Raw genomic sequence first — 426,995 nt, forward strand, 5'->3', positions numbered from 1 at the left:
TACAATCACGGAACTGAAAGACAAAGGGGGCGTGACTGTAGAGGAGGCAAAGTGGCTGCAAAATGAGGCTAGAGAAGCACCAGAGAGAGACAGGCAAGCACCAGAGAGAGAAAGGCAAGCCCCATTAAGAATTTGGTCTTTTTCCTAGAGCAATGGGAAGGCATTCAAAGGTTTATAGATGGGAAAGGTGTGTGTGGGACTTGATCATGTTTGCACTACAGGGTCACTGGCTGTTGTGTGTCTCCTGACTCCATGCATGTACTCACCATAGTCCACAATTTGACACCAAACGGTCACTCTCCTGTATTACTAAAGTGGTTTCATTTTTGCATCATTCCCACTTCTTTACTCCAAGCAACAGGAGGAAAAAAACAACAGCAAGAGGTCTACAAATCTGGGAAGGTATAAATAGGAGTTTTTGTATTTGTATAAATAAAAGCCTCTGAAGGAAACCATTAATTTCCTCTGTAGCTGCTTTGGAATGTTAGTGAGGGCATTTGGTGTGAACTGTTTGAAAATGCTTCTACATATTGTTCTGTGGGTGGAGATCAACAAGGTATGGAAATGAATCAGCAAGCAAGGCCTCTGATGGTGCTTCTGGTCCTGCAAAAATTGACTGGTTGCTGGGCTGCCTCAGCTTCCCACCGTGAGGGACAGGTACTGTTTCAGCTTGGTGGAGTGGCTTCTCTCCTCTTGCCAGTCAGCAACCCAGGGGCTTGGGAACATATGGTTGAGGCCTGTTTCAAAGAGATCAAAAATCAAAAATTTTAAAAACCTCTCAGATGTACAACTGTACTCCAAAAAGTTCGCACCTTTATAAAGGAATCTGCCCCTGAGAGTCTCAGGACTCAGCTTCCTCCTGAAGCTAGCCAACTCTGCTAGCACCTTCTTCACCACGTATGAACACAGTGTATGAACACGGTATCCGGCACAGTTTCACCTAGCTGGAGACCTAGGCTCTGAGTCCTAGCTTCCTAACCAGGCTGTGAGCGCTTTGAAGGAAGGGCTCACTCCATTTATATCTTCATATTCATTAAACACCTAGGTCAGTGGATTCATAGTCTGAGCTCAGAATATTCACTAATCCCGAGACTGTTGGCTTTCTGTGGTCATGGTTGCCATTGGGTGGGGCGTCCATGGACCCCAGGCTAAGCACTTTGCTTAGGCTAAGTTCCCAACAGTGCTGCTCAGCAGTGGACCTCTTTCTGATTCTCTCAAGCCTATACACTGAGGGGTTGTCCACACTGCCTCTGAGAGCAGTGGGCAGGCAAAGGAAGTGTGCTTTGTGAGGTCACCCGTGGGGACAGTGAGTGCAAGCAGCTGCAGTCCTCATGGGCCGCCAGCCTCCCGCTTCCTGCAGAGGCGCCCAGAGCTGGAGCTGGTCTGCGCATGCACTTGGAGGCACGGTATGAACAACCGCAGAAACGCCGGCCAACTACGCCAGTTCTCAGAGCCCAGCGTTCTCCTCTCTCCTCTTTCATTGGTTTCCCAGGAAAGCTGCTGAGGGCGGGAGCCCCAGATGCACAGGTTGGCTCATAAGCGGACTGCCTTTCACAGCCACCACTACCCACCCGGGGAGAGCACTGGATTGTGGCAAACGGGACCTCTTTGTGTGAGCAACCAAGGTGTGTTGGGTTTGGTGCTCCAAGGCAAACTTCTTTGCTCAATTGAAACAGCCCCTGGTCATCTCTGCTTCTCCATCTATAGCCACCCCGTGAGAATAAAAACTCCAGAGAGTCCTTTCTATTTACATTTAGGGAATTCTAAAAGAAATGTACAAGAAGCCAAAGGATTATCCGTGTTTGTCCTTAGAAAAAGAGATAACAATGAAATTTTTAAAACCCTAAAAGATTAATGAAATAAAACATTACAGATAGATACAGCAGTCAAATTCAAAGAAACAGAGAATAGTGGTTACCAGGGTCTGGGGGAGAGGGGAATGGAGAGCTATTGTTTAATGAATATGAACTTTGAGTTTGGGAAGATGAAAAATTTCTGAAGAGGGATAGTGGCGATGTTTGCACAGCAGTGTGAATGGACTTAATGTTGCTGAACTATACACTTAAAAACGGTTAAAATAGTAAATTGTATGTTGTGTATATTTTGCCATAATAAAAGTTTTTCAGAAACCATTATGAACAGAGCATTGTCTCAATGAGGAGACACTAAGCTTGTTGACTTTTATCTTGGGTGCTCTCTGTGTATGTGTATTTATATTAAAAGTAACCAGTTTGCTGAAAACACAAAACTCATTCCTGGCCAAAAGGCTCTTTTCCTGTGCATTTGTGCATTCTGAAGCTGTCTTCATAATGTGTTGGTCAGGAAGTGGGTGACTCATGGGGCCTTTATGATAGACCCTTGAGTCACACACACACACACACATACACACACACACACACGTGAGTCACCCCTACAGGCTTCTAGGACAGGCAGCGATTTAGATGCCAGAGTGATGTGCCTGGGGCATGGCGGGAGGCAGCCTGGGGCCCATTGCCAGGCACATTCCTGGGAGCCTCTCCCATGGTTTAGTAATAAATGGAAGCTGTGGCCACAGCTCCCAACTCCAGGCCCAGCAATAGCTGTTTCTCTGACTTTTAAAGACAACCCAAATGGTGGCAGGAGGGGAGAGCAGTTGGTATTGGAAACGCCCAGTGGCCCCTGGGCTGCTGTGAGTGGCACCTGTTTTGGCGATGTGAGTGGCGCTTGGTGTAGGCCTCTGAATCTGCCGGTGCGTGGTGGCAAGAGCAGGTCAATCACAGGGTGATCTTACATCTTCCCGGGGGTCATGAATCGGGTTGGGAGCCACTCAGTTATATAAACAAATGGAGGACTGATCTAGACCTTAGGAGACCTGGTTTAGACTTTGATCTGCCACTAGCTTGTTTTGTTACCATGGTAAATCACATAAACTCTCTGGCCTTGGGTTCCTTGTCTTTAAAGTGAGGGAGTTGGGCTAGATCAGGATTGGCTGGCACACAGCTCCTGTGCCACCCATCCCTCCAGTTCCTGAGGCAACAATGTTCACTGCCCTCTGAGCCCACATGGCAGCTCCTGGTCCTTAGATGGCTTTCTCTTTCTATTCTCAGTTAATTGGAGTTAGCATCTGAAATGACACCTATTTGCTATCCTGAAAGCTGATATGTTGGTTCTCAACTTTGCCTATAAATTAGAATCACTGAAGAGCTTTTAGCAAATACAGGTGTCTGAATCCTACCCCTATGGATTCTGATTTAATTATTCTGGGATGAGACCCAGGCATTGATAAATTTTAAAAGCTCTCTAGGGGATTCCAGTGTGTAGCCAGGAATGAGGGCCACTGGACGAGATGACCACTACAGGGGCCTAACAGTCAATCACTTTGTGATCAGCTGTTGGCATGAAGATGACAGGAATGATTGGGCTGGTTGAGCTGAGCTCTGCTGGCAAGAACATTAGGGGATCAGGAGACTTGGTTCTCATTTCTAGTTTGCATTCCTAATTTGCTTGTGATTTTGGGTGAGTTATTTATTCTTTTTAGCTTTAGTTCCCACATGTATAAACTGGGAGTAATAATCTCTTGAGCTTCCTACCTCACCATATTCTTAAGAGGAAGAAAGAAATGTTAATAGATGTATAAGAGAAAAGTGCTACAGAAAGTGCTACGTAAATTATTCCATTTTTATAACCCACATACCCCAAAATACACTTCTAAAATTTGAAATAAAAAATTTTGAATCCATCCCTTGTGGGGAATTATGAAGATTCGGTGAGGTGGCATATAGAACAGTCCCTAGCCTGGTAGGTGTGCAAGCAATGCTTGTTTGAATGAACATTTTGATGGAGGTTACTGAAACACCAAATCAGAGTTCTGTGTGCCTTCAAAGGAAGAGGAAGCTCATTTCTGTGGCTGTTTTGTTAGAACTGGTCCTTTATTTGAATTTTCTAAAGTAAAAATTATGCATGTAATGCCTGAAATATTCTCAGTATGAAATATTCCGGCTGGGCACAGTGGCTCATGCCTGTAGTCCCAGTACTTTGGGAGGCTGAGGCAGGCAGATCTCCTGAGCTCAGGAGTTCAAGACCAGCCTGGGCAACATGGCCAAACCCTGTTTCTACAAAAAATTAGCTGGGTGTGATGGTGCACACCTGTAGTCCCAGCTACTCAGGAGGCTGAGGTGGAAAGATTGCTTGAGCTGCCTGGGAGGTGGATATTGCAGTGAGCCACGATTGCACCGCTGTACTGCAGCCTGGGCAACAGAGTGAGACCCTGTCTCCAAAAAAAAAAAAAAAAAAACAAATGATAAATAAAAAGAGCAAAATTTGAAAGCCCTCTTAACCTCCTCCACCCCACCACTCCCCTCTCCAGAAGCAATCACTGATGGTGATTGAACTGTATCTGTTCAAGCTCTATATATTTACAATACACACACACCCCCATATTAAATTTTTTTTTAGAAATGGGGTCATATATGTTATTCTGCAATTTGCTTAACAATATGTTTTAGGGCTCTTTCCATGATCTCTGGCAAGTTACTTAACCCTTCACATGCCTTAATCTCCTCATCTGTAAATGGGGATAATAATATAAGATCATTATAAAGATTGTATTAGTTAATATTTGTAAAGTGCTTAAAATAGTGACTACCACTGTTCCATGGTTAAGCTCACAATAACTCTTATAGAAATTTTCTTCCCCTAAATAAATATCTATTAGATAACAATTTAAAAATAAAAATTTCTGTATTTTCATTTGTGCTGGACTTAGATCTGATTGCAAAAAATACCATCAAGTCGAAATTTGGTAAAGAGGTTGTTTTGAAAGTAGGTAGATAGGTTACTGACCTTTCATATTTCACATAATGAATGATGGACCCAAGAGCATCCTTAGAGACCTTCATTCAACTTCTGCAGCTCGGTTTCTTTGCTGGAAAGTGAGGTATGATATTATCCACTAGGCAAGAGGTGCCAGGGGGAACTGGACTCAAAGTGGTGACCAGCTCACGGTGGGCAGCTGATGACGCCACAGAGCATTGGCCTGCACGGCTGAGGAGCATTAGGTCGTGACCTTGTTTCCAACCTCTCTCCGGGTTTTCTGAGGGAAGGTACAAAAGAGGTGAAAGTGTTGGCATTTTGCCTCTAGGAAGAATTTTGATTAAGGATAAACATATTCCAAGATACTGTGAAGTTGAAGTCACATGAATGCTAAGTGATTTCTTGGCATCAGAAATCAATCTCTTTCATGTCAGTCCTAAAAAAATAAACACTTTTACCTTCTTTGGTACCAGGAATAGCCAGAGAGGCTTCAGCTATTACAGCAAAAGCTTTTAAAATAATTACTTCTAGAATACGATAATATTAATGATTAGCTTTGTGTGAAAATTGAAGAGATAAGTAGTTAAATACTAGGAATAATAAATCTTGGAAGTGTCATTGTGTAATAAGTTTGCCCTTTAAAAGTATCACTTTTCAATGATTTTGTTCATAGTGAATCGTTCAGAAAAAATTCTTCACTGAATCCTTTTTCTATGATTAAGGTGACTTCTTAAAGTGATCTTTGATTTTCGTACATTAGAGTCAGATTACTTCAAAACAAAAATTTTTTTAAAATGGTAATTGCACTCTCATTTACGTCAGTCCTAAAATAGTGCTTAAATAGTACCTTTCTATGTTCTGGCCACTGTGCATGCACAATCTTATTAACTCTGCAAATAGCCCTATGGAGTGAGTATCACTATCGCCACCCCATACTAGAGATGGAGAAACTGAGGCTTAAAGAGGTTAAGAAAGCCAGATCTGCCTATTTGGGAACAAAAATTTCTAACTGGTTGTTCCATAAGCCAGATAATTATGTCAATGAGATAAATTACTGCAAGGGTCTGGATTTGCCACACGTCAGATTAACCCCCTGAATCATCAGTTATGTATAGTAAAAAGTGTATGTGTGTAAAAAAGTGAAGGATAAATGGGGTGGGAGGAATGGAAATCTGGTAGACCTTATAAAATACAACTGTACTGCAAAAGCTGCTTCTCCAAGTGACTTGCTTTTCCCGGGGCACAGATTGGCTCAAAGAGGGTGGAGGCAGCTGGCAGCTTCTCTTGGCAGACCAACAGGGCTGGCTGTGGGGAGGCCCCTGGGAAGAGCAAATCCCTGTCTGCTGGGAATGTTGGTTTTGTAATTAAATTAAGGGTAAGGGAAACTATACTGAAAATTCTGCTTGGTGGCTCAGAATTTGAACTTCACTGCTTCTATTTGTTGTTGCTGTAGCTAGTATAATAAAAATTCAGAATTTTTCTTTTCTCTCTTTTTTTTTGAGACTGGAGTCTCGCTCTGTCGCCCAGGCTGGAGTGCAGTGGTGCGATCTTGGCTCACTGCAAGCTCTGCCTCCCGGGTTCACGCCCTTCTCCTGCCTCAGCCTCCCGAGTAGCAGGGACTACAGGCACCTGCCACCATGCCCGGCTAATTTCTTTTTGTATTTTTAGTGGAGATGGGGTTTCACCATGTCAGCCAGGATGGTCTTGATCTCCTGACCTTGTGATCCACCCGCCTCGGCCTCCCAAAGTGTCTTTTTTCTTTTTAAGGACAGTAATTAGGTAGAAATTCAAAAAAGTCCATATAAGCTGGGCACGGTGGCTTACACCTGTGGTCCCAGCACTTTGAGAGGCCAAGGCGGGTGGATCACTTGAGGTCAGGAGTTCGAGACCAGCCTGGCCAACATGGTGAAACCCTGTCACTACTAAAAATACAAAAACTAGCCGGGCGTGGTGGTATGCGCCTGCAATCCCAGCTACTCAGGAGGCTGAGGCAAGAGAATCACTTGAACCCAGGAGGTGGAGGTTGCAGTGAGCCGAGATCACGCCACTGCACTCCAGCCTGGGCAACAGAGCGAGACTCCATCTTAGAAAAACAAACAAACAAACAAACAAAAACTAAAGAAGTCTACATTTGCTTTAACTCTCTCCCCCACCTTCCACAATTATACACAAGAGTTAGCTGTAGACATGCTAAAACTTTACCCCTTCAGCATATATCTCCTAAAAGCAAGTCATTTTCCTGTCATCTCTTACAATATAACATTGATGATTGATAGAATGCCGTTATCCAATATATGGCACACATTGAAATTTCCCAGTTGTCCCAGTAATGTTTTTTATAGAATTTTAAAACAATTTCTGATCCAGGATCCAATCAAGGGTCATGCATTGCAGTTATTTTTAGGTCTCTTTAGCTTCCTTTAATCTGGAACATTTCTTGACATTTTTTTTCGTTCTTGATGTCACTGACGTTTTTGAAGTGTCCAAGTGAGTTGCTTTATAGCATGTCTCTCAATCTGGATTCAACAGACTGTTTTCTTTTTTTGAGACGGAGTCTCGCTCTGTCGCCCAGGCTGGAGTGCAGTGACGCAATCTCCACTCACTGCAAGCTCCACCCCCCTGGTTCACGCCATTCTCCTGCCTCAGCCTCCCGAGTAGCTGGGACTACAGGCGCCCACCACCATGCCTGGCTAATTTTTTTGTATTTTTAGTAGAGACGGGGTTTCACCGTGTTAGCCAGAATGGTCTCGATCTCCTGATCTCGTGATCTGCCCGCCTCGGCCTCCCAAAGTGCTGGGATTACAGGCGTGAGCCACCGCACCCAGCCTCAACAGACGGTTTTCTAATTTTAAATTCATGAGACTCAGTTGAGACAGTCAAGTGACCTAGCTGGCATTTTTTATATGTGTGTTATTTACATGCAAATATAAATGTAGAATGATACACTATAAAATTCATGTAAGTACATGATAAGAACATTTAAATGATTTTAAAAAGTACAAAGTAACAAGAGAAGTTCCTTTGTCAATGGTGACAACATTAACAGGTTTTTGTGTTCTATCCTGAAACACATTTATGTGTATACCAGCCATATCCCTCTCCATGTTTAACAAAAGGAGGTGGGCAATGAAAGGCTCAGACGCTGTGGTCCAGTAAGGGGCCATTCCCAGGGCGGAATGAACCTTGTAGTTTTTCCTGGCTTGATGAACATCGCATGTGACTGCTTTCCATCCCCGTTGTGAGAAGCCTTCGTGAGCTTGTATTGAGACAGCAACCTTTTGCTGACTAATATCAACCAAGGGCAGTATGCTTGATATTACCTAGTCAAATATAACCCTTATGGGGTTGATTGGAGAAAACTGGTGGTCAATTAACTCTGAGAAGCATTTAATGAAGCACAAGATTATAAGCTGAACTCAGGAATGGCAGCCTTTGCTAAAAGTAAGGGTTAGGATGGTTTCCTTTTTTTTTTTTTTTCCCCAAAAAAACCTCAGGCTCTCTTTAAAAATATGATAAAATTCATGACATAAAATTTACCATCAGAGACTAAAGTACATTCTCAATGGTGTGCAACCATCAGTGTGATCTAGTTCCAAAATATTTTCATCACCCCAAAAGGAAACCTTGTATCTGTTAGCAGTCACTCTGATTTCTCTCTCCCGTCAGTCCTTGTTAACCAGGAATCTGCTTCTATCTCTATGGATTTGCCAATTTGGCATTTCACAGAATCATACAATATGTGGCCTTCTGTGACTTGAAAACACATGATGTTTTCAAGCTTCATCTATGTTGTTGCATGCATCAGCACTTCATTCCTTTTCCTGGCTGAATAGTGTGGCTAAATGTGGCATGGATAACCACCTTGTAAAATCCATTCGTCAGTCGATGGCCTATTTCTAAATATTGCTGTAAACCTTGGATTGAAGGGAGCCTCCTGCATGGGAGTTTTAAAATCACAAAATCATGAACTGTCAACAGTCTCCTTAGGTCAGCAATTAAGTATGCCAAAAAATAAATTGTTTAAAAATCATCAGGTCCCTGCTACTAACAGCCGATAGTGCTCTGAAAGGTAAAAGGCAGAAGGACTTGTCCAGAATATAGAGGCTTTAGGATCTGTGACAATAGTGATCTGTCTTCTTACACCACTAACCTCCTCTGCAGCCCCTCTTGGGTGATAGGCCCTGAGACATCCAAGCTGCTGAAATAATCCCGAGTCTTGAGTCAGATGGAGCAGAATGGTCGCTCCTCACAGGGCAGCTTAGGGAAGGGGCAGCCACAGGCACCTCAGGTGATGCTGGTTCCCTCGTTACTGCAGATATGTGCTTCCCTTTTCTGTGTATCATTAGAAAAAAACCCAGAAAACATCCTCCTCTTTGAACAAAAGATTTAAGAATTTCTCTCATGAATAAGATATTGCTGGCTGCTTACTTCAACCTAGATCTTTACTGTGGTTGTGTGTGTCTAGAATCATCTAGACAGGGATTAGCAAGAAACTCTTTAAGAATTAATGTGCTGGCTAATGATGGAAAATCCCAGGATTTAAAAGGAGCAGGGGAAAAACCGCCTGACTTGCTTTCCAGACAGATGCAACATCTTCACCTTCCCTAAAATTAAAGTCTTGAGTCCCATCGTGGGGCAGGGAGTGAAGGAAGGCCAAGCCCTAAGAGCAGGAAGATATGTCAAATTGCTGAGACCTTGGTGGCCCTGAGCATTGTTTAAGAGAAGAAACCTGACAAAGAATAATCAATTGCCCCCTCTTCCTCCCCAGTTTGTCTCAGCTTTTCCATACTTAGCATTTTAAAGACTTGAACAAGAAAGGAGAGCCTGCAGGGAGCCGAAATCAGTGTAGCTGGCCTTTCATATCCTCGGGTTCTGCATCCCTGGATTCAACTAACCGAGGATTGAAAATATTCGAAAAAGAGAATTGTGTCTTTATTGAACATGTACAGACTTTTTTCCTTGTCATTATTTCCCAAACAATATACTACAACTATTTACAGAGCATTGACATTGTAATAGGTATTATAAGTAATCTAGAGATGATTTAAAGTATACAAGAGGATGTCTGTAGGTTATATGCAGATACTACACCATTTTATAGAGGGAACTTGAGCATCCTTGAATTTTGGTGTCTGAGGTTGCGGGTCCAGGAAACAAACAGACAGTGAGGGAGGACTGTCTAGGCAACAAGAAAAAGGGCATCCTGAAAGGGGGCCTAAGGCCTGCTTTCTGTACTTTTGATGGTGTAAATCTGATGCTCTGGAGAGATTGTTTTTTGTTTCCCCAGCCAACTGTGCCCTCCTCACCCATGTCCATTTCTCTCTCTTGTCATTTATCCACCCATTCTTTTCTTTTCAAGTCCTTCTCAAAATCCTGACAGTTACATCCCTCCTTGGCTAAGACATTCACTAGCAGGTGGGGCTTTCTTCCTTCTCCATGGACCACAGCTGCCCATGACCAATACATCAGGTTCTGTATCCGTTGTCTTTCCAAAGCCTCTAGATCAAGGCCAGCTAGCGCAGAAGGAGGAAAATACTTTCTGGTTACCTGTCTTTAGCTTTAAAGGTTCTGGAATATTAAAAACAATCAGCACAGGGTTTTCTACAGCATGTTTTTGAGACCCACTTGAGAATTTGGGTGGGGTTCAAAGAAACCAAATGTCTGGCCTATCCCAGGGGATATTAGTCACCCAAATGATGTTTCAGGATATAAAAACATATTAGACAAGTTCATACATGGGAGTAAGTGTCAGACTGGCCACTCCTTGTTGAAGCTTGAGGTTTTGAAATTCTGATCTACTTTCTCAAAGAGTTTGTTTGTTTGTTTTAAAACTAAAAAGGCCAATGGAGAATAATTCTGGGAACTTTTTGAACATAATTTTTTTACTAAGGTGTAATAACAATTGAGAAAAAGGGAAGGGGAGTGCAAGAAAGAGGTAGGCATGTCAAATATAGGTATAGACCCCAAACATCATCTCTGCATTAACTTGTGTACCATCTGCAGTTGGATGGCTGGGTTGGACTCTGGTCTTTGTATGTCAGGAGAGACTGAGAAAAATTTTAGAGAAAGACAAGCCTGGAGCCAAAGGGGCCATGGGGCTTTGGTATATACAAAAGGGGTTGCATTAGTATAATCTCAAGTTCTGGAAAGTTGGGCCTCTTCACAGAGTAAATTGCTGGACTTATTAAAGGCTATGAAGCAAATCAGTTACCCCAAAGGCCCTGGAAAAGTTGACAGGCTCTTAGTCACCAAATTCCGGAAGACTCAAGCAAGAAAGTCCTTGAGTCCTGATGGGACTAGATTCAGCCAATTAGAAAAAAAGTTTCTGTGTATAGAGACTGCCCAAATGTAAACAAAAAGATCCCAAATAATTGTGCAGGTTGGACAAGGAGACATTCTAAAAGAAAAAGTGGCTTTTATTTAAAAAAAAAAAAAAAAAAAAGAATAAAGCTTATATTCTTCCAAGTCAGCATTGAGAGATGATTCCAGCAGCTAATGTTCCCATTCCTCTGGAGTTGTACCATCCATTATGGAAGCCATTAGCCACATGTAGTTACTGAGCACTCCAAATTGATGTGCATTGCGAGTATAATATACACACTGGATTTCAAAGACTTACCATGAAAAAAAGAACGTAAAATGTCTCATCAATAATTTTTTCATGTGGATTTGTTAAAGTAACATTTTAGAAATATTGGGTTAAAACTATACTAAGATTAATTTCACCACTTAAGTTATTTTAACATGGCTACCAGAAAATGTAAAACTTACTTATGTGGCTTATGTTATATTTTATTGAACAGCATTGCTTTAGAGTCCTTAGTTAATAATCACTCATAGTCATGCTTAAGGGGAATGCTTCTCCTTTGTTAACGTCAACACAAGCATGTGTAGTATGGGCCTACAGCATGTCTAGAATGCCTGAAAGTTGATTTACTGAAGGTCAGGGTCATGCCACTAGGGCAGAAACACAGAGGGTCTTGTTGATGAAAGTGATGGATTTTAACCTTTCTGGAGCTGCTTTAATTATGACCCAGCTCCCCTCACTTGCAGGGTTCTAGTAATAGTAGGTATCTAATAGTAGCATTGGGTTCTATCATTTACAGCACCTAGAACAGAGTCCATAGTAGACACTTTATAAGCACTCGCTGTTATACTTTTCTCTGTAAAAATGAAACTCTATATAAATGGGTTCCCCTGACACTAATAGAATTCTCCATGAGTGTTTTTGCTCCAGTTTTTAAATGTAGGGAACAATGGCCCCTACTTTGCCTATCTATAAGCTGTCAGGGCCTGCTATGGACTGGGTCTGGTGCTTGAACCAATGCTGGAATGCAGATGCTCTTTCTAGGAAGTAAGGTTTGGACACAGTCTGTGGTTCCCTATGCCACTCGCTGGGTGGCTAGGATGGATCTTATTTCTGGGGCACCTACTTAAGCATTTGATGTAGTCTCCTTGTCTTACTTCCCTCATGTCCTCTCTGAGACCCTTGTCCTTTTTTGCTCTGGACATCTTGGGTCATGGTGTTCATCATGCTTTGGATCCCCCTTTAGCTGAAATGCCACCCCACCAATCACATGGCCCCTGCTCAATAAATGTGGCCACGTCCAATGGCAATTAATTTAAAATAATACAGAAATTTGGTTTTTAGCCAGCTATTAGCAACTAGGTACTGTGGATCTCAACCGTTCAGCTACTATTAAGATCATCCAGATCAGTGGCTCTGAATGAGAGAGAAACTTTGTAATGACCTGGGTGCATCTTCAAAGGACCCATTCTTAGAAAACCTGGGACCCATTCTTAGAAATCCTGATTTCATGGGTCTGGGATGCTACCTTGGGATCTGTACTTTTAAAAAGATCCCAAAGGCCGGGTGTGGTGCCTCATAGATATAATCCCAGCACTTTGGGAATCTAAAGTGGGAGGATTACTTGAGCCCAGGAGTTCAAGACTAGCCTGGGAAACATGAGGAAACCGTGTCTCTGCTAAAAATACAAAAAATTAGCTGGGTGTGGTATTGCATCCCTGTAGTCCCAGCTACTCGGGAGGCTGAGGTAGGAGGATCACTTGAGCCTGGGAAGCAAAGGTTGCAGTGAGCTGAGATAGCATCACTGCATACCAGCATGGGTGACAGATGTGACCATATCTCAACAACAACAACAACAACAACAAAAATCTCCCAATATGACTCAGGTGAATGCACTTGATTAAGAATTACAAGTGAGATAACAGTGGGAATACATATTTTCTATCATTTTGGGTGTTAAATAATTTTTGGTGTGAAGATTAGATGGCTAATATTTTAGTTCAAACTTTATAGCATAACCATTTGTAGATTTTATAAATTAGCATACTCCCTGGCACATAGCAAGCAATAACTTAAAGACTGCTGAATTGATGACTGTCTTAGTCCATTTGCACTGCTGCAACAAAATGCCTGAGACTGGGCAATTTATAAAGAACAGAAATTTATTTCTCACATTTCTGGAGACTGGGAAGTCCGAGATCAGAACAGCAATGAATCTGGTGTCTGGTGAGGATCTTCTTACTGAGTCCTCCCGTGGTAGAAGAGTGGAAGAGCAAAAAGTGGCCTAAGCTAGTTCCATTCAACCCTTTATAAGGCACTAATCCATTCATGAGCCCTCATTGAAGCGGCATCATTGTCTGGGGTAAATACCTGGGGTTCATCATCTCGTGCAGAGAAGGTTAACAACATGGACATACACACATGGAGTGAGTTAAAGAGTAGAAAGTTTAATAGGCAGAAGAAAGGAGAGAGGAGACTAGCTCTCTTTCTTGTGAGAGAGAGCCATCTGATAGGGAAACGTGGCAGACTGCAGCAGATACTATAGGCAAGGTTGAGATGCAGTGTCTGATTTACGTAGGGCCCACAGATTGGTTCAACCCGGTGTCACGTTTATTTATTTATTATTATTTTTTAAAATTATACTTGAAGTTCTAGGGTACATATGCACAATGTGCAGGTTTGTTACATAGGTATACATGTGCCATGTTGGTTTGCTGCATCCATCAACTCATCATTTACATTAGGTATTTCTCCTAATGCTCTCCCTCCCCCAACCCCCTACCCCCCAACAGGCCCTGGTGTGTGATGTTCCCCACCCTGTGTCCAAGTGTTCTCATTGTTCAATTCCCACTTATGAGTGAGAACATGTGGTGTTTGATTTTCTGTTCTTGTGTTAGTTTGCTGAGAATGATGGTTTCCAGCTTCGCCCATGTCCCTACAAAGGACATGAACTCATCCTTTTTTATGGCTGCATAGTATTCCATGGTGTATATGTGCCACATGTTCTTAATCCAGTCTATCATTGATGGACATTTGGGTTGGTTCCAAGTCTTTGCTATTGTGAATAGTGCCGCAGTAAACATATGTGTGCATGTGTCTTTAGAGTAGCATGATTTATAATCCTTTGGGTATATACCCAGTAATGGGATTGCTGGGTCAGATGGTATTTCTAGTTCTAGATCCTTGAGGAATTGCCACACTGTCTTCCACAATGGTTGAAATAATTTACACTCCTAACAGTGTAAAAGTGTTCCTATTTCTCCACATCCTCTCCAGCATCTGTTGTTTCCTGACTTTTTAATGATCGCCATTCTAACTGGTGTGAGATGGTATCTCATGGTGGTTCTGATTTGCATTTCTCTGATGACCAGTGATGATGGGCATTTTTTCATGTGTCTGTTGGCTGCATAAATGTCTTCTTTTGAGAAATGTCTGTTCATATCCTTTGCCCACTTTTTGATGGGGTTGTTTGTTTTTTTCTTGTAAATTTGTTTAACTTCTTTGTAGATTCTGGATATTAGCCCTTTGTCAGATGGGTAGATTGCAAAAATTTTCTCCCATTCTCTGGTTGCCTGTTCACTCTGATGCTAGTTTCTTTTGCTGTGCAGAAGCTCTTTAGTTTAATTAAATCCCATTTGTCAATTTTGGCTTTTGTTGCCGTTGCTTTTGGTGTTTTAGTCATGAAGCCTTTGCCCATGCTTATGTCCTGAATGGTATTGCCTAGGTTTTCTTCTAGGGTTTTTATGGTTTTAAGGCTAACATTTAAGTCTTTAATCCATCTTGGATTAATTTTTGTATAAGGTGTAAGGAAGGGATCCAGTTTCAGCTTTCTACATATGGCTAGCCAGTTTTCCTAGCACCATTTATTAAATAGAGAATCCTTTCCCATTGTTATTTTTGTCAGGTTTGTCAAAGATCAGATGGTTGTAGATGTGTGGTGTTACTTCTGAGGCCTCTGTTCTGTTCCATTGGTCTATATCTCTGTTTTGGTACCAGTACCATGCTGTTTTGGTTACTGTAGCCTTGTAGTATAGTTTGAAGTCAGGTAGCGTAATGCCTCCAGCTTTGTTCTTTTTGCTTAGGATTGTCTTGGCAATGCAGGCTCTTTTCTGGTTCCATATGAACTTTAAAGTAGTTTTTTCCAATTCTGTGAAGAAAGTCATTGGTAGCTTGATGGGGATGGCTACCATCAAGATGGGGATGAATCTATAAATTACCTTGGGGAAGTATGGCCATTTTCACAATATTGATTCTTCCTATCCATGAGCATGGAATGTTCTTCCATTTGTTTGTGTCCTCTTTTATTTCGTTGAGCAGTGGTTTGTAGTTCTCTTTGAAGAGGTCCTTCACATCCCTTGTAAGTTGCATTCCTAGGTATTTTATTCTCTTTGTAGCAATTGGAAATGGGAGTTCACTCATGATTTGGCTCTCTGTTTGTCTGTTCTTGGTGTATAGGAATGCTTGTGATTTTTGCACATTGATTTTGTATCCCGAGACTTTGCTGAAGTTGCTTATCAGCTTAAGGAGATGTTGGGCTGAGAGGATGGGGTTTTCTAAATATACAATCATGTCATCTGCAAAGAGGAACAATTTGGCCACCTCTTTTCCTAATCGAATACCCTTTATTTCTTTCTCTTGCCTGATTGCCCTGGCCAGAACTTCCAACACTATGTTGAATAGGAGTGGTGAGAGAGGGCATCCTTGTCTTGTGCCAGTTTTCAAAGGGAATGCTTCCAGTTTTTGCCCATTCAGTATGATATTGGCTGTGGGTTTATCATAAATAGCTCTTATTATTTTGAAATACGTTCCATCAATACCTAGTTTATTGAGAGTTTTTAGCATGAAGGGCTGTTGAATTTTGTCAAAGGCCTTTTCTGCATCTATTGAGATGATCATGTGTTTTTTGTCATTGGTTCTGTTTATGTGATGGATTATGTTTATTGATTTGTGTATATTGAACCAGCCTTGCATCCCAGGGATGAAGCCCACTTGATCATGGTGGATAAGCTTTTTGATGTGCTGCTGGATTCAGTTTGCCAGTATTTTATTGAGGATTTTTGCATCAATGTTCATCAGGGATATTGGTCTAAAATTCTCTTTTTTTGTTGTGTCTCTGCCAGGCTTTGGTATCAGGATGATGCTGGCCTCATAAAATGAGTTAGGGAGGATTCCCTCTTTTTCTGTTGATTGGAATAGTTTCAGAACGAATGGTACCAGCTCCTCTTTGTACCTCTGGTAGAATTTGGCTGTGAACCCATCTTGTCCTGGACTTTTTTTGGTTGGTAGGCTATTAATTATTGCCTCAATTTCAGAGCCTGTTATTGGTCTATTCAGAGATTCAACTTCTTCCTGGCTTAGTCTTGGGGGGGTGTATGTGTCCAGGCATTTATCCATTTCTTCTAGATGTTCTAGTTTATTTGCATGGAGGTGTTTATAGTATTCTCTGATAGTAGTTTGTATTTCTGTGGGATCGGTGGCGATATCCCCTTTATCATTTTTTATTGTGTCTATTTGATTCTTCTCTTTTTTCTCCTTTATTAGTCTTGCTAGTGGTCTATCAATTTTGTTGATCTTTTCAAAAAATCAGCTTCTGGATTCATTGATTTTTTGAAGGGTTTTTGTGTCTCTATCTCCTTCAGTTCTGCTCTGATCTTAGTTATTTCTTGCCTTCTGCTAGCTTTTGAATGTGTTTGCTCTGGCTTCTCTAGTTCTTTTAATTGAGATGTTAGGGTGTCAATTTTAGATCTTTCCTGCTTTCTCTTGTGGGCATTTAGTGCTACAAATTTCCTTCTACACACTGCTTTAAATGTGTCCCAGAGATTCTGGTATGTTGTGTCTTTGTTCTCATTGGTTTCAAAGAACATCTTTATTTCTGCCTTCATTTTGTTATGTACCCAGTAGTCATTCAGGAGCAGGTTGTTCGGTTTCCAGGTACTGTGTGGTTTTGAGTGAGTTTCTTAATCCTGAGTTCTAATTTGATTGCACTGTGGTCTGAGGGACAGTTTGTTGTGATTTCTGTTCTTTTACATTTGCTGAGGAGTGCTTTACTTCCAATTATGTGGTCAGTTTTAGAATAAGTGTGATGTGGTGCTGAGAAGAATGAATATTCTGTTGATTTGGGGTGGAGAGTTCTGTAGGTGTCTATTAGGTCTGCTTGGTGCAGAGCTGAGTTCAAGTCCTGGATATTCTTGTTAACCTTCTGTCTCATTGACCTAATATTAACAGTGGGGTGTTAAAGTCTCCCGTTATCATTGTGTAGGAGTCTAAGTCTCTTTTTGTAGGTCTCTAAGGACTTGCGTTATGAATCTAGGTGCTCCTGTATTGGGTGCATATATATTTAGGATAGTTAGCTCTTCTTGTTGAATTGATCCCTTTACCATTATGTAATGGCCTTTGTCTCTTTTGATCTTTGTTGGTTTAAAGTCTGTTTTATCAGAGACTAGGATTGCAACCCCTGCTCTTTTTTGCTTTCCATTTGTTTGATAGATCTTCCTCCATTCCTTTATTTTGAGCCTATGTGTATTTCTGCACATGAGATGGGTCTCCTGAGTATAGCACATTGATGGGTCTTGACTCTTTATCCAATTTGCCAGTCTGTGTCTTTTAATGGGGGCATTTAGCCCATTTACATTTAAGGTTAATATTGTTATGTTTGAATTTGATCCTGTCATTATGATGTTAGCTGGTTATTTTGCACATTAATTGATGCAGTTTCTTCATAGTATTGATGTTCTTTACCTTTTGGCATGTTTTTGCAGTGGCTGGTACTGGTTTTTGCCTTCCGTGTTTAGTGCTTCCTTCAGGAGCTCTTGTAAGGCAGGCCTGGTGGTGACAAAATCTCTCAGCATTTGCTTGTCTGTAAAGGATTTTATTTCTCCTTCACTTATGAAGCTTAGTTTGGCTGGATATGAAATTCTGGGTTGAAAATTCTTTCCTTTCAGAACGTTGAATATTGGCCCCACTCTCTTCTGGCTTGTGGGGTTTCTGCTGGGAGATCTGCTGTTAGTCTGATGGGCTTCCCTTTTTAGGCAACCTGACCTTTCTTTCTGGCTGCCCTTAACATTTTTTCCTTCATCTCAACTTTGGTCAATCTGACAATTATGTGTCTTGGAGTTGCTCTTCTTGAGGAGTGTCTTTGTGGTGTTCTCTGTATTACCTGGATTTGAATGTTGGCCTGCCTTGCTAGGTTGGGGAAGTTCTCCTGGATAATACCCTGAAGAGTGTTTTCCAACTTGGTTCCATTCTCCCCATCACTTTCAGGTACACCAATCAAATGTAGATTTGGTATTTTCACATAGTCCCATATTTCTTGGAGGCTTTGTTCATTTCTTTTTACTCTTTTTTTCTCTAGTCTTGTCCTCTGACTTTATTTCATTAATTTGATCTTCAATCACTGATATCCTTTCTTCCATTTGATCAAATCAGCTATTGAAGCTTGTGCATGTGTCACGAAGTTCTCGTGCCATAGTTTTCAGCTCCATCAGGTCATTTAAGGTCTTCTTTACACTGTTTATTCTAGTTAGCCATTCATCTAACCTTTTTTGAAGATTTTTAGCTTCCTTGTTATGGGTTAAAATATGCTCCTTTAGCTCGGAGAAGTTTGTTATTACCGACCTCTGAAGCCTATTTCTGTCAACTCGTCATTTTCTGTCCAGCTTTGTTCTGTTGCTGGCGAGGAGCTGCAATCCTTTGGAAGAGAAGAGGCGTTCTGGTTTTTATAATTTTCAGCTTTTCTGCTCTGGCTTCTCCCCATCTTTGTGATTTTATCTACCTTTGGTCTTTGATGATAGTGACCTACAGATGGGGTTTTGGTGTGGCTGTCCTTTTTGTTGGTGTTGATGCTGTTCCTTTCTGTTAGTTTTCCTTCTAACAGTCAGGACTCTCAGCTGCAGGTCTGTTGGAGTTTGCTGGAGGTCCACTCCAGACCCTGTTTGCCTGGGTATCACCAGTGGAGGCTGCAGAATTGCAAATATTGCAGATCAGCAAATATTGCAGAACAGCAAATATTGCTGCCTGATTCTTCCTCTGGAAGCTTCATCCCAGAGGGGCACCCACCTGTATTAGGTGTCTGTCGGCCCCTACTGGGAGGTGTCTCCCAGTTAGGCTACATGGGGGTCAGGGACCCACTTGAGGAGGCAGTCTATCCATTCTCAGAGCTCAAACACTTGTGCTGGGAGAACCACTGCTCTCTTCAGAGCTGTCAGACAGGGACGTTTAAGTCTGCAGAAGTTGTCTGCTGCCTTTTGTTCAGCTATGCCCTGCCCACAGAGGTGGAGTCTATAGAGGCTGTAGGCCTTGCTGAGCTGTGGCGGGCTCTGCCGAGTTTGAGCTTCCTGGCCACTTTGTTTACCTACTCAAGCCTCAGCAATGGTGGATGCCCCTCCCCCCACCAGGCTGCAGCCTCACAGGTTGATCTCAGAGTGTTACACTAGCAGTGAGCAAGGCTCCGTGGATGTGGGACTTGCCAAGCCAGGCACAGGAGAGAATCTCCTGGTCTGCCGGTTGCTAAGACCATGGGAAAAGCGCAGTATTTGTGGGAGTGTACCAATTTTCCAGGTCTAGTCTGTCACAGCTTCCCTTGACTAGGAAAGGGAAATCCCCCAACCCCTGTGCTTTCCGGGTGAGGTGACTCCCCACACTGCTTCTGCTTGCCCTCCGTGGGCTGCACCCACTGTCCAACCAGTCTCAGTGAGATGAACCAGTTACCTCAGTTGGAAATGCAGAAATCACTCATCTTCTGTGTTGATCATGCTGGGAGCTGCAGACCTGAGCTGTTCCTATTCAGCCATCTTGGAATGTTTATATATGGAGCAGAGAAGGCCGGTCATCCCCACCCTAATCTTATTATGCAAATGGGCTTTCCACTTGGCTGGTGCCACCTTGTCTGCTCCTTACTGTACATGTGGCTGGCAAAGAGAAGATAGAGCCACCATTTTGATCATGCCTAGTCCCAGATAGCATTTTTTTTCTATTGGCACAACCACGGGCATTCACTTGTGCAAGCTTCCAGTTTGCTTGTTTATGTCTACAGCTCAATTTTACAGGCTGCTCTTTGTTAGAAAAGAAAATGATTTGGGAGCACTTTTCATTAAAAGGAAAACCTTACTGAGGACTTCCTTACCCTCACTATCTGCCTAAATAATTTCTTTTTAACTCCTATATCATGATGACTTAATCACTTCCCAGAAGCCCTTCTCTTAACGCCACCAAATGGGGATTACATTTCCACCCAAGAATTTTGGGGCAGATTCAGACAATAGCAATAAATGTGAATATCAAATACATATTTGTAGAGAAAATATTTTTAAAATGTATTTTATAAAGTGTTTTTCAAGATACCTTTTTAAGATTTATTTTTAATTTTTATAGATTTAGTGAGTATAATGGCAGATTTCTTTTTTTTCTTTTTTTTTTTTTTTTCCCTGAGACAGAGTCTCACTCTGTTGCCCAGGTTGGAGTGCAGTGGCGCGATCTCGGCTCACTGCAACCTCCGCCTCCCGGGTTGCAGTGATTCTCCTGCCTCAGCCTCCAGAGTACCTGGGACTACAGGCGTATGCCACCATGCCCAGCAATTTTTGTATTTTTAGTAGAGACGGGGTTTCACCGTGTTAGCCAGGATGATCTCCTGACCTTGTAATCTGCCCGCCTTGGCCTCCAAAGTGCTGGGATTACAGTCGTGAGCCACCGCACCCAGCTAGATTTCTTACATGTGCAGATTTCTTACATTTCTCCTGCCCTCCTGCTTTTTGGAGTCTCCAGTGTCTATTATTCCACTCATGTGGAATAATAATACATGTGCAGGATGTGCGGGTTTGTTACATAGGTAAACGTGTGCCATGATGGTTTGTGCACCTATCAACCCATCACCTAGGTATTAAGCACCCTGCATGCATTAGCTATTTATCCTGATGCTCCCTTTCCCCCAACCCCTGATAGGCCCCAGTATGTGGTGTTTCCCTCCCTGTGTCCATATGTTCTCATTGTTTAGCTCTCACTTATAAGTGAGAATATGAGTATATACTACATTTTTAAAATTCGGTCCTCCATTGGTGGATACTTAGATTGATTCCATATCTTTACTATTGTGAATAGTGCTGTGATAAACATACAAGTGCAGAATCTTTTTGATATAATGATATTTCGCCCTTTGGGTATATACCCAGTATTGGGATTGCTGAATAGAATAGTGGTTCTATTTTTAGTTCTTTGAGAAGTCTCCGTACTGTTTTCATAAAGGTTGTACTAATTTACATTCCCACAAAGAGAGTAAAAGTTCCTATTTCTCTGCATCTTTACCAACATCTGTTGTTTTTTCAACTTCTTAATGATAGTCATTCTGACTGGTGTAATATGGTATCTTATTGTGGTTTTAATTTGCATTTCTCTCATGATTAGCGATGTTGAGCATTTCTTCATGTTTGTTGGCTGCTTATATGCCTTCTTTTGAAAAATGTTCATGTCCTCTGCCCACCTTTTAGTGGTGCTATTTGTTTTTTCTTGTTGAGTTCCTTGTAGATTCTGGATATTAGCCCTTTGTTGGATGCATAGTTTGCAAATATTTTTTCCCATTTTGTAGGTTCTCTGTTTATTCTGCTGATTGCTTCTTTTGCTGTGTGGAAGCTTTTTAATTTAATTAAGTCTCATTTGTCTATTTTTGTTTTTGTTGTGTTTGCTTTTGAGGACTTAGTCATAAATTCTTTGCCTAGAGCCAGTGTCCAGAAGAGTTTTTCCTAAGCTTTTGTCTGGGAATTTTAGTTTTGGGCCTTAAATTCTTCTTGAGTTAATTTTTGTCTGTGGTGAGAGGTATGGGTCCGGTTTCATTCTTCTGCATATGGCTATCCAGTCTTCCTAGCAACATCTATTGAACAGGGTGTCCTTTTTCCAGTGTATATTTTTGTTGACTTTGTCGAAGATCAGTTGGTTGTAGGTATGTGGCTTTATTTCTGGGTTCTCTGTTCTGTTCCATTGATCTATGTGTCTGTTCTTATACCAGTACCATGCTGTTTTGGTTACTATAACCTTGTAATATAATTTGAAATCAGGTACTTTGATGCCTCCAGCTTTACTCCTTTTTCTTAGGATTGCTTAGGAGCTATTTGAGTTCTTTTTTGTTTCCATATGAATATGAGGATTCCTTTTTCTTTCTTTTTTTTTTGAGACGGAGTCTCACTCTGTTGCCCAGGCTGGAGTGTAGTGGCGCAATCTCAGCTCACTGCAAGCTCAGCCTCCCGAGTTCATGCCATTCTCCTGCCTCAGCCTCCCGAGTAGCTGGGACTACAGGCGCCCACCACCACGCCCAGCTAATTCTTTTTGTATTTTTAGTAGAGACGGGGTTTCACCATGTTAGCCAGGATGGTCTCAATCTCCTGACCTCGTGATCTGCCCGTCTCAGCCTCCCAAAGTGCTGGGATTACAGGCGTGAGCCACCGCGCCCGGCTGAGGATTCTTTTTTCTAATTCTGTGAAAAATGATGTTGGTAATTTGTTAGGGATTGCAATGAATCTGTAGATTGCTTTGGACAGTATGGTCACTTTAACAATGATTTCAAGATATCTTTAGCTTTAAAAATGTATTAAGCATGATAACTATAGTTAATAATAATGAATTGTATTTTTCAAAATTGCTAAGACAGTAGATTTTAAATGTTCCCACCATAAAAAAATGCTAAGCAGATGAGGTGATGGAAATGCTAATTACTTTGATTTACTCATTCCATAATGTATACATATATCAAAACATTGCATTGTACCCCATGAATATATATATTATTTTTCAATTAAAAATAAAAATTTAAATATGTATTGAATGTTTCTATCAAATTTCATATGCCTTAAATAAAGGAGAACTGTGCCTCTGAAGAGTCTGGCAGGTGGCCCCTTGGAGGAGGCCAGCTTCAGAGCTGTCTCCTCAAAGAAGACGTGGATGGGGTAGTTCATCTGTTTTTGAACACAGAAAGGATACAGCTGTAGGAGGGGCCTTTATCAACAACCAGTCCCACTCTGCAGCAGTTAATTGCCACTTTCTGTCTAGAGAATGCAGCACAATAGACTGAGCCCATCTGCTGTTTGCATCCCCCATGCCACCCACATGGGCATTGTTTAAGGTGGTGGAGGTCTAACAGGAAAGACTGACAGCGAGTCTGCCAGTGGGAGACTGGTCCATGGGTCTCTGTTAGCCCCAGGAATGGTTTCCACAGGTCAGGCTGACCTTCTGTGGCTGCCCTGCAAAGGGCCACACCTGTGCCTGCAAATACAGCTGCTGGCGTCTTCACGTGGCTCAGCTCCCTGACCTGTAAACCTCTAACCGGAATGTTCTTTGGTGGTTAGGTCTGATGTTTCTGTTACAGGAAAAGGTTCCCGATCCAGACCCCAAGAGAGGGTTCTTGGATCTTGTGCAAGAGAGAATTCAGGGCGAGTCTGCAGTGCAAAGGGAAAGCAAGTTTATTAAGAAAGTAAAAGAATAAAAGAATGGCTATTCCATAGACATAGCAGCCTCGAGAGCTGCTGGTTGCCCATTTTTATGGTTATTTCTTGATGATATGCTACACAAGGGATGGATTATGCATGCCTCCCCTATTTAGACCATATAGGGCAACCTCCTGACGTTGCTATGGCATTTTTAAACTGTCATGGCGCTGGTGGGAGTGTAACAGTGAGGATGCCCAGAGGTCACTCTTGTCACTATTTTGGTTTTGGTGGGTTTTGGCCAGCTCCTTAACTGCAACCTGTTTTATCAGCAAGGTCTTCATGACCTGTATCTTGTGCTGACCTCCTATCTCATCCTGTGACTTAGAATGCCTTAACCACCTGGGAATGCAGCCCAGTAGGTGTCAGCCTCACTTTACCCAGCTCCTATTAAAGATGGAGTTCTGGTTCACATGCCTCTGACATTTCCACAGGCTGCTTTGTGTAGACTTTTAAAGAACAAACAACCCACAAACCTATCTAAAAACAGTTGAACTGATGCAAATTCTAAAAATGACTGAAAAATAAGCTTTATGGGGTAGGAGCCCTGTCCAAAGCAGTGCTTTCAGGGGCCATGTGGGAAATCCACACCCACGTAGTTAGCTAGTTGCATCTCTTTACCCACATTAGATGGCGATTTTAATTTGTTTTTAACTTAGCAAGAATTTGTTCAGTGATGTTTCACTTTCACCAGCCTCCGTGTCAGAGAAGGAAGACAGGTCACGTTCTCAAATTGTCCTTCCTTTTCACTCCTTCATAAAAATCCTGTTGTCCCCTTCCCTTTCTTCCTTGCTCAGCCATGTCCTTGCTCCCTCCCAAGCCTTCAGGAGTCTTTGTATCTGCAGAGAAATGGGAAGCTCAAATTAGTTAGGCAGGTCAAAAGAGGCAGAAAGAGGAACAGGGGTGGGCAGAGTTTCCACAAGTGGCTTTGCACGTCCCTGAGCTGCACCTTGCACCAGCAATCCCCTACCTATGCTTCACTGCCAATGACAGCGGGTCAGTGCAAAATAATCCAGGAACCACAGGCTGCCTGGGGGCTGCTGTTGCCTCTTGCTCAAATGAACATTATTCTCTGCTGGGAGCGGGGAGTCTACAAGCATGGATGAAAACATCATGTCTCGGATTCAGAATCTGAGAAGGAGCAAGAAAGGAAGTCATCACAGACACAGAAATATCGGAAACCTGAAAGAACTTATGTAGTGGACATTGGAGCATTCTTTCTTTTGGTACTGGCATTCCCAGTGTTAGAAGGGACAGTATTCAGCCAACACATATTTATCAGGTAGTAGCTATGTGTCAGGCTTCTGTGCTAGCTGCTGAGGTGCTGTGAGTGACAGTCCTGCTTTCACAGAGCTCATAGTTGAGGGCAGTAGTTTCCAAACATTAGTCATTTTACATCCCTATAGGAAAAACATTGAGCTGAACTACTCTGTTTTTTATTTATAAATTATGTAATATATTGCTATGTTATGCACATCAAGTAAAATGATTTGTGTACATTACAAAATGGACAGGCAAAATAAATTAATCCAGAGGAGTTACAAATGTGTATATCTATATAAGTTTCTAATATTTTCTTCTCACCTTCCAATGACTTATTTTGCACAAGTTCTGGGATGCAGGCACCCACTGTAGAGATGACAGATGGGATTAAGAGTGTGATCTAGTGTGAGATTTTCTGGGTTCTGATGTTGGCTCCAGCCCATACTTTTTGTGTGGCCTAGGATTTGTTTCTTAAGTGCTCGGTCTAAGTTTCTCCATGTGTAAAATAGGTTTTATAATAATACTTTCATTAGGGTTTTAGTGAAGATGGAATGAGGTGATCCATGTAAAGTGCTTAGAAGTCTTCCTGGCATTTGGAAAGAGTGCAATAAATGTTATTATTTTGATTATTACAGTCTCTTCAGAGAGAAAATCACTAACCAACTAAGTATTTAATTTCAACTGTGATGAGTACCAAGCAGGGCTAGTCTAGGATGCCAGGAGGGTGTATTGGGAAGACTTAACCTAGTCAATTTTGAGCTGTGTTTGGAGTTCAGGAGGGAGCCAGGGTTGGAGCAGGGGTAGAACATTCCCAGCTGAGAAACAGCACCTGTGAAGGCTGAGGCAGGAGAGAACTTAACTCCTTGGGGGAGAAGACGAGGGCCCAGTAAGAGGGGAAGAACACTAACAGATCCAATAGGAGAAGCAGGCTGGCTGGAGACCATGCAGGTCTTCATGGGCATTGTATCCATCAAGGATCTGTTACCAAAACCAAAACCCATTTGCAGTCGTTTCAGGAGAAAAAGGAGTTTATTAGAGGATATGAGGATACTTTCAAAATTTCTAGAGGGCCAGAAAGTCAGGCTTGTAGGCCAGCAGGTCAGAACAAGGCTCAAACCAACCACACCCTGGGAGTGAGTCAGAAAGGGTCTCTGCAGCTGCCTGCAAGTCTAGACCCCCTCAGCATAGCTCATGCCATTGTTGCCCCTAGGATCTGGACACACTGCTGCCACCCTTTCTAGCAAATGGATTCTGCACAGTTGGCTTGCTCATGGGCTCAATTCCAAATGAAGCTGTTTGTTAGACTATCTGATTGGCAGAGCCTGGGTCACATGGTGAGGTCTAGCTGCAAGGGAATCAGGGAAAGTCAGTTTTCTGGTTTCAGCTGTGGGGAGGTAAGAACCCCTAAGGTGGGAAAGTCCCCAAATATGGGAGTGATGTCAAGCATTTTGGGTTTAACTGCTTTCACATCATCACATGGTCTGCTGTGGTCAGGAAGGCTGGAGAGGGGCAGAGAGGGGCAATCATCTTTGTAGAAATAAAAAAGAATAAACAAGCCTCAAATAACCAAACCCCAAACCCAACCATTTGGGAAATTAAGAAATGCTACCTCCTGAAAACTTTGTCCATTTATTTGCAATAAGTCTAACAAACCCTCTCAAGAGGTGGTGCTCAAGGGAGCTGTGCAGTGGGTTTGGATGAATGTGCAACCAATGCTGAACAAACATCCCTATTAAAGGGCGTGTTGTTCCAGGTTACAGTTTCTCTCAAGCTAAGGGCAGATCCTTTCTCTCAAAGACACAAACTGGAAAGCCCTGACTTCAGGTGCCCAAATTAGGTTTGTGGGGTGGTGGGTCAAGGATTGGAAGGACCCAACAGGACAGAAGTATGAGATGGAAGCATTTTGGCATGTCCAGAGGGAGATGGGTTAAGGAAGCAAGATGAAGGTCGGGCAGAGAAGCTGCTTTCTTAAGAAAAAGCTGGCCGGGCACAGTGGCTCATGCCTGTAATCCCGGCACTTTGGGAGGCCGAGGTGGGCGGATCCCCTGAGGTCAAGAGTTTGAGACCAGCCTGACCAACATGGAGAAACATTGTCTCTACTAAAAATACAAAATTACTCGGGCGTGGTGGTGTATGCCTGTAATCGCAGCTACTTGGGAGGCTGAGGCAAGAGAATTGCTTGAACCTGGGAGGCGGAGGTTGCGGTGAGCTGAGATTGCGCCATTGCACTCCAGCCTGGGCAACAGGAGCAAAATTCTGTGTCAGGAAAAAAAAAAGAAAAAGAAAAAGCTGCATTTTTTCTTAAAGCAACTCCTAATGAGATCATGATTTTCACTGATACAAGAAGCTGGTTGAGTTGGCAGAGCATTTTTTTGTATTAACAGAAACAAATTACAGCTTAATTCAGATAATAAATAATGCACTTCTAAACACAAAGCAAAATGTATTAAACAAATGGCTGTGGAATAGAAGGTCAAAATGAAACTGTGGTAAGATGATTTCTATGCAGCTCAATATTTTCTGTTTATAGTCTGACTTGGAGCCAAAAATAGGATTCTCATTCAGTTGTATTATTAAAAATAAAATGATCTAGTAAGTTAAAAATGGAAGTCTGATGAATCCTCTAGTATTATGTATATAATATAGGCATGTCAAGAGAGAAAATCTTAACTAATTATTTTAACGATTTAATAAAAACCAGAATTTCTTAACTGATTATCTAGCAAGTTAAAAACATTGCACACCACTGAAATGTAACAAACTTTTTCTTATCTGCATACCTACACACGCACCACCTGACATCACTTGACTATGTTTTTGGTATCAGCATCCCTCTGAGACTTGCACTAATTTTATTTCAGTGCTTTTCTTCTACAATGGTGGTTCTTAAACTTTTGGGGAGCTCATAAATCCCTTTAGTATTTGACTGTCTCCCTTAAAAATTGCAGTCTCATCTTACTCCTGCAACAAATTTCAAACAGTTTCGTGGACCGCCAATTAAACTTCTGCCTTAAACCTCAGCTTTCTCTCCATAAATCATGGCAAAGGGAGACAGGGAGCTCAGGCTGGTGTCGGTGGTGATATCTGCAAGGATGGGAAGTCCCCACTGGGACTGCTTGTATGTAGTCCCCTGAAATACTGGATTCAGTGGTGCCAGCTTAATGGCCAGGAGAAGTTTTGTACCAGGAACTAACCGATTAGCGTTTTTTTTTTTTTTTTTTTTTGAAACAGGGTCTGGTTCTGTCACCCATGCTGGAGTACAGTGTACAATCTTGGCTCACTGCAGCTTTGGCCCCCTGGGCTCAAGTGATCCTCCCACCTCAGCCTCCCGACTAGCTGGGACTGCAGGCATGCGCCACCAAGCCCAGCTAATTTTTGCATTTTTTGCAGAGACAAGATTTGCCACATTGTCCCGGCTGGTCTCAAATGCCTAAGCTCAAGCGATCTACCCACCTTGGCCTCCCAAAGTGCTGGGATTATAGGCCTGAGCCACTGCACTGGCCTGATTAGTTTTTAATAACTATAGTGTGCTAGGTAGAATGGAGGTGGAAATGGCTACAGCACTGCTGCCTTCTGGTTGCCTGGGACCCTCTATGTCTGCCCCACCTCCATAACAAAACAGACCCTGCCAGCACCACTACAACGCCTGCCCCCCCAGGAATCCTGTGGTGTTAGTGCTTTTGAAATATACATTCTTGTTAAGTTCTTAATGATGAAGAATAGCTTCCTCATTGAGTTTCTACTTCTAAGTATACATATACATTTTGAGAGGAAGGAGCTTTTATGTTTTAACTCAAAGGGTGTCTAATGGCAAAGTCCTCTCTGATTGGTCTGGGCACGGGGGACAGCAATTGGGAGCAGAGTTTGGGGATGGGTCCTTTCTAAAATCCCTAAAACTCCTGAACAGAAGATAGTCATTTAATTGCAAAATTACACATAAGGATGAAAATGAAATACCTTTTTGGAGGATTAACAGGAAATATAAATTTCTGTAAGGAGGTAGTGGAAGTTCTTTTCCAAAGAGGTTGTGGTAAGGCTTCAAGGTTTCAGATAAAAAGTCTGGTTCTAATCCTTATTCTGCATTCTACTAATTCAGTGGAGATAGAGGAAACTTAGGGCTCCTCAAAAAGTTCAGGCCTCACTTTGTGGCTTTAAGTTTTGAATATTGCCAGTGTAGCCATGGCAGTAATTTTGGGAAAATTTCCAACTTCCTGAGCCCAGTTTCCTCATCTGTAAAATGACACACCTGCCTCCCAGTGTTGTTATGTGGAATTAAGGAAATAATACTTGCTATGTATTTAATCAGGTCTAAGGTTCTTATTTCCACCCATACATTAGAAAGGTCTCTGATATTGGGATGGCATCCAGGGGTCTAGACAACCCCAGTTTTATGGGGCCTGAACTTTATATTATTCAGGGACCTTTATAAAAAAGAGAAAATAATACGTGCAAAATTAGGTAAGAACATGAATATTTGTTTAAATGGGAAAATCACAACAAACCACAAATTTTAAAAAGGTGATATGAATAACAAACAACATAAAATACCATAAAAATACCATAATATTTGTAAAAATTAACTGCCTGGCCCACTTGTGTTATACTTCTTTGCCCTGCATTTTTGGAGGGGAGTGGGCTGTATGACAATGAATTCATTATGTCTGTTTTCTATAGAGAGAATAGACAGTTCAGTCTTCCTTCTCAATGGTTGATGAAAATTTATTTTTTACTATCAACAGTAAAATGTGTGTTTTCCAGCTTCACAACTGTTTTTGGTAATGTCATATAAATCTTAAGAGTTTTTTGGTCAAATTTGGGGAAAACCTCTATGAAGTTTCTTTCCTATATGAACTATGAGATTTGGGAAAATTTTCCACAGACCAACTTCTGGCTCACACACTTCACACCTTGTTTATTTTCTGCTGCCCAGGCCATATGCTGCTGGCGAGTGTGGTGGGATGTGTTTATATTGGATACAGCCTGGAGCCCTGCACCGGAGCATCTTACTGCCAGGAGAGCTAGTGTGGTGGAGGCGAGAAGCGGTGAAGCCATTTCTATCCCAGCATGCCCAGCAGTAAGTTAACTGCACAGACCACATACAAACGTCCCACTGAACCCAGACTAAATGTATCCCCAGCTCAACTTCCCCTTTAATAGGATCCCCAAGTTGCCCATAGCCACTCCAGTGCCACCCACATAAGGGGAAGTGTGACAGAGGGGAAGTCAGAGTGGAAAGAGACAGTGGTCTAACCGATTGCAGTTAAAATATCTTTTGCAAATTTTACAAAAATATATGGCCACATGAACACACTGCTGGCCCCTCTCCCAGAACATTGGAAGGGCCCATGCAAATGCAGGGCCCTGAGGCTGAAACTCTCTTAGCTTCCCAGTAAATACACCCTGGATGGCATCCTTCAATTAATCGGCAGTAGGTTTGCTTTCCTGCTGGGCATGTTACAGTTGGTGGCAACTTATATTTGGTATCATATATGTAAAGCACCCCATATGGTGCCTGGCACACACTGGAGGCTCACTAAGTGTTCCTTCCTCCCTTCCCTTGGTGAACAATCAGCAAACAGAGCTCCATCCCTGGCAGGGGACTATGTCCTTCAAGTGTGTTATTGAAGAATCAGCCTTGTAGAAGTTGATATTCCATTAGTTTGCCTATAAAATTTTTAAATGCAGTTTTTGAATTTATGGATCTTAGTTCAAGGTCAATAAAAAGTGATTGATGGGTAACCAGCGTGTGCCCAGGGACAGAAGATGTCCCCCTGTTGCTTTGTCAGTGGTCGATGATAATGTACTCATTTCCAGCCAACCACTAAAAAGGCAAACCCATCGCTAAGAAACAGAAGAAAAAAGAACAAAATGGACTACACTGTATTAAAGACACCTGAGTTCTGTAGAGGAGAGTTTTCCCAGAATCAGCCCAACACTGCCCTATCACCTACCTGAAGGGCATGTGCCAGACAGTCTGAGCTCATCAGATTCAGGACATGAGGAAAGTCGTCTTGGTTTTCCTTTCTACTCTCCCTTCTTCCCTTCACTCTTTCCTTTCCTCCTCTTGTCCACATTTTCTAGACTGCTTACTGTCAGTTTCTGAAACAAGAAAAAGATTCCACTTTTCATTGCTTGTTAATGCTAAATGACTCCCCATTCCCTCGAAGCTATTAATATGTATATAAAGAAGTAGGGCATGGAGTGCTGAAATGCAACTGTGTGTCACTTAATGATGTAGATATGTTCTGTGAAGTGCATTGTCAGGCGATTTCTTTGTGCAAACATCATAGAGTGTACTTGCATAGCTCTAGATGGTACTGCCTACTATACACCTGGGCTATGTGGTATAGCCTATTGCTCCTAGGCTATAAAACTGTACAGCATGTTACTGTACTGAATATACCATAGGCAGTTGTAACACGATGATCAGTATTTGTGTATCTAAACATAGAGAAGGTTATGGTGTAAAAGATAAAAAATGATATACTTGTAAGGACACTTACCATGAGTGGGGCTTACAGGACTGGAAGTTGCTCTGGGTGAGTCAGTGAGTAAGTGGTGAGTGATTGTGAGGGCCTGGGACATTACTGTACATTGCTGTAGACTTTATAAACACAGCACACTCAGGCTACACTAAATTCATTTTACTTTTTTTGAGACAGTCTCACTCTGTCATTCAGGCTGGAGTGCAGTGGCATGATCTTCGCTCACTGCAACCTCTGCCTCCTGGGTTCAAGTGATTCTCCTGCCTCAGCCTCCCCAGTAGCTGGGCTTACAGTTGCCCACCACCATGCCTGGCTAATTTTTGTATTTTTAGTAGAAATGAGCTTTCACCATGTTGGCCAGGCTGGTCTCAAACTCTTGACCTCAAGTGATCTGCCTGCCTTGGCCTCCCAAAGTGCTGGGATTAGAGGCGTGAGTCACTGTGCCTGGCTTAAATTTATTTTAAAACTCTTCTTTCTTCAATAATAAATTAACCTTAGCTTACTGTAACTTTTTCACTTTATTAGCTTTTTAATGTTTTAAACTTCTTTTGGAATAACACTTAGCTTTAAACACAAAGGCATTGTACAGCTATGCAAAAATATTTTCTTTATATCCTTATTCTATACATTTTTTTCATTAAATTTTATTATTATTATTTTTACTTTTAAACTTTTTTGTTAAAAACTAAGACAACTACACACACATTAGCCCAGGCTTAATCATCGGGGTCAGGATCATCAATATGTCATCAGGGGATAGGAATTTTTCAGCTCTATTCTAATCCTATGGCATCACCATCATACATGCAGTCTGTTGTTGCCTGATGTCACTGTGTGGCACATGACTGCAGGGGGTGTGGGAAGCCCATTTCTGAGTCAGTTAGAAGGCATATATATTTTCTTCCTTTGCCATCACTTTACGTTTGTAATTCTGAGGCTCTCTACGCGGTTCACTTGGGACTGTGTGTTAAGGCTGCTGTTAACTATAAAACAGGTTAAACTGTATTTCAGAGTAGGCATAATTAATGAGGGTGTTATTTCAGGAACAATGATAGGGATTGTGAATAGTCAAGATTCATTCTAGAATGAGCAAGAAATTTGCTGGAAAAAAGAGGTGTAATGAAAAAGGAAGCTTCTTTCTATTTCTGATGAGGAGCTTGGTATGTCTGTAATTTGATTTTGTAACAATTGTTTTCCCTGAAGTAATTTGGATGCATTAGTCTGATTATTATGATTTCCTGTTTAGAACCCAGATACCTTCTCAATATGTCCCCAATAGCGTATTTCTGGAAATGACTTCAACCAATTACATTAGCTCTCATTCCCTTGGTTTCTATGTGGTTCACCAGACAGGAATCAGGCTGCCTGAGTGTGCAATCCAGATAGCAAGAGGCAGTCGGTAGAGAGAGTTTGAAATTGCCCTGAGATACTGTGTGGTCTGCAGGCGGGTCCAGGTGAAGGAATGTGATGCAGCTGAGGCCTCGGGGGTGGGGCCGGGGGGCATATTTTTGATGTCTGAAATATCTTGACCAACTGGCCTTTCAGGGATAATTTTGATGACCATGTTTCATCTGGTGCTGAGTCTACTTCTGGTGCTTGACTCATGAAGGTATCAGTGATGACAAGGATAATGGAATTTATCTTCACACCTACTCCCCTTAAATGTAGTAGATGTAAGCACTGGGACAAATCTGAAAAGAGTCTTCAGCATCTCCTTAAGGTTACTACTATTATGGATAATAGTGCTGTATCATTTACAAAACCATAGCCATATTGTGCAGCAGGTATTATTATTCGTGTTTTACAGATGTATAAACTGAGGCACAGAGAGGTTCAGGGATATACTAATGTTGCCTACCGAGTGAGCAGTGGAGGTGGGATTTGACCCCAGTTGCCTGAATCCAAATCATCCTGTTCCCATCTTCTCCCCTAATGATGTCATGCCCCATGCTGCATCGGTGGAGGGGCTTTATGGGAGAGTGACAGGAGCCTTCAGCTCCTTCTGTGGTACCCCTTGCACTCTGTGAATCCACCAAGGGAGGAGAACACTCCAAGACTGCCCCAAAGGGGTATGTGCCCTCGCCTGCACAGATGCTGGCTGTCAGAGGACTGAGGAATTTCCCCAGGGGGAGATTTTCCCAACCACTACATTAACCTGTTCAAAGATCCTGTCCAGCTCTGCAAGATTAGCTGAGATCTGAGGCATTTAGCATGGAGAGAACACATTCTTCTAAAGAGTCATTTCAGCCATTCTACCTATGCATATCTGAGTTTAAAAAAGGAGAGAAAGAGGGCAAACCTACTTCAAAGTGGCCTATTTGGCAGTTGACCATTGGAAAGCTAATGATAATGACAAAAACTGAAAACAGGAGGCACTCTCTTATGGTGTCTTATCCTCTAGATATGCATAAGAAATGCAAAGGCACTGTGGAACTCGATGAAACACTCAGCCTGCAAGAGTGCAGTGGGGAACAAAATACTCAGAAAGTAGAGACTGTTTTATTTATGGGATGGGGTCTCACTTTGTTCCCCAGGCTGGAGTGCAGTGGTGCAATCATAGCTCACTGTAGCCTTGAACTCCTGGGCTCAAGTGATTCTCCTACACCAGCCTCCTGAGTAGTTAGGACTACAGTGCATGCCACCATGGCCACTAATTTTTTAATAAATATTTTGTAGAGACAGGGTCCTGCTCTATTGTCTAGACTGGCTTCAAACTCCTGGCCTCAAGCGATCCTCCTGCCTCAGCTTGGTTGCTGAGGCAACAGGGGCACGACACTGGTCTTGGCCAACATTTTAAACTTTATTTGGCAAAACCAATTCTTTTGCTACTTCCCTACTGCACTCAGGATGGGGACACAGGAGCTGGGAGAAATTTCACCAAGAAAGAAGTGGTTATGTACAGCACAGACAATAGGCTGGCAGGTTTCATTTCCCCCAGTCCTATAAAAGAAAGCATGTAACTTGAAACCAGTTTAATGAAGTAACTCCAGGATTCCAGTAGCTGGTTACTCTGGGCCAGAAAGCCTGGAACCACCAAGATTCCTAAGGATGTGGTGGACAGGGGCTGGGCACCCACGAGGCTGCAGCAGCTGTCAGCCATTATCCCTAAAATAATGCTCTTCCAGGCCTGGGAGCACAGAGGCCTTTGAGAAGGTCAGTGAGTGCGGCTGCCAGTCACAGCTTCAGTGGCTTTGCGCAGCTGGGCTCCACTCTGGAATCTGGAATCCTCAGTGCAAACTGTCAGGGCTACGTGTCTGTGCTGGGGCTGCTGAGAGGCAAAATGTGTCCTTTGGGATTTGAAATCTAGCAGTTTTGGATTAGGTGAGACTAAGAGTTCTCTGGATTTAGCTGAGTCCAAGGTGCTTATGTGTGGGCAAGAAGTTCTCCCTTCCAGTGAATGAAACCTGTGCAGTGCCCCTATCCTGCTCTTCCACAGGGGCACAAAAGGCTGCTGGCACAACATGCTGTTGGTGTGGGTGAGGTCGGGGAGTTTGGAGTCAGATCAGCCTGGTTTCAAATCCTGCTGTCCCTCCACTTCTGTGATCTCTGCAAATTACTTGTTTTGCACTATTGTTTCTTTCCTTCCTTCCTTTTGATCTCTGCAAATCACTTAACCTTTTTTTGAACTACTGTTTGGTTTAGTTTCCTTCCTTCCTTCCTTGCTCTCTCTCTCTCATTCTCTCGCTCTCGCTCTGTCTCTCTCTCTCTCGTCTCACTCTTCACCCAGGCTGGAGCGCAGTGGCATGATCTTGGTTCACTGCAACCTCCTCCTCCCAGGTTCAAGCGATTCTTATGCCTCAGCTGCCCCTCCAACACAACGGCTGGTTAATTTTTGTATTTCAGTAGAGACAGGGTTTGACCATGTTGGCCAGGCTGGTCTGGAAATCCCAACCTCAAGTGATCTGCCCGCCTTAGCCACCCAAAGTGCTGGAATTACAGGCGTGAGTGACCGCACCCGGCTGATCAGGTTTATATTCTGTAAATGGGATGCCTTCTAATTATTTCTTGTAAACTGTGGAATGACTGAACTGATCTTAACATTTCAGTTAACCAACGCAACAAGTAATGCAGCTGTGTGATTTTGAGACAAGTTACTTAGCCCCTCTGTGCCTCAGTTTCCTTATCTGTTCATAAAACAGACTAGAGATTATTTTCATTCCTAAATTTTGTGATGTTATAGGGCTGTGCCTGAGTGAAATTTCACAGAGGAAAGGATGTGCCTCTCAATGGCTGCCATAGCTCATATGGTGGCTTTTATGTTTGAAAAGAGACTTTCATTTTGGAAGGTGGGCATGGTGGTTGTGATGTCCTGCAGTTTGAAGGAACAAGGCTAACAATCAGAGGGCCTGGATTAGGTACTGGCTCCACTATTTAGTGGCCGGAAAACCTTACAGGCGGCATCATTCCCTGGAAATAAAGCTCCCCTGGATACTATCTGTTCTGTATGAGCATCTGTTCCTCTCCCATGAAATGGACATAACTGTCAGTACCTTATCTGTTGACTTCCCAAGGTGGAGTGAGAATCACATTAAATCATTTACTCAGTCAGCTTGCGCTATGCAGAAGATTTTTGGCATTTTGGTGGTATAAACCATAGGTGTGCATTTAGCCCAAAAGATTCTATGCTGTGATTCTAATGAACTCTCAAACTCTTTAGATCCCAATTTTACACTGGAGCAGTGACCGTGCTTCTTGGCTGATCTCTTGGCTCTCCCTCTCCTCCATGTCCTTCCTCTACCTTCTAAAGGACGAACTGTTCATGGCTTAATAGCAACCACAGTCCACAATTTATATTCCAGAACTTTTCTCGCTTGCTAAGAAATAACTTCCATTGTTTCTATAACAAGGGAAGTAAGCAAATGACTTGAGGGGCACAGAGGTGAGTTCTGAGTTAAGTATAGGCCTGCCAGGAGTTGGCTTTCCATGAGCAAAACCCAAATTTTCATTCAGATAGAGTATTAGCTCAGAAATCAGAACACCTACTGATCCTCAGTAGGCAACATGAATTAGGCATAAATAAATAAATAGGCTGATTTATTGTTCCTTGACAATGTGGTTTAATTTTTAAATCAAAAGGAAATAATGACTATTTCAAACTAAATGTATGGACTCTTCCTGTTTTTTCCCTCTGATATAAAATTCCATAGGTCTTACTCATTCTTTTTTTTTGTTTAATTTAGCATCCAACCTTTATTTTTATTTTTTTGCTTTAGAAACTTTTTTTTCATGTATACTTTAAGTTTTAGGGTTCATGTATACAGGTCTTACTCATTCTTGTTGGTGATCCAATTTGAAGTACCAACAGATTAAATGATTTTCCTAAACTGGTGAGTGTCTCTCACAAAATCCATCAGAGCTGGGGCCTGATCCCTGGGCTCTGTTCCTAATGACCATCCTACATGTCTCTATAAATAGACCATTATCAAATGGTTTTTACCGAGCTTGGATTGGATGACAATCAAGACTCTCAATTTTCCTTCCTTCCCTCTCATCTGATTTTAAATTATCTCTGACAGTCAGGATGTGATAAATCTACTGTGTTCAGAGTTTGGAGTTCTGAACACAATTTTCCAACATAAGGAAGGCTAGAAATACATATTTGAGACAAAACATGGAAATCCTACCAACTGCTGGTGAATTCCCTTTGAGTTTCTCTCTTCCCTTTCAGGAAATGTTCCTTGGGTCTCCTGTCCTTGTTAGCACCAGCTTCTCCGGTCTGGTTCCAAATCATCACCTTGGCAACATCACTTCCCACGGTCCACAAAGCCTTGGACAGCCAGTCTCTATTTTGCCTTTATTGCCTATATGTTGGCCAGTAGGGTAGAGAAGTCCATGACCTTGCTCATCCCAGCTTTGTTTTGTCCAAACTCTTTTGTGCAAAGAGGAAAACCAGGATTTTAAATCATGCACTGGGCTGTGCTGACACAGTGCCCAGCAAAATAAATCACAACCCCTTTATTTTAGAGCAGCTGGAAATGGACACTTTTAATGGACAGGGGAGTCTGGCCAAAACAGGACTGGGATGAGACAGGATCATCATTTTAGAATGCTGATTTTGCAGGGAGAATGTCACTTCTCTGTTTTTATACATCCTGAGTTTTCTACCCTTATAGGCAGCTGCTGAGCTGAAGGTGTTTCTGCAGCAAGCGTCCCACTCTCATCTGCATGCTGACTACACAGACTGAGCAAAGTCTGTATCTTTCCAATCTGTGTGCACACAGGCTAATTTGTCATTAGCTCTGCAAAAGTCATGAGAGGAGGTTTAATTTAATAAAATATAATCCCCAAACACAAGTTTATAACCAACACTTTCATGTGCATTGAGCAAGGCTTTTTCACTTAGTTGTAAAGGGGAAAAGAACTAACACTTACACTGAGGGCCCACTAAGTCTCACAGCATTGTGAGACAGGTACTATTTTGTCCCAACACCTAGCTCCTCTGGGCATTGTGCCAAATGGTGGTGGTGACGATGGGTGTTGATACTGGCAAGCAGCAGGAAAGGGGTTTCAGAGACTGCTTGCCACTGAGTCATCCTGGGAGTCATCTCTGGATAAATGGGTATGACCAACAGCACTGTGATGGTCAAGGGTACCAGCATGACACCTGTATAACTCCATCAAATTATGTTGGACTCAATTTTGTGCCTACCTTGAGGGATAATGTTGATTCACTCACTCATATCTTGCAGTTACACCATGATTTTTTTTTTTTTTTTTTTTTGAGACAGAGTCTTGCTCTGTTGCCAGGCTGGAGTGCAGCGGCGCGATCACGGCTCAGTGCAACCTCCACCTCCTGGGTTCAAGGGATTCCCCTGCTTCAGCCTCCCGAGTAGCTGGGACTACAGGCGCACGCCAACACGCCTGGCTAATTTTTTGTGTTTTAGTAGAGATGGGGTTTCACCATGTTGGCCAGGATGGTCTCAATCTCCTGACCTGGTGATCCGCCCACCTCGGCCTCCTAAAGTGCTGAGATTACAGGCATGAGCCACCACACCCGGCCAACACCATGATTTTTAAAATAAGACCAGGTTTCAATGTCTCTGATGGTATCAGATTCATCAAAGGGGCTTGGACACTTGAGTATGGATGCACCCATGAAACCTGACTGTCCATTTTGTCTGGCTGATAACAGCTTAGGGGTGGGAGAAAAAAATCATCCTCTGCAGAAAAGATCTACACCCAAGAGGCAGTAAGGTATAGCAGTTATAAGCACAGATTTGGGGTATAGAATTTGGATTCAGATTGAGATTTATCATCCAAATTCTCTTACTTATTTCATGTGTGACATTAGGTGAGTTATTTAACCTCTTGATGCCTCACTTTCTTCAGCTATGAAATGGAGATGATATATATAATGCTTATCTTCCATAGGAGTTACAAATATTAAATGAATTAATATATATAAAGCATTTAAAGCAGTGCCTGGGCAGCCAGCCTCTATTTTTCCTTTATTGGCTATATGTTAGCCAATAGGGTACAGAAGTCCATGACCCTACTCATTCCAGCTTTGTTTTGTCCAAACTCTTATGCAAAGAGGATAACCAGGAGTTTAAATTATGTGCTGGGTTGTGCTGGCATAGTACCCAGCAAAATAAATCACAACTCCTTTATTTTAGAGCAGCTGGAAATGGACACCTTTAATGGACTGGGGAGTCCATTTAGCAATGTCAATATGTATTTGCTATTATTGTTGTTGTGACACCGGTATCAGTTTACTGGGGCTCCCATAACAAAGTACCACAGACTAGGTGGCTTAAATAATATCAATTTGTTTTTGCACAGTTTTGAAGACCAGGCATCCAAGATCAACGTGTCAATAGGATTGGTTCCTTTAAAGGTCCACAAGAGAAGGATGTGTTCCAGGCCTTTCTCCTTGGCTTGAAGATGACCATCTTTCCCTGTCTTTTCATATCATCTTTCTTCTGCATGCCATCGGTGTCCAGATTTCCTCTTCTTATAAGGACACCAGTCATATTGGATTTGGGCTCACTCTTGAAGACCCTATCTTCAAAAAGGTCACATTTTGAGGTACTAAGATTTAAGACCCCAATGTATGAATCTTTGGGGGACATAATTCTGCCTGTAATAGTGCCTAAGCAAGGCTTTTGGTGAAACTCACTTTCAGAGTAAATTTTGTTCTTACAGTGTTGCCTGTTTTTTCCTTTTTTGAGTAATCATTGTAAATTTTCTGCCTTTCTCATATTATCTCCTACTTTTAAACTATTTAAAAAAATCTAAATAAGTATCTTGGTCAAAGTTCTATAGATGCTGAGCTGGGTGCGGTTTTGGCATCTGTAGTCCCAGTTACTTGGGAGGCTGAGGTGGGAGGATCTCTTGAGCCCAGGAGTCCAAGAACAGCCTGGGCAACATAGTGAGAGCTTATCTCTTAAAAAGAAAACAAACGTTCTATGGATGCTGAATAGAATGGATTCAATGGTATCTTCCCCAAAGGAAAAAATCCATGAAATGGATTTTTTTTTTTTTTTTTTACCATTCAAATGGTAACCTAATACCTAAATTTAGGAGCAGTGTCATTTTAATACATTTAAACTTTTTTTGTTGGATCCAGCTTTATTATGTTATTATTGATAACAACCATAAGTAATCACTTTTTCAATGGATTTCTTAACTAATTCAGTTAAAAAATGCTATGTCACTCCAGTCACTAAATGTTGGTGGCCTGCATGATTCATTACCTGTGTTTGTGAGCAGGGACTGGTCAGGTCTGGCGAGTACTAGGGGAATTCACCCGGGGTTTGACTGGTCCACAGATTAGCCACTCAGGCTGTGTGTGTTAGGTAAGAGTTTTTGAGTGGCAAATATCAGAAATCAACTCCAGTTAGCTTAAGCAGAAAAAGGACTATATTGGGAGGATACTGGGAAATCTCACTGAATCCCAGGAATCACTAAAGTCCCAGGCCCCCAGGAGGCTGAGGACCAGGGTAGGAGTTTTGGGCATTTATCGGGTCTCTTCGATTTGTCCCTCCAGCTCCACTCTCTTTCTTTCTCTCCTGCTCGGTGCTCCTATGGACTGTATTGATGGGCGTTATGAACTGTAGCAATAGGCTCCTATGCGCTTTGACTTCTGGTTGTGTTTGGGCAGTGATGTATTTTGTCAGGAGATCAGAGGAAGAAAGGGGAGTGAGGCCAACAGTTCATCTCCTACCTTGGCTCCTACCTTGGGTAATGCCTTGGGCTAGTCAAGTCCCTTGGCCAGTAGTCACAGGTTGTCTGCAGATGGCCTTCTGGGCATGACTTTCTCCTTCCAAGCTCTAGTAACCACTCCTGTGTTTTATCCCTTTGGCCCTAGATGTGGTAACAGCTCTGCTTTTCCCACCCCCAGGGTACTGTACTATCCCTTGCGGTTTCTCTACACCTTGACTAGTTCTATGCTGGGCTATGTTGGAGCTTGAAGCAAAAGGAAGTATCAGTGATATGGTTTGGATCAGTGTCCCCACCCAAATCTCATGTTCAATTGTAATCCCAAGTGTTGGAGGTGGGGCCTGGTGGGAGGTGATTTGGTCATGGGGGCGGAGTTCTCATGAATGGGTTAGCACCGTCCCCTCAGTGCCGTTCTCATGACAGTGAGTGGGTGAGTTATGAGATCTGGTTGTTTAAAAGTGTATGGCACCTCCCCTCTCTTTTCCTCTTGCTCTCGTCCTGTGAAGTGCGTCGCTCTCCCTTCACCTTCCGCCATGACTGAAAGTTCCCTGAGGCCTCCCCAGAGGTTGAACAGAGGCCAGCCTCATGCTTCCTGTACAGCCCACAGAACTGTGAGCCAATTAAACCTCTTTTCTTTATAAATTATCATCTCAAGTATTTCTTTATAGCAATGTGAGAATAGACAAGTACAATCAGTAATACTAATCCTTTGTTTAAAATGTTAATATTTTGTTCATCATAGATTTTTTTACAGTAATTTTGACTTTAAAAAATTATTACATTGAAATATTATTTATCTTGATGACTAAAATTTTTGGTGTCCCCTTAAAATTTTTTACCTTGAGGCAATTGCACACTCACTTTACTGTAGTCCCAGACTGGCACTGCACTTTTGTAAATCATCCCTTTATAAAACCCTCCTGTCCTGTGAGCTAGGATCACACCACTGCACTCCAGGCTTGGCAACAAAGCGAGACCTCATCTCTAAAAAAACTAAACAAAAACGCTCCTCTCTGAGCAAGCAATTTGTTTACTGATAGGACTCTGATAGATATAAATGTCTTCTCTCAAAAGCATAGATTGTAAATCATTGGCCCTTAGGCAATATTTTATCAAGAGACATAATTTATTTGGGCTATACAGTTTTGAAATTTAGTTGATCACTTTTAAAAGTCAGAGACCTTCATATAAAAATCTAGATTTCTGGTTTCTCTTGAAAAAAGAAAAAATCAGACAACATGGCAACACAGATTCCTTTCCTTCATGGCAACAATTGGCAGGAGCTGAGTAGCAGCTTCTTTGGCCTGAGCATGTCTCTCCAAATGGACATAGTCCCCATCACTCCCTATTACCTCCCCACAACACTGAGACTTACTGTTAGTCAACATTTTTTTTTTTTTAATCGCAGTGGTGCTGTTTTTTATTATTATTATTATTAGGCCTGGCCTGCTTGCCTAGCTGACTCCTATAGGCTGCTGAGTTTGAGACACTTGCTCTAGTTCTTTGCTGTTATTAAGACTCCACTCCCAACCTCTGCAACTTCCAGCTCAAGTTCTACCTTCCCAGGATGATGAATCAGATTGGCTCAACTTGAGGCAGATATCCATTTCAGCACCAAGCAACAAACCCAGGGGCCAGGATCTTGTGTGAGCACCTGCTAGGGGCCCACCCTTGATAGTGGAGAGTGGGGATTCCAGAAGAGAGGAACTGTATCTGTAGGACATAGGAGAGGGACCTACCACACTGCAGTGCTGGCTCTTGAACCAAAGTGTAAAAGTGTATTTAATCTTGAATTGTTCAGAGTAAATACAAGATAATGTCCCATTCAGCAGATTCTGCAGATTAAATGCTTCCAAGTGCAAAAATGGTAAAAATGAATGCAATTTAAAATGTATTCTTTCTGTAAGCAACATCTGTAAGAAGGGAGTAGGGATGTATTCACAAGCCACAGTCTGGTCCTCGAAAAGTCCATGTAAGACAGATCTATTTTGGTCTAGTTTGAGGCTGATGGTCTAATATGGCTCTTGCACATCTGCCATACCCAGGCTAAAGATGGTCAATGTGTGGACCCATGAATCTATCTCTTGCCTGGCTCATTGCGGACATTGCTAATATGCTGCAGAACTCCTTACTACTAAGCTTCAGGATCCTTCTCAACACAGTTTTCCAGGCCACCAGTACTGAGCAGGTGGCACATGAAATGAAACCCATTTGCCACCCCTGCCTGAGAGGCTTCTGGGGTGACTTATCATGGAGCTTCCTTGAGCTACTGGAGCCAGCATTTTATTGCATATGTGAAAATTGGGATGGAGACTGTTCTGCTGAGCAGATTAGAAGCAGCTCCCCCTCAAGTCCTCAAGATAACTACCCCACTGTGATCTTGTTACAAACCCAAGGAGCCTACTCTAAATCCTTTCCCCTGAGAGGCCTCAATCGGACACAGGATGACTTCTTGTTTAGTTCTAAGGCAGGGAATTGATCTCTTGGGCCAGAGTTGGGAAGGCATGCGAACAACCACAGGCCTCTGGAGTCAGATGGCCCCTAAGGGGACTTTTCAGAGGGTCCAGAAAGCAGTTATTCCTGAGTCCTGAGCAGGGGCCAGCCAAGGAAACACCATCGGCAAAGGCTGTTTTCTTCATTCCCAGTTCCCCAGGCCTCCATCCGTGGCAGCGCAGTGGCTGACTGACCTGGCAGGCTTCCAGACACCAATATTGCAAAACTGGTTATAAAGCCAAGCCTGATCTCTTTATGCCTTCCCTCCTCTCGACTCCCTGCTTCCTGATAGTTTAGTAAATAATCAAATTTAGATGGATTTTGTTTGAATGAGGAACCTCAGAATTAAACGTTTGCTCCCCCTTAGGGCTTTCATGTGGGAAGATGTCCTATTATTTAGGGGTCGCCTCTTGACTTCATCAATTCCCTCTCATGTCAGCTGCTCCATACCCTCTGCTTTGAGAAAGAGCCTGGAACAGACATGAGGAGACCTGAGCTGCCTCTACCAGGCTGGGTGCCCTGTGCAAGCCCCTGGCCTCTCCAGCACTCAGGCATCTCATCTTTAAAATGGAGGGGTGCAGATTGCTGGTGACTAAGTTCCCTTTCAGCTCTCAAAGTTATCATTCTAAGCTCTGACCCTCTCCATCACTTAAATGTAAGGATAAACAATACTGAGACTTCCTGTGTGCTTGGAAGGGCACTAGGAGTTTTACATACATTCTTTCACTTAGTTCTTGCAGAAAAAAAATGAACCAGTTACTTCACGTTATACCCATGTATCAGGTAGTATTCGGTACAGCTGCTTACACAGAATGCCCTGAACAATAGTGGCTTAGATAAGATAGAAGGGTTTTTTTTCTCCCCAACTGGAGGCTTTTTATTTAAAAAGAAAAAAAAAATAGAGTTTTTCTCCTATGTGAAAAACAAAACGTCTGGAGGTGGGCCCGGCCACTGTTGTTTCGGTGGCTCCACAGTGTCATCAAGACATCTACCTTTCTCCATCACCATTCTTGGCTTGTAACTTCAAGGTTACTTCTTGGTCCAAGATAGCAGCAGTAGCTGCAGTCATCATATCTCTGTTTCAGGTAGCAGAAAGCAGGAAGGGATGGTAAAAGGGCCATCTTCTTTTGCTTGTAGAAATCCCACTACTTCTGCTTACATTTCATTGGTCAGAACTCACATGTTACGTATTCATATCTAGCTGCAAAGAGAGGCTGGGAAATGCAGTCTTATTGTTTCCCAGTCACAATGTAACACAGGTAAATATTTGAGTTCTGTCATAAGACAAAAAATGAGAGTAGATATTAGAGTAGATACCACCAGTTTCTTCACATTACCTTTGACCAATGAGGAAGCAGGGTACACAGAGGTTAAAAAACTAGCCCTTTACTTTTATTTATTTTTTATTTCAACAGCTTTTGGGGAACAGGTGGTTTTGGGTAACATGGCTAAGTTCTTTAGTGGTGATTTCTGAGATTTTGGTGCACCCATCACCCAAGCAGTGTACACTGTACCCAATATGTAGTCTTTTATCACTCACTCCCCTCCCCCCACCCTCAGTCCCTGAAGTCCATTGTATCATTCTTTTGCCTTTGCATCCTCATAGCTTAGCTCCCACGTAGAAATGAGAACATATGATGTTTGGTTTTCCATTCCTCAGTTACTTCACTTAGAATAATGGTCTTCAGCTCCATCCAGGTTGCAGCAAATGCCATTATTTGGTTCTGTTTTATGGCTGAGTAGTATTCCATGGTGTATGTATACCACATTTTCTTTATCCACTCACTGACAACCAGCCTTTTAGAGATATGCTTGGTGGCTGAGGCAGGTGTGGCCCCGGGCAGCCTGCATCCAGAGCCTGTGCTCTTACATGTTGTGCCATTTGTCCTCCCTGGCGTTCCCTTGCTGCTGCTTTTCCCTTCTTATCAGAAGCTTCATGCAGTCTCCTTGGCTCTAAATTTAGTTCTCCCTCTCTATCAGGAAAGCCTTACTGAGGCTTCATGTTCAACCACCTCCAAAAGGCAGGAAAATTGGGCAGGACTACGAGCCCACAGTGTGACTGCCCTTCAGCCAGGGTCCTCCTGTCACCTGCGGAAGGTACAGTACACCTGTGGAGTCTCCTCTGGCCCCCAGGCTCAGTCCTCATTCCAGATATCCTCGGTCCCTCCCCAGTTCCTCATTCCTTAGTTCCCTCCATGATGTTCCCAGAAACTGCAGAGTGCTCTCAATTCTGGTCCTGGCCACATCCTGGAATAAATTGTTGCCTCTCTTCTTGAGGTGTTCTTATTTGAGAAGATGAAGGGATAATTTTTCTGACTAAAATTTTAGGTGGCAGGGTTTCCCCCGCTTTTTTTAAGTTGAGAATGCTTCTCAAATTAAGCCCTTAAAATTACATTACAAAGGACTCCTAGTCAGGTTGGTTTGTCATTAACGCTGCTGCCAGGAGCTGTCTCTTCCTATCCAGTGTGGTCTAAGAGCTAGACACGCAGAATGTGTTAGGGGACTGGCAGCATCTGCATTACCTGGGAGTTACTAGGAATGCAGGATCTCAGCACCCCACACCGGGCTCCCTCCCTCCCACCTCCTCCTGGACCTACTGAACCAGAATCTGCAGTTTAACAGGGTCCCCAGGTGATTTTTATATACATCACAGGCTTGCAAAATACCCAGAAAATCTAGGCGGTTGGATTTCTAGTGAGTCATTATGAACTAAAAAAATTCACCTAAGAGTATGCATATTAAATTCATTGTTTGTTTTAGAAGAAACTGAATTGAGAAAAAGAGAGCAAATAAATATTAGGTACTGAAATTTAAAAATTGCTGTTTATGGTACAGTCTTGGTCCTCATGATCTATCCAGTGTATTATGCAAATGTCAGCAGTTCATTGACTGATTGATATATTAGGATGCAGAACCAGAAGAGAGTAGATAGAAATTCTCATGCTTACATTTCACCTTAAGATTCCCTTGTAAAATTACCCAAATCAGTGCACTTAAGTCTCCAAATGGCTTTTGCAAACCAGATAAGCTTGGCATTTGGGGTTCACGTAATTGGCCAGTTTTGCTAGGAGACTGCCAAAAGCACCGTTGTCTAAACAACTATTTTAGTTTAAGGATACAATCTAGATTTAAAAGCCAACATGTGACTCACTTTAAGATTGTTAAAAGCTCAGAGGAGAGAGCTGTTGTACTCACGATCTTGTTATTTTTGTATCCTATCATGGATTTCAGACACCTGAAAGAACAACAGAGCTATTTATTTCTATGAGCCCAGGCTTAAATTGTGGAGAGCCTCAAATAATTTCGTTTGACACTTTAAAAATACTTCCCCTCCCCAGATCCTTCATGAACTGAGAGGCTCATACAGAGGTTTTATACTTAGGCAGGCAGCAGGATGTAGTGGTTAAAAGCATGGGCTGTAGAATCTGACCATCTGGGTTTAAACCCAACTTTTATCAACTCTGCAAGGTGGGGAAAATAACCTACCGTCTCTAGGGCTGTCGTGATAATTGAGTGAATAAAGATTCACCCAGGTGGTGGCTGCCCTGTCGTAAGCACTGTGTAAGCATTTGCTGTTGCTACATCTTCCTACAATACCTAAACGTCTGGCTCCCTCTTTTTATTTTGTACATGAGGACATGGAGAAGGAGAGGTTCAAGGTCTGTCTGCTGCCTGGCCTGGCGGGGATCCTTCCTTGCCAGCACCCCCTGTTCTCCCAGGGCAGCTCTGTGCTGAGTCAGCACCCACCCAGCAGCTGTGTGGGAATTCTTTCCCTCCCACTCCATTTCACACAAATGTCCTTGGGTCCCCAGGTAGGGCCAGTGACAAGAACAGAATCTGAGGTTGATTCAGGTCCCGTTTGAACATTGACATCCCTCCTCCCCCTCTGCTTACCTGGAGCTATTTTCACCTTTTCACCCTGGGTGGGTGGTGTATGGTCTGGGATGTTGCTGGAAACCCAGCTGGTCTGTGACGTCTGAGAGACAAGGACGGCTACCTCAGCTGTCATTAACAGCAGAACACTTCTAATTGACTACATTCAAAGCTACTCCTTCCCCAGGGTTTTGATAATTCCTCCCACCAATTATAGCACTTTACTCAGATTAACTAATTAATCCTCACCATATACCCCAGAGACAAAATTAAAGATAATTCTTTCATAACTGTAAAGCACATTTTATCTAAGGATTACTAACACTGATGCATTTGTCTCCCATGACAACATCACAAGTTTCAGAGATGACAAGGAAAATCTTCATTACCATTTCAAGAACTGGGAACAAAGAAAAATCCCGTTCCAGGACACAGAGGAGGAGATGCGGGTAGCTGAACAGAAACTTTTGAAGATTACCATGGGAATACACCTGTGAACTTCCAGGTGGGGCTATGTCCGCATCGGGTCAGTTTTCTTTATGTTGTTTACAATTTCCAGGGCTCATGTCCATGATAAGGAACAAGAGCTGGTTCACAGGCTACTGAAACATATGCTTGACTTCCTAAAGAACCTTCTGTTTTCTACTTGCCCACTCGTCTCCATCACGCTGTTGCCCTGTTGTCTCTATTTGCCAAAGTTCTGTTTGTGATCTAGATGAAATGAAGCTGATAGCCAAAAGCTACGGGAAGGAGAGAACCTGAAAAAGACATTATAAACTGAGAATCCTTAAAGAGGAGAGTGGGAGAGGCAGGGTGGAGAATGGGAGAGAGGAAGGGAAAGAAGTCAGTCTGTCAAAGTTCTGGAATCCTCATTTGGGGTAAACGAAGGGAAAAGAGGGGTCTGCACTCTGTGGCCCAATATTAGGTTTGCTATGATTTCTTTGTAATTCCCTTGGCAGCAGATTAATTTTACTTGACTTGGCAGCATAGGCAACTGCTACTGAGCTGCAGCCAAGGCTGGGAACTATATCATTGTGCATTATACCATGGGTGCTTCATAAAGGGGGATCTCAAAAACACTCAGGGAGGCACAAATGGTCATTTTGGATACACTTCTCTCATTTGGCCAAGCAGTTGCATTTGTTCTAAGATTATTAGTGCAAACAACATGGCTGGGTGCTGGTAGTGATTTGCTGGTTTCTCTTCATGGCTGACAGCTATGACTGGAGCTCAGCACCCTGGACCTTCAGGATCTGGTGCTGGTGAGTTTGCTGCAGCCGACAGGCAGCTTGACAGGAGCTTTCTCCAGGCCTCTTGGGAATAGGAGTGTTAGAAGGAAAAGCTCTTGATCAACTTCAAATTCAAGAAAGAGAAGTGAACAAATAAGTAAAAATAAACTTTACACTTTCTAGGGATTTAAAATGGGATCGTAGGTCCATGATCTCATTTGAGCCTCATCACAAGCAGATGAGGCTGCACAGTGAATGAACGCCGCTTATTTTGCCAGCCCAGTATCCCTTTCTTTTGGATACTGACTTTTCCCCCATTGTGTTCTGGTGGGGCTGCCAGTCACAGGACAGTCCCACCTCTCGGATCCCTTCCCTCCCTGACCCCCAAAGTTGGGCATATGGCTCCGGCTAGGCCACTGAATTCTTTTTGCTGGGGATTTGAATCTTAAGGAGAGATGCCCTGGGAGAGAAAGATGTTGAAGTTGTGTATAGAGAATGTTCAGCTCTTCCTTCCATTCTGTGAGTTATTTTAGTTTCCTTCCAGTAAAATTGCGTGAGTTCATGTGGGCTCCTGTCTACCAAAGAAACCCAAATTATAAACACCCCTTAGTTTCCAATTGCCAGGTGTTGAGCCCAGGTCCTCTTATCCCAAGTCAGTGACTCTTCATGATACTAGGTAAATGCAAAGTCACATGGGAAATTTAAGGAAGGAAAGAGAGAGAACTGAGAAGTTGAGCAATGCTAGCAGTGAAGCTTTTTTTTTTTTTTTTTTTTAAAGAAGCCAAGCAACTTTCCCAATGGCGTCATGTCAGGATTCATCCCTGGGAATGCAATTCATTTTTAATGGCAGTTGTGTGAGTTGGCATGTACCCAAGTTCGCCCACAGCTGACATGGTCAGGCCAAGCCTCTTTTTAGTTTTATTCTTGTTATGCTTTCGTAGGATGTGTGTTTGCTGGTAGGCTGATTCTTAAGTATATTTACCTACAAGTGTGTCTTTGTGTTTTCTCGACTCTGTTGATTTGGCAAACAATCAAAAGTAGCTGGTGCAGTTCAGATGGAGAGGGAGGGAGGTTGGTGGGTGTGGTTAGCAAAAATTTAGCAGCAGGTAAAATTTTGGCAGGCAGGAGAAATCTTTTCAGGTAGCATATATGCTAAAACATATGACTTTGCTTTTTACTGGTTCATATCAAATACAATTCCAGATTCTGTGCTTATGAATATACATGAATTCTATGTTAAAGGCACAAGGCTCTCTCTCCCTTTTGAGGCTGTTCTGGTACTTTCTGCAGTGGCATGAAATTAAGTGTGGAAGATCTCTTTTGTGAGAGGGTTCTCTTCTAGGTAAAACTAAGAGGTACCAAACTGCTGAACTATTAGCCTATTTAGATCATTTCCAGTCGAGGACTTACATCCTAAAGGAAGTCAGAGGTAATCTTAAGGCTTTTGGAGTTTCTCATACATGATGGTTGAATGATTGAGTGAATGAATAAATGGGATAAAGAGTGAGAGGAAGCCTAGAAGCCTAGAATGCTGGAACTAAAAGGGAACCTGGTGGTCACCCAATACAACCCTGCACTAGTTATTCATAGCTGCATAACAGGTCACTTCAAATTTCAGTAGCTCAAAACAGCAATAATCATTTACTATTTCTCTCATGGTTTCTCTGGGTCAGGAGTTCAGAGCAACTTGGCTGGATAGTCCTGTGTCGGGGACTCTTATATGCTTGCAGTCATATGTCAGCTGGGCTGTGGTCATCTGAAGGCTTGACTGGGGCTGGGAGCTCTGATTCCCAGGTGGTTCACTCATATAGCTGGCCAGTTGGCATGGGCTGTTGATGGGAAGTTTCAGCTCCTCTCCATGTGGGCCTCTTCATAGGGCCTCTTCATAGAGCTGCGAGTGTCCTTCAGTGTGGCAGACAGCTTTCCCTTGGGCAAGTGATGCAAGAGAACAAGCCAGAAGCTGCAATGTCTTTTATGACCCAGTGTTGGATGTCACATACCATCACTTAAGCAGCCTTCTATTGTTCAGGCAGCCCTGGTATGATGCGGGAGGGAACTACACAGGGTGAGAACACCAAGCCAGGATCACCAGGACTATCTTGGAGGCTGACTACCACAATCCCTTCTCTTTTTCTTCCAGTTTTATTGAGGTATAATTAACAAACAGAATTGTGTCTATTTAAGGTGTACAATGTGATGACTTGATAAGTGTATATATTTTGAAATGATTACTACAGTCAAGTTAGTTAGCACATCTATCATTCACATAGTTATTATTTTTGCGTGCGTGGTGAGAACATTTAAGAGCAACTCTCTTAGCAAATTTCAAGTATACAATACAATATTATTAATTATAGTCACAATGCTGTACATGAGATCCCCAGAACATATTCATCTTATAACTGATAGTTTGTACCTTTTGACCAACATGTCCCCATTCCCCCTACCTTCTATGAGTTCTCCATGAGTTTGACTCTTTTAGATTATAAATATAAATGAGATCATGCAATATTTGTCTTTCTCTGACTTATTTCACTTAGCATAATGCCTTCCATCTCATCCATGTTGTTACAAATGATAGGATTTCCTTCTTTTTTATGGCAGAATAATGTTTTCATGACATAAGTATATCATGGAACATAATATTTTAAGACAGATAAAAAGGATAAAGAGATAAAATAGATACATATATACTCACCACCCTGTTCAAGAAATAAAAGAGTATCAATTCTGTTGACCACCCCCCCCCCCCCCACTCCATATACCTGCCCTGATTGCATCTCCCTCTTTCTCCATCCCTTTATCCTTAGGAAACCATGTTCTGAATTTTGTGTTTAGGCTGCTATGCATTCTTTTATACTTCCACTACAAGTTTATGTATCTCTAAATATATGTGGTGTTGTTTGGCATATTTTGAAACTTTCTGTATGGCATCATCCTGTATGATTCTTTTGCAACCTACTGTTTTTATTCAGAACTATATCTGCGATATCCATCTATGCTAATCTATATAGCTCTAATGTATTTTTTATTTATATTTTTATGTTTCAAAGACAAGGTCTCACTCTGTAGCCCAGGCTGGAGTGCAGCAGTGCAATCATAGCTCACTGAAGCCTCAAACTCCTGAGCTCAAGCAATCCTCCTTCCTCAGCCTCCCAAGTAGCTGGGACTACAAGCTAATTCATTTATTTTAATGACTATACAAGTGGTCCCCAACTTACAGTGGTTTGACTTTGGATATTTTAATTCAGGATGGTATGAAGGCAAAATATACATTCATTATGCTCCTCGACTTACGATGAAGTTACATCTAGTCAAACCCATCACAAATTGAGAATATCGTAAGTTGAAAATGCACTCTTATATTTTCAACCCAGTAATGGGTTTATCAAGATGTAATCCCATCATAAGTTGAGAAGCATCTGCATAGTATTTCATTGTATGAACAAATAATTTGTTTATCCATTCTCCAGCTGATGGACATTCAGGTTGCATATAATTGTTGTTGCAATTACACACAATAATTACTATAAGTGTTCTTGTAAGCTCTCCTTGTACCCTGGTACAAGAGTTTTTCTAGGGTATAGGTCTAAATGTGGAATGGATGGATCATATGATATGCACAGCTTCAGTTTTACTCAGTCGTGTCAGTTTGTTTTCCAAAATGGTTGCACTCATTTATACAACTACCAGTAGTGATGGAATTCCATTGCTCTTGATTCTAGTAATGTTAAACTAAAAATTTCATGCAAAGCTGATGGATATGAAATGGTATCTATTTATGGTTTTAATTTGCTTTTCCCTATTAATGAGGCTCAGCATTTTTTTCCCTCACATTTGGCCATTTGGGTTTCTTCTTCTGAGCAATTTTTGTTTATATATTTTGCAAATTTTTCTATTACAAATTTTTTTCTTATTCTTTTGAAAGAATTATTCATAGATCCTGGATACTACTTTTTGTCAGTTATATATGTTACCAACATTTTTTCCTGTTTGATGCTTGTCCTTTTTACTTTTTTGTTGTCTTTGTTGAGTAGAATTTTAAAGTTAATGCAATTAAATATATCAGTCTTTTCCTTTAGGGGTTGCTTACTATGGCAGAGACTACTGGTGTCCAGTCAAATTCACCCCTTCTTTCTTTTATAGTAGAGTGAAGCGGACTGTGCCTGTGGAGTACGTCTGGAAGTAATGCGTGCAAAGTCTACCTCACTTGTATCAAAGGAAATCTGTTTCTAAATGTCCACTCTTTCTCCCTGAAGTGGCCTGAAATGGCAGCAACCAGAGAGCCTGGGAAACCTCACACTGAGGTGCTCAGAGCTGCCAGCCACCTGGATCTGCCACTACCTGCAACTGCTGGCCCGGAGGCCTTTGCTGAGCTGGGAGGGAGACGTGACTGCCTTTGTTTTTTCAGCTGATGAATTATGGGGTCTTTCAGTTATTGCAGCTTAGCCTACTGAGGTCACAAAGATATTTTCTGTTTTCTTCCAAGAATTTGAAGTTTTGCTTCTTACATTTGGGTCTTTAATCTGCCTGGAGTTGATTCTCATTATGGTCAAAAATTATACTTTTAAAAAATGGATTACCAACTGTTCCAGTACCCAATATTTTTCTTTTTTTCTCCCAGATGAATGAGGCCCAGAGAGGTTAAGACACTTTATCAAGATCACACAGCTGGTTAGTGAATTATAGTTTGTATGGAGAGCTGGCATTTATAATATTGTTCCCCAAAGCCTTACAAAGCAGGAATTATCATTAGTATTTGATTTTACATAGAAGAAAACCAGTGCCATACTGACAAGGTAAGCAAGTCATCTCCATGCCCTGGCTCCTCCTGTTGTGCCCTTTTATTGTGTGACCATGCCATGGAGAGATAATTAAACTTAATCAAATCTAGTAAGTATTTATTAAGCACCTCCCATATGCAAAGCTCTGTGATAAGTGCTGCAGGCACCCCAAGGTGAGTAAGGCACAGGGACACAGCCACTGATCCAGGGACTTTACAATCTGGTCAGAAGTAAGGCAGAGCCACTTAAGAGTTTGAGAGAGAAAAAGGAGCTGTGGGGTTTGGGATGTGTGTGTGAGGACACGTTCTGCTCAGGGGATGAGGAAAGGCCTTGTGATATTTGAGAGCCCATCAGGCAGTCTGGGGGAAGAGTTTCCTAGGGGCAAGGAACTGTTTGAACAAAAGCACACAGGCCGGGTTGGGCACAGTACTCCTGGCACTGTAATTACGCGTGTAATCCCAGTACTTTGGGAGGCCGAGGCGGGCGGATCACCTGCGGTCAGGAGTTCAAGATCAGCCTGGCCAACATGGTGAAACCCCGTCTCTACTAAAATACAAAAATTAGCTGGGTGTGGTGGCACCCGCCTGTAGTCCCAGCTACTTGGGAGGCTGAGGCAGGAGAATCACTTGAGCCCGGGAGGTGGAGGTTGCAGTGAACCAAGATCGCACCACTGCACTCCAGCCTGGGTGGCAAAACAAGACTCCATCTCAAAAAAAAGAAAAAAGAAAAAAAGAAAAGCACACAGGCTGGAAAGCCCAAGGCATGCTTAGGGTACAGGCAGGAGTTGAGTTTGATTGGAGCGAGGTTGGGTGAGGGGCTTGTGGGAGGTGAAGCTGGACTGGACCCAGTTGCATCTACCATCCAGCTGTTTCTATGAAAGAGCAGTAATGGCGACCAGGCATGTGGGCACCTCAGGTTACAGGGATTGCAGGTAAACAACTTGTGGGAGTCAGTAAAATCATTTTTGCTTTAATCACCTTTTAAAATGTTAGTACGAAGTCTATATCACTGTATTTGGGTAGGGTTTTTGAACTTTATAGAACCTTATATGAAAAGCAATTCAGGAAGTTGCAAAAGACATTATCATCTTAGGAGTCCTTTCCCAGAGCCACCGTCACCTCTTGTGGAGCTGGCATTATATGTGTCCATTCACAGACCTTTAGAGACATGGCTACATCTCAAGCTTAGCATCAGTTCCTTCTAGCAGAATTTCATAGCTCTCTGAATTTCTCCACCATCTTGTGCTTATAAACTTTATAACTTGACTGGTACTCTTCAGAAAAAACCTTATTCATTGTTAGGTCCCCAAAGACTGTGTCCCCTGCCAGGCATAGAGCAGGTGCTCACACACATTTGGGGAATGAGTAGCAGATGTTGGGAGGGACTAAGGAATGAATTCCTCAATGCTGCATGTGGCGACTGCTGTGGAGCAGCTGTGCACAGGACAGGCAAGACAGGATGCCCATGTGACTGCCCTCTGCTGACATGGCAGGAGGCCAGAAAGAATTCCTGAAACTCGTTTGTTTGTTTGTTTGTTTGTTTGTTTGTTTGAGATGGAGTCTCACTTTGTTGCCCAGGCTGGAGTGCAATAGTGTGATCTTGGCTCACTGTAACCTCTGCCTCATGGGTTCAAGCGATTCTCCTGCCTCAGCCTCCTGAATAACTGGGATTATAGGCGCTCACCACCATGCCCAGCTAATTTTTGTATTTTTAGTAGAGATGGGATTTCACCACGTTGGCCAGGCTGGTCTCGAACTCCTGACCTCAGGGGATTTGCCTGCCTTGGCCTCCCAAAGTGCTGGGATTACACGTGGAGCCACTGCGCCTGGCTGAGTTCCTGAAACTTGGCGTTAATTCAGATCCACACCCAGGTGCTGTCACAGAGACTTGGCCTATACAACATAGAGGTTTATTTCTCTTTCACGTTGAAGTCCAAGGCAGTCTGCGGCTTGGCTTGCTAGAGTTGTCAGAGACCTAGACTTCTTGTACTCTATGGTTCCACCATCCTGGGGGGTGTCGCCTTACCCACAAACTGCTCCATCACATCCACATTCTAGGCAAAAAGAAGGGGGAGAGGAGGAAGGGAAGGACATGATCCTTGTAGTAAGAGCACATCTTGGAGGTGCACATATCCCTTCTGCTCACACCCTGTTAGCCAGAACCTAGTTGTGTGGTTACGCCTCACTGCAAAGGAAGATGGGAGATGTGTAGTTTTGTTCTGGATGGCCAGTATCAAGTAAATGATCCAAGTTATGGATTATTCCACGGAAAGGGAGAATAGATATCCATGAACAACTTGCCATTCCCACCACAAGCTGATTTTATCTAATGTAGTTCAGATGCATGTACTCAAGTAGGCAGAGAGGCAGATAGTCTAGCCTGGTTGGATAGAAAGGATTTACTTGAACACATGTTTCAGTGTTGGCTAAAAGCCACAGCCTGCAATGCATCAAAAGTAGCATTGTCTTCAAATACAAAGATCAGTAACTGTTCTTATTAGTTTGGTTTGGTCATTATGAATCTTCCAGCACCTCCCAAGAGTAAAGGGAATGGTCAGTCGCATAGGCTGGTGCATCACGACCTTAAGAGCAACAGTGACGTGAAGGAGGAGAAATAGCATTTCAGAACTGTGTAAGTGTATCATTGGACATATTGCTTTTTAAGTGATTGGTCCTCTCGTGACATTTTCTACTTAAGGGGGCACGGCACAACCAGTATTGGTAGTTGTCCACCAACTCTGGTCTCCTCTTCCTCTCGGGTACATGACTAGCTACAATTCCACATGGTGGAATTTCATGCGGCCATTAAAATTTTACGCTGTTGAAGAAAATGTATTGAAGTAGGGAAATGCTCACAATATAACAATAAGTGGAACACAGCAGAATACTCAGGGGTCTGCAGGCCTTCCGTGATCTGAGTCTCCTCAGTCCCCAACTCTGACCCCATTTCCGACCACATTGCCCCTTATTCACTCCACTCCAGCCACCCTCGACTCCTGAATGTTTCTCCAACATGTCCAGTCTTTGCAGCCCTGGGACTTTGCTCTTGCTGGTCTCCTCTGTCTGAAACAGTGCCCTGAGATACTGCATGGCTGCTCCTTCACTTTCTTCAGTCTCTGTTTGCATCTCACTTTATCAGCAAGATGGTCCCTAACTAGTCCATATAAAGATAGTAATCTCGCCTCACCCGACCTGCTGTACCCCATGCTCCAGCCCTTTTACCCTGCCTTATTTTTCTCGATACTCTTTATCACTGCCTGGTATATGACATACACTCATGTTTATTCATTTATCCTCTATCTTCCCATGAGGATTGCAGCTCCCTGAGGACAGGAACTTTGTTCATTTTTGTATCTGTAACACATGGTAGGCCATCAATCAATATTGTGAGATAGATGGATAAGATATGTGACTATGATCAACAATAGTATAAGACTTTTGTACAAAAATCTCATTCAAACGAACGAGGAGGTGATATACCAAATGTTAACTGTGGTGGCTCTTGGATGGCTGGATTGTTGATGATTTTGATTTTTTCATTATACTTTTCTATAGTTTTGAAACTTTTATGGTAAATATGTTACAATGAGAGAGAAATCAATATGTTGTCATTATTTTAAAATTCCATTATTTACAACAATCACTAATACCTATGCTGGTCAAATGTTCAAAATTGTAGAACAATTTTTTTTTTTTTTAAGAGAGAGTCTTGCATTGTCACACAGGCTGGAGTACAGTGATGTGATCAGAGCTCACTGCAGCCTCACACTCCTGGGCTCAAGTGATCCTTCTGTCTCGGCCTCCTGAGTAGCTGGGACTATAGGTGTGCACCACTACATCCTGCTAATTTTTTATTTTTAATTTTTTACAGACAGGATCTCACTGTGTTGCCCAGGCTGGTCTTGAATGCCTGGCCTCAAGCAATCCTCCCAAAGTGCTGAGATTACAGGCGTGAGCCATCACACCCAGCTGCAATTCTATTTTTTTTTTAGAAGTTCTCACTTTTTCCATTTGACAAATCTGGTGACTCTTCCACAGAGCTACATTTTATCAGCTACTGCCTCCTGGTATTTCCTTCCTCTGCCTGTTCCACTTCAACAAGCACCTCGAGGCTGCGGAATTTCTTTCTGGGCTCTACATCATTTACAAAAGAGGCTTATTACTCTCTGCATCTAGTGTGTTTGGCCCAGTGCCAGAGAGATCTGCCAAGCCTTCCTCCTCTTCCTCCTCTTCCCCAGCCCAGCCTCTTCCTGGAGTTCCTTCCTGGGACCTGCAGTGCCAGGTGCTGGGGGAGATGAGGGAGTGGCCTTTCACGTCCCTCAGGCCTCCAAGGCAGAAGGTGAAGGTTACTTGCGGGGATTAGCTGAAAACAGAGGAGCCTGATTTGGGACAATGCATTAATTCCCTGAAGAGAGTTTATCACAGGAGCTACCTCCAAAAAGTCCCACCTGCATAGGGATCTGCAGCTAGCCCTGAGAGGAAAACATATCCCAGCAGCCATGCGAACTGAAAGAGTCTTTCCTTAAAAGGGAAGTGACTCTTGGCTCCAAACCTTAGGGCTCCCTTTATGGGTCCCCTCGCATTTCTTCCTAGTGTAGAATACCCAGCCACACAAGGTGAACGAAGGGTTATCATTCAGAACAGACACTATTGTTTCACTTGCCACAGCACCTCATTTATTTAAAAATAATGATCTAAATACAAAGAATAGCCATCCTCTTGAAAACCAGACACACATCCATAATGACCAGCGGGTGCACAGGCCTGGGCTTGAAGGAAGGAAATCATCAGAAACAACAGGATAATGCTCCTCCCTCAGGGCATGGGTAGTGGTGAGCATTTTCAAGGTGAGGTGGACGACATTCAATTATTATTTATAGACCCAGTGGGGAGGGCTTTGGGGCTGCTGGGAAGCCTGTGGCAGTCGGGGACAGCACCGGCTTTGTTTGAGCAAAGATACCTATGTCCTGGGTATTGGGATGGAGTACCCGCCCCAGGCCAGCAGCTCCAGTGCACGCCCAGGAGGAGGCTTCCTCTTGCTGGCCTCTTAAACATGGTTTGCAATAGCAATAGTTGTGCCTTCTTAGAATGTGCAGCAGTGTGCTTAGGAATCCTGGGTGTCTCTGAACCATAGCTGCCCAGAAAAGAACTTCAACATGCACCCTTTGTCCTAGGCCAATCTCTACTTCCATTTCAAAATCCACAGACCTCCGAATTGGGTCCCTCCTCTGCAGTCTGAACACAGTGGGTATGTCTTTATTTATCACCCTCCATATTGTATAAGAATGATTGGATCAGGTGTCTGTTTCCCTTACTAGAGAGCAGAGTCCTTAGAAGTAGGCACCTGATGTTAACTCATATTTGTAGATCCTGTGCCTGGCACACATAGGTGCTCAATTAATAGTTCATGAATCGATTTGTGGAGTCTGTCTTTCAAAAGCTCATTTTAAAACATTCCAAATGATGGTGATTCCTTAGAAAAGTTGCTTTCCTTTTTCTTTCCTTTTTTTTTTTGAGACAGAGTCTCACTCTGTCACCAGGCTGGAGTGCAGTGGTGTGATCTTGGCTCACTGCAAGCTCCACCTCCCAGGTTCACGCCGTTCTCCTGCCTCAGCCTCCCAAGTAGCTGGGACCACAGGCGCCCACCACGACGCCCAGCTAATTTTTTGTATTTTTAGCAGAGAGGGGGTTTCACCATGTTAGCCAGGATGGTCTCGATCTCCTGACCTCGTGATCCGCCTGCCTCAGCCTTCCAAAGTGCTGGGATTACAGGCGTGAGCCACTGGGTGCCTGGCCGTTTTCCTTTTTCTTTTGAGACAGGGTGTCACTCTGTTGCCTAAGCTGGAGTGCAGTGGTGCAGTCATAGTTCATGGCAGCCTCAACTTTACGGGCTCAAGTATCCTCCTACCATGCCTGGCTAATTTTTGTATTTTTTGTAGAGACAGGGTTTTGCCACGTTTCCCAGGCTGGTCTCAAACTCCTGAACTCAAGCGATCCACCTGCCTTGGCCTCCCAAAGTACTGGGATTATAGGCATGAGCCACTGCCTCCAGCCTGGAAAAGTGTTTTATTTAGGGCAACATTCATGGGGCTATTTCTCAGGAACCATATCTACTTCTGAGTCTTTAAATGCTGAAGAGGGAGAGGATCTCTAGGTCATCAGGACCTCAGATGGGGTTTGTTAGTACTGTTTGATACAATGATTATCACAATGGAAATTTCTTACGTCTTCAACACTTCACAATTTATTATTTATTTTTACTTATTTACTTGCTTATTTATTTTTGAGATAGAGTCTTGCTCTGTGGCCCAAGCTAGAGTGCAGTAGCCTGGTCCTGGCTCACTGCAGCCTTGAACTCCTGGGCTCAAACAGATCCTCCCACCTCAGCCTCCCAAGTATCTGAGGCTATAGGTACACACCACCATGCCCTGCTAATTTTAAATTTTTTTTTGTAGAAACAGGGTTTCTAAACATACAAAAATTAGCATGTTTCCCATGCTAATTTCAAACTCCTGGGCTCAAGTGATCTCCTGCTTTGGCCTCCCAAGTGCTGGGATTACAGGTATGAACCACCACGCCTGGCCTACTTGACAATTTCAAACCCTTTCAATTTTATTGTCACATATTATCATGTGTCATGTGTACTTCTTATCTGTATGTCTGGGGAGACATATTTTTAAATCTTATAAAAATCAGATGACCTTGGCAAAATGTGGTGGCTCACAATTTTGGGAGGCTGAAGCTTGAGCCCAGGAGTTCAAGACCAGTCTGGGCACCATAGGGAGAACTCATCTCTATTTAAAAAAAAGAAAAAGAAAAAGAAAAAGCTGGGTGTGGTGGTATGCTCCTATAGTCCCAGCTGCTCAGGCGGCTGAGGCGAGATGATAGATTGAGCCCAGGAGTTTGAGGCTGCAGTGAGCTATGATCGTGCCACTGTACTCTAGCCCGTGCGACAGAGTGAGACCCTGTCTCAAAAAGAAAAAAAAAAAATAGGCTTTGTGACTTGTCTGAAAGCCATATTTTTAGAATTAAGTATCATGTTGCATGTACTCGACACATTTATTGCATACCGACTATATGCTAGGCACTGTAGAAGGCACTGGAGATACAGAGATGGAAAATTATGATCCTTCTCATATTCAGTGCATCGATACAAAGTGATGAGGACTCTATTAAAGGTGTCATTAACAGCTCTGGGAGCAATAAGCAAGAGGGCTTGATAATGCCTGGAGAGATATGAGGGAGGTGTTAGACCAAGGTGATGGTAATGTGGATGAAGATGGGGATGGTGATGATCTCATCAGCAATATACAGTGCTTACCAAGTGCCAGGCACTGTTCTGGGTGTTTGCACATATTAACTCACTTGATCCTCACAACCACCCTATGAGATAGGGGCTCTTAATATTTCCATTTTACAGATGAGGAAAAATGAGGCAAGCAGAGAGTAGGTAAATTGCTCAAGATTGCACCAGCAAGTGGTAGACATTGTCTACTATTTCTTGAATTTCTGGAACTCAAGAGCAAAACAGCAATGATAATATTGGCAAAGAATGGGGTCATCTGCTGCTGCCAAAACCCACTTTCCCTGGTCCCCTTCCTGAGGTGCAGCCCATTTATTTCTTGAGCCAATCCTTGAGTTTGGCAGGACCCTTCCTGTACACACGGTGAACCTGGTTTGTGGCACTGGTCCCATGTATCCAAATGGTCCACCATGTATAGAGGGTCATGGTTAAGATCTGGGATTTCAAATCAGACAAACATGGGCTGGACTTCTGGTTCTGTCCATTCTCAGCTATATGATCTCTGAGCCTTAGCTTTACCATCTATAAAATAGAGATAACAGCCATGTCTGTGCCTCTATGGCCTTTCATGTCAGCAGCTTTTTGCCCACCCCACACCCCTCACACAAGACGAGGCCCCTGAACTAAACAGACACTGAAAGGAAGCCAACCTGGAGGCCTGTGGAGCTCCCTGGCATGATTGGAGCCATTGTTCTGTCGCTGGGGAGGGCCTTCTGGAAGAGAGGGCAGAGGGCTTCAGCACCTTCAGTAGACATCTGCCTCAGAGATTTCCTCTGCCTTGCTGTTTGGAGACATAAGCTTTTCCTTCAGAGGGTGAAGTAAGTGGAGTTGAAAGAAACTACTTCATGGAAACAACAGTTGTGACTGGCAGGAGGGCTGGCAAGAGGCCTGGAAGTAGGCTCAGCCCAGGGTTGTGTCCCTGGGGTGCACCTCAGAGAACTCGGGCCAACAGCATGCTCTCTGTTTATTCAGGGGTTTCCTCACTGAACCCTCTGAGGAAACAGCTTTGTAAGGAAAGGGAAAACATATGGGTGAGACAAGGTACTTGGTGGCCCAATGGAGCCCAAGTGGCTGCCTACAAATTGGCTCCTACCTTGATACCGAGGGGGACAGCATCCCTCCAGTTCCTGCCCTGCATGGGCTCAGGGCCAGTTGTATAGTGCCAGGCCCTTGTGAGTGGCTGGCCTATGGCCACTGCCTTCTGGGAGACCTGGTACCTTTAGGGAGGTCCATTTACTCTTCTAGGCCTTTCAGGCCCCTTCAGTCGTTTCTGAGAGGCATTAACTTGCCTGTTTGTAACAGAAATATCCATCTCTTCACTCACTTTGCCCCACCTCTTCTTCATCCTTGGTGGGAAGAGGTTTTAAAAGCATAAAAATATACCAAAATTATGCTGTGAAAGGTTATAATATGAGCAGGCGAGATGTTTGTTTTTCTAATGAGGGCTTTACTTGGAAAAAAGAATTGGCTGGGCATGGTGGCTTACACCTGTAATCCCAGCACTTTGGGAGGCCGAGGTGGGTGGATCGCCTGAGATCAGGAGTTCGAGACCAGCCTGGCCAATGTGGTAAAACCCCGTTTCTACTAAAAATACAAAAATTAGCCAGGCATGATGGAGAGTGCCTGTAATCTCAGCTCAGGAGGCTGAGGCAGGAGAACTGCTTGAACCCCAGAGGCAGAGATTGCAGTGAGCTGAGATCACGCCACTGCACTCCAGCTTGGGTGACAAGGCAAGACTTCGTCTCAAAAAAAAAAAAAGTTTTATGCCACTTTCCCAGAACAAAGGGCAGACTTCAGGGACCTCATGGCTGTGAGGTCTTCGTGATGCTGGTGATGAGGTAGGTAGGCATGAACAAGGCTGAGGGTCAAAGGAGGGAGGGAGACTAAGGAAGCAAGACTTGCTCATATTCAGAGTTTGACCCCATATGGACTGCAGTAAGTCCATCCTTACTGGAAGTCCATACTTATTGGAAATTATTTTACCATCCTCTGGGTACTCAGCTACCTGTGATCAGCTACAGGAAACATTGGATCCTTTCGGGAATTGGACTGTGGTGTCTAGGGGAGGATGGAACAGCACGGTCTCTCTTGATTCAACAGCCCTGGTGTCTCCCACATGCCAGCAGCATGCTTCATGCGAGAAGAGACCAAGGAGCTGAGTGCCTCACGCTCTTGCTGAGGAGACAGTGTCCACAGTAACAGTCACAGCAGCGATTGAAGGGCGATAGAAGTGAGAGCCTCCTGTGGGGGTGGTCAAGAGAGGCTTCATAGAGAGGCAGGTCTTCCCCTGGCCTCAAAGAATGGCAGGGCAGAAATGGAATGGGATGCAGTGCCCGGCCAGGGAGAGGATCTCCAGGGACACAGCTGCCTAGAGCTGGTTTTAAGTGTGGCTGTAGCAAGGTCTCTGAGGGAGAGCTTAACTCTGCCTTGAGATCCTTCTTTCACCATGGACTACTGGCCCTTAATCAATCAGTGCACACGACTGGACCCAGGACTCAAGGCTAAACTGAAGGGCCTGGGCCAGCCTGGGTTTTAGGGCCCAGGAGATTCTCTGGACTCTAGGCTTCTTGGCATCCTGTTATAGAAGCACCATTTATACATTTATATTGAAAAATAAGTGCAACGGAGGGAGATCTGATGCCCTCAACAAAGCTCAGAAAGACTTTTCTGGTTGAAGAAATAAGCATTGCACACACCACAAGTGCAAAGCCTTCTGCCCAGACCCTTTGCTGCAGAGCTGTGCTGAGCAGAGGGCAGGTGGTTGTGGTGCAGGCTGGGCTGCGATCGGCTGGGCTCAGCATGCAGCAGTGTTCCGAGAGTGTGGGTTCTGCTGGTGCCCAGATGGCTTCGGGGCGCCTGATAAACTTCTCCAGCTCTGATTTTCAGGTCTGCAACCCTCTTGCTGCCTCTTTCAAGGGCTTCCGCCAGAGGCGACATAACGTGGCCTGGACTGTTCTACTCTGGGCCTCACCTCCCACTCCACCTACCTTGTTTATCCGACCTTCTTCCCACGGGAACATTAAACCTCCCAGAAATATTAATATGTTTGATTTTTTTCTCCTTTGTAGCTATTTCAAAAATGTTCTCCTTTTTGTTTTCTACTTTAAGAATTTATAGGAAAGAAGGATCTTGGAATGGTTGGTGCAGATAATGAGAAAAGATTGGGAGCTTGTTACAATGTCATGAGATTGGGAGGAAGAAATACTTCTTTCCCTTTGTCATTACAGCCAGTGGAGAAACAGTTTACAGCCATTCTGAGAAATGTGAGCAATGTGGAGGGATTTAGGTAGCTCAGTAGCAGGGTGCATCCTATACATACCTTATAAGGTATACTGTAGAAATCTTCACCAGAAGATTTTATAAATAATCAGGAATATCATTTTGAAATGAGAGAAATGTGCCAGTAATGGATATAACACTATTTTAGCTAGGATTTGCTATGACGCCTACAGTGTACATGGCAAAGTTGGTGTCAGAACTGAGAATACTCTGGTCTATAGGATCCAAGGGGAAGAATCCAGAGAGGAAGGATTTTTCACCAGTTGAACAGTGGTCCTTGGGTCCAGTGCTTGATTCTGCTTTAATAAGACCATTATTGCCACGTTCTCCTACACTGTGGACTGTTTAGAATTTACAAAGTGTGCTTCTAATAACACATTTAATGTGTGCTCTGATAACACATTATTCCATTTCTAGGTTTCTTTTTGAGACCTGAGCATGTTTAACTCAATTTCTCTATGTAGGATCTGTGTTAAGGTCTTTGCATGTTTAGTAGAATTCTATTTCCAACTGGAAAAGTCTTTTTAGCAGAATCTTTTTTTTTTTTTTTTTTTTTTTTTTGAGACGGAGTCTTGCTCTGTTGCCCAGGCTGGAGTGCAGTGGCGCGATCTTGGCTCACTGCAATCTCCACCTCCCGGGTTCACACCATTCTCCTGCCTCAGCCTCCTGAGTAGGGGGGACTACAGGTACCCGCCACCAAGCCTGGCTAATGTTTTTGTGTTTTTAGTAGAGATGGGGTTTCACCGTGTTAGCCAGGATGGTCTCCATCTCCTGACCTCGTGATCTGCCCACCTCGACCTCCCAAAGTGCTGGGATTACAGGCTTGAGCCACCGCACCCGGCAGCAGAATCTTTTCTTTGGCTTCCTTTTATTTAAAAAAATCAAAATGAAGCCTTTTCAGTGCAAAATTTTCAGAAAAATAGCTCTCTTTTCCATTGCAACATTGTGCTGAGAACATGCATGTCTTGATTCTGCCTCTACTTTTCAACACATGGCAGCTACCTTAGTTCAGGTTCTTATCATCTCTTTCATTATTGTAATTACATGGCTACTTTTCTTACCTCCATTCTCATTCCCCTTCCTATCCATCAACCACACTACTGTTAAATTGAACTTTGAAAATACAGGTCTAAGAAAGTTGACGACACACAGCCAATGATGTGTAGAAGCAAGCAATCTCACAGATGTTGCGGGAATGAATTAGCACAGCCTCTTCGAAAGGCAATATAGTAATGTTTATCAAAGGTACAAGTATGGTCACCCTTTGACTCAAAGTTCCACTTCTAGGAAATTATTTTACAGATATTCTTGTACCTGAAAAGATGTATGTGTAAGGATGTTCATTACAGCATTGTTTATAATGACAAAATATTGGGAGCAAGGTAAAGGACCATTGGTAGGAGCTATCCAACTTGGGAGCTGGATAATGGAATTTGCAAAGGCCATCTACTGGTTGCTACCCTAGCATTCATTCCCTCATGCCCCTCCTAAGTGTTGATTGGTGTTGACCTCACTCTTATCTCCAGGGGTGGACACCAACTGGTGGAAGCCACTAACTCAATCCATCATATTTCCCTGGCCACAGTAACTGTTTCATATATAATGACATGTTGTCTAAGTAGAATGAATCAGAATGGATATGAGGCTTGAAATAGTTTTAGCCACATGGGTAAATCCTGGAGCTTCTGGGAGGCCTGAAGATGGAGATACTCATGGAAGCATAGCCTGCTGATGTCAAGCTGGGTGGCATGCTGACATCTGGTTGAATTCCCTTTTGGTTTTGGTTTTAACTGGTGAGAAGTGAGTTGTCTTTCACAATAAAGACCCTAGGTGCTAAAAAAAAAAAAAAAAAAAAAGCCAAGTGGCCGTGAAAGAAAATTAGGTGGATCTTCTTGTGTCCATGTGAATGATATCCATGCTACTTTATAAAATAAAGGTATTATACAATGAATATAGAATATATTCTCTTTTATATAAATAAAAAGCTGTGAAAATGGATGAGTGCCTATGTGTACACGTGCATGTGTGTGATGTATATAAATGGCTTCAGCTAGCCTATGTAGTACCTTTGTTTTCTGTTTTGTTTTTTTTTTTCTTTTCTTTTTTTGAGACAGAGTCTTGCTCACTCTGTCCCCCAGGCTGGAGTGTAGTGGTGCGATCTCGGCTAACTGCAACCTCCACCTCCCGGGTTCAAGCGATTCTCTTGTCTCAGCCTCCCAAGTACCTGGGACTATAGGTGCCCATCACCACACCCAGCTTATTTTTGTATTTTTAGTAGAGATGGGGTTTCACCATGTTGGCCAGGCTGGTCTTGAACTTCTGACCTCAGGTGATCTGTCTGCCTTGGCTTCCCAAAATGCTGGTATTACAGGCTTGAGCCACCGTGCCCAGCCACATGTAGTACCTTTGAACAAATTAGGAAAAATGTCCTCTCTGGTATATGCAGCACCATGCCAGTGGCAAGCAAGTGTGCAATGGATTTTAACCTCCTCTAGTCTCCTTGACTGGTGGCCTCATGCAGTATACAACCTGCACAATAGTATGCTGTGGTCATATGTGTATAAATATATATGCCTGCCTATGATGCTTCTGGTTGGATATACGTAAAACTAGAAAGAAAGATTGCTTCTAGGAAGGGATGACAGGGAGCTTGGTAGTAGGAGGTGGAAAGGAGGCTTCTCTCCATACCCCATTTGGAGAGTGTTTAATGTTGTTACTATGTTCACAAACTGCTTTTCAAAACTAGTTTATTTAAATAAACAAAAGGAAAGCAAATGAAAAATGACAGGTTTTTTTTGTTTTGTTTTGTTTTGTTTAAACCACAGGTTTGATCTCAGTTACTCCCTTACTTGAAGAAGGCTTCGATGATTCCTCATGGAGAAATCCCAGATACTTCTGCACATGATTCAAAGGTCCCTTACAACTGGCTTCAGCCTGCCTTCCAAGCCCTGTCTCTTGCCTCTCCCTTCCTTCACGCCGTGCTTCAGCGAGGTAGGAATGCTTGTGATTCACCTTCCAGGTCAAGATGATTGGCCCCTCTGCCTTCACATATGCTGTTCCCTCTGCTGTTCCCCATGCTGCCCCCAGGGAGCTGCCCATCACCCGCTGGGACTTTCCTGCCCTGGGTGCACCCACAGTGCTTTGTGCCTTTCTCTTTCTTGCCACTTGCCACATTTTACTGTAGTTATTTGTTTATAATTACAAATATAAACCTGCTACTCTAGGAGTAAGCTCTTTGAGGGACCTGTGTCTCCCTGGACCTACGACAGTCAGTGCTTGTGACACTATGGGAATAGGCGCCTCATAACTGTTCCATGAATGAATGGAGGTGGCTTCAGATTCCAGCTGTCTTTTTACTAAGCTGCTCTATCCCTTTCAGATTTCTTTTTTTTTTTTTACAGCTGCAAATTCTTATCTATTCTTTACCTCTCTGCCCAGTAGCAATTAACCAGGTTGTAGCAGATCTAGAGTTTCCAGCTCAGCCCGGATTGTGTTTCCTTGCTCTTAGCAGCTCAGGGGAATCTTTTTTCACTTCACGAAGGATGCATCTGAGATTCAGAGCAGGTTCAATGACCCTTTTATTAATTCTTTGTCTGCTCCGACATGCACAGTCTGTCATGAAGTATTCATCCAGTTCAGAAAATTGAAAAAGCCGGGGAGAAGAGAAAGAGAAGGGAATTTGTGAAAATAGAGTCAGTCACTTCAGCATCTATCCCACTCAGCAGTCTGCCCCCTTGGTGAGCCTCTTAACCTAGAGACTTGTTCATGAGCTATTCCCATGGAGCCGTCTTTCCCTTTAAATAATAATCAGGCCCAGTAGAAACCTGCGATGAGTACATGAAATCAGCGAGGCTGAGACTTTCCAGGAAACAGACTCAGGGAGGCAATGGCTCACTCATTCACACAGAGGCACTGACCAGGCTTGCCCAGGGAGGACCGAACCACCCAGGGGCTGACCGTGGCCGGGAGTATCCTAGGTGATCAGGAAGACCTGATGGTGGCTGACTGGCTGATGGATAAGGAAAATGATGAGCCACTAAACCCATTTCTGGAGCAAGGATTGGTAGAGGATGCTCGCTGTTGAGGTCTGGGGAAGATAAGGTGGCCAAGGAGTCAAACAGCAGGTTCAGGGCTACTACTAACCTATAGAGTGTCTTTGATTAAATCAGAAAAAAAGCAGCCCTCTGGGCTAAAAGGACCCCTAGAGCACAAGGCTTGCAAGTTGGAAGCACCTCTGTCCAAAGAAAGAAGGCTCATCACTCTGGGTAAACACAGCCCCATGTCGCCAGGCACCTAGATTCCGGCTCCCACTTGCCTTTTCAGTTGGTAGCCATTATATAGCACATCAACTGCACAACCATACCTGTGGCCTACAGGGTATCGTAGCTCTGGGGGCATTTAGAAAGGAAAGGTGAGAGAAAAGTGAACTGATTATGGGTAGCAGATTATAACTACCATTGTTTAGGGTTATTTTTAAACTGTGGAACTCCCTATTAGAATCACCTAAGATACTTGACAGGTAAGAACGCGTATTCCTGGGACTCACCTCAGACCAACTCGATCAGACTCTTTGAATGGTGAAGTCCAGCAATCTGGATTTTTAACCAGCCCCCTAGGTGCTTCTAGTGCCCACTAAAGCTTAAGAACTGCTGGTGTAGCAACTGTTCCATCAGAAGTCCTTGGGGCTGGGCATGGTGGCTCAGCCTGTAATCCCAGCACTTTGGGAGGCTGAGGCGGGCGGATCACCTGAGGTCAGGAGTTCAAGACCATCCTGGCCAACATGGTGAAACCCCGTCTCTACTAAAAATACAAAAATTTACCGGGCATGGTGGCGGGTGCCTGTAGTCTCAACTACTCAGGAGGCTGAGGCAGGAGAATCAAGGAGGTGGAGGTTGCAGTGAGCTGAGATCGCACCACCGCACTCCAGCCTGGGTGACACAGCAAGACTCCATCTAAAAAAAAAAAAGTCCTTGAGATCTGTCCATCTGGGAATCTAGAACTATCTGACTGGACCGAGAAAAAGCCATCCATCCATTCCCTGAGCTCTGCAGTGTCTGCTCCTCACATGTCCTTGAGGCATTTCCTGGAGGTTGCTTCTCTGGAGTTTGTGGCTGATGTAATTGTTTTTCCTGGCTCTACTGCTTTGCTATTTCTAAGAAACACCTTTAAAAGTAACAGCTTTTGGCCAGGCACGGTGGCTCACGCCTGTAATCCCAGCACTTTGGGAGGCCGAGGCGGGCAGATCACGAGGTCAAGAGATTGAGACCATCCTGGCCAACATGGTGAAACCCCGTCTCTACTAAAAATACAAAAATTAGCTGGGCATGCTGGTATGTGCTTACAATCCTAGCTACTCAGGAGGCTGAGGCAGGAGAATTGTTTGAACCTGGCAGGCAGAGGTTGCAGTGAGCCAACATCACGCCACTGCACTCCAGCCTGGATGACAGAGTGAGACTCTTGTCTCAAAAAAAAAAAAAAAAAAAAAAAGTAACACCTTTTAGGATAAAAACTCTAGGAATCTTGAAACAGAGAGTAGTACGACTCATAATTCCACACTCACCCTTCCTTCTTTGGCTCCTCTCCTGTCTACTGGTCCTATGATAGGGAATGTTTCAAGTTGATCCATTTCAAGGAAATTGCCTGGAGATGCTGCATTTTCATTTGGTTTCCAGCCTATATGAAGGTTAAGTTACATTTTGCTGAATTCCAAATGTCCAATTTGCTTTGCTGAACTGGTTATTTATGCCATTTTGAGTAATGCTTGAAATATGAATGTGGGGCCAGGCTTTCATGCCTATAATTCCAGCACTTTGGGAGGTTGAGGAGGGCAGAGCCCTTGAGCCCAGGAGTTAGAGATCAACCTGGGCAAAAAATGCCATCTCTACAAAAAATACAAAAATTAGCCACATATGGTGGTGCATGCCTGTAATCTCAGCTACTCGGGAGGCTGAGGCCAAGGATTGCTTGAGCCTGGGAGGTGGAGGTTGCATTGAGCTGAGATTGCACCATTGCACTCCAGCCTGGATGACAGAGCAAGACCCTGTTTCTAAAAAATAAAAAATATTAAAAAAAAAAGAAATATGAATGTATTCAGCCCATGCCCAGCCATCTTTCTTTTATTTAGAGAGTTTTGCTGGATTAGTGAAATTTTAGCTGAAACCATAGTGCTTACAGCTTATGTTGCAGACACCCACTGTTCTGGGCCACAGGTCAGTGCTTGTATACCTCCCTCCCTTGGGGGGATGAAGTCATTCAAAGATGCTGTTCACACTGTTGCTCTTGTGCCAAGCAAGGTACAAGATACACTAGTGTGAGAGGTTGAGCCCATGCCCTGACTTCAGGAAATTTCATCTCAGCCCTTGTTTTGCAATATGGTAGCCGCCAGCCACGTGTAACTATGGAGTACTTCGAATATGCTTAGTCCAAATGGAGATGTTCAGTAAGGGTAAAATACACACTGGATAATGAGGACCTAGTAGGGGGAAAAAGCATGTATAATATCTCATGAGCAATTGTTTTATATTACATGTTGAAATAATATTTTGGCTATACTAGATTAAATAAAATATATTATTAAAATTAATTTCAGGCCAGGTGCGGTGGCTCACACCTGTAATCCCAGCACTTTGGGAGGCCGAGGTAGGCAGATCACCTGAGGTTGGGAGTTCGAGAGCAGCCTGACCAACATGGAGAAACCCTGTCTCTACTAAAAATACAAAATTAGCCAGGTGTGGTGGCGCATGTCTGTAATCCCAGCTACTCGGGAGGCTGAGGCAGGGGAATCCCTTGAACCAGGCAGGTGGAGGTTGCAGTGAGCTGAGATCGCGCCATTGCATTCCAGCCTGGGCAACAAGAGCGAACTCCATCTCAAATAATAATAATAATAATAATTTCATCTGTTTTTTTCTTCTTTAATGAGATTACCAGAAAATTCAAAATTAATATGTGGCTGGCACTATATTACTATTAGACCATACTTGTCTAGAGGGTGAGAAAGATAAGTCCTTGATGGTCGTGAAGCAGTGTGATTACTGTTGGGACGGGGAAGGAGAGGGTGAGCTAGGAGCAGTTTGAAAGGGCCTTAACTGAGCTTTGGCAGCTAGGGAAAGGCTTCTGGGAGGAGATGATATCTACTTCAGATGATGAGTAGGAGTGAAGTGAAGAGTGAGATGGTGAGGAGTGTAGGAGGCAGTGGGTCGCAGTGTGTTTGGGGAGCTGTAAGCAGTTCAGCATGGCTGTAGTGGAGTGTGGGGCAAGTGGGGAGAAATAGGCTGGAGGGGCGGGAGGGGCCAGGCCATGCAGATGGGGGACTCTGTTTCTTTCTGCTGGGGCGAGCTATGACCTCCTTTTCCTGGAAATGGGATTGGAGTTGTTAGAGATGAATGGATATTTGGTTTCCTTTCCACCTGGCCTGGGCAACCGAGTTGGGGAAGAAATGCTCAGCAGTGCTGAGGGTGGGGAAAAGTGTTTAAATTTTTGCCCCTTTTTCCAAGGGTAGAACTGATGAGTTAGAGCAGTTCTTACCAATGAGATGAATTCTATCTTTATGAAAGTTGGAATCTTTGGAATATTCCAAATATATTAATATTTTGAATATATTAGGTTAAATAAGATATTAAAATTAATTTCAAATTCAAATTAATTTTAAATTAATTTGATTTCATTAAAATCTGGAATATCCAGATTTTAGCCTATTTTATTGACAGAGGAGGTGTGATTTGCAGTAACAATGCTCTTAAAAAGGATTACCATCATCATCATCACCATCATCATCTTCATCATCATCATCCTTTTGAAGCAAAAGAATCCAAAAGGAGTAACAGGGATGACATTTAAGGTTCAGAATTCTATAGGGATGGTACAGCCCGGGTCCTAAAGCAAGGATATTGTACTATTTTATCATCTTGTAGGGTGCAATGCATCCAGAAGATAAAGGCCAAAGATTATACATCAGAGAACCACCAGAATCTTTCTGTTCTTGCAGGGACCATCTTTACTCACATGGCTATAGTCATCGAAATTCCAACCGAGTAATAAACTAAATGCCTGGGTGTGGGATGTTCAGAAGTTTCACTTCTTTGTGTGGTTTGGCTTTGCTCTTAACACACAGGAAAATTGTTAGCATCTGAGAGTTCACTTGTCTGGAAATGGTTAGTTTTCACATTGCCTTCTTTGCCTTGGGGTTTCTCTGGGGGAAGGTGGGAGGGCAGATTTTGTCCAGAGCAGTTTCCCACAGATAAATGTTCTTTGGCCCTGGAAGGCTCACAGCTGCATTACTTCTACCTAAGAAGAGGAGATTCTCCAAGGAAGGGGAAGTTTTTAGATGATTGTTCATTTATTCTTCCCATTTATTGAGCACTTACTATGTGCCAGGGCCTATACTAGTCACTGAGAATAGACAGATGAGTTAAAGGGGAGCCCTTACTCCACTGAGCTAATAATCAGGTCAGAGAGACTAACATAGAATGAAATAAGTTGGCTATGGTGTGGTTCAATGTTTTAGGAAAGTTATGCACAGCAAGCTCTGCAAGCCCAAGGGAGGAAGACATTCAAATTCCATGTGGATGGGGGAGAAAGGGCAGGAGAGTCTTCACCTAGGAGGTAACATTTCAGCTGGGCCCTGAAATGTGAGCAGAAGAAGGTAGACACAGTGGGGAAGGCTACCCGAGGTGGTATGAAAGCACAGGGCTTGCTTGGGGAGTTGTGGGCCTGTGCATAAAGTGTTGAGGGATGAGACTGGACAGATAGGGGCTGGAAGAGCCGGGAAGAACCTGGAATGGCATCCCTATGGATGTGGGCTTCTTCCAGGAGACTTTTCAGTTGGCGGGTGACAAGATCCAGTCTGTTTTTGAAAGGACTCCAGCAGTGCTGAAGCCTAAATGGGAGGGGAAGGAATACTCAACAGTCTGGGGCCAGGTGAGCTGGAAAACCACACCTGTCTGCAATTCCTTCCTCCTCTCTGGAAAATGTCCAGCAAGTCCCTTGGACCACCAGGCAAAGGTGAGATTCTTAGAGTGGAATAACCTTCTAGCTCCTTAAACAGGTAGCCTATGGGGCACGTGTCATTGGGATTCACAGACAACTTACCCTTTGTCTGCTGATGACAGACTTTCCCTTTGTCCACACTCCAGGGTTAGAAAGAGCCTTAGTCACCAAGTTGGATGGTTCATTGCATCCCACCATCCAGCCCACTGGGGCCAAAGTTGCCTGGCCAGGGCTTGGAGAGCCTGGCCCTTTCCTGGTGCCTGTGTCTTTAGGGCTGGCTGGGAGGCTGGACTGTCTCCACTGATGTGATGCTGGCCTTTATAACAACTGCGAAGTGGCAGGAACCTTCGTGAAACGTGAAGTTTCCGTTGGCCGCCTGCCAGTGTTCCCACTGCACACTGACGCTCCACCCGAGGCAGGATGCCCTGCCCTGCGGAGTGGTTGGAAGTGATAAATACATTTGTTTTTGAATTAAAACCTTTCCTGGCATGGGGAGGAAATGCATCTGCAGCTGGCCTGGTCTCACTGCTCCCCAAGCCTCCCCAAGCAGGCTGCCATGCCAGCCTGCTCTCCGTGAGCCTGGCTTTTGCACTGGAGGCCTGGGTAATGATTACATTGGCTTACTGGAGCCCAATACTCCAAGGGCAGGGGCACTAGGATGAAAGGCCATCGAAACAGCTTATCAACATCAAAGCTACCCTAATCACACCACTCCAGTTATCAAAGCCCAGCCCAACCCTGCTCCTCATGTCCCTTATTATGGCAATATGATCTGTTTATTTCCACCCTGTGAGTGGCAGGAAGTCAGATGGTCCCCAGATACCCCTCAGGAGGCTGGACACTTACCCAGCTGGTGAAGCAACATTTATTTCACTCTTCATCTGCTTAGCAAAGTTGAGCAATTGGGTGCCTTTTTAAGAGGTTTCTGTGAACTCCAAACCCCAGATGCAGCCGTGATAGTAGGAGTGCCGATGGCAGGAGCAGGTGTGCCCAGGGAGATGGATGGGGTGGTTGAAACTAGGGCAGGCCTTCCCTGGCCGCTCCACAGGGCAACTGGCAGCCTGTATTGTGAGCACTGTTGTATGACACATCCATGGACAGGTGTTTGCTAAGCAACCTACATGTGCCAAGTACTATTGTCCATTTTGTGAGCGAGAAACTATAGTTTTAATTTAAGCTGCATTGTATGGTAATAATGAGGAAATTGTTTGGCTAGCCAATTCTGTTTGGTTGATACACACTGGCTAATTTCTGGGGAGACAGAAATTATGATATTAACAATCGTTTGCTCTTTATTGTCCCAGCCTGGTAAGATATGTTATCCTTCAATGAAAAACACAACCCAAAAGTTTACCCTTAGTTGTCTGTTTAGGTATCACTTAAAGAGGGCTGAGGGCCATGGATTTGCTGAATTAACAAACAGTATAATATTGCAGTTAAGATAGTTCAGTCTGGAGACACACCAACTGGGTTCAGATCCTCCCAAAGCTGTGTGACTTTGGGCAAGTCACTCCACTTTCTCGAAGCTCGGTTTCTGCATCTGTAAAAGGGAGATACGAATATGACCAACCTCATTAGGTCATTGTGAGAATTAAAAGAAAGCCCAAGAAAAGGTACTGAATGACTGTTCAGTAATATTGTTAAGTGCCTACTCTGTGCTAGGAGTGATAGAGGAGAATATAGTCCCTATCTGCAGGTGTTCCAAGTCTAGTGGGAAAAATAGATATTGACACAGGATGCTAAGCATGGAAATACAGGCATGTACAAAATCCCTTCCAACTTGAGTATCTAACTTCATGGAGAAATTGAGGAGGGATTTGCAGAGAAGGCAACCTTTAGCTAAACATTGAAGGGTGGTTAGGAGTTCACCAGATGCAAAAAGATCTGAAAGAAACTTCTGGACAGTGACAACAGCTTTTACAAAGGCAAAGATGCAGGAAAGAGCATGGCCCAATCTGGGAACTATAGGAACTGATAGAAGAGGAAAAATTTTTAAGGATAAAATTGTGATTTTCATAGAATTATAAATTGTGTATCAAATATTTTATTTAACTCAATTCATGAGAAAACAGTAAGATGTTAGAAATAGTTCAAAGAAAAATCCAAAGAACGCCCATATATAGGTGATCAGAAATGCTGAACAGAATTTAAAATAGATGCAAAAGTGGTCCATATCTACAGGGCAATAATTTACTGCATCTTCAGGGATGCATTTACACATTTAAGGCCAAAAATCATTTACATCACTTTCACTAATTTATAACTTCTAGTAATAAAATATAAAATAGCACAGAACAAGGGAAATTGAAGACAGCCTAGTAGGGAGCATTGGACCGGACACCCAGGAATCTTTTCAATTTCACACTTCAAAGTCTTCCATGATTTTTCCAGACAGAGTGGGTTCTTTTTATTGGAGAACCAGAGGGCAGGGTGGGGAGGGGATGAGAGGGAACTGAGGCCTGAACTCTGGGTGGGGACCAAATCACAAGGAGCCTCACTGGCCGTGCTGGGGAGTCTGAGTTTTATTCTGCAGCCCACAGTGTGAAGGTTGGATGCGGTGGTGCTGAGGCTGGAAGACTGGGCCCAGGGGAGAAGTGAGGAGGTCCTGAACCAAGGTGGCAAGAATAGAGATGGAGGCATGGGGTTGAACTGGGTATGAAGCAAAGGGGATGTCCAGGGTGTCTTAGGTTTCAGGAGGAGAGGTACATGACCAGGTCATTTGAGGGGGCTCTAAGGAAGAGCTTTTCTTTATGTGCACCCCAAGGGTGATGTTTTCTTGGGAGGCCTTCATTGCATTCATTGGATTCATTGGAAATTTGGGAGAAGGAATTTTCTTATAGGTAGCTTTCCTGGAAAAGAATGTACATCTTGATTTTCTCTCTTGGTTTATCTAAATACTCTGATTTCCAAAATATACCACTTTCTATCCCAAATCCATTTGGATCTCTTGATTCAAATAAAGAGATTGGAATGTTTTCTCTAATTGCCCCTGTAAATACACACACACACGCACGCAAGCACGCACGCATGCACGCACCCACCGTATCCATTCTCCTCCCTTCTCTGTGACTTCCCCACATGGTATCAGCTGGCTCCCTTGTCCTCTGTCCTGATTGGGTTTGGTGCCTGGAGAGTGGGATGAGAGAGAGGTTAGAGTTGTATTTATTTCGCCAGCCTCTGCCTGCTTTGGTATGGTGCTGGCACAGCTGTGGCGGTCTCTGACGACAGCTGTTGCTGGGCTTCAGGGCTCAAGTAGGCTCCACAACACCTTCTTTTCCATCTCCTCTCAGGCTTAGGGGTATGTTATGGGTGGAATTATGTCCCACCCAAATTCATATGTTGAAGTCCTAACCCCCAGTTCCTCAGAATGTGATCTTATATGGAAACAGGGTCGTTGAAGATGTAGTTAGTTAAGATGAGGTCATTCTGGGGCAGGGTGGGCCCCAGTCTTTCCTTATGAGAAATGTTATGTTCCTGGTCTTCATATGCTTATCTGAGTTGTTTTGTATTGGAATTGTTGTTTACGTAAACTTGGGAGTATTATTATAGAGAACAGTTTGCATTTTTTTAGCCCACAACTACTATAAATGGCAGCAGGCCAGAGCAAGAGATGGTAGTAGAAAACACACACACAACCCTACTGTTGCTTTCCAGGGTGGCGAAACTCTTGCACGTTAATGCCTACAGACTGGGTGACTTCCTGGGCAAGCTAGGCCCTCATACTTCCATCTCCATATTGGGACCACGTCTGTGTAGGGGCCTTCACCTGAAGCTCCAGGAAAAGCAATATTAGATCTAACTAGACACACTTGTCTGTCTCCAGCCTTAGCGTATTAGAAGGGCTTGTTGTATGCTGTGGAGTGTCGCATTCCAACGGCCACTGCAAGTTGAAAACACAAGTATCTCATTATCCCACAGCCCTTTTCTCTCTCCTTCACACTAGTGTCTGAACAAAGGTTAGACTGTATTCTTTGGCTGGGTTTCCAGATTTCTCCTCTGACCAGTAGAGAATGAAAAGATCTCTTCTTAGCTTAGTAGTCTCATTTATTTTCTCCACTCAGGAAAAGACACATCACCAGTTAATATCAGAGGTGATAAAGTGACACTTGGGCAAGGTCATACAAATGCCAGATGTCCACACTGTTAATTTTCTCAGAGCTGAAACGCCACCATCTGTTCTTTTAAATGTGTGTGGCACTTCGTATTTAAAAGCCTGTTCAACATATCTCATTCTAGAACTTTCTGTCTACAGAATGTTGTGCCAAACAGGTGGGTCTGTGGTGGTAGGAGAATCCTCACAGCAGTACAATACAGTACAATACAGCAGTACAATAAAGTTTACAATAGAAATTTCTTCCATATTGGGACTTAAGCCAGCTTTTCCAGTAGTTTTCAAAATAGTTCTAGTCATAAAAACTCTCTCACCTATCAGAGTAGCATTGATCCTGCCCCTGTTTACCAGGCAGCTTTTCCCTGGCCAAGGCATTCCCTGATATATTAATATAAATATAATAACCAGGCAAGTACTTTTTATTTTTACTTTTTATTTTTGGCAGATGATTCTGGCTTTCAATTTTGAAGAGTATAATAACACTCCATTTATTTATCTATATTTATTTTTGATAAATAATAAATATATATTTATTTTTGAGACAGGATCTCACTCTGTCATCCATACTGGAGTACAGTGGCACAGTCCTAGCTCAGTGCAATCTCAAAGCCCTGGGCTCAAGCAGTCTCAGCCTCCCAGAAACTGGGGCTCCAAGTATGTGTCACCATGTTCAGCTAATTTTTAAATTGTTTTTTGTAGAGATGGGGTTCTCACCACATTGCCCTGGCTGGTCTTGAATTCCTGGGCTCAAGTGACCCTCCTACCTCAGCCTCCCAAAATGCTGGGATTACAGGCATGTGCCACCATGCCTGACCACAAAACTCTTTTTTAGTGTGTGTGTGTGTGTGTATGTGTGTGTGTGTGACAAAGTCTTATTCTGTCACCCAGGCTGGAGTGCAGTGGTGCAATCATGGCTCACTGCAGCCTTGAACTCCTGGACTCAAGTGATGCTCTTGCCTCAGCCTCCTGAGTAGCTGGGACCACAGGCGCATGCCATCATGCCGGACTAATTTTTTAACTTTTTGTAGAGATGGAGTTTCACCATGTTGCCCAGGCTGGTCTTGAACTCCTGGCCTCAAGCAATCCTCCTGCCTCAGCCTCCCAAAGATCTAGGATAACTGGCATGACTCACTGCACCTGACGCTAAAATTCCTTTTAAAAGGCAGTGGTGCTATGTCCATTTGACATTTTGAAGATGGAATGACCAAAGTGTAGAAAACCCTGGTCTTTGAAAATGCAAGTGATTCTTCACTCAGCAAATAGATCCAATCCCTCACAAACAAAAATTTCAGTGCAATCCAAACACAAGTCAAATAGAAAAGTCAAAAGCATTCCCCTTTGCCCAGCCCTAACAGATCCCGTGTCCTGAGCACATGGCTCAGTTCTCATGGCTGTGGCTCAGCCACACCGACCAAACCCAGCACCGTTGGGGGTCCCTCCCCAGGCCCCATTTGCATGTCAGGGGAGAGACTGGCTTGTTCTGTGAAGACACTGTCTATTCAGGAGCTGAGGCTGTGCCCCTCTTCTGGTGGCTCCTGGATTTACCTTAGCCCAGTCTCGTGTGCGCCAGGGGTGGAGGCAGCAGCAGGCTGCACCAGGCTCTTGCACCTTCTTCACATATTTACACAGTGGACTCATTCCTTGTGGCTGCCATGACAAATCACTACAAACTTGGTGGCTTAAAAACAACTGATGTTTCTTCTGTCACAGTTCTGGAGTCCAGATGTCTGAAATCAAGGTATTGGCAGGGTTGGTTCCTTCTGGAGGCTCTGAGGGAGAAAGCACCCCAGGCCTCTCTCCCAGATTCTGGTGTTTGCTGTTACCCCTTGGCCTTCTTTGGCTTGTAGATGCATCACTCTGATCCCTGCTTCTGCCCTCACACAGCCTTCTCCTCCACATGTATCTACAAATTTCCCTCTTATAAGAATACCGGTCACTGGACTAGAACCCACGCTAATCCAGTGTGATCTCAAATTCACCTGATCACATGTGAAAGACCCCATTTCCAGACAAGGCATATTCACAGCTACCATGGGTTAGGCTGTCAACATAACTTGCAAGGGGGACACAGTTACACCCAGTACACACATCACAGCCTTTCTAGAGAGCCACAGCATTTTAGAATTGAAGAATAATTTCAAACGTGTCCAAGAGTCAAATCCTGCCTCCCCACCCTCCTGGGTTAGGTGCTGATTACATTCAATCTGTTTCCTTATCAGCAGGGTGTGGAGGACAGTAGTGCCTGCCCTGTGAGTTTATGTGAGGATTAGCTGGGGCAATACACATGAAACAGTGCCTGGCACAGAGCAAGCTGCAATGATGTTACATAATCTTCTAACAGCCTCCAGATATGTGCAGTTAGCCTCACAGAAACAAGTCGGTGCTCCATAGGATCCTTGACAAGAAAAAAATGACTTTCATGCTGTTCTGGAAAACAGAATTAAGCTTTTGGGATCAAGAATAAGTGCTAGTCGGGACCAGGCACGGTGGCTCATGCCTGTAATCCCAGCACTTTGGGAGGCTGAGGCAGGCGGATCATGAGGTCAGGAGATCAAGACCATCCTGGCTAACATGGTGAAACTCCGTCTCTACTAAAAATACAAGAAAAATTAGCTGGGTGTGGTGGCAGGCGCCTGTAGTCCCAGCTAGTACAAAAGAAGCTGCTGGCTGCCCAACCAGTTTGTACTTTCCTTGTTAACAGAACCCCTGAGTAGTCCAAGATGCCTTTGCTAGCAGGGCTGGCTAGTGACATCCAAGCAGTAGGGATGGGGGCTTCCAAGACCACTCTTTAAAGGAAGCCTATTCATCTGACAGGGCCGTTTTGCAACCAACCTACCACCACAATCCAGGGGTGTGTGTGTGTGTGTGTGTGTGTGTGTGTGTGTGTGTGTGTGTGTAAGCTTTCATCTAAACACAGGGCAGGTTGGTTAATCTTTGAAGTCCCAATTAGGAGCCTACCTTCCAGGGCATGGTGAGTACATTTGCAGAGCTCTGCTTGGAGTCCCCTCTCCAGACATGGCTGAAGACCACCACTTGAATCTTCACATGGTCTGTTAATTAGCATAAGAGATTTTCATGGACAAAATGTGGGTTGGCTACAGATATTGTAAAGGTAAAGGCACCTCTCCCCCTGCATTAATGTGGTGTTAGAATGAGATGGCCAGCTTAACCCACTTTGCAGTGGTGTTGTGGAAGGGGCCTTAGTTGTGTTCTGTGCCCCAACAGATAGCAGAGGATTCAGTCGCTAATGCCACTGGAATTTGAACTGACTCTGCTGCTGGAGCTTATACGTTTTTGTGCCTGCTTATTCATAAATGTTGGTATGTGTGGCAGAATTCTGAATGAAATCTGCCTTCATTTTCACACACCTCACAGTGAGGTCATTGGGGAGGGGAACTGTGGCTTTTATAGACCTCTAGCTATTGAAGATGGCCATTATCTGCCAAAAATGAACCTGACAGATGTGAATAGCCAAATTGACTTAGGTCAATTGTCAGCAGCCTGGCCGCCATGTTTGGATGGGCAACTGTCCCACAGTTGTGATTACTTAGAGCAGAAGGGGATATTGGTCTACGCAGTGGCAATGGGTTCCTTCTCCTGCCAGTTTGGAATTCAGGCTGAGAAATAGGAGTCTCAGGCGCTACTTACTGCTGAAGTGGAGGGAATGTAAGCCCACGAGTGATGAGGAGGACATGTGGATGGCCAGGGAAGAAAGATGGTCTGCCGAGAGAAAAAGAGGGAGTGCACATGCAGGCAGGGATAGAGACCACACGGCCCCACCAAGAGGGAGGGTGTGAGGGGCGGGAGTGAGGGTGCAGGGAGCTCCCATGGCTCCTACTGGCTTTCTGGTTCTAGGTTTTCAGCTCCTTGGGATCATCTGACTGGTCTTCCTGCCCTGAGGTTCCAGGATACACTCCTCTATCCTACAATAAATGACTCCCTGTTATTGATTAAGTCAGTTGTGCCCATCTGAACTCATTCAGGTGACCCTAATGAAGGCAGCACTAAGATCAGAGAGCAGAGGTCACTTGGGGCCAGTTTTGTCAGGTTTAAAGAAGTAAAGACTCTGAAGGTACACAACATAGTCAGTATCCAAGGTAGAAAACGTGTACACCTATGGCATGCTTCATGGGAGAATAAATTAGTGGAAATATGTTTACTAAAGAGAATAGTTTTGGTTATATATTATATTAGAGTACATAGTTAAATCATCTACTATGTAAGGTCCCAGCTTTCTTTTCTCTTGATGTAATTAGCTATTAGGTTTATGTTAAGCCTTATTGCTGTTTTGTTTTGTTTTTAAATCCATCAGCATTTAAGGAAAAGAAAAAGCTGGGCTATAATGGAGAGAACACGAAAGATTAGGCTGTGTTGAGAACACCAGATTCTTACTAAACATCTACTCTGGGCAGCCTGGTATAGTGGAAAGCACTAATTCTGAGCTGAGAGGCCCACGTCAAGTTTTGGTTTAGTCTCTTCCTCAGAGTTCTCAGGCAAATAATTTCATCTTGTTTGGGCTTTTCTAGATTGTCTGTAAAACAAAGGGGCTGGAGTAGATATACTTTAAGATCTCCTGTAGCTCCTAAGGGCTATGATGTAGGATGTGCTGGGCATTATGCTATATTCGGTGGCCAACAGAAAAATGGGGACAATCCCAGGCCCTCATGGAGGTCAATGTTCAGCAGGTAAAATATGCATACAACCTTATTTAGTTTACAAAGAGGCAAAACACTACAGGAAAACATTTAACTTCCTCCAATAATTGTTGACTTAAAATACAAACTTAAATACCTTTGAAATTGGATGCTGAGAGGTTGATCATCTAAGTAAAGAAAGATCATCTAAAATAAAGGTAAGGCAAGGGCCCACGAATACCTCCTCTTCACAGTTAGGGACCTTAGTTTTCCTTCTTTCTGTATTCCTAAAAATAAATAACCAGATAGAACTCTTTTACTTTCCCCCACCCCAAATCACCACATTTAACTTTTCAAATGGGAGAATCAGCCATTTAATGGAAAATCTGAATTTCGCATGGAGGATGAAACATAATAAAGGGAGAATTAAATCACAAGGCACTGAACACATATCCTCTGCCCCCTTAGAGAGACTAGGCCCCTTTTTTGTAGAATTCATTTGAAAAATGGGGTACTGTGTGCCTACCCCACTTGCTTATTATCATGAACATTATCTTTAACACAATAGGCAATTTAATTCTGTTAATGATAATTTAATAATTTACAAAAAAAAATTTAATGCACAGGAGCCCTCCTTTATCCCCAATTTTTACATGAAGAAATGAGGCCCAGGGAGGTGACTCAGTTAACCTAAGGCCACACATTTGGTGCCTGGCAGATCCAAGGTTAGAACCATCCACCTATATAAGCCCAGAAAATCCAGTGGACTCCATGGACTACAGGCAAGCAGATTTCTGCAGAGCACGTGTGAAATCTACATAGTGGGACAAAGCTTTTGATTAAACATGGCAGACCTAAGCTTCTGCCTTCCAAAACCCCAACTAAAAATTCTAGTAGAGGAATAAAAAGGTACTAGTGCACAAAACCAGATACCAACTAAGAATTCTAGTAGAGGAATAAAAAGGGTACCAGTGCACAAATCCAGATACCCTGGAAGAGGAGCTACACAGATTTTGAATTGGCTCCATGGTGTAGACAGATGGAAAGCAGGTGGAGGGGTGGTGATTGGTTTAGTCTTCAGAGGGCATTCCAAGGAGGAGTGTGCCATACCCACCCCTTTTCCTCCCAGCAGAACCTCAGAAAGGTTGAGGTTCTGGGGCACCAAGTGCTGCAGGAGGCAGGAAGGAGTTGGGCAACTGAATGCAGGGGGCTGCTTAGAAGTCTGGAATTAGATCCCTAAGTGTTCTCCCTGACTGGGCAACCACACAATTCCTCTGCCTCCCCTTCCTCTGCCACCTGCTTGCATAAGGCTGGAAGTTTTTCTCTAGAGATGTGGAACCAAAGAGGCTATGAACGTAGCCACATTAGCACAGAGGAGGGTAGGAGTGAGGTTTGGAGCTGGTACTGGGGGAAAGTGAAAGTCAGCACTGACAATGATTGAATGGAGATGATGACCCCAGCCAGCCCCTGCCTCTTTAGCAGCCAGGCAGGCATCCTCTCCAGCCAGAGAGCAGGGGTTGTGTCTGCCATGGGGGAACTGAGCTGCAGAGAGAAGACCGACCAAAGTCCATTTGGGGCCCTACTCTGAAAAGGCTGCCTCAGTGTTAGGTTTCTCTCAGTGAAATTCACCAGCTGACAAGCCTGCCCACGTGTCTCAAAGCAAACCCATGAATCAGAGTTTTGGATCTTCGTCTTCAATATGAATGCGACAGCCACCTGATTCTGGAGGAAAGACTTCAACATAAAAGAGATCAAAATCATTCAAATGGGAAAAAATACTTAGGAGGAACAAACAATGAAAGGGTACAGAATTAACCTTTATAAACGTACAAAAACTTCTTTGATATTGGTAGGGAGATAAGAGAGGGTGCTATACCTGTGAATCCAGAACAGGATGCTTTAATTCAGAAATCATCAAAGGACAAGAAAGAAAGGTCTTAAAAGCCCTAAAAAAAAAAAAAGAAAAGAAAACTCCCAGAAAAATGAACAAATGAACAAAAAACATGGACAACAGGGAAGAAATGATAAGAAAATGAAAGGATTGGTCCCGGAGGGCTAACATTCACCTAAGAGGAATTCCAGAAAGACAAAATAAAGAAAATGAAAGTGAAAGAATGGGCAAAGAAATATTACCAGAATATTTCCTGTGAATTTGAAAAGACCCACGCCAGCTTATACCACTTTGGAATTTCAGAAACCGTGAATGAAGAGAAGACCCTAAGCATTTCCCTAGAGGGATAAAACAAGTTCTGTTCAGAGGAACAGAAAGTAGAAGGGCACAGGATTTCTCAGTAGCAACCCTGCACACCAGAAGGCAAAGGAAGTAAAATTATAGTGCACTACTGTCCTCAGCATTGAGCAATTATCTAATAATGGAAACACAGAGGATAGATTTAACCAAAAATTATAATTTATCTATATCGACAGAATAGAGGGAGGCAAAATATGGAGGAAAGTGTAAGAAAAAGTCTCCTAGCCTAATGGGAAGCTTATTGATGTCCCTACTGGATAAATCAATAGCAGCACAAGCATTTTATTTAGAAATTTGAAGGAGAATATAAGAAACAGCTGAAAGGGGACAGGTCAGGGGAGGAAAGCAGGAGACTGGCTTTGTCTTGTCCATGATAAGACTTGGACTTTCTAAATCACTGCATGGACTACATGATAAGATCCCTGTAAGGACTCTGAAGAAAAGATTCCTTTTTTAAATTCCCTGATCTGATTGCTTCGACTTCTTGGAGGACGCAGACTGACCCTCGCTATCTTACAACCTCTTCATTAATAGGGGATCTGGGTTCCCCTCGCTTGGGGTTATAGGACTTGTCTCTTGGAACAATGAGAAAAATAAGACTCCAATGGGGCTTTATGCCTACGCTTACACAGGCAGATAAAATACATGAACTTTGTTCATTGTTCTCATGGGGATATTTACAGAGTTCTTTTCCCTCTTGCTGTTTATCTTTTGGCTGGGGTTCTAAGCGGAATGGACTCAGGTGGTGAGTAACGGCTGAATCTCATTGTTCCCCTCCCTTGGTGACACACCCTGAGCCTGTAACCCAGCAGCAGCTTTCGTGCCATGTCTACTGTCCAGTGGAGTAAAGCTAGTCTTGCCTTTGATGTCCTACTGGTTGTAAGGATTTTTTTTCTTTTTTTCTTTCTTTCTTTCTTTTTTTTTTTTTTTTTTTTTGAGACAGAGTCTCGCTCTGTTGCCCAGGCTGGAGTGCAGTGGTGCAATCTCGACTCACTGCAACCTCTGCCTCCTGGGTTCAAGCGATTCTCCTGCCTCAGCCTCCTGAGTAGCTGGGATTACAGGTACACGCCACCATGCCCAGCTAATTTTTGGATTTTTAGTAGAGATGGGGTTTTACCATGTTGGTCGGGCTGATCTCGAACTCCTGACCTCGTGATCCACCCACCTCTGCCTCCCAGAGTGCTGAGATTACAGGCGTGAGCTAGCGCACTCGGCTGATTTTTTTTGCTTGACGTTAACATGAACGTGGGTTTGTAAAAATCAATGCGGGACAAATATATTATGAAGAATGAAAGCTTAGGAGTTAAATGTAATGGAAATAAATCCTTGGAAAAGTTGGAGTGAATGAGTGGGGGAAGCTAGATTAGGCAATGAACTATTGTGGTTCTCTACTGCTGTTTTGTTTTGGTTTGTGTTTTGGATTCTAAGCTATGAGAATCTTCCAATTTAGATTTTAATAGACCTCTTAGAAGTGCTATAGCTCAAGGAAAAGAAGGAATTAAAATATATTCTGCCGATTCTATCTCTTTGGAGTTTGTGTTCTCAAACCTACAAGCAGTGTCTCCTTCCTGTAAATCAAAAATTCCTGCACTGCCTCATAAAAGGGTCATCTTCCTTGGACCTTTTATCTGGTGGGAGCTGTGTGCACCACTGAAGGGAGGAAAGGAGGATGCTGCCAACAGTGATCAGTGACCTTCGGGAGAAGCAGAGGCCAGGGACCTCCCAGCAAAGGAGTGGCCCTCTGCCAGGACACAGGGCTCCCTGCCTTCTGCCTCGGCTTCCTTCTCCTCCCCTTGGAGCTTCCTTTCTTTTCCCATTAGGGCTTGAAGTCCATTTTCACCTGATTAAGGGAAGGAGCCCTCACAGACTGCACCTCCCAGGAATGGCCTGGGCTCCACTCCATGAGCTCCCTCCCTCTCCCTCCTCTGCCACCTCCTCCTCCTCCTCCTGCTCTTCCTCCTGCTCTTCCTCCTGCTCCTCCTCCTCTTTTTCCTCCTCATTTTCTCTCTCTCTCTCCCCCTCCCTCCCCCTTCTCCTCCTCCCTCTCCCTCCTTTTTATAAGATCTAATAAATACATTTTTCAGTTAACTGCTGAATCCTTTAAGGAAAATAGATGTGTACCTCTATGGTTTTGTTGAGACTAGGGGAGATGGGGAATTTATATTTCCTCAACATGTTTTATTTACAATCCTCCTGGTGCTTGAGAAGAAAAACACATGAAGACTGCCCTTGGATAAGATCTGTGCTGAGTTTAATCAAGTGCACTCCAGTCTAGCTCAGCCTCAAACCAGAGTGTGTGGGAGCAGAACTTGCGGTGAAAGCCACGTTTGATTAAGAACACTCATTAACATTTGAAAAGCAAATCCGTGTCTCCACTGGGCTTCTACATGTCCGATTTCAAGAAGCTTATACAGGCCCTGACTTTCTCTTCCAGAAGACCCCTCTCATGACTGTTTCTGCATCTGCCAACAAAATTAATCGCCCTCATCTCTTGCACACTGACAGTCTAGAAGATTCTAGAAGATGCTGGGTTTTTTTGGTGTTTACCACAAACAAAAGGCCAATGCTTTCAGCAGCTGCCCAGCCAGAGGGGTTTCGGAGTAAATTTCAACAAATCCAACTTGAATTACCGGCCACCTTCTCTCTCTGGGGCTGCCCAATCTTCTTATCAGTAACCTCAGCTTCTGAGGCCAATTAGGGTATTTTACTTGTCAAAGTAAGTTTGCTTCCTTAAGAAAAAAGGAAAAACAATGCACCACTTTCTTACCTGATGGGAAAATAAATCTTCAGTTTGCAGTTCGGGGAAAATGGTATGGTATTTACATCTTGCAGAGTTTTATGTTGCATTTACAGTATTGCTTACAGAATGCAAAAATTTTCTTGTTTCTTACTTAATGCAAAGAAACCAAGGACAAGAGAAGTTCCATCCCATTCAGTTCATACAATAGTATTTCTTAAACATAACTGGCATCAGGATTACCTGGGATGCCCAGGCATCCTGATTCCATAGGACCCCATTTAGAGAAACACTGACCCTTATAAGTGTCACAAAATTGGAAACGGCCTTGAAGCTTCTGAGTCCCACCCTTCATTCTACAGAGGGAAGACTAGTCCAGAAACCTGAAGAGGTTCTCCCAGGCTTCTATATCCCACACAGCTCCTGCTGCTCACCAGAGGCAGAATCAGGCCCAGATTTTGGTCCTGGGCCCTCTAGGTGTCCTGCCCTGCCCAGCAGCCCTGGCTGTTCTGCAACCTCATTTATTTCCTGCTCTCTTCCTCTCACCCCTGCCCCGCAGTTGCTTCTTCCTCCCTGATCCCTGTTCTTAGTCTAACCAGAACCCTTAACTTGGGTCTTTCCTTTTCTCTGATCTCATCCTACTCCTGGCCCTGCCCATCTTACCATCCTTTCTTATGTTCTACAAAGTTGCATGGCATTGAAGTGATGAGAGCCCTCTTTCTTCTACCTGGTGAACTCCTACTCATTCTCAAAACTGAACTCAACTTTTATTTTCTTTACATTTTTTTGAGACACTGTCAAACTCAGTTAATGTGTCCCCTCTCCTAAAATTTTATATGAAAATGGTATTTATATAGACAGCACTGTATTTAATTAATTTTCATTTGGCTTCTAGTGGCTTCTCCACTAGAGCATGAGCTCTTTGAAGGCAGGCACCCTACCCTAATAGGTCACTCTATCATTGTATTCCTCCGTGACTAGCTATTCTGGTTAAGTATTGTTGTAGGGGGAAAAAAACCTCAAAATTTAGTGTCCTAAAACAAAAAATATCATTTAATTGGTACATGAATCTATAATGTGGGCAGGGCTCAGCAGGGATGGCTCATCTGTGCTCCATGCAGCATCAGCTGGGGCAGCTCCAATGGGGCTGAAAGCAGATACTGCTTTCAAAATGTCTTACCCACCTGGCTGGCAAGTTTTTGCAAATTGTCAGTTTCTCTCTGTATGGGTTTCTTCACAGGGCAGCTTGGGCTTCCTCATACGATGGTGTCTGGGTTCTAAAAGTAAGAATCCCTGGAGAAAAGGCCAAATGTCTCAAACCTTTGCAGCACCAGAAAGAGCAGTAGCTCCTGAGAGATTCTAGATTAGATTTCTTGAATTTTCTCTTTTAGATAGTTATCTATAGTTTTCTCAATTGTTTTGGATATATGAAAGTTTTCATACAATTGGGAAAGAAATGGATTCAGAGAATCCCAAGATACATTCCCTTCTTATTCTGAGACACCAGTGTGTAGGCCCTAGGGATGAAAGGAAGACTTACTTTTAACAGTATTCCCTTTTGTACACTTCAGGTTTAGCACCATGTACAAATCATATACAAGTATCTATTTTTTTAATTATACTTTAAGTTCTAGGGTACATGTGCACATCGTGCAGGTTTGTTACATATGTATACATGTGCCATGTTGGTGTGCTGCACCCGTTAACTTGTCATTTAGCATTAGATATATCTCCTAATGCTATCCCTCCCCCCTACCCCCACCCCACAACAGGCCCCGGTGTGCGATGTTCTCCTTCCTGTGTCCGTGTGTTCTCATTGTTCAGTTCCCACCTATGAGTGAGAACGTGGTGTTTGGTTTTTTGTCCTTGAGATAGTTTGCTGAGAATGATGGTTTCCAGCTTCATCCATGTCCCTACAAAGGACATGAACTGTGGCATAAGTATCTATTTTTTAAGTGTTTAAATTAGAAAATGAAATTTAAATAAAAATTGTAGATAATGGGCATGATGGCTGCAACTTTCAAATGATTCAGAAAGAATAGTAAATGTGTATGAAGATTATGTACCTATGTATACATATACACATACGCAGAGAAAGAGAACGAGGCTGGTTGCAGTGGCTCATGACTGTAATCCCAACACTTTGGAATGCAGAAGCAGGTGGATTGCTTGAGCTCAGGAGTTGGAGACCAGCCTGGACAACATGGTGAAATGCCACCTTTACAAAAAGTATAAAAAATTAGCCGAGTGTGGTGGCACATACCTGTAGTCCCAGCTACTCGGGGGGCTGAGGGCAGAAGGATCACTTGAGCCCAGGAGGTGAAGGCTGCATTGAGCCGAGACTTCACTACTGCACTCCAGCCTGGGTGACAAAGTGAGACCCTGTCTCAAAAAAAAGAAAAGAATAAGAAATGAGAAAGCAAGTGGGCAAAATGTTAACGGTAGGTGAATCTGGGGAAAGGGTGCACATGTGTACTTAGTGCTATTATTCTTTGTGCTTGCAAGTTTTCTGTAAGTTTGACATTTTCTAATAAAAAGTTTTCAAAAATCACGATAAAATGAAAGTGGGCCACAGCTGCTGGGCTACCAGCATAATGGCTTGTTTTTGGGAAGGAAGAGTGTTCTGAGCCATTCTCTTTGTTACTTGCTTGATACAAATTTAGGTTTTCATTCACAGACCCTTTTAAAATCATTTCCTGGAGCAAATTCTTTGATGAGTTTAACAATAACAGTAATTAGAGAGAAAATCATGGTTAATGCAATAATTATCTCAAAATTGGCAGCATCAAGTTTAGCAGGTGACATCATGAACAGTTCTATGAACTTTGAATGTGTTGAACTTTGTCTCCTTGGTTTTTAAATGGCAAATTCCTTAAGAGAGGAAAGGAAACTCACATTTGCTTAGCATTTCCTAAGACAGGCACTGTGCAAAGGGTTCTGAGTAGATTATCTCATTTATTGCTCTCAAAACCCCATCAGACAGATGTTACCATTCCCGGTTTTACAATTCAGGAAATGGAGACTCATGCAGTGGTTGTCTCAATGCTGATGCTCTTGGCTGCAAGTAAGAAACTTCCATTTGACTAACTCAAACAGCAAGGGTGTTCATTATCTCACATGACACAAGTCTGGGAGCAAGAAGAAAGGATTGAGTACATGCCAGGGATTCTGCTAGCCCCAGCAATATGAAGATGAGTAAGACCTAGCTCCTGCTCATGGGGAACTCACATAGGGATAGAAAGGTAGGCAGATCTACAGTCTGTGGATTTGTTCATAGTTCGCCATTAGCTGGTAGTCTATCTTTATTTTAATAGGCACATGTGATTCTTATTAAATGAACACATGGCTTACAGACAGCTATTAAATAAGTCATTGCTTTTTAAGAGAAATATTTATTTGTGCTTCAAACCAATGATGTATTTTTTCATCAAGATTAATAATATTTCTGTATATCTACATATGACTTTATTAGCTTGCATTTTGCATAATCTTACATCATCTTGCTTTTTTGGCCTTATTTGCAAATAGGGCAATTTTCTGGTCGTAAGAATCATGTTCGTGTTAGATCAAAAAAACAGTTTGAGTCATTTTAACACTTTTATTATGAAAAATATTTTTAAAATAAGTATTTCATCTATTTTATTGCAGATAATTCTTTCCTTTGCACAAAAACTGTTATTAGTCTCATGAAAAATAGATGTGTTTAGAACTAGCCCCATGATACATCACTGACATTCTTCAAAAGTTCACATCTGATATCCTGTTCAAATTCTTGATTTTTTTCCTCATAGTTTTCTACAAGCCTCTCTTTATTAGACTCCAGCTTTTGTTGTTTCCTACTTTTTCTTAAACTTGTGTTGTAGAAAGCACATTGGATTAGCAACCAGGAGACTTTAATACTAGTTTTAGTTTAATACAATTTGTTCTGCAGTTTGGCCTCAGCTTAATAAAACAAGACGTTTGACCTGGGTCAGAGATGAAAAAAAAATTTGTTTCCTCCCTGCAGCTCTAACTCTGATTGGTAGTAACTGCCTGAATGACTTGTTTGCATTTCCAGGATAAATCCTATTTGGTCATAATGCGTTGTCCTTCTTATATGTTATTGGATTCAATTTGCTAAAATTTTGTTCAGAATTCTTGAGTCTTATTTATGAAGAATATGGGTCTGTAGTTTTCTTGCAGTGTCTTTTTCTGGATTCTGTTATCGTACTAATTCTGGCCTCATGCAGTATTGGAAAGTATTCCTTTCTCTTTACTTTTCTGGGAGAGTTTGTGTAGAATTGGTATTGTTTTTTTCTTAAATGTTTGGTAAAATCCCCAAGTGAAGGAATTTGAGTCTGGAGCTTTCTTTGTGGGAAGATTTTAAACTACAAATTCAATTTATTTAACAGGGCTATTTAGGTTATCTGTTTCTTCTTGAGTAAGCTTTTTTAAGTGGGACTAGGGCAGTATTTGGTCTATGGTTAATGTCACCCAGTGCCAAGTGAAGGCCCTTTTGAGTAGTCTACCTGATACCCTGTGAGTTATGAGGTCTGGCTAGTGAGAACAGGCATTGTTCCCAGCCCTAGGTGAGCTCCCTGTACTCCTTATTCCTTAATTATTTCAGGTAATTCTTTCCTACTCTCAGGCAGTTTCTTCTCATGTATATTGAACAAATAGTGAACTGAATATTTAGGGGGGATCCTCTGCAGATTTCCAGAGTCCTCTCTGCAGCTCTCTCCTCTCTGGTATTCCACCCTGTGAGCTCTAGCTACCTCGGCCTCCCCAGTTTCCTCTACTCAGAGAGACAGCTGACTCCATCTGGGCTTCCCCTCCTTGCACTGTGGCCTGGAAACTCTCTCAATGCAGTAAGCTGGGAAAATCTTAGGGCTCACCTCATCTGTTATCCCATCTTTCAGGGATCACTGCCCTTCATTGCCTGATGTCCAATGTCTTGAGAACTATTGTTTCATATATTTTGTCTGATTTTTTCGTTGTTTGGAGTAGAAGAATAAGTTCAGTTTCTGATCCTCCATCTTGGTCTATAATGGACGTCTCCAGATTGGATAATTTTTACAAGTTCATTTAAAATTGTGATTCCAGACCTCCAAAATCACCTTCTTTGGGTGATTTTTAGATAGACTTTGGTTACTTAAATTCTGTTTTTAATTTTGTGTTTGACAGTTTCTTCATTCTAATATCTGCTGTCCTATAGATAGGTTTTGGCATTCTGCTTGCTTCAGAAAAATCCAAAGCACTTCCACCTGTCTCTGTGTGTCCCCTGGCATGGAGGAGGGCAGACATCCACCATGTTCCACAGGTGACCCTTCTGAGGCGAGAGGAGTATGTGATTTGTTCAAGGTAGAATATTTCAGTAGTAGCAGAATTCTAGAAATTGATTAAGGTACTTGACCCTTGGGTCAGAGAACTGAGCCGCCCTCTTTCTGCATAAAGTCACCTTTTGGGTACCCAGGACATTTTAATCTTGTTGGCATTCAGTCTGCAAATAAAGCTGACTCACAAGTAAATCCATTAAACACATTTTAAAAAGAATACTTGGAAGTTTCCTATCCTGCTGATGTCTAAAATTTCAAAATCAACTAGTCATTTATTTGGGTAAAGCAATCCTCTTCTAAGCATTTCTTCCATAATCCAGTTGCATCTCAGGGAAATAATATAAGTTAACATTCTATTTTAATTAACTACTTAGATTTTTTTTCTCCTACAATAACAGGAACAGGTGAAAACCCTCATGTCAGTAAGCAGGGTATAAAAGGTGGGGAAAAGTGTCCGGAGATGGCTTTACCTGTGAGTCAGCTTTATTTGCACACTGAATGCCAACAAGATTAAAATGTCCTGGGCACCCAAAAGATGATTTTTTGCAGAAAGAGAGTGGCTCAGCTCTCTGACCCAAGGAGTAAATCACCTTAATCAATTTCTAGAATTCTGTTGTTACTGAAATGTTCTACTTGCACAAATCACATACCTCTCTGGCCTCAAAAGGGTCATCTATGAATCAGGTGGATGTCTGCCATCCTCCATGCCAGAGGACACACAGAGACAGGTGGAAGTGCTTTGGATTCTTCAGAAGCAAGATGCAGACACAAAATATGTGTAGGATGCATTGTCAGCTTTTTGCTCATGATTGGAACAAGGCTGCAGACTTAATAATCAAGTTTCATCCCTCTGTCAATGGATGAAGAGTCATCTTGGGGACAAGAACAAGATCTCATTTAGTTATCTAGGTATTTTAGATGACACTTGGTTTTTTAAGGAAGGGATGATTTTTGCATTCCTGTGGACTTCTTTCTTAAAGCCAAGCTGAAATGAAGTCTCAGAATCCTCAAGTCATTTTGTTTTCTAAACAAGTAAAATGGAGGTCAATGGCTCCAGGGACCTTTGCCGCACAAAAAGAAACACCCGGCCAGGTGCAGGGGCTTACACCTATAATCCAAGCACTTTGGGAGGCCGAGGCAGGTGGATCGTCTGAGGCCAGGAGTTCGAGACCAGCTTGGCCAACATGGTGAAACCCTGTCTTTACTAAAAATACAAAAATTAGCTGGGTGTGGTGGCAGGTGCCTGTAATCCCAGCTACTCAGGAGGCTGAGGCAGGAGAATCGCTTGAACCTGGGTGGCGGAGGTTGCAATGAGCCGAGATGGTGCCATTCTACTCCAGCCTAGGCAACAAGAGTGAAACTCTGTCTTAAAAAATAAATAAATAAAAATAAAACAAATTTTAAAAAACACCCCATATTTGTGCTCCCAAAGTGGTCACTAAACTTTGAAATCCATCTCACAGGGTTTGGTGGGGTGGGAGTGGGGGGAACTAAAATTCCATATGGAAAGGAGGTGGAAGGTGGTCCATGAGTCTCTGGTTTTAGGTATCCTTCATGGGCAATTATCCTGTCTACTATTGGGGCTTGATGAGGTAAGGTGAAGTCAGGGCAGAAGAAATGGACCCCTGCCTCCAAGAAATAATCTTAGTCATTAAGTTAGCATTTTCACAATCTTTTACCTTTTTTTGACAGAGATCTAGAAGACAAGACCCAGAGGACACAGGGAGCACAATTATTCCATACTGTAAGGCATAATTGAGTCAGACTCACATTGATGTACATCACTTTCACTGGGGCACTTTTGTAAAACATCAGATTTCCAGCCACTACTCCAAGAGATTCTAATTCAGAAAGGCTGGGATAGGGCCCTCAGTCTTCATTTTTAACAAAGACCCAGTGTTTCTGATGTCTACCTCACTTTTAGAAAGATTGACATAGGTCTTTTAAGCTATAGTCAGTGACTCTACTGGATGGTCCAAGTGTTTCCTAGGAGAGAAGCTTTTCAGGAAATGGGAGAACTGTAATCATTGAGGCACAAAAGAATAACTGAGGCCGGGCACAGTGGCTCACACCTTTAATCCCAGCACTCTGGGAGGCCAAGGCAGGCAGATCAGGAATTCGAGACCAGCCTGGCCAACGTGGTGAAACCCTGTTTCTACTAAAAATACAAAAATTAGCCAGGCGTGATGGCTCATGCCTGTAATCCCAGCTACTCTAGAGGCTGAGGCATGAAAATCACTTGAACCCTGAAGGCAGAGGTTGCGTGAGCCGAGATCATGCCACTACACTCTAGCCTAGGCAACAGAGCGAGACTCTGTCTCAAAAAAATAATAATAAAATAAAAATAATAACTGAAAAGATCCACTGGCAGGCAAACATGGAAGGTGATTCTGTAAAGAGAAGAGGGTGCTGGGACTCTCTGACGACCACAGCTTCCTCTTCTCCTGTGGTCCCTTGTCCTCAAGACTCAGGCGTGGGCCACTCCAGGCTCTGGGTGACACAGACAATGTTAAGATGGTGCAGGTGTCACAGAGAATCAGAATACCCTCTGTCTTAGTAGGAGGACTTGGAACTTGATCCTGTTTATCCACCAAACAAAAACAAGACCTGTGACTGAAGTCACCAGCGGCCAAACTTGTACAGCTGTCCCACAAAGAGAGGTGGCAGCAAGGGCAGCCAGAAAGTCATGGGAGAGCCCTGCCTGTGGATAATGAGCCAGGGTGAGGTCTGAGCTTGGCAACCTTTCTGCTGGGCACTCGTGAAGCCTGTTGGCAAAACCTCGTGTGCTGGAGCTGGGAGCTGGGCCAGGCTGGCCTGTTCTATTAGATTGGGAGACAAAGAAAAATCTAGCCAAGGCTAGAAGGTCTTACTTTGGCCTAGGGTCATTTTTTGGCAACCACACTAGGCCTTGGTTTCATATGGACACGGAGGGAGCTGTATTAGAAGGGAGCTCCCTGAGGGTCCTCCATGCCTTCTTGTTCTGCGATTGAATGAAATAAACAGGACAAAGTCCTTGGTGAACTGGAAGCTGCTCCTTATGTGCATATTTTTGGGTCCCCAACGTGATCTCAGGGCACCTTGCTATTCAATAGGCATCATACACTTCTTTGGACATGTGTTGGGAGGCAATGAGGGCAACCCTCAGAACATGCAGTAGCGTGAGTGGTGCGGTGTGTGAGTCTATGTGTGTCTCTGAATGTGTGTGTGATTGTGTGTGTTTCTAACCTAGTTTTGCTCATGAGGAGCTGCCAACAGGAAGAAGGAAGGATTATTTTGCCACAAGGAGAGCTTGAGTTATACAAAGAAATCCCTTTTTAATGCAGTTGCTGGATTTTGTTTCCAGGAATACAGGGCCTTACCCAGGCTTTGTAGCTCCTGCTCTAGTTCCTGCCACCCCGACCCCTGCTCACACACTCTTGTCACCCAGACAATTTGCTCTTGTTCCCTCAACAATTTTATTCATATGGATCCTCAAACAGGTTCCTTTCTCATGGCTCTTCCATGAAAATCTCTGAACCACACTTGAGACCTTCATCGGCCAGGAAGCCACTCAGGGCCTCTCTGGCTTCTCTTGCAGGCTCTGTTTGTTTCCGCATCATCTGAGGTGCAATGGTAAACTCTTCCCAAAGCAGTCTTGCCTCTTCTAGTGACTATTTGCTCAGGCTGCCGTCTCTTTCGCTTGCTGCTATCAAGAAGGGACTTTAAAAATACTTTCTCCCGGGAAAGATGTGTCAGGCTGAGCCTGGCATCAGTGGAGTGGCTGTGGACATTCTGGGGAGATGAGGTAGAGTGAGGAAGGGGAGAGGCGATGCTACTCAGGCCTTGCAAGGACCAGAGAGCAGAGAGGAGCAGAGTCTGAGGCAGAACAAGGGTAATGGATGGGCTTTGCAGGTCTGGGCAAATCAGTTTAATGTTGCTGTGGGTTTGTACTATCATCAGAGGTGTTATGAACTCCAGCAATTTAAACATACTTGTTTTACGCTATCTTCCATAGCCAGAAATGGCTTATGGATTATTGACTGTTTTTGATTATCTACATCTGTTTTTATATGAACCGGGGCATGTTTATGCTCAGGTCCTCATCAAGACTATTTGGGACGTAACAGCAAATGTACCTGAGCCAGGGGAAGAAGAAAGGGGGAATGTCTCATAGGATACAAGGCTGTGTCACGATGGTAGGAATGTTGCTGAGGCCCCACAGGATTCCAGAACCAGAAAGGACAGAGCATCCGTGGGCAGGGCAGCCATCTTCTCAGTCTCTGTGGATAGGGACACATGGGGTCTGGTGACTCTGTCTCTTGTTCTATTTGTCCTCCTTTTTCTTCAGAGATATAGATGGCCTACATTGCCTGGGTTTACAGGTGCTCTGAATCACAATTCGATTCTCAGGAGACAGAATTTGGCTCAGCTTGGTTAGGTGTCCACTCCTGGTCCAACTATCTCTGGCAGAGCGGGGGATAGGTGATGATGTGTAGATATGGCCACTGGATGCCGTAGCTGTGGGAGGGGGTAGTTCTCAGAGAAAGCAGGTCACTGTGGGCTGGAGAGATATCCCAGATGTGTCTATTATAGCTGTTCAAAAATACGTGTAACCTCTGCGTGCCTTTTTCTTTCTCTCTTAATACCCACATTAATAATTTGTTCAGTTGGTTTCTCCTCCATGTTGAAAGTTCCTGGAGGCCAGGGATTTGGTCTGTCCAGTGCTAGAAGCCAGCAGGTTGACTTATACAATGTTCTGCATCTTATGTGAGTTTGCAATAGAGAATATAAGCAGGATATTTAACATCTTTTCAAACTTATGCTACACCAAGATTATACACATCTTGTTCTGTTCTAAAATTTAGAATCGGTAGAATTTTAAAAGACTTGTGATTCACACAAGGATGAGACTTGTTCCTAGTCCAAAATTACAATAATATTGTAAGAGGCTTTCTCTGATACTAACCTAGGGGAAAAGGGCAGCTGTTAGTAGTAAGAATGTTATGAGTTTCCCCATCTGGCGGCCAGGTTCAAGGACTTCACGTAACGACCTGTACCTGGAGAAATTAAGTAATGAAGAAACTAGGAGACATGCTTTTGCGGGAATTGTTGGCAGAGCTGAGACACAAATGAGATCCTCTGCTCAGATCTTGTGCTCTGGCCTCTGGTTGGCCCCTTGTGGGTATCAGTGCAGACAAGATTGTGTTGTGAGATGTTCCTCATAGACACAATGCCCTCATAGGCAAGAAAATCAACTTTGGGGCTGCTTGCTCTTGCAAACTGTGTGACCTTTCTAATACGATACAACCCCCAGGCAAAGAGAGTTCCATTTTAGAAAAGAGACCAAATTATCGCAGCAAGCAATATTATATCACTAAAGTTGACCAAAGTTATTTGACCTTAAATATTTGTTCCCTGTAACCACTTAAAGGAGCAAGATACTATAGAGGAATGAGTTAAGCTCCATATAGCTGAGAATACACTGATAAAGTTGTTGATGGCTTTTTTTTTTTTTTTTTTTGTCATTGGGTGGTTGTCTTGCAAAAGTTGTTGATGGCTATATATATATATTTTTTGTCATTGGGTGGTCATCTTGCAGGTTGCTTCTGTCAAAAACCTGTGTTAAATTCTAATATTTGAGTTGTAGGCTTGGCTTATTGACCCTGTTCAAGAGAATAAATGTATATCAGTTCCACAGAAGGCAAATTTAGATTCAGACAGCCTTAGGTCAGATCACAGCCCCTGAACATAACTGTATATAGCAAAAGGCTGATATCAAGCTCTGTGCTGATAAGGCAGGTATCTGTCTTGTCCCTAGCACTACTCCTGCATCTGGAACCCCTAGCACACTAACCCAAGGATATGCTGACATGTCTCACTCACTCCACTATCCAGCTCACCTAAGTGACCTCAGAGGTGTCTGCTGATCCTGGAGGTGAGTCGTCGTCCCTGTCCCCCGCCTGTCCTGGAGGCACGCTGGAAAGCCACAAATAGGCCTTCGTAGCAGCAAGAGGCAGCAGAATAGCACCACTCCAATGTTGTCATCACTCTTGGTGTCTCAAGCTCTTTCCATACTCGGCCCCTCTCTTCAGGTTTGGGTCCTTCAAGCTGATTCTCAAGTGTGTCCCCAGTGATAAGAGCCAGAGGTGCTGCTGTCTTCATTGCAGCAATTTTAAGGCAAGTCAAGAGTGATTCAGTTTCTTTCTGTTGATAGAAGGTTGTGAGGAAGATGGTGTGGCAGGCACTGTGAGGGGCTGACCTTGAGGGTATCTGGAGTAGGAATGTTGTATACAGCTTGTGTGCTCAGGAGCAGGCAAAGGGAAGATAAACAGAGATGAAGGTGTGGTTGGTCAGGGCACAGTGATCCTCCCTAACGACCTCCATCTCTTTAAACCCTATCATCAGCATCTTGAGGCAGGGAAGGGCTTGAAATGTCATATAGTCCAGTAACCTACCCGATACTGGTATGCTATCTATTCCATACCTGTGGTGGAATACTTCCAGGGGTGGGCAACTCAATAACTTCCATAGCAGTCTGTCTCTGGAGACGATAGCTAGAAAGTGCTACATGTCCAAAAGTAGGGGAATGGTTGAATGTGTAATGTCCATGTGGGATATTATGCAGCTGCTGAAAATAATATCTTCAAGGAATTTGAAAATGATATGTAAAGATACTATAAATGCTAAGTGAGAAAACAAGGAACTAAAACTATTTATAATACATAATTCCACATTTGTGAAAATTTGTGTATGGGTATATGTGCTTATAGAAACATATGTATATTTGCATTAGAAAGACTAAGCCAGGCTGGATGTGGTGGCTCATGCCTGTAATCCCAGCATTTTGGGAGGATGAGGCAGGAGGATCATTTGAGACCAGGAGTTGAAGACCAGCCTGGGCAAAAAAGCAAGACCCCACGTTTATAAAAAATTAAAAAATTGGCCGGGCATCATGGCACGTGGCATTGGGAGGCTGAGGTGGGAGGATCACTGGAGCCCAAGAGTCTGAGGCTGCAGTGACCTTTGGTCATGCCATTGCATTCCAGCCTGGGCAACACAGTGAGATCCTGTCTCAAAAAAAAAAAAAAAAAAAAAAAAAAAAAAAAAAAAAAAAAAAAAAGACTAAGCTAATCTGTGGGTTGAATCACAGGTAACTTTGTTGTGGTAGACACTGTTGGGGGCAACTGAAAAGCCATCTCCTTATCCTTGCTAGTCTTCTATTGTATAGGCTGGAAAAGCAGATAGTTTTTTTCTAGCCTCTTTTGCAGCTAGAATTGGCCATATAACCCAGTGTGGCCAATGAAATATACAAGGACATCTGAGAAATTCTTTTCTTTTCTTTTTTTCTTTTGAGACAGGATCCCATTGTTGCCCAGGCTGGAGTGCACTGGCCCAATCATAGCTTACTGCAACCTTGAAGTGTTGGACTCAAGTAATCCTTCCACCTTAGCCTCCCCGGTAGCTGGGACTGCAGGCGCTCACCACCACACTTGGTTAATTTTTGTATTGTGTGTAGAGACAAGTTTCTGCCATGTTGCCCAGGCTGGTCTTGAACTCCTGGGCTCAGGTGATCCACCCACCTTGGGCTCCCAAAGGGATAGGATTACAGGCGTGAGCCGCCGCTTTGCCTGGCCCAATTATTTTCTTTTCTGACAAAATGATAGCACCATTAACGAAAAGGTCCTCTTTGCTACCTTGGCTACCCTCTCACTGTCACCCTCCTCCCTCGCTTTGAGTGCAGACTTGTGCTGTGAGAACTTCAGCAGCCATCTTGTGACCATGAGGCCACAGACAGAAGGATGAGGCCAACACTGTGGATGGTGGAGAAGAAGGTTGGAGAGCCCTAACCACGGGTTACTTCTAGGCTTCTTTTTAAGTGGCAAAAATTTTTCTTTGGTTAAGTCATTATTAATCAGGTTTTCTGTTACTTATAGTTAAATCAATACTAATGGGCACATCGGGTTTCTTCATTATACATTACTCCAATTTCTCCCTGAAGTATCCACTCACTGTCCTGAGTTCACTCCTCAGAGCCAGACATGACAAGCCCAGTCTTTCTCCATGCAGGAGAATTGTAGATGTTTATAGAGAATTCTTGAGTCACTCTGAAGCTTATTGATATGGTCTGGATGTTTGTCCCCTCCAAATCTCATGTTGACATGTGATCCCGAATGTTGGAGGTCATGGTGGAGCCTGGTGGGAGGTATTTGCTTCATGGGGGCGGATCCCTCATGAACAGCTTGGTGGGCCCTCCCAGTGGTAATGCCTTCCCTTCATGTGAGATTTGATTGTTAAAAAGAGTCTGGGATTTCCTCCTCTGTCTTGCTTTCTCCTCACCATGTGACACACCCATTCCCTGTTTGCCTTTCACCATGATTGTAAGCTTCCTGAGGCCCTCACTCCAGAGGCAGATGCTGGTGCCATCCTTCTTGTACAGTCTGCAAAACTGCGAGCCAAAATAAATCTTCTTTCCTTATAAATTACCTGGTTTCAGGTATCCCTTTTTAGCAATCCAAAATGGACTAATACTCTTGTCTTCTCCAGCTAAACAGCACTATTCCTACATTATGCAGTCTGGGGTTCTGTGAATCACGCTAGCCGTTTATTCTCTGAATGCACTCTGGTTTGCATCCTTCTAACTGGACAGTAGGCAGACCTGAAGTTGATATTCCAGGGGTCTAACCAGGAAAAATGGAACTGATTACCTATTCCCTCCTTTGCATCTCATTTTTCTATCAGAACAGCTTCAAATTCAGCTTTTCAGGTGCCCTCATCTGAGTTAAACCCCTGACCCATTTTCATGTGTTTTGCATGGACAGTTTGTTTTATTTTGGTTTATTTATTTATTTTATCTCAAGTGCAGGACATTCCCTCATCCTTATTAAGTTTTCTCTTATTAAATTCAGGCTGGCATTCTAGCTTGTTGAGACTTTTGGGGATTGTAATTGGGTGTTTGCTGTTCCTTTCAGCTTCCTGTCCTCCACAAATCTGATAAGCATGCCTCCTCTGTCTTCATTTCAACTCCTTGATAACAAGTGCAACCCAGATGTCAGTTGACGTCACCCTGTCCTTTGAGATTTAAAATAAAATTAACTCGAGCCCCTGTCACACATCCTGTGGGAAGTCGGAGGCCTCCTCCCAAAGATCTTTGCAAAGCTTCAGGGCTTTCATGGTCACTTGTGGTTCCAAGGCCTCCTCCAGCTGGCCTTGGGCTCACACACACCCCACCTCTGGCTGCTCTCCTCTTCAGCCCATGCCAACCAGACTCTTTCCTTGATTTCTTTAAGGAAACTGCTCATATAAGACATGTGGGTGTGTGGTAGACTTCACTCAAGACGTGCAGATACAGGGTGCATTTGGAGTGAAGTCGTGGTTGCACAACATGTACTTACATTCAAGTTATTAGGTATCCTTTTTCTGTCCTGGAAAGCTCCTCAGTAATAACAGCACCAGGACCTTCTCCCTAGCTTCCTTTTTCCAGGTGCTCCTCAAAACTGCCCAGAAACCCAGATCCCAAGTTTTCCCATTAACAGCCCTTGCCCTGGTCAGGGTTTGGGGAGGAGAGCGGGCAATGGGAAACATAAGGGTAGACCCTGGGCAAATTTGTGAAGGAGTGTTTAAGATGCCCCCAGCCTTCCTTTTTAATTCAAAAGTAAATAGTAGATTGCATTTAACCCAACACAATCAAAATGTGAGAAAATAAATTCCTGTTGTTTAAGCCAGCCAATCAGTGGTATTTCATTATGGCAGTCCTAGTAAACTAATGTGACATGTGGTCAACATAAAAAATATATATATATGTTAAGGAGTATAATGGGTTGAAATGTGGTCCTTCAAAAGTTGTGTCCATGTCCTAACCCCTGGAACCAGTGAATGTGACCTTATTTGGAAGAAGGGTCTTTGCAGATGTAATTAAATTAAGGATCTCAAGGTGAGATCATCCTGGATTATCAGGGTGGGCCCTAAGTCCAATGACAAATGTCCCTATAAGAGAAGAGGAGGAAATACAGAGACAGAGAGGTAAAGGCCATATGCAGACAGAGGCAGAGATGGGAATTATGCAGACACAAGCCAGGGAATTCCTGGGGGCGTCCAAGAATTAGGAGGCTCTGTTAACATCTTGGTTTCAGACTTCTGGCCTCCAGAACTGGGAGAGAATAAGCTTTTATCATTTTAAATTACCGAATTTGTGGTTGTTGCAGCAGCCCTGGAAAACTAATATGAGGAGGGATTTTGTGTTCTTTGTTCATTCTTTGAAATGTGGTGCATATTTTTTATTTCTAGCACAGCTCAATTCAGAATAGCCACATTTCATGCCAGTTTATTTGGGAAGTGATCCCAGGCAGTTGGAGTGAGGGAAGGGATGGAGTCATAGGGCAGGAGGCCAAGATGCACGGTCAAGTCTGCGCCAGCACACCCACCCCTCCCTCAGGCAGCTCACTTTTATGTCCTTGTGCCCACAATGGCCAGCACCTTTCAGGTACAAGGGGGCTCCTGGGGCTGTCACTCAAGCTGGAGTTCCCTCCCAGGGCGGCAACCGTTTCATCCATGTGAAACTTAGAGCCACCTGTGCAGTCTCCCTCAGGGTGCTGGCTGGTGATCCGAGCTGAGCCCTGTGGCTGGGAGGCTGGGAAGTTTCCCAGCGATGTCCACATCCTGCCCTTCCCAAGATGGAGGATCCATGTCCACATTCCCACCATTCTTTCCCTCCTGCATTAGTTTTCTAGGGCTGCCGTGACAAAACGCCACAAACTGGGTGGCTTAAACAACAGAAGGTTTTTACCTCACAGTGCTGCAGGCTGGAGGGTGAAGATCAAGGTGCAGGAGCATTGGTTCCTCCCAAGGGCTGTGCAGGAAGGATCTGCTCCACACCTCTCTCCTTCTCCCAGGGCCTCTTCACATTGTCTTCCCTCTATGGGTGTTGATCTCCGTGTCCAAATTCTACCACCACTTTTTTTTTTTTTTTTTTTTTTTTTTGAGACAGAGTCTCACTCTGTTGCCCAGGCTGGAGTGCAGTGGTGCCATCTTGGCTCACTGCAACTTCTGCCTCCCGGGTTCAAGCGATTCTCCTGCCTCAGCCTCCCGAGTAGCTGGGACTACAGGCGCCCACCACCATGTGTGGCTAATTTTTTGTATTTTTATTAGAGATGGGGTTTCACTGTGTTAGCCAGGATGGCCTCGCCTCGGTCTCCCAACCTTGTGATCTGCCTGCCTCGGCCTCCCAAAGTGCTGGGATTATAGGTGTGAGCCACTGCGCCCGGCGTAAATTCCCCCTTTTTATAAGGGCACCAGTCATATTGGATTAGGGCTCACTTTAATGACCTTATTGTAATTTGATGACATCTGTAAAGACCCTGTCTCCAAATAAGATCACATTCTAGGTAGCAGGGGTTAGGGCTTCAATATGTCTTTTTGTGGGGAACACAAATTCAACCTATAATACCTCCTTCTGGTTTCACCTCCTTATCAGACCCGATGCCCCTGGGCTTTACCTGGAATCTATGGTCTATTTATTTCTCTAAATCTCTATATTTAGTTTCCTCTAAATCTCTATATTTAGTTTCCTCATGTGTAAAATAGGGGCCATCATATTTATTTTATAGTGTTGTAAGGGTTAAATGTGATAAAATATGAGGCCATGCTATACAATATGAGCTGGTGTTCTTGTTGCTTCCCACCACCACCCCTGCCCTTCATACACCCTGACTTAGAGGTGGGACAATGCTAGCTGGTTCCTGGAATCTGTCACCAGCAACGAAGTAGCCAAAACAGACAGTGTGACATAAATCTAAGATGAAATTGGATTTTTCTAAAGGGAATCCGCCAAGGAATAAAGTTAGACTACCCAATATGCAAAACTATAGAAACAGATGAGTGTGTAGGATCCCTATAATGATTTTAACATAGGAAGAATGAGTGCAGATAGGCTTGGCTGGCATGTGGCTATAAAGTGCCCGGGGTTAGCCCATTCCCCTTGCTTCCATTTTGCCTGCCTCACTTCCCTAATCCCCTAGTGTGGGGTCATTGGCTGGTGCTCATGGCCAAGCTCAGTTCTCCAAATCCTGTGGCCTCATGCATAACCCATCACCAAAGGGACTCAGCTTAGCATGGGTGCCCCAGCTCGCACTGTTCCCACATCCTCCCAGGGACTGGGCCAGCCCCTCAGAAGCTTCATGGTTCAACTCAAGGGATTTCAACAGTGCCTGCTCTGTTATGCATCCACCTAGGATCTTTTCTTGAGTGGAAGGAGGAAGTAAAATCTTTTTTTTTTTTTTTTTTTTTTGAGACAGAGTCTCGCCCTGTCACCAGGCTGGAGTGCAATGGCGTGATCTCGGCTCACTGCAGCCTCTGCCTCCTGGGTTCAAGCGATTCTCCTGCCTCAGCCTCCCAAGTAGCTGGGATTATAGGCATGTGCCACCACACCTGGCTAATTTTGTATTTTTAGTAGAGACATTGTTTCCTTCATGTTGGTCAGGCTGGTCTCGAACTCCCAACCTCAGGTGATCTACCTGCCTCAGCCTCCCAAAGTGCTGGGATTACAGGCATGAGCCACCATGCCCGGTCAATTAAGTCTCTATTTTAATCTTGTGTAACTGGGCCCATTCTCCCACCCTCACTAGCAATATGAAAGATTGGAGAGGAGAGGGGAGCACCTGATAAGGCCTTGTATGAGGAGGTGTCTCTGAAAGCCTTGGGTTGCTTTGCTGTCTTCCCTGAGCTGGGGTAGAGTAGAAAGAATTAGATGATGGGGGAATTTACTGCAGTATAAAAGCATAAACCTTTGGCCAACATGAAGATTTTCTTAATCTGATTAGGTGCCTGGCATTCAGAATCATTTAATGTCTATTGTACAAAATGAATAAAAATGTGCTGAACTTCAGCTGCTTAATAGAACAAATAAAATTATAATTTACTAGGCTAATACATCACAAGGAATGGGGCTGTTTCTCTTTGGGCAATCTAGAGACCTGTGATTCAGAGTTCTGAGTTGAAAGACTGATTTGAACACTGAAGAATCCATAACAACAGATAACAAACAGGTCAAAATCCGGCAAAGGGTGTGCTCACCCTTTCCCAAATTCCTCCTCTGTTCTGGTATTTACCATATCTGGAACCACGTCAGAACCCTAGTTCTGATGATGTTTTTATAGGATTGACTGGAATGGCAATTACCCTAGAATATTTAACTTTTATTATCCCAGCAATTCCATCTAGAATATATAAAAAGGCAGGAGAAACTGCACTCAACTCCACCTTCCCATTGCTAATTTCCTTCCTTTCTAGTCAGTTAATAGGTCTCAAGAGGCTGTGTTAAGACAGTATGTTCAGAAGCTTTCCATTTTTTAAATTCTGTTTGAACATTTTCTACCCAATCTATAATATCACTTCTCCAACAGAAAAGCAACAATTATAACATGGCTATGGCTTTTCTTTGAAAAGGAAAAAGCATGGGGTGGGAGCAAGGGTGGGGCAGAGAGGGGCACGTGGGCTTGAAACTAAGTGAAGACATGTGTGGCCAATATGGATTCACAGAGAGGCAGCCGGGAATATGCTAATATCCCATCTCTCCTGTTCAGTGCCATCTAGCTCCTAGCGATGGGGAAGAGGCAGTAATGCCTGTCATTAATCTGCTGAAAACTACACCTCAAAGATCATCTTGAACTTGATGTTGATTGAGAATTGATATTAATTTTCCCAACTTATCTTTTGGAGAAGGAACGTGGACAAATGAACCTGAGGCTATCTTTTTTTTTTTTTGAGACAGAGTCTTGCTCTGTCACCCAGGCTGGAGTGCAGTGGCATGATCTCTGCTCACTGCCACCGCCACCTCCCAGGTTCAAGCAATTCTCCTGCCTCAGCCTCCTGAGTAGCTGGGACTACAGGCGCCCACCACCATGCCCGGCTAATTTTTGTATTTTTAGTAGAGACAGGGTATCACAATGTTGGCCAGGCTGGTCTCGAACTCCTGACCTCAGGTGATCCACCCGCCTCAGCCTCCCAAGGTGCTGGGATTACAGGCCTGAGCCACTGCACCCAGCTGAACCCAAGGATATCAATGGGTTTGAGCTATGGGCACCTGATTCCTGAGCACTGCACAAAGACACTGTCACAAAGACACTTAGGCAAAGACAGGTACTACTTCAATACTATGGATTTCACAACCATGGACAGCCACAGAAACCTGTTGTTTGAATGTTCATTAACTAAATACGTGTTAAGAATCCCCTAGCTGGTCAAACCTATTTGGCCTTTTTCTGCCTTCTTTGGTAAATTCAATATCCAAGGACATTTTCTACCACTCTCCCCCTTGTGTGCTCCAGCTGTAGTAGCATCCTTGCTGTTTCTTGAACACAACTAGGGTGGCTCCCACCCAGGGCTTCTATACTTGACAGTCCATCTATCCAGAAGCTCTCTCTCAGATAGCAATATATGGTTCCATCACCTCCTTAGGTCTTTGTTCAAATGTTATCATCACTGAGAGTTCCATCCTTCCCCAATTCTCTGACACCTCCATTCAGTCTGCTTGATCTTTCACTTATGTATTTATCATCTCTCTCTTTCTCCCCTAAAACGTGAGCTTCCTGAGGAGTCTTGGTTTTTCACTGCTGTATCCATCCTCATCCTAGATTGGTGCCAGGCTTAGGGTAGGCACTAAGTAAGTATTTATGCAATGACTAGATAAATGAGTGAACGTCCTCCTGAAGCCACTTTCCTTGTGAGGAATCACATATCTGCATATCATCTATACATTTTGAGGAAGTTAGCATCTAGGGCAACCATGTCCAACCCTTTGAAGGCAAGGATTTTTTGCTTATCTCTGTGGAGGAAATCACGAAAATTATGCACAGAGTCTTGCTCTGTCACCCAGGCTGGAGTGCAGTGGCACAATCTCAGCTCACTGCAACCTCTGCCTCTGGGGTTCAAGCAATTCTCCTGTTTCAGCCTCCCAAGTACTGGGACTGTAGGCACACGCCACCATGCCCAGCTAATTTTTGTATTTTTAATGGAGATGGGGTTTCACCATGTTGGCCAGACTGGTCTAAAACTCCTGAACTCAGGTAATCTGCCCACCTTGGCCTCCCAAAGTGCTGGGATTACAGGTGTGAGCTACCACATCCAGCCAATTATTTTATTTATGTATGTATTTATTTATTTATTTATGCATATCAGCTATCGTTAGTGTTAGCGTATTTTATGTGTGGCCCAAGACAATTCTTCTGCTTCCAATGTGGTCCAGGAAAGCCAAAATGTTGGATACCCATGATCTAGGTCCTGTAAGATGCTTTTGTTATTTTCATAACTACCGCAAGCAACGCTTTTTTAAACACATATTTATTTCCAGGTGAAAGTAATAGAAAATAGGAAATTCATTTGATCAGTTAGCAAACTTTCATTGAATATTCACTCACTCTACAATAGATCCTATGGTAGGTCTAGGGATTCAAAAATTAATTAGGACATAATTGTTGATTTCAAGGAATTTCTGGCGAGGCATGGTGGCTCATGCCTGTAATCCCAGCACTTTGGGAGACTGAGTCAGGAGGATTGTCTGAGCTCAGGAGTTTGAGACCAGCATGGGCAACATAGCAAGACCTCATCTCTACTAAAATAAAAATAAAAAAATAGCTGGGTGTGGTGGCACATGCCTGTAGTCACAGCTACTTGGGAGGCTGAAGTGGGAGGATCACTTGAGCAGGGGAAGTTGATGATGCAGTGAGCCCTGATTGTGCCACTGCACTTCAGCCTGGGCGACAGCAAGACCCTATCTCAAAAACAAACAAGCATACAAAAAAAAAAAAAAAAACCAACAAGCAAAAAACTTCTACTAGGAAAAGAAAAACAAACCAAAGAAAGAACAAATAATATGTGCTATAGTGGAAACCATGTTACATTCCTCAGGGTAAAAGGCTAAGCAGCTTTAACAAACAGACCCAACAATTCTGTGGCTTAAAGAAACAATGAATTCATTTATCTTGCCTAACAGTGAGGGTGGGTAGGCAGGATGCTGTGCGTACACAGTCATTGAGGAATCCATATTGCTCCCCTTCCACCCAAAGACTTTGTCCTTCTCTGCATGACTGAGGTAGATTAGATTATTGCTCAAAAATAGTTATTTCCTCCCCTAAACCTCTATAAAAGATGTTTTGTGCTCCTTCTCTTGAATTTGGCCTCCACCATGTGACTTGCTTTGGCCAAGGCAAGGTTGGGAGCAAGTGTGGCTCAAGCAGAATTTTGACATGTGCTTGCACAGCTAGGCTCACCCTCTGCCATCCCTGCCATCACAGTAAGAAGTTCCCCTAGGTAGCTGCTGCCCCTTCAGCTTGGGTCTCAAAATGAACACTTGTGGAACAGATCAGAACTCAACCCCAGCAAGAGTCAGGCCCTGCCAGACCCATAGCTTGAAGCAAAGCCACTTAGCCAACTCTCCAAGAGAAGAAATGATTCTTGTTTTAATCCTGGGTTTTAGGGGTGGCTTGTTACCTAGTGCTAGCTCACTGATGCAATGGTGAGCACTGGGTTTCATAATACATCCATGTTCCAGCTCACAGGAAGGGGACAGAGAGCAGAAAAGCAATGCAGTGAGGTGGGAGTGGCGCAAATCACATCTGCTCAGGTTCCCCACACGGTCACACAGAGCTGCAAGCTGAGAGTGGGGGTGGTGTGGGAAAGTCAGTCTGTGGTAGGGTGGCCATGTATTTAGCTACCTCTCCATTGTTATGGAAGACAGGGAGAATGGATTATTTATTTATTTATTTATTTATTTATTTATTTATTTTCTGAGACAGAGTCTTGCTCTGTTGCCAGGCTGGAGTGTAGTAGTGTGATCTCGGCTCACTGCAACCTCCATGTCCCGGGTTCAAGCAATTCTCCTGCCTCAGCCTCCCGAGTAGCTGGGACTACAGTTGCCCGCCACCACACCCTGCTAATTTTTGTATTTTTAGTAGAGATGGTGTTTCACCATGTTGGCCAGGATGGTCTCGATCTCTTGACCTCATGATCCACTTGCCTCGGCCTCCCAAAGTGCTGGGATTACAGGCGTGAGCCACGGCGCCCGGCCAGGGAGAATGGATTTTAGGGGCTAGCTAGCAGTACGTGCTACATGCAAACAATGACCGAAATGGAGAGGTGAAAGGGACCATCAGAAGACATTTCCCAGAAAAACAAAATACTTTGGTTGAGGCCTGGGGGTGTGGAAAAGGCAGGGAGAAGCATTCCAGGCAGAAGAAGCAGTGCACACAAATGGGAAAACTATACGGGAAACTATGGCTTGATGAGGGGCGGTAAAGAGATTGATGTGATTGGAGTGGCATCGATGGTGCTGGAAGGAGAGCCGGTGTAAGCAGAGGCCTAGCATGATTAAGACATTTGGGCAGCTGAGAGGGCACATAGTTTGTTTTACTTGACTTTCTATCCTGATAGATCTTTATGATCTTTACATGGTCACAGAAAAAAATAGAACTGAGGCATAAGTTTTATAATGTGCCAGAGCTGGTTGTGTGCACCTTCTCTGTTCTATCTGACTTGTTTTCTCCTAGGAAATGGGAGGTGGGCATGTGCTTCCACCTGGGTGCCCCCATGTCTTTGACATGGTCCTCACTCCTGCAGCTTCAGGAACCACAATGCACCTTTTCCAGCTTTCTGCATTGCCAATTCAAACTTCCACCTTCCTTTCTCCAAATACTGTCTGGGAAGCACATAACATTTTTCTCCCCATTTCTCTATCTCCTAACTTCCATGCAGAAACTAAACGAAGTCAGAAGATTACCCTAGACCAAGAAATGGAGATTATAATTTTCAACACCTTAATTGTTGAACTGTAGAAATGCTATAACGCAGCCTGCTATGTGGGGTTCATTATGTGGAATCGTGTCCTGGACAGGTGGATGGATGAACTCTCTAGTCCATTATTAGATATTAGCCCTGTCTCTCGATAAGTTCATTATGTTGTGCCTTGTCTGTTTTGGACTCTGTTTCTGCTTGCTTCCTTTCTCAGTCTTGGCTAACAGAAGCTGGAGCTCACATTTTATGTGGCTTCCTGGTCTTTATTCAAGAGCTCTCCACAGGGCAGGGCTTTATAGAGATATGAAATTTATGTGGTGTCAGCAGAACCCAGTCCCAGATGTCCCAATGCTGGAAGACTTCTATCAGGCAGGTGCTGCGACACGTCTGCTTCACTTAGGGCCTGATAAATTGCAGATGTCCTAACATTTGCAACCATCAGCATGAAGTCCAGATACTAGCACTCAGGATTCCTAAACTCATCTTCTCAACACTTATAAAACTGCCCAATCTTCAGTATGCTAAGCCAGTGACATTAAGCAAATGGGGAAAATAAAAGCTCCTTTTAAGCACATTATTTTCTACAAGAAAGCTATTTTCCATGTGAATTTTTGGAAAAGTTCCCCCTGACATAATGTGCCTGCAGCTATGCCAGGAAGAGGGAGTCGAGAAGCAGCCCTGCTGTCGGTGCCTTCTATAAGCGTTTTGGAAGAAACTCCTGGAATCTGGCTTTCAGATAACACAATGGGTTGGCTTCTTCTGATGATTCTTGGCGGCACCCGAGGAAGCAGAAGAAAGTGGGTTGCTTCTTGGGGGCTGATGGTGCAGCAGTGGGAACTCTAGTCCTTCCGGTCCTGGAGGTGTCCTAAGGGTCACCCGACAAATCCCTCTGCATAAGGAGGGAGGCAGCCCAAGGTGATTCCTCACCCCTCACTGGTCACTCTGTGGCCCCTGAGAGCTGATTGGACTAGGAGAAGACCTGACAAAAGGGCCGCTGATCTATTGGCTGGCCCGTCAACAGAGTTCACCCGATGGGGATAAGGATAGAAACCACCTGGACCAATCAAAGCCCTTTCTCTCAGGATTTGACTGTAGTAAAGCATCCCGTAAAGCAAACAAACCTGAAGAAAAGTAGAGACAGAGTGAGTGACTGTATCTCACACTGCTGGAGTCCTGGAGTAGGAACCCATGAACTCCCATCACTGAGCTGACAGAGAAATAACCCGGGGGCCAGAGCTGCATAACATTCTAGTCCAGGGCTGTAGCCAGAAAACAGGAAGGACGGCAAAAGCTCCTACAGCACTTGCTGTGTGCCAGGCACCGTTCTGAGCACTTTACCAATGTGATCTCATTTAATCCTCACAATAATTCTGTGAGGTAGGTGCTTTTTATCATTCTGTCTTTACGAGGAGGAAATTCCAAAGAAACTACCTATAGGCATGCCTCGTTTTACTACCTTCTGCTTTATTGTGCTTCACAGATGCTGTGTTTTTTGCAAATGGACGGTTTGGGCAACTCTTTGTGGAGCAAGTCTATCGGTGCCATTTTCCCAACAACATGGGTTCACTTCATGTCTCTGAGTCACATTTTGGTAATTTTCTCAATATTTTGAACTTTTCATTATTATTATATCTATTATGGTGATCTGTGATCATGTCTTTGATGTTACTATGGTAATCGTTTGGGGGTGCCAAGACCTGTGACCATGTAAAATGGCAAACTTAATTGATGAATGTTGTATGTGTTTTCTGACTCCTCCATAAATAGGCTGTCCCCCCACCCCCACCCCCCCCCCCACCATATCTGTTCCTCTCCTCAGGCCTCCCTATTCCCTAATTAGCAGTTAGGCTAATTAATAATCCTACAATGGCCTCTGAGTATTTGAGTGAAAAGAAGAGTCACATATCTCTCATTTTAAATCAAAAGCTAGAAATGATTACGCTTAGTGAGGAAGACATGTCAAAAGCTGAGAAGGCTAAAAGTTAGGCCTCTCACACTAAACAGTTAGCCAAGTTGTGAATGCAAAGGAAAAATTCTTGAGGGAAATTAAAAGGGCTACTTAAGCAAACAAACAAATGATAAGAAAGTGAAACAGGCTTATTCTGATATGGAGAAAGTTTTTGTGGTCTGGATAGAAGATCAAACCAGCCATAACATTCCCTTAAGCCGAAGCCTAATAATCCAGTGCAAGGCCCTAACTCTCTTCAATTCTTTGAAAGCTAAGTGAAGTGAGGAAGCTACAGAAGAAAAGTTAGAAGGTAGCAAAGGTTGATTGACGAGGTTTAAGGAAAGAAGCCATTTCCATAACATAATAGTGCAAAGTGAAGCAGCAAGTGCTGATGTAGAAGCTGCAGCAAGTGATCCAGAAGATCTAGCTAAGATGAAGGTGGCTACACTAAACAATAGACTTTCAATGGCAAAAACTGCAATTACTTTTGTACCAGTCTAATAGAAGAAATTGCCTTTCACTGGAAGAAGATGCCATCTAGGACTTTCATAGCCAAAGAGAAGTCAATGCCTGGTTTCAAAGCTTCAAAAGACAGGCTGACTGTATAGCTAGGAGTTAATGCATCTGGGTACTTTAAGTTGAAGCCAATGCTCATTACCATTCTGAAAATTTTTGAGCCCTTAAGAATTATGCTAAAACTCCTCTGCCTGCGCTTTATAAATGGAACAACAAAGCCTGATGACAGCACATCTGTTTAAAGCATGGTTAGCTGAATATTTTAAGCCCACTGTTGAGATCTACTGCTCAGAAAGAAAGATTCCTTTCAAAATATTACTGCTCACTGACACTTTACCTAGTCACCCAAGAGCTTAATGGATATGTACAAGGAGATTAATGTTGTTCTAATGCCTGCTAACACAACATCCATTCCATGGACCATGGATCAAGGAGTTAATTTGACTTATTACTCAAGAAATACATTTTGTAAGGCTATAGCTGTCATAGACATTTCTCTGATATATCTGGGCAAAGTAAATTAAAAACATTCTGGAGAGGATTTACAGTTCTAGATGCAATTAAGAACATTCATGATGCATGGAAAGTCAAAATATCAGCATTAATAGGAGTTTGGAAGAAGTTGATTCCAACCCTGATAGATGGCTGAGGGGGGTTCAAGACTTCAGTGGAGAAAATAACTACAGATGTGGTAGAAATAGCAAGAGAATTTGAATTAGAAAGGGACCCTGAAGATGTGATGAAATCGCTGCAATCTCATGATAAAACTTTAACAAATGAAGAGTTGTTTCTTATGGATGAACAAAGAAAGTTGGTTTCTTGATATATAATCTATTCCTGGTGAAAATGCTGTGAATGCATTGTCGAGATGACAACAAAGGATTTAGAATATTACATAAACTTAGTTAATAAAATAGCTCCAGGGTTTGACAGAATTGATTCCAATTTTCAAAGAAATTCTACTATGGGCAAAATGCTATCAAACACCATTGCATGCTACAGATAAATCTTTCATGGAAGGAAGAGTCAGTCAATGTGGCAAACTTCATTGTTATCTGATTTTAAGAAATTGCCACATCCACCCCAATTTTCAGCAACCACCACTCTGATCAGTCAGCAGCCATCAACATTGAGGTAAGACCCTCCACCAGCAAAAACATTATGATTCACTGAAGGCTCAGATGATTGTTAGCACTTCTTAGCAATAAAGTATTTTAAATTAAAATGTGTACATTTTTTAGACAAAATGCTATTGCATACTTACTAGACTAGAGTATAACGTAAACAACTTTTTTTTGAGACAGGGTCTCGTTCTCTCACTCAGGCTGGAGTGTGGTGGCGTGATCTTGGTTCACTGCAACCTCTGCTTCCTGGGCTCATGCGATTCTCCTGCCTCAGCCTCCTGAGTAGTTACAACTACAGGTACGTGCCACCAGGCCTGGCTAATTTTTGTATTGTTTTTGTAGAGGCAGGGTTTTGCCATATTGCCCAGGCTGGTCTTGGACTCCTGGGCTCAACCAATCTGACTTACTTTTGTAAAATGCAATAAAATTAATGACCTGGGAAAATAAAATAGGTAAAACAGGTATATAAAGTACATTCCCAATTTTTAAATTATTAGATTCCATAAACATAAAATTACTTATTTGTTATATGTGTGAATTTGTTATATATGTATAATGTTACCAAGGTTTCTAAACTGCCACTTTCTATACTTATCTTGCAGTAGACTGGTAACAAATATGTAAACACTTGACAGATTTTTCTTGCCTGCTGCACAGAAAAGCCAATTCACTGAGACAGAAGTATTGCAGTAAAGAAAGAATGTAATAAATTCAAAGCTAGCCAACTGGAAAGTTGGGAGCTTATTACTCAATCAGCCTCCCTGAGAACTCAGAGGCTAGGATTTTTATGAATAGTTTGGTAGACAGAGGGCTGGGGAATGGGTTCTGCTGACTGATTGGGGATGAAATTATGAGTGTGGAAAATGGTCCTTGTATGCTGAATTAGCTTCTGGGTGGGAGCCACAGGACCATGGGAAAAATTTAGTTATCAGTCTCAGGTCCAGGTAAAGTCAGTCAGTCACAAAAAAGCAAAAGCCTGAAAAACATCTCAAAAGACCAATCTTAGGTTCTACAATAGTGATGTTATCTATAGAGGCAATGGGGGAAGTCACAAATCTTGTGAATTCTGGCCACGTGACTCCTGAGCAGTAAGGGATTATAGAAAAGCAAGCTGGGAAACAATGGTTGGTTATTGTTTAACTATGCCTATATTTTAGCAGAATTCAGGCATCTCTCATTAGCCTAATCTTGTGGCCTTTCATTACTCCTACAAAGGTGGTTTCAGTCCCTAAACAAGGAGGAAGTCAGTTTTAGGGAGGGACTATTATCATCCTTTCTTCAAAGTTAAACTATAAACTAAATTCTTCCCATGGCTAGCTTAGCCTATGCCCAGGAATGAACAAGGAGAGCCAGCCTTTGAGGCTAGCAGCAAGATTGAGTCAGCTATGCTGGATTTCTCTCACTGTCATAATCATTGCAAAGGTGGCTTCAAATAGATTTCAAAGACACTTTGGGTAGTATTGTGCTAGATAATATCAACCCTTTCTTTCAGTGTCAGTTAAGATATCACTTCCTCCCAGAAGTCTTCCTGACCACCCTTCCCCACCCCACATCTGAACTAGGTGGTCTCATAGAATCTTGTGTGTCCCCCTATCAGAACACGAATCAAGCTGTGTTTGAAATGGGTCTGCCTTGCTGATTTGGGGGTGCTGCCATTGCCTCTAAGTGTGTCAACCTTTTGCAAACATTCAGGGCTCCAAAGTCAGTAGTCATCACAATCCCTTCTGTAAGCCAGTTGGCCAAAGGAGGTAAGTCTGTGTATGTGAAGGAAGAAATGCTGTTTGTCATTAAATTTAAGATGTCTTAATACAAAAATTAGCTGGGCATGGTGGTGGATGCCTGTAATCCCAGCTACTCAGGAGGCTGAGGCAGGAAAATCACTTGGACCCAGGAAGTGAAGGTTGCAGTGAGCCAAGACTGCACCATTGCACTCCAGCCTGGGCAACAAGAACGAAACTCAGTCTCAAAAAAAAAAAAAAACCCCAAAAAACCAAAAAAATCCCCCATGAATTGTAAAGTGCATCCCTAGTTCAGTAATGTGAAAATAACAATTTTAAGACATGGGGCTTGGTGTGGTGGTTCAAGCCTATAATCTGAGCACTTCGGGAGGCCAAGGTGGGAGGATCCTTTGAGCCCAGGAGTTTGAGACCAGCCTGCGCAACATAGGGAGATCCTGCCTCTACAAAAAAATAATGAAAATAGCAACCAAACATAGTGATGTGAACCTATGGTCTCAACTACTTGGGAGGCTCAGTTGGGAGGATCACTTGAGCCTGGGAGTTCGAGGCTGCAGTGATTGTGCCACTGCACTCCAACCTGGGTGACAGAGTATTCCAGAGACGGTACAGTATGTGTGTCTTTGAATTGATAACATGTGGGTGTTAAAATCTCAATCATCTGTCTTTTGAGTAAAGTCTCAATTGTCTGTCGAAAGAAGATTTTGTAGAAAAGGATAAAACATAAAGTAAAGTATATTTACATTTACGATTATAAATACCTCTGCCAAAAGAGGGTATTTGTGGCTTCTTGTAATCCTTTGCAGATATTGTCACTAATCTCTCCTTCATTCCTCCAAATTATGCATGTACTTGGTATTCTTATTTTCTCATCCCCATCTTATCCCTCAAGTAAGTAAAGCCCTGGATACCTGAGTTAGTTATCCAAGACTTTGCAGTGAGTGAGTCAGAGAGGAATGGAATTTCTGTTCTCCTTACCCCCAGGTAGCATTGCCTAGAGCCATGCTGGGAAGATCACTCTGTAAGACAAACCAGGAAACCTAATTAACAGGACAGGTCTGGTCCTGACTGTACATCATTTTCATCTTCATATGGATGACTGATGAGGGGTGGCTATGACAGAGCTATCTGTATTGTCTGATCTGGGAAACTGTTTCTTTGAAAAGCTCATAAATTGACCTATTAAGACTATTATCTGTGTTCCAGAACTAAATAAAAGCCACAGCTGGAGACTCCAGTAATATGTAAACATGAATCTATATAAATTTGAATGTAAAATTGCCCAGAAATTTCTTGATGGACAAATTTTTATGTATGTTTTGCTTATCTATAACTGATCTCATAGCTTCCCTTGCTTACTGGGTATCATTATATAACAATTAGTGTGTTTATATGTGTTGAAGTATCTGCTAACTAGAATGATTTGGGATTTATCCAACTTGATCCAAAAACAAATTTGGCCAGAGCTTTGATAATCCCTGCCTTCTAGGGATATCAATATATAAATAGTTCATATTAATATTTAGGAAGACAACAGACAAATGGCTGTTAAGAATGCCAAGACTTCCAGATAGACTAGTGATGCCAGAAATAACGAGTGGAATCTCAGGAGTGCAGAACATTTAGAAAATTATAGGTCTAGAAGATGTGTTATTTTCCTGATAGTAGAAAAACATGTTGCCATAGAAACAATATTAAAGTGACCATTAGAGTCCCGAGCCTTCCCACAAACGCTTGTGTAGCCTACATTGAAGCTACCCTCTTATCCTGATAGTCGTAACCTGATTTCTGGCTGCTAGGACTCAGGGACTGGGAGGAGGAAGAAGGAGAAAGAAGGCATTTGCCTTGCACCTTCTTTTCTTCATGTCTTTTTCTTCCTGGACCCCCCTCCAGGCAGCAGTGCTCACAAGCTGCTTTATCTAGACCCTACCCAGGCTTGCTCCTTTTCCCCAAGGCCCCCAAGCATCTCAGTGACTTCCCTCCTTTTTGCCCAAATGAAACTCTTATTCCCTCTTGGCAACGGAAAGCAATCAGATTTAATTGATTGGCACCAATTTGTGTTTAACTGATTATTCCCTATATTCATCTATTCTCTAGGTCTGAATTTTAAAAAATATTTTCCAAACTTTGTCCAATGGGTGGACTATAGGCAGGGAAAGAGTAGTGAAAAATATTTAGTGTGTGTAGAAGGAGGATGATATTTAAACACATACTCATAAATACAACAAAGTATATGAGTTATGTTTTTCAGATGTCAAGCAACAGAAACAAATGCTAATTCAGATATAAAAGGCATGAACTTGATGGCTGTGGGGTAACTCACAGAATCAAAAGGAAAGTTGAACAATTAGACTTAGGACAGACGGGAATCGTGAAGTTTGAGTGGAAGAGGAAGATGTGTTCTAAGCAGAACTGATGAGTGATATCTTACCAAATCAACTCCAACAGTCATTTTATCACTTGGCTAAACATTCAGATACCTGAATAGTCTCGCTTGGGTCAGAGACCTTCTCCTTAGCTGGGACTGGGCAAGGCACCTTGATTGATGGTCCCAACCAAGGGGAGAAGGTGGTTCACTAGGGTAAAACTAGGGTTCCATTCCTAGAAGAGTGGATAGACACTGGTTGGATGGCTCACTCTCTGCTAAGTGCTGTAGGTGCCAATCTCCTTGACCAGCTGTGCCTGGGATGGTGTCCGTGAGTTCAATCTCCTACTCTCTACTTTTCACAGCTTCTACCCTTTTAGAACCCACAGCTGATCCAAATCAGTTCATACAACAGCTCTTACAAAACAGCAACACCGATAAAGTGCCTGGTTAGCTCGTCCTGCCCCCAGTCCCCACTGTACAGGTCCCTGGAAAGTCTGACTGCTTTGTGGGAGCTAAGGGCAATGGACTGGGTTGGTATCCAGGTTGCACTTTTTATTTTGGTCCTCTGGGCAGTGTTCCAGTTAAAATGAGAAAAACAGGATTAATTCTAGTGACGTTTCATCCCCTCGTAGAAGTATGGAGTCCTTCCTTTGTGACTACCATGGATCTGGCCTCTTAGAATGTGGAAAAGCCCTTGCTTTGCCCAAGGTAGCCTTTCTGGCAGGTGGATCTCAGAATTACTGTATTAAACAAAGTCTAATTAATGACCAACGGAAGGAACAGTGACACAGATTAATATTTAACCTGTTGGAAAGAGTAACTGTGTGTTTGGGGTTTAGTAACAGATCTGCAGCACAGGTTGACTCAGTCTCTGCCTCATCAGCACTCCTTAGGTCACTCTGTTCCCTAGACCACAGTCTTTCCTTGACTTCATTCCCCACCCCTATTCCTCTATGAGGAACTCAGGAGGAAACATGGAAGCCAGGCCTCAAACTGAGACTCACTAGCCAAAGGCAGAGCTGAGTTTAAGTTTAATATTTACTCAGCCAGGAAATACTCTAATTAAGCCTTGCTCTTTAAATCTTAAAGCTCCACCCTGGAAGGACAGAAATGAGCTCTCCCAAAGGGTTTCATCCTGGGGATGAGGAATCCTTTTTCCCCTACATCCAAATATTTCTGAGGTGGGGTTAGGCAGGTCTTCTTTCCAAGTTCAAAAGGCATAACTAAGATTGTGGGTTGAATTTCCGTGGGATACCCAGATGACTTCCAGAATAAGAGCTGGCTGTGTAGATTGCTAATTCCAGACAGCCAGAAAGGATTCACTGAATATCTGGAGCAAAAGGAGATTTTCAATGCAGGGAGGGAGTTAGTATAAATATAAGAGCCGAAGTCAGATGTCCTGGGTCGAATCCTGGTCCCACCACTGTTTTCTGTGTGACCTTTGAGTGTGACTCATATCTCTAAGCCTTAGTTTCCTCATGGGGAAATTGCAGTAACAGTATCTACCTCATTGGATTCTGGAGAGAATTAAACAAAATAGTCCATGTAAAGTGCTTAGTACATAATAAGTGCTTAAAGAATATCTGCTATAAGTTATTTGACCATTCAAAAAAAATGACTTGTGCCTAAAATGTACCAAATAATGTGTAAGATAATGGTACATATAAAGATATAATGGTATGTATAAAACTCCTTTTTTCTGAAGAAGCTCACAGTTTAGTGGGGAAGCTAACATAGAAGTTATTCTTCTATGTTGTAATAATTGTGACAATAAAGGTATATAAAAGTACTATTAACGTGCTTATTAAAGGAGAGGGAGTTCCTTCTAGGAAGAATTTCAGGAAGGCTTCATGGTGACATTTAAGCTGTGTCTTTAAGAAAGTTTTAGAATTTTTCATGCCCAGAAAAGAGGATCAACTATTCCAGAAAGGAGGAACATCCTAAGCGGAAGCACAGCAATGAGAAAAATCTCAGTGTGTTTGGGAAGCAACAAAAAATTTGGCTGGAGTACCAGGGTGCAAGGTGGGTTTGGTAGGCAGTGGGGTTGGAAAGTCAAGGTTAAGGATGTCATGGGCCATGTTAAGATGTTTAGACTTTATTTTGCATGATCAGTGTTCCATTAAGGAAGATAATTTTACCGTGGCCGTTATGGGAGTATTTACATCATGGGTATTGGCAAGCACTACAAATCTGGTCTTTTTATTCCACAGAGTTGGTTGTTAAACATTTACCAGCATACCACTGCATGTGCACACATGCGTGTAAATGTGCACGGACACACAGACGTACACACACACACACACACACACACACACTGCCCCAGGATAGATTTCTTCAATTTTTTAAAATACAGGTGGTGTCACCTTTACCGTATGTCTCAGCACAACATATCAAGGAAAACGCTGTCATGCATTGAAATATTGTAGTATGTGCATCATTCACAATTAGAGTTTCTCACCAAGATATTTATCTGTCTCCCTTTTGCAGTAAGTAATGACATTACTAGACATACAGTACTTACATTTCTCCCCAATCTCCCTTTAAGGAATTCCTTATTGTGAGGGTCCTCACCCAAATAAGAAACCTGTACCTACTTTCTTAGGTGTAGTATTTTTTCCCTATTTTAAGACCACAGTTAAGAGCACTTCCGGCACAGAACCAGAAGTCTTGCCAATTTCCCAAGTCCTTGAAAGAGTAATCACTCAGTAGCCAAGGATAAATTTACATTGGATGACTCTTTTGGCCTTTCTCACTAACAGAAATATATTTATTAATTCAGTGGCGTCACTGTAATATTATTTCCTTGCTTAGTACAATTAAGCCAAGTGTAAGCTTAAAATAGAATGAAATATTGAATACATACTGTTTTAAGGCTGATGTAATATCTTTCTTTTTGCAAGCTCTGATTGAACATGCATGTCTAACAGACCAGCCATACGGTGTTGGTGGGGGTGGGGGCAGCCAATGCTTTAGACTTTTAATCTACTTAATGGGAGAAAGGTTAGACATAATTAAATATCTTTAAGCTTGAATCTTTCAGTGCAATAAGTAAATGAATTAAATCTATCCAGGGGATAAAATAGAAGCATTTGTCAAGGTAGCAATTTGGAAAGCGTAAGTCTCCTTCTAGTCAAACTTAAAATGTCTTGGCATCTTGGCCAAATGCCTGAAAGATATGTATCAGCCTTAGCATATTCTTAATAATAGCACTCATACAAAGAGAGGATGAAAAGATGAATTCCCTCTTCTTTGAGCCCCAGGATTTTCCTTTTTATTTTTTTGGTCTCCATATTATCCTATGAACTTGCTGGAAGAATGTTGGAGGTCCCAAAAGCAGCCACACCTTGAGTGGCAAAGGTGAGGCATTCAAACTCGGGCACCCTGAAGAATTTTCTACACCTGATAGATAGCTAAAATGCAGTATGGAGGACAGGCAAACATTACTTTGAGATGACTATATTTTCCTATAAGAAGAAAGTGCTTGGTTCCTGAAATGATTAGGTTTCCACTTGGGCAGTAGAGCAGAATTCCAGGAAGGTGCTCGCAAGCATGACATCCTGCTGCCTCAGATACTATCTAGAGCCACTGTCCCGAGATCCTGGTTCCAGCTCAATGTAGAATTCTCAGTGTTGGTGGAAGCTGACATCAGTCACTCCTCTCTGCTACTTTGCCTGAGAAGACTGTGGTCCAAACAGCTGCCTTTGCTAATGTAGCCTTGCATCCTGGCCCTACACTGTTCTGCCCTGCCTGTTGACTAGGAAATAATGCATCTACTTGCTAGCCAATAAAACAAACTAGGTACACAGGATTCCTTGCGGATAATTCCCTAAGATAGTACTATGTCTGCAGAGAGATCTGCACTGCTATGAGCAGTGATCAGAAGGCTAGAGGAAGGGAGGGAGTGATAGGGAAGAAGAGAGGGGGCTCAGTAACCAGGGCCCCACATAAAGACAAATCACATGGTTTCATGTGAAAGTAGCAAGAATTTCCATTAGCTGCTCTGATGCCTTGCCTCTAATATCCCAGAGGTCCCCTCTAACCTAAAATTTTAATCTTGGCCATTTCTTTGCTTCTCAGAATTAGGAAATGGAGGACAGATGGTGACCAAGAGATCTTTCCCCACCTCCACTGCTTGCTCAAGCTCTTGGTCTCTCTCTCCTTCTCTCCCTCTCCCACACATGTACAAATGCACATACACATGACAGACCTACACTTGTGTGTGTGTGTGTGTGTGTATATATATATATACACACACACACACACACATATATATATATTTTTAGACTAAGTCTCGCTCTGTTGCCTAGGCTGGAGTGCAGTGGCGTGATCTTGGCTCACCACAACCTCTGCCTCCTGGGTTCAAGTGATTCTCCTGCCTCAGTCTCCTGAGTAGCTGGGACTACAGGCATGTACCACCATGCCCAACTAATTTTTGTATTTTTAGTAGAGATGGGGTTTCACTATGTTGGCCAGGCTGGTCTCAAACTCCTGACCTCATGATCTGCCTACCTCGTCCTCCCAAAGTGCTGGGATTACAGGCATGAGCCACCGCTCCCAGCTTGTGTATATATTTGTATAAGTCCTGATATTAGAGTTTGTTTCTGATTATGTTTTGCATTTTAACAGATATTTTTCTGGATCTCTGCTTTAAGAACACTGTATTGTCCTTTCTAATGATGACCTATGTCTGCGATCTTTCATCTCCATGTTTATTTTGAGGCACTGTTTCTTGATGCTAAGTTTTTAACATTTTACATTTTCAATTCTATCAGTGTGCTCTACATACATAACAGAGCTTGTTTGGGCCAAATACCCATAAAGAGAGTGTTTGCTTAACAATACAGTAGATTCTGTGTTTCCCTATTGACTCACCTCAAGCCCTGGTGAATGGAATATCTTGGCCTCACGAGCTACCTGGTAACCATCAAAATCACCTTATTTGACTGGGGGTATGAGGAGTGGGGGAAGAAGAATATGGTATGTAAGCTGTGATGACCAAGCCAAGGCCTTCCCTGGGCTCAAACTATGTAAGAGACAATTGTCCCAGAAGAAATGCAAGGGTATGCATTTACCATGAGGTCCAGAGGATGGAGAGGCAAGTTCCTGAGTGATGCAGGGGAGGGGCAGACAGAACTGCAGTTTGAAGGTGGTTACCCAACACCAGGGGTCTCCAGGTGGTTCCCCAGGTGGAAGCCAAAGGATGGCTGTTCCTTTCATCAGCTGGGGAGCCGAATGGCACTACTTTCTGCCCATTCCTGGATCAAGCGCTCCCTATGGCCAGTCCCCATGATGGCATTGTCTTTGAATCCCTGGACATCCTATTTCTGGAATGTCTGCCCAGTTTCCTATGGCCTTGAGCATTTTCTTCCCTGTGTTGTAGAAAGGTAACTCAACCCAGTCATCTATTGTACTTTTCCAGCATTGTCTGTGAAGTAACAGAGATGAAACTAAGAAATGTGTGTGGCTGACATGGTGCCAGAGGGTCTCCACAGCCATGCATGCCTTTGTCCAGACTAGTGGACATTGCTAGGCCTGAGATACTCGTGAAGGTCCTTGTATTAGTCCATTCTTACGCTGCTGTAAGGACATAACCTGAGACTGGGTAATTTATAAAGGAAAGAGTTTTAATTGACTCGAAGTTCCACACAGCTGGGGAGGCCTCAGGAAACTTACAATCATGGTTGAAGAGGAAGCAAACATGTCCTTCTTCACAAGGCGGCGGGAGAGAGAAGAATGTGAGCCAAGTGAGGGGGGAAGCCCCTTATAAAACCGTCAGACCGGCCAGGCACGGTGGCTCATGCCTGTAATCCCAGCACTTTGGGAGGCCAAGGCGGGTGGATCACGAGGTCAGATCGAGACAACCCTGGCTAACACAGTGAAACCCCATCTCTACTAAAAAAAATACAGAAAATTAGCTGAGCGTGGTGGCGGGTGCTTGTATTCCCAGCTACTTGGGAGGCTGAGGCAGGAGAATGGCATGAATGCAGGAGGCGGAGCTTGCAGTGAGCCGAGATCATGCCACTGCACTCCAGCCTGGGCGACAGAGTGAGACTCCGTCTCAAAAAATAAATAAATAAAACCATCAGATCTCGTGAGAACTTACTCATTATCATGAGAATAGCATGGGGGAAACTGTCACCATGATTCAATTACCTCCCACCAGGTCCCTCCCACCACATGTGGGGATTATGGGAACTATAAGATGAGATTTAAATGGGGACACAGCCAAACCATGTCAGTCCTCATGGATGGGATCCCCAAGAAACAAGCCAGGGATCTGAGCTGCTGAGAATTCAGACACAGGGATGAGCCACCTCATCCTTGTTTTAACAAACCCTGAGTTTGTTAAAAGCCTATGAGAAGCTGCTCATTTCCAACTGCAACTTTCACATATCCACTCATCCTTAAAAAAAGAGTAGATGAAACTCAAACTCAAAGAGCTGGGCTCTTTCATGCCAAAAGTTCCCCAAACCTGTGAAACCTTTCCATGCAGCTTTCTCCACTGGCAGGACTTTGCACTTGGAGGTGATGACCCTGAGCTTGCATCATTTGCGATTTCTATTTAAAGGCAAACCCCAGACAGAGACATATTTGCCATAAATTGTTACAGCAACGTGACATATGACTTTTCTGCCACTAAGGTCACACTGCCATCGGCCTCTCACTTCCTCCTCAATTGCTTGTTCATTCCACAAGGTTTCCTCAATTTCAGCAATTCTTGTGGTGCAGATCTGCCTGCCCAGCCATTTATCACCAGTAATAACAAGGAGAGTTGTGATCTTTTACATCTCTACACAATGATCTGAGTCTTGGAAGGCTTCCCAAACCCCCTTGCCCCTCTGCCTGGCCAGGCAGGGCCTCTGTTCCTTTCTTAGTGTGACATATCAGCAGTTTAGATGCAGGGCTCTCCCGCTGGGTAGGAGCTTGTAGGTCACAGCGACATCCAACAGATTCATTAACATAGCAATCGCAGGAGAGAAAAGAAGCCCAGGCGATTCTGGTGAATGCTGAGCCTTGTTCTAAATTCTCATATAGAATCTCCATAGAACCAGGAAGGAGGGAGAGATCTGAGGCTCTGTTTTGCAAAAGAATTTCGGAGAGCCACCAGCTTGGAAATGAAGCTTATCAGGATGGAAAGAAAGCCACGCATTGCAAAGCCCTCCTGCAAACAAGCTCAGCTCTGGGGAGAAGGATATTAACTAAAATAACAGCACGTGGTAGTCAACAAGTTCCCTAGCTGTGCCTTCACTGAAGCAGGTGAAAGTATTTTAAAATGTTGAATGAAGTGGGGGGAGGGGAACCCAGATAAAGCCAAGAATTCCTTTACTCTCTGCCAGTGGTTCTGTGAATTATTCCGTTGGAATACTGTGCCTTCTCTCCAGCCCTGTGTTTCAGAATCAGGGGACCTTCCTGCAACCTACGGACATTTCCATAGGTTTTGATGAACCTACCCTGGTGTCAGGGGTGGGAAGAAGGATGTGTTAATCAAAAACAAACTGAAAAAATGCATCTTTGGAGGAAGCAGGTCTGTGTGCCTTCATCCATCTGCATCTTGCCTGTGAGTGGCCTTCTAGACAGGCACCCATAGCTGGCTGACACAGTGGCCTATGAGTGTTTGCCTGTCAGGGATAACTCTGGGGTAGTCCACAGCCAACAGAAAGCCTCCACACTTAAGGAAGGTCTGAGCAGTGGGCCATCTTGAACTCATAACCACATTTAGGGAACAAAAGCTATGCATAGAGATTTAAGGAATTAAAAACTCAGAAAAAAAGAACAACAATGGGATTGAAATGAGAGGGGACTGCTTTTTGCTACTGTCAAAGGCATGTGAACCAGAGCAGCTCCATCTTGAATAGGAGCTGGGCAAAATGAGGCTGAGACCTACTGGGCTGAATTCCCAGACAGTTAAGACATTCTAAGTCACAGGATAAGACAGGAGGCAGCACAAGATACAGGTCATAAAGACCTTGCTGATAAAACAGGTTGCAGTAAAGAAGCCGGCTAAAACCCACCAAAACCAAGATGGCCACGAGAGTGACTTCTGGTGGTCCTCACTGCTACACTCCCACCATCACCATGACAGTTTACAAATGCTATGGCAACATCAAGAGGTTACCCTATATGGCCTAAAAAGGGGAGGCATGAATAATCCACCCCTTGTTTAGCATACCATCAAGAAATAGCCATAAAAATAGGCGGCCTGGAGCGGTGGCTCACACCTATAATCGCAGCAGTTTGGGAGGTCGAGAAGGGGGCGTTGATCATGAGGTCAACAGATCGAGACAATCCTGGCCAACATGGTGAAACCCCATCTCTACTAAAAATACAAAAATTAGCCAGGTGTGGTGGCAGGTGCCTGTAGTCCCAGCTACTGGGGAGGCTGAGGCAGGAGAATCGCTTGAACCCAGGAGGCGGAGGTTGCAGTGAGCTGAGATTGCACCACTGCACTCCAGCCTGGGCGACAGAGTGAGACTCCGTCTCAAAACAAAACAAAACAAAACAAAAATAGGCAACCAGGCTCACGCCTGTAATTCCAGCACTTTGGGAAGCCAAAGCGGGTGGATTGCCTGAGATCAGTAGTTCAAGACCAACCTGACTAACATGGTGAAACCCCATCTGTACCAAGAATACAAAAATTAGCCAGGCATGGTGGGACACACCTGTAGTCCCAGCTACTGGGGAGGCTGAGGCAGGAGAATCGCTTCAACCTGGGAGGTGGAGGTTACAGTGAGCCGAGATGGCACCACTGCACTCAGCCTGCACAACAGAGCGAGACTCCGTCTCGAAAAAAAGAAAAAAACAGGCAACCAGCAGCCCTTGGGGCTGCTCTGTCTGTGGAGTAGTCATTCTTTTATTTCTTTACTTTCTTAATAAACTTGCTTTCACTTTACAGACTCACCCTGAATTCTTTCTTGCATGAGATCCAAGAACGCTCTCTTGGAGTTGGGATCAGGACCCCTTTCCTGTAACACTACAACTACTTTTTTGGCCACAAATTCCAGAAAACGTATATAACTGTTCTTTGGGTTTTTTTTTTTAAACTTTTATTTTAGGTTCAACGGTACATGTGCAGGTTTGTCATATAGGTAAATTCATGTCATAGGAGTTTGTTGTACAGATCATTTTGTCACCCAGATACTAAGCCTAGTACTTAATAGTTATTTTTCTGATCTCTCCCTTTTCCCACCCTCTACCTTCTAGTAGGCCCCAGTGTGTATTGTTCCCCTCTATGTGTCCATGTGTTCTCATCATGTAGCTCCCACTTATAAGTGAGGACATGTGGTATTTGGTTTTCTGTTCCTGCGTTAGTTTGCTAAGGATGATGGCCTCCAGCTCCATCCATGTCCCTGCAAAGGACATGATCTCGTTCTTTTTTATGGCTACACAGTATTCCATGGCATATATGTACTATATTTTCTTTATCCAGTCTACCACTGACGGGCATTTAGGTTGATTCCATCTCTTTGCTATTGTGAATAGTGCCGCAATGAACATACATGTGCATGTGTCTTTATAATAGAACTTTGTATATTCCTTTGAGTATATACCCAGTAATGGCATTGGGCCAGCTACTTCCTACAAAAAGAGTGTACTTTACAAGTACAATATTTGGAACTTAAAGAAAAAAACTAACAAACCAATGACCTTTCCTTAGTTTGTGACTGCATATAATCAAATACGCAAGTAAGTTGCATTTTTGCTTTCGAAGTCATCCTATTTCTCCCACTTTACGGTTTCTTTTGGTGGTGAGTTATTGTAAGGAAACTTGAATGATAGATGTGACTTGCTCTGTACTGGCTTTCCTTCCTTAGTACCGCCTGCTTCTTTTGATCAAAGAGCAAACCAGGGAGGAGCAGAGGAAGAAGGAGCAAAGGAGGACCAAATAGCTGCCCCTGGTCCCTCCCTCGGAAGCCCCGCCTCACATTAGTCACATCACTTTACTCAGAAGGAAGAAGAGTTATCATTTGAGAAAATAAAAGAGCTTTTTTTTTTTGAGACGGAGTCTCGCTCTGTTGCCCAGGCTGGAGTGCAGTGGCGCAATCTCCGCTCACTGCAAGCTCGGCCTTCCGGGTTTACGCCATTCTACTGCCTCAGCCTCCCGAGTAGCTGGGACTACAGGCGCCTGCCACCTCGCCCGCCTAATTTTTTGTATTTTTAGTAGAGACCGGGTTTCACCATGTTCGCCAGGATGGTCTTGATCTCCTGACCTCGTGATCCGCCCGCCTCGGCCTCCCAAAGTACTGGGATTACAGGCGTGAGCCACCATGCCCGGCCATAAAAGAACTTTTATCTGAGGAATGTGAGTCCTTTTAAATTATCAGGTTCAGAAAGATGTTAAAATGAGACAGCAATTACGTTCCACTACCCACTCTAAGCTATGTATTTATCTCCTGAAACTGCTTATTATTGCCACAAGTAACTATAAATTCACCTAATAGTGCTACACCAGACACTAAACCCACACCCTGTAGCTTAACAATCTATAGCCAATCAGTAATCAATGTCACTTCTATAAACCGTGAGAATTCCTGACAACAGCTTTGTTATCAGCCCACTCCCAGTCCCCCCTTTTGCCTTTAAAAATCCACTTGTAATCGTGTGTATATTGAGGGCAATTGAATCTATGCTCCCAAGTTGCAACCCTTAAGTTTGGCTCAAATAAACTGCTTATATTAATTTTGCCTCAGCTCCTTCCCTTTAGGTCGACATGTTTGTTAGTGGCTGAGAGTCGCTGTCTGCTCATGCTATTGATTTAGGTCCCTCTCGTGTCACAGCAAAGGGGGGAGTCGTGGGAGTGGGAAATCGGGGGCTGAGCAGGATGATTTGGTGTTTGAAAATGAACAAATTGGGCTTTCTCTTGGAAGCACAGCAAGAATGGTACACACACAAGAATGGTACACAAGAATGGTACAGAGGGGTTGGGGAAGGGGAAGGCTCAGGGTCTGCAGCTGCTGAGGGCACAGGCATTCTTGCCACTGGGCCTCCCAAAGGGCCACCAAGCAGGGCTATTGTGTTGTACAACTCCAGGGGCCCCGTTCACCCTGGGGACTGTCCCGCTGGCATACTAGGTCTGTGGGTTCCCATCTGGCAGCCTGAAGGGGGAGAGGTGACAAGGACAGTGAAAGCCCACAACCCCGCCCCCACCCCACCTGCCTCCCTAGCTGGCTTCGACTCAGTCATGCAGCTGGCTGAGTGGAAAGGGCGAAAGTCTCTGAAGGCCGAGATGTGCCCATGTGGGAGGGACCCTCTTCATGGCTTTGCTGCATATTAAACATCTGCCATGTTATTCTATTTCCTGAATAGTGGCCGATAACCAAAAGAAGGCTCGTGAATGACGTTTGGAACTTGGCCTTCAAAACTGTACTTCATGCTTTACACATTGCCCCCTAGACATTTCTTTTATACTCTTGGTGATTCTTCATTTGGGCCAAGTCCATTCGTGTGATGACTGAGTTTATAGTGCGGGCTCTGGGGTAAAAGGCTGGTTCATCACACTCTGAGGGCCTGGAGATTCTCTCAGGTTGCCTCGAGTAACAGTAGATGTTGTAAAAACAGACACGGCAGAAAATGGGGATCCCACAAGAGCCCAGGATGGAGGACACCAGCTACCCACAGAAGAGAGAGTAGAGTTCAGGAGTTGGAATGATCTAAGTCTTCTCCAGGGCTTACTTTGTTGCTCCCTCACAGTGAAAATTTTGTATCCCCACCATTATGGTGACTGAGCTCTTTTCGTCTTTTCTTGGCTTTTCCCAGCATCCGCCCAGTGCCTTGCATTGTGTTTCATCCCCTGTGCCTTTGCTCTATGTCGGCGTGTTCAGCTGGCCCTTCACTCAGGGAGAGCCATGGCTTCTGCTTACTCATGGCTTTGGTTCATCTGTAGACTCTCGCTGCTCACTGCCAATGAATCAGTGCTCTTATATGTTCAAACTCCACAATGACGGGCCTGGTTTAAACACCAACAATCTTCTGGATTTCATGCAAAGACACTCACCAGGGCTGGGCACAGTGGCTCATGCCTATAATCCCAGCACTTTGGGAGGCAGAGGTGGGCAGATCACAAGGTCAGGAGTTTGAGACCAGCCTGGCCAATATGTTGAAACCCCGTCTCTACTAAAAATACAAAAATTAGCCAGGCGTGGTGGCACATGCCTGTAATCCCAGCTACTAGGGAGGCTGAGGCAGGAGAATTGCTTGAACTTGGAAGGCGGAGGTTGTAGTGAGCCGAGATCACGCCACTGCACTCCAGCCTGGGTGACAGAGTGAGACTCCGTCTCAAAAAAAATTAAATAAAGACACTCACCAGTCTGTACATTGCCTTCCTAGACCTGTCCCTTAGCAGGGGGGTGGGGGGGTCTTTTCCCTAGAAGAAGAGTGTGGGCTTGCAGCACTTGATGGTTCCCTCCAGTATACAAAGAAAAGTGTGAAAAGGGAGAAAATGAAATTTTCTACTATTCCACAAAACCCTGGACGCACCCCTGATGCCGAGGCGTCTTGGAAGCCTGCTCTTACAAAGGCCCCTATTACTCATGTGGCATTTCTACCAACAGAAGATTCTGCAGGTTGTTGGCCTGAAAGCAACAGCCAGCCATTATCTGCCTGCCATTTTTTAAAAAAAAATAATAATAATAAAACCAAACCTTTGCTCAAGGCTGTGAATACTAAAATTTGCCAGAGAAAGTGGTGGGAGCTGCATTACTTAAATCTTTTCAAAATTGCCTGAATAAAGCACTTCACTCAGATACACAAAAAATAGACTGGCGCTGACCCTGCAGGGCATCCATAAGATGATCTCAGAGGGTTTTTTCCTGCATCTGATTTCTGTGAAGGAGAAAGGCTGGAGCTGAACCAACGAAACAAAGAAGTAAGTTCATACCCCCTCTCACCCCAAGCCCTTTAATCTCTAGTTGGCCTCCGATTCCAGATCGTTTCTACCAAAGAAGTTGTAAAAGCATCTACACATAATGTCATCCTAAAATATTGTAAGATCATCCTTTCAATTTTAAAGAGAGAACCATTTCAAATAGCCTTTCGTGCTTCCATTTCTTCTTCCATAATTACTACAAACGTTGTCATGAATGGACTCTGAATAACTCTCCCAATTCCCTCCGGTGCCTCAAAATGCCCTCCACCTCACAGCAGTCAGAGACTAAGATATTCCCTTGCACAGCTTTTACAGCATGTGTTATTAAGTAAGGGTTGTTTGCTCTTTGAGATCCAAATAATCACATGGCAGCTTCTCAACCAACAGCTAGAATCCCCAAAAGTAACAGCAGAAAGAAATGGGCATCTTTTGCAGGAGGTGTAGCTTTGCTTTCTTTTTTCTTCTTTCATTAATTCTTTCTTTAGAAAGCAGATAAGGAGGTATTATTTATTGAGAAGGAAGTGTGTGCATTAGCTACCATGGTAACTTATGTTACTATCAGCACTGTCCAGGCCAATTAAAGCCCTTTCATAATGTTCATTTTCTTTCTCTGGCCTGAGAAAGCCACTCAAGTCAGAGACAGATAAGTATCTTACAAGCACGAAGCATCAGGCTTCGTATGTCCCTCTGTTGACTTTCCTGGAAATCTTACTGTGCACAATGGAGTTGCATTTTCTTCCAAGTCTCTGGGAGGACCCTAGGCCCTGGACTGTGTCCAGCTCTAGCTCTAGGCAGGGAGAGATCTTCTTATGTAGGGTTCAGTCTTGCCACTATGCTCTTCTGCTGTTGCCTCCCAGTCGCTCTGCAGTTAGATTCTATGGATTTGTTCTTTCCCAGGGCTCTTTGTTTAGGCCCAGGAACCTGCTATTATAATCTCTTTGGTGCTAAAACTGCTTGTCTGCTGAGATCTATCCGTTTATCCATCTACCCTTCCATCTATCCCTTCATTCATCCATCCATCCATCCATTTATTACCTACTACATACCAGGTGTTGTATTTGGGTCAGAGATACTGAGATGGATCGGACATTGTTTCTGTCCTCAAGAAACTTACAGTTTAATAGGTGAGGCAGACAAAAAAGCTGGTGATTTTATATATGAGCATATAAAATTAACATCATATGAAAAGTTTACAGTAAAACATTTTATTTTCACTTCTATGGTGCATACCCCGGGTTCTTCTCCCAAGTAAACTTAAGAAATGAATTGACATTCTCCCAGGGTTATGTGTACATGCATATACCCAAGGTATCTGAGTTGGGGTGGACATACAGTAGATGTCTTCTGGACATGGGGACTCTAATTGAAGTGGTGAGGGTACAGAGTCACTCTAGCAGAGACATTTTGGAGCTATGTCCCAGTTTTGGTGCCCTAGCAAACATGCTTTCATTCTTTCCAACTCCCATTCGCTCACCTGTGGATTAACCCTCCTAGGTTACCAGGATATCCATGATGCCTACCAATCCCTAGTTACCTGCTCATCATGAGACTTACTCTTTTCTTAACCACGTCTTTGGAGATGATAGAAGGCACCCTAACATTTGCATTCCAGATTCTATGTATGTCACTTCCATTGCTTCTTCGGGAAGGTTTGACTCCATCCTTCACACTTTATCGACTATAATGGGTATTCATCATAATGTAAAATAATGGGCAGGAAGAAAGGCCACATTGGATTAAAAACATGGTTGTCCAACTTGGAGTAATGTAGCTGATGTGCCAGTGGCTTGCAGCCTGGATAAAATACACACTAATAGTGGATTTGTAGTGAATAAAAGTTTGCATATGTTCTTCTGGTATGCACTGGACAGCCACGCTTATTAATAGTTGGTGGATTTCTGATTACTCAGTGACCACGCCATACAAATTCAAAACTATATCAGCTAAAAGTGTTGATATAAATAAATACTTCAATATAAATAAGTACTTCATGGGACAGCTTTGAATAAAGCATGCCTGTATTTTATGTATTTTAATATAAGCAAGCATATATATTAGGCCTGGGATTTTAAAAGCATTTTCTCAGCCCCTTTAGCCTTTTCTTAAAGTTTCTCAGGGGTGACTTCCTTGGGTAAACAATGGGGCCAAGTAGGCAGGGCCTTGGTCACCCTCCTCCACTTTGTCAAAGCACCTGCTCTTTTGCATTGGGTTCTGAGTAAGATTTCTTTTGAAGAAAGTGCTCCATTAATAAGAAAAGTGGTTGAAACTCTATGAAGGTTTTATATTAAATGGTACTGTGGCGGTATGTCTATGGAGACCACGGGGATTCTGGGGGAGGGGTGCCTAATTTAGTCTTGGGGGTGTGGCATGGATTAGGAAAGGCTTTCCATAAAAAGTGATTCCTGGCTGGGCGCAGTGGCTCATACCTGTAATCCCAGCACTTTGGGAGGCCAAGGCAGGAGGATCACCTGAGGTCAGGAGTTCAAGACCAACCTGACCAACATGGAGAAACCCCGTCTCTGCTAAAAATACAAAATTAGCCAGGCGTGGTGGCACATGCCTGTAATTCCAGCTACTCGGGAGGCTGAGGCAGGAGAATTGCTTGAACTAGGGAGGCAGAGGTTGCAGTGAGCCGAGATCACGCCATTGCACTCCTGCCTGGGCAACAAGAGCGAGACTCCGTCTCAAAAAAAAAAAAGGTGATTCCTGAGTGTGTGTAGAACAATTGTGTACCTTTCAGGCAGAGGTAGCAGCATGTGGAAAGCCCCGGAAACAAGGCAAAGAAAATTTAGCTTATTCAGAAAAGTGGCAAGTGGTTCAATATGGCTGGCAGGTTTGGTTGAAGAGAAGCCTGAAGAAGCAAGCTGAGGTCAAGCCTACATTCCTGCCCACTCCACTCTGTCAGTTTCACATCCTTCAACCAATGCTCTGGATCTGGGTGGTGCCTCCCAAACTCTGAACTTCAAACCCAATGCGGGTATCACATGTTTCTCCCTGTCATTTCTGCACTGCTGAACTTTGACCCCAACCACATGACCTAGCCTAAAAGACTGGACATTGGATCCTGACAGCTCACCTGTCCATTTGCTTTCCAGCAGTCTGCATATACTCATCAACTTTCCAGACTCCTGAGCCCTAGCAAGCCTGAGGCCTGATTTGTCTAAACCAAGTGCTGAACTTCCACCAGAATTGAAAATGCCAGAAGTTTCCTCCCCTTGTGTGCCATTGAGCACCACGATGGCTGCCAGCAAGGGAACTTTGGATCTTTACAAAGAGCTCAGTTCAAAGTCTTTAGAAAGCTGTCCTTTCTGGTGGAGAAATCATAAGTCCTATACTGCTTATTATGGTCTCCAAATTGTTGATTGTGACAAAGCAAGTTTTGTGTACAGGAAACAACGGCTTCCCTTCTCCTTTGGAGGATCTAAAAAAAAATTGATCTTAGATAACAAGCCATAAATAATTACAGAAACACTCAGCCTTTACCTTTTTTCTTTTAATCTCATAATGGTACTTTAGTAATAACATCAACACTACTATTTCCCTTCAGTTTTCACAGTGAAATAAAATAGCAAGAAAATGTAAATATTATAAATACTTGGTCCTTAAGACTTTGTGAGAAGACATTGTTATTGATTCATTGCTGGCTCCTAATTTGCTAATTATGCATCACTGAATGCAAATTTTCCCCCCAAGCAGAGAAAAAGACCATTTTACAGGATGTCACAGGGAACAGAAATTTCCCAGGTATAGGAAGTCCTTGGGTTAAAACTGTGTTTTTCGACGTGAACTATAGATTCAATGTTTAGTTTTAAATATCTAAACTTTAAGTTATCTCAAGCCATAAAGAAGTTAAAAGCCAAGCCACTCTCTCTAAGCAGAGGCTGGACTTTCTAATCTGTTATTTTTTATGGGACAAAAGGAATGGCTATGCGGTATAAATGTTAAGCTGGCTTACCCTATGTAGCTTTTCTGTGGGAAGTTAGGAATAAGAATATGACCCAACAATGTGAGCAATAAATACTTGCCGTGTAGTTAGTGATATTAGACATCTACTGTTTGGAAATGATCTGGGAAAAAAAGGAGGAGTCACTTTACTGTGAAGAATAAGACTACCATTAACATGAGAAAGAATTTCCTAGATTTGAAGTGAAAAATGGTTGATTTAATATTTAACATTGGTGTTATATAGATTTTTAATTTTTTGTTTTTTTGTTTCTTGAGATGAAGTCTCACTCTGTAGCCCAGGCTAAAGTGCAGTGGCGTGATCTCAGCTCACCGCAACCTCTGCCTCCTGGGCACAAGCAATTCTCCTGCCTCAGCCTCCAGAGTAGCGGGGATTACAGGTGCACACCACTGCACTTGGCTAATTTTTTGTATATTTAGTAGAGACGAGGTTTCACCATGTTGGCCAGGTTGGTTGAACTCCCAACCTCAGGTAATCCGCCCACTTCGGCCTCCCAAAGTGCTAGAATTACAGGCGTGAGCACACTCGCCCGGCCTGATTTTTAATATTTTATAACCATGGCAATACATGATTATAACTTGGATATTATAATGCTGTATAATATGCTGTGACTAAGGAAGCTCATTTTATAAAAATTATCAAGGTGGAAGCTTCATTTAATGCTCTAAAACAGTTGTGTAATTGTCCCTTTTATTTAATTAAGCTTATTTGCCTCATAGTAGTAGATTTGATAGCATAAACACCATCTCTATGCCTCCCTATGATGCTTTTGTCATTCATTCATAACATCTGTTGAGCACCTACAAAGGACTAAGCCACTCTGTAAAGCAGGAGAAATCTATGATAAGTAGGCTGTTGGCTTTGCCCTCCAGAAGTAAAAGATAAGTGGAATGGAATGTTTGATGTGCTCTGACGTAAGTGTGAACAGGGTGCAGAGGAAAAACAAGGGGGTCGGGGGTTGGGTCTAGGTGGACAGGGGTCTGGTGTACAGTCCTGCAATGCAAGATTGACACATAAAAGATGAGGAGGTGTCATGAAGAAGGCCCTGCACTGGGAATCAGATGGCTTGAGTTTGGCTCCTTGTCCGGCTGCTTACTAGGTTTAGATTAGGACTCTGGGCAATTCACTTCAACTCCATGAGTTTTCTCAGCTATAAAATGGAAGTAATAATGGCTCCTTGGCCATCTCACAGAATGGCAGTTTTAAGGTTTAAATGAGCTGGTGCATATGAACATCTTTTTAAAAAGATTTAAAAAGCTAAGCTATGATATTTGGTAGGCTAGGTGTATTAAATGCTTTTTTGACTTACAATATTTTCACCTTACAATGAGTTTATCAGTTGAAAATGCATTTAATACACCTAACCTATTGCACATTATAGTTTAGGCTAGCCTACCTTAAACATGTTCAGGATACTTACATTAGCCTGTAATTGGGTGAAATCATCTAACACAAAGCCTATGTTAGAATAAAGTATTGAATTCCCATGTAATTTATTGAACACTGTATATTTTGTTGAAATTGCAATGGTTTTGCACCATCATAAAGTTGAAATATTATAAGTTAAGCCATTACAAGTCAGAGACCATCTATATATATACACGTGCGTACATATATATACATATGTTTACTATATAAGATACATATATATTTATATTGTGGGCACTGGCGTCCTGTCCCAAGCACTGTGGCTCCTTTAGGACTTCATAATGAGAGAGGAAGATGAAGAATTTCGAGGGGACTCAGGAGAGATGGATAAGGAAGTAAAAAAAGAATAAAATGAGAAACCGAAGACACCATGTACAATAAACACAGGAAGGGCTCCAGGTGTTTCCTATCTCTACTAAGAACCAAACAAGAAGAAATGGTTTTAAATCCCAGCACAAGAGATTTGGGTCAGGAATAAGGGTGTTTTTTTTTTTTCTCTAAAGAGCTGTTAAAACATTAAGATGGCCAGAAAAAAAAATGTTCTGGTTTTCCCCTCTGGGAGCCTTTAAAAATAGGGAGAATGGGCAAGGCGCAGTGGCACACACCTGTAATCCTAGCACTTTGGGAGGCCAAGGCAGGCAGATCACTTGAGGCCAGGAGTTCAAGACCAGACTGGACAACATGGCAAAACCCTGTCTCTACTAAAAATACAAAAATTAGCCGGGTGTGGTAGCGTGTGCCTGTAATCCCAGCTACTCAGGAGGCTGAGGCACAAGAATCACTTGAACCCCAGAGGTGGAGATTTCAGTGAGCCAAGATCACGCCACTGGGCAACAGAGCAAGACCCTGTCTGAAAAAAAAAAAAAATAGGAAGAATGGTGCTATCTTATGATGGGTCACTGTTCAGTGCCGAGTATATAAAACAGAGGTTAAGGACAAGAAATGCACAGAAAACACTTGGTACAACATTAAATCATTCCTTTGGGGGAGAACTGGAATCCTGAGAATCACATCAGGGCCCCACTCAGCCTTCTGGATGTGGTAGATGGGAAAGATACGCCTTCTCTTCTCTGGACCTCTGTTATTCTTTATTCCTTTGTATAATTTCAGATGTTTTATGTCATCTCTATACAGACTGAGGCCATGAAAGTCATTTGCTGTGGAATGAACTAAACATGCAACTGCTTTCTCTTAAGCACGTGAGCTGATTTCCATTCTTGGTGGGATTCTATTATTCCATCCCATTGCAATGTAGAGCACCGTACAGGCTTAGTGGACACTGGACTAACACAATCCTATATGTTACAGCCTTTACTTCCATGCAGTCTAGTTCAGGGATTACTGGTATGTGGCTGGCTAGAAACCAGGAACTTTGGGACCTAATGAAAATTATTAATTTGGCTGTTTTCTGGACTCTATAAAGTGAATAAAGTGAACTAGAATCTTCAAAGCAGCCAGGTAAAGATGTAGTCCAAAGAGAAGGCAAGGGATAGACTGCATAACCAGCTCAAACATACCTTAAAGACATCATTTGCCCTGTTGGAATTGTTCTGGAATATTTTAGAACTGACACCATGATTAAACCTGGCTTCCATTCCAACCACAGATGAGAGGCTACAAATGGGCAGAGGCCTACAATGGGTTTGCCTGTTGTCTCTAGTGCTGCCATTGCTCCTGCCTCTGCCCTTCTTTGGCTGTGAGAGAAAGAATTCAGGGCCAGAGGTTGCACCAATGGGTCCTCTCCTTTCCAGTTGTAATATTTGGTTCAGACTCATTCTTGAAATGGCAATGTTTGTCCTTAAACATATTTCCCATCTGATCACACCATAGCTTGGAGCATGGGATGCTTTTTTCCACCCTCCATGATCAGGGAGTCTGCCTCTGTGTTTGTGTAGCCAGCAGAGAAAATGGCAGAAGTAAGAGGAAGTTTCTGTTGTAACTGTCTATTTTTAGTGGCTCATAAACTTCTCAATATTCCTTGGCCTGAAGCTACACATGCTTGGTCTCAGCCCAAAGGGAAGTTATTTTGGAAAGTTTGAGCAAAATCCTCTCCATTGCTGTTTGGGCTGGGTAAAGGAGACAGAAATAAATGGACTTTTGGAAAAACAGGTCTGTGACTCTGGGGCTGGTGTGGAACTGGCTGCTGGAATCCTACCTGGTGCGCCCTCCCCCAGGCTCCCGTTAGAGGAGGGTGCTGACTGAGGTCCTTTAATCGGCCGTCCTTCTAGCCACAGGAAAATGGCATCACCACTGCTGCTGAGGCGAGTGCTGATAGCAGCATGGTCAACAGGCTACACTGTGGCATGAAAGGAGAATGAACTGGATCCAAACTCAGGAAACCTGTGGTCTACACAGACAACTGGCTCTTACTAGTTGTGTGGCCTCAGACAGATCTATTCCCTTTGTCTAGGTTCAGTTGCCTCCTCTATAAAATGAAGTGGTTAGGCAAGTTCTCCAGCAGACACGTTCTAAAGTTCTAATTCTGATATGGAACAAGAGGATAGGAGTAGATTTCATCTTGGGATGAAAATACCCAAATAATTGGGGGGATATTCTCTTCATTCTTTGGAGGCAATGCTGGTCAGAAGCCACTGAGACCAAAAGTCAGGCTTTTCCTGAAGCCCACATGAGGGAGAATTTAAAAATTGAGGCTCTGGGTCGGGGGATGGGGGAGGGATAGCTTTAGGAGATATAACTAATGCTAAATGACGAGTTAATGGGTGCAGCACACTAGCATGACACATGTATACATACGTAACTAACCTGCACATTGTGCACATGTACCCTAAAACTTAAAGTATAATAATAATAAAAAAAGAAAACAAAAATAAAAAAAATAAAAATTGAGGCTCTCTTGTACAAACGCATAGGATTTCTTGTTTGTGGAGGGTAGAGATGTGGGAGAGATCTAAACAAAGGTGGTGATTTATAGGCGGTAATTCTGTGTCATTTCCCAGAAGTAAAGCTATTTATCCATCAAAGCAGATGAAAATAAAGCTCAATTCTCCTTCTTCCAAAAATGCAAAACCATTTGTTTATTTATTCATCTATTTCTTCAAACAATAATTATTGAGTGCCCACTAATTTTCACCTTTTCTGTTTGAGTGGGAAAGCAGATGGACAGGGGAAGGGAAAGGTAAGGGAAAAAATGGGTTGACACAGATTATAGAGCTTGGGGCCTAGGGAGTACATTGTACTTGAAAATGGTATCCTCCAGGAAGGACCTAGAGCATCACTAAACTGAGTGGCCAGATGCCCAGATTATATATTTGTACTTCCCACGTGCTTCCAGGTTTCAGAGGCAAATCCCCCGACCCAGCTGACTAGCAAGATGCTGGGCAGGATGCCATCACACCTACATCAGCCTTGTCACTTCCTTGCTCTGTCATTCATTCCCAGGGGAAGCTCTGAGTTCCCACATGTCCTCGGCCAGGAAGGTAGGCGTGGACACATCTGTGTGTATCACAGAGCATGGCTGATAAGCACCAGCTGCTGGACCCTATTTGGCCCAGAGAACCACATCCTCTTCCCTATCAGCTACTGCAGCAAAACCACAGACCTCATCCAGAGCCAGCTTTTGAGAAAGAGAAGAAGGAATGGTGTGGGGAGCTTGACTGGGTTTCTTGCCAACCAGGCTAGAATGACCTGGTGTTGGTACTGCTGCTGTCAGAAGCTGTAGAGGAGTGGTGGCATCCTTCTTCTGAGGCTTTAGTATGAAACCAAGAGAAAGGAATACCTGTACCTTCATCAACCTGAGAAAGCGATACCAGAGCATTAGAGTGGTCCTTCTCAGGCCTTCATGTGCATACAAATCACCTAGGGATCTTGTTAGAAGGCAAATGCTCAACCAGCAGGTCTGTGATGGCACCTGGGAGTTTCCATTTTTTAACAAACTTCTAGGCAATGCCCAGAGAGTTGGTCCATAGACCACACTTTGACTAGCAAGGATCTATGATAGTCTCCCCAGCACCCCTCCCCAGGGGTAGGAACACAATCATGAATCAAGCTGGACCAATGAAAACCTCTCAACATGGGCCAAGGGGTGGGGACATGACCCCTGGAAGGGCAATCAGAGTTGTTTTTAGAGAAAAAAAAGGTGGAGGGGTGGGTAGGGGATGGTCAACACAGAACTGAGAAGCAAAGCTCTATCCTCTAGCTGCTAAAGGGTAAGCCAGAGCCACTACTAGTAATGATTCCCATCTCAAGGAGAGAAGATGCAACAGATATGCAAGAAAAGGGGAACAGAGGAACAGAGAGGATCTTGACTGGTTCAATGAATGTCCTGGTTCTAGTTGTCCCTAAGGACAGCTCCACATTCTTGTGGTTTTCCTCTGTGAGTTTGCAAATTGTCCTTTGTTGCTTAAACCAGTGGTTCTCAACCTGACTGCCATTAGGATCTGATGTCAGGGTCTCTCACCTGGGGAACTGGATTCAGTTGGTCTGGGTCTGGGATAGGACTTGGGCATAGGTAGGTTTTAAAGCTCCCCCGGTGATTTGAATGCACTGCTAAGATGGAGACCTGCTGAATTAAGCTCATTCAAGTTGGATATCCATCACAGCGACTGAGAGAGTCTAAAGTGGGTTCTCAGGAACCACTGATCTAGGAGAGCAGTCGGACTCAACAGGAAGGCTGGGACAGACTCCAAGAGCACAGCATCTACAGAGGGCCTGAAGAGAGGGAGGCTGTGGGCAATACTCCAGCTTTCAGTGACCTCTCTGCTCCCTAAACTCTGTGCTGAAAGATGCCCTCTCTGAATCATGTGTAGTGCTCAGTCTTATTTCGGTCTTTGTTTCCAAGGGGTTAGCTCTTGCTTCAGATCCTATGCTCCTTAAGGGCAGGGATGGTATTTGTTGCCTCTTTCCTTTCTTCTAAAGCACCAGCCTCTGTTCATTTACTGGCATTCTCACACAGGGGATAAATGGGCATCTGAGCATGTGCCATCATTGGCTGGCCTCAGCTTTCCAACCTGGCTTCCCAACTTCCTCCTTGATTGTGAAGAATCCTAAGGCTGCTGACTGTTTTCAGCATGGGTTTTGGAGGAGGGGAGCGGAGGCGGAGGTGAAGGCAGAGGTTCATCAAGTGCTTGTTCTATAGTTCAGACCCACATCTTAGTTCAGAGTGGATGGAACATGCCAGAAGTGGGAGATAAAGGGGTTTGTGAATTCCTTTGCCACTTAGGTTCAACAACTTGTTCTCTTGAAATAGAAATAGCTGCTAGCATTTTTTTAGTCCAAGTTCAGGCCCTTTTCTCAGAAATGCAGTTGCCTGTGGAAAACCGACACTCCCTAACGAGTCCTTAACAACTGTCAGCCCCAGAGCAATAGTAATGATTCTGCAGGCTTCTTGCTAAATTCCAGCGATGGTTTCTGCCAGGGCCTGGGAACAGATGTGCACTTGGAGCTCTTTGGGTGGTATCCTCTTCCCTTCCCTTGGGAGGACTTGCCCTGGGAGGCTTCCAGGCAGACCTTCCACAGCGGTGTGTGTGAGGAGTCCCAGGGAGTGGGTGTAGAGCTCTTGGGAGCCTCAGGGCAGTTCTCCCTGAAATCAAAGAATCTTAAACACAATAGGGTCCTGAGCTGACAGTTAAATAGACATGTGCTTTGCCAAGAAAACACACACACACACACACACACACCCCTGCACGCTCATTAACATGTAGAAAATCTTCCACAAATGTAAACACTGTCGTTCATTGCATGGATGAAGGCAACAACATACATAAGACAGCTTCCATCAAAGGTCCTCTAGGAGTCCAGAGCTTAGCTATGGTCTTCTAGACTATTATGCTACTACCTTGCTGTGTGATTTGGGATAGTTCAGTTAATTTGTCTGGGCCTCAGATTTCTCATGACTAGATATCTGTGGTCCATCCTAGCAACAACATTTTTACAATCTGGCAAATTATTCTTTAAGGTCAATAGTCTTCAAATAATAGATGTGGGAAACTAATTACAATTATTGGAATATTAGGGGACTATTTCCAAGTGACTTGATTCTGCATAGATGTCAATTCTTTTATTTTGTGGAGACTTGGCAGAAACAAAAGGCTAATTGGGAAGAAATTGTAGCCTCCTAGTTGTAGCCTTGGTGTATTAAATAGATCCCCTTTGGCTTAGTGAGATAGAGAATTCATTTTTTTCTAGTTCATTTGATAATTTTTGTTGTGCTTTGTTTCTCTCTCCCTCCTTCTTCCCCCAGGCTCAATGACAGCCAGAGGTGACCTGTCACAGCACACCTGGGAAGGACATGGGAATGGGGTGGGGGGAGTCCAGTCAAGTCAACAGCTGCTTACTGCACATGCTAAAAGGGCACTAGATAAATAGCAAGGGATACCTACCCAGAGAACTGCCCCTCCCAGGCCATTCTGGAGAACTTCCACCTCCCAGAGGTGGAATCCAGCCAGTACTTCCTAGCTGGCTCTGAAATCGGATGCATGGTTTTCAGTTCTCAGTAAGGGGAGTACATTTAATTTCATGTTCAGAGCCCGAGTTAATTTTTATTAGTATAATCAAATTATTGGTTAAGTAAATTTTCTTTCTTATAAGTAAAACTCCAAAGTCTTCTAAGATAACATGAAGTAATCCCATGATGCCCTAAATATGTAGAAGTAATAAAGCTTGTAGGTTCGTTTATCCATCCATAAGTATTTGTTAAATAATAAATGAATTAAAAATTAGTTCTTAATTAGCAGAATATATATATTTCCTGTAACTTTCTTTGAACTTCACCATTTAAAAAAAAAATACCTTTAAGTGAGAAAACATAAACCGGTGTTGTGTGTGGCACATAAATGTTAGCTATTTTAATTATTTTAGTGTAGATAATGAATGGAATGCTTCCCCATTCAATACAAATCTGAACCCATCCTTCTATAAGGAACCCACTCCCAAGATAACAGCTTTAACCCGTTCAAGAGGGAAGAGCCCTCATGACCTAATCACCTCTAAAAGGTCCCACCTCTGGGCTGGGCGCGATGGCTCACACCTGTAATCCCAAAACTTTAGGAGGCTGAGGCGGGCGGATCACAAGGTCGGGAGATTGAGACCATCCTGGCTAACATGGTGAAACCCCGTCTTTACTAAAAATACAAAAAATTAGCCAGGAGTGGTGGCAGGCGCCTGTAGTCCCAGCTACTCAGAAGGCTGAGGCAGGAGAATTGCTTGAACCTGGGAGGCAGAGGTTGCAGTGAGCCAAGATTGTGCCACTGCACTCCAGCCTGGGCGACAGAGTGAGACTCCGTTTCAAAAAAAAAAAAAAAAGGTCTCATCTCTGAATACTGTCACAATGGCAGCTAAATTTCAACAAGAGTGGGAGGAATCAAACCACACAGAAGGGGAAATAGGACAGGTGGTGTGCATTTCATTACTGGTGTCTTCAGAAGCCCTGAGGGTGTCTTCAGAAGCCCTGAGGGTATCTGGCTAATTCCATCAGGATTGAGAGGGTTTGATATTGTTTTTAAGAACCCTGATGAACAAGGTCTCTTTACAGGGCAGGCACTCCCCTCACCATTTACCCAACCCCTCTCCCTACCTCAACAGTGAGGACAGGGCTCCATCACCCACACTAGCTTTCCTCCTTTCCCCAAGCGGGTGGCTGTCCATCTGCAGGGATTAGGCAAACTTTCTGGCTTTACGTTATCCTGGTGTCCCCAAACATGGGCACGAGAGCCATGTCCATTTTAAGGATTGTTTTGGTGTTTATGAACAGGAAGGCAGGTGACGACCCTTATAAGGTGCATAGAGCCGGGTGATGTGGCTGGGGATCAGGGTCCAAATTAGGGTGAGGCAAGTGAGGACAAGGCATGCAATTGCAGGGCTGGATCTGATCATGTCTTTGTTTAACATTTTGATACTTTGTTCATGCTGGAATTTTGCATTAAAATATTCTCTTGCTTTCTGATGTTTTTGGTACCCCCTTATATTTTGATGAAGTCAACAGTGTTTCAATCACCAGCACTGTCAGATTAGATTTAGTTGTTGAATTGGTGTTTTTTTTTAATGGTTTCAGAGCAGATCAAGGCCTTGGTATTTGTATAATATGATGATGCATCATTACTTCTGAGTTGCCACAGATAAATTAACAGTGCCTGGCGCAGGTTAGGAACTCAACAAGTGTAGGTTTCCTTTCTTCCACTCTCAAGGGGAGAAACATCTCAAAGCTTGAGGGAATCTTCTCCAGCTCAATGAATATGTCCAGGTGAAATGTGATAGGTGAGTAGGTCTCTGTGGATCTATTCTCCACTGCAATGGAAGGATTGTTTTTACTTCTGATGTAAGAAAACTGTTTGCCTGCCTGTGGCCTCCTATAGCACTTCATCTCTCCTGGATTACCGCCCTTCCTCTGCTGGTGCATCTGCTCCAATGTCTGCCTCCCACAGGACTGTGAGTTCTCTATGCAGGGATGTTATCTTACCCTGTTTCTCCCTAGCAGTGCCCAGTCAAGACCTGCTCAATAAACGTTTATGAAGTGAAGGAATCAATTGGGTAGTGTTTCCGACATATGCAAAATGTTTTTGGGAGACACCTTATTATGGTGCTTTTTTGCTGGCCTAAACTTTTTGTACCAGTAATTCTTTAACAAATCAGAACCAAATGCATTCTGTGAATGCTATCTAGCTCTCTCTTCCTATATTTCCATTTATGAGTGTTCAATGTATGTAGGGTCTGGCCATTTAGGAAAGTCAGTTTTGGGCCAGACTGCCTGTCACTTGAAACCATTATTTTAGTGATTGAAAGTTTTCTTCAATTAATCAGGACCTTTTGGGTTTCAAGTGACAGAATCCAACTCAAATTAGCTTAAGTAAAAGTGGGAATTAGCTCAAATACCAGAAAAGTCCAGGATGGATAGCTGCTCCAGGAGTCGAAATGATGTAATCAAGCTTCACCTCCCACCACTGGTGAAGATGGTTTCAAGCATTCTGGGGCTCACATGCAACCTGCTTAGCAACTCCCACTGAGGAAGAGCTTCTTCACATTAAGTCCACCAAGAAAGTCCTGGGAGAGGACTAAATCATATGCTCACGTGTGAACCCATCACTGGAACTAGAGGTAATGGGCCACCTTGAACAGGCCCAAGTCCTATTCCCACACCTGTGGCAGAGGAGAGGTAAGGGTTAGCTCCAGCTGAACTGTAGGGCCTGAGCCCCTCAAGAGAAAGGGGGTCTCCCTTACAGAAGAATAGGGTGGGTTCTGGGCAGGCAGAAACTACAAATGCCTTACATTTCTTGTTTGTTTTTGGAGACAGGGTCTTGCTCTGTCGCCCAGGCTGGAGTGCAGCGGCGTGATCTCGGCTCACTGAAACCTCCGCCTCCTGGGTTCCAGTGATTCTTGTACCTCAGCTGGGACTACAGGCACATGCCACCATGCCTGCCTAATATTTTTTATGTTTGGTAGAGACAGGGTTTCACCATGTTAGCCAGGCTGGTCTCGAACTCCTGACCTCAAGTGATCCACCCGCCTCGGCCTCCCAAAGTACTGGGATTACAGGCATGAGCCACTGCGCCCAGCTGCCTCCTACTTTCTTACATCAGACATTGTATTTGTTACATTTGCTTATTTTCCATTTAATTTTCATTTTTGCATTTTGTCTTATTAATGTATGTTCACTTAAGCCACTAAGTAGATTTATAATTAGAGCAGTTTTATAGTTTGACCTTAATCTTTTTTTCTCTGGGGGAAATTTTTTCAGGCCTGTTCTTTTATGTTTCCCTCCGTATTGATCTGCTTTTCTTGATTTGCCAGTCTCTCCCTTTTCATCCTTGGCTCAGTGGTTGATCTTCATTATCCAGGGTGGATCCTGGGCTTCTGGTTATTAACAGCAGTATCACGTGTGTGCTGTGTGCATACAGGCATGCATGGGTGGATGCGTGTGTGTGTGTTGTTTTGAATCTTGACCATCTTCAAATGTCACTTCTAATGACTTGAGTGAGCTGCCTTGTTCCACAAGGCCTGCTTCTGAGAACCCCCAGGTGCATGTGGTCTGGGTGCTCACTGGTGGTGTTTAGGGAAGGAATGCTGATTCTCTGTTCTCACACCACCAAGCATTTGCATTTACTGTTATCTCTCTCTAAAATGCCCTTGCCTGGTCTATTTCTACTTGTCCTTCAAGTGGCTAATCAGGCCTCACTTCCTCCAGGAAGCTCCTGGGCCATCCAGTCTGGGCTGGGACAGGGTTTTTTCCTAATAAGACAGTGCAGCCATTTATAGAGTCAATTGTTTACTGCTGGAGTCATTTCCGATTGGTGAGTTGAAGATCTTGAGTATTACCTATGGTTAGAGCCCCTCCTCTGAGTTCCACTGCATCCCATATATATCCCTATTTGCTCATTATCATGCTGTTTGGCATGCACCTGTTTGTTTATCTTGCTCTCCTAGTAACAGGTGAGCCCCTTGAAAATAGGGACTTTATTCCTAGTATCAGAGCTTAATAAGCCTAGGATAAATGTTTGGGGAGTAACCCACCGCCTCCACTCAGAGCCTCTTACTCTGCTGCAGTCCCTGCTGTTCCCAGCACACATCCATTACTGCATCATTGCTATTTGTTTGTGTGTCTCATTTTCCCCATTGCATTGTAAAGTTCCTTGTGCTAACCAAGTGGTCTTTATTCATTTCTGTTATCTGGCCCATAGTACAATGCCTGGTGTATATAGAAGGTGCTAAATAAGTGTAGAAAAAATATTTTTAAACGTATGTCTCTTTAACTACTCAGAATGACAGATTATTATATACCTTTTTGTTTGTATCTTCTGGAGTGCTTGGCTTGTTTAATGTGACTTTTGTCAACACTTGGTTTAGATATTCCTTAAACGTCCTCGGGTACCAGACTGTTTAGTTGCACAACTAGACTTCTGTTACTCTTCATATTAGGAGGAGAATAAACTCAGAGACAATGAGCACAATCTGGGCATTTTGTCGGTCCCACAGTCCTATCATATCCTGGGATATGTCTTTATTAGGCACCTTGTGGAGAGTGCCCAAGCCTTTCAGTGAGCTGGGATTCTCAGACCTCAGACGGGTAATACAAGGGAATGGGGCTGGATTTGGGATCCATCAATGAGGGCAGTGGTAGGTCTGCATCAAGTCCACACTTGTAGGTGGAGAATCCAGAAGCGAGAAGAAGCCAGAGGGAGCCCTGAAAGAGGGTACTGGAAAGACTCCCAGAGACAATGGGATGCAGCAAGGGCCTTGTCACTGCACACTGACGATTGAGTCTATGGGTGGAGAGGGATTGTCTGGGGCCATGAGTGAGCTCTGAAGTAGACAGAAGGAAGCTGGCTCTTGGCTACATGCAGTGGCAAGCCAGGGGGCCACCACAGACACGCCATGTGTGTCAGAGGATATGGATGGAGTAGGCGGAATACCCAAGACAAATGTACCCTGAACTGGTCTCAGCCAGGCTGTCTTTGGGGCCCAGGGTGGAGGCCATGCATGTAGAGACAGGCTGCAAGATAGGGGTTGTTGCTCTTTTCTGTGTTCTGAGCAGCCTGGATTCTGACAACAGTGCTCCTCCTCATCCTAGAAGGAGGCAAAGCCAGCTCAAAGAAATCTGATGAATAATGTGTCAGCTGCCATTCAGATAAAAGAGCACAGACCAAGCCTGGCTATCCAGTCAGTAATTCACATTCACTGAGTGGCAGTGGGCCCACAACCTGTGCTGGACAAACTGAGGAAGATCGGGACAAAACGCTAGAGAAGAGAAAATGGGAAAGCTCACATCTACTTTTTTATAATTGCAAGTGAGTTTAGTAAGACTTCTGAGTATGGAGAAAACAGACTTGAACCACTTTCCTCTCGGAAGGAGACACTTTCTTTCCCAGCCAGTTTACGTCAGAGTAGAAGATGAGGCTTTGATAAAACAATGTCTTTATTTCCTATGTATATTTCTTTGTTCTGAAAAGAGCACTAATGTGTTTTCATGTTGGGTTCAAAGAAGAGATTGTCCTGGAAAAGTCACAGCTCCTTTGGAAGGGCAACCAGGATGTAAAATCATTTCTACTAAATCTTCACCCCGCCAAGCTGAGAATTGAATTTCCTGAACCAGAGTGAACTCTGTGGCTCAGGTGGTTTTTAATTAAAGCAATTTATATTCAAAGAATGTGCACACATGCAGGCTCACACAAAATCAATGAAGTCAAGAGGGGAAACAGAAAAAACTGTAATTGAGAAGCACTTATGTGGCAGGGCAAAAAAAATTTTTTTAATTTAATTTTTGTTTAAAATATGGGTATACATGGCCTACTATCAGCCAAAATTCAAAATGTATTGCCTGCTATTTACTATTTTCCCCCTTTCCAGCTCTACTGCTACAAAATAAGGCTAGGTTTCATCCTAGATTAGGCACTACTACTTATTTTTTCACATTTTAACAAGTATAGAGTTTGAATGTCTAGTAGAACACATGGAATAATTTGCTGCCACTTTCTTTCAAGCAACTCAATGGGAATGAGTTATTAATCAGTGTCCCCTGATGCAAGCTCCACCGTTTTGTCATTTTCATGAAGTTTGCTGGCATATAAATATAACCCCCACATTCTTTTATGAAATGCATAAATGCAATAAAATAGTTGCTTTGGTTCTTTTCTGGAGGCAGAAGGAGAAAAATGTCAAACTCTCATTGTTCAGTGTTTCTAACAGACCCCTTTTGTATAACCAGTATGACTTTCCAGCACAAAGTTCTGAACTGCAGATAATAGCTTAAAAGGCTATCTGAACCCATTCTGTTATGTAGATGAAAGAAAGCCTTTAAAATTAATCTATGGCATCTCTGAATAAAAAAGAAGGGCACTCATCCAACTCATTTCCTTGGGCCAAAACAGTGAGCAAGCAGACAAAAAATGCCAAGATTCTGCTGCTCAAAAGCCAGAGTCTGACACGGCGCAAGCACAGCAGATTAGCAACCAGATTCTTACTTCTGACCTGTCACTGTTTGGAAATATGCAACAGTGTGCTATTTTTCAGTGTTATCAGTAAACTAAGAGGCAATGTAAGGCATCTGACTAAATAAAGCATAGCATACTAATTAAGAACTGTTTTGTAACAAAATATTATTTTATGAGATATAAATATTTAATGGAGATAAAATAATCCTTATTTAAAAATTAGACCATCTGTTAGAAGACTGTCTAAGCCAGGGGAAGTAACTGAAAAACTATGTTTGTCAAATCGGGATGAACATACTCGGAAATATGCATGACACATCACACTGGAGTATCAATTTTATTAATAAAATAGTGTCTAAATTTATTTATATTACAACAAATATTATATTAAGGAATTCAATGCAAACATGACCAAAATGAGATATTTATTTATTATTTTTAAATTTTTTGATTCGGGGGTACATGTGCAGAATTGTTACATGGATATATTGTTGTGATGCTGACATTTGGGATACAGATGGTCCTGTCGCCCAGGTGGCAGGCGTAATACCCAATAGGTAGTTTTTCAGCCCATTCCCCATTCCCTCCCTGTCTCATCTAGTAGTCCCATGTCTACTGTTCCCATCTTTATGTCTATGTGTAGTCAGTGTTTAGCTCCCACTTGTAAGTGAGAATATATGGTATTTGATTTTCTGTTCTTGCATTAATTTGCTTAGGATAATGGCCTCCTGTCACATCCATGTTGCTGGAAAGGACATGATTTCACTTTTTTATGGCTGCATAGTATTCCATGGTGTCTATATACCACATTTTCTTTATCCGATCCAGCGCTGATGGGCACTTAGGTTGATTCCGTATCTTGGCTATTGTGAATAGCGCTGTGATGAAGATGCAAATGCACGTGTCTTTTTGATAGAATGGATTATTTTCCTCTGGTTATACCCAGTCATGGGATTGCTGGGTAGAATGGTAGTTCTGTTTTAAGTTCTTTGACAAACTCCCAAACTGCTTTCAACAGTGGATGAACTAGTTTGCATTCTCATCAACAGTGTGTAAGTGTTCCCTTTTCTCTGCAGCATCTGTTATTTTTTGACTTTTTAATACTTGCCATTCTGATGGTATCTCATGGTGGTTTCATTTGCACAAAATAAGAGATTTAAATATTTTTTGAGTTAATAGCATTACTTAAAATGGCATATGCCATTAATGGTATTCAGATGAAAAGGAATGGAAGCAATTATCAGACCTAATCAGAGGAATCAATTACAAAATAATTATGCAAATCAGTGCTGTTCCTGTATGCAAGCAATAAACAGAAATTATAATAAAAATATAGATTCCATTCACAATAAGACACACACACCATAAGATATAGATAGTGCTATGGTCTGAATGTTTGTCCCCCACAAACTCATATGTTGGAGCCTAATCCCCAGTGTGATAGTGTTAGAAAGTAGAACCATGTCTTTACAAAAATAATTTAAGAATTAGCTGTGCATGGTGGTATGTATGTGCCTGTCGTCCTAGGTACTTGGGAGGCTGAGGTGGAAGGATCTTCTGAGCCTGGGAGGTCAAGGCTGCAGCAAGCTGTGACCATATCACTGCACTCCAGCCAAGACAACAGAACGAGACTCTGTCTGAAAAAAAAAAAAAAGATATATTATTAATAAGTCAATCCCCCAAATTAAGCTCCAATTTCCAACACATTCCTAATAAAAAAAACCAATAGGATTTTGGAGAAAACCTGACAAAAATGTTCTAGTACCCTTCTGAAAAAAAATTCATGTAAGGGCGAGGTGCAGTGTTTCACGCCTGCAATCCCAGCACTTTGGGAGGCTGAGGTGGGCGGATCACTTGAGGTCAGGAGTTCAAGACCAGCCTGGCCAACATGGTGAAACCCAGTCTCTACTAAAAATACAAAAATTAGCTGGGTGTGGTGGCGTGCACATTTTAAAAGAACACTTTGAATCATATTAGGAAGATCTACTAGCTTTAAATCTCTGCTGGAAAGTTACTGACAAAATTCTTTTCTAATAGGTAACATTAGAATGAGATTTTCTCTTTAATAAGAGCACCAAGACCCAGCTAATGCCCTCATTCAGTATTTCTCAAATTTGGTTAGTTTATAGACAGCTTTTCATGGAAAAAATTATTAGCCCAAGTGATGACTCAAATTATTTTTTTAAGTAACATTACTTCATTACCATCAAACAAAACTAGTTATATACTTCTTAGGTTTTTGACCCTTAAGCAAATATAATGGTAAAATACACTTATCAATTAAATATCCATAATTGTAAAAATCCGTGAAATTCAAATGAGGAATATTTTTAAAATGTGATAAATGATATTTTATGGAAACCAAATTGCTGGTGTTGGATTGAATAGGAGGAAGATGTGTTTGGTTGTTTCATGCTTCACTAGCTGGTTGATGCTTTTGATCTGGAATATGATGAGCCATTATTTGAGGCTTAATTGTTCCTATCACTGTTATTTTTAGCTGTTATATTTGTTTTTATCCATTGATCGACTATATTGATTGTCCAATAAATTTAGTACATTGTCTTGTGTACGATGTTGTGTACAGTGTTGCATACGACATTGAAAGTTTAGCACCAGTTCTCTTGGAAACACAAACACAGATAATGAACTCAAGCCAGTATTTAGTTACAAGATGGTCAGCCTGATGGGCCAGAACACTCTGATATGACTTTTCTTAGATCATAATCCAAAGAAAAGCCCCGAATTTAAAAAATTATCTCAGAACCTGTGAATCTCAGTTTGAGAAAACATTACCCCAGCTTACTTCAAGTAGTAATTGATTTAAAAAAAATTCCAGGGTAACAGAAGAAATTGGGTAGTATTTTGTGATTATTATAAGTGAGACTTTGTGACATTGATCTATATTTTCAACACCCATCTTTGGCATGGACTGGCTGGTCCTCCTTTAGAGATGGGCACTGCTAAGCCTATTCTGCAGTTGAATAAATTGAGGCAGAAAACAGCACTCCAGGAGCATAGAGAAAGTTGTGGTGAAATTTAGGTTCGAGGTCAAAGTTGTGCCTAACTGAGAGGGAAAGTGAGGGGCAATGACAAAAATTGCTCAGCCTTGGCTTGCTCTGACACTAAGCTGTACCTTTTGTCTTCCTCTGGCTAACCAGGACAAGGCATCCCAGACCACAATGCAGGGAGCCTCATCAGGCACTCGTGCTAAACAGGCACTCCCTGTACCTGACCCCCTGTGTCCTATTCAGCTACAAGGGATGAAATGGAAACTAATCACTTTTCTGAGACCACGAGAACAAGCAGTCAGCTTGTAAGATGTTATCCCCTTCTAATTATAGGTCCACAAGCGGTGAATGCTTGCCATGGGAAGCTACTATTCTTTCCCAAATGCAGGTGTCCCTTCTTGAACAGCTGCCAGGAGCTCAGCAGCCTTGGAAGCCCTTCAGATAAATAGCACCTGAGGTTACATTGCCTCAGCTGTGGCATGTAGAGACACAACCCTCAGGTATCTGGGTGTGGACTTGCTTTAGTCATAGGGAGACTAGAGAGACTTGTCCTTCAAATCAGACCAACTTATAACCACCTCCCCAAACATCAGGGGAATAGCACCCTAGCCATAGTTACTATTGTAACCAAAGGAAATAACCAGAGCACCAGACTGTGCCAAGTAGATTCATTATGAGTGGTAAATAAGATAACATTTAGGATTAAATCAAACTTTCCTAGGCTTGAGACTTTTCTGCAACTCCACAGAATAGCACTGGAAAATAATTTGGTTTTATAGTTCTTATTAACTATGGTCAGGGCTGGAGTCCTGTTTTTAAATTACCAGATTTGACTTGTTTGCCTGTTTGAGGTAACCTGCCAAAAGTAGTCACAGAAAACCAGGTTGCTTTCATTCTGCACTTACTATTTTTGTTTTTAGGACCCCAAAAGTGAGCTTAATGCATTATTAATAGGAAGTTTGACTTATGATCTTTAATAAGGAGCTTTTAAACATTAGTCAAGGTTTGAAAGCCAAATACTTATAAACATGTTCCTACAGGCATAAAAGGGAGGATGTAAACCAAGCTGTTAACAATGATTATCTCAAGGGAGGGGCACTGGACAGGGTGGAAAATGTCACTTTCTGTTTTATACACTTCTATTGTCTAAGTTTCTTTGTTTAATACTGAGCATGTGACTCATACTTTAACTGTTTAAAAACAGTTTTTATTTAGAATAATTTCATTCACATATGAAAAATTAACCTGGATTCACACTGATGTCACAAGCAAGCATGATTCAAGGCGTATTAGAATAAGTTGATTTGATCTGATTGACTTTAGGAGGAACTTGTGGAAATAAACCAACGTAATTTAGGGTAGAGCCTCTTCCTACAGCAGGAGGGGTGATTTTTCTCAGTCTCTTCTCATCCAGACCTCTGGATTGAGAAATGGTGTGAAACCAGGCAGATTGCAAGCCCTTGTATGGAACCTTGGTGGCAGTGACTGGTGATGACTGTGCCCCATTAAGGCAGAGGATCCAGCCTCAGTGGAAGCCATGAAATTGCCTCAGCCTCTGCCAAGTGTTTGTTCTACAACTGCATGATTTGTATGCCACTGCAGAACCCTATGAATCCTAGTGTGTTGCGACGTTGAGAAGAAGAACATGCCACTCTCATTTTAATCTGGCTTTCTGGGGAAGGTACTTGCTAGGATTAGAGAGACTCACAAGCTGGGCCTGGCTCTGCCCCTTACCGTTTATGGGTCTCAGTTTCCTTAACTCTATACATAGGAGAAGACTGAATTTTACATGATCTCTAAGGTCTCTTTTGGCACAAAAATCCTTATGACCTCTGAAGTGGTTCCTAAACCAAGATTTTTGAGTAGTGAGTACTGTATAGTTCCTTTCTTGTCCTTATTGATTGATGGATTGAGACAGGGTCTTGCTCTGTCACCCAGACTGGAGTACAATGGGGTGATCATAGCTGACTGTAACCTTGAACTCCTGCGCTTAAGGGATCCTCCTGCCTCAGCCTCCTGAGTAGCTGGGACTACAGGTGCATGCCACTCTGCTCAGCTAATTTTTTTATTTTTTTAAATTTATTTTTGTGGTAGAGTCAGGGTCTCACTGAATTTCCAGGGCTGATCTCAAACTCCTGGTCTCAAGCAGTCCTCCTGCCTTAGACTCCCAAAGTACTGGGATTATAAGCATAAGCCACCATGCCCAACCTCGTTGTTTTTTAAAAAGCCCAACTTCAAGTAAACATAGCAACTCGGTCATAGACATATATGTAGTCATATAGGTCTATGTTGTATGTTATATGTGTATGACATGTCAGTCAAAGAAAAGTCAGCCCAACCTGCTTTATAAGGATGGGAGAGGGAGGACCAAGAGACATGGAGGGCTCAGGGTTTCTCATGAAACAAGTATGTATTTGGGATTAAGATCTTGTACTCCATGCTCCCACATGGAGACAAGTCTGCCTTCAAGTTTCTATTCATTAGCACAGCACCTTAGAAATAAGGGCCATGTCACCCATTTTCCTTTAAATTACTCCTAGCTCAGGGGCAGAGTTGGTAGAGGGTGGCACCCTCGGTGATGTTCTTCTGGCCAAGCCATTCCTGCTCTGACGCGGCCACTCTGGAACCAGCAGGTGGGTTCCTGAAGTAAGCTGATGACTCACTCGGTCTTGACCTGATTCCCTCAGGTATGGAATCTGTCCCAAGGAGGTCTTGTGGAGAGTGGGGAAGGGAAACTGCACATGAAGTGCCCAAACTCCTGGTCACTCTATATGTCAGGCTCAACTTGAGTCACTTTCAAGCATGGATGTGATTTGATGATGACCAGCCTGTTACATACTACATTGTACAAAATAAGAGAGGTCAGAGTGGCCTTCAGACATCATCGTGAAAGTGAACGCTAACTTGAACACCTCCTCTGACAGCCTTCCCTTCTTTGCTTTTTTCTTTCTCCTTGTTTTTTCTAATCTCCAGTTCTTCCTTCTTATCTGACTCATGACTTCCCATGGCACTCATGGATGGATGTTGTGTATTTTCCTATCTGCAGCTCAGATCCAAAAACAAAAAAACCCAACTGAGCCCTATCTGCCAACCATCCAAGACTTCCAGGTGTTTCTAAATTCTTTCCTGGATGTCTATCTCCAGGACTAAGAAGTTCTGGGTCTTCTTTTGCAGGCTGTCAACAGATTCCCCCTCATATTTGACAGAAAAGCTTTGAGCAAAGCTCAGTTTTACTTCTATGAATAAAAGAGATAATTGTGATCAGTGATTAAAACCATATATACATACACATGTATGTGTATGCACACACGTATGTGTGTGCACACATGTGTATACATACACATGCATACACCCCTACGTATGTGTATACATACACATGCATACACCTACGTATGTGTATACATACACATGCATACACACCTACGTATGTGTATACATACACATGCATACACACCTACGTATGTGTATACATACACATGCATACACACCTACGTATGTGTATACATACACATGCATACACACCTACGTATGTGTATACATACACATGCATACACACCTACGTATGTGTATACATACACATGCATACACACCTACGTATGTGTATACATACACATGTATACACACGTATATGTATACATATATGCAGACATATATGTGTATACATGTATGCAGACTATGTGTATACATGTATGCACACGTATATGTGTATACACATGTATGCACACGTATATGTGTACACACATGTATGCACACATATATGTGTGTACACATATATACACATACATATGTATATATGTGTACACATATACACACACATATGTATGTACACATACACACACGTATATATGTACACATACACACGTATATATGTACACACACACGTATATATGTACACACATACACACACACATGTATATATGTACACACATACACACACATGTATATACGTACACACATACACACATGTATATACGTACACACATACACACATGTATATACGTGCACACATACGCACACACATGTATATACGTACACACACATACGCACACACATGTATATACGTACACACATATACGCACACACATATGTATATATGTACACACATATGCACACACATATGTATATATGTACACACACACACATACATATGCGTGTGTGTACACACATTCACATACATATGCGTGTATGTGTGTACACACATATACGCACATACATATGCGTGTGTGTGTATACATATATATATATTTTTTGTTTTTTGTTTTTTGTTTTTTGAGAGAGAGAGGATCTTGCCCAAGCTGGAGTTTAATGGTGTGATCATGGGTCACTGCTGCCTCAACTTCCCAGGCTCAAGTGACCCCTCCCACCTCAGCCTCCTGAGTAGCTGGGGCTACAGGAGCATGCCACCACACCCAGTTTGTTTGTTTGTTTGTTTATTATTTATTTTGTAGAGACAGAGTCTTACTATGTTGTCCAGGCTGGTCTTGAACTCCTGAGCTCAGTGATCCTCCTGCCTTGACCTCCCAAAGTGCTGGGATTACCGATGTGAGATACCATGCCCAGCTTCTTCCATATTCTTTGTTTTTGTTTTTGTTTTTTTATAAAGAGACAGAGTCTTGCTCTGTTGCCCCGGCTGGAGTGCAGGGGCATAATCTTGGCTCACTGCAGCCTTGACCTTGCCAGCTCAAGCAATCCTTCCTCCCACCTCAGCCTCCCAAGTAGTTGGGACTACAGGGAAGTGCCACCATGCCCAGCTAATTTTTTTGTTGTTATGTTTTGTAGAGACAAGGTCTCACTGTGTTGCTCAGGCTGGTCTTGAACACCTTGGCTCAAGCAATCCTCACACCTCAGCCAATACTCTTAAAGATAAAAAAGAAATCACCATTAGCTTTCTTCTCTCTAGACCACATAGCACAAACTCCCTGTGGCTTTACTTATAAGTCATACCTTAATAATTTTGATTATTATTGGAACCCTTGTCAGAAGCCGTATGTCTTTTCTTAAAAGGATGACTAAGATGAGATGGTGTGCTATGTAAGATCTGATTTTAAAAGAGCAAAAACAAAACCCCTAGCTCTTTGAAAACCATGATTTATATAATGCATTCATTTTCATATAGGCCAACATTATATTGGTTTTTTAAAACAATGCTTCCACATAGGTAGATTATTCTTAATTTTAGGTCATTTTTCTTTTTCCACATTAATATTTCCTTAACTTATTTTTGGGTGGGAGGATTCTGCCCAAAAGTTAACCATTTTTATTCATCTACTTTTTGCATCAGGTTTTTCTCTTCACAAGGAACAAAGACCCTCTTGAGTTATCTAAGGCCGTGGGGCTTGTCGTAAGGGTCCTTGTGGACTACAATGGAACCAAGCACCACCAGAAATCTTGGCAGCTTGGCACAGGACCACTGTCTGGCCTCTCATGTTCATTCATGTGTGTCTCCTCCTGTTCCCCTATTCTCTTTCATTCTGCATTTCTATCTCATTCATCTCTCTAAAGTGACCACCTTGCTCTGCTCCCTCAAAGCTCCTGTTCTCTGTGGCCTTGGCTTGCACATGCACTTGGCCACAATGATCTCTCTTCTCCTTTCCCCACATCGTAATTTTCCAGCTTAAGTTCTGGTTGCCAACTGGGTCATTCTGTCTTCCACAGCAAATTCCCAAGAGTGAGGATTTGATAGGACCAGCTCATTTTTTTCATTCCAGCCTGTGGAGTGACTGAGGCTCAAGAGTGACCCAGCACCTTGTGTCAGGTGTTCACCTATGTCCCTCTTCATGCTGGGCATGTGAAATTGTCATTCAAAGAACATGCAGCTGGGAGCAACTGATCAGGCATTGTGATTGATAAATATCTGGTACATCTTAAGTGAACCGAATAGTTTTCATAGAACTATTCTCCCTACTTTCTGAGAGGGAATTTTCATTATCTCCCAGAATATTAACAATTCTACTAAATTTATTGTCATATAAAAATTGGGGGCATATATTCTAATGCTTTTTATCCACCTAATAAATACTGATATTAAATAAGATTGATTGTAAAAATGAACCCCATGGGAGTTTCTTCTGAATATCCCAGGTGGATACTGTGCCATTGAACACTACTACCTTTTGGGTTCAATCCATAAGCCAAAACTGTAACTCATACCAAAATAAAGTCAAAGAGTATACTTTTTCTTGATGGGTAACCTATAGAGTCCCAGGTTCTGGAAGCAGTTGGGAGTGGGGGTTGCTTGCACAGGCTCTGGAGCCAGCCTGCCTGGGATCAAGTCCTGGCTTCAACACTTCTGAGCTGTATGGTGTGGGGGGCTTTTGTGACCCCGCTGCTCTTCACTTTTCTTGTATATAGAATGGCACCGCTAAGAGTATTTGTGAGACAGGCTATTGTGAGGATTTAAAGAATTAATCAACCTAAGATGTTTTGAACAGTGTCTACTACAAGGTAACTACTCCACAGAATAGTTACATTGTCACAATTAATTCCATAACCTTTTGTTGAATACCAACTATATAGCTTAAGCTAGTTTCAGGCAGAGTTCTGTGAATTTTACAATCACAGTGGTCTTTTTATTAAGCCATTTTTAAAATTTTATTTTTTTAAATTGACAATAATTGTACATATAACACATGTTTCAATACATATAATGTATCATGGTATAGGGTAATTACCATATTCATCATGTCAGACATCACTTCTTTGCTTTGGGAACATTAATATCCTCTTTCTAGCTGTTTGAATCTATATGTTATTGATTGTAGACATCCTACACTGATATAGAACACCAGCATTTATTCCTCCTATCTAGCTGTAATTTTGTATCCTTTAAAAATCTCTCCCTATGGCTGCCTTCCCCCTACTTTTCCGAGCCTCTGTTCTGCTTTTTACTTCTATGAGATCAACTCTTTTTTAGCTTCCACATATGAGCGAGAACATGCGAAAATACAGATGGATTTCCTAGTCACTTTCTATCAGTCTATGTGGCCATAATTTTATTATAGAAAGAAATTAGACAAGTTGCTATGCCAAGCTCTTTACAGAATCACATTGGTAATTTTCTGTCATCTTCATATGTATTATTTCATGAATTTCCTATTATGAATATTTCCAACTGCCGGGATCAAATTGAGAACAACTGCTTGATTTTTACTGTCTTCCAGAATATTAGAGACTTAATTTAATTAATTCCAGTGAAAGTTTCCTTAAGTCAATATAAAATATTTTACAAAGATCATTCTGTGAATCTTACAGTGATGTTGTTCTTTGCATTTCCCCCACTGCATCACTTCTGGGTGTAGTGACTTGAAGCATAAATACATTGGTATGAGAGTCTATACTGAAATAGACACAGCAGGCCCTCTTGGATCCAAGTTCAATAAAAAATGAAGTGTGGCATTGCTAGTGATCATCCTGAACTAAGCTGCAAAAATTCTGCTCTAAGGTTTTGTCAAACTAAATAGACTTATATTACTAAGTATACATATCAGGTTCACTGCCTGTAAACAGGCAGCCTCTCATAACCTAGTGGTAAACATTTTGATTAGTGAGAAGTGTTTTCACATCTGCTTATTTGAAGCACAAGTGTTTTTCTCCTCCTCACAGAAAAATTAGGATAAGGCAAATATCATCAGCTCCATTCATTTCCACTTGCAGTTTCAGCTAGTATGTAAATACAAGGCTCGGAGGACCAGAAGATGTCTTAAATTAACACAGTATTATAACTGCATTGCCCAATGCTAGGGACTGATGGGAAATTGGCATTCCTAATAGAGCTGTGGTGAATATTCATTTTTCCATCTGGAAACTAAGTATGTGTGAATTTAGGAGATTAAAAACTGGTGTGACTTCAGCAGTATAACTATATAAACTTTATAGTCTTGAGAGTGAAATTCAAATCAAAAATGTGTTTCTGTAAAAGTATTGAATGAGAACTAGAACTGAAACTAATTAAGTCCTTTTGTCAGAAGTAACATAGGGCACAATTACATTTTAAAGAAAACACAGGTGGGGGATCCAAGACCATACTTTGATCACTATTTTAGAGACCATAGGAACTTGGAGAAGTTCTCTGCTCAATTCCTCCACAGGATTCCAATTTCAATAAGAGTTGCCAGGATCTCCTTAGAAATACAGAATATTGGAGAAATGGAAGGAAACAGTAACTGGAAGACAAACGTTATGCCATAAATAAAATCCTGTAGTCAGAGCCTGGAGTGAAAACCTTCTGGGGATCGACAGCTCATTCCTCTCTTAGAATTGCTCTTTAGAAATTAATGGGCTTGGCTTTGTATCTCCAACTGTTCTTCACAAATGAACCAAACTGGGAATCAGTTGGAGTCACTGAAGCTTAACACAACTCCAGCTATTGTTTACATGGCTCCCATGAAACCCCTGTGGCAAACTGATTAGATTTACAGTTCATTCGATAAGCCTGTCTGCTCATGGCACATAAGGCAGTGAACCTTTTCATAAAATGAAACTAGAGCCGGAGAGGGGGGAAAACAAAATCTTTAATGAAGAGGGAGGCTAAGAGACTTTGGTAGAAGATCTTTTAAGTTTGTAGAAAGCCTCCCTTGTATTGGAGTTCGTAGGCTCCACATTGAATTGACACTTTGGGACACTTTGCCCTCCTGCCTACCAGAAACTCTACAGTGCCGTTTTCAAATTCTTTGTGATCATAGGTATGTTTAACGCCAATAAGAACTAAGGATTGGAAAAGACTCTTTAAAATAAAGATGAAGTGGGCCAGGGAGCACCGTGTGGATCCATGGAAGCGATCACCAACCACACAATGTCAGACAGAGCTGCTTTTGTTTCTAGCTATCTCCCATCCCCACCCTAAACCAGAGGCTTGGGGGAAGTGTGTAAAACCTATCCCAGTGGCACATGCCTTGGACCTATTATTGAGTGGTTGGGAATTAGTCATGGAGCCATAAAGTCATCACCCCCAAAACTCTTTTTAGTCCCTTTTTAGCCACTATAACTGATCTCACTTCTCAAAAAGCATGACTCAATCACTTTGTAGACCCTGGCCTAGCACTGCAGACTTGCTCCCACTGTGACAATGGCAGAGGAAGTGGCCAGCCTCTGAATAGAAGCTGACATCCACCATCAGAAGAGTCCCTTGTGGGAATTTTACACCATCCATTGCTTCATCACAGACTGCCCTAAAACTTAGTGGCTTGAAGCAACAACCATTTTATAAATACCTCTTAATTCTGTGAGTCTGTGATTCAGGTAGGGCTTGGCTGGGTGGTTCTTCTGCTCCATTTAGTGTCAGCTGGGGATACTCGGTTATTCAGCTGGTGGGTAGGCAGGTTTGTAGATTCCAAGATAGCTTTACTTCCACAGTCTTGGCCTGGACAGCTAGAAGGATGGGCTCAGTTGGACCTCTCCCTTTCCATGTGGCCTCATATTCACTCCACCATGGAAGCTAGGCTTCTTACATAGTGGCTTAAGGTTCAAGAATGAGTTCCCAAGAGTCCTAGGAATAAGACATAAGATTTCTTATATTTCAGTCCTGAAATTCCCAGGTCATCATGTCTGCTAATTTCTATTGGTCAAGAAAGTCACTAAGGCCAGTTCAGATTCAAGGGAAAGGGAAGTAGACCCCACTTCTTAATGAGAGGAGTATCAAAAAAATCTGTAGCCATCTTGAATCTGCCTCAAACACTTTCTTTTGACCTTAGAAAAATAATTCAGTATTCTATATCAAGTCATTTTTCACATATCTTACCCAAAAATGGAAAAGAAAATAGAAAAAAATATTTTTTAGAAAAGAAACCCAAATTTAAAAAAAAAAAGGCATATTCCTTATTCAAAAGATGCCATATTCTCTGCCAGGCTTGGTTTCTCTTAGAACATAGGCTCTAAATTTGGTTTTGTCGGTGCTCTTCTCCCCACCAACATGGCTTTTACTTCTTTTTTTTTTTTTTTTTTTTTTTTTTTTTTTGAGACAGACTCTCACTCTGTCACCCAGGCTGGAGTGCAGTGGTGCGATCTCGGCTGACTGCAACTTCTACCTCCTGGGTTCAAGCAATTGTCATGCCTCAGCCTCCCAAGTAGCTGGGATTACAGGTGCCTACCACCACACCTGGCTAATTTTTTGTATTTTTAGTAGAGATGGGGTTTCACCATGTTGGCCAGGCTGGTCTCAAACTCCTGACCTCAAGTGATCCGCCCGCCTCGGCCTCCCAAAGTGCTGGGATTACAGATGTGAGCCACTGCGCCTGGCCCATGGCTTTTAATTCTATCATGAACTCAGTACTTAATAATATTCATTAACACTTGAGAGATCCATTAAATGGAATATATGACTGGGAGTAATAACCTAGCTTTCAAATGGATAACTCTTGGCTGGAAATTTTACTGTCAAGCTTGAATAAATCACAGAGAAAATTGATGTTTAGGTAAAACAACACAGCCCATAAGTATTAAATTCTGGGACTCACACATTGAATGCTTCTTCCCATTCCTTGCATCATGGTCTGCCATCTCATACTATAACCATACTCCTTCACATACCTCCGATGTCTCCAGAATTCTATGTACACTATAGTTGTGGCTTTGAAGGATACCATATCATCCTTGCAGGTGTGAACAGAGGTCATTTCCTTCAGTCTTTTCATTTTCATTGCAATGAAAAGGCACATTCGTAGTATTCTTCAAGCTCATAAACCTTAGCCATGTCTGCTATGATACTCAATGCATGCCTTCTCCCAAATATTTTCCTGAGAAGACCTTGCTGGCATTGAGCCTCTTACCATCTGGATATGTACAGTTGGAATAGGGAGAGGGCAGGGTGCAGAGACTGACCCAGTTATTTACCACTGGGTGGGTTGGGCAGTGGAGGGAGAAATGGTTAGAGGAGTCTATCATCTCAACCATTTCCTTTCTAGTTCATGTCACCATGTCTTTGTATGGTGACTAAAGGATGGGACACATTGAAGATGGTAGCTTTATGAGTATCTTGGCACAGTAGACCAAAGAGTGAAACAAATACATTTTCCAGTTTATGGAATCTACCCCTCCCAGAACCCTGCTGCTTTGTTCAAGGGGCTTCTCAATTTGCAGTCATCATGGCCCCCTTTCCAATCTACACTCCTCTCCCCATTTTCCCTCCAACTGCCCCAAAGTCCTGCTCTAGGAATTTCCATTCTAGATTATGCAGCTCATCTTAACTTTTTCCTCGATATCTTTGGATTGTAGACAGCATTATAGCACCAGAGACCTTGAGTCCAAAATGGTGCCTTGCTAATCAGCTGACTTGATGCAGTTTTTCATTTCCATGAGAATTACTCATCTGGGTAGACAGCATGTACCCTTTGGATAAAGTACACTGTTGGGTATGCTCCATTTTAAGAATGTAACACAAGGATGACACATTTTCTAAAAATAAAACAATAACAACAACAACAAAATCCTTTCAACTTCAAAGAAGCCTTTTGGCATAAAAATGATGATTGGTAAAAACCCTTTGGTGACATAGTGATTTTTTGGTAGCTTCTGTACTCTAGGGCCAGTGTTTGGCATCAGGGATAGAAAAATGACCAAGGCATGGTCGCTACTCCGAAGGAACTAAGGATTTAATAGTAGGCATCTATGTAGGCAAATAAATCACAGTGTCCCTCAATGTGAGATAAGAGAAAGGGATATGCAGACTGTTGACTAGGAAGGGAGAGCTGGGGCAGATGGAAAGAGTGTCTACTTAATGCCCATCTTCCTCTTTGAATTTATCGTAAGTGTAACCAAACCTAGATTCTGCTACTTGCTGCCCAAAAGCCAAAACTTGAGAGGCAAGAGTTGGTGGGAGGAAAAGCAGGTTTATTCAGAGATCCAGTAAACAAAGAAGATGGTGGACTAGCATTCTAAAGTACCATATTAAGTCAGTACAAATTTCAGGCTCTTTTTATGTTAAAGACAGAGGGAAGAAGAGAGGGTTGGGATCAAGAGGTGACCAACGACCGCAGACATCTGGACGCCAATGAGGGTCTGAGGAGGTTGGGAACAACTCTGTCCTTGGTCAGGTCACAACACTCCTATAAATCTTTAACAAAACATAGTTAATTGTTTACATACTTTCCCTTTAATCCCAGAGTTCGTTGCAAAAACTACATGACTGTTGTTTTTGCATATTTTCTCAGGGCTCCAAAATTATCCTAGCTTATGTGCAGGCTAAAGGCTCCTTAAATAAAAATGGAGTTTGCTATGTTAATTCTTTTGCTGTTTCACTGTTACATAAGTGGCTGATGGCTGGAGTATAATCTATAGCTATAAATCCTTTTGATTAACATTTGAAAAGGTTTCAACTTTGGAGTATATTTTCAAAATACACATAACTCTCAAATTATTTTCCCTGCATTTGAATTATTTTAGAAATACAGATGAGAACTGTTTATAAGCACTAAAGACATTGCTAGCTGACCGTAGTCAGCACATAAAGAAAGTCTCAGAAAAATAGATGTATTTTGGTTATTTACAGAGTATAAATTAGGAAATTCTAAAAGCCCTCCAAAATCAAAGAGGTGACTGTCTCCCATACTCTTACCTCCTTTTCAACCAATGTGGCATTTACCCAACTGTTTCTGTAACCAACAGCAACCAGGGGTGGGTTGGCTACTTGGGGAAAGTAAACTTCTGGGGCATTGGATTGGAGGCTCTATTTCCTAGTAGGGCCCAAGGCTGAAAAAATTCACTGTGGCTTATTGGATTAAGTGGGGGCACAAATCCCCCTAAGTAGCCTTTCTGTGCTTTGCATCCTTCTGTAAGCAGGATGAACAAGTAGCATGTGTTTATGCCTGAACATCCCAACCTAACTGACAACGTGTTACTGGTGTTTTTTTCCCCGCCAGAAAATACATTGGCTCAAGATCACACTTTACAAACTGCTACAGTTCCTTGTTTGGGAAGCAGGAGATTTGGTCTCCATGGAGAATTTCTCTGCCAAGGCTGAAGAAGGGTTCAATGGAGTGGTCTGGGTTATGAAATCAGAAGTCAGGAAATCCCAAATTTCAATTTGGTCAGAGAGACTGACATTCTTTTTAGGAAAAGTCCCTGCTTTAGTGTCTCCAGACATAAAATTAGGACACTGGCTTTTGCTTTATGGAGATGCACTGACTTTAGGGTTTGAAAAGATTTTTGAACATGAAATGTGATATAAGTATCTGTGAACCCATTTTTCTCATTTTTCACCAGGGAAAGTTCAGAAATATGTTGTATAATGCAGAAACGTTTGGCCCTTCACTTTTGGGCATGTGATCTGGGACAACAAAGCCATTGCAATAGGGACATTCTTGGCTATTAGGTGGTTCAGATTTCTACGTTTTTTTCCTCCTTTCTTTGTTATTTGTTCTATAGAGTAGTGTGTTCACAGGGCAGAATTTATTACATTGCTTCAAATGTTTCATTAATGTGCCATAAGAAGGGACCTGTTAAATATAGTGACTACTTTTCACCTTCCAATGACTTGCTTTCCAGATTCAAAAATGTTGAAGAAATTTTAAAGTTCAAGATTTGATTTCCCTATCAAGTGACATGTCCTCATAACTATCCTGTCAGCTTATTTTAAGTAGTATAAGCTGCTTTAATATTAGCAGCAAGATGTATTCAAGAAGATAAAGCTCCAAACAAAATAATGATAAGTTGGCTGTGATTTTGGATAATTCATAGTGCTAACTTTCTCCTTGGCTGAGCAGGTTGTGATAAGGATGTGTTCAGTAATGTCCCTGTGCTTTTGTCTCTTTATTCCCCCCAGACATCCTAGCTAGCTTGTCGTCTGAACTGTTTGTCTCTTCTGAAGTTCCAGCGGACACAGAGTTTGGGACCCACTGTTACTTCTCCAAATCCTGGCAAAAGACAGAAATGGTTCAGACCCAGAGTGAAGCACAAACTTGTTTCTATGCAGACCTTGGCACCAGGAAACTATCATATGACAGAGATTATAGATGGCTCTTTAACAACATGGGTTTGAACCGCAGGGGCCCACTTACACATGGATTTTTTCAAAAAAAAAAAAACCTCTCAGATTGAAAATACAATATTTGCGGGATGTGAACCCGGTGAATGTGGAGGACCGACTTTGTCTATATGCGGATTTTCAGGGCTGACTTCAGGATTTGAGTATGCATGGATTTTGGTTATGTGCAGGGGTCCTGGAACCAATCCCTTGGTATACCGAGGGACGACTATATTTGCCAAGCTATAACGATAAGGAATGGTTTATGCTATTTAAATGACGCAAATATGGGGCACAAGTGACCTCATTTGCATATTGCCTCTCCCTATGTTTAATCTCCATTATTTGAAGTCCTCTCTTGTTTTATTTTCTAGTATGCTTTCTTCACCTACATTTTCACAGCTACTATTTTATTTCAGCATGCATTTAATAGTAGACATTGTACTATATACCTCACTTATATAATCTCACTTAATCCTTAAAACAACCTGATGAGGTAAGAATTCTGGCTATTTTACAGATTAGAAAATTGAGTCCTAGGCCAGGGGAGGTGGCTCACGCCTGTAATCCCAGCACTGTGGGAGGCCAAGGCGGGCAGATCACGAGGTCGGGATTTCGAGACCAGCCGGCAAACATGGTGAAACCCCGTCTCTACTAAAAATACAAAAATTAGCTGGGCATGGTGGCACGTGCCTGTAATCCCAGCTGCTTAGGAGGCTGAGGCAGGAGAATCGCTTGAACCCGGGAGGCGGAGGTTGCAGTGAGCTGAGATTGCACCACTGCACTCCAGCCTGGGCGACAGAGGGAGACTCACTCTACAAAAAAAAAAAAAAAAAAAAAAATTGAGTCCTAAAGAAGTTGGGTAACTTGCTCCAGGCCCTCAGCCGGGAAGAAGGTGAGGCTAAGCTGCCTTCCATGAGTGTTTGCCTTAATCTCACCTGATACACTCCACAGATCACTGGCTTAAGTCCTAACTCAAAATCAGCCTTTTTTTTTTTTTCCACAGGAGATATTTTTATAGAAAGCAATGAATTTTTTTCTTTAAAGGACTTAATTTTAAAATGTCTACTCCATGTTTGGTCTTTCAAGAGTGCATTGCGTGTGGCATGAGATGTACATAGCTTCATGTTTGTTTCTAATGAAGGTGGGGATGGAAAACCAAATTTGTCAGGTGGGGATTTCACCCCAGTCTTATGACTCAGTTTTAGATTTAACTTGATTCATTTAAGGTTGGAGTTTATTTCTGGCTGGCAAAATATGGCTTCCTGGCTTAGAAAAATTCCCTCAAAACAAACTTGAAAAAAGTTTGCCCACCTAAAATGGCAACGTGAAACACTCTACATTTTAATGAGCTCATTGTAAGTGAATTAGCAACATTCAAATGCAGTTTACTTCAAAATAGAGCTAGGTGTTAAAATAAGGAACAGCTGGCAGTATGGAGTCTCCTGATCCCAAACAAAGGCAGGTTTGCCCCTATTAAATGGTCTGTGACTTAGAGCGAATAAAATGTCACTTTTTTTATTAAACACAAAAGCATTAAGTTTCAGTGTAGAAGAGAAAACTCTGAACACTAATATAAACAGACAAATAAAAAAACAGTATGGGAAAACTCTGTTTCTCTGGAACAAAAAATCTGCCATTGAATAGTAGAATCCCTAGTTAGAACAGTTTATTAAGTTTAGTTCACGAAACTATAAGTATATCGTGGTCAATGCATAGCTCATAAAAGCCGTATCTTGAAAGACTGTACACAGGTGGGAGCTCTGATTTTGATGCAACATTCTAAGTGCTTTAGATAACATCAACTCTACTAATCCTTAAGAAAAAGCAACTACTGAGGGGTAGATGACATGTCGTTATTTCCAGTTTACAGCTGGGAAAACTGAGACATGGAGAGATTAAATGGCCTTGTGGCTAGCGTGGAGCAGAGGCAGGATCCGAAATAAGGAACTTGGGTTCCAGAGACCATGTGCTACCCACTCTCATGGATGGCCTCACATTAAAGGGCTCCAGGAAATATGTAAAACTGTTGGGATAATGTAACCACAGAAAGAGAATAAAGAGATGTTTTCAATAACTAGTTTCTTGAGACGGAGTCTTGCTCTGTCGCCCAGGCTGGAGTGCAGTGGTGCAATCTCGGCTCAATGCAACCTCTGCCTCCCGGGTTCAAGCGATTCTCCTGCCTCAGCATGAGTAGCTGAAATTACGGCACCTCCACCACGCCCGGCTCATTTTTGTATTTTTAGTAGAGATGGGGTTTCGCCAAGTTGGCCAGGCTGGTCTCGAACTCCTGACTTCAGGTGATCTGCCTGCCTCAGCCTCCAGAAGTGCTGGGATTACAGGCATGAGCCACCACATCTGGCCTAATAACTAGTTTTTATGTTGCATGAAAAAAGCAAATATATTCTCTGCTGTTAGTGATGATGAAGTCAATATAACAGTGAACATGATAACAAAATGATTAAAGTAGGTCTCAGGGGGAATGGAAAATACATTAGGTATGACATGGATTCTTCAGACTTCTCCATAAATGACCAATATTCTAAAATTATTTTGAAAGCTCTTCTACAGAGGGTGGGATATAGTACAAATAAATAATTTTATTTTGAAAAGTATACTGGTAAAACATAAGAATTCAAAAGCTCTCACCTGAGCAAATGCCTCTATGCATAGCTTTCACTGCCTTTTAATTAAAAATGTTCAGTTTATAGAAGTTTCTTCTGTGATGTGTTATTTCGTTTTCTAATCGGCCCTTTTTTTTTCTTTTTTTAGACACGGTTCTGCCAGTTAACTGGATTTGTAGGGCCCTTCTTGCACTGTGCATGTCTTGTTTTCATAGGCATGTGTGCTAGCACACACACACACATGCCCCATGCCCTATATACTCAGCACACCTTTATCACCAAGCTATCTCTCTCCCTTTGGTTCCAGACAAGTATCTTCCTGTCCCAGATTTTGTTTTCCCCATTAAAACTGTGTACTCCCTCCCCAGGTCTTTAATTTTTAGGGCTCTGAATTCTTTTATTCCTTTGGCCCCAGAGATTGATGTGTCCTCAGTGGATCCAGAATGACCTCTAAACCTCCTTTTTGTAAGACACTTTTGTAAAACACCCAACTCTGTTTTACAATGGAAATAACAACTGAGTCACAAAACTTGATTCTTTTTTTTTTTTTTTTTTTTTTTTTTTGAGTCAGAGTCTTGCTCTGTCACCTAGTCTGGAGTGCAGTGGTGCAATCTTAGCTTACTGCAACCTCTGTCTCCCCATTTCAAGTGAGTCTTGAGCCTTGGCCTCCCGAGTAGCTGGGATTAGAGGTGCCCATCATTAGACCCAGCTAATTTTTGTATTTTTAGTAGAGACGGGGTGGCGGGGTTGGGTGGGGGGGAGGCTCACCATTTTGGCCAGGCTGGTCTCGAACCCCTGACCTCAGGTGATCCTCCCACCTCGCCTCCCAAAGTGCCAGGATTATAGGCGTGAGCCACTGTGCCTGGCCAAAACTTGATGGTTATAGTCAGAAGGAGCTGACAATCTTCAAATAAATTATGTCAAGAGTGAGGGTTTGACTCAACTTCAAGTATCTTTGGCATCTATGTTGAGAGTGAGAGTTTGACTCAACTTCAAGTAGGTAGGAGACAGGTGGCAGGTAGGAGCACTGAGCTAATAAGTTTTCCATTTGCGATGGGCACTTGACATATTCCAGAACAAGACTCCCAGCCTTGTTTTTCTTTATCTGAACCTCTTCCCACACAAGCATAATTTGCTTGAGTAGTGCTATACATGTAGTTGTGATATTTAAATTTAATATTATTTAGAATTTCAATTTGAGCACAATCTGTGTTTGGGATAAAGTAAATAACTCTGGCCATTCATACATCATCCACTAAACACATCTTGGGAAGACAGGAATGAATGGTCCACAGAATTACTCTTAGAAGCAAGGGGTGATATTCAGAATAGTTAACAGCTGGTATGACATGGGGATATCCAAGCAGAGGGAGCCCTTGCTGCACCAGGGCTTAAGGGCTTAAACTTTCATTTGCTAGGTTGTGAGGAAGTTGCTTAGTCCTAGGAAAATGGGCAGGGCAGGGATGGTTGCCCGTGAGGAACTAAGGGCAGCAGCTTTTATCAACCAATTCAGAATATTTCAGCAACCATTACAGCCAAATCACCAGCTCCTGGCTGAGTACACTCTGCAGTGAGGTTCATTATACTATGGCTATAATAGTCTGGACCCCATTTCTCTGGAATAGTACATATTTTACACGAAGGGAAAAGGCTAACTTGCAACTTATTTGCATGAAAAATCACGTTGCAAATACTTCTTAGTTTACTAGATTGTCTCCAATAGTTTCTCAACCTTATCAAGATATATTTGTTAAAACTGTGTGCTCTCCAAAATCATCTACTGAATTTAAACCACTGCACCCCACTTTGGACTATAACTGACTGGAGTTACTGATTGGAAAGGAAGTGGTACACACCCCCTAATATACTGACGGACTTACTCTGACAGCTGCTACCACCTGTGGGGACCCTTGATGATGTTCACGCAGCTTTTCTGAGTGGCACATGCTGTTCTCTTGAATACTCCTTGAGGTGAAGAAGAGGCCACCGCTACCCCTGTGCACACACAGCTCCTGCTCTTTCCTGGGGCTGCACCCTGCTTGTATTTCCAATGCAGGGATGTCAGATTCCAAAGAGGGCTCCCCAAGGCATTCCAGAAGGCTTCAGGCCAGCACGTCCCAACCTTTTCATGCCATGGGACCCCTTTGGCAGGCTGCTGAAAACCATGGGGTTCTTCTCAGAATAAGGGTTTTAAATACATAAAAGAAACCACAAGAGGTTACAAAAAAAGCCAATAATATTGAAATGTAGCTAACAAAATGTTTTTAAAAATTTGTGCTAGAGCAATATATATGCTTCATTATTGACATATAATAATCTGGCTGATTGTCTAATAACTACTGTTATTTGAGATACTTGCAACAACTGTGATGTGATGTAAAAACCTATGGTTTCTAGTGATTACTAAGTCATAAATACTTACCCTACTGCTGCTGTAGTTTGTTGTCTACGTTCATAATGGCAAAACGTGCTAAATGTCAGAGGTTGGTGAAAATTAAGATGTAAATTTTTTCTCATCCAAGTTCACAGTACTCTTGAATTAATTATCTCTCCTCGGGTTAAGAACCCCTGCAGGATAAGGTTGCCCCTAGGGCCAACACCTCACTGGAGCCCCGCCTCATGTCCTGGAGGCAGGAGCCTTCATGCCACCCACACAGAACTCGAAGCTGTCTCTTGGCCCAGCAGTTCTCCCCACAACTAGTTCTGAAAGTCCGGGGCTAGGAAAGAACGGCATCATCGCCTGAGCTCCTGGCGCCACTTTAAACAACCCATCCTTGACTTGCGTGACTTCTTCCACAAGCTCTCCTGGTCACCTGGGCAAAATCCTAGGTGATCTGGGGACAAGGCGGAGCTTCGGTTTTCTGATCTGCAAAAAGAAACACCTACCTCATAGGACTATTAGGATGAATTGAGGTAATGGCTGGGTTGTGTACATTATACAGCACTATCAAGGTGTGCGCTGTGATCATTTTTGAGGGTTAGGTCTTTGAGGACCCAGAACAGTCTACACAGCTGTAGTCCCCAAGTGTTGGGCACGCCTTAAGCGCTCCATAAACACCTGTAGAAATGAATGAATGACGTATGCATCTGCACGTGGGCCCACATCTGCAAGAACGGGCTGCTCAGGCAATGAGGCCCGGTGCATCACCTGCACTTTTCTTTATAACGGGTAGTAAAGACTCCCTCGCTCTGTGCTGCTCGGCAACCACAATTCTGTCCACAGAGGGCGGCGCAGTGGGGCTGCTTCGCCGCGAGCTCGCCTCCGGGGCTCTCACGTCGTGGCTTCCGGGCAGGTACCGGGCGGCTGGAGAAGCCAGAGCCGGCGGGTAAGGTGCGGGCGGTGCGCCGGGCCGCGGGCGCGCAAGGAGGGGCGAGAGGGTGGGGAGGGGCGGGGCCGGCGTCCTCGTCACTTGATAAAACGCCTGCGAGTCTCCAGAGAACAACGGGCTCATTCAGCGGTCGCGAGCTGCCCGCGAGGGGGAGCGGCCGGACGGAGAGCGCGACCCGTCCCGGGGGTGGGGCCGGGCGCAGCGGCGAGAGGAGGCGAAGGTGGCTGCGGTAGCAGCAGCGCGGCAGCCTCGGACCCAGCCCGGAACGCAGGGCGGCCGCTGCAGGTCCCCGCTCCCCTCCCCGTGCGTCCGCCCATGGCCGCCGCGGGGCAGCTGTGCTTGCTCTACCTGTCGGCGGGGCTCCTGTCCCGGCTCGGCGCAGCCTTCAACTTGGACACTCGGGAGGACAACGTGATCCGGAAATATGGAGACCCCGGGAGCCTCTTCGGCTTCTCGCTGGCCATGCACTGGCAACTGCAGCCCGAGGACAAGCGGCTGTGAGTTCCCGGACCCTTCCCACCCCCACCGGGGCGCCGGTCTGCGCGCGAGTTGAGGCGAGGGCGCGCCCTGTTCCCGCCGGCCCCGGGGAGTAGTTGGCCCGTGGGTCGCGCCCGGGCCGGCTGAGGCGCACCCAGCGCCCAGCGCGCTCGGCTCCCCGCCCTGACCCGCCCCGCGCGGCGCCTCCCTCCATTCAGCTCGGGAAGGAGGAGAACCCGAGGGCTAGGCTGGGCCCCGGGAGAGTTTACTTTTTTTTCTGTTTTAAACAAAGTGTTTTCCGCCGGTTCTTCCCTCCGGGCATGTTTGCTGGGACCCCGGCAGGTGGCACGCTTTGCTGAGCTTCACGTGTGTGTTTGGGGCTGGGGTGGCGTTCAGGGTCACCGCAGCGCTGCTGTGGGTTTGCAGGGAGCGTAGTTCCAGGATGGTCTAGGCCTTTCCCAAACTCACGGTGCACCCCGTCTCCCCCGCAGACTGGCGCGCCCCGCACAAGTTGGAAAGCCACTTTCCATGTGTCCTGCATGACTTTCCCAGCAAGGCGGGGGCTCTCCTTAGGAGATACTTTTACATGCCTTTGAAAAAAAAAAAAAAAAGATGGGGGTGGGGGCGGGAATTAACCAAACACCTGTTCGCTGGACTAGATCAGCTGAGAAAACAAGTCTGAGTGATGTGCCTAGCCCCCAAAGTACTCGGCCGCACCCGAGACCCGCTCGGCTCCTGCGTTGGGCGGGCACAGCCAAGGGGTTAAAGCAAAATGTCCGATCTGAGCCTGGACTTTCCAAACAAGGTTTGTAAGGGACAACCCCCCACCGTAGCGGTAAACCTCCCAGGAGAAAGAGGAGACCGGCACTACTGGCCTCTCCTTTTATTTCTTAAACAGTGTTTGGTTCCCACATGATCGGCTATTTAAGCCGGAGAGGGTATTTTGGCGCTTAGTCGCCTTAATCGCTGTGGGGTTGCATTCTTGATCTGTGCTACTGAAAAATAGGCTGTAGCAACAAAAGGTCGCCCCTCCCCACCCAGGCCTTGAGTTGAACTAAGGACCTTCCAGGACCGACAGACCGGAGAAAGCAAAGTGCAGCCACAGTGAAGAGATTTTGTGTTTAGGAGAGGCGAATGGGATTTTAGAACTGGAGGAAACCTCTTGATTTCAGCGGTTAACAACTTTGGAATTCGTGAATGTTGCAGCCCCTGAATTTTAGTCAGTTTTTTTTTTTTTTTTCTGATAACACCTGCTAGGTGAAGCACAGAAATTAGCTGGGGGTGGGGAGGCTCTAGGAGGGTGGTCTGAGGCTGTATGCCTGGCCAGCTGCTTATACTCTGCTTTCTCTCAGAAATAATTGTTGTTAAGCTGTAAATCTGAAATGAAAGGTTCCTGTTAACTCAGTTAATAGATGACGTTTATTGTCTCGGAATACTTGGTGTGTAGAATTTGAGCTTGTTAGTGCAGAAATGATTGTGGGCCAGCAGAGGGAATTCATTCTCCTGGGCATTCTTTCTCTGCACCAGAGCCCCACTGAAACAGGTGGCTTCCTTGAAATACTTGTTCAAGCAAAAAGTGTGAAGGGAAAGTACTGGGACAAGAAATATCCTGGCAGTGGAGATTTGCGAAAGGTGACTTTGCCAGGAATCTGTGTCGTGAAGGTTAGCAGCATGCTTGCTAAAACTTGTTACTGCTGCTGGGCTTCTCTGGTATTAGAGCTGAGGCAACTCCTCCCGAGGTAAGGATAAGCCTGCAGTGGGGTCTGATGCCTTCTAGAAAAGCTCTTCTTAGCAGCTGACAGAGGGGAGAGGCCCCGTATAAGGAGACTGTATGTTTCCTAGAGTCCAAAGGCAGTGACCACACTTTAAAGAGGCTGTGGTTTATGTCACGTGCTGCCCACCTCCATGCTTTTGTAAAGCTTTATTCCAGCTTCAGGAATAGCATTGGTCTTCCCAGGAGAACCAGCACACACACAGGCCATAGCACAGGTCAGTTGTCACCTTTGACAGTAAAGAATGTGGGTGTAAATGGCGGAGCCAGTAAGACAGAAAACTTCTGGACCAGCTTCCTAAACTCTATGGAAAAACTTGGTGGGGGTCTTTCAGGGACCTGGTGGGAGAGAGACCTAAGCTGAGATTCCTTCTCGGCCTTTTATTAGCAGCTGTTAATTTACTTTGAGCTTTAATTTCTTTATCTGTAAAATGGAGATATTACTGCTTACTGGGGTTATTATGAGGATTAAGAGATAATATGCAAAGTGCTTAATGCCTGCCTGGCATGGGTACTTGCTGACTAAATGGTAGCTGTTAATGATCATTTAAAAAGCAGTAATTGTGTACCTACTGTGTGTCAGGTACCTTACAAGGTGTCTTAAACATTCTGTGATTCTAAGATTGCCTGAGAGTAAAGCCAAAGGTTGTTGTTTTTGGGTAATGATATTTTAAACTCAGTCATATTTATGAAACCCATGTTCAAAGCAACTTAACTTTAATAGGTCTTAATTAGACTTATAACAAAAGTGAGTTTAATGAACAGGGGACTTTGAGGAAGGAGAAGTAAAATATCAGATGCATGGGATGGTCAGATAAATGCACGATCATAGAAGACCTATCATAAATTTTTGTAGTTTAAATTTTCTATAGTGCCTTTAACTATTCAGTCACATTTTAAACTCCAGTTATGACTTTGACAGAATAATATTGTGTCAGAGAGCCCCAAAACACGTCGGGTGTTCCTAAAGCTTTGGAGACTATAAAATTGAAGTAGATACCATAAACTTCATCCAGGTTTTCAGGCTGTATATTAAAGAAGTTTCAGACTCCAAAAGATTACTCAATGGTCAGCCACGTTGGTCCGCCGAGTGACTGAGGTCAGGGTCTGAGCACCTTGGACTCTTTAATTTCTCTTAGGTAGTTAAGATTGAGTCATTCCCAGAGGTGGAAGGTACATGATGATGACTGTGGGTATATCCAGCCTATGAATCATCACTCTTAGCTCTTCTGGGAAGAGATGGATCTATATATGATCACAGGGAAGAACCTAGAAGAAGCAGATCTATAAGAGATAGTCTCATGAAGTCATTTTGGATTTCTGCCAACCCTCATTTTCTTCTTTATGGGGTCTCTCTCTCTGACCACCGCTGTCTTCCAGAAATGCTCCAGGCCCGCGGTCTGTTCTGTTCTGACCCTTTCTAGGTTTGTTCTTGACTTTTCTCAGACTTGTCATGTTCCATCTCTTAAAATCATATTTTCTGAACTAGAGATCATCTAGTCCAACTGCCTCTCTTTACAGATGAAGAAACTGAAGCTGAAAGTTCAGCTTGAGCAGAATCTTAACAGAATGTGGATTTGAATCTCTGACCCATGCTCATGCCATTTTTAAATGGAAAAGCCAGAAATGTTCTTCAGACCTAGAGAAATCGGCAAGCGTCTGAATTTTGGAAGTGTAGTATATTGTGTTGATTTATCAAACTGCTTCCCATATGCATAGGTCAGGGCTATCTATTTAAATATTGGTGCCTGGACTCTTACTATTGACTCTATTCCAGCTGGCCTTGGAACCAGTTCTGGGTCCGTCCTTCTTTGCCTGCCTCCACCCCATTCCCTTCTGAAAAAGCCCAGTGAAGTGTGGCTATAGCTAGCCAAGAATCAGAGCTGTATTCAGGATGTGTACCTAAGCACTTGCTTCCTTGCATTTATTCACTCGGAGTGCCATGTGGCCCAGGGCCATCTTCCAGGGATTGCTGGGTCACCTTGAATGCTAAGAGCAGAGAAAAAGCCAAAACGGGCAGCGAGACTTACAGGAAGTCTTAGGACTCTGCAAGAAAGCAGAAATAGGCAAGTTTAATTTTAACACAGGCTGGTGTGAGACCAAGTAATGACAGGGTTGGGGGAAAAAAAGGGTCAAAGTATTTATATGGTATGAATAATTTGTTGGGGAAGTCAGGTTAAATGCTTATATAAAAGGATTCCTTTATTATAAAGAAGTGGTTATTCTGTGTTCTCAGTTATATAGACTCTCTTAGCATAACAATATATTGAGATTTAATTTAAGCTTTCATAACCAAATAGTACCAGAATTATGGCGCGTGGTTCCCTGAAGACCTCAGCTCAACATATTACTGTGGACAGTGAGGCCAGTGAATTATTTGGTATTTTCAAGAGGGACAGTGAGACAAAACAGAAAATACTGTTGTAAGCTTAGATGACAGGGTCAATTGTGCCTGAAACACTGATTTAGTGCTGGATCAGCCCATTTTAAGAATATAATCATAGCTTAAGAACCAGTTTAAAATTTCCCCATCCTACACTAAAGCAATGTCTTTAACTCCTTTGGATGTCTGTAGCACATTGTGTCTGACAATTCTGATGTTTTGTGCTTAACTGTGATCCACTATCTTTAGGACATGATCTAATCTCTCCCAACTGGATTGTAGGTTGTGTGAGGGCAGGGGTCTTACATTCATTTCTTTGCCTGCTAGCACCTAGCATATGCCTTGCAAATACAATAGAGTCTGATATTATACACTCAGTTTAACCTGTGACATCAACTCTTCCTGCTGAGGGTGGAGAGAGGGAGAAATCCCTTTCTTTAACCCTTTGCCCTTCCTTGCTCAGGCCTTGGTGTCTTCTGCCTCTGAGGAAACGGAAGCTGTAAGCTTAGCAAAGAAACGCACAAGAAGTTAATTCTTGGTTTTTGATTTTTCAAAGGCGGGGGGTTCCAGCTAAGGGATTTTCATGAGTGTTTGTAAATTTCACCTGGCTTTTGCCCTAAAGGCAGACTTTAGAACCTAACCCCAGAAATACAGGCTGACCTACACTGCAGTGGGTACTCGGGACTTGCTGAGGTGGTTGGTTGTTATGAGGCTGGATAGAGAAGGATGACTGTGGAACAGAGATCTTTCTGAAAGCAACTTGACAGGGGTGTGGGGGTCAAATGGAAGTGTGCAGTACATGTGTGAAGTCACTTGTGAATTGATAGCGGTAGGTTTATTTCTTCAAGGATAGAAAGGGAATCTTGGATATATTTAACTCTTTCAGTAGGATGGTGGGAAGTCTGCTTACCTGCTCCAGGGGTGAGCCTAGGAGCCATAGCATGGGATCTGGGGATCTATGTAGCACCCCCGCTGGCTCCTGGGAGGATGGTAAAGATTACGTACTGCAGCAGTGGGAAGTGGACGTAGTCTCAGCCCCCAGTGCCCATCTTCCCTTTCTGGGCTTGGGTACAACTCTGGAATCAAATAACTTTATATCTGGAAGGAAGCTTAGGGGTTCTGAAACCTGGCTGGTCTTCAGGGTAACTACTTGGGCAACCTTTTATAAAAGTGTGATTCTCAGCCCAGCCTAGATCTGTTACGTCAGTTTCCATAAGTGTGCTCCAAGAATCTGTTCTTAAAGTCTTCTTCGTTTGAGTCAGACTAGCTTTTCTCCTTTACACAGAAGGCAGAGTGTAATGTAGTGACTAAGAGCAGAGCCTAGAGCCAGGTAGGATCAAACCCTTTTCTGCCATTGACTAGCTATGATTTTGTGTGGGATTCCTAACCTTCCTAGGCCTTCCTACCTTCAGCTGTGAAGCTAGTATCCTCGCACATTAGAATAGTCCTGGTCCAGAGTGAGCATTTTGTGTTTGTTAAATGGATGAGGAAACCAAGGCTGTAAGAGGTGCAGTGGCGGCGGCATGTCTAGCAAACTTGGTCTTCAATCTGCATCTTCCCTGCTTCCCGGCCTGTGCTGTGTGTGTGCTTTCTCCTTTTAGGTTTGGTTTTCATCACGTTTAAAGGTTTGGTTTTCATCACATTCTCCCTTTCTTCCATTCCATTCTCCAGTTGAAAAGTGCATCTCAGAAGAGCCATGCCTTCTACTTAGCAGCCTTTCGTAGCTACTAAGCCATAGATAAATCCCAGTGAGGTCTCAGTGTTCAGAGATGAGTGGACAGATGGGTGCATAGACATGACGGGGCAGTGACTGCGAGCTGGATACCCATGGAGGGTGGGTGGTGCAGTTATAGGTTGGGCTTACTGCTAAGGAAACCACCTGTCTGGTTTCCAGGCCTTCTTAGACCTCTAGGACCTTGAAAGCACCCCCACACCTCCATCCCTGGGAGGCTGGATAACTTGCACAACACCCAGGGCAGGTTTGAAAACGATTTATTTTTCTTAGTTTCTTGCTTGGCACTAATGTTTGCTAGGAAGGAGCTTGTGGATTATTGATGATAAAACTGCCTAAGGTTGGAAAGTATGTGGGCAAATATGGAAGTAGTATTTCCTTCACAGGTTTGTTAAACTGGCATTTAGATTTGCAAACACTGATCTCTTGGAACTAAGTTAAAAGGCTAATTGTTAATTAGCCCTGAACTGGGGCAGGTAGATGGGCCGCTCACCAGTGCAGGTCCCTGTCAACTAATAACAGGGTTTGATAACCACCATCAAATCTGCTATCTGGCTTTTCTGCTTAGATAAACAAGGCAAGACGATCTCAAACCAGCGTACCAATTCCGAGGTTGGCATGTTTGTAGAAGACTGTTCGCAGGCTGCAGTGTGGCAGCAGACCCTCCCCAGTTCAGCCCCATGCCAGATTCCAACGTTGGATCCCACTATCGCTTCATCTCATCCTAAATTGGCAGAAAGACTGTTTAGAAAACTAAGTCTCTAAAATCAATTAAATGGTAAAGAAGACTGTTCTGAATTAGGGGGAATGGGAGGAAGTACCACTAAACCCAAGTTACAAAGGGCAAAAACTCATGACATGGAGCCGTGGGTATCTGCTTGCATGTTTATTTGCCAAGCGGCTAGTATATTTTGCATGTCATACAATCTGAAACTTACTTTTTTGAAAAGCCATTTCAGATATAGTATAAGAAAAGCCTTTGAGAGAAACATGCTTTCTAAGCCTGGGAGTATAGAAATAAAAATAAACTTTGCAATAATTTGAAAGGGGCACACTGGTTAGTTGAAGAGTAAGGAAGCACCCAGTAATGCCTGTTTACCCAAGAGCTCTGTTTGCTTTGCTCGGTGATATCAATGTCACTGTGGTTTCTTCATTTTGAAAAGGAAGTTCATTTGTACTGAGGTGGTTTTAAGTGTGTGTGTGTGTGTGTATGATGCAAATGATAATAAACATTTCAGACCCAGAGGGCAGAATGTCACTGAACCTAAGCCTTCCTGAGCCAAATAACTCCTTTGTCCTTGCAGAATCAGGAGCCCTTCTCTTCAGGATATGCTGCCATTATGATAAAGCATTGTGATGTAAAGTTAATGAGAGGATCCTTATCCAAGTGAATCACAGCCAAGGGGTGGAATGGTTGGCCTCTGGTAGGGATGCCCCATTCAGCAGCACTGAGAGTTTGGAGTTGTTCTGTTCTCCTTCCTTCTTGCTGAGGGTAGTAAGAAATCCTCCCTAGGCCCCATTCCCCTGATATATCTTGTGGGTGATGGCCTCTTACTGGCAGTGTGATTATGTATGTCCCTTTAGAACAAAGGTATCGAAACAATAAAAGTTGTGAAATGGAAATGTTTACAATTCTACAAGGCTCCAGAGAGATTAGAGATAGGTAGGAAAAAGGCCAAAGGTGCCGAGAACCTGTTGATTGGACCTAAGGAATCGAGCTTTGCCACGACACAAAACCCAAGAGTTTTGTTTCTTTTTTTTTTGTGTGTGTGTGTAGTGATGCGATTTCAGCTCACTGCAGCCTTGACCTCCTTGGGCTTAGGCAATCCTCCCACCTCTGCCTCCCGAATAGCTGGGGCTGCAAGTGTGCAGCACCACACCCAGCAATTTTTTTGTGTTTTTAATAGAGTCAGAATGTTACCATGTTGGCCAGGCTGGTATCGAACTCCTGGATTCAGGCAATCAGCCTGGCTTGGCCTCCCAAAGTGTTGGGATTACAAGCGTGAGCCACCATGCCCAGCCCCAAGAGTTTTCAAAAAAGGAAGAGTTCAAAGAGGCTCAGAAATGATCAAGTGGACATGCAGAGACATAATTTTAGGAAAGGGATATTATTAATATTTGCCAGTGAGTCCTCGTTACTGCTGGTGAGACTAGGCCCAGGTGCCGACTTAAGACGATACTTTGAAAAAGTTGAGAGGTGGCTTAAAAACCTGAGTGATGAATGAAGAAGACCTCCATGAATTTACAAGTGCAAAGAGAGATGGGTCTGGGCACTGCTGGGCCTTTTAGAGGCTCAAGGACAGTGGCCTTGGGGAAGGCTGAAGGAGACACCTATTGAATTAGATGGTGCCAAGGCTGAGGGAGGACTTTCAGGAATCCCAGACTAGAGAAGTGTTTTAATGCCAAGAACATGGGAAACCCGTTTCAGATACTTTATCAGATAAGCCAGCTTAGAAAGAAAAGCACCTTCTAAGGCTTGCCCTATATTTAGAAAGGGCTGCTACAGAGGTTAACTGAGAAGGGGTTGTAGGAATGTGGAGAGGCGTTGTGAGGATCCTCATTCAGGATGATCTGGGAGGTAAGCTCTGAGAGACAATGATACCTCTGCCCAAGCTTAGCAGCCATGCCAGAAGCCAGCTAAGAAAGTTTTTCAATATCATGGAATATGTAAGCTCTGTAAGCTCATTTATTTCTCTGTGTGTGTGTACATGTTTTAACCCAAAAGAAATAGGGATTTTTGTCTTTATTCGAACATGCAGGGAATGTGGTCTGGACCTGCCAGAGAAACCGTGGCCAGCTTTTTGGGGTTTTCCTATAGAAATTGTTCATTCAACAGATACTCACTGAGTATTTACTATGTATTTGGCACTGTTCTAGTGCTGGGGCTACAGCAGCAAACAAAATAGACAAAATCCCTGCCTATGTTCTGATCGGGGAGACAAACCATAAACAAAAAGGTGTATTATGTTAGATAGTAATAATTAATGCAGAAGTGTTAATGCAAGAGAGGGGAGAATGGTTGATGTGATCTGCAAAAATATAAAGTAGAGAGGGAACAGGGAGTGCAGATGGGGAGGGAAGTGGTCAGCAGTAGGGCTGCCTGGGAAGACTTTGCTGAGAAGGTGAAGCTGCATTCCTGGCAGAGAGAATGGCAAACACAAAGGCCCTGAGGCAGAAGCATGTTCAGGCAAAGCAATCAGTCTCCTTGGAGGCAGATTGTATAGGGCCTTATGGATCATCGAATGACTAGCTTTTACTCATGAATGAGATGGGGAGCATTGGAAGGTTCTGAGAAGAGTAGGACATGTCCTCACTTGGATTTTAAATGGATTTCTCTGGCCTGCCGCCTTGAGAGTAGACTGTATGAGGACAAAGATAGAAGTAATAATACTGACTAGGAGGCTCCTGTAATAAACAGAAAAGAGATGGTGATTTGGACCAATGTGGCAGCAATGAAGATAGTAAAAAGTGCTTGGATTCTGGATATGTCTTGAAAGTAGAGTCAACAGGATTTCCTGGGGACTAGGTATCAGTTGGGACAGACAGAGTAGAGAAGAATGTGTCCAAAGTTTTTGACCTGAGCAGCTGGAAGGATGGAGTTGTATTATGGTTTGGGGAGAGATGTGAGAGGAATAGATTTTGGGGGCAGGGCAGGAGTATGGTTTTAGATATGTCAGGTTTGGAGTGTCTAGACAGCCAAGTGAGTTATTTAGGCAGTTGAGTAAGCAGCTGAGTCAATTAAAAAAATTGAATTTAAAAGCCTGAAGTTCAGTTGGAAAGGTTTGATTGGTGATGCAAGTAGAGGAGCCTCTAGGTTGTGTTTAGAATGATGAACTGATGAGGGCACCAAGGACGGGGATGGAGGCCTGAGCCCTATGGTGTTCTTACACATGGAGGTTAGGGAGAGCCCTGGAGACTGACACCCATGGCAGGAGGAGAGGGAGGGAGTGTGTGGTCCTGGAAACCACATGATGGGGTTTCAAAGAGGAAGTGAAAGATCAGTTATATCAAATGACACTTACTGAGATTTGATCGCTAGATTGGCAATGTAGAAGCCACTGGCGGCCTTGTGAGAGCACTGATGGGGAGGAGTGGGAGCAATGCCTAATTGGAGTGGGTTTGTGAGGGAACAAGAGAGAAGGAATTGGAGACCATAGGAACTCTTGAGGGGTTTTTGCTGTAGAGGGGAGCAGAGCCATGGCAACAACTGTAAGGGGAAATAGTGGGTTTTTGTTTTGTTTTGTTTAAGATGGGAGAAGATTATAGTGAGCTGGTTTGATGAAGATGATTCAGTCAAAAAGGAAAAGTTAATGCAAGAGAGGGGAGAACTGTTGGTGTGACCTCACCAACTGAGTAGGTAAGAGGACGTACCGTGGGGGAGGTGGCCTGATGACTGGAGCAAGGGTAGCTCATCACAGTTATGAGGAAGAAAGGTCGGATGAGGGGCACAGATGCAGGTAGGTGGCTAATTATCCTGGTGGAAGGGCATGGGGTTTTTCCATTGCTTCTAATTTCTCAGTGAATAATAATAAGTCATTAGCCCTAAGTTACTCAGTAGTTGTGTAAAAGTTTGCCTCATTAGGAGTAAGAACTTCACTGAGGCAGATGGATGTGGATTTGAATCTCAGCTCCTTTACATTCTATTGATTTTGACGTTGGACAAATTACTTATCTTCATTGGTCAAATGGAGGTACTAATAGCACCTACCTCAGAGGGTTGTGAACATTAAAGGTGAGGATAAAGCACTTAGCAGAGTACCTGGCATATCCAATCAACATCAGCCTTTACTGTTATGGGTCCCTTAAAGTAAAATATGAACATAATTCCCTCACACTGGGGAGTTTTTGTAGCTCTCTTATCTTTTCAGTCTGGTGGACAGCAGAGGTTACCCTTTGGGGGCCAGGTCAAAGGTTAAGTTTCCCTATGGAAGACTACAACTGGAGGGCAGTCCACAGGCCGCCATGAAGTATACATTGTTTTGATGAAGACAGGAAGAGGAAATATGGGACTTGGAAGAAGGAAGAGAAGATGGCAACATGTCAAAACTGTTTGGCAATCTGCAGACCTTTGTGCTATATTTGAGCTACAGAGAACCACGACTTTTTATTTTGAGTTCTTACAAGACTCATTTTAGGTGTGGAGAGAGCTCTTCCCATGTGGGTCTGCAGCTCCAGAATTGGGGAGTGCCTTGGATGGCACAGTCCTGGTGTATCCTGCAGGCTGAGTGGACAGGAGGGCATTGACTGGGTGTGTGTGATACAGGGTGGAAGCCAGCTCCGAGAACATGGCAGGAGAGCCAAGGCTGTGCTTCCTGTTCCTGCTGGCCTGGTTGATTTGTCTTTGTAATCCTAGTCAATGCATCCAGCGTCTCAGTGCATATATTGAATCAAAAATGACGAATGGCCTTGTTGAATTGTCAGGAGTGTAGAAAATGAGGCTCAATCAGCACTTTGGGTTCTAAAATACTGTCCTTTTTCAATCTCTTCTTTCAAGATTATTGGTATAGACCTTGAGGGAAATCTGAGTTCAAAAGGAAATAGAATATCTTTGAATTTTGCAAAAGTGTGAGTCATCAGGACTTGAGCATACATTCCCCTGGTGTGCTGCAAATCAGATATGAAACATCTTCCTGAGGTGGCATGGTGGTGGCATAAAAGCTTCATTATAGTACGGAATGAAGTGTGTACTTATATAAAACACAAGTCTTCGAAGACATTGCAAGCTTTTGGTGGTTGCTTTGCACTGTGCCTCTGTACATGTTCACCTGCCTCTGTCATTCAGTGCTTTTGTGAAAATGGCTGGGAAGCATTGACCAGCTCAACCTTTTCTCTCTGGAAGGAAGACTGAGACCCAGAAAAGTCAAGTGACAGCTAGTCAGTGGTAATGTGGGCCCTGAAACCTAGCTGCCCAGTGCCCAGTCCACCTGATGCCATACACATCTTCCGTTTGGTGAAATAGCCCATTCTTGGAGTTAAACTTGTGCCACATAAATCTTGCCCTTAATAGAACAGTATCTTGGGTTTTTAAATGTCCCCTACATAGTGGGCTGGGAGAGATAGCAAATACAGCCACTGTCACCCCTTCCCCTGCTTACTAGGGCACTCCAAATGACCATAGCACATTTTTTCAGTGGAGTCTCAGAATTCTTCAGGTCAACATTGGTCAGCCTTCACTGTTGTGTGGGTGTTTGCAAATAAGACAGCACCTGTTTGCCCTCCTGGCCTTGCTAAATCCCGTGCATATGGAAGGCACCCTATAAATGTATGCCTGATGGATATGAGTCCTGTTGGTTTGTGAGCTTCTTAAGAACAAGGCTGACATCTTGTTCAGTTTTGGTTCAAATCTAATACATAGAAATGGATATTCAGTAGGTATTTGTTGAGCTCTTTGATTCCCCAAATACGTTAAAGGCTTTTAGAGAACAGGAACCAGGGTAACCATTTCTTTAGAATGATCTTTTACATGCTGGTACTTTGAAAAAAAATTGTGGTAAAATATACATAACATAAAATTTATTTTAACCATTTTAAAGTGTATGATTCAGTATTGTTAAGTATATTCACATCATTTCTTGCCCGGAAATGATGTTGTTTCATATTATGAGGCCATAAAGTATTGATAAGCTAAACAAACTTTAACTCAATATATGATTGTGCTGTATCATTTAGTACTATATTCTAATGTGTATTAGTGGCAATGAAATTTAAAGTTTAACATATTTATGGTACAAGTTGAAATTTAGTCTCATAGCTTATTATGTGTTTTTCCAATCTGGTTAAGGACTGCTATGAGTTGAATTCAGCAGTTGTATACCTGGCACCAACAGCCTTTGAGAAACCAAGTAATTTAAGTTTTTAATTGAGTAACAGAAAATTGCAACTGATAAAATGCCTGGCTATATTAGCTTATTTGTCATTTATATGTTGTTAGTACTCCTTAACTCTTGGTAGCTTTAAGATGAAACCAAGAGTGGTTTCAGTTGCATTCTGTGTTCTGATTGAAGCTGAGGCTTGATTTGTGGCTTGAAGTTTGAAAGGAAGTGCCTGTTTGTTCGGGGAACACCAATTGGACTAACAGCTGTCCTTTGTATTAAGGTCATCTTTAGCTTGTCTTGCAAATACTTTCCTTGTTCACTAATCCCTGCTCCCCACCCTGCTTCCTTTAGACCCATGTTAATCTATTACCTGGGAGCAGCTCTAGATTCTTGAGTTGGTAATGACTAATTTCTCCGTAGCTTTCATCCTGTTGAGTTTAATAGGCTCTCTTTTTTCTTACAGATGTTTTCATGATGAGATTTCTAATAAGCTATTTGGGAGCTATCAGAATAGAAACTAATAAATACTATCTATCTATTAGCTGTCAGAATAAAAGCTTACTGAGGGTCCTGAACTGTGAGGCCACTGAAGGCAGGGGTTTGGGTCTGATTTATCTGTGTTTGCCTAGAGCTTTAACAGAGCCTGACACTTGTAACTCTTAAAAATATGCTTTAAAATAAATCTAAACTCAGGCATGGTGGCTCATGCCAGTGATCCCAGCACTTTGGAAGGCTGAGGTGGGAGGAAGGCCTGAGCCTAGGAACTCAAGGTGAGAGTGAGCTATGATTGTGTCACTGCACTCCAGCCTGGGTAACAGAGTGGAGACTCTGTCTCTTAAAAAAAAAAAAAAAAAAAAAAAATCAAACCTCAGTGCATAAGACACAGGTGTTTTCATCTGTGAACGAGAGTAGACACATTCTAGTAATACCCAATGTTTTTGTGAATTTCTTTACAATTGAAACTATTTTCCACTTGTAGAAGTTGGGAAGGAACTTGGGGAATGGCCTGGAAAGGTAGACCACCACCCTCATTTCATAGAACAAGAAACGGAGACCTAGGATTTGTCATAGTCCTGCAGCCAGCTACAGACAGAGCTGTGCCTGCAATTCCCTTCTTGTCCTGAGTTGTTTGTGCTTCATTTCCCACTAGAACCCCATCCCGCCCTCACCCCTAAGCAGAGGTCCAGCTAGCTAATGTGTCTGTTTTTATAAAATGCCACCAGAAGCTTAAGTACGTCGGTTCGTGTCCCATCAAACTTGTCCAAATCTCTTTCTCATCATAGAGAGGTACCATCCTGAGTTGCTCAGATGATAAACATTTCTCCATTAGAAACTAGGCTCGGATTTGCCTGTGGCCACAAATCCAGAAGCAGCTGTGTGTTCCCCATGTTTGTCACCAACCCCTGCGTCATGTTTCTGAATAAGGAGTCCTGGTTACCGCCACACCCCTCATTCATTGCTTTAGATTAGATGAAAGGCGAGGTGCCTGACTCAGGCCACGACTCACTCTGCTTGGGTAAATCCAGCTCCTCCCGGTAGCAAGTGATTGCCCCAGGCAGGTTGAGGAGTGCCCACAGCATCCAGGACTAAAGCATTTGGACCCTGCAGCTATTTATAAACAGCACTTTACAGTGCTTTCGGTCTGAATATTGGGACTCCCCTGGAAAGGACAGATTCAGTCCTTTCTGAAAGGAGGATAGAGGAAGGGTGAGGAGTTCTTGTTGGATGTGTTTTCATAGCTGAAAGGTTCCCCTGAATGCTGTCAGTGCCATGGATGTTTATAGGGAAGGTTAGAGTTCCTGTCTCTGATGTCATTCATTTTATGCTGCAGCTCACTTGACTGTGGGACTCCCTAGGAAAGCTTGTCTACCTTTTCAGCTGTTGCACCTCTTTTCTTCCATGTAGTTTGCCCTCTGCCTTACATTCACTCTTCATTGTAATGCCCCAGTTGCCAGCACAGTGCCTGGCGCACAGTAGGTACGTGTTTGTGAGCTTGCTTTACTGATGTGTTGTCATGCCTCTGGAACGGGCTGTAAAAATCAATCTTTGACTCTTTGCCAGCAACTGCCTACATAAAGAGAGCATGTGTGAGCTTGTTTTATGCAATTATAAGGTTTGCTTCATGACTTGTGGGCGCTGATTTTTTTTTTTTAACCTCACTATCTCCATCATTTTCTCTGCAAGATTTTCAGTGACCCCCGTGTCCATGGACTGACCTCCATTTTTAAAATTTCATTTTTAATTTATTTTTGAATAGGTAGTACAGTCACATGGTACAAATATTAAAACTACGAAGATGGAATGAAAGTCAGCCTCCCACCCTTGATCTCTAGGCATCCTATTCTTCCTGGAGGCAACCATTGTTTTACCAGCTTACTGTGAATCTTTCAGAGCTACCTATACATTTACAAGCAAATATGTACATAGATTTTTTTACTCATTTGCCATGTAGATTCTTTTGCACCTTGCTCTTTTTCTCTTGGTATGTTTTAATGCCTGTTCAATCTTGTAAATAAAGAGCTTCGTTATTATTTTTAATCTCTGCATAACACTCAGTTTCGAGGATGAACTATGATTTATTTAACCAGTCTGGGTATTCAGATAATTTCTAATCCTTCGCTGTTAAAAGCAGTGCTGCAGTGAAGAACTTTATGCTTCCCTCATTTCACCTTAAATGGATTAATTTAAGGTGAATTAATTAATTCCTAGTGCAGAGTGGCCTGGCCGGCGTTGTTGTTTTAATGGTCATGGCTGATTCTGGAGGAGTGGCTGCCCTCATTCCTTTCTATCCTAACCATCTGATAGGACCACAGGCTACGCTATCAGTGGGTTTAGTAGAGTCTTTTCAGCAATAGAGTTGCCAGCCTTATGCCCAAGCTGTTGGATCCCTGAAGGCTTCAATGTTTGTGTCCTAGCTGTACTTTATGCTTGTTAAAATGTATGTGTTAAAATTAGAATGGCTTGTTGGAATGTGTAAGATTGCGTATAGTGTTTCATGTTTCATCACTGTGTTGAGTTTACAAAGTTACTTGATGTTATTTCTTTTTTCTTTTTTGAGGCAGGGTCTCACGCTTTCGCCCAGGCTGGAGTACGAGTGGTGCACTCACGGGTTACTGCAGCCTCAACCTCCTGGGCTCAGGTGATCCTCCCACCTCGGCCTCCCGAGTACCTGGGACTACTGGCATGCACTACCACGCCTGGCTAATCTTTGTATTTTTTGTAAATATGAGGTTTCACCATGTTGTTCAGGCTGGTCTCAAATTCCTGGGCTCAAGTGATCCTCCCACCTTGGCCCCCAAAGTTCTGGGGTTACGGGAGTGAGCCACCATGCCTGGCCCATCGTTTCATTTGATCCTTGCAACACCCTATGAGAACATTTAGATAGAACGATTTCACAGATAATCCATAGTGATACTCAGCTAACGGGTGGTACTGCCAGGACTTGAACCCACCATGCTTGTAACTTCCTTGATATTTCTAATTATGGTTTTGGTCTGCCAGTTTGTTATGGAGCAGAAAAGAAGATGTAAGCTTTCTGGAGGTAGTAGCTGCTACAGGCATACACTATATTATCTCAGCAATAGCAAGTCCAAGTAGGACTGATTCAGTATACACAAAGAAGTATTAGTTGCTAAAATATTGAAGTAACTTTCATTCTGGTTGGTACAGGTTGAGTATCCCAAATATGAACAACCAAAATCTGAAATGCTCCAAAGCTGGAAACTTTTTGAGTGTTTTTGAGTGCCTGCCAACATGACATGCAAGAGAAACATTCATTGGAGCATTTCGGATTTTGGATTTTTAGATTTGGGATGCTCAGTATTAATGCAAATATTCCAAAATCCCCGCCCCTGCCCCCCGCCAAAAAAAACCAAAAACCCAAAACACTTGTGGTCCCAAGCATTTCAGAAAAATGATACTCAACCTGTAAATAGCTTTGCCCCAAGCCCCCCTGAGTTTCTTTCTCTACTTCCCTGGCCAGTTTTCACATAGGAACCCCCCTAATCGCCACATATTTCCCCCCACAACCCAGCAATAAAGGGGAAATGCCCTCATAAGCGAGGAGCCCCTGGATTGTAGCTCCCGTGCTATGGCCACCATCTGTGCTCGCTAATTGGTTCCCAAGCCATACTGGTCCCTAAATATTCTTAAATCTCTAAGTGCAGGAATGGAGTATTAAACAATGTAAGCGTTTAGGCATATAACTTGATTTCTGTAGGTTTGGTTTTGTTTTGTTTTGTTTGACAGAGAGTCTTGCTGTCACCCAGGCTGGAGTGCAGTGGCGGGCTCTTGGCTTACTGCAACCTCTGCCTCTCAGGTTCAAGTGATTCTTCTGTCTCAGCCTCCCGAGTAGCTGGGACTACAGGCGCCCACCACCACGCCTGGCTAATTGTTTTGTATTTTAAGTAGAGACAGGGTTTTGCTATGTTGGCCAGGCTGGTTTGAACTTCTGACCTCAAGTGACTGCCCGCCTCAGCCTCCCAAACTGCTGAGATTACAGGCATGAGCCACTGTGCCCAGCTGGTATTTATACTTTGTAAATTGCCTTTGTTGTTCTTAGTATCCTATTTCTAAATCTGTTGTCTTTTTCTTTTCTTTTCTTTTCTTTTTTTAAATAAAAAAAAAAAAGGCCGGGCGCGGTGGCTCACGCCTGTAATCCCAGCACTTTGGGAGACCGAGGCGGGTGCATCACGAGGTCAGGAGATCGAGACCATCCTGGCTAACACGGTGAAACCCCGTCTCTACAAAAAATACAAAAAATTAGCCGGGCATGGTGGTGGGCGCCTGTAGTCCCAGCTACTTGGGAGGCTGAGGCAGGAGAATGGCCTGAACCCGGGAGGCGGAGCTTGCAGTGAGCTGAGATCGCGCCACTGCACTCCAGTCTGGGCGACAGAGTGAGACTCCGTCTTTTTTAAAAAAAAAGAAAAGAAAAAAGAAAAAAAAAAGCCTGAAAGACCTCTTTTGGTTTTGCTTTTTGCTTTGTCTTTGTCTTCCCGGCCTCTAAAAATCTGGGTAGCTGGTCTGAGGTGTTGGGACCCAGGACTTGCTCTCTTGTTGCTCCACCATTGGAGCCTCAACCTCAAATTCAAGGTGGTGGCACCTATGTTCCAGGCAGCTGAAGAAAGGAGCAAAGAACAGAGCCAAAGGCACATGCATGCTATCTTCTAAGGAAAATTATTGGAAGCAGCAGTGTGATGCTTTGTCACACGTCCTATTCAGCAGAACTGAGTTGTGTGGCACATCCGGCTAAAGAGGGAGGTTCAGTTGAGTAGTAGTTATTCAGGGTGGCCTTATGCCCAGCTAAAAAGTCTTTTACTATGGGAAAGAGGAGAACTGATGTTGGGTGACAGCCAGCACTCTCTGGCAGAGCTACTAAGCCTGTTGTTTCATTTATCTCATTTAGAAAATAAACTGTGACCATATTAATTTCCTTTTCAAAGCACTGAAAAATTTGTATTTCCTAAACTATTGGAGTAGTAAAATGGGTATGGTGACCCACCAGGTGTGAGCTCATTAAGTCTACCTTTTCTCTTCTTGTTTTTTATTTAAAATATTTTATTGAAAAATGATGGAATTTAAAGTTGCTTTTTCCTTTGCAGATGAACTATTCGATAACAGGTTTTAAGAAATGAATCTTATTTTTTGAGTTAACACTGATAATATTTATGCTTGGTACACTTGAAATAGAAAAACCTGCTTGGTCACAACATGCTAGAATTTAAAATTATTAAAAGTGATGAATTAATGATAAAACTTTATTCCCATAACAGAAATTTACTAAGCATCTACTATGTGCCAAGCACTGTGCAAAGGTCAGGGATGGAAATGGTGAGCTCACAATCCAGTGTGTACAGTTTCCTAGACTTGGTTTCTTGAAAGGAAAACTCACTAGAGATTGGACTCCAAATCACAAATGTCATTTGGCAACTGATAAGTCGGGTATCTGGTAATTCAGAAGCACAGGAAATGATTAAATGCCACATTTGACAAGATCTGGCAGCTGCCTTGTGAAACTGAAAGAACAGGATTGCTTGGAGACAATTATCAGAACTTGGACTTTCATTTTTCCTTGCTGCAGTAGACAGTGTTTTATTGTGGCTCTTTAAGAGATGTCTTAGTGGTATGAATTGCTTGGTCAGCTGAAAACTTTTCACCTAATTTAATTTTATTTTTAATTTTTTTGAGACAGAGTCTCACTCTGTTGCCCAGGCTGGAGTGCAGTGGTGCAATCTTGGCTTAGTGCAACCTCCACCACCCAGGTTCAAGCGATTCTTGTGCCTTGGCCTCTGAAGTAGCTGGGATTACAAGTGTGCACCACCGTGCCCGGCTAATTTTTGTATTTTTAGTAGAGATGGGGTTTCGCCATGTGGGCCAGGTTGATCTCAAACTCCTGACCTCAAGTGATCTCCCTGCCTGAGCCTCCCAAAGTGCTGGGATTATAGGTGTGAGGCACCACGCGTAGCCAAATTTTATTTTTATTTTTATTTATTTATTTTTTATTTTGTGAGATGGAGTCTCACTCTGTCGTCCAGACTGGAGTGCAGTGGTGTGATCTCCGCCTCCCAGGTTCAAGCTATTCTCATGCCTCAGCCTCCCAAGTAGCTGGGATTGCAGGCGTCCACCACTACGCCCAGCTAATTTTTGTATTTTTAGTAGAGACGAAGTTTTACCATGTTGACTAGGCTGGCCTCGAACTCCTGATCTCAAGTGATTCGCCCATCTCAGCCTACCAAAGTGCTACGATTACAGGTGTGAGTCACCACACCCAGCCCCAATTTTATTTTAAAATGAGCTAGTTATATATTTATTTCTGTACTTACAAATTTCTGTTGAAATGGAATTCTTGATCATTTTAAATGCAGGCCAGTTGCTTTTGTGATTTTTATGTTGTTGCTAATGTTATTCTTTTTTCCTTGAGGTTATTGAAATTCTTATGTTGGGAGATAAGAAGCAAGTGTTGGTGGACCAAGGTCACACCAAAAATAGATCCTGGGGATAGAACCAGAATTCCAGAATTCTTTTCCTGTCTCCTCCTCCATTTTCCTGATCTGACCACTCTTATTAGAATATTCCATTTAAATAGTTGAAATCGAGGGTTGTGATTTCACATTTTTTTCCCCCGGTACGTGGTAAAGACTTTGAGCTGAAGGAGTTGAAAGTTGTGGATGTTAAAAACACGTTCTGCTTTGGATGTTCCTTTATTGCATGAGCTCCCTTGCTCTTAATGAGACACACCCATAGTAAAGTGCACTGAGTCAGGTTAAGAACTAGAACCCTCAGGCGCAAATGTCACATGAGCATCATATTCACTAGAAAATGGGTTTAGTTCTAGCATGCTCTTTCAAGGAGGCAGGAAAGAAGGCATCTTGTGAAATTTTGGGAAGGCCAGGATAAAATTGCTGGTCTTGTGCTCCAGTTAAAGGTAACAGGTATTCTTTGCCTTTAATTTTGCCTTTAGCACAGATCTCAAAGTACTTAATAGACGTTAATTATAACTGACCATGATCTTGTAATAGATTTTTTTTTAATGAGTAAACTGGGGTGTAGTGATGTCATCAAATCAAGCAGAAAGGAGACTCTTGGAGTAGTGGTTTAGAGCAAGATCTGGGAGCCCGGGAGTGCTAGGCACAACTCCTGGTTTGTCACTTACCAGCTTTGTGACCTTGGACAAGTTACTTGTCTTCTCAATTTGTGTCCACATTTGTAAAATGGGTAATGGCAATAGTGTCTCTTATATTATTGTCTCTTATAGTGTCTCATATTATTAGGCAGAGTACCTAATATGAGAGCATAGGAGATGATAGCTGTTGGGGCATTATTAATAATAGCTTGTTTGCCTCCTTTGAAAGTAGGCTATGTTTGTGATTTCTTAGAAGGTTATTAGAAATCTAGTCTTTTGAATGTGGAGTTGTAGTTTATAGTCAAAAGAGAGCCTCAGCCTTTTAACCAACTTTCTGTGTAAACATGAAAATTCCGGGCTGGATTTGTTCCACTGTGAATTTTAGCTCACACTTGCCCAACTGGATTATCCAGTAAGTATAATTTAAAAATAGGGTTTGGTTTTTCTTCTTCAAACACCCTTAAGGTTACAAAAAAAAAGCAGGATCTGCTTCCTGCCCTCAAGGAGTTTATAGCCTAGTAAAGTGAAATTGGGAGAAGTACTTGCCCTTGGAGATGATGAAACTTGAGTTAGGGGTCTTGAAGGCAAAATCGTAGGTAAGGCCTGGAGCTGGAGCTTGGTAATTGACAGTGTTTATGGGGTTGGGGGCAAGGTGGCAGGAAAATGTGAGCAAAGGCGTCAAAGTCCTTGTGTGCCTGGGAAGTGAGAGGAGGAGGGGCAGCTCCTGGTGGATGGCCAGGGTGTGGCTAGATGGAGGAGGAGGGCTCCCAATTGTGGTGGAAAGAATGCTGCACAGTGGGAAGGGCACTGGGCTGGAAGCCCTACCCATGTCAGGGAATGTCTGAGCCTCAGATTTTTATTTTCTAGAATGAAGATACTTACCCCCCAATTGCTGAGATATTTGAATAAAAGTATATGTGAAGGATTTTGTAATTATAGAATTCCTACAAATGTGAGTAGTTCGTTTGCTACTTTTTTGGCGAAGAAAAATATTGGGATGCATGAATAATATCTACCTAAGGTTGTATTCATCCCATTTATTGCATGCCAAGGATATACCAGCTACTGCTCCAGATGTTGTATTCAGGGAACAGAAGAAGAGTCCCTGTGCCCATGGAGCTAACAGTATTCTAGGGGAGGAAAGATGGACAGCTGACTTTCACGATCTCAGGTACTGATGAAGATTGTGAAGATTATTACATCAGGTGAATGTAGGGGTGATTTAGAGAGAGCTGGTAGCTAGGCTGTTCAAGGAAGGGCCTCTGTGAGAAAGGGGATGGTTGGCTGGGTGTGGTGGTTCACGCCTATAATCCCAGCACTTTGGGAGGTTGGGAGTTTGAGACCAGCCTGACCAGCATGGAGAAACCCCGTCTCTACTAAAAATACAAAATTAGCCCGGCGTGGTGGCACATGCCTGTAATCCAGGCTACTTGGGAGGCTGAGGCGGGAGAATTGCTTGAACCCGGGAGGCAGAGGTTGCAGTGAGCCGAAATCATGCTACTGCACTCCAGCCTGGGCAATGAGAGTGAAACTTCCTCTCCAAAAAAAAAAAAAAAAAAAAGAGAAGGGGATGGTGGAGTTAGCCCTGAGGAATGTGAAGGATGCAACCAGCGAAGAAGATCTGAGTCAAGAGTGTTCGGAACCAAAGGAAGCGACTGCGGTTACTCTGAGATGGAAATGAGGCTGCTATGTTCAAAGGACAGAAACGGAGTCAGTGTGGCAGGAGTGCACACCTTAGAGGGTGCAGCTGGAGAGGCAGAGAAAGGGCCACTCACCATGGGTCTTGTAGAATGTGGCAGGAATTCAAATTTCATTCCATTGCCCGTCGGAACCCACTGGAGGGCTGTAAGCAGAGGAATGATGTGATATGACCTGAGATGTGTAAAGAACAGCAGTTGCAAAGAACAGATGTGGAGGATGGGCTGGGGTGGAACAAGAGTAGAAGCAAACCAGTTAGAATGATGCTATAGTTGTTCAGGTATGATGTGATGGTGACTCAGGCCTTTGTTTTAGGAGTTTGCAGGAGCTCAGAGCAGACAGTGAAAGTGGCCACCTTGAAGCAAAACACAAATGAAAGGGTTGATCACAAACTGGATTAAAGTTAGCAGTGAGAATACTGGAAAGGAACTACTGAGAAGTGGTCAGAGTAAAATGTGGAGGTAGAGCCTGTAGACTTTACTGACGCATTGGACGTGGGATATAAGGGCAAGTGAAGAATCAATGATGACTTCTAGGTTTCTGGCCTGAGCACCTGGGTAGATGGTGTACATTTAGTAAGATAGAGAAGGGGGCCGGGCATGGTGCCTCAAGCCTGTAATCCCAGCACTTTGGGAGGCTGAGACAAGTGGATCACTTGAAGCCAGGAGTTTGAGACCAGCCTGGCCAACATGGCAGAACCCCATCTCTACTAAATATATATATATTTTGTATGTGTGTGTATATATATATATAATATATATAATTTATTTATATAATATACAAATATATTTGTATATTTATATACAAATATATATATACAAATATATATTTATATAATATATAAATTATATACGTTTAAATAAATATATATTTATCTTGTATATATAAATATGTATATTTTGTGTGTGTGTATATATACACACACACAAAAATTAGCTGGACGTGGAGGCGCATTCCTGTAATTCCAGCTTCTTGGGAGGCTGAGGCATGAGAATCACTTCAACCTGGGAGGCAGAGGGTGCGGTAAGCCAAGATTGCACCACTGCACTCCAGCCTGGGTGACAGAGTGAGACTCTGTCTCAAAAGAAAAAAATTTTTAAATAAAAATAGGGAAGGAGGCCGGGCACAGTGGTGTAATCCCAGCACTTTGGGAGGCCAAGGCCGGTAGATCAGTTGAGGTCAGGAGTTCAAGACAAGACTGGCCAACATGGTGAAACCCTGTCTCTACTAAAAATACAAAAATTAGCCTGGTGTGGTGGTGGGCACCTGTAATCCCAGCTACTCGGGAGGCTGAGGCAGGAGAATCACTTGATCCCAGGAGGCAGAGGTTGTAGTGAGCCGAGATCGCACCACTGCACTTCAGCCTGGGCAACAGAGCGAGACTCTCTTAAAAAAAAAAGGGAATGCTTATGGCAAGCCTGGCTGGGGGAGAAGCTGAGTTCTATTTTGAATGTGTTAAATGTGAGATGTTAAGTGGAAATGTTTACTAGGCAGTTGAATATCTGAGTATGGAGTTAGGAGAGAGGCTGGGGCTGAAAAGAGGTGTTTTGAGAGTTATCAGTGAATGGATGGTGTTTCCAGCCACAGGATGAGAGCGCAGCTAGAGATGAGGAAAAGGTCTAAGAGCTGGTGGAAGAGAGGAGCAACCAGCAAACTCGAGGAGAAACTGGCAAATATCGACTGACTTGTACATCCATCTGCCTTGCTGTCCTTCCTCCCACTGTTTGGTCTAGTTCCCAACTGAATCGAATTAGAGGGCCAAAAGTGAACTGGATGTGGGAAGTCACAGAGACACTTAGATCTCTGCTCTTAAATCAGAGCAGTGAGCCCACAATTTAAATTTCTTGTTGGCCAGGTGTGGTGGCTCATGCCTGTAATCCCAGCACTTTGGGAGGCCAAGGCAGGAGAATTGCTTGAGCTCAGGAGTTTGAGACCAGCTGGGCAACATAGCAAAACTCCATCTCTACAAAAAATAGAAAAATTAGCCAGGTGTAGTGGCATGTGCCTGTAGTCCTAGCTACTAGGGAGGCTGAGGTGGGAAGATTGCTTGAGCCTGGGAGGTGGAGGTTGCAGTGGGCTGTGATCACATCACTGCACTCTAGCCTGGGCGACAGAACGAGACTGCCTAAAAAAAAAAAAAAATTTCTCGTTGGGGGCAAGATAGGAATGATCATAGTGGATAGTTTCTAACCTTGCAGAATATACGGGCAGTGGTACATTTTCAGTTAGGGGAAGAAAAAATTAGAAAGGGCTCTCTGCACGGTACCCTCCTAGTGTTACCATTTGAAGCTCCAGCAGTAAAGAGGAGCCCCTGGTGTTTATTCTCACTGCTAACATTAATCAAGTTGGTGATCGACCCTTATGTTTGTGTTTTGCCTGAAGGTGGCCACTTTCACTGTCTGCTGCGAGCTCCTGCAAACTCCTAATAATCCGCGGGACAGAGGGGAGTGGTGGTGTACTGTTCTAGTATCTACTTTTATGATTCAAAAATCTGTTCTTTTTGAAATCACATGGTACTTAAAGATATGTATATTATCTTCTCTATCGTCTTTTCCTCCCTTCATTTTTACTTTGGTAATTTTACCTATTAAGATTGTGAAGGAACTTGACATTTTAGGGATTTCTTGTAGATGTTGTAATGAAATATGGTTTTGGAATTTGATTTAGAAAGAGGTGGAATGTAGTCCGTTTTCTTTCTCTGGCTTCCCTCAACCTTCCAGTTCTTTACAGGTGGTTCATTGCTTTGATTACCAGAGGCCTTAAATGCAGGTTGCATAGTTGACCATGCGACCTGTGAGGCTCCCTTTGAACCTTTGTCTCTATTTCTGTAAAATTAGGAGCTCAAATGAGATCAAGGTGGGCTTCCTTGATTTCTTCCAGGGAACAGGGACTGGTGGGAGTCAGTGGCAGCAAGTCTTGTCTAAAGGTGTGAGCAGCAACAAAGCAACCCACGAGGCAGGAAAGGACTAGGCTTCATTAATGGAGGTGATGCTTGAGCTGAGATGTAGAGGGGATTGGGGGCTGGGCACGTGCTTTTTGGAGAATGGGCAGAATTTGCACAGTGTGGGAGTGCAAACAAAGAGCCTGGTGGACCAGCTCCAGGTGGTGACCCCATCAATAGGAATAGGGTGATTCTCCTGCATTTTCTCATCTGTAAGTAGCCATGTGGGGAATCCAAAAACCAGTTACCAACATTCAAAATTGCTAGTGCTGTTAGTTCTGCAAGTATAAAATTAGAAACAAAGTTCAAGCTTCATCTGCCAAGTTGAAGTTTCCTAAGCGTTCTCTCAAAACCCATACTAATGGACTCATTTTAGCGATTGTAACCTGGTAAGTTACAGATAAGGGCATTTGCATTAACTAGAGTTGCCTTTTGAAACTCCTCAGCCCTAGCTTTGGTTTCCCAAATGTGGTGTGGGTATTTGGAGCAAACTGCTGTAAGGCTAAGCTGTTAGTAAGCATTTGATTTTGAGAGCCCTCTTTCCTTTGCAGCTCTTATAAATGGATTACTCAGTAGGAATTGCTGGAAATTAGAATCACTGCCTCCTCTAATAAGTCTAGTTAAGGCAGGGAGGTGGGCCCCGTCACAGCATAGGGCAGAGCAGTCACTTAGCAAGGAGCTCAGGAAATGTTTGCTGAATGAAAGAGTGGAGGAGTGAAAGGTCGTGTTCTCAGCCTGGCAGCTGGCATTTCTGCATCACTTTTACTCAAAGATTTGCAGACAAAACTTTTTGTTTAAAACAATGCTATGTTAATTATAATCTAACTCTTACACAATTTTTTTTTTTTTTTTTAAATCACAGTACAGGGCTGGGCGCAGTGACTCATACCTGTAATCCCAGCACTTTGGAAGGCCGAGGCAGGAGGATCGCTTAAGCTCAGGAGTTCGAGACCAGCCTGAGCAACACTGTAGAACCCCATCTCTACTAAAAATACAAAATATTAGCCAGGTGTGGTGACACACGCCTGTAGTCCCAGCTGCTTGGGCTGAGGTGGGAGGATTGCTTGAGCCCAGGATGTGGTTGCAGTGAGCCATGATTACGCACTGCCCTCCAGCCTGGGCAACAGAGCAAAACCCTGTCTCAGAAAGAAAATCACAGTATACATGGAATACAAAGGTTTTTTGTGTTTGTTTTTAAGAACTAGAGCCTTCGAAGGAGCATGTGGCTTACTGGTATTGGGCTGAAGGATGATTGCATGGGGCCCATCTGGATAATCCAAGATACTTTCCTGGGCAGGGGCATTGACAGGGATATTCCCTACTTTCTTCCACCTTTAGAGGATTTACTTTAGAAATGGTTTAAGGTTTCTCAAAGTTTTAAGTCTGCTGTGTTGGAATTATTAATACTGGAGTTTGTCTTTTAATTGTGTAAATTACCTGGCTTGTTCATTACAAATAACCATTGAATGTCCTGTAAGTGCTAGGCACTGAGCTGGATGCTAGGTGATGCAGCAGTGATGAGGACAGGTGTGGCCCCTGCCCCCATGGAGCTGACCTTCTGGGGAGGGAGAAGGACAGTGAGCAAATGGTCTCACACACAGTCATATAATCACTAACTGTGGCCATTGCTCTGCAGGAAAGGCAAATGATAATTATAAGAGATGGGACCTGAACTAGCCTGGAAAGTGGGAAGGTTTTTTGTTTTTTTTTTTTTTTTTTTTTGAGATGGAGTCTCACTCTTGCCCAGGCTGGAGTGCAGTGGTGCCATCTCGGCTCACTGCAACCTCTGCCTCCTGAGTTCAAGTGAGTCTCCTGCCTCAGCCTCCTGAGTAGCTAGGACTACAGGTGCGTGCCACCGTGCCCACCTGATTTTTGTATTTTTAGTAGAGATGGGGTTTCACTATGTTGGCCAGGATGGTCTCGATCTCCTTACCTCGTGATCCACCTGCCTCGGGGAAGGTTTTTAAGCAGAGACATGAAGGGGGGTGAGTAGGAGGATGCCTGGAGGAGAGAAGAAACTGTGCAAAGGTCCTGAGCCAGGAGAGTGGTGGTGGTTGGAGGGGTGTGAAAGAAGCCCACTGCAGTTCAAAGAGTAGAGAGTGATGGAGAGGGTTAACCCAGAACGTGCCCTTTGGAAATACCTAACCTGAAATATTTTTACCTAAGCTATTGTTAGGATCTGAGTTCTTGGTGTCTGAGCACAACTGAATGTGAATAAGAGGCTGTTTGGATTTCCTGCTGTGGATGGCAGGATGCTATTCACAAAGAAGCCTATGTCCTGACCCTCCAGACCTGCTGCTACATTAGGTTAAATGGCAAAGGGGCATTAGGTTGCAGAAGGAATCAAGGTTGCTTATCAACTGATGTTAAAATCAGGGAAGTATCCTGGATTATCCAAATGGGCCCAGTGGTTCTTGTAATGTGGAAGAGGGAGACTTGAAGATGCTGGCCTGCTGGCTTTACAGATGAAAGAAGGAACCATGAGTCAGGGAAAGTTTTCCTGTTGGGCACTAGGCTTAGTACCTGAGTGACGAAATAATCTGTACAGCAAACCCCGGAGACACGAGTTTTGCTGCATAACAAACCTGCATGTGTACCCCCAAACCAAAAATAAAAGTTAAAAAAAAAGCTGGAAAGGGCAAGGAAACAGATCCTCCCCTAGAACCTTTAGGAAGGAATGCAGCCCAGTGAGACCTGGGTTGGCCTGTGGCCCTAAGGAACTGTGAGATAGTAAGATAAGATGAAGGCTATTATAATAACTGTGTTTTAAGCCACTAAGTTTGCGGCCATTTGTTAAAGCAGCAATAGAAAACATCCTGCCTACCCAACTCAACGTCTCATTGCATAGATGGGTGTTACCACCAAGTCACTTGGCAGTGACGACCTCTGGTGCGTGCTTTGCTGCTCACAGAGCAGTGGAGAGTGGCTCTTACTAATCACGCCTCCAGGTAAATATTGCTCAGTAAATACTTATTGAGGGCCTGCCACGTGCCAGACCTTGCTCTCAAAGCTTGGGATAACTCCTGGGTGAAAATGGTAAGATGTGTGCCCTCACCAAGTTTCATTCTAGATGCCTCTCAGCCCTGCCCCATGGAGAAGGGCCAGCAAGAGTGTGAATTTCACATCTAGACACCAACCCTGACTGCGGCTGCTGCTAAATAGTTGTGAACAGCAGTGACTTTTCCCTGAAAAAGAGGTCCCTTCCTTATCTTAACTACTTGTAGGAAAACATATATATACTGAAATAGTTTCCTTCCAGGTTATTCTGAAATGATTCTTTGGGACTGATAAAATGGGACAAACTGAATACAATAATAGTTGCTGAAGCATAGCTCATTACTGCTGGATAGAACTTGTTGTGAGTACAGATGTCTTTTTAGATCTCCAAATCAGTCACCAAAATAAGGAAAATAGTTTTTTTTATAACTTAAAGTACACACACACCAACATGCATATAGGCTAGAAAGCCTGATATGAGGTGTTAGTCTGGTAGATTGATTTCTTGTTTAAAGGGAGAAGTGTTTACAGAGGCAGAGGCACAGGGTTTGGATAAACGCACAAGCAAGCTTTAACGCTTCCTCTGCTTTTCTTCACCAGGTGGGGAAGGCAGGGAAGGGGGGGACCCTTAACTAAAGAGAGGAGAGTAAAGACTAAGCAGTTGAGGCAGGCCACCAGGTTTGCTGAGGGCAGCCAGGAAGTGGTAGAGGGTGTGGACATTCCCTGTTAATCACTGGCCCTTAGAGAGCAGGCACTTCCCCCTGCAGCCAGAGGAGAGACAGTACTTCTGTCAGTGGATACCTGGAGGGTCAAGCTGCGGGAAAGGAGAGGGACTCTTATAAGGCCAGTGAGCTTTGACCAGATGAGCTTACCCTCAGGTATCCTGATCATGTGGAGACTGGCCATATGGCTTCCCAGACCAAAATAACTCACCTGTGCCTGTGAAACCATACCAGGGCCAGATGCAGCCGCACTGTTGAGATTTGAAGCGTGGTGCTGTTGAATTCAAGCTGCTGCATCAGTCAGGTTTCTTTGCCAGCTTTCTATCCGAGCCTGGGGTGACCATATCATTCATCTTCCAAACTAGGACACGTTTAATGAAAGGGAGTGGAGTGAATGTTCAATTTTTAGACAACAGGTATGATCCAGGACTGTTCTGGGGAAACCGGGACATACGGCCAGCCTAGCTAAGGCTAGAAGTGTTAACCATTCCATTGGATGGTCTGATGACCCAAAATGGCTAAGTACAACATAGCCTGTGTGTGGAAGGGCCTCAGCACCCCCAGGAAGAGAGGGATTGTCCCAGGTGCCCTTGCTAGCATATGTCTGTGCCCATAGCATAGACAGCTCTCTGATGTAGGGGTCTAGAATAGGTGTTTTCTTTATAATCCAAATACAAAGCAGTATTTATTTTTACCCCAAAATTATTCTCCTTGTATTTGAATGTTACAAAATTGTTCTCTTATGAGAGCTGCCCTTTTGACTACTTTATTTTGGAATGACACAGTCATCTGTTCTAAACACCTTGGCTAATCTAAAAGGACCTCAATCCATTTTAGTTGTGGATGCTGATAGAGGTTAACTTTGGTTTTAAATAAAAATAAATAATTTAAAGAAGGAGGCAGGTCACTGTGGTGGCTCACACCTATAATCCTAACACTTTGGGAGGTTGAGGTGGGGAGATCACTTGAGGTCAGGAGTTCGAGACCAGCCTGGCCAACATGGTGAAACCCCATTTCTACTAAAAATACAAAAATTAGCCAGGCATGGCGGCGGGCACCTGTAGTCCGAGCTACTGAGGAGGCTGAAGCAGGAGAATCGATTGAACCTTGGGAGGTGGAGGTTGAAGTGAGCGGAGATCACAACACTGCACTTCAGCCTGGGTGACAGAGCGAGGTTCTGTCTCCAAAAAAAAAAAAAAAGAGGCAAAGAAATTTAGTTCACATTCAATACTCATTCCTCAGGATTTAGCATCGTAATTGCAAGTACTGGATGTTACAAACTTTAAAACATCCTGGAAATGTTCTAGAAAACTGGGTTAGGCATTGCTCTCTGATGAAGTAATATCAAAGAAACATACAGAGTTTGATTAAAATTGCTTGATGAAATACAAATAAAATTATTTTTAAAGGAATGTTTAGTATGTGTGACTTTAAATGTTTGTATAAATTTAAACGATCAAATGTCAGTTGACTTTCATCTGCATTCATAAAGCTTAAATATATATGTTAGCCAAAAAAAAGTTTGGAACGTTTTTCCCCGTTATATTCATTTATTTAGGCATACACAGTATGTGAGGAGTGGTAGTCAAGAGAGACATTGTGGTAACAGCTGGGGAAAGGCATCCCCCTTCAAACTGTGGGGGAAACTGGGCTGGGGTGAAAATCTGATGCAAGAAATGATCGTATTTTGACTTGTGGTTCCAGATGGCAAACTAGGTATATGGTTTTGCTTCCTGGCTCCTCAAGGCTCCCTAATAGTTTAGAGATTATGAAGAAGCAGAAAGCAGATGGGATCTGGGCTTATGAACTTAGCGGGGGAAGGAGCCAAGTCTAGAGTTCATCATGTGCCCCTCCCCGCCCCGCAACCAAGAGTGATCAGGTAAAGCAGGGACTAGGAGAGAGGAGTGGGTCTGGAAGTGAAGGACCACACGGGTCCACAGAGACCAGGTGATTCCATCGTTCCCTACCTCTGTCTGGAGTAGGGGCTGCTGGCACTAAACACCCTGGCTGTGGGGAAAATACCAAACCCCTAGTATTTTCTGGGGACAGGGAGATAGGGGAATGTTGACATGTACATGTTTTACAGAGCTTAAATTGATTATAATGCACAAAAATAAAGAATTCTTTTTTTTTTTTTTTGAGACCATCTTTCTCTGTCACTCAGGCTGGAGTGCAGTAGTACAATCTCGGCTCCTGAAACCTCCATCTCCGGGGTGCAGGCAATTCTTATGTCTCACCCTCCCAGATAGCTGGGATTACAGGCGTGAGCCACCACACCCGGCCAAGAATGAAGTCTTTATAGAAGTAGATTAGGCCAAGTCATGACACTAAAAATAAAAAAATCCCTAAAACTAGGGCTTCTAGTGTGAATGCTGGGACCCCAAGAATTAAGCTGTCCTCATTCTGGCACTTGAAGAGTGGTTTGCAGTCTGGTAACTAGCTGGCTACCCACTCAGCCTAAAGCGAATCCCTGGAGTCAGCAGCCCCACCCAGGACTGCCTTTCAGAATTCCTGCTCAGGGTGAGAGCGAGCCAGAAATGGACCTTTTTATACAACATCAGAACAAAAGAGAACAGGGATTATCAGGCATGTGATGAGAGCTAGCAGCATAAAAGGCAATGGCCGAAGTAAACCAACAGAAAAACTACAAGAAACAGATAATCCAGGAACACAGAGAACTGTAGGAAAACTAGGCAAAATGCTTAGAATTTTGGGAACATGTTAAACCCACAGAATAAGATTAGGATCTGTTATGTAAAAGGCACAGTCAGAACAAAGAGCTCTTGAAGACTGCAAATGTGACTACTGAAATTAAAAATGTCAGTATGAATACCAGAAAATACAGTTGAAAAATCTCAGAACCACAGAGAAGGAGGGAAAATGAGAGAAAGGGTAGATTAACCCAGGAGGTTCACCACCTGACTAGTTAACAGAGGTTTCAGAAAGAGGACAGAAAACATACACATGAAACAATCCACACACAATAAAAAGAGTTTCCGGGAAATTCATGTCCTAAGTCTGTGGAGTGAAAGAGGTCACACATAGGCTCACCATCATGCTGTTCAAAATGCCTTGGGTAAAGTAGAGAACGTGGTGGAGCACGGTGGTTCACGCACTTTGGGAGACTGAGGTAGCCGGGGCCTCGAGGTAGGCGGATCCCTTGAGGCCAGGAGTTCAAGACCAGCCTGGTCAACATGGCAAAACCCCATCTCTAATAAAAGTACAAAAAGTAGCCAGGCGTGATGGCACATGCCTGTAATCCCAGCTACTTGGGTGGCTGAGGCATGAGAAGCACTTGAACCCGGGAGGCGAAGGTTGCAGTAGGCGGAGATCATGCCACTGCACTCCAGCCTGGGCAACAGAGGGAGACTGTCTCAAAAAAAAAGTTACCCTTTTGAGAATCAGACTAACACCAGAATTTCCACTGGCAACACTGGATACTAGAATTAATTACAGCAGTGCCATCAAGGTTCTGAAGAAAATGTTTTTCAACCTGGAGTTCTACACCCAAACTATCAAGAGTGAGAGCAGCATAAAGACATTTTTGTATATGCAGAGTCACTCAGTTTACCTGTCATATGCTATTAGGACAGTGTTTAAGAAAGTAATTTAAACAAGGGGGAACATCAGATCCCAGATCAAATCCAGTTACCCCAGGATAGCCATGAAGGGCTGTTCCAGCATGATCCTGTGTAGCAGGCCCGGCCGAACATCAGGTCTACATTGCTGCAGAAAGGTCCAGGGACTCTGAGAAGGGAGTGTGATCCAAGATGAGATCCTGATTTAACGCGGGTATGGCTTGGGAGTTTAGAGAAGATTGAGGCTTGGATAAAGGTGAACAATAGAAGAAAAAAGAAAGGCAATGAGAAAAGCCAAGGAAAGCAAGAGTCATGGTCCAAATGTGAAGTACACAAAGCAATTGATAGAATGTAAGAATAGCAAGTCAGTTTGACCTTAATGCTAGGAACAGTTTCTTTTGAGGCCGAGGGCTTCTGATACTGCTCCCAGACAGAAAAAGGAAAATCAGAATACAGTTTGGTTCAGCACTGAATAATACTTATTTGGCTATGTAAAAGAATAGATGACTGAATTGTGGTTAAAAGGCAAAATGTAAGTGGTAATAGGTCCTGTAAGTGTAAAGGTGTAGCTGGTAGATAGCAAGACATGGAGAAACTAAGAGGAAAGTTTGGAAGGAAGAATCCAAGTGCTCATAGCTTTGTCTCACTAACTAGGGAATCAAGATTTCTGTCAAAAGTTGAAGGGGAAATAGAGGTTTAGATCTTTAAAACTCAGAGTAGCAAATAGAGGAACTAAATCTAGTTATTAAACATAGGATGGGAAGTGGCAAGCAGTTCGTTCTTTCCTTTTCATATTATGGGGCCAACAGTTATTGCCTAAAGCTGATAAATCAATACATATATAATAATCCAGAATTATGGAGAAGTAAATCCAGAATGAAAAGTAAGAGGTTTGTCCAGAGTGTGGGGCTTGGGATGAGTTTGGAATCTGTTGCTTTCTACCGTTAAGTCTTTTATTTTTTGATTTCCTATCATTTGTACTTATTACTTTAGCAAAAATTAAATCCTGAGTTTGAAAATGGGTTAAATGTAGAGGTGACACAATTGCCACAGTAATGCTACTTTCTAACTTTTTAGGTCTTAATTTGGACAAACTAAGAAGGCTGTGTTTTAAATTAAGCAATAATAGTGTTCTTGTTCTAATGGTGCAATATTTCATGTTTCCTCTGACCAGCTTGCATAGCTAGGGGCAGAATCTTTAATCCTTGAGGAAATGAATTATTGCCAAAGACAGTGAAGCAAAGCTGCCATTGTTCTTGGAGTTTTTAAAGTGTCCCAGTGTTTAGAACTTTTGATTTGAAGTATTTATGCAAAAGTATACCAGCTCTCTTTGGGGGAGAACTTGAATATATGAAATGGATGTGGCTTACTTGAAGAATTTTGAAATAACCTTGTGTTCATAGCATGATAGTGAGTCCTGAGTCTCTGTGCCCAGAGCTCTGATTAGACTCCAAAGACCTGAATTTATATCATATTCCCAGTTACTGTTATACTTATATCGTTAGATTTTTACATTCCATTTTAGTATCTCAGTGTTTATTTCTTATCGTTAAAGATGATATCGTGGTTTTGAGTTTTGCCTTTTAAGTGTGGGTTTCTGATATGCTGAAATCCCAAGGCAGTTTTTATTTCGGTGCAGCTTTAAAATTCAGTGGAGGTCATTGTCCACTGGCCGGTTTTGAAATGATCTTAGTTCACACCCAGATTCTTGCCCTTTGTTTAGTTTTTCTTGCCTTGACCGGATATGGGAATAGACCTCTCAGGCTCTGCTCTGTTAATTTCTATCACCTCCTTACAAAGGCCCTAACTCATATCCCTTGGTCCCTGTGGCTCTGAAGGTCGAGGTGTCACATAGCTCTTTCTTCCTTCAAACGTACTGGGATGGTCAGTAATGAGTGCTGCAGCTGCCCTGGTCCTAGGAGTTGCTGTGAGCATCCTGGTAGTGCCCAGAGAGTACCTGCTTTTCACACTGAACCATCTGGGTGGCCTGGGCCCAGTTTTTGGCGTTTAAGGGCCTTGGAGGGAAAGGGAAGAAAGCTGGAATTTGAGCATAAATTGGATTTTGTGTGGGCTGAGGGTCCTCCTAGGTGTAGACTGTCCCTCCTGGACCTGTACCCACTCTGCTAGCTCAGGAGCCAACCATGTCCTGAACAGCTAGACCAGCACCCAGACCCTAAATGACCTAGATTAGGAAGTAGATAGGTTGTTCTCTGCTGTCATTGTTTGGACACAGCTCTATTTACCTTATTTATTGTTCCTGCCAGGCACAGCCTCAGCTAATGGGCTGTGATCTCCTGCCTTTAAGGCTGGTTCCAGGCAGAATTAAGAGCCTTTGCTTGTTTCCCAAACCAGGGAGGGCAGCTTTACCTTGAGGATGAAGGCGCCTCCAGTTGCTGAATGTGGTTGGGGTTACTGTGTTCTCTCATCAAGGTGTAGCTTTACCTTACCTTTCGGTGATGGGTTCTGCCACCTTATCGCGGTGGGTCCCAGGAGACCGGGTGCAACTGGAGCAGGGGCGCCCTCTGCTGGTGGGTGTCAGCTCTTCCTCCCGCGGCTGCCCAGGGGATTTGCGAGGGGCGGTGGAACACCCCTGCTTCCTCCATCCCCTGTGGGACCACCTGAGGTGGAGGAAGGACAGTGCCAGGACCATGTGCAGGCTGAGCTCGCCCAGAGGCGGTGCAACAGCTAACGTTATTCTCTGTGGGTACATTTCTCTTGTTGTTTGCAGGTCTCTTTTCGAATCTGTTGTCCTTTTTCCCCAAACCAGCCTGCTGCCCCCATCCTGCCGTGTGGTCTGCTGTCATCTGCAGTAGCCGCCGCATGCAAGACACGAGGACCTCTTCTGCAAGAGCTTGGTGTGGGCATTTGTGAAATTTTGTCACCACACCCCCTGTAACCAGCCAACAAATTCGAGTTAAATGCCTATTCTTTGCCCCACACATATTAGTTACAGAGAGTGGAGAACAAGTGGCAGATAGAGGCTGAGGGAAGCCAACCCACTCTGAGGGACTGGGCATGTAAATGGGACAACCTCCACAGCACACCCAAAAGCAGCTGTACCCTGCAGGACACAGCAGGCTACAGAAGCCTGGGGCTCAGAGGGTCTCTGACCCTTTGTCCTTTAGCGCTGCTGACCAGGCTGCTGATCCTCGACCCCTTCTTGTCACCCATTGTGTCCCTCTTCTCCCTTTTCTCTGGCTCCTTCCCTTGCAGCCTTTGCATATGCTGTGTTCCTTACCTGGCCACCTCCAGTCCCGCTGTCATCTCTTAGTGACATCCTCCCTTCCTCTCCAGCAGGTGCTGGTGCCCACAGCACTCTGTTCCATCCTCTCATTGCCTCTAGCTCCCTGTGGTTTCATGACCTCATGACCTGTTCACGGATCAGGCTTCCCCAGGCCAGAGATTGAGGAGTGGGGGCAATTCCTGATTCATCCTAGGAGGCTCTTAATCAGCATTTGTTGAGTGAATAGGTGAACGAATGTGGGAATGGGATAAACAGGAAATAAGCCCTGTGCCTGCCTTAGGTAACTTAGTAGCCACCTTGGGTGTGGGTGAGAAGAGGAAGTGGTTAGGAAGACACACGGTTAAGACACTGGGACTCCTGTGCTGCTTTTTCTAGGCTTCTCTTTGCTGGTGGTTACCTTTACAGGAAATCTCTTACCCAGCCTTCACTCCACCCAACTGCAATAATGCTTTTCTTCCTTCCCCTCTACTTGGCTCTATTATCTTAACTTTATCAGCATACAGAACAGTTTTGGTTGTGATGTTTTATTTGTGTAAGTTTTGCCCTTTCAACTAGGTTGTAAACTTGAAATCCTGGGTTTTACTTCCTAAGCAGCTTTGTAAAGAAATGGAGACAACATTGCACCAAGATAATTTTTGTCATGGCCACCCACTAGCTGTGAGATCTTGGGGGATGAGTAATGAAGCTCCTCAAGGCCTCTGTTTCTTTATCTGTAAAACTGGAGGACTGGTCTCTCTCAGGGGCTTCCAGTGTGAAAGTCCTGGGGTTCTGGGCCTCTGATCCTGGCACCCCACTTATCCCTTCCAGCACCCACCACATGACTCCACCTCTGACATCTGCCAAGTACAGTAATTTAACACATTCACCTTATAGTCTAGGCCAGTTCACCTCCCAGGTACTTGTTTGTTGGCATTCCTGGGATCAGGGACATCACTGGAATAGGTGTGGAGCAGACCTGTGGGGACCCCTGTGGCCCTGGCCTTGCCTCTGTCCTCTGTCAAGAAGGTTCAGGCACCAAGGACACTGCTCCAGTTCCTAATTTAAGTCTGTGTGTCAGTTCTGTACCTTGGTGTGTGCTGTTTTGTTCCTTCAAATGTAGGGTGGGTTTGGAGGTGGGGGCTGACTGTGACTGTCCAGGGATCTGGGAGGTAGGACAGTGCTGGGGCTATGTGTTATCCATGAGCCACCCCTCCTTCTCTGTCTGGGCATCATCTGGCCCCCTTCCCTGCTTTCCAGGTACACTTGCCTCCCATGGCACCTGCTGCATGATATTGGTTAAAAAAAATATGTTGAATCCTTTATTGGAATGATTCCTTTATTGGGACCCAACAGGCATGAAGGTAATAGAGACTATTTGGTTTGTATTTTCATTTGTTTTGCTTTTGCTTCTGAGATTTGTGGGTTTCTTTACGGCCAGGAGTGGCTTGTTTTCTGTTGTAAGAGTTTGTTGTTTGTACAGGTTCGTGTTCCCAGTCCTTTTCCTCAGCTCCAGCCTTGTTTCCAAAACTCTCAGCTCTTGGTTTATCTCTGTCCAGTCAGGTGTGTGTTCTTTGTCTTTGTTTCTTGTCCTAGTTGTTCCATGAGTCAGCCAGGCCTCAAAGATTGTAAACCTGATGGTGAGTAAAGGTGTTAGCAAAAGAGACCTAGCAACAAGGTCGTTGGATCTCTAAAGAGCCTGTCCAGCTGTGAGACGGTGAAATTTTAAGGACTGTGGATTTAGACTGGGGGCCTCCTTATAGGAGATAAAAACACTCGGCTGTGGGGGAAGAAGGAATATTACAGTGCCTAGTACATAAGTGGAGCTACACCAGTTGTCCCTGAATCCTTTGTGGGAGACTGATAGGATGAGAGAGGACGAACTCTTGTAATGTGACAAAAGTGCAAGGAAGTAAGAACTGACTTGGAAGAACAAACATCAACTTGTACACCTCAAATATATCTGCCTTTTATTTGTCCATTCTACCCTAATAAAACTGGAGGGGAAAAAAAAAAAAAGAATTGGAAAGAGGCCAAGGCTGCAAATGAATAATTCAGTCGAGTTGTATCTTACTTACCGTTAGGTTCTCCCAATTAGTATATAAACTGAAAATCTAAGATATAGTCAGAATTACCCTTGAAAACTACCTCAGGAAGGCACAGTGTTAGAAACTGACATATTATTGCTTATTACATTTAGTGTGGCCATTTTTTCCTTCCATTGTCACAAGTATTTGGTTTCTTCTCTTGAGTTTCATATGATATCCCTGGCATCATAGGGGCTTAGAGGTTGTATTCTATGAAGAGGGTGTCTTTTAAACACCAGATCGTACCCAGCAAGAAATGCTGACGCTATGAGAGACAGGCCTATTTTCCTCGTTTTGGTATCCCCTCTTTGGCTTCCCCTGTTTAGTTGTGTTTGTGCGTTTTGCATGAACCAGCCATAGGACTCTACATTTGTTCTCACTCACTGCCTAAGCTGTTGAAGAATTAGTGGACTCCTAGACAAAGAATAATCGCACTATCTCCTAGTTCTGACTGATTTAACTGTTAAACGTATATTAAATTCAAATCTCCAAATTGCCTCTGTTTCATCAACAGGTTGCTCGTGGGGGCCCCGCGGGCAGAAGCACTTCCACTGCAGAGAGCCAACAGAACGGGAGGGCTGTACAGCTGCGACATCACCGCCCGGGGGCCATGCACGCGGATCGAATTTGATAACGATGGTGCGTTCCTTTCCCTCACTCAGCGTTCACTCCGGCAGCTTGCCTGTACTGTTTCCATGAGGGAGGAGAGTGGGGACAAACATTTATTCTTGTAGAGAGGACCTCTTTTAATTGCATCAGACTTGACTGTTTTTTATTTGCCCTGAAAATATTTACTTACTTTACTTCTGAATCATACTGGGATGCCGCGTGTTTTGCTGCTCCTCCTAACCATGGTTTCTAAACCGATATGGTGTAGGGATGTTGCCACCTAGTGATGTGTTGAGGTTCTGCAGGAGGTTGTGGAAAAACTGATTTCATAGCAATGAAGAGAATGAATGAGCGTATCTTGTATTCATCAGCCAAAAGTTCTCACATGCTGTTAAAATATTTGGGAGAAAGACAGTTTTAAATATCAGACCCCTTTGGAATGAGAGCTGGCTAACAGAGATAAAGTTTTCCCTCCTGTCTCAGATAGAGACTTGTTTTGTTAAGGGCCCTGGATAGGTAGAAGATACCATGAGGTAGGCATGTTGACATCCAGTGTACCTGGCTTCTTGCAGGTTGAGCAGAGCAATTAGTGTACTGAGAAGCTCTAGCCAAACCTCGTTTGATATGTTCGGTCTAAGTAGATTTGCAGATTCGTGTCTATGTTCTTCTCTTGCTTCTTCATCTTTTAGAAATAACATTTGTTGGCCAGGCGGCGGTGGCTCACACCTGTAATCCTAGCATTTTGGGAGGCCGAGTTGGGTGGATCATTTGAGGTCAGGAGTTCAAGACCAGCCTGGCCAACATGGTGAAACCCCATCTCTACTAAAAATACAAAAATTAGCCGGGTGTGGTGGTGTACGCAGGTGGTCCTAGCTACTTAGGAGGCTGAGGCGTGAGAATTGTTTGAACCTGGGAGGCAGAGGCTGCAGTGAGCCAAAATCATGCCACTACACTCCAGCCTGGGTGACAGAGCAAGATACCATCTAAAGAAAAGAAATAACATGTGTTCTTTTATTAGAAACTAATATGTGTTAATTTTAAGAAGCTGGTAAAATACACAGACCTATGAAGAATAAAAAAACCCACTGGCAATCTCAGTATCTAGACTTATTTTTTAACATTTTGGCATTTTTCCTTCTGTCTAAAGTTGTTTAGTTTCATGTTTTTGTAATGATTCAAGATTAAAACTTGTGTCTGTATTGCTACTTATGGAGGAGTGCAAAATTTGGATATAGGTCACACAGTGGGTTTAAATTGATACTGAAATGAGCACCTGGTGGTGTTTGTGGTCCCCGTCTCTCTGACTAACAGTAACTCTCCTGTTTGGCATTGATACATTGTCAGCTACAAGATCCTAAATTAAATCTGAGTCTTTTTCTCCCATCTCCAGTAAAGAAAAGAACATTTAATGCTGTTAAATAAAAAAACTGGGGAGTATATAGAGAAGTACCCATTTTTTTTTGTTAGTTTGGATGGTAGCTGCAGTTTGGAATACTAGATTTTACATTGTTGCCTTAAGAGATGTATTTTGGAGGGCTCCCTTAGTCTTACAGTTTCACTTACCTTGTGCATTCAGGACCCTGGGTATCAAGAGAGGGCAAAGGGCATTGTTGGACAAAATAGGCAACTATATAGAGCTAAGTACTTTATGTTTCAAATTTTTGAAAGATTCCAAAAACCACATCTCTGTTTCCTTGAGATGACAAGTAATTTTTCTGGATTGAGTAACTGAATTTATTGAGTAGCTAGACTCAGAGTCAAGGCCATTTGGAAACAGTTGCTTGTATTTTTGTTCAGTGATGGTTTCTAGCATGTGCAGTCACTTGGAAGGCTAACTGTGCTCCTTTCTACAGCTGACCCCACGTCAGAAAGCAAGGAAGATCAGTGGATGGGGGTCACCGTCCAGAGCCAAGGTCCAGGGGGCAAGGTCGTGGTAAGTATAGAGACACATGTTCATCCTATACTGTTGGACTGCTGGTTATGTGCCAGCACCAGGCTTACAGCAGGGGACAGCAGGGAGCATACATTCTAGCGAACTTACTGCTTTAAAGCAGGAATGGATGTCAAAAAGAAATCAGACTGGGCGTGGTGGCTTATGCCTGTAATCTCAACACTTTGTGAGGCCAAGGCGGGCGGATCACCTGAGGTCAGGGGTTTGAGACCAGCCTGACCAATATGATGAAACCCCATCTCTACTAAAAATACAAAAATTAGCTGGGCATAGTGGCATGCGCCTGTAATCCCAGCTACTTGGGAGACTGAGACAGGAGAATCGCTTGAACCTGGGAGGTGGAGGTTGCAAGAGCAAAACTCCATCTCAAAAAAAAAAAAAAAAAAAAAAGAAGAAGTAATCAAAGCCTTATTTCTCCTGTGATTCCTGATATACTTAGAAGCAATCACACAACCTACTTTTCTTTAGAACTTTCAGATTTAAATAACTTATTAAAGAACCTTTACTAAATATTCCTAAAACTCTAGATGGTATTCAAAACAAAACTAGACATCATTTCTGTCCTTGGAATTTTATAGCTTTATAGATAAGTTAGTAAAAATATGGGCATGGTCTTAGAAAGTAATAACCAGGTAGTTTTAACCTCTTGTTATTTACTCTGAGTTTTTTCAAATAGAAGGGATAGCAAAGAAAAGAGGGTTTGTTAGGTGGATTGGGCTAGATGGTCATGGCAAGGCCTTCCTGGTTGGAATATGATCTTTTTGTCTCCTTCAAAATCTGGTTGCTGTAACGAAATTTATACAGAATTTTGAGAAAAAAAATTTAGTGAACATTGAGTTTTGATATTTAAGGAATGACATTTATGGAAAATTGATTTGATATTATATTTTTAGGCTGTGTTTACATGGAGGGTAGCCATTCATACCCTGTAGAAATTATAGAGATTATTTCCATCTCTTCTGGCCTTGTAATTCTCTCTGCCTTTTAAAAGTAGGCATATTTTGGGAAATAATCTCAGAGCTCAGGGTGTAAGTTAGGACTGATTACAAGGAAATAGTGTGGGGAAAAGGAAATGTCTTTGTTTTAGCTGTGTTTGTTTGATCCCTATGAAAACAGGTCCATGATTTCTCTCCTCTAGAACATAATTACCCACTTTCACACTGATGTTCTGAAGGTTTATACAGCCACTAAAAGCCAATTTGAATTAAGAAAATGAAATAAGGTGTTTCTCTTTGTTTATGTGACAGGTAAATTTACAAATAAATTGCCTATGGATACAGATTGTCATTCAATTTTGGATTGGAGGATTATTCTGAGTGAGAATAAGGCACATTCTAGTTTCTATATGTCTTCATAATGGTCTCCTTAGTGCCACTTTGGGGAATATTTGCTGGTCTGGGATCCAGTCCCAAGATGAGGACATGCTTAATCATCCTCTTTAGAATTAACCTCTGTATTGACCATTTTATTCATATGTAATTTTTTAAAAACAAGGTTTATAGACAAGAATGGGCTACTTTCTTCCATCTGCTTGCAGACATGTGCTCACCGATATGAAAAAAGGCAGCATGTTAATACGAAGCAGGAATCCCGAGACATCTTTGGGCGGTGTTATGTCCTGAGTCAGAATCTCAGGATTGAAGACGATATGGATGGGGGAGATTGGAGCTTTTGTGATGGGCGATTGAGAGGCCATGAGAAATTTGGCTCTTGCCAGCAAGGTGTAGCAGCTACTTTTACTAAAGACTTTCATTACATTGTATTTGGAGCCCCGGGTACTTATAACTGGAAAGGTATGACCTTTGTATTTATAGAAATAGAGATTAGTCTCCCTAATTTCTGTAATATGATTTAGTACCATGATTTAGTACATTTTGAGCTAAAATGTGTTAGAAGACATTCGTATATTATAAAAGTTGGGTAGGATATTAAAAATCTCTAAATGATATGATTTTTAAAAGCTAATAATAGTGGAATGTATGTTTTAGTGTTGACATTCTTTTCCCCTCTACCAGTACTTTAATTCATTCAGGTAGTTAACTTTTTTTTAGTAGGAATATAATAATTAACATTAGTATTTTTGCTGTTTTAGATTTGTGTGGCTCATGAAGCTGGAAGTGTTAATTTTAAGTTAGTGATCTGAAAACTTAGGAGGATTAAATAATGGTATATACAAATAACAGTGTATTAACATGGACATTAATAACAGAGTATTAATATGGACATTTCTCTCTGTATATGTTATTTTCAAAGGCCATGCTTTGCTAATAATTCAGTAGAGTTAGAAGGGCAGATTACAGACGAATTGGGGAATTTTGAGGTATAATTTCAGATATGTGAGGAAAAGTCGTTTGATTATTGTGATGTGAGTAAATGGAGATGTAGAGAGGTAAAGAGGAAAATGGCCCACATTTTTTGACTGTGTATGTATAGAAAATGCTATATCATAAAAGACAACCTAACTCTCATCCATGATGAAGAGAACTGCATCTGATTTGGAAATAAGCCATTTTTGAGAAATTTATTAATATAAGTCACATAACACTTTCACTCATCAGGGAAAACTTAGGAAAATGGTCCCTTTTCCATTCAACAATTTGTTTTAATTCTGGTTCTAAATGACTCTTGAACACCTTTCTCTGTGTGCCATCTTCAAGGGTAATTTCCCTTTGCCCCCACCTCCACCCCAACAGAATCTTCATGTACAGTATTTCCCAGGTTATTTTGACCTAACTGAAATAACATGTTGAATTTAGTTTTATTTTAGCATGAATAAATGCTATATATAGTAAAACAAAACAAAAATATCCACCAATTATGTATATTTTAATTCATGGAAAATATGGTTTACCTGCTTTATAAACCCTGACCTAAAATGTCGCCATTTAAAGCCATATAGTGATTTGGGCTTACTATACGAAATCTTATGTTTCAAATTACTAATTGTAAGAATTTTTAAAAGATGAAATCTTGGTTAAAGTGATCTAAAGAAAAGACCAATATGTCTCACTTTTACACTGCAAAAAAAAGACAAATTGAGGCAGGATTACAGAGAATGTAAAATTTATATATCAAGTTCATGTCATTTAAAAATTGGTTCTCTGTAGATTTTGTTAACTAAGCAAACCTTCCATTTTTCATCTAGTTTCATGGCATTATAAAGATAGTTCATGAAAATGCATGGGACATTTTTTAATGACTCAAACAAATTTCTTTCCCATAAAAATTTACACAAATGTATTTTACAACCATAAAAGTCATCTCTGTCCTTCCTTTTTTTCCTCCAAATTTTTTTTCCTATAACTAGTGATAGCATGGGGGATGTTTATTAGGAAACATTTATTTTCTTTTGTTTCATCTTCATTTTTTTGTTGTTTTTACCATTTCATTCCTTTAGGGATTGTTCGTGTAGAGCAAAAGAATAACACTTTTTTTGACATGAACATCTTTGAAGATGGGCCTTATGAAGTTGGTGGAGAGACTGAGCATGATGAAAGTCTCGTTCCTGTTCCTGCTAACAGTTACTTAGGTAGGAGCAGGCACAGATGGCTGCCTTTGCCCACCTTCTCAGATACCTTGTGTGAAACTCCCTCGCAGGGCCTATGGCCCCTGGACTTCTAGGCTGAGAAGAGGCCAGGTGGGGCCGGGCCACTTTTGCTGGAATTTGATAAGCTTGGTGATCTAGAGGCGTTAACCCGACTGATGCCTGGGATCCTTTCCTTCTGACTGGGGCTCCCTCAAAGGGGGAAGAAACCTATTATCACCTAAAATCATCCGTCCTCCCTCCTGCTCAGAAGTCTGTCTCTTGAGCTAATGGCGGCCTCCGTAACCTGAAACAGGCTGCTCATGCAGCCATGAAAACATGCATGGGTGTTCACAGTAAGCTGAGATCTTTGTTCAGTGCCTCCTTCCAGAGATACTCTTAAGAACTGCATTTAATAAAGTTACTCTTAAGTGGCAAGTCAAGACCTCCAGGGCCTCCCTCTGTGATTGTGGTTCTCCAAGGATTAGCCCTGCTTCTGGATTGGGACCCCATGTCACAGGGCCCCACAGATGGATAAAAGCTTCCCAGCGGAGGTTGAGCAGGACTGCTAAAATGGCTTTCAGGACACCCAGACTGTGTCTAAGGGCCAATTCTTAACTCCTAAGGCTTGTTTGCATGACTAATGGGTGTCCTAAGTTATTCATGTACATTATGGTAATTACACAAAGGCTTTTAAAAGCTTTAATTCTTGGTATGAGTTGACATAAAGAATAATTACTGTGCATTTCTTGGAAAAAATGTAAAAAAAAAAGTCTAAACCCAAATAGTAACCTGTTTTAAAAAAAAAAAAAAAGTGAAGAGCAGTACCCAGATGTTAGGATATTACTGGAAGAATGGAAAGTAAAAAACGAAAAAACAGGTATAGATACATGAATAATTTCAAGCAATGTGCTAGTAAACACGCACTAATAAGTTGTTCAGGCCGGGCCTGGTGGCTCACGCCTGTAATCCCAACACTTTGGGAGGCTGAGGCAGGCGGATTACTTGAGGCCAGTTCAAGACCAGCCTGGCCAATGCAGCAAAACCCCTTCTCTACTAAAAATACAAAAATATTAGCCAGGCGTGGTGGTACACATCTGTAGTCCCAGCTACTCAGGAGCCTGAGGTAGGAGAATCACTTGAGCCTGGGAGGTTGAGGTTGCAGTAAGCTGTGATTGTAGCACTGCCCTCCAGTCTGGGCAACAGAGCAGGACCCTACCTCAGAATGTTTTATTTAGGGATTACTTATGATTAAAATACTTGATTGTAATTGCACTGGCCAAGAAACCAATACTTCGGTCTTTAAGATGGATGGCTGTGGATTTTATAAATTTACTTGCTGTCAGAACATTTGAAAATATGAAGCATTTTTTCTCAAACACATTTGCCACTTTTAGAATGGATTTCCTCAAAAGTGAATGCCTGAGAAAGAAATCAAATTCATATTGTTACATTCGGTTTGTCTGTGCTGTGTGGAATCTGTCACTTCAAAAGATCAGAGGGTTTGGGGGAACAAAACGATCTGCTTGAGGTTTTGGAAGCTGGCAATGAGAGCAGCTTGCCGGATGCAGTGGTGGCCTCCTCATCCAGCGAGAACAGCAGTGGCTGTCCTGCCTCTTACCAAGCATAATTACTTTTTCTTCAATGTCTTCTGTCCCGTGCATGCGTACAGGCCTGCTGTTTTTGACCAGCGTTTCATATACAGATCCTGATCAGTTTGTTTATAAAACACGGCCTCCCCGGGAGCAGCCTGACACATTCCCTGATGTGATGATGAATAGCTACCTAGGTTTGTGACCTCTGTGACGACAAATAAATTGTCTTGGTTGTGGTCATTAAATTTTTTTTTTTTGATCCATACAGAGCATAAATCTTTTTATGCCCTATTTTGTTTCCATTGAAGCATACACAAAAAGCATGCCATGGTTGGGGCTCTGTGGCCAGATGGTTGTAAGAGCTGGACTCCATATTGCCCTCTAATCTGGTGGCTCATGTTTTTCAATTCACTTCACAATTTGAGAACTGCAACGGTAGTGGTGAAGCTTTTCATAAGTAAAACCCAATAAAGGGGGTGAGCTTATATTATTCTGCATCTGCCTCACCTTTCTATAGAAACATTTACTTAATTTGAATGGTTTTGATATGGGCACTTCTATTTGCTTTTCACCAGATCTGTTATTTGTAATCTGACATCCTACCTGATGCTTTATAATGGGGGTGTCCTAATGTTTTCTGCCCTCTGAACAAGTATATAACTGATACCAATGACAACTTCCTCACCTCTGTTGTTTATACTAGGTTCTCAAATACCATGTATCATCAGTCATTGTTTTGTCTGCATGTTTGTGTCTGAGAACTAAGTTGGTCCAAAACAATGAAATGCTATCTATGGTGTATTAATGATGTTAGCATTTGTTTTTGTCTGATTACCAAAGAGTTGATGCCTCTTACCAAGCTTAATTACTTTTTCTTCAATTTTATTTTATTCCTGTAAAAATACTGGTCATTAAATTATAGCAGAACCCTGTAACATGCACTCAATTATGCTTCCAGTCAGGTTATATATTCTCTGTGTATATGATGTAACATAACCAAATTATTCCTGGACAATTCAGTATCTAGCTCGATCTCCTTTTACCATAGTTCCAATATTAAAATAGGGTGCAAATTGATTCTTAAGATGTATGAATACTTCAAAATTCAAGTTATACATAGGTGCTTTTAGTTAAAAGTCTTAATATCCATAGAAAGCAGTAAATTAGCTAGGACTTTGTCCTTGTGTCAAATCTGAACTCTGTCACTCATATCACGACTGTGATAGCTGGTGGGAGGATCAAGAGGAGAGAGGGATGGGAAGCCAGAGGAAGAGGTAATGATGGAGTTACCAATGTCATAAGCGTAAAATATATGGATTGATGTGAGGGGCTCTATATATTTTGTTTTTCTAGGTTTTTCTTTGGACTCAGGGAAAGGTATTGTTTCTAAAGATGAGATCACTTTTGTATCTGGTGCTCCCAGAGCCAATCACAGTGGAGCCGTGGTTTTGCTAAAGAGAGACATGAAGTCTGCACATCTCCTCCCTGAGCACATATTTGATGGAGAAGGTCTGGCCTCTTCATTTGGCTATGATGTGGCGGTGGTGGACCTCAACAAGGATGGGTGAGAAAGCCTCAGGTTATATTATGCTGCAAATCATTTCTGCTTTGACTAGCTTCTATACGACTGGAGAAGAGCCGTCCTTTCAGGTTCATTGATGTAAAGAACATTTTTATTGCCGCATTTTTACCAGCCTATCTTTATCATTTCTATGATGGCAGCAGACAGACATTCATATCCCTCCCCAGGGTATAGGATTATATTTTTGATTTTCAGTTTTTACTTATATGTTGGGATCATGAGTCTATGAGAATTAAAATTTGAAAAAAATTAACTCAGAAAACACTTGCATGATTCTGTTCTGTGGTTTCATATGGGGCTGATGGAGCATCAGCTCCCGTTGAAAATAGGGATTGGTGATAAAGTAAAAAACAGATATGTGGCTGTTGGTGCCAGTTGGGTGAGGGGTTAGAACAGTGAGGTCTTAATGGGAGTCGTGCTGTACTATGGTTCTAACTCGAGAAATTGGCTTTGAGTTCTTACCCTTAGTATTTTTCTTGGGGCATTTATTATAGGCTACCTTGGTTTTTTAAAAATGTTATAATTGAGTCATAAATTCTGGAGTTGAGGGCCTTTCTTTTATATGTCTTTGTATCCTTAGTACCTAGACTGGTGTTGCTGGTATGTTAGCTGTTGGTTCACGGCTCTTTCCCCTCATTATGTTTTTAGGTGGCAAGATATAGTTATTGGAGCCCCACAGTATTTTGATAGAGATGGAGAAGTTGGAGGTGCAGTGTATGTCTACATGAACCAGCAAGGCAGATGGAATAATGTGAAGCCAATTCGTCTTAATGGAACCAAAGATTCTATGTTTGGCATTGCAGTAAAAAATATTGGAGATATTAATCAAGATGGCTACCCAGGTAGATAATAGATTATGAAATGGCTATGATTTATAGATTATTTGATTGTTTAAATAATAGCGCTGCTGGGCACAGTGGCTCACGCCTGTAATCCCAGCACTTTGGGAGGCTGAGGTGGGCGGATCACCTGAGGTCGGGAGTTCGAGACCAGCCTGACCAACATGGAGAAACTAAAAATACAAATTAACTGGGTGTGGTGGCACATGCCTGTATTACCAGCTACTCCCAGCTTTGGGAAGCTGAGGCAGTTTGCTTGAACCCGGGAGGCAGTGGTTGCGGTGAGCCGAGATTGCGCCATTGCACTCCAGCCTGGGCAACAGGAGCGAAACTCCATCTCAAAAAAAACAAAAAAAACCCCAAAAAAGCCAAACAAATAAATAATAGTGCTTGTGTCATCTTACTTTAAAACATTTTACTGGAGTGTTTCTAAAGCGTTTGTTAAAATGTTAAAATGTGATGTTGTCAACAGATATTGCAGTTGGAGCTCCGTATGATGACTTGGGAAAGGTTTTTATCTATCATGGATCTGCAAATGGAATAAATACCAAACCAACACAGGTAATCAAATAACCGGGATTTCTACAGCTAGAGTCTCAACTTTTTGCCCTATAATAAAATATTTAGGTTTAAGTGACTTTTCACACAAATCTTATTTTATTTACAAGTCCACAATAGTATAGATTTTTAAAAAATGTATTACTAGAAGATACCTTCAAAATAAATATATAAATGTAATGACTTAAATGTAATCAATTTAATCAATGAATAAATGTAATCAAGGTAATCCAAAGCAAAAGAATGTTATTCTACCCTGACGGCATTAAGAGAGGAAATGCGATATATTCTCTTTAGTAGCATACTAAATAGAGATGAAATTGGTCAAACAAAATAAATGACTGTAACTACATGGAGAATGTAGACACCAAAAATTAAAAATGTCTTTTGAGAAAAATAGGACTTGTAGGGAAGGTAGGGAGATTTGGTTTGAAATGGCCTGATTGACTTAATACATTAAACAAGCTCATCAGAAATGGGCTCTTTTCTGCTTTGAGATGCTATGTAAATCGGATGACTTTTATGAAATGAAATGTATGAAGTGTTAGATCATATAGAAATTTATGACTTGTATGTAATATAATTTACTTATAAGTGAACTCTCAAATTTCAGTTCAAAAGAAACTTGTGTGTCTTTTTCAAAGCATTGTTAAGAAGCTCATGTTGATAACCTAATGTCCATTCGGATGCCCTGTGTATTTCAGGTTCTCAAGGGTATATCACCTTATTTTGGATATTCAATTGCTGGAAACATGGACCTTGATCGAAATTCCTACCCTGATGTTGCTGTTGGTTCCCTCTCAGATTCAGTAACTATTTTCAGGTCTGTTATCTATGATTTTAGTGTTAAGCATGTTCTATAATCAGGTTATACTAAAATGTTGACCTTTCGGACTGAAATTTGTCATACCTATACTTCAAAGGTTTATATGAATTGTGAAGCTATTTCTTTTTCTTTTGAAGGTAGTAAACAATGTAATAAAAACCTATTTTCTAAAATCTTTTAAAGTATCTGAGGAAAACATAGATCCAAGTTAGAATTTTTACTTCATATATTTTTAAAACCTTAATTTTGATGATGAAAAAACAAAACACATATAAAATGTGACAGTACAAAGAACATACAGAAGGAAACCCCCTATAATTCACCATGCATTATTAAACTCCAAGATCTTGATTTCTATTCTTTTATTTTCTGTGATTGGACCATGTATATTTAACAAAATTAAGACCATAATTTTGCATAATTTTGTAACCTGCTTTTGTCTCTTTAGGATACATAGTAGACTTTTCCTATGTCACTGAGTACTTTTCCAAAATGAAGTTAACAACTGTCTGTGAGGCATCTTCTGACAGGTTCAGAGCTTATTTAACCAACTGCCGGGCTCTCACTGGATGGTTACGTTGCTTCACAATTTTTTTTTTTGCCCCCATGATATAAAAAGCTGTGGAAAACATTCTTACTTTTGTTTATATCCTTGATTATTTCCTTATTATAAATTCCTGGATGTGAAATTGATATATGTGCTTCAAGACTTTTGATTTGGTTTCGCCAAGATGACCTCCCGAAATGGTGCGACATTTCCCATCCATGGTGTTTGAGTCTCCCTTTAACCAGCGCTTTCATCACTGCTTGAAATCACCATTAAAAATTGGAGGGTTTTTTTGGTTTGTTTTTTAATTTTCAAAAAGTAGCAGATTTATTTTTTTAAAAGTTAATAATATAGAATTATAGAAAATCCAGTACATTATTCCCATCTTCCACAAAACTTGTGTGCATTTCTCTACTTTTAGGGTATCATCAAAAGGCTACACTGTAACTTCTGCTGTCTAATCTGGTTTTTATTTAATCTTGGGCTATCTCTCCTTGTCAGTAGAATAGATGACCTAACTTTAGTCAGTTAAATATTTGCCCCTGTCTATGTGTAATTGATATTTTAATAGCCTTACTTTCCTGTCCTCATAAGTAGGTTGACTGTCAACCCTGTACACTTGTTCCCTCTTTACTTACAGATAGTATGAAAGTAAAATTCAACAACCCTTTGATAAGAAGAGGAGTAACTTCCCCTTATTTTACAAATGAGGAAACTGAGGCCCAGGACTTGGCTTGAGCTTTTAAGGCTGGAGCCTGAGAGACAGAATGTAGCACCTAAATCTTCCTGACTTGAATCCTGTGCATTTTTTCTACTAAATTGTACTAGCACTTCAGGGTAGTTAGTAAATAAACACCAATTTTAAACATGAGGCAGCCAAACTAATAAGACTTATTTTCTACGTTAAAAGACATAGTTTTCATAATTCATGTATATTTTGCCCTCAAAATTGTGTGTTGTATGTTTAAGAAACAAATTAAAATATGTTCTAGGCAGAAATGTCTGTTAAAATTCTACAGTATATAAAATACTATATCTGTGGCAACTGTGCCTTTTAAATATGCTCTCAAAACTTAAGAATGTATCTAGTTAGTATCTTAGAACCTAGCAGCTGTCTAAATGTAAAATAAAAATAGAATGGTAAATAATAAAGGAAAATAGAAAAACAGGGAATGTGGGCAGTATTTGACCCTTTATTGGACCCTACCTTCACCACGAATGGACTTGTGCTCTCTAGCCTACCAACAGATTGATTCCAGAAGTTTGAGCTAGCTGTTTGGGATTTGGAATGCATTTTCTTATAGAAACACTGTTCTCCAGAATGGCTGGGTTTACCACAGGCCCATCAGAGTCAGCCTAACTGAATCCACGTGGTAATGAAACCCCAGGCCCCATTCTGAGTTCTGGTGGGGAGCAATGGAGGTGGGCCTCCTCACCCACTCATACCCCTCAACCCACCGCATACCTGCATTTCTTGTGCCTGTGGCAGCAGTCAGGCCACAGACCCGTGGAGACCCCTGTGGCTGCTGGGAGCAGGGCAGCCAAAACATACGAAAAGATGTTTTCAGATGGTGAACCAGAGTAGGGCGTGGAATTGGATTCCAGCTTCTCAGTGTTTGCGGGGTTGCAGTAGGCAGCGCAGAGGTGGGAAGAAGTTTAAAAGTTAAATTTTTGCTTGCAGAGATATCGTGGGGGTAGAAAAGTTGTCAATCCTGGCAATAGGAAGGCAAAGACTGAAGGTTGTGGGTGGGAGACTCCGAGGGAGGCTGAAGAGAAGGGCAAGTGTTTGTACAATGGAGACTCCCAAGTTCAGGATTGCCTGTATTAATTCACATACTGTAGACACGCTGATCATGAGCATCTCAGGTATTAGGTGTTTGTTGGTGTAATTCTTCCAGAGGGTATGTTGGCAAGACTACTCGTAATTAAAAATGCACATATTCTTTGACTCCAAAATTCTGCTGCTGGGAATTTATCCCACAGATAAACTCAAGTGTGTGCATAGATGATGATTGTGAAAGCAGAAAGCTCAACAATGTGAATGCCTACCGATTAGGTACTGGTTAAATAAAGGATGTTACATTGATACAGTGTAACGCCATCAGGTGTGAAAAACAGTGAACTAGATCTATGTGTATATACAGGACAAGACCTCTGAAATGAATGAGAAAAAGCCACATACAGAACAATGGCAATTAAGTTCCCATTTAGTTGAAATTATACATATATTTTAATATTTAATTTTAGATAATTTTAACCGACGTGTCTGGAAGAACATACAAGGCTACTTGGGTGTTCGGGTGGGAATGGAGACAAAATATTTACTTTAAAACTCTGAAACCCCTACATGTTGCACATGTACTCATAAGTGTGTACGTTTTTAAACAAATATTGTATAATGAGGCTCTGCATTGTATACATTTATATCTGTTAACAGTTATTTTCTTCAGCAATGGGGGAAAACGTCACGTGTATTTTTTTTCCTGTGTTTTTAAGCTGTGCTGGGCAGCTAAGGATGCTATCTAGTATGTGAATTAGTCTCACATTCAAGGTAACAGGAGGCTGAGCTTGTTTTTCGCTCCTTTTGTCTTCAGATCCCGGCCTGTGATTAATATTCAGAAAACCATCACAGTAACTCCTAACAGAATTGACCTCCGCCAGAAAACAGCGTGTGGGGCGCCTAGTGGGATATGGTGAGCGTCCCTCTGTCTTGGTGGGATCCCCCTCAGTTTCCCACCTCCACTTCATGATGACTCTATTGTCCTGAGGAGCCACAGGGAAGATGACAGGAGTGCTGGGCAAAGGGAAGAGGGTCTGTCAAGTGTTTTTATAACATGTTGATCATCAATGGGCATTGGGGGGATTGGAGAGCTAGGGAACATGTTGGGTTTTTTCCACTGCAATAATGGATCTTTTAAGAAATATGTGTTTGATTTTATTCAGCCTCCAGGTTAAATCCTGTTTTGAATATACTGCTAACCCCGCTGGTTATAATCCTTCAATATGTAAGTACCTAGTACCTTTAAAATATGTCTACTTTCTGTCTGCCAGGTTGAAAGTTCTGCATAAATCACAGAAAAATAAAACTGCAGTGGCCAACATGGGTCTGTCAATTCTGGTGTAAAGAATTAAGTGTATGTTTTGTTTCCCTTTTAATCAGGAGGGCACAACACCGTGAGGGAGGAAAAAAACTCCACTTGGTCGCCATTTGAGTTTTCCAGAGCAGATGGTTTAGGACAGAATGGCTTGGAAAAGTACTTATTTGCTACCACAACCATTTCCTCCATTTCTGTCTTTGAAAAGCAGTGTGGAAAATTGATTTTGTGGTTGTGAGGTGGTGGGTGGTGGCTGGTGGTTGTGAGGTGGTGGGTGGTGGCTGGTGGTTGTGAGGTGGTGGGTGGTGGCTGGTGGTTGTGAGGTGGTGGGTGGTGACTGGTGGTTGTGAAAGGGCAACGGCAGGAGCCAGAGCACAGCACAGAGTCGCTGCCAGGCTGCCTTCTCTTCCCCATGCCCCCTCCCTCCCGGAACACCTGCCCTGTGTTCCCAAGAGCAGGCCCCTAGGGAATTTGCAGGCCGGCCCTGAGAGGTCAGAGACCTGGTCTCTGCTCCTGGTTTCAGCTTTGATACTGACTGACCCACAGGGCAAGTCCCTTAACATTTGAGTTTGTTTTCCTATCCGTTCAGAACAATGCCTAGTAGTCATTAGTGCATACAGTTGTGCTGGAGATCAACTGAGAAGACATGAAAAGCAGTTTGTCATTTATTAGATACTGTTCTGCTTCCTTTTTTTGTAATTCAAAATAAGATTTTTTAAAATTAATTTTTGTGGATACATAGTAGGTGTATATATTTATGGGGCAACACAGGATTTTTGACAAGAATTTTGATACCGTTAATGATACTCTTAACAATAGTGGCCGTAGTAAGCTCTCCTCTGGTGTGTTTTAATAGCAGCCACACTTCTTCAGCTGTGAGTCACCTGACCCCTGGCTCCAGAATCAAGGCCAGGGGCATAGGAATTCCAAGAAAATCTTTTCTGCAAAGAGGAAGTGAAAAGAATGAGGAAATTCTCAACCCGGGTCCGGCCATGGTCCTGGCAGTTTGGGATTCTAGTGTACTGTATCTGCCACCAAGGGACACTTTGTGAAGAACAAGGTCATTCTGTCCTTTCATATGGTTGTCAGCCTTTACGATACTATGAGGTAATGAGTCCTCTGAAGTGTTCTCCCTGTTATCTAAAGTAATAGTTTTCTTTATTTAAAAAGATGTCCCTTATAATATTCCAGAATGTAACCTAATTCAAATAACCTAAAGTTGTTGCTTGAAACAGGAAAAAATAGCCACATAAGGACTAGGGTTTGCAATGGTGAATCCTCTCACACGTCACGGCTCTGTTCTTAGCTGTACTCTAATTCTTCTTTAACTTGATATGAAGTTTTATATAACACTAATGAATGTATCCACTAAGACAACAGAATGAAGATACTGACCTGTGATAAAGTTCAGTGAATTATGAAAAGGGACAGTTTAAATAAATGTACTGTCTTTAATTTCTTTTAAGTCCCCCTTCACCTGATTCTCAGTGTCATAAGCTCAGTTAGCCTTCATCTTTCCAGATTTCCAGCTGTCTGCAGGTGGTTTCTCCATCTCCCCTTCTGTGGGGTCGTCTCCTGCTGTGTGGTCTCTCCATGGGACCTGCAGACCTTGCACGAAGCATTCTTAGAGTGGATGGATTATGACTTCGTGCACAGGGGGAGCTGTGGCCTTTCGCTTTGCTTTTTGATGCAGCCGGCATTTTGTCGAGTGTAGAAAGCAATTCTTTGTGTGGCTTTTAATGACAAGAAAATGTATACTGTGACTCTTCAGGATCTATCATCCTTTCAGTATCATTTGTGTTATTTTTACCCAAATGCCATACCTTACACTAGCCCACTTGGATAATGGGCCCTTTGCCAGTGTTTGGAATGAATTAGAGACACAAGGAGAAAACAGTGATTCTTTGACTAGGCAGCCAGAGAAAAAGGGGAAACATTTTTATTCTGTTCTGATGGCCATTTTTTCAAACCACTCTCAGTTTGACTATAGATGTGAAATATCATCAGAGCACTCCTTGACTTCCCCCAAATTAATCACCTATATAAAATACAGACTTTCTCCTAGCTGTAGCACAGCATTTGATGCCATGTGTATTACTTTTATGTTATGTAGCTACTCCATTAACCAAGTGTTTATGGATGGCCTTTTATGGGTGGAACTTTCCTTTGAAGACACTCAAAGAACATTTGCTTTCATTGCTTTTACTTCCACAGTAAATTCTAAATGAACTAAGACAGAACTTCTACAAAGCTACATAAGTTAATACATCTAAAATCTTCTCCCAGTAGCCAAGAATGTGAGCTTATTGTTTGACTGGGCTATTTTAGCTCAGCAGTCCTCAGATGTGGTGTTCCATACATATAGATATCTATAATTGAGCCGTAATGAGTGTTCTACTTGGCTTGCCCCTCAAGCAGTTAGCAAAGGTGGCCTGCAAAGATTTTAAGATGATGTGGACTGTCTGGAGGGTTAGGGAAGGTTAGAGTGAATTTGGCAGATAAACGGTTTTCCTGCACCCACACCTCCCATACTTTTGCTGTGAGGGGCACGCAGCGTGTGAGCCTTTATCTGGTTCATTGTGAAGCTAGCAGGTCACTTATAAATGGATGATGTCAAGGCTGCAGAGGGCTAAGATGGGGGAGCATTCCATTTGGCAGCTGTGACATTTAAGAATTCTCCAGATGGACACAAAAATTACTATTGAAACTGTCAGTGTTTCTAAATTTTGGTCTGAATAGCTCACATTCAGCATAAGAATGTCACATTGTGTGTGTGTGCGCGTGTGTGTGCAAGTGGGGAACCAGTTACTGCCACTTCTGTTCATCTGTTCTATAAATCATATGTCTATCAGGTGTTGTGCTAGTTGCTGGGGACTGTGGTGGGGAATAAGACTGATGTGATTCTTGTCCTCGGCTTTGCCCCACTATGGGAGACAATCAGGAAATCACAGCGTAGTGGGCCTAAATGTAGAGACTGGAGAGATGGAATACTCTAGGATCACGAGGAGAGGCCAGGACAGGCTTCCTGGAGGAGGTGAGGTCCAAGCTGAAATCTGAAGGGGAAGGGAGGGCTTAGCCAAGCAGGCCAACACTGCTGGGAGGTGGAAGGGAAAGACAGCTGGCTGAGGGAAGGAGTGACTCCTGCGGTGGTTAGGAGGCAAGTGAGACCTGGGCATCTAAGACCCTGTAGAAAGCAATCGCCTTTTGCGTTTGTGATAGAGACTTAGAAGCTGGTGCTGCCTCTGTCCCTCTCAGTATGACCCCAAGCCTCCCCAGAAAAGGTCTCTTCCAACTCTAAAGTGAATATTAGAATGTGAGTTATTCATTTTCTGTGTTTTCTGTAGCAGATTTTTGTCCTGGAGGTTGCCTTCTCCAGCCCTCTGCACACTTTGGTTTGCTTTCCCTTTTGATGGTTAGTGACTGCTTAATGAATGTAAGTAATTTAAGTATTGGCCCATGAAAAACAAACTTAGCAGCCACATCTAATGAACCAACAAAGAATGCTTTCTGAAGTCAAAAAATGAGATTCTGATCATCCACATCCTAGCTTCCCTCCAGGTTCCATTAGTGTAGGTTATCAAGAACAGGCTGTGCCTTCTAGCCCAGTGCAAGGTAGGCAGTTTGGTTGTGGGAGCTATATTATGCTGACCGACAGGCCCTCCATCCACTCAAAAATATATAATTTACCTTGTAATTCTTTTTTATCTTTATTATTTTTTTTTTTTTTTGAGAAAGTTTTGCTCTTGTTGCCCAGGCTGGAGTGCAATGGCATGAATTCGGCTCATTTTAACCTCTGCCTCCTGGGTTCAAGTGATTCTCCTGCCTCAGCCTCCCGAGTAGCTGGGATTACAGGCATGCACCACCAAGCCCAGCTAATTTTTGTATTTTTAGTAGAAACAGGATTTCACCATGTTGGTCAGGCTGGTCTCAAACTCCTGATTTCGGGTGATCCACCCACCTTGGCCTCCCAGAGTGCTGGGATGACAGGCAGAATTCACTGTGCCCGGCCTCTTTTTTATTTGTTAAGGTAAAGGTCTCATCCTACTGTCGAAAGACTTCTCCATCTCTAAAATATATTATTCCTCTGTTTAGACAACTATCCTTTATCAGTGCTTCTTAAAACTTTAATATGTATAAGAATCATCTGGTGATGCTCTTATTAATAAAGCAGATTCTGCTTCCGTAGGTGTGACTGGGCCTGAGGTTCTGCATCCTCACAGGCCCTCAGGAGATGCTGCTGTTCTAGAGACCTTTCCCAGATAGCAAAGGCACGAGGCCACTTGAATAAGCATTGACTGGTTTAAAGGGAGAAAATCAGTTTAGGTGCTCAGGGGGGAGTGTTGGGTTCCTCCGCTTATCGTTAGTATTCTGTGGGTTCATGAACTTCAGCCAGAAACTGATTCTTAATAACTGCTGCTGCTGAAAGGTTTTAACTTATTCTTGAGCTCCCCCAGGTGGCACAATGAAAATTTAACTTTGAAACATTGTTAACAGCAAAAGGAAGGAAAAGACAGCTTGATTTGAACCATCACAATTGTGCAAATGCATATTACCAAGAAATATGAAGAGAAACAATGGCAATGTTTTCTACAAGGAATTAAAATCTTAAAAGGAGTTCAACATGCTTGTGGCTGGATTGTGCATGAATGCACTTACGTTAATATGATTTTAATTTTATCTAGCAATTGTGGGCACACTTGAAGCTGAAAAAGAAAGAAGAAAATCTGGGCTATCCTCAAGAGTTCAGTTTCGAAACCAAGGTTCTGAGCCCAAATATACTCAAGAACTAACTCTGAAGAGGCAGAAACAGAAAGTGTGCATGGAGGAAACCCTGTGGCTACAGGTGAGGGCTGCACATGGTCACATCTGTTTTATGAAGAGGACAGAAAAAGGTTATATGGTGATGTACAGATTTCTGAAATTTATTCCAGCAACCTCTTAATCAATACAAAATCATTGTTTTGGAATTCCCCAATAGCATGTATACCCTACTTAACTCTGACTGCATGCTTTTCATGCAGGATAATATCAGAGATAAACTGCGTCCCATTCCCATAACTGCTTCAGTGGAGATCCAAGAGCCAAGCTCTCGTAGGCGAGTGAATTCACTTCCAGAAGTTCTTCCAATTCTTAATTCAGATGAACCCAAGACAGCTCACATTGATGTAAGTCTCTCTGACTTTCATTTTGCCAAAGTTTTTTGCCATTTATGATGCTAAATCAAATGTCTTTGAAGGGAATAGAACTAGTGATTTGCTTTAAAGGCCATTCTTTTATGTTAATATGTTTTTAATGTATGCAAAGTTAGAGAAGACTTGTTTCCCAAATTAGCAATAAACATAAAAACATGAAATACAATTTGGGGCCAGAGCATATTTTCCTTCTTCATTTTTGGCCATTATAACTTATCAAGACTATAAATGGTAGAGCTTATATTCTAACACTGTTTCTCTTTTAGCTGTACATAGAGAGAAAAATACATTGTGTTTTATTTACCATTGAGAATACTGAAATGTAGAAAGCAGTATGTTGCTAGTCAGAACATTAAAATCAAGGAATATCAAAATTCAGCAAAGCAAAAAAGTATTATTAGCATACAGTAGTCATTTAGTGCCTAATATAGCCTAAGTCATCTTTGGAAGAAAAATGTGTATTAGATGGCCTGCGGGATACCTCATATGAGGTGGGGTCTGTTTGCTAGGGGTTTAGGATGGTTAAGGTGCAAGGTTAGCCCGGGCAGCTATGACAGCTTGATTTGGCATTATGTTCTTGCTTTCAAAATCTAATTGATGATGAACGGGTGTGGTGGCTCATGCCTGTAATCCTAGAACTTTGGGAGGCCGAGGCGGGCAGGTCACTTGAGGTTAGGAGTTTGAGACCAGCCTGGCCAACATGGTGAAACCCCATCTCTAGTGAAAATACAAAAGTTAGCGGGTATGATGGAGCATGCCTGTAATCACAGCTACTCAGGAGGCTGAGGCAGGAGAATCACTTACACCCGGGAGGTGGAGGTTGCAGTGAGCCGAGATGGCACCACTGCACTCCAGCCTGGGCAAAAAGAGTGAGACTCTATCTCCAAAAAAAAAAAAAAAATCTAATTGATGATGAGTGTCTGTCCACTATGGGGCTGCTGGTACTGGTGCCTTACTGAGGCAGCTTTGCAGAAGTGAGTCCTCACTGGCCGGGCGCAGTGGCTCACGCCTGTAATCCCAGCACTTTGGGAGGCCGAGGCGGGCGGATCACGAGGTCAGGAGATCGAGACCATCCTGGCTAACACGGTGAAACCCCGTCTCTACTAAAAATACAAAAAATTAGCCGGGCGTGGTAGTGGGCGCCTGTAGTCCCAGCTACTCGGGAGGCTGAGGCAGGAGAATGGCGTGAACCCGGGAGGTGGAGCTTGCAGTGAGCCGAGATCGCGCCACTGCACTCCAGCCTGGGCGACAAAGCAAGACTCCATCTCAAAAACAAAACAAAAAAAAAAAAAAAAAAAAAAAAGTGAGTCCTCACTGTCTCAGGAGCTGATGCTTACATCTGCATATTGTCAATCATTTTTGTCACCAAATATAGTTCCTTATATTTCTGTATACTTTTATGTACTTTTGTTATTATCATGTTAATATTACTTGTGTACATTCCCAGCTCCATAGCTAGAGATGATTTTCTATTTATCGGTGTGATTATCAAGAACCCATTAGCATGGTGCTAGTATGCTGTTTGCTTACCTGACCTTAAGCTCTCTGTTTCGTCATCTCTACAATGGGGATCATAATAATAGTATCTTTTTAGAGGCCTGTTGTGAGGATTAAATGAGTTAAGATATGTAAATCGAGTATTATAATCGTTGGCATCATCATTATTATTGATACTTCTTATAGTAGCCCTATAAAGTTAGAATGGTGGTATCTCCACGTTACCTATGATGAAACTTGGACTCTGAAAGGTTAAGTGACTTGCTAGCTAAGTAAGGGGTAGAGCTGGGTTTCAAACCCAAATCTGTGTGGCTGCTGGGTCACACTCTTCTATACCACACTGCCTCCATGCCCTGGTCAAAGTGTTCTTCAAACACAATTTTACTGAAGGACAGAATGGAAATTTGATGTGTGGCAAAGTATATTTAAAGCTTGAATTCTGCATTGGTAATTGTCACACAGGGAAATGAACTGTGTGGAATAGCCAGTCACCTACATCGATGCCTTCCTGAGTCCTGAATGGTGTAAATTGACAATAGTTTTCGTTTTCCTACAGGTTCACTTCTTAAAAGAGGGATGTGGAGATGACAATGTATGTAACAGCAACCTTAAACTAGAATATAAATTTTGCACCCGAGAAGGAAATCAAGACAAATTTTCTTATTTACCAATGTAAGAATCGTTGTGTAGCACTAGCAAAAAATGATTCTGGCTTCATGGTGGCTTTGTGTTGAGAAAGTTTACTGGAAACGTATTGAGGACTTTGCCTTTTTGTTCCTGTTTTCTTATTTTTAATAGTCAAAAAGGTGTACCAGAACTAGTTCTAAAAGATCAGAAGGATATTGCTTTAGAAATAACAGTGACAAACAGCCCTTCCAACCCAAGGAATCCCACAAAAGATGGCGATGACGCCCATGAGGCTAAACTGATTGCAACGTTTCCAGACACTTTAACATATTCTGCATATAGAGAACTGAGGGCTTTCCCTGTAAGTATTGTTAGAGACCAGCTGAGAGGGGAAAAAAATCAACACTGTGTGGCAAATGAGTGGATTGTGACCTAGCGCGTGCTTCTTTTACAGGAGAAACAGTTGAGTTGTGTTGCCAACCAGAATGGCTCGCAAGCTGACTGTGAGCTCGGAAATCCTTTTAAAAGAAATTCAAATGTAGGTGATGCCTTCATATACTGTATTTTACTGTTTTAAATACCACTGCAGTGTTTGTATGCATGGCCTGTGTTAACAGCTATTTATGTTTTTTTAGGTCACTTTTTATTTGGTTTTAAGTACAACTGAAGTCACCTTTGACACCCCAGATCTGGATATTAATCTGAAGTTAGAAACGTAAGAGTTACATCAACCTCTCCATTCAGAATTATTTCATGAAAATATGGGCAGTCAATGAATTGGCCCTGATCTACCTCATAAAAGAAGTCTAATTGTAGTGAGAAAACTGACTGGTAAAATACAACCCTATTGTTTCCTTTTCATTTTCAGAACAAGCAATCAAGATAATTTGGCTCCAATTACAGCTAAAGCAAAAGTGGTTATTGAACTGCTTTTATCGGTCTCGGGGTAAGTGTTTGTGTTTAGCATAACAAATCAATGTTTGAAAGAACCATTTACAATCCTCATTAAAACTGGTGTTTTTTAATTTGACAGAGTTGCTAAACCTTCCCAGGTGTATTTTGGAGGTACAGTTGTTGGCGAGCAAGCTATGAAATCTGAAGATGAAGTGGGAAGTTTAATAGAGTATGAATTCAGGGTAAGTTGGAGCAGTTGGTCTTTTCATTATACCAAAACCTGACATATACTAGGTATGGTCTTGAGTATGTCATTTTAATAAAGCAGCAATATTAATAAGCATTATAAGTAAATCATGAGTTAAAAATTAGTTTGCCAGCTTTTAAAGAACATACTGGCTTATAGTAAAAATTTTATCCTCCAGGATGGAGAACAATTGTCACTGTTCAGAATCCAGTTCAGTTTAGAATGCGTTATGATTTATTCCTTCCTCCTTTATAAGGTCATCTTTCTTACTGCTTGTGGTTGAAAGAATATTAATGTATGCCTACCTTTCACAAGCCCAGTTTTTGTGGTGAATGTAGATTTGGTATATGCCTGTAGGAAAGGCAGTGATTGGCTCTGAACCATTTCAAAGTAGGCAATCACAGTGACTCTCTGTCCTGTTGAATAAACATAAACATAGGGTACGGAGTCTGTTCGTAACTCACACATGGGTTTAGGTCTGTGTGGCTAAAATCACATTCCTGAAGGCATAGTGACCACTGTGGTGAAAGCCTCAAATGGCAAGCATGGGCCCACCTGACTCCGGCAGAATGAAGAGGCTGAATTCTCCTCTGTGTGTCTCTTAGCATTATAGACACAGCTGGGGCAGGTGGTGGTGGTGGTGATGATCTCTATGCAGGTGCAGCTGGAAAAGAAGTCTTTGGGTTCTGGAACAGTCTCGACACCAAGAGGGCTCTTACCTCCTGTGTTTGGCTTCTGCCGCAGGACGTCACTCTGTTCCCAGCTTGGACTCTCAGATTCATGGCTGTCCTAATAATGGTTTTGCAGAATCTCCTCTGGGACAGAGGCAGCTTCATTTTTGCAGTGGATGGGGTTTTCCAGAAGCAGGTTGTTGGTACACTTCCTTGGCCCAGGCCTTGTCATTGGCCAAGCAGGGTGGTTACAGGGCAGTTCACAAATTCACACATGATTTTCCCTGGGCATATGTTGAGAACATGGTATATCTACACTGCTGATTCTGTTGCATACAGCAGTTGTTCCTAGAACGAGTTAGCTATCAGTTGTCCTTTGACCTTTTTGTTTTTATTTACAAAAATCTTTAGGCACAAGTCTTTATTTTGAATGCCCTATCTATAGTCCATTTTTGGAGCCTGTGCTTTTATTATAGGATTACATTAGATATTTTAGCTTCCTTCTCTTGGTAATAGGAGCTGCTACTTAAATTTACATTGAGAAGATTAGACTGAGATAATATGTATTATTTTCTAACAGGTGATAAACTTAGGTAAACCTCTTACAAACCTCGGCACAGCAACCTTGAACATTCAGTGGCCAAAAGAAATTAGCAATGGGAAATGGTTGCTTTATTTGGTGAAAGTAGAATCCAAAGGATTGGAAAAGGTAACTTGTGAGCCACAAAAGGAGATAAACTCCCTGAACCTAACGGTATGTTGGTAGATTTATCTAATGTCTCCATAAATGCAAATTAGAGAAACTAACTTGTGAGGGGAAAATCATTACTGTTCTTAGGAAACTGGCATATTCTGGCAGGTTGACTTTCTCTTTGGTTGTCACAATTTCTCTTTTCTAGTTGAGTAACTGAGGGAGGCTGAGGCATTTTTGCTGGTTAATGACCATTATAGTACATAAGGCAGAGTCATTCAGTGCTTGCTGAGGCAAATGGTATTTTCTGATGTTTCATCATGACCCAGTATGCTACATAATAAGGAGAACTGGGGGATGCTCCTGGGGTAATAGTAGCTGCTATTATCCAGGGACCAGCCAGTGTTCACAGTGTTCACTCCAAGTAGAACCAAACTCATTGGAAAAGATAATGGCATCTTAGCAAGTAACCTTGAAAGCTTTTTATGCTTATTTTTAAAATAGTAATTATTTATTGTGTACTCATTGTGTCTCAGGAACTATGCTAAGCATTTTGTTTTCATTTTCTCATTTCATTCTCTGGATGGTCCTATGAGGGAGTTTCATTATCCTCACCATTTCACAGATGAGGACATTAAGATTCAGAGAGCAAGTAACTCTCTCAGTCACTCAGGTGTTAAGAGACAGATTCCACATACAAGCCCTGCTCTGCCTGATGTCAAAGCCTGTACTGTTAACCCCTCTCTCTATACTGCTCCATGCTTAGATAACTGGCCTATCATTTGTGTTCCAGTTTGATGAAGGTTTGCATGTTTATTTCTTTTATTTTAAATTCTAAGGTGACTGGGTATGATCAGTGATCAGAGTTGGTGGCTTATAGCATGATCTTCTACTCATCAATGTTAAAAATCAAGATAATCGGTTATTACTAATCTTTGCTATAAGGAAAATGCAATTTTAAAAGTTCTTGTATGGCTTAGTTTTCATTGCTCTGCTCTGAATGAGCTATATAATGGGTCTTTTTGCTTCTTTCTCTGTTCTTCGGTGTCACTTATTCCTTCAAGATGTGCTGACTACCATGTTTTAGGAACAAAGCTGGAGGCTAGGGATACAGGAATAAGATTTGATCTCTGATCTCAGTATGCCCACAGTTTGGTGGGGATACAGAGGAACAAAGAAAGCATATTTCTCTTTCTCTGAGTTTTAAGGTCAGAGTGGGAATGAATTACTTAGTCCTATGAGTAAATCAATAAACTTGAATTTAGAGTGATAATACTTGCTGGTTTTATACTTACTTCTGTGCCTTTGGCAGGAGAGAGGCAAATATTGTTGATAATGTGAATCTGGCACTGTTTGGGAGGATATGCTCAAGAGGCTTGTATGGTAGTGACAAAGAATTACATAAATTGGAACTATTTTGGATATAATTTTTTTCAGGAGTCTCACAACTCAAGAAAGAAACGGGAAATTACTGAAAAACAGATAGATGATAACAGAAAATTTTCTTTATTTGCTGAAAGAAAATACCAGACTCTTGTAAGTATTTTTCAAGAGCTGTGAATATTTGAGAGGATGAGGGGAAGGATTTCTTCAGAACAATGTCTTTTGATGACCATTCTTTTTCTCTCTAGAACTGTAGCGTGAACGTGAACTGTGTGAACATCAGATGCCCGCTGCGAGGGCTGGACAGCAAGGCGTCTCTTATTTTGCGCTCGAGGTTATGGAACAGCACATTTCTAGAGGTATGACCTTGGCTTGAGGCTGTCCCATGGAAGTAATTTGCCTTTGCCTAGGACACTTTTCACTTCCCTAATGCATTCACTGTCTCCAAACAGGAGTATTCCAAACTGAACTACTTGGACATTCTCATGCGAGCCTTCATTGATGTGACTGCTGCTGCCGAAAATATCAGGCTGCCAAATGCAGGCACTCAGGTGAGAGGTTCCCCAGCTTCATTCAGGTTCAGAACATGTCTCTTTTCCCTGTACCCCACACTCATGTCCTGAAGTCATGTGCTTTGGTGCTCATTTCCCTCATAGCCCCGTTACGGAGAAAACTGTCTTAAGGTACTGGCACTGCAAGCTGTATTTTAATAGAGTCATTGAAAAAAAGAAGTAAATCTAGGGTCATCCAGTTCAGCAGTGCCCATGGTGGGTTTGAGAACTACTGGCTCAATTCAGAGAATGGGTGCACCTCACAGCCCTCTAGAAACCTGTGTCTTCTACCATCTCTAATGCTGCAGCCATTGGTGTAATGCCCCAGTGATGGCCCATCCCTTGGCCAGCTGTAATTATTAAAAAAGATCTCTTCATAGCTGACTCCTGAACTGAACCTTGTAAGTCCCTGGTTATGCCCCCCAAACAAGTCTAAAATAAGTTCTCTCTCTTGGCCATGTAGCAGCCTCTCAAATAATTGAAGGAAATGGTCATGCCTCCTTGGATGTTTCTTATTCTTCTCAGAGCTTATGCACCCAGCTCTTGAGTTATGCGTCACATTGGGCACAGCTGAACTGGCTCCTGGCCCCTCCCTTCCTGGGCAATTTGATTCCCACATGGACAGAGCAGCTGAGGTGGGGTCTGCTTGGTCCCACTTACCCTGGGGCCTTTACCTCTCAGCATCTCGGCACCACACTTCTGTCAGACCTGCCTAAAATTTGCTTTTTCAAACCATTGCTGAGCAGCATGTTTGAATTTCTAGCAGCTGCTATTTTTGTGTTAGTGTTCTACCGAAACTTCCAGTGTTTTCATCAGAATTTGTTGTCAAGCTGTGTTTCCAGTATCCTGTCCTTGAGCTATTTGTAAAAATCTAAATGTATGCCTTTAAGTGTATCCTTACATTTTATGTGATTTGCTTTGGGTCCATTTTTTCAGTTTGCAAAGTAATTTTGAATCTTGCTTCATCATTTGCTTTCTCAACTTTCTATCCCTGAAAGTTTTAAAAACTGAGAAGCATGTTCTCTATGTCTTCATCCAGGTAATGACAAATATGTTGAATAGGACTAGGTGTAGAACCTTGTAGTGAACCAATAGTGAGGGGTTCCCTGTGGGAGTCTAGAACCCACAGGGACTTGTATAAAGATCTTGAGGCAGAATGACTGCATGTCATGGTGGGAATAATGAATGGGAATGTTTTGCAAAAGAGACTGGAGAAAGAAATACTGCGAATTACTGTTCTTAGTTAATCTGCCAGTCTACTTATGGAAATGTTCTGGCTTCAGTCGTTTAGCTAGCTGAAAATTCAGGGAGCCTCCCTAATCATTCTGTTTTCTGAAATATAGCAGTCCTTACGATTTATTATCCAAGCAAGAATACATTTTTGTTTTTATGTAGTTTTTTGAGATGGAGTCTTGCTCTGTTACCCAGGCTGGAGTGCAGTGGCGCAAACACAGCTCACTGCAGCCTTGAATGCCTGGGCTCAAGCAATCCTCCTGTCTCACCTCCTGAGTAGCTGGGACCACAGGCATGCCACCACACCCAGCTAATTTTTCAGTTTTTTTGTATAGCCAGAGTCTCACCATGTTGCCCAGGCTGGTCTTTAACTCCTGGACTCAAGCAATCCGCCTGCCTCAGCCTCCCAAAATGCTGGGATTATAGGTGTGAGCCACTGCACCCAGCCCCAGGATACATTTGCCTGAGACAAATGCTGTACTGGGCAAGCTGCTGCGATAAGTGGTATCAACCAGCACTGTCCCGGTCTCTCCAGGACATATCAACAGGCATCATAAGGGACTTCAAATAAACCACACCTTCCCTAAGGATCCTTTCTCTGCATCTATAAAGGCAGCAGGTATAGCTTTCTATAACTGTAAATCAGCAACTCTGAAAATCACTGAGATTTCAGAGCTAGACAGAGAACACTTTAGAGGGAAGGGACTAACATTAATGAAGCCTTAAAAAAATGTCTACTGCTTACTAGATACTTTATATTCTATCATTTAAACTTCAGAAGAACGCCAAGGGTAAACATTGTACTCATTTTACAAACAAGGAAGCAGACTCAGAGAGGGGATATAATTTGAGACCCTTGATTGAAACCTGTAATTGTCTGACTTCAGGGCTTTTGTTCTTTGACTCTGTGACACTTGGTCCCCTTAAAGTCCCCAAATCTCAAATTTAGATAAGAAAACTGAATCCAAGGAAAGGTATCTCCCCCTCAGGGTCACCCGACCAGCAAGTAGAGCTGAGACCAGACCTTGGGTCTGATGTCTCCTCTTCAAGTGCTGTCTTCTTCTGGAAGATGATGGAACTCTGGGGGCCCTGGTGTCCAGTCTAATGACTGGGTCACAAATGAAAGTGAGGTTCTCTTGGGCATTTTATGTTCTTAGAGCTTGGAGAACTCATGCCTCCCAATGGGAATTGATGTCTTCACAAATTGGTAGATTCGTGAATGGGTTACTGGTCTCATATCTAGAACCCATGTCTTTTGAAAATTGAGACATTTTCTTAACCTCTAGTCTTCTGACACCTTTTCTGTTTTCTGTGATTTCTGAAATACAATAGCTCAGATGTCATATCTGCACATTTCTTGAGTAGTTTAAGCTGTAGTTTTTCTGGGCTTGAAGATCTAAGCTTAATTTGGCTTAAAAAAGCAAAAAAACTTTTTTGTTTCTTTATAACCCAACCAATTTCAAGAGTTTTGTGTTCATCTTTTAATAAAACACAGTTAAACTTTGGGAGGCCAAGGCAGGCGGATTGCTTGAGCCCAGGAGTTAGAGACCAGCCTGGGTAACATAGCAAAACCCCATCTCTACAAAAAAATTAAAAATTAGCCAGGTAGGGTGGCACATGCCTGTATTCCCAGCTACTTGGGAGGCTGAGCTGAGAGGATCACCTCAGCTCAGGAAGTCGAGGCTGCAGTGAGCCAAGATTGTGCCACTACACTCCAGCCAGGACAACAGAGGGAGACCCTGTCTCAAAACAAACAATAAAAAACACTTCTAAATTAGGACACTATTATAATGAAGTCAGGGAGAGCAGAAGTCACATAATTGAGCCAGGTAAGCCATGCTATATTTTAGCATCAGTTAAATTAAATCCATCTTGTTAATAAACACCTATGAAAGACACATGTATGCCTTCCCTGTGCTAAATGTTAGAGATGCAAAGTTGGGTAAGATACAGTGTCAACTGTTAAGAATGTCATGCTGTAGGAGACAGAACCAGGAAAACACTGTCAAATTAGCCAGGGAAATTGAGGGGGATTGTTTATTGGTTGTGTTTATATTGTCCCCATTTATCCCTAAGGAAGCAAGTAGAGAGTATCCCAGCTTCCTGGCTGTCAAAATTTTTTTTTAAATGACCAAAAAAATGCATAATTCTTCAGGGGAATAAGATTTTCCCTTTTGGCTCTAAATTCAGAGAACAACTTAAAATTCAGAGAACAACTTAAGATACGGATCCTTTTATAAGATGGCCTGTTATATGATAAACACCAAGAGTGGATGATGTCCTTAATAGATAATTTTGTAAAAGATATGAAAATCCCTTCATTCGGTGACTTCCTGTACCGAATGAAGTTCAGTGAGAACAGTGCGTGGTACATTACAGGGTAATTTAGAGAAGGTATTTTGGCAGTTGACAAGCTAATGTAGTCTCAGCACTGCTCACTGGTAATCGAATTTAATGCATCAACAGAGCTTATATCCCCTTCCCCTTATGGGCACATGGTGGATGAGTTTCACAGGTGTGCGTCATCCCCATGGAAATAACTACACTGTAATGAAACCAAAGGTAAGAAATTATTTTTGGAGTTGTAAAGCTCTACAGTAGTTTCTACTCACCTGTTCATCAGTAACAGTTGGTGTGACAAGACAGAACAAGGCTTGGAGCTCTGGGAATCACAGCCCACCCTTTGTCTTCCATCTTTGGTCACCTGGCTCTATGGCCAGCTTCCCCTTGTTCTCAATCCCAGCTGGAGAATGACTGTCATACCAGAAACAAAAACAAAAAAACAAAAACACCTTCAGTTGACAGTTTAAGCAAACAACCAATAAGATCTTCCCGACTGGCCTCTCACCCTCCAGAACCACACAGCACATCTGCCCTTTAAATGTGTAGCCAACCCAGTCCCTGACTTTGGTCCTCAGTCTTTGATGCCCAGTGAGTTAACAATATGTGGAAGTTCTGGTTTGAATGGTGCCAGGCCTCGGGCTTAGAGCTTCAGCTGGATTCCCATCCACCCTGCCACTCCAGGCTGCAAAATCAAAAATTACTTTGCTCAATTGTTAACAATATTGGATCCCAACCATTTATGGGGGTGGCTTTCCCCTACTGTCAGCTGTTTTAAAGACACTTGTGCACAGTGTCATTATAATAAAGCTGATTCTCCTTGCCGAAGACCAGTTTCCACTCTCCACTTCCAGATTTACTGGAACTTTTTCTTACAAATGAGCATGGCCCTTCCACATGACCACCTTGCCCTAAGGATACACTGTATACCTTCCTTGTGTTAGATAATAGGGCAACAAAGTTAAACAAGATACAGTTTAGGCTAATTGAAATCATCTATTTGGTTTGTTTCATTGTAGTCAGCTTACCAACCACGTAACTATTCTATTGCTTCACTGGTCTGTCCCTGTTTCTTCTTCCCTTCTTTGTAGATGTCCCTGTGCTGAACGCAGTAATCTCTTCCCTGTCAGGGGAGGGAAGGAGAGGGGAAGTGAGCCACGAGGCCACCTTGGGGCTCAGAGCTTGTAGAAAACCTCATTTAGAGCATAACAGGAAACATGGTGGCTGATAAAGGTGTTTTAAGCCTGCCTGTTACCATCAGTATAATTGGCTAAATCTCAAGATGTGATTGCTGTCTATTGAATGTTTAAAGAAAAGCAGTTTTACTGCTTTTAAGTATTTTTTGTAAGTCAGGTGAGGTTGAGAAACTGTTTCCTAGAAGTGGAAAGGGAAGTACTTTGATGAGAGATTTTTTTAAAGAAAAACACCACCGCATAGAAGTATTGAAGCACAGTGTAGACATAGCAGCATCCAGGGTTCAATATGGACATAGAATATTTGACTGAAAAGACTTCTCAGAAGTTAAATGCTCCCCCTGAGTTTTGTTTCCCTTTACTTTACATTCTCTTAATTCAGAAATATCAGAAACTTCAAACCAGTGGATCTCTAATCAGTGTCGTTTACAAAATCATGTTCACAATAATCACCAGGTCTTTAGCATGCTTTGAAAAATAGTTCCTGGTATCACAAAAGCTCATTTGCATTCTAAACCCATGTAACTGAGTTGTTGGAATTGCCAGAAGCAGCTTTTTAGGTTTCTGAGTAAACACCATTTCTATTTAATTGATATTTGCAAACTATCCTATGTTTAGAGTTTAAGCTTCTCAGCAGCAGGAGCAACTTAAGCGCTAAGCTGCCTCTGAGTGGGTCCAGGGTCTAGTTTGTTCATATACCTTTTTGTAGAAGATGGCACCAAGCCATTTCAGGAAATGTTATTGTTTATGAGGGTCTTTAGTGTGATATCCTAAGAAAAAGGTAAAATGGTGTCCATCAGTCATGCAGCCCTATCCCTACTTTTGTATTTCACAACATCTTTCAAGTCTGAATGAGGAATGTTGGCTACTTTTGCCTAAACTGGCCCTTTTCTTTCCATTGCTGAAAATTAATTAAAAGAAAGTATAGGCCAGGTGAGGTGGCTCATACTTATGATCCCCACACTTTGGGAGGTCAAAGCAGGAGGATCACCTGAAGCCAGCACTTTGTGAACAACATAGACCCTGTCTCAACAAAAAAATTTTTTAAAAAATTAGCTGTGGGTGGTGGCATGCGCCTGTAGTCCCAGCTACTTGGGAGGCAGCTGAGGTGGGAGGATCACTTGAGCCTGGGAGGTTGAGGCTGCAGTGACCCATGGTCACACCACTTGCACTCCAACCTGGGCAACAGAGTGAGACCCTGTCTCCAAAAAAAAAAAAAAAAAAAAAAGTATGATTGTTCTCAAAAAGATAACCAGGTTAGACAGATAGAACAGACTGGCTGTTAGATCTATTTAACTGGGTATCTTTTTGAGAGCAATTTGTTTAGATACACAGACTGGCTGTGTATTGATAATTGCTGGAACAGGATGATGAATACAGAAGGGTTCATTATACAGTTTACTTGTGTTGATAACAAATTTTTTTTAAGATAAATTAACAAAGAAGTAACCACTTTGTCAGAATACAACCCAGCATTTTCAAGATTCTGGGGAAAGATCTTCAAGGAATGTCTCTTGAAGCAATATTCTGTTAAGAGAAAGGATCTTGCATCAGAAAGTCATCTCATCCATTCACAGGCTGCATTGTCCAAAATATATTCAAAAGCAGAATTAGAACCATAAACTCCTGGTGTGAACTCTTGCCGCCGTATGTAGTAATGCTGCTTTCTTTTCTGCCTTGTAGGTTCGAGTGACTGTGTTTCCCTCAAAGACTGTAGCTCAGTATTCGGGAGTACCTTGGTGGATCATCCTAGTGGCTATTCTCGCTGGGATCTTGATGCTTGCTTTATTAGTGTTTATACTATGGAAGGTAAGTCATATCTGGCATTTGAATTTCATAACAAACTTTATTTCATGTTTTAAAAAATGGGAATCAGCACTGATGGTACGTTTTCTTTTTCATTGCTTCCTTTTTTCTAACATTATGAAACTCTTTTGACATAGCAAATTTGAGGAAAATTTTACCATGAACACCTGTATATTTACCGAATATTTTGTATTTAAAGTATATTATTTGTACACAATAAGTTTCTTCATTTGTGTCTCACACATAATTTAGCATGTTTAGCAAATAACAAATTTAGATTTTATTACTTTAGCATTTTCTTCACCTAAGATTGAAGTCTGGATCTAAGCCAAATTGTTAGGGTGTAGTAATACTCTGAATGTGTATCCCTGCTAATTTCAGTTTCTGTGAAGAATGTTCATAGCAGCCATTGGTGTTGGTTATGCCTACAGCTAGATTCGGAATAGCAGAGTATGACATGAATGAATAACTCTATCTCAAGGGGGTCACTATAGCGTGTATCAAACATAAGGAAGGTCTAGGTTCAATATGATGTTCCTCATTAGAATTTGGCCCTTTGACTGTAAATAAAATGTAATATCTTCCCCTGATTCTACCAGTGAAGAGTCTACATTATGAAAAACTGCGTATGAGATGGATACAAACTCTTATTGCCCAAAGATTACAACCTAAAAATTTTAGATTATTCCCAGTGAGTGATAGAGGCTTACAGTCCCTTATCTGCCATTCTGAAAAGCTCTGAAACCTTGAAGTATATAATGACTTATTTGGCAATAAAACCTGACGTGATGTGAAGAGAGGCTACTTCGAAGTCTTTATCCTTTATGATTAATTTCACTGCAGAAATACTAACATTTTGATTATAGTAGCATTAGGTATGCAGTGCATTACTCATTTTAAAGGACAAAAATTTTGGATTCTCAAACATGTCCGGTCTGGAGGGTTCTGTATGAACCATCAACCCCCTAGGATCAGACTATCCTTTTCTTTTCATTGGATCCAAAAATATAATACATAAGGGTTCAAGATAGTCTTACTTGCAAATATTGAGCATCTGTTTTTGCTTTATTTTTTTTGACTGACTTTTGCCAATTTGAGATAATTTTCTGATGTCTTCTAGACATGGGATTGAAGCTCATGACAAAACTCCTCCTGGTATGGAGTTTTAGCCAGTTTTACCTCTAATGTTTACCTCGGGCAGTAGGTTCCTCTGGCAAACATAGCCAGTCAATATAAAACATTTTTTCAAGGAGATGCCTTGAAGAAAAAAAAAATTTTTTTTGAGACTGGGTCTCTTGCTCTGTCACCCAGGCTGGATTGCAGTGGTGTGATCATGGCTCACTGCAGCCTTGACCTCCTGGGCTCAAGCAATCCTCCCACCTTGGCCTCCTGAGTAGCTGGGACTACGTGCCACCACATCTAGCTAGTTTTTAAATTTTTTTTCATAAAGATGAGGCCTTGCTGTGTTGCCCAGGCTGGTCTTCAACTCCTGGGCTCAAGCAATCCTCCTGCCTTGGCCTTCCAAATTGCTGTAATTACAGATGTGAGCCATTGCACCTGGCCTTGAAAATTATTTTGATATCAAAAACTAAAGTTGGGGTTTGATATTTGAGGATGATGTTGTGTTTTCTGGAAGAGGTCATAAGGATGGTCTTTTTCAGAGCATTGGCAGCCTTTAATGAGGGTGAGACAGCAGTGGATTTAAAGTTAGAAACCTAAGCTGTATATAATCTTGGTCAAATCATTCTATCTCCCTGGGGCCTCTGTTTGCCTCGTCTGTTAAATAAGTTGATTGGATTATTAGATGATTTCATTATTTTGGGAGTTTTTAATTTTGTTTTTGTTTTTTGAAGCTCTGAAGTGTCCAGGCTGTCAAGGGGACTCTAAAATACAACTTATATAACCCCACATGAGAAGCATTTTTATTACTTTATACTTTTATTCAACTGAATTATTTAATATGTTAAAGTCATAGGATTTTAGGGTCAGAACTACAGTTCAATGGCCCTTAAATTGGATTTTGTATATCCATGTAGAGGGCAAAGCTAAACTAGGCAGGATGAAGATCCCTACTTCAACCACAGTAGTTCAGATTGTATCCATTTTAAATATCAGGATTCTGTACAGGATTTTGTTTGCAGGTGAAAAAAAAAAAAGTCCCTTGGGCTGGTCTAAATCACCTTCATTTTGCTAACAAAGATGCTCATGACCAGGGATATTAAGAATGTTGCTGGCCGGGCGTGGTGTCTCACGCCTGTAATCCCAGCACTTTGGGAGGCTGGTGGATTACAGCACTTTGTGGCGGGTGGATCACGACGTCAGGAGATGGAGAGCATCCTGGCTAACATGGTGAAACCCCGCATCTACTAAATATACAAAAAATTAGCTGGGCATGGTGGCGGGCACCTGTAGTCCCAGCTACTAGGGAGGCTGAGGCAGGAGAATGGTGTGAACCCGGGAGGTGGAGCTTGCAGTGAGCCAAGATCGTGCCACTGCACTCCAGCCTGGGCAACAGAGTGAGACTCCGTCTCAAAAAAAAGAATGAATGTTGCCAGGTTGGAGGCAGGACCAGGCCTCTTGGTTCCTGGTTTATTCTTCTTCCCACCCTATTTACTAGCACATATTATTGAAAGCTGCCCAACAAAACTCTATACTGATGGAAATGTTCTGGAGCTGCAGCATCCAGTATGGTAGCCATTAGTCATGTGTGGCTGTTAGGCACGTGGAATGTGTTTGGTTCACTTGAGGCATAGAGTTTTAAATGTAATTTAAATTAATTTCAATCTGAATAGCCTCACGGAGCCAGCAGCTCCCATATATTGTACAAAGTGAATCTAGGCTTTTACCTTCATGAGTTGCTGGACTAGGAATCAGAGTTTTTCAGGAGATTTTATTTGACCAGGTTAAATTTTATAAAAGACAGTTCCATGGCCTTATGAACTAGATAAAAGTAAATAGGAAAAGTTCTCTATCACTGAACGAAGGAAATTATAGTAGAAAGTGGAATTATACTTTTATACTCATTTAGTGTGACCTAACCTGAGGAGCATTGGGTCCCTACCATTTAAGGGTTTTATGGTGCTCAGAGTTTGGGAAAATGACAGCAATCATTCTTTCATGATGGTGTATTCGAATTTGTATTGTGATTCACCCCACAGATCCAAAGGCCTCAAGTAAATGGCATTTGTTCCATAAAATTTACTGTAAAAGGCAGAAAAATACCCATAGTATATCTATATTTTATTTGGATTTGTGCTTTTATTTAGAGAATTTATTTTCTAACCTTTGTCTCAATAAACTGCCGAAGTCAATCTTTTGCCCCTTTTGGAGTTCATATTCTCCTGCAGGAAGAAACTACCCAAAGCTACAATCAGCAATGTATATACGTTTTCCCTATTAGAATGATTTTTGTCCACAAGATTTCTGTTACAAAGAGAAAAATCAATGAGCTGACTAGTGTCATCCATATAAATATTTGACCAGAGATGTATGGTGAAGGGTGTATTGAACATGACAACAAAACAATGCAGTGGCTGTTCACTGTTGGTTGACTGAAAGTGGTCTGTTTGTAAACAAGCCACTAGTAGAAAGCAGATTAAAATTTGAGATGTTCTGTTGTTTGGCTCTTATACACAAAACTGTAAAATTGACTAAATACCTTGCTTCCTTGTAGTGTGGTTTCTTCAAGAGAAATAAGAAAGATCATTATGATGCCACATATCACAAGGCTGAGATCCATGCTCAGCCATCTGATAAAGAGAGGCTTACTTCTGATGCATAGTATTGATCTACTTCTGTAATTGGTAATTGATCAATGTTTTTTAATTGCTAGCTGTGGGACCCGCTATGGTTGTGGTGGCTAACTTTAAGAACAACAGCTTGCTATGTGTGTCCCATTAACAGATGTTTCCAAATGTCCACACTGGCTTGCCTTGCTTGGATTTGTTTTATTTTATTTCACTTGAAAGCTCAGTTTTTGTTTTTTTTAATGCACAGTCTTTCGTTGCAGGTGTGTTATTTTATGTTCTTGTTAAATATCTACCACAGCAATGCAGAAAATTTGCAATATTTGTACACACAAAAAGAGACTTTTAGCCCTCCATAGTAGCACAGTTTGCAATGTGTTATTAATTCGGTATGTAGCATTCCACTAGGGAATTCAAAGATGCATAAGAAATCATTCTAGATTTCTTGTCCATTTTGGAATTTTCCACAGATAGAAGCTGTGTCGACCGCCTAATTAACCTGTTGCATGTTGGAAATGTTGTGTTTCTCTTGGTGAGGCTTCCTCACTGTCATCTTTTTGTTCTCTTTGCTATAAAGTGAGGGGGAAGGCTTGGAATGCTTTTTACTGTTGCTCAGGAATCGTTTTATGCTAGCTAAGCATGCAACTTCCATTTCCTGCATATCTCCTACAGGTCAAAGACCATTACAACAAACTGATTATCAGCATGATGGGCTCTTATGGTCAACTTCAGAAGATGATCCCTTACCAAAGTTACCTTCCATCTACAAAATTCTAGTACAAAAAATACCCTGAACAGTTTTTATTGCAATATGTTGTGATGGAGTTTGACCATATTTCATGTATCCAGAGATTTTATCCAACCTTGGATCTCAGTTGATTTTAAATTCAAGTTTCTCTTACTTGGAAATACATGGAAATAGGAATTGCTAGTGATCCCTTTCACCATTTATGTGGGCATGAGAGGACAGAATTACTCCTGTAATCCTTTCCATGGCACTATCACAGTGAATCACAACATTGCCATTCAGCTTTACATATTACCCTTAATTTCCCTCTTTGTTTAAATGGGGTAGACAGCAGTCATATTTTGTAATAGATAGGTACTTTGGCTTTTTTTTCTTTTTTTTGCACAGAATAATAAATGAATCCATGTAGAAATGACCTGGAACAAAACATCTTGGTCCATTTTGCCTATTGATTTAGTGATAACTATGCATATAATTTTATCTTGCTCCATGGCATTTTTATAACATAACATCATTCAACATAAATGTCATGTTACTATTGACGTCACACAATAAACACATTAACCGTTCTATTAATATCCTCATTCTTCTAAACTGCATTTTAAAGTTGAAAACACCTTTTTTAAAAAAAAGTAAATATATTTCATTTAAAAATTTAATCTCAATTCAAATTTTTTCAGATATATTCTCAGTAAAAATATACTTTGGATCAGATTGACTATTTAAATGAATTTTTTATATATATATAAACACACACACGCATTAACAGTTTAAAGGTAAATGTATTTTTGCAAAAGAAGAGAAATTAGGGAGTGCTCTGAAATTCAGTGTAGTGATACACTTCTCAAGTCCTATGCAGCACATGATTTTTATTGCAGGAAACAGTTACTATGTGATTTATTAATGAAATAGCTTAATTAGAAGCACAATAGCAAATCCAGGCAACATAAATGACCTCCTGGCTAATGAGAGAAGTGATATGTGTACTAGAGCCTCAGAGGAGAGAAAAAGATTATAAAGTTGACCTGTTGGAACACTGGCATATTCAAATAGTAATTTGTAAAATACTTGTGACATGATTTGCATTTTATTAGTGGGAAAGGGGCATGAAATAATCTTTGGTTTATGCCTTTTAAAAATTATTCTTAATCTAATCTGATAATCAGATATTTTACATATAATATTGTGATTATTTTTAAATATGGAAGCACTGTTTTCATAAACTCTTAAATTGTTAGTAAAGAGGTAGCCTACATTTGTTATAACATTTGTTATAAAATGTAAAGAGAAGATGAAAATGGACTTTTCTTCCAGTTTTACAGCTGTTCTCTTCCGTTGATCCCCACTGGCTCTTCTTTCATTTCAACCTCTTGGTTCTTTCTTAAAAGAAAACCATGTCTTTTTCCCCTTAGTCCGGAGGTAGACATAGCTGAACAGAAAGCTTAGACATTCCCATTTAGTGTACTTGCTTCTTTGTGAGATTAATTTGTTTCTCTTTCTCTTTCCCTCTTCTCTAGTGTGGATTCTTTAAACGCTCTAGGTACGATGACAGTGTTCCCCGATACCATGCTGTAAGGATCCGGAAAGAAGAGCGAGAGATCAAAGATGAAAAGTATATTGATAACCTTGAAAAAAAACAGTGGATCACAAAGTGGAACGAAAATGAAAGCTACTCATAGGGGGGCGCCTAAAAAAAAAAAAGCTTCACAGTACCCAAACTGCTTTTTCCAACTCAGAAATTCAATTTGGATTTAAAAGCCTGCTCAATCCCTGAGGACTGATTTCAGAGTGACTACACACAGTACGAACCTACAGTTTTAACTGTGGATATTGTTACGTAGCCTAAGGCTCCTGTTTTGCACAGCCAAATTTAAAACTGTTGGAATGGATTTTTCTTTAACTGCCTTAATTTAACTTTCTGGGTTGCCTTTGTTTTTGGCGTGGCTGACTTACATCATGTGTTGGGGAAGGGCCTGCCCAGTTGCACTCAGGTGACATCCTCCAGATAGTGTAGCTGAGGAGGCACCTACACTCACCTGCACTAACAGAGTGGCCGTCCTAACTTCGGGCCTGCTGCGCAGACATCCATCACGTTAGCTGTCCCACATCACAAGACTATGCCATTGGGGTAGTTGTGTTTCAACGGAAAGTGCTGTCTTAAACTAAATGTGCAATAGAAGGTGATGTTGCCATCCTACCGTCTTTTCCTGTTACTTAGCTGTGTGAATACCTGCTCACGTCAAATGCATACAAGTTTCATTCTCCCTTTCACTAAAACACACAGGTGCAACAGACTTGAATGCTAGTTTTACTTATTTGTATATGGTATTTATTTTTTCTTTTCTTTACAAACCATTTTGTTATTGACTAACAGGCCAAAGAGTCTCCGGTTTACCCTTCAGGTTGGTTTAATCAATCAGAATTAGAGCATGGGAGGTCATCACTTTGACCTAAATTATTTACTGCAAAAAGAAAATCTTTATAAATGTACCAGAGAGAGTTGTTTTAATAAATTATCTATAAATTATAACCTCTCCTTCACGACAGCCTCCACCCCACAACCCAAAAGGTTTAAGAAATAGAATTATAACTAACTGTAAAGATGTTTAATTATTTCAGGCATTGGATATTTTTTAGTTTAGAAGCCTGCGTAATGTTTCTGGATTTCATACTGTAACATTCAGGAATTCTTGGAGAAAATGGGTTTATTCACTGAACTCTAGTGCGGTTTACTCACTGCTGCAAATACTGTATATTCAGGACTTGAAAGAAATGGGGAATGCCTATGGTGGATCCAAACTGATCCAGTAGACTACTGAATCTGCTACCAAAACAGTTAATCAGTGAGTCGATGTTCTATTTTTGTTTTGTTTCCTCCCCTATCTGTATTCCCAAAAATTACTTTGGGGCTAATTTAACAAGAACTTTAAATTGTGTTTTAATTGTAAAAATGGCAGGGGGTGGAATTATTACTCTATACATTCAACAGAGACTGAATAGATATGAAAGCTGATTTTTTTTAATTAGCATGCTTCACAATGTTAAGTTATATGGGGAGCAACAGCAAACAGGTGCTAATTTGTTTTGGGTATAGTATAAGCAGTGTCTGTTTTGAAAAACTAGAACATGGTTTGTAGTGCCACTGTTGTTTTGGGGGGGCTTTTTTCTTTTCAGAAATCTTAAACCTTAAGATACTAAGGACGTTGTTTTGGTTGTACTTTACTTTGGAATTCTTATTCACAAAATATATTTTGTTTACAAAAATTTCTGTAAAACAGGTTATAACAGTGTTTAAAGTCTCAGTTTCTTGCTTGGGGAACTTGTGTCCCTAATGTGTTTAGATTGCTAAGGAGCTGATACTTTGACAGTGTTTTTAGACCTGTGTTACTAAAAAAAAGATGAATGTCCTGAAAAGGGTGGTTCAACAAAGAAACAAAGATGTTATGGTGTTTAGATTTATGGTTGTTAAAAATGTCATCTCAAGTCAAGTCACTGGTCTGTTTGCATTTGATACATTTTTGTACTAACTAGCATTGTAAAATTATTTCATGATTAGAAATTACCTGTGGATATTTGTATAAAAGTGTGAAATAAATTTTTTATAAAAGTGTTCATTGTTTCGTAACACAGCATTGTATATGTGAAGCAAACTCTCTAAAATTATAAATGACAACCTGAATTATCTATTTCATCAAACCAAAGTTCAGTGTTTTTATTTTTGGTGTCTCATGTAATCTCAGATCAGCCAAAGATATTAGTGCCAAAGCAATGGGATTCAGGGTTTTTTCTGTTTTCGCTCTATGTAGGTGATCCTCAAGTCTTTCATTTTCCTTCTTTATGATTAAAAGAAACCTACAGGTATTTAACAAACAACCTACAAATTGGGAGTTATCTTTGGATTGAATCTTCCTGTTCACTGCCTGTCCTTGTAAGGATAGGGAATTGCTTAGCAATGATAACCTGGCATTAAAAAAAATTCTGATGGCTAAGCTGCTTCCTTCTTAGAATATGTTTTGGATGTGGGAGCAGGCTAGCTGTGACGTGTGTGGCAGAATCAACTAGTCAGAAAATATTTTCTTCAGCAAAAGATTTTAGATTTGAGTTTTATGAAACTTCTCTAGCTGGATTATCACAACCTAATACAAGAAAATAAAACATTATATATATATATATATATATATATATAAAATGCCTAGACAATGTAGTGTGCCCTGGCCTGAATAAATGTCTAATATATTAGGTAATAGCTCTCCACTATACTTGGCATTACATAAAATCTTGGCCTTCTTGGTTCTTTGAAGATCAAACAGGTGTTACCGCCCAAAGAAATATGTGATTGATTGGCACTTAATGATTTGGGCCAGTGGCTGTGAACCTTTTTAGCCTCAGTTCACATATCAGATATACCCAGATTAAATCACTACAATAATATGTAATCATCATAACCTCATAGAGCCTATCAGTAGCTGTGGTTTGACTAGGGCTATGGCATAAATAACACAGACTGTAAGTCATGGCCCATCCAGTCATAGTGCCTGTGATTCCAACACTTCCCCTCCCTCTCAAAAATTACAGGAACGTCTTACACAATTACAGCGATTGTGGAATTATTACAGGGTTATCCTTGGATATATTTGGATTCACAGAGGAATCACTGCAAACATTGATACTTCATTATTGGTTGTAAATTAGTTGCTGCAAATTCAGTGTGTCGTGCATAGTCATGGTTTACGCTTTTCCCTTGTGGCTAATATTCTAGCATGTGGTGTTGATATAGGTGGGGAATGCTTTAAAGATTGTCCAGACTGCCAGCCATGGTGGCTCATGCCTGTAATCCCAGCACTCTGGGAGGCTGAGGATCCTTGAGACCACAAGTTGAGATCAGCTTGGGCAACATGGCAAGACCCAGTCTCTACAAAAAATTTAAAAATTAGCCAGGTGTGGTGGTGTGCACCTGTAGTCCTTGCTACTCGGGGGGCTGTGGTGGGAAGATTGCTTGAGCCTAGGAGTTTGAGGCTGCAGTGAGCTATGATCATGCCACTGCACTCTGGCCTGGGCAACAGAGTGAGATCCTGTCTCAAAAATTGTCCAAATCAGGGAAGGAAGGATAAGATCAAGCCTTCTACTCTAAATGAAAACATCTTAATGAGAAACTGGTCTCCAGTACACTATCCCACAAAAGGACAATGTGGGAAGACAAGCCGGGATTGAGAGACTTTTGTTTTCAAGGAGGGAAAGAGACGCTGTCAGTGGTTGGGTTCCACATAAGTACATCCACAGGGCTGAGAAAACAGAAATGTGGAAGAGTTGTCTGATCAATTTGGGAAGCATAAAGTAAGTGATTAAAGGCAGTTCCTTAAGACCAAAGGACAGGGTCCAACGACTTGCAATGAGGAAAAGGCGAGGGTCAAAGAGGTGAAGAAAATGAACTTCAGAATGATTTCAAGAGTGGCTATTGCATGCTAGTGGGCATCTGTTCTTCCCGTAGTTTCTGATTACGGTTAATAGCAAGTTCTTTTTCTCTCCTGTACCTTAAACAGGTTTTGCCAGCTCCAAAAGGCATCTCATCCAGCTGTTGGAAGGTGGGAGAGCTGTACACTAGGAGCTGAGACCAGGTCTGTGGAGGTGCTACCAACAGACCTCATCTAGGAGGAAAATCATGAGGGGATTCATAGCCAAATCCTCTTGACTCAGGGTAAACGAACTGTAAAACACAAACCAGAGGAAGGAAACTGGTGTGGCCCAGTGCAAGGGTGGACCAGGCACCACAAAGGGCAAAACTAACCAGGTAATGGTTGATGATTACACCAGAGTTGAGGGAGTCAAGTGGTCAAGTGCAATTTTTGTAGCAGTCAGCAAAGCATAAGTGCCTCAATCTTCTCTTGCCCTAGAGGCATCTCTCAGTTATGCTGCCTGTGCTGGGGTCATGGAAACAGTTCCCTGCTAGGAGAGGTCAGATAAATTTCTTACTCTTCAGCCTTCTAAAATGTGCCAAAAATCTCAAGAAATTACAGGGTCAGAATGTGCTACCGTTGTTATTTCAAAGCCTAGCAATTTAAGTTTTCAGTTCACCAACAATCAGTAAGTGGATTTAAGTGAGTGTTCTGTTAAGATCCTGTCATTGTGAGAGGGATGTGATTTAATAATTATTTTCCAGTTGGAAGTAAACAGATGTTTAGGGATGTTAAATTAGGCTCCGGGGATATACGTAAGACACTGGCTCTGACCTTTTATAGGAAGCTTATCTGAAACTACAGATGGTATTGACAAGCATAAGTGAATTCACTTTTTATAGGTAGCAGAATTTAAAACCCTAAGATAATCAATGATTGACACATAAATTCAATACCTGGCCAAGCGTGGAGGCTCACGCCTGTAATCCCAGGACTTTGGGAGGCCGAGGCAGGCAGATCACATAAGGTCAGGAGTTCGAGACTAGCCTGACTGACATGGTGAAACCCCGTTTCTACTAAATACAAAAAATGAGCCAGGTGTGGTGGTGGCACATGGCTATAATCCCAGCTACTTGGGACGCTGAGGCAGGAGAATCGCTTGAACTGGGAGGCAGAGGTTGCAGTGAGCCAAGACTGCGCCACTGCAGTCCAGCCTGGGCAACAAAAGCAAAACTCTGTCTCAAAAAAAAAAAAATAGTCAATACCTGAACCTTTGTGGGCAGAACTTGCCCCCAGAACAACCCCATTCCCAGAAAATTTAGAGTCATTCTTAAGCAGGTCTACATATTTAAATCACCAAAGAAATATATTTATTAAAATCCTGATGGCTGGACAATCTGCCACACTGACTACATGAGAATCTGAGTGAGACCCAGGAATTAGCGCTGCTTAAAGCTCCCCAGCTGACTTGTAAAGTGCAGCCAGGATTGAGAACTGCTTTAGAGATTATTGGATGTTGTGAATATTTATCAAAATAATATGCTCACTGTGTGGAATGCCTCGTTCCTGTTTGTGGTACTTCCACTGCACCAGTAACAGGAGCTGAGAAGCTAGAGGTGCATTTGCTATAGGCAGGGAGGCAGCTGAGCAGTGCATAAGGGCATGTCTCTGGAGCCACGCTGCAGGTGTGAATTAGCTTCTCCTCTTAGAACATAACCTTGGGTGAGTTATGGATATCTCTGTGCCCAGTCTCTTGGCCTGTAAAATAAGACTGGTTATAGTGCTCGCTCAGAGGTTTTTTTTTTTTTTTTTTTTGAGACGGAGTCTGGCTCCATCGAGACGGAGTTTTACTTTTGCTGCCCAGGCTGGAGTGCAATGGCACGATCTTGGCTCAGTGCAACCTCTGCCTTCTGGGTTCAAGTGATTCTCCTGTATCAGCCTCCCAAGCAGCTGGGATTATAGGCGCCCGCCACCATGCGTGGCTAATTTTTTGTATTTTTAGTAGAGATGGGGTTTCGCCATGTTGGCCAGGCTGGTGTTGAATTCCTGACCTCAGATGATCCACCCCTGCTTCGGCATCCCAAAGTGCTGGGATTACAGGTGTGAGCCACTGCACCCAGCCCAGAGGTTCTTGTAAAGAGAAAATTGGACCATCTGGAAGTGCTTACTAGTTACTTTTATACTTACCCTTGTTTATTATCTAGAACCATAAAATGTTAAAAGGGGAAGGAAGCATGGAAATCTAGTTCTACTTCCTCGTTTCACAGATGGGGAGACACGGTTTATTTTTATTGTCACGGGAACCTTTTGTCTCCTCATTCTTCAGTGTCCACCAACTTAAGTCTTACTAGTGGGTGTTATAACTACAAAAAAAATTACGATGAACCTCTTAAAGTCCTTATTAACACAGATCATTCTGAACAACAAGAGTGACCTTATTTCTATGTTAAATTCTGTCTCAACCCTTAATACAGTGACCATAATGCAGTCTTCGGTTGGGGTCAGAAAGATGACATGTTAAGATAATCAACAAAGCATCTTGAAATCGCTAGGTATTGAATCTTTGTGTTTTTCTCCCCCCTGACATGGAAGAGTGTGAAAAGAGCAGATTCTCTTTTTGAACCTTTTCTCAGAGTTCTTTACACACCATCGATTTCTTTGGTTTCCTTTAGTGGGAAGGCAAGCCGCAGTTTTGCTGCTTATTACCTTTACTGCTGTGCAGAAGAGGAAATGCTCACAGAGCTCATCTTGCACCTGAGTTACACCATGTGTGTTAGAACGGAGTTTGTCACTGGAAGAACAAATTTGAAAACTCCTGCCTCCCACATGTCACAATAATGCATGGACTGAAAGACTATGTAAAGGCAAAAAACATACATATACATGCATTCTTCCATAGGAAGACTGGGGGACTGCCTGATGCCAAGGTGTCCTCAAATTGCTGATGGAACTGAAGTTCTGGGGTTCTTACCTGAGGAAGCCACTGGTGGTCAGGAAATCTCAATTAGAGAAGTTAAGAGCAGTCTTTCTCAAAATTTAACATGCCTAAGACTCACCTGAGGATCTTGTTGATTCAGGTTCTGATTTAAACAGTCTAGGAAACAGCCTGAGAGTCTACATTTCTAACAAGCTCCAGGTGCTGCAATACTACTGATCTATGGATTACTCTTTGGGTGTCAAGGGTCTCTAGAGCCAGTCTTTATTCAAGTCCCTATTGTGTCACTTTTTACTGTATGACCTGGGCAAGTTTAAATGCCTGATGCCTTAATTCCTTCACCTGTAAAATGGTACAAGGTATAATGGTATAAGGAATAAGATTATAACCTAGGCTTACACTGTCTTATGTCTTTCTACACAACTTCCAAACCCCTAACATCCTCAAATGTGTGGATAAGGACCGACTGGGGTGCAGTTAAGTCTGTTTATCTAAATATATAGCTTTCACCGTCTTGACAGGATAGCTGACATTTGTTGTAGGCTACTCTTACAGGCCATTTATTTGGTTGGGTTTTACAGGCCATGCTTTTAAGATTCCTGCCCCGTGAGAAGGAAAATCCCATGACAGTGAATAGCATTACAACGGAATGGGAAACAATGTGCCAGTTCTAGTAGCTGACCCACAGAAGCAGTGACATGTTGATCTGGTTATAAAGACTTATCTAAATCAGTAACGAAACAAACACATTGAACAGGTTCAGGCTGACTTAAAGAGAAACTTTTGCAATTTGACATTTCCTTTCTCAAGCAGCAATTCAGTGTTTCTTTGCCTGTGCCTACCACGAACAACCCAAGTACTCATGCCAGAAAACACACACACATAAATTAATAAAACTCCTAAGCCACTGTGATACATATCTGTGGACTGGTTGCTCTATTCCATACTTTTTCTAGTTGGAAGGGCTGAGGTGCTAAAAATACCTTCCCAGACTCCCTTGTAGCTAGGGTTGTACATATGAACTTTTTATTTTTATTTATTTATTTAGAGACAGGGTCCCACTCCATAGCCCAGGCTGGAGTGTAGTGGTGCAATCTTGGCTCACTGCAACCTCCACCTCCTGAGTTCAAGTGATTCTCTCACCTCAGCCTCCCAAGTAGCAAGTAGCTGCAATTACAGGCACCCACCACCATGCACAGCTACCTTTATATTTTTAGTAGAGATGGGGGTTTCAGCATGTTGGCCAAACTGGTCTCAAACTCCTGACCTCAAGTGATCTGCCTGCCTCAGCCTCCCAAAGTGCTGGGATTACAAGAGTGAGCCACCGTACACGGCTGAAATAAATTTAATTCTACGACTTGCATACCTGTTCACTTGAGATCTGAAAGATGGACTCATGGTGGCTGTTTCTCCTAGCAAGCATGGCACAGAGCCCCAGGATTCAATGTTGAGTGTCTTCCAGCTTTCTAAGCCATTATCAGAGAAGGATTGTGACCTCTTGATTCCATTTTCTTGACCTTCGATTGCAACTTCAAGTATTTGCCTTCAACCCTATTTTGAAAAATAAAAATGAAATCCTAAGCCCCCCAACCAAATAAATGGACCCCCTCTTTGCCACAGGGACCCCAGAGTAATTTTGAAAACCTGAGTTTAAGGGATGCTGCATCTCCCTTTTGGGGTTTTGACACAACAATTGACCAGCATTTCTTCCTAATAAGAGACCACTGACCACAGAGTGGCTCTGGCTAGTGTACATGTGACTCATGAAGGGGCATGAAGCCCCATTGCATATGTGCACATTTCTCCTTTTGTAAATATTCATGATTCCTATTGCTGGCCACTCTGTTCAGCATAGACTCCTGTTCCCTTTGCCCCTCCCTCAAAGTATCTGTTTCTAGCTCCTGGCCAGAGGCTATCCTTCCCAGTGTCAGAATGGTCACCCTGCCAGCTGCAAACTTTTATGAAAAATAAATCTCTCCTTTCCAAATTTATAAGTTTTGTAACCAACCAATGGGTTCTCCTTGCCTACTGCCCAGATAGAGCCAATTTATCAAGACAGGGGATTGCAATAGAGAAAGAGTTTAATGCATGCCTCTGGGGATTCAGTCAGGATGGTGGGGAAAATTATAAGATGCAAACCTTCTTGGAAGGCCTGGGGGAGATGCATAAGCTCCAGTAATAAACTTGGCTGAAGGCAGCCTTGTCCCCTTAGTTATGTAAATTAAAGTAGAAACAAAGGAATGTGCGGAGTTTATCTAACTAGCTTGTTTACCCATGTGGTCCTAAGACTAACCTTTGATTTACTGTGGGTGCTTAACTGATTTCTACTCAGGAGGTCCACAATGTCAACTACCCTCTAGTGGTGTTTACTCACGACCTTTGTCAATTAACCTTTACTGAATAAATGCAAGTCTCACTGACTGATCAAGGCCGCAGTCGCAACTGTTTACAGCACTCTGCTTGTAGTCTGTAAGCAGCCTGGACGCTCAGCTGGACTGGCAAAGCAGTGTATCTGTGTGTCAGTGTACTTTATTCATCCGTTGTTGGGTCAGGGTCTGTGGGACAGACTCCGCAGCTGGTGCCCTGTGTGGGGATCGCTGTGAAGGGAGCGCGACGGACCCCCAGAAATGAAGGTGGAGAGGACTGGCGGTCAAGTCAGTAAAACAGTGAGTCATTGGTGCCTGCTTGGGATTACCAAGTTTGGGGGGGTGGGGGATTGTTCAGGCTGAGATTTCATCATGGGACAACAGTTATCAGTTCAACAAAGACAGTATATAAAAGTGTTGAAACAGTTACTTAAGGCTAGGGGAGCATCAGTTTTGCAGGCTCAATTAAGAGACCCAATGCAAACTGTTGTCTCACTTAATCCATGGTTCCCAGAATAAGGACCGCTAGATGTAGAGGTCTGGGAACAAGTGGGGAGAAATATTAAACAACGTTATGCACAAGGGCAATGTGTCCCAGTAACAGCTTTTAATGCTATGGGCTTTAATTAGAGCAGCCCTAGTTCTGTTATACACAGAAGAGCCTAAAAAGGGGAAGGAGGAGGAACCGTCACCTATCTTATCGCCTCCTCTTCCCTCAGCCCTGATATTACCGGGCCAAAATAACAAAGAGGAAACAGAGGTTGTGCCTGAGCCACCTCCTCCAATAGATAAGAAAAAACAAAACAAAACAAGAGATACACTACAGCTATGAAACCCTGTCTTAAGCAGGCAGCATTAAAAGGGGAGCTCTTAGCCTGCCCAATAATGCAAAATCAGCAAGGCAATCAGGTACCTAAAGAGTTGTTAAAAAAAGCATTAGAGGCCAAAGCCAGGCGGCCAAGCGAGCAGTAAGCAGGAGAGACTTGGCAGAGAGGAAGTTCGGGAAACCAAAGCCAGCAAGTGCTCCCGGGAACTCTGTCCACACGGGGGCAGCGGCAACAAACAGCCAGGCCCAGTGCTCGGAAGTTAGCCTGTTAGAGAGAGGCAGGAGGCGCATGTGGGAAAGTCGGCCCAGTGGGCAACAGCCACTGGGCAGCGGGGGTAGGAAGTGGCACAGGTGAAAAGCGGCACAGAAAAAAGCAGCGCTTTTGCAAGCGCAACGCAGCTGCCACCCCAGGACCAGTCTGCTTAGCTCTCCAGCTCTGCAGGTGGCCCACGGCAAAATTTCATGTGCTCCTTGTAGACAAGAGACATCCCAAATTATAATTCTATGCTAAGATTTAAGTAAAATTTAATAATTTGAAAAACCTCTTTCTGATAATGGGCACTGTTATCTCTCTCTTACCCCTAACTCTCTCCAAATCCAATTTAAGTAAAACTGTAACCTCTAAAGGGAGAGAAATTACAAACAGCCCATGAGTTAGTTAAGGAGCAGTTAAAGCAAACTTTACTCCCCAGTAGAAAACAAAAACAAAACAAAAACAGAAACAAAAAAACTTCCTGATTACAAGGTTATTCATTTTATGGATAATATTCTACTAACAGCCCTTGGAGTTCGCCCATTTTTGACATTCCGAAAAAGTCTGGGAAATGAAGACTTTTGCATGACTTAACATGCTATTAATGCTACTTTACAGCCTATGGGACCCCTTTAACAGGGCCACTCCTCCCCCGTGGTGATTCCTCAAGATTGGCCTATAATCATTATTGACTTAAAAGTTTTTTATACAATTCCTCTAGCAGAACAGGACAGAGAAAAATTTGCGCTTACAATACCAACTATCAATAATGAAAAGCCAGCTTGTTGATTTCATTGGAAAGTGCTTCCTCAAGGAATGCTAAACAGTCCTACCATGTGTTGGTATCATGAAAATCAAGTTTTGGTCCCTAGTACAAAAGAATTTCCTGATTGCAAGATTATTCATTTTATGGATGATATTCTACTAGCAGCCCCAACGGAGCCAATACTTTTAAATTTATATTCTTCTGTCGTAAAGAATACAGAGCTAAGAGGTCTAATGATTGCACGTAAGAAAGTACAAATGTCCTCTCCTTGGAAATATCTTGGGTACATACTAACTTCCTGGTCAGCAAGATCTCAAAAGGTTAAATTAAATACTAGCAACGTATACACACCTTAAATGATTATCAGAAATTGGGCGATATTACCTAGCTCCACCCCACTTTGAGGATGCCTACTGATAAACTACAAAATCTGTTTTCTATCTTAAAGGGTAATCCAGCCCTGGATTCTCCCAGATATTTAACCCCTGAAGGAAAAAGGGAAACTGAGGAAATAGAGCATGCCATCTCTCAGAGGCAGCTAGATCGCATAGATCCATGGTATTCAATTCAGTTGTTTATTTTTCCCACCAAACACCCCCCTACAGGGTTAATAGGACAGATGACCCCAGGGCTACGCTTCCTAGAATGGGTTTTTTGCTCACATACTAGGACTAAAACACTATCTCCGTATATTCAGTTAATTACTAAAGTCATCTATTCAGGCTGCAAAAGATGCAATCAGTTGCTAGGTTATGACCCTGATGTCATCAGGATTCCTTTAAGCAAAAAGCAATGCGAATCAGTATTGCTCTTATCGATAGATCTGCAAATAGTTTTCTCTGATTATAAAGGACAAATAGAGCACATGCTTCCTGCTGATAAACTCCTTAATTTCTTACCTCATACGCAGGTAATCTTACCTACAAAAATAGTTCACTCCCCCAGACCTAATGCTTTAACACTGTTTACTGATAGGTCTGGTAAACATGGAAAAGCGGCAGTCTGGTGGAGACTACACAATTCAATCACTTGATCTGGATTTACTAGCAATCAGAGAGCTGCAATTGGGGCTCTGATACTGGCCTTGGAAACTTTTTCCACTCAGCCCACAAATATTGTAAGTGACTTGGCTTACTCAGTATATTTGCTACAAAATCTTGAAACAGCTTTAATTAAGTCCACTCTGGAGCCAGCCTTGTGTGCTTTTTTTCTCCAACTTCAGCAATTGCTAGATCAACATACACAACCTATTTTTATTACACACATTCGAGCCCACAGCTCTCTGCCTGACTCATTGGCTTATGGCAATGAACAAGCAGATCTTCAGGTTATGACATCACTGCTGGACCAAGCCACCCAATTGCATCAATTTTTCCACCAAAATTAGGGAAACTTATCTAAACAATTTCAACATATACAAAGGCTGGCTAAACAAATTATCCTACAATGCCCAGACTGCCAGCTCACAGGCACATCCCCTCCTTCCACAGGTATTAACCCTAGAGGACTAGAACCTAATCAGTTATGGCAAACAGATGTTACACACATCCCTGAATTTGGAAAACTGAGATATGTATGTGTATCCATTGATACCAACACCCATTTAATTAGTGCACATGCCCTTCTGGGAGAGTCTACTCGATATGTCATTAAACATCGTCTTTTAACTTTTGCATTTATGGGATGACCCACAAAAATTAAAATGGATAATGGTCCCGCTTATACCAGCTCACAATTTCAACAATTTTGTCACAATGTGGAATATCCAACATTCCACAGGGATCCCATATGACCCCCAAGGACAAGCAATAGAACGTGCCCACTCTTAAAAAATACGCTCAAAAAAAACAGGAAAGGAGTATGGGTAAAAGACCCTGCAACACTATAGGCACAAGCCTTATTTACCCTTAATTTTTTAAATTTAGATGACAAATTTCAATCAGCTGTAGAAAAGCACTTTGCTAAAACCTCTCAAGGCATAAAACCTGCAGTTTGATGGAAAGATGTAAACAGTAATGTATGGTGTGGTCCAAATGAATTATTAACATGGGGAAGAGGGTATGCTTGTGTTCACACCCCCTCGGGTCCTCTTTGGATTCCAGCATGACGCATCAAACCATACCATGGGATGGCTAGGACCCAACCCGGTACCAGAAATGAAGGAGTTAACCCTACAAGACCCACAGACCCAGAAGATGCGGCTTCTGTGGATGACACAAGCCCCAGATGTTACCTGGGGGATGCTGAAGAAGACAACTCAGGAGGCTGAACAAATCCTGCTCCGGACACAGACAGCATTTACTCCAGATAATTTGTTTCTTGCTATGTTTTCTGTTGTACATTGCAACTCACGTAGGGTATTAATCCCTTTTATGCTCTCACTTTGTTCGCAACTGGTACCTGCTACACTCTTTTGGGCTCATTATCTTAGACCCACCTTTCTTTTGCCCAGTTACCTTGGCAGACACTCCCTTCCCAGCCTTTAATAATGTGACTGCTTGGCTAGGAGGGATAGATTTACCCCCAGTGGAGTCCCTCAATAATCACACACATTGGACTAAAGTGCCAAATAACACTACATAACACTCCACTATCCTCCCACTGTGTATAAGTTATAAAGGTTCTAACCCTTACTGTGTACCTGCCCAAAAACAAGTATGGCTACATCATGGCAAAGGAAATGCCTTAACATTCTTAGCTGCAGGTAGCCTCAAACCAGGCATTGCAATCAATGCTGCTTTCCCAAACATTCCTTCCTGTGCTAAAGAACAAAGCCAGAAAAGTAATGGATTCCACTTTAGCTGGGATGTCTGTCATGGGAAACAAGCCCATAGCCTCCAGTTAAGCAATTATAACATCTTAGACTGAAGTCCCCACGGCCGATTGCAGGGCAGCCTTACTAATGTCTTCGTCCATCACAGCATCAATCACAGTTTCATAGCCATGTCTTGTTCCCCTATATTTTGGGCCAATGCGGGGATAGGATATCCCAGACCCCAAGTAAAGTCCATGCCAACCCAAGGCACCTTATGGTGCCTGGGACATCTCAGCACCTCCCTTAACACCTAACATGGGACATATCATAATTCCCATTGCAACTATACTATAACCTTTATTCATAATCACACTGATCAGTGCCTGATTTGCACTACCCATCCATATATTTTCCTTATGGGAACTAACATTTCCATTATACCCCAAAACTCCATGTTTGTGACCCAGGTGCAGGGATAGGCTTGGTTTGCCTCATATATCACTCACCACAATATATCTAATTTAAAAATCACTAGTGTCATGTTATTAAGGAGACAATCTGAGACATTTCTACCAGTCAATTTGACAGGATTGGCAAGGTTCCTCTGCCCTTGCCACCTTAGAATGTGCTCTGTCCCAGGTCAGACAAAAGATTCACAGTTACACTTATGGCCTTTATAATCTCAGCCTAGTCATCCTGGCAACTGCTAGCATTGCTGTTGCATCTATTACTGAGTCAATATAAACAGCTAGCTTTGTAGATAATCTGGCCAAAATGTGTCTAATGATCTTCTCTTACAGCAACATATGGATCAAAAGATTCTTGCATGACTGTGAGCCCTTGAGGCTGCCTTAGAGTATGTGGGGGAGTGACAAGATGCACTGGCATTCCAAAAGCAATTAAACTGTGACTGGGGCATAAACATATCTGTGTCACTTCTCTACCTTGGAATCAATCAATACATAGTTGGGATGAGGTAAAACAACACCTCTGGGGAACCTTTCATGACAATTTAACAGCAGAAATAAAGCAACTTAAAACTAAAATTTTAGAATCCCTTCACACCATAGATCTACATACCCAACAAACACCCATATAGAAGAGTGTGCAAGATCATCTCTCCTGGTTAGAACCCCACTCCTGGGGGTCACTCTTTGACTGGGAAGAATGTTGCTAATTGTACTCATGATTGTATTATGCTATTTGCTAATTCTAGGATGCAAAGCCAGAATAAGAGCAATGACCGCCACACCTGACAAACCTGTTGCTGCATACATGTACACTCTCCAATCAAAAAGACCTGATGCAGAAAACAAAAAAAGAGGAGATGTGGGGGTTCAGTCAGGATGGTGGGGAAAATTATAAGACACAAACCTTCTTGGAAGGCCTGAGGGGTTTGCGTAAGCTCCAGTAATAAACTTGGCTGAAGGCAGCCTTGTCCCCTTAAATTAGAGTAGAAACAAAGCAATATGGAGAGTTTATATAACTAGCTTGTTTACTCATGTGGTCCTAAGACTAATCTTTGATTTACCCTGGGTGCTTAATTGCTTTCTACTCAGGAGGTCCACAATGTCAATTACCTTCTAGTGGTGTTTACTCACGACCTTTGTCAATTAATCTTTACTGAATAAATGCAAGTCTCTCTGACTGATAGAGGCCGCAGTCGCATCTGTTTACAGCACTCTGCTTGGAGTCTGTAAGTGGCCAGTATGCTCAGCTGGACTGGCAAAGCAGCATATCTGTGTGTCAGTGTACTTTATTAATCCGTTGGTGGATCAGTGTCTGAAGGACAGACCCCTGCACATGCCCTGTCAACTAAAGGGGAGATCAGAATCATTATTCAAATTAGTCTCTCCAAAAATTTGAAGACTTCTGGAGTTTTTAAAGGATAATTTGGTGGGAAGGGGATTAGAGAGTGGAGAGTGCTAATTGGTTGGGTCAGAGATGAAATCATAGTCGGTTGAAGCAGGTTCTTCTTGCTGTCTTCTGTTCCTGGATGGGATCACAGAACTGCTTGAACCAGATTACTGGTCTGCGTGACAACAGCTGGTGCACCAGAATGCGGGGTCTCAAAAATATCTCAAACACCAGTATTAGGTTTTACAACAGTGATGTTATCTCTAGGAGCAACTGGGGAAGTCGGGAATCTTATGGACTCTATGGACTGCGACCTCCAGGTTACATGTAGGTTCTAAGTTATACTGAGGGCTTAAGAAACACCCTGTGAGACGTGGGCCATGAAGGCTGCATCACTGTCACTCTAGATGAAAACCAGTGTTCCAAACCAAGGAATGATTTCTTTTATTAAGGCCTTAATGCTTCAGAAGCTCTTTTTGTCCAACAAAGAAAAGCCTCAACCCAAGGTATCCACAAACAAGAGTAGGTATTTCAAGTTACCTGCTATCCTTGACATCATAATAAAATCAATTTGCCAGTTCTCTGTTGTTCCTTCACCCCCAGTCTGAACTCCTGTGTTAAGTGGGGAGGGCTAGTTTTTGGGTTGTTCTGGGCACAGAAGAGACATTTTTCTATAACCTTCCGAATGGTCCTGTTTATATGTGAACCAGCAACATATTTTTGCATCCATTGGAGGGTGGCATCCCTACCACACTGGGTGGAGTCATGAATACATTCAACAATGTCATTCCTAAAATATGCCGGTGCCAGAATTGTTTCTCTCTCATCGTATATCCATCCATCATGAGTCCTCTGATCGGGGTCAAAACCCCAATTGAGTGCTCTTTTTAGGTACTCATCTGAGTATATGGGAGGCTCAGGGCCACAGTCTGTTTTAGGTAGCAAAGGTATCAATAGCATTTTGGGGACTTTATCCTTACTATTTTCTTCATGGCCTCATCTATGCAATATTGTTCTTTGCCACCAAACTATCTGTCTGCTGGTGCCCAAGGCAATGTATTATAGTTACTTCCTGTGGGCTAAAATGGCATTTAATAGGACTAGAGTTTCTCTAGCATGTTTTGTTTGTTTTTAATTATCAGAGGTTAGTAGTCCCATTTTCTTCCAGATGGCCCCATGAGCATGAAAAACAGAGAAAGCCTATCTAGAGTCTGTGTACATGGCCACTTGTGCTCTGTTACCTAGATGGAGGGTTCCAATGAGGGCTCTGAGCACCGTTTTCAGTGCTAATGTTCTGGAGGGCAATGCTCTGGCTTCTGTAGTCTGTCAGTGGGTTACCATCACACACCTGGCTTTCTATTGTCCCTGGCCCATAAAGCTGTTCCAGTCAGTGAACATCTCTAGGTCTGGGCTGTCTACAGTTATGTCTGTCAGGTCTGGCCAGCAGGAATGAACTAATTCAACTGTTTGTAGATAATTGTGTGCAAGTTCAGATGGCATTTGATGAAGGAGGGGGCAGGATTTAGAGTAGAGATGGCCTTCAGCATTACATTTGAGTTGTCTGAAAGGATGACCTGATACCTGCAGAGTCTCCCAGAGGTCAGCCAGTATCCTCCCTTCTGTTCCAGCAAGGGGAGCACACAGTGGGTTGGGTGCACTGTGGTTGGCTGGCCTGATGTAAACTTTTCTGCTTCCTGGAGAAGGTCACAAGTGGCAGCAACAGCCCAAATGCAAGGAGATCATCCTTTTGTAACAATGTCCAATTGCTTTGAGAAACAAGCAATGGGTCTTTTAATATTTCCTAGGTCCTGAGTTAACACTCCTAGGCTTATTCTTGTCTCTCAGGCACAAAGAGATCAAAGTGCTGGGGCAGTCAGCAGTTTTCCTTTGATATCAAGGAAGGTCCTCTATCAGTCTCCAGTCCATTCTAGGGGTTCATTATCTCCTCCCCACAAAGCAGTGTACAGAGGCTTGGCAATAAGTCCAAAATTGGAAATCCATATCCAGGAAAATTTGGCCATAACTAAGAAATCTCACAACTGTTGCCAGGTGGTTGGTCTGTCTGCCCTGGTGAAGGTGTCCTGCTGGTCAGGGACCAGGTTCTTCTGCCCTTGGGAGAGCTCGAACCCAAGATACTACTGCAGGCCGAGAAATCAGAGCCTTTTTCTTGGATACCTTGTACCCCAGTTCAGCCAGAAAACTTAGATTCAATATAGTGTTTTGGTCAGACAACTCCTGTGTGGTACTGGCAATTAAGATATCATCAGCATACTGCAATAGAGTCCCATTCTTTAATTGCAAGTCTGGGAGGTCTTTAGCAAGGATTTCCCCAAAGATGGAAGGGGAGTTTTTAAACCCCTGAGGAAGAACTGTCCAACAATACTTTTACTGCGCTTTAGTATCTAGGTCTTCCCATTTAAAAGCAAACAGTTCTTGTGACTCAGGGCTCAGGGGGATGTAAAATAAGGCATCTTTTAAATCTAAGACTGTGAACCAACTGAGTTCACCATTTGGGGATGTGAGTAAAGTATAGGGATTGGGGGGCACCGAGTAGATATCTTTTACCATTGATTGATAGCCCTCAAGTCCTGAACAAATCTATGTTTCTTAGTCCCAGGCTTCTGAACCAGCAGAATAGGCATGTTACATGAGGACTAGCAAGGCCTAATGAGTCCAAACTGAAGGAAAGCACACAGCAGAGGTTTGATGTCCCTTCTCGCTTGTTGGCCTAACAGGTATTGTTTCAAGCATGGCTACGTTGTTCTTACCTGTACCTTCACTTGTACTGGATGGCTGTTCTGGCCCTTCCTGGTCTCCTATCTGCCCATGCTTCCACAGCAACCTGCAGGGCATAGGCTTGTTCTGGAGGGTACTAAAATATTTACTCATACTGGGATGAAAGTAACTTTGGCATTTACGTTAGTTATGAGGTCATGTCACAGCAGAGGAACGGGGCATTCAGGCATATATAAGAAGCTGTGTTTCAGGTGGGTGGGCCCAGCTGATATTCTACGGGTTGAAGGATGGTCTCGTTAAGGTTTCTCCCAAGACCCTGGTCACTTTAACAGTTTCTGAACAGTTTAGACAGCCAGGTATTTATCACCAAGTAACTAGCCTCAGTGTCCACCAAAAAGTCCAAAAGTTGATTTCCCACTGTCATCATGACCTGGGACTCTATGTGGGAATATGGAGGGTGTTGCTTGGGTCAGGAGGAACCCCAGGGCCCCATCATTCCTGGTCCTTATCCTAGGTATCTTTAACCTCAGACCTCTTGGCTATTTCAGGCATCTGGTGAACAGAGAGTGGGTTTTCCTTAACGCTGTTCTTTTTACAATGTGGATAGTCTTTCCTCCAGCAGCCTATTAGCTTGCAATAAGTGCACTGCTTGGGACCTACAGTGGGGTGTCACCCTTTGTTGGTCTGGGGCTCAGTAGGGGTCCTACCTGGGATGGAGCATCTGAAGGAGATTCACGCTGTGGTCCTGGGGCCTCTCGAGTCAGAGCCACAGCCAGAAGGTTAGCCTGATGTTTCACCTTTCATTGTTCCTTTTAAAAAATTATCTGCACTGGCAAACGCTCTAAAGGCAATCTCCCCTATAGGAATCTGCTGAAGAGGGAATTGCCTTCCCTGAGCTAGAGGGGCACTCTGGCCGAATTTGGTTTCCTGTCAGAGGTGTGGGGGTAGACCATTCCTATTGCTCCTGGCTTCTATTCCTGCAAAGGTGGGGAGATCAGAGAAGATGGGGAGATCAGGGAAGATGGGGACCCCAGCTCAGGTGCTCATAGAGCAGCCCCAGCCACCATAGGTAGGAGGAGGAAATGAGGGCTCATTTAACCTAGCAATCAAAATGTCATCATCTTTTTCATGTGACTCAAAAAAACAGGCTTTTTTCTACTGCCAGTTAGTTGGGCCACGACCTTACACCTTTACTGCATTGGTTTATTTTGCCTAAGTGCCATGAAACACTGTACATAGGAGGTCCCATCCCATTTCTCTTTCCCTTTACAATACAAATCTAACTCCAAGATTCTGTGGTGACAAACAGAACCCTGACAAGGCCATCATGCATTCTTAATCCCACAGGAAACTATGGACAAGTTGTGTTACAGAGAAAACAAACTGCTTATGGGTCAGTGGGTAATATCCCCAAAATTTCCACTTCTCGAGGATACATGCCAATGGGCTCTCCACCAGTATAGCAGACATTTTGGTCCCCACACTTCTGTGTTTTTATCACAACTTTGTCTCCAATCTTCAAATAAGAGCCTCCAGTGGTTTGCAGGGACACCCCATCCATCAGATCAAGCCCAAAACAAGTTTTCCATTTTCTTGGCCTGACAGGAAGCCCAATATGCCGGAGGGTGAACTTGATGGCTTTCCCATGGGTCAAAGAAAACAGCACATTAAGAGCAGGTGCAGGCATACAAGACGGATAGAGGTATTTCCCTGTTGCAGGAAGTCTGGGACCCCAAATGGAGGGACTGGCTGAAGCCACGGCAGAAGAACATAAATTGTCAAGATTTCAAGGACATTTATTAGTTCCCCAAATTAATACTTTTATAATTTCTTACGCCTGTCTTTACTGCAATCTCTGAACATAAATTGTGAAGATTTCATGGACATTTATCACTTCCTCAATCAATACTCTTGTAATTTCCTATGCCTGTCTTTACTTTAATCTCTTAATCCCATCATTTTTGTAAGCTGAGGATGTATGTTGCCTCAGGACCCTGTGATGATTGCGTTATCTGTACAAATTGTTTGTAAAACATGTGTATTTGAACAATATGAAATCTGGGTACCCTGAAAAGGAACAGGATAACAGCGATTTTCAGGGAACAAGGGAGATAACCATAAGGTCTGACTGCCTGCGGGGCTGGGCAGAACAGAGTCATATTTTTCTTTTTACAGAAAGCAAATAGGAGAAATATCAGTGAATTCTTTTCCCAGCAAGGAATAACCCAGGGAAAGGACTGCATTCCCAGGGGAGGTCTACGGACTGCCACTCTGGGAGTGTCTGCCTTATGCAGTTGAAGACAAGGGATGAAATACGCCCTGGTCTCCCGCAGTGCCCTCAGGCTTGCTAGGATTAGGAAATTCCAGCCTGGTGAATTCTAGTCAGACAGGTTGTCAGCTCTCAAACCCTGTTTCCTGTTAAGATGTTTACCAATGACAATGCATGCCCAGTGGGACATGGAACCTTATCAGTAATTCTAATTTCACCCTGGCCTTGTGATCTTGCTCTGCCTCTCTGCCCTTATGATCTTTTATTGCCCTTAGAAGCATGTGATCTTTGTGACTTACTCCCTGCTCGTACCCCTCTCCCCTTTTGAAATTCCTAATAAAAACATGCTGGTTTTGCAGCTCACAGGGCATCACGGAACCTGCCAATATGTGATGTCACCCCCGGAGGCCTAGCTGTAAAATTTCTCTCTTTGTACTCTTTCTCTTTATTTCTCAGGCCAGCCGATACTTAGGGAAAACAGAAAGGACCTATGTTGAAATATTTGGGGCTGGTTCCCCCACTATAAAACAGCATATTAACAGCAGCTGCAGGCATACAAGAGGGATTGAGGTATTCCCCCAACTGCCACATAGCACCTTATAACCACCCTCCCAAAGTGGATTCTGGAACATGCGTTCCCACTCTTGATCTCACTATGGAAACCTCTTCACTGTCCAACAGTAGCCATAAGAGGGCGGGCGCAACCAAGGTGGGGGTCACAGTCAAAGCAAAGCAGCTACCACCTCACCACCCACACCTATCTACGGACAGGACAGGTTGAAAGAAACTCTCCAAAAATAAATTTTAGATTCCCAGAAAGGCAGAGAATACACACAGAACAGTACACAGACATTAGTTTCTTTGCCAGGGCCCAAATATTGACCTGGTAAGACTAAAATTTGACCCCATTGGCCCCTATCATCTTTGATCCACTCAAGATGGGGAGGGATGACCTCTGACCAAGAATTCAATTTGTTAGTATTACAAAGCCGGTCTGATTCCTAGGTAAGAAGGAGATTTAGGGAAAGCACTATATCATCTTTGTTTCAAAGCTAAACTATAAATTCCTCCTATAGTTATCTCAGCCTATGCCCAGGAATGAACAAGGGTGGCTTGGAGGTTAAAGGTAAAATGGAGTTGGTTATGTTAGATCCTTTTCACTCTCTTTTGCGTGTGTGTGTGTGTGTGTGTGTGTGTGTGTGTGTGTGTGTGTGTGTGTCCTCTAGCTACATAAATCCTAAACCTGGGTTTGTTTTCTTTTATACTTTTAAGTTCTAGGGTACATGTACAAAATGTGCAGATTTGTTACATATGTAGACATGCACCATGTTGGTGTGCTGCACCCATTAACTCGTCATTTACATTAGGTATATCTCCTAATGCTTTCCCTCCCCACTCCCCCCTCCTCACGACAGGCCCTGGTGTGTGATGTTCCCCTTCCTGTGTCCAAGTGTTCTCATTGTTCAATTCCCACCTATTAGTGAGAACATGTGGTCTTTGGTTTTTTGTCCTTGTGATAGTTTGCTGAGAATGATGGTTTCCAGCTTCATCCATGTCCCTACAAAGGACATGAACTCATCCTTTTTTATGGTCGCATAGTATTCCATGGTGTATATGTGCCACATTTTCTTAATCTAGTCTATCATTGATGGAAATTTGGGTTAGTTCCAAGTCTTTGCTATTGTGAATAGTGCCACAATAAACATACATGTGCCTGTGTCTTTATAGCAGCATGATTTATAATCCTTTGGGTATATGCCCAGTAACAGGATGGCTGGGTCAAATGGTATTTCTAGTTCTAGATCCTTGAGGAATCGCCACACTGTCTTCCACAATGGTTGAATTAGTTTCTAGTCCCACCAACAGTGTAAAACTGTTCTTATTTCTCCACATCCTCTCCAGCACCTGTTGTTTCCTGACTTTTTAATGATCGCCATTCTAACTGGTGTGAGATGGTATCTCACTGTGGTTTTGATTTGCATTTCTCTGATGGCCAGTGATGATGAGCATTTTTTCATGTGTCTTTAGGCTGCATAAATGTCTCCTTTTGAGAAGTGTCTTTTCACATCCTTTGCCCACTTTTTGATGGGGTTGTTTGTTTTCTTGTAAATTTGTTTGAGTTCTTTGTAGATTCTGGATATTAGCCCTTTGTCAGATGAGTAGATTGCAAAAATTTTCTCCCATTCTGTAGGTTGACTGTTCACTCTGATGGTAGTTTCTTTTGCTGTGCAGAAGCTCTTTAGTTTAATTAGATCCCATATGTCTATTTTAGCTTTTGTTGCCATTGCTTTTGGTGTTTTAGACATCAAGTCCTTCCCCATGCCTATGTCCTGAATGGTATTGTCTAGGTTTTCTTCTAGGGTTTTTTATGGTTTTAGATCTAACATTTAAGTCTTTAATCCATCTTGAATTAATTTTTGTATAAGGTGTAAGGAAGGGATCCAGTTTCAGCTTTCTACATATGGCTAGCCAGTTTTCCCAGCACCATTTATTAAATAGGGAATCCTTTCCCTATTCCTTGTTTTTGTCAGGTTTGTGAAAGATCAGATGGTTGTAGATGTGTGGTATTATTTCCGAGGGCTCTGTTCTGTTCCATTGGTCTATATCTCTGTTTTGGTACCAGTACCATGCTGTTTTGGTTACCATAGCCTTGTAGTATAGTTTGAAGTCAGGTAGCGTGATGCCTCCAGTTTTGTTCTTTTGGCTTAGGATTGTCTTGGCAATGCGGGCTCTTTTTTGGTTCCATATGAACTTTAAAGTAGTTTTTTCCAATTCTGTGAAGAAAGTCACTGGTAGCTTGATGGGGATGCCACTGAATCTATAAATTACCTTGGGCAGTATGGCCATTTTCACAATATTGATTCTTCCTATCCATGAGCATGGAATGTTCTTCCATTTCTTTGTGTCCACTTTTATTTCGTTGAGCAGTGGTTTGTAGTTCTCCTTGAAGGGGTCCTTCACATCCCTTGTAAGTTGGATTCCTAGTTATTTTATTCTCTCTGAAGCAATTGTGAATGGAAGTTCACTCCTGATTTGGCTGTTTGTCTGTTATTGGTGTGTAAGAATGCTTGTGATTTTTGCACATTGATTTTGTATCCTGAGACTTTGCTGAAGTTGTTTATCAGCTTAAGGTTATTTTGGGCTGAGATGATGGGGTTTTCTAAATGTACAATCATGTCATCTGCAAACAGGGACAACTTGACTTCCTCTTTTCCTAATTGAATACCCTTTATTTCTTTCTCCTGCCTGACTGCCCTGGCCAGAACTTCCAACACTATGTTGAATAGGAGTTGTGAGAGAGGGCATCCCTGTCTTGTGCCAGTTTTCAAAGGGAATGCTTCCAGTTTTTGCCCATTCAGTATGATATTGGCTGTGGGTTTGTCATAAATAGCTCTTAATATTTTGAAATATGTCCCATCAATACCTAGTTTATTGAGAGTTTTTAGCATGAAGGGCTGTTGAATTTTCTGAAAGGCCTTTTCTGCATCTATTGAGATGATCATGTGGTCTTTGTCTTTGGTTATGTTTATATGCTGGATTACGTTTATTGATTTGCGTATATTGAACCAGCCTTGCATCCCAGGGATGAAGCCCACTTGATCATGGTGGATAAGCTCTTTGATATGCTGCTGGATTCGGTTTGCCAGTATCTTATTGGGGATTTTTGCATCAATGTTCATCAGGGATATTGGTCTAAAATTCTTTTCTGTTGTGTCTCTGCCAGGTTTTGGTATCAGGATGATGCTGGCCTCATAAAATGAATCAGGGAGGATTCCCTCTTTTTCTATTGATTGGAATAGTTTCAGAAGGAATGGTACCAGCTCTTCCTCATACCACTGGTAGAATTCGGCTGTGAATCCATCTGGTCCTGGACTTTTTTTGGTTGGTAGGCTATTAATTATTGCCTCAATTTCAGAGCCTGTTATTGGTCTAGTCAGGGATTCAACTTCTTCCTGGTTTAGTCTTGGGAGGGTGTATGTGTCCAGGAATTTATCCATTTCTTCTAGATGTTCTAGTTTATTTGCATAGAGGTGTTTACAGTATTCTCTGATGGTAGTTTATATTTCTGTGGGATCGGTGGTGATATCCCCTTTATCATTTTTTATTGCGTCTATTTGATTCTTCTCTCTTTTCTTCTTTAATCGTCTTGCTAGAGGTCTATCAATTTTGTTGATCTTTTCAAAAAACCAGCCCCTGGATTTATTGATTTTTTGAAGCGTTTTTTGTGTCTCTATCTCCTTCAGTTCTACTCTGATCTTAGTTATTTCTTGCCTTCTTCTAGCTTTTGAATGTGTTTGCTCTTGCTTCTCTAGTTCTTTTGTGATGTTAGGGTGTCAATTTCATATCTTTACTCTCTTCTCTTGTGGGCATTTAGTGCTATAAATTTCCCTCTACACACTGCTTTAAATGTGTCCCAGAGATTGTGGTATGTCCCAGAGATTGTGGTATGTGTCTTTGTACTCACTGGTTTCAAAGAACATCTTTATTTCTGCCTCCATTTCGTTATGTACCCAGTAGTCATTCAGGAGCAGGTTGTTCAGTTTCCATGTAGTTGAGTGTAAACCTGGGTTTTCGAAGGATAAAAACCTCTGGGCAAGATGCAAGAGCAACGGTCACCCTGAGTTAGGCCTGCTGGACTTCTCTCAGCAATTCCTTCAGGGATCCCCTCCATATATGTAAATATACAACAAAGTAATGACAAAGAGAAGGCTTTCCAAACCACAATTCCAGACCAGATTTCAAACCAGAAGAGCATTTCTTTAAACATGTTCCTTATTCTTCATCCAGCTGGGGAGAGATTGCCACAAACTGAGACTCTTCTTACAATTCCAGGAAGAGCTGGCTAGTCCCTGTGATGGGGACACAGGTAAATCTAGAGAGGTCAGTAGATCAGGAGAACAAAGAAGGTTTTTGCAGCACCTGGAATACTCACCAAACCAGGTTATAAGATGTCTTTGAGGAACTATGTCTCCATTGCAATTAGATCCTTGCACTCTGGGTTGGCAGCAGCCTGCCAGCAGAGACAGCACCAGAGGCAGCCCTTAGTCCAAGAGAACTAAGCAGCCACTTGGATTGGCCTGTGGACCTGAAACTGGTGAGGGATTGCCAAACCATAAACAGATGTCCACAAGAACTATCCCAGACGATCCCCCAGATTTGTAACTGAACAGTGGATTCTCCTTGCCCACTGCCCACATAAAGACAATTTATCAAGACAAGGGAATCGAATAAGGAAAGAATTTAATGCACACAGAGCTGGCTAAAGGGGAGAATTGTTTTATTACTCAAATCAGTCTCCCCCAAAATTCACAGATGGAGTGTTTAAGGATAATTTGGTGGATAGGGAGTTAAGGAGTGGGAGGGCTGATTAGATGGGTTAGAGATAAAATCATAGGAGGTTCCAGGTGGGTTCTTGCCATCCTGTTCCTGGGTGGGATCATAGAACTGGTTGAACCAGATTACTGATCTTGTTGGTGCCAGCTGGTGCATCAGAATACAGGGTTTCAAAAATATCTTGAACACTTTTACAAACACTGATGTTATTTCTAGGAGCAACTGTGGAAGTCAGGAATCTTGTGGCCTCTAGCTACATAACTCCTAAACCTAACCTTGTGGCTAATTTGTTAGTCTTACAAAGATGGTCTGGTTCCCAGGCAAGAAGGAGATTTCTTTAGGGAAAGCTCTATTATCATCTTTGTTTCAGAGTTAAACTATAAACTAAATTCCTCCTGTAGTTATCTCAGCCTACGCCCAGGAATGAACAAGGGTGGCTTGGAGGTTAAAGGTAAAACGGAATTGGTTATGTTAGATCCCTTTCACTCTCATAATTTTTTTTTTTTTAATTTGAGACAGAGTCTTACTCTATCACCTAGGCTGGAATGCAGTGGTGTGATCTCAGCTCACTGCAACCTCCGTCTCCTGGGTTGAAGTGATTCTCCTGCCTCAGCATCCCAAGTAGCTGGGATTACAAGCATGCACCACCAAGCCTGGCTAATTTTTGTATTTTTTTAGAGATAAGGTTTCACAATGTTGAGAAGGCTGGTGCTGAACTCCTGACTTCAAGTGATCTGCCCACCTCAGCCTCCCAAAGTGCTGGGATAACAGGCGTGAGCCACCGCCCACTCTCATTTTTGCAAATGCAGTTTTAACTTAATCATTTTCAGTGGGCAATTTCCAGTGACTGCCTCAGAACTCCCTAGCTGGGTTATTATTTTAGAAATGATTCTTAGTGGTACAGCCTAGAGACCATTTTAGTCTATTTTGTTTACATTTAATCAATCTCCTTAATTAAATCTCTTCAAGCAATAATATCTACAGTGGTTTCTATTTTATGCATCAAACTCTGACCGATATGGCCATCCACCCAAAGAAAATGTTATAAGATCTGGGAAACTGAAAGAGAAAATATGTAGACAAAAGGTAATGTTGCCTTCTTCCAGCTAATTCTGAATTCAAAGTACTTTTACTGCTTTTAAGATCAACTTGATTATTCAAGATATGTCCAATAAGTTCATATCACAGTGAATTCTGTTTCTTCTTTCTTCTAAATCTCTAAGAAGGGTGAAAATACGCGTGTACATTACTTAACTAAAAAATAGTAAATGGGGTCAGGCCGAGTGGCTCACGCCTGTAATCCCAGCACATTGGGAGGCAGGCAGATCATGAGGTCAGGAGTTCAAGACCAGCCTGGCCAATATGGTAAAACCCCCTCTCTACTAAAAGTACAAAAATTAGCAGGGTGTGGTGGTGCATGCCTGTAGTCCCAGCTAGTCCGGATGCTGAGGCAGCAGAATCACTTGAACCTGGGAGACGGAGGTTGCAGTAAGCCAAGATCGCACCGCTGCACTCCAGCCTGGGCAACAGAGCAAGACTCCGTTTCAAAAAATAAATAAATAAATAAATAATAAAAGAGACAGGGTTCAGGACATACCACCTGAAAATATGACTGTAGGAGAATACAGCACTCTAAATTTACCTTGTTAGCATAAAGATTATTTTGAGCTGATTATTTTGCAAAACAGCAGAAACAAGGGAAGCTCTGAAAACAGAGATGTTACCCTTTTGTAAGAGAAATTATACATCTGTAAAGGAAATCACCATTTGTAAGGATGGCTTCCTCTCTGCATTCTAAAATCACTAGAAACTAATCAATGAAGAAGGCATTGGCATAAATCTACACAACAAACCTTGCTCTTGTTTAACAGGATTTTCCTGGCCATCACATCATAATTGAGTCTCCTCCACACCATTGATTTAATTCAGAAAACCATAGTATTTAAGCCTGAAGTGAAAGTCACCTCTTAGAGATTTACCCATTTCTCTGGATTATCTCCCATGTATATAGGAGATGTATGTGTTAATAAACTTCTGTGTGTTTTACTCTTGTTAATCTGTCTTTTGTTCCTGGAGTCTGGGAACTCCCATCAAAAGAAGCAATCAGGAAATGAGAGGAATAAAAGTAAAGTGTAAAGAATCATTATTCTTCAAGTTTTAAAGAATGTCACATTTCATGAATTGAATGTGTTTATTAAATCCCACCAACAAATTCCAGAAAAATTTAAAAATCTTCAGTTAGTAGAAATGTGTAAGTACAATAAAAGAAAGTATTTCCAGTGTGCAGAATATCAAAATTGGTGATGAATGGGTATGGTTTTTATTTGCCTAGCATCCTGTGATGCAGTGTGTGTGTGTGTGTGTTTGTGTGTGTGTGTGTGTGTGTGAGCTGCCTCTCTACTTATTCCCAGTTTCCAGGAGTGGAAACATGGTCCAACCCCAGCCAAACAGAGACTATCCTGGCGCTTTTCAAAACTGACTTGGAAAGAAGTGCTCACTACCAAGGTTTTGCTCAGCTAGGACTACTGAAGCCTGGTGCTACTCTGTCCATCCGTCATTATGAGGAAAGCAGACACCAAGGAAAGCAGAGCTGAAATAAGGAAAGGAAGCAAAGTGAGGGCAGTACACATTCTGGTGCTTTAGGTCCAACATAACTGAAGAATTTCCAGTGACACTGATAGCACACGAGTCAGATAAATGCCTAGGGAGATGGGGTGGGTTGTGCGGAAACCCCACCATCATGCCAAAGACAGTTTAAAGCCTGAAAGCCAAGCCACAAGTCAAACCCACAGACTGGATTGAGAACCTGTCTTCCCACTTGGTGCACTGGCCTCTGATCACCAACCTTCACCTATTTTACATATACCTACCCTTCCCCAATTGGTTTTTTACACAGCCATGCACACTTTTGAGTGATGCCTTTGTTTTGAACTTTTTGCATACTCACAAAACAATCAGCATGCACTCCCCTATTCTGAGCCCATAAAAGCCCCAGACTCAGCCACACTGGGAGAGAAACCACCCAATTAGGGGTGGGGTACCACCCCTGCATCCCCTCTGCACTGAGAGCCATTATGTTGCTCAGTACAATTCTTCTACACCCTCCTCACCCTTCAATTGTCAGAATATCCTCATTCTTCTTCAATGCAGAACAAGAACTCGGGTATAGCTCATACCACCAAATGCAGGTATGAGCTATAACACAGCCATATGTGTAAGTCAGGCGCAGACTGGGTGCGCTGAGGGGGCAGGTCACCTCCTGCAACAGGTAGTATGCCCAAACGAGGCCTGGGTGGGGGTGGGGGTCACCAACAGGAGGTCCCTGCTGGCAAAATGACTGAGAAAAATCCTGCACCATTTTCTGGGAGCTCATCCAGGATCATCAGAAGGGTGAGTAAATGTGGACCTATGATGCTTCACTTTTTCCCAAGGCTTCTCATCCTCAGACTTTCTTCTGAAGGCAGATGAAGCACCAATCCTCTGATTAGCCAATTAAGGGCAAATGATACAGCTACAGAGCAATGCTGGGGAGGAACCTGCCACACTCACCCCTGCTCTGTTGCACTCGGGTGTAGGGAATCCTGGCTTTGTTTCCCTTCACAAAGGTCTGGCCACCATTGGGGATCAGAATAAGGTCCTGGGGCAAATGAAGGCATCCAGCCAAGGGTACACCTTGATGTTGCCTGAAGTTCCCAGACCAGCTCCAGTTCCCAACCACCTGTTAGGGTGTCAACCAAGACTTGGCTGTGGCATTTCCCTTCTTTCTTTCATGGATTGTAATGGCTCCTATCTCTTCTTTTATAATATTAAGGGTGCTGTTGCAAACTACAGAGATATTACTGGGTAGGATGGGCACATGGCCCAGTCATAAAAATGTAATTCAGAACAATGTGGTTTCCATCTATTCTTGGAGGCAGTGAGGAGGCAGTGATTAAGAGTTTTTTTTCCCCATTGAAGGAACTCATTTGCATAAGAGCAAGAGGCTTTTTCCTCCAGGTGCCTACCCTTTCCTTGACTTAATCTGTTTTTTTTTTGTTTTGTTTCACCATGTCAGGAGTTAACACAGACCTGCAAATACAGAGAGCTTTCCTATGCGAGAGGTTTTTTTTTTTTTCTTTTGGGAGGCACCTTACTGGGCCACATCCCCAAATCTTGGGACTCCCTTTCTCTCCCTTGTTAGAGGAGGATGTGGTTCCACAGCTTCACCTTAGCAGTCTGCAGAGAAACAATGGCAGAGAAACAATGGAGGAATGGCCCAGGCTGCCACTGCCAGTCACTGACTGCAGTTTTGCAAGGCCCACATGGGAGTCAATTTAATGAGTCCATGCACCCTCCCAGGGCACTTTGTTGTCCCAAACTCAATTCCAACCTTCAGGTTGAAGCCCCAGAAAAGAAAACTAGGTCTTAGATCAGACAACAGCAGAAGTCTAGGGGCACAGCACAGGCAAGTACGACTAATTCCTGCCAATAAGGCACCTCCCCCCAGCTTCATGGAAGGAGGTTATGTGTGTATCCAAGGCATAAATGAGGTCTAGGGGACTCGAAGGTTACCAACAGCAAGAGGACAGGCCAGTGCAGATATTCCTACCCTCTAGGCTTCCCTGCTACATGGGTGAAGGCCATATTGGGACCCATGGACAGCACCTGTCAAGGTTGGTGAAACGTGGGGATACAAGGATGGAAGAAAAAAGGGGATGCATTTTTTTTCCTCTCCCGCATGTACCCTGGGTACTTGCTGGAAAGAGAAATTAAGGGATGCCTTTTTCCCCTCTTTCCAGATGGGTAAAAACCATTTTCAGTCTGTACTTCTCTCCAGTGCATCCTGAATCATTGGAACTCCTTTGAAAAAAAAAAAAAAGCCTTTTTTCTGTTTCCTTGTCTGTCCTCCCTTTGTGGATGGTTAATCGTGTCTCCATACCACAGGAACCTCCCATTCACATGTATCCCCAAACTGGGATAAGTATAATTTCCCGAAACCTTAAACTGTTTGGCCTAAAAATGAACCAGGAAGAAATTACAGCTCTAACCGAAAAATCTCTTGAGGAGGGACAACGTCTACAGTATGTAGATAACCTCTCTGTCTGCTTCCCCTTCACAGGACTCCAGATAGGACTCCATAGCTCAGGGGAAGGGAACTCAGAAATCTGACATGCCGGCAGAAGGGTAAAAGTTCTTACCAGTGACACTTCCAGCGTCCCTCTCTCTGTAAAAACAGGATGAATGAATGGTAAAAAAAAAAAAAAAAAGAAAAAGAAAAAGAAAAAAAAAATCAATGTTTATATAATCTGTAAAGATTTGATTAATGGAAAAAAAGATTTGTGAGGCTAGTCTTAACCTGTAGCTAATCTGGTATACATTGTGTCTTTCTGTATAGTTCTGTCATAAGGTGGAATACCTTAGAATAAAACCTGGGCTTAGGATCCCATAAGCCTGCTGTTCAAGCAGGCCAGAAAACTGGATAGTTACAAACTTTGCTACAGGTCTCAGAAGAAAAACAAAAACAAAAACAAAACAACACTGGATGAGGTCTCCATCTTGTTTTACATCCCTGGGAGCTTAACCTTGTAACCACATGGAAGTATTTTCTCTTGCTCTCTGCCATTTTACAATGGCATCCCAGGTTCAGTCCTGCCTTAGGGAATGAGTACTTTCTGGTTAATATCTATGTGACTTTTTTTTTTTTCTTTTTGGGACAGAATCTCACTCTGTCACCCAGGCTGGAGTGCAGTGGCATGATCTCGGCTCACTGCAAGCTCCGCCTCCCGGGTTCACGCCATTCTCCTGCCTCAGCCTCCCGAGTAGCTGGGACTACAGGAGTCCACCACCACGCTCGGCTTATTTTTTGTATTTTTAGTACAGATGGGGTTTCACTGTGTTATCCAGGATGGTCTCGATCTCCTCACCTTGTGATCCGCCCGCCTCAGCCTCCCAAAGTGCTAGGATTACAGGCGTGAGCCACCGCGCCTGGCCCTATCTGTGTAACTTTTACATTGACTTACTCTGTTCTCATCCATCCACAACTTCTAGCTTCCTTGTTTAAATCCTCCTTTCTGTGAGCCACATTTAGAGATTCTAGATTTTTAAACAACTGCTTAACATCTCTTTGAAAATAATTCATAATACTTGTGGTTAAGTCATAACCTTAGTTGAGGTTTGTTAGTTTCACCTGTGAGGTTGCTTTTGGTAAAGTTCAAAAGCCAGAAATATTGGCTGCTTGACCAACTCAAGTAATAAGGGATTTGAAAACATTTTTTAAAAGAGCACCATGGTTAAAAGTCAGCTTATATTAAAAGTGGAGAGGCTGGGTGTGGTGGCTCACGTCTGTAATCCTAGCACTTTGGGAGGCCGAGGCGGGTAGATTGCATGAGCTCAGGAGTTTAAGACCAGCCTGGCCAACATGTCAAAATCCTGTCTCTACTACAAACACAAAAAATTAGCTGGGCATGGTGGCATGCACCTGTAATGTCAGCTACTTGGGAGGCTGAGGCATGAGAATTATTTGAACCCAAGAGGTAGAAGTTGCAGTGAGCTGAGATTGTGCCACTGCACTCCAGCCTGAGCAACAGAGTGAGACTCTGTCTGAAACAAAAAAAAATTGGATATCCTAGCTATAGGTATATTTAAAACACCTTTATGTCTTTTTTTTCTCTTCTTGGATCTTGTTTGGTTGGAAAAAGGTTTTTGTCTTCTCAGTTGACTTAATTTTTTTTCACTCTTAATGCACACATGAGAAGCCTAAGATAATTTCTGATAGCCTGGGATTCCTTGGGAAAAACAGAGAAGGCACCACAGAACCCATTTTGGGAAAAATCTGTTTTCCTCAGGGAACTCTAACCAATAATTAAAGTCAGCTAGATCCCTCTCAAAATCTGTTTTTGTCTTCAAGCTGTACCTACTTATTAGGCCCTAGAAACGGCATGTTTTCCTACCTATTTTTTGAAGAGCTCCACCCCGGGTCCAGTAACCCAATTAGGAGATTGGCAAGTGAAAAATCTGTCAGGGCAGGTGGCTGACACCTGTAATCCTGGAACTTTCAGAGGCTGAGGTGGGTGGATCATCTGAGGCCGGGAGTCTGAGACCACCCTGGCCAACACAGTGAAACCCCATCTCTACTAAAAATAGAAAAATTAGCTAGACATGGTGGTGGGTGCCTGTAATCTCAGCTACTCAGAAGGCTGAGGCAGGAGAATCACTTGAACTCAGGAGGTGGAGTTTGCAGTGAGCTGAGATCACACCACTGCTCCCCAGCCTGAGCGACACAGCAAGACTGTGTCTCAAAAAAAAAAAAAAATCTTATAACTAGTGGATCTTCTTCTGTCTGTATAGTTATGCATGTGATATGTGTGTGATGTTTATATAAAAAAGAGCTCCAATTAATTGGATTAAGTAAAAATAAGCACTTAGATCAAATATTTTTAAAGAAAAAATAGAAGCTGTAATCCCTTTTAGTTCATGTGACTTTAATCTTTGAGAAATAAAAAAAGTCTTAAAGGTTATATGACAAACGTCTTCAAAATGTAAATATGTGGTCTAAATTATGCAGGTCAAATACTTGGATTACTAAATACTTTAAGGTCAAAAACTGCTTCTTTGGCTTTTGAAAGTTGTTAAGACTTGCCTGCTTTACAGTTTAAGGCCTGGGGACATATGGATTTAACCGTACCCCTAACTATGCTGGAAAGACACCTTACCTGTGCCTAGTACATAATTAAAATAACTAACCAGGTTTTACATTAACACTAAAAATATCTAAGAGTTACCATTATAACATGTAACGGAGGCTACCGAAAATAGATTTACATGGAAGGTGTGTGAGAAAAGTAAACTATGTTTTTAGTAAAAGATTATAAGAAGGCATGGGAATGTTAAATTTTTGCCTAGAGGGTTAAAGGATTGTTTTAAATTAAAGGTTTGAACAAGTTGTGGAAGGTCTGTAAAAATTAACTTTGTAAAAGAAATCTTGTGTGTAAATGTATTGACTAAATTCAAGAGTATTATTTGGTTTTTCCACAAATAGAACATGGGAATAAAAGGAAAACAAGGTTTTCTAAAGGCACTGATCTGCTCTTTAACAAAAATGTGTAAAGAGTTATAAAAGGCTTATAAGAGGATGGGCGCAGTGGCTCATGCCTGTAATCCCAGCACTTCGGGAGGCTGAGGTGGTCGGATCGCCCAACCCCACGTCAGGAGTTCGAGACCAGCCTGGCCAACACAGCGAAACCCCATCTCTACTAAAAATACAAAAATTAGCCAAGTATGGTGGTGGGTGCCTGTAATCCCAGCTACTCAAGAGGCTGAGGCAGAAGAACTGCTTGAACCAGGGAGGCGGAGGTTGTAGTGAGCTGAGATCGCGCCACCACACTCCAACCTGGGCAACAGATCGAAACTCTGTCTCAAAAAAAAAAAAAATGGTTTATAAGAATCTCACCTGACAGATGAACAGGTTAAGATTTGATAGAATTATCTATAAGGTTTTTTGTTGTTGTTGTTTTTGAGGCAGAGTCTCACTCTGTCACTACCCAGGCTGGAGTGCTGTGGTACAATCTCACTGCAACCTCCGCCTACTGGGTTCAAGCGATTCTCCTGTCTCAGATTCCCGAGTAGCTCGGATTACAGGTGGGTACCACCAGGCCCAGTTAATTTTTGCATTTTTAATAGAGACAAGGTCTGTCCATGTTGGCCAGGCTGTTCTCGAACTCCTGGTCTCAAATGATCCCCTGCCTTTGTCTCCCAAAGTGCTGAGATTACAGGTGTGAGGCACCACCCCCAGCCTATAAGGTTTCGTTTTTTAAAAATTAAGGCTGACATTAATAGTAGACTAATGTAAGGGTGGAATTTGGCTTTCTCTCTCTTGAACAAGATTTTCATGTAATATAATTAAAGGATAATGAAAGACTTTTGTTTGCCTTGCAAATAAGCTACTGAAAAAAAAGGAAGGGAGATACAAGAGACAGACTGTTTGGAAACCTAAGTCTTCCCTCTAAATGAGTAAAGGTTTTTGCTTTTTAAAAAAATTTTTGGGCTGACTCTCTTTTTGGACTCAGCCCGCCTGCACCCAGGTGATTAAAAAGCTTTATTGCTCACACAAAGCCTGTTTGGTGGTCTCTTCACATGGACGTGAGTGAAATTTGGTGCCATGACTCAGATCGGGGGACCTCCCTTGGGAGATCAATCCCCTGTCCTCCTGCTCTTTGTTCTGTGAGAAAGATCCACCTACGACCTCTGGTCCCCAGAACAACTAGCCCAAGGAACATTTCACCAATTTTAAATCCAGTAAGTGGCCTCTTTTTACTCTCTTCTACAACCTCTCTCACTATCCCTCAACCTCTTTCTCCTTTAAATCTTGGTGCCACACTTCAATCTCTCCCTTCTCTTAATTTCAGTTCCTTTCCTTTTCTGGTAGAGATGAAGGAGACACGTTTTATCCGTGGACCCAAAACTCCGGTGCCAGTCAAGGACTGGGGAAGACAGTCTTCCCTTGGTGTTTAATCACACGGGGATGCCTGCCTGATTATTCACCTAAGTTTCAGAGGTGTCTGACCATGCAGGGACGCCTGCCTTGGTCCGTTACCCTTAGCAGCAAGTACCGCTTTTCTGGGGGGCAAGAACCCCCCAACCCCTTCTCTCCATGTCTCTACCCCTTCTCCACTTTTCTGGTGGGCAAGAACCCCAACCCCTTCTCCTTCACCCTTAGCAGCAGGTACCACTTTTCTAGGGGGCAAGAACCCCTCAACCCCTTCTCCTTCACCCTTAGCGGCAAGTACTGCTTTTCTAGGGGGCAGGAACCCCCCGATCCCTTCTGTGTCTTTACCCCTTCTCTGCTTTTCTGGGGGTCAAGAACCCCCCACCCCTTCTCTCCGTGTCTCTACTCTCTCTTTTCTCTGGGCTTGCCTCCTTCACTATGGGCAAGCTTCCACCCTCCATTCCCCCTTCTTCTCCCTTAGCCTGTGTTCTTAAAAACCTAAAACCTCTTCAACAAACACCTGACCTAAAACCTAAATGCCTTATTTCCTTCTGCAATGCCCCTTGACCCAATACAACCTCAACAGTGGTTCCAAATAGTGAGAAAATAGCACTTTCAATTTTTCCATCCTATGAGATCTAAATAATTCTTGTCGTAAAATAGGCAAACGGTCTGAGGTGCCTGACGTCCAGGCATTCTTTTACACATCGGTCCCTCCCTAGTTTCTGTTCCCAATGCAACTTGTCCCAAATCTTCCTTCTTTCTCTCCCGCCTGTCCCCTTAGTCCCAACCCCAAGCATCGCTGAGTCTTTCTAATATTCCTTTTCTACAGACCCATCTGACCTCTCCCCTCCTCGCCAGGCTGAGCTAGGTCCCAATTCTTCCTCAGCCTCTGCTCCTCCACCCTATAATCCTTTTTATCACCTCCCCTCCTCACACCAGGTCCGGCTTACAGTTTCGTTCCGAGACTAGCCCTCCCCCACCTGCCCAGCAATTTCCTCTTAAAAAGGTGGCTGGAGCTAAAGACACAATCAAGGTTAATGCTCCTTTTTCTTTATCCCAAATCAGAGAGCGTTTAGGCTCTTTTTCAACAGATATAAAAACCCAGCCCAGTTCATGGCTCGTTTAGCAGCAACCCTGAGACGCTTTACAGCCCTAGACCCTAAAAGGTCAAAAGGCCGTCTTATTCTCAATATACATTTTATTATCCAATCTGCTCCCAACATTAAATAAAACTCCAAAAATTAAATTCCAGCCATCAAACCCCACAACAGGACTTAATTAACCTCGCCTTCAAGGTGTACAATAATAGAGTAGAGGCAGCCAAGTAGCAACATATTTCTGAGTTGCAATTCCTTGCCTCTACTGTGAGACAAACCCCAGCCACATCTCCAGCACACAAAAACTTCCAAATGCCTAAACCACAGTGGCCAGGCATTCCTTCAGGCCCGCCTCCCCCAGAAGCTTGCTAGAAGTGCCAGAAATCTGGCCACCAGGCCAAGGAATGCCCACAGCCCGGAATTCCTCCTAAGCTGCGTCCAATCTGTGCAGGACCCCACTGAAAATCGGACAGTTCAACTCACCTGGCAGCCACTCCCAGAGCCCCTGGCTCTCTGACTGACTCCTTCCCAGATCTTCTCGGCTTAGTGGCTGAAGACTGACACTGCCCGATCACCTCGGAAGCCCCCTAGACCATCACAGATGCCGAGCTTCAGGTAACTCTCAAGGTGAAAGGAGAAATTTGAACTAAGATGGAAAGGCTCATGGCAGGCCCTCAGAACCTAGATCAGGGATGGACCTTTTCTGCTGTCCAGAGTCTCCTGTTGTTGTTCTTCAGATCACCAGACTGGACCCTTTGGATACTAACAGCAGCTCAGCTTGGGCCCAGCACTATTCACAATGGCAAGGACTTGGAACCAACCCAAATGCCCATCAATTATAGACTAGGTAAAGAAAAGGTGGCACATATACATCATGGAATACTATGCAGCCATAATAAAGGATGAGTTCATGTCCTTTGCAGAGACATGGATGAAACTGGAAACCATCATTCTCAGCAAAGTAACACAAGAAGAGAAAACCAAACACCGCATGTTCTCACTCATAAGTGGGATTTGAACAATGAGAATACATGGACACAGGGAGGGGAACATCACACACTGAGGCCTGTTGAGGGGTAGAGGGCTTGGGGAGGGATAGCATTAGGAGAAATACCTAATGCAAATGACGAATTGATGGGTGCAGCAAACCAACATGGGACATGTACACGTATGTAACAAACCCGCATGTCGTGCATATGTACCCCAGAACTTAAAGTATAATAATAATAAAAAAAGAATGGATCGTATGATTAAAGAAATAAAGATATATAACATTAAAAAAATTTTGAGCCATCATTTTAGGTAAATAAATGATTTATGATAACCTGGAATTCTATTTCATAATATCAAGTGTTCTAAATCTTTAACATATTTGATAGGCTTCCCAAAATCAAACTTCAACTTCAAAATTCTCTTTCCTGACTCCCAACTTTTGGCTGCTACAGAGGGCCCCTGAAGCATCCAAAAGAGAAATAAACAGGATTATCTGACATGTTTAGTTACACAGCATTGTCAAAATAAAAATTATGTTTAACTTCTTCAGGTTATATTTTAGTATATCATATTAAAATATGTTCCAAAATTGTATTGGATTTCTAAAATTCTAATGTTTGAGTATATGCTACCAATCATAATTAGAGTTACTATGTTAAGTTATTGTAAACCACAATAATAACCAAATTTCTTTGTTAATCCTGTTTTTGACTGTAATTACCCTGGACATTTTGTTATTCAGAGACAACTGTTGTCTTGTTTTGATCCTTTTCAAAAGATGGTTTATAATCAGCTATAGGACTTTGACACGTGCTCTTAAATAAAGATTTCTGATAACTTAGGAGATTGTGACATTGGAATAGAGGAAAACAATACAGGATTCATGAAGAGCTGAATTGCAGAATAAGAGTTAACAAAATGGACTGAACTAATAGAAAACTGAAGTAATCCTTTTTAATTTTTTGCTTAAAATGTTGCTGAACCTTTTGTTTTTCAAAGCCAGGAAAACTTTTATTTTCAGCTATTTACAACTTTTAACAATTGAGTAAGGTATACTCCTGCAAACAAAATTTGAGCATATTTGTTTCTCTCTGCCTGGTTTCTCCAAAATTGGGAAGCTAGATGCAAATATTCTTAACTTATAGCAATATAATGTTCTGCATAAGCGCAATAAGAATCCATTTTCCTTTGCAACAAGATGCAATTGGAGAAACTGGTTCTTTTACCAAGGCTTTTACTAAAAGGGTGTGGTTCCCTCTAGGGAATCAAGCTTGACTTGCAGAGGCAATAAAACTTGCAAGTTTTCCCTTAGGAAAGCTTGCCTCATGCCTTGTCTACACAATCTCCGTACAGGTTTGGTGAGTTAGAAATGTCACTTTCTAACAGGGCTAGGAGCCCCAAGTCATCTTGGGCCCTCAAGAAGAGAGAAATGTACCCAATTCATAGGTATTTAAGAGTACAAACCTAAGGCTGGGCTGGGCTTTAAAAAGTCTCAACTGAGATTCCTTAGAGAACAGGGTTTCATCAGAGCCAATTTTTAAAAGCCTATGTGAAAATAATTATTCTTGCTGCACTTTATGCAAATAATCAGGCCAAGTATGAAACTAAACTCAGTTTTGCAAACAATTCAGTCCTATCATGATTTGTTTTAACAAAAATGAGGACTGTAGAGAGAGCAATTATGTTTCAAAACTTATCATACACTTGTCATTATATTCTGTCTCATTATTAGTAGTTTTTAAGTTTTTGTCTGCATTTTAGACTAACCCTGCTTATTCCTGTGAACTAACCAGTGATCTCTGGCTGCAGTTCAGAAGAGACAAAAGGGATGGGTAATGTAAAAATCTGAAACAATTTTTAAGTTCTGGGCAATCATTCTGCAAGTCCTGCCAGGTGACAGGAGTAAATAGGGTGTCTATAACCCAGCAGTTTCGTTTTTGGGAAAATAAGACCAAAGGAGCTAACCAAAGCTAAGCCCATGCACCCAAATCTTAGCAGGCATAACCATAGCCCCCAGTTATCTGGGCGTGTCAGCAGCCTCAGGATTTTGGAGCTGCCCTTATCCCCCCCTTTTGTTTTGTTTTGATACATGTCCTCTTTTTTTCTTTTTTTTTTTTTTCAAGATGGAGTCTTGCTTGCTCTGTCACCCAGGCTGGAGTGCGATGGCGCAATTTCATCTTACTGCAACCTCCGCCTCCTGGGTTCAAGAAATTCTCCTGCCTCAGCCTCCTAAGTAGCTGGGATTACAGGCACATGCCACCACACCCAGCTAATTTTTTGTATTTTTAGTAGAGATGGGGTTTCTTTTTTTGTTTGTTTTTGAGATGGAGTCTTGCTCTGTCGCCCAGGCTGGAGTGCAGTGGCGTGATTTCAGCTCACTGCAAGCTCTACCTCCCAGGTTCACACCATTCTCCTGCCTCAGCCTCCCGAGTAGCTGGGACTACAGGCACCCTCAACCACGCCTGGCTGATTTTTTGTATTTTTAGTAGAGACAGGGTTTCACCATATCAGCCAGGATGGTCTCGATCTCCTGACCTCGTGATCTGCCTGCCTCGGCCTCCCAAAGTGCTGGGATTACAGGCGTGAGCCACCGTGCCTGGCCAAGACGGGGTTTCACCATGTTGGCCAGGCTGGTCTCAAATGCCTGACCTTATGATCCGCCTGTCTTGGGCTCCCAAAGTGTTTGGATTACAGGCATGAGCCACTGTGCCTGGCCTGACATATGTCTTCTAATATGTCTCTTCTTGCCTTCAGGCTATCAAACTCCAAACTGTAATGCAACTGCAGCTTCGGACAATGGCTCCCTTTTACCGGGGACCCTTAAATAGGCCTCTGAGGGAGATCTGACTGCTGTCTTCCCAAAACAGCGGCCCCTGTCAGCAGGAAGCAGTTAAGTTCAGTCTTAATTTCTATTCTAATGGCAGTTAGATGTATCTCCTCAGAGAGGGGAATGGATAGCAGCAGGAGGCAGAAAAATGCCTAGGCAGACAGGGACAGGTACCTGGTGAAACCCCACCTCCAAGCCAAAGACAATTTAAAGCCTGAGAACCAAGTTACAAGTCAAATCCATGAACCAGATTAAGAACCTGTCTTCCAGTTTGGCATGCTTTCCTCTGATTTACCCCTACCCTTCACCTACTTTACAAACACCTACCCCTTCCCTAATGGGTTTTTTACAGTCATGCCCACCTTTGATTCATGCCTGTGTTTTAATCTTTTTTGCATATTCACAAACCAATCAGCACATACTCCCCTATTCTGAGCCCATAAAAGCCCTGGACTCAGCCACACGGGGAAAGAAACCGCCCAACTTCAAGTGGGGGACCACCCCCATGTCCTGCCTCTATTGAGAGCTCTTCTCTTGCTCAATACAATTCTTTTCCGCCCTCCTCACCCTTCAATTGTCAGAGTACACGCATTCTTCTTGGACACAGGACAAGAACTCAGGGACCACTGTATGTGGGTACGAGTTATAACACAGGAGGGCTGGGGCCCAGCCTGGGTGGGTGGAGGGGCAGGCCACCTCCTAGGGGCAGGTAGTGTGCCCCACCAAAGCCTGGGTGGGGGCATCACCAGCCAGAGGTCTCCAGCTGGCAAAGTGACTGAGAAAAATCCTGCATCAACATCAGACAAAATAGCCTCCAGTTATTTAAAGACGTTTGAACTGAGTTTTTTGTGCTTGAGTCTGAAAGAGGCCTGGCAAATACAAAGTAAAAATCTGTCAACACAAATGTCAGGCCTCTGAGCCCAAGCTAAGCCATCATATCCCCTGTGACCTGCAAGTACACATCCAGATGGCCGGTTCCTGCCTTAACTGATGACATTCCACCACAAAAGAAGTGAAAATGGCCTGTTCCTGCCTTAACTGATGACATTGTCTTGTGAAATTCCTTCTCCTGGCTCATCCTGGCTCAAAAGCTCCCCCAATGAGTACCCTGTGAACCCCACTCCTGCCAATCAGAGAACAACCCCCCTTTGACTATAATTTTACTTTACCTACCCAAATCTTATAAAATGGCCCCATCCTTATATCCCTTTGCTGACTCTCCTTTGGACTCAGCCCGCCTGCACCCAGGTGATTAAAAGCTTTATTGCTCACACAAAGCCTGTTTGGTGGTCTCTTCACACAGAGGTGAGTGAAAACCATTGCACCTCTGAAAGGATTAACAAAATAAAATAAGTATTTGGTTATTCTGCCCCTCCTTAGTTGGTTTACCCAATGAGCTTCTCCCTTGTAAACCAAAAATAAAATTCGGCTGGGGCGGTGGCTCAGGCCTGTAATCCCACCACTTTGGGAGGCAAGGTGGGCAAATCATTTGAGGTCAGTAGTTCAAGACCAGCCTGACCAACAGGGTGAAACCCCATCTCTACTAAAATTACAAAAATTAGCCAGGTGTGGTGGCACATACTTGTAATCACAGCTACTCGGGAGGCTGAGGTTGGAGAATCACTTCAACCCGAGAGGCGGAGGTTGCAGTGAGCTGAGATCATGCCACTACACTTCAGCCTGGGCAACAGAGTGAGACCCTGTCTCAAAAAATATATATATTCTAAACCCTCCAACCAACTGAATGGACCCCTCCTTTTGGCCAAGAGCATTCCAAAGTTAACCTGAGAAACTAGTTCAGGCCATGATGGGAAGGTGGGGTCAGACATGTCTCATTATTCTGTCCTCCCTTCTGGAATTTAGGTACAGCTGACCAGCATTAACATTAACATAGAGATTTTACATCTGACAAAACAGAGTGTTTGTAGCCTAAGATACCAACATGACAAGGAGCAGGTTCTGCAAGAAACTAAAGATTTTATCCCAAAATATATTTCTTGACATATTTTGAAATGGCCCTGCAAAGCTGTCTCTTGTGGGGAAAATCTACATTCTACAGAGAATCCTCTTCCCTTTCCAAGTACTTTCCCTGATTCAGAAGGGAATTAACTAACTCTGGCACCTTTTTAAAGTCTGATAAGAAACATTTACAAGGTTGGGCACAGTGGCTCACATCTGTAATCCCAGAACTTCGGGAGGCCGAGGACTCCCAAACTCTGTAAAATATTTGAAGAGATTTATTCCGAGCCAAATATGAGTGACCATGGCCCCGTGACACAGCTCTCAGGAGGTCCTCAGAACATGTGCCCAAGGTGATTGGGGCACAGTTTGGTTTTATACATTTTAGGGAGGCATGAGACATCAATCAAATACATTTAAGAAATACATTGGTTTAGTCCTGAAAGGTAGGACAATTCAAAGTTGGGGCTTCCAGGCTATAGGTAAATTTAAACATTTTCTGATTTACAATTGGTTGAGTTTATCTAAAGACCTGAGATCACAGAAAGGAAATGTTCAGGTTAAGATAAAGGATTGTGGAGACCAAGGTTCTTTTGAAGTTTTATTGTGGCTGCCCTCAGAGACAACAGATGACAAACGTTTCCTACTCAGATCTTTAAAAGGTGCTAGACTTTAAGTTAATCTTTTTAGGATTGGGAGGGCCTGGAAGTAAAAGATCTAGCTATGTTAATAGAGATTCTTTACTGATGCAAATTTTCCCCCACAAAAGACAGATTTGCAGGGCCATTTCAAGATATGGCAAAGAAACATGTTTAGGGGTAAAATATTTTGCTTTTCTTCCTTGTCATGTAATGTTATTCCAGAGTCAGGGTGAAAAGTAAGTCTCGATATATAGGGTTAAATAAAACCCATCTGATGAGAATTTATGGTTTGTAGGGCATGACTCCCCAGAACTCTTAGATAGGAATTTGGGCAAGATAAAAAAATCAGAATTTACTCCTCAGTAGCATCACATGACAGATAGCAGGTCCTGAAATAAACTGAAGTGTTTTACTCCAAAACATATTTTTTTGACATATTTTGAACTAGCCCGGCAAAGCTATTTCTTCTGGGGAAAATCTATATTCTGTAGAGGATCCCCTTCCCTTTCCAGCTTTTTCCTTTTAAGGTCTGACACCTTTTTAGGTCTGATAAGAGACATTTACTATCTGTTCTCTCTGAAGCCTGCTATGTGGGGCCTTTATCTGTGTAATAAGAATCTTGGTCTCCACAACCCCTTGTCTTAATCCAGACACTCCTTTCAATTGATCCTAGGTCTTGAGATAGTAACTTAACTCTTTCAACCAATTGCCAGTCAGAAAATCTTTGACTCTCCCTATAACCTGGAAGCCCCTTCCTGCCACAAGTTTCCCAATCCCCCTATATTATGTCTTAAAGTTGTCCTGCCTTTTCAGACCAAAGCAGTGTACGCTTTACATGTACTGAGTGATGTCTGCCTGCAACTTCTGTTCCCCTAAAACTGTATACAATCAAGCTATGACCCAACCACCTTGGGCACATGTTTTCAGGACTTCTTGAGACTGTGCCTCAGGCCTTGGTCACTCACATTTGGCTCGGAATAAATCTCTTAAAATATTTTACAGAGTTTGAGTCTTTTTTTTAAAACAACAGTTCAAATAAATTTTTAAAACTTTTAATGTGCCCAAATTTATCTTTTAACATTACCAGTCTCAGTTTGTGAAAGTCTAGAGTTCTCCCTGTCCATGTCTGTAAATTCTTGAGGCTCATAGTCTCATTTATAGTCCCCCCGACCCCACCACCACTCAGACTCTTTGTGTGCAAAGTCTATCTCTATTGCCACAAACTCTCATAAAAAAATTCATCCTTTCCTCCAATTTTCACAAAAGCACAACACATAAAAGCTTCAGTATCCAATAATCTCTCTTTTTTTGCAAACTTTACTGAAGGTTTGGGTTATAAGGAGTGCTCACATTGTGAACAGTCTTTGCAATCTTCTGCCTCCTCCCCTTCCCCTTTGCTCTACAAAGTGAATTCCTCTCCTTGCTTCCTGTAAATCTGTTCTGAGCCTTCCCTACAGATCTCTCCTTCCACTCCATCAGCATTTCAAAGCACTTACTCCAGATAAAAACTATGTTTTTGCTAAATAAATCCTGGTGAATAGGATGCCCTCATATCACTACACAAGTAATTACCTGAATCAAAGTACCCTTTAAAGAAAGAAGGCAAATGTATATGGAGAAAAATTATGCTTCATTGGAATATTACGTATTGTTTAGAGCACAACTTTTCAGGGTATCTGATTCCGATTCACTGTCTTTGAGCTATTTTACAACTCTGTAAATTGCAGATAAATGGTAACAACGCACATAATTCTTACCTATACATGTGCAAATAAATTCTATCAGGTAGAAGGGCAACCCTCCCTGATTCCCAAGGAAAGAGCCAGTTTTACAGCCTTTGCAAATTTTTCTGAATTCCTGTTTTTTCACTTCTCCTTTGAACTGGCTATAATATCTTTACTGGTTCCCTCATTTAATTAATGTATTAAATAAAATTTTTGACACATGTTCATTTTATGGCTGCGTGAGAGTCATTATTTTACCTTTTTTGAAAATTATCTTTCCAGCATATCAAAAAGGGTTCTAGGGCAGGAAATGATAGCACACTCAAAAGGGAAATTGATTAATTAATTAATGAAGGGACTATTTACAGGAGTGTGGGCAGAATTAAACCTCCAGGGCTGGTGAGCACCCAATCAGCAACAGAGAAAAATTAGTACTATCTCTATGGATACTGGACAAGGGTAGGAAGCTGTGGCCACACTTAGAGGAGCACAAATTATAGCTTGGAAGAAAAGAAGCAGGGGGAAAAAATATCATGACTTTTCTTTCCTTTTGTCTTCTGAATCTCATGAAGCCAGAGGGTACTGGGGACAAGGTGACACAGTCTAGCTTGTTTTCTATTGCTTTTTCCATACCTTTCAGTCACATCAGTCCAACATGGATCACAAATTCTCAGTGAATTTACAGGGGCTGGCTCATGTCTGCTATGTAAAAATTTTTTTATAGAAGCTTACAGTATGATTACACTTTATATCTACATGTGTGTCTCAGTCTGTTAGTGGTGCTGTAACAAAATACTTTACAGTCTGGGTAATTTCTAAATGACAGAAATTAGTTTTCTTACAGTTCTAGAGGCTGTGAAGTTCAAGATCAAGATGCCAGAACTCAGTGTCTCATAAGGGCTTTCTTGCTGTGCCCTCATGTAACCATCCAATAGGTTTTTCTTGCCTGCTGACCAGATAGAGCCAATTTATCAAGACAAAGAGTTTAGTGCATGTGGAGCTGGCTAAACAGAAGATGAGTTTTATTACTACTCAAATTAACCTCCTGAAAATTCACAGGCTAGGGTTTTTTTATAGTTTGGCAGACAGCAGGCTATAGAACGGGGAATGCTGATTGGTTCGGTCAGGAATAAAATTATAGGGAGTCGAAGCTGTCATCTTATGCTGAGTCAGTTTCTGGAGGGGGGCCACAAGACCAGATGAGTCATTTTACTTATCTGTGTGGTTCCAGCTGGTCCACTGGAATTCAGGATTTGAAAAATAACTCAAACAACAATGTTAGGTTTTATAATAGCAATGTTATCTATAGGAGCAATTGTGGAGGTTGGTGATCTTGTGGACTCTGGCTGTATGACTCCTGAGCTATAATTTCTAATCTTCTAGTTAATTTGTTAGTTTACTTATTTTTTGAGACAAGGTCTCGCTCTGTCACACAGGTAGAAATGCAGTAGCAGGATCTTGGCTCACTGCAAACTACACCTCCTGGGCTCAAGTGATGCTCCCCATGAAGCACTACAGGCAAGTGCCACCATGCCCAGCTAATTTTGTTCATTTTTTGTAGAGACAAGGTCTATGTTGCCCAGGCTGGTCTCGAACTCCTGGACTTACACAATCCTCCCACTTTGGCCTCCCAAAGTGCTGGGATTACAGGCGTGAGCCATTGTGCCCTGCCTAATCTGTTAGTTTAACAAAGGTGGTCTGGTCCCCAGGAAAGCTGGGGATTTGTTTCATGGAGGAGCTGTTATCATCTTTGTTTCAAAGTTTGTAATCTAAATTCCTCCCAAAGTTAGTTTGGCCTATGCCCAGGAATAAACAAGGGCAGCTTGGAAGTGAGAAGCAAGATGGAGTTGGTTAGGTCAGATCTCTTTCACTGTCAAAATTTTCTCACTGTTATAATTTTTCAAAGGCAGTTTCACTCACATGGTGGAAGAGATGGTAGGAACTGACTCACCCCCTCAGGCCCTTTTATAAGGCTCTGCCCTCATGACTTGATTCTCTCCTAAAGGCTCCACCTCTTAATACTATCACATTGATAATTAAGTTTCAACATAGAAATTTTAGGGGACACATTCAGACCATAACAACAGGGAAGTAATACAGCTGTTTACTAAAGTCCTCGAAGGTTCTCTCCAGTTTCTGGACTCTTAAGTCTTTGACTAAGAAGCAAAAGTTGACACCATTTAATATGTACTTTTATATGCACATTCTCTGTATATTGGTTGAAGCATGGTGAATATACTTTGGAGAAAGGAAAGAGCACTTTATACAACAGTTGATTCCTTCCTGAGGGAAAAAAATCTTGCTAAAATAGTCTCAAGGTTTCTGCTGGGCCTTTGTACTTTCACGCAAATTAATGTTCAGCTGAGCATCTTGACATGCTCAGGCAGAAAGCAGCAAAATTGCAAACAGGGATTGAGGGAGCTGAATAATGCTGTGCATGATAAACTGACAAGACTTTGGAGCTCAGGGAATAATCTAGAAGGAAGGAGATTAGAAAGGAGGAGGCAACCTGAGAGGCTGGGGTAGAGCTGTGGAAATGTTTGAGGGACTATTTTAAGAATGTGTAATATTCAACTTAAAATTGTTTTCTTCTTTCCAACTTAGGTCCCGCAGAAGAAGGGTGGGAAGAAGGGGGCCATTCAGCCATCAATGAGGTGGTGACACCATCAACATTCCCAAGCACATCCCATTGAAACAGACTTCAAGAAGTGTGCCCCTCGGGCACTCAGCAAAGATATCTGGAAATTTGCCAAGAAAGAGATGGGCACTCCAGATGCGCATACTGATACCAGGTTTGACAAAGCTGTCTGGCCAAAAGAATAATGTCCCATATGGTATCCACGTGTGGTTGTCCAGAAAAACACAATGCGAATGAAGATTCACTGAAATGTGAAAGGAAAATATCATGGGCCCCAAAATCACTGAGCTAAAGGGAAAATTCAAGCTGGGAACTGCTCAAGGCAAACCTGCCTCCCATTCTATTCAGTCATCCCTCTGCTTAGACAGATGCATATCTGATTGCTTTCTTGGGAAAGGCTTATCAGAAACTCCAAAGACTGCAACCATTTGTCTCTCACCTGCTTATAACCTGGAAGCCTTCCTCCCTGCTTCAAGTTGTCCCACCTTTCGGGCTGGAACCAATGTACTTCTTGCATATAGATTGAGGTCTCCTGTCTCCCTGTATAAAACCAAGCTGTTCACCCCTTGGGCACATGTCCTCAGGACTTCCTGAGGCTGTGTCACGGGCACGCGTCCTCAACCTTGTCAAGATAAACTTTATACATTAACTGAGACTTGTCTCAAACTTTCGGGGTTCACAAAACTATGTACCCGTTACACTTTCTAAAACTAACAGTCAGTGTGGGAGAACTGCTGATACTCGAATACATCAAATAGTTATAAAACCGCCAAAAACCGTTTTCTCTCAAACTTTTGGTAAAATGTGCTTCAGGGAAAACGCAGGTTAGTGGTTCTGATAAAATCTTAATAATGAAGTAATTTTAAAAAGCAATAATGGTAAAAATAAATCCCATTATCTGGTATGTCCCCGGCATTGTGCTAACACAGATAGCTCTACTACCCATGTCACAGCAACTGAGACAGATATTATGCTCCTTTTTCAGGTAAAGAGACGGAGGCTCAGAGAGGTTAAACAGCTCACTCAAAGGCACACAGCCAGTACATGGCAGTACATCTCTTCTCCCGGGGCCGCCGTCGCGGTGATACTATTTAGGGCCACACGTCCCAGTGTTCAGCATTCGTATTTACGTACTACTGTTTGGCAAGCGGGGACTCCTGAAGCTCTCTGACCCTGGAAAATGCGTGGCTTGCGTCACAGAGGAGCGTTTCTGGAACGCGCTCGCAGCACGACACCGCGGTGTGTGCAAGCGGAACGCCGCCCTGTCCTTGAGCCTTTTGGCTGAGATTGGGAGGGCAGAGGAAGCAGGAAGGTGGGATTTCTTTCAAAAGGGTGCGGGAAGGGGACGCTCCATACCGCCTCGCCTCTTAGTGTCCCCAGTCCCATCACCCGACGTGTACGGGGACGGCCGACACGCTCACCCCACACCTCGCCGGCTGGGGCGGGATCTAGGTGGCGGCTGCGGCCTGGCGCGCGGTCCGCATCTCCTTCCTCAGGAGGCTGGGCGGGACTCCGGCGAGGGGGCGGGCCCCGCGAGCGCCCGCCCCTTTTCTCTCCCCGCCTCCTTCCCGCTCCGCGTCCCGCCCAGCGGCGCAGGGGGCCGGGCTCCGGCTAGGAGGGTGGGGGCCGCGCCGGTGACAGCCGATGCCCGCCCCTGCTGCCCGCCACGTCCCTCACGTACCACTCGGCAGAGGCGCGGGGAAACCTGGCGCCCTGGCTGTGGCTTCTCTAGCGGGACTCGGCATGAGGCTGGCGCGGCTGCTTCGCGGAGCCGCCTTGGCCGGCCCGGGCCCAGGGCTGCGCGCCGCCGGCTCCAGCCGCAGCTTCAGCTCGGACTCGGGCTCCAGCCCGGCGTCCGAGCGCGGCGTTCCGGGCCAGGTGGACTTCTACGCGCGCTTCTCGCCGTCCCCGCTCTCCATGAAGCAGTTCCTGGATTTCGGTGAGTGCGGCCCGGGACCTTGGGCCTTTTTGCGCGGTCCCGGGCGGGGAGCTGCGGCCGCTGCCCCAGGCCGGGTCGGCGCCGGCCAGTTTTCGCCTGAGGCGCACCCCTCCTCCTCAGCGTTTCCGCCCCCAGCGCCTTAGGTGCTTCCTTCCTCCGAAGTGCCGGCGCTGGCTGGCGGCGTAAATAACGGTGGGCGTGTGGCTTTGACCGTATTGTTGAAAACAAACCAGCTGGGCCGCGGGACGACCTCCCGCCTCCCGGTGCACGTGTGCAGGTGCGCGCTAGGCCCGGCCCCTTCCAAGGAGTCGGACCCGGGTGGGAGGCCGAGCGTGGGCACCCCCGAGAATCGCGTTTGGATTCCGTGCAGTGATGATGAATGCCCAGTTTTGCATATGATGATTGCATAGAATTGGCGTGATAATAGGGAAGGCAGATTATAACTGGCCCAGGGTTTCTTAGAATGTTTTCCTTGCCAGTGGCTTAAAACTGTTGGCACCAACAGCACATTTCATCATCAGCAAGTAAGTCTTGGGCACGTGTTGAGTGCATGAGGACAAGATGCTGTGAAGTTTATTTACCACAATATCTTGGTTTTCTCTAGAAGCTGTTCAACAAATTGCAGAAGGAATTGCATAGTTAGGCATTTTAACTTTTACATCCCACTTCCCATGTGAAGGCGATGAGGGGAAAAGGGAAAACCTTAATGAATTCATAAAATTTGAGTACAAAGGTTATCTTCTGCATTGTGACTTCTGCATTGAACGATACCTGCATGGTTGGCAACTTGGTCTTAAAACTGTGGTTTATAGTGGCATAATTTTTGGCTCAAAGCCTTAGGTTTTTGTTTTTACTTTAAAATGACCCTAGTTCGAGGAAGAGGCGAATTTGGTGGTATTCATAAGTATGCCATAAAACTTTTACAAGCTGTTTTCCTTTAGTACCTTAATTTCTACTGTTGACAATCTAGTTTTTGCTAACGTTTTCTCTTCTAAAGCAGCAAGAATAGTAAGTTTAAAATGCATTACTGGGATAATAAGACCTTTTAGTTTAATTTTAAATGGAGCTGTTTGCCAAAGGACATTCTACAACGATTCTGCTTAGGGAGTGATATGGGATCCTGATATGGGAGTGTAGAGGGGTCAGGAGACTTTCAGTAACCAGACAACTGAATAGGACCTACTTGAAGATGGTGCAAACAGGCAGTGGTGAATTTTGCTTTCTGTTGCTTGAAAGCTTTCCCCTGCACTTACTCTTTTTTCCTGTGTGTGTGTGTGTGTGTGTGTGTGTGTGTATATTTTTTTTAAATAGAAATGGGGTCTCACTATGTTGCCCAGGCTGGTCTCAAACTCCTGGGCTCAAGCCATCCTCCCATCTCGGCCTCCCAAAGTGATGATAGGTGTGAGCCACCATGCCCGGACTGCACTTAATCTTTGCTTATGGTAATTAGCATTAGTGGTTCTATATGGAATCAGTGAGTCTTCCTATGCAAACATCAAAATTTTCCTCTTTCTTTTGAGACAGGGTTTTACTCTGTCACCCAGGCTGGAGTGCAGTGGTGCTATCATAGCTCACTGTAACCTCAAATTTCAGCCTGAGCCTCCCAAGCCTAGAACTACCGGCAAGCACCACCACGCCCGGCTATTTTTTATTTTCTGTATATATGAGGTCTCATTGTGTTGCCCAGGCTGGTCCTGAACCGCTGGGCTCAAACAGTCCTCAAGCCTCGGCCTCGCAAAGTGCTGGGATTATAGGCGTGAACCACTGTGCCTGGCCTCCTGTTTTTAATTTATTTTTTTAAGGCTGGTCAAGTTAAGCGGTGGGAGTGGAGAAGGAACAAAGAAATCTGTAACCGGTTGTGATCAATTAGTTATAAATACCACTGCATTCGGACCAGCTTAAAGTTTCTGTTTCTTAGACAGGCACTTACTGTTTTTAAACCTAGAGTTAGATAACAGATTTTCTAAATGATAGCAGCAGTGGGGTGTACAGGATAGACTTTTCCGGGTTCTGCTGTTAATTTTATAAAGCCTTGCTCAGACGTGCTCAGGTTACCTAACTTCTAAAATGGGTGATCACTTTAAGGATGCAAATTAGGGAGACAAGAGTATCGTAATTGCTGTACAGAGCCATTGGAATGTCAGTAATTGGAAGGTCATAACTCTGGAGACTGGGTTATCTCATCCCTCGCCTCCCACAGGCAGGTGTATCTTTGCCTCTTATTCCCTGCCCCATCGTGGTGATTCTATCCCTCTGGCCTTGCCAGATAACTTCCTCTCTATTTCTCTCTGCCTCTTGCCTTCTGTTTCCTTATGGCTTTTACTTACTGCTTTACCCATCATGTTTGGTTTCAGGATCAGTGAATGCTTGTGAAAAGACCTCATTTATGTTTCTGCGGCAAGAGTTGCCTGTCAGACTGGCAAATATAATGAAAGAAATAAGTCTTCTTCCAGATAATCTTCTCAGGACACCATCCGTTCAATTGGTACAAAGCTGGTAAGATTCTCATCTTGTGTTTGCAATTTGATGGAGTTGTGGACTTTATTCAAGGTTACAGCAAATGCTTTTTTTACTCTTTGGTGGAATCTTTTTTGTTTTGTTTTGTTTTGTTTGAGACGGAGTCTTGCTCTGTCGCCCAGGCTGGAGTGCAGTGGCGCGATCTCGCCTCACTGCAAGCTCCGCCTCCCGGGTTCAAGCGATTCTCCTGCCTCAGCCTCCCGAGTAACTGGGATTACAGGCACGTGCCACCACGCCCAGCTAATTTTTGTATTTTTGGTAGAGACAGGGTTTCACCATGTTGGTCAGGATGATCTCGGTCTCCTGACCTCGTGATCCACCCACCTTGGCCTCCCAAAGTGCTGGGATTACAGGCGTGAGCCACCGTGCCCGACCAGAATCTTAAGGTAGTAGCAGTATTCTTTTTTTGGCTGGGGGCATTTGGGGGGCAATGTATTTGGGCTTGTGCCCTGAATCGTGGACTCCACAACTTCTTGATTTTGAGAAAGCCAGTCAAAACTGCACTGAAATACAGATGCTAAATTTAGTATTTATGTTAGTATATCTTCAAGGATATTATAAGAAAAAATGTCTGCAATTTGTTGATGACTAGGTATTTATGTATATTGCCTTTAATCCCTTCAACAACCTTGCACAGTGGGTATGATTCTCTCCATTTTATTATTGGTAATATTTTTGTTTACTTTTTGTTTTTGAAATGGAATCTTGCTCTGTTGCCCAGGCTGGAGTGCAATGGCATAATCTTGGCTCACTGCAACCTCTGCCTCCTGGGTTCAAGTGATTCTCCTGCCTCAGCCTCCAGAGTAGCTGGGATTACAGGCACCTGCCACCATGCCTGGCTAATTTTTGTATTTTTAGTAGAAATAGAGGTTTCACCATGTTGGCCAAGCTGGTCTCAAGCTCCTGACGTCAGGTGATCCTCCCACCTTGGCTTCCCAAAGTGCTGGGATTACAGGCATGAGCCACCACTCCTGGCCTATTTACTTATTTTTTTGAGACAGGTTCTTACTCTGTCACCCAGGTTGGAGTGCAGTGGGGATCACAGCTCAGCTCACTGCAACCTCCACATCTCTGGCTCAGGTGATCCTCCCACCTCGGCCTCCTGAGTAGCTGGGACCACAAGTGCATGCCACGCCCAGCTAATTTTTCTATTTTTTAGCAGAGATGGGGTTTTTCCATGTTGCCTAGGCTGGCCTCAAACTCCGGAGGTCAAGGTATTTGCCCACCTGGGCCTCTCAAAGTGCAGGGATTATGGGCATGAGCCATTGTGTCTAGCCTGTTTATTATTTTTTAAATTAATTTATTTTCTTTTTAGAGACAGGGTCTCCATCACCCAGGCTAGAGTGCAGTAGTGTGATCATGGCTCACTGCAGTCTTGACCTCCTGGGGTCAAGAGATTCTCCAGCTAAGGCAGCTGCCTCCCGAGCAGCTGGGACCACAAGCCATGTGCCACCATACCTGACCAATTCTTTTATTTTTTTGTAGAGATGGGGGTCTCACTTTTTTGCCCAGGCAGGTTGTGAACTCCTGGACTCAAGCAGTCCTCTCACCTTGGCTTCACAAAGTGTTGGTTCAGTTACTAGCAGACCAAGTACTCCCACACTAGGCACACCAACCCCACAGACCATGTCTGTTTCAACTAAAGTAGGGACTCCCATGTCCCTCACAGGTCAAAGGTTTACAGTACAGATGCCTACTTCTCAGTCTCCAGCTGTAAAAGCTTCAATTCCTGCAACCTCAGCCGTTCAGAATGTTCTGATTAATCCATCATTAATCGGGTCCAAAAACATTCTTATTACCACTAATATGGTGTCATCACAAAATACTGCCAATGAATCATCAAATGCATTGAAAAGAAAACGTGAAGATGATGATGATGACGATGATGATGATGATGACTATGATAATTTGTAATCTAGCCTTGCTGAATGTAACATGTATACTTGGTCTTGAATTCATTGTACTGATATTAAACATGCATGCTGGATGTTTTCAAGTTGTGTTTTAGAAAACTAATAATAATGAGTAAACACAGTTACCATACTTTTCAATTGAAATGAAGGTTTTTCATCAGCCTTAAAAGTGTAAGAAAAATAAAGTTGTCATTCATTCCAAAAAAAAAAAAAGTGTTGGTATTACAGACATGAGCCACCGCCCCTGGCAGGTTAACTCTATACAGATGAGGATGCTGAGGCACATAAAGGTTAAATCTTTTGCGTAAGGCAGTACCATTGATAGTGGAGTTGGGATTCAAACCCCCATTTGTCCATCTCTGCTGTACCGTGCTATAGTCAGAATGATGAAATATATGAAAGGGTATATGTATTTTTAATAAACTGTTTATTGAAGGGTATCTTTTTATAAATTACAAAAGTTAAAACATTTATTTTTCTGTTTTAAAACAATTAGAAGTTTTTGGAATTGTGTAGAAAAAGTGTGATCTCTTCCCAAAGATAAGTAGAGATGTTAAGGGTATACACTCATGGAGCCACCTATATACAGCCTTCATTAATGTTACTGATTTAAAAGTGTTGTTCTTTTAAGCACTGTATGCTTCAAACAAATGAGTTGCCCAGAGTTAAGTCTTAAATGGAAAAGGTTTAGCTGCAGGGCATTTCCCAGTTATGATCCATGGAGATTCAAGTTTTCTTTTTGTAAGCATTATAGTGCATGGGAGAAGTTGATCTAATCGCAATTTAAAAAAGCAAAATATGACTGCTATATATATGATAATCAGATGCTATCTAGTCCAAGTATGGAATAGTTATAAGTGTGGATTAAATGGGAAGCATTTGTTTAGTAATTATGATGGGATATAAAGGAGAAAATATAATATTCCATGGAAGATTTTTCCTGTTTTTAAAAAATTCTTCATTAGAAGTAGAATATGCTGCTTTTTGAAGCTTATCAGTCATGAAGTCTGATCGGTGCCTGTTGTAGGTACTCAAATATCTCTTGGATGGAGAGCATAGTTGTTCTTGCCAATTAAGAGGAAATTAAGGGTTAAAGCAAAGCAGCAGCTGCTATCAGAATCCCTTAACTTTGGAATGCAGTAAGACATATTGCTTGTCAGAAACAGCTTTCCAAACCAACAGATGGAATTACAGGTTTTTAAAGCACTTCCATTGCTCCTAGATGCCTGCTAAGTTAGGGCAGTTGCAGATAAAGTGCTTACAGCCAAGTGGAGCAGATCCCTTACACTGTCGAAGAAAGTAATTCAGTGGTAGCAAGTTATTTTTAGCTCTGGCCCTGCAGTGCCATTGTACTTGCCTGCTAGACCATCAGAAAATCATATTTTGCTCATTCCTTAACAGATGCTTTGATACTTCGAATTGTTAGATAAATTTAAAATGTACCTTTTTATGACTTTTGTGTTTTTTGTTCAGTTTAAAAGAACCATGTAGTAGATTATAGGCTTTCGATAAATACTTGTTAGTTGGACATAAATATGTAAAATTAAGGTTTTAAAGCACAGATATTTAAGATACAGTCTTAGAGCAAGAGAGGCTGTCCTCCTTTTACTGATAATAAGACAAATTAAGTCATTTGCCCAAGATCACATAGTTACTGGTGACAGATCTCAGCATAATCAGTATATATACTGTAATGTACAGTGGTAAATTAAAAAAAAATTAAAAGCCATTTTAGAATGTAGAACTTGGAAAATCTTAAAATTCTTAAATTTGAGCTATGCTTTTAGGAGAAAATGTGCACCTTCTACCATTCATTCCTAGCACTTTGCTTGAATGTGCATGGGTGTAAAAATTCTACTTCAACCATAATTTATAGCAGTATTCTAAATTAAAAATTATAAAATGCTAAAAATAGCTTTTGAGCTAATTTTCATGTTATTGAACTTTCAGAATATAAAAGAACGAACTTATCCTATTGATCTGCATTTTAGGTATATCCAGAGTCTTCAGGAGCTTCTTGATTTTAAGGACAAAAGTGCTGAGGATGCTAAAGCTATTTATGAGTAAGTTCACTATTTTGACCCTATTCTTAAACCTGTTATTAGGTCACTTGGGGGAAATTGATTAACTTTTAGGTTTCTACTACTTTAGAACATGTGATATATGGGACTGTAGCAGCCCATACAGGCAGGACAAATAACAATCAGCAAATTTGACTAGGCATAAGAAATGCTTCGTGTTCCTCTCTAACAAAAGACAAAGTTCAGGTGTGATGATCAATGGAAATGTAGGTGTGGCCTCAGTGCCAGTTGGACTGTTCACCTGGAGGGTGCATGCTCCTTCTAATGGACAACCACCTTCAGCCCCAGCTGATCTTTGCCATATGAAAATACTGCCCATATCATCTGATTGTTTTCTGATTTTAAAGGAAAGCTACAAGTCTAGATTTGTAATGTAAAATCTCTCACTTTTGAAAGATTGGTAACTAATTAAAACATTTTTTAAAACACAGAAGGCCTAGAAGAACATGGTTGCAGGTCTCTAGTTTATGCTGTATGGCCTGCAAGATGATGTAAGTAATATGACAATGTTAATAACCCATATACCAGAATTGGTAAACCAAAGTATTTGCCTTATGCAGCTACCTGCTTATTGCAGTGAAGGGTACTGAGAATGTAATGACCATCTCTTGTCCTCAGTTAGTTACACATGTTTTTTGGACTGTCTTTAAAGTGAACAGTAACACTTCATTTTTTTAAACATGATTTTAATCTGAAAATAACTTCAGCAAGAGTTTACTCCTTGCTTAGGTGTTGAGCAGACTTTACATGAATGATGTTTTTTAATCTTTAAAACAATTCATTGAAATAATGCTGTTTGTGCACAAAGAGGGTAAGTAGTTTAAGGTTACATAGTTAGCAAATGGTAGAATCCAAGCAGTCTTACTTTAAAAGTAAACATTATGTTATAGAGCCTTCTGAAAACAGTCATTCAGAGCTGTGGAAAATAAGTAGTCAAGCAGAATAATACAGATTTGTGTTTCTTTGAAGCAGAAAGAAAATAATAAAGGAGTGACTAGAATGATGAGTTGTTTGTTGTTTTTGAAGAGTTTCGTTGTTTGTATTTTAGTTTAACAGTCTTGTTTTGAAGCGCATTACTAACTAGGAATTCCAAAAATGTTTTAAGCAGTGGAAACATCATTGGAATAAGTTAATAGTATTCAGGATGATGACTTTGAATAGGAAAGCACTCATTTGGAAGTGTAAATTCAGATGGGTTATGTTAGAAAATTGGTTTCGTTACTGCATAATTAAGACTTCTTGGGCCGGGCACGGTGGCTCACGCCTGTAATCCCAGCACTTTAGGAGGCCGAGGCGGGCGGATCGTCTGAGGTCGGGAGTTCGAGACCAGCCTGACCAACACGGAGAAACCCTGTCTCTACTAAAAATACAAAATTAGCCAGGCGTGATGGTACATGCCTATAATCCCAGCTACTCAGGAAGGCTGAGGCAGTAGAATCACTTGAACTCCGGAGGTGGAGGTTGCAGTGAGCCAAGATTGCGCCATTGCTCTCCAGCCTGGGCAACAAGAGCAAAATTCCATCTCAAAAAAAAAAAGACATATTTTCTCTTTTATTTAGTTATTTAACCATGCAGTGTCTTCTAAGTGACAGAGATGGGAAGACTAGATGATTTGAAGATTTGTCTTTTAATATAATTGTTTACTTTTCCTCTCCCATTTTATAAACTCATAGGATGAGTGAAATGAGAATTCTTTTCTGTTTTTCTATCCTAAGTGTTTCCTTCTCTCTTTGAACCCTAGGGAATAGGTCCGAAACAGGCAGGCTTTATTGGCTCATTCATCTTGATTCCTTGCAGAGCAGAGCAGGTGTTCTCTAGAGACAAGTGCTTTGTCTTCTCCTATGCAGAATGTCTCTGGAATACCATCCTCTTAGCCAGTGCTCAGATGACCTTAGATGATAACAGTTAAAACCATTAACATTTTTTGGATTATGTTTTGTGGCAGCCTTACTCTTAGGAAGCCAAGAAAAGAATTAAATCTTGAAAGTTTTATTTTGGAGGTCTGTATACTTTCATAGATTTGGTATATTTTATGATCTGAAATACATTTAAATAAGTATAGGAAAACATGAACCGATTTTCCTTTTATTAAATTGGGGACTTTTTGTCTAGCATAGTTGGTTAAACTTATATTTTTGTATTAAGTTTACTTGTCAAAATATTTGGCTGTTTTGACAGATGGGTTTGTTTAGCTTTACAGATACTGTGATACGGATCAGAAACCGACACAATGATGTCATTCCCACAATGGCCCAGGGTGTGATTGAATACAAGGAGAGCTTTGGGGTGGATCCTGTCACCAGCCAGAATGTTCAGTACTTTTTGGATCGATTCTACATGAGTCGCATTTCAATTAGAATGTTACTCAATCAGCACTGTAAGTGTCCCTCATGAGTCAAGAGAAGAAGCTAAATGAGATGTGTTGGCATATTTTAAATTTATTTAGGAAACTTCCATTTAGGTAGGAAATTTAGTTTTACCTTTTGGCTAATTAAGAAAAATAAATAGACTGCCATCAAGAAAGGTGTTTTTATTGAATGTAAAATACTATGTTTATCCTAAAGGAAAATATTTGTTCTGTTTGGTACAATTTAAACAGTATTCAGATTTGGAAAAGAGCATTAGGTGGTTTAGCTTATTTTGTTGGTTTTTTTCCTTTTTGGATAGCTTTATTGTTTGGTGGAAAAGGCAAAGGAAGTCCATCTCATCGAAAACACATTGGAAGCATAAATCCAAACTGCAATGTAGTTGAAGTTATTAAAGGTAAATACTGACATTTCTCCTTGCAAAAAAAGATACAAAAATCAAAATTATTGTTATTTCTTACTATTAAAACATCTATTTGTATCATGAGATAAAATGGTAGGCACAAATGCATGGGTTTGAAAATAACCTTATAGTATTATTTGTGCATTATGTATAGGATGACTATTTTATTGATAGAATTATTTGTTAGGCAAAGTTTGGTGATACTATAGAGGATATCTTTTTTGTTTTGTTTTGTTTTGTTTGAGACAGAGTCTCACTCTGTTGCCCAGGCTGGAGTGCAGTGGTGGGATCTCAGCTCACTGCAGCCTCTGCCTCCTGAGTTCAAGCGATTGTCTTGCCTCAGCCTCCCCGGTAGCTGGGATTACAGATGCTCAACACTACGCCTAGCTAATTTTTGTATCTTTAGTGCAGACAGGGTTTTACCATGTTGGCCAGGCTGGTCTGGAACTCCTGCCTGCCTGCCTGCCTGCCTGCCTGCCTGCCTGCCTGCCTGCCTGCCTCGGCCTCCCAAAGAGCTGGGATTACAGGCGTGAGCCACCGAGCCCAGCTGAGGGTATCTTTCACTTAAAAAAGAATTGAAGTCCCTACTGCCCTGTTTCTAATTCTTACACTATGAGCAGTAATTCGTAACAATTTGGTTTGAATCATTTCACACTTTTTTCTATTTATACCACTTGTACACATACACAATTGATGTTGGTCTTACATTGTTGTTTTTAGAAAATGGGGTGCTCTATGTTTTTTTCTACAAGTTTACAGACATCTTGCTGTTCAGTACATCTGGATATGCTCCAAGGTTTTGAATGGCTCTATGGAATGTATCAGTATGTGTTAATTAATTCTCCTGTTCATGCACACTTAGGTTGTTTTAATTTTTTTCTGTTACCACCAATACCAGCAGTACTGCTGTGAACATCCTTAAATACATGCTCACTTTTGCTAGTATTTTAGAGGTGAGATTCCTAGAATTAAAAACATTTAAATGCATATAAAATTTTGGTATCTCCAAAAAGGTTTCAAACAATGGATAAGAGTGTTTCCTAACCAACTCTTAAGTTTTGTTACATAGATAGCAATTATTTTCTCCAGCCTGTTATTTTTCTTTTTTACATTGTTGGTGTCTTTTTAGCATATAGACTTTTACATTTTTTTTGTAGTTATATTTGTCATTCATTGTTTATGGCTATTCAGCTTTGTCATGTCACACTTAGACTTTCCCTGGGCCAGGCACAGTGGCTCATGCCTATAATCCCAGCACTTTGGGAGGCTGAGGCGGGTGGATCACCTGAGGTCAGGAGTTCGAGACCAGCCTGGCCAACATGGTGAAACCCCCTCTGTACTGAAAATACAAAAATTAGCTGGGCGTGGTGACCCATGCCTACGTAGTCCCAGCTACTTGGGAGGCTGAGGCAGGAGAATCGCTTGAACCAGGGAGGTGGAGGCTGCAGTGAGCCGAGATAGCGCCACCGCACTCCAGCCTGGTTGATTGAGACTCCGTCTCAAAGGAAAAAAAAAAAGGAAAGGCTTTCCCTGGTTGGGGGCAGTGGTTCATGCCTGTGATCCTAGCACCAAGGCAGGAGGATGGCTTGAGCCCGGGAGTTGGAGACAAACCTGAGCAATATAGGGAGACCATGTCTCTACCAAAAAAAAAAAAAAAAAAAGCAGACTTTCACCAAACTATCAAAGTATATTTTCTTCTGTAGAGAGTTTAAGACTTTGATTTGTCAATACTATTGCCATCTTAATGCGTGAAAGAGAAGTATATTTATTAAATCCTTTTTTGTTTTGTTTTGATTCACACTAGATGGCTATGAAAATGCTAGGCGTCTGTGTGATTTGTATTATATTAACTCTCCCGAACTAGAACTTGAAGAACTAAATGGTAAGCCTGATGTTGTCTTTTTCTCAATAATTAGTGCTTTGATTACTTGATGAGGGATAAGAATTTAAATGTTTTAATGGAAGATGACTTTTTCATCAACTTCATTGGATATGAAGGCTAAAGGATAGTAATCATGTAAAAAATGTATCTATAAACATATATGTAATTTAGTCAGATTCTTTATGAAAAGATTTGGCTTTTTCTGCCTCATTTTCTTTATTTTTAATTGATAACTTTGATTCTTTGCTTATTTTTTATTTTCTGTTTAGTCATAGAAAATGATACCAAGAAAGTTACATTTGACTTTTACATGCACTTCAATAATGTAAGACTTACCCTTTTTCTACTTCCTGAGTTGTAAATAATTTTCTGTTGTTGAGGACATAGACTGGGGTTATAAAAGAGGAAAGAAAGATGCTCATCTATTTGAGAATCTGTTTGTCTCTGATGGTTTTCTTTTTACCCTGATTAGTGCCTTTTGGACAAAAAGGGTTTAGATGCCTTGAGGGATTGATGAGTCTCTTTTTCCTGAAAGCATGGTAGTTTGACAGAGAAAAGCATTTCCTAAGATGACACTTTAAGAAGGTGTGGGAAGAGTAAAACAAAATAGGCTTTTACTAAGCTGTATTCTGGACCTTAGAGTGAGAGAGCAGTGAAGTTATGCAATTGAAAATAGCATTGCTTGGTGGTTTTCTAAAGCCATATTAACTCTTTTGAGCCATGATGGTAGCATAGCATTTGGTAAATAACAATCACAGTGTACAAGTAAGTGATAGTTTGCAAACCTGAACTGCTGTGAGCAATTTCCAGATGTCCCATTTTTGTTCCCAAGGGGGAGTTTATTCAGAGGAAGGTCTGATTTATTGGTTGAATTAGAATTCTAAGATATCATGAGTCTTAATCATTTGTTCTACTAAATGTCTGTTTTATACACACCCCTATCACCACCCCCAGTGGGGCTCCTATTAAGTGTTTAAATGTAGAATTAATTACTGTCTCGAGAAATTGATGCTAGCTCGTATTTTTTATTCAGCTTTATATCCATCGAAATGCCTGAAATAAAACAATATTCCACCCAGGTGAAACATTTTAAAAATGGCTTAAAGAATGTATGGGCTGGGCGCAGTGGCTCACGTCTATAATCCCAGCACTTTGGGAGGCCGAGGCGGGCGGCTCACAAGGTCAGGAGTTCGAGACAAGCCTGGCCAATATGGTGAAACCCGTCTCTACTAAAAGAAAAATCAGCCAGGCGTGGTGGTTGGCACCTGTAATCCCAGCTACTCGGGAGGCTGAGGCAGGAGAATTGCTTGAACCTGGGAAGTGGAGGTTGCAGTGAGCCAAGATCACGCCACTGCACTCCAGTCTGGTCAACAGAGCAAGACTCTGTCTCAAAAAAAAATAAATAAATAAAAAGAAGAATGTATGCATGTGAATTGGACTGTGGAATTTAAAGACTTTAACACTTCTCTATTTGGAAAGTAAAATTCCTACCCGAAAGTTAAGCGATCTTTAAAAAGACTTTACCATCCTAGAGAAAAATGGGCGCATGGGTTGGTTCGATTGTTATGCAAGATTGTGAGAAGTGACCACAGGACTCTTGTCATCATCAGTTGTAAATATTTGTGGGTATGGGTTCAAACACTAATACATTGAAGAAATGGTGTGGCAGTTCTCCCCCAGATAATACTGTCCTCCGTAGTTAATGTTTTCTTTTCATCACTACACAGTTTATTCTTAAAATTGCTTTAAGCACATCTCTCTGTACTTTCATATTTTTCTCTTCTGCTCTGTAGCAAAATCACCAGGACAGCCAATACAAGTGGTTTATGTACCATCCCATCTCTATCACATGGTGTTTGAACTTTTCAAGGTTTGTAAAATAGTATTACATAACCTTTACCAGTACTTTTCTGAGGTTAGGAATCTGCTCTGAAAGCCAAATATTCCACTAGGTTCTCCTATTAAGAAGTGCCATTTCATGTCAGTATCATATCACATTGCTGGAGATCAGCCTTTTATCAACACAGGGAGACATCTCCATGTAGTGGTGAGCTCAGACTATGGAGTCAGAAAGACCTGGGTTTGAATCCCAGTTATGGCACTTAATATGTGTGTGACCTTGGGCAAGTCACTCAACCTCTCTGAGCCTCAGTTTCCTTTTCTGTAAAACAAGAATACTGTCCAGGATTGTTTATGACTATTGGGAATAACATACTAAGTGTCCAGTACAGTGGCAACGTATTACATATAGGTGCTCAATAGAGTTATCTTTATGTTTTTATAAAACAATATTTAGAAGAGTGATTCTCAACTTGCTACCCTCAAAGGACCAGAATTCTTTTTTTGGTCTGGCTTTTCTTGGGAGGGGGAGGTCATTTTTATTGACTTACAGGGTTTCTGCTGTAATCTTTGCTCTTTACAACAAATTTTGAAAACAAATTATGCTACTAATATTGAGAGTATCTTTTTTCCCCGCCAATGATACTTGCTGGTTGACAAGAAAATGGGTGAGGAGTGAGGGGCACAGGTCCTGGTGGGTGAAAATGATTGCCCTCTATCAGAAGCTTGTAGTCTCTCTTTAGTTCTGTTTCATCAGCCAGCAGCAAACCAGAGGAAAGAGGGGGTGGCTTTCAATCTGATAATGTAAAGGAAAAGTGCACTGAAACACAGAAAAACTGACCGAATATCTTAGAACAGCAGCAGAATGTTCTTTCTTCCAAGACAGCAAAAATGTATTTAATACCTTACAAAATCTTTTTTTAAATATTTATTTTATTTTTTGTAGAGTTGAGGTCTCACTCTGTTACCCAGGCTGTCCTTGAACTCCTGGCCTCAAGCAGTCCTGCCCCAAAGTGTTGGGATTACAGGCATAAACCACTGCACCTAGCCCCAAAATCTTTTTATCCAAGTAGTTAAACAAGTAGTGATGGGCACTTCAAGCATTAACACGAATTTTTTCCTTGAAATTCCAGTGGCATAAAGATCTGGTGCCCTATGATTGAGGCATTCCGTATTATATTGTACATAATGTCAGTAATAATGGCTTTCACCTGGAACCTAATCTTAAACTGCCTTTGGTGGAAATGATGGAATCTCCTCCATAAGAGGACTCAATCGCAATTGCTGTGCCAGGGCCACACACTCTTACTTCCAAATTCGGATGCCTTTTTAGTTACATCTAGTTTATATCATTTTCTACTGCAATGCTGAATGTCATGATATTGTTTAAGGCTTCTGATATGTTGGCACTGTGTACCCTATTTCCTTTAGAAATTAGTCAAAGCAGCTTTACAATGTCAATACCCTTAATTTCAAACTAGAGATAAAGGGATTCATTGCTCCATCAAATATGACCATCGCTGTTACTACTATATGAAAAAAATTGCTTTCCTTTAAAGAAATTTATGACAGTTTTTTAAATAGTTCTAAAAATAGAGCTGAAACTACATTTTCAAAAATGTTTTGCCCATCATTTACTAAAATTATAAAAGTGTTTGAACAGAGTTTTCTGCTTTAATGTAACTAGTTAAAAGTGTTTTGAAGTCTGACTTTGGAAAATATGCAAAATTTAGTTGGAATCTTTAGGTCAGAATATCCTTCAAATCCCCCCCAAATTGACTGCATTAAAAAAAAAACTTGAAATGTGGTTATAAGAATTGTGATTCTTTGGCATATTTCCATCAAATTTAAAAACTTCAAATAGTGCATATATACTTGAAAATTACACTTTCTCTTTTCTAAAAAGCTGTATTTTTAATACAACCCTAATGTATTTCAGAATGCAATGAGAGCCACTATGGAACACCATGCCAACAGAGGTGTTTACCCCCCTATTCAAGTTCATGTCACGCTGGGTAATGAGGATTTGACTGTGAAGGTAAATGCGTTTGATGGTTTTTTTTTTTTTTTTGTAATTGATGTACAGACATGCAAAGGTAACCATACGCATAATTTCCAAAAGACATAATCTACTCTCAGGGGAAAAGAATCTTGTCTGTAATAGATAATAAGCACATTGCTTCATTGAGCTGGTGGATTATGGTTATCCCTTGAGTCTTTTCTATGCAGGTCCCCTGTCGAGGTGATTCAAGTTAAAATAAATCTTGGAGACAGACAATTTATCATTAATATCTCTTTGATAAGTAAGATCTAAAATATTTGCGTAGTTGCAGTATTATGGAGATAGTATTTAATATATAATTTAAAAAGTTTTAAAACAGTGCTTTCTAATCTACTGGTTTCATTTGATTCTCATGACGTAGGTAATTTTATCCTCACTTTTACAGGTGAGGAGACTAAGACACAGTGATTAGCTCAGGATCACACAGGGCAGAAATGCTATGGGACATGATATCCAGTCTTCTGTCCCCAGTGCTAGGCCTTTTCTATTACATTGTTCAGGTGGCCCAGTTTCTTCTTTTACATTTTATTAAAAATTGTTTTCTGTCACCCAGGCTGGAGTGCAGTGGTGTGATCATCGCTCACTGTGACCTTGAACTCCTGGGCTCAAGCGATCCTCCTCCCATAGCTTCCAGAGTAACTGGGACTGCAGGCTGCAGGCATGCAAGCCTGGCTAATTAAAAGAATTTTTTGGTGGGTAGAGACTAGGTCTCACTTTGTTGCCCAGGCTGATCTCAAAACACCTGGCCTCAAGTGATCGTCCCACCTTGGCCTCCCAAAGCACTAGTATTACAGGTGTGAGCCACTGTGCGTGGCTCCAGTTTAAGAGTATGATAGTGTTTTTCTTTTTTAATAATCATTTAAAAATTTATATTAAAGTAATAAATGCAGAGACTATAAAAATTCAAATGTGTCAGTTCCTGGCCCTTTGTAGGCCTCATTACTCAGAGATTCTTAGTCTTTCTTTACTTTTTTTTTCTTTTTTTTTGAGATGGAGTCTTGCTCTGTTGCCCCAGGGTGGAATGCGGTAGTGTGATCTCGCCCACTGCAACCTCTGCCTCCTGAGTTCAAGTGATTCTCCTGCCTCAGCCTCCCGAGTAGCTGGGATAACAGGCACCCGCCACCACGCCTAGCTAATTTTTTGTATTTTAGTAGAGACAGGGTTTCACCATATTGGCCAGGCTGGTCTCGAACTCCTGACCTCGTGTTATCCGCCTGCCTTGGCCTCCCGAAGTGCTGGGATTACAGGCATGAGCTACTGCACCTGGCCTAATGTTTACATTTTAAACAGTAAATATTACCTTTCTGTTATAGTAGTTGAGGAGTTAGCTCTCTTTAATAGAGCACCTGCTCCCCTCCCCACCCCTAGCCCAAGGGCCACTTTCCCTATACTATTATCCCAATATTTAAGTTTGTATATGAAATTCAAAGCTGAGAATAATCATCTTGCAAAATTTTGAAGGCATCCATTGTTCCTTTTTTAGAAAAGGTACAATTCAGTGGAATTCATAAGGTTATTCAAGTATTGCCGCTGTCTCATTTTAGAACATTTTCATCAGTCCTAAGAAAAAACCCAAGTACTCCGTCAGGCACAGCAGCTCATGCCTGTAATCCCAGCACTTTGGGAGGCCAAGTTGGGCAGATTGCCTGAGGTAAGGCGTTTAAGACCAGCCTGGCCTTAAACATGGCCTTAAACATGGTGAAACCCCATCTCTACAAAAAATACAAAAAATTAGCTGGGTGTGGTGGCAGGCGCCTGTAATCCCAGCTATTCAGGAGGCTGAGGCACGAGAATCGCTTGAACCCAGCAGCAGAGGGTGCGGTGAGCCAAGATCGCACCACTGCACTCCAGCCTGGGTGACAGATTGAGACTCCATCTGAAAAAAAGAAAAAAAGGAAAATATGCAGTACCTATGAAGTCATTTCCCATTTTTCTCTCTTCTAGCCCTTGGCAACCACTAATCTATTTTCTATTTGTGTATTTCTCTTTCTGGGCATTTTATATAAATTTAATCATGCAGTATGTGGTCTTTTGTTACTGACTTCTTTCACTTAGTATAATGTTATAGTATGCATTTGTACTTCATTCCTTTTTATGACCAAATGATATTCTGTTATATGGATCTAACACCTTTGGGTTATCCATTCATCAGTTGATAGACATTTGGTTTGTTTCTGTTTTTTGGTTATTATAAATAATACGGCTATGAATGTTTGTGTACAAATTATTGTGTGAACATGTGTTTCAGTTATCTTATGTATATACCTAGGAATTGAATTGCTGAATCATAGGAAACTCTGTTTAACTTGAGAAACTGCCAAACTGTTTTCCAAAGGACCTGCACCATTTTGCGTTGTCATCAACAATGTGTGAAGGTTCCTGTTTTTCCTCATCCTTGTCAACAATTGTAGTCTGTCTTTTTTATTATAGACATTATTGTGAGTGTGAAGTGGTATCTCAGTGTGGTTTTTATTTGCATTTGTCTAATGACTATGATGTTGAGCATCTTTTCATTTGCTGATCGGCCATTTGTGTATCTTTGAAGAAATGTAGATTAAGATCCTTTTTTCAGTTTTAAAATTGGCTGTCTTTTATTGTTGAGTTGTAAGGGTTCTCTCTCTTATGTATATGTGTGTATATATATAGGGATTCTATGTGTGTGTATATACACACATACATATACATATATGTGTGTATATATATATACACCCTATATATATTCTATTTGTGTGTATATATTCTATGTGTGTGTATATATATATATACTCTCTCTCTATATATATATATGTATATAGGGGTTACTAGTTCCTGATGAGATGTGTGATTTGCAAGTATATTCTCCCATTCCGTGGGTTCTTTTCACTTTCTTGATAGTATCCTTTGAAGTACAAAGTTGTGTTTTTTTGTTTTTTGCTTTTTTAAATAGAGATGGGGTCTTGCTATGTTGCCCAGGCTGGTCTTGAACTCCTGAACTTAAGCAGTCCTCCCACCTTGGCCTCCCACAGTACTAGGATTACAGGTGTGAGCCACCACACCCAGCCAAAGTTTTTAGTTTTGAAAATTTTCAATTTTTTTTTCACATTGCATGTGATTTCAGTTTTATGTCTAAGAAACCATTGCCTACTCCAAAGTCTTGACGACTTATGCCTATGTTTCTAAGAGTTTTATAGTTTTAGCTTTTATATTTAGGTCTTCGATCCATTTTGAGTTAAGTTTTGGACATGGTTTGAGGTAGAGGTTCATCTTAGTTCTTTTGCATGTGGATATCCAGTTGTCCTAGTACCATTTGTGAAAAACCTATTCTTTCCCCATTCAATTGCCCTGTCACCCTTGTCAAAAATCAATTGCTCATAAATGTATGGGGTTTATTTCTGGATTCTCAGTTCTATTTCATTGATGTATATATCTCTCGTTATGCAAGTACTTAATGCCTATCTCAATGATTGTAGCTTTAAGTTTTGAAATTTGCAAGTGTGAGTCCTACAACTTCTTTTTCAAGATTATTTTGGCTGTTATGGGTTCTTGCATTTCCATGGGTTTTAGGATCAGCTTGTCAATTTCTGCAAAAAAACAATGCCAGCTAGAATTTTGATGGGCATCATTTGGGAAGTGTTGCCATCTTAGAGTTAACAATATTAACTCTTCTAATTCATGAACACAAGATATCTTTACACTTACAACACAGGGCATCTTTATAGGTCTTCTTTGCTTTCTTTCAATAATGTTTTGTGGTTTTTAGTGTACACGTCTTGGACTTTTACATTTATTCCTAAGTATTTTATTATTTTTGATGCTATTGTAATGGAATTGTTCTCTTAATTCCATTTTTTGGATTGCTTATTGCTAGTGGATAGGAATATAACTGATTTTTTTGTACTGATCTTGTATCCTGCATCCTTGCCAAATGTCTTTATTAGTGCTAGTAAATTTTTGTGGATTACTTAGAATTTTCTATATAAATGATCATGTCTCTGCAAAAAGATGTAAGTGTGGCTAGAACCTCTAGTACAGTGTTGAACAGAAGTGCTGACAGGAGACATCCTTGTCTTTTTTCTGATACTAAGGGGGAGAACTTCTTGTCTTTCACTATTAAGTATGATGTTACCTCTGATTTTTTTCCTCAGATTGAGGAAATTTGCCTGTATTCTTAGTTTGAGTGTTTTTATCATGAAAGGATGTTCAATTTTGTCAAGTGCTTTTTCTGTGAAGATTGAAATGATTGTGTGGTTTGTTCTTTGTTCTATTAAGTAGTGTATTACCTTGCTTTTTCTATATCAAACCAACCTTGCATTCTTGGGATAAGTCTCAATTTTTTTATGGTTTATGTTGTTTTGTTGAGGATTTTTACATTGATGTTCATAAGGTATGTTTATTGGTCTGTAGTTTCTTGTGATGTGTTTGGTTTTAGTATCAGGATGACACTGGCCTTATAGAATGAGTAGGGAATTTCCCTCTCTTTCTGTATTTTGGAAGAGTTTTTGAAGGATTGGTATTAATTCTTTCAGTGTTTGGTAGAACACAACAGTGAAGACTTCTGGGCCTGAGCTTGTCTTTATGGAAAGACTTTTGATTACTAGTTCAATCTCTATTTGTTATATATTCAGATTTATGGATAGATATTTATAAATATAAATAATAGGCCAGGCACGGTGGCTTAACGCTTGTAATCTCAGCACTTTGGGAAGCCGAGGCAGGTGGATCACCTGAGGTCAGGAGTTTGAGACTAGCCTGGCCAACATGGCAAAACTCCATCTCTACTAAAAATACAAAAATTAGCCAGGCATGGTGGTGTGTGCCTGTAATCCCAGCTACTCGAGAAGCTGAGGCAGGAGAGTCACTTGAATCCGGGAGGCAGAGGTTGCAGTAAGCTAAGATTGTGCCATTGCTTTCTAGCCTGGGTGACAGATCAAGACTCTGTCTCAAATAATAACAATTAAATAAATAAATATAAACAATACATTTGATATCTATTTAGATTGTCCATTTCTTCCTGAGCTCCTGAGCTGTGTCTATAGTTTGTGTGTGTTTTTTTGTTTGTTTTTTGAGACAGAGTCTTGCTCTGTCGCCCAGGCTGGAGTGCAGTGGCAGGATCTTCGCTCACTACAAGCTCCGCCTCCCGAGTTCACGCCATTCTCCTGCCTCAGCCTCCCGAGTAGCTGGGACTACAGGCACCCGCCACCATGCCTGGCTAATTTTTGTATTTTTAGTAGAGATGGGGTTTCACCGTGTTAGCCAGGAGGATGGTCTTGATCTCCTGACCTCGTGATCTGCCTGCCTCGGCCTCCCAAAGTTCTGGGATTACAGGCATGAGCCACCACACTCAGCCTATAGTTTGTGTTTTTATAGGAATTTGTCCATTTCATTTAGGTTATCTAATTATTACACACAATTGTTCATAGTATTCTCTAATAATCCTTTTTATTTTTGTAAGATTGGTAGTGATGTCCCCACTTTCATTCCTGGTTTTATAAATTTCAGTCTTTTTTTTTTTCTTGGTCAATATAGCTAAATATTTATCAATTTTGTTAATCTTTCTAAAGAACCAATTTTTTATTTCATTGATTTTCTCCATTTTTCTATTCTGTATTTCATTAATTACATTCTAGGCTTTATTATAATTTCCTTCCTTCTGCTTGCTGTGGTGTTATTTTGCTCCTGTTTTTCTAGTTTCTTAAGGTGGAAGTTTTGGTTATTCATTTGAGACATTTTACAACTATAATTTTACTTTAAGCACTGCTTTGTCTATCTTACAAGTTTTTAATGTTTTGTTTTCATTTTCATTCATCTCAAAGTATTTTCTAGTTTCCTTTTGGATTTTTTCCATTGGTTAATAGGATTGTGTTGTTCAATTGCCACATACTTGTGAATTTCCCATGTGTTCTCTTAATCGTTTAAATTTCATTCTGTTGTGATTGGAAACATACTTTGTATGATTTCAAGTATACATCTATTGAGATTTGTTTTATGGCCTAACATAGGGTCTATCTTGGAGAATGTTCCATGTGTACTTGAGAAAAGTATGCATTCTGCTGCTGTTGAATGTTCTACAGATAGCTATTAGGTTTAGTTGGTTTGCAGTGTTGTACAAGCTTGTCTTTCCTTGTTGATCTTGTAATTGTTATATCCATTGTTGAAAGTGGAGTACTGAAGTCGTCTCCAATTACTGTTGAATTGTCTATTTCGCCCTTCAGTTCTATCAGTTTTGCTTCATGTATTTTGGAGCTCTGTTGAGTACATATATGTTTTTAATTATTATCTCTTTTTTGTGTATTAACCTTATATCATTAAAAAATGTACTATTTTGTCTCTTACAACAGTTTTTGTTTAAAAGTATATTTTGTTTGAAGTTAGTGTAACCATCCCAACTCTTTTTGTTTCTGTTTTCATAGTGTAACTTTCCAGACTTTTAGTTTAAACCTCTTTGTGCGTTTGAGTCTAAAATGTGTCTCTTTATAGCATATAGTTAGAATTTAAAACCATTCTGCCAATGTCCACCTTTTAATTGGAATGTTCAGATGAATTAAATTTAATATAATTACTATTAATGTAATTAACAGTAATTTTGGTTTATGTTTGCCGTTTTGTCTTCAATATATGTCATATCATTTTTTATTATTTCTCCATTATCACTCTCTTTTGTTAAAATGATATTTTGTATTATATCATTTTAATTTCATTCTTGTTTTTGTTACTATATTTCTTTGAGTTTTTTAAGTAATTATCCTGGGGATTACAATTAACACCTTAATTTATAATCTAGTTCAGATTAATACCAATTTGCTTTCAATAGTATACACTGACTTTTCTCCTAAATAGGCCTTTTCCCCTCCCCACCCATCCTTTGTGCCGTTATTGTCATATAACATACATTTTTGTACATTGTGTGCCTGTCTACAGAGATTTATAATTATTGTTCTATTCAATTGTCTTTTAAATCAGATAGGACACAAAAAGAGTTACAAACAAAAAATATACTCATATTTTCCTTTAGATTTACTTTTGTAATAACTTTTACTGGCACTGTTTATTTCTAAACATGGATTCAATGTTTTGTCTAGTATCCTTTTGTTTCAGCCTGAAGGATTCCATTTGGTATTTCTTGATAGCCCATGTCTGTCAGTGATCATCTCTCTCAGTTTTTGCTTATCTGGAAATGTCTTAATTTCTCCTTCATTTTTGAAGGATAGTTTTGCTGGTTATAGAATTCTTGTTGATAGTCTTTTTCTTTCAGCACTTTGGAATATGTTATCTCACTGCCTTCCAGCCTCCATGGTTTGGATGAGAAATCAGCTGTTACAAGCTTATTGAATATTGCACATATGTGATGAGTCATTTCTCTGTTTCTCAGACTGGATAATTTCAATTGACCTGTCTTCACTCTCACTGATTCTTTTCTTTCACATGCTCAAATATGCTGTTGAACCCCTCTAGTGAAATTTTCATTTCGTTTATTTTTCATTTCATTTATTGTACTTCTCAATTCCAGAATTTCAACTTAGTTCTCTTATATAATATCTATCCTGTTTTTTCACCTTTGCTAAATGTTGATGCATATCATTTTATTGCCCTATATTTTATTGTTGTATCATTTAAAATTTTCTATTTTGAGACATCCTCATACTTTAGTTCTTTAGTGTTTGTTTACGGAGTGTGAGTTTACTGACTCAGGTATAGTTTATTGACTGATTTTTCCTTGCCTGTGTATGGGCAATACTTCTTTGTTTTTTTCATATCTTGTTATTTTTGTAGAAAACTGGACATTTAAAATAATATATTTTGACAGCTCTGCAGATCAGATACTGCCCTCTCCCCAAGGCTGTCTTTGTTGTTGTTTTGTAATTTTTTTTTTTTGGAGTTAATTCTTTTAAGTTTGAATTCTTTGTTGTGTGTGGCCTCTGAAGTCTCTGCTTATTTAGCTTAGTGGTCAGCTAATGACTGGACTGAGATTTCCTCAAATACCTGGAATCAGTAAGTTTCCCAGTCTTTGCCAAGGGACTCTGTGTGTGTATAGAAGTGTTTAGGAGAATATCTTCAACACTCAGCCAGGCAGTTAACAACTGTGCCTTAACCTTTACATCCTTGCCAAGGGACTCTGTGTGTGCATAGAAGTGTTTAGGAGAATATCTTCAACACAGCCAAGCAGTTGACAACTGTGCCTTAACCTTTAGGTCCTGCTCGCATAGAGCAATTAGAGGTGAGAGCTTAGGGCCTTCTCAATGTCTTTCCTGAGCATGACCCTGGGCATGAGTATGGCCTTCCAGATTTCCCAGGAGATAGCTGAGTTTTTCAAAGCCCCTATGGCTATCTCATTCCCTAGACCTTCCTGCTAAGCTTTTTGGTTAGCCTTATTGTTTGCCCTAGCTGTTGTCCAGTTTCTTCTGCAGCCCTCAAATTAATCAGTTACTTCTAATTGTTTTTGACAGATGTTTCCAGGGATGGGGGTGGGGTGCAAGACTTTTGTACTGGGGAGCTCAGAGTCAGGTCAAATAAATACAGTCTTCCCAGCAGCTACCAGGCTGCTGGTTTCACTCTGATTGCATATTGATTGGAGGGAGGGGGAGCAGATGGGAGCAAGTTAAAATGCTTACTGTTCTTATACGGATTCAGTTGTTTTACTTGAATAAATGTTCCCCAGATAGCTGCATGCCTTTAGTTAATTTCCAGAATTCTGTCAAAGTAGATTCTAAATGATTTTTGCGCCCCCCTCCCCCGCTCTTTTTTTTTTTTTTTTTTTTTTTTTTGGTGCTTTGATAGAGGAGAGACTTTAGCAGGTTCTTTCTCTTCTATTTTTGCTGATGTCACTCCTGCTGTTCTTTTTGAGAAGACAATGTTTATTACAATTCCTCTTCCTTCTTATGTGACCAGTTTTAGGTGTCTACTTTTGTTTAACTAGAGTTTTTAACTTTTTTTTTTTCTTTTTTTTAAGCTGTGTTCTGAAGTTTCAGTGATGTGACTTGGTGTGGGCCTTTTCTTACTTATTGGGCTGTGGTCTTTGAACTTCCCATTATTTTCTTGATATTTTCCTTTTCACTGTGTGTTTAGTCTCTTTCTGATAGTCATAGTAAGAGGATGTTGGGCTTCATGACATCATTCCCTGTTTTTTATCGCTTCAACTTTTTATTCTATTCTGTGAGATTTCCTTGACTTCAGATTCCCAGCCCTTCTATTGAACTTTTATTTCCATTATCTTACAAATTTCCAAGAATCCTTATTTTTAAAATTAATCCCTTTTTAGAATTCTGCTCTAGTTTTATTTTATTGCTCTAAGGATATTATCGTGTTTTTTTTTAATTAATTTGCCTCTGCACCCTGCATTGTCCGTTTCCTGAGTTTCCTTTTGTCCGTTTCTCTCTCGTTTGTTCATTTTAAAGAGCTAGGCACAAAAAAGTCAATAAGTGGCAGTGCCATCTGTTTGCTGTAAAAACAATATGAATGTATCACTTTTTTTTTTCTTTTTTTTAGCTCAGATGCTAATGTGTCTATTTTTTGGTTAGTTGTGTGTCAGCTACTTGCCCGTTAAGGTTTACAGTCAAGAAAAGACCCATTGGTCTTCTGGTTTGGGGCTTAAGTTGTGCAGCAGCATGTTCTTTCTTGTACCTTTTTCTGCTTCTATTAGAAGTGCTTTATTTAGCATTTTGGTCTGCAGCTGCTTTCTATTGCTATTACCCATCATTGCATAGATCAAGGTTTACTGAGTTCTTAGACTCTCAGAAGAGATTACTTCTGTGCTGGTGGATGGGCTTAACCTCAGGAATCTGTCTTTATGATGTAAAGAAAAATTCATAATGACCCAGCAATCCCACTCCTATGTCTATACCTCAAAGGATTGAGAATATTTAGGCCAAACCTTACACACAAATACTCATAGTGGCACTATTCACAATAGTGTACAGGTAGAAACAACCCAAATATCTATCAGCTAATGAATGGATAAACAAAATGTGGTATGTCCATACAGTGGAATATTATTTGGCCACAAAAGGAATGAAATACTGAAAAATGCTACAAACTGGTTGTTGTAACATTGAAGACATTATGCTAAGTGAAAGAAGCCAATCACAAAAGGCCACATATTATATGATTTTATTTACATGAAATGTCCAGAATAGGCAAATATATAGGGACAGAAAGTAGATTAGTGGTTGCCTAGGGATATGACCACTAAAGGAGCTAGGGTTTCTTTTGGAGGTGATGAAAAATTCTAAAATTGACAGTGGTAATGGTTGCACATATCTATGAATATATTAAAAACCATTCAATTATATACTTTAAGTGCATTAATTATATGGTATATAAATTATTTTTATCTTTTTTGAGATGGAGTCTCCCTCTGTTGCCCAGGCTGGAGTGCGGTGGCATGATCTCAGCTCGCTGCAAGCTCCGCCTCCCAGGTTCAAGCAATTCTCCTGCCTCAGTCCCTAGTAGCTGGGACTACAGGCGCCTGCTACCACACCTGGCTAATTCTTGTATTTTTAGTAGAGATGGGGTTTCACCTTGTTGGCCAGGCTGGTCTCGAGCTGCTGACCTCAAGTGATCCGTCTGCCTCCACCTCCCAAAGTGCTGGGATTACAGGCATGAGCCACTGCGTCCAGCCTGCTATGTAAATTATATCTGAATAAAGCTGTTTAAAATAAAATAGGCTTGTAAAGGTCTCAAAAAAGAGTGTTCTAGAAGCCTGCTATGTTAATTATATTTGAATAAAGCTGTTTAAAATAAAATAGAAAGGCTTGTAAAGGTCTCAAAAAGACTGTTCTAGAAGTCCTGTCTGTATTAGGCTCTGCCTTCACCTGTTGTTTCTGCTCCTCACATCCAAGGTCACATGAAGGCATCTCCTCTTGCAGCCTCTCTTTACATGTTGAATTCTTGCTTTTTCTTCAGTTGAGCTTTGATCCCCATTACTTACCCTAGACTTTTAGAATCAAGGCTTGGTTTTGTTTCTTCCCCATTTTTTTTTAGCTTGTTCAAATTATTGACATTTTTTACCTTTTATCCTCCTGCTAAAAATCCTATACAAAAGTTGTTGTTTCTATCTTACAGCCCTAGCTGCTCTTTCAATTCTGTGTTTAGTATATAATCTATAAATAACTATGTGTTATAGCCACATGTCTTTTGTATGTGTGTGTGTGTTTTTTTATAGATGGAGTGTTATTCTGTCACCCAGGCTGGAATGCAGTGGCAGAATCTCGGCTCACCGTGACCTCTCTTTCCCGGGTTCAAGCAATTCTCCTGTCTCAGCCTCCTGAGTAGCGGGGATTACAGGCACGCGCCACCATACCTGACTAATTTTTGTATTTTTAGTAGAGACAGAGTTTCACCATGTTGGCCAGGCTGGTCTTGGAACTCCTGACCTCAAGTGATCTGACCACCTCAGCCTCCCAAAGTGCTGGGATTACAGGTGTGAGCCACAGCGCCTGGCCTACATGTCATTTAAATTAAAACTTAAATGTCTTGGTTCATTTACTGTTGATGATTTTACAGACTTAACAGTGAAAACGCTGTTGGCTAAGAAACTTTAGGAACTCTGGGTGAATACAGGGAATGTCCTGGCTTTAGAGCTGTCATCTAGTCAGTAGTGGTTCATTTCATCTGGGCCTGGAGTTCACATGAATTAACCTAGGGAGCCTAGTGTTACTGGGAATAGGAAGTTAGGGATGGCAGCTCTTGGTTAGATGACATTGACAAGTGGTGCTTTTGTGCACTGAAGAGAAAACTTTAAAAATAATTGGCAAACTTCTCTTCCTTGGCCTTCCTGTTGACATTACTTATCTCATTATCTTAATAAGCTTTCGTGTTAGTTTTCACATCTCTCTTTCAATACATTTGTCATCAAAGGTACCATTCTTCTTGCCTTGAATATATACAGACTAAATATCTGTCTCTCCATTATTCCCTCCCTCCCTTTTCCTGAAGAACTTGGATCCTCCAATAATCTATTACTGCTCTTTTGGAAACTCTTTTGCCTACTTTAAAATCCACTGGCTCCAGTTTATTGTATTGTTGGCTGCAAAGCAAAGTACTACTTTGACTGTAGTTTCTAACTCTATTCCTGTGGCTTAGTTTGCCCTTTACCTCTAGCAAGATAATGCTTCTCACATCCTCTCTGTCCTGTCTGCTTATCCCCTCTTATTTTCCCATGCAGCCTGAGGCTGGAAATGACTTCTTATTTTGTACTTCCTAGGTTGTTGTTACAGTCTCCATGGCCAAAAGGTTAAGGAAAACCAGGAAATATTTACTCAAGTCTACCTTTTTATCTTAGTATCTATTCTAATATGTTCTTTACTCCCTTCATGTATTTATAGAATACACATGCTTCCTATTCATGTTACTAGCAAATGTGCAGCAGAGCATTGAATTAAAGGATGAGTAATTAACAAATTGATGGATTTCTCAAAATACCCAGAGCTCTTTATTCATCTTACTAAAATAAATTACTTTACAGGGCCAAGAGCAATTTCAAGCATAATGCTGCATAAAAGTTTTCTGTTTTTTTTTTTTTGTTTTTTTTTTTTTTTTTTTACTGAGCAGAGTCTCGCTCTGTCACCCAGGCTAGAGTGCAGTGGCGCAACCTTGGCTCACTGCAACCTCCTCCTGGATTCAAGAGATTCTTGTGCCTCAGCCTCCCGAGTAGCTGAGATTACAGGCGTGCACCATGATGCCTAATTTTTGTATTTTTAGTAGAGACAGGGTTTTGCCATGTTGGCCAGGCTGGTCTCGAACTGCTGACCTCAAGTGATTCGCCTGCCTTAGCCTCCCAAAGTGCTGGGTTTATAGGTGTAAGCCACCACACCCAGCCACAAGTTCCTAATAAAGTCCTTGTATACTTTATTATTGATAGTGTAATTACTTAATTTTAGATGTATTCGAGGCACATCTTTCAATGGTATTTCAAGGCAGATTTTTTTAGTTATAAAAATCAAAATATCTACCTAATTACCATTATAAAGGTAATATATATATACTGTAAAAATTTTTAAATATATGAAAACTCAACTATAGGCCATTCAGCCTATTGACTTTTAATACATATTATTCAGTACTATTTTAATCTATATATACATAAATTAAAAGCAGATTTGTTTGTGTATGACAACTATATTGTTATAGGCAGTAAAATCAATTCAGATTCTGTGACAAAGGAAAATGGCTGTAGTAGATTAGAATATAAGCTGGATAGTAGCTAGGAAAATAAGTCCATGTTAACTTTGAAGGAAAAGAAAAATTATATGTAAATAAATTACTAAATTTGATTTGCCATACTGTTTTGAGTTGAAAAATGATATGAAAATGTAAAGACCTACATGCCTTACGAACATATCAGAAAGTTTTCTGGGGTTCTAGGCTGTAAAATTGCTGGTAGATGGAAACACAAAGTAGCGGTTCTGTCTTTTTCTCCCTGAAAATGAAAATTATACTGTTTTTTTCCTGTTAAAGTAATTGTGAAGAAAATTCAGAAACTGAAAACCCCAAACAAGAAGAGAAAATTACTCATTCTACAGAAAATAAAATTAGATATCATTTCAGACCTTTTTATAATAGAATTTTTGCAGAGTATTATAAATGCTTCTTTGTAACTGTTTTTTTTTTTGTTTGTCAGTTGGTTTTTTTTGCTGCTTAACTATCTCTTATGCCAGTATATGGAGTTCTATATAATATCTAATTAATGGTTAACAATATTCTATTTTAGAATGTACTTTCTTTTACTTAACTAATCCCCTATTTAGGTTGTTTACTTTTAGGTATTCTGCATAGAGCTGTGATGGATGTTCTCATATATACCTTGCATGCTTTTCTGCTTATTTTCTCAGGATAAATTTCTGGAAGTGACATTGTTGTGTGAAAGGTACATGCTTTTTTTTTTTTTTTTTTTTTTTTTTTTAAATAGAGGCAGGGTTTTATTCTGTCACCCAGGTTGGAGTACAGTGGTGAGATCATAGCTCACTACAGCCTCGAACTCCTGGGCTGAAGTGATCCTCCTGCCTCAGCCTCCCAAGTAGTTGGGATTACAGGCATGCACTACCACATCTGGGTAATTTTAAAGTTTTTTTTTTTTTTTTTTTTTTTTTTTTTTTTTTTGTTCAAACGGAGTCTCACTATATTGCCCAGGCTGGTCTGGAACTGCTGGGCCCAAGTGATCCCCCTGTTATGGCCTCCCAAAGTGTTGGGATTATATGTGTGAGCCACCAGACCCACCCAATATATGCTTTTCTTTTTTTGTTTGTTTTTGTTTTCTTAATTTAGAGACAGTGGCTCCCTCTGTCACTCAGGCTGGAGTACAGTGGTGCCATCATAGCTCACTATAGCCTCCACCTCCTGGGCTCAAGTGATACTCCTTCCTTAGCCTCCCAAGTAGCTGGGATCACAATTGTATGCCACCATGCCCAGCTAATTTTAGAAAATTTTTTGTAGCGATGGGGTCTTACTCTGTTGTGCAGGCTGATCTCAAACTCCTGGCTTCAAGTGATTCTCTTGTCTCAGTCACCCAAAGTGTTGAGATCACAAGTGTGAATCACCATGCCCAGCCTAATACATGCATTTTTAATTTTTTTTTTTTTTTTTTTTTTTTGAGAAGGAGTCTTGCTCTGTCACCCACGCTGGAGTGCAGTGGTACGATCTCGGCTCACTGTGACCTCTATCTCCTGGGTTCAAGCAATTGTTCTGCCTCAGCCTCCCAAGTAGCTGGGACTACAGGCATGTGCCACCACACCTGGCTAATTGTTATATTTTTAGTAGAGATGGGGTTTCGCTGTGTCGGCCAAACTGGTCTTGAACTCCTGACCTCAAGTGATTCACCCATCTCTGCCTTCCAAAGTGCTGGGATTACAGGTGTGCGTGTTTAATTTGCTTCTAGTCACCATGCTGCCCACCAGAAAGGAGTAACAGATTTATAGTTACATACAAGATAGGGTTAACTTGTGCCCAGTTCTGTGCTATAATGCACTGTTAATGAGACTCCCGGAAATATACAAAGCCACAGCAGTATTATGATGGAGTTTATGTATTAGAGTTTCACATATTAGAGGAGTTGGGTTGGGTTCAACAGCGAGGGAAATGCTTATATTGGCAACTTGGATTGTGTTGTATTCATTTTCAAAAGCAGCACTCAGGCTGGGTGCGGTGGCTCATGCCTGTAATCCCAGCACTTTGGGAGGCCAAGACAGGCAGATCATGAGGTCAGGAGAACGAGACCATCCTGGCTAACATGGTGAAACCCCGCCTCTACTAAAAAAAATTAGCTGGGCATGGTGGCGGGCGCCTGTAGTCCCAGTTACTTGGGAGGCTGAGGCAGGAGAATGGCATGAACCCGGGAAGCAGAGGTTGCAGTGAGCTGAGGTCGCACCACTGCCCTCCAGCCTGGGCGACAAAGCGAGACTCTGTCTCAAAAAAAAAAAAAAAAAAAAAGCGTTCTCCCACCAGCAGTTAAACTGTGATGCTATGAGAGTATGTGTTGACATTTTGCTGTTTTGAGGATTTGGGCATAGAGCATGATCCTTTTCTTAACTTAGATGAGTGACCGAGGAGGTGGCGTTCCTTTGAGGAAAATTGACAGACTTTTCAACTACATGTATTCAACTGCACCGAGACCTCGTGTTGAGACCTCCCGCGCGGTGCCTCTGGTATGTTATCAAGAAATAATGTAGTGTGTTTCTGTGAATTGCCTTCCGCATGCTGTAGCTGCCAAATAAGTAAGTTAAGCCGTCATGTAGGGTACTCCACAAGGAAGAAAGAAGCTCTTAGAAATGCACACTTTCCCCTAAATTTAAACAGCCTTCAGAATACTTTTTTTTTTTTCCAACTGAAATGGGCACGAGACAGAGATTTGGAGTTCTTGTTACAAAGTTTGATCGTGATATAGCAGTAGTTTTCCTGTGTAAAACCATATTTTGAAATATGATTAACCACATTATTTCTAATGGGAATAAATTACTGGTTTTAGTAGTGTTTGGTCAACACTGAATTACTTTTTAGTGTTGACTTTTTTCTCAAGTATTTGTCATTAGAATGATCTCATATCCTAGACTGAAAAATAAGACTAAAATTCTAATCTGTTCAATCACCAACCTGAAGGCTTAAATTATAATTGCTTTGATGGTGTTTTGTTAATCTTAGTTCCACCTATTTTCGGGTTTAATAGGATCAACTTTTGAATTGACTCCATCCTTATCTTTATGTTCTAACTCCCCCACAAAAAGTATGTTGCCAAAATTTTGTCTGTAATTCTAGAAGAACTCTATTCCTCTAGACTTGGAAACTTCTCTGACATTTCCAGTAGAGTTATGCTGTAACATGATGGGGGTATAGTACAAGATAGATCTATTTTAGACCCCTTCCTAGGAAGTTACTAGGACTTTATTCTGATAGTTTTGTGTCCGGAATTGGTGGGTTTTTGGTCTTGCTGACTTCAAGAATGAAGCCGTGGACCCTCGCAGTGTTACAGTTCTTAAAGATGGTGTATCCAGAGTTACTTCAGATGTTCAGATGTGTCTGGAGTTTCTTCCTCCCGGTGAGTTCCTGGTTTTGCTGGCTTTAGGAGTGAAGCTGCAGACCTTCATGGTGAGTGTTACAGCTCATAAAGGCAGGGTGTCCGGAGTTGTTTGTTCCTCTCAGTGGGTTTGTGGTCTTGCTGGCTTCAGGAGTGAAGCTGCAGACCTTCGTGGTGAGTGTTGCAGCTCATAAAGGTGGCACGTCCAGAGTTGTTTGTTCTTCTGGGTGGGTTCGTGGTCTCGGTGGCTTCAGGAGTGAAGCTGCAGACCTTCGCAGTGAGTGTTGCAGCTCATAAAGGTAGTGTGGATCCAAAGAGTGAGCAGCAGCAAGATTTATTGTGAAGAGCAAAAGAACAAAGCTTCTACAGCCTGGAAGGGGACCAGAGTGGCTTGCCGCTGCTGGCTCTGGGGGCCTGCTTTTATTCACTTATCTGGCCCCACCCACATCCTGCTGGTCGGTCTATTTTATAGAGAGCTGATTGGTCCATTTTACAGAGAGCTGATTGGTGTGTTTTTACAGAGTGCTGATTGGTGTGTTTACAAACCTTTAGCTAGCTAGACACAGAGTGCTGATTGGTGCATTTACAATCCTTTAGCTAGATACAAAAGTTCTCCAAGTCCCCACCCGATTAGCTAGACGAAGAGCGCCAATTGGTGCGTTTACAATCCTTTAGCTAGACAGAGTGCTGATTGGTATGTTTACGATCCTTTTGCTAGACAGAAAAGTTCTCCAAGTCCCCACCCGACCCAGAAGCCCAGTCCAGCCGGTTTCACCTCTCAATTTTGCCTGATGCATAGCACAAATGCTATGGCTGCAGCTGTACTATAGTTGAAATGCTTGCTCTAGTAATGTCCTTCTCCAATTCAGATACATGCCCTCCAGGAGTTGGCATCCATATGTCAAGGGGCAGACAGACAATGTCAAATGATAAACATGAGCATCTTTTTACAAGTCTAGTTTTATCCTAAAAAGTAGAGGGATAGAAGGGAGCTGCTGTTTTTGTAGTAAACGAATATTGTAGAATTTTTGTGGAGAGCGGCATAGTGAGCTAGTCCAGACTTGGATCTAAACTCTTTGGTTCTGTTTCTGATACTGCTGCATCTTAGATGTGCAGCCTTGGGAAAATTATTGACCTCTGGATGCCACAGATTCCCCACTTAGAAAAATGGAGTTACTGTGAGAATTAAGTGAGTTGATATATGTAAAAATGCTCTTTATGGTGCCTGGCTCATGGTAAATGCCATGTAAGTGTTTGTTATTTTGGGATATAAAATGTATGTGAATTTTTAAGAAAATAGGAGGCTTGACCTGGAACAGGCTCCTCCATACATCTACATGCCCTTAACAAGGCTAAGACTGTTACTAATTTCTTGCAGAGCCTCCTTTCTGCTGACATCGCTTTGTAGATGGTCCCAGTCAGCAGGCAGTAGGGTAGCTGGAGAAAGGCCAGCTGATGCCCACAGGAGTGGCTTTCTTGTCTACCTGGTTACAGAGGGCTTCCTCCCTGTGGATACCTTCTGGTGGGTCTTTGCATGGATAGGCTATCTTCACACTGTAAGTCCAGAGAGGAACATCACATATCTCTCTTCCAGACCTCCTTCTCATCCTTCACCCAGTTTTGTTCTTTCCAAGTCCTTAACAAGCCAGCCACTTGTTTTGCCACTGCCCATGCTGGAAGGGTTTACTTTTACTGCTGTCTTTCAGGCCTGCCCTCCAACTGGTGGGGTAGATCCACCAGTGGACTAGGCCTATGTTGTTTTTCTTCCCTGTTAACTGGTTATAGGGGAAGCCCTATGAGTCAGCCCATAAGTATGGTCAAGAGAGAGCACATGGTAAAGTAGGTCAGGTATCGTGGGAGCCTGAACCACCTGCTCATACAGTTTTCTTGGGGCCACTTCTAAGACCAGTTAATGTATCACTCAGAGTCGCAACAGGAAAGAGGTAGCTCACTCAAATTATGAAAGAAGGCCTTTTTACAAAGAAACTAATTACATAGGTGTAGGTAAAGATAGCACAGGAACCCAGGGCTAGCAGCAGCAAAGCTATCACCACCTTGGATCATGAGGGATGAGGAGAAGGCAAAGTTAGCAGAACCCAGAGGAAGGGAAAGCTGCAGAGTAGCTGCTTACTCTCCAGGGGCCCGGCCTTCCCAAGGCAACCTCAGGGAAGGAACCAGGGGAGTAAATACCCGCCTTGACTTCCTCTGAACTCCTGCTGGGTTTTCCCAGACATGCTGTAAGCAGAGGGCATGGGAATCCAGTGACAATCCAGGTTAGCCTCCCAGGGCAGGGAGGTGTGGAAATGGAATAGTCGATTTGTACGGGCAAACAGAGACTCTGGGTAGAAAAGTCAAGTTATAGTTGGTGGAGTTAGGTAAAGCTGGAGCCTGGGTTTGTGAATAGCACTCTGATTCTTGAGTCCATACAAGCTCATAGTTAGCATGCTATATGGAATGTCATTAAACATATGACTTGGTAATAAAAACCATTTTCCCATTTATCCAGATGTTTTGTTTTGTATTAAGGAATTGGTGGGATTTATCCAGATAAAGAGGCTATTCTGGATACTGGGACCAAAATGAACAGACATGGAATGATATGTTTAAGGAACTTAAGAGCAAGAGATGTAGTTGTGCTGGACTGGAAAGTGGGAGGCAGAGACCTGATCTTACCAGGTCTAGAAAGCTCTTTTTAGAAGCTTAGGTTTTGATTTCTAAGACAGTGGGGTAGGGGTGGTGGGAGTGCTGGTATGTTTTGAAGATTTTTAAGTGGAAAAGTGACCCGTCGGTGAGAATTAAGAAAGTAGATCTATATTAGAGATATCTCCAGGCTCAGAACGTGGCTGGAAATTTATGATATGAAGTCATGAGATATATCTATTAGGCTGCAACAAGCCATTTTCTACTCTTGCTCCTAAAAGAGATAACACATTTTATATGATATTGCCAAGAGCAGTATTGAGATACCATGTCCGGAATTGGTTTCTTCTGGTAGGTTCTTGGTCTTGCTGACTTTGAGAATGAAGCTGCGGACCCTCATGGTGAGTGTTACAGTTTTTAAAGATGGTGTGTCTGGAGTTTGTTCCTTCAGATGTTTAGATGTGTCCAGAGTTTCTTCCTTCGGTGGGTTTGTGGTCTTGCTTGACCTCAGGAGTGAAGCCGCAGACCTTCGCAGTGAGTGTTACAGCTCTTAAAGGTGGTGTGTCTGGAGTTGTTTGTTCCTCCTGGTGGGTTCATGGTCTCGCTGACTTCAGGAGTGAAGCTGCAGACCTTCGTGGTGAGTGTTACGGCTCATAAAGGTAGTGCAGACCCAAAGAGTGAGCAGCAAGATTTATTGTGAAGAGTGAAAGAACAAAGTTTCCGCAGTGTGGAAGGGGACCTGAGCGGGTTGCCACTGCTGGCTGGGGTGGCCAGCTTTTATTCCCTTATTTGGCCCCACCCCTGTCCTGCTGATTGGTCCATTTTACAGAGTGCTGATTGGTGCGTTTTTACAGAGTGCCGATTGGTGCGTTTACAAACCTTTAGCTAGACACAGAGTGCTGATTGGTGCGTTTTTACAGAGTGCTGATTGGTGCATTTACAAACCTTTAGCTAGACACAGAGTGCTGATTGGTGCGTTTACAATCCTTTAGCTACACAGAAAAGTTCTCCAAGTCCCCACCCGACCCAGAAGCCCAGCTGGCTTCACCTCTCCATCCCCCCTCTAAACAGGATACCCCAACTGTTGTTGGGAATTGGACGATGACTGCTATAGCTACTTCCTGCTGGATAGGGGCAAAGAAGGGGCCCTGCAGTTGTAGTGTCCTCCAGAGGGGAACTCTTTAGGCCAGTGAAAGGGCCAGCGGGTCGGTCCAGGGGTCCTTGATAGAAGTTGTTAGTTGAGTTCATTTGGGATTCCATTTGTAAGACCATCTATAGCTTGATGGCCTTGATTCCAGAGGAAACAAATTTGACAAGGAGGTTAAAAATACAGGATCCGAAGGTGAGTAATAGCAAGATGGCTGTCACAGGACCTAGAAAGGGGAGAAGCCATGTTGCCCAACTCCAGAGGTTGGTATAAGAGTTTGAAAGGTGTTGTCTGATTTCGGAAGACTTTTCCTGTAAACGCCGGGCGGCATCTCATACTATCCGTGACTGGTTAGTGTAAAAACAACATTCTTCTCCTAAGAAGGTGCAGAGTCCTCCATTCTCAGCAGTGAGGAGGTTTAGGCCTAGGCGGTTTTGGAGAGTCACTGCTGCCAAAGAGTCTATTTGGGATTGTAGAGTAAGGATAGATTTTGTTATTTCTTGCAAACTGTCTAAGAAATCCTTTGAGAGTGTTTGGTAGTAGGATAATGAAGTAGATAAACTGGCTATTCCGGTTCCTGTAGCAGTGGCCATTTCTAACTCTATAAGTAGGGGTATTAGTTGTATGGCCCTGCACTGATGGACTTGAGCTTTGAGGGGCACTGATAGGGTCTGATTTCCATAAGATTCTAGAAGTTAAGATAATATGTGTTACACTGTTAACTTTTAGCAAACTTTACTTTTGTTGAAAACCTTCTAAGTTTGGAATTTCAGTTATTCCTTGCTATTAATAAGACCTCGTTCAGTCCATATTAACTTAAAATTGGTATAGATGGCTCCTTCCTGATTCTGTAAGTACTTTAAGGTTTGGCTGAGTGCAAACAGCTCGCATATTTGAGCAGACCAATTATTAGGCAATTTTCCTAACTCTGCTTCTACAAGAGTTTCCTTATTACTTACTGAATACCCATTGTGTCTTTTTCCCTTAATCACCTGGGAGGAAACATCTATTGTCCTGTCCTGAAGGGAGTTCCTCCTGTGTCTGGCCGGACCTTCAGATTTAGATCCCCTGTTAGGAAACCTGCTGGGTTAAGGATTTTTGATAAGAAAGCTACGGGTTGTCAGTGGTTTCAGTGCTTCCGGGCTATGCGCTTGTTTACACTGACAACAAGGTGGTATTGGAGTATTATAGGGTTACAGAGAAGACCTTCAATTATCAGTTATAGGTTTTAAATTTACCCTGGCTTTTGAAGGAATAGGGTACACTGTTTTTTCTTTACTACTTCTATCTCTCTTTCTCTTTGACTTCTTTGCCTCTCTCTTTCTGACTCCTCTGTCTGTCTCTTCCTCTCTCTGACTTTCTGTGTCTCTCTTTCTCTCTCTCTCTGACTCCCTCTTTGTCCCTGTCTCTTCCTCTCTCTGTCTCTGACTTTGTCTCTTTCTTTCTTTCTCTCTGACTCCCTCTTTGTCTCTCTCTTCCTCTGTCTCTCTCTCTCTGACTTTCTGTCTCTTTCTCTCTTTCCTTTCTGCTGGTCTTTCCCTGCCTCTGCCAGCTGCTTATGCTGCTCTTCTCCCCTCTCCTGGAGAAGTCCGCAGACCAAGAACCCACTGGAAGGAACCAATTCCAGACACAATACGACCGAGCAGGCCAGCAAGGAAAAGCAATATGCTTTTTCGAGACCAACCACAAGTCATTTTATAGAAAGAATAAAGAGTTTTAAATGACCAGAGGGAAGTCAGCTGATACAGTACTCAAGTAAACCTCAGCTTAATCATTGTCAATGCTTAAATATTAATTATATTAAATATAATGCATCTCTCAGATGCGGGCTCTGATAGCCCCGTGGTACTCAATGGCATCTGTCTTAATTAGAAAAGTATTTCAGTGTGTGTCTTTCTGAATAGAATTTTGTTTTTCTCATCAAACAGGCTGGTTTTGGTTATGGATTGCCCATATCACGTCTTTACGCACAATACTTCCAAGGAGACCTGAAGCTGTATTCCCTAGAGGGTTATGGGACAGATGCAGTTATCTACATTAAGGTAATAGCTGTAGTCTTCTTGATTTAATATTTCTTTTGATGATAAGAACAGATGTCCATACTTAACTGTAATGAAATTTAACTCTACTACATGCTGTTTAAATAGAAAAAAACTATGGTTTTTTGCCTGGGATCTCACCCATTTTGATAGATGATCCCCTAAAACTATGGGGAAAGAGATTTGTATCCTGGAGTGATTAGGACTCTGTCTATTAATAGGAAAAAAATTGGGTTAAAGTAGAGAATCATAAGTTGTATATCATACAAGTTTAATTTTAACATAAAACACATGAATGGACATTGATACGCCAAACTTTTGATGTACTGCCAAGGCTTTTTCTTTGTATATGGGTCTGCAGATTGGAGTGTCACATTGTCTTTTTTGCAAAAGCTGTACTGACAGTGCATCATTTTAGTTTCTTTAAACCAACAAGTGCATACTCTTTTTGGACTTTTATGCAGTCCTTTACAGATACCTCCTGACTGATTTGACAGCAAGTTTTATGTGACTTTCCTCCATGAGTCTTTCCAAAACATTCATCTTAGTTTTCAAGGAAACATTCCCTTTTTTATTCTTTGCTTATGTAATAAATTTTGTAATTATAATGACAGAATTGTACAAACAGATTTGGGAACAAGCACAAGTGACTCTTGGTAAGCATATAGCTTACCTGATGGACACAGAAGCACTTAGTCGGCTTGCCTGGAGTGTTCAATGCATTAAGGAGGGTTCCACACATTTTACATGGTTGGAAAAACACTAGGTTCCATCATTCCCCTTCTTCGGCTAACTGGTGGCTGTTTATGCCTGATTTAGTGACTCTAGTTTCTTGTTCTGGCCACTAGGTGGCATCTATTTTATAGGAAATGTTGAAGAATTTATATTGGAAAAAATATCTGAAAAGACTAAATTCTTTCTAGATGGTATTTTTTGTTTTTTTAACCATGTCAATTGCGAGGGAAAAGGGCAACATCAATGCAATGTTTTTCTTTTTTTTTTTTTTTGAGACGGAGTCTCGCTCTGTGTCACGTAAGCTGGAGTGCAATGGCATGATCTCGGCTCACTGCAACCTCCGCCTCCCGGGTTCAAGCTGTTCTCCTGCCTCAGCCTCCCGAATAGCTGGGATTACAGGCGCCTGACTAATTTTGTATTTTTAGTAGAGATGGGGTTTGACCACGCTAGCTAGGCTGATCTCGAACTCCTGACCTCAGGTGATCCGCTTGCGTTGGCCTCCCAAAGTGCTGGGATTACAGGCATGAGCCACCACACCTGGCCCAGTGCAATGTTTTTATGACAAAATGTAACATTTTGATCTAGCCCAGGAGTGTCCAATCTTATGGCTTCCCTGGGCCACAGTGGAAGAACAGCTGTCTTGTGCCACACATAAAATACACTAACGATAGCTGATGAGCTTAAAAAAGATTGCACAAAAAAAAAAAATCTCATAATGTTTTAAGAAAGTTTACAAATGTGTTGAGCTTCATTCAAAGCCATCCTGGGCCGCATGCAGCCTGTGGGCCGTGGATTGGACAAGCTTGATCTAGCCTGTAGATCAAGAAATTCTGGAATATTTAGAGAGAATATGGAGGTGAAAGGTTTTTTGTTCTACCTTAGGGAAAATAGAAGATAAGAAGTCTTAGAGAATCATTAAAATTGTCAACATCAAAGACTTTAGCATTATCAGAATGAGATTTTCTGGTTCAGGATGTTCTGCATCTTAGGAAATGCCTTTGGCCTGGGATGGAAATACTACTGAAAAATCCTAACTTGAAGAAGATAACTAGAAATGTAGTTTATCTCAGGTTCCAGTGACTTATAGGAAGCTGAAATACAATGGAGAATTACTGGTAATAATATATGGAAAACTGAAATCATGCATGATGTAGAAATCTTGTGCACAGTGACTGAAATTGGAGGCCGGAGAAGACACAGATTCAAACCCAGGGCCAATAAATGTTCACGAAAAAGCTAAGATGCCTTAGACATAGATTTCTATTTATTAATAATGTTATAATGAGTTTTTAAATTTTTATGTATTTATAGAGACAATGTCTTGCTTTGTTGCCAGGCCGGAGTGCAGTGGTACAATCATAATTCACTACAGCCTTGAACCCCTGGGCTTCAAGTGATCCTCCTCTCTCAGTCTCCCAAGTAGTTAGGACTACACCCGTGTGCCACCATGTCCAGCTGATACTTTTATTTTTTGTAGAGACAGGATCTTGCCATGTTGCCCAGGCTGGTCTCCAACTCCTGGGCTCAAGCAATCTTCCTGTGTAAGCCTCCCAAAGCACTGGGATTATAGGCGTAAGCCACCGTGCCTGGCTTGTGATGAGTTTTTTTTAAAGCACAGTGACTATGCTGAAGAAAACACTATTTCTTCTAGTAAATAATTAAAATAGAGTTCATTAAATTTATGTACATATATTAAGATACATATATCGATTTGTATGCTTTTACATTTAACCAACTTCTTCAGTTAGCCAACTCTGATCTGGGTCATGTTTTGTGTAAAATTTCAGTCCAGCAGCTTCCAGGATGGCTGGGGAATTACTGTAAGCAACAGACTCAGTCAACCTGCACATCAGTCAGTGCCATAGATTTCATAAATAACACGTTTCAAATATACATACCATTTAAAAGTATATTTAGGTGGTATAAGGATTAATAAGATACTAATAGAATATTATTTAATTTGTCGTAACCTTTTTGCCATTGTCTATTTTCTCAAATAATGAATTCTAAAAAATGCCAGACTTAATAGGTCTTAGGTTTTTCTTTTTCAGGCTCTGTCAACAGACTCAATAGAAAGACTCCCAGTGTATAACAAAGCTGCCTGGAAGCATTACAACACCAACCACGAGGCTGATGACTGGTGCGTCCCCAGCAGAGAACCCAAAGACATGACGACGTTCCGCAGTGCCTAGACACACTTGGGATATCGGAAAATCCAAATGTGGCTTTTGTATTAAATTTGGAAGGTATGGTGTTCAGAACTATATTATACCAAATTATTTATCGTTTTCACAAAACTATTTGAGTAGAATAAATGGAAACTGAATTCTATTTGTGCCCGTTAAACCTCCTAAAAGATGAAATTGCACCTATTTTACACTTATATTTTCACAGTTAATTGAACATATTTTTAAACAACTGTAGTTTTGGCCAACTTTTCACTTTGTGGTAGACTTCAGAAGTGTGGAAATCTTCGGGTTTCTATAGGAAACTAGTTTTTTTTTTTTTTAAGAAATACTTTCATTTATGTTTGCTAGAAACATTTTCTAAATGATAGTGATTAGCTGGTTAGCCATCTTCCTGTTATTTGGAGGAGTTCTGCCATCTTTTATTCGGTAGTGACAGCTGTAATATGGTCTTCATGTTTATCAGTGACTTGACTACAAGTAAAGCAGAAAACAGTTGCCCTGTAATCACAGAACCAGCCACCCTTCGGCGTCTACATGCATTGTCTTAGCTCTGAGGTTAATTTATCATTTTTAAATTTTATTGTAAAGAAGTGTAATGACTAGCTCTCTGTGGATCTATGCCAAAATCATGGGCCATCTGTTCTAAGTGTACTTCTGATTAATGCAAGGGGAAATTTTTATACTGAAAACAAACAAACAAACTAGCAGCTACTAAAATAGAGAAGAAATTGAGGGCAAAGTAATATGTCTCCAAAACTGAACTGATTGCTTGTTGAGATTACCTAGAAAGCTTTTGGAAAAAAATAGAGCTTTTCTGCGTCCTACTCCAGATACACTGAATCAGACTCCCTAGGGCTAGAGCCTAGAAATCTCGCTTTTTAAAATGCTTCCAAGGTAAGTCTGATGCCTACCCTAGGTTGGGAACCACTCTTTCAAAGTAAACAGTGATGACACAGCATTTGCTAAAGTAACATCTGTAGGTTTTGGTTTCCACCTATTTAAAGTCAGATTTATAGACTCGAGGAGGCAGAAACTGAATCCCACACCTGGTGCAATTAGAAGCATAATTAGAAGCAGAAGAACAAAATGCCACGTAACCAAAGCATCAGAGCCATCATTGCACGTCTTTTTTTCTTTTTTCTTTTTTTTTTTTCAAGACAGGGTCTCGCTCTTTTGCCCAGGATGGAGTACAGTGGCATGGTCAAGGCTCACTGTAGCTTCAATCTTCTGGGCTCAAGTAATCCTTCCACCTCAGCCTCCCATATAGCTGGAACTACAGTTGTGCACTACCACACCCGGCTAATTTTTTGATTTCTTGTGGAGATGAGGTCTCAGTATGTTCCCAGCGTAGTGTTGAACTCCTGAGCTCAAGAAATCCTCCTGCCTGAGTCTCTGAAAGTGCTGGGATTACAGGCGTGAGCCACCACACCTGGCCTATTGCACAAGTCTTGACAAACAAAATATATTTTCTAAAACTATCCAGATTTCATTACCAGGGAAAAGTTTGCTTAGGTTTATTACAGCAGTCCTTTGCATTTGTATGGTAATTTGTACTTTACAAATACTTTGATATATTATAACTCTATTGGTCTTTGAAACAAAGCGATACAGTGTAGGTGGTATCATTCTCTTTCTCACTCAGTGTGGCCCAGAGTTGCTCAGAATTGGAGCAGAGCCTGAGACGTATCTGCAGATCCTGTCATCAGCTGGCAAGTCCAGGAGACTGTGTCATTTAGAGACTATGTTGTTAGTTATCCCTCAAAATCTTCTAAGATGGCAGGAAATAATATTGGAAATAACATTTTAAAGTAAAAATTTTAAAGTTTAAAGAAGAGTTTTGCCACTTAAACAGGGGAGCTTTGTCTGAAAAATACATTGAGTTGAAACACTTCATCCTTGGAAGGATTATATAAGATGAACAGATGTGATAAATGTGTAGATTAGAGGGATGTGAATGGGCAGTTAGTCCAGTGCCCTCATTTAAGAGGCCAAGATCCTGATTCAGAGGAGGCATCCTTTGCCCAGAGCTGCTTAGCTAATCTGACCAAATGTTGGGAAAAATATCTCACCTAACCCACTATTCCTTAATTATGGATTTTGTGAAAAACAATAGAACATGTTAATGAGTAATTTATATTAGTTCGATGTATTACAGTTTTTTAGCTTTAAATTACAGTTTTCTTATAATGTTGAAATGTTTTAGAATCCTTTGAATCTAAGTATTTGTTTCCTAAATGAAACATTTGTACAACATTTGATGTTTTTACTTATGAAATATTCTCCTCCCCCAAGAAAATTTAAACTTTTTCTCTCTATTTAAAAGCTAAGAAATGTTTTAAAGGAAAAATGAAATTATCTTCCTTTAGCTTATTTTTAAGGTAAAACAGCTTTTTACTCTGTTATTGTGGTAATGGACAGAATATTACATACAAAAATATTCTGGGAGAGCTTTCTCCTAGTTGGTTTTAAATCACTGTGCTACCTGAAAGGTTTTTAGATTTTATAGGAGCTAATTTGTCCACCAGCATTAATGTAACACAGTGTAGTTATGAAAATATATTGAAGGACAAGAAGTGGACACGAAGTGATTTTTGTAACCTGAGCAGTTAATGAATGTGCCAACATTTTCTAGGAAGGGACAGCAAGAATATTCTGCTCTGTAGTTAAAATACTGGCTGGCTTTTGATGTCTTCATGCTTAATTGTGATCACTTTCTTGCACTGTGATGTTTTTACGTGAATATGTTGAAGTAGAAGTCTACCATATTATTTTATAAAATGTTTTCTGTATGGCAATAAACTGAAAACATGGATCAACCCTTCTTTTGAAAATAAACTGAGTCAATTTAGCCTTTTAAAAATATAGTCATCTCTTTGAAATAGAATCCTCTTCCACCATCAAGGCTCAACATTTTGTAAGCATCCAAAAAATTGGTAATTAGGGGGCTTGCACTAAATTTCACTATCTTCAGTAGAGAGGAACTGTTTGGAACTTAGATTTCCAACGTGTATATTCTAATGGAGAAAGCAAGAGGTAGAGTTTGTATGTTTGACTTACCTTAGATTTTTATTTTCCATACATACTGCAGATGATTGACTTGTTGCATAAATGAAGATCTTCTGTTGTGTGCTTTTCAAACACTGTAAATAAATTTGAAATTTGAATAACTTTCCACAGTATAACTGTAAAAAAAAAAAAGTCTTAGTTTAACCAGCATTACCCTCTGCTTGTACCAATTGAATGGCAGAACTACTATAGTCAAAAATAAATTCCTATCCTATTTTTAATTGATGGGATATAGGCAGCACAATTTCCCTTCATTGTTGAAGCTAACAAGTTCAGTAATAGAACTCCAGAGGTAAATAGCTGGGGAAACTGTTAGTTTTAAGGTCCCACTGTTGCTCTGTGAATGACTAATCAGAGGAAGCCAAAAATCAGCCAAGCAATTTCAGTTTATGTCTTTAATTGTGATGTAAGTGTGAAGTTTCTACATATGGGTAATCAGGGTTGAGTTAGGTAGTTTGCAAACATGACTTTCGCTGGAGGAACTTTTAATCATGTCTTATTAATTTCTGGTCCCAATAATTGATTTTCTTACAGTCAAACCCAATGCACTTGAAAAATAATATAATTAATACTGTGTGAAGAATTTTTTGCATGTTAAAAAAAGCAAACCACTAGTTTGCTTAGTTCTGGCATTCATAAACTACTGTACCTTCTGTTCTATTGACATGTTTGGAAAAAAGAATTGAACATATGTACCACCCCCCTCTTTCTAGAGTCTCCACAGTTCTTTAGCAATTGCTAACCATAGGTTTTTAATAGCAAAAGACAAGATTGTCAGTTTTTGGTGCAAAACTCTACTCTTTTTGGTTGACTTGGAAAAGCTGTTGTTTATATTGGGAATTGTGACAGCTGTCTTTTACTTTGTTAAATTAGCAATTATTTAGCAAAAATACAGAGTTTCACCCCAGTAAAATAAACTTCCACGTGAGAGTTGTGTTCATTCAAGGGTTATTTTTTGAGAGTGGAAGTACATTTCCTGCATTTGTCACAGATAATATCAGAAATTTTGTTGTTTTGATTAAAATGTTGCCATCTACTTATAAGTTAAAAATGCTGAGAAGGTTTTTTTTGGAAACAGTTTATGAGGCCAGGACATTTTTAAGTTTGACTCAAATATAAAAAGCCACAGTATTCTTGCCATGGTTTTGTACTTAGATGTCTCTCATTATGGGATTCAGAATGTGACAGTTATAGTACTACATGAAAATAATATAGACTTCTACAGTTACAGTATTGCATGAAAATACAGTATGGTATGAAATTATTTGTCCAAAACTGTACTCCAGAAATGGAGCCCATATGATTATATAACTATAAAATAGGATGGGACAGAGAAAAATATGTCTGTATTACAGTATAAACATATCTGGTTTAATATGAACTATTTCTTTTCATCTCTTTACTCTCAGTATCTCCATAATGTCCAGTATGTAGTAGGCACCTGTAATTGTGAAGCAGCCTCGTTGTCTGGGGGTAAATACCAAGGTTCTTGGTCTCATGGCCAAGGAGATCGAGGTCGCAGACACACACAGTTTGGAGCAGGAGTTTAATAGGCAAAAGGAAAGAACAGCTCTGTTACAGAGAGGGGTTCCGAGCAGGTTGCCAAGTTGTAGTAAAAATGTCAGGGTTTTTATAAATGGGCTAGTGAGGAGGGGGCTTATGAGGAGGGGATGTCTTATCCTCCTAGGGTCCGAGGACGCTTTAGTTGGGACCAGGTATGCTATCTGTACAGAGCATAGCTTTTTATCAGCTCTTATCCCATTCCTTGACCACATAGGCTCTTAGACTCTTAGTCTATGTTTCTCTGTCCAGCTTATCTGGAAGGGAGAGTTTCTCTGTCTGTTCCCATACATCTTGCAGCTGCAGGCATTCCCCCAGTCTGCTTTTAGCTTCCTTATCTTAGTGCCCCTAAAGGGAAAGGAATGTGCTTATTAAGGGCCACTGTTTTACTGGGGTTAACTGCATGAGGTCAAAAAGAGAGCTATATTTGAGCTGCTGTTTGTTAAAAGAAAAGTTTTCTGCCGGGGACTCGCTTTACCCTGTCTACCTAAATTCTTTCTGCCTTCTATAACAATTGTATGCTCAGTAAATACATAAGGAATAATGAACTTAATAACATTTTTTTTCCATTCTCAAAATGATACTTAAATGACTCAGTACAACAAAGAAACTGAGTAGTAACCAGTACAAAACTAGCAAAAGGATGAAATACACAAGAAAATGAGAGAATTTAAGAGGAGTAGCAAAACAGCACTGCTAAAGTTACGGGTTTATTTTAAAGTTTAAAATAGAAGTAAACAAGCAAAGACACTGATAATGGTTAGGCTTTCTGTCCCCACTGCACAAATCTCATCTTGAATTATAATCTCCACATGTTAAGGGAGAGACCAGATGAAAGTAATTGGATCGTGGGGGTGGTTTCTCCCATGCTGTTCTCATGATAGTTCCCATGAGATCTGATGGTTTTATAAGTATTTGGTAGTTCCTCCTGCATTCATTCTTCCTGCTGCCCTGTGAAGAGGTGCCTTCCACCATGATTGTGAGTTTCTGGAGGCTTCTGCAGCCTTGCGGAACTGTGAGTCAATCCTTTTTATTATAAATTACCCCGTCTCGGGCAGTTCTTTATAGCAGTATGGGGATGGACTAATACTCGCTGGGTTAGCTGGGGTAGGTAAAGCCACAGCTGTGGCAGCAACCAGCTAGTGGGTGTCCTTTGATGGAGGCTTTGCAGGCTGCAGCAGAAGGGACCCTTCAGATAAACCTCCAGTTAGGAAAGGAAAAGGCCCAAATAAACAGTATTTAGATTTTTTTTTAAAGGACATAACTACCAATAGAGATTTAAAATAATCATAAGAATACCATTAACTTTATGATGAAAATTTTGTAAGTGGAAAAGAAATGGATATATTTCTAGGAAAACAGTAGAAGATCCATCTAAGATTTTGACAATTTAAATCAACCACTAAGGAAATGGAATCAGTAATCACAAGTCCACCTCGCCAAAAGACAATTTTTGAAAGATGAATGTTACCAAAACATCAAGAAACTGATAATTCCTGTCTTACAGAAACTTTGAAATGAGAGAAAGCTACCCAACCCATTTCAGAAAGTTAGTGAAATCTCAAAGCTACACTTGAGCAAAGACTGTGAAATATTAATAGACCAATCTTGTTTATGAACATAGATGGAAAAATTGCTGATGAAATATTGGCACATTGAGTGTAGCAGTGCATAAAATATTGTATCATGAGCAAAAGGAGAATCTTTCCCAGGAACAGGAGGATGTTTTAATAAAAATATGTAATTTACCTCTCTACAGATTAAAGGAGAAAAACTATATGATCACATCAACAGAAACAGGAAATTCAGTTTCTTTGGGGGATAGTTGTAATTAAAAGTGCTTAACTCACTTATATAAGCCATTAGTGGATGTTACAATAAACCTTGTATAGTGTCAGATGTAAGACAGACATACTGGAATTGTCTATGAGGTTGGATCCATGGGCCTGCCATGGAAAATTCGTTGAGTAATATGTCCAAGGCGTCACCATTTGCCAGGCGTTGCAAGTATCACCATTTGCAAGGTGTTAACAAAAAGTTACCTGCCTATGGATTCTCCTTTCTAACTCTGACCTACTATTTTGGAGCATAGAGGAAAGAAACGTCTTATGTTTCTGGGTTTGGGTAAACATTAGACTTATAAAAGGGCCTAGGGTTTTTTTGTTTGGTAAACCATTGCCTTTCCTGCTTTGGTGTGGCAAATCTTCCTTTGGAGAAAAAGGTCCCTTTCATCTTAAAACCAACTCTCAGTGACCAACAAAAGCAACAAATAGGAACAACCACCAATTAAGAACCATCAGGTGATGCCTCATTTGCTGTGGTGCACAGCTGAACTTGATTGTTGCTCTTGGATCAGGGTTGGCTTGATAAGGACTCACTTAACCAATGGAAAGTAAGGTTAAATCTTTGTAAGCAATGCTCCTGATGCGAATCACCTGGAGATCTTGAGCAAATGCAGACTGGTTCAGCAGATCTGGAGTGGGGCCTGAGATTCTGCATTTCTAACAAGTTTCCTGGTGATATTAATGCTGCTGGTCTGTGAGCCGTACTTTGAGTAGCAAAGGACTAAAGGTTGTGAGATAAACTGCTTTTAGCAGCTCAAAGGGCCAGCTGGAAAGACAGAGCAAATGGCGAGACAGATCTGGTAATCTGATTCTTAGAGTACTTAAAAAAGATAAGAAGGATCTATTCCTGATATCCAGGGTACTTGGTGGATGTGTCCATGACCTCGAGATCGAAAACCCATTAGTTAATCTTTGTGAAATCTGAATTTTAAGGATCTTACCCAGTGAACATATAACTAGTGGAAATCCTGATAATTGGCTAATGCAAGGAAGTGATACCCATGTGTAATGCTTATCTTTGTATCCATTTCATGGGGAAGGTCATGGAAGACGACAGCAAACTTGAGTAGTTAATGAGAGCTTCACTAATGTTGTCTGCTCCAGGCAATAAGTGAAGTCTCTGGCAGTGGGAAGCATGGACCCAAGACCGAAAGCTCTGGCACTTTATAGCAGTGGTGGGGGGTAGATAGGACTTAGTGTGGCCCCTTAAAGAGCAAGGTCCAAGTGATTTTCTCTGGTGAATGTCGATGTGGATCTAGTCTCCAGGGTTAGATCCAGGCAGGTAACATCAAAGTCAGTTGGTAAGACCTCTTATGCCTGTGAATGGAAAGCCCTGATAAAACTTCATTATTAATGTTCTGCATTAATTTAGCAGATGACTATAGTCATTTCACATAATCTAATACATGAATGTCCTGTATGGGTGACTGCTGAGGGTTTAACAAAGGAGAGTCCATTTATATTTGGCTGGTAAGATCGATGCTTCTGTCACTACTGATGGGCAAGGATATTAACATCAATATCTAAAAAAATTCTGAGATTTGGATTGTGATGTGTTAAATTTCTAGACCAATTTGAGGAGAATTTAACAATAGCTTTTCAGTTTATGAACATGGCGTATATCTTTTTTTGGGGGGGTGAGGACAGAGTCTTGCTCTGAGATCACCCAGGCTGGAGTTTAGTAGCATGATCTTGGCTCACTGCAACCTCTGCCTCCTGAGTTGAAGCAATTCTCCTGCCTCAGCCTCCCCAGTAGCTGGGATTACAGGCAAGCGCCATCACGCCTGACTAATTTTTGTATTTTTAGCAGAGACAGGGTGTCGCCACCTCAAGGGATCCACCTGCCTTGGCCTCCCAAAGTGCTGGGAGTTATAGGCGTGAGTCACCGTACCCGGCCAGACATAGCATATATCTTCCTTTACATAGATTGCCTTTGATTTCTTTCATTGTTATTTTGTAGTTTTCAGCTTACAGATTCCGTGCATATTTTGTTAGACTTAAATCTAAGTATTTGCTTTTTTTTAACTTACAAATTTTTTTTAAAAAACGTTTTTCCTTTCCAATGTTCATTGCTAATACATTTCACGTTTGAATCTCCAGTTCAGAAAAATCATGGCCTCTGGAGTTTTACTGAGGACTAGAGATAGCTAAGTAACATAGTTCCACCTTATTCACTTGGTCTTTGATGTGGTGTCCTTAATTGAGTAAATGGCAGTATGTCCAATGGCAACACCATGAACTTGACTTTGCCCTCTTGTCTAGCCCTCTCCATTTCAGCAGTAAAATTTCACTGGCCCAGTCCAGGGCTGCTTGAGTGTTACTGTTTTGTGCCACAATATGATGTGGCCAGACTACTTTTCTAGTTTCGAGATTATTTTGGAGCTTTATATTTGGTATGTTCTTATCCAAGTATCATTAGGTGCATTGATCTCTGATGCCCTTTTCTTTCTTATCTTCCAAATGGCAGGCAGTAAGTGGCTTATTAAGCAAGTATAAGATTCAAGATCTCAGCCCCAAAGATACATTTGTAGATGCCAGGCTTAACATTCCTGAGGCTCTCAGAGAAAACTTTTCCCTCTATAGACTCCCCATTTTAAGAAGGAGGCACAGGGCTTGGTTGGCCCATTTAGTTAGTGACACACCTATATTACTCTCCTTGGCATCTTACCCCAGCCCATCCATTGGGTTGTGTCAGTCTTTTATTTCTAAGTGAGGATCCAGTCAACAGGAGGCACAAGAGAGAGAACCAAATACCATAATGCCTCCTTCTATTCCACTATGAACAGTCAAGGACACTGGAGGCCTCTGGGTGGGACACATAGGTGTTCAAGAGCCTCTGAGCTTAAAGATATGTGAGTGGAGCTAACTAGACTGTCCAGGTTTGGTCTACACTGTAATTTTTTTTTTTTTTTTTTTTGGAGGCAGAGTCTTGCTCTTTTGCCCAGGCCAGAGTGTAGTGGCGTGATCTCAGCTCAGTGCAACCTCTGCTTCCTGGGTTCAAGTGATTCTCCTGCCTCAGCCTCCAAGTAGCTGGGACTACAGGTGCCTGCCACCATGCGCAGCTAATTTTTGTATTTTTAGTAGAGACGGGGTTTCACCGTGTTGGCCAGGCTGGTCTCGAACTCCGGAGCTCAAGTGATCCTCCTGCCTTGGCCTCCCAAAGTGTTGGGATAGCAGGCATGAACCACCGTGCTCAGCCTCTCTGTAAATCTTGAGTCGGCACTGAGCTCATGAAAGCTGTGCTGAATGGGTTTCTTTAGATTTTCATTTTCATGTTTGCCCCATTTATGCTAATATTAATTATTGGAAAATAATTCACCTACTTTGCTTCTCTCTGACCAACATAGGGGCAGGATCTGTGGAAAGACATTTACCACCTGTTTGAAAAGGTCAGCGTGCTGATATTCACTAACTACTACCCCCACAACTCCCCCTCCCCAAAACCTGATAGAGCTATAATTTCTGCAGTCCAATCACTATTCTTCCCAAACTCCATGAGCCAGATTTTATACATACTTTGCGTGACCATAAAACTCTGTGCTATTATAGATATAAAACCATTTAATTTTATAGATACCTTCAATGGTGGCATCACTGGGTCCTCTCTTGGATAGCATAGTCCTATGACTAAATGGGTCAGTCGTTGATCAGGCTTCATGAGAATATGATCGCTGGGTGAAATATACAGCTAATTTAACAACAAATGACTGTCCTAATTCTGGAGACCTGGGAAGTATTGATAAGAGTATAGTGATCATAAGCAGACATTGGGTGCTTTAGCAAAGCCAATTTGCCTGCATCCTCTGGAAGGTAAAGATCTCCTCTCTCTTAGAACTTAAACTCTTGGCATCCACAGAAGGCTAGGAGGATGTAATGAATACTTACCATTTTTGTGGAAGCCCACAACCTTTCGAATGGCCTTTCTATACTTTAGTGAACCTCCATGTTATGAACCTTACTTCCTCAAGTCTCTTTTGCTGCTAGGAGGCAGACAGTAACTTCGGTAATTAGAAACATCTGCACTCAGCAACATGAAGCACAAGTTCTGTGCAGTTGTCCATATGCTGTCATGAGTTTTGCCATATGTATCATCTGGCTTTCAGAGGACCTTTCATGGTTGTCAGGTTAAGTTCCTGATACAGAAGTGGCATCGGTGCTGGTGTTAATGGCTGCAGTAAAGTCAGCTTCCTAGATTTTAGTGCTCTGTGGTAGCAGAGAGAATGGTGGTAGTTTATTTTTTCTTTCCTTTTTTTTAAAAGAAAAAAAACGTTTTTCCTGTTGAAGTTCACATGACCTACAACTAACCATTTTAAAGTGTGATTCAGTGGCATTCAGTACATCCACAATGTGCAATCACCACCTCTGTCTAGTTCCAAAACATTTTTATCACCCTAAAAGGAAACCTTGCACCCATTAAACAGTGGTAGTTTCTCTATCATGCCACTTTTGTAGCATGCTTTGGGGTCTTATTCCTGGAATCTTTCTCTACAGTGGTATGATTATATAAGGGTGGAAATATAAAAGAGTAAGCCTTTAGAAACAGTTTGTGTCTAAATTAGCTCTCAGGCATATTGTCTTCAAAGGAATGTTTTAAACCAGCCAAAGACTAACATCAACATGCTTACATTTTGAGTCCAAAATTAAAATCCAAAATAGCCAAGCATGGTGGCTCACGCCTATAATCCCAACTACTCCAGAGGCTGAGGTGTGATAGAATTTCTTGAACCTAGGAGTTCCAGGCTGCAGTGAGCTATGATTGTGCTGCTGCACTCCAGCCTGGGTGACAGAGCGAGGTTGCTTCTAAAACAAAAATTTGAAATAGTAAGTGCTTTGATTTTTTTTAAATATAGAATCAAACAATTGTGAAAATATAATTGGCTAAGTTTCATATACAGTTCTTTCTAAAACTCCTTCTGTTCTCTAAGATTCTGTTCTCTAAGATGTAGTTTGAACCAGCCAAGGATGATGGCTTCAACATGTCTCCAGTTGTTTTGCCACTCCAGGGCCTGACTCAAACCAAAATAAGACTTGCTGTTACCCTGAGACAAGCCAACTCTCATTGCTTTAGCAACCACTACGGCTACAGGTTGTTGCATCATGCCAAGCTCTGTGTTCTTTCTAACTAGTAGAATGGAGTGGGATGGTATCGTGATGGTGAACCCAAAACAATGGTACTAGGAAGGAGGTTGGCCAAACTCAGAGTGGAGGCTGACCCTGTATCTGGTTGTAGCAGAGTCGGTCCTAGGGGAACAGGCTCAGCAGCAGCAAGGATGCAAGGACCAGAAGGCAGCAGGGGAAGGAAAAGGAGCAGGGGATAGGGGAACTTTAGGAGCAGAGTAGTGTTGATAACTGGCATCTGGAACCTACAGTTTCCAGTTCAGAGCAGTACACCATACTCAGTGTATACTTACACTCCAAGACATTTCCTGGGCAGTGATCTAGAAATGATTTTTAAAAGGAGCTGTGTTTGAGTGTTAGACTGTAGTTATCCAAGCAGTATCAGATAGTGTGCAGTTTTTGTAGTAAAAGGTAAAAATCTGAATAATAAAGTTTATTAATAACAGTTTTAGTTAATACTTGACTGACATTGAGACTCTTGATGCAAAAAGGTAAGTAGAAGAGAAGGCTGTAAACTCAAGACCATCATACCCTGTGGGGAATTTACAATCTAAATATAACAAACATATAGAGTGAGATAGGAAAAAAGAAATGGATGATAATGATATTGCTGGTACTAAAGTCTATTTAGGAAATGGAAATATATAGCAAGAGGAGTCAGCTACTTGGGCATTGATCAAAGAAAAATATATAGAAGGAAAGAAAGGTCGTTTTAGTTTATAACATTTTCCTTCCGATTCTAGGTGATTATATAGCTAGTTTACTCTTCCACTCCCAAGATTCTGGGGTATTTTGGCTAATGTTATTTGCAATGTCCATAAACTCAGAAGAAGTTAGTATTAACGGGGATATGAAAGAACCTCCAGTTATTATGCAAGAAATTTTAAATTTCCATCATGTTAAATTGTACAACTGTTTATCATTCACTCTGCTGTAAGTCTATGTGAAACCAAATCCATGGATTTACCAATGGCCATTTTATCACCTTCAAACTATCTTTTATTTTTTTGAATTGTATCTCTTTCCTTATTCCATTTTCTTCTGATTAAAATCCTTCATGTTCTCCTGCATCATATGTCACTCATTTCTGTGTGAGCCACCTAGACCCTCTGAGAAAAAATTCAAAGCTACCCACTGTATGATTGTTCATTCACTGAACATGTATTTTTTGAGTGCCTACTGCATACTAAGCATTATGAAAGGCACTGAAATGGAAAAGACTAAGACATCCACCATCCACAGATGGGCTTTTGTAGGTCCTGGAATTGAATTTGTCTTGTCTTTCCCCTGTCATTTAACAGCCACTCAGGACGTTGGTAATTGGATATTTTCATAAACCACATTAAATTGTATAATTCTGAATTTCTATAATGGAAAATCATTATAAAGTCCCAAATCAATGAAGATAAACTTACTACATTATGCAAAACTAAAAATATGCTTGACTTAGAAGCTTTATTTTCTAAGGAGACAGTTAATAATGGACACTTTTGAAATAGCACACTAAATGCCCTTTTAGTTTCCAATCAGCAGATAGCAGCACTTGATTCCAATTCAAAGAGAAAGTTAGGATGGTGTTCTGTGTGAATGCTATCTACGACAAGGACACTCAACTTCCAGAAAATGATTGTTAAGTGGAAATTGGGCACATTCTAATTGGAGATTGTCTGGTTTGTCTTAGAAAGGGGAGCGCTGCTGTACATTGGTCAGGTACATTTAATTAAGGTAAAAAGACAGCTTTTCCTCCTCATCAGTGTAAACAACTGGACTTCTTCCTGTTAAGTATCATATTAAACACAATCTGAAATTTTACTTACTATAAAGAAAATAAGATTTTATGCTTTTTTGATTAACTTTTCTCAGGTGCATTCTAAGTGAAGTGAATTTGATTTATTGCAATCGGAGTATTACTGCTGCAGGCACAAAGCTATCCACTGCACTCAATAAAATAAAGACCACACAGAAGAAATTATTAGAGTCCAAACAACCCAAAGAAGTGGAAGGAAATGCTCTGAGGAAGGAAATGCGGACACTAGTTTCTAAAACGGACATGCGTGTTTCCTTAAGTGTACATCATCATTAGAACGCATGATTATCCTGCTGTTTGTACTTGCAGTATTGTCCCAAAAGTAAACTCAATTATCCATCTGGCAAATGCAGTAGATGGGCCCTATGCTAAACCTGTAATTGTTGACAACTGCAGAAAAAGTATTCACTACTTTTTTTGTTTTTTTTTGTTTTTTTTGAGATGGAGTCTCTTTCTGTTACCAGGCTGGAGTGCAGTGGTGTGATCTCAGCTCACTGCAACCTCTGCCTCCTAGGTTCAAATGATTCTCGTGCCTCAGCCTCCCGAGTAGCTGGGACTACAAGTGCCCGCCACCACACCTGGCTAATTTTTGTATTTTTAGTAGAGACAGGGTTTCACCATGTTGGTCTGGCTGGTCTCAAACTCCTGACCTCAAGTGATCTGCCTGCCTCAGCCTCCCAAGGTGCTGGGATTACAGGCGTGAGCCTCTGCACCCAGCCAGCATTCACTTTTAATCTGTAATATTCTAGCTGAATTATGTCTTGTTCATCTAGTATATCCTTTGCTGTGAATTCTATAATATAGGATTTCAGGTTTATGTCCACTCAACAGTGGCTTTTCTTGGTTTATCTTCTCCAAAATGTATCTACTGCATGAATCATCCCTCTTGTTCTACAGTCACTATTTGAAAAATAGGTATCCAGTATGTTTAGGCACTGCCTGCCCCTACGATGCCTCTCAGAGCTCTGAGCATGGGCACACCGGATCTCTTTGCAGGGCCAGCACCAGCCACCATGGTGGGGGGGCTCCTCCCTGTGCCTAGGTTTTTGAAACACCGCATCTTTTCTTTTGTTCTCCAGTCCTGGGTGGGACTGAAAAATTATTTTCCTGTAGTTATTAATCTTTGGGTTACCTCACAATTACCTTTTGGTTTTTCAGTTTTGTATTATCTGTGTTATCAATTTCCTACATCAAATTATCTCTATTTAATTTTTTTCTTTTTTCTTTGAGATGGAATCTCACTCTCTTGCCCAGGCTGGAGTGCAGTGGTGCAGTCTCAGCTCACTGCAACCTCTGCCTCCCAGGTTCAAGCGATTCTCCTGCCTCAGCCTGCCAAGTAGCTGAGATTACAGGCGCCTGTCACCACGCCCGGCTAATTTTTGTATTTTCAGTACAGATGGGGTTTCACCATGTTGGCCAGGCTGGTCTCAAACTCCTGACCTCAGGTGATCCACCCTCCTCGGCCTCCCATAGTGGCTGGGATTACAGGCGTGAGCCACTGCACCCAGCCTCTTTTTAAAATTCTTAATTTCTGTTTTCCTAATTTGATTAATACAGCTGTAAAAATAGCAAACGTGTATCTAAAGTGTTATTTCAGTGGCAAAGGAAGGTTTTTATTTTGTAGAATTTATGTGTGATTTTAAAGTGAAATATTTGTTTGGATCTTGGGGTTTTGGTAGCGTATAAAGCCAATAAAATCAGAGACTTAGGGCTACAGAAGGGAAGAAATCCTCAACATCACATTCAGCAATGGTTTAGATTCATGAACAAGTTGATAGTCAAATCCTGAGTATAAAATACTTTGCATTCTATCAACTTCTCAAATTACTAGTAAGAACTTCATATTTTATGTGATTCTCTCATTGACTGTTTTCATCTTTTCCTTACATAAAACCAGGAGCAAAAACCTCAAAAGTACCAGAAATCAACCAGGATGAAATAATGTGCATAGTCCTTTAACCACTAAATAAATTGAATTTGTAATTTTAAAACTTCAAAAAAGGAATCTCCAGACCCACTAGGTGTCACTGAAGAATTCTATCAAACATTTTAAAAAAATTACCAGTTTCATACATTAAGTATGTAAAAAAAAATTAATGTTAGTTTTACACAATCTTTTCCAGAAAATAGAACAGGAGGGAAACACTTCCCAACTCATAAGACTAGTTTTACCGTGATGCCAAAACCAAACACAATACAAAAAAGAAAACTACAGATTAATCTTTCTCATGAACTTAGAGGCAAAACTCCTCCCAAAATGTTAAATCCAATAATGTATAACAAGAAGTACGTGTCATGACCAAATGTGATTTATCCCATCTAAGTAAGGATGGTTCAAGATTCAAAAATCAATTAGTGTAATCATAGAAACAGGCTGAAGAAGAGAAATCATATGATAATATCAACTGACATAGAAGAAGCATTTGACAAAATTCACATCTATTCAAAATAGCCAGTGGTCCCCACGTTGGGATCTGATAGTGCTGACTCCCCTCAGCCACCTTTTCCCATCTTTGATACTCCCTGATGTAAGAATAATGCTTTTTCATATCTCATCTTGTAAATCAGTGAGTCAGAATTCAAAAGAAATACATGGCTAGAAATGGAATAAATCAAACACATATTTACCATATCATAATTATCAAAGCCACAATTTTAAAAGTTGTTTTCTCACAGAGAAGAGTATTTCTCTAAATATATAATGTAGTTGGAAAATTCATAATTACTCCTATGGTACACACTTTATTGGCCTAAGCTAGTAAAGACCATTTCTCTTCCCAAGATCCACCGTTATACATTAACATTTGAATGAATATTTTCATTATACAGCCAAGATAGCAATTCCCAGATCCAACGCTAATGCACTTCCTGGCTAAAGCTGAAACTCTGAAGAGCAATTAACTAATTCCTGAGTTAATACTGTTTAGACATAAGCCTCTAGAACTAAGTGAGCTAATGTATGTACAATGCTTAGCACATTTCCTGCATATAATAATATATGTTAGTAATTAGTATCACTGTCATAAACTAACAGTGTCAAGAGGTTTTTTACGTTGATTAGAAGGTTTTTTTTTTTTTTAAACATTTTCAAGCTAAGCATAAATTTCTCAAACCCATGGTCGAAGGTGATAGGAACACTGTGTTCTCTTAAGTCCAGTCACCACTCTATCCAAAATTCAATTTTAAAATGTACTAATAGTTTTTCTGTGTATTTAGCCAAATACATGCTGTACATGCATGTCAATGAAAGAAAATGCTACCAGTAGTGTTTTTTTTTGAGACGGAGTTTCACTGTTAATTGTCCAGGCTGGAGTGCAATGGCGTGATCTCAGCCCACTGCAACCTCTGCCTCCTGGGTTCAAGCATTTCTCCTTCCTCTAGTAGCTGGGATTACAGAGGCATGCCACCACACCTGGCTAATTTTTGTATTTTTAGTAGAGACAGGGTTTCACCATGTTGGCCAGGCTGGTCTTGAACTCATGACCTCAGGTGATCTGCCCACCTCGGCCTCCCAAAGTGCTGGGATTATGGGCATGAGCCACCTCACCCGGCCCAGCTAGTGTTTTAATTAAAGCCTTTGCTACAGAAAAGTTGTGTCATTTGGGTACTCTGGGAAGCAGATGCTGAGACAGGAATGTAAAAGGTTTATTGGGGGGTAATGAAACAATTTAGAAATGAATTGTGGAGGAAGCAGTACTGGGCATAGAGAACCTCAGACCATGATGCAGAACTGAGTCTTGACTAACAGGAGGAGCTCAGGAGCGAAGACTGCCCATGAGGACACCCACTCAGGGCAGAAATGGCTGGTACCCTGGCCCTGCTCAGTCATTGGCAGGGACTTCCCTAGGGGTGTGGCCTTGCATTGAAAGCTGAAGCACACAGCCTGAAGGAACTGACAGATGGAGCTTATCAGCTAATTTGCATTCTTTACAGCTAAACTATACATTCTTTCTTGAGGGGAAATTGAGCAGTACACCTCCATGACTTTAGAAGAAATGCTGGAGAAGACAAATAGTAAAATCCTTATCCTTATTTGACCTTTTTTGCTGCTAATTCCTTTTTTTTTTTAAGAGATGGAGTCTCACTGTCACCCAGGCTGGAGTGCAGTGGCACAATGATGGCTCACTGCAGCGTCAAACACCAGAGCTCAAATAATCCTCCCACCTCAGCCTCCTGAGTATCTGAGATTACAGGTGTACCACCATGCCCACCTTTGACTTTTTAACTTATTCCCTATCAGTCTCCTATCTGGACTATCTGAAGGGTGGTTTTAAAAACATATTTCTGTGGAATACCTACCCACTTAAAAATGTGTAATAATGATGCCAGCAGGGAAGTGTGGCTGGGGCTGCATATCCCATGGAGCCAGGGGGAGCCCTTCTCCTTCTGAGTTGGGACAGGAGCTCCCAGTGCTGCTGCAGCCACCCAAACTGCAGCTGTAGACCCAGGCCTCCTGCTCTACGGAGCAGGCAGGAGTCCCTCCCTCCTGGGCTCGTCAAACTGTAGCTGTGGATCCAAGCTTCCCTGTGTTTTTGGGGGAGCCAGGAACAGGCAGGATCTGCCCTCCTGGGTGCAGCTGCAGCTGCCGCACCCACAGCCGCAGATCTGGGTCTCCTGCTCCAGGAAGCAGGCAGGAGCTGTGGACAAGCAGGAGCCCTGCCCGTTCCAAGTTGATGGGGTGGGAGCTCGCGGGTGCAGCCGTGACCGCCCTCCCAGGTGTAGAACCCGGGAATCTCTGCAGCCTGTGCCCTCAGGGGTCCCAGGAAGGACCCCCCCCAACCCCCATCTCTGCAGGTTCAGGGGTACCTGTTCAGACAGTGTCCTGAATGGAAGGGGTGAGTCCCCAGTAAGTCCCCATCTTCCAGCCAGGGAGGGCCTGAAGACGGGGGACCAGGCTGCCAGTGGCTGCCAGTCCCTCCAACAGGAGTGGGGACTCATGCTCTTCCGTGCTGCTCATGGCTGCCTATGGACCAATCAGCATGTACTTCCTCCTCTCTGAGGTCCATAAAAGCCCTGGGCTCAGCCAGAGCGGGACAGAGGATGACGGGATGACCAGCTGCAGAGAGGAGTACTCTACTGATAACTGGAGATGATGGGCGACCACCTGCAGAGAGAAACTGTTAGCAGAGAGGAGCTGCCCTCTGCTGAGAGCTTCAGAGACCTGCAGACATCTGAATGACTTGCCTGCAGAGAGGAGCCACTCTTTCCAGTGTCTTCTCTCAGCTGAGAGCTGAACACCCAATGGGATAATCGCCTACAGAGAGGAGCCACCCACTCCTCTGAGCTGTTCTAACACAATAAAACTCTTCTTCACCCTTCACTTGTCTGCATACCTCATTCTTCCCTGGATGGAGGACAAGAATTCAGGCACCATGGCCATAGAGGTTTCTGGCCAGAAAAATTGACACCCCAGAGATCCTGTAACAATAATCTATTTCTAATTCAGAAACACAAAAAGATTTCATAAAAATTAAGTTAACAGATAACATTTTTCTGAATTTTAAGTTGTATTAATTTTTCATAAATTTGATGCCTCATGACATATCTGTTAAGTATTAGTACACAACAGTGATGAGCAGTCAGGAATAGCTGTTTACACTTTTTTTTGGACATAACTTTGCCTGGTCTGGCTGCAGACCCTGCACGGAGTTTGCTCCTGTGTCGGTGGAGTGGCTGCCTGGATCCCACACTTGTTTACTGACATGCTCCCTGCCGCAAGGGGTTGAGCACAGCAGGCCAAGTAGACAGGGTGCCCCTGCTGGGAGTCTGGCAAAGGGGCTGAGAGAAATCTTGCATCACTGCCAGCGTTGGATTCAATATTTCATGTTTTTCTGAAAAAAATGCTCAGTACTCTGAAAACAGCAGCACTGTTTGAGTTGTTCAGTCACTAGAACAAAATTTAGAACTTCTCTACTGCCATTAAAATTAAATAATAGAGGCCAGGCATGGTGGTTTATGCCTGTAATCCCAGCACTTTGGGAGGCTGAGGCGGACGGATCACCTGAGGTCAGGAGTTCAAGACCAGCCTGACCAACATGGAGAAACCCCGTCTCTACTAAAAATACAAAATTAGCCAGGTGTGGTGGTGCGTGCCTGTAATTCCAGCCACTCGGGAGGCTGAGGCAGGAGAATCGCTTGAACCTGGGAGGCAGAGGTTGCAGTGAGCCGAGATTGCACCATTGCACTCCAGCCTGGGCAATAAGAGTGAAACTCTGTCTCAAAAAAAAAAAAAAATTAATTAATAGAAGCAAAATACCGCTTCACCAAGGGTAAGTAATATTTTATGCAAAATCATCTTTACAATAATTCCGTGAACACTTTTTGAAACAAATCAATTATGCAAAAGAATCAGTTATTGGTTAGTTAACTAAATTGGCTATATAATGAGACTTATTAAATTACAAGGTTAGGGAAATAGAGCTTGTGGTGCCCGGTAAAAAAGAACATCTTTCTTAAATTAGCAAGTCCATATCCTAAGTCTTACTTTGCTACATGCTACATTTATTCAACAAACATTTAGGGAGTGCCTACAACGGAAGAGGCACTATGGGGACACAGCTACGAACAGGCACTTTATAGAAGAAAGCCAGCCAGCCAAATCTCATGTAAGTAGGTGCTGAACCTGCTTAGTAATCAAGGAAGTACAAATTAAGACCACATTGAGGTACTATTTTATATCCCTTAGACTAAAGGTCTAACAAAGCCAAATGTGAGAATATGAATCATTGTGAACTCTCATACATTATAATGCATGTGTAAATTTATAAAATCACTTTCAAAACCAATTTAGCAGTTTTTTTGTAAAGTTACACATTGAAATAACTTGTGACCTAAAACTCTACCGCTAGACGTACATTCTAGGAAAATTTGCACATATTTGGAATGCTAAAAACAACTGGAAATACTCTCAAAACCCAATGATGTGAAATAAGTAAGTTTTGATATATTTATCCAGCGAAATAATATACAGCAGTTAATGAACTATAGCTACACACATGGATGAATCTTAGGAACATAATTTTGAGTGGAAAAGAACTCCCAAGAGACTGATACTGTATGATATCTCCGTAAACTAAAAAAAACAACACGAACAAAACAATGCTCAAGCATATGAAAACCTACATTTTTTGAAAGGTGAGGGGATGATAAATGCAAAATTCAGGCTAATGGTTGCATGGATGGAATAGGGAAAAGCACATAGGTGAATGAATGGTATTCATTCAAATTGAAGGTTTTGTGAGAAATAGGTTCATAGAGGTTCATATTATGCTATGTAATTTACTTATATGTGATGGGTTATTTTTTAATTTAGAAATATTTTTAAATTATTAGGTTAATTTTAAAAGCAATAAAATAATGCTCCCTCTTGAATAGTATACTTCTGCATCTAAATTGGCTAGTAGTAGGACTGACAGTAGAATGCATATTTTCTTTCAGGGTAGTGTCTTGGAAGGTCAACTTCAAAACAGAAAAGCAGAACATGGTATACAGTGTACTTTCCCAGTAAGAAGTTCTTTTTCTGTCTTTGTAATTTATAAAAATAATGAGTGGTTATTTTATTTTATTTATTTTTGGACAGAATCTCACTGTGTCGCCCAGGCTGGAGTGCAGTGGCATGATCTCGGCTCACTGCAACCTCCACCTCCTGGGTTCAAGCGATTCTCCTGCTTCAGCGTCCTGAGTGGCTAGGATTACAGGCATCTGCCACCACACATGGCTAATTTTTTTTGTATTTTTAGTAGGAATGGATTTTCACCATGTTGGCCAGGCTGGTTTCAAACTCCTGACCTCAAGTCATCTGCCCACCTTGGCCTCCCAAAGTGCTAAGATTACAGGCATGAGCCACCACACCTGGCCAGTTATTTTAAAATTCAAATAATACTTAAGAAAATTAAATCGATAAAATTATTAAATAATGTTTTATTAAAGATAATTCTTATTAAATGAAATAATTTATATTAAATAAAAAATATTATTCCCCTCTAGTCCATTTTGCACTGCTATAACAGAAGATTTCAGACTGAGTAATCTATAAAGAATGAAAATTTATTCTCTCTCAGTTCTGGAGGATGAAAGTCCAAGAGCAAGCCACTGGCAGGTTAGGGCCTGGTCTCTCTGCTTCCAAGATGGCACCTAGAACACTGTGTCATCTGAGGGGAGGACCATCATATCCTCATATGGCAGAAGACCGAGACAGCAAACCAACTCCTGCAGGCCATTTTTCTAATGGCATTAACCTATTCATGAGGGCGATCCCTCATGACCTAAACACCTCCCATTAAGCCCCATCTCCCAGTGCTGTTGCATTGGGGATTAAGCTTCCAACACATGAGTTAAGAGGGGAACAAACATTCAAACCATAGCATCCTCTGAACCTCTGAACTTCTATAATTCCATGCCCCAGATATAATGACTGTGAATATTTTTATGCATTATTCCTAACATTTTCTATGTATATGCAAACATACATATATTTATACACATTAAACACATAACTTTATTTTAAAAAAAACCTGTTTGCTGAAAACTATTCGGCAATAACCTATTCCTTTACTTACAAAACATATTTCATGTTAGAACCCATAAATCACCCTCAACACTTGTAGGGGTTATATAGTTTTCCATTGTAATAGATATGATTTAAACACTCATTTGATTACAGTTATTTAGGTTATTGCAATGTAACAGGACAGTAAATGAGACTCTGTCAGTTTTAGTGGAGGCTTCCAAGTCTGCAAATAAAATAAAAGGATCCAACTACCCCTACATTCTATAGTGAGATGGTAGACTGTGTAGGTAGGACTTATTATACAAAGGAGGCTTTTGTAAACTGGCTTAGGACCCTGAAGTCATCATTCATCTTAAGATATGAAACTATTCAAGTGTATAAGATTGAAAAAGAAAAGTTAAAATTTTAGAATGAGATATTTTGAAAAATGCTAAAGACGAAAACAAGGGGTCTTTTTTAGTTTACCCAAAAGTAGATGGCAAGGATACATTGGTCCAATGTTTGGACAATGATGGCAACAAGCAATAAAGATTAAAACATTCCATTCCTACTTTGCTTCACTTTAATAATCATCATCTGGTAGGAAAGAGTAGAAGTAAAATTGCTGTGTGAGAATTGAAGCCAAAGATGAATAAAGAAGAAAAGAATAATAGTGCAAACCATGATTCTCTAAAATAATTTATCTCTGCACCTGGAAAAGTTATGTTTGGAGCAGAACTATGAAATCTTCAAGCTATTGTCTCAGGTGAGCAGATATCTTAGATGAATTCCCTGGCAACAAAATTAAGGAGAGCTGAGAAAATTTGTTTGGGAGAGTTCTTAGAAAATACAGCTGGAAGGAGTTGGGGCAGGTAGGACTGACCAAAGTAAGAAGCTTTCCTACAGTGTGGCTGCAGCTGAGGTCCCAGCTGATCCTTCTGGGAATTCCAGAGTTGGGGATGGCTCTTCAGAGTTGTCCCACATTGAGGCTAGAGAAGTGGGCCATTTTATTCCTGCATCAGTGAGTACTGGGAAGGGTGTGACTTTGGGTAAAGAAATTGTGGTCTGCAGCTAATATCCCCAGCAGCTTGGAGTTAGATGCATCGACCCTATAGAGCAACTCTGGATGAGGTGCTGCAGTATCCGCTGTAAGAAGTAATGCAGGTTTTTCTTCCTAGTACTCATACATTTCTGTTTTAAGTCCTCATCTTTGCATGACTTTCACCACTTGTATGCTACCCTCAGGCTTACAGGAAATCATTCTGCCACCCCCTGCCCCCCACTGCACTGGGGAGAGCAGGGCCTTGTGAGGTTGTCTTGGGCTGCTGGGATACATCATGTGGACATTTGCACTCATTCTGCTCCTGGGCAGGAGAAAACCCTCAAGCCTTGCCTTATCCACCAGGGATGCCCACATTCTCTCCTGTTCTTGGATTTCCAACTGTCTTGAGGATTTCTCCTCTGTCTTCCCATAGTCTGAACAAATTTCCATAGCTCAGTGGACCAGGGGTGGAGCTGAAGGGAAGCAGAGGACCAGGAAAAGCAGACACTGCCCGTAACTCATTTTCCCCCATTAAATTTTTGTGCTTAAATTATCTCTAGGCCTAGCTTTTTTTTTTTTTTTTTAATCTAAAAGCATAAGCTTCAGAAATTTTAGAAGCTCTTTCTTTGGTTTTCTGCTGTAACAGTCTTTCCTTGAGGCAATGAATGCATTGACTAAATGAATAAAAGGCAAAGAGTAAAAAATTCAGAGAAAGATTTCTCAGGTAATATCTCAAAATATTATCCCGCCACAATTACACCCAAGGATATTGACAGGATCTGTGATGAGATCCATGAAAGCTTATAATAGCCTTTGATGGCTCATGAAAAAGGGAAAAGGATCAGATGATCAAAGTCAGGGAAGAGTCTCAATTTCATTTAAAGAAGGAAGAAAGAGGATGCTGCAAATTATAGATTGGCAACCTTAATGTTTTACATGAAGAACATTCCAGACAAAACTGATCTCAGGCTTGGCAGGTGGCTCACACCTGTAATCCCAGCACTTTGGGAGGCCCAGGTGGGTGGATCATTTGAGGTCAGGAGTTCGAGACCAGCGTGGCCAACATGGCAAAACCCCGTCTCTACTAAAAATACAAAAATTAGCCAGGCGGTAGTGGCGTGCACCTGTAATCCTAGCTACTCAGGAGGCTGAGGCAGGAGAATTGCTTCAGCCTGGTAGGCGGAGGTTGTGGTGAGCCAAGATCACATCACTGTACTCCAGTCTGGGTGACAGAGTGAGGCCCTGTCTCAAACAAGCAAAGCAAAACTCATTTTTTTTTTGATAGTTTGTCTTGGTCAGACAAAGGCTGTTGAAATAGGTATCTGGACTTCAGCAAATAACTGGACAGTCTCCTAAAATATCATGAATAAGATTTAAGAATGGGAACCAGAAGACAGAAGTGCAGGTAGATTTATAATACAGTGAACAACCTTGCCCAAAGAGGACTGAAACATGGCCACAGTAAAGTGATCAAGTTAGAGGGGACGGTGGAAATGATGGCATGTGAGGGAAGTTGGACAGAACTGAGGATATGAAGCCTGGAGAAGAAAAGCCTCAGGGAACCTAGGGTAATCTGAAAATGAGACCCGTCATCCTATGCAGGCTCATTCTGTGGGGCTCTGATACGGTTTAGCTCTGTCTCCCCAACTCAAATCTCATGTTGAATTATAATCCCCAGTATTGGAAGTGGGACTTAGTGGGAGGTGACTGGATCATGGGCTGGATTTCTTATGAATAGTGTAACACCATCCCCTTGGTGCTGTCTTCATGATAGTGAGTTCTCGCAAGATCTCGTCATTTAAAAGTGTGTGGCACTCCCCACCTCACACTCTTGTTCTTGCTTTCACCATGTGAAGTGCCTGCTCTCCCTTTGCCTTCCACCATAAGTAAAAGTTTTCTGAGGCCTCCCCAGAAGCAGATGCCACAGTGCTTCCTGTACAGCCTGCAGAACCGTGAGCCAATTACATCTCTTTTATTTAGAAACTACAGAGTCTAGGTACTTCTTTATGGTAATGCAAGAATGGCCTAATACAGGCTCAAAGGAAAAAAAAAGAACAAATTTCTGATGATTAGAACATGTCGGCTGGGCACGGTGGCTCACTCCTGTTATCCCAGCACTTTGGGAAGCCAAGGCAGACGGATCACTTGAAGCCAGGGGTTCAAGACCAGCCTGGCCAACATGGCAAAACCCCATCTCTACTACAAATACAGAAATTCACTGGGCATGCATGGTGGTTAATACTGACTGTCAACTTGATTGGATTGAAGGATGCAAGTATTGATCCTGGGTGTGTCTGTGAGAGGGTGTTGCCAAAGGAGATTAACATTTGAGTCAGTGGGCTGGGAAAGGCAGACCCACACTTAATCTGGGTGGGCACCATCTAATCAGCTGTCAGTGTGGATAGAATATAAAGCAGGCAGAAAAACGTGAAAAGACTAGATGGCTTAGCCTCTCAGCCTACATCTTTCTCCCGTGCTGGATGCTTCCTGCCCTTGAACATCGGACACCAGAGTCTTCAGTTTTGGGACTCGGACTGGCTTTCCTTGCCCCTCAGCTTGCAGATGGCCTGTTGTGGGACCTTGTGATCATGTGAGTTAATACTTAATAAACTCTTCTTTTTTATACATATATTATATAGATATGTTTATATATTTATATTATATATATGTTTATATATCATATATGTTTATATATCATATATGTTTATATATCATGTATGTTTATATATCATATATATGATATATGTTTATGTTTGTATATAATATATATGTTTATATATCAAACATGTTATGTTTATATCTCATATGTCATATGTTTATATCTCATATATGATATATGTTTATCTCATATATATGATATATGTTTATATCTCATACATATGATATATGTTTATATCTCATATATATGACATGTTTATATCTCATATATGTGATATATGTTTGTATCTCCTATATGATATGTTTATATCTCATATATGTGGTATATGTTTATATCTCATATGATGTATGTTTATATCTCATATGATGTATGTTTATAGCTCATGATGATGTTCATATCTCATATATACATTTATATCTCATATGTGAGATATCTTTATATCTCATATATTATGTGAGATATGTTTATATCATATTATGTGAGATATGTTTATATCTCACGTGAGATATGTTTATATCTCACGTGAGATATGTTTATATCTCATATATTATGTGAGATATGTTTATGTATTATGTATGATATATGTTTATATATTATATGTAATATGATATATGTTTATATATTATATGTAATATAATATAATATATGTTTATATATAGTAGGATATATATATATTATAAATATTTAGATAGATAGATAGATAGATCTCCTATTAGTTCTGTCCCTCTAGAGAACCCTGGCTAGTACAGCGTGATGGTGCATGCCTGTAATCCCAGCTACTTGGGAGGCTGAGGCAGGAGAATTGCTTGAACCCAGGAGGTGGAGGTTGCAGTGAGCAGAGATCATGCCACTGCACTCCAGCCTGGGTGACAGAGTGAGACTCTGTTTAAAAAAAAAAAAGAATTTGTCTCAAAAACAAAATAAAACAATCACATGAAAACCTGGGCTGTTGTGAGGTAATAAGCTTAATAGCAGTGTGATGCCATAGTGGAGATTCATTCATTCCACTAAGTGTACAGAGTGCCTACCCTCCACTCACAGAGAAATAGAGAATGAGGTCAGATGACTTCTGAGAGCTCCCACAGTTCTGAGCAGCTATGATTCCACTCCTAGAAAATGCGAGTGCTAAGCCAAAACCAAGTGAATTGCCACTTTTTGTTTTTTACCAAAATGTTTTATGTTTTACAGAAAAACCAGTGATTCAGAAAGAGGTTTATAAAAGCCTGTGGATGCACTCAGAGTCAATTTTATCGCTCATGACTGGCAATATTAATAGAAGCACTAATAAAAGTTATGATATGTAGTAATAAAACACCTAAGCACGCACTCATAAATCATATTCCCACAGGGTTTGCTAGGGCAGATTGTTTTTCCCTTGTGATTGAAGACAGAACAAATTTTACACTAAATTTAGCTTTTCTCCAGGAGACCCATAAACCTCAGTACAGGCTAAAGACTGGAGTAAAACCATGTTGTTTCAAAGATAAAACACCAACGAACATACATATACGAAAAAAAAATGTGACATTCTAGACTTACACAATGGAAATGTTTAGTCATCATACTTCATAGCATAAGAGCAGAGCAGGTTGCTCGCTGGGCACTCCTAACTTAAAATTCCATAGGTTGGTTTTCTACCCTTCAGTTCTGCTAAGATCCTAAACCAAAATTTGATGGGAAATTAAAACTTATATAGCTTTGGTGATGGCTGTTGTTTTTGCAGCTACTTACCCTGCCTTCTGGTATTAGAGCCTTTCTTTCTCTGTTCCTCTCAGGAACTCCTCCTCCCACATCTGATGGAGCTACCAATCATCAGATCTCCTCTGCCTCTGGGGTGCGACTCAGGCTGGCCAATCACGTTCTTCATCCACCTGGACTATGACTGGCCCTAGGTGGTTATCTGACCCAAGGAAGTCCAGAATCCTTTTGCAGGGATTATTAGAGATGCTAAGAGAATGGTTGGGGAAAGCTTATCTCCAGAGATGATACACTAGAGCAGGAGTTCTCCAGCCCCTGGGGCCCCATACGGGTACCAGTCTGTGGCCTGTAAGGAACCCGGCTGCACAGCAGGAGGTGAGCAGCAGGTAAGTGAGTGTTACTGCCTAAGCTCTGCCTCCTATCAGTTCAGTGGTGACATTAACTTCTCATAGAAGGGTGAACCCCATTGAGAACTGCGCATATGAGGGATCTAGGTTGCATGTTCCTTAGGAAAATCTAATGCCTGATGATCTGAGGTGGAACAGTTTCATCCCCAAACCATCCCCCAAACACCATCCATGGAAAAATTGTCTTCCATGAAACCAGTCCCTGGTGCCAAAAAGGTTGGGAACTGCTGCACTAGAGATCATTTGAGTGGAGATGCTGAGGTCCCATCCTTGCTACCATAAGGAGAGAGCTTCCCTGGGGGTAAACCAATGGAGAGGAAGGCAGAGCTGAGAATAAGAAGGAAGGGGCAGGACCAGACGCGGTGGCTCATGCCCCTAATCCCAGGACTTTGGAGGCCGAGGTGGGCGGATCACCTGAGGTCAGGAGTTCAAGACCAGCCTGACCAACAGAAACCTTGTCTCTGTTTCAAAATTAGCTGGGCGTGGTGTTGTGCACCTGTAATCCCAGCTACTCGGGAGGGTGAGGCAGGAGAATCACTTGAACCCAGGAGGCAGAGGTTGCAGTGAGCCGAGATCACACCATTGCACTCCAGTCTGGGCAACAAGAGTGAAACTCCATCTCAAAAAGAAAAAAAAAAAAAAAAAAGCCAGGGAGCGGGGGGGCACAAAAGCCTGATAATGTCTTTTGAATGCTTGAATCCGGGGAGAAAACATGGAGATATGAATGACTGTGTGGAGCAGAACCCACCTTCTCCCAGCTCAGCTTTGGACTGTGAGGTGACAGAAATAAACATTTGTTGTGCTAAGCCACTGAGATTTTGAGTCATAACAGCTGTTAGCATCAATGATTCTGACTAATACAGTAGCCCACCATATGATTGTTCACTAGTATGTCTAAAATTCAAGGGCTGTGATCAACCACTCTCCCCATCCCCACTCTGACAGTTAATTGACCTGTGAATTTGCCTTTTATGTAAATTCTCTTTCTATCCTTACTGCATTATTGTATTTCAGCCTTTGTTTGGTTTCCTGACAGATGTAATTGTCCTGTGTGTCCTTTCTCCAGGCAGAGTGATGTTCCTGGAATGTTCATCTAATCATATCATGCATCTGTTCGTAACTTTCTTTCTTCAGCCTTATCTCCTGCTAGTCCCTGTTATACCTCTCTATGCTTGGAACGTATTTTTCTTTAGCCCTTGTTTTCCAAGGACTGAATCTGTCTCATCTTTTGGGGCTCTGTGTAAATATCCCTTTATCCAGTAAGCCTGCCTTGAACATTTAGTCTGGTCTAATCCTAATCTGGTGCCTCTGCTATGAGCTCCCATAGTACTTTCTATTTGTCTTAATGGAGCACTTATGACACCTTATTTACATTGCTTGTCTGTTTCCCCTCTCTGGATTTGAGGTATAAAGACTCTTGGGCATTGCATTCCCAGGGCCTCGAACAATGCCTGGCACATAGCAAAAAATATATAGGTATATTTTATGTATACGTATCTATGTCATATATATCATATGTACATATATGTGCTTAATGACATGAATGAATCAGTGACAAAGAGAAAATAAGCATAAACATCACAAAGATCCTCCTCCCATGCAAGTGTAGTAACTGATGTCTAAAGGTAGTTAGTCTGCAGCAGATAAAAACATTTCCTAGAAATCTTTCAAAATCTTTCAAAATGCAGTCATGTATTTGATTCTTTCTAACATTTTTTTCTTTCCTTGGCTTGGGAGATTATAATATCTCTGGAAGATAAAAATATCTTTGGCTTGGGGCAAAATAATTTATAGTTAAGAAACTAAGTTTATTTATTTTTTGGATCCTGAGTGTGATTAGTTGCTGAGGCTCATTTATTATCTGAAATGTAAGTAGTTAAAAGTTTTCAATAGCCTAAGTCAGATATGTGCTACTTTTCAATTTGATTTTGCTTTTGAAGGTAGAGTGACATTAGTAATAATGGGGGTGATAAATAAAAAGGAATTTATATACCTAAAATTTCTGTTGACATACTGGTATTGCCAGCATAGTTATTTCAGAGAAGAGGGAAGCTTTATAAGGAATGAAATGAAATAACTGTTCTTGTCTCTGTAGTTTGGCAATCCATATAGACACAATATGCATTATTTTAAAGATACAGTTTTGAAATTAATGTGTTGCAGGGCGCAGTGGCTCACACCTGTAATCCCAACACTTTGGGAGTCCAAGGCAGGAGGATCACTTGAGCCCAGGGGTTTCAGACCAGCCTGGACAACATGGTGAGACCCTGTCTCTACTAAAAATAAAAAAATTAGCCCAGTGTGGTAGTGCATTCCTGTAGTCCCAGCTTCTCAGTAGGCTGAGGTGGGAGGATTGCTTGAACCTGGTGGTTGAGGCTGCAGTGAGCTATGATCATGCCACTGCACTTAAAAAAAGAAAAGAAAAGAAATTAATGTCACACCTTCTTTTGGGATAGATCATTAATTTATTTAAGAAATCAATAAAAAACAAGATAAACTAATTTACAGAGATTGTTGAAATGTCTTATAGAAGGCACAGTAAAATACAACAGTATCCAATCCCTTTCTTTCTCAGCTCTGAATACTTATGAAAGACATACAACATCAATTTCTACAGAAAAGAAAACCCCACACAAATCCATTCTTGCAGAATTCTAAAAGATAGAGAACAAAAGAGGGGAGAGAATGAGAATCTGAAAAAGCTTCAACACTGCCATAGGAATTTTGTCCCAGGCCGGGCAACATGGTTATGCAAATCATTTCAGATGTAGAGGATTGAATGATGCACACGGCTGAGAACATTGTCTGAAAGAACAGTATCTAAACCTGCATCCAGGGCCACCTGTGGATTGTCACAAGCTCTGATCTTGGCCCATTCACTCTTCAGTTCTCATGGTTTCAATTCAACATTCAGACATTTTCTGCAATACAGGTTTCATAAAGCATTATGTTCGTCAGGGAAATACTTCAGTGGAACATAAAATACTCTGTTGTGCCAAAGCAACAGCAGCTGGTAGAGTTTATAGAAATGAGCAGAGCCCAATATGATGAATTATAAACTTGCTTATGTTTAAAGCAAGCACTGACATAGAAGAGGCAGCAGAACACAGAACATGCTTCTATTTAGCTCAAAAAATATGCACAGTATCAAGAAAGCCATACATAGTCCTTAAAAGATCTAGGAAATTCACATACTAGACCATATTTTGTTCTCTCTTCCCTTGGACATCAGATGTGAGATGGAGTAAGGACCTCCTTAGAGGCCTGTGGGCTCCCCCGAAGCATGGAAATTAAGGAAAATCTTGAGTTCCTTCAAGTTCCATGCACCTAGTTAGCCCTGAGAAGTAAATAAGCAACTTGATACGCAAGAAGGTAGCCTAAAGCAAGAGCCAAGGAAGCTAGAATCAAGGGATATTTGGTTCCCCTATACAAACCAAAGATAACATTGTAACATATGTCTCCGAATTGTTTTTCAGAAACTGAACCCTCACCAAACAGATCTGCTTGCACATCCACTTGCACGTAGACCTCAGATAAGTGAGATCTGGGACCTGAACTCTGACCACCATCTTTTGTTCTAAATTTCTTCCCGTGGGGCGTGGAGAAAGTCACACCCATGAGCTGGACCTAACATTCTTTTCTGCTGACCCCAAATTATTAAACCTTCTCAAACCAATTGCAAATCAGAAAGTCTTTGAATCTGTGTATGACCTATAAGCACCTGCTTCAAGATATCCTGCAGTTTAAGGCCAAAACCAATGTGTAACCTTGATTTATGGTTTTGGCCATAAATCATTGATTTATTATTTTGCCTATAGCTTCTGCTTTCCTGAAATTTACCCCTGCTTTACAAACCCTTACCTGCTAGTCATAGGGAAGGTCAAGGTTTAAGCGTTAGCTTAGCTACCTGAGCCTCCTTGCTTGGCGCCCTGCCAATAAAACACTTTCTTGTGCTGCAAACCACCATGTGGATATCTGGTCTCACGGTGCCGGGCTAGTAGAACCCATTTCAGTTCTATAACAGGTTTGAGGGTTAAGATAATTCTTTCTTTTCCTTTATGGTATATAATCATCACTCCTGTTTGCAGTAGCCTTTTCTCTTTTTCCCCCTGATCCCTGCCCCCCACTTCCCTTTCACCCTCTACTTCACGGTGCAAAATTGTCAGTAGGTACCAAGCAAGAGTAATGTGTTTGATATATGGCCTTTGTTATATAAACATCTTTGAATAATATATAACTATTTCTGGGTGAGTTGATTTTGGAAACCCGTGTTCATAGGATCATACTATCACATCTCACTCTATTTCTTACCCTTCTCACCTAATACTAGATTTCCCAGCCCTCTTCATGTTGTTGTATGTAACTCTGGTTCATTATTTCTGAATGTAACAGAGTATTCCATAGTATACCTCCATCAGATTTAACGTCTCCATTCCCACCCACGAAAAACTTACATTGCCTCTAAATCTCTACTGTCTTTATGTTGTGGGCCATGGTGGCTCATGCCTGTAATCCCAGCACTTTGGGAGACTGAGTTGGGAGGACTTCTTGAGCCCAGGAGTTTAAGACCATCCTGGGCAACATAGGGAGACCCAATCCCTACCAAACATAAAAATAAAAAATAAATTAGCCAAGTGTGTTAGTGCATGCCTGTGGTCCCAGCTACTCAGGAGTCTAAGGTGGAAATATTGCTGGAGCCTTGAGGAGGTTGAGGCTGCAGTGAGCCTTCATCATACCACTGTACCTATAGCCTGGGCAACAGAGCAAGACCCCGGCTCAAAAAAAAAATGTGATGGGCGCCTTTCATCTTTGTACATGTGATATGGACAGGAGGCAGGGAAATACTGGGTAGAAGAGGGTGGTCCCCGGCGAGGGCCACACCCTCAAGCCTAGACCCATGGCCCAAAGTGAGAACATGCATTCCTGTTTTCCTGCCCGAATGTTGCCTTTTCCAAAACCATCCTGGCCCTTCCCACCCCCGCATCCTGTACCCATAAAAACCCCACAGGCCCCACTGGTGGAGTGGCAGAGCAGCAGAAAAAGGAAGAAGAGAAGAAGTAGCCGGATGTCAGAGAGAAGCAGCTTGACTTCAGAGGGATGGTTTGACAGTGAGATCTCAGAGAAGAGTTCAGCCGGGGAAGACCGAACTCCAGGGGAAGACCATCTTCCCAATCCATCCCCTTTCCAGCCGCCTGTCCTGCTGAGAGCCACTGCCACCACTCAGTAAAATCCTCCACACTCACCAACCACCCTTCAATTTGTTCGTGTGACCTGATTCTTCCTGGACGCCAAACAAGAGCTTGGGATACAGAGGACAGTCACACTGAGCTATGAAACATTTAGCCGTCTGCAGACAGCAAAGCTAAGAGAACACACTGTAACACTCCCTCTGGGGCATCAGGAGTCACAGGCAACTCCTAGGTGCTGCTGCAGGCCTGCATGGAGTTCTGCTCCTGCCGATTGGCCAGAAGTGCTCATCCTGGCCTCTGTACCCTGTCACCTGCATGCTCCCCGTCCCGTGAAGGTTTGAAAGCTGTGGGCTGAGTAAACGAGCCAACCCTTTGGCTAGTCCTGTGAGGAGGTCAAGGGAAGTATTCGGTTTCACGTTCACCTCCTCAACAATCTGTGTGTGAGTTGTTCTAAGGAAGGTGAGAAGGATTGATTGATTATTTGATATATAAATACTTCATTCCAAAATGGCTGCACAAGCCTACTACTCCCCAACCTTCAGCAGTAAATGAGGGTTGCTCTTCCCCACATCCTTACTAACACTTGGGATCATATGACTTTCCAATTTTAGCAATACTATCTTATGGTTTTAATTTGTATTTTGCTTATTTACTTGTGATTTTGGATCTTTTCCTAAAAACTGTGTACTTGGGCTTCCCCTCTGTAAACCTATTTATATTCTTGACCTATTTTTATATTGGACAATCTTGTATTTTTTTCTTATTGATATGCTAGAGTACTTCAAATTACCCTAGTTCTGCACTGCTCCATATGGTAACCACTAGCCACAGATGGCTATTTAAATTTAAATGAATTAAAACTAAAAATTCAGTTGTTCAGTTGCACTATCCCCATTTCAAGTGCTTGGTAACCCAGTGTGGATAGTGACTACCATATTGGAGAGTACAGACAGAAAACATTTCATCATCACAGAAAGCTCTATCTTCTCCCAAGTGATCATCCAATTGTGAGTCTTATCTACCACGTCCTTCATTGAATAATGATCCTTAATATTCATATGGTCATATCCACCTATTTTTTACCCTCTCATGGAATTTTTTTTTTTTTTTTTTTTGAGACAGGGCCTCATTCTGTCTTTCAGGCTGGAGTACAGTGGCGTGATCTCGGTTCACTGCAACCTCCACCTCCCAGGTTCAAGCAATTCTCGTGCCTCAGCCTCATGAGTAGCTGGGACTACAGGTGCATACCACCATATCTGGCTAATATTTTATTTTTTGGTAGAGATGGGGTTTTGCCATGTTGGCCAGGCTGATTTTGAACTCCTGACCTCAAGCAATCCTCCCACCTTGGCTTCCCAAAGTGCTGGGATTATAGGCAATGAACCACTGCGCTCAGCCACCCTCTCATGGAACCTTAAGAAGTCCTTCTCCATCCCCAGGTACTCAAAAAATATTCTTCTACATATTCTATGTTCACTTCATAGCTTTACCTTTCACATTTAGGTCTTTGATCCATTTGGAAGTCATCTTTATATATAGGGTGACAAAGTTTCAGCTTTATTTTTCTATATACAATGAGCCAATTTTCCAAATGCCATCTGTTAAACGATGTACCCCTTTCTTGCTGTTTTGTGGGGCCACGTCTATCAAATAACAAATTACCATATAAACGTGTCTATTTTGTGTTTTCTATTCTTTTCTATTTCATTCCATCCCATCCCATCCTATGTCATTCTATTCCACAATTAGTTTGTTTGGCTTGTGCCAGATGTGTACTGATTGTTGTGTTGTTTACTAGAAGACACAGTGCTCTCTTAAAGCACATTCTCCTAATTATGATTCAGTATTCATTCTCTTTCATTTTCACTAACAGAACCAACCTTCTCTGCTTGTGCATGTGCACTTAACATCCACCATTGTGGACTGGCCTCCCAGTTTTGTTTGGGACAGCAATATATATACTCAGCCAAAATACTCATTTTCTCAGACCCTTGCAGCAGAGGTTAGCCATGTGGTAAGGTTATAAATAATGAGATGGAGACAAAATTCCCTAGGGTGATTTTTGTTTCCTGAGTAAAAAGATCTCACAGAAAGTCATTCTTCTGTTCTCCCTTTTCTTCTTTTCTTGCCTAGAATGTAGACAATATTCTGAGGTAACATACATGGGGACAAAGGTATATATCCTAAGGATATAAGGACAGGAAAACTCAAAGAACCTCTATGACTGGTAGCATTGTTTAGCTGTCAATATCAACCCAACTGTCTCTTGGCCTGTAGCATGAGTTAAATCATCCCTTGTCTATGCAACTCTTACGTTACGGTTTCCTGATATTTGTATACGAATACACTTCTGACACAGCCTACCTTTCCCCTTGTTTTCTGAAATTGCTTTACTTAGACTTTAATTTTTCTATATAAACTTTAGAATAAAGTATTCAGGTCTCTTAAAAACCTTCCCTTGAGGCCGGACGTGGTGGCTCACACCTGTAATCCCAGCACTTTGGGAGGCTGAGGCAGGTGGATCGTCTGGGGTAAGGAGTTCAAGACCAGCCTGGCCAACATGGTGAAACCCCGTCTACTAAAAATACAAAAATTAGCTGGGCATGGCAGCCTGTAATCCCAGCTATAGGGAGACTGAGGCAGGAAAATCACTTGAACCCAGGAGGCGGAGGTTGCAGTGAGCTGAGATTGCATCATTGCATTCCACTCCAGCCTGGGTGATAGAGTGAGACTCTGTCTAAAAAAAAAAAAAACAACAACAAAAAAAACAAAAACCTTCCCTTGGAATTTTGACTGGAATTGCATTAAACTTATAGATTAATATAGGAAAAAGGGAACTCTTTACAATAATAAGTCATCCCAACTGCAAATACAGTGTATTACTCCATTTATTTAGATCTTCCTTCATGAAAGAATTTTAGTGAGTTTTTTTGGTAAAGATCCAGTGCATGCTTTGTTGGGCTAATATGTGATGGAAGATCCAGTACAAAATGCTTATTGCATTTTGCCAGTTCTAATATGTACTTTGTTTTGTTTTGCTTTACATTTGAACATGTCTGCAATGTGGATTCATCTTTAGATTAATTACATCTAATAGTCATTGTTGGCAGTTGGCAGTGTTCCCTCCACCTGTCTCCTTTGTGGTACACAAAATAATGATGCATTAGAACATAGATGGTTTTGGCCGGGCACGGTGGCTCACGCCTGTAATCCCAGTACTTTGGGAGGCTGAGGTGGGCAGATCACGAGGTTAGGAGATCAAGACCATCCTGGCCAACATGGTGAAAACCCATGTCTTCTAAAAATAGAAAAATTAGCCAGGTGTGGTGGCGCGCACCTGTAGTCCCAGCTGCTCGGGAGGCTGAGGCAGGAGAATTGCTTGAGCCCAGGAGGCCGGAGGTTGCAGTGAGCTGAGATTGCACCACTGCACTCCAGCCTGGGCGACAGAATGAGATTCCGTCTCAAAAAAAAAAAAAAAAAAAAAAAAAAAGGAACATAGATGGTTTTGATTCAAAGAAATATACATTTTTATTTAATATTTTTTCCTTTTTAGAGACAAAGTCTCACCCTGTTGCCCAGGCTGGAATGCAGTGGAGCAATCATAACTCACTCCAGCCTCACACTCCTGGGCTCAAGCGATCCTCCTGTCTCAGCCTCCCAAGTAGCTGGGACTACAGGCATACACCACCATGCTTGGCTAATTAAAAAAATTTTTTTTTTACAGATAGGGTCTCACTATGTTGTCCAGGCTGGTCTTAAATTCCTGGTCTCAAGTGATCCTCCTGCCGTGACCTTCCAAAGCACTGGGATTACAAGTGTGAACCAATGAGCCTGGCCCTATTTGATAATTTTTATTTGTTGATTTTCTTTCTTTTTTTTTTTTTTTTTTTGGTCCATTTTCTTGACACTTCCAATTGATCAAAATCAAAACTGATCATTTTCTAGAAATGCTTATTAACTTTCCGAATTACTTTATGCACTGCTGATTCTGATAATTTATAATGCTAAGAGCATTCCTACATTTTTTGTAGATAAAGCCGATCTATTTTTTGTTTTGCTTGTAGTTTTTTTAATTAAAGTTTTTTGAAAAGTACAATATGTAACAAACTCCCATAAGCCAGCCTTGCAGATGAACAAATATTGACATTTTATATTTGCTTCAATTCAATTTTCTTCTTTTTAATAAAAATATAATAAAGTTTTTATTTTATGTATTAGCTTAATTTATTTTATTTAATAATAAAATTATTATGACCAATGAAAATTTCCTACTTCTCTTTTTCCTTTCTGATATCTCACCCTCCCAGTATTGTTTTATGGATTTTAAAATTTTGGCTGTATGACATCTTTAGTCTATGATTTTTTTTTTTTTTTTGAGACAGAGCCTTGCTCTCTTGTCCAGACTAGAGTGCAGTGGCACAATCTCGGCTCACTGCAAACTCCACCTCCTGGGTTCAAGCAATTCTCCTGCTTCAGTCTCCCAAGTAGCTGGGATTACAGGCACACTCCACCAGGCCTGGCTAATTTTTGTATATTTAGTAGAGATGGGGTTTCACCATGTTGGCCAGGCTGGTCTCGAACTCCTGAGAGCTCAGGTCATCTGCCCGCCTCAGCCTCCCAAAGTGCTGGGATTACAGGCGTGAGCCGACGCGCCTGGTCAAGTCTATATTTCTGCAATTTTCATTCAACATTATGTTTTTTAGTTCTTGCTGTGTTAGAAGATATAGATGTAATCTATTTATTTTATTATTATTGTTATTATTATTATTATTATTATTATTTTGGAGACTGAGTCTCGCTCTGTCGCCCAGGCTGGAGTGCAATGGCGCAATCTCAGCTCACTGGAAACTCTGCCTCTCGGGTTCAAGCGATTCCCCTGCCTCAGCCTCCTGAGCAGCTGGGATTACAGGTGCGCACCATCATGCCTAGCTAATTTTTGTATTTTTAGTAGAGACAGGGTTTCACCATGTTGACTAAGCTGGTCTCAAACTCCTGACCTCAAGTGATCTGCCTGCCTTGGCCTTCCAAAGTGCTGGGATGACAGGCGTGAGCCACCATTTCCAGCCGTAATCTACTTATTTTAACGTCTGGATAGTACTTTATAAATTCCTTTACTGAGAGACTTTTGGATTATTTCCACTCATTTGTTATTACAATCATTGCTGCAGTGAACTTTGAACATGTTTCCTTTTTCATGTTCAGGTACAAAGAATTCCTCAATCCTACCTTCTAATCTCTTGATTAAGGCAATCTATTCTTAAAATGCAAAAAAAAAAAGATAAGGTTTTTTATTTTCAAAAAGAAAATACATAATTTATAAAAACTCTAAGGAAACTTTACCCTCTTTATATGAAGTAACTGCAGTGTATTAGTGCATTATAATGAACAGTCATTGTAATTGCATTTCATGAAGGAACTCTTATCAGAATGTCAACATTCTTTATTCCATTGAAAACTAATTGTTTAAAATACTCCCTGCTTTTCCCCCTCAAATCAAGCACAACCTAAAATGTAGACTTGCATAACTGTTTAATCAGAAATAGTGAAATCTCACTATATGTGTTTAAGTCTACAATATCACTGCATTGTATAAATCTAGTATTTATCTGAACACTTATACCCTATATATGTTTCTATATACTATAGAAACAGTAGGATTTATGTGACTGCATATTTATTTCACAGTAAAATTTATATAAAAATGTATTTCATTCCTATAATCTTATTCTTACCATGCTTTCTTAGATTCTGTATTTGTCTGTTTGGCATCTATTTATCACACGGCCAATTGTATTAACTTTTTTGGGGGGCTGGGGGATGAGACAGAGTCTTGCTCTGTTGCCCAGGCTGGAGCACAATGGTGCGATCTTGGCTCAGTGTAACCTCCCCCTCCCGGGTTCAAGTGATTCTCCTGCCTCCACCTCCCGAGTAGCTGGCATTACAGGCGCCTGCCACCACACCTGGCTAATTTTTGTATTTCTAGTAGAGATGAGTTTTTGCCATGTTAGCCAGACTAGTCTCAAACTGCTGGCCTCAAGTGATTTACCTTCCTTGGCCTCCCAAAGTGCCGGGATTACAGGTGTGAGCCACCGCACCCTGTATTAACTGTTTTTCTGTTTTTTGTATTCTTGATGCTCTGGCATTTGGGGGCCTTACAGACCCCGGGAGAGACTGCTGCCCCCCCACCAGGGCTAATTCCTAAACATAGTGAACAAATGACTTGGGAGTATGCCTTTCATATGCAAGCCAACTGCTCTCTTTAACCTCACACACCAACCCAGTATTTCCTCTTCCCCACATCATTCCAGGGGCTGTCACTGGTCAACCAGGCACCACCCCAATAGCTCAAAGCCCACCAGAATTATTCACACTAGCCAATCTTAAACTGCTTCCCGTACCTTGCCTTGGCTTTCCTGTGGAAACCCAGTAAAAGCTGTGACCTAGGCTCTCCTCTGGCTCCTTTCTGCCTCCTAACCAAAACTGATGTTTCCCTTGTGGCCCCACATGGCGTGGTTTCGCCTCTTCTCTTGGGAAATATAAGAAATTCTTCTTCCAGTGGCCTTGGCCTCTCCATGTCAGCACACAGTCACCTCCACAAATTAGAATCCTGTGAACACAAATGAGACATATGTACAGAAGGTCTATGTCTTCATCTGTTTTGCTTTGCTATAAAGGAATGCCAGAGGCTGGGCAATTTATAAAGAGAGGGGGTTTATTTGGCTCATGGTTCTTCAGGCTGTACAGGAAGTATGGCACTAGCATCTGCTTCTAGTGAGGGCCTCAGCCTGCTTTCACTCCCGGAGGAAGACGAAGGGAGCCCACATTACATGGCGAGAGAGGGCGGGAGAGAGAGGGGGAGGAAGGTGCCAGGCCCTTTTAAACAATCATATTCTCGAGATGACTTAAAGAGCAAGAACTCAGCCGGGCGCGGTGGCTCATGCCTGTAATTCCAGCACTTTGGGAGGCTGAGGTGGGTGGATCACCTGAGGTCAGGAGTTTGAGACCAGCCTGGTCAACATGGTGAAACCCCCATCTCTACTAAGAATACAAAAATTAGCTGGGCATGGTGGTGGGCACCTGCAATCCCAGCTACTCAGGAGGTTGAGACAGGAGAATCGCTTGAACCTGGGAGGCGGAGGTTGCAGTGAGCTGAGATCACGCCACTGCCCTCCAGCCTGGGCGACAGAGCAAGACTCCGTCTCAAAAAAAAAAAAAAAGCAAGAACTCATTCATTACCATAAGGATGGCACCAAGACATTCATGAGGGATCTACCCGATGGTCCATACATCTCCCACCAGGCCCCACCTCCATCACTGGGGATCACATTTTAACATGAGGCTTGGAAGGGACAAACATCCAGACGATGTCAGTCTACTACCCTCCTCCCTCCAATGCAAACAAAATGAAAAAGCACATAGAAAAAAACTCAAACCGTACCAAAGGGTAAACAGTAAGTCTCCTACTCCAGAACTTAAGTTCCCCAGAATCCCTGGCTCAGTTTATAATACATAAGCTGTTTATATAACTGTTTATGTTATTGCAGGATTTCAATAACACTTATGAGAAAGAAGAGTCTGGAACGGGTTAATGAATCTGCATTAGAACTGACTCAAGTGATTTCTGTATAAGGCAGCTTTGTAGATAACTTTTAAAAAATGGTTAATGTTTCCAAGTATTCCTTAGTTCCCACTTTGACCTGTTCTGGAGCAGCTCCCTGACGCTGGCAGTTTGGTGCTCTGTTCTGGAACACATTATCTGATGAAGGACCCTTCACTGCTCAGTTAGAACATTTCACATGCTCCCCGCTAAACATCCACAGAGGTCACTTATTCTGCCTATTTCTCTTCACTGGATATTCCTTTAATGCCTACCAAACAGCCTCAGTTGGCCCCGTACCTGATACACCTTAACCCATTTAAAATTATTCTTTTATCAAGAATAAATAAATGTTGGGACTCTTTGGTCTACAGAATTCTTTATCATCCTTAGGATATTTAGAAATAGTATAATCAATAATTTTTGTTTTTCTCCCATTTTAATCCACTTTTCTGTAGATTTACATTTAAGTCACCATAATTTAGTTGATTTGATTAAGTAAATACATAACTTAGTACTTTCATTCTGATCTGCTCTCTTTTCTACTTCTACATCAATAGGCTGCATTTATCTTTTTATTTTTTTATTTTATTGAGATGGAGTCTCGCTCTGTCGTCCAGGCTAGAGTGTAGTGGCGCAATCTTGGCTCACTGCAACCTCCACCGCCCAGGTTCAAGCAATTCTTGTGCCTCAGCCTCCCGAGCAGCTGGGACTACAGGTGCACACCACCACGCCCAGCTAATTTTCTTGTATTTTTAGTAGAGATGGCGTTTCGCCATGTTGGCCAAGCTGGTCTCAAACTCCTGACCTCAGGTGATCCACCCTCAGCCTCCCAAAGTTCTGGGATTACAGGTGTGAGCCACTGCGCCCAGCCTGCATTTATTTTTTTTAAATGGAGTAGGGAGAAAGCTGATAAAAATCAATATTAAGTTAAATAAATAAATTCCTTTATGTTTGGTTGATTTTCATAATTGCTACTTGGATAGAAACAGTCATGCAAGCAACTGGTGATCAACCAACCTGCCCAAGTATGGGCTCAAGAAAGAAACACCATGGACTGCTGCCATGGTCAGAGATGGCACTTTTATTTAAAAAAGTAACTCATGAAGAAAATGGCATTTTATTATCATGAATGAATTGTCTTAGGTGATGCCACTCGTTACTACAAAGCCAAAAATAAACAAGTGAAGAAAACTAATTAAAATGAACCTTTAACTGCCATTTTATCTTCTTGCTGACATACATTTCCAAAGACATAAAATCCTCCTTCCTATGAAGTCAGTGGGAGGAAGAAACTGTTTTTGAAAATTATTAACTGAATTTCCACTGAAATATTAACATGTAGAAAATATTATTTCTTTGGTGGAATCATATAGGTAAAATCTATATAATGGTCTTTATCCGTAAAAGAGCTCATATTCAGTATAATATGTAGCATAAAACTAGGAAATATCTATACTTAAATCTTACTGAGAGGTGAAGCTGGCTGGGCTTCTGGGTCAGGTGGGGACTTGGAGAACTTTTCTGTCTAGCTAAAGGATTGTAAATGCACCAATCAGTGCTCTGTATCTAGCTAAAGGTTTGTAAACGCACCAATCAATGCTCTGTGTCTAGCTAATTGGGTAGGAGACTTGGAGAACTTTTGTGTCTAGCTAAAGGATTGTAAACGCACCAATCAGCACTCTGTGTCTAGCTAAAGGTTTGGAATTTTAATGATTCCACATATAAATTAAACGTTCTTATAGTTGCATTTAAAAATGGCATCACACCATTATCAAGATGAAGGTAAAAATGCTGATAATCTATAATTATAACTTGGAATGGCATCAAATAGCATGTAAAAACGTCACGACAAGGTGAGAGAGAAACTGCAGAAGAAAAGAAAAAACATTTTAGTACCTTTTTAAAAAAATTTTATTTTTTAAAGTAGAGACAAGGTCTCACTATGCCGTGCAGACTGGTCTCAAACTCCTGAGTTCAAGTGATCCTTTCACTTCAGCCTCCCAAAATGTGAGGCCTTTTGCTCCAAAAGCCGGATTACAGGCATGAGCCACCATGCCTAGCCAAGTATCTTTAATGGCAAATTTTTCCTGCTTTTGGAGCAAAAGGGTTCACATTTTCATTTTGCAGTGGCCTTAAACACTATGTAGCCAGCCGTGGAGGGAGCTACACAGTTACAAGAATTCAGGAGCCACCTATATCCTGAATGACCTGTGTGCTCACTCTCCAAAGGGTCTGGCTAATGGAGTCCCTGTTCTTCCTGTGAAGTTTGGGCACTTGATTTTTCTAGGTTCCCATGTGTCTTAGCCATGTGTCTGAGGTCCCCGTTTCCTTATTACTACAAGATGATTTATAATAGACTTCCCTAATTGGAGACAACCAGAGTTCTCTATTCTTTGCGATTAAAAGCACCTAACATAAAACCACAAAATATGCTATGATTTTTGTTCAGTAAATTATGTAGAATTATTTTCATTCCCAAAATAAGCGATACTAACTTAAATATGCTATATGCTATGGTTTGAATATGGTTGCCCCCACCAAAACTCATTTTGAGGCTTGGTCTGCAGTGTAACAGTGTTGAGAAATGGTGGTATTTTTAAGGGACGTTGGGTCATGAGGGATCCACCTTCATGAAGGGATTAGTGCCATCTTTTGGGCATGGGTTCTCGCTCTCCAAAAACAAACAAACAAAAAAAATCAGCAAAATGGGTGAGGGAATCTAATGCTGTCATCACAATTTTGCCCTAAGGGACTCCAACCTTTATGTGGGCTTTAGGGGAGACATGTAGAGAATGAGCACAATCATTGTGGTTTTAGTCTGCGTAGACAGGGCATAGCAATCAACACTGACTGAGTCAGCAGTGACATTTGCCTCAGCAACAGATGACTAGGTGGAAGGTGAAACAAATGTGAGGATATGGACCAAGGAGATAGGACTGGATTGTGGAAATCAGTGGACAAACCATAAAGCCGAAGAAATATTCCAAATGGACAATGTGATAGAGGCCCTGGACTACTGCCAGGAAATTTTTTTGTCTTTAAACTTTATCCTGTTTGATTTTCCCCTTGACAAGGGATAGAAGGGTACTTACTGGAGAATGTAAACATTTTAGTATGGTTAAGTTATGGGCAGTATCTACTGTGAACAGAAATTGAGACTCACTGGAGAAGATGTCTTATATTTATTCATACGTGTATATTTAGGTTTGATGTGAGTTTAGACACTACGTCTAACTTTGGGCCCTCCTTCCTGGTCCTGAAAAGCAATACCCCAACCAAAACTGCCTGAGAACTCAGCCTGCTCATTGGCAGATGAGGTCAGCAAAGGCAAATGGCTACACAGAACCCTCAGACAAAGACTGAGAGAAAAAAATATATATATGGTTTAATTGATAGATAGTATGTTTACAGACCCAAATAATTGTTTGGAAATGTAATAGCTGGCAGCTGTTTGCTTCCTTGGTTTGTTCAGGGTGTTTTGCTTAAATACCACAGGGATGTGCTTGGAGCATGTGGCCTGCTCACAGCCAACCACAATGAGGCATTAGTCTTTTACAAGGAGAGGTAACCTGCTTTTGTTAGAGGTGATAATATGTTAAAAATAGAAACAGGAAGAGTTTAGATAATGTAGGGACCAAGGGCCCTCTAAAGGTTTGCTGAAAATCACTGACATGAGGCTAATTGATTAATAGGAGAAAGGGCATGCAAATTTATTTCACATGGATACACAGTAGCCTTGAGAATGAAAATCCAAATATACAGGGGAAGCTGTCCCTCCCTCCCTCCTTCCTTCCCTCCCTTCCTTCCTTCCTTCCCTCCCTTCTTTTCTCTTTCTCTGTTTCTCTTTCTTTCTGTTTCTTTCTTTCTTTTTCGTTTCTTTCTCTTTCTTTTCTTTCTCTTTCTGTCTCTCTCTTTCTTTCCTTGTCTCTCTCTCTCTCTTTCCCTCCCTTCTGCTCTCTTTCTCTTTCTTCTTTCTTCTTTTGAGACAGAGTCTTGCTCTGTTTCCCAGGCTGTAGTGTAGTGGCATCATAACTCACTGTAGCCTCAACTTCCTGGGCTCAAGCAATCCTCTCACCTTAGCCTCCCAAGTTGCTGGTACTATAGGCACGAATCACCACCACACCTGGCTAATTCTTTTTTCCTTTTTGTGAAGACGGGGTCTTTCTATGTTGCCCAGGCTTAATCCCAAACTCCTGGCCTCAAGTGATCTTCCCATCTCGGCCTCCCAAAATGCTGGGATTACAGGTGTAAGGTGCCACATCTGGTAACTTGTCCTTTTTTTTTTTTTTTTTTTTTTGGAGACAGAGTCTTGCACTGTCGCCCAGGCTAGAGTGCAGTGGCACGATCTTGGCTCACTGCAAGCTCTGCCTCCCGGGTTCACACTGTTATCCTGCCTCAGCCTCCCAAGTAGCTGGGACTACAGGCACCCGCCACCACGCCCGGCTAATTTTTTTGACTTTTTAGTACAGACGGGGTTTCACAATGTTGGCCAGGCTGGTCTGAAACTCCTGACCTCAGGTGATCTGCCTGCCTCGGCCTTCCAAAGTGTTGGGATTACAGGCATGAGCCACCACACCCTGTCCCAGATCATTTATTTATGGCCAGTTTTTATACAAAAAGGTGGAGGAAAAATTAGAGTAATATTTTTAGGTTTTATGGCTGGCTTTTGGGAAAACGTATTCTGGTTTCTACAACCTGCCTTGGGGAAGAAGAATTCTAGTTTCTATGGCTGGCCTTGGGAGAGAATGGGACTGAGAGACGGGAGGGCAGAAGAGCAGAGAAAACCTTTGTTCTGAGGCTGCTGGTGAGCCTTTCATTTGGGGTATTATTTTCTAAGTCCCAACAATAACGTCATAATTAACAAATCCAAAAGAAAGTTAGAGATGTTTGAGTGGTTTAGGCCAATTATGAAAGTCAGCATTTTTGGAGATTAGATTTCCACAAAACATCCCCCATCGGCACTGCTGTTGGGGAAGAATACAGAGCGGAATGGAGTGTCTATGGTGTTGTTTGTCTAATTGTAGGAAAAAAAGGATATGTTATTAACGTTAAGACTTTTGGAATTTACCAATACCTTGAGACTGCATGTGCTTTTTCTTTTTTGTTGTGCAGATGGCTTACACTGTTGAGTTTAATCTCTTGTGTGGGTACTTGGTGTGAAGATGGAATATCAATTATGTAATTAGGAAGGTGGTGGGGGCGCAGTTATAGAGGAAGCTGAGCTGTGAGTATGGTGTAGGAGTGGCTGTGAAAACCCTAAGGCAGAGGTTCTCAAAGTGGTGTCCCCAGACTAACAACATCGGCATCTCCTGGGAACTTGCTAAAATGCAGGATCTGGGACCCCACCCCAGACCTACTGAATCACAAACTCTCAGCGTGGGACCCAATGGCTCTGTTGCCTTTTAACAAGCCCTCCAGGTGAGTCTGATGTGCTAGGAAGTTTGAGAGCTTTGAGCCAGTGAGAGAATGAGCTGGGCCTAGTGTGTTCATAGAGACTTCCTGGCAGGGTGGCCGGTCCCATCCTCAAGTGTGTCCCATGATCTTGGGCTCCCTCCCTCAGGCACTTTGTGCCAAGGTACTGGCTTTCTTCTCCTCTTCCTCTTCCTCCTCCTCCTCCTCCCACTCCTCCTCCTCCTCCTCCTCCCACTCCTCCTCCTCCTCCTTCTCTTTCTCCTCCTCTTCCTCTTCCTTCTCCTCCTCCTCCCACTCCTCCTCCTCCTCCTCCCACTCCTCCTCCTCCTCCTCCCACTCCTCCTCCTCCTCCTCCCACTCCTCCTCCTCCTCCTCCCACTCCTCCTCCTCCTCCTCCCACTCCTCCTCCTCCTCCTCCCACTCCTCCTCCTCATCCTCCTCCCACTCCTCCTCCTCCTCCTCCTCCCACTCCTCCTCCTCCTCCTTCTCTTTCTCCTCCTCTTCCTCTTCCTTCTCCTCCTCCTCCCACTCCTCCTCCTCCTCCTCCCACTCCTCCTCCTCCTCCTCCTCCCACTCCTCCTCCTCCTCCCACTCCTCCTCCTCCTCCTCCCACTCCTCCTCCTCCTCCTCCTCCTCCCACTCCTCCTCCTCCTCCTCCTCCCACTCCTCCTCCTCCTTCTCTTTCTCCTCCTCTTCCTCTTCCTTCTCCTCCTCCTCCCACTTCTCCTCCTTCTCTTCCTTCTTTTTCTCCTCTTTCTCCTTCTCCTCCTCCTTCTTCTCTGGTGAGAGTTAGGAAATTTAAGTGTCAAACCTTTCCTCTTAGGACATCATCTGTTTTCATACTCAGTGAACTAAAATAAGATTATCCCAAAATTTGCCTTTTCAAGAGGAGCTTTGGAAGGAGGTAGCACTCAGTAACTCTGATTGTACATAGGAAAGCGCTGGGAGTCTTCCCTTCAATTAAACTGTAGTTCTTTTTGGAATGTCATGTTTGTTATAAGCCATTAGCCAAATGGTGATATTGCATTAGCTCTCACATTGGTGTTATGGACATTGGGACTGAAAAGGTGACTGTTAGCCATTGTCATGTAGCTGTCACCTCATAATGGTGGCAGTTTTATAAATATTAGGTTACTACCTCACCTCCTTTCATCCGTTTGTCAAATACTTGAGTCATTCAAACTTAACGCCCACACGTTCAAAGTTGTACTCCAGGAAGAGCATACTCACCATCAGTCCCAAGCCTAGATCTGCAGGAGTGGGGTGTGGCCGTGAGCCCTGTGCTTCCGAGGGCTGTGCTGAGTCCTCTTTTAGCCTCAAGGCATCTCTTCTAGCCCCTGGGCCCTGGAATCTCCTGCCCAAATACCCAGAGTGCACATCCAGGCCTAAGCAGGCCTCCTGCTTAGGTATATCTTCCTGGGGACAGGCCATATCTCCAGTATGTGCACCCCTAGACTCCAGGGGTGGCCAAGGGGCAGCTGATTGTTGGGAAGGGGGACCTAGCTTGGATGTATGGGCTGGATTGTCCACATTCATGTGTGCAAGGACAGAGCTGAGGGTGGGGAGAAAATGGGACAGGACTTTGGTTAAGGGCCAGTTCTCCCTGCCCCACCGTGAGAAACTCTGAGGAGTTCAATAATTCTAAATTCCAGCCTGGCTCCCTAAAGCGTTATGAAGAACAGAGTACATTTGGTTTAACAGTTTAATAGCTTGATTTATAATTCTAAATATTTAGACAAATGGTATGTGGGCCTCCGTTAGCATTCTTGCCCCCAGGCCCCACAAATGTCAAGGGTGGGCTAGCCACCCACAGTGACTCATGTGTTCCCCCATTATATGAAACTTGAAGCTTCAGTTCCCATTACTGAGTTCTATGAGTGCCATCTTCGGAGAATGGTTAACATCAAAGGGCATGACAGGTATACAGCAAAGCAGACTTGGAGATGCCCCGAGGGCATGAGGAGGCATCCAGCTCTTCTGGCCACAGCAAACACCTGCTGTAGGTAAGAAAGGAGAGATGACTAGGACAGGACAGGGAGAGAGACTTTAAAAATGTACCAGAAAAAAACATCAAGGAATATAACAAGGAGTTGGGCTGCTGCGACATAAAATCAGCCAGCACCTCTGTCTTTAGTGTTTCAGGACTGACTAGGATAACATAATAGTTAAATAGTTCAGGCTCTAAAAACATATGCCTGGGGCTTAAATCCTGGCTCTGATGGTCATTAGTTGTGTGGCTTGGGCCTTTTTTTAACCTCCTCTGTGCCTTAGTTTCCTGTGTGTAACATGGGAATGGTAATAGTGCCTACTTTACAGGGTGGTTGTGAGGATTAAATAAAATGAAACAGTATAGAGTGCCTAGCACATTTCAAGTACTCAATAAATGAGAGTTGTGATTACTCTTTCCACAAGGACATTAGTCCTTGTGGAAAATGTTTGCCTATATGGATAATAAGCACAGTTTAAAGTGAAAAGCAAACTCTTCAATGAATGGGTTGGCTCTGAGCCGCAGGATAAATACAACTTGAACTTGAGAAAGTCTCACAGCCAAAGAAGTGATGGCTTCCTTTTCCAATGTGAAGGACTGCTTTCGAATCATCTGGAAAATGCAAATGAGAATTTTAATAACTTTTCATCTTATTCCGTACTTATTACACATAAGGAGTGTGATGTCAGTCAGTATAATACTAGCTTTAGCCTCACAGAGCCCAGGTTTACATCCTAACTTTGCTCTTTGCTGTATGACCCTAAACAAATTACTTAACTTCTTTATGCCCTTGGTTTTCTTATCTGTAAAATACAGATAACATTACTATGACAGTACTAATACTAATACCCAGTACATAGGCTTGTTGTGAGGATTACATTCGGTGGTGTGCTGGAACTAGCTCATACCATGGGAGACTCAATGGTTAAATTTTCAGGATTTTATAAACCAATTTTTAAACACTGGGTATCTTGAAATTAGCCGTGATGAGAGTATTTACACTACAGAAATCAGCAGAAAGTACATATCATGCCCTTTCCCCCAGAAATCCATTTACCAGCACTGCACTGATGACATTGGATAAACATTTAAAAGGCTTAGCAATGTACCCAGCACAAAATAGGCTTTTTTTTTTTTTTTTGAGATAGAGTCTCATTCTGTGGCCCAGGCTGGAGTGCAGTGGCACGATCTCGGCTCACTGCAACCTCTGCCTCCCGGGTTCAAGCGGTTCTCCTGGAGTTGTTGGAACCACAGGCACTCGCCACCATTCCTGGCTAATTTCTGTATTTTTAGTAGAGACAGGGTTTCACCATTTTGGCCAGGCTGGTCTTGAACTCCTGACCTCAAGTGATCCACCTGCCTTGGCCTCCTAAAATGCTGGGATTACAGGTGTAAGCCACTGTGCCTGGCCTAAAACTGTTGCTTTATTGTGCTCTTAATACATGTTTACATCTATTTGAGGCACTGTATAACGCCACTACTGAAAGAGGATGGTTGTGCCTATGGTGCTCCAAGAGAAAAACGACTTAGACTGTGTCTAGAGGACAGGACAAGTAACGTGTTGTCATCATAGCTGTAGAGACTGGAGCAGTGGTCACTGCAACCTTCTCCATCTCTGTTAGACTCTTTTGTTCATCTTTATTTCCCCTAGATTCAGCACAGTACCTGGCAGAAAGGATGTTTGTTGGATACATGATTGAATAAATCAGTTTGATCATGCAGTAATAAAATAATGTATATGACTGGTCAGATGTCACACCAAAAACCTGATTTTTAAAACATTTCACTGACTGGTTGATTGAGTCAGGCTACTGTGGGTAAACTTAGCCAAAATACTCATTTCTATATGTTCTTCTCTTTATAAACATGTACCTTTAACAATGAAGCAAATAACACCTTTTAAAATACTAAATAAGATAGCATAATTGCACAGTGTGCACTGCCCCAACTGGATTATTATAATTTACTGAAGGGTTTGCTGTGGATAGATAATAATATGCAAAATAGATTAAGACACAACAGAAAAAATGACTTCTTATATATGTCTGTTGAAGAGTGATTCTCATACAAAAGGAGTTTAAATTAGATGACAACTTAATTAACATATTTGCTATTTTTGTTTTGTTTCAATTTTTTGTCATTGTTTCATCTGAGAGAAGGACGCTAGAAATGAAAAAGGAAATGGTGCTCTGTGGTGGAATATTTATATTACTCTTTGCAAACAAAAATCCCCTTTTTTTCTTTCTAATTTGTCAGCCTCATAGAGGCACCAGGTAATCTGTTTGGAACTGTTTGGATGATAAGAAAAGGAGAATGTTGAATTACGGGAATCTTTAGATAAACACATCGAAGGCAAAAAAAAGCAGTCAACTTGATGCAGTTGCTTCAGGTAGAGTTTAGACTGGAGGGATGAATTTTGTTAGCCTGCCTGTGATTTTTAGTAATTACAATATAGCTCATTTCAGTGCTCCTCAGACTAGCATGCATAAGAATTCCCTAAAGAGCTCATTAAAATGTTGATTCTTAGGCTCTGTCCCCAGAGATTTTTGCTTCAAGTCAGAGAGACCCAAACCTTGCATTTCCTTTTTTTTTTTTTTTTTTTTTTTTTTTTTTTTTTTTTTTTGAGAGAGAGTTTTGCTCATGTTACCCAGGCTGGAGTGCAATGGCGCGATCTCAGCTCACTATAACCTCTGCCTCCCAGGTTCAAGCAATTCTTCTGCCTCAGCCTCCCAAGTAGCTGGGATTATAGGCATGTGCCACCATGTCTGGCTGATTTTGTATTTTTGGTAGAGACAGGGTTTCACCATGTTGCTCAGGCTGGTCTCAAACTCCTGACCTCAGGTGATCCACCCGCCTTGACCTCCCAAAGTGTTGGGATTACAGGAGTGAACCACTATGCCCAGCCTAATGTGTTCCCAGGTGATGCTTATGCTGCTGGTACATGGATCACACTTTGAGTAGCACAATTTAGAGGCCAATAAGGAGCATACTGCCATAGCCCATGAAGGAGGATGGTGATTTCCAAACACGGACGAGCTTCAGAATCAGCACCTAATGAGTTTCTTGTGTGTTTATTTACAGAATCTAGATATAAGCCCACATCAGACTTGCTAAATCAGAGTCTCGGGAGGGGGCGCAGGGAATATGATGGATCGGATACACTGTGAAGTTGAGGGACCCTTGTGGTGATCACTCTTGGTAAGCCAGCTTTTTGGTCAGGACAGATGGGACTTTGAGGCTACCACATTGAGGAGCATATGCTGAAAAGAGAGAAGCTGTAAAATGCAAGTAAGAAACTGCTCAAAAAATAATGGAGGCATGTCAAAAGGACACAGGAGGCAACTTATGGCCAAAGTAGTGCTAATTGAAGGACTAAAATAAACAATGATAGCATTTCATTATAGCCCTCAGAAAAAAGTTAAATATCCATGAGTCCATACTTACATAAATAAATAATTGAATGAATGAGTAAAAAATAAAGGAAGGAAAAGAGACAATTCATCCTTAAGGAATTCCAATTAATAAATGTAAAAGGAATGCAGAAACTGGAAACTCACTATGAAGCAAGCTCTACTGTAATAATTGTTTCAGGCAAGATCCATTGATGGATGCTAAAATTAGTAGGTAAAAATTTGATGAGAAACAGAATAGTTGCAGAGTTTCAAAGTCTTTACCACAAGATATTTGTTAGTTTCTAAGGGAGGTGCTGTAACTTCACAACAAAGAAACGCAGCAGACACTACCTTTACCAAGAATCAAGCTGAATAACACCAATAATAAGACATATTCTCACGTACCCACTGACGTGATGCACCAAGAAGGAAGGTCACACCACTTTGTAATATTCGTGCCAGAAATGTTTTATTTTTATCTAATCATGAGAAAATGCCAGGCAAACCTAAATTGAGGTACTGAACAGTAACCTTCAAAAGTTTCAAAGTCATGAATGACAAAGAAAAATTTAGAAACTGTCATGGATTGAAGAAGACTAAGAAGAAATGAAAACTGCATGCAACGTGGGAAGCTGACTTGGATTCTGGACCAGAAAAAGGATATTAGTAGGAAACCCGATAAAATTTAAATAAGGTCCACAGTTTAGTTAACAGTATTGTAACAGTGTTAATTTCCAGGTTTTACTAATTGTCCTATGGTTAGACGGTAAGATGTTCACCTTAAGGGAAGGTCAGTGAAAGATATATATTAGTAACTCTTAGTTTTGCATCTTTTCTGTAAGTTTATCTCAAAACAGAAAAATTTTAAATGTTGAATAAAGGAGGGAGGTTCCAAGATGGCCGAATGGGAACAGCTCCAGTCTACAGCTTCCAGCGTGAGCGATGCAGAAGATGGGTGATTTCTGCATTTCCAACTGAGGTACTAGGTTCATCTCACTGTGGCTTGTCAGACAGAGGGTGCAGCCCACAGAGTAGAGCGGGGCATCACCTCACCTGGGAAGCACAAGGGGTCAGGGAATTCCCTTTCCTAGCAAAGGGAAGCCATGACAGACAGTACCTGGAAAATCAGGACACTCCCATCCTAATACTGCGCTTTTCCAATGGCCTTAGCAAATGGTGCACCAGGAGATTATATCCCGCGCCTGGCTCAGAGGGTCCCATGCCCATGGAGCCTCTCTCACTGCTAGCACAGCAGTCTGAGATTGAACTACAAGGCCACAGCGAGGCTGGGGGAGGGGCGTCTTCCATTGCTGAGGCTTGAGTAGGTAAACAAAGCTGCCGGGAAGCTCGAACTGGGTGAAGCCCACCACAGCTTAAGGAGGCCTGCCTTCCTCTGTAGACTCCACCTCTGGGGGCAGGGCATAGCTGAACAAAAGGCAGCAGAAACTTCTACAGACTTAAACGTCCCTGTCTGACAGCTTTGAAGAGAGTAGTGGTTCTCCCAGCACGGAGTTTGAGATCTGAGAATGGACAGACTGCCTCCTCAAGTGGGTCCCTGACCCCCAAGTAGCCTAACTGGGAGACACCTCCCAGTAGGAGCTGACTGCTACCTCATACAGCTGGATGCCCCTCTGAGATGAAGCTTCCAGAGGAAGGATCAGGCAGCAACATCTGCCGTTCTGCAATATTTGCTGTTCTGCAGCTTCCACTGGTGATACCCAGGCAAACGGCCTGGAGTGGACCTCTAGCAAACTCCAACAGACCTGCAGCTGAGGGTGCTGACTGTTAGAAGGAAAACTAACAGAAAGGACATCCACACCAAAATCCCATCTGTACATCACCATCATCAAAAACCAAAGGTAGATAAAACCAAAAAGATGGGGAGAAACCAGAGCAGAAAAGCTGAAAATTCTAAAAATCAGAGTGCCTCTTCTCCTCCAAAAGAACATAGCTTCTCGCCAGCAGTGGAACAAAGCTGGACGGAGAATGACTTTGACGAGTAGAGACAAGAAGGCTTCAGATGATCGGTAATAACAAACTTCTCCGAGCTAAAGGAGGATGTTCGAACCCATCACAAAGAAGCTAAAAACCTTGAAAAAAAACTTAGACGAATGGCTAACTAGAATAAAGAGCGTAGAGAAGTCCTTAAATGACCTGATGGAGCTGGAAACCATGGCATGAGAACTACGTGATGCATGCACAAGCTTCAGTAGCCGATTTGATCAAGTGGAAGAAAGGGTATCAGTGATTGAAGATCAAATGAATGAAATGAAGCGAGAACAGAGGTTTAGAGAACACAGAGTAAAAAGAAATGAACAAAGCCTCCAAGAAATATGGGACTATGTGAAAAGACCAAATTTACATCTGATTGGTGTACCTGAAAGTGATGGGGAGAATGGAACCAAGTTGGAAAACACTCTTCAGGATATTATCCAGGAGAACTTCCACAACCTAGCAAGGCAGGCCAACATTCAAATTTAGGACATACAGAGAATGCCGCAAAGATACTCCTTGAGAAGAGCAACTCCAAGACACATCATTGTCAGATTCACCAAAGTTGAAATGAAGGAAAAAATGTTAAGGGAAGCCAGAGAGAAAGGTCAGGTTACCCACAAAGGGAAGCCCATCAGACTAACAGCGGATCTCTCTGCAGAAACTCTACAAGCCAGAAGAGAGTGGGGGCCAATATTCAACATTCTTAAAGAAAAGAATTTTCAACCCAGAATTTCATATCCAGCCAAATTAAGCTTCATAAGGAGAAATAAAATCCTTTACAGACAAACAAATGCTGAGAGATTTTGTCACCACCAGGCCTGCCTTGCAAGAGCTCCTGAAGGAAGCACTAAATATGGAAAGGAACAACCGGTACCAGCCACTGCAAAAACATGCCAACTTGTAAAGACCATCAATGCTAGCAAGAAACTGCATCAACTAACGAGCAAAATAACCAGCTAACATCATAATGAGAGGATCAAATTCACACATAATGATATTAACCTTAAATGTAAATGGGCTAAATGCTCCAATTAAAAGATACAGACTGGCAAATTGGATAAAGAGTCAAAATCCATTAGTGTGCTATATTCAGGAGACCCATCTCACGTGCAGAGACACACATAGGCTCAAAATAAAGGGATGGAGGAAGATCTACCAAGCAAATGGAAAAAAAAAAGCAGGAGTTGCAATCCTAGTCTCTGATAAAACAGACTTTAAACCAACAAAGATCAAAAGAGACAAAGAAGGCCATTACATAATGGTAAAGGGATCAATTCAACAAGAAGAGCTAACTATCCTAAATAAATACGCACCCAATACAGGAGCACCCAGATTCATAAAGCAAGTCCTTAGAGACCTACAAAGAGACTTAGACTCCCACACAATAATAATGGGAGACTTTAACACCCCACTGTCAACATTAGACAGATCAATGAGACAGAAAGTTAACAAGGATATCCAGGAATTGAATTCAGCTCTGCACCAAGTGGACCTAATAAACATCTGCAGAACTCTCCACCCCAAATCAACAGAATATTCATTCTTCTCAGCACCACATCACACTTATTCCAAAACTGACCACATAGTTGGAAGTAAAGCACTCCTCAGCAAATGTAAAAGAACAGAAATTATAACAAACTGTCTCTCAGACCACAGTGCAATCAAACTAGAACTCAGGATTAAGAAACTCACTCAAAACCGCTCAACTACATGGAAACTGAACAACCTACTCCTGAATGACTGCTGGGTACATAACGAAATGAAGGCATAAATAAAGATGTTCTTTGAAACCAGTGAGAACAAAGACACAACATATCAGAATCTCTGGGACAAATTTAAGGCAGTTTGTACAGGAAAATTTATAGCACTAAATGCCCACAAGAGAAAGTAGGAAAGATCTAAAATTGACACCCTAACATCATAATTAAAAGAACTAGAGAAGCAAGAGCAAACACATTCAAAAGCTAGCAGAAGGCAAGAAATAACTAAGATCAGAGCAGAACTGGAGATAGAGACACAAAAAACCCTTCAAAAAATCAATGAATCCAGGAGCTGGTTTTTTGAAAAGATCAACAAAATTGATAGACTGCTAGCAAGACTAATAAAGAAGAAAAGAGAGAAGAATCAAATAGACGCAATAAAAAAATGATAAAGGGGATATCACCACCGATCCCACAGAAATACAAACTACCATCAGATAATACTATAAACACCTCTATGCAAATAAACTAGTAAATCTAGAAGCAATGGATAAATTCCTGGATACATACACCCTCCCAAGACTAAACTAGGAAGAAGTTGAATCTCTGAATAGACCAATAACAGGTTCTGAAATTGAGGCAATAATTAATAGCCTACCAACCAAAAAAAGTCCAAGACCAGACGGATTCACAGCCGAATTCTACCAGTGGTATGAGGAAGAGCTGGTACCATTCCTTCTGAAACTATTCCAATCAATAGAAAAAGAGGGAATCCTCCCTAATTCATTTTATGAGGCCAGCAACATCCTGATACCAAAGCCTGGCAGAGACACAACAAAAAAAGAGAATTTTAGACCAATATCCCTGATGAACATTGATGCAAAAATCCTCAGTAAAATACTGGCAAACCAAATCCAGCAGCATATCAAAAAGCTTATCCACCACAACCAAGCTGGCTTCATCCCTGGGATGCAAGGCTGGTTCAGCATACACAAATCAATGAAAGTAATCCATCATATAAACAGAACCAAAGACAAAAACCACATGATTATCTCAATAGATGCAGAAAAGGCCTTTGAGAAAATTCAACAGCCCTTCATGCTAAAAACTCTCAGTAAACTAGGAATTGATAGGATGTATCTCAAAATAATAAGAGCTATTTATGACAAACCCACAGCCAATATCATACTGAATGGGCAAAAACTGGAAGCATTCCCTTTGAAAACTGGCACAAGACAGGGATGCCCTCTCTCACCACTCCTGTTCAACATAGTGTTGGAAGTTCTGGCCAGGGCAATCAGGCAGGAGAAGGAAATAAAGGGTATTCAATTAGGAAAAGAGGAAGTCAAATTGTCCCTGTTTGCAGATGACATGATTGTATATTTAGAAAACCTCATCGTCTCAGCCCAAAATCTCCTTAAGCTGATAAGCAACTTCAGCAAAGTCTCAGGATACAAAATCAATGTGCAAAAATCACAAGCATTCCTATACACCAATAACAGACAAACAGAGCCAAATCATGAGTGAACTCCTATTCACAATTGCTTCAAAGAGAATAAAATACCTAGGAATCCAACTTACAAGGGATGTGAAGGACCTCTTCAAGGAGAACTACAAACCACTGCTCAATGAAATAAAAGAGCACACAAACAAATGGACGGACGTTCCATGCTCATGGATAGGAAGAATCAAGATCGTGAAAATGGCCATACTGCCCAAGGTAATTTATAGATTCAATGGCATCCCCATCAAGCTACCAGTGACTTTCTTCACAGAATTGGAAAAAACTACTTTAAAGTTCATATGGAACCAAAAAAGAGCCCGCATTGCCAAGACAATCCTAAGCCAAAAGAACAAAACTGGAGGCATCACGCTACCTGACTTCAAACTATACTACAAGGCTATGGTAACCAAAACAGCATGGTACTGGTACCAAAACAGAGATATAGACCAATGGAACGGAACAGAGCCCTCGGAAATAATACCACACATCTACAACCATCTGATCTTTCACAAACCTGACAAAAACAAGGAATAGGGAAAGGATTCCCTATTTAATAAATGGTGCTGGGAAAACTGGCTAGCCATATGTAGAAAGCTGAAACTGGATCCCTTCCTTACATCTAATACAAAAATTAATTCACCAGGCGCAGTGGCTCATGCCTGTAATCCCAGCACTTTGGGAGGCTGAGGTGCGTGGATCACCTGAGGTAAGGAGTTTGAGACCAGCCTGGCCAACATGGTGAAACTCCATCTCTACTAAAAATACAAATGTCAGCCGGGCATGGTCACGGGCACCTGTAATCCCGGCTACTTGAGCAGCTAAGTAACGAAAATTGCTTGAACCTGGGAAGTGGAGGTTGCAGTAAGCCAAGATCGTGCCACTGCACTCCTGCTTAGGCGACAAGAGCGAGACTCCATCTCAAAAAAAAAAAAAAAATTAATTCAAGATGGATTAAAGACTTAAATGTTAGACCTAAAACCATAAAAACCCTAGAAGAAAACTTAGGCAATACCATTCAGGACATAGGCATGGGCAAGGACTTCCTGACTAAAGCACCAAAAACAATGGCAATAAAAGCCAAAATTGAGAAATGGGATCTAATTAAACTAAAGAGCTTCTGCACAGCGAAAGAAACTACCATCAGAGTGAACAGGCAACCTACAGAACGGGAGAAAATTTTTACAATCTACCCATCTGACAAAGGGTAATATCCAGAATCACAAAGAACTTAAACAAATTTACAAGAAAAAAACAACCCCATCAAAAAGTGGGCAAAGGATATAAAGAGACACTTCTCAAAAGAAAACATTTATGCAGCCAATAGACACATGAAAAAATGCTCATTACTGGCCATCAGAGAATGCAAATCAAAACCATAATGAGATACCATCTCACACCAGTTAGAATGGTAATCATTAAAAAGTCAGGAAACAACAGGTGCTGGAGAGGGTGTGGAGAAATAGGAACGCTTTTACACTGTTGGTGGGACTGTAAACTAGTTCAACCATTGTGGAAGACAGTGTGGCGATTCCTCAAGGATCTAGAACTAGAAATACCATTTGACCCAGCCATCCCTTTACTGGGCATATACCCAAAGGATTATAAATCTTGCTGCTATAAAGACACATGCACACGTATGTTTATTGCAGCACTATTCACAATAACAAAGACTTGGAACCAACCCAAATGTCCATCAGTGATAGACTGGATTAAGAAAATGTGGCACGTAGACTACTATGCAGCATTAAAAAAGGATGAGTTCATGTCCTTTGTAGGGACATGGATGAAGCTAGAAACCATCATTCTGAGCAAACTATCGCAAGGACAGAAAACCAAACACTGCATGTTCTCACTCATAGGTGGGAATTGAACAATGAGAACACTTGGACACAGGGTGGGGAACATCACATGCCGGGGCCTGTCATGGGGTGGGGGGCTGGGGGAGGGATAGCATTAGGAGGTATACCTAATGTAAATGATAAGTTAACGAGTGCAGCACACCAACATGGCACATGTATACATATGTAACAAATGTGCATGTTGTGCACATGTACCCTAGAACTTAAAGTATAGTAATAAAAAAAATTTTTTTAATGTCAGTGCACTCTGCCTCGTGGAAAACCCAGTTGCCTAAGCAAGTCTACGGCCTCCCTACCTGGCTATGGATAAGCTGCAAGGACGGTTTCACCCGAGAGGTTACCTAATAGCGGGCAGAGAAGACAATACAAGCACGAAAGCCTGTGAGCTGCAGGGGATTGGGATTTTGTCAGCTATACTCAGTACTGCCTTGTCATCTCCTTTCCCCAAGCCACTACCCCATAGATGGACAAAAACAAGCATGGTAGTCTTCAAAGACTCCACAGTCAGAATATCCTGGATTTTGGATGATAAGGGGAACTTCTGTAGCTCCTGACCCACCTTTTGGAGCTCCCCCGCTATCCAGCCTGCAGCCCTGCCCACGTGGTGGCTGGAGTCAGCAGGCTTCTGCAGCCTGGCAAAGCCCTTCTCCCATTTTGTGGTCTGGATGAGGCCCATGGGCTCTGCTTTAAGGTGATCATCTGTCCCGAGGACCAGCTTTAAAACTATTTCTTTAGAGAGCATTTTATTGAATACAAACTCCTTAGGCAGCATTGTTCACATTTCCCAGTGTTGAACAAATCGTGGTTTTTAGTCACACATTCATCATTCCAGGTCTTGCTGATTCACTTCCAGTGACCCCTTTTAGGAACCTTTTGCTAATCCCACTAATAGGAAGAGCTCATTCCACTCCTTTGGTTATTTCACATTCACATGGCCAGGCTTACATTTTATTTAACTTTCTTTTCATGTAAGAAGGTGAAAAAGTGCTAAGCCGTATCTTCTAAGCTCTTGGATCATTTCTTGGTCATTCTGGAAGCAGCATGGTGGTGAAACGGGAGAGTTCCCTGAACCCCTTTGCCTGATGTTTAACAGGGGTGTGGCTTGTCTGTTTGGTCACCATCCCTTCAACCCCTTACGGGATGGGGAGCAGGCAGCTGGACAAGTGCAGGAGCCCAAGTGGGCGTGTGTTACAGTGTGCCCTTTTAGCCTTGCTGTCCACGGATGGCTTGAGTGTTGGCCAGCTCAGTGGACCCTCTGCCTTTCTGTAAGGGCAGAGTGCCAGTGTGACAGCTCTCTGTATCCCAAACTCTTGTCCAGCATCCTGGGAGAAGCGGGTCACACATGAACTTGAATGTAAAGAAGTGACTTTGGCTTGTTTTTGACTCAAATCTAGCATGAAGCTTGGTTTCTTCGAAGACACAAACACTTTAAACATGAGAGATATTCAATAAAGATGAGTCATCTTTCCCTGGATCTTTATAGTTTGTCCTCCATAAACATCACCTTATTTGTATATGAAGCTTTATTATCTGCACTAAATTCACTACAGATTGTTTCCATTTTTCTCTCTTTAAGACCTGACATTATCCTCAAGTGCAATTAGATAGCTTTATTTTAGAACAGTGGTTTCAGAATCTCTTAAGTATTTTTTACACTAAAATGATTTACTGAGCCTCCATATGATAGTGGCGGAATCCCACATTATGAAAATACAGAGCAATAAGCTACTATACATTCAACATTGTTTTTAGCTGTAAACCCTTGTTATCTTATAGGAGCCTGATTGATGTGGTAGTGAGGTGTGGGGTGGGGGACACATTCTACAGTCCTATGATTAAGTCTCAGCTTGTGGTGAGCCCATGTCCCTGGGCTGTGACCTTTACAAGTGCTTCTCAGGTCTCCCCCATGCTCCTCCCTTAGAGGAGCCTAGAGGATTGGAGTTGAGTATTTTTCTTCCCCAGGTTGATTAGGCTCTGGCAAAACCCAATTAGGTTAGGCTCTGGTAAAATAGTTTCCCTGGAAGGCAAGCTTTTGTTAAAGAAAACAAAGCCTCTAGTATGTTGCAAAATAGTTCCCCCATGCTGCTGTATGTGATGGCTCATCCCTGTAATCCCAGCACTTTGGGAGGCTGAGGCAGGAGGATCACTTCTTGAGGCCAGGAGTTCAAGAACAGCCTTATTGGGCAACATGGCAAAATCCTGTCTTTACCAAAAATACAAAAATAGTCTCATAACCTGGCCTCAAAATAATAAATAAATAAAAATTAAAAGATAAAATTTTAAAAAAGTAATTCCCCCACCCACACATGAGGGGAAGTTTTTCTCTGACCTTCAGCTGAGAGTTTGATGAGACTCTTGGAGGTAAGACTCAAGACAAGTGTGGGGGCCCTCCTAAGACTGGGTTCACCCAGAGTTTTTAACTCCCAAGCTCATTCACGTTGAGGCTCCAGCAATTTGTCAATTACAGTTTGTGTTCCTACTGGTATTGCCTCCAGTGCTGGCCTTTTATTACTGGGCTTCTGTTCTTGGTAAGCTGTGATTCTCTACATCCTCCTGTCTTGCAAATTTTCTGGGAGGTGGTTTGCCCTGTGACCTCAATTCTCTGATGGATCTAAGAAGAATTGTTTTGTTTGGTTATTTTTATTATTTATTATTATTGTTAAATGGAGATGGGGTCTCACTATGTTGCCTAGGCTGATCTTCAACTCCTGGGCTCAAGTGACCTCCACACCTTAGCCTCCCAAAGTGCTGGAATTACAGGCATGAGCCACCATGCCTGGTCAGAAGAATTGTTGATTTTTGGTTTGTTCAGCTTATTTCTTGTTGTGAGGATGAGAATGATGACTTCCAAGCTCTTTTCATATTGAACCAGAAATCAGAAGTGTTTCGATACTGCTTTTAAATTATGCTTATATTTTTTAACTTGTGGTTTTTATTATCTGCAGGTTGTATTATTTAATATTAATTTACAGATAAAATCTGATACACTTATGGACTCATAGATTTCTTACAATTACTGAAGGAGTTAAAAGCATGATACCCCAAAATATCTTGCCCTGGCATATTGACTATTTTAAGTTAAAGGCACTTGAACAATAGCAGGTGCAAGAAGATCACTCTGACCTTTCTTCAGTTTCTTAAAAGCAGGAGATGAAATTCCCATGTGAAAGATGCTCTCCCTAGCCAGAAGGAAAGCATTATTCTTATCTTCAAGGATAAGAAGTTGAGGCTGAAGGAAATCTGTACAGTCTTAGCGCATTCTGAGTTGCTATAAAGGAATGCCTGAAGCTGGGTAATTTATAAGGAAAGAGGTTTATTTGGCTCTTGATTCTGCAGACTGTGCAAGAAACATGATGCTGGCATCTTCTTCTGGTGAGGCCCTCAGGTTCCACTCGTGGTGGAAGGTGAAGGGGAACTGGCATGTGCAGAGATCACATGGGGAGAGAGGAAGCAAGAGAGAAGGGGAAAGTGCCTGGCTCCTTCTAATGATCAGCTCTTGTGGATACTAATCGAGTGAGAACTAACTCACACCACCCCACCACCTCCCAGGGAGGGCATTAATCTATTTATAAGAGACCCATCCCTGTGATGAAAACACCTCCCATTAGGCTCCACCTCCAACACTGGGGACCAAATTTCAACATGAGATTTGGTGAAAACAAACCATGTTTCGGGAAGTCAGGGACCCCGAATGGAGGGACCGGCTGGAGCCACAGCAGAGGAACATAAATTGTGAAGATTTCATGGGCATTTATCACTTCCCTGATAATACTCTTATAATAAATTTCTTACACCTGTCTTACTTTAATATCTTAATCCTGTTATCTTCGTAAGCTGAGGATGTATATCACCTCAGGATCACTGTGATGATTGTGTTAACTGTACAAATTGATTGTAAAACATGTGTGTTTGAACAATATGAAATCAGTGCACCTTGAAAAAGAACAGAATAACAGCAATTTTTAGGGAACAAGGGAGGACAACCATAAGGTCTCACTGCCTGCAGGGTTGGGCAAAAAGAGCCATATTTTTCTTCTTGTAGAGAGCCTATAAACGGACATGCAAGTAGGAGAGATATCACTAAATTCTTTTCCTAGCAAGGAATATTAAGACCCTAGGAAAAGAATTGCATTCCTGGGGGGAGGTCTATAAATGGCCGCTCTGAGAGTATCTGTCTTATGCAGTCAAGATAAGGACTGAAATATGCCCTGGTCTCCTGTAGTACCCTCATGCTTATTAGGGTGGGGAAAAAACTGCTCCCTGGTAAATTTGAGGTCAGACCAGTTCTCTGCTCTCGAACCCTGTTTTCTGTTGTTTAAGATGTTTATCAAGACAATATGTGCACAGCTGAACATAGACCCTTATCAGGAGTTTTTGATTTCGCCCTTTGCCTTGTGATCTTTGCTTTGCCCTTTGCCTTGTGATTTTTATTGGCCTCAGAAGCATGTGATCTTTGTTCTCCTTTTTGCCCTATGATGCATGTGATCTCTGTGACCTACTCCCTGTTTGTACACCTCCTCCCCTTTTGAAGTCCTTAATAAAAACCTGCTGGTTTTGTGGCTCAGGTGGGCATCACAGTCCTACCACTATGTGACGTCACCCCTTAGCAGCCCAGCTGTAAAATTCCTCTCTTTGTACTCTTTCTCTTTCTCAGACCGCCAACACTTAGACAAAATATCATGTTGAAATACGGGGGATGGTTTCCCCCGATAAAACCACATCCAAACTATAGCACAAATCTAATTTCACTAACCCTTATCTTCCTGGCCGTTTCACCCAAGTAACTATCCTAGCCCAAGGCCCTTTGCTTTCTCACATATTCATAATTTACTACTCTTTGTTCCATTCAGTATGTAAGTGTTCAACCCTAACTGCATCTTTGGGTCTTCATTTTCTTATGAGGGCTCCTTTGCCACAAAAAACATGGATTAAATAAATTTGTATGCTTTTCTTCTGTTGATCTGTCTTATGTCAATTTAATTCTCAGCACCCCACAACTGAAAAAATCTCTAAGAGGGTAGAGGTAAAATTTTGCCTCCCCTACATTAACCCACATGCTAGGGGAACCAATGTTTTAAAGTACACTAAAAACTCATAATTTTGAATCAATCGTGAGGAAAGCATCCGTTCAGTAAATTCTGAAAAGAGATGACCTCAACATGAATACAATTCTATTAGTTTCAAACAGGGCAATGTAGGGTACTTTAACAGGCTCTCCTGGCTCCAAACGTCTCCTACCCCAAGCCCTGCCTGATTGTCTAAAATATATCTGTAATCAATCCCTTTGGAATAAGTTATTGAAGGCTTTTTGTTAAGGAGCAGCACCTTTTCTGGGAAGGGAACACTTTCAAACCACACATGCTTTAGCTGGATTTGACCAGCTGAATCGTTAGATTTGGTGAATCTAATGATCTAAGTTGCCATCTAGCAGGAACGTGAGGGAATGAGATGCAGAGGATGTTCTGATGCTGCCTGGGGGTTCTGCTAATTGAGGAGTCTGGTAACCAGCTTAGGCAACCAGAGAAAATAGGTGCAGGGTGAGAGCAAGAGAGGGACTGACCCCAGGCCCAGGGTTCCATGGATCAGAGATTCCAGGATTGCTTACTAATGTCTGAACAGATTAAAGAGAATGGTTTGTAATTAACATGTCAGTGTATCGATCTATGTAAAATTGCTTTCTCTCTCTCTCTTTTTTTTTTTTGGAGATGGAGCCTTGCTTTATCACCCAGGCTAGAGGGCAGTGGCATGATCTCGGCTCACTGCAACCTCTGCCTCCTGGGTTCAAGCAATTCTCCTGCCTCAGCCTCCCTAGTAGCTGGGACTGCAGGTGCACTCCACCACACCCTGCTAATTTTTTTGTATTTTAGCAGAGACAGGTTTCACTGTGTTGCCCAGGCTGGTCTCGCACTCCTGAGCTCAGGCAATCCACCTGCCTCAGCCTCCCAAAGTGCTAAGATTACAGGTGTGAGCCGCAGTGCCCGGCCAAATTGCTTTCCCTTATTTTGCTTGTCTCTGAATGATAATTGTGACCTCCTTAATCATATTGTTCTTTTAATGGGCTAACATCTCCCTTGAAATTTTATTTACACTGCTTATATGTGACAGCCTCAAGGACACTTCTGCTTGGTGGGGGCAGCCCTGGTCGAAGCAGGTCCTCAACTTCAAATCTGTGGACACTTTGGGTTTCCTGTGGATTCCTGCTTGAGCCTCTCTTTGTCCAGGCACGTTCTTCAGTTCTCTTTTGTTCCATTCCCTGCAGGTGCAGGGTCTCTGCCCTGTTGCTCTAAATAAGCCCAAGCCAGAGTTCCAGCTCTGGACTTACCTGTCTGGCAAGGGAAGAAGGACAAGAATAAATATTCTTTGCTTTCATGAGCTCTGTAGATGGTAGTGATATAAATAAGCTTGATAATGGTATACAAAAAAAGACAAAAATGAGATTCATACTGACGTTGGGGGGTTGGTATGGGTGTGATGATGATGTGACCCTACAAGATGAGGGACCTACAAGGTGAGGAAGTGAAATTGACATTTCATCAGGAATGTTCATTCTGATCAGCAGCTAGGGCTGGGGCTTATGGTTTTCAGTTGAAGGTAGTTGTGCTTACAGTAGGCTCTACCCTCTCCCAGTAGACCTCCAGGCAGAGGGGTGCAGGAGCTGTCTTGTGAGAGCTGACTGTTACAGTTTAGGAATTTTGCAACCTGGTGGTCAAACACAGCCATTATTTAAGCTTAAATTATATGCCATTATTTTATAAATTATATAAAAATTATATATTGAAAACAAAGGTAATAAATACTCAAAAACCATCAATTCCTAATTGTCTTACCACACTTTGCTGCTGTTCTTGAGGTTATTTGGTGCCTGTCTGGGGGAAATACCACATAATCATGTACTGCTACACGTCCTGCCCAACTCCACATTCAGTGACGTCAGCCATGAAATCAGCTGCGGTTGGAGTTTTTACATCATAGAATTACAAATATTGAAAGCCAGGGCTTGATTTATTATTTTTTTGATTGTGTAGACTTAAGAAATGGTTGAACCATGGGATGCTATGTAGTCATAAAAAGAATGAAATTATGTCCTTTGCAGCAACATGGATGCAGCTGGAGTTCATTATCCTAGGCAAATCAATTCAAGAACAGAAAACCAATACCGCATGTAACTTGTAATTGGGAGCTAGACATGAGTTACACATGGACATAAAGATGGGAACAATTAACAATAGGGACTATGAGAAGGGAGAGAGAGGGAGAGGGGCAGGGGCTGATAAACTACCTATAGGGTACTATGCTCACCACCTGTGTGACAGGATCATTCGTATCTCAAACCTAAGCATCAGGCAACATGCCCATGTAACAAACCTGCATTTGTACACTCTGAGTCTAAAATAAAAGTTGAAATTATTTTTTACAAAGGTGTGGAAGAAAAATGTTAATGCAGATTAAACATGTGTCTGTAGTTGTTACAATGTGAATAGTACAAACACTGAGAGAATATTCTAGTTTTCAAAAACTATTATTTGATTCAGTACAAGGAAGTCACTCACATCATTGGTGAATGAGTGAAGTTCCAACATACATTTTCATTATCTTTCTTTTGCCTTACTCATTAAAGTAAATGAAAACATCAACCAAAACTCGTGGTGGAACTACACTCAAAGATACAATTATAAGATATTTACCAGCAAACAGCTGTCAGGAGGCCACAATTCACTCTAAAAATTCAGTTCTGATTAGCCAGCACTGCCCTCTGTGGATGAGAGGGAGCTTTCGTTTATTGTACAAAATCTTAAAAATGTATCGATAAGCAAAAATAAAGTAAAAAGCTCCTGTAATTTCTCCACCAAGAGATAACATGACTCATATGCATATACGTATTTTTAAACAAATATTGAATTATAGCTATAAAGGGAAGACTTTATAAAATCGTGTGTGTGTGTGTGTGTGTGTGTGTGTGTGTAAAAGAGCATTTGGAGAGCATCTTTCCATGTTATTCAGATTTGTAATTATTCCATAGAAGGCTGTTGTACTGATTATAACTTATTTCACCAGTCCTCAATGATTGAACATTTGGATCATTCCCAATTTGTGGCAATTAAAAATACAACCTTAGGAAAATAAATAAATAAAACAAACAAGTGACAAATAAAAAAGACAACCCTACAAAGCACTTCTTTGCAGCTAAATAATACATCCTTTTTCTTCCTTAGGAGAAATTTCTAGAAAAAAGGTACATGCATGACTAGGCCTTTTCCCCCTCTTTTCTCCTTTTCTTTCTTTAGGGAATGCCATCCCAGTCCTATACTAAGTCTTTAAAAGACCTCCCCTGATAAACTGGAAGCTCCATGTGGGCAGGGACTGTGTCTGCAAGTTCATCCCTCTAGCTTCAACCTGTGGCCCAGTGCCTGATGTGGGGACATATTCAATGCATATTTGCTGAATGTAAGAAGGAAAGAGGAAGGGTTGGTGTATTAGTTTGCCAGGGTTAACAACACAGTATCACAGACCAGGTGGTTTCAACAGCAGAAATTTATTTCCTCACCATTCTAAAGGCTAGGAGTCTGAGGTCAAAGTATCAACAGGCTGGTTTCTTCCAGGTTTCTGGTTTCTTCTGTCCTGGACTTGTAGATGACCAGCTTCTCCCTCTGTCTTCACATGGTCGTTCCTCTGTGTCTATGTCCTTATCTATTCTTCTTAATCCAATCATATTGGATTAAGGCCCATCCTAATGGCCTCCTCATTTTAACTTAATTGCCCTTGAAAGATTCCTTTTCCAAATACAGTCACATTTTGATAGGACTTGAACATATGAATTTTGCAGGGGACCTAATTTAGCCCACACAGTTGTGCAGATTGCCATGTAGGGTTGTGGTAAGTTAGAGCCAAAAAGGATGGATGTCTTTGGAGGCCAAAGTAATGAATTTTCTTGAGACAGAGTCTCACTCTGTGACCTAGGGGCTAGAGTGCAGTGTCAAATCACAGCTCACTGCAGCCTCCACCTCCCAGGCTCAAGTGATCCTCCTGTGACAGCCAGGTGAGAGGGGGTCCTGGAGAAACTCCACCCAGCCTGCCCACTGAGGTGGAGCCTCGGAAGTTCACTGCATTTGCAGCAGGGAGGAGCCTGGCCCCTCCGCTTCTTGGGTGGAATCTGGGATTCAAATGCTGGGCAGGAAGCGCTCTAGCTGGGACTCTGGCCTAGTGAGAGTCCCTGTTTCCCCCTTTTCTTCCTTTTAACCCAATAAAACCCTGTCTTACTCACCCTTCAAACTGTCTGTGAACCTAAATCTTCGTGGCCATAGGATAGACAAGGACCCCATCTTTAGCTGAACTAAGGAAAAGTTCTGCAACATTCCTACTTCAGCCTCCTAAATAGCTGGGACCACACACAGGGTTATGCCACCATATGTGGCTTTTTTTTTTTTTTTTAACCTTTCGTAGGAATGAGGTTAGTAAGCTTTTTAAAAGCATTGCCTTGCCAGGCGCGGTGGCTCACGCCTGTAATCCCAGCACTTTGGGAGGCCGAGGAGGGCAGATAATCTGAGGTAGGGAGTTCGAGACCAGCCTGGCCAACATGGAGAAACCCTGTCTCTGCTAAAAATACAAAATTAGCCGGGCATGGTGGCACGTGCCTGTAATCCCAGCTACTCGGGAGGCTGAGGCGGGAGAATTGCTTGAACCCAGGAGGCAGAGGTTGCAAAGAGCCGAGATCGTGCCATTGCACTCCAACCTGGACAACGAGAGCAAAACTCTGCCTCAAAAAAAAAAAAAAAAAAAAGCATTGCCTTGCTTTATATGTTGGTTTTGAAATGTCTGATGCCAGTCTAATTCTTTTACCTTTGTAAGTTATTTGATCTTTTTTCCTGGAGGCTTGAGAGTTTCATTCATTCATTCTTTCTTTCTTTTTTGAAATCTAATAGTTTTACTAGGTTCTGCCTTGGAGTATGATCCTTCTGGGTAAATTTTTCCCATTACTCAGTGATCTCTAGGAATGTGTAGACATAGGTCTTTTCCCACTCTATATAGTTTTAGATATTGGCTGTGTCTCATTGTTCTGTTTTTTCTTCTTCAGGAACTCTGATAACACAGAAATTATTATTATTATTACTGGCCTGTCTTCCATGTCTGCTACTCTTCTTCTCGCCTTTTCTCCTTCTTCACTTATGCCTTTCTTATTCTCCTCATAGTTTGCCTGCTTTTCTTCAATGCCTCTTACTAACTTTTAATTTGAGTCTATTCTGTTAACTTTTAATTTTAGCCTATTCTCGTTTTATCAGAGGAGAATTTTTCTCAGTTGATATAATCGAAATTCCATTTCCTGGCTTTTGTTATAGCTGCATATGGACTTCATTTTCCATTTGTTAGTTTTTATGGTATGAAGATGTTTTCAAACTTTTTGGTTTAATGGCATCATCTTATGTTGGTATTGCAAAGTCCAGGTCTTTGGCAGGATATTTTGGTTTGATTTGCTGGGATAGAGAGAGTTGTGAATCCTCTGCTTTTATGTTTCCCTTTTTTCTTGCAGGAACCTAAAATTTCCATCTTTTCTTTTTTAACTCTTCCCACCTAGTGCCAAAGAATGTTTTTTTTCTTCTTTTCTTTTTTGTTTCTTTTGTTCTTTCTCAGAACTTTTGGGTTTCAGTGATTGCCCCCTTTAAATTGCCCAGACTTCCAAGTTCCTTCCTGAAGTCCATGCTCTGATCTCAGACTAGGGTGGACCTAGACTTTCTAGTGTTAAATCACACTCAGGATCCTTCACAAGCTTCCCTATTTTGCCTTCCCTGCAGCTCCCTAGGTTTGCTTTTGTTTGCCCTAAGGGCTAGGGTGTGGTGAGGGAATGAGAAATTGTGTTCTGAGGTTTTATTATGCTCTTTCTATTCATAATTATTTTAAAGTTTGGACATTCTGTCTTTAGGTTATGCTGAAGGTGTGGCTTGCATATAAATTCACTTTTTGTCCTTTGTTTGGATCCATGAAGAGGCAGGTGGCTATGCTGTTGCTGTTGCCTGAGCCTACCCTGAAGCCCCTTAACCTCATTTTTGTTAAAAATTGTAGCAGAAGTGCAATTTGCCTACCAGATTCCTTTTCTCTCTCATTCTTCCTTGATAACAAAACCCCAGTTTGCACAGGAAGAATCAGATATGCAGCGTTGGCATTTTAAAATCTAATTTCTAGGCTCCTGTGACCAAGTAGCACAGTTTGGTCAAACAGACATAAGCAGAAATCGATGGGGTGGGGTTTGTGGAAAAGTCTGAGTGTCTATGGAAATGGTCAGACTGAGCTAGCAAAGCCCTTTGCCCTTTTCCTTCCCTCATTTTTCTTCCTGGATCACTCGGACATAACACCTGGAGAGGCAGCAGTTATTTTGTGGCCATAAGCATGAAAGCCAAAAGCTAAGGATGATGGAAGAGAAAAATAGTAGGAGACTGCATATTTGAGGAGCTGGGTCAGCTCTGGATTTCCTCTTCCCAGATTTCTGGTAATATAAGAAATATAAACCTCTTTCTTAATTAAGGCCCGATGTTTTAGGTCTCTGTTGAGGGCTGTATATACGATCAATACTTTGATTTACTGAGGCATTTCCTCCTTTGCATTGACAAGATTATCATTTCCACAGCTCAACTTGTCTAGGGTCCCACTAACCTACTACACATGCTATTCCTTATGTCTCAGTTGTATGTTAAAAGGCTCAAGATTTACATCAATAGAGGAGTACAGAGAAGACATTCCTGTAGGTATCTTTCTCCAGTAGTCTATACAGATGTTGGAAATAAATTTTCGGTGCCACAAAAGAAATAGCACTCAAACATAAATTTAATTTTCTCAGCAAGGCAATTTTACTTCTGTAGAAGGGTGTATCTCGCGGATGGAGCAATGGCGAGAGCACACCTGAACAAGGGAGGGGAAGGGGTTCTTATCCCTGACGCAGGTAGCCCCTACTGCTATGTCGTTCCCCTATTGGCTAGGGTTGGACCACACAGTCTAAGCTAATTCTGATTGGCTATTTTAAAAAGAGCAGGGGTACGAGCTGGAGTGGCAGGGTGACTAGTTTGGTGGGAAGGATGATTACAGAACAGGTGACTCAGGGTGACTAAGAACAGAGCAGGTGACCAAAGATGACTAAGGTCAGAGCAGGTGACTGGGGTGACTAAGGTCAGAGCAGGTGATAGAGGCTAGGAGGGGGTTATTTACTGAAACTAGGGGCAAGAGACATAAAGAATGAGGAAGTTTAAAATGAAGAACAAAGAACAAGAGAGCTGAACATACTGATACATTAGTTCTTTGGAGAGGATCTCATAAACTCATTGTACTTAACAATTTACTGGCTAAAACCTTTGAAGAGGAATTTATTATATCCTACGCAGACACAGAAAGTTTTGTTGTGAAGAAAGAAATTTTAATTTTTTAATTTTTTATTTGTATAAATGTAAGGGGTGCAGTTTTGTTATGTGGATATATTATGTAGTAGTGAAGTCTGGGCTTTTCGTGTAACCATCATTCAAATAATGTACATTGTACTCATTAGGTAGTCTCTCATCTCTCACCCACTCTCACCCTTTCACCCTTTCAAGGGAACTAGAAAAAGGAAGACATTTTTAATACTCACATATTCCTAGAAAACAGAAGCAGGACCTCTAGGGAAGTAGGACTGGGGTGGTCAGAAAGCAGAGGGAATGAGAGGGAAATGTGGGAAAGGGCCTTTATTGTGGTTGTCTGCAGAAAGAACAGGCAAGACAGAGTGAGCAGGTTTAGAATGAACTATTTTGAATAATTTCAGCAAGGTCTGGGGCAATGGGGCTGTCCCTAGTTGCCTGGTACCTGGCCCAGGGGTGATTAGGAGAGGGATACAGTTTCACAGAGTATAAGAACCAAATAAAGAAGGTGATTGGTAATGTAGGCTCTGAATTAGTTGGTTTGCATATGAAAGGTGCAAACATTTGCTATCTCTGGAAATTAGCTAACCCTGGGAAGGACAAATCCTCCAGGTCAGCAACTCCCTGGATGTGAAAGCTTCAAATTCAGAAACTAGAAAAGCATGGTTTTCGCAAATATTACTGCAATGACCTCAGTTTCTTGTAAAGACCATCTGATAAAACATTCTTGTCAGATATAAGCTAATTCATAAGGTAATTCTGTATTCTGTAGTGCTCTCTACTAAGTACACATATTACAATTTACATCACCATCACATACTAACACAGCTTCTGGTTTTGGGCTCTCTGCCATGTGGGTCCTCAATAAATAAAGCTTAATGAATGCTATAGAGTCTTTCAATAAGAAACTAAATGCCACCAATGACAGCACAGTTAATCAGTGGCAAAACCGGGAATTGATCTTAGGCTTCTTGCTTCCAAATGCATTGTTATCCAGTAAGATTATGCTTTGCCAGAGCAAAAGTCTATGCAGCTGCTCTTGAGAAAGTCTCAATAATAAACGTTAGGTAATAATTGTCTCACTTCTGGTCTAAAATCAGGAGCCTATTTAAAGGATTGACTCTGGGAAATTTGAGAGACGCTTCAGGAAGAGTTTTCTCCACTTCTGTTTTCTGGACTTGCAATGTCTCATTGAATTCCTTCCCAAATATGAATCATAGCAAGCCTCATTGAATCTAGAAATCTGGTAGTCTTGGAGGCATCAGTAATAACTGCAAACCAGCAACAATTAGGAAAATCCAACACCCTGAGCTGATGGTTTCTTTCTTTCTTTATTTTTTTTTGTCAATGAAACAAAGTTTAAGAGACCCAAAGCAACCTTCAAGGTCATATCTTTATTCATTCCCAGATAAGCCACTTATATCTCTACTTCCTAGAACAAAAAACCCCCAGTAATGATCTGTGAACCATAAATCTTGTGATTCAGTTCTATGATTATTATTTTTCTCAACCTAAACTATATATACCCTTTATGATTTAATTTTGAACTCAAGTGGCCTACTCTTGCTGCTTAGCTATGGATAGGAGCTTGGGTATGTGTCTAAAATGTTACTTTAACGATTGTTTGAATCTCTCATCTACTCTCACCTCATAGGAAATTATGGCCTCTTTGGATGGGTGCTCTGTAGCTGCCACCAGTTGTCAACCAGCCATGATGATGACTGTTTTATTGATTGGCCACTAGTCAGGCTATTGTCATTTGTATTTCCAGCAGAAGGAAGAAATGTCATTTTATTTTATATATATTAAATATATATATTTATATATATACATATATGTGTGTATATACATACACACACATATATATGTATACACACACATATGTATGTGTATATATATAAAATGTATATATATACACACACATATATGTATGTATATATACACACACACATATATATGTATGTATGTACACACACACACACATATATATAGAGAGAGAGAGAGAGAGAGAAAGAGAGAGAGAGACGGAGTAAACTCATACAATATTTGTCTCCCTGTGCCTGACTTACTTAACATAATGTCCCCTAGCTTCATCCATGCTGCTTCAAATGACAGAATTTCCTGATTTTTTTTTTTTTTTTTTTTTTGAGACGGAGTCTCGCTCTGTCGCCCAGGCTGGAGTGCAGTGGCCCAATCTCGGCTCACTGCAAGCTCTGCCTCCCAGGTTCACGCCATTCTCCTGCCTCAGCCTCCCAAGTAGCTGGGACTACAGGTGCCTGCCACTACGCCCGGCTAACTTCTTGTATTTTTAGTAGAGATGGGGTTTCACCGTGGTCTCGATCTCCTGACCTTGTGATCCGCCCACCTTGGCCTCCCAAAGTGCTGGGATTACAGGCGTGAGCCACCACGCCTGGCCGAATTTCCTGATTTTTAAAAGCTGAATAGTATTCCATCGTGTATATATATAACACATTTACAAAATCTATACATAGATTGTTGGATGCTCAGGTTGTTTTCGTGTCTTAGCTATTGTAAAAAATGCTGCAATAAACATGGGAGTGCAGACATCTCTTCAGCATACTGATTTCAATTCCTTTGAGTATATACCCACTAGTGGGCTTGCTGGATCATACGGTGGTTTTATTTTTAGTTTTTTGAGGAACCTCCATATTGTTGTCCAAAATGGCTGTACTAATTTACAATACCAGTGTATCAGAGCTTCTTTCTCTCCACGTCCTTACCAACACTTGTTTTGGTAATAGCAGATTTAATAGATGTGAAATGATATCTCATTGTGTGTTATTTGCATTTCTCTGATGATTAGAGATGTTGAGCATTTTTTAATTTATCTGTTGGCCATTTGCACGTCTTCTTTCGAGAGACATCTGGTTGAGTCTCTTGCCCATTTTAAAATTGGAGTCTTTGTTTTCTTGTTTTTGAGTAGTTTGTGTTCCTTGTATATTTTGGATATTAACACCTTATCTGATGTATCATTTGCAAATATTTTCTCCATCTGTGGGTTGCCTCTTTGCTCTATTGTTTCTTTTGTTGTGAAGCAGCTTTTTAGTTTTATGCAATCCCATTTGTTGAGTTTTTTTTATTTCATTGCCAAGGCTTAGATTAAAAAAAAAATTATTTAGAGACAGGGTCTTGCTCTCTCAACCAGGCTACAGTGCAGTGGCACAATCAGACCTCACCGCAGCCTTCAACTCCTGGGCTCAAGTGATTCTCCCACGTTAGCCTTCCGGGCAGCTGGAACTAAAGGCTCATGCCACTGTGCCCAGCTAAAAATTGCTTAAATTTGTAAATTTTACACAGATTTTAAAGAAAAATAACTATGACCTAAAATTTTCATATTCTAGGATCTCCAGTGTTGCTCAAAAGGAACATTTCCATAATTTGAACTACCTGCAAAAATACTGACAATTATAATTGAATTTATGAAATCTAACATACTATACTTGAACTTTCAGCTGAGTGAGAAAATGTTAAGTTTACTGTCGATGTTTACACATGGAAATTTAGTTTGCTAAATTTATGAAGTTTTAATTAATGTTATCTTAGTAATGTGTGAATATTTGGAGAATGTCAATTGCCTGAAGGTTTATAAATTTGATTTTAGACAAAGTACAAATAGTGAACATTTTTTTCCTCATACAGAATTTCCCTTGGGCATTAAGTAAATACTCAATGAAAGAAATAGGCATTAAAAAAATTAAGGTTTTCTTAAATGTCTTAAACACTAAAAAATAAATGAAATCAATATTGCAATGATTGCAAAACTGATCGGTTCACTTGGTTATAAAAGTATTTGTATGGTGTATTTATTTTTAAATTTTCTTTATTTATATTTCTATTCTTTCTCAGGCTAACCTCTCAAGCTCTTGAAGGTTATAAGAGGGATTGATAGTCCATGATTCAGGTCTTGAGATAAAAGGCACGAACGTCCCTCCCAAGGTGAGTTATTTGAGTCTGTCATCCAATTGGATGAAGTTTGTTGATAGTTATACTTCTTACATTGCCTCAGGAGCTACAAAATGCTAACGTGTTGACTTTGATCCATAGAGATGTTTTGATTTTTTATGATGTAGATGTTCCTGCAAAATGACTTATCTTTATAGGAAGGATGATAAAAAATCTAATTCCCTGCTGTGTTTTGGGTGTCTTTTTTTTTAAAAAGCACAACTTAATAGCTTGTCTTTGCAACTGTTGTTCTGAGTATCTTTTCTTTATCATATATTGTAGGATAAGTTTATTTTGCAGTTACTTGTTTTGCGTCATCCTAGTCTTTGTTAAATCTAAAGACCTTGAACAAATTTGGTTTTCTTTCTCATCAACCACTAAGACCCGTAAGATTTTGTCACCTTTATATATCACTACTATAAATAATTTTGTTATAATTATGAATAATTGATATCTGATAATTATATGAATAAATAATATATATCATTCAAAGATAAATTTTTTATTCTTTAGGAATTTTCAAGCTAAAATAACCAAAATAGATTGGAATGTATCTGTAAGTTAATGCTTTTTTTTTTTAAGCTCTTAACATATTTAGGCCTCAGTTGCTCCCTCAGAGGATTATAATACTTCTTCCCTCTATTGGTTTTTTTTTTTTTTTTTTGGTTGTTGTAAAAATAACTTGAACTATAGGTTGTGAAGTTTCTTTGTAAATTACTGTCTAAATGATTGTATTTGATATAATGACTATTCTTGATATAGCACACACTGATAATGTAATAAACCAATAAATCTGAGCACACGTGAGTCATAAGGGGTAATTACATCTCTTTTTATCTGTGTGTCTATGGTGAAACATGAATGCAGAAGAGAAAGAGAAGAGGCAATGTTTCTGTCTTAGAATAATAGTTTATCATTGCCCTTAGGATATCCCTAGCAAGTTACAATGAAAGTGAAGACAGGTAACACAGTAAAAACTGAAATACATTTCAGAGAAGGGAAAACAAGATAAAAATTTGGAGAAAGATGAATTCTCAATAAATATTTATTTCATGAGTGAACAAATTAATTGGATAGGAGGGAGGAAGTCAGCTGCCGTTTTTCTCTTACTGTTTATATGGGAAACCTCCGGAAAGATAAGCACCATGAGTTGGTAGAAGTGGGAGTCTTGGTAAGGAGAGCGTACTTGACTTTGAAAGAGACAAAAAGTATTCTTGCAATGTTTGTAGGTCTGCAGAGAGGAAGACAAATGTAGATCCTTCCCAGAACTATTGATTTTATATTCTTTATCTCTGAATCAGTTGAGCCTCTCATTTTAGTCATTCTCCTCCGTTTTCAAGCTGTTTAAAGTTTGAAATTAGCATCATACATCAGAACAAACTCTCTTGCTAAGTCATAGCTCTCCTTTATGTGTTCAGTGATTGTATTTTTATCCATGAATCACCAGTTCTCTAGATGACATACCTTCCTTCCTCCACTCCTTGCTAAGTAAATTTGTTTATTTCACCATTTGTTCTCTTCACAGTCTAAATGTCAAGCACATTCCCATAATTATTGAGGATTTGTGATTTTTAAATAATGACCCCAAAAGGCTGCTGAGATCTCCCTATCCAAGCACACCTCGTTTAATTGTGCTTTGCTTTATTACCCTTCACAGATATTGCATTTTTTACAAGTTGAAGATTTGTGGCAACTCTTCATTGAGCAAGTCCATCAGTATCATTTTTCTTTCTTTTTTTTTTTAAAAAGAAGATGCTTTTCTTTGTATTTTTGCAATATCATTCAATAAAAAGCAGTAGAAATGTAACAGTCTTAATATTAAGTTTACAAAGGAATATTTGAATAAAAAATCTGTACACATTATAATTTACAGCAATTTTATGTGGTAAATCCACTGATTGTTAAAAAGTGTTGTTTATAAATCGCTCTGCTGCATTACATCTTGGAGTATTATAGATAAAGAATGCACCTAGCTCTATTTACAAATGTTAGCAGCAGAACATACCCAAGTCATACAGCATCAAAGCATGTTACCAGCGGCAAATCTACATGGGTCTTCAGCAGCCTCAATTCCTGCCTCCTCAGAAGAAATAATTCGACTGAGGGGCATGAGGCAGAAGGAGAGACTGAGGCAAGTTTTAGAGTGGGAGTGAAATTTATTATAAAGCTTTAGCACAGGAATAAAAGGAAGTAAAGTACACTTGGAAGAAGGCCAAGTGGGCAACTGGAGAGATTAAGTGCGCTGTTTGACCTTTGACTTGGGATTTTCTATGTTGGCGTACTTTCCGGGTCTTGCATCTCTTCTCACCTGATTCTTCCCTTGGGGTGTGCTGTCCACATGCACAGTGGCCTGCCAGCACTTGGGAGGTGAGCATGTGCACTGTGTTTATTGGAGTTGTACGCATGTTCAGTTGAGGCATTCTTCCCTTACTAGTTGAATGTCCCTTGGAGGTCATATACCAGTTAAATTCCACCATTTTGTCCCTTAATAAACATGCTTGAGCCCAATCGCCCAACTCCTGGGATCTTATCAGGAAGCTGCTGATCACTAGGCTCAGGTTTTTCTATCTATTGGGAAACTGCCTTTCCCTGGCCCTGGCTATGACTAATTATTATTTTAGAGAGACAGTTAACAACCTCCCTGAGCATCACATGATGGTCGCCTGACATTCCTGGTGTGTATGCCGGGGGAGGGCCCTCTCCTGTCCTGTTCATGCCTGACTAGCTACCTACTGTAACACAGGTACCAAATGAAGAATGTAAACTTCCATAAAACCCATCAGTTTAACAGCTCAACTTAACATGTTTGTTCAGAGCCCTGTCTGACATACTGATAAAAGGCCAAAAATTAAGTTTCCATAAAGATAGTAAAGGTGTCTGACTCTGACACTGCTTTGCCAGATGCCTGTAAAGAAAGATTACTCTCAGTTGGTCCCATGAATTACATGGTTAAATCCAAAACAACCCATCTGGCAAGTGGCAACTTAAAATACTTGTGGAAAATCCATTTCAGTATACTTGTCAGTTTACCTTGGAGCATGGTAGGGGATTAAAGCAAAGTTTGCCACAAGCCTGCGTTAAGTTTGAGCTTCCTTGAATTTAGCCCCATTTACAATTTAAAACATGCAAAATACACTCACTATACATGAAATTAATGTTCCTTAAGAAAATAAGGCTTGACTAACAATTTATTGTGAGATGATGAACTATCAACAAAGAAGCCCACAGGTGCAAGTGCGCACACGTGCTTGGCACCTGATCAGCCTTCCACCAGACCTGGGAGGAGCTGTTTCTTTTGGTGGCCGCAGGTGGCGCAGTTAGCTCATGACCCAGAAGTCTCTCAAGGGTTCAGCGAAACTTCAAATCGAATTCGTCCTGCACTCCGCAGTCCACGCGTGTAACTTTGATGGGTGCCAGGGCACGTTTCAAAGTCGTCCTGTGAGCTTGGCTGGGGCTCGGGGCTGCTCTCTGCGGATTTGAGGTCAGCCGGGTGGATATCTTGGCAAATCACATCCTCCTTCAGCCAGAGGATCCCAGAAATGCAGAGCCACTTCCAGAGTCTGATTTTCTGGTCCACGACTATGCTTCTTAAATGTACTGGGAGTCTGGGTTGAATGCCAGGTGGCAGCATGTGTCTTGGGACGTCTTTAGTGTGGCACCACAGGCAATTGTGTCCGCCTCCTCAGGACGCTCCCCTCTGCAGAAGTCGTCAGCACTGTGGATGCAGGTTCCTTTCCATCAGAACTTCCCGATGAAGATTTTCTCTCTTCCTAAGTCCTGTGTGAGTTTTTATTTTGCCAGTTCTTTGTCAAACTCTGGTTCTCATTTCATCTTCCACCGCCCTTGTCCCGTCTGAACGCCTAGAATGGAGCTCAGGGCCTTCGGGAGGGGCGAAGCCCTCGGGCTGCAGGCTGCCGGGCCGGGCCCTGGGCTTCCTGAGCCTCTCCTGGGCTGTGCGCCCGCGTCCAAGGCGCCACCTTAAGGGGACAGCAGGCGGGGACTTCACGGGCCCAGTTCCATTTTTCCAACAGCATGTACTCGCTTTGTCACATTTTGGTAATTCTCACAATATTTAACATTTGCCACCATTATTTTATCTGTGTGATGATGATGTGTGATAATGATCTGTGATCAGTGGTCTTTCATGTTACTATAGTAATTGGGGAACCACGAAGCACGCCCATAGCAGATGGCAAACTTGATTGATAAATGTGTGTGCTCAGACATCTCCACTCACTGGCTGCTTCTTGTCTTCTCTCTCTCTCCTCGGCCTCCCCATTCCCTGAGACAGAACAATATTGAAATTGGGCCAATTAATAACCCTATAGTGGCCTCTAAGTGTTCAAGTGAAAGGAAGATCTCACCTCTCTCACTTTAATCAAAAGCTAGAACTGATTAAGCTTGCTGAGGAGGGCATGTTGGAAGCCAAGACTGGCCAAAAGCTAGGTCCCTTGCACCAAACAGCCAAATTGTGAATGCAAAAGAAAAATTGTTGAAGGAAACTACAAATGCTACTCTAGTGAGCACTAGAATGATAAGAAAGTGAAGCAGCCTTATTGCTGATATGGAGAAGGTTTGAGTGTTCTGGAGAGATTATCAAACCAGCCGTAACATTCCCTTCAGCCAAAGTCTAATCCAGAGCAAGGCCCTAACTCTCTTCAATTCTATCAAGGCTGAGAGAGGTGAGGAAGCTACAGGAGAAAAGTTTGAAGCTACTAGAGGTGGTCCATGAGGTTTAGGGAAAGAAGCCATCTCTATAACATAAAAGTGCAAGGTGAAGCAGCAGTGCTGAGGGAGAAGCTGCAACAAGCTATCCAGAAGATCCAGTTAAGATCATTGATGAAGGTGGCTACACTAAACAACAAATTTTCAATTTAGAAAAAACAGCCTTCTATTGGAAGAAGATGCCATCTAAAACTTTCAGAATTAGAGAGGAGAAGCCAATGGCTTCAAGGCTCCAAAGGACAGGCTGACTCTCTTGTGAAGGGTTAACACAGCTGGTGACTTTAAGTTGAAGCCAAGGCTCACATATTATTCTGAAAATCCTAGGGCCCTTAAAAATTATGCTAAATCTCTTCTGCTTGTGCTTTATAAGTAGAACAACAATGCTCAGATGACAGCACATCTGTTTATATCATGGTTAACTGAATATTTTAAGCCCACTGTTGAGATCTACTGCTCAGAAAAAAATAGTTCTTTCAAAATATTACTACTGATTGACAGTGCACCTAGTCACTCAAGAGCTCTAAGGGAGATGTACAAGGAGATTAACATTATTTTCATGCCTGCTAACACAACATCCATTCTGCAGTCCATGGATTCAGGAGTAACTTTGACTCTCCAGTCTTATTTGAGAAATACATTTTGTAAGGCTGTAGTTGCTATAGATAGTGATTCCTGTGATGTATCTGGGCAAAGTAAATAGAAAACCTTCTGGAAAGGATTCACTATTCTAGGTGCCATTAAGAACGTTAGTGATTCTTGGGAGGAGGTCAAAATATCAACATGAACAGGAGTTTGGGTGTTGAGTCCAACCTTCATGGATGACTTTGAGGGATTTATGACTTCAATAAAGGAGATAACTGTAGATGTGATAGAAATAGAAAGGGAATAGAATTAGAAATGAAGCCTGGAGATGTGACTGAATTGCTATGATCTCATGATAAAACTTGAACAGATGGGGAGTTACTTCTTAAGGATAAGCAAAGAAAGTGGTTTCATGAGATGGACTTTACTCCTGAGGAAGATGCTGTGAACACTGTAGAAATGATAAAAAAAAGATTTAGAATATTACATAAACTTAGTTGATAAAGCAGCAGCAGGTTTTGAGAGGATTGGCTCCAATTTTGAAAGAAGTTATATTGTGGGTCAAATGCTATCAAACAGCATCTCATAATACAGAGAAATCTTTTGTGAAAGGAAGATTGAATCCATGTGGCAAACTTCATTGTTGTCTTGTTTTAAGAATTTGCCATAGCCACCCCATCCTTCAGCAACACCATCCTGATCAGTAAGCAGCCACCAATATTGAGGCAAGACCATCCACCAGCAAAAAGATTACAACTCACTGAAGGCTCAGACAGTTGTCAGCATTTTTTAGCAATAAAATATTTTAAAATTAAGGTATGTATAGTGTTTTTTAAAGACATAATGCTACTGCATACTTAATAGACTACAGTATAAAGTAAATATAACTTTTATATGCACTGCAAAACAAAAAAAATTGACTTTATTGCAATATTCATTTTATTGAAGTAGTCTGGAATCAAACTCACATATCCCCAAGGTATGCCTATACATTGCTTTTGTTGCAGTGTGATAAATGGTGTCGTTTTTGCAGCAAGTAGCATTTTTGCTTCCTCAGACAAGACCAGAAAGTTCAGAGATTTTTATTAGTTAAGGTAGCAATGTGCCATGCTTCTTTCTTTCTTCATATACTTCCTTTATTTGCTGAAGCCTTTCTTCCAGTAGCTTCCTAGAGTATTTGCAAGATACATTTTTTGAGGCTTCGAATGTATCTATTTTGCCTTTACACTTGATTATTTAATTGGGTTTAGAATCCTGAGAAAAAGTAAATTTTTCCTTAGAATTTGAAGAGAAGTCTCAGGACAACAGCTTTTCAACAAGTCCAGACAGCAACTTGCTCTGGATTGCAGCCAGAGGAAGAGGGCTCCAGGAACAAGGCTGTTAAGGGAAAATAACAATTGGAAGTGTTTGAGCACTTGGGAAAATTATTGCCTAGACATTTCACAGCTCTGTTAAAGCATTTTGGGAAAAATAAAAGTACACAAATAATTAAACATCTTAAAAAGAGGCAGTTGTAACTTCAGAGAAAACAAAAGGTTATACAAGAATGAAAACATCACAGTGAAGTTATTTGGCTTAGCAGTGAATAATACTTAGATGGTCAAAATAAGGTAAATATTGATTATGGATTTAATCCAAAACTATATAGCTACATTGGGAGGATGAATAAAAGGGAAATTAGGCTGGGTGCGGTAGCTCACGCCTGTAATCCCAGCACTTTGGGAGGCCAAGGCAGGTGGATCACCTTAGGTCAGGAGTTCAAGACCAGCCTGGCCAACATGGTGAAACCCTGTCTGTACTAAAAATACAAAAATTAGCCGGGCGTGGTGATGGGCGCCTGTAAATCCCAGCTACTCAGGACGCTGAGTCAGGAGAATCCCTTGAACCCGGGAGACGGAGGTTGCAGTGAGCCAAGATTGCACCACTGCACTCCAGCCTGGGTGACAGAGGGAGACTCCGCCTCAAAAAAAAGAAAAAAAAAAAAAAAAAGGAAAGGGAGTCAGAGGGCTCAACCACAAAAGAGAAGTCTATCGATCCTGTAATGAATCACATAGAGACACTTCTCAGAGTGAAGGGACCACTGGCTATAATTATTCTGAGACAACAGGTACAAATTGGAATTGATGGGCAAACTAGATGTATGGTCACCCAAATTACAGGCATATTATTTTAAATGTAGAGGTAAATGCCAGATGAGACAGGTAATTCAGTTGGAAGTGGCAGTCTCTAGGGAGAGGGATTGGTGGTTGGAGACAGTAAGACAGGAGACTGTTGGTTTTTAACAGAGTCTATTAGTACTATTTGATTTAAAATAATGCTTATGCATTATATTAAAATAAACTTAAAAGTTGACTTTTTAGAACAGATTAGATTAACATTGCCTAATGCTTTTTGATATAAACCAAAATGTTCCTTTTATAGCAAGAGGCCATATAGAAGGACTCCTGGAATACTTACTTCTTCCTATACTATGTATTTGATTCTTTCCCCAATTTAAGAAAGGTGCCACTGGAGGGAGAATAAATACTAGGTCCTCTTTGCCTCTGAAATAGGGCCTTGGCACAAAGTAGATGCTTATTAGTTTTTTGTTAATGAATAAAAGCAACATTCAGTAGCATTTTCAAAGGCAGAAAAACCTTTGAGAAACCAGGTTTATCAGATGATATTTCCAAGTACAGGTGTAATGGCTTACCAGGCTTACCCTGAGTGGAGTTCATCAGAAGGGGGTCCTGCAGGCAAAGTGAAGCAGGGAAACCTTTTTTGTTTTTACAAAATATAGCTCTAGAGCTTAGAGTGTATGATGTTGACTCTCTCGCAGAGATTTCTTTAAGACAATGGTACCTAAAGCAATAATAATTGAACATTCAGAAATATAGCCTGTAATGTGTGCCTTTAGGGATAATGGTATGTTTTTTACTGCTGACTTGATGCTTATTAGTTTGAAACTTCCCTAAATTTTTATTCTCAAAGAAAATTTTAAGCCAAGCATGATGACTCATGCCTATAAATCCAATGACTTGGGAGCCTGAGATGGGAGGATTGCTTGAAGCCAGGAGTTCAAGACTAGCCTGGGCAACATAGTGAGACCCTGTCTCTAAATGTTTTTTTAAAGATTGGTCAGGTGTGGTGACATGCACTTGTATTTCCAGCTGCTTGGGAAGCTGTGGCAGGAGGATCACTTAAGCCCAGGAGTTTGAGGCTGCAATGAGCTATGATGCCACTATTGTCATCCAGCCTGGGCAACAGGGCAAGACTCTGTCTCTTAACAACAACAACAACAACGAAAGAATATTTTATTTTTCATTGTTATTTGAGCAACAAGATGAAGTCATGAAGTCTTGAAGAAAGAAAGAACTGGAAGCATTTTCTTTTGGAAAACATTTTTATAGCCTAATGTACTATAGTTTCGAGGAGGGTTTGGATCAGTGATGACCATCATAGGGTGAACAACTTGTTCAGAGTATTTGCAGTAAAATAGGACCAATAGATTGTGAAATTGTAGCTTATTGTATATTAACATGTGTCCTCTAAATTGAAGTTATAATTGAAAAAAATGGGGAGAGAAAGAAAAAAAAAGAATGGAAGCAAAACAGAAACAAGAAAGAAAAGAAGGTAATAACTCAGCAGATCTAGCTATTGGAAACCAGGTCGAACACAAGTTAAATCTCTAACCTTAGGGTTTTGGGTTTTTCTTAGCCTCTTCATTTAGAGCACACCTAAACTTAGGTTTTTTATTTTTTATTTCTTTAAGTAGAATTATCTGTCAAAACAGACACAAGACCCTATTTCAGAGACACAAGAAATACCAAAACCAGTCTTCTTAATTTGAAACCATTTTCCCCTCAATGCTTAAGAGAAAACTTACATCGGGTCCATTTTTCTTAGTAGAGTTATATTGTAAAACTTTTCTTGACCCCCAAGTTCAACCCCTAATATACCAAATTCCAGCCAGGTGCTTCTTCCTTGCACTCTCTGTCACAGTCTTTATCACAATTGCATGTTAGTAATTGTTTACTTGCCAGAATTTTTCCTGAATTGCAAGCTCTGGGAAGGGGCCATTCTATTTTGTTCATCATTGAATGCCCTAGGTTCAGTATTTGGGCATAGTGGATGCTCAATCAATATTTACTGAATAAATGAATTGTACTATCCTTTCTTTCTTTTCTTTTCTTTTTTAAATAGAGACAAGGTCTCACTCTGCTGCCTAGGCTGGAGTGCAGTAGCATGATCATAGCTCACTGCAGCCTTGAACTCCTGGGCTCAAATGATCCTCCCACCTCAGCCTTTGGAATAGCTGAGGGTACAGGCATTCACCACCATGCCCACTAATTTTTATTTATTTATTTATTTATTTTTGTGGTAGAGATGGGGTCTAGCTATGTTGACCAGGCTGGTCTTGAACTCCAGGCTGCAAGCACTTCTCTCCCTCAGCCTCCCAAAGTGCTGGGATTACAGATGTGTGCTATCGTGCCTGGCCCTATTCTTTTTTACTTTATATCTACAGGAACCTGTCTGGAAACAATGTGCACTCATTGAAAACTTGACTCCAACAATAAATTCTGAATTTGGCAACTGGTCAAAGCTCTCTAGTCCAAAGGGAATAAGACAATGGGTATTGTGACAGCTTACAGGCAACAGAGAGCTTAAGGCAGATCTCAAAAGCAGCTACAGAGGGCCTGGGCCAATTAGACAAAGGAAAAACCTGGGATTGCCATCAGGCTTTGACACTTCTCTTTCTTTTTAGTGACTGTTGGCTCATTCCTTAGCCTGTGAAGCAACTCAGGGGAAGTATAAATTATGGCAAGAAACTATACTCCATCTTTCACCTGGCAACAGGCTTAGTACATCTGGCTTATTTCTGAGCTGTTGTGTGCTGCCTGGATATTGTGATCTCTCTTGTTTTGGACTGTAATAACTCTGAGAGCTTTTCTTTCTCTTTGGGAACAGTTTGGTAGCAATCATTTAAACTAGGCACTGTATTTAATTTATTGGGAATGAAAGTTGTGCCCACAGAGGAAAGGAGTGAAAAGAAGTTAAGCGATGCTCTGAACCAGGGACAAAATCCGTATTATTACATAATGCCGCCCCAGTCCCAGTGAAGTTGATAATTCTGATCACTAATAGTGGACATGCACATTATGGAGCTTTATTTTATTATTTAATTTTGAATTTTGTTTTTGCAGTGGGGATAGACTTGTAACAGTTAATTAGTGTTCTCTTTTCTAATTCCCTTGTGAGACTTGGCATGCAGCTGAGAGGCAGTCGTTCCTAACCATGAGATAGAAAATGAGTTATCAGCACCTACGTGCATTGAGTACCTCTCTCAGCTTCTGTCATTCATTCATTCAACAAATATTCATTGAGAACCTATTATGGGACCAGACATTATTCTAAGTGCTGGGGAAACAACAGTATGTAAAGTAGACATGATGTTCTAGTTGTGGAAGATAGACAATACACATAATAAATAAGTAAATTATACATGTTCAGAGGTGATTAGTGGTATACAAAAGGAAAATCAGGGTAATGGGCATGAGGAGTGTGAGTGGGCAAGGTGGGGAATTGCAATTTTATTTATTAGTTATTATTATTATTTTTTATGGAGTCTCATTCTGTTGCCCAGACTGGAGTGGAGTGGTACGATCTCTGCTCACTGCAACTTCCACCTCCCAGGTTCAAGCGATTCTCAAGCCTCAAACTCCTGATAGCTGGGACTACAGGCACCCACCACCACACCCGGCTAATTTTTGTATTTTTAGTAGAGACAGGATTTCACCATGTTGGCCAGGCTGGTCTTGAACCACTGACCTCCAGTGATCTGTCCACCTCGGCCTTCCAAAGTGCTGGGGATTAAAGGTGTGAGCCACCATGCCCAGCCAGGAATTACAATTTTAAATGAGCAAGTTGATGTAGGCCTTATTGAAAGCTGACATTTGAGCAAAGGCTTGAAAGTGATAAGGAAGTCAATTCTGCCAGTATCTGGAAGAAGAGATTCCAGTCATATAGAGACCCCGAGGTGGGACCGTGGCCAGCATGTCTGAGGAACAACAAGGAGGCTGTGTGGCTGTAGTAGAGAGAGCAGGGGGAGAATAGGAGAGGACATCAGCAAAATGATGAAGGCTCAGATGGTACTGGGACATGGAAGCTCCTCTCAGGGTTTTTTCTGAAGGTGAAATGGAGAGCCCTGGAAGTCTGTGGGCAGACGAGTGACCTGATCTGATATGTGTTTCAAAGTCTGGCCACCGCAGTGAGAATGATCCATAGGGAGTGTGGTGGAGATGGCCAGCAGACTGCCAAAATCCACCCTCCTTCCTCCACAGTGGAGAGTTGTCAGTGGAAGCAGCTGGCTAACCAGGGACCACATTTCCTGTCCTCCTCTGCATGCAGGTGTGGTCATGTGACTAGAAGACAGTAGAGTGGCCATTGGCTGAGAAAGGAATGACTGTGTGGTGGACAGCTGCTTTGCAGACCTGAACCCAGCCCAGACTGTTACATAAGAAAGGAATAAATTTCTTGTTCTTGAAACTACTGAGATTTGGAGGTACTTTTGTTGTGGAAATCTAGCCTACCCTAACTAAGACAAAGGCCAAGAGTGAAATTTCGAAGATTAATGGGGAGACTGTTGTAATAGTCTAGGTAAGAAATGGTGGTGGCCTGGAAAAAGGCATTAGCAGTGGAGTAACACAAAATAAAGAGGCTGGACCGTGAATATATTTTGAAGGTAGAGCCCACAGACTTTCATGACAAAAAAGGAGAGCTGTTTGACTTTATGGTTTTTGTGCTGTTACCTTATAAGGCTGAGGAAGTGAGATGATGGAACAGGCTTGAAAGGGTCTACTTGGAGTGAGGTTTGGGTTGTGTGCTTTTTAAAAAACTTATAAAGAGGCTGGGCATGGGGGCTTACACCTGTAATCCCAGCACTTTGGGAGGCCGAGGCGGGCGGATCACGAGGTCAGGAGATTGAGACCATCCTGGCGAACACAGTGAAACCCTGTATCTACTAAAAATAGAAAAAAATTAGCCAGGCATGGTGGCAGGCGCCTATAGTCCCAGCTACTTGGGAGGCTGAGGCAGGAGAATGGCATCAACCCAGGAGGCGGAGCTTGCAGTGAGCTGAGATCGCACCACTGCACTCCGGCCTGGGTGACAGAGCGAAACTCCGTCAAAAAAAAAAACTTATAAAGAAATGAGTTTTAATTGGCTAACAGTTCTGCAGGCTGTACAGGAAGCATGGCACTGGCATCTGTTCAGCTTCTGGGGAGGCCTCAGGAAGCTTCCAGTCATGGCAGAAGGTGAAGGGGGAGCAGGCATCTCACTTGAGCAGAACAGGTGCAAGAGTGGTGTGTGTTAAATTTGAGATGTTAATTCATCTCCAAGTGAAGATGTTGAATAGATACATGGATATATACATTTGTAGTTTAGGAAGATGTCTTCCCAGGGACGTTAATTTGGAGTGAGTAATGCATGGATTATATTTAAAATCATGGAATTAGATTGGGACTACTGTGGGGATGAGTAAAGTTACAAAATAGGTCAAAAGATTGAGGCCTAGATGACTTCATCTTTAAGAGGTTGGGAAAATAGGGAGAAACCAGCAAAAGTGACTGAATGGGAGCAACCAGTGAGAAAGAATGAAAACCAAGAGAGTGGTGTGCTGGGAAACACTGACCTGTTATACTTAGATGTTCAGGGCCTGCAGCCCAGAGGAAGACTGGAATGGTTCTTTGCCTTTTAGAAGCAGGAGAAATACATATAAACTAGAGACATTATGATGAGAGTAACCCTGGAGGCATAACAGAGGGCCAGGAAGGAGATTTTTATAGCTGAGAATACCCTGGCAGCAGAAATGGTAAGTTGGGAAATATTTGGATTCTATTTTTTGATAGGGAGGAGAGAGATATATTTTTTGAGCAATGGTGATAATCATTTCTATTTTAGAGAAGGAACTGGGCTGGGTGCAGTGGCTTATGCCTGTAATCCCAGCACTTTGGGAGGCCCAGGCAGGTGGATTGCTTGAGCTCAGGAGTTTGAGACCAGCCTGAGCAACATGGTGAAACCCCGTCTCTACAAAAAATACAAAAAAATTAGCCAGGTGTGGTGGTGCATGCCTATGGTCCCAACTACTTAGGGGACTGAGGTGGGAGGATTGTTTAAGCCTGGGAGGTGGAGATTGCAGTGAGCTGAGATCGTGCCATTGCACTCCAGCCTGGGCAACAGAGTAAGACCCCATCTCAAAATAAAATAAAATAAAGTAAGATAAAATAAAGAATAGAAAAGGAACTGGTGACAGGAAGGGGGCTAGATTTTGGGGAGAACATAAAAACTTTGTAGGTATTTACAAGACCAGTAAACCAAGCTGGAGATGAGTCAGTCCTCTTAAGTGGCCTGGATCAGTGCCCCAGTGACTTTAATCAAGCTGGGATCAAGGGGCTGACTCTGAGTATAAACTTTCTCTCCAAACCTGGTCCTTTACTTGTGTCTTCAGTCTCAGCAAGGACATTATTATCTACTCAGTTGCTCATGCCAGAATCTGCTAGTTATTTTTAACACCTTCCTCCCCTTCACCCCATGTCCAGTCATTCACCAATTGCTGACGATTTTGGCCTCCTAAATATCTCTCAAATTTGTCTACTCCCCTCCACAGCTGATATGGTTTGGCTCCATGTCCCTACCCAAATCTCATCTTGAATTGTAATTCCCACATGTTGAGAGAGGGACCTGTAATCCCACATGTCAAGGGAGGGAGGTGATGGGGCGCTTTCCCTCATGCTGTTCTTGTGATAGTGAATGAGTTCTCATGAGATCTGATGGTTTTATAAGTGTTTGGAAGTTCCTCCCTCACTTCTCTCTCTCCTGCCACATTGTAAAGAAGGCGCTTGCTTCCCCTTCACTTTCTGCCGTGATTGTAAGTTTCCCAAGGCCTCCCCTGCCATGTGGAACTGTGAGTCATTTAAACCCCTTTCCTGCATAAATTACCCAATCTCAGGTGTTTCTTTATAGAAGT

General features: G+C 42.0%; 2 protein-coding genes and 2 long non-coding RNA genes across 23 annotated transcripts; 3 read left to right on the forward strand and 1 right to left on the reverse strand.

Annotated features, from left to right (window-relative positions):
* Positions 1-1,368: 1,368 nt before the first annotated feature.
* On the forward strand, positions 1,369-71,476 carry LOC129531905 (uncharacterized). Of its 2 annotated transcripts, XR_010129615.1 has the most exons (6): positions 1,369-1,625; positions 29,756-29,899; positions 47,197-47,343; positions 52,692-52,741; positions 66,258-66,423; positions 71,116-71,476. It is a non-coding gene; the product is annotated as an uncharacterized lncRNA (long non-coding RNA). The 2 variants fall into 2 exon arrangements; XR_008677354.2 differs by lacking the exon at positions 52,692-52,741.
* A 99,307-nt stretch (positions 71,477-170,783) lies between these two features.
* Positions 170,784-250,563, forward strand: ITGA6 (integrin subunit alpha 6). Of its 5 annotated transcripts, none has more exons than XM_063695000.1 (26): positions 170,875-170,964; positions 209,524-209,648; positions 211,472-211,551; positions 213,107-213,362; positions 214,967-215,098; positions 218,041-218,251; positions 218,918-219,111; positions 219,581-219,669; positions 220,371-220,489; positions 223,634-223,732; positions 223,983-224,044; positions 228,817-228,977; positions 229,156-229,299; positions 231,380-231,495; positions 231,622-231,811; positions 231,905-231,988; positions 232,086-232,165; positions 232,319-232,396; positions 232,484-232,586; positions 233,843-234,016; positions 235,391-235,489; positions 235,585-235,695; positions 235,789-235,887; positions 242,337-242,462; positions 246,133-246,262; positions 248,471-248,610. In XM_063695000.1, the coding sequence occupies exons 3-25, from the start codon at positions 211,507-211,509 to the stop codon at positions 246,238-246,240; spliced, it is 2,880 nt and encodes a 959-aa protein (XP_063551070.1). In that variant the 5' UTR covers positions 170,875-170,964; positions 209,524-209,648; positions 211,472-211,506; the 3' UTR covers positions 246,241-246,262; positions 248,471-248,610. The 5 variants fall into 5 exon arrangements, with proteins under 5 accessions (XP_063551069.1, XP_063551070.1, XP_055235146.1 ...); XM_055379171.2 differs by lacking the exon at positions 170,875-170,964 and adding an exon at positions 171,067-171,464; XM_055379172.2 differs by lacking the exons at positions 170,875-170,964; positions 246,133-246,262 and adding exons at positions 171,088-171,464; positions 216,765-216,881 and having other exon boundaries at positions 248,471-250,563.
* On the reverse strand, positions 208,257-297,598 carry LOC109025972 (uncharacterized). 5 transcript variants are annotated; one of them, XR_010129619.1, is made up of 5 exons: positions 296,812-296,960; positions 256,648-256,832; positions 240,489-240,583; positions 239,733-239,874; positions 208,257-208,556 (listed from the first exon to the last, which is right to left on the reverse strand). It is a non-coding gene; the product is annotated as an uncharacterized lncRNA (long non-coding RNA). The 5 variants fall into 5 exon arrangements; XR_010129618.1 differs by lacking the exon at positions 208,257-208,556 and adding an exon at positions 209,683-210,006; XR_010129620.1 differs by lacking the exon at positions 208,257-208,556 and adding an exon at positions 224,871-225,867 and having other exon boundaries at positions 296,812-296,961.
* Positions 297,018-414,550, forward strand: PDK1 (pyruvate dehydrogenase kinase 1). Of its 11 annotated transcripts, none has more exons than XR_008677358.2 (15): positions 297,368-297,727; positions 300,082-300,223; positions 304,149-304,220; positions 304,670-304,729; positions 306,431-306,615; positions 306,906-307,001; positions 308,812-308,889; positions 310,683-310,759; positions 312,668-312,766; positions 328,294-328,404; positions 334,986-335,099; positions 337,883-338,077; positions 365,380-365,688; positions 412,589-412,678; positions 414,342-414,550. XR_008677358.2 is itself a non-coding variant. In XM_004032800.5 (12 exons), exons 1-12 carry the CDS (start codon positions 297,433-297,435, stop codon positions 338,021-338,023), a joined length of 1,470 nt encoding a protein of 489 aa, XP_004032848.2. In that variant the 5' UTR covers positions 297,364-297,432; the 3' UTR covers positions 338,024-340,880. The 11 variants fall into 11 exon arrangements, 3 of the variants coding, with proteins under 3 accessions (XP_004032847.2, XP_004032848.2, XP_055235152.1); XR_008677355.2 differs by lacking the exons at positions 412,589-412,678; positions 414,342-414,550 and adding exons at positions 367,873-367,968; positions 369,186-369,942; XR_008677360.2 differs by lacking the exon at positions 365,380-365,688 and having other exon boundaries at positions 297,367-297,727.
* Positions 414,551-426,995: the final 12,445 nt, after the last annotated feature.

The sequence above is a fragment of the Gorilla gorilla genome, chromosome 11, assembly GCF_029281585.2.
Source record: "Gorilla gorilla gorilla isolate KB3781 chromosome 11, NHGRI_mGorGor1-v2.1_pri, whole genome shotgun sequence".
Taxonomy (NCBI): domain Eukaryota; kingdom Metazoa; phylum Chordata; class Mammalia; order Primates; family Hominidae; genus Gorilla; species Gorilla gorilla.

Coding starts and splice junctions, on each gene's coding strand:
- PDK1 (XM_004032800.5), top strand. CDS start 297,433: ATGCCCGCCCCTGCTGCCCGCCACGTCCCTCACGTACCACTCGGCAGA. Junction 304,730..306,430: donor TGTATGGCCTGCAAGATGAT/GTAAGTAATATG, acceptor GGGTTTGTTTAG/CTTTACAGATACTGTGATAC. Junction 308,890..310,682: donor AGAACTTGAAGAACTAAATG/GTAAGCCTGATG, acceptor TCTGCTCTGTAG/CAAAATCACCAGGACAGCCA.
- ITGA6 (XM_055379172.2), top strand. CDS start 171,283: ATGGCCGCCGCGGGGCAGCTGTGCTTGCTCTACCTGTCGGCGGGGCTC. Junction 171,465..209,523: donor CAGCCCGAGGACAAGCGGCT/GTGAGTTCCCGG, acceptor TTTCATCAACAG/GTTGCTCGTGGGGGCCCCGC. Junction 224,045..228,816: donor TGGTTATAATCCTTCAATAT/GTAAGTACCTAG, acceptor AATTTTATCTAG/CAATTGTGGGCACACTTGAA.